Below are 499,695 nucleotides of genomic sequence, written 5' to 3' on the forward strand. Positions count from 1 at the left end.
TCACCCCGTCGCGGGGATTTGAACCGCCGACCTTCTGATCGGCAAGTCCTAGGCTCTGTGGTTTAACCCACAGCGCCACCCGCATCCCCTGGCAATAGGGTTAGGGTCCACGAATTGCTTGTGTCCTGGGTTTAAGGTCCACCTGTGTCATGGGCTTTATTGTGCGTCTTTGGATAAATGTCTCCCTGCCTGTGGAATTCATCCGGGATGCCCACCAACTTGGATGGATGGACTTGATATGTATACAGAGTGTAGCTGTCAATGGGTTCTTGTTTCCATGGTCGTGCTTTCCCTCTGCTCTTGGAGGCATCCTGCCTCTCTATGCCAACTGCTGCTAATAGCGGGCAGGGAGAAGGCTGCTTGTGGGCTTTCCGTGGGCATCTGTTTGGGCATGGCAAGGAAAGGATGCTGAACTCGATGGGGCTTTGGTCTGATCCAGGGAGACTCTTGCATTCCTGCCTCTCTTTCGCTCGCCAACCTACTTTCCTCCCTCACAAGGATGATTGTGAAGGCAAAGAGTGTAATTGCGTGCACTTTTCAAACAGAGTTTGTGTATGTATATACAGTGGTACCTCGGTTAAGAACTTAATTCGTTCCGGCGGTCCGTTCTTAACCTGAAACTGTTCTTAACCTGAAGACCACTTTAGCTAATGGGGCCTCCTGCTGCTGCTGCGCCGTCGGAGCACGATTTCTGTTCTCATCCTGAAGCAAACTTCTTAACCCGAGGTACTATTTCTGGGTTAGCAGAGTCTGTAACCTGAAGCGTATGTAACCTGAATTGTATGTAACCCGAGGTACCACTGTACCAGAGGTACCTCAGTTTTCGAACATAATCTGTTCCGGAAGTCAGTTCGAGTTCTGAAACATTTGAAAACTGAAAACTCATTAGCCGACAGCTAGGCCTCAGGATCTTACACTCAGCAGAAGCCTCATGGCATGTTGTGACTTCCGAGGCGTGTTCGAAAACCGAAGCATTCACTTCCAGGTTTACAGCGTATGAAAACCGAAATGTTTGTCAACGGAGATGTTCGAAAACCGAGGTACCACTGTAGTTTCCATTCTAGTAATGCCGATTTGTTTTTGGAATGATTGTTTTTTTCTATGTACCTAAACATTTTGCAAACATAGTACTTTGTGTGTGTGTGTGTGTGTGAGTAGAATAGCAATATTTTCCAAAATGTTACGTTTGTTCAAAAGTGATCTCCCTTGGCAGCGCCTGGCGTGGTGTTATAAAAAGCTCGAACGGAACCACACAAGCGCAGGCCTCTTTGCCTGTGATGTGGTGTGTCGTTCCTTCTCTTCAAAATTACAGCCTGCGATAGCTAATTACAAGCTTAAAGCAGAGCTGGAGTTAAACTGATTGCTGCTTTGAGATTTTGCGCTGCTCATTTCCCAGACTACACCCTGCTAAGAAAGGCAGAGAGAGGCATCGGTTTGCTGGCATGCAACCACCTATGCTGAACTCCGGGTGGTTTCATCCTGTTCCCTATGGCTGACCACCATCATGGGCTAATTTGGGGGCGGGAATCCCAAGAACCTCTGCCTGACTGGGCCGTTTAACTTAAAAACCTTTCCTGTTCTCCATCCATGTGCATATGCATTCCTGAAACCAAACTTTGTTTGTACAACCCCATGTCACCCCCTGCCCCCCCCCAGTGTTGTCTCTCCCCCCCCCCCCCCCGGGCAAGGGCCTGTCTTCTTCATTTGCTCTTATTGCTCTGTAAAGCACTTCTGTGCTGTTGTTGTTTTCAATTATATGGAGCCGTCATTGTGCAAATTGGTGTGTGGGCGGGGAGAGTCTGCTTATTACAAAATGACTTATTTGGAAAGCATGAAAATCCTATCAATGAACCCTCCCTTTTCGGAGGCGGCAGCTTCCATCGTTGGCAGCTCACACATCTGTATCAAAACCCAGGTACCAGCAGAAGGAAAAGGCCTGGCTGACTCAAGTAAGCAAGCCAAGCTCTGCACTCCAAGGAAAGGCATGAGCTTGGTGCTTCTTGAAAGTTTTGCATGTTGTGTTGCTATGATTTTAAGTAAGGGCAATTTGGAGGGACCAGGTGAGGGTGAGAAAGTGGGGGCAGGGAAGACCTAAACAGTTGCCTACCCTACTATGTTTTTAGGGACGCAGGTGGCGCTGTGGGTTAAACCACAGAGCCTAGGACTTGTCGATCAGAAGGTCGGCGGTTCGAATCCCCATGACGGGGTGAGCTCCCGTTGCTCAGTCCCTGCTCCTGCCAACCTAGCAGTTCGAAAGCATGAAGTGCAAGTAAATACATAGGTACCGCTCCGGCGGGAAGGTAAACAGCGTTTCCGTGCGCTGCTCTGGTTCGCCAGAAGCGGCTTAGTCATGCTGGCCACGTGACCCAGAAGCTGTACGCCGGCTCCCTTGGCCAATAAAGCAAGATGAGCGCCGCAACCCCAGAGTCGGCCACGACTAAACCTAATGGTCAGGGGTCCCTTTACCTTTACTATGTTATCATTATTATTTATTTACATTTATATACCACCTTTGTCTTCCAAGGGTCTCAAGATGGTGTATATGGTTTTCCTCCTCCTCACAACAACCCTGTGAGGTAGCTTAGGCCAGTGAGATCCTATGGAATGAAAGAGACTCTTCTGAAGCTGCTTGAGGCAGCAAAACTTCTTCTGTCCCTGGAAATATATATCTACTCCCTTCACTTCACGGAGGAGACTTGAGCAGGTTAAGACTTCTCAAATACATGCATGCATAAACCATCCATCACTGGGAAGTGTGTGGTTTGTTTGCTGACTGTGCTCTGACCTTTTAATGCTGCTCAGCCTCATTTGGGGACTTGCACAAACCAGCAGGTCGCCTCTCTGAGGCCTGGATTGAAATCTGTAACTTTATTATTGAACTTTAAAGCAACGGCCTTAAAGTGCAGTTTGGTCTAGAGTTGGCAAGAGATGCAACCTGCGTCTCATGCAGATTGTGCTAGAGCTGGATCTTAAATCATCCTGGGGACGGAGACTTCTGTTGCAACATAGCAACTGGCTTACTTCAGCTGCTCACCAACCTTCTTATGATTCCATTGCTTTGGAATCTTGCCCCAGTGTCTCCCTTGGTTTAAGAGTTCAAAGTGTTGGTCTTTGATACATAAATATATTCAGTCATCTGGGGCTGGGCTTGCACATTGGAGAGAACATGTCCCTCCATTTTGACAGCCGGGATCAGGAGGTCAGATTGGCTTTGGAACTCAAATTTGCCTCCTTGATTTGAGGAGGACAAGGAAGATTTGCCCTTCCGAACCTACTGCAAAAACTACGCAATTAAGGGGTTGTTGTTTGGATTTGATATCCCACTTTATCACTACCCAAAGGAGTCTCAAAGTGGCTAACATTCTCCTTTCCCTTCCTCCCCCCACAACAAACACTCTGTGAGGTGAGTGGGGCTGAGAGACTTCAGAGAAGTATAACTAGCCCAAGGTCACCCAGCAGCTGCATGTGGAGGAGCGGGGAAGTGAACCCGGTTCACCAGATTACGAGTCCACCGCTCTTAACCACTACACCACACTGGCTCTCTTAACACTACACCACACTGTTGTTGTTATTGTTGAGGGTGAGGTGGCAAAAGAGAGCAAGATTTGTCACTGTTTTGTCCCATCTTATCTCTTAAGAGTTAAGCTTTTGTCCTCTGCGATTTGTGACCCACCAAGCCGGAGATTGTGAACCTCAAGTTGGTGGGCTGAATGTGCCCCACAGTTCCTTTTATCAGGTCACTCTCTGACTGACCCTGTTCCACACCACCTTAAAGTGCTTTCTGACTGGCTGGCATGTGTACTTCTAACTCTGATAATGTCTCTTGCTTGCCAGCATACATAAGGGGCACCAGAGGGTGGCAGGTGGGGGGCCTTAAAGGCAGAGGTGGTTTTACGGTAGCACGATTGGTGTGGTTGCACTGGTGGTTGCAGAGGGCATCAAAACGGTGCTGTAGAACGGAGTGCAAGAGGCAGGGGCAATCAGAATTTTAGCATCAATCAATCTTTATTGTGAGTGTCTGGAGGTGGTTGGAGGATGGATGGCGGCTAACAGATTGAGGTTGAATCCTGACAAGACAGAAGCACTGTTCTTGGGGGACAGGAGGCGGCAGGTGCGGAGGCCTCCCTGGTCCTGAATGGGGTGACTGTGCCCTGTTTGGGAAGCCAAATTTGGGTTTTTTGGGGGGGTATCTACCATGGCCCCCCTCCACGATCTACCAGTGGATCGCAGTCTACCTGTTGGACATCCCTACTGTACTGTACTGTTTCAATGTTTCTTTGATCGTCCTTGACTCTTCCTGCCATGCTTGCCATCCTCTCCAGCCACACCAGTGTGGCATTGCCACACCCTTTGAGAACCACTGTCTCAGGTAGATATCTTTGCCATCATCTGCTACTTGAGGTCCTTTGAATGGGAAATGCCAGGGATTGAACATTGGGCCTTTCTGCACAAAAACTGGTTTGATGGACTATGCCGAAATGACAAAATTGACCGGAAAGGATCAAGAATCAGGAAGACCAAAACTTTAATAAGGAATGGGGAGGATTTATCATTTATCTTGGAGACCACTGTAAACAGTTAAAAACGTCAGCAGGACTGCAAATAACATTTGTAATGAATCAAGAACTATGGATACAATGGAGTTATAAAAATTTGGATTATTAAACAAAGGATGCAGTAGAAAACAGAACCCACGGAGTGGGAGTGAGGAAGTCCATAGATTTGTGGGAATCTTATACTTTTGGATGAGTTGTGGTATGACTGTAAATTTAAATATTTAAAACCAAATTTAAAAATTATGGAGGGGGGGGGGGAGAGAGAAAGAAAATTTTCTCTGATTTGGACCTCTGACTTGCACCTGTATTAATCAGGTAATTTAAAGTTGGCTGCTTGAGAGTGTTTTCCTTTGGGCCACTAAGCTGCTTGTTTTTGTTTCCAATGTTGTAGTGATAGTGAGTTTAGAATGTATTTCTCTTGCTGTAATTTGATTTCTTGGCTTTTGGGGGGTATTTTTATTTGACTGCTCCATTTGTGTCCGAGCTCTCAAAACATGCATGCATTTTAAGTAGTAATAAGTGTCTTTGTAAAGTTGGGATGATGTTTTTTGTCTGCCTGGGACTGCAAAATTGCAGCGGGGGCTGAAGGCAGCTTCACGGGTCGCTAGTTATGTGGATACCTGCAGCCTGACTTCTTGAAGGTCATTCGCTTCTCGGTAGTGAAAAGCAACCATGCGGAGGGTTTGCTGCTGCTTTCAGGGATCGATGCTGCTTTAGGACGAACATCACCTGCTCCACTTCCCATCTGCTCTACCTGTATAAATAGGTATTGCAAAAACACTAAATTTCTAGAGCCCTGTTCCTTGCAAGTAATTATATTCTGTAAAACAGATGTGCTCTGGAACTTCGGGCTATTTAATGAAGTAGAGCATACAACACGATCTGGAGGTTCTGCATATGTATTTTTCTCTCTCTCCGGTCACTGAGTGATATTTGCTAAGTTAGTCTCTAGCCTTTGTTTGCTGGTTGTTCGAAAGCACGTCAAAGTGCAAGTAGATAAATAGGTACCACTCTGGCGTGAAGGTAAACGGCGTTTCCGTGTGCTGCTCTGGTTCGCCAGAAGTGGCTTAGTCATGCTGGCCACATCACCCAGAAGCTGTCTGCAGACAAACACCGGCTCCCTCGGCCAATAAAATGAGATGAGTGCCACAACCCCAGAGTCGGTCACGACTGGACCTAATGGTCAGGGATCCCTTTACCTTTACCTTTACCTCCCCTGTTTTTGCATGTCACCCATGCAGAGCTGGGTCTTCCGTACAGTACTGCCAATGGGCACACACACACACACAGAGGCAGCTGTGCAATTGAGCTTAGCTCCGATTCAGAAGTGGCACCATTGCCCACCTTCTGCTAAAATGGCAGTCCGGGGCAAGGTGGGGAGCAGCAGTCTAGCAAGGTCAGGTCGCTGAGGTGCTCTTTTGAACCCCTGGAGTCTGCCCGATTTCTTGCTCCACACCTGTGTCCGTGTACAAGTTTCTGCCACACCTCTGTCCGTGAAATCTTTAGACAGCATCTTCCTTGGAACCTGTGGGTTTTGAAATCACTGCCTTTCCCACTCAGTAGAAAGTCAGTATACTGAGGCTGACAGAAGGACCATTATGCGCAGAAGTTGTTTCCAGTAAGTCAAGCTTTCCAAGATGAATGGGGGAGCAGAACTTGTGGAAACTGCAGTTGTCAGACCTTTAGGAGTAGCCAAGTTGGAACAGAAGTTGGCTGCCTTGTCCAGGACACCTTTCAATCCTATATGTGTAGGTTCCATGAAGAAAATGCGGAATGGTATATACAGTGTTTCAGCTCTCCTTCTGCCCTGTTCTCCCCACCTCCCAAAAAGTAGAAGAAAGTTTTGCCTCTTAATTTCCTTTTTATACCTATTTTCCAGAACTGGGCTGAATCTTCAGCTTTTTGAACTGAAATCTCTCTACTGGGAGGATAATGTAGTTGGAGGTATGGTATATTAGAAGTCAGCCCTTTATTGTTTCAGAGGGGGTGGGATGAGGAGTAATCCCTAGTTCTGTGCCTCCCCTTCCTCCTCACCGTGGAGCTCTCGTCCTTTTTCAAATGCTCTATATGTGTCTATTTGATCACTTCGATCTGTGGAACTTTCACTTTCACAACTGTCACATGATGTTCATTCCACATCCTGTGAGAAGCCCGTCCTTTAGTGTGGCAGCATCTGTGCTGTGGAACTCCCTGCCTATTGATATTAGGCTGTATTGTTTTGGATTCCTCCATAACATTTCCCCCCCCTTTTGTCAAGGCCACTCCAGTATTATAATTTAGTTTTATTTTGTTTTAGGTGTGTGTGTGTGTGTGTGTGTGTGTGTGTGTGTGTATCTGAAGAAGTGTGCATGCACACGAAAGCTCATACCAAGAACTAACTTAGTTGGTCTTTAAGGTGCTACTGGAAGGAATTTTTTTGTTTTGACTCTGGCAGACCAACACGGCTAGCTACCTATCTGTAACTATATATATATAGAGAGAGAGAGAGAGAGAAAGAGATGGGTGTGTGTGTGTCTGTGTGTAGAGCAATGTGGATTTTAGATGAGCTTTTCTCCAATTGTCATGTTTGTGCAACACTTGGAGAAATTTCGTTCTCCGAGTAGTTTCTGAGTTCTCTCATTAAATAAAAGAGAGGAATATAATCTGGGTGCAGCTCATTATTTTGGGAGTAAATGTGGCCAGCTAATCTTCCTTATGGAAAAACGAATGGAGCTTGTTCCAGATCCAAGTTCAACAGCCAATCACATGCACTGTGAAACCTGACTGTGTTACACTGACCAGGTACTGTATCAACGATTTAGAAAGGTTATTGTACAAAGACACTTTATTGCCCGTGTTCCACATTTTGTCTTAAGCCACTGAATACCCACAGCATGAGAAAAATCCCAAACTCTGTGTTGCAGCAATGCCTTCATTGGGGCGACTGAAATGCAGAAAACAGTGTGCAAGAGTCCCAGATTAGATGGCAAATATAGTGGGGAGTGTGGGGAGAACGGAGTGGGGGGGGGACTGGGTGATGTTGAAGCTTTCATTTGGGAAACCACCCAGGTTAAAACAAGGTGCCTAAAGGCTCTGCTTGCTGCAACTCCCTCTTAATAATAATACTTAACAAAATATACTGAACCACTGTGTTTTTCATTTTATTCACATCGCCTTCTCAGCAAGCAAACCTGGAACAGCTGTTTATTCAGATATGCGAGGTGACTAAGGGAATTATGTCATTCTGATATTAAGGCCTTCCTGTTTCCTATTTTGTTTTCAGTTATTGCCTGAACTTCATGTTTCCTACCCCAAGTCCCCTCGTCGGGCAGTGGCTTCCTGTTTTCTCACCCAAACACTAGGATTCTGTCTACCACTGGGGGGGGGGGGAGTTCCCCTCCCTTAAATCCTTGTCTCTTAAGCACCTTTCTGAGTAACTTGCCACACAGGTTTCCGCTCTGGCCAGGGGACAAATAAAGGAACACTGGCAATTTCCACTGCCATTTCCATTTTTTTGTCAGAATTCTCTGCCCACTCTCCTTGCAAGGTGTTCTGATCTTTAGGTCTAAGTTCTTCCGAGTCAGATTAAGTCGTTGAGATGATTTTTAACAGGAGTAAAAAAAAATTAAAAAATAAAATTGTCCCGACAGCAAGACAAGCCGAAGCAGACATTTTTGCTTTCACTCCTGTAAAAGATTCAGGGAGGCAGCCGTGTTGGTCTGACACAGTCAAAATAAAATAAAAAATTGTCCAGCAGCACCTTATAGACCAACTAAGTTTGTTCTGTTATAGTCATACCTCGGGTTACAGATAGGTAGCCGTGTTGGTCTGCCATAGTCAAAACAAAAAAAATCCTCCCAGTAGCACCTTAAAGACCAACTAAGTTAGTTCTTGGTATGAGCTTTCGTGTGCATGCACACTTCTTCAGATACACTGAAACAGAAGTTACCAGACCCTTATATACCAGACCCTTCTCACTATATATAAGGGTCTGGTAACTTCTGTTTCAGTGTATCTGAAGAAGTGTGCATGCACACGAAAGCTCATACCAAGAACTAACTTAGTTGGTCTTTAAGGTGCTACTGGAAGGAATTTTTTTTGTTTAGTCATACCTCGGGTTACAGATGCTTCAGGTTGCGTTTTTTCAGGTTACGGATGCACCAAAACCTGGAAATACCGGAATGGGTTATGGCAGTCGCGCATGCGCAGAAGTGCTAAATCGCACTTTGCGCATGCGCAGAATCACAAACAAATCGTGCTGTGGGTTGCGAACGTGCCTCCGGCATGGATCACGTTTACAACCCAAGTGTCCACTGTACAGTGGTACCTCGGGTTAATAACTTAATTCGTTCTGGAGGGAGGTCTGTTCTTAACCTGAAACTGTTCTCAACCTGAAGCACCACTTTAGGTAATGGGGCCTCCTGCTGCTGCCGCTCCGCCACTGAATGATTTATGTTCTCATCCTGAAGCAAAGTTCTTAACCCGAGGTACTGTTTCTGGGTGTGCAGAGTCTGTAACCTGAAGCGTATGTAACCTGAAGCATATGTAACCCAAGGTACCACTGTATAAGCTTTCAGGTGCATGAAAATACACTACTTCAGATACACTGAAACAGAAGCCAGCAGACCCTTACATATAGTTTAAAGTCGTTAACAGTGTCAACAGGTTTACCATACCCATTGAACCGATCACCCATCTCCTACCACCTTTCTGAAAAATATCCCACCCCACCCTCCCACTATATATAAGGGTCTGGTGACTTCTGCTTCAGTGTATCTGAAGAAGTGTGCATGCACACGAAAGCTCATACCCAGAACAAACTTAGTTGGTCTATAAGGTGCTCCTGGACAATTTATTATTATTATTATTATTATTATTATTATTATTATTATTATTATTATTATTATTATTATTTACCCCCTGACTGCATCAGACCAACACGGCTGCCTACCTGAATCTTGAACAGGAGCGAAAGCAAAAACTTCGGCTTGTCTTGCTCTCTAGCCGTAGCAAAGTTGCACATGCCTTAACGGGCTGGGATTTATTTCTTTTTGGTCATCTGTTGTATTGTAAGAAGCCCTTAAGCATATGCCGCAGAGTGCTAAGCAGGCAGAAATGTCATTGATGGGTGGGGTGACCTTTCCGTGACCAAAATTCATTTGGGGAGGAAAAATAGAAACGTGCTGTTGCGTTTTAAGTCGAATTTGACATTTTCCTCCGTGCCTCTCACAGATTCTTATGCCAAGTAAGGTTGACACTTAAGGGCAAGACATCTGCATCACAGAAGCAGAAATGCGCCTTTGCAGGGTGTTTTGGGAACAGCTGATATTGCCATGTGATGCTTCTGTCTCTGCAGCTTTTGAGAGGGGATCCTCATTGTCCTTCCATCAGTGGAATGTTACTTGCATTCAGGGCTGGATATACTTGGGGCCACTAAAATAAAAATATATAAGAAAAAATTATGTGCTAAGGAAATGGGAAAATGCCCTTATGGTGTATAATGCATTCTGGTTACAGTATACAGTATTTTAAAAAATATTAAGCTGTCTACTAAATGGTAACTGAAGGATCAAGGAGCTGGTATGAGGAGAGATTATAGCCTTTTCTTAATAACTCCCCCAAATTTCTCCTATGTAATACATAAAATAGGGGGGGGCATTTGGTAAATGTTTCTGTAACAATGAGGATGCAAAACTTATCTGTTCTTTTCTTTTTCTTCCAAATTGCATTTTAAAAAAGAAAGCTGTTTTTAAGGAACAAAGAAACTTTGCTTTTTTAAAATGCAGTTTGTAAGGCAAACTGATACTGTTCAAAACAAAAAAAATTCCTTCCAGTAGCACCTTAAAGACCAACTAAGTTAGTTCTTGGTATGAGCTTTCGTATGCATGCACACTTCTTCAGATACACATGTGCATGCACATGAAAGCTCATACCAAGAACTAACTTAGTTGGTCTTTAAGGTGCTACTGGAAGGAATTTTTTTTGTTTTGACTATGGCAGACCAACACGGCTACCTATCTGTAACTGATACTGTTCAGGTTTTGTAGTACCTCCTACCTCTTATATATTCCACCTGTCATTATTTATCGGTTGCCGTTAGGAGCAGATGAAATCTAAATCATTGGTAAGCATAATTCAGAAGTATTCTTTCTTGTTGTGAGTACGGTATGTTTGGAAGAGTTCTGGGTATGGAGGAACAGACACTCCTCGCCATATGAGAAGACGTGACCAAACTGTGACATGTTCCCAGTCTTCCGAAACCGTCTTATTCTTACAGTTCTCTGCCTTTATTCTGCACTTGGCTAGGACATCCCTTTGAACAGAGAACTTATAAAGCAAAAGATACATGGCTGCCCTATGTGTAGACTCCCGTCACTGGGCCATGTGAGGGACAGGGTGCTGAACACATCCCATGGGATGGCTGAATTCTTCATGGCACACAGGTTGGCAGTCAGTGATTTAAAAGACCACTTAATAAGTTTTTCCCTCCCTCTTGAAAACTCGGTGATCTTCCGGCAGTGGCCAGAGTTGCTCTGGGGCCTTTGAAAGCAGTTTAGTTTTATCAAAACGACACTCCGGCAACTCCTAAATCTCTCTAATCCCATGGGGCAGAGGGAAGGAAATATTCTCACCGTTTTGTTAAAGTTCTCCAAATTTAAAAATAGCATTCCTAATTTCCTGCTCTGCTGAGCAGCACCTTGCCTTCAAATCAAATTATGTACATCCTCCTCTAGGCCAGCCCTTTGGGGCACAGCTCCTGTGCGCCGGGACTAGGTTTTTCCTCGAAACAGCTGTTGGGAGCACGCCAAAAGTGGGCCAGAGCAAGAAGCAGATGGTATTCTTCTGCCACAATTTAAGAGAGGGGAGTTTTTTTTGGGGGGGGTGTTTTGTTTTTTGCACTATAAGCGTAAACATCATAGGTTCACACAAACATACACAGACACATGCACAGATTTATTCCAAACAATACTTGAGGCCTCCTAGGCGTTACATGACCTCTTTCATGCAGGAAGAGCAAGGTTATGACTCTAGGTGAGAGTTAGCCATGTGGATGGGGTTGGACTACAACTCCCATCAGCTCTACACAGTGTGGCCAATGGCCAGGGATGATGGGAGTTGGAGTCCAACAATACAGTCATACCTCATGTTACGTTCGCTTCATGATACGTTTTTTAAGGTTGCGTCCTGCGACGACACGGAAGTACCGGAAAGGGTTACTTCCGGGGTTCGCTGCTCGCACATGCGCAGAAGTGGCGGATCGCAACCCCGCGCGAGCGCAGCTGCGGGTTGCGTTCTATTCATGTTGCGAACGGGCCTGAGGAACGGATCCAGTTTACAACCAGAGGTACCACTGTATGTGGGGCCCACCACATTGGCTGCCCCTGCTCTAGATAGCTGTGAGCCCTACTTTACAGTGGGCAGCCCTCTGCTTGAAAGGCAGCCTGGGCCAAATCTGGTCTAGAGATAGAGAATCACAAGGAGAAACCATTGTTTTCTCAAAATTTATCTTCTGTACCATGAAAATAAATAAAAAACATTATTAAAAATTATAAAAGGGCTAGAAAAACCAGCAACAAATCACAAGGAGACAGAGAAGGGGCCTTAGAGCTACCCATATAGCCTGGATAGCTCTGTTGGTTAGAGCGTGGAGCAGATAACACCATGGTTGCAGGATCTATCCCCTTATGGGGCAGCTGCATATTCCAGCATTGCAGGGGCCTGGACTAGATGATCCTCAGGGTCCCTTCCAACTCGATGATTCTGTGGGTGGAAGGGCACACAGATCACCTGGTTCCAGTCTTCCCCCGCTATTGTGAGATGTGTGCTATTTCTATTCAAAGTACCGTATTTTTTGCTCTATAAGATGCACTTTTCCCCTCCTAAAAAGTAAGGGGAAATGTGTGTGCATCTTATGGAGCGAATGCAAGTTGAGCAGCTATCCCAGAAGCCAGAACAGCAAGAGGATTTGCTGCATCTCTCTTGCTGTTCTGGCTTCTGGGATTCAGATTCCCCCCCCCCCCTTGTTTTCCTCCTCCAAAAACTAGGTGCGTTTTATGGTCTGGTGCGTCTTATAGAGCGAAAAATACGGTCATTCTGACTGCAGAGTCATAGAATTGTAGAGTTGGAATGTACCCAAAGGCCATCTAGTCCAACCCTTGCATTGCAGGAATCTCAGCTAAAGCATCCATGACAAATGGCCGTCCAGCCTCTGCTTAAAAGCCTCCAAGGAAAGAGAGTCCAGCTTTGCAGCTTTCCATATAAATTAGTCCGTGTGGATGCTAATGTCATGCAAATCTGCATCCTCTTTAGTCTTCGTCTGGTGGTTCCTCTGTTTTGACAGTGCGTATAAGTGGCAGATGGGTTTCAGGGTTTGCCTCGATTTGAGGGGGGCCTTTGGTAGAGTGCCCTCTCCTGAGCCCTTGCAGGCTTACTCTGTGCTGGTGCCAGCAAACACCAGTAACTGCAGCATTGATGCTGGCCAGGACTGCCATTTAAATTCCCCACGGCAATTCCCCCGACACAGCATCACTCCAGGGCACTTTGGGCAATTAAAATAGCGGCTCACACTTTGTGATGACTAAGACTCCATCTTCCCATCCTCTAGGGAAGGGGGCATATAGATACAGAGGACATCTCTGACCAGGAGGGAGATTTCCCCTCTCCTTTACAGTGGTACCTCGGGTTAAGTACTTAATTCGTTCCGGAGGTCCGTTCTTAACCTGAAACTGTTCTTAACCTGAAGCACCACTTTAGCCAATGGGGCCTCCCGCTGCTGCTGCACCGCTAGAGCACGATTTCTGTTCTCATCCTAAAGCAAACTTCTTAACCCGAGATACTATTTCTGGGTTAGCAGAAGTGTATGTAACCCGAGGTACCACTGTATTTGCAAAACACCACATACATAAGGTATGTGGGACCCCTGACCATTAGGTCCAGTCATGGCCGACTCTGGGGTTGGGGCGCTCATCTCGCTTTATTGGCCGAGGGAGCTGGCGTACAGCTTCCAGGTCATGTGGCCAGCATGACTAAGCCGCTTCTGGCGAACCAGAGCAGTGCACCGAAATGCCATTTACCTTCCCGTCGGAGCGGTACCTATTTATCTACTTGCACTTTGACGTGCTTTAGAACTGCTAGGTTGGCAGGAGCAGGGACCGAGCAACGGGAGCTCACCCTGTCAAGGGGATTCGAACCGCCGACCTTCTGATCGGCAAGCCCTAGGTTCTGTGGTTTAACCCACAGCACCACCCACGTCCCTTACCACATACATAGATGACACCATATTGTTTGCATCTGTCTGTCTCAGGAGAAAATGGAAGTGTGTGTTATAGCGCCTGCTGCAGCTGCAGAAACTGATACAAGAGAGACATGTTTTGTTGCAGCTGGGGCAGATAAAGGCGTCTGGTTGTGCTGTTGCAGATGCATCATGGCGTTTCTTCTCTCTGTTCTCCTCCCCGCTGTCATTCCTCTTCTGTTCACTCATGTGGATGCACAACCTGACTGTCTGTTTCCAGGCGCTCTGGTCATCTGCAAGGGATTCCCACACTGCAGGGTTGGTGTTGCCAGCCTTCATGTCCTGTTTGCAGACATCTCTGTAATGCAGATTTGGTCTACCAGTGGGCCTATTGCCTGAAGCCTGTTCCCCACAGAGCACATCTCCCCGATAGATTTGTGTTGCACTGACAAGAGATTCTAAATCAGGCTTCCTCATAAACTCGGCTCTCCAGATGTTTTGAGACTACAATTCCCATCATCCCTGACCACTGGTCCTGCTAGCTACGGATCATGGGAGTTGTAGGCCAAAAAACATCTGGAGGGCCGAGGTTGAGGAAGCCTGTTATAAATGGAGCACAATCAGGACACTGTTGAATTTTGCACAGCTGTGGCTATCAAAGTGTTTTGTTTTTATTGTTCCAATGCACATGTGAAACCACAGCTGCCCGTTTTGTAGTTTAAATATTGGGGTAAATGCTGGCTTGGACGTTATCCCTGGGAACCTTCAGAGACTACTTTGTTATTCTCTATGATGAGCTCACAAGAGGATTTCATTCTTTGGAGGTGACATTCTCAGCAAATAAGAAAAGATTTTAAGTCTTTGGAGGAAGATAGCTTTGTTAGGATTTGCAGCCAGGCTATGAAACACTTTTTTTTGTTGTTGGACCAAACTACAAATGACCTGACCTCATTTCCTTCCTACATACATTCTAAGTACAAAATGCATCTTGGGACTTTTGTTTTTCTGCCAAAATGGCCATATAACTCTCTCTGTGTTACCGCCAACAGAGGGATGCAATCGGATACCATCGGTAGGATGTGAAAAACTTCGCTTTGTTAAATCCAATATTCTGTCCATTTTATCTCTACTGGGCAGCTGTACATCGTCTCAAAAGATGGACAGGAATTCTATTTGCCATCAAAGACTTTGTCCCCTCCCGTTTGTGAATTTCCTGTATGTATTCTATATCTCCTGTGGAATTCAGCAGAGAGAAAAGCCACATTCTCCAAACATTTCGATAAGTGCCACCACTTCTCTTGCGATTCCTTGGAGGACTGGAAATGGGAGGCATGGCTTAGAAAGCCCCACTTAATAATAGAATTCATTAGCAGTGATTTGCCATGGCTTGAACATAAATTGTAGCAAGGACTTTTTCCATTGTTTGGGAGAAGAAGCTCAAGTGGTGGCTCAGATAATGATCACTTTTGACCTGCCAGGGCTGTGCTTAATTTAAGGGGGGGGGGAGAGAATCTGCCCCCAAACAACTCATGTTCTGCCTTGAGGAAGGATGTGACCTCTTTAAATGAAGCAGATGCCCATGGTCTGTCTTTTGTTCTTAATTTGTTCTACATTTACTAGTCATGGAAAGGGAAAAGAAGCTAAGCAGGTCTCTCTGTTTAACTAACTCCACAAATCTTATTCCGGGGGTGCCCTTGCACCCTAAAGGATGCCATGTGACCTCTTTTTCCAGGACATGTCCTCTTGTCCTCTTTCCCCCCATGGGTATATAAAATGAGAGTTAAAAGTAGAAGTCTGCAAATGTGTCCTCTTTTTTGCTCTTCAAAATATGGCAACCCCACCAATGCACTCAGGGGTGCCCCCCCTGCTGAAATTATCCCTGGAAGATGTATTCTATTGTAGTAAACAGAATAGATTCTCTCTCTCTCTCTCTCTCTCTCTCTCTCTCTCTCTCTCTCTCTGTGTGTGTGTGTGTGTGTGTCTGTAAGGTGCTCACAACAGTTTGTCCGACTTGCAAAGACGCCAACAGCCTCCCAAATCCTGGCAACATCTGTCTTATTCTATACTCCTCTGGGTTCTGAGATATCACCCAGGGCAATACCCATGTACTTTGAAGTAGACATTTACAGCCAAAAGGACCACCAATTTAAAAAAAATCATTATTTTAATGGAAATTGAAATGTCGATGCTACAAGCCACATTTAGGATTGCCCTGCCGTTGTGTTTGTGTTTTAGAATCGCAGAACAGGGAAATACAAAAGATTTGGTCCCCCAATCTGGCCTTGCTTTGGCTCTGTGAATCTTAGCGGAAGAACAGAGGATAAATGCTGAAATCCTGTAAAACTTGTAAGCAGGGTTGTGCTTTAGTTTTAGTAATTAGTAGTTTTAGGGACGCGGGTGGCGCTGTGGGTAAAACCTCAGCGCCTAGGACTTGCCGATCGCATGGTTCGAATCCCCACAGCGGGATGCACTCCCGGCGTTCGGTCCCAGCACCTGCCAACCTAGCAGTTCGAAAGCACCCCCGGGTGCAAGTAGATAAATAGGGACCGCTTACCAGCGGGAAGGTAAACAGCGTTCCGTGTGCTGTGCTGGCTCGCCAGATGCAGCTTGTCACACTGGCCACGTGACCCGGAAGTGTCTGCGGACAGCGCTGGCTCCCGGCCTATAGAGTGAGATGAGCGCACAACCCTAGAGTCTGTCAAGACTGGCCCGTACGGGCAGGGGTACCTTTACCTTTAACACATTGAAAGACTAGATTCTGCCCCCACCTCATGATCCCAGCAGGCTTGGATCTCAAAGTTAACATTTAGAGAATGTTTACCATTCAGATCTTCTTGGCTGGTTTGAAATAATGCTCTTCTCATCCATCTGCCTGCTCTCTGCTTTGCTGTGCCTGTACTCCTCCATTACTTAATAAAGCACATTTCAAACCGAAGGGCCTTTATATTATTATAATTATTTTTCCTAACTTGATTGCCACATCCAACCCACCTCCCCCAGGGTGTTGGTGAGGGGTGTTTGGGAGTGGTCCTGTGGAAGCGACCGCTTGTGTGGGTAGTTTGGAACATCTGGAAGGAATATCTGCACATATCCAGACGCTTACAGCCTGTGCTTTGAGAAGCTGGCTAATTTTAAACACATACGATACTGTATCGGCGTTTGTGTGTTACTCCAGCCCTTCCTCTCATCTTGAAAGAGCGCAGCTGCCTTGTGGGCATTTGCCAAAGGGTAGCATGACGTTAGATAGTTGGAGAGAGGGGGGTCTCTCTGTAATAGGATTTATCCTCTCTTGGCGGCTTTGGGTGGTAATGATATGTGTGAACACAACAAGCTTCTTAAGGAAACAAAGTCAAGAAGGGAACGTTTCTCTCCTCTTGGGAACAGACTAATGAGGGACGCTGATTTGTAGGTCTTTGATTAGGCTTAGTGAACCAACACTTTTCCAGTCAAAAGGCAATAATAAGAAAGAAGAAGGAGCTGTATAAGGGATAGCCTGGCCACTGTGACCCATCCATTGGTAATCTCTAGATAGGATTACTGTAATGTGCTCTGTATGGGGTTTCCTTTGAGGTTGGTGGCAAGATTGCTCTCTGGAGTGTCCTATCTCACAAACCTATTCCACTGCTCCTAAAGGGGTGGTTTGGCTACCCAAAACCTATCAACCTGCAGTTAGCAGCAACCAAGGGGAGAGCCTTCTCCGTGGTGGTCCCTCTTACTATAAAATTGCCTCTTCTCAAAACTCCAGCAAGCACCAACACTGATTTTTTTTAAATAACAACAACAACACATACTTGTGTATTCAGGCTCTTTCGGGTGCTTAACATCGGGATTTAACTACTGGTGCATCTTGCATTATCAGTTATTGTAATTTTAATGTTCTATTGTTTATTTCATCGTTTTAATCTATACACTGCTTTGAAATGGGTTATAATAGGTGCTATAGGAGTAATTTCATGAAAAAACACCACCATGGAATTAATTGAATAACCACTGAAAAGTGTCTTGGACTGGAAGCAATTTGCTTTCTACTTCACATGCTTAGTGTTGACTAGCGCATTGGAGGGATGGATGCAAGCTAATTTCAGGACTGGAATGCAGATAGGATTCTAGCCTGTGGAGAATTCTGAGATATCTTATCCAACCTTAATTACCACGGCAATCTCTAACTATAAATAATACTATCGAGAAAGGAGTTCCTCTAGAGAGGAGCTACATACAGCAGCTCACTACATGAACTACATGGAAATTTCTACCATGTTGTTGCAACTCCATATATGTTCACAATGACATGAAATCCCATGTGCTGGATAAGTCACTGTCTGTGAACGACTTGGTTGTCTGCTTGGGTCTCTTTCCTCTCATAAGGTAAAAGTAAAGGACCCCTGGATAGTTAAGTCCAGTCAAAGGCAACTGTGGGGTTGCAGCGCTCCTCTCACTTTCAGGCCGAGGGAGCCGTGATGGAAACCAGAGCGCATGGAAATGCCGTTTACCTCCGCGCTGCTGTGATACCTATTTATCTACTTGCACTGGTGTGCTTTCAAACTGCTAGGTTGGCAGGAGCTGAACTCACCCTGTCGAGAGGATTCCAACTGCCGACCTTCTGATTGGCAAGCTCAAGAGGCTCAGTGGTTTAGCCCACAGCGCCACCCGTGTCCCTTTCCTCTCATAAAGGAGCATTCAAACATCTGATTTCTCAACTTTCAATTTGGTTTCATCTATTATTCTTAGGATTTTGCCACCTCGCTTAATTTATTGCTTACATTCTGGATTTCCTTCCCAAGGGAAGCTCAAACTGGCACGCAGAAACAGCTCAATTAATGCAGACTGTGAGAATAAACAATGTTAAATTAAACAAATTAAAGCCACATTCAGGTCAAGTAGTATTTTAAAAATCCCTTTGAAAGCCATAAGAATTAGTTCAATGAGAAGGATTCTCCTATTCACCTTGATGACCCTTCCCCATGCTCCAGTGAGGAGTTCCACCAAAGTTTCATCCAAAGTGCATACAAGGGCACAGACATTTAGAGCAAATGGTTGCAGTGGTGACCTATGTTGTGAGGTGGAACCGCTGTCTCCTCGCCATTACCCTGCCACCCCATCCAGGTCAGCTGCAGCGACATCAACGGCAGGAGGTGTCAGGGATGGACTGGACAAAGAAGAGTGGCTGGAGGCACTAGCCAGGGAAGCCCCCAGGGGAAAGCACAGAGGAGGAAGGCTCAGAGCCAGGGGATTGGTGGTGGGACACTGAGAAGAGGTCAGAGGGAGAAGATTGGGAGGAGGTGCCAAAGGGTGAAGAGGCAACAGGGTTTAGTGAGCAGGAGGAACCTGTGACAGGGAGCAGTTCAGACTCTGAGGCTGAAGCAGAAGCAGAGGAGGGGCGGTGATCAAGAGGCTGCTGAAGAATTTGGGGGCTCTCCCTGTTTTGTTCTCCTCCACCCTGGTTTCCAAGAATGCAAGGATAATGAGGGCAGAACCAGAAGTGCACAGATGCAGTTTGAGACTGCTTGGGAAACATCCGGAAAAGGGTGGAATCTTCAGTCCTAGCAACTGCTCCATAGAGGCAAGATCTACTGGGAAGGGCTGCTGAGTTGTATGCTGTTTGCTTGAACAAAGAGCTAACTTCACTGACGACAGAGCCCTGTGTCTTTCACGCTGACCTGCGTCTGACTCCAGGCCTGATGGTATATTCCAGATGTTGTTGGGTTCCAGCTCCCATCATGCTCAGCCAACATGGCCAGTGGAGAGGGATGATGGGAGTTGTAGTCCAACAACATGTGGAGAGCATGACATTGGCTACGCCTCTTCTGGAGCTGAGATGTTGCCCTCGCTGCTCCCAAATTTCTGACTGATAAATGCCCTACGGCTGCTTGGGAAGGCCAGGTTTTAAAATGCATAACAGGAAGAAATTGGGTACACATGAAAAACTGCCTCATCTAGGCAGTCTCTCTCCTGGAAAAGAAGAAGGGGGGAAGAAAACATGGCTGCTTTTGTGAAGCATTTTGGCCCGCTTCAGTTTCAAACAATTTTTCATGGGTAAATATTTAACAGATAAAATTTATAAACCCAGAAAGGCTTGGGGGGGGGGGGAGGAACATATGGAAGTGGTTCTTTATGCTGATGTAAAAAAAATAAAGAAAAAGAGAGGGAAAATAAAAAAGGCACTTCAGAATTAAGAAGATGATCCCAAAAGACTTTACGGCATTTTCAAAGGAGAGAGGGAGAAAATTTTGCACAGAAAGCAAGGGGAAATGGATTTTTGAGTAACAATAGGGGCGTAAACCAAAATGAAAATTGAGGCTAAATGTCGCCCTTCTCCTCTCCCCCTCCCCATCTCTCTGCTAGTTGCATTTCCCCCAGACCCAGGCACTCGGCAATATTTTTATCCTTCCCTCCTGACACTTTTCAAAGCCTCGTTTGCGCCCTAATTTCTTTGTGAGGTCTGAAGAAGTTGAATTAATTTTTAATGTTAAATGCACAGATTTTTTTTTTCTGGGGGTGGGGTGCAGGGAAGAGATGGAATTGTAAATGTATGAGTAGAATTTTGTGACTTGTTGGGGCGGGGAATGAGACTCCTGGCAGAGAAGCAACTCCAAAAGACTCTGTGACATTAAGAATTTCCTTCCAGAATTTTAAAGAGTCCGGAGGGATGGTAAATGCAGAGATAATCGGGGAGCTCTTGATTTTTGATTAACTCTGGTGCTAAACCGTTTATAATAAAAGACCATTCCAAAGTATCTTTTTTAAAAATTCGCCTTCTCCCTCCCCCTCCCCCCCAAAAAACTGTGGCAAGAGCCTACTTAATATAATACATGAAACTGAAGGCTGTTTCCTTATCAAAGCTTTGCAGCCGACTGTGCATTATCAAAGGGCTGCTTCCAGGGCTTAATTTGAACCGGGGCTTACCAGACTCCTGTTTTTGAAATTACCTGGAACATGAGAGAAGCAACAATAAAGAAAATCCTGCCTCTGAGCATGGGCGGAGTGCTTTCCTCCTGCCGGGGACGATTGCTTCTTCCAGGTCATTTAATACCTGAGTTCTTGGTACTACTGTGTGAAATACGTGCATTAATAATGATAATAATAATACTGTCCATACTGTGTTGACTGCAAAGTCTGCATGTATAAATCATGGTTCTCCCCTCCTTCCAGCTACATATGATTTGGAAGGGGTTGGAAAATTTAGAAATGTGTGATTTGGGAGAAAACATGTGCAAAAAAAATTGTAAGTACACATTGAAATATGGTTTTTGGTGTGGATTTTTTTTAAAAAAAGCGCAGATCCAGTTCCCACACCTAGTACAGTGGTACCTCTGGTTATGTACTTAATTCGTTCTGGAGGTCCGTTCTTAACCTGAAACTGTTCTTAACCTGAGGTACCACTTTAGCTAATGGGGCCTCCTGCTGCTGCTGCGCAATTTCTGTTCTCATCCTGAAGCAAAGTTCTTAACCCGAGGTACTATTTCTGGGTTAGCGGAGTCTGTAACCTGAAGCGTCTGTAACCCGAGGTACCACTGTATAGGGTGGCATTCAACAGAGTTGGCCTGCCTGCATAACAGACTTTGGTTTGCATAAGAGATGTTTACCTTTCCCCTCTTCTCTTCCGCAGCTCTCTGTGTACCCCTAATATGCGGGTGGTGCTGTGGTCTAAACCGCTGAACCTTTTGGGCTCACCAATCGGAAGGTTGGCGGTTCGAATCCCCACGATAGAGTAAGCTCCCATTGCTTTGTCCCAGATCCTGCCAACCTAGCAATTTGAAAGCACACTAGGGCAAGTAGATAAATAGGTACCGCTGCGGCGGTAAGGTAAACAGTGTTTCCATGCACTCTGTTTCCATTATGGTGTTCCGTTGCGCCAGAAGCTTTTTAGTCATTCTGGCCACTTTATCCGGGAAGCTGTCCATGGACAAACGCCGGCTCCCTCGGCCTGCAAGCGAGATGAGCGCTGCACCCCATGGTTTTCTTTGACTGGACTTAACCGTCCAGGGGTCCTTTACCTTTTACCTATTATAGAAAGTAAGGGAACCTTCTGGAACAGACTGGGTGTTTCTGTGGGGTTGCAGAGGAGGAAAGGAAGGAGAGGTCCTCTCATGTCTGCCGGGACAACATTGTAAGCTGTCCGTATTTGTGCTGTGTTTTTCTTGTTTCGTATTAGGATTTCTAATTATGCATCTGCTGAATATAGGCCTTGGGCTGCATGTACGTAATTAAAACCGCATGTTGTTTATAATGTAACACCAAATCCAAGAATAAGAGGCAAGATGAAAACCGAAGATTTAAAGCTGATTCCTACCTCTGCACGCATGAGCATGAACTTTGTTGTTGTTGTTTAGTCGTTTAGTTGTGTCCGACTCTTCGTGACCCCATGGACCAGAGCACGCCAGGCACTCCTGTCTTCCACTGCCTCCCGCAGTTTGGTCAGACTCATGCTGGTAGCTTCGAGAACACTGTCCAACCATCTCGTCCTCTGTCATCCCCTTCTCCTTGTGCCCTCCATCTTTCCCAACATCAGGGTCTTTTCCAGGGAGTCTTCTCTTCTCATGAGGTGGCCAAAGTATTGGAGCCTCAGCTTCAGGATCTGTCCTTCCAGTGAGCACTCAGGGCTAATTTCCTTCAGAATGGAAAGGTTTGATCTTCTTGCAGTCCATGGGACTCTCAAGAGTCTCCTTCAGTACCATAATTCAAAAGCATCAATTCTTTGGCGATCAGCCTTCTTTATGGTCCATCTCTCATACAGAATTCCTTCACTGGTTTCGCCCAAATCTTATTTGTTGAGGGCAAGAAATGGCTTTTGCCCTGCTTATGAACTTCCTAGAAGCATCTGGCTTGCAACTCTTGGGAACAGGATACTGGACTAAATGGATCTGTGATCATCTGCTAAGCTTTTTCTATGTCGGCTCTAAAAATATTGATTTGGAGAGTAACATTTAAGGCTTGACATCATTCACTAAGGTCTTTTGGCCTGTTACATTCTCATAAACCTGGAGAGGGGGTGGTAAACTATTTTAAAAAAATGACTGGGTTTCAAAGCACACTTGGAACTTATAAATATGGCGAGCACCTCTTTCCAAGGTAGGAAAATGATAAACGCAGTATATGGTCTGTTTGGCTTCACTGTATGCCTTCCTGAACTAGAAAATAGTAGCTGTGCCCCTTCTAAGGGTTCAAAATTGTGTTGGTGTTTGAGTGTGCATTGTGTACTTTAGGTTAATGTCACACAGACCAGAGCTCTGCTCAGGTGTTTAGGCCTGAACAAGAAATGCAAACGCTATTGCAGATACTAATATTGCATAACCTGAAGCGACTGGATGCACAAAAACAGACTCCTTTTGGAAATAAAACATTGTCAAAGCTCATCAGTTTAATTAAAGCTTCACTTCCAGAACTTTCTTCAAAACAGAACAAAAAACAGCAAATGGTATATCCAAAATATCCATAAGATCATGTGCAATTCCAGCACAGGCTCAGCTTCTTATAAAATATGAAATATTCCAAACAGATCTCAAATCTGAGCTGTGTCTCTCCTTACAGTCTCCATTTTGCCTGGAGCTATATTCACTCACTAGAGAGGGTCATTTACACATCCTTACTTCCACAGACCCCAAGAACAAAGACTCAGCTACCACCCTTCCAAGATTATGAATTTGCAATTGTGAACTAAGGTTAAACACTCAAGTTCTAGCTAGCAGAGAACAACAGTTAACTATCAACCCATCAATGAGTTCAGAGACCACTTAGTATACTTAAGTGGAATTTCCCCACATTAAAACCTTCAGTAATACACATTTAGGCATTCCCCATTTCAGTGTCAATTAAATAATTATACTTGACAAGCCCTTTTGCACCATCCCTGCTTGCTCCACTCCATGCCTCCCTTTCTGAGTGGGAAGATCTGAAGGGTGGATGCATTTGGCTGAATGTGCTTGGAAGATTCACCGTCAGGAACTCTGGTCATGCATGGACCATGGAGAGACTTCTAAGCTCACTTGGCTGAACATATAGAGAAGTATCTCTTCTTTTCAGACCTACCTGCTCAATGCAGGACGTGTGGGGCTGGGGCATTGTGCATGGCCCCACAACCCCTACATGCATTGACATTCCTTGTTCAAGGCAGTAACACCTCAACAGGGCTACAGAAAATGCAGAGACTTCGGCCATTGATAAGAGAGCCGGTGTGGTGCAGTGGTTAGAGTGCTGCGCTTGGACCCGGGAGACCAGGGTTCAAATTCCCACTCAAACAGGAAGCTCACTGGGTGATCTTGGGGCAGTCACCGTCTCTCAGCCTAACCTACCTCACAGAGTTGTTGTGTGGATAAAAATGGGCAAGACAAAGAAGTATGTGTGCCACCTTGGAGGAAGGATGGGTTATTAATCTGATAAATAAATAAAATGAACTGTATTTAGAGTGAAAGCCTTGATGTATTTGCTCAGAGGTAAGATCAACTGATTTCAATGTGGCTTACTCCCATGTCAGTGTACGTAGGTTTGCAACCTTAGTTGATTATTCGTCCCCTGATTAAATTACAGTGGTACCTCGGGTTACAGACGCTTCAGGTTACAGACTCCGCTAACCCAGAATTAGTACCTCAGGTTAAGAACTTTGCTTCAGGATGAGAACAGAAATCGCACGGGGCAGCAGGAGGCCCCATTAGCTAAAGTGGTGCTTCAGGTTAAGAACAGTTTCAGGTTAAGAACGGACCTCCAGAACGAATTAAGTTCTTAACCTGAGGCACCACTGTACATTTGAAGAGATTTACTTTTCACCCGCATCTCAGTATGGATTCATTTTTGAGATTTTGGAGAGAAAAGCTTAATAAATATGGACACAATCTACTGTTGAAAGGAAAGGCAATCTTTTTTTATTTCAAGTATTCAACAAAAATGTGCCCTGCTAACCCTCTGCCCTAACCTATTAAAGTTCCCCTTCATTGATTGATCAACTAAAGCTTCCTTTGGTTTTAATCTACTCATTTAAATAGATCAGCGCAAGCCTATTTAAGTGCCTCTTTGTGAAAGCCGCTTGAGGAATTCTTGCTACACACAGAAATGGGTGGAAAGGTTTTCAGGAGGATAAGTGAATTTGCATTCCACCCAACAAAGCTCACACCCTAAGTTCATTAAAGGTGACACATGGATTTGAAAAGCAGGAGAGTAAACAGCTCTGAAATCCGGGTGTGAAGGCAGTAATAGCCTCACCCCTTCGCTCCTGGAATGGGAAGCCTACTCTTTGTAGGTTCCTGAAGGTTAGCCTTTAAGAGAAACCACACAGCCTGACAACATCAAATCAGAGCCATTTGGGACATGTGCCTTACACATTGCTAGGAAAAGCTCGTGTGCAAATGAGCAGACATTATGGAGGAGCCATTGCTTACCCTCAACAAATAAGATTTGGGTGAAACCAGTGAAGGAATTCTGTATGGCTAAGTGAGAGCTGGACCATAAAGAAGGCTGATCGCCAAATAATTGATGCTTTTGAATTATGGTACTGAAGGAGACTCTTGAGAGTCCCATGGACTGCAAGAAGACCAAACCTCTCCATTCTTAAGGAAATCAGCCCTGAGTGCTCCCTGGAAGGACAGATCCTGAAGCTAAGGCTCCAATACTTTGGCCACCTCATGAGAAGAGAAGACTCCCTGGAAAAGACCCTGATGCTGGGAAAGATGGGGGGCACAAGGAGAAGGGGACGACAGAGGATGAGATGGTTGGACAGTGTTCTCGAAGCTACCAGCATGAGTTTGACCAAGCTGCGGGAGGCAGTGGAAGACAGGAGTGCCTGGCGTGCTCTGGTCCTGGGGGTCACGAAGAGTCATAGAATCATAGAGTTGGAAGAGACCACAAGGGCCATCGAGTCCAACCCCCTGCCAAGCAGGAAACACCATCAGAGCACTCCTGACACATGGTTGTCAAGCCTCTGCTTAAAGACCTCCAAAGAAGGAGACTCCACCACATTCCTTGGCAGCAAATTCCACTGTCAAACAGCTCTTACTGTCAGGAAGTTCTTCCTAATGTTTAGGTGGAATCTTCTTTCTTGTAGTTTGGATCCATTGCTCCGTGTCTGCTTCTCTGGAGCAGCAGAAAACAACCTTTTTAGTCATGACTAAATGACTAAACAACAACTATGCCGCACACACAACTGCTTGCTTGTCCAAACTCTGTGGGCAGTTCATCAAACCAATTCAGGTTCAGTTGTACCTCGGGTTACATACGCTTCAGGTTACAGACTCCGCTAACCCAGAAATAGTACCTCGAGTTAAGAACTTTGCTTCAGGATGAGAACAGAAATCGTGCTCTGGCGGTGCAGCGGCAGCAGGAGGCCCCATTAGCTAAAGCGGTGCTTCGGGTTAAGAACAGTTTCAGGTTAAGAATGGACCTCCGGAATGAATTAAGTACTTAACCTGAGGTACCACTGTATTTGCAAAGTTAAGAAAATGGTTTGGAGCCACAGAATTCTTTCAGGATGAAGACATATGCAGCAATTTAAAGTGTGATGGAAGTGGTGTCATGTGCTGCCTTGAAAGCAACACATGAATGCGTGTTCAGATGTCTTCCCTTAGTAATAATAACAATAATAATTTATTATTTGTACCCCGCCCATCTGGCTGGGTTTCCCCAGCCACTCTGGGCGGCTTCCAACAGAAGTGAAAAATACACTAAAATGTCACATATTAAAAACTTCCCTGAACAGGGCTGCCTTCAGATGTCTTCTGAATGTCAGGTAGTTGTCCATCGCCTTGACATCCGGTGGGAGGGCATTCCACAGGGCGGGCGCCACCACCGAGAAGGCCCTCTGCCTGGTTCCCTGCAACTTGGCCTCTCGCAGGGAGGGAACCGCCAGAAGGCCCTCGGAGCTGAATCTCAGTGTCCGGGCAGAACGATGGGGGAGGAGACGCTCCTTCAGATATACTGGACCGAGGCCATTTAGGGCTTTAAAGGTCAGCACCAACACTTTGAATTGTGCTTGGAAACGTACTGGGAGCCAATGTAGGTCTTTCAAGACCGGTGTTATATGGTCTCGGCGGCCGCTCCCAGTCACCAGTCTAGCTGCCGCATTCTGGATTAGTTGTAGTTTCCGGGTCACCTTCAAAGGTAGCCCCACGTAGAGCGCATTGCAGTAGTCCAAGCGGGAGATAACCAGAGCATGTACCACTCTGGCAAGACAGTCCGCAGGCAGATAGGGTCTCAGCCTACGTACCAGATGGAGCTGGTAAACAGCTGCCCTGGATACAGATTTGACCTGTGCCTCCATGGACAGCTGTGAGTCCAAAATGACTCCCAGGCTGCGCACCTGGTCCTTCAGGGGCACAGTTACCCCATTCAGGACCAGGGAATCCTCCACACCTGCCCGCCTCCTGTCCCCCAAAAACAGTACTTCTGTCTTGTCAGGATTCAACCTCAATCTGTTAGCCGCCATCCATCCTCCAACCGCTTCCAGACACTCACACAGGACCTTTACCGCCTTCACTGGTTCTGATTTAAAAGAGAGGTAGAGCTGGGTATCATCTGCATACTGATGAACACCCAGCCCAAACCTCCTGATGATCCCTCCCAGCGGCTGCATGTAGATGTTGAAAAGCATGGGGGAGAGGACAGAACCCTGAGGCACCCCACAAGTGAGCGGCCAGGGGTCTGAACACTCATCCCCCACCACCACTTTCTGAACACGGCCCAGGAGGAAGGAGCGGAACCACTGTATGACAGTGCCCCCCGCTCCCAGCCCCTCAAGACGGTCCTTAGCACCTAAAACCTTGCATCTGCCACAGAAGCTTTTCATTCTCCATGAGCTTTTGGTTAGAGGCAGGATCTGTGAACGTAGGCACATAGGGAAGCGGCTTTGCACAGAGTTCAGACCATTGCGGCATCTAATTTAGTGTTCTGAATTTAGTGTCCTCTCTCACATTTCAGACCGGAAGCATTCCCAGCCCCACATGGGGGTCCTGCAAATTGAACCTGGGATCTTCTGCATGCAAAGCAGACGATCTACCACTGAGCTACAGCTGTTTCCCTATTTATTTTGTGCTTTCCCATCTAAAAGAACGGGGCAGCTTTTGCTTCTGTGTGCATTAGACATGCTGTAGTCTTCAGCCTTTCCAGACCCACGATTCAACTTCAACCCAGACATGTGTATGGGGATTCATTTCTCTTTTCTTTTATAGGAACGCAGGTGGCGCTGTGGGTTAAACCACATAGCCTAGGACTTGCCGATCAGAAGGTTGGCGGTTCGAATCCCCGCGACGGGGTGAGCTCCCATTGCTTGGTCCCTGCTCCTGCCAACCTAGCAGTTTGAAAGCACGTCAAAGTGCAAGTAGATAAATAGGTACCGCTCCGGCGGGAAGGTAAACGGCGTTTCCGTGCGGTGCTCTGGTTCTCCAGAAGCAGCTTATTCATGCTGGCCACATGACCCAGAAGCTGTACGCTGGCTCCCTCGGCAAATAAAGCGAGATGAGCGTCGCAACCCCAGAGTCGGTCATGACTGGACCTAATTGTCAGGGGCCCCTTTACCTTTACCTTAGAGCTGCTGTTGGTCTTTACCCAAGACCAGGCTAGTAGTGCTCCAACCATGCACTGATGGGAGTTGTAGCCGAAAACATGGAAGGTACCAGGTTGCCAAAGGCTGCTATATGCTATGAATGCAGCACTGTTTGCTATGTTCAGTGGACCACAGTATTAGGCCGAAATGAATGTGCATAATGATGAATATTTTTTATTAACTTGTGCTGACATGGGCGCGCGCGGGGGGTGGGGGAACGCACTGGAAATTGTCAATAAAGATAATATCTTTAAGTCCAACCATTCCTCTGAAAGTCTTGTTTGGCATTGATGCTGATGAACCCTTACAGCCGATCGCTAGAAAACTGTTTCCAGCCTTGTGATGATCGGATCAAATTGAGGGCAATTACATTAATAGATTTTGGAAGTATTTATGTTGGAAGTCCATCTCGTTGCAGCTGGTAATAATTTTTACTAGTCTTTTGTCTTCCCACAGTTCAAGAGAGCTGTTGATTGAGTTCAGCGTCTGGGGTGCCAGGCTCTGTGCAGCTAGTTCCGCACATTCGGAGATCAAATACCACCCCCCTCAGGCCCACATGGCAAATCTTGAGGTGATTTGTGAGAGAGCACCTTATGATACAGCATGACACTTCAAAATCCATGGTAATGGTTCTAGTCAGCATTAGGGCTGGGCGATATCTGGTTTTCATCATTGTGATATATCACCAGCTAAACATCATGGTATACCGAAATAATAATAATAATAATAATAATAATAATAATAATAATAATAATAATAATTTATTATTATTTATACTCTGCCCATCTGGCTGGGCTTCCCCAGCCACTCTGGGCGGCTTCCCCAAAAAATATTAAAATACTGTAATACATCAAACATTAAAAGCTTCCCTAAGTTTGAAATAAGGATGGAACTATGTAGAAGCATTGTCTGTCTTCATGGTTTTTCCTGCATTGTGATTTTTGCCGGTCCTGCTCTTGTGATTTGCCGCTGAGCCGGCAGGGTTAACAGGGGTTGCAGGAATCGAGAGGAGGGTTGGCTTCACGGTTTCCCCCACATTGTGATTTTTGCATACATCATGATTTGCAATAAAGGTAAAGGACCCCTGGACAGTTAAGTCCAGCCAAAGGCGACTATGGGGTTGTGGTGCCCATGTTGCTTTCAGGCCGAGGGAGCTGGTGTTTGTCTGCAGACAGCTTTTCTGGGTCATGTGGCCAGCATGACTAAACCGCTTCTGGTGCAATTGGACACCGTGACAGAAACCAGAGTGCACGGAAACGCTGTTTACGTCCCCCCCGCAGCTGTACCTATTTCTCTACTTGCACTGGCGTTCTTTCGAACTGCTAGGTTGGCAGGAGCTGGGACAGAACAATGGGAGCTCACCCTGTTGTGCAGATTCGAACTGCCGACCTTCTGATCAGCAAGCCCAAGAGGCTAAGGTTTAGACCACAGCACCACCCACACCCCTGATTTGCAATATATTGTCCGGGTCTCAGCTACATTAGTCAAAAAACAACACTTTGAATGCATTATAAACATGGAACACCAGATGATGTTCCAGAGCAAAAAATGAAATAAAAATCTGTGCTATTTTTACATAGTTTTTTTCCTTTTGTTTTGACGATTTAATTTCTGACTTCTTTATAGTGGGGTTTTTTCCTGTGTGTAGATCCCCCCCCCAAGTAAAAAAAAGAAAAGAAATGAAACCAATATCACGATATGGACTTGAAATTGGTTTTGGACGATCTGTCAATATACCGTCCAGTCCTACTGAGCTCAGCCCTACTGAGACCAATGACCTGACTCTGCAAAAGGTAGCATCCAGTCTTCCTAGGAAAGTGTCATTGAACTGTTGCCAACGCGTCTTGCTTGCTTGGACTGAGGTTTAGGTGTGTATATTAAAGGTAAAAGGACCCCTGACCATTAGGTCCAGTTGTGACCGACTCTGGGGTTGCGGCGCTCATCTCGCTTTATTGGCTGAGGGAGCCGGCGTACAGCTTCCGGATCATGTGATCAGCATGACTAAGCCGCTTCTGGCGAACCAGAGCAGCGCACGGAAACACTGTTTACCTTCCCGCCAGAGTGGTACCTATTTATCTACTTGCACTTTGATGTGCTTTCGAACTGCTAGGTTGGCAGGAGCAGGGACCGAGCAACGGGAGCTCACCCCGTCGCGGGGATTCGAACCACCGACCTTTTGATTGGCAAGTCCTAGGCTCTGTGGTTTAACCCACAGCGCCACCCGCGTCCCTATCTGGAATATTAGCCAGCTTTAAAGAAGTAAGAGTCACGTCTGTTACCCAACTGATGCCAGCCCCCTGCAGCCATGCCCACCACCTGTGTGAGGCCCCAGAAGATCTCATGTGAAGGAGTGCAGTCCTCAGACTGAAATCTCTCCCCCCCACACCCATAGAGGGGAAATTGCAAGGGAGTACAGATCTGGTGCTTTTTTCAGAGCGGGAACAATGACCTCATCTCCCAGAGCCTAGTGTACTGGCAAGTGAATGAGACGATGAAGAGGCTTTAAACTTTCACTATTGTTGTGACAGAGGAGCATAGAGGCGAGAATGAGAAAAAATAATAAGGCAAAGCCTGCATACTTTGCTTTCTGTTCTTGGACCGGGGTTCCTATAAATAGTAACACTTATCCTTTGCAAGGTGGTTTGCACTTCTAATTAAAAGCTAAAGGCTTCATTTCAGCTGGCTGAAGATCTTTTGTTCAAACTCAGTGTGTTTTACAGACAGAAGCTATGTTGTTAGGAGTAAACAGCCGCGAGTTCAATGGAGCTTATGCCCAGGAAACTATGCTAAGGATTGCAGTCATGCTGATCCTAAAGGACTGGGTATTATGCTAGGCACTGCTGTTTTCCAGAGTATTTGTGTGTATAAGAGAGAGAGAGAATGGATGTATTATTTGACTCTCGTTGGGAGAGTGACACTGGGAGCTATGAGAACAAACTTCTTCACTTCAAAATCTACTACACCTCTTCTAGGGTTCTTAGATTGATTTTGTGTGTGTGTGTGTGTTTTGGAAGTAGTACAGTGGAACCTCTGTTGTCAAACGTATTCCATTCCGGAAGACCATTCAACTTCCAAAACGTTGGACAACTGAGGCGCAATTGCCGGTCGGCAAAATCAATTGAAAAAATGGAGAAATGTGCCTCAGAAGCTGTTCGAAAATGGAAGCATTCACTTCCGGGTTGCCGGTGTTATAAACTGAAACGTTTGAATTCCAAAGTTTTCAACAACTGAGGTTCCACTGTATAAAAAAGAAATAACCCCCTTGCAATTTCATAGGATCATAGAATTGTCGGAAGGGACCCCAAGAGTATCCGTTTATAATCAGTATCCTAGATATGAATAGGAAGGAAAGTCGGTTTTGGAAAAGCAAGTAACAGTGGTGGTGATTGAGGCATGCAATTACCTGATGTGGAATTCCAGTTTATTGCATTTATAGATACTTTATGTATAAAAAATGATAATAAAATGTAATGAATACTTTGTTGGCATACCTCTGTCTTGGGAGACAATGGAGGAGTGTGCCTTTTGGGAGCGAAGTTGAACCTTTGGAAGGTTGCAGCGCCTGCAGCTGTAGGGACTGATACAGGAAAGACATGCTTTGTTGGGGCAGATGAAGGCATCTGGTTGTGCCGCTGCAGATGCTCCCCAGTGGTCATTTTTCTTCTGATCTCTGCTATGGATGCACAACCTGACTGTCTTCAGGCATTTTGGATGTCTGCAAGGACTGGGTTGATGTTGATGTAATTTATAATAAGCTAGATTTAATTGAGAGGGGCGCGGCGGTTCAAATCCCCGGGACGGGGTGAGCTCCCGTCTTTCGGTCCCTGCTCCTGCCAACCTAGCAGTTCGAAAGCACCTCAAAGTGCAAGTAGATAAATAGGTACCGCTCCGGCGGGAAGGTAAACGGCGTCTCCGTGCGCTGCTGTGGTTCACCAGAAGTGGCTTAGTCATGTACACCAGCTCCCTTGGGAAACACCCCAAAGCCTTAAAATTGCCAGCATGGTCAATTGCCCCAGCATTGCCACAAAATACAGTGCAAACAAAATTAAAACAAAACAATGTCGCCGTTCAATTTCCGCATCCTGATTTAAAACCAGTGTATTCTATGCCTCCACAGGTGTTTTCTTGATTCCCTCACTGAAAAGTGTCCATGATCCTATGTAAAGTTCTCTATTCAGATTTTTGTCATACGTAAAATTCAGACTGGAAAAAATCACCAGAAACTTAAGCCCTCGATGTATGTTTTGAAATTAAAATTCATGAGCCCTTGGAATAAATCCATAAGGGTTGGGGTTTTTTGTTTGTTTGTTTCCTAAGCAACTTTATTATTGTGAACTTTTCCCACAGGAAGGGCTTGGGAAAAGAATTGAGCACATTTGCAGATGTGCCAGAACTTTTTTGATCCCTAATATTTCCAGATTCTTCATTTTTAAGTTCTAAGAGTGGTCACATGCAAATGTTATTCTTCCTTTGACGAAATTAGCAAATCTGGGATGATGGAGCAAATGCAAATATTGTATTGTGATTACAAAGAGGCCTTCACAAAGAGGTCTTCAGCTGTTCAGAGTTCTGAAGAACCACATCTACATCTAACCATAGGTGGGACATCTGATTTGGCTTGGGAACAGGTATGCACGAGGTCACGAGCCTTAACCTTTTACTTTCTACTGTGGTCCCAATCTAGTGAATGCCTGGGGGTGACATGTGCCTGGGGGAGCTGCCATCTCGGTGGGTGATTTCCCCCGATGTAAATAGCATGGAAGACTGACTCCACATTGGGACTGCAGCAGAGGGCAAAAAAAATCAAATCCTCTTCACTTCCCATGGCAGGGTCCCTGTCCAGATTAGCTGTCCCTGCACCACCAACTGATTTTAAGAAGCCTTTTCATGTAATGTCTATATTTCGTGAATGGTGTCTCACCTGGTTTGGTCTTCTAGAAGCTCTAGCATTAGCTAAACCACAGCCTGCTCTTTTGAGGAAGGTGAACAACACATTAAAAAACAATGTCAAAATGGGCTGAGCTTTGGATGTGTCGAATACACAATCTGTCAAAAATAGTATCTGAAGAATGTATGCAAATAAATCAGATCTTGAAGAGTCAGCAATGGGCATTGTAATTACTTTCGTTTTCTTTTTTTTAAAAAAAAAATCTCTTTCTATAAGGCAGGAAATTGGTACTGAGGATTCTTTCGATACTCCACTGGGAGGGACGTAAAAGGAAGGAAGAGCTCAATTTGTTAGAGAGAATGAAACAAAACTTTGCGTGTAATCAGGATATCCCAAAATGCTCTGGGACTGGTTTAATAAAGTAATCTTGAGAAATATTAGCGTTGCATTGTTCTTCTTCATGTATGCCCGCCTTTTAGATGTTATTCTTCTCCTTTCAGCGCTAGACTTGGTGCCAATTCAAAGACCCCTCTGTATCTCTGTTTGCAAGGTCAAAGGTAGCTTTCTTGAAACTGTTAGGGCACTTTCCTCATTCAGGATAATATGAGGATAATATGAAGTGAAAAGAAAGACAGAAAATGTAGATTTGCAGGGAAATTGTATATTTTACTTAATTTTTTCCCAAAATTATTCAAAGAAAGAGAAAACAATAACGAGTTGTATTCAAAGTCTCGATAGTGCAAAGACTTTCACTTTCTCAGTCGACTGTTCCCTTCCTGTACCCCCCCTTGCACACCCCAAATCTACTACAGTGGAACCTCGGGGTAAGAACTTAATTCGTTCTAGAGGTCTGTTCTTAACCTGAAACTGTTCTTAACCTGAGGTACCACTTTAGCTAATGGGGCCTCCTGCTGCCGCTGCGATGCTGCCACATGATTTCTGTTCTCATCCTGAAGCAAAGTTCTTAACCTGAGATACTATTTCTGGGTTAGTGGAGTCTGTAACCTCAAGCGTCTGTAGCCCAAGGTACCACTGGGGCTTCCACCAAACCTCTGGAGCAGATTGGGGCAAGGGCTCATGGGAAGAGCATAGAGAATGGAAGTTCTGTTGTGCTATCAGGACATTTTTGATGCATACAACTGAATGCGGGCTGATGGGTTGGAATTCTCCCTACCAATTGGCTGCAAGAGCTGTGACTTTGATGTATGAAATAATAATAATGATAATAATAATAATAATAATAATAATAATAATAATAATAATAATAATAAATTTATTTATACCCCGCCCATCTGGCTAGGTTTCCCCAGCCACTCTGGGCGGCTTCCAACAGAACACTAAAATACAATAGCCTATTAAACATTAAAAGCTTCCCTAAACAGGGCTGCCTTCAGATGTCTTCTAGAAGTCTGGTAGTTGTTTTTCTCTTTGACATCTGGTGGGAGGGCGTTCCACAGGACGGGTGCCACTACCGAGAAGGCCCTCTGCCTGGTTCCCTGTAACTTGGCCTCTTGCATCGAGGGAACCACCAGAAGGCCCTCGGAGCTGGACCTCAGTGTCTGGGCAGAACGATGGGGGTGGAGATGCTCCTTCAGGCATACTGGACTGAGGCCGTTCAATATGTGAAACCAACCTTCAGTTGGTTCTGCTGCTTAGGTGGTTTAGGGATTGTGTGTGTGTGTGTAGCATTCCAACTGCTCAGAAGTCACCAAAACAGCAGTTGTAGGGATCAGCTGAATTTGGACAAGTGTGGAAAGCAGGGAAGAGCACCAGCAGTGCTAGCCTGAGACATTTTGCCGTAGATGATAAGATATTCTCCTCCACCCCTAATTCCGCATGCTCCATTGCATCTGAGGGGGGAAAGGCTAACTTGGGAGATACAGAACAGGTGACATTGACAGCTGTCTTCCCACACCTTGCTGCTGTTCCCCATCACACATCACCTGATTCTTGCCTCGCTCCGTCTCCAGGACTGACCCTAAGCTAAGCACAGTTGCAAGAGCAGTCAGTTTGGAGGGTAAGTTTGTGAATGTTGTGTGTGTGGGAGAGATTGGAGGGCAGCGAATTATACATGAACCAGAGGCACAACTGGAGAATGGACAAAGTAGCTATGACAAAGAAAAATGTGCCTACAATTTATATTTGTTTCACAGGATAATGTTGTTGGCATCTGTCTGTCTCGAGAGACGATGGAAGGGTGTGCCTTTGGGGGTGAAGTCAAAACATTGGAATTACAGCGCCTGCTGTGGCTGTAGAAACAGATACAGAAGAGAGATGTTTTGTTGCAGCTGGGGCAGATGAGGGCGCCTGGTTTTGCTGTTACAGATACACCATGGCATTTATTCTCTCTGCGCTCCTCCCAGCGGTCATTCCTCCTCTGGTCACTGCTGTGGATACATGACCTGACTGACTGTCTCCAGGCACAAATGTCCACCCATGGATTCCTTAAAGGCGGATTCCACCAGTAATTCCAGGGGTGATAGCAAAGAAGACGAACCTGTGGCTGCGTTCGTTGCAACCCAGAGCAAATTTGGAGGGTCATACTTTGGCAGAATGTGTAGGTTAAATAGACATGTTATGATTAGCAAGATTAAGAAGGCCTGCATTCGTATGCACATTCGGTTTGTGTCTCATTGTTCATTGTGTTCCATGTCATGGCCATGCTAGAGCGTGTCAGAATCTTGGAAACTGGTTTTGACGTAAACGGGCAGATACTAGATTCAGACACATACACATAATCTCCAAGTGTGCAGGAAGACATTCGCATTTATAAACATTTCCTTGTATTCCTGCTCGTGTTCCTCTTCTGTACTCTTTCCAGAACATGACTGGTAACCCAAGAGTGTATTAAAAAAACACACAAATGAATAGAAAAACAGATTATAGAATTAACGAGAAAAGAGAATAACGTTAAGGAAAGCTTTCTCATTAATGAGCATTGCAGACAGCTCTCAAATCCTTTATTTGAGAGTGAGAATTATGGTTTTAACTGTGTTGTTTCCCCCTTTCTAGGTCAAGCAGGTGTTGATGAATGCGGAGGAGCAATTATGGTCTCTGCTGGTGGAGCAGCGAGTGCCTCAGCGATTTCTGTGCGGACAGCTGTGGAAAGAGCCAAACCTCTGCTTCCTTCCTCTTCTCGCTGAATTCTCCAGAGCCATTGTGTTCATTCTTTTTAATTAAAAAGCCTGCTCTGTTATCTTTGGCTAAACCGGCAGAAAAAAAGAGAACTTTTTCATTCCTATTATTTTACTTTCGGCTCCTTCCCTTACTTTCGGTTTCCCTCAGTATGGCGGCTGATGAAGCGCAGAGCTACCTTGATCCCGAAAGGTGCGTTGATCAAATCTTGACCACCCAATCCAGGAACAAGTTCATCACATAATGGGACCCTGCCGTGGCCACAATGCCCATCACTCCAGAGAACGCCGTGCTGTTTCTTCCCATCCTTTACCGGTGGCTCCAAAACCATCTGAAGGAGGATGTGGAGGAGCCAGAACACAGACTTTGCCACTCTGCCATTAAGAAGCTGAGGGAATACATTCAGCTCAACTTCCCAATAGAGGAGGCCAAACTGCAACATGGTACTTGTTTTGTGGATATGGAGATCTGCACACTATACCTGACGAAGGATCCAGGAAAGACAGAGGCGCTCGGCCTAAGTTTTGGGAACATCCCTGCTCTGGGGGACTATGGTGAAAAGAGGAGAGTGGGGAGGAAGAGGAAGGGGCATAAGGGTCCTGTGCTGGACGTCGGAAGCATCTGGGTCACTGACTTAAAGAAAAACAGCCCTGCGGGGAAATGTGGAAAGGTTCGCTTGCGAGATGAGATCCTTTCGCTGAATGGACAATTGATGGTCGGAGTCGATATCAGCGGTGCAAGGTAGGAGGTTTAAATAAACTTGGTTGGCATGCAAAATCATTGTGTTTAAACCTAGGTAAAGGTAAAGGGACAGGGACGCGGATGGCGCTGTGGGTAAAAGCCTCAGCGCCTAGGACTTGCCGATCGAAAGGTCGGCGGTTCAAATCCCCGCAGCGGGGTGCGCTCCCGTTGCTCGGTCCCAGCGCCTGCCAACCTAGCAGTTCGAAAGCACCCCCACGTGCAAGTAGATAAATAGGGACCGCTTACCAGCGGGAAGGTAAACGGCGTTCCGTGTGCTGCGCTGGCTCGCCAGATGCAGCTTTGTCACGCTGGCCACGTGACCTGGAAGTGTCTCCGGACAGTGCTGGCCCCCAGCCTCTTAAGTGAGATGGGCGCACAACCCCAGAGTCTGTCAAGACTGGCCGTATGGGCAGGGGTACCTTTACCTTTACCTTAAAGGTAAAGGGACCCCTGACCATTAGGTCCAGTCGTGGCCGACTCTTGGGTTGCGACGCTCATCTGGCTTTACTGGCCGGCGTTTTCCACAGACAGCTTCCGGGTCACGTGGCCAGCATGACTAAGCCGCTTCTGGCGAACCAGAGCAACACACGGAAACGCCGTTTACCTTCCCGCCGGAGTGGTACCTATTTATCTACTTGCGCTTTGACGTGCTTTCGAACTACTAGGTTGGCCGGAGCAGGGATCGAGCAATGGGAGCTCACCCCATCATGGGGATTTGAACCGCCGACCTTCTGATCGGCGAGTCCTAGGCTCTGTGGTTTAACCCACAGTGCCACCCACATCCCTTTTCTCTACCTAGGTAGCGATCTTAAATGAGCCATTTTCCATCCATGAATTATCCCAGCGGTTCTCAACCTATGGGTCCCCAGATGTTGTTGGACTACAACTCCCATCATCCCTGAGCTCTGGCCTTGCTAGCTAGGGGTGATGGGAGTTGTAGTTCAACAACATCTGGGGACCCACAGGTTGAGGAAGGCTGCACTATCCCATGCTGATAGAGTAGTGCATCTGGTATGTTTTGATCAACAAGGCAGAAACCGCAAATGTTCCACTGCCATCACCAGGGATCCAAAATGTGGGTTTCGTTAGCGTAAACGGGGATACAGCTGGAAGTGCTTCCAAAGCCTGCTTACAGATGTCTTGAGGAAAGAGAAAGAAGGATTTATCACTGCCGCCACTCACTCCACTGGCTTGTAGTATTCACTGTTTTGGAGCTAGATGAACAATCAGTGCAGGCGTTGGGTGGGGAAAACGTCCGGTGCAGTTTTGTGTGCTAATACTCCTTCAGGTCTCCGGTAGGAGTTGGGCATGTGGCAAGGACAGAGTACTGAATCCTATTGGCTTTCCACAGATTGCTGTGCTGTCTTAGTGTTGAGCCCAGTAAGGACTGGGCAGGAATAGGAAACATTTTATGCTTGCAAAGAGTCGAGGATGTGCTCAGAAAACTATCGAGGTCCCCAAAGCAGCCGAGATGGTTTGTGGCCCTTTCAGGGATGTTCCCCCAGTGGCTCTAGCATCTTGGGGGTGGGGCTGAATTAGGGAACATGCCTTGCCCCATTGCACTGGACCTGCATGCAATGGCCGGTGGGAAATCTTGAGGCTGCCCACAAATGCCACCGAATAATGCAAATATAGGAATGAATGCTGCAGAGGGTCTGGAGGAGTTGCGGGGAAAACCTGATTGAAAGAGGAATCAGATCTGAAAAGAAAAGAAAAGAGCAGCCTGTGCGTGTCAAAGTATTTTAGGAGTAAAGTCTTTTTTTTCTTTCTGTTAAAGAGCTTTGCATTCTCCTTATTTGATCTGACACTTCCCTCTGGGCTTAGAGCACTGACATGTGCTACTTGGACTTAATTTCATCTTCCTTCTTAACAGGTGTGGGTTGCAAGGGAATGTCACATCCAGTGCCCTGCTGCTCTTCAATGCCCTTTACCTTTAAAATAAAATAAAATAAAATAAAATAAAATATAAAATAAAATAGTGCCCTCCTTTAAAGACAAGCTTCTGTGAGAACACAGCCCATTAAGTTCTGTACTCCATAGAAATAGACATACGCTGCTTAGATTTTTCTATAGGAGGTTGCTGTCCTAACATATGTGGTGACTCAGTAATTTCTCTACCTTCTTTGCTCGTATGGCACAACCTTTGCGTAAGATCCTCTGAGGCACCTGTGTTAAATCAATAAATATGTATACATGTATACAGGCACCTCCCCACTTAACTCGGGGGTTACATTCCCAGGTACTGTGCATATACGTGAAATTGCATATACTGTCATACCTTGGGTTACAGCCGCTTCAGGTTGTGTTTTTTTGGGTTACTGACCACCGAAACCCGGAAGTACCGGAACGGGTTACTTCCGGGTTTTGGTGGAAGCGCTGAATTGGGCTTTGCGCATGCGCAGAAGCACCAAATCACAACCTGCGCATGTGCAGATGCGCCGCTGTGGGCTGTGAATGTGCATCCCGCACCGATCACGTTCACAACCTGAGCATCCACTGTAGTTGGGAACGCCACCTCAAAAGCCATTAAACGTCCTCCTTTCTCAACTCCCAACTCTCAACAAGCTTCAAAGGATTATGGGATTGCAGCTGCAAAGGCCCCTGGGATTGCTAGCTGCTTTCCTGCTCTTTTCTCACTATTTTTTGGCAGATTCCCCACTCATTGTGGGCCCTTTTTGCATCATTTTGCAGTTTAATTATTATATACCGTATTTTTCCATCTATAAGACTCCCTCATGTGTAAGACTCAGATTTAAGAAAATGGGAGGAGATGTATCTGTGTATAGGACGCCCCCTAATTTTTGACATTTTAAAGGGAAAAAACCCTAGTCTTGGAAGAATACGGTAATGATTTTCTGGTGCTACACGTCTATGTGACTGCGTGCAAGTTGAATGCTCGTTAAGTGGGGAAGCGCCTTCATCGTCTACACTGACTGGCAGCAAATCTCCTGGCCACAGGCTGATGTCCTGGGATTGTGTAAACTGATCTACAGTGTAAACATGGGGGGAGGAAGGTTGTATACAGTGGTACCTCTGGTTACGTACTTAATTCGTTCCAGAGGTCCTTTCTTAACCTGAAACTGTTCTTAACCTGAAGCACCACTTTAGCTAATAGGGCCTCCCGCTGCTGCCCTGCCGCCGGAGCACAATTTCTGTTCTCATCCTGAAGCAAAGTTCTTAACCCGAGGTACTATTTCTGGGTTAGCAGAGTCTGTAACCTGAAGCGTATGTAACCTGAAGTGTATGTAACCCGAGGTACCACTGTACTTCCAATATGTTTGTGCAGGTTCCTCCCCTACCCCAGTACATAGGAAACTGCCTTACAGCAGGCCAGGCTATTTCTCCAGTATTGCACACTCTTACTGGCAGCGTTCAAAATTCTCATTGTTCTAGGTGCGTTTTGCGACAGGGAACTTCATTAGCGTGAGCGGTTTCTGAGCTCTGGGCGCAGTACTGCACCTAAGATTTCAGCTTAAAACTACAGAGTGGAAGGAAAGGAGGGTCTTTTTCTGCCTCCCCACTTCCAGTCACTCTCTGAAGACTGGAGAAGAGACCCCCTTGACAATATTAGGGGTGGGGGGTGGGACAGGGAAGTATGACTTTGTTTTTTGAAGTCTTCAGATGAGGACCAGACCATGAGAAAAATGAACGTAAGATTTTAGCTGCAGTTCATTCATTTTCAGCTTTGTGTTCTTGCTATAAAAGAGAGTGCCCAGACACTCAGTTGTGACGACCATAGCCTAGGCCCATAATGCTCCTAGCTTTCATATCTCAGTTTCTAACGCTGGCAGCTGTTTTCCATAGTCCCAGGGAGAGGGATTTCTCATCAACTGCTCCCTGATCCTTTTAACTGGAGATAGCAAGGATTGAACTCAAGACCTTACATCTGCAAAGGATGTGCTGTCCTAGTGAGTTGTGTCTCCTCCTCTTCTCATTTTAAAATAACCCCCTGCACCCACAACACAATAGACCATTTACGCCGGTGGTTCTCAAACTTTCCCCCCTCTGGGCCACACTTTGAAAATAAAAATTTGCTTGCACCGCACCATTTTTTTTATTCATAAGAAATACATTGGGAAACAAAAAACAACTCCCAGCAGTGTTTGATTTATAGCACAAAACACAAGAACTTTATAATATGCTCACGGGACACCCAGAAAGTATAAAGCAATGCGTAGGAACATGAATCATTCCCAAAACACAATTATAAACGAGTCTTCTCCAGCGCTTTGTCTGAATGGCGATTCTGGATCACAAACAGGATTGACCTTGATGCACTTGTCGTTATGAAAAGATACCTATCCACCTTCGGCAAATAAAAACAAATTATTTTGATACCATACTACACTGAAATGTTCAAATGTTTCTTTGAATGTCCTTGAATCTTCTTGCTACTCCAGTGTGGCATGATGATAATAATAATAATAATAATAATAATAATAATAATAATAATAATAATAATAATAATAATAATTATTATTATTATTATTATTATTATTATTATTATTTATACCCTGCCCATCTGGCTGAGTTTCCCCAGCCACTCTGGGCAGCTTCCAATCAAGTGTTAAAAATAATGCAGCATTAAATATTAAAACCTTCCCTAAACAGGGCTGCCTTCAGATGTCTTTTAAAGAGAAGATAGCTGCTTATTTCCTTCACATCTGAAGGGAGGGTGTTCCACAGGGGGGGCGCCACTACCGAGAAGGCCCTCTGCCTGGTTCCCTGTAACCTTACTTCTCGCAATGAGGGAACCGCCAGAAGGCCCTCGGCGTTGGACCTCAGTGTTCGGGCTGAACGATGGGGGTGGAGACGCTCCTTCAGGTATACTGGACTGAGGCTGTTTAGGGCTTTAAAGGTCAGTACCAACACTTTGAATTGTGCTCGGAAACGTACTGGGAGCCAATGCAGATCTCTCAGGACCGGTGTTATATGGTCCCGGCAGCCACTCCTAGTCCCCAGTCTAGCTACCGCATTCTGGATTAATTGCAGTTTCTGGATGAACCACTGTTTTACGCACATGCATAACTTCAGACAAGAGGCCACACCGTTGTACTTTCTTCAGATGATTAAAAAAACCTGGAATGAGGATGCCGTGATGCTCAATACTGGAGACAAGCAGCAGTAGCTGGCCAGGGCATCGCGCCCATACCTTGATTGTTAGAGGCATTTGACTTAGACACTTGCAAAAACAATGCAGGATTCTTCTGATATTCTTAATTCAACAGAGAATTTATGATTAGCCATGGAATTTCAGTACACAAGCCAAAGAGGTAGACTAAAGCAAATAAATAAACCTGTCATATACTCCGTGCGCCATAATTCTTTATGAAATATTTGCACCAAAAGCACACACGGAAAAGGCAGGATTTATACATTTCGCTTTGCCAGGATTTCTAACTGAGCGCCCTTGTTTTCTTCTTTCAAAAACAGGAAAAGCAGCTAATTCCATTTCTAAGGCTTATTCCAAGAAATGTCATGTGTTGGATGTGTGGCACATTTTTTGCTGGGAGACCAGGATTCCTTTTGAAGCTTTCTGAGTGGCGAAGAATTAAAACTAGGGTCCCCAGTGAATGGAATGTCTGAAATACTCTGCAAATAGAAGTGTGCAATGGAAAAGGGAAAGGATCTACCCCAAAGTCACACTGTTGCTGTCCCTGCCCCATAGCCAGTATAGCCCCATAGTTTCTCCTTGTTAACTGGAAATGTCAACATGGGTTCAGTAAGCTATTCCCCACTACACACCAGTTTGAAGCTCATAGATAGTATAGGGTCAGTGTCATTCAAGGATGCAACGGAAAATGTAGGGTAGACTGAGTGCTTTTCAAACTCAACAGCCCCCTGCAATGCAGGAATCTCAACTAATAAAAGAGTTTCCACCATGAGAAGGTAAGTCATGGCAATGACAGTGTTAAGTTGTGGGCGAACATATCAGACGACACAGCGATTCTTCAAACAGCTCTTGTTTATTCACAGGCCAGAACAGAACTGAACTGAAGGGTTCAGCCAGCCTGCTTATATAGAGCTCCACTGCAATGCTACAGTAGCAACTTTCTGTAACTAGCCAATCACTGAACGTCACTTTCAATCCCCTATTTGCATATGTGGACCTGAGTGAAAACTATCTACAGTATCCCCCTGCTGGCCCAGGGTGAGAACTTCAGATTGCTTGTTACTGTCAATCCAGCCCCACTCCTCTGCAATGTGCAATCACTGGGAAACATTAGGCGTTTTGTAGGGTGGAGCATCAGTTTGCAATGAAGCAGAGAAATAGGTTGGTGGCTACACAAACATTACCAAATGTTCGCACACTTTGCAAATAATGCTTCCTTGCACCCTAACTGAGAATTTTAGGTCCACTCACTTCCAAATGCAAATCTTTCCACGTACTTGGGAAACCCCTCTTCATTTAACTTCTTAGTTTTCCAGATGCTAGGGAGTTACAGGAAGATAACTAGCATGCCTTATTTAAATGCATTGAACTGGCTCGACAAATTTGAGACTTGCAATGTGGTGATTGAAGCCGTATGTGGTGAATACTCCTAAGCATTGCCAGCTGGGTAACATAGGAAACTGCCTTATACTGAGTTGGACTGTTGGTCCATCTAGGACAGTGTTGCGTACACTGACTTGCAGCAACTGTTGATGCTAAATTTATATTAAGTGAATAGCAGAAAGCATGGTAGGGACGCGGGTGGCGCTGTGGGTTAAACCACAGTTCCTAGGGCTTGCTGATCAGAAGGTCAGTGGTTCGAATCCCCATGACGGGGTGAGCGCCCGTTGCTCGGTCCCTGCTCCTGCCAACCTAGCAGTTCGAAAGCACGTCAAAGTGCAAGTAGATAAATAGGTACTGCTCTGGCGGGAAGGTAAATGGTGTTTCCGTGCGCTGCTCTGGTTCGCCAGAAGTGGCTTAGTCATGCTGGCCACATGACCCGGAAGCTGTACACTGGCTCCCTCGGCCAATAAAGCGAGATGAGCGCCGCAACCCTAGTGTCGTCTGCGACTGGACCTAATGGTCAGGGGACCCTTTACCCTTTTAGAAAGCATGGTTCCAGGGAATGTTTACTATTATGGCAGCAAATGCATTTGATGGTTGAATTACGCATAAAAAGGGCTAGATGTGCTCTTTCTAATATTGTGCCTCCAGGAAGAATCTTCAAAAGCTGATTTCTGCGTCCTACGCTAGAGCTTCACTCATAACTTAAAACGTGAATATCAAGCCTGAATTTATATATCATCTGAAGAGAAACCAGGGTATCTGATCAGAGCTTCTGATGTGTGGTGTGGGGAGCAGATCTTGGATTTTTGCATGCAGATTTCAGGATGAATGAACTGTCGTATTCCCCTACACACATAGGCACACACACTTCATCTCAGCAGTATTTGCGGCAGTCTGATTTTAATACGCTGGCAGTCTCTGTGACCATATCTCCCTCTAGTGGCGTCCCTTAAAGATTCATTGTGCAGATTCTATGGCTAAAATGGCATAAGGCACAGACTTCAACGCTGCAATTTGATCTGGTCTGGTGGCTTCATATTTTGTCTGCAGGAAAATGAGATAGGGTTGGGTATCCATTGCTGCAGATGCGCTGGGAATATGGCAAATGATGTTTTATGGTCAGTCCCTTTTTTGCCATCTTTTTTGCTTGAAATGTTTGCTTAATAGGGAGAAGTTGCAAGACTTTGACATTTTGTCATTGTTTGGGTACAGACAACAGTTTGAGGTACTGTAGTTCTGGAGCTAGGAGCTAGGGTGTTCACGTTAAGAATGAAGTCCAATGAGGAGGCAGGAACAATGATAATTTTATATCTCCAGGGCTGCATATACACTAGACCTATAAAGCACAACAACACCCCCCCAACAAAATATGGAAGCTGTAGTTTACCCCTACAGTTCCCAGCTCCTTAGCAAACTACAGTTCACATAATTCTTTGGGTGGGGGAGTCGTGCATTAAATGTTCTTTAAAGGTCTGGTGCGTAACTCAGCCTAGAAATGGTTTTATTATTCTTATACAGTGGTACCTTGGGTTAAGAACTTAATTCATTCTGGAGGTCCGTTCTTAACCTGAAACTGTTCTTAACCTGAAGCAACACTTTAGCTAATGGGGCCTCCTCCTGCTGCTGCTGCACCGCCACCGTGCAATTTCTGTTCTCATCCTGAAGCAAAGTTCTTAACCCGAAGTAATATTTCTGGGTTAGCGAAGTCTGTAACCTGAAGTGTCTGTAACCTGAAGTGTCTGTAACCCTGAGGTACCACTGTAATTTGCTTTTAGGAATAATAGTTGTTTTTAGAATTTGCATTATTATTGCTTTCTGTATTTTGTCTCATTTTTATGTTCATGCACACCACTTTGCTTCATAGCCTGAAGCAATCAATGCACAAACTTGGAAAATTAATAATAAAGGAACACACAAAGAGGCAGGTCAGAACTGAAGAGAAACCAAAGGATACAGGGACACATGGCAGAACTTAGGAAGGCCTTATTATTGGCCAAATGAGTCTTAAAAGGAACAGGAAGCCACTGTCTAGTCCTTCCTGTCCAGGAGGTCCTAATAGTCACCTTGGATGGGCAGAGACAGTCCAAGACTGGAGTGGTCATGCAACATGCAGTTCACAAATCGAATGTCTCCCAACTTGAGACTTGGTAGCTCCTGACATGATTTTGCCACCATGATCTGAAACACTGTGCGCACTTTGATGCCCTTGTGGGCAGTAGCGGTGTTGTGGGGCTGCGCTCTTCACCTGATAATCCGCATGGCTGAGTTGCTGCTGCATCCTGGAACAGATGGGGAGAAGCAAGAAGTAAATACAGTTGTACCTTGGAAGTTGAACGCCTTGTGAGTCGAACGTTTTGGCTCCCGAATGCCGCAAACCCGGAAGTGAACATTCTTTGGAACCCAAATGTCTGACGCGGCTTACGCGGCTTCCGATTGGCTGCAGGAGCTTCCTGCAGCCAATCAGAAGCCGTGCCTTGGTTTCCGAACGTTTTGGAAGCCGAGCAGACTTCCAGAACAGGTTCCGTTCGCCTTCTGAGGTACGACTGTACACCCTTAGGCATGCCAGCTACAAATGCATTTCCTTTCCCTTTAGCTGAGGGGGACTGTTCCATGCACACATTCTCCTGCACTGAAATGAGTTTGGATGAGATTGTGGGTGGGTGTACTTGTTGTTTTTTTGCACCCCTGGGAAATGGGTCTGAGAAGGATTACTCCAGACTAAGTTTACAACAGCATTTCTGGGTGGTGTGAATGACAGGCTGTGTACATGTGACTTTTCGTGTATGCACAACATTACCCCTAATGAAGAGCCATCCTTTAGTTTCTTGCTTGATTTGTTTCCCCTCAAACCAGCTTCCATCTGATTCGAAAAGGTTAGCCACAGTCACTTCACTGTTAAGCTGAGGTGTGTCCATTTGAGACAGTTTCTTGCACATGTGCAGATGACCGCTTCACGGATAGGAGTTTGGGCATGGTCGCAGGGATGGAGAAACCAAGTGGACAAATGGACATTGGGTGAAGACTTTCTTGTGCTCTTTCTGGCGTGTACCTCAACATTCAACTGCACGGCAGGGGTAAATGGCCGTGTGTTTTAAGCCGCTAATGTGTACATAACTGCAGAACTGCTGCATTTATGGTTGTGCTGCCCAAGTATTTCTGGTGGAGGGCCAAAAGTTTATGATATGTTAAATACATGGAAGCATTCCAGCTTTTGTTCTTACTTTTAAAAAAGCAGCCTGGGGGGCAGGAGGATAGCAGAATTGAGTCTGTTATATGAGAGGAGGGGTAGGGTGGTGATTTGTGGTTCGAGTTGAAATCTTCCCCTGAGAGTTGCTATTTCCCCAGGAGAGAAGTTGTCACTGATGCCAATTGAGGTTTGAGAGGTGAAAGGTTCCAATCCTGACTAGGCTTTCTTGCCACTGCATTGTAAGGTTCTTCTGTACTTTAAAAGTACAGAAATTCAACATAGCACTGTGACAGTCAGTCCATCAGTGCAAGTACAGTGGTACCTCAGTTTTTGAACATCTCCGTTGACAAACATTTTGGTTTTTGAATGCCGTAAACCTGGAAGTAAATGCTTCGGTTTTCGAACACGCCTCAGAAGTCAAACATGCCACGCGGCTTCTGCCGAGTGCAAGATCCTGAGGCCTAGCGTTCGGCTGTTGAGTTTTCGGTTTTCAAACGTTTCAGAACCCAAATGGTCTTCCGGAAGGGATTACGTTTGAAAACTGAGGTACCACTGTATTTCAGCCAGATAAATCAATCTCTCCTCCTGCTATACACTGTTCTTTGGGTTATCCTCAGAGCTGATTTCAGGGGGTACATGGGGGAACCATTTTGTGCTAACAGAAGTCTTGGTGTGGTCTTCCACTAGTTGAACCCCACACTTTGTATTTAACTCATTTACTAGTTTTTCCCAGATTCCCACCCAGCTTGGTTCATATTCTTTTTAATGTTTTAGTTCAGGTGTGCACATTTGAATAAAGAAGTGAACAGAGGCAAGAGAGGGTGGGGCAGATGCCCTATCAACAAGGAACAAATTTGCACCCTGAGCCTTATTTGCCATTGCCCTGGTCCAACAGGAAGAAATGTGCATGTGAACAGTGTGTGTGTATTTCCCCAGGCAGAGAGCCCCAGTCCAGGAACTACACCAGCCATCAATTGCACAGTCCATCTGTTTGGAAGTGTGATGGAATCCAGCCCTTTGATCCTCTGTCCAACTTCCAGAATAGATGGCTGGTGGTGCTTTTGAGATAACCTGCTTTGGGCTCTGGACAGGCCCTGGCTCCAGAACTGGGACTTCCAGCTTTTGGGGACGATGACACGATCCCTTTGCACACGTCTCCTCTTGCTCAAGTGGAGTGTTGAGTGTTAAGGAAATAAGCATGAGGTATCGGAAAGCAGGAAGCTCTGAATCATAAATTCTTCAGTCAGATAGAACTGGCTAATGCAGTTACAGGTCCGTGGAATTCAATCACTCGCTACTTATGCTGTGGAGAAAGAGACAATAAAACTGATTTATATTGATGCCAAAGCACGCAGGTATTTAGAGGGCGAGATCTTCAGAATCAACGAGGGTTTTTCCTAATGCAAAATGCAGCCTGTGTGTTAAATAAAGATGTCTAGAAAACTGGATCCTGCTGCTGTTTTAAACTGGCATCGTTCTCTGCACAATGCCTAAGAGGCATGGCTGTGGGCAGCTCAGACATTTGTAGTGAGTGGTGCCGCAAAAAAGAAACTGCTAGCACATTTGCTAAGCAGGGTCCGGTATGGTTTCAAATTGGATGGGGGACAGTGCATTGAGATTCCTGCATTTCAGGGGGTTGGACTAGATGACCCTCTGACCCCTTCCAATTCCGGGATTCTATTATTCATGTCCCATTCTCCCCTGGTGTGGATAGCCACTCACAAAGCAGACCAGGACAATGATGGTTGAGAATTGGAAGGGATACTGAGGGTCACCTAGTTCATCTCCTACAATGCAGGAATCTCAACCAAAGCATCCATGACAGATGGCCATCCATCTGGGAGTTCATCCAAGGGAGTTCACAACCTCCTGAAGCAGTCCGTTCCACTGTTGAACAGCTCTTACTTTCAAACAGTTCTTTCTGATGTTTAGTTGGAATCACCCTCCTTGTAACTTGAATCCATCAGTTCAGGCCCTAGCCACCACCAGGCAAAAACAAGCTTGCTCCATCTTTCCTGTGACAGCCCTTTAGATATTTCAGGATAGCTATATTATTTCTTCTCAGTCTCCTCTTATCAAGGCTAAACATACCAGCTCCTTCAAACATTCCTCATTAGGCTTGGTTTCCAGGCCCTTGATCATTTTGTTCTGTTCCAGCTTGCCAACAGCCCAGAACTGGACACAGTATTCCAGAGAGTCTGTGGCCCTCTGGACTCCAAACCGCATCATCCCCAGCCACTATGGCCAAGGGTTAAGAATGATGGGAATTGTAGTCCTGCAACATCCTGAAGAACATGGGTTTCTCCATCCCTGTCTTGGGAGGCCCAGTCTAGCTTGCTTAACTGACAGCATTCAGGGCACCTTGCTCTGTTGACCCAAGCCTGACTGGCTAGTTGATAACTCAGGACTTCGATGGCGCACCATGCAAGGTGCTTCATTTAATGAAGAAAACTGTATACAAACTCTTGGTGAACTTTTGACCTCTTTGCCCTTTTTGTGCAGTAGATCCTTATACAGTGGTACCTCGGGTTAAGTACTTGATTCATTCCAGAGGTCCGTACTTAACCTGAAACTGTTCTTAACCTGAAGCACCACTTTAGCTAATGGGGCCTCCTGCTGCTGCCGCGCCGCCGGAGCACAATTTCTGTTCTCATCCTGAAGCAAAGTTCTTAACCTGAAGCACTATTTCTGGGTTAGCAGAGTCTGTAACCTGAAGCGTATGTAAACTGAAGCGTATGTAACCCGAGGTACCACTGTACTGCATTATAAGGGTTTTCAAAGCTCCCATCACTTTCGAAAGCAGTTTGCCATGTGGAATTATGATCAGCAGAGGCTGCTATTCAAGAAACTCAAATCCAAAGCAGCCTCGGATGTGTAGAACCAGCTGTGTGGGTTTTTTTGCATTCTGGCTCCCTATAGCAAATTAAATTTCATTTTTAAAAGCCTACCATATTTAGTGGCTCTAGATAGGAGAGACATATAAATAAAAGTAGGTTTGCAAATTATCTACTCACTGGAGTAGCTGGGAATGTATTTTTCCACAGCGCTAAGAAGTTCCCCTTTGGCCCTGATCTGTGTCTCATTTTATGCTTCTTGCGCATACATTGTGAAATGAACCCCCTTGCACATTTGTTGCTCCAGCCAATGTACATATCACATTTGGCTTCAAGATACTGTACTTTATGTCTGCTGTCATTTCAGGCTTCAAAGCCAAGTGATGCTGGAGCCGCCAGTTTTCTGTTTTGAAAGAGAAGCTTCCAAACAAAAGATGCTCACGATATTTATAAAACTTCTGCCTACGCCGGTTTATTCTGCAGAGCCCAAGTGGCTGAGAAGCCCAGAGCTTAAACTCTCTGCCGCACTTTCTTCTCATGAAAAAATAAGCACGGCGACAAAGGAAAATGTATTAGCGAGGATGAAATGTTATCCTATTTGGTTATATTTTTATATTTTGTTTAAGCATCTATTCTGGAGTGTCGTTCTGCGCAAGTTTCAAAGAGGCCCTTTTCTAAAGCTGTGGAACTAAGAATGAAAAAGGGTCTGGACAGCAAGATAAACAAACACAATGAGAAGGCTTTGGGCTGGAATATGTGCAACAGCAGCACCACGTGAAAACTTTTATGGGTGAATTGGCTCAGTTGTAACCCAACACAGAGAACTTCTCATCAACATTCGGGGGTCCCCTGGCCACCTCAAATATTTTATTGGGGGGAGGTCAAAGGGACCTCGGCCCCTAGGAGTTGACTCCTATGTATGAATAAGTCCACAGTGCTTCCTGTCATGTGGAGAAGGTATTTGGCCATTTCACCTGCAGCAAAAATCAGAAAAGCAATGACTGGTGAGCTCTATCATCTGGTAGTGCCTAACACACTGAGTCCATGAAAATAAACCCCAACTGTGTATCTTTTTGATTACTTTAGCAGAATTACGTGAGTCTGGCCTACAGCCTTGGACCCAAGAACCTAGTTTTGTGTCACTGCCTGTGAAAAAGCGAAAGGGCAGGTTCCCGTTGAAGACGGCAGTGAAGTTGGAAAGGGTGAAGAAAGGTCTTCGGGGGGTGGGGGTGGGAGTTAATGGAGACGCCATCTGTGCTCGCAACATTAAATTCGACGTCTGAAAGAATGCCCAGACTCCTGACTGGAGAAAGCGATCAAGGGAAAATCCAGGAAGAAAATCCTCATCTATGATTTAAGCCTGGATTCTTGAAACATTAATAAGTGGCAGGCTTATGGCACGTTTTGGACATGTGCTTGCTGGTGCATGAAAATGCAGTGGAAATTGCCTGGATGAGATAGAAAAGCAATCGGCTTCGTATAGCTCTGTGTCTAAAAAAAGGTAAAAGTTAAAGGACCGCTGGATGGTTAAGTCCAGTCAAAGGCGACTATGGGGTTGTGGCGCTCATCTCGCTTTCAGGCTGAGGGAGCCGGCGTTTGTCCATAGACAGCTTTCTGGGTCATGTGGCCAGCAGGACTAAACCACTTCTGGTGCAACGGGACACCGTGATGGAAAACAGAGCGCATGGAAACACCGCTTACCTTCCCACCACAGCAGTACCTATTTATCTCCTTGCACTGGCATGCTTTCAAACTGCTAGGTTGGCAGGAGCTGGGACCAAGTAATGGGAGCTCACCCCGTCATGGGGATTCGAACCACCGAACTTCTGATCAAGGCCAAGAGGCTCAGTGGTTTTGACCATGGCACCACCTGCACCCGTACATCTATAGCTATATGAAGTAGGTTGCTTTTCTATCCCATCTGTACTCTCAACATTGACATTGCTGCAGCTCACCTGGGTAGGTCACCTAGGGTGGGCCAAGGTCGCAGCAAGGTTGGTGGAACTAATTTGGTTCTCTTGCCAGTGTGACTGCTGCACAGCTCTGATTCTGCACCTGCCCTGCCCTGCCCTGCCCAATCCAAGTGGCTGTAGCGATGTTGATGTTGGGGAGGACGTACTCTCTCTCACTACACCAGCCACTACTGATCTGTAGGGCACACCTATGTTTATAGGGAGGGTATCCCTGCAGGGACACGGGTGGTGCTGTGGGTTAAACCACAGAGCCTAGGACTTGCCGATCAGAAGGTTGGCGGTTCGAATCCCCGCAGTGGGGTTAGCTCCCATTGCTCGGTCCCAGCTCCTGCCAACCTAGCAGTTTGAAAGCACGTCAAAGTGCAAGTAGATAAATAGGTACCGCTCCGGCGGGAAGGTAAACAGCGTTTCCGTGCGCTGCTCTGGTTCGCCAGAAGCGGCTTAGTCATGCTGGCCACAAGACCCAGAAGCTGTACGCCGGCTCCCTCGGCCAGTAAAGTGAGATGAGCAGCGCAACCCCAGAGTCGGCCACGACTGAACCTAATGGTCAGGGGTCCCTTTACCTTTACCTATCCCTGCAGCAACCCTGATGTGACTTACCTGTGACTAGTGATGGGGAAATTTCCCTCTGCTTGAATTCAGAAATTAGTGGCTTTATATTCAAACATGAAGGAGACCTATTTGCGGCTGCTGGTGCACGTTCAGTAACTAAGAAGCTGGAGACATCAAGGTACTGTCATCAGAACGACACAGAAATGCTAGACGTTTTCTGCCATGTACGCGGCACTTTGCATTTGTAATGTAAGCAAAACATTTTCTCACATGTCTTTTTACCACCAATGACCAGAAGCCTACTTGGGATACCATTAGGGAAAGTAAGCTCATGTGCTTGCCAGATTTGCTCAAATCAAAGCAAATTTTAGTGTTTTGAAATCTAAGGCAGAGAGTAGTATGTTTGTGTGCTCTGAGGAGGTTCATAAATTGCTGCTTTTATTTTTGTGAAGAGAAAGGAAACACAACCTTTTGATAACACTGTCCCCTCTGGTTATACGTGCTTCTTGTGTTACTCTGAACATTAAACAGAACCAGAGTTAAAAATAGTTTTTGTGCTGAAATCTCTCAGGATTATACATGTCCTTAGGTTATTTTCTGTAACGATAACCTTTGTACCAGACAAGGGAAGAAAACATTCAACGTTCCGCCTTTGGCCGAACAGAACAGTTGCACAAATAATATCGGGGACAAATTGAGCGTTGAAGAAACACTTTCTTCACTTTGGAAGCAAATGAGTATTTTATGTAGCACGAAAGAAGAAGAAAGCAGGAGCTGCTTATTTTGAGGTAATGTTTATTGGGGTTGTGTGTGTAAACCTGTTTGGCTGAGTAATGGTTGGTGTCCATTCTGTATGGCTTGGATTCCATCCCATATGGTGTCCGTTCCACTTTATACAACATGGGAGACAGAACCATAGAATTGTGGAGTTGGAAGGGACCCCGAGGGCCATCTAGTCCAACCCCCTGAAATGCAGGAAGCATGGCCAGCATGACCAATGGTTAGGGGTGATGGCGGAGATGTAGCCCAACATTATCTGGAGATCAACAGTTTCTCCATCCCTGGGCTAAAGGTTCCCTAATGCGTGTGCACATCTTCTGCATTCAAAATGTGTCTTTCATGGTCGGACACTAACAAATGCTCCGCAGGCATATACATGCTGATACATTGTGTGGGAATCAGCCCTCAATATTAACACAGGGAAATTACGTATAAACAGAAGTCTGGGTTTTACTGAGTTGTTTTCAAGTGATGCAAACATCTGTGCAGATAAACTTCAGATGTGGCCATTTAATGACTCCTGTTTACCGCCTCTGAATGAAAATGTCATGAGAATTCCATTACTGATCATGACAAAGATCCAAGTAGACTGGCGGTTTTTTTCTCCTATGGTCAGCGAGAGGCCCCTGGAATCTCATCAGGAGACATTGAATAGCCATCCCCTGTTGCTTGTCTCTAACACCTGGTATTCAGAGAGGCACTGTCCCCGTTTGCTAGTAAACTAATATTTCCTCCACAAATCTGCCCTTTAAAAAAAAGTCATTTAAATAGCGGCCATCGCCACTTCTAAGGGTAATGAATCCCGTTAGATAATAAATAAGGACTTTCTTTTTCTGTACATCTGCACTGACTATAAATAAGTTTAATTGGGTGACCCTGAAGTCTTCTCTTAGAATGCTCAGTGCCCTGCCCAAAGCAGGCCTGTACCATATATGTTCATCCATGTTATTTATAATACGTGGCCATTTTATTTTTATTTAATGGGTTTATAACCCACTTATAAAAGGACCTTTGGGAGTCATCCAGCCCAGTGCGCTGCTCAAGGCTGGATCTACATTGCAGGGTGCAGCTATATCATCATCCCTGACAAATGGTTGTCCAGACTCTACTTAAATATCTCCAGCAAAGGAGAGTCCACTGTCTCCTGAGGCAGGATGTACCACTGTCAGAAAACTCTTGACATTAGGAGCTTTTGCTGAAATCTGTTTCCCAGTAGTCTTTGCCTATTGTCTCTATTCCCGCCCTCTGGGCCAACAGAGAGCAAGTTTGGCCCATCTTCTGCATGGGGGCCTTTCAGATATTTGAAGACGGCTATCATGCTCTAAAAAGTAGAGACATCACCTTGCCAACAAAGTAAAAGCTATGGTTTTCCCAGTAGTGATGTATGGAAGTGAGAGCTGGATCATCAAGAAGGCTGATCGCCGAAGAATTGATGCTTTTGAATCATGGTGCTGGAGGAGACTCTTGAGAGTCCCATGGACTGCAAGAAGATCAAACCTATCCATTCTGAAGGAAATCAGCCCTGAGTGCTCACTGGAAGGACAGATCGTGAAGCTGAGGCTCCAATACTTTGACCACCTCATGAGAAGAGAAGACTCCCTGGAAAAGACCTTGATGTTGGGAAAGATGGAGGGCACCAGGAGAAGGGGACGACAAGGATGAGATGGTTGGTCAGTGTTCTCGAAGCTACCAGCATGAGTTTGACCTGCAGGAGGCAGTGGAAGACAGAAATGCCTGGCGTGCTCTGGTCTATGGGGTCACGAAGAGTCGGACACAACTAAACGACTAAACAACAACAACAACATCATGCCTCACCTTAATTTTCTTTTCCTAGGCTAAACAGGTCCTCACAGGACTTAGGCCACTTCCTCGCCTTGCATTTAAAGCTCTTTTAAACCACTTCAACATTCCTGGAGAATCCTGGGAACTGTAGTTTGTGAAGGGTGTTGAGAGTTGTTAGGAAACCACTATTCCCTTCTCAGAACTACAGAATGGGAACCATGGAAATAGACCAGCTGAGTACATGAACTTTATTCCCAACACATTTCAAATATAACTTCTCCTCAAGGTATACAAACTTTGTAAATAAGCATGTTGGAAATCAAGTCAACTTGGGTCTTCTTGGACACTTGTAACATTTGTCTGTTCCCTCTTTTTCTGTGCTGAGCAATGTGCTCGTTCGTGTCTGTTTCCTGGGTACCATTCAAAACTCTGCTTGATTCTTCCGGCAATATTTTTTCACAGTAGATGTCTGAACTGTCTGAGTTTATGATACTTGACAGACGCAGCAGATTAGCATAGCCAGGAGTGGGAAGGCGGAATGTTTTTCTGAAGCTGCAAGAAAAGTTTTTTACTAGAGTGACCTTTCGTGCTCTAACATCTCTTTCTTCCCCATCCTGCTACAACCCATTTTGTTCAGTGTAAAAACAACCACACACACACTCCTTCCAATTGGTCCCTCCCTGATCCATCCTCCTCTTCTTCAGCTCCTGTAGCATCACTGCCAGAAGCACAGGTGGGCAAGTTCAAAGGAACAGCACAAAACAATCCACGCAGATGCCAGCAGGATGGAGGTTTTATCAAGAGTGTTACCATACAATCTTATCATATGTTTTCTCAGAAGCCTCACCAAATTCAGTGACACTTATTCCCAATTACCCCCTAGGATTGCAAGTCCTGTGTGCTGCACCTGAACAATCCCAAGCTGTAAAACTGATGGGGTTCTTTCTTTATTTAGATGGTTTAAATACCACCCTTCCCACAGGCCACAGGGGGTGGTTTAGAAATAAAAACATGTAAATAAGAATACGTAAAATCCATTAAGAGATACAGTCCGTTGTAAACTCACAACAATAGATAATTGAATGACAATTACAGTAGCAGCAGCTGGGTCTCTCCTCCTCCAAATGCCCTCTGAAAAGGATGCATCTTAGCCAACCATCTGGAGCTACAGAGATGAGGCCAGGCGGACCTCAGCAGGGAGAGATTTCCACATGCAAGGAGCCACCACTGAAAAAGCCCTTTCCCAAGCCTGCACATCATGTACCTCAGCCTGCTTAGGACCACTGCAGATAAAAACCCCAAATCTAAAGCCCAACTTCCTAAATCAAATAGGCGCAAAGTAGATTTAAACCTACTTTATGCAGAGTCTGATGGTTAGCTCAGCATGTCTCTGAATACCAGTTACCAGGGGTCACAGGTGAGTCGGGTGCTGTCACGCTTTTGGGCTTCCCATAGGCATCTTTTTGGCCACTGTGAAAGCAGGATGATGGGCTAGATTTGCCATTGTTCTGATCCACCTAAAAGGCTCTCCTTATGTCCTTATGCTAGTCAGTGTAAAATCCAGGTTTCACAAACTTGGGTTGGGGCTTCATCTGTTTTTGGACTACAATTCCTATCATCCCTGACTACTGATCCTGCTAGCTGGGCGTGATGGGAGTTGTAGTCCAACAGCAGCTGGAGACTGAAATTTGGGAAACCCTGCTGGTAGATAATACTGATTTAGATGGATTCATAGTATAGGATATCTGCATGAATTCCGGTATTATAACTACAGCAGCTGCTAATCTCTCTGTGTGATTTCAGGCAGGGGTCTTTTCTTTGAGATTGCTTTTAAGGCGAGATCCCTCTGATTGAACCAGGACCTGTAGTTGCAAGATGGAGCTGTAGTTCCTTCCCATCGGAGCACGTGGGTCACATACTCTTGTGTAGTGAGGTCCAGATAAACGGAAGTGTTACTGTGTGTCTGTTTCTCTTCAGCCTTTTATTGGCATTAGATCTTTCAAAGAATGCACACACAACAATGCATTATTTATGTTGCACTGTGGGAATGTTTTGTACATCACGCCCCCCTCCTCCTTCCCCTCCACGACACATTCCAGTTCTGAAGCTTATTTATATTTTCCTTGAATTAACGTTTTCTGTTTCGTATGGCTATCGAGGGACTGCTCTAAATGGGAAATAAAATGCGGTGCTCTGTCAGGCCTGATGCAAGCGAGCAGGTTTCTTGTGCTCCATTTCCATGTTTAAATAATGATGGGCTGAGAGCATACCATATCTCCATGTGTCAAGAGAGTTGCGTGATCAGCTGGAGAGCCGATATGAATCCCCTCCCATTAATTCTCCTTAAAATTGTTCGCTACTAATCTGGATATCGAAAATTTGAAATTTAACACCAATCTTTTCAATCCCATGATATTTGAAGTCTGTGTTGGTTATCACATAGTAATTAATTAGTTATATTTGGCAGTATTTAATAGCTGACACACAATACAATTTGGTATCTGATAGCTAGCAAGCTATGATATTTTTTAGTAATTTTTAACTATCGCTGGAATTCTTGAAGCATCTGATAATTGACAGCTTCTTCCAGGGGTATCCAATATGGTGGCCTCTAGATGTTGTTGGAGTACAATTCCCATCATCCATGACCATTACCCATGTTGGTTGGGGTTCATGGGAGTTGTATTCCAACATCATCTAGAAGGCACTACGTTGACACCTCTTGGCTTAGGCTTCCCCAACCTGTTGCCTTCCAAATGTTTTGAACCAGAACTCTAATAATCTCTAACCTTTGGCCATGCTGCTTGGGAGTTATAGGAGTTGTAGTGCAAGACACGTGGTGCACACCAGTCTGGGGGAGGCTGCTATTGCATGCGCACACCAGAATGATAAAAGAGACTGTTGGTAAGGTTAAAGCCGTCAAATTTGAAATCAGGAGTTTCAAATTTGAAATCCCGTCAAATTTCAAAATATTTTGTTTTGGTCCAAGTTATCTCAGTAATCAAAACCATGTGGAAACCCATGCAGTGGAGAGTGGTTATGGAAAATGGGCTTCATGTGCTAGGATAAACATTGCAAAATGTTGCCGTGAATGGGTCTCTAGTTTATCTTGTGTGGCAGGAAATAGAAAAGTGTGGCCTTAACATATTTGGAACAAGGTGACCCAACTGTCTCAAGAATGGCTCTGACCTGTGGTTTGTGGTAGTCAATATGTAGTCAACCTGTGGATTGTGCTTGTGCGGCGTGAAAGTTCTAGGTCACTCATGACATCCAGACAGTGACATTCAGCATCTAATGCTCATATCATATTGGTGCAAAATTCAAATATTGGCCAGTTTTGCTATATAGTTGCACACACAGTTGAGTGATCCCATCGGGCAGGCAGAGGGCCTTCTCGGTAGTGGCGCCTGCCCTGTGGAATGCCCTCCCACATCTGTCAAAGAAAGAAACAACTATCTGACTTTTAGAAGATATCTGAAGGCAGCCCTCTTTAGGGAAATTTTTAATGTCTGATGTTTTATTGTGTTTTTAATATCCTGTTGGAAGCCACCCAGAGGAGGCCTGGCCAGATGAGTGGGGTATAAGTTAATAATAATAATAATAATAATAATAATAATAATAGGATTCATAAACACAGAGTGGATGGAGGGACCAGCAACCCTGATTATATTGAGGGGGGGCCCATCGGCTAGTTTTTTTGTGCAGCGATAGATGGCATTACCATATTTATGTGAAGCCCAAGTGTGCCATCACTGTAGTTGCTTGAAGCTGGCAGCCAGAGAGTTGATGGTCTTTATTACGGACACAGGCTTCCCACCCATGGCTGCAAACAAGGGTTTGGAGGTGGGTGGGACTGGAATCTCTGGCATTTGAAGAATGAATGGGGAAGCTGGGATCACCCTGGACTTGTGCATACATGCTCATTAGTCTCTAATGGTTTTCCAAACGCTGCGTCGCACCTTTATTATCTCCTCTAGCTGCGCTGATTGAATAGATAGGGTTACCTGTTTTCTCACTATATGTGGCAGTTGCTGTTGTGCACTCTGTAAAGGAGCATATCTACCAAAATATGTCTGTTTGGCTGCTGGAGCACCAGCTGTTCTGCTCAGATACAAACTCAGTCGACCTGGCTACCGTACACTGAGTTTTGAATGAGGGACCGTGGTTAATGGTAGATTGGCACAACGCTGAGCATTTGTGGTATTTAACTGTAAAAGCAAGCAGCGTGCATGACAAGCGGTAGGGAGAAGTTTGATTTGAAGGAGGATTCTCTAGCTGCCTCAGGGCTCCCTGGGAAACTTCTTTCTGAGGCCACTTCAAACAAAAACATCTTGGAGGTCCCGCACCACAGAGAGGTTAGGCTGGCCTCAACTAGAGCCAGGGCTTTTTCGGCTGTGGCTCCAATCTGGTGGAACGCTCTGTCACAAGAGACTAGGGCCCTGCGTGACTTGACATCTTTCTGCAGGACCTGCAAGACAGAGCTGTTCCACCAGGCCTTTGGCCAGGGCACAGCCTGACTCCCTCCTTTGGCAATCTTCACAGAACTCTAGCCCAATGGTTGCCATCAATTTGATTTGAAGTAATTTTATAATGAAATGATTTTAGAATGTTCGGCTGGGGAGGGCGGGATATAAATAAAATTTATTATTATTATTATTTACTCATTTCCACACTATGAAGAGCTGCTGTTTCGCTTCATGTTGTAAAATAAGTGCCTTTGCTTTTATTGGAAGGTTGTTGGATGGCTTGTCTTCCCAGATTTAGCAGACGGGCAGTCAAGTTGTGTATCCATAGCTGTGGCCAGAAGAAAAATGGCCACCGGGAGGAGCACAGAGAGAAGATACACTGCAGCAGCACAACCAGATGCCTTCATCTGCCCCAGCTGCAACAAAACATGTCTCTCCTGTATCAGTCTCTGGAGCCACAGCAGTCGCTGCAACCTTCCAACAGTTTGATTTCACCCCCAAATGCACACTCTTCCATTGTCTCCTGGGACAGATGGATGCTGGCACTTGACATAATGGCAGGAAAACTCTTTCTCTGTGAAGGGGTTTTAAGTTTCATGTACAATAGCATGGAACATAGGCTGATATACTTGGGGAAACCATCAGTTCACTGACAGAATCATCCTATTGTGCATAATAGGATGATAACAGTGAAAGCTTTCATAACAGTGAGAGCTGGATCATAAAGAAGACCGATTGTCAAAGAATTGATGCTTTTGAATTATGGTGCTGGAGGAGACTCTTGAGAGTCTCATGGACTGCAAGAAGATCAAACCTATCCATTCTGAAGGAAATCAGCCCTGAGTGCTCACTGGAAGGATAGATCCTGAAGCTGAGGCTCCAATACTTTGGCCACCTCATGAGAAGACTCCCTGGAAAAGTCCCTGCTGCTGGGAAAGATGGAGGGCACAAGGAGAAGGGGACGACAGATGGTTGGATAGTGTTCTCAAAGCTACCAGCATGAGTCTGACCAAACTGCGGGAGGCAGTGGAAGACAGAAGTGCCTGGCGTGCTCTGGTCCATGGGGTCACGAAGAGTCGGACATGACTAAACGGCTAAACAACAACAACAACATTGTTCATAATTTTAAGGCGGACTTGAGTTGGTGGCTGGGAGCGAGACATCAACAAGGGAGTAGAATAGCTACCATCACGTCAAGCCAAGCAGGGCTGAACAGGAATGTGGCTGGGGAAGGAAATGGGGTTCTTCCTTTGTCAGGGATGTTGTGAACCCCTCTCTTGAATTTCCAGGTAACTTAAAAAATGAGCCATGCCAGATATTTGAGGGAGGCTTGCCAACTAGCAAAGGGTGGGGAGGGAGGGCTAATGCTTGCATTCTTTGTTTAATAATGGAATTGGTATTAATAAATTTATATCCCACCCTTTGCCAAAAGGACAGAGCATGCTTTACACCATAAACCACGGCAAGAACCTTAAGACACAGAAAAATTATTGGCAGATTGGGGCAATGTGACTTTAACAAAACAGCATGTCAGGAACACCTGTGATAAGAATTGCCGGGGGTGTGTGTGTGTGTGTGTGTGTGTGCTTGAATGACCACAAGAGGTCAGAAACATGACTTTGTGTCTCAGTACTCAACAGCCACCCACCTGCGGAATTCATGTTCACCTAGAGAAAACGTGAGAGCTTTAATGCAGAAATTCTTTACAGTTGCTGGTGGTTTTAGACAAGCGTTCTTTGGCTGCAGTCCTCAAACCACTTCCTTTGGGGGTCATCCTCCTGTGAAAGCCAGTGGGGCTACTTTTGAGCAAATGGTGTGATGGTTTGCAGCCTTCGTTTGCTCTTCATGCAAGAGTGGGGAAACCCTTCCCCCCCCGTCCGAGTTTATCCATCGCAAACTTTTGATGTTCAGGTTGTTTTGCCCCCAGTGACCAGATGGCTGTCCCTCAAAAAAATGCGGGAGAATTTCCCTCTCCCTGTTTGATAGCACCACCACCAACTGCCCTTTTTTTGGGGGGGGGGCAACTTAGTGTTCCCATTAATTCAAGACAGGAAGCCCTCCGGAGAAGTGATATAAACAGCTTAGCTGCCTGGGTCATGCTTCCTAATCGCTTTGCAGCTGGACGCTTGAACGTGTGGGGAAAAGGGGCTGCGCTTCTCCCCGGGGAAGGACCTCACTGATTGAAGTTAGCCTGAACGGAGGGGGAGGAACCCTGTGCGAAAGAAGGTGGAAAGGAAATGCTTGAGCTGTACAGTCAGATCAGACTCTCTGAGCCAGCGGGGTTGAGGGAGGGACGTATTTTACTACAATTGAATTCCAGGGTCTCTCTCAACCCGTTTCCTGACTTCTCGCCCCGTAGGTTAATTCCAAGACTCTCCATGGCAGGGGGAAGGGAGCAGAGAGTTGATCATGCCTGAAATAAACCGGTTAGTGGCAGGGTAAGATTGGATTTTGTTTTTATTTTCGCAGCGGAGAAGATCTGTGGGCTTCGCTGTGCAGCTGAAACCCCTTCTCTCTTTCTGTTTCGCTTTGGATGCTGTCATCCCCGTTCGTCCCACCAACTAGCAACCTGAGAAAATAATGTTAGATCCACCTGCCTGGCTAACCTGAAGGCTCTCATTGTTTGGCTGCCCCTTGTGTTTCTGTGGGTTTTGAGTTTTGGCGGGGTTTTCTGTGCATATTTTTGGGGGAGGTCCGATTTGGGCAGCTTTGACAGCTGAGCACATTGCAACTGACAGAGCAGAATCAGGAATGCACGGAAGACTATTCATGCTCCCATAGCCAGAGGCAGCGAAGAGGAGGCCAGTAAGCTCTCCCAGCCTTCTGGAAACTCATGTAACGGAACTGCTCCAGAAGGGTTTGCTGCTGCTTTCTGTTTTTTTAGGGTAAACAAGCCCTGTCTTTTTTTTGGAGGGGGAGTGCTTCTTGGGCAGAGGCGGACACAGCAGTAGCAGCCGCAGCAGCAGCTGGATCGCCCTCTCTCCTCGGGTGTTCAAGTGGCCTCTCGTCTTGGGTGCCAGCAAGCGATTAAACTAATTAACAGACTCATGGGATTGCTAAACCACCCGCTCGTGGATTAACCCAGAGAGAGAGACGCCAGCTGCTCCCTACAGGAATTCCAGGGAAGACGAGGCTATCACAGAAGAGGAGGAGGAGGAAAACCCATGAAGGGGATTTAGAAGGAAAAGAGGTATGTGTAGCATACCGTAAGAATTGCAAATAAACAGGCGCATGTTTGGGTCCGCTCCAGGAAAGGGCTTGGTTGGATGTATCCAGAGGCTGAAAAGTTATGTAGCAAAAAAGCCAGTTCAAACGCCAGCTGTGCTTTCCTCTGTTTTCTTTTTAAAGGTGCTGATGAAACATAATTTTTGCTTTATGGCTTGAAGTATATCTTGTGAAAGCTCCCATTTGCAGCTGGTTATTTTTAAATCGGGCTCTTCAGAAGGTTGCTCGGGTTAACTTTCCTCGCCACATAATGCCGCAGGTATACTTACCTGCTGCTGATGCTGCTTATGCTTTGCGGTTTATCCTCCTGTTGCGACTTCTGTTTGCAATCAGAATTAATCTGTTTTGATTAAATCTGGGAGGTATATTAGAACTCCGACTGCATTCAGCAGCGGCAAGGTGAAAAGTCAGCAGAGACAGTGCAACAAGCCGATAACAGCCCCGGCTTAACAGCGTATGGGTGGGGGAGAGCGTGGGGAGGAAACCCAGCTAATCTAGGACTAACACCAATTTATCGGTGCTTTGATTTCCAGTGTGGTTTTGCTTTTGGAGCTTTCAGCTACAGTGCAAAACTGGACGGGGTTCTGGGCAAAACATTGTTTACGATTTCGCCTGAGATTAGGTTCTGGCCCGAGGCAAACAGGGTTCTGTCCAAAACCACTAAGCACTTCATCGGGAGGAAAATGTTTCAGAATCGAAATCAGCAAAATGTTAAGGCATCTAGTCCCAAAATAATTCTTTATAGCAAGAAGAAATAGGAAAGTTTTTTTTAATATAGGAAAAGGATACTTTGTGCTGAATTGTAAGCAGATTGCTATAATCAAATGTGTATTGCAAGTTGCACTCTGTGTGTGAGATGTCATATGTACACAAACACACACACACAATAGATGGGGTAAAAGTTCTTGTAGGGAGGTCTTTTTTAACCAGACTTTTGATTTGTGTGGAGTTTGCAGGTTATACATTTTAAGGGATCACCTTCTATTTACAGATAATAGGTGCAGTTAAAATAAACTTTTTTTTAATGCACATGCAAAATATCTGCTTAGTACTGCATTTTGGCAGGGTCTCAGGACTGTAAGAGGGGGCGGGTGGGCGGGAAAGATTGCAAATGATACTAATAACTAAAATATGGCTTTGAAATAAAAGGCAGCTGGGACTGTTAAATATTAGATTGCTCAACCGCGTCTTTCCCATGGCAGCAGCTTTTGGCAAATGACTTTCCACACTTAGAGCCTTTATTTTTGGAATGGTCTTGGCAAAGGCAAATGCCCAAATTATATCGGTGTGCGTGCCGTTCTTGTGAATGAATGAATAAGTAAACACATTGCAAGAAGACCAATTAGCATCTATCTCTGTTGTGCACCGGTCAATAGTATCTCATCAAATATGTATTAATAAAGGATTCCCTTTTTGAAAGGACAGTAAAAGACAGAGAATGATGGCCTTAGACCTAGTCGGTGGTATTATTCTACTCTCTCTGTTGGCACTTTCTATCCAACCCCCTGCCCCGTTCCTCTTTATCTCTCAAGTCCACACCCTTGTTGCACATGGCAGAACTCCATCTTTGACTCCCTGCTCAGGAAAGAGCAGGTCTGCATGTCTTTTTGGGTCTTTAGGGTCTCCTCACAAAATTCACATGAATACATAAAGTGCCTTAAAGATAAAAGGACCCCTGACCATTAAGTCCAGTTGTGCCCGACTCTGGGGTTGCGGCGCTCATCTCACTTTATTAGCTGAGGGAGCCGGCGTGCAGCTTCCGGGTCATGTGGCCAGCATGACTAAGCCGCTTCTGACGAACCAGAGCAGCGCACAGAAACGCCGTTTACCTTCCCGCTGGAGTGGTACCTATTTATCTACTTGCACTTTGACATGCTTTTGAACTGCTAGGTTGGCAGGAGCAGGGACCGAGCAACGGGAGCTCACCCCATCATGGGGATTCGAACCGCCGACCTTCTGATCGGTAAGCCCTAGGCTCTGTAGTTTAACCCACAGCGCCACCCGCCTTACGCAGTGTTAAATAACTTCCCCATTTATTCCCAGTAATATTTTATTGTTGATTTCCCACCTTCCTTCCACCATGGAAGCCAAGGTAGCAGACATTGGGTTCCCCAGGTGATTTCGCCCTGATTTCCTGCTTGGCTTCGGCCGGGTGGCTTGAATTCCATTCCTTTAGCAGCTCTTCATGGTGTGGCCAGCAGAGGTCTACCTGGGACGGCAGGGACTGAGCCTGGGACCTTGTGCATGAGAAACATGTGCTCTGCCACTGAGCTAGGCCCCTTCTTGTGTGCTTAATTAATGCCATCCATGTGTGGGGTTGCTGACCCCATATTCATCAGCATTCAGTTGCATTTGTAACATGTCTTCTCGGTTGAACATGATGTGGGGCAGGAATGGGGAACCCACCAGATGTTCTTAGGGCTGTGACTCCCATCAGCCTGGGATGATGCTGAAGTCCAGCAACATATGGAGAGTCACGAATTCCTCACCCACAATGTAGGGAATTGTAGAAGTGTTCTTAGCCTATTGTCAAAGAGCAAGTTGGCAATAAATCACACCATTCAAAGTTGGCGTTAACTCTTGATTAGCAAAAACAAGCAATAAATCTCAACATCATAGCTTGAAATAAGACTTAGTTGTGTGTCCCCCTCTCTCTCTCTGTGTTTTTCTTAAAGTGCTGATGTCTAGTATATTGAGCAGGTGCTGTGAGCCAGGGAATAATTTTCAGTAATCCTGTTTCTGCCATGGGCTCCCTGTATGGCTTTAATTGTGGTTTCAATTAGTTTTGAAATGCTCCATTATGCCCAGCAAGACAAACTGTGTTAAAATGCCACTGTGCTTTCCCACAGATTGGCTGTGTGCTTGCCATCTTATTTTGCAGGTTCGAAATATAAATTCGCCAAGTTTTTTGCACCTTGTGAATGTGCATAGCAAAAACTCCAAGATAAATTTTAACGTTTCTTGGTCTGGTCTGATTTCCAGGACTGGTTCACATGCAGCAGAGAGGGCCTCTTGCTCTTGGGGGTGGGGCAAATCTCAGCAGTGGAGAATCTTCTTTGCGTGAAGAAGGTTGCAGGTTCAATCGCTGGCATTTCTAGGTAGGGCTGGATGAGACCCCTGCCTGATACTCTGAAGAGCCACTGTCAGTCAGTTTAGAGACAATTCTGTGCTAGAAGGACTTGGCGTAAGGCATCTTCCTATGCTTCTATGCCAGCACTGAACACTGCTTTCCCCACTGAGCTATAGCCTTACCCATTCATCAATGTACACCAGTTCGTTTCATTGGTTACACAACGCTTAGATTACAGGCAGCTGACTTCAAGGGTTGTTTTACAAGTTCTCGGAATGGTGTGTTTGATCTGTGATATCTCACTCTCACATGCAGGCATTGTGATAGATCAGTATACAGTGGTACCTCGGGTTAAGTACTTAATTTGTTCCGGAGGTGTGTTCTTAACCTGAAACTGTTCTTAACCTGAAGCACCACTTTAGCTAATGGGGCCTCCTGCTGCCACCGCGCTGCTGGAGCCCGATTTCTGTTCTTATCTTGAAGCAAAGTTCTTAACCTGAAGCACTATTTCTGGGTTAGTTGAGTGTGTAACCTGAAGCGTATGTAACCTGAAGCGTATGTAACCTGAAGCGTATGTAACCTGAAGCGTATGTAACCCGAGGTACCACTGTATTGCGATGGTTAGCTGGTGCGATGGTTATCATGAAACTGAAAACCAGATATCACAATCCCCTACTGTTCGCCTCTACATAGTTCCATCCTTATTTTACACATCACAATATATTGGTATACCACAATGTTTAGCTGATGACATATTGCAATTTTGGAAACCAGATACCACCCAGCCCTAGTTGCAGGTCCTATTCCAGTCTGGCAGAAGCACTCAAGGAGGGTGCAAAGCAGAGTTGGTGACAGGTGTGGACTGGGAGGGTATGTGGCCTGGGGAGAGTCTCAAACCCAGACAGAGTGGCCTAGAGGGCCATAATTGAGCACACTAAGATTCTCCATTCCTGGCCTAAAGGACTTGGATGTCCTAGTATCCTTTGCTGGGAGAGACAACTTCTTAAGACAACCAGGCAGAGGGCCTTCTCGGTAGTGGCACCCGCCCTGTGGAATGCTCTCCTATCAAGGAGATGAGTAACTACATAACCTTGAGAAGACATCTGAAGGCAGACCTGTACAGGGAAGTTTTTTAAGGTTTAATGTTTTATTATGTTTTTATATACTGTATGTATGTTGGAAGCTGCACAGAGTGGCTGGGGCAACCCAGCCAGATGGGCAGGGTTGGGATACATAATAATAATAATAATAATAATAATAATAATAATAATAATAATAATATCTGGAAATATTAGGTGGGGAAGAAAAAAGTTCCCCATCCCCAAAATAGGCAGTACTGAGCTGGATAGACCAATAATTTGACTTGGTCTAAGGCCGCTTCCCATGTACCCATGACTCAGGCTTGCAGATAGCCACTCACCTATGGCAAGTAGTGACTTTTAAAGACAAGGTTGAATGGGAAGCGTTTGTAGATTGAAAGTTCTGCTTCTTTTCCTTCTGACCATTGATGTGCCCCAAAATCAGCTCAATGGACCCCAAGTAGCACAAATTAATGCAACAGAGATCTGATGACAAGAGCTGTTGGTTTTCTGCACCTTTTAACTCCCGTCTCGCAGTGACAAACCGAAGAACGCAATGCAGGCAGTGAACCCCGCCTTGCACGTCTCTTGGTGGCAAATTGAGTTAAATTGGCTGGTCCGGGCACATTGTTGCTCTCCTTCCTCCCTTGGAGCTGTGTTGAGCTTGGCAGTAAGTGGAGTGGAAGTTAAGCACTAATCATCCATCTTTAACGATGGGCAATTTGTGCTAGATGAAATTTGTGCTTTGCTTAGGCCTCTGTCTGGCTGATAAGGGAGGGGAGCAAATTAAAGACCCTCTATCACCCAGTGCCAGGGTGACAGTTATTGCGCAGAAATGTGGAAGGAGTGCTGCCTTCTCAGTATATGAATGAAACTGAGAATCTCGGGAATTACTGTCTGGCCAACTCCCAATGAGTTGCTTTTCTTACGCATGCCATGGATCCGGCAGGAGAAAGCCGCACACTCTCCCAAGATCCTTCTGTGCTCTTTTAGACATTCTTCTGTGCTCTTTTAGTACAAATATTTATTTAGAAAGTTACAACTTCCTGGTTTCAGTGCCATCGGCCAGTGACCCTGAGATAAGTGTGATTAAGTGAGCTGAAACAGTTTTCGCCATTGGTTCAGAGGTGGGCTAAATTCCTTTGGAATCTTGCCCTTTAAACTGCGGCATCGTTAGAGCTGCTTCAGAGTTCCTCCTGATACGGTCACCAGGAACCAAACATCTCAGAAATGATACCGTGGAAAAGGACACTCAAATTGATAAAAGTCAAATTGATTGTCAGAGCAGAGGGTCGGAGCCCTTTCCATATCAGGAAAGGGATTTTTAGATTATAAAAAAGATGTCTGGATAAATAAGACAGCAAGAGTCATTCACTGCTGAGTTGATATATCAAGGCTACACAAAAGGAAGTTTGGAGTTCCTAATATTATTTGGTATTATTATATACAGGTGAAACTCGGAAAATTAGAATATCGTGGAAAAGTTCATTTATTTCAGTAATTCAACTTAAAAGGTGAAACTGATATATGAGATAGACTCATGACATGCAAAGCAAGATATGTCAAGCCTTTATTTGTTATAATTGTGATGATCATGGCGTACAGCTGATGAAAACCCCGAATTAACAATCTCAGAAAATTAGAATATTAAATGAAATCAGCAAAACAAGGATTGCAAATAGAGCAATATTGGACCTCTGAGAAGTCGAAGCATGCATATGCACTCAATACTTGGTTTGGGCCCCTTTTGCGTCAATTACTGCCTCAGTGCGGCGTGGCATGGATGCTATCAGTCTGTGGCACTGCTGAGGTGTTATGGAAGACCAGGATGCTTCAATAGCAGCCTTCAGCTCTTCTGCATTCCTCGGTCTCATGTCTCTCATCTTTCTCTTGGCAATGCGCTATAGATTCTCTATGGGGTTCAGGTCAGGCGGGTTTGCTGGCCAATCAAGCACAGTAATCCCATGGGCATTGAACCAGGTCTTGGTACTTTTGGCAGTGTGGGCAGGTGCCAAAGTCCTGCTGGAAAATGAAGTCAGCATCCCCATAAAGCTTGTCTGCGGAAGGAAGCATGTAGTGCTCCAAAATCTCTTGCGTTGACCCTGGACTTAATGAAGCACAGTGGACCAACACCAGCTGATGACATGGCTCCCCAAATCAACACAGACTGTGGAAACTTCACACTGGACTTCAAGCATCTGGCATTGTGTGCCTCCCCATCCTTCCTCCAGACTCCTTGGTTTCCAAATGAGATGCAAAATATGCTCTCATCAGAAAAGAGATTTGGGGAGCCATGTCATCAGCTGGTGTTGGTCCACTGTGCCAGAGTGGTGCATGATGTAGTTATCTCCCGCTTGGATTACTGCAATGTGCTCTACGTGGGGCTACCTTTGAAGGTGACCCAGAAACTGCAATGAATCCAGAATGCGGCAGCTAGAATGGGGACTGGGAGTGGCCACCAGGACCATATAACACCGGTCCTGAGAGATCTGCATTGGCTCCCAGTATGTTTCCAGGCACAATTCAAAGTGTTGGTGCTGACCTTTAAAGCCCTAAATGGCCTCGGTCCAGTATACCTGAAGGAGCGTCTCCACCTCCATCGTTCAGCCTGGACACTGAGATCCAGCGCCGAGGGCCTTCTGGCGGTTCCCTCATTGCGAGAAGTGAGGTTACAGGGAACCAGACAGAGGGCCTTCCTGGTAGTGGCATCCGCGCTGTGGAACGCCCTCCCATCAGATGTCAAGGAAATAAGCAGCTATCCTATTTTTAAAAGACATCTGAAGGCAGCCCTGTTTAAAGTTTTTAATATTTAATGCTGTATTGTTTTTTACACTCGATTGGGAGCTGCCCAGAGTGGCTGGGCAAATAATAATAATAATAATAATAATAATAATAATAATAATAATAATAATTTGTAGGAAGTAAATAAGTCCTGTTTGTGTGGGTCTGTAGTAAGTACTCGCAGCCGCATATGAAGATCCTGCTTTTTCAATTGGATGTATTTTGGCTGGGAAACATTCCTGAGCTAACTCCCAGTGGTCTGAAGCCAGCAACTTCAAAGTGCCTTGGAAAATGTCCTATGAAAATCAGTAAAAGGAAAAGGGAGTGGGGGGAATTTGTTAAAGGTAATAAAAAGACCGCCCTGCCTCTTTTTCTAAACTCAATTTCCTACAAATAAGATAGAGAAGCCCCCAGGAGCACCTTAAAACCCAGCCGATTCAATCCTTCAGAATGGTTAGTTATTCCAAAAAGCTGTTGGGGTAGGAAGCTGTGAAACTCTTTACCCTGCTCTGAAGTCAGAAGTGGGGGGCAGCCAATGTGTTATCTGAAGCTATTCTCGGTGGGGTGACTTCAAAAGAAGCCCCCATATGCAATCTTACTGGGTGTTGCGGTTGTTTTCCAGAAGCAGCTGTTAGATGCTCCAAATGTTGCTTCACAGCTGCAAATTCAATTTTCTCTAGTAAGATCATGCAAGCTTTAAAGAAGTCCAGCTGCTTTTAAAGGACAGCTATGGACTGCAGTTGAGTAAGATCTGGGCAAGGAGAAATTCAGTGGCAATTTTACACTGCCTCCTTCCAGAATAGATACAGCAGATCACTAGATTCCAGCACTTAAGACTTCTGCAGACACCCCGTTTGTTGAGCATCTATCCTGATTCACTTGCCCCAAAACCAGACTATATCCAGTCTTTATTTTGCGTTTATTCTGAAATGTTTGTGGGGAGGTTAAACAACAATGAGCAGTTGCCCTGATTTGCTTGCTTATCCATCTTCTTATTTTACCCCAAACTTTCCAACGCATTTCCCTGTCACTTTCCTAACTGCAAAAAGTCAGTTTATTAATGGATTGTTGCAATGGAACAGCAGAGCACTTTAATTGCAATTAGGTATGCCCTGGCTCCCTCCTTGAGGCGGAGGATTATGTGACCAGGTGTATAATCCCCTTGCCTTTGCTTTTGGAAAAGTAGACATCAAAGGAGCTGGTTTCTGGCTCAGGCTTCTTCATCACCTGCTCGCTTTCTGTATGTGCAGAGTTTTTTCTTTTTCTTTTTTGCCATCCCAGCATGCAGTTCTATCTTTCCCCATGCAGGGCAATCTACAACAATTTTATAACGTGCCGTGTGCTTTTTTGCTTATTGAAAAATGATAAACATTTATAGCAAGAAGTGGTGGCTATGTGTACGCCATATGTCTAAAGTCCCTCTACCCAAGAATTCTGGGAAGTGCAGTTTACCCCTCACATTAAAAATTGGGAGCAGCAGGGGGCATCAACAGGCTCCTAAAAGGGTGTAATTTATTTAGAAGGGCAAGTAATTAGGCAGCATATAAATGCTTTAAATAAAATATATACATAAAATAAAGGGGGTGTTGTGGTGCTCATGTTACGGAAACAGGAGTAGGCAGTACTGAGTTGGGTGAGATGATCTACCTACCCAGGTTCCAGCTGAATATGTGTGCGTTATGATGGTTTCATTATGCTACCTTCAACACCCGTAGAGAACTCTATAGTCTGTCTTGAGCCTTAAGGTAAAGGTAAAGGGACCCCTGATCATTAGGTCCAGTCATGGCCGACTCTGGGGTTGCGGCGCTCATCTCGCTTTATTGGCCAAGGGAGCCGGCGTACAGCTTCCGGGTCATGTGGCCAGCATGACTAAGCCGCTTCTGGTGAACCAGAGCAGTGCACGGAAACACCGTTTACCTTCCCGCCGGAGCGGTACCTATTTATCTACTTGCACTTTGACATGCTTTCGAACTGCTAGGTTGGCAGGAGCAGGGACCGAGCAACGGGAGCTCACCCCATCGCAGGAATTCAAACCACCGACCTTCTGATTGGCAAGTCCTAGGCTCTGTGGTTTAACCCACAGCGCCATATTTTAAAGCTTGAGAGAGACCATAGTTTGTACGTGCATCAAAAGAGGTACGAGAGAGTCACTGTTGCTCCTGATTTAGACCCTCGTTTCTTTGATGTCCCATTTTTGCTGTCGGTTAAAGAGGTTTGGCAATGGTTATATTTTTTTGGAAGAGTCTTGAATTTGCGCCATCATGCAACGAGGATGCTTCTCTTGTGCCTGTGCCGCCGTAACAACTGTCATCTGTCTCCAGCCTAAGTGGCTGTGATAAATGGCTGCTACAGTCACAATATTTGTGAATGGGTGATGGCTGCATTCAGGAATCGCACAAAGAGAAGACTTTTTGTTTTGCTACAGGGAGCGTCTGCCAAATTCCTCGTTTTCAGAGAGATCGACATCTGATGTGCAGAGACTCGGTATTATGTTTGGCTGGAGGAGGTTTTACAGCTCTGTAATGAGATACCGATGTATATAAGAGTAACAGATCTCTGAGAGCAGAAGTGTGCAGCCAAGTCACGTTCTATGGAGATTTTTGTGCAGCGAATAAGTAGAAGCTCAGGGAGCCAAGAGAGTAAGGGGCAAGATTCAGCAGGCAGGAGGAAGAAATGGGGCCTTTTGTGTGGATGCGCATAGTTTTGATCTGTTGCATGTCTATGGGTGCATGTGCTCACACAATCGTATGACAAGATTTCCAGGCAAAAAGTTCCATGGGGATTTGCCAGCAGACCCTGGCCCGATTTACGCATTTATTTTCCTTCAATGCAAGCAGTCCCAAGCAGTGACTGGGCACATACAGGGATACAGTGGTACCTTGGTTCTCAAACGGCTTAGTTGTCGAACAACTTGGCTCCGAACGCCGCAAACCCAGATGTAAGTGTTTCAGTTTGTGAACATTCGACGCGGCTTCCACTTGAGTGCAGGAAGCCTTGGTTTTCGAACGTCGAACAGACTCCCAGAACGGATTAAGTTCGAGAACCAAGGTACCACTGTATAGAGTTAACTAAGTGAAAGATTTATGCAACTGTGCAATTGCAGGAACTGTACAGGGCAGGGGTGCAAAACCTCTCACCCATGGGCCACATTGGACCCAGCACAAACCACACCCACCTGCCCCATGTGTGACATCATTTGTGACAACAGGCAAGGGACAGGTAGAGATATGGTTGTCTTTGCAAGCTCTGCACGAGTGCTTTCAAATCTTGATCTTCACCTGACACTGTTGTGATGTTGAGTGATTGGCATCCGGATACTTCCGCACAGCTGTCAAACCTGAACTGCAGGGGGCGAGGGAAATAAGAATCTGACCCTCTGTCGAGATCAGGCTCCCTACCCCGATGCAGATACCTAATCACAGGAATTTTCTCATGTGGTGGGGGGTGGGATTGGTAAAATACAAATAGGAGAATGGACGTCTGAAACGATCAGTTTTTTCATCACATGAGGTAAAGGACCCCTGGGTGGTTAAGTCCATTCAAAGGCAACTATGGGGTGTGGCGCTCATCTCGCTTTCAGGCCGAGGGAGCCAGCGTTTGTCCACAGACAGCTTTTTGGGTCATGTGGCCAGCAGAACTAAACAGCTTTTGGCGCAACAGAACACTGTGATGGAAACCAGAGCGCATGGAAATGCTGTTTACCTTCCTACCACAGCAGTACCTATTTATCTATTTGCACTGGTGTGCTTTCGAACTGCTAGGTTGGCAGGAGCTAGGACAGAGCAACAGGAGCTCACAGTGTCACAGGGATTTGAACTGCCGACCTTCTGATCAGCAAGCCCAAGAGGCTCAGTGGTTTAGACCGAAGCGCCACCTGTGTTCCCTCAGATGAAAGAGATAGGGATACCCAGAGTGGCATGTGTCCCATGTCAGTTTGCCACAGAAATATGAAAACTTGGTTGCGGGGAGTTTGACTAGATGACCTGTTGGGTCCCTTCTAATTCTACGATTCTGTGATTCTAATTGGACTTTAACATAGAGATGTTATTTCAAATTTCTAACTGTTACGACTTTGGGAAGGAGCTACAAAGCTTGTGGGCAATGTCAGGTGCAACCTCAGACCCAAGAGGGACTGAGCAAGGTGTTGTCACCAGGCAGTGGAGTTTAACCACTCTACATATTTATTACAGGTTCTTTCTCTTGCCTCTCGTTTCTTCCCAGTGCACATTTCCCTCTTTCTATTCAATTAAAAAATATATGCATGTTTCAGAAACTTGAGTCTTGGAAGCAACTGATGATTAGCCCAAGTAATCCAATGGGCGTATATTTACAAATCTGCTCCCCACCTTAGTGTAGAATTTAATTTAATATTTATTTTTGTGCAAAACTGGGAGATAAATAGGTAGATCAAACCACAGTTGGTTGGTTTTCAGGGTAGTTTGAGCAAAAGAGAGGTCTCGGCCCCAGGGAGACTTACAATCTGAACTTTGATAGTAAGGGAGGAAATATTGGTTAATGTCTGAAGTCTCTAAAATAGCTGTATGTGTGAAACATTGTGATGTCAGGTTCTGTTTTCTAAAGCCCATTGACATGCAGAATATGCTTAGTTTATCCCAACTGAATGCATTAACCATAGTACTGCAATATTCATAAGTATACGCTTTCCTGCGGAAAATTGGAGGGAGGCAGTTTTTCCTCATTTAACAGAGCCTGCAACATAGTGGCTTCATTAAAAGGCTTGCTGCTGTGTTAACACTTGCATTGCTGGTCTGCATGAGAAAGGTAAATGGATTACTGAACAAAGTTTCTCCCCCTCCCCAATGATGTCATCTAAACTTTGCTTGCAGACCTGCTTCTTCTGCTTCCTTGTGGCTTATTTCTCCTTAATAACCTGCCCAAATTCAAACTCGCTCCTGTCATAGCCCCACACTGGCAAATCTAGATGACTTTTCAGTGCAATTATGATGCAGTGCATCGCAGGGCTTGGGCTCTTAACCCCTTGCCCTGTTTTCATTGGAACTTGGGGAACAACACACAAAAGCTGGACAGTTTTAATCCTGAAACATCAATAGTCCTGTGTTTGGGACCTTTCATGCTGTCAGGAGACCCTCAAGACAGGCTGGGTTGTGAGTATCCCATTGGATGTCAAAGAGTTAAACAACTACATTATACAATTTTTCATAGACATCTGAAGGCTGCCCTGTTTTGGGAAGCTTTTAATGGTTTTTGTTGTTACTGTTTTCCCTGTATTTTTGTTGGAAGCTGCCCAGAGTGGCTGGGGCAACCTAGTCAGATGGGTGAGGTACAAAAACCAAATAATTATTATATTATGCTTTTGTTTCCTCAGATGCACGATTCACAAATTCAGTCTGCTGTAATCAAGCATAGGAAAGCAGGGAGGACACGTACAGTGGTACCTCGGGTTACATATGCTTCAGGTTACATACGCTTCAGGTTACAGACTCTGCTAGCCCAGAAATAGTGCTTCGGGTTAAGAACTTTGCTTCAGGATGAGAACAGAAATCGTGCTCTGGCAGCACAGCGGCCGCGGGAAGCCCCATTAGCCAAAGTGGTGCTTCAGGTTAAGAACAGTTTCAGGTTAAGAATGGACCTCTGGAACGAATTAAGTACTTAACCCGAGGTACCACTGTACATGCACGAGACCTTTAACTAATTAAACAATCTTTGGCCTTTTAAACTGCGACTTAACCTGGTGCAGCAATAAACCCGCTAGCACATTTGCAAAACTAAGCAGGGTCCGGTATGGATTCAAATTCTTTCGGGGGCTGTGTGTTGAGATTCCTGCATTGCAGGAGATTGGACTAGGTGACCCTTGGGATCCATTCAGATCTACAGTCCTATGGTTCTGTCTGGGGAGGGGGAGATAGTGTTTGATTGGTTATCCTGTTACGCATTTTTGTGCTATTATATTGAAAACCACCCTTTGATCTTTGGATGAAAAGCGGTATAGAAATTTGATAAACAACTATGGTAATCATAATTGCAGAGATTAGAAATGTAGTGGTAGTGAGGCTTTCTGGCTACGGTGCTGTGAATAAGGAAATTGGTGTCCCTGGCAATGTGGTGCCCGTCATATTTGCCGTCATAATCAAGTGCCAAACGTTCTTCTATTGGAGTGTCATCCAAATTGGCAGTCTGGTGGCAGAAGTTGCCGCAGGGTGTCAGCCGCAAATAACACAATAGCATTAAACCTCACTATCAGCTGCTCAGGTGTGACAGCTGCTTTTTCGGCGCGGCATAGTCTGGGATTTGGCCAAAGCAAGTGCTTGCCATGTTGAATGAGTACCCTGCGATGCTCTAGAAATCTGTAATGAGAGTATCAACATTCTGCCACAGTTTATGAAAATGTATATGCGAATCAATGGTTCTGAATCATTCCCCAGCATGCTGGAGGGAACATTTTTTTTTAATCCCCTCCTTTTTTTAATTGGTTGAGATGAAAGGCTGTGCTAATTGATGTTGCTATATTGAGGCTGCAATAATGGACTTGTGTAATGCTGCAATCTTTTTTACTTCGCGTTAGATATGAGAGAGCTTTTTAAAAACATCGTTCTCCCAACACCCATCTTGAGATAGAAGCTCCCTTGAAGATGGCAAAGCTGGAATCTGACCAGTGTCAGATCCCTAACGTTGCCCATTTCGGTTGTGGAATACAATTCACCTGGCTGTGAAAATTTCAGCTATATACTTACAGAATTTACCCTTTAAACATTGTCAAATTAAGGATGGGCAAACCTGTCAATGTTGGTTGCTCTCAGGTTCTCATTTTTCCAGCCGTGAGTGCAGTCTGTCCCATTTCCAACCTTAAGTTTCATTTTTTTTATTAAAAAAGAGCATAAAAACAAAATATTGCGTGAATGTTGATGTGCATTTTGCATAATTAACACATTTCTGAACGCTTCTTTTGCCCAAGAGCAATAGGCCCACTTTACAGAGTGTTTCAGAAGAGTGCAGTCTTTAGCAGGAAGGAAGTGTGCTTGTTATGATTGCCACCTCCCCATCTGTTAGCCCAGGCACCCCCAATCTTTGGCCCTCCAGATGTTTTGGACTACAATTCCCATCATCCCTGACCACTGGTCCTGTTAGCTAGGGGTCATGGGAGTTGTAGGCCAGAACACCTGGAGGGCCGCAGGTTAAGGATGCCTGTGTTAGCCTGTTGCAGCAAAAGCAACTAAAGAGTCTTATGGCACTTAAAAGACTAACAGATTTATTCTGGCTTTTATAGACTGGAGTCCACTTCATCAAATGTATGGAGTCTTTAGAGGCAAGTTAGTAGCTAGAAAATTGCCAGGCAAGAGAACTCTGAGGTATTAAACTGCCGGTTGCGGATAACGCTGAGAGGTTCACGTACAAATGGGAATCTGTGGGAAAATTCAGACTGGCCACAACCATTGGCTCAGTGAAATATATTCTCTTGTTTTTTGTGCCCAAACAGAGCTGGGTCTGCCAGGCGTAGATCTAATTAGTGCCAGTTGGGTTGTGGGAATTCCTGGTGGGTGAGGCTATGAATTAGGTTCTCATTGCCCTTTATTCCCTGAATGCTGGGCTCCGTCGGTTTGGTGGTCATCCCAAAACAATTGCTCACTGTTTCCTCCAAAACAAGCCACAAAGTTCACCATAGGAATCTTGGCACGATGCAGATGAGCTTAATTCTTTTCGTAGGTGGGGCGAAAATTTCATTCTAGTCGAAAGTCAATGATGGGTCTTGTTGTGAGCCACCCGAGAAAGTAGCAATGAGTGTGGAATTCGCAATTGCTAGGTAGGAACACTTGCCTTTGCTTTTAGCCTTAGGAGAGCTCCTGCGCTTCTCAATTTCATGCTGCTGCGATGTATTTGCATCTGATGCGCGCACACTCGCTTTCCATTACAAAAAGGGGCGCATGCTTAATTAGCGCTCTCTGAATGTGTAAATACACCTTGGCCTCCGAATCCTGGAAATGCTGTAAGCAACAGACTGAAAATTTTTAAATGGTTATCTCTGAACAGAGGATGTTAAAAGAAGAAGAAGAAGGAAATACTTCAAAGACACTTCCTAAGTCTGTAAAAGCTGCAATTTCACAAGTAAACATTTGCCTTGAGGTTTGGGGAGCTTGATAGGCAGCTTCATAATAGTGGATATCAGGCTGAAGCCTGATTTGAATGGAACAGTTTGTGGAGTATAGTATTGGCAGGCAGGTGAGAGGGTTCATCAAGAGGTTCAACTCTGTCTCCTAGGGCTTGACTTGGGATAAAGGTATTTTTCTTAATGACACTAAATGTGTTCAATAGCTTACCAGTACAGTGGTACCTCGGGTTAAGTACCGTATTTTTCGCTCCATAGGGCGCACCGGACCATAGGGTGCACCTAGTTTTTAGGGGGGGAAATAAAGGGAAAAAAATTATCCCCCCCCAAGCACCAAAGAGCAAAGAAGCCAAGACAGATCCATCCCGCTGGCTGTCTTGGCTTCCTCTTTAGCCACGCACAACCTCTCCAGCCGGGAGAGGCTGCGCACAGCTTTGGCAGAAGCCAAGACAGCAAACGGGATGGATCCTGCTCGCTGTCTTGGCTTCGTTTTTAGCCACGGGGCTGGGGCGGGGGAAGCCCAAGCTTCCCCCGACCCCAGCCCCCAGAACGGGTCCGGGAGCGGTGACAAGGTTGCGCGCAACCTCGCCTTCGCTTCCAGAGCTTGCTGTTATCCGCTCCCCAGGCTTCGGGCTGCAGGCTGCTATCCGCAAGCCTTCGGAGCCCGGCGGGAACTCCCGCCGGGCTCTGAAGGCTTGTGGATAGCTTCCTGAAACCTGGAGAGTGAGAGGGGTCGGTGCGCACCAACCCCTCTTGCTCTCCAGGCATCAGCAAAAGCCTGCATTCGCTCCATAGGATGCACACACATTTCCCCTTCATTTTTGGAGGGGAAAAAGTGCATCCTATAGAGCGAAAAATACGGTATTTAATTTGTTCCAGAGGTCCGTTCTTAACCTGAAACTGTTCTTAACCTGAGGTACCACTTTAGCTAATGGGGCCTCCCGCTGCTGCTGCGCCGCCGTCGTGCAATTTCTGTTCTCATCCTGAAGCAAAGTTCTTAACCCGAGGTACTATTTCTGAGTTAGCGGAGTCTGTAATCTGAAGCATATGTAACCTGAAGCATATGTAACCTGAGGTACCACTGTACCAGGATGTTTTAAACTGCTATAAGCATTGTTAGCCACTTTGACCATTAAAAAGAAAAGTGGAAAAGTGGAATAAAAATACCTGGAACTATTTGAAATGCATCGGAGACATGCTTTCTTTTGAGCCCCATCTTCCTTGTTTTTCTTTTTTTTTTTTAAATAATTTTTATTAAGGTTTTCCAAATTAAAACAAATAAAATCCAATTCATAAACTTTTTCCAATATCCAGGACTTCCCCTCCCCACCCCCTCTTGTGTTCCAAATCTTCCAAAAAAGCAATAATATTCAACAAATTCTTATTCCCAAAATACACTCAACATCAATAACTCAATTTATCCAAATTTCCATCCCCTAAGGTCGACCTATTCCCTTCCACGAGTTCCCCCCTTTCAAATATAGTACAGATGAAAATAGAATAAAAACAAACAATAATTTTACAACCTTTGGATTCCAAATTTCCCTCCCCTCTTTCCCTGTTGCGTTCCTCCTATCCCTCCACTTCTAATGTCTTCCTGATGAACCCACATTTCACTAAACCCACATCCCTCTGGTTCTTTACCGGTCTTTTTTTTTTTTAAATTACAGATGTCCAATCATAGAAGGAGTCTATCAAAGGGGGCCCATTTATTCTATCCAGATTTTTATATCCAGGAGTATAAACTCCAATTTTATATCCATAAGCTTATTTGAAACAATTTATCTCCAATTTATTTATAACAAATGTAACCGGCAAAGTCCTCATAACAAAGTCTCAATTTCATTCTTCCGTTTTGACAGCTCTTTGACAGCTGTCAAAACCTCCGTTATTCTTCTCCAGGCATTTTCACGAATCGCTCCAGGGATTCCGGGGGGGTTGCTTTTTAATACGAATTCCACTTTTCTCCTCCAGCTCAATCTTATAAATTTCCCTCGCGAAGTTGCTAGTTCGGCAAGATAAGGTTCCTCTCGATCTTAGTTATCCAGTCCTTTGTTTTGGCTCTTCTACAATTTGGGGGGGGGCTGACTTCCTTTTTTCCACCTCCCCCGTTCGCTCCAAATTCTAAAAATTTATCCCTCTTTTTAGTCCATATTCCAATTACTCACGGGTTCTTCTTTTGGGTCCAAATTTTCAATAGAAGAAGTCAGCGCTCTCCGCCGGATGGCATGCGGCTGCGCTCGGCAGGGATAGCAGAGGACTCAAAGCACCACGCTCCTCCCCGGCACCCGATCCGTAGCCTTTAAAAAGGCTCCTTCACGAATCGAGAGGGCGCTGACGGTGCCAGCCGAGTCTCCATGTCCACGGCCTCCGTGGCCGTGGTTTTTAAGGGTCCCCGCATCGCCGGTGCGGTAGGACCCAGCCCCTGCCGAGCAGGCTCCCTCCGGAGCTCGGAGGGAGCCCGCCATTCGGCGATGGCGCCGACCCGGAAGCGCCGACCCATCTTCCTTGTTTTTCAAATGGAAACGATCTTGCTTTCATATTGCAAAGCCTAGGGTGACAATCACCCATGGAAGACGTGCTATTAGGTCAAGGCTGTGTCATTGCCAGAGCTTTGCAGTCAAGTGTATTTATAACTGGGCTTTCGTTCACATCTTGCTTTGGCAATTGTAGACAAGGCTGACTTAAAGGTAGCGCCAGCACACTTTGGGGCAGATGAGAAACAGATTGCTTGTGTGGGGGAGAGAAAAAATAATGATCTCTGGTCTGATTGCTGTAGGAATGCTTTTAATACTTGGCCGGGAAATAATAATAATCCCTCTTAACAGGTATGTTAAATACATAGGACACAATCCGGCCAAAATTGAATGCAAAAACTTAAGAACTGTCTTGCTAGATCAGACAGGGCTCATCAAACCCAGCACGCTATTCCTCAGGGCAGCCAACTTTCCAATGCTGACACGCAGCCACTGAGGAAAGTAGCTTTCCTTCGTCGTCTTATCCTCAGCAATGGTATTCTGAGGTAAACTACTTCTGGCCAGGGAGGTTCCACTTTACCTATCATGGCTGATAGCCATCAAGGACTCAGTCCTCAATTTACACACTTACCTTTGAGAAAGGACCCTTGAACATGCTGGTTTCCAGAGAGGAGCTTCCACCCTCTTTACTCCTCCCAGAGCTTTTCAGGTCAGAGCAGGTCTGCAACCGAGCCACCGTCTGGCTTAGAGTGCTGTCCAAACCGGGAGTCATGATTAAGGTCTTTCTTCTTTCTCACACCCTATAACCGTCATACAAACTTGGGTACCGATTGTGGCTACTGGACCATTCTTGGACTAGAGTAACCTACCATCAAGTGTTCATGCTCTGGTGACCTCCCATCTGGACTACTGCAATGTGCTCTACGTGGGGTTGCCCTTGAAGGCAGTCCAGAAGCTGCAGCCAGTGAAAAATGCAGCTGGTAAGTGGGGCAGCCTGATGAGACCATGTGTCGCCGGCCCTGAAAGCATTGCACTGGGTGCCAATGACCTATTGGGTGGATTGACCTCATCTTGCTTTATAGGCCGAGGGAGCCAGCGTACAGCTTTCGGGGCATGTGGCCAGCATGACTAAGCCGCTTCTGGTGAACCAGAGCAGCACACGGAAACTCCGTTTACCTTCCTGCCGGAGTGGTACCTATTTATCTACTTGCACTTTTTGACATGCTTTCGAACTGCTAGGTTGGCAGGAGCAGGGACCGAACAACGGGAGCTCACCCCGTTGCAAGGATTCGAACTGCGACCTCCTGAACGGCAAGCCCTATGCTCTGTGGTTTAGACCACAGTGCCACCCGTGTGCTAGTACTAGTAAATAAATGGTCCTAAATGGCTTGGGACTAGAGTACCTGAAAGAGCATCTTCCTCAGCAGGTGATGCTTCTGGAGGCTGCCCAGATGGAGTTGACAGGGCCTTTTCAGTGGCAGATGTGGTGAGGTTTGCCTGCCTGTCTCCCTCATTATTGACTTTTAGGAGAAATTTAAAAGCTTTCCTGTTTCCCTACTGGGTTTTTTTTTGCAGCTGGTGCCTCTGGTCCTCAATTCTCTCTTGCCCATGGAGGAACACAAAGAACTAGCTTTGTAGGACACCATGGAAGAAAGACCAGCCCTCTGCCAAATGTCACCTTTCTGGTGTTTTGCGCTGGCAGACTTACCTTTCCTGCACCGCAAAGTGATCAAGCCTCTCTCCTCCTCCTTTGTACTATCAAGAATATTTCCAGCTGCATATTCTTCAGCTTAGTCCAGGGCACGTCTCCAAGCACTGGCAAGAGAGCACTTACAGACCATCTGCTTTCCATTTTGGAGACTTCAAAAGGAGAAGGAGCCAGAGAAGAGGCTCTGTCTATAAAACCGTGAAAGGGAACGAAGGAGGACGAGCAGACCTTTAAAGCACCAAAACAGGTTGCCCCAAGAAGCTTGTCTGTCTGTGTGGCCACCAAAGGTTTTGTGTCTGTCCCCATTAGGCTTATCCATCAAGAACCTACGCTACAGGATAAAACTGTGAAAGATGTCAAGAGCCACCGTGGAGGAGCGACTGGAGTGTCAGACTAGAACCTAGGAGACTAGGGTTCACATCCTCACTTAGACATAAAGCTCATTGGGTGACCTTGGACCAGTCGCCATCTCTTGGCCTAAGATACCTTGTGGAGTTTTTGTGAGAGTAAAACGAGGAAAGGCGAAAACCATGCATGTCCCATCTTGCTCCTTAGAGGGAAGGTGAGGCATAAATGCAATAAAGTTGTATCTCGGAAGTCAAACGGAATCAGTTCCAGAAGTCCATTTGACTTCCAAAACTTTTGGAAACCAAGGCATGGCTTCTGATTGGCTGCAGGAAGCTCCTGCAGCCAATCGGAAGCTGTCGCAAGGCGTTTGGGACCCAAGGTACGATGGTAGTAAGTTAAGTAAATAAAGCGCTTAGGTATTTGGAATAGATTGCATACCCTCCAACATTTCTCTGATGAAAATAGGGATGTTCTATTCAATAGTAGTTGTAGTCATAATAATAATAATAATAATAATAATAATTTTATTATTTAAACACTGCCCATCTGACTGTGTTGCTCCAGCCACTCTGGGTGGCTTCCAACATACAGTGGTACCTCAGGTTAAGAACTTAATTTGTTCTGGAGGTCCGTTCTTAACCTGAAACCTGAGGTACCACTTTAGCTAATGGGGCCTCCCGCTGCTGCCACACCGCCAGAGCACGATTTCTGTTCTCAACCTGAAGCAAAGTTCTTAACCTGAGGTACTATTTCTGGGTTAGCGGAGTCTAACCTGAAGCTTCTGTAACCTGAAGCATCTGTAACCTGAGGTACCACTGTATATAAAAACATAATAAAACATTAAACATTTTTTAAAAAACAACCCTTCCTCATACAGGGCTGCCTTCAGATGACTCAGGAAATCGGATAACTCCATTCCCTCCAACAGTTCACTGATGAAAATAGGGACATCCTAAGGAAAAGCAGGACATTATGGGATGCAATCAGAAACTGGGATGGTTTCTGTAAATCCAGGGCTGTCCCTGGAAAATGGAGGGTCTGAGACTGTATCCCCCCGCTGCCAGCTACAGTGCTGAGCCAATGGTCTGTTTCACAGCTTCCAGTGTTCCAGTGGAGATCCTATGCACTGCTGTACATTCTGCAAGGTTCTGCTTCCTGTTCCAAGACTGATTTGTCAATGTCCCTTCTTGGCTGGCTTCATATCCTCCTCTTGGCAAGATTTCCCCCTGAAGGTCCCAGATGAAAAGTTTTAATGCAAAGTGTCATTTAGGCAAGGCCCGTGAAAGAGAATTGATAGCGAGTTTTGGATTAAGAAGCAGAAAATTTTTATCTCAGTTTTTCTATGCAAGTTCAAGCAATTTTGCTTGGGTTTTTACTTTCCAGTTTCCGCTGTTTGAAAGAGTGTCTCTCTGCGCACGTCCCCCCCCCCCCCGCCGTCTCGCTTCTTAAGATTTCCAAGGAGGATTGCCGCTTATTAGGTTAGGAGGTAAATTCCCCTGACCTACTTTCCTTGGTCTTTAAAATAATAATAAAATCCCCAACTAAAAAAAAAAGATAATTTAATCCCTAAGTCAAAAGCTAGTTTGCCAACATGTTGAAAGGAAAAAGTGACAGTCAACAACTAGGCATTGTTGTCTTCTGAAATCTGTCACTAGTCAGATTTCCTTGATTGCTTCTTTGTGGAGAAAAGGGTGGGATGCTGTTTGTGCATGAAAATTAAACTGCAAACAACCTTTCAGTTAGAAGTCACATCCCTGCTTTGCCACTCCTTCACTTTGAGGTAAATAATGGTTCTTTCTCTTTGACTGTCAATGGCCATACAAATTTTCACCCATTCCATTTATCTTGCAGCTATGGGCCTCTCCAATAATTTTTCCAGGGTTCGGTGAGTGAGAAATAAAACATGAAAAGGTTGTAGCAGGGTAGTTTCTCACCAAAGAAATGAGAAGAATAGGACAGTGGTACCTCGGGTTACATACGCTTCAGGTTACATACACTTCAGGTTACAGACTCCGCTGACCCAGAAATAGTGCTTCAGGTTAAGAACTTTGCTTCAGGATGAGAACAGAAATCGTGCTCTGGTGGCACGGCGGCAGCAGGAGGCCCTATTAGCTAAAGTGGTGCTTCAGATTAAGAACAGTTTCAGGTTAAGTACGGACCTCCGGAACGAATTAAATACTTAACCTGAGGTACCACTGTACCTGTACATTTTGCCTCATATCTCAGGTTCTACACATGCTTAAAACTTAGTGCTTTTAAAAATGAAAACTAGGAATCAGAGGTTTATAATTCATCTTTGCTTAAACGTAAAGGTACCCCTAACAATTAGGTCCAGTCGCGGACGACTCGGGTTGTGGCGCTCATCTCGCTTTATTGGCATGTGGCCATGTGGCCAGCATGACTAAGCCCCTTCTGGTGAACCAGAGCAGCGCACAGAAACGCCGTTTACCTTCCCGCCAGAGTGGTACCTATTTATCTACTTGCACTTTGACGCGCTTTCAAACTGCTAGGTTGGCAGGAGCAGGGACCGAGCAACGGGAGCTCACCCCATCATGGGGATTCGAACCGCCGACCTTCTGATCGGCAAGTCCTAGGCTCTGTGGTTTAACCCACAGCGCCACCCGCGTCCGTTGTCATTAAGCAGTATATAAATCCACAAATAATAACAATGAAGTTACAACTGAAGCCCTGAGCCGCTGGCATGGGTGGTAGTGCAGTGATGGGGCAGCACTCAAGAGTGTGTCCTTCTCCTCAGTCTGTTTGCTTCCCCTTCACACTTTCCTCGCCTGAGGGGACAGATAGCTCAGTTGGTTAGAACTTGGTGCTGATAACACCAAGGTCGCAGGTTTGATTCCCATATGAGACAGCTGCATTACAGTGGATTGGATCATATGATCTTTGGTGTCCTTCCGGCTCTGCAGTTCTATGATTCTTCACACGAGAAGGGACCTAAAAGGCTTCCGTGTTAACCTGAGAACTTAAATACGTGGCACGGCTCCAGCAAAATGATTTCTGTTTCAGAGCTCGCTGTGCTACCATCTTATCTAACGCCATTCCCTCTCTCAGAAACACCTCTCTTCCTGTTGACGTTTCCTACCCCAAACATCCATTCCAATATGCGTTCTGTGCGGATTGAAGGTCTGTGTGCTCCATTGGCTGGCTCTAATAAAGTGTGGCTGCTTTGCTAAGTCTGTCAAAGTTGCTGTAGTAAAGTGAGGTTGCTTTAGCTGGGCTGGAGATAATACTGCTAGTGGTGTCACAACAATTCAATTGCAGACATAAGGTTTTGATTCTGAGGACATAATGCTGGTTGGGATGAGGAGTGTAGCTCAGTGTTAGAGCTTCAGTGTTACTGAACTAAATGAACCAATGGTCAAAGCCACTATAAGGGACCTTCTTATGTTCCTATCCTTTTCCATAATACGTCCCAATGCACGGATAGGCAGTAGATGTGCACTTGGAGCAGCGTCTCTGCCTCAGCCAGCCTCATGTGTGGATGCAGAGACAGATCATCCAGGAGTCACATTGTTGTCACCCGTCTGCCTCAGAAGATAACGAAGTAATGAGCTTTCGGGGTGAAGTCATACCGTTGGAAGGTTACAGCGCCTGCTGTGGCTGCAGAGACTGATACAGGAGAGACATGTTGTGTTGAAGCTGGGGCAGATGAAGGCATCTGGTTGTGCTGCTGCAGATTCACCAAGGCGTTTCTTCTCTGTGCCCTCTTCCCAGTGGTCATTCCTCCTCTGGTCACTGCTGCGGATACATTACTTGACTGCCTGTCTCCTGTCTCTAGGCACTGTGGGTCGTCTGCAAGGGATTCTCATGTGGGAGGGTTGTTGTTGACAGATTTCATGTCCTGTTTGCAGAGTTGGTTTGCCAATGGGCCTGGTGCCTCCATTCCGTTGACATGACTGAGACAGGAGTGCGGACATGCTGGGGCTGTTGGCTTGGGAGAGCACATCTTTGTTTGAACATCTGTCCTGCCATTTGATACCCAAAATCCTCCTGACGCGGTGCATGTGGAAGGTATTGAGATGTCACCCCTGGTGGTTGTAAGCTGCCCATGACTCACTACCATAAAGCAGCGTGCTTAAAACGTACACCTGGTAGACCTTCAACTTGGCATTGAATGTTAAATCGAGATGTGGAAAATATGGAGACAATGAGGAGAGGCAGGACTGAGATTTGGAGATATGCTTCAAGGTCCAGACTATGGGAAGTCCTGAAAAATTAATAATTATGATTTGGTCTTTTTATTTTAGTTTTTTATTTTAATTGGATTATGATTTGATATGTTAATTGGATTTTTTATTGGAAAATTAATAAAAATGATTTAACAAAAAAAAAGAACGTTATCTATTGGTGGTATCAGTCACCCTCGTGTGTGAATACAGACAGATCATACAGTTGTCACATATGCACATGGAAATTGGTTGGTTAGTTTGCAAATAATGTCATTGAATTCGGTGAATGGTGTTATCTCCATCTAAGATTTTACTGAGAGCATACCCATTGAAACTAATGAGTTTAATTTTAGTAGGTTCAGTCCCTGACATCTGCTGATAGGCATGGGAGACACCGCTGTCTTGAGACAATGGAGAACCTATGGACCTTGCCCTACCGTCCTACTAAGATTAGACCCATTAGTTTCAGTGGGTGTTCTCTGCCATTCAGTGTTGATAATACTCAGCTAGATGGATAAATGGTCTGACTCAGTACAATGCCACTTCCTATGTTCCTGTGTAGTGAAGAGTGGTGTGCACTCCCCTCCTGATTACCCGAGAAGGAAATTCCAAAGTGGCCCTCGGCGGCCAATGGGGAGATTGCATTCTGAGGAATCAGGATAGGGAAACAACATGGGTGGTGTTCAGCTGAGGTTAATGAACATGACCAAGTGAGGCCCATTAATTTGAGTGGGTCTGCTCTGAGTAAAGCGGAAGGCCACCCTATGGATCTGGGAAAGTTGCCTTTACTGATTCATTCATTTGGCTGATACTTGTTTCTGCTTGCATGAACCTTAGAAATCCTTTTAAGGCTTGGAGCCAGGTTGCCTGAAGGTGTTCCACTAAGGCCTACCACCAAGATCATTTCCATAGGCCCTTCTCTAAGTTCCCCAACAAAATGTGATGATGCAGGTGGCTACTATGGAGAAGAGGGCATGGCCACACTCCTGAGTGGCTCACCAAGCACCTCCAGCATAGCTCAGGCAATAGAGCACAAGACTCTTAATCTCAGGTTTATAGGTTCAAGCCCCACATTGGGCAAAAGATTCTTAGATGACAATAATAATAATAATAATAATAATAATAATAATAATAATAATAATAATAATAATATATTTATACCCCACCCATCTGGCTGGGTTTTCCCAGCCACTCTGGGCAGCTTCCAACAGAATATGAAAATACAATAACCTATTAAACATTAAAAGCTTCCCTAAAGAGGGCTGCCTTCAGATGTCTTCTAAAAGTCTGGTAGTTGTTTTTCTCTTCGACATCTGGTGGGAGGGTGTTCCACAGGGCAGGCGCCACTACTGAGAAGGCCCTCTGCCTGGTTCCCTGTAACTTGGCTTCTCGCAGGGAGGGAACCGCCAGAAGGCCCTCCTTCAGGTATACTGGACCGAGGACGTTTAGGGCTTTAAAGGTCAGCACCAACACTTTTAATTGTGCTCAGAAACGTACTAATGGTTATTTCTAACTCTACAATTCTATGATTCTAAAATTGTGGCCCTTTTGTGCCAGATGAAGATTCCCCCCCCCTTTCATTATTGCTTTTTAAAAGTTCTGCAGCCTAGTTTTGTTCTCCGTTGCTAGTTTTGTTCTGATCCTGTCATATCTGTGTAGGATCTCATAGCTGTGTTATATTTTATTTCCTTTCTTCTTCTTTTTTACACCCCACAGATTTGCCTTCTATCAGTGAACTACCCAGAGAACTTTTTTTATGTTAATTGCTGGCACAGAAGTAAATAAACAATACATTGCTTGTAGCGTAGGTTCAGTTTTAATTAGAAGGCTATGCATGCAGACATACAAACAAACCTTCTCTCATCGTCCAGCAAATGTTTGTCAAAAGCAAGTTGATTGATGTGTTCTCAGCACTTGCAAAGACAGCCTGGCTTAATTACTTGTCGGTCCTGGAGTACTAGAGTTCCTACCCAGGGTTATTTTAATATTCCCTTCGCTTGCTCAGAGTGGAATGAAGCTTGACCCCTTTTATATTTTATTTTAATGGAGGAAATCCTCAGAGGTGGTTGCCCACCCTATGAGAAATCTCGGCCAACAATTTTAGAATTGCTAGGCACAGATGGGATGGGCAGCTTTTTCTGAGTTTTTGGTTGTTCCTCTTTCAGGAAATACAGGTAATTAACAGCCAGCAGCTTTGATTCTTCGTGGCTGGCAGAAGAAACAAGCCAGTATCCTCCCAATAAATTAGAGCTTTCAGGAGCGAGTAATGTGACTTTCCCTGCACCACAAGTTAGAGCCTGTTTGCTGAATTAAGGCACCTTGCAGGGTGGTTTCTCATTGTTGGGAGGGATTGTATTACTTTGGTAACATGACTCACACGCACGTTGTACCACTTGGTGGATTAAATGTTTGCAGATTCCCAGCACAAAGAAATACTAAAATCTAAACGTACTCAGATGAGGGATATTCTTCCAGTCAACCTTCTGGATATCTACCAGTTAATTCAGGCTTGTTAAAAATCACTTAGAACACAGGAAGATGATGTATACTGTTGTAAACAAAAATTTGCCCTTTTCCCTTATGGGGTATCCAAGAGCCCATATAGAGTCCTTACATAGGTTCCCTATTGGTAGGAGAAAATAACAGAGGCCAACCAGAGAATATTGAGAAGCAAAGCAGCTAGTAAGCTTGATCCTTATTGATCTGTTGCAACAGGGTGCTCCCCTCACCTGCAGGAGAGAGGAGGAACCCAGAAAAATGGTGTGCAAGGCCTTATAAAGACTTTTGAAATTGCCACCCTGTAGATCAAGACCACCCCCAGAAACATCATACATACATCACAGAAGGGGTGTAACCTAAGACCACCACTCAGATACATCATACCCACATCACAGAAAAGGCGGTCTAAAACAGAATTTTGAATGTTGTTTTTCTCCTTTAGTTGTTCATCTCCTGTCTGGCAGATTACTTGATTGGATTGCCTGGGGAGCTTGGCCAGTCTTTTGTAATGATAAATATTTAGTTCCTGGGCCAGGTCACAGGCTCACAACCTATTCATATCTTAAATGTGCCCTTAAGACAGGATTTGTGAGGAAAGAGACAATGGGGAGGTTTTCCCACTTTGACCTTGCAGAGAAAACATTTGCTCAGTTTAGGAGTCAAAATGGTTCCAGGTCGGTCTTCCTGTGCTGATCTATGCTACACTTGGTTGGTACACTTACGAACATTACCATATATCTAAGACCATAAAATTCCTATCACAATACTGAGTCAGACCATTGGTCCATTTAGCTCAGTATTGTCCACACTGGCTGGCAGCAGCTCTCCAGGTTTCAGACCTTCTCAGCCCTTACCTGGGGATGTTGGAGATTGAATTGGGACTTCCTGAATGCATGTGCTCTGTCACTGAGCCACAACCTTTCCGCTACTGCTGCTATAGGCATGGAGCCTTGACTTTAAATTTAACTCCTCTTTCTACTTCACTTCCTATTGTCAAGTCTTGTCAATTCTCCCGTTGCAGCACTGCAGAATGTTGAACTTGGCAAAAACTTTGGTCACCTCTCGCCTTGATTCCTGCAACCTTAGTCACCCTGATCTTCCATTGTTGCACCCTTTTTCTTCCCAGAACTAGGCTGTCCTAAATCATTCATTGCTCTTGCCATTCTGATCATGGAATAACCCTCCTTACATACCTGCCTTTACTTCTAGTTTGTTCCCAGGTGGAGCAGACGGTGGTGATGTTATTTCTTACCTGCTCTTCAGCAGGAAGTTTCAAAACACAATCCAATTAAAATGAACAACACTGACTTCACCCATAACCCCCCAAAACAAGTATTTCATACAACACATTACAGGGAGGGCACCACAATCAGTTCTTCCATTTCCTAAAGCCAGGAGCAAGAGGTGTGTCTTCAGTAGCTGAAAGGACCTGTCCCAGATGCACCTCTCTGGGGAGGAAACGCCACATTCCTTGGGCCATCACTGAGAAGACTCTGTCTCAAGCCACCGCCCCCCGAATCTCTGAGAGGGGTGGAACTGTACTCCATTGATCTTAATTCCCAAGCCGTTCTATAGAAAGGGAAACTCCATTTCAGATATTTGGGGTCCAGTTATTTGTGCTCAACAATGACTTGGCTGCTGCAGTCTGCATCTGTTAAAGCTTCTAAGCCAGCGGTTCTCAACCTGTGGGTCCCCAGATGTTGTTGGACTACAACTCCCATCATCCCTGAGCTCTGGCCTTGCTAGCTAGGGGTGATGGGAGTTGTAGTTCAACAACATCTGGGGACCCACAGGTTGAGAAAGGCTGTTCTAAGCAGTTTTCAAGGAAAGTCCCAGGTAGAGCACATTGCAGCAGTCTAGAGGTTACCAGAGCATGAGTACAATGGCTAAGTCATCTCCATAGCTGTCAACATTTCCCTTTTTTTAAAGAGAAATTCCCTTATTCTGAATAGGAAAAAGTTGACAGCTATGGTTATCTCTGTCCCAATAAGGCTGCAGTTTGTAAACCAGACTAAGCTGGAAATAGACCTACCTGAGCTAGTGGCAATGTTGGCTGCAGGTATAACCCAAAGCTATGCAACTGTTCCTTCCAGGGGACTGCAACCCGGTCCAGAGCAGGGTGCCTCCCCACCTTTCAGATCTGAGAATGTGAAATGCTTAACACCTCTGCTTTGTCTGGATTGCATTTCAATATGTTGGCCCACATCCACTCTGTCGCTCTAGGCACGGATCTAGCACCTCAACCATTTCTCATTCACATGGTTCAGAGAGAGGAAGCTGGGTGCCACACACATGCTGGTGGCATCTCATTCCAGATCTCCTGATGACATCTTCCAACAGCTTGTTAAATAGCTTGGCAGACAAGATGGGTAAACGGCGCAGGGTAATTTGTAGGACCATAAGAAGCTACCTTATACTGTGTCAAATCATTGGTGTATCTAGCTCAGCCTGGTCTACACTGCCTGGCAATGCCTCTCGAGGGTTGACTCAGTTTCCCTCTGGGACCTCCCTGGAGATGCCAGGGCTCGAACGTAGGACGTTTTGCATGCAAAGCATCACAGAGCCACATCTTTTTTAGCTGCTCATTGCTGTTCGTGTGACATGACCCCGATGGTCACATCCAAACCATATATATAAAGAATGTTCCAAACACATGATTCCCCAAGAATCCTAAGAACTCTAGTTTGTTAAGGGTAATGGGACTTGTAGCTCTGTTGATAAACCACAGGGATTCTTCAGTGGAAGCTGTGTTCTTTAAATGTATGGTGTGGATGCGACAATTGTAATGTTGTTGGTTGTTGTTATTGATTATGCCTCCCTATACCCATAGGTCTCAGGGAGGTTCAAAGTTACAATATTTGAAGTAGAAAATACATAATGAAAACAATCAAACCACAAAGCACATAATAAAAAACACAATAACAATAATTGAAACAATTAGCAATCCTAATGTATGCACACTAATAAACAATACAGTTCCCAACAAAAGCCCCTAAACTATACTCCGCCAACAAATACAAAAATACAAATTAACATTTAGCATTTGACAACAATTTAAAACAAAAAAATCCTCCAAATAAAACACCACCCACCCAAGTTTATTTATTTTTTTTAATAATATTTTGTATTGCTTTTTTCCAAGGTCAGATACATCGTCAATGGTCCAACAAAAGCGGTTTTACAAAAAAAGAAAAAAGGAAAAATTATTAGACAAGAAAGAAATCATACTTTACAAACAATTTTTCATAATCCACTGGACTTCCCCACATCCTCCATCCCCTGCATCTTTTTCAATAAAGAAAGTTAACAGCAAATTAATACCTTGTTTCCTGTGTTTTTATACTTTCATCAATTGTATTTTGGATTTAGGGTAAATATTATTGGTTCACATTTCCAACAGTCCTAAGGATAGAAACCTTACCCTAGACTTTAGTCATTTCACAATCATAACTTAAATTCCAACAAAATCAAAGTTTGGCATCTGAAGCTTGTTATCTAAAGACTTAACAAATTCTCAACATTCATATAACTTATAATGTCTTTGTAAATAGTCCTTAAATTTTTTCCAGTCCTCTTCCACTGCCTCTTCTCCCAGGTCTCGGATTCTGCCAGTCATTTCGGCCAGTTCCATATGGTCCATCAGTTGCGTATGCCACTCTTCCAGCGTGGGTAGCTCCTGTGCCTTCCAATATTTAGCTAAAAGAATTCTTGCTGCTGTAGTTGCATATAAAAAGAAAGTTCTATCCTTCTTTGTCACTCCCTGGCCCACAATGCCCAGGAGGAAGGCCTCTGGTTTCTTGTGAAAGGTATACTTAAATACCTTTTTCAACTCATTATAAACCATTTCCCAGAATGCCTTCACCAAGTTTAAACCCTATTGAAACAACAATGGATTGAATGTTTCTGTCTTGGATTAGGAGTGTGCAGATGACTTCGTTTTCTGTGTCTTTCGTCCAGTTTTCGGCTTGTCCCGTGCTTTCGAGGTATGGGTCTCGGCAGTTTTGCCCTTGCCCCACAGCTTTCCCCCCAAAAACCCACTCTTTAGTGATAAACCAGAGCAATCGTCCTTCTGGAGAAAACTCCTTGATGTTTGCTCTGATTCAACGGTAAAGATTGGGTTTCCTCAGGGGAAGGGCAGCAGGACAAGGGCAAGTCTGGATGACAACCTAAGGCAGCTTCCTGTGCAGGATAGTTCCACAAACCTGTTTTTTTTTTCCAGGAGGGTTGTGGGAATTAAGTAATAAATGTTTGCACACCATCAAGTGTTCAGTGTACCCAGCTGATTGCACAAACATTGCTAATGGACTTGCCCACCCTTTTACCCCGAGGGGAGAGTTATTAACCTTAAAAGGAAAGAAGTTCAGAAAAGCAGGATAAGAATGCATCTGCTTTAATGAAATACTATTGTCTGACTGGTTTCCTAGGCAAACTTAAGTGGCCAAGAGAGAGTATTTGTGGTTGCTTTGAAAGTTGTAATGTGAATACCTAGCTATTACAACTCGCATTTCGCTAAGCTCTTTGAGACTGCCTGCAGGCAGGCAGGCTGGCAGGCTAACCTTAGCTTCCTTTTTAACTATGTGAAGCATCCCATTCATGAGAATTAGAAAGCCAATTAGTACGGATCTGAGAAAGCATCGTTCTTCCTGTTTCATTAAGATGGAGAGAAGATAAATGGGTTTTGGCAAAGGGCCTGTGGGGGCATTTCACACATTGCACAGCAACAAGTCCTAGTTTGGCTCTGAACGCACTTGCTGGATTAGGGGAGCTGACAGAGCATGTGCTCTGCATGTAGAAGGCCCCAGGTTGGATATGCAGAAGCATCCTTCACTTTAAAAGGGACCTTGGGGAAGACCTCTCTCTGCCTGAGACCTTGAAGGCCAGCTTCAATCTGAGTAGCACAGTTCACCTCGGAATGCCGTCAAGAATGCGAGAGCACAGCAGCCGTTTTGGGCACTGCGATCTCGTGTGATTTCACCCTGAAAAAGGGCTTTTTGGGTGGGGCACGATCTCAATCAAGTCACGTGATTCGTGCAGGAGTGCGGCCCTGGAAGACGGCACTCCCGTTTTTCACCTCAACGTGTTGGAGGAAGGTCGGAGGTTCGAATCCCCGCGACGAAGTGAGCTCCCGTTGCTCTGTCCTAGCTTCTGCCAACCTAGCAGTTCGAAAGCACACCAGTGCAAATAGATAAATAGGTACTGCTGTGGCGGAAAGGTAAACGGCATTTCCGTGCACTCTGGTTTCCGTCACAGTGTCCCGTTGCGCCAGAAGCGGTTTAGTCATGCTGGCCGCATGACCCGGAAAGCTGTCTGTGGACAAACGCTGGCTCCCTCGGCCTGAAAGCGAGAGGAGTGCCACAACCCCATAGTAGCCTTTGACTGGACTTAACCATCCAGGAGTCCTTTACCTTTTAAAAAATGTGCTTATGCATGGGAATTGCCAAATACCAATCACGTTCTCATTTACAATTGTAGATTTACGTGTTTCAAATATTGGATACAATGTAGGGATCAAAATGTCACAGTGTGGAGTGCACCTGTTTCTGCCCTTTCCTAGGATACTCCATTCCATTCCCGCCACCCGCACAACAGTCAGCATTCTGTGGCCATTGAGCATGCCCAGGCAACTTGAATTCTTACCTTTTGGTACAATGGCTTTAAAAAAGGACTATTTCTTATTGAGACTTACATTCAATCAATATTATATTGTATATAATCCTGCCATTAGAACATTTTAAAAATTTAAATTCAGTTAAGTGTAGATTCACTGAAATAAGTAAACATAGTTAGGTCAGGCCTATTAATTCCAATAGGACTATGCTGGGTAAAACTTAATTGGAAAAATTGTATGCTGCCTTTTTTTTATTTCAGAAGAAGCATTTAAGGTGCCTTACAGCATGGTTTCACAGAATCCTACTAGTAAACAATCAGTCAATGGAGAATCAATTAAAATATATTAGCGATATTATATTATTATCATGTAGAGCTGCAACGATGATTTATCTGTTACCGCAATGCATAGTGCAGTTCTATGCACATTGCTCAACAGCAAGCTCCATTGCGTTAATTGGGACTTACTCCTGGGTAAGTGGGTACAGGATTGCAGCCTAAAAGACTTTTGATCAATTAAAAAAAGTGCCCCTGATGAAACTGGCACCCAATGTTTTTATGTTAATTATTTTTAGCATCGGGCGACCTCATTATTTCGGTGTGCTAGTATTTATGTGAGCAGGAGTACAAAAAGATCTCTGTATCCATTTACTTTCTCGTTCGATCCCAGATATGCCAACCATTGCTAATTGTTAAAACCCCTCAAGGAGAGATCTTTATAAGAGCTCTGTTCAGCGCAGCTCAGTATGGCTGAAATAATTAAATTTCTCCTTAATTTAAAAAAAAATATTCAGTGTCCATCTCCTTGTGTTGATCTCACAAATAGGCGTCTGAACTTTTTTTTTTTTACTGAGTAACATGAAAGGCATGCGATCTCTAATAACTCTCTAGGTGTCCTGGCTTATGCTAAAAGGGTCTCCTGCCGTTGCAGCGTATGTAAAGTTGACAGGCGCTGTTCTTCCCCCCCTGTCCAATTAAGGCAGCTAATTAAATCTTTGGGTTTTATTTATTTATTTGTTTGTTTGTTTCTAGGCTGTGTTCCTTCATGACTGAAGTTTGGCTGGCTGGCTAGCTTTGGTTTCTCCCATACTGCTTCCCAAAACCTTGTAGTAAACTTGGCATTAAATCCCCTGTCTTTTCAGGAGATTCAACTATTGTGCTGGCCTTCCCCCCCCCCTGCTGATACAGCTTTATTTAAATTCCACGTGCATTGGAATGAGTCTCCCCTTCACCCCCATATTGAATTGCTACACATTGCGTTTCTTGCTCTGGAGATTTCTTTGCATCCTTCATTAAAAATAAAATAAAAAAACCACTTCTTCATTGATGGTTCTTAAAGTCAGAGCCCAGTTACACTCCTGGTCAGTGCCAGCTGACAAGCTACAGTTTAGGACCCTAATCTCTTGGCCCTCCCCCCAAAAAAAATTTAAAGGGAAAAAACAAGTGTATATACATTTCCAAAATATAAGATAAAAAAACAAATAAAATAAAAGCTACATACAGCAACAGTGTTTGGTGTTGTGTAGGTTCCTATGATGTAAGTAATGGGCCCTGTCTGCTAGCCTGCTCCCTAAAATATCTGGTTTGCTCATTTCCATATCAATTACTTTGATAAATGACGTATTTTGTTCTGTGCAAATGGCTTTGGATACCTGTTGTAAATAAATAATATTTATTTATATCCCGCCCTTCCCGGTTCAGGAAACCGGGCTCAGGGCGGCTAACAACGAGTTTAAAAAACTTAATTGACACTACAAAAAACAGCATAAAATACAGTATAAAGCGTATATAACAATAAAATCAAGAATCAAAAATCAATTTAGGGGGAAAATCCATCCAATAAACATTAGATGATCACCGGGGCTAGCTGGCTAAATTAGTTCTATTTGGGCCAGCGAGGAGACCAGGGGAGAATCAGCTGTGGGATCCCAGAGCGGGCAATCTTCACAAAAAGGGGAGGGGAAGGAAGGAAGGGGAACAAATCAGGCCAGGTTCAAATTGAAAGCCAGGCGGAATAGTTCTGTCTTACAGGCCCTGCAGAAGGAAGTTAAATCCTGCAGGGCCCTGGTCTCATGGGACAGAGCATTCCACCAGGTCGGAGCCATCACCGAGAAGGTCCTGGTGGAGGTGGCCTAATGACACCATAGAATCAGTAAAAGAGCCTCTACCTTGCACTCAGAAAGACCCAAGTTCATTCTCTGACCATCTCCAAGGAGTGCAGGGAGAGCCCTTTACAAGAAATCCTGGAGAGCTGCTGCCAGTCAGTGTAGACGGCATTAGGCCAGATGGACCAGGACCCTCACTCCATAAGCCACCTTCCTGCGTTCCTAATACAGTACGTGGGGTTTGTAAAACATAACATTTCAGGGCTCTGCCCTCTGCACAAGATGTCCTGACTCAACCCATTGCCCAGCCAACGCAGGAGAGCCCTGGTGTGACACTACTGCACTTTTCATGCTAGAATTCAGCTCCAAATCGCGCTTGTTTCAGCAGTTCCTTGTTGTTTGGCAAGGAGGCCTATTTTGTTCCCGAGGTCACTACCAGTTCAGCAGGCTCACATGCTGTTTGGGGCGGACGGAAATCACACGCAGCTCATTGTTAGAGAAGGTTGTGGGAAATGAAGCTAAACAAGAAAACAAGGGCCCCGTGCAGCTGTCAAAACCGGCCGATATTTGAGACCTATAGCAGGCTGAGAAATCTGTAGGTAAAGGAAGGAGAACAAGTCTATAGGTAAAACTCACAGAACCACTAAAGTGCTATATATAATGAACATCAGTTCATTATTTATTGCAAAGAATTTAGCTGCTTTTTCTGCAGATTAGAAAATGAAGATTGCTTGGGTGTCGTCAGATATTTAGGCCAGGCATGGCAACTTGGGGCCAGATCTGGCCCCAAGAGCAATTCTATCTGGCTCCTAGGGCCTTACCCAATTTTAACCAAGGTGTAGTAGTTGCTCATGGAACGTGGGTGGCGCTATGGGTTAAACCACAGAGCCTAGGGCTTGCCGATCAGAAGGTTGGCGTTTCGAATCCCCACAATGGGGTGAGCTCCTGTTGCTCAGTCCCTGCTCCTGCCAACCTAGCAGTTCGAAAGCACATCAAAGTGCAAGTAGATAAATAGGTACTGCTCTGGTGGGAAGGTTTCCGTGTGCTGCTCTGGTTCGCTGGCCACATGACCCGGAAGCTGTATGCCGGCTCCCTCGGCCAATAAAGTGAGAGGAGCGCCGCAACCCCAGAGTCAGCCACGACTGGACCTAATGGTCAGGGGTCCCTTTACCTTTACTAGTAGTTGCTCACAGTTTTCACTCGCAAGTTTAAATGAAAGTTTTCAGGTTGTTAGAGACCATCAGCGCTTGAATGCTACAGTCTTTGGCTCACAGAGCCTAGATCAGAGGTAGTCAAGGTGGTGCCCCACAACCGTTGTTAGACTGCAGCTTCTATCTTCCCTGGCCATTGGCATTGCTGGCTGGGGCTGGTGGGAGTTGGAGTCCAACAACACCTGGAAGTGCAGTGCATTCACTACCCCTGTGCTGAATGATATATACTCAGAAAGAACCTGACCATCCTTGGAGATGCATTTCTGATCCCTCCTGGAGGACAGTGAGCTCCTTGCCCCAAACCTCTGGGCTCTTGGTCCTTCTGATCTAGTTCATCAACCAGCCTGCATTTTGCAGGGATGTCTGATTTTAGCTCACTGAGTTAAAAGCCACATTTACTGTCTTTATGTTTTGATTATTTTGATTATTTATTTTGTGCTCTGATTATTTTTTATTATGTGTTTTGTGCTTTTTTATACTGTAACTTTGTGTTGTGAACCACCCTGAGACCTATGGGTATAGGGCGGTATACAATGTTTATTATTATTATTTTATTTTAGGGACATATTCGTGAAAGTAGTCTATTGATTTGCACACTGAGTAATTGATTTAGTCAATTCTTTGCCACAAGTTTGGGTAGATTTTACAGGTGGGGTGGGGGAAGGATTAGGTAGATCTCTGTAGAATAAGTCTAGTTGCAATTGCTGTAATTCCGTAGGTCTCACATTAGAGGCAAATTCAGCCTCCATATTCAGGGACAGTTTAGAGCTGAACTAGTCGGTGCTGCAACAAAATGTTGCATCGTGGAGTGTTCCTTGTTCGGAGTCCCAGTCACTCTATTTCATTCCCCTCTCCTCTGCTTTTCCATTTGCCCTGCTCCAACAATCAGTTTTCATCTTGTGGCCACTGAGCATGCTTAGCCCCACCTGAGCTGCTCCCACAAATATTTTTTCTGTACTTCTGCAAACAGGGGGATTCTCCTAAGGCTACTTTGTGCATGGCTTGTGCCGTTTTGCAAAATAAGCAATGGCAGCCCCAAACAGAACATCAGAAAGAGAGGGAATGAGGCCAGTGCGGGGGACAAAGAGTGAGGTGGAGCATCTTTTCTGCCCGACTTTGTAACTTGGTCACAGAAACCAGATAAACCTTTGGTCTGGTGTAAGTCCAGCAAAGACTTCTCTAGGCAAGATGTGTCCTTTTTGACCTGATTGTGGTATCTTGTTTACAGACAGAACTATCTTGTTTACAGACAGAACTAGCCCGCAGTCAGGAAAGATGTTTCCCCTTACGTCAAGGCAAGGCAGATCCTAGAAAACATGGATATATTGGGAAAGAACCCATGGGGAACAGGAAAAGCGGGGTCACATGCGAGTTAAGCACAAAAATATGAGAAGCTCGTGCAGCTAGTGACTGGCCAAGGAGATCAGCCAAATTCTGTGACTTTGTGAACCTACTTGCTGTTGTTTAGTCGTTTAGTTGTGTCCGACTCTTCGTGACCCCATGGACCAGAGAACGCCAGGCACTTCTGTCTTCCACTGCCTCCCTCAGTTTGGTCAAACTCATGCTGGTAGCTTCGAGACCACTGTCCAACCATCTCGTCCTCTGTCGTCCCCTTCTCCTTGAGCCCTCCATCTTTCCCAACATCAGGGTCTTTTCCAGGGAGTCTTCTCTTCTCATGAGGTGGTCAAAGTATTGGAGCCTCAGCTTCACGATCTGTCCTTCCAGTGAGCACTCAGGGCTGATTTCCTTCAGAATGGATAGTGTGAACCTATAGCTCATATTAAATTTAAATAATGATAAGAACTGGTAATAAACTGTCAATAAATCACTTCACCCCAAAAAATTCTGTCTTCTTTCTCAAGAAGAAATTTGTCAACTTGGCCATAGTTGTAAAATCCGACATTTTGTCCATCTCTTCTTTAATTTTGGGTGCTATTTGTATACAGTGGTACCTTGGTTCTTGAATGGCTTAGTTGTCAAACAAATCGGCTCCCAAACACCGCAAACCCAGAAGCAAGTGTTCTGGTTTGCAAACATTTTTTGGAAGCTGAACATCTGACGTGGCTGCCACTTGAGTGCAGGAAGCTCCTGCAGCCAATCAGAAGCCGCGCTTTGGTTTTCGAATGATTTTGAGCGTTGAACAGACTCCCAGAATGGACTAAGATCAAGGTACCACTGTATACAGTTATGCCTGCACAAAGCGTATATGAAACAAGTTCTTTATTTTCTGGCCTGGCTGATTTGCTGCATCTCATAAAAAGAATACAGTGGTACCTTGGGTTAAGTACTTAATTTGTTCCGGTGGTCCGTTCTTAACCTGAAATTGTTCTTAACCTGAAGCACCACTTTAGCTAATGGGGCCTCCTGCTGCCGCCGCGCCGCCAGAGCACGATTTCTGTTCTCATTCTGAAGCAAAATTCTTAACCCGAGGTACTATTTCTGGGTTAGCGGAGTCTGTAACCTGAAGTGTATGTAACCTGAAGCATATGTAACCCGAGGTACCACTGTACTGTGTGAAATGGGGCTTTATAACTAAAATATTTGCCACTTGATTCTGGATTACTGTTTGAAGAAGCAGAAGCCACACAAACAAGTCTAACCTGCATTTCATCTTTGAAATAAAATACAAAAAAATTACACCACCAAGTATTTTCTAATTCATAACAGAGTTCAAGGCTGATGTGGAAACAAAACATGAATAAGGATGAAGGCATTTGATTTGCTTCTGTGTGGTTGTGTGTGCTGATCGCTGCGGACAGATGTGTTCAGCTAGCTATTCATTCACGGGAGTTGCTATCTGTGCAACTTTCCTTACCGGAACAAGTCAACCCTCTTGGTTTTCAGAAGGTTCATGTGAGTGAATGGCAGATGCAAACAAGGCAGAAGCTTCACTAATTTGATTAGAAGGTTTGCAAGGATAGCATGAAAAATATTTCCTGTTTACATACAATCATGCAAGTTGATGCAGGTGGAGGTTTTCAGCTGCAAAAATATTCGCTTAATCAAGAGCCTTCTAGCGAGTGATGAATGTAGATTTAATGTTTTACTGGCATCGGCTCAGTGCTTTCCCAGTGCTCAGTATCTGTCTGGAAATTTTTGCTGCTGCTTTTGAGTCATACTACGTTGTGAAAAAGAGATAAAAGCTGCTCCTCTTCAGCTGGTTGACTGACTTCTAACTTACCACGTAGCCAGTGGCAGCTGATTTGAAAATCACAGCTGGAAGATCTAGTAGTAACTTGATGTTATTTCCCTTGGGAAACTTGAAAAAGACCGTTGAGATCAAGGGGTCAATCCCAGCACATTCCTAGTCCCAGGATTAACTTGAACGTTGTCCCCACTCAAAGTGTCGGTGCCAAAGTTGTAGGGAGCTGAGTAACTCTTTCCTACTAAACTATCGTAGCCAATTTTCATGCCAGGAATGGATGGAACCAAGTGCAGATGCCCCATGTGGTAAACCATTGAGCTGCAGGTGGCATCTTATCAGGGAAGTACCTTCAGGTCTTGGACTGATCCAGGCTGGGCTGTTGATCCTTCTGGATATGAAGAAGTATCAGGGACTTCCTGCTCCAGCCAAGCCTTGCTCAAGTAACACCATCTTCCTGAGATTTGCTGTGTTTCTATCAGTGCTTGGAATGAACTACATCAGTTTAACCAAGTCTGCTGAATGAGTTGACACATCTCTGAGCTACACGTGAAAGCATTTCCCCTAATTGCTGGGGACACTGAATGTGAATTGAGTTCATTTTGGGATAGATTTTTCTAGTTCATATTCAAGTTCGTTCTGTTAGATGTGTTTCTTGCTTTTTAGACTCTTTGGGCCTTTGGGCTTTAAGATAATGATTATCTGGAGAAATTGATTCTATCTATATGTTGATGTGTTCTTAGTTTTCTTAAGTATTTTTTATACTTCAGCACAGCAGCTTGTAACATTCTGAATGCTGGAAAAAAAATGGCCAGGGATCGTTGGGATGAATTTGGATTGAACTGTGAACTGAAGGTTCACCAAACTAGTTCATTGTGTTAAGGAATGGATGTGAACTGGTATTAGTTACTTTTTGGACCTGTCAAGCTTGAACTAGTTCCTTTTCAAAATGAACTTTCCATGTTTTCCTTCTCTAACTTTAGTTATTGTTTGCTGCTGACATCTTGCTTGCACGTCACTCGTTCTAACACAGAAGTGCAAGCTTCTGATCTCTGCTTGGAGCTGTGTTGAAGGAGCAGAGGGAGAGTGTCTAAGCCCTAAACACATTGAGGTTCATTCTCATCATGCTTAACCTAGGAGAGCATGCGGTATGGGGAAACGCCTTTTGCAGCAGCTGTGACATGAAACACTGTAGAAGGAATAGCTTTTGATGCTCAAAGAGGGGCAAAGGAAGAGAGGACATAGATTTTTTTTTTACAGAGCTTAAAAGGAGGCTGCAGGTATTAGGACATTAAGGTAAAGGTAAAGGGACCCCTGATCATTAGGTCCAGTCATGGCCGACTCTGGGGTTGCAACGCTCCTCTCGCTTTATTGGCCAAGGGAGCCGGCATACAGCTTCTGGGTCATGTGGCCAGGATGACTAAGCCGCTTCTGGCGAACCAGAGCAGTGCATGGAAACGTCGTTTACCTTCCCGCCAGAACGGTACCTATTTATCTACTTGCACTTTGATGTGCTTTTGAACTGCTAGGTTGGCAGGAGCAGGGACCGAGCAACAGGAGCTCACCCCATTGCGGGGATTAGAACCGCCGACCTTCTGATCGGCAAGTCCTAGGCACTGTGGTTTAACCCACAGCGCTACCCACGTCCCTTAGGACATTACTGTATTGTAAATTCTAGTTCTTTTAAGCCTTGTCACTGAGGAGGTAAACTTTTGTCTGGCCTGTACCGTTGTGGACTGCAGGTGAAGTTAGCATGATTAAATACTCTTTCATATTTTTTAAAAAGTAAAAACTACCTGCACATAGAAAACCAGCATATCATGGAGGACACTAGGCTAGAACTCTTCTGTCTGACATTTTGATTACAATACAGAGTCCACTTTCCTGCAACTAAGCCCAGCTGAACAAACTGGGACTTAATTTTCCGTATATGTGCACAGAACTGAACTGCTAGCTTCCTATGTGAAGGGCCATTTTGCTTTGGTATGTGACATCCCACCAGCAAATCTGAAGCGGGGGGAGTGACATCAACTAATGTCTACATCTGGTGGTCTACAGGTGTTTGTTTTATCTCCCTTTCCCAATACTTCTCGACAGCGTTTGCATTTCCCTCCCTTTATTTGACATCTGCTGCGCTCGTGCCAAAAAATAGTTGGAAACAAATGCTTCATCTTGCAGCCCAGCCAAAGCAATAGATAACTCTCCTACGAGCGCCATTTAGCTGGAAGCAGCATTCTTAAATGAGAAATGCTCGGCGTGGATTGGGCGGGGCAAGCTGGTGCCAAAGGAGGTGGAGGAGGAGGCGAGGGTGGAGGACGAAGAGGCGAAATCAGATGTGGGGCACACTTGGAGCATGGAGCATCAACAGGAAGTCTGGGGCAGGACCCCGGCGTGTTTCACATTCTTCCTCGCAGCAAGTAAACTTGTAAAATGGCAGGTGGAATAATGAGGATAAATGAAGACGGGCTCTTTCCTCTCTAACGCAGCTGGATTTCAGGCCGTGCTGGTTGACAGAGCAGGATTTTCCAGCAGGTAAGGAGAAGTCAGGATATGCAAACCTTGCTGAGTTTCAGATTTGTTGCAACTTGTAAATAGTTCCTGTAAACTTCCCGGGCTAGGAGAATCTCCCTGTTTCTTTCCCTTTGCCTGCTAGCTTCATTTACCAAAAGTTTGGCATTCTATTCTATGCATTAAGAAGATATTGATTCCTCTGTTAGCAAAGTCTGCAACATGGTTGACTTGTTACCCACTAAACTTTGTGTGTGTGTGTGTGTGTGTGTGTGTGTGAGAGAGAGAGAGAGAGAGAGAGAGAGAGAGAGAGAGTTGCTTCTTCTGTTCTTATCCTTTATTCATATTTGAAAATACAATTTTTCGTCTCTTCATTTCTCATCATTGCATTTTTCTGGGTGGCTACAGCTGAAATCTGGAAACGTAGTTACGCAACTACAATATGTAACAGCATTAATCTGTCTTTTAAATGCGGTGGACAAACTGGCAACCATCCAGTGCTTTAAGCATCAGCCCAGCACAGGGATAGTTGGTTGTTGTTTTTTTTATACTGGAAATCAGTTGATTTCACTGACTATGACAAGAACTTACTGTTCAGTGTTGAAGCAGTGGAACTTGGAAGTAATGAAATAACTATCTTAAGGGAAGTATTCTGCAATTGAACAAAGCTGCACTTAATGTCCAGCAGTATCCTTGGTTGTGAAAATAAGGTCTGGGAGTGAATTGTTTGGTTCCTAACTGGTGTTCGCGATTGCATATATCTCTGTTTGCTAAAACAGTGTTGGACTATAACTCCCATCATCCCTGACCACTGAGTACGTTGCTTAGCTCCACAACATCTGGGCATGCAGCGTTGAAAAGTACCATGTTGTGCTTCTGAACAACAGTGTATTCCTCTATCACTGCAACTGAAGTAGAATAAGTTTACTAAACTTAGTCACTTCCATGCAAAGCTGCACTTAGAATAAATATCTTGCAGAACTGTACATCCTTTTTTTTTAAAAGTCTTAATAATTAGGCATCGTAGTCCAGACATAATAAATCTACTGGCATATGTGGCAGACTGAGAATGCAACCCCAGGTCTACTAAGCTGTAGAGCAAACTGTGGTGCAGTCCAGAAGAGGTGGACAACGACTGCAGGCTTGTTTCTGTACCTTTCCTCTTACCCTTGGCATATAACCTAAAAATATCCACAATTTCATAGGCTCCTGAGCTTCCTCCCTTTTTTGCACAGATAATACAGTCTTAGATGCATTGGCAATAGTCTCCAGGAAATAAATAAGATTCTCTTTTTGAAGGCTGCAGTATTAGGTCCACGTGTTAGGGTGCAAGTCCCACTGAGGTCGATGGGGTTTAGTTGTCAGTAAACCAGGCTGTGTATCTCTTCTTCAGACATAATGAACGAGGCTGACCTCAAAGCAATGCAAGCCCTGCCAAGGAACAGAGCAATTTTGGGAAGAGAAAAAAATATATACAGCAAACAGCTGTTCTTGCCTTTGTCTGGTTGACTTGTTAAACTTACCGCAGCGAAGTCCCAGGAACTCCTGGGTTTTAGCAACTTTTTACATACTTTCGAAGGTGGAGCAGTTTTTAAAGCAGGAAGGGAGTTCAATTTTGAGCTTTAAAACCCAAAACTTAACCTCCAACATCCTCAGATGCATGGGCTGCTCTTCAGATCCTATTGGGATTCCCAGTCTTGCCAGGATCTTATCAGGATTCCTGATTACAGGGAGGGTTTCCTAATACATTCAACCAAACATGCTTAAAGAACTTTTCAGACCTATTCAGTAATCACAGGAAGATCTGAAAAGCAGGGGTGCAGGGGGGGTCGGCTGCACCGGGCGCAACATCTGGGGGTTTGGGTTAGGGGGCACAAATCCACGGGTTAGGGGGTGCAAATTACTTGCCTTGCTCCGGGTGCTGACAACCCACGCTACGCCACTGCTTATGTTTTGTGTTAACCATGGTTAGCTTTAGTGCATGTGCAATGCTAAACTATGGATAAGGCAAATGTGGGAAGGGTGTGAGAGCAGGACCAAGCTTGTGTTCCCAAGGTTGGCTACAAATTTTGCAAACTGTGGTTCGAGGGAGCCAGCAAGATATCTGCACTGGGTGACTGAGTTTTGGCTTTGATCTGGCCTAGGACTGTGGGTGGTTTTGGGCTTCCTTAAGCTATATGTGGGAGTAGGGTTTTCATTGCAGAACAGCGTCTCTGTCAATTACTTCTGATCACATTGGCATCCTTTGAATATTCGGTGTTGTCGAATGCTTGAAAGGGCTGGTTAAAGGTTTGGTTATATGGTGGAGTATAGGTCTGTGGGTTATGGAACTGGCAGAAATGACTGGCAGAATCCAAGACCAGGGAGAAGAGTCGGTAGAAGAAGATTGGAAGAAATTTAAAGACTATTTACAGAAACACTGTAAAATTAAGGAATGTTAGAAGGATGCCGGAATGACGTTATGTGGTTTTAGCAGTAATGTTACAAAGGGATATGTAAAAATGGATTGTTAACAGGTGAGAATGTAAAGCTACAATATATTAAGATGAATTATTAAGATAAAAGCAAAAATGGAAAGGATTTGCTGAAATAACCAATTGAACTAGAATACAAAAAAGGGAGGTGTGAGGAGGTCAGGGAAACAAGTAAATGAAAGACAAGATATGGAAAGATTGATTTGTTTTTAACTGCTTTTATTTTTCTGTATTTTGTTTTCTTTTTTCTTTTTTCCTTTTTTTTCTTTTTTCCTTTTTTTCTTTTTTCTTTTTTTTCTTTTTGTAACTTTTCTGAAACTTCAATAAATATTATTTAAAAATATACATATAAGAATGGGAGAATTTGTATGGAGAGTATCATCTAGTATGTTTCCTGTCCAGCTTCTGTGTCACTAGTGCTTTCCTTTTATCCCTAGACTCTGTTAGGATGTCTTTCAAGGTCTCTTCTCTGAATAATTGTCTTCCAACAAAAGGCACAGTAGCTAGGTTTATATTTAACTGGGAACCCACCTCCCAATGTCTTAACCACAAGGTGTGGCATGCCACCATCTGGGCAGACATTGTGCACCCCCAAAATTCTGCGGAATCTAGGGTAGCACCTGCCACAAATGCAGAAGCCCTGGAAATCTTTTTAAAGGTCTGTCTGCTTCTAGGATGATCGCCCTGTGGGTTGTTAAACGTGCCATCAGTCCAGATTATGGAAGCACACTGCCCTTAAGCAAATGGCAATAGCCTCATGTGGTCTTCTTAATGCATAATCGATAACGCCTGTCAGCTGGGTCTTTAAATTAAGAATCTGCTTTTTGAAACCAATAAGGACAGTGGTTTATCCAGGGGAGGGAATTTTAAGGATGCCATGGATTCTGTGTCCGGGGAATAGTATTTATCTCACGGTATAGGACATTTTATAAAAAGGAAGTGGGTACCAGCATCTTCAGCAAGGTGGAATGGGCACCCCTTCCCTTCTCATCATACGATTCAAATGACCATCAAATGCCACTGTGATCCAGAGCCCCACAGAGCTTTTATGTAATCAAGCCATCCCATTCATTTATGTGTGTGGGAGCATAGCCACATACAGAACAGGACTACATGAATGGCTCTGCTGCCTCCATTGCAATGAATGGGACCAATCCTGGCTGGTGAAGGATGTGTCTGTGTTTAGCCTTGTAAGAAATCAGTGCCTGTATAAAGAGGCCACAGTCTTTAGCATACCTTTGAACCACATGTTCTAAATATTCAATAGGCAACACCTTGTCTGGTGCCATGGGTCTGAATCCTTAATCTCTGGGGAATCAGGCTCTGGCTCCCTGTTGTTTGAGGCATCCTAGCTGGGAATGGCATTTGCTTTGGTGCAGAATCTATTGTGGCACCGTACATCTCTAGATAACTTCCTGGGTTTATTTTTGAATTACCGTATTTTTTGCTCTATAGGACTCACTTTTTCCCTCCTAAAAAGTAAGGGGAAATGTGTGTGCGTCTTATGGAGAGAATGCAGGCTGCGCAGCTATTCCAGAAGCCAGAACAGCAAGAGGGATCACTGCTTTCACTGCGCAGCGATCCCTCTTGCTGTTCTGGCTTCTGAGATTCAGAATTTTTTTTGTTTTGTTTTCCTCCTCCCAAAACTAGGTGCGTCTTGTAGTCTGGTGCGTCTTATAGAGCGAAAAATACGGTACATTTCTTAGTTGCTAGTCCTCTGGGCGTGGGAAACATTTGGCCCTCCAGATGTTGCTGAACTTCAGCCAGCATGTCCAGTGGTTATGGATGATGGGAGTTGTAGATCAGCAACATTCAGACCAAAGGTTCCTCCCATCTGCTTAGGACACAAGAAAAATACAAAGGCATGAAGGGCTACGGTAATGTCAAATAATATGCGTAAGGACTGTCAGAACACAGACTAAAATAGTAATCAGTAATTACCTTTTAAAAATCTTTAAAGATGTTAGGAGGTCCAGGTGAGCCGAAACATCTTTGGCCGGTACCAAAGATGCCACTGTGGGTACCAGGTAGGCTCTGAAGAGGGAGAGTGTTCAGGGGCATCTTGTGTTAGGAAGGGCTGCTTGGCCTTCTGCCGCTGCTGCTGCCACTACTACCTACCTGCTTCTCCTGCTGCCACCTGCTCTGCTGCTTCTTTGAGACCTGCCACATCTGTCACTGACAGAGAAGTGGCAGTGCCGTGGGCACCAGTTTTGGGAAGATTGCACTGATTTGAGGTCAGTTCTCACCCAAAAGGGACACGATCTTGCTCAAAATCAGTGCCACTGCTGGTAGCACTTCTCTGCCAATGGTGGAGGCAGGTGGGGCATCTGTGGGCATGCTACCTAGGGGGTTTCTGCCACCTGAAGCAGCAGTCTCCCCCGCTTAATGGCTGGGCCGGCTCTGGGAGCGTTCCACAGCTTGGGGTGGGGGGACACCACTGAAAAGGCTCCCTCTCCATCTGCCACTCCCCATACTTTGGATGGAGAGGAAACTTGTGGAAGGGCCTCCTTTTGTTTATCCTGGGACATGGGTAGGCACATATGGGAAGAGGCATCCCTTTAGGTACTGTGGTCCCAAGCCATGTAGGGCTTTATAGGTCAACAGCAGCATTTTGACCTCAATGTTCTCTTTGTTCTGAGCAATTAATTGAAATGGCTTGGAGATCTCTTTGCTCCCTTTCCAGATCCATCTATTATCTCACCTGTTTAATGTGCCTGTCCTGTTTTCCCTGTTTGGCCCTGTGCCCTATTGGCTTGATTACCTGGATCTGACCTGTTTCCTGGGCTTTAATTCCTATCCTCCATTGCTGACTAGGCTCTGTAGAGCAATACCTGATATTGCAAGGACTGGTCCTCTGTACGCCAACTCTTTTCTCACTTGAGTCCAATCTGCACATGTGCTTTAGCAACAAAACAGAAATGTGGGAGAGGGTCTCTGAGAATGGAAGGAGCATGCATTTATATACTGATGAGAGACTACTGTTGTTTCAACAGAAGCCGTTTGCGCCTTGTGGGGCTCAGACTTGCTGAACAAACAGATTCTAAGATCTGATTCAGATGGTTGGCCATCTGGAATAGTGCATATACAATGGGGTGCATGCATGTTGTTACTGCACATGTGATATGATATCTGGTTTGGGTCCATGCTCATACCAGTGTACTTATGCTCTGCCAAGTTCCCATGATTCTTCTGTTTTTGAGGCCGAAGAATCATAGGAACTGTATGAACACACATGCCGAAATACACACATGTGGTCCAACGCACATGATTCAGTGCAGTAAAGAGCAAATATTATATTCAGATGCCCATCTATGAGAGCCTAGTTGGCAGAGAAATATGAACTTTGAAAGATGCTTCCAATGTAATTGATTATATGAAATGGAAAAACTCACAGAGGAGACTCTCTTTCTCATGGTTCTTGCTACTTTCTTGTGTCAAATCAAACACATGTGGCTATTTTCATCAGGAAGATGTTGAAAAGTGTGCATTGCCACATTAGTGACTTGTGAAATCCCAGTCTTTTACTGCTGGTTATGAATAGCTAGGCTTTGTGGGAAGCCAAAATTAATCCTCAGCTATACTGGGTTATTTGTCATATCACTGTTCTGGCTTGTATGGTGATACAGGCATTTCCTCTTTCTTTTTCTAACCAAAGAATATATTGACTTGAGGATCCTAATTTTTTGTATTGGAGAGTGCTGGGTAGGTAGAACTCAAAGCATTTGTGAATGTCCACTTTTTTATTTTTCAAAATGGCTCGCTGCTGTTGTATCCCCTACCCTTATCTTCCTGCTGCTGTTTCCGTACCACCGCCCTTCTGTTTAGGGGTTTTCTCTCCAGCCAGTTGGGAATCACATGATGAATGTGATGGCATCACTGAGGGCCAACAAAACCTACTCTGGGCAATAGAAAAAGGTGACTACAGTGGTAACTCGGGTTAAGTACTTAATTTGTTCCAGAGGTCCGTTCTTAACCTGAAACTGTTCTTAACCTTTAGCTAATGGGGCCTCCCGCTGCTGCTGCTGCGCCATGGGAGCACAATTTCTGTTCTCACCCTGAAGCAAAGTTCTTAACCCGAGGTACTATTTCTGGGTTAGCGGAGTTTGTAACCTGAAGCGTATGTATCCTGAAGCATATGTAACCCGAGGTACCACTGTATTTACTGAGGCTGATGAAGGTTTTCATGAAAATCTCTTTCCGTCCTTCCAATCTTAGCCCTTTCCTTTACCAAACGTCTCCTTGCAGCGAAAGAAATTAAAAACAGCAACAGACATAACCACAAAATGCACTTCAGTATGCTTTAGTGCTCTCAAATCAATTCTAATGCACTTCAAACCCGAAATCACGAAATAAGGTAATTTTTACTGGTGTGCCGTGGCACAGAATAAAAGCTGCGTAGGGAAGACATTTCTTGCCTTGCTTAGATTTTATAATTTTTATTTTTCCTCTTTGCTTACCTCGCACCTTTAAGATCTCATTTGCACATGATGAAAGACCTATACGCAGATTCCTATTTCCGTGTAGGAATTTGCCAAAACCTCTCATCTTAAAGGAAGCATGCATCCTTGGGGATTAGCACACTATTTGCTTTGGCATGTTCTTCTCTGCAGCTCCCAGACACTCCTGCCTGAATAATTCAGCCCCTTTCCCCATCTTACCTGTGAGTCAGATCACTCCCCTGCTGTCTTGTGCCTGGGATTTGGTTGTACAGCCCTTAAGCGAGAACTGTATAATTCAAACAGACAAAAAGTGCTGTGGTTTATGAGTGGCGTGAGCTATCATGGCAAGAGCTTACTTCATGAGATCTGAATCTGATGAAACAGGCTGAGGCCAATGTTGATCTCAAATGGCACAAAGCCCCATGAGGCCTTACTTCAAAATCACATAGGATCACTTTATGCTGATGACTGGTAGGTTCAAAATATCCTTCGTTTGCTCATGCTCTTGAGGTACGGTGGTTAGAAATTCCTGCCTCATCTCCTTTAAATGCTCTATAATAATCTTCCATATGCTTTGGAAAGTTGTTTGTCTGTTTGCTATGCATTTTGATACCTTTTAACCACAACCATGACACACTCTCCCAACATTTCTCTGATGAAAACAGGGAAGTTCTGATGGTTCCCGAGATCAAGGAGCAGGTTTTCATCTGTGTTTGGAGACAATGTGACTCCATTTTGAATCAAGATGGCTTTCAAAACTGCATTGATTTAAACCTAATTTTGCCTGCTCATTCTTGAGATAAAGGAGCAGGTCTTTGTCTATGTTTGGATACAATCAGATTTCATTTTGGATCAAGTCAGTGGGCTGAACCTTTCAAAACAGCACTAATTTTCACAACTAATTTCAAAACTGCTCTGGTTATTTTGTTTCTTAGAGTGCCCTAGCAGTGCCATGTAGGCGGCTATTAATTGTTATTATTATTTTAGGTTATTACCTGCCTTTCACCTTACCCTCAGGTCCTGGGGCAGATTACAACAAATTTTAACACATCATTAAAAACAGTTTAAAATAAATTACTACCACGAGAGTATGGTCTGTCCTAAAAATATGCACCTCACTTGTCAAAGGCCGGGGTTAAGAGGTGCACCTTCAGCAGCTGATGGAAACTGTAAAATGAAGGTGCCTGACGCATCTCTTTGTGGAAGGAGTTCCACAGCTTAGGGACCGCCAGAGAGAATGTCCTCTCCTAGGCTGCTGCCACCCTGAGGTTCTGAGGGTGGTGGAACTACCAAGATGGCCCCATCTGCTGATCTTAACACCTGAGAGGGTCTGTAGGGAAGAAAGAAGTCTTTCAGATATTTGAGGCCTAAGTTCTTTAGGGCAGGGGGTTTCCAAACTGTGGTCTGCAATCACAATTCCACTCCTGTATACCAAGCCAAGAATGGGGAGCCTGTGAAATTCCAGAAGTTATCAGACCACGCTTCCCATCTTCCCTGACAATTGGCCATGCTGGCTGGGAATGATAGGAAATGGAGTCCAGCAACATCTGAAAAGCCACAGTTTTCTCATCACTGCCCTAAACTTTCTTCATTTCAGCACTATAATTTAGGGTGGGAAAGGAGTCGTTTTTGTTGAACAATTAGCCATCAGAAATTCTTGTTGATCTACTGCAAAGCACACCCAGATTTGCCTTCTAACATTCCCTGAGCAAGAAGGATCAGAACTGAAGAAGGCAGGTATTCAGATCTGATATTTTTGGTGGATGTTTGGGCGGCGGCGGGGGGGGGGGAGAACCTGCTGGATCTGACCAGGAAACCCACCTAGTTTTGTATTCTGCTTCCATCATGGATCAAGGAATTCAAGAATTCTGTAAACAGAACATGGAGGAGAAATTGAATACAAAAATATGTATATCAGGAGAGATAGATCTTCACGAGGACTTTAAAAAAATGTGGAGAACTGAATTTAACATTGGAAAAAATAAAAACTGTGAGAAGCAAAATTGACAGATTCTCCCATTGTTCCTTGCAGGCCCATCTTGGCCTCGAACACATCATCTTTGGTGTAGCAGTCGCGTGATAAGAAGTCTCTTCAGATGAGGCAGGAGTTGCAAGTGATGTAAAGGACTTTGAGGCTACCTCATCCCTGCCACTTTAAAAATGCAAGCTAGTTTTAATTTTTAACAATGCACAAGGGCCCTTCTCTGCTGCTGTTGCCGAGACCTCGATTGTGCTGGTGTCAAGGCCTTGCAGGCTGGACTGGAGCTGTGTGTCAGCGTGTTTTGTCAAGATTATAGATGTCATAACCCAGGGCTTTTAAACTTAAGAACTCTGACTAATGGGTGACCGCTATCTGACCACTTTAGGTAGCTGATGAAACACACAGGCAGATGAAGCCCATGTTTTAGAAAAGACAGCAGTCCGAAGCAGCCGCTGCTGCCTGGGAATGTGGGCTGTGGTTACTAGGACAAACATTTGTTTTGAAGAGATGTGACAATCAAAGCCCAGCTCACAAAAAAATAAAAATAAAATATTGCCCGTGTATTTCACTGCGCCTGTATATTTAATCCCTTGGATGTGCTTACTGGCAATGTGGTCTTCTGAGCAGAACTGTCATTGTCACTTAGGACAACGTAACCATATTGGATCTGTTGCGGTGCATCTGTTCAGTGAGCCAATAAAATAAGGTAAGTCATGGGTGGCCAGCCTATGGACAGGGTCCCACAAAAGTCTGTGACGCACCTTGCTGGGGACAAGCAGGTTTATGCCTTGGATGAGGGGTCTGCACTGTTAGAATTCCTGCTCCATGATTGCAGTCATGGGATTGTTGTCTTTCACATGACGGTGTAGGCTTTGACTCCACAAAGTGGGAAGTGATAGAGACAGGATGTTTGTGTTACTGTGTGCTGTGAAGTGGGACTATTGTCCTTTGTTCATTCTCTTTGCTGTCTGATGCTAGAGAGAGAGAAGCCATGTTACAGTGCTCTCTGTGTGTTTATATGTAAATAAAGTAGATTGGTTGGACAGTGTTCTCGAAGCCAAAAACATGAGTCTGACCAAACTGTGGGAGGCAGTGGAAGACAGGAGTGCCTGGCGTGCTCTGGTCCATGGGGTCACGAAGAGTCGGACACGACTAAACGACTAAACAACAACAACAAAAGTAGATTAGCCAAAATGCTGAGTTGCTGAGGGCTGTTACGCAAACTGCGAACACTCTGCGGATCCCTAAGTGCGCCAATATCTGTTGGCATCGGTCGCTGTGATGTTCGGGCAGAAGAAAGCTTTTGAAGCTCCCGAACGATCGACCAGGAGGGAGGGAACATGCCAGTTTGTCCTTCCCACCCGTGGCTGCTTCCTGGCTAGAGGTAAACCCCACAAAGGTGTTTAAGGCACCATAGATATATTATGCTACACACCTGAGTGGTACTAAATGCCACGCTTGCTGGGAAGGTTTGCTACTGGTGTGGCTAGGTGTTAAATGAAAGTATAGTGGTACCTTGGTTTTTTAACATAATCCATTCTGGAAGACCGTTTGAGCTCTGAAACATTTGAAAACCGAGGCGGAAATGGCGGCCTGCAAATTTAACTGAGAAAATTGAGAAAAATAACATATACATTCAGCGGAAGCCGTTCGACTTCTGAGCCACATTAAAAAACGGAAGCATGTACTTCCGGGTTTACGGCGTTTGAGTTCCGAAACATTCGTCAATGGACACGTTCGAAAACCAAGGTACCACTGTAGCATAGAAAGGCCCCAATGGTCTACTGTAACTTAGGCATGCATACCCTCCAGCACATTGAGGTGTTAACATACTGGATTACTCTGTTTGGAGCTTTGTTCCAGCCCATATCAAGGCATGGCTGACTCGGCAAGTGAGAAATGAAGGTAGTTCATTCACTGGCTTTTGTCTTCTTCTGTGAAGCTTCGTTGATGCCAGCATGTTATTAAAGTAGCCAACAACTGACTCATTCTCAATTCATATGAATGCAACAGCTTTGGGAGTTTAAAAAGAAAAAATCCAACAGCTTCCAACCCACAGAAACATTGTTTACAAAACTAGTGAAGAGGAAATGGAAGAAAACCCAGGCTTGAATTGCTCTGTGGGACTAGTGATGGGATAAGGAGCCTGATCAAATCCAAACATAAATTAAAGGGACAGAAAGTGTTTCAGTGGCTTGTTTGATGTTGCCATAGTGGAAATAAGATGATGGTTTGTTCTTAAGAGCAAATGCCCATTCCATAAAAGCCGCTCTCACTTTGGTCTGGCAGACTTAATTAAGAAAACCCTCGATTGATTAGGGCCATGATAGCCAAAGCCCAGGGTATGTAAATATTTGCACAAGGAGAAATTGCCATAGAAATCAGAAAATCATGGCGGCAATGAAACACAATCCACTTAATGTTTGGTGGAACCATTAGCATTCTTCCACTGTTGCAAAATGAGTAGATTTGCACATATAATAAGGTAGAAGAATAAAAATTTTGGGAGGAAAGTATACTTCACCGACAGAAGACATTGTTATTAGGAGCACCTGTAAATCTTTCCTAATATTTGTAGGTGCAAAATATATATATAGAGAGAGAAAAAAAATAATTCCCTAGATGCCAGAATCCTGGTTTGGGGCAATCACTCTTTGGTGAGAGAAGCCCAGCAGAGATTTAAAATCACAAAATATGCAGTAAAATAAAGGGTGGAAATACAGGCTCTTACACACTTCCAAAATATGCCTCCCCCCAAAGTGAGTTCCAAAATCACCCCTTAAAAAGTTTCCCTCTTCGCCAAGCATAGGAAAAGGACCACACTTTTGGTAAGTTAAAAAGTGATTTACTTACAAACTCTCGAAAGGTCAGATTCATGTGCTTTAGAAAGTTGCACAGGTAGTAAAATGTAGCTTAGTCACAAAGTGGTGACAGTTCTTAAATTATTGGTATAGGAACTCAAGAATGGCTTGTGAGAGCCATGTGGCTGGAAGGAGCAGCTCAGAGCACACACACACCAAAGCTCACATATAAACTAGAAAAGAATAAAGTCTAGATTACCTAGTTTATCCCAAGGTGAGGAGAACTGGACATAGCTAAGCCTGGCAGGACAGCTTACTCTATGGTATTAACCCCTGCATGCATAATCTAAACTTCAGCATGTTGCTTATATGAGGCTAGTTAGCCTGCAATATCCTTGATTTTTCAAACTGCTGATTACCCACTTCTTTGCAGTATGGTGTTGCTGCAAAACCTTATAGCTGTGTATTATCATAGAGTTTCTAGTTGCCTCTATAAAGTTTATGATGTTATCAAGACCTTCCCCTATTGTCTGTCTCCAGCATCCAGTGATATCTTCCTTTTGGACATGGGATTCAATTTAGTTTTTGTAGCTACAAACCACTGATACACTATGAAGCTGTCCTCCCCAAGGTTGTAGCAAGGCTACCTTCTTCGTCTGTTACATGTGAACTGGATTATTATCCTTGAATTGGGACTTCCAGGACTATCCTACAAGGGCAGCGAGTGGCAGCAGCATGCTTTGAGCTGATTGCATGGTTATGATCTTGGGAGTGATTTGCGAGACACCCAGCTTTCCTTAACAAAGGCTGATTAGGGTTTCTGTTTTGGAAGCGCAACATTAACGTCCTCCTTTGTAGATGTTGGAAGGCACCTAGCCTGCATGGCTAAGCAGGAGCAGTGTTTCTCTCCTGCTCCGTACTATGACTCATTCATTAAAAGTAATTATTGCAGAGGCTAAAGTATTAGCCGCTGATTTGTCTTTTGGAGCGTGCCTGTATTATCTGTGGAAACAGGTGTTGCCTGCTTTGCCGAGTCCTTGCAAACCCTACGAAACAGAAATTGACAGATTGAATTAATTGCCGAAATGTCGTTATAAGTAAACATCCTTCGGCTCCAATTTGGAAATCCAAAAGGGGTTCCAGCGAAGCAGGCATGTTGATTTACAGCCAGCGACAAGCATCAATTAGCACTCAGCCTGTGTGGCAGAAACGAGATAGCGTGATGCTTAACAGACGGATGCTCCTCTGTTTGTTGGTTGTTTTCCCTTCCATTGCTTTTGTCCTTTGGCAACAGTTAGAAGCAATAAGAAGGGCACCTTCTCTATGTCTCCTTTGCACCCCAGTGCAAATTTAAACCTGTGCAAACAATTGCAGTGGTGGTGTGGTGTGGGTAGTAGCTATTTTTAGTTATTGGTCCAGCATTTCTCAGTCTACAGCATTTTTTATCTTGGGGCCTTTTCAGGGCAGAATTAGATGTTTGGGGATTTATGCAGACTGCTGCCAACTGTGTTGTAGCCAGGATGATCAAAGCACACACTCCAGCTTGCCCACTTAACAATGACCTCAGTGCTTGAGGTAACCTCACAACCTGTGGCGGGCATTTTTTTAGTCATCCTGTGGTAACCTTGACTGCTGCTTGCAAGTTCTGCGGCCGCCGACCAACCGGCACTGCAATCCACGTTTGCTGTATGTCACTGAAAACCCTGGTTGCCAAAAGGGGTTGTGGGACTGGGTCCTGGGCAGGTACATAAAAGGCTTGAGGCACAGACCCAGATTTTGCATTTGATTTGCATATCTGAACACATGCATATCTGATGCAAATTAAGGTCAACTTTCAGAGAAGAAAGCAAAGCAAAATAAAATTTATGGCTCGTGCTATGGGGGTACTAAGAGGATTTAGTGGAGCTGGTACATTAACTTTTCTTCTGGTCAAATTAAGTTGGTGGGTGCTTTGGCTCTGTGGGGTCATGGCAAGATTTTTTTTTAATCCAATACATTTGTGTGTTTCTGGTCAAATTAAGGTGGAGGTCAGTTTGGGTCTTGCATGTACTGTATTTTTTGCTCCATAAGACGCACCTAGTTTTTAGAGGAGGAAAGGGGGAAAGCCCCGTTTTGGGGGGAATCAGCTCACAGTTGTGCAGCTTCTTTTGCAAAGGGGAAAAGCCCCGGTTTTTTGAGGATCAGCTCAAAGTTGTTGAGCTTACTTTGCAAAGGGGAAAAATCCTGTTTTTATGGGGTTCAACTCACAGTTCTGCAGCTTCTTTTGGAAAGGAAAGGGAGCTGTTTCTGTGGTTTCCAGACAGATAATCTAATCAGCCGTCACATGTCCCTGGGGAAACAAACAGCCTCTGCCTGCAAAACATTCAACCATGAAGGCCTGGGCAAGGGGGCGGCGCCGGAAAGGGAGCCAGCGATCAACCACACATTCGCTCCATAAGACGCACAGACATTTCCCCTTACTTTTTAGGAGGAAAAAGGTGCATCTTATGGAGTGACAAATACGGCACTTCACTTTGCCCAGCTGCCCTGTAAGCAAAGTCTTTTTTAATAGTGTTAAATACGTCTGTAGAAGGGGCAGGAGATCTAGGGATCAGGGCTTCTACTTTCCCCAGAACAGCAATGCACCTGATCCTAGAAGCAGCTTGACTCATCACCTGAAAACATAAGGAGATAAGAACATTAGAAGAGCCTTGCTGGATCAACCCAGAGGCCTATCTAGTATAGCATCTTGTTCTCACAGTGGTCAATCAGATGTCCATGGCAAGCCCACAAACAGGGCCTGAACACAACAGCCCTCTCTCCTTCTGTGGTCTCCAGAAACTGGCATACCGCATCCGAGAGTGGCTACTAGCCAAAATGCCTCTAGAGTTTTAAGCTTGGAGGAGTCGCTTGCGAAATATCGGGTTGTGTGTTCATTGCGGTCAATATAACATGATGGAACAAGCCTGTATCTTTTGTCCTCCACTACTCTTCTCTAAATGCGAAAAGAAATTGGATGTTGAGAGTAAAAACATGGTGGGTAATGGGAACTTACTTCACAGCCACAGGCAAGTTCCAGAGGAGCAGCTGTTTTAGCCTATTGTGGCAAGAACAACAAGGAGTTCTGTGACACCTTTGAGGCTTAACAGTTTTATTGTAGCCTAAGCTTTCACGGATTAGAACCCACTTCCTTGTGTACCTGATGAAATGTACTCTGACTATTTAATGAAAGCTCATGGCGCAATACGGTTGCTAGTCTTGGAGGTGCCATGAAACCCTTTAAGCTGTTGCAGATTTCAGGGATGTGGCGTAACCTCTTTGCCGTGAGAAATCGGAGGAAACAATGGGAAGGAGAAATGTTAGCAGATTTGTCACCCGCAAAATACCTTTTGGAGACAGACATGAGTTTCTTCTTCTCTCACCCAGCTGCCAGGAAAGATACTGTCCATGCTTGCTGTAGTTATGTTCTGCCACATAACACCAAACCCCAGCCTTGCAGAACACCGTGCTGTTCTCCTGTGTCCCTATGGCTGCATACTCTCTAACAAGGATGGGGAACCTGGGACTACAGTTCCCATCATCTCTGATCATGGGCTGTGCTGGCTGGAGCTGATGGGAGCTGTAGCCCAGAAATAACTAAAGAGCCAACGTTTCTCATTCCATGTTCTGTACCAATGCTGTGAGGCTATGCAAAGTAATCCCCTTAAGGTGGTTCTTTTTAAAAAGTGAAAGGGTGTATGGCTTTGGCATGCCTACTTTGTACACAGCTCCATTCAGCTGGTTCACAGTTACAGTTATTTGGTGGTGTACGATAAACCAATTCAGGGCCTGCCCAATTCATTTTGCTGCCTGAGGCAGAGGTCATCCCCTCTCATTCATGTCCTGAAGCTAACCGAACTGGCAGTTGACTCCTATTTCTACCCAGTCCTTCATTTAAGGACTGGGGGCTAGTTTAGAGGGGGGGGCACAGAACAGGTCACGTCACTCACATGGTTCTATCTTCCAGCATTTTGTAGCCACTTTAGGCAGCCGCCTCACTCTGCCTAATGCTCGGGCCAGCCCTGCATCCTGAAAGGCATGCACAAATGTGATCGAAACAGGGCAAGAGAGAGAGAAGAGAAATACTGTATGCTCCTGTGCCTTCTCTAAATTGCAGACTGGATGAGATCCTCAATTGAAAGCACTGTGGAAGAAGGCACACATCTTCCCCCCTCCTTTTCTTTTATAAGCGAGTTGGGGGTCACTTAGACGGGGGAGAGGGCAAGGGAATAAAGGGGTTGATCATCCTTGCCCAAAGTGCCACTTCCCTGATCTTTCTGACAGCTGCACAGGGCGGCTAATTATTACATTTTAATTAGTCTCCCAGGCCCCATCTAGTTGGCCCCTTACTACAGCTAACTTTCAGCAGCTTTTACAATTTCTCTCTCTGAGAAGATGTAGAGACATGGGAATTGGAATTACCTGAGGGGCTAGGATTCTTCAATTCTCAGTGAAGTCTCAGAACTGCCTTTTCCATAGCTTGATGCGGGTGGGGGCGTTTCAAATCAAAAACTGATTTGGGGTTTGCAGAATAGATCAGTGTCTGCTGTGGAGATGCGGTTGTTTTAATTGAAGGGGTGTGGAGTGCAGTTTACAGGTTTGTGATACCTTTTTCTAGTTTCCAGCCTTATGGCAACTGAAAGAGGAGGCAAGAATTTATTATATTAAATGACTAATTAAACCACTTAGCTGCCTGACAACTAAAATTACTATTTGAAGCCACCCTGAAAGCCTTCAATTAAATGAGTACAGCTGAGAGATATGCGACAGTGGCAGTCTGGACTGTGCAGTGATTTTTTTAAGGGAACAGGGAGGGTTGGCTGAGTCGAACTGATTGATGTTCGCGTTGTGGCACAATGCCCCCAAACGGGAGCTTAATATAACTTTTTTGCCTTCTGAATATGTCCCAGTTTGTCTGATGAGATCTTCCTTTCAGGGCTTGATCTTCAGAGGCCTTATGTTAACTGTAGTGCCATGGGTGGGAGACAGATGTCCTCATTAATAAACCAAACTGTGCGCTACCATCACAATGGACGCCTTAGCTAAGAGTTGAGTTGAAGATGCCAAGGAGTGTGACTGATCAAGGAGACGAGGATCTTCCTTACGAAGGCTGACTCTCTCTGCTGAAAAGTAACTCCTTGATAGGGTGATTTTATGGAGGGGAGTCCTCTGTTTGAAGGAGTCCTTTGAATGACTCTCTGTTCTGAATGCAGGTTAAAGTTACAGAATCATAAGCAGGGAGAGGTGAGTTATATTGTATTTCTATTTAAATTATAGCAATCATTTGTTAGTTTCTACGTATGCATATAAATTTTACGCACATCTGTTCCCTCTTTTGATGATGCAAGAGGAATTTATCAGCATTCTGTCTACTTTATGCTGATTTGGGGAGTTCCCAAAATGTTTTATTTCTTTACTTCTGCAAACTGGGGGATTCCGCTGAGCCTGTTGATTCCTCCATCTTGTGCACAGGCAGTGCCGTTCTGGCTGCATAACCAACAACATTCATAGCAGGAGCATCATTAATAAAGGGAATGGTACAAATAGTCTGATGTACCATAACAGAAACCTCCCTTTCTGATTGCGCATGTCAGTGCGTTTATTTCAATCCTCCATAGCCTATAAAATTACACTAAGGCAGAGGTGCCATCTTCTTAAGAGGATTGAGGGGGCCTGTGTTGATGCTGTATGATGTCATACGATGCCCTGACATCACGCACATGATGCCATACAACACTCTGAAATTGCACAACGCTGCAAGGAGCCGGGGTGGAGCCGAATGCCCCCTGAATATTGAGGGGACTCAGCTGCCTGATGTCCTAAGGGATCCAGGGGTGGAATGGAGGAGAGGCAGTAATAGCCTTGCGTTGTACTGTACAATAATTGCTTTGCGAAGCACATTCTAGTCCAATGTGTCACTGAAGTTTTGATGGGACCTGGTGCATGGGATTGAAACGCAAGCCCTATGACACAAGCGGTGTGAAGGGACACCGGAGAATTAATTACATGCCTGTCATTTTATTTTTACAGTTCTTTGGGGCAAAATTACTTGGGTCTGCCATTATGTCCCTCCCTCCACCCTTTGCAAAACACCCACAGAGGGGAAGGAAGGGTGTCATCGAACACCCAGTAATTTTTTTCCTGTTTGACCACCCTACTTTCGACGAAAGTGCATGTAGATTGTATCAGCCAAGGGATGGTGTCGGATGTATATAAGGACAGCTTCCAAGGGGGTGGGCAGTGCTGTTTTTGGAACTGAGCTCAGGGCCTGCTCTCCCTCCCTGCAGGGATACTTCAGTAAATGCAGAGTTTGAATATCATGTTTGATCTGTGTTTCCAGTCAGCGCCATACATGGCTGTCAAATACTCCATGCTATTCCGAGCCAGTTGCTTCATGTTGCACCATGAATTAGATGGCTTGCATAGCTCTCCTAGGATACCACAATACAGAAGCGCTCTGGGTAGCAGAGCCTCAAATATGGTCATGTTGCCTCCCTAAAGCCCAGCCAGAGGGTGCTGGATGTGAACTCTGCATTTGCTGCATCTGATGTGGTTTGGAGCTGTGCGTGGGTGGAGGGAGCAGAAGAAGCAGCAGAATACCACTCAGGCCGATTATCCTGCCTCACCTGAAATATGACAGAGCTAATGTGCTTACTAATAGTGGGATGAAGGATGAGCTCAGAGTATGACTCTCCTTGCAGTCACAGGGCACCATCTGAATGCTTTGTTCAAGCTCAAGGGCCATTACTGATGATGTCATGATGAGGGTGTGATCTGGGCTGTCCACAGCCCCCTTAAGGGAGAGGTAGGTGAAAGGTAGACCGGTTGAACTCTGGGTGATCACAGTAGATCACTGAGGTCCCAGTTGTTTGACAAGACCAATGAGTCTCCCCAGCAAATTAAAATGAAGAAAGATGGGGGCGGGGAGAACAGAAACCAGAAATGGATTTGTGTGTGAAAAGACTAGCAGACACAAGAGCATTAGGGCAAGCAGGGGAACTGTCCCTCCAACCTATAGTCAACACACACACACACACACACACACACACACACACACACACGAGAGTATCTTTGTGCTTACTTTCATCCAGTCCAGGGCTTCTCATGGCCTGTCTTAGGGCTGGGGTGAAAGATATAAATCCATCTATATGGTGTGATGCTACATAGACAAGTTTAGTCCCAGAGTAGTTCCAAATTAGAGGTCAAGGGAGTAGGATGGATTCATCTCTGCCTCTTACCCTCCCTCCTCTCCTGCTTCAGCTGTTTCCCCTGCTTCCGGACTTCTCTCTGCCACAGACTCTCCCAGCTCACTAAGTCTTGTTACCTCTTCAGCTTCCAACAATTCCTTTCCCCAGTCTTCTCCCTCAATGCCCTCTTTGTTGTCCCACCACCAATCCCTGGGCACTGAGCCTTCTTCCCCTGGGGGGTCCCCAGCAGGTTCCTCTACAGCCAACCCGTCCATGACATTGAGCATGCTAAGCCCTCATTGGTTGGTTTGGGGTTTCCCCTCTCTCTTTGGGTTGGTGCTGAAGGCTACATGTGCCCAATCCCATCGCAGCTACATTCAGAGAACCACCTGAGTACTGTTGAAATACTGTACTAATGAGACCAACTGCAGAAATGTGAGAGAATCTGTGGTATAATGATTTAGCATAGTGACTCAGAAGTACTAAGAACTGGTTAGTTAAGTGGAATCAGTTACCAGCTTCTTAATGTCAAGGATTTTAATTGAATCCACCCATCGCCAACTGAAGTGAATATTCCAGTTCTACAGCAGTGATTGCAGTTTCTGTTTTCAATATCTCAGCTCAACTGAAATCTGGTTAGCAATAATATTTCATTTCTTCCCCACCCCCAAAAACAAAAACAAAAAAAAGCCCGCCTTGAAATATGAAAGCAGCACTGAAAAATAAATAGCTTTCCATGAGAGCCTGGGGCTTCCAAGTTAATAATGAGAGGAACATATACAGAGTGAACCGCGTAGCAAATTCCCGTATAACCCCAACTGAAATCCTTATGGTATTTGGATTTTAAACACTGAAAAATAAAACACAAAACCCTCTGAATACTCTGAGGCCAGATTCATTGAAAGCTTGGCTGGTTTCAAGCGCTTTACAAGCTGCCAAAAGTGGGGTTTGGGGTCCTGTTTGGCTTCCTGGCTGCCAGAACGGAACAGAGACTTGATTGAATCCAGCCGCTGTTTGCATGACGCTGCAGCATCCAGTCTCAGCTGTGCTGAGAGTTGGGTGCGTGGAACTCCGTCTCTTGCCCCGACCAGGCGGGAAACGTCAATGGGATGCGAAGGGGCACCTGAAAGCAGTGTGGAGAAGCATCCTTCTCCTGGAGGATAATAGCCACAATGGGTTCCCACCTGCGCTGCTGCAGGCTGGATGTCTCAGAATGCAGGTTGCTGGGGATTTCAGGTGAGCAGAGTGCTGTTGCTCTCAGGGTGGGTGCACAAGACTGCGTCTTTTCTGCAGTGGCTCCCTGCTTGTGGAATGCTCTCCCCAGGGAGACACGCCTGGCACCTTCATTGCATATCTTTTGCTGCCAGGCAAAATCATTCCTCTTCTCCCAGGCTTTTGGCTAATTAAACAATCTATGGTCTATTTAACTGTATTTTTTTTTGGGGGGGGAGCATTGTTTTTGCTTGTAGCTTTCATTTTTATATTCTAAACTGCCCTGTGATCCTCAGGTGCAGTTAGATAGATATAGATAGATAGATGATGATGATAGATAGATAGATAGATAGATAGATAGATAGATGATAGATAGATAGATAGATGATAGATAGATAGATGATAGATAGATTTGTAAGAAATTAGATAGATTGATTTGTAAGAAAAACAAACAAATGTCCTTTTAGTGGAGGAGCCATAGTTCTGGGCTGGCATGCCTGCTTTGGATTTATAAACTTACAAGTTTCAATTGCTTGAGTGGGAACAATCAATCCCTCTTCCCAGGGAACTCTGGGAACTGAAGTTCTGTCAGCAGAATAGGAGGTCTTCTAACAACTTTCAGCACTACATTTCCCAGGATTCTTTGGGTGAGGTCGTAACTATTTAAAGTGGTATGGTACTGCTTTAAACAGATAGTGCAGATGGGGCCTGTTACACAGCTTTGCATATTCCTATTGCTTTAGCACTGCAACTAGCAGGGGTGGGAAACTATGGATTCTCCATATCGTTGAACTACAACTCCTATCAGCCTTGACCATGCTTGCTGAGGCTGATGGTGTAGAGTTGTAGTTCCCCATGCCTGGTGTTTAGGCTCTTCACAAGGGCCATACCACCCATTCTCTTTCAACACCTTGGCTTCCTCCTGCCTGTTAAGATCTGCTGGGATTTTCTTTGCCTGAAGTGATACAGCTTCGGTCCTACTTAATGCTGTTCAGGGGTTCTCATTTGTTCCGTGGTGTCAACATGTTTAAATCTTTCATAGAAATTGATTGCATGCAGGAGCACGTCTCTGATGTTATTCACAGAACTCTTAAAACCTGGATTACCATGGGCTGAGCAAATGGAATGTGAAGACTGGGGAGTCTACAGGTAGCCAGAGAATTCAACATTTTACACAAGCCTCAAGGTTCTCTGAGCAGATAAGCACCATTATAGGAACCTACTTCCCCAATTAGGCAAATAAGTCTTAGAAATTATATTTAGATTTTGCACAACACTTTCCCTAAGAGCTCAAAGTGCTTCACAAACATTAGCTTTGCAAACCTTATAACAACCCTGTAAAATAGGCCTGTATTATTATTATCTCGTTTTATTGACAAAGCAGCTGAGGCGATAAGACAGAAAAGCATTATGATAAACCAATTGGCACCTGGGCATCTAATGACTGGAGGTGAGATTTAATATACGAGCTTCATTGTGCTGTCTTCAAAAAGCGCTGCAGTGTTAGTTTTCCAAGGCTTGCTGTAAGCCTAACTCCCAGCACCCTTAGTTTGAGCCCAATGATTTTTGTCTTTCCATCAGATTTACATTCCATGACCATAGAGCATCTCACCCAATGCCATAGAACAGGCATAGGCAAACTCTGGATGTTTGGGACTACAATTCCCATCCTCCTTGACCACTTGGTCCTGTTAGCTAGGGATGATGGGAATTGTAGTCTCAAACATCTGGAGGGCCGGAGTTTGCCTATGCCTGCCATAGAACATTACAGTACGTATGTTAGTAGCTGTTTTCCAATATTGTGTAAATGCATTTTTAGCTGAAGATGTGGAAAAGGTTAGTTGGTCCTTAAGCAGTAAATTATTATGGTCATCTATAAACAGATTTAATAAAGCAGGCCTTGGGTCAGGTTGTATCATCTTGTCTTGTAATAGAAGAGACTTCTTCAAAGACCATTTCCCAAAATAATTGCACAGGCTTGCATTCTCACCACATAAGGAAATATGAACCTCTGTTGACATTCCCTCCAACATAAAGGACTTGGATGAGCGCTTAACACACAGCATTTTGCAACGGGGTGTTTTTAATGCGTGCATCTCCTTCATTTCTTGCAGCTACCTTGCTGACCAGTGCTGGAATGGCGGCTTCATCTACCTGATCATGTTGCGTCGCATCAAGCGCAAGGCCCCTCTTCCTCCATCAAACGGCAACAACAGCAACAGCAGCAGCAACGAACCCAAAGCCCGGCCTACCTCGGAGCCCAGCGGGAAGACAGCCCAAAATGGCAAAAGGACTAGAAAGTTTGGTGTCATCACCAGAACTCCTCCTGGGGGCAAGGAAAGCAAAGGCAACAAAAGCGCCAAAGGCGGCTCCAGGACTGAGCAGGGAAACGGACATTGCACCCTTATGGAAATGGATGGGTTGCACCCCGAGGCATCCAGCACAGAAAGCAAACTGGAGGAGCGACTTCAAAAAGCTGACTCGCCGTTTCCAGCAGGGCAATACCGCTCCCGCCTTTCAGACGGAGGGATTCTAGACCTAACCTCAAGTGAACTGTCGCTGCAGGTAAAGAATTTTTTAGTTCCCCATTTTTCTTGCTGCTGGTGTCACCTTAATTGAAAACAAACCAACCAGAAGCATAGGTGGTTCAATAACAAAGCAGTTTCCATTGGATTTATGGTTCAGGTAGATTGTCTACAGAGCACAAAGCTTACGTTGTGACCTTCTTTCCTTCTGTCTCTATTATTATTATTATTATTATTATTATTATTATTATTATTAATTATATGTGTATACCACCATATACCTGTAGATCTCAGGGCGCTTCACAGCATGAAATTACAGTACAGCCGTACCTTGGTTCTTGAACAGAATCCGTTCCGGAAGTCCATTTGACTTTCAAAAACCAAGGGGCGGCTTCCAGTTGGCTGCAGGAGCTTCCTGCACTCAATCGGAAGCCATGTCAGACATTCGGCTTCCAAGAAAAGTTCACAAACCGGAACACTTACTTCTGGGTTGGCAACATTAGGGAGCCAAAATGTTCGAGTCACAAGGCGTTCGAGAACCAAGGTATGACTGTATAAAGAAAACACAACATACATAATAAAAATAAGAACAATAACAAACCAATAAATCCCCCTCCCACAACATATTTAAAAGGGCATCCAAAGGCTTAGTTAAAGAGGAAAGCCTTTTCCTGTCACCTAAAATATGTATACTCAGGACGCGGGTGGTGCTGTGGGTAAGACCTCAGTGCCTAGGACTTGCTGATTGTAAGGTCGGCGGTTCAAATCCCTGCGGCAGGGTGAGCTCCCGTCGTTCGGTCCCAGCTCCTGCCCACCTATCAGTTTGAAAGCACATCAAAGTGCTAGTAGATAAATAGGTACCACTTTATAGCGGGAAGGTAAACGGCGTTTCCATGTGCGGCACTGGTGCTGGCTCGCCAGTTGCAGCTTCATCACGCTGGCCATGTGACCCGGAAGTGTCTTCGGATGGCGCCGGCTCCCGGCCTCTTGAGCAAGATGAGTGCACAACCCTAGAGTCGGTCACGACTGGCCCGTACGGGCAGGGATACCTTTACCTTTACCTTTAAAATATGTATAATGAAGGCAACAGCATTCCACAAGCAGGGAGCCACTGCAGAAAATGCCCGTACTTGTGTGGCCATCCTCTGGACTTTTCATGGACTTTTCACCCTCAGAGGGTCCAGGTAGTTTCATATGGAGAGAGGCGGTCCTTGAGGTATTGCGGTCCTGAGCCATAACTAGACATTAACTTCAGAAGGTGGGCAACCCGAGGCCAAGTGTGGCCCCTGGCTGAAATTTATGCAGCCCTTTGCAAAGGAATCAGTATCCCAGCAACAACAACAACCCCATATGAAGGCATGTGAAAGCAGCGATGGGGAACTTCAAGCCTAGAGGCCATATGCAGTCGTCTGTGCCTCTCTTTTTTGGTCCTTGGGACCCTGCCCAGCCCACACCCCTTTCCCACAGGTCAGGGGGTCAGCATAGGCTTCAGTCCCCTATACCTCTACATTGTAGAGATCAGAAATACTGATGTAGTTGCTCCACATTCCCTCAATTAGAGCTATCTGGACCTGCCCGGCTTTTTATTGGAGTTCTGACTTCAAACTGTTTCCCCCATTATTTCGTTCCCTCAATGAAAGCAAGCGGAGTTTATTTGTTTTCCATGCATAACAGGAGAGGGGGAACCTGCTGGGGACATGAAGCCTGGCGAGTCTCGATGATTAAAGGGCTGCAGAATGCAGAGGCACGAAATAGGCCTTGCAGATGATGAGCTGAAAAACTCGTGTTATTGCTGCCTGCGAACAGAAATGAGCTCCAGGGAACTATCTATATCAGCAGCCTAGCTGCTGACATAATTTCCTTGGCAAAGTCTTTAAACATTCTATCAAGCCATCGCAAGCACCTGAACTAATGCAATCACCCTTTGTTTTTAAGAGTCATTTGGAAACACCACCAGCTGGATTGAGCTTTCTTTTTTTAAAAAAAAATAATCCCACCCCCCTGGGTTCATACAACATCTTAGTCCTGAAACTGCAATGCGCTCTATGTGGGGCTACCTTTGAAAGTGACCCGGAAACTACAACTAATCCAGAATGCGGCAGCTAGACTGGTGACTGGGAGTGGCTGCCGAGACCACATAACACCGGTCTTAAAAGACCTACACAGGCTCCCAGTATGTTTCTGAGCACAATTCAAAGTGTTGGTGCTGACCTTTAAAGCCCTAAACGGCCTTGGTCTGGTATATCTGAAGGAGTGTCTCCACCCCCATCATTCAGCCTGGACACTGAGGTCCAGCACCGAGAGCCTTCTGGCGGTTCCCTCACTGCGAGAAGCCAAGTTACAGGGAACCAGGCAGAGGGCCTTCTCGGTAGTGGCGCCCTCCCTGTGGAACGCCCTCCCACCAGATATCAAAGAGAACAATAACTACCAGATTTTTAGAAGACCTCTGAAGGCAGCCCTGTTTAGGGAAGCTTTTAATGTTTGATGTATTACAGTATTTTAATATTTTTTTGGAAGCTGCCCAGAGTGGCTGGGGAAGCCCAGCTGGATGGTCAGGGTATAAATAATAAATTATTATTAGTATTATTCTCAATGTTAAATCCTAAGCCCTGGATTCTGTGAGATAAACACACCTGAATATTGACATCAAGGATGTGGGTGACCAGCGGACAACAACTCCCACCACCCCAGATCATGCCATGTGGGCTCATTTGAGTTGGAATCCAACAATGTCTGTAGGGCGTCCCCATCTCTGATCTTTAGAGTACCATTTGTATCCTCCAGGTTGCGCAGGGAGTTTTCCCTTCCTTTTTTTAACCCTCTCTTTGGCCCTGGGAGATACCGTGATTGGCCCAAGGTTACCAGGAGGACTTTGTGGGAATCGAACTCAGCTCTCTGAAGTCCCGGGCTGAATCTTGGCTCAGCACTTGGTTCAACACATTGGCTCCATAATTTATTTATTTTATGGTACTTTAACTACCTTCCTACCCCACCTTGAATTTTTTTCTTGGCTCTGTGGTGTGAGAGGAAATATGAACTGCCATTGACCCCCACCTGCAAAAGACAACTTCACTGCCTATTTCTTGAATGCTTGATTAGAGTGTGGTGCTGATAATGCAATGGATGTAGGTTCGATCCCCGTATGGGACACCTGCATATTCCTCAGAGTCCCTTACAATTCCACAATTCTATGATTCTATGAAGTGGGATCTTAAAATGTGAGGCAGCCTTCCCTAATGAAGTCACCTTCCACTTGCTTGAAAGAACCAAGCTGCTCACATGATGTCTGCAAGGATAGAAGAGTACGAAAACACCCAATCTGTGCCACTTGCTTCTGAGTGTACTTGAATAATAATAATAATAAATTTTATTTATATCCCGCCCTCCCCAGCCGAAGCCGGGCTCAGGGCGGCTAACAACACTAAAACAGTGCAACATTATAAAAATTAATTAAAATCAAAATTGATGGCAACCATAAACTAAAGTTTTGTAAAGATAGGAGCGAGTCAAAGAGTGAGGCTGCACCCTGACCAAAGGCCTGGTGGAACAGCTCTGTCTTGCAGGCCCTGCGGAAAGATGACAAGTCCTGCAGGGCCCTTGTCTCTTGTGACAGAGCATTCCACCAGGTTGGAGCCGCAGCCGAAAAAGCTCTGGCTCTAGTTGAGGCCAGCCTAACCTCTCTGTGGCCTGGGACCTTCAAGATGTTTTTATTTGAAGACCGTAAGTTCCTTTGTGGGGCACACCAGGAGAGGCGGTCCCGTAGGTACAAGGGTCCTAGGCCGTATAGGGCTTTGAAGGTTAAAACCAGTACCTTAAACCTGATCCTGTACTCCAGCGGGAGCCAGTGCAGCTGGTATAGCACCGGATGAATGTGATCTCACAGCGAAGACCCTGTAAGGAGTCTCGCTGTGGCATTCTGCACCCGTTGGAGTTTCTGGGTCATTCTCAAGGGCAGCCCCATGTAGAGCGAGTTACAATAATCCAGGCTGGAGGTGACCGTCGCATGGATCACAGTGGCTAGGTCAGGGCGAGAGAGGTAAGGAGCCAACTGCTTAGCTTGGCGGAGATGAAAAAAATCCGCCTTTGTTATAGCTGCAATCTGCACCTCCATGGAGAGGGAGGTATCGAAGATTACACCCAAACTCTTAACGGACAGTGCTGGCACTAATTGCACCCCAGCAAGAGATGGGAGTTGCCCCCTCAATCCCATATCGTCCCGTCCCAGCCAGAGGACCTCTGTCTTCGAAGGATTTAACTTCAACCGGCTCCCACTTAACCATCCAGCCACAGCTTCCAAGCATCTGATCAGTGTGTCTGGGGCCCGAGTCAGGATGGCCATCCATCAACAGATAGAGTTGGGTGTCATCAGCATACTGATGGCAGCCCAGCCCAAAACTCAGGACAAGCTGGGCGAGGGGGCGCATAAAGATGTTGAAAAGCATCAGGGAGAGTATCGCACCCTGAGGCACTCCACACACCAAGGAGTGGCGGGATGACAATTCCCCCCCCCAAGTGCCACCCTCTGTCCCCAACCAGAGAGAAATGAGCGCAGCCATTGAAGGACTGGGCCCTGGATCCCCATGTCGGCAAGGCGGTGGTCCAGGAGTTCGTGATCGACCATGTTGAAGGCTGCTGACAGGACTAGAAGAATCAGCAGCCCCGACCCGCCTCGATCCAGCTGCCTGCGGAGATCATCTGTTAGGGCGACCAGAGCCGTCTCGGTCCCATGACCAGTGCAGAAGCCGGACTGGAATGGATCCAGAGCCGATATTCACTATATTCACACCTTACTTTTATAGGTTGTGCACTTCAATTGTCTTAAGTACGCACCTAAGAATGTATTGTGTGAATTGGCCATTACTCTTTGTTGGTGGGGGATTGCCCAGAGATTTGACAGTGGAGACTTTGCCAGTTGTTCTAGTGTGATGTAGTGGTTAAGAGCGGTAGACTCATAATCTGATAAACTGGGTTCGCTTCCCTGCTCCTCCATATGCAGCTGCTGGGTGACCTTGGGCCAGTCACACTTCTTTGAAGTCTCTCAGCTCCACTCACCTCATCAAATTCAAACTCTCCTCCTCCTCCTCCTCCTCCTTCTAGTGGTCTCTTATGCCATTATACTCGCTTGTAGTAATTTTAACAATAAGGTATTATGATCAAAGCCTCCTTCTGTTGTTTAGTACTCAGGGTTCAATCCACAAAAATGTGTTGAAATAGTACACCGTTGCATCAAGGAATTCATTTTAACACCAGTTTTAGAAAAATATAGGGAATCAATAAAAGGGAAGAAAGAGAAATGGAAGCTTTGCCGGGTTTGTGTGTTCTTTAATAGCCTATTTTCTTTCCCCAAGGATTCAAAACTGTCATATTTTGGCTGTGATGGATTAATTTTCTTATTCCTAAATGCTGGAATGACTGACTGACAGTTTGATCCTGGACGTCTTAGAAACCCATTTAAAGGCTGAATTCACACATGAACACAGTTCACCAGATAATTGCAGATGCACCCGATTAACCTGAAGATTTGAAACGGCGCAATTATTTATCACCTAATCCACTTTCACAGATCATTGCCTCTTTATCGTGTGAGGAAATTGCCCGCCATGGGGAACCAACTGGGAGACTACAGCCTTATTAGGTGTTTGTATTTTTGGTGCCCCCGATGAACTGTGAAGATATTTCACACCCACGTTTCCCAGCTTAGTTCTGAAATCAAGCCTAGAGGAAACTATGGACATTGTGTTAAGCAGAGTTGCTTCTATGATAAATAGAAATATCCTGCTCTTGATCTGCAGAGCAGCTCACATATGGCTCCCAGATGGCTTCCCATTCAGGTTGCTTAAAAGGCCAGGCCTCCTTAGCTTCAGTAGTACAATGGCACCATGTGCCTGCAGGCCATCCTCTGTTACATATATGCAAGGAGGAGAACAGCTCTTTCCTGTGCACCTGGTAGGGAAGGCCTAACCAACATGAAAGGGATGGCCCATAGCTCAGTGGCGATGCTTTCCACGCCATGTTGTTTAGTCGTTTAGTCATGTCTGACTCTTCGTGACCCCATGGACCAGAGCATGCCAGGCACTTCTGTCTTCCACTGCCTCCCGCAGTTTGGTCAGACTCATGTTTGCAGCTTTGAGAACACTGTCCAACCATCTCGTCCTCTGTCGTCCTCTTCTCCTTGTGCCCTCAATCTTTCCCAACACCAGGGTCTTTTCCAGGGAGTCTTCTCTTCTCATGTATTGGAGCCTCAGCGTCAGGATCTGTCCTTTCAGTGAGCACTCAGGGCTGATTTCCTTAAGAATGGATAGGTTTGATCTTCTTGCAGTCCATGGGACTCTCAAGAGTCTCCTCCAGCACCATAATTCAAAAGCATCAATTCTTTGGCGATCAGCCTTCTTGATGGTCCAGCTCTCACTTCCATACATCACTACTGGGAAAACCATGGCTTTAACTATACGGACCTTTGTTGGCAAGGTGATGTCTCTGCTTTTTAAGATGCTGTCTAGGTTTGTCATTGCTCTTCTCCCAAGAAGCAGGCGTCTTTTTATTTCGTGGCTGCTGTCACTATCTGCAGTGATCATGGAGCCCAAGAAAGTAAAATCTCTCACTGCCTCCATTTCTTCCCCTTCTATTTGCCAGGAGGTGATGGGCTCCAGGTCCAATCTTCAGTAGTTCCAGTTGAAGCAGGTGTGGAGACCTTGTGGGCCTTCAGGAGGTACTGAAGTCCAACCTCCACTTTCCGCTGAACAGCTGGTGGGGATCGGAGGCCGAAACACCTGGAAAGCCACAGGCTTCCCATCCCTGAGTTGAAATATCTCAGACAGTGGATGCTGGGAAGCAGCCCTACCTGAGACTGTGGAGAGCTGCTGTCCATCAGAGTAGACTGGACGTAGATGGACCAGTGGTCTGATACTTGGTAAAACAGCTCCATAAAGTAAAAGTAAAGGAACCCATGACTATTAGGTCCAGTAGTGGACGACTCTGGGGTTGCGGCGCTCATCTAGCTTTATTGGCCGAGGGAGCCAGCGTACAGCTTCTGGGTCATGTGGCCAGCATGACTAAGCCGCTTCTGGCAAACCAGAGCAGCTCATGGAAATGGTGTATACCTTCCCGCAGGAGCGGTACCTATTTATCTACTTGCACTTTGACGTGTTTTCAAACTGCTAGGTTGGCAGGAGCAGGGACCGAGCAACGGGAGCTCACCCTGTAGCGGGGATTCGAACCGCCGACCTTCTGATCTGCAAGTCCTAGGCTCTGTGGTTTAACCCACAGCGCCAGTCCATACAAAACAGTCTCTTTGCGCAGGGATTCCAGAGGGGGCACAATTTTTCTGCCTTCAGTTTCTATTTTCTTGTGTACTATTAAAAACATCAGCAGCAACTCCAAAACAGGAGCATAATTATTTTACTTTAGGTGGGAAAATACCTAAGGCTAGTTTGTGGTTGAAAATGTGCAGCTCCTACTAAAGGAATATATATTAATGTAAAAATAATCAATAAACGCAAGCCTTTAAGAATGTATACCATAATGCTCAGTGATCCCAGCTTTCTCAGACCTTCCTCTGCATTTATTTGCTTCTTTTATTAAAAAAAAAAGAAAATCAATTCCTGTTATATTCTATGGTAACAGCTTGCTTCATAATAATCACATTTACTATTTTTTTAAAGCACTTTCAGGTAAAAATGAAGACAGGCCAGGCCTGGAGGCTTAAAGTCTAATAACAGTTGTTCACTTTAAAGATTATATATATATATATTTTAAAAATGCTGTAGTTGTCTGGCTTTCTTGTTTCTGGGCTGCAGGGAATTATAGAGCGCCCATATTCAGCAAGGGCAGGTCCAAGAAATTTTGCTGCCTGAGGTGAAAAACAAGATGGCCGTCTCCCCTGCTGCAAGTTCAAGAGTCAGCTGCACAGGCAACTACAGTTTGCCTCTGAACCTGGTGATAGGGCAGCATCTACCACTATACCTGAGGGCAGCAGGCTAACTGAGCACACAGGACAGGCTGCATGTTATAATACAGCTCTGTCCTCCACCATCTTGCCACAGCTTCCTGTCCCCCATCCTCTGCCACCTTGGGCAACCTCCCCACTCTGGCTAAAGATAGTTCTGGTCCTACATTCAGATTATTGCATCTCATCATAATAAGCAGAGAAAAGAGTCATTCCTCTGCATGCAGCCTGCTCAGCTCTTCCCTTTGACCAGGCAAGCACACAAGCCAGGAGTCTCTCTAAGCTGGGAAACAATGGTTAGCAGCTTCTGAAGAAGACCCGTTATTAAGCCAACTGTAAACCATAGCTTCATAACCTGCCTTGATTAGAAGGCGATAACCATAGTTTTATCATTTTGGATAAGAAAAATGATCCTGTGAGTTGGCAGTTGTGGTCCAGCACAGCCCAGCTGCTCTGGGCAGTCATACAGCCCCTCGTGACCATTGGAGAGCCAGCGTGGTATAGTGGTTAAGAGCGGTGGACTCGTAATCTGGTGAACCAGGTTCACTTCCCCGCTCCTCCACATGCAGCTGCTGGGTCACCTTGGGCTGGTCACACTTCTCTGAAGTCTCTCAGCCTCACTGTTTGTTGTTGGGGAGGAAGGGAAAGGAGAATGTTAGTCGCTTTGAGACTCCTTCGGGTAGTGATAAAGCAGGATATCAAATTCAAACTCTTCTTCTTCTTCACCTTCCTCTGACGGCCACATGGGACCCTGGGAAGCCTGCCCATTTGAACTGAGCAATCACAGGCAGGCTAGGGTGTGTGGCTAGGCTGGTAGACCTGGGCTGGCTAGTCTTCATTCAGGTCTGGCAGCTACCCAGAGAGCCAGTTTGGTGTAGTGGTTAAGAGCGGTAGTCTCGTAGTCTGGGGAACCAGGTTCGATTCCCCGCTCCTCCACATGCAGCTGCTGGGTGACCTTGGGCCAGTCACACTTCTTTGAAGTCTCTCAGCCCCACTCACCTCACAGAGTGTTTGGTGTGGGGCAGGAAGGGAAAAGGAGAATGTTAGCCGCTTTGAGACTCCTTAAAGGGAGTGAAAGGCGGGATATCAAATCCAAACTCTTCTTCTTCTACCCATAAACGGGGGTCCTGGCTTGGCTGAGCAGCCAAGTTGTAGCTGGATTTCCTGCCCCTTGAATGTATGATGGCAGGAGCAAAGCACTCACATGCGGGAGCACAGGATTTGTTCATGTCTTGTCTTACTGAGATCTCCTGAATGTGGCCGTTATTGAAACCTGTTGATTTCGCCCTTCCTCCTCTGCAGTGTATAGTACAGTTTTCATGATGTTGTGATGCTGAGCGCTAACTCACTTTCACCAGAAAGCCCCAATTCAATTATTCATCCATTTAAATTATGAACCCACTTTGTAAGTCAAGGCATTTTCAAAGTAGCTTACAAAATAATAAGGTAACAAAAGAAAGATGCTGCTGAAAACAAAACAATATGTAGGTGAAAGAGCAAATAAAATTTGGAGACTGACATTGTTTTTGACAATGTTTTCTTCAAATTTAAGATAACTGTGCATGTTGTGTGTGTGTGTGTGTGTGTGTGTGTACGAATGCAGTTTTCAAGCCCAAAGGTATTGAATTTCTGATAACAGAATGTTTTTCACACAGGCTGTGTTTTTACTCAGGAGAACAAATAACGTTCCTTTTTGTTTTATTAATGATGGAATTTGGTGCTTATGAAATCAAGGGGTTTAATGGCACTGCCTTGAGCCAAGAGCGATTCAAGCTTTCCTGCTTAGTCCTGGCCAGACATAACCTCTTAGCAGCTGTATCAGAGGCACTTGCAATTCAATCTGTAGATGGGTTCCAAAGATAGATGTATATTTCTGACGGTCAATGCAGTTTCCTGACGTAGGCAGATAACTCCTGGGAGCAGCATGAAATTAACAAATGTTATTCTCACTCGGGGTCTGTTATATAACACAGATAACCCATTTTCACACATAATGAGACAGAAAATGAAATTCTTGCCACTTTGAACACAGTTTAATTGTTTTTGTGGAGATTTACGTTTCTTTTAAATGCAAATTTTAGCTAGATCCCTTTATGATATCCAAGAAGAAGTCCTGTTCAGGGAAAAGAAAGTCACATGTAAGAAGAAGTATATACCACAGGGCATGATCTACCTAAAGTTAAGCATTTTAGGGCAACCAGTGGGCACCTGCAACTGCAGTAGTTTGGGAAGAGAGTCTTTCCCAAGCTGATGTCCTGTAGATATTTTTAACTTTGGCCATAACAGCTGGGGCTGATGGGTGTTGTAGATCAATACAACTGGAAGGTACCACTTTGTGGAAGTACCAAGCGACAAGAAGGAAGGTGACCACATCTGGGGAGACCAAAGGAGCCATTGCTGATGAAGGGAGAAACAAAAATGAAAGGGATTCCAAGGGTTTGTGGGAAACAGGAACACTTGCATCTATCAATCTACTATCTGTCTGTCTACTTCTCTTTATCTATTATCTGCTATCGATCATGATTTTTTGCTCAAGGCTCAGAATGTTGCTTGCAGTTCTACTTGACCCACTGCAACTATTAAATGTAAGGTGTGTGTTTAACTTGCCCCAAGGTAACGGTGGCCAATGGTGTTTTGTGTTGGCTCTGCCACACACTACTGCTGAATTACCTTGGTACGGTATTGCCTCTAGTTTCCTGAGCCAACTAGCAGACAGCAGCATCATGCTGGAGAGGAGACCGACAGCCTGGGAGGCCTTTAGGTTTGCCATAACATAGCCTGGGTCTCCTCTCATGGCTCAATGCAAGACTGTTGCAGACTCCCATTGCCTGTGCCACTTGTAGCGCCATTGCCAAGGTTTAGCCACACTCATAAATGAAGGTGTGTGGTTCTGTTGCTTAAATCACCAAAAAAGATTTGCTCTGGATACACCTTTCTTCAGGGGAAGTGCCCTGCATTGGTTTGGCTTGTGTGATTGTGTGATGGATCTTTCTCTGCTTGAGGTGCTGGAGAGATGCTGCCAGTGTATTAAGAAAGGAAGAAATAGATCTGCATTGGATTTAATTGAATAGGTTATATACCTTGCTTAAGGGTTGTATTTGGTGTACATCCTGGACTTGATTCGTATGTTAGGAAGTAACCAGTAAAGAAATTTGTTACATACATTACCATTCAGCCTGTTGCACTCTACATGTTGTAACTATTGCATCTGTGTAACAAGGTACGTACAGCGGTACCTCGGGTTACATACGCTTCAGGTTACATACACTTCAGGTTACATATACTTCAGGTTACAGACTCCACTAACCCAGAAATATTACCTCGGGTTAAGAACTTTGCTTCAGGATGGGAACAGAAATCGTGCTGCAGCAGGAGGCCCCATTAGCTAAAGTGGTGCTTCAGGTTAAGAATAGTTTCAAGTTAAGAACGGACCTCCGGAACGAATGAAGTACTTAACCCGAGGTACTACTGTATTGTATTTGTTTTGCCAGTCAGAGCAGACAATATTAAGCAAATAGTCTGATCTGATACAAAGCACTCTGTTGTGTCCTTATAAGCGGTGATTCTGTCATTTGTGTTTGATATAACAAAGCGCATGTATATGAAGTGGGGGTGGGATTGAATAAATGAGTACAGAATGGTAAAATACTGCAGTGCAGTAAGCGCCTGAGTTTCAGTGTATCATGGGAATCCCTTTCTTAAAAAGAAAGAAAGAAAGAACCTTATAGCACTAGAGTAACATCTTCTTCTGCAAACTGTTATGTTCAATTATGGCAAATGCTCCTCTCTTTCACTTAAAACGATGCCTGTCTTAAGTGCTTGGAGCCTACTGTCCTGTCTGCTGAGTGCTGCTGACAAGGAAGACGTGCCAAAAGACAACCATCTCACTCTTACCACAAGCTCTTCACCTTTTGCAGCAAAGTCTCTGCCAAGTACGGGGGCGGGGGGGGGAGTCACCCTTGTAACCCCCAGATGTCAGCTCGCATCTGAAAATCGAGCTGGATTTTCTACTCAACAGCCTCCCGGTACACCTTGCCTCCAGATAAATTGCCATCACCGTTTCTCTACTTTTGTGCAGGGCAAGAGCAAAGAAATATTTGATACCTGGAATCGAAGTGTGCTTGTTTTGTCCTAGTAGATATCAGGCCGGTTAGCCTGAGATCTTGGTGTACAGGAGCCTAAAGGGGCAGGAAAAGTCAGGACATAAACATAGGTACCCAGATATGCTCAAAGTAGTTCATGGTATCGCCTCTTAAGTGAGCAATTAGGAGTAATATTGCCTGCATACTAAGCAATCTTAAAATCATAGATTCATAGAATTGTAGCATTGGAAGGAGTCGTCCCGAGGGTCATCTAATCAAACCCTCTGCAATGCAGGAATCTCAGCTAAAGCCTCTATGACAGATACCCCCCCCCCAAAAAAAACCTCTGCTTAAAACCCCCCAGGGAAGGAGAGTCCACAACCTCCTGAGGGAGTCTGTTCCACTGTCCAACAACTCTTACTGTCAGAAAGTTCTTTCTGATATTTAGTCTGAATCTACTCCCTTGTAATTTGAATCCATACCACTGTTGAACAACTCTTACCAAAAGAAAGTTCTTCCAGAAGTCTTGAGACATACTCCCCATCCCAAGTTGAAAATTCAGCGAGGGAGCTGTAATATCCCTTGATGAGTTGGTAGGCCCCACCTGCTAATATTTTATAAATTGCCTTTTTTTCTTTTTTTTGCTCTTTTGGGGCCCTTATTACCATTTTTAAAGTCACTTCTGGGTTCAGCATGGATGCACATTGATTAGGCACACGTAAATTGGGAGTTGCCTGTACAGTGGTACCTTGGTTTACAAACATAATCCGTTCCAGAGGTCTGGTTGTAAACCAAAACAGGTTGTAACCCAAAGCGCGCTTTCGCCAATGGGGCCTCCCAAAATAATCCCAAAAAAGGGACATGCACTTCCGGGTTTGATGTGGTTGTAATCCAGAACAGTTGTAATCCAAAGTGGTTGCAAACCAAGGTACCACTGTACTTATTTCAGTTAATACAAAATACTTACAGCTGAATATTAACTTGAATATATGCGCTTCCATGATGATTACTGCAAAATGGGACATCACATGGTTGCATTTTGATATTTAGGAGATGGGCATGTGCAAAAACTGAGTGCAAAAACTGCCAAAACAATATGCTTTAACTATGACCTGTAATATCTCAAGCACCCAGGTTTCCTTTGCTGGCAAAGGAGAAGCAAAAGGCCTCTTGCCTTTCCCTTTCCAACAAAACAAAAGCCCAGTTTGCACACGCTGATCTGGTCTGCTAGATCTCTCAGCCAGAGTGAGAAATTTTAAGATGCAGCTGGAAAGTGTCTTCTCCTAAATAAAAATGCAAGAACTCTCTGAAAATTCCTCTCCCAGCGAGAAGGTTGCCGGATATGGAAGATGACCATGATGAAGGGAACAGATGGGCTGGGAATCCAGATCACCGGAGGCCGAGGATCGAAACGTTCTCCTCACGCCATCATTATCGCACGGGTGGAAGAAGGAGGCTCTGCTCACAGGTACAATTTGTTCTGTTGTCACATCATGCACATCTGACCATCCCATCGTTTGGGTGTAACACAAAGGTTTAAATAAATGAAAACAGTGGGTAGCTGCCAAATTAGTTTTATCATTATTATTATTATTCCCCACTTTCCAGCAAGGATTAGCCCCTCAAAGCAACTTAAAATTCAAATCCGAAACAAACGAGAAAAAGTAAAATAATAAATTGATGCTGTTGCAAGAGTTGTTTCCCCACACAGCCACTCCCACCAAATCTCACCACTAAAAACGTTTCTCAAGCCTTCCTCATACTGAAGGCAACTTCTAGAGGCCCCACTAGAGCCCATCTAGGACACGCATCTAGCTCCCTGCTTTGTCTAGATTCTTTCAAGTCTCATATCAGGGTTTTTAGTTTCTACAGCAGAAGCTGCAACCAACCAAAAATCTTGATATGAAGCTTGATAGAATAAGTCCCTGTAAGATTGTGCTTTACCCCTGAAGCAACAACCCCAAATAGATTAATCCCTTTGCCATCACCCTTTTGAGGACATCCTTCTGCCCGTGGTGTGCCTGATGTTAGTAAATAAATTGCCTGGAGCACCCTTGAGTTTCTTGCTGTTCCAGTTCTACCACCAGGAGAACCAGAGATCTCAGAGACTGAAGCAATTTGAACAAGGCTTATTGGGAAATCTGGAAGCCACCAGGATAGTAAGATACGTGCAACTCACATGTGTTTCAAAAATCTGCGGTAGGTTCCTGAACCTGGAATGTAAACAGCCATATAATTAGATCCCGTCGTCCTTTATGGGATGGCATTTCTTATGCAGGTGGAAGAAAAGGATCCTTGGAGGTTTTTTGGCCTAGCATAAAATGTAGATGTACACCTCATTTTCATGAAGAGTACCTTCATTCACCATCCCTAACCATAGATCATGCTGTCTGGGACAGATGGGAGTTGGAGTCCAACCCCATTTGGACAGCCACTGGTTCCCCATTCCTGCTTTAGGTTGTTCTTTGTTTCTGAGCTTTTGTCTGGCAACCTTACTGTTGTAGCATGTTATAGGATTCCTTTGCCACAGTGAGAAAGTAGGTCAGGTACACTACACATAAGACTTGGCAGGGTCCATCTCTTGAAAAAGAGGCTAGCAGAAGTCTGCCAGTGTTCCTGCCTGTTCCTACCTGGGGAGATGGATTTGGTGCTGGGCAGTTGTACTACAGGAAAGGAAGCATGCCGAGCTAACTACTCCACAGCAAGTGAGCGAGTTAACTGCTCCACAGAAAATTTAATATTAAAGCTGACCTACTTACCAGTGATATCGTTAGTGTCTATAAAGTGCTCCGAGACGCTCCAGAGAAGGTGTTAAGTAAATGTGGAGTGACTTGAATATTCATTATTAACAAAATGCAGGCGGTGCCTCCTATATTTGACTTGAAACTTCCCCACTGAAAGTAGGAGGATGGGGAAAAGGAAGCGCCAACATTTATTCTTGCTTTCTTTGACTGGGCAAGGGGTGTGTGTGGCAACCCATTTTTTTTAATTAAAACAAAACAAAACACTTTTGCCCAAATGACGTGGTACCTCCTGTTGTTCCTTGAGCAGTAGCATCAGAATATAATGTTCGCCTACAGAATAATAACTTTCTTGACGCTTCAGAACCTAGAAACATTCCCCATGAAACTGAAAAGTCTTTGTTGTCCTTTTCCTCTTTCCTTAGAGATGGTAGACTGAAAGTTGGCGATGAACTGCTCATGATCAATGGCCACTCTTTGGTTGGCCTCTCCCATCAAGATGCTGTCGCTCTTCTTCGGTCGGCCGAAGGCCTTGTGTACCTGGTAGTTGCAAGCAGGGTAGGTAATAGTCCATTAAATGGATTCAGCATGTTTAGGTGTACACAGAAGATCTACTCCTGCAGTACGTGACTGTAGCCACTAGCTTAGATGGCTTTTGAAAAACGGGTGGGGAAATTCAGGATTGACAAAAGAAGGTACATCTTTACCCAGTGAATCAATACTGTAACCTGGGGAATTTGCCATTGCAACAATGAACAATAGCAATTAGCTTAGTTTGTTTTATTAAATTAATGGAGAAGAGGTTCCACAATGGCTATTGGTTGAGCTATATGGGGGTGTTATACATGTTTGAAGTGGCATTGGAACACATTTACTGCTTCCTGAGACATTTGTTTTGGAGGCAGAGAATATTTGTTCAAACCATTGTCACCCCATGTTATTTGACGGCATGAAACGTTGGAATGGTGAAAATGCAAAATATGCATCTAATTGTTTCCATCAGTACATAGAACAATAGGGGAAAACAAATGAATTCATTTTGACCTATTAAAAGCCCAGTTTCTCATGTCTTCAGTTGTTCATTGAATAGCATCATATACTCATTCACCATCAATTTTATTCCTGGTATATTCCTTTAATATACATATTGTGTCATTAAATCCCACCTTCTCACACTTACCTCATTGCCAATCTATATTGCTCAAAAGTGTTGTCAGTATAACTATTTCTAATAGCTCCCAAATCTTTCTATTTGTGTTTCTATTACTTAGCCAGAAAAAATATTTGCCAAATTTTGGAAATCACATGCCATTTAACAAAGTTTAATAGGGATTGCTTATTAACCCAGTGACCACCTTCCAACGCTTAACTCTTCTCTCATGCTTCCACTACATGCTAGAGTACGTATGAGAAACCTCGAGTGCGGCCCTTGAGACCTCTCTGTCTGGCCTTCTCTATCCAACTTTTCCCAGGCCACCCTCCTTGCCCAGATCACACATTCCTTGGCTGGAATGTGACCATGAATTACAACATTGCTTCTTGCAGCCCATCTCCAAAATTTAAAACCCTGTACCATGAGCAAAAGACACACCCAAGTCCACTGACAAGACTCAAGAGTCGTTAGCTTACGATGACTTCTGCAACGTTTCAGCTGGAGTTATTTAGCATCGGCCAGTTTGGCAGCAGCTTCGCAGTGTATCCCTCACCTTGTCAGTAGAACCATTCAGAATGTGGGTTGATGTGTTTGCATTTGAGATGGGCTGCGTTTCAAGAGCTGGGTTTTGGCCCACACCTTCCCAAAGTCCTTTCTCCAGTCACGCCACACCAGAATCTCTACAACTGACATGAATTCTCCTAGGAGAAAACCCTGCCAGAATCTGCTTCAGGTGAACTGCAGGTTGTGCTGTGTTCATTTTCAGGAGAGATGTGAAGGGCTGCTTCAGGTATGCACACACTTCACTTGACTAGTCAACTTTGATGCAACTGAATGGGACTTGGCTGAAAAGCAAGCCTTGCGATGGAGGGAAAGTTCTTTCTGTGGCAGCTTCCTCTGACCTGCTTGCTGTCCTCCATATGTTTTGGAATACAGCTGCTTTCGTTGGCCATGCTGCCTAGAGCTGATAGGAATTGGTCCAAAACATCTAGAAAGCCCCAGGTTGCGGAAGGCTGGTCTATCGTGTTGGATAGTAATGGCTGCTTCACGCATGTGACTTGCCATTTGATGCTGCCATCATCAGCTTATGAACATGTTACTGCGAATTATTCCAGTGAACACATTATGACCTCGTCTCTCCCCCCCCCCTTTTCTTAAAGCAACATGCAAAATGGAACAAAAGAAATGTATACCACAGGCACGTCACATTGATTTCAGCTCTTTTCAAAATTATGGTCTGTTTCCAACCAAGAAATCCAACGTGATTCAGCTCCTTGGTTCACTAGGGCCACATCTGCACCATATGCATTTAATGCTGTATCATACCGCTTTAAGCAGTCATGGCTTCCCCCAAAGAATCATGGGAACTGTAGTTTGCTAAAGGTGTGAGAGTAGTTATCCCTCTCACATAGCTACAATTCTCAGAGTGGAGTAGTACTCTAATCATCCATGGTTTGAGGATAATGGATGAAGCCCACAGTCCTCAGCATGATTTCCTGAGAGTATGCACAACTGAAAGCAGGGAATTCTATAAGCCTACAGTAAGACAAGACAAGAAAGGCTATGAGGGTCATAGAACTGTAGAGCTGGAAGGGACCCTGAGGATCATCTAGTCCAACCCCCTACAATGCAGGAATATGCACCTGTCCCATACGAGGATGGAATCTACATCCTTGGTGTTATCAGTGCCATGCTCTAACCAACTTTAGCAAAAGCAGGACTTGCCAATCAGAAGGTAGGCGGTTCGAATCGCTGTGACGGGGTGATCTCCCGTTGCTCGGTCCCTGCTCCTGCCAACCTAGCAGTTCGAAAGCATGAAGTGCAAGTAGATAAATAGGTACCACTCCAGCGGGAAGGTAAACGGCTTTTCCATGCGCTGCTCTGGTTCGCCAGAAGCGGCTTAGTCATGCTGGCCACATGACCCGGAAGCTGTACGCCGGCTCCCTCGGCCAGCAAAGCGAGATGAGCGCCGCAACCCCAGAGTTGTCCGTGACTGGACCTAACGGTCAGGGTTCCCCTTTACCTTTTTATACAAACTAAGTTTTAAAATTTATGTATTTCATACATTTATATCCTGCTTAATACCAAAAGAGCTTCAAAGTGCTTTACACACACACACACACACACACACACACACACACACACACACACACACACCATTAAAGAAACAGGAAACCAGGGAGGTAATAGAACCATTGGATGACAAATGTTAAAACAAAAACAAAAACGGAGGTGAACATTTTTGAAGGGTGTTGTGCTCATGGCTATGTTCCTGCATTCATTGCTTGTGTGGATTGTATGATTAGATCACTTCTGGGAGTCTCAAGACAGTTGTCTTCACCAGTGTATACCATCGCAATCTCCCTTTACACTGACCCACAATATATCATGCAATACTAATACATCACTAACTTTGCAGGGTTGTTGTATTAAGCTTGTATGTGCAAGGATGTAATGCCAAGTGTTCTTCTTCCTCTCCTCCTCCTCCTCACAGGAAGGGGCGGAAGAGGATTTTCTCAGTTACCCATCTACAAGTTTGCCAGACTTAATCAGCACTTGCTCTGCTCAAGATGCGGCTCCCTGGACTGACAATAAAGAGAATGAAGAGCCGGAGGAGGAGGAGGAGGAGGACAAAGGAAAGACTCTGGTGCCAGAAGTCCTGGAACCCGTAAGTGTGGCTTTAGATATGCTGCTTTGAACATCGCTTGGTTAGCAAATTGACTGCCACCTTCAGGAACTATGGCTGCCGCTTTGGAAATGTGTCATGATGCAATAACTTCCCAGTAAGTTAGTCTTATCATCATAACATCAAGATATCAAACCAGGACTGACATAATAGAATCATAGAGTCATAAGGGAACTAATAATAATAATAATAATAATAATAATAATAATAATAATAATAATAAATTATTTATACCCCACCCTCCCCAGCCATAGCTGGGTTCAGAGCGGCTAACACCAGGGACACGGGTGGCGCTGTAGGTTAAACCACAGAGCCTAGGACTTGCCAATCAGAAGGTCGGCGGTTCGAATCCCCGCAATGGGGTGAGCTCCCATTGCTCGGTCCCTGCTCCTGCCAACCTAGCAGTTTGAAAACATGTCAAAGTGCAAGTAGATAAATAGGTACCGCTCCGGCGGGAAGGTAAACAGCGTTTCCATGCTCTGGTTCGTCAGAAGCGGCTTAGTCATGCTGGTCACATGTATGCTGTACGCCAGCTCCCTCGGCCAATAAAGCGAGATGAGCGCCGCAACCCGAGTCGGCCACGACTGGACCTAATGGTCCGGGGTCCCTTTACCTTTACCTTGAACACCAGTAAAATTACAATAGAAACGTAATTGGGGGGGGGGCAATTTAAAATACAGGTTAAAATGCAATTTAAAAAGCAGCTTCATTTTAAATGTAGCCCATAAATCAACACTGTAAGGGGAGGGAAGACATAAGGGTCAGAATGAGTCCAAACCAAAGGCCAGGTGGAACAGCTCTGTCTTGCAACCCCTACGAAAAGATGTCAAGTCCTGCAGGGCCCTAGTCTCTTGTGACAGAGCGTTCCACCAAGTCGGGGCCAGTACTGAAAAGGCCCTGGCCCTAGTTGAGACTTGGTGGTCAATTCCAACCCCTGGCTCTGAAGCTTCAATTCAGCAGCCTAATTAAGGGTTCTCTCTCTCTCTCTCTCTCTCTCTCTCTCTCTCTCTCTCTCTCTCTGTGTGTGTGTGTGTGTGTGTCCCCTTTTTGTTGTTGCTGTTATTGACCAACTGAGAGTCATAAAGCTTTGTCAACCTACTTCAAATCACCCAGTCACTTCCTAGTAGACCCTGATTTATGTGCTACCCATCCTGCCCTATAGACTCCTCACAAACATTAGTCTATTGAGTTGTGCAGACAGCAGGTGTGTACGAACTGTTGGTACTTTGCAGGGGGGATTCAAATACATACCAGAACTTTGGTTTTGCCCAGTGGATTAAAGTGTTCTCATGCCCTATGTGTAAAAAATATATATATCAATGTTTTAAGAATGTATTTTTGCAGTTTGGAGAATGACAGGGAAATGCACTGAAAAGTATGGGATGAACAAATGATTAGCGGGAACATGTATAAACACCCTGCAAGCAAATTGCGATAAATGTGGGATGAATGCTCATTCTCATATAACCTCCCTGCAAACCAGTCAGAACAAATGCTCAATAAAGACCAGACATAATCTAACCACCATGCAAGCTTTGTGTGAGCATATCATGATGAATGTTCCAGTGCCATCTATCCTACACACCCCCATTTTATTGCTGAGGCAACCCAGTTGGATGGTTGGGGTATAAGTAATACATTATTGTTATTATTATTACTGGGGCATACATGCTTTTGCACCCAGCCTCTCCTCCTGGATCTGCTCCTACTTCATACTTTCTCTTCTTGAGTCGAAGCAGCTGTCTTCTTGGTTTGTGGGCTTTGCCACACTGTTGCTTTCTGTTAATTAATGAGACTTAGGGATGCGGGTGGTGCTGTGGGTTAAACTACAGAACCTAGGACTTGCTGATCAGAAGGTCGGCGGTTCAAATCCCCACAACAGGGTGAGCTCCCTTTGCTCGGTCCTTGCTCCTGCCAACATAGCAGTTCGAAAGCATGTCAAAATGCAAGTAGATAAATAGGTACCGCTCCGGCGGGAAGGTAAACGGCGTTTCCGTGCGCTGCTCTGGTTCGCCAGAAGCGGCTTAGTCATGCTGGCCACATGACCTGGAAGCTGTACGCCGGCTCCCTCAGACAGTAAAGCGAAATGAGCGCCGCAACCCCAGAGTCGGTCACAACTGGGCCTAATGGTCAGGGGTCCCTTTACCTTTACCTTTAGGGATAGATCCAGATATCAGGCTAAAAAATTTTCTAAGCACAAAGTGTATAGCATAACTGTATAAACAATATGGGTGTATTTTAAAAAAAATAAATGCAAAAAAGTTATTCCCACTTGATACTAACCATATGGATTACCCAGTACTGTGGCTTGAACTCAGTAAAAGTAATGTCTAATGGGAAAACCAACAAGCCCCCTTTTCGTTCATTGCAGTGTTGAGGGCTGCAAAAGGTACAAGAAGTCTGTTTCCTGCAGGTGCTGAAATAGCCAATATATGTGTGTAATCTAACACCCCTTTAAAATAATAACCATCTGTTTTTAGGGAGGGAATTTGGTTTCTGGAAGTTTTACAGTGTTGCAAAATCTTTGGCTCTCTTTTGCTTTACATTGTACAAAAAAAAAATCTGTTTAAGTTAAACACACACACAAAAACCTGAATGAACTCTTTATTTGCTCATTTGTGATAACGCTGATTCATTGCATTTCCCCCCAAAAATGCCTATCCTGTTGGCTATTCAGTAAAACCACTCTCTAGTGGAAAGTAGGACTCCCACACCCTGCCTAAAAGGGTGTCTTGTACAGTTTTGGAAACTCTTCTGCAGTTGAGAGCAGCAGCCATTGTGGAAGCTGCTGAAGAAGTGTGTGTGAGAGAGAAAGAGCAGAATTCTTTGCAAGGATTAATGTTCTGGCCTTTGATAAGTTCAGTTACAAATAAGCAACGACCCCAATCCAGCTGAGGGCTGTATGCCATGGTGGCTGATGCCCATTGGATCATCATCATCATCATCATCATCATAATACAGTGGTACCTTGGGTTACATAAGCTTCAGGTTACATACGCTTCAGGTTACAGACTCCACTAACCCAGAAATAGTTAAGAACTTTGCTTCAGGATGAGAACAGAAATCGTGCTCCGACAGCAGCGGGACAGCACCCATTAGCTAAAGTGGTGCTTCAGGTTAAGAACAGTTTCAGGTTAAGAACGGACCTCTAGAACGAATTAAGTACTTAACCCGAGGTACCACTGTAATAATAATAATAATAATAGCCAGCTAGTTTGAAGCACCGTCCACACATAGTCTTCTTCTTTGGTGATCACTTGTAGCCGAGTAAGATTGTCTTCCAAAACAGGGTTTTAGCAGTGAGTCCGTAAGTGACTGTGGAGGCCAATTCTGGATCCACACGTCCTTCCACAGTGGGGACATAGGTTTCCGGGCGGGAGTTGATCATGGTGAGGGTTTGCCAAGCGTGCCTTCTTCTTAGCACGTTTCTCCCTTTCGTCCTGAGTTCGAGTGTCTTCAAAGCCCATGTCACCTTAGGCAAAGGCTGTTCTCCATTTGGAGCGCTCGCAAGCCAGTGTTTCCCAGTTGTCGGTGTTTATACTACATTTTTTTAGATTTGCTTTGAGAGAGTCTTTGAACCTCTTTTGTTGACCACCAGCATTACGCTTTCCATTTTTAAGTTCGGAATAGAGTAGCTGCTTTGGAAGACAATAATCAGGCATCCATACAACATGACCAGTCCAACGAAGTTGTTGTTGAAGAATCATTGCTTCAACACTGGTGATCTTTGCATCTTCTAGTACACTGGCATTAGTTCACCTGCTTAGTAAGTCAGAATATGCACAAGCATCATGCATGAACAGATGGACCTTTTCTTACTTCATTGGTCCTCCCCAGACACAAGTGGCAGAACAAGTGGGAATTCAACTCTTAACCACAGCTTGCTATTATGTGTGAGCCCAGCACAACTATGGTTAATGGCTTCTAAACAAGCCTGGGTATGAAACTATGGTTAAAAGTTGCCTTAATATCCTGACTCATTTGGAAGCAATTGGACAAACTTCAAAAGCCCTTCACGGCATCTCTCTTGGAACATCCCCTTCCAGGCAGAAAACTGGTCTTGGCTTCTGCATTGCCAGATGACTTTATACATCCGTTGTGAAAAGAGAAACTAGAGCACTCCTTACAACGTAATAGTATGTTATTTCCTAGGACACGCTGTTTATTTTAAAAGTGCCTTCAATAGCTATGTGCCATACACAATTATTTAAAGGAAGAAGCAGCCACGGGCCTGCCTTGAAAGCTTACAATTAAATAAATGATACAACATGAGAAAAAGGAAAAGGAAAGGTCCAAGGTAGGCCCCCTTCTTTGGGCTAATTTTATAAGTAGATCACGCTTAATTAAGTGAACGCTTATAAGGATGAAACAATGACACCTATAAATTCAGCTGATGTGGAGAGAATAATTGGGTGCACTCTTCCCACCTTGGATCAAATCTATGCTTCCAGGTGCCATAAGAAAGCTGCAGAGATAGCGCAGGATAGTACGCACCCCGGAAATGATCTCTTTCAGCTTCTGCCTTCTGGAAGAAGGCACTGGGTTATAAAGACTAGGACTAGCCGCCAGTTTCTATCCAAATTCGATTTTGGTTTTACACGCAGCGTAAGGAGTCTCTATGGGTGTATATTGTATTTAAAAATGGAGTATCAGAGTTTTTAGGGGGCTAACCAGGTTGGGATACTGGGATAGCAGGCTTGTTGGTTTTTGAATGTCTTAAGTAGATTTTTCGATTTCATTGTTCTGTATGGGACAATGACAATAAAGATTATCGTATCGTAGTCCTTTCTACAAAGCTAAAATCTTGCTGATGGCAGAGAATGCAAGAAGGGGAAGGAGGAACTCCAGCCCTCCCCAATTCAAAAAAAAATTGGACTGGTGGTGTTCACACATGTGCAATTCAATAGCGGCTGGTCCATTAGGTGTCTGGCGAAATGCTCCACCAACTTCCGTCTGCTTTCAGTCATTCCCCACCTGCCTGCCTTCTTGCTTGCAACTGGTCTAAGGAGCAAGACTGCCTCTTCCTTAATCTCAGCATTGCCCTTGTAGAACTAAGAAGGGGGAGGTTGAGGGTAAAAACCCAAAGTAGTTGAGTCCAACTGTCCTTGCCCCTAGCTCCACCTCCTTCGTCTTGGGGTTGCCCTTGTAGAACTCAGCAGGGATGAGGATCGGGACAAAACTAGACTTAGTTGGCTCCAAGTGCCATTGGTTCTGGCTCTGCCTACTGGGCAACCTGCCTTCTGCCTCGCCAATCCCAATGGGCACTAGACAGCTCTGACAAGTCTCCTGTCATAACAAGGAAACTAGCCCTGTGAAGGTTGCCCTGGAACTTCTCTTTTTTAATATGATTTTTATTAATTTTCCAATAAAAACAAATTTATAACATCATTAAACATCAAAAACTCATCACACATCTTTTTTTCTTTTAGACTTCCATCAACATGTCTGATAATTTTCCGTAATTATCACAAATCTTCACCTTTCTTAATTTATATTGCACTATATATATATCTTATCTTACCATGTTGTTTAAACAGTATTTCTACCAAACCTTCTTACAGAGCTTCTTGAAAACTTACAAACTGCCCTGGAACTTCTCAATTAGCCATGGAAGGAGGTAGCATGAAACGACACACATCTTCACATTGGATGTGCAGACTTCCTTCATGAGCACTGAGTTTTAGAGGAAGACTCTGGGCATGGCCACAACATACATTGGAGGGCATCTAAAGGATATTTTGTAGGGACGTGGGGGGCACTGTGGGTTAAACCACAGAGCGTAGGACTTGCCAATCAGAAGGTCGGCGGTTCGAATCCCCACGACGGGGTGAGCTCCCGTTGCTCGGTCCCTGCTCCTGCCAACCTAGCAGTCCAAAAGCACATCAAAGTGCAAGTAGATAAATAGTTACCGCTCCGGCGGGAAGGTAAACGGCGTTTCTGTGCACTGCTCCGGTTCGCCAGAAGCAGCTTAGTCATGCTGGCCACGTGACCTGGAAGCTGTACTCCGGCTCCCTCGGCCTATAAAGCGAGATGAGCGCCGCAACCCCAGAGTCGGCCACGACTGGACCAGTCAGGGGTCCCTTTACCTTTTAAAGGATATTTTAAGCATTTGACTTTTCTGACAGGTCTACAATTCCCAGTACTACGGTTCCCAGAGTTTGGGGGAATGTGCTTTAAATGTGCATTGGATGGTCTTTAAATGCATGGTGTGGATCTTTCCCCTGTTTGATCCAATGATTTTAAGCCAAGTTGTAGTCGGTTTCAACTCCAGGAAGGTTTACAGAGCAGCAAATTTGCTCTGGAGGCAGACAGAAGTTTAACAGAGATATCATTACTCTACCAGCTTATTTAACTGTTTTGCCTGTTGTAGCAACAAAGTTTCATAGCTGCAGTTTAAAAAGGAAAGTGCTTCTTTATTACAAATGCAAAAGGTACAGCTTGGTACAGCGTTGAAACCTACGCAAAAATAATCCAAACCAATAAAACCTGGGCTGGAAAGATGAAGGATGGGAACACATTAAAAGTTTTTATTGCAGGACTGAGACAGCCGAAATGATCTATAACGTTCTCATATTTGTCTTAAGTTGTCTCTTCCCCTTTAGCCTTGGCTAGTGAGTTTAATGACAATAAATAACCATGATGATTCATGTGAATGTGATATTTGTGTGTTTTTAAAACTGAAGTTCTAAAGTGCTACAGATAGGTTAAGGAAGGAAGGATGTTAAAATGACATTTTCTGCTGAGATTTGTGTACAGTTTCACTGCCATACTGGACCTTTTCCTGCGTTGTTAAGCTTTTAAAATTCCTAACCCTTTCGCTCTTTAAGTAGATGTTCCTGCCTAGGGGACAGCTGAAATGGAGTGCTAATGTCCTGGCCCAGACCTTGTCCTGGGCCATGTGATATATAAAAACATGTACATATGGAACAACTCTTCTGATACGTTTCGTATCTTGACATTTTAAAGATTACATGCCTTGGGTTTTATCCATTTGTAAGCCATCTTGCGGATCTGTTTTGATGGGAGGGTAAGGTATAAATTAAATTAGCAGATAAAGAAATTTCTCCCAGACCTTGACCTGGTTTGTTCACCACACTAAGCCAAACCATAATAATAAAATAATAATAATTTGTTATTTATACCCCGCCCATCTGGCTGGGTCCCCCCAGCCACTCTGGGCGGCTTCCAACAAAACACTAAAATACAATAATCTATTAAACATTAAAAGCTTCCCTAAACTGGGCTGCCTTTAGATGTCTTCTAAAAGTTTGGTAGTTATTTTTCTCTTTGACATCTGGTAGGAGGGCGTTCCACAGGGCGGGTGCCACTACCAAGAAGGCCCTTTGCCTGGTTCCCTGTAACTTGGCTTCTTGCAGCGAGGGAGCCGCCAGAAGGCCCTCGGTGCGCTGGACCTCAGTGTCCTGGCAGAACGATGGAGGTGGAGACGCTCCTTCAGGTATACAGGACCGAGGCCGTTTAGGGCTTTAAAGGTCAGCACCAACACTTTGAATTGTGCTCGGAAACGTACTGGGAGACAGTGTAGATCTTTCAAAACCAGTGTTATATGGTTTCGGCAGCCGCTCCCAGTCACCAGTCTAGCTGCCACATTCTGGATTAATTGTAGTTTCCGGGTCACCTTCAAAGGTAGCCCCACATAGAGCGCACTGCAGTAGTCCAAGCAAGAGATAACCAGAGCATGCACCACTCTGGCGAGACAGTCCACGGTCTCAGCCTGCGTACCAGATGGAGCTGATAAACAGCTGCCCTGGACACCGAATTGACCTGCACCTCCATGGACAGCTGTGAGTCCAGAATGACTCCCAGGCAGCGCACCTGGTTCTTCAGGGGCACAGTTACCCCATTCAGGACCAGGAAGTCTTCCACACCCACCCGCCTCCTGTCCCCCAGAAACAGTACTTCTGTCTTGTCAGGATTCAACCTCAATCTGTTAGCCGCCATCCATCCTCCAACCATAGGTTAGCATGAGTGAACAGTCTCCCAGAATGGAGATGGTAGTTACTTTCTTCCTCCTCTGGTTTTTCTGTGCTACTACAGGTTCAGCCAAACTGCCTAATTATGCAAACTGAGCCAAATGTTTCATGCTAGGATGTCTACACCCACGATGTTAGAAGTTCCTTTGCATCTGTTCTTGTAGTCTTGAAAAGCTTGTTTTCCTATATAAATTTATGGAGCGAATGCTCCTCGCCTGTCAGTGTTTTGAATGTTGCACATGGAGTTCACGTGGGTCTGCTGAGATGGAATGCCCCTGCTTTTAGTAACAGAAACTAGATATCCTTGGTTAAAGTTTAAAAGTCATTTCTTGTGTGAGGAGTGGTCCATAAACCGCTTACGTTTTTTGGTTGGGGTGGAGAACTCAGACTATTTCCATCCTGTGTCGGTTTTTGCATGTGTTCATTTACAAGCCAAGCTGGGATAGCTCAGTTTACAAGCCAAGCTGGGATAGAGCATGAGACTCTTCATCTCAGGGCTGTGGGTTTGAGCCCCATGTTGGGCCGAAAATTATTGCATTTCAGGTGGTTGGACTAGATGACCCTTGTGGTCCCTTCCCAACTCTACGATTCTAAGTCTTTGCTATTCTACTGAGTTTTATGAAAAGCTTCATGATTTTTGTTGTTGTCATAAACACATATTTAAATACTACTTTCTCACAAAAGACACATTTCCAAAATGTGTTCTCTCTCCACCAAGTACACTGTCTCTTGAGAAATGCATGAAAACATTGGGAAGAGCATGAAATCCAATGGGTAGCGGCTTCCTGATCTGCACATTAGTCTGGGAGTCGAGGATTAGCATAGTTTGCACCAAGATTTGCAAAGAATGAGCTCCTCAGACACCCCTAGATTTTAGCAAAATCGCACCATGGAAATAGGCGAAATACCATATTGGCTTGAATATAAGATGCACCCACAAATAAGCCCCAGCTTTAAAATTCAAGGCTTATTTGTGGGTGCGGCCTGCCTCCTGGCTCTACCGCCCTGAACAGGGGGTAGCTGGCGCTTGGTGCCCTGCTCCCCAAGTCAGCGCCAGCGCTTGGTTCCGAGCACACTGCATACCCGCCTCCCAAGCCAGCGCCCAATAAGTCTTATTGAGCTTGCTCAATAAGTCTTTCACATCAGCTGAAACAGGAACCCCCTTTATACTCGTCTCATTGGCCAGCCTGCATGGATGGAGCCAGTATATGGCTTGAGGGTACTTCACTGAGAACAGAGGTGGGCAATAGCTGGTCTGTAGGCCAGTCTTGGCCCACCAATGGGGTCTAATTTGACTCGCAAGACCATATTCCGCAAACCACACTCACCCAGCCATCAGCTGACATCACTCATGATGGGCAGGAGGATGGAGTAAAATCCTGTATTGGCTGTGTGGAGCAGGGTACAGATGAGTTCAGCAGGATTCAACCCCCAATCATCAGCTGATGAGCGGGGGTTAAATCCTGCTCAGTTAGGCAGGATTCCAGGGTCTGCATGGCAGTGGCGTAGCGTGGGGGGTGCAGGGGGGGCCGGCCGCACCGGGCGCAACACCTGGGGGTTAGGGTTAGGGGGCGCAAATCCACGGGTTAGGGGGTGCAAATTACTTGCCTTGCCCCGGGTGCTGACAACCCACGCTACGCCACTGCTGCATGGACACCATTTCAACAGGGGAGTCCAATGCAAAGCCCTTTCCTGATTCTGGCAGGAGTTTGCAGCAGCATTCCTGCGGAAACAATGACCGGCCCTTCCAGGCACACCTGTCAAAGCCGACCTATGAGGCTGATCCTGATAAGGATCTGGCCCATGGAGCAGAAGGAAGTTTCCCTACTTGCAGCTTAGAAGTGGTGAGTTGCTGCTCTCAAAGGCTCACCACACAGGGAAGCTGCATGCAGACCCAACATCCTGGCAAATTTGGACATTTGGGTCAAGATTTGGGTACGGGTGTCCCATGTTTCATCTAGGCATTGGTAGGCATGCATGTGCGGCAGCATGCACCTACCCAGAGAGGCATATTTCCCTAAATATGCTGACTTCAAGTGTTCCGTTCCTTCTTTTTTAGGCCACATGGATATACCAATCAATTTTCGTGGAAATACCTGATCTTGGAAACAAGATATTAAAACAAAATGAACACTAATGTTACTCTGCAATCTAGTTGTTGTTAATAGAATAACATTTCACTTGATGTGTGGTTCTATCGCATCTGCACTTTGCTTTCCTGCAAAAACACTGCAGCTGACTGCAATTTGAACCCTACTGGGCTCTGTTAAAAATGTATTTTAAACATGCTGTGCTTCAAAAAGCATCATCTACATAATTTGAAAATGGGCCTTTAGATCAAATACTTTGGAAAGTAATGTGCTACATTGCAGATTTTTCCTCTGAGCGCATCATGGCGCGAACAGTGCAAAAGGCAGGCAGAAAAATATCTTGGGAGTGCTTCTTTCATATTTTTTTGTTGTCTTTGATGGCATGAAAGGGATGTCCTCCGTACTAAAGCTATATGTGGTTAGTTTACATAGGACTATTTCCTCTGGCATTGTTCTTCTTTCTTGGCTGTATAAATAAAAATCCTTTAAAAAAATTTAATAAGTTGTACTGTCACATATGCTGGAGTCCTGTCTGGGCAAGAATGAAGCTGAGAGCTACACATTGATGCCTTGGCATGGATTAAACAGAGAGCTGCAAGTGGGGATTGCGGCATCTAAAGCAGGGGTGGGGAAAACCTTTGGCCTGGAGGTTCAAATGTAGAAAGGGATGCAAATAGTATTACTTTTCATTTGGGGATTTGAGGATTTCCCCTTCCAGGCCCTTGGGAGGGAAAGGGAAAGGAGAGACTGCAACAGAGGAAGGTTCTAGCTAGTTTCTTGAAGGTGCTTGAATAGACGTCACCATTTCAGGTCAAAGTTAAGAATGTTCATGCATTCCTAGATGAGACTGGAACTTGCAAAGTTGTTTGTGTGTGTGTGTGTGTGTGTGCGCGCGCGCGCGTGTGTGTGTTGGTGTTATTTGCTTCCAACCTTTGTGTGATCATGCCATCAGAATTACTGTCGTGTGTAAGGAAGGGCTCAGCCACACTCCCTCTTGCATTGCACTGTCCAGGCACAGCTCTGTGATTTAATGCTCTGTGTCGGAGTGGTTTTTATGTTTTTGCTTGTTGTTCTGGTGCTTTCCCCTGGGAAAACCTGCATTTTACTGCTGAATTGGAGCAGATATCCATGGAAACGTCGGTTTCCATGTGCTCCAATTCAGCTGTAAAAAGATAAAGGTAAAGGACCCCTGACAATTAAGTCCAGTTGCACACAACTCTGGGGTTGCAGCGCTCATCTTGCTTTACAGGCCGAGGGAGCCAGCGTTTGTCCACAGACAGTTTTTCCGGGTCACGTGGCCAGCATGACTAAGCCACTTCTGGTGCAATGGAACACCGAAACCAGAGCAGTGCATGGAAACGTCGTTTACCTTCCTGCCAGAGCGGTACCTATTTTATCTACTTGCACTTTTTGGCATGCTTTCGAAGTGCTAGGTTGACAGGAGCAGGGACCGAGCAACGGGAGCTCACCCTGTCGTGGGGATTCAAACTGCCGACCTTCTGATTGGCAAGCCAAGAGACTCAGTGGTTTAGACCACAGCGCCACCCGCGTCCCAAAAAGGTAAAGGACCCCTGATGGTTAAGTCCAGTCGCAGATGACTCTGGGGTTGCGGTGCTTGTCTCGCTTTACAGGCCAAGGGAGCCGACATTTGTCTGCAGACAGTTTTTCCCAGTTTTTATGCAGGTTTTCCCAGGGAAAGCACTGGGACCAAAAATAAAAATCCTCAGACATGGAGCTTTAAAGCCCAAACCTGTGCCTGGAAACATGGCACAGAAGGAAGTCTGAATGACCCCTAAGTGTTGCACACATGTCTTTTGGGAACCCTCATATGTGAACGTGCCATATTAAAATTTAATTCAATAACGTTCAAGGACATTGCCTGGTTTATCTCTGGGGAAAGATTCCCCTCCTCTTTAGGTAGGAGGTGTGTTTAAAGGGAAAAGTGGGTGGCAGGTTCACGCACCAAGGTACCCAACAGAGATGTGTGTTAACACAAGAGCCTTAAAATAAAAAATCGGTGGTAGACTTGCATGGCAGAGATTGGGGGAAATGACGAAAGGGATGATACTGTAAGATGCCTGTATGTTTGTTTTTGCATCTCTACCTGAGGACAAATGATAAACATGGCATCCCCTGTTTAGAAAGGAAAGTGATGGGAACCTTTTGTTTGCAAGTCTGTCAGAAGAAAAGATCAGGAAGCAAGATTAATGTTCAATCGCTGGAACTGCCCTTGTGGTTTTCTGAATAGGGGGAAATGCAAAGTAAACAAATCCGAACTTTAAAAGATTCTTGCTAAGAACTGTTCAGAGGCCACTTAGAAGCCTGTATTTCCTGAGACCTCCTACATGCAAACAAAGAGTTGGTGACCCATGGAACAATGAGCTTTGAGATATGCTTTTCTGCCTAGTGGCACAACTGGGTGAATGGTGGCGGTGATACAAATAAGCTGGCTCCACCTTTGGGATTGTTACTGGAAATACTGTGAAGGAAGGAGGAAAAGAAGCAGGCAAACAGATCAGCTGTCTTAGATTTGCAATAACATTGATTCAGCCTCCAGAATCCTATTTCTTTAGAAAAGACTACCTCCTTATGGAAGATTAAAACCTCATCAAAATGAAAACTGTTGATGCACTTTCTTAAAAGGGAATCCACAGCGTAAAGAGGCAGCGTAAAGAGGCAATGTAAAGGCAGTTCGCCTAAAGCGTGACCCCGAAATTTCGGATGCCCCCCAATCTGATGCCAAAGCTTAGTGCTAGTTTTGTGCCGTGAAGCCTGCGTTTCATGCCCCCACCCCAAACTGAGGAATTTACACAGCAAATCGGGGTCACAAGTTAATGCCAAAAAATCCAATTTTGTCTGATGGTCTCCAAAGAGGCACCAAAGTTTTGTGCCACAAAACCCACATTTTGTGCACACACACCGCCCCCCCCCCCGCAAAGTAAGTCACTGGCACTCAAACTGGGGACCAACCTTGTCTGATTGACCGCAAACTGGTGCCAAAGTTCTGGTTTGGTGCCATTTTGTCCCGCAAACTCTGCTTTCTGTTCTGCCCCCCAGAATTAGTAATCGACACTCAAACCGGGGGGCATAGTCACACATTACTGGATCTTTTAAAGGCCTCACTCTTTTACCCTGCTGAGATCATTTTGCTTACAGCAGGGCTTCCCTTGATAGGGCAGCCACTTCGCCTGACAAGAAAAGAGGACAAGATTTGCATAAAAATTCCGTATTCAAATTTCTATGTATAGATGCAAATTTAGAAACCATTGCTATAATTTAAATAGATGTATAGTATGTCTCACAATAATGGGGAAGACAAGACTAGGTGACCTGTGTGCTTTCTCAGTTGGCTCTCTGGGTGCTAACTTTTGAGAAGCAAATTCAGCAGCCCTCTCTCTTTTCTTATGGATCCTTATGTTTAAATCTGACTTAAACAGGACATCCCTGTTTAAACAGAGCAGGGTTAGGGAACTTGTGGCCCTCCAGACTCCCACCGTCCCCAGTCAGCATGGTCAGAGATCAGCAATGATGGGAGTTGTAGTCCAACAACACCTGGAGAACCACATGTTCCCCATCCCTGAAATAAAGGATGCTTTAAAGTAGAGGGCTGTCTTCCGACAGTCCTTCAAATGGTGGACCTTGTAGACCAAGAACAAACATTGGTCATGGCTCACGGTTTGGATGGCGTGCTAAGCCAAACCATGGCTTTGCTAACAGAAGTACAGCAACTGATAGTGTTACATGTGCGCAAGAACAGTCTGCAGCCAGATATTGAAGAGAACGGTCAGTAGTGGTGCAAAATGGTCCTTTCAGATAGTTTGTCCACAGTTACTGAACTTTTCTTTCAGGAACCCCCGATTGGGGTTTCCTTGGCAGCTTGAATTTTTCTGGAATGCAGTTTGGGAAACACTGTTTTCAATTAGCAATATGAATTCAGAGCGGAATAAGCGGCACTTCCTGGAAAGCAAGGGAACCCAGAATGGCATGGTTACTGTTTTGGCAGAGGGGCAGTCTGTAAAAAGATTACATTCATGTGTGGCTGGGAGAATAAGACAAGAGTTGCGTTTTCATTGAACTGTGGCACCACAGATCCTTTCTGTAGCCAAGGATTACAAACTGGGGCCCACGAGAAATTTGTACAAGCTTAATGGGTAGAGTTTCTGTTTATTTTCCAAGCAGGAAGAAATCTGGGTCTTTCAGAAAGTAGAAAAGCTTCAGTGTGTACAATAAACTTCATGCCCCTGATCCTTTTTTCACAACCACATAGTGTTTTATCACAGGTATATTACCTTACTTTTGTGCCTAATAATAATTCATTTTATGGAGATCTGGAACAAAGCAAATAATCCAGCACGCCAATTAGAACATTGTAAAATACCTGTATGAGATGCTTTGTGTGTCTTTTGTAGAAGACGAAGAGGAAAAAGTAGTCATGCATTGGAACTGGTCCATTATGTCAAATGAGGCACTGCTTCGTCAACTTTTGCCTTCAGACGTTCCTCAAATTCCTGACTTCTTACTGACCTCCAATCCAGTGGGTGGCACTGCCTCTGATTCCTCCTCCTTAATCTCAGGGCCGTCCTTCATCCTCAACAAGGAGGAAGATGGCGAACAAAACTAGAATTATTTATAACTCTACCTGCTCTTTATTCTGGCTCCACCTACTGGTGGTCTCCCAATCTTCTGCCCTATGTGTCTCAATGAGCGAAGTGAGTCAGGAGCTATCATCATATTTCTTCAGGCGGTTGATGAAGACCTGGCTTTTTTAAAAGGGCCATTGGACTGAATGATCCTTTTGTTGTCGAGAGTTTCTGACTAGTGCTTTGGAATTTGTGAGTTTTGTTTTGCTTCTTACATGCATGTTCTGATTGGGTTTAATTTGGGGGGTGGCTATTGTTGTTTATTCTGTGATGATCTGATTGGTTAAGCCAGTTTGAGTTCCATTGGGAAATTAAGTGGGCCTAGAATGCTTTAAAATAAATAAAAATCATACTTCAGAACGTAATTCAGAGTATTTAGTATCTACTGGACTAAGTTCAATGTGCTGGTTTTGGTGCATAAAGCCTTATGCAGTTGGGGGACAGGATACCTGACAGATTATATAACCCCTTATGTACCCAAACCGTCACTTTCCTTCCTCTTCCAACCAACCTTTTATAGAGAGATGTTTCCTAGATTGGATCTATACTGCAATTGTTTTTAGATGTTTTATCACTTGTGGGTTTCCCACCCTGGACTCCTTTGGGAGGACGTGTGGGATACAAATTTAATAACTAAAATAGATAACTGTGCACCCTGCTTTATTCCACTGACACCCATGGGCATGACATAGAGCTTGTAGGCGGGGGCACTTGAAATTCTGCACACATGTTGAGATGGGGGCCATTTATGACCCTCATTTATTTACTTTAAAAAAATCAATATTTTAAATTAACACTAAAATATTTATATATAGCAAAAGAAATGTGTAGCACTAAAACACCACAGAGTTATAATAGTAATTTACTGTGGTGCTAAGACACTATGCTACAATAGTGCTGAGGTGTGTTTAAAAAAACAACACATTTTTGTTCACTGCCATTTTACCAACAGGATTAACAGCAGTGACGGAAGAAGAATTTGTTTTTTAATCTTTCTTTCAAAAAAATATATAATCAGAAAAAGTATTTTAGTGACAATTAAAAGATTAAAATGTTATAATATTATACTGAAGGCGTCCTGAGCTGTGATAGGCCCTTTGAATTTTTTTGGAAGAGAAATGCTAAAGGCATCTGCATTTGTGGAGATTGCACTGCTATTATTTTCTTTTGGAAAACGTTGAGTTTTTGTCATCTGAGAAGAGATGGAACGGCACCCAGAAAATTCAACTGGACGATGATTGGACGATGGTAGCATGTGGATGCTCTGTAAACAATGAATGAATGAAGCATGGCAATTCCATGTCTCTAGTGGGAGCCTTGCAGCTCTCTGCTGAAAGTGATCAGCCAGTAGGAGGCAGCCCATTTTGCAATCCAGACTACTGTTCCTCTCCAGAGGCAGATGACTGGAACCAGCTACATCTGCAATGCTGAAGTAGAGGACAAACATGGAGCTGCTAGGTGTTTTCCCCCCAATGACTGAGTTCATGGCCACCTCCAGAGCCCACACAAGGGTGATGCTGCTGTTTGTTTGTGTCTTCCACCAGTGTTGATTGGTTATTTGCCATGAGTTGGGGTGTGTTATGTGTGGTATGATTCTGTTGTTGTTGGCTGGCAGATATATTGTATGAGGTGGTAGATGGTTGTAGTGGTTGTGTGCTTTTATGTTGGTTGGGAGTTTGTATTGTGCTGCCTAGTGATTTTCTCTTATCTTAGCTACAGAGGGTTCTTGCAGATATGGATCCAGTGGTACCTTGGTTCTTGAACATAATCCGTTCCGGAAGTCCGTTCGGCTTCCGAAATGTTTGAAAACCAAGGCGCGGGTTCCGATTGGTGCAGGCACCCTGGAAGCAATAGGCAACAACCACATCTGATGTTCGGGTTCCGAAAAACATTCAAAAACCAGAACACTTACTTCTGGGTTTTTGGCATTCAGGTTCTGATTTGTTCGTCAACTAAGCTGTTTGAGAACCAGGGTTCCACTGTGTTGCGTATTTATGTATTTGTAATTTTCTTAATAATTTGAAACTGTGCTTATAGTGTATTTACACATTTTGATCACCCCCCCTTTTTTTGTGTGCCCTGAAAGTGTATCAGCAGCTCACACGGAAGGAAGAGATTTCAACCAGGAAAATAGTGCAGGAAATGGTTAAACAACCTCTTCTCCAGTGACATTGCCCCTTGTCAGTTTGCTCCCTTCCCACCACAGTGGTTAAACCTAGGAAGACACCTTTGGTCCATCAAACTCAATACTGTCTATAGTGACTGACAACAGCTCTCCAGGGCTCTACCTGGGGATGCCAGAGATTGAAAATGGGACTGACCTGCATACAAAGCAGATGTCCTGCCACTAAGCCATGGCCCTTCAAGGTGTTTCTTAAAAAACCCATCACCAGAACCTCCTAACATGCAATTTAGCCTGTATCCAGGGCCAGATTTAATTTTGATGAGGCCCTACGCTACTGAAGGTAATGGGGCCCTTTATATGTCCAGCTGTCCTTCGTCAACAACAAATTGTCACTGTATTTTTGTATTGACTATATGCTATATGGTAATACCATATGGTATATGGACCTAATAGGTATCTAAAGCCATTTGCGCATGTTGCCATGCAACCAGTCCATGCAGAATGTAGGCACCCTATATATAGAAAGGAGCAGGCTATTTTAGGGAGCAGGCTAGCAGACGGGGCCCATTACTTACATCACAGGAGCCTACACAACACAAAACACTGTTGCTGCATGTAGGTTTTGTTTTTGTTTTTATCTTATTTTGGAAATGTACGCCCAGTTTTTTTTCTTTAATTTTTTTTGGGTGGCCCCAAGAGAGTTGGGCCCTAAGCTATAGCTTGTTTAGCTTATACATAAATCCAGCACTGCCTGTATCTGAGGCTTTTGTGGTTCCGCTGTATCATTTTGTAGATCCCCATGCCATAATAATCTAAACAGAAGTATTCCCTTCTTGTAAGGACCTTCCCACCAACTGAGATCAAATTAGAATCAAACTGGAAATGTTTAACTGAAGGATAGCATAAAGATCTAACTTAATTACAAAAAAACAAAAACAAGAAACAATGTAGGAAACAGCAGATACATTGCAATTTGTGGAGCATAGTGTTCATAGTTTATTCCTGCCACAGGCCCATAACATGATCGTGTGACATCATCACAATTCAATTTTCACAGTGTAGGAAGATCACTTATGCCGCCCTTAATGTAGTACAAAGTAATTAATCCATTTCCCACGCAGGAGGAATGAATATATGAAGCCATCATCAGGCAGAATTTCCTTTGGCTGCTCTGGGAGTTGAGCAGCACCCCTAGACAGTTACTGCTTTCTAACAGTTACAGAGGAGCGAGAGCACATTTTAAGAAGGAAATGGATAAACTGGAATGGGTCCAGAGGAAGGCAGCAAAGGGACGAAGTGCCTATAGCACACAGCAGGAGTGGGGAATCTTTGGCTTTCCAGGTGTTGTTGAACTACAATTTCCAGGGGTAATGACAGCGGTAGTTCAGCAACATCTGGAGAACCAAAGGTTCTCCACCGTGGGTAAATAGCTCTCTTTAAGGTATAGCAGTTATCCTGCCTGTAGAAAGGAACCTGTGAATGGGCCAAAGATGTAAGGCTTATCGGGGCATCGCCACATAGGGTCTAAAACAGGGGTGTCCAATTTATAAGAGACTGTGATCTACTCCCACTATAATAAACTGGCAGTGAACTACCCATTGGATTGACCAGAATTGTTGAGCTTTTTATGGGGAGGGTGAGTCGAAGTTGTTCAGCTTTTCTTGGGGGGAGAGACCAGAGTTGCTGATCAGGTTGGACAGGCCGGGTCTAAAACATGAGTTGAGGCTGTGGATGAGGATTAAGTGCACTGCTGGTTTTGTTTACTCTTTCACACACATTATTACAATACACAGAGACCAGGCTACAGCTTCACATACCAATAATTTCAATCGTTGCTTCATACCTCACCTTGACTCGAAGTACAACTGAAGTACAGAGATTATGTTACTCCTCATTCTGATGAAGCTCGCAGTGTCTATAATTTGGGAAGGAACACGGCTGTTTCCGTCACCTTGCAGTGGGTTCCTGCATTCTAAACTGCAGAAGCCCCTTGCCAGGACAAAAACAAGTGGATGGTTAGAAGCCTCTGTATACTTTTGTCACAGCAATAGATTCGACTTTGCCTTTTTTTTTTTTTTTAGCTTCAGTAGGATAATGGCTAACCCGACTGTGGAAATGATGACCTGTCCCAAGAACTTAACTGGATTCTTCTTCCTTTTGTTTTCAGGAGCCAGATCTGACAGATCCAGATAACCCTACAGATCCTACTGGTGCAGAGGGATCCAAAGAAAACTGTCAGAGTCCAACTCTGGGAAGTGGGATATTGAAGTACAGGAGCAGATCCCAAGGTACAGTTGATGTCATTTGAGTGGGTGAATAAAAGATTTTAGAGTATGTAGTTAAGAAAGGCTCTCATAGAATCAGAGAGCTGAAAGGGACCCAATGGATCATTTGGCCAAGTCCCTGCAATGCAGGAATATGCACCCATACAGGGTTCAAACCGGTGACCTTGGCGTTATCAGCACCACGCTCTAACCAACTGAGCTAACCCATAAGGCAATGCTCTGGCCCCGTCCACCAACTATAATTTCCATTGGGGGAGGGAGCATGGCTCAGGGACAGAGCACATGTGTTGCATGCGGAATGTCCCAGGTTCAGTCCTCATCACCTTCAGATAAAAGAATAACCTGGTAATAAATAGGTGATGAGCAAAAACTCTGCCTAAGACCCTGGAGAGATACTGCTGACTTTAAGAATAAACTGCTTTTGCCAAACTGAAACTCATAATGTGAGATTAGTCCTAAATCTTAGAAGCTGTATACACAGCATACTTTGTTATTTGATACTAATTTTGACTGCAACCCCTTAAACCCTTAAAGTGTTCAGACTCTGCTCTGAAAGTGTTTTGAGAATGGTGGTTTGCATCTCTGACTACTGGGATAAATTATTGCTATCCACTTGGATGTGTGTGTCTCTATAAATATCTAGAGATGAAGATAAAATTTATCATCATTTGTTTATATGACTTAGGAAATTTACCCATCAATCACTTCCGAATGTGCATGCAAAATGTTAAAAGCAGTGTACCTGATCCCATCACAACTGACAGATGTTAAAAGATGCTTTGAAATGTGTGTAATAATCGGCATCTCTGGGTTTTCCCTCAGGGGCGGCAACGCGTTTAGAATCCGTAGGCGAAGATGACGAGTTGACAGTGGAAAATGGAGATGTGAATTATGAAATAGCCATGAAATATTCCCGGGGAGGGAGAAAACATTCTCTCCCACAGCATTTGGACACAGGAACCAGACAGGTGAGGTTTGCACAGTTTACTGTCTTTAAATGACCAAGGAATCCCCCTGTTAGTCCCAATTTTAGCATGGTTCATTGTTGCGGGTTAAAGAAAAAATGTCCTAAACACAGGGACACCTGTCTGTCTTCAGGTATGCATCCAGGTGAGGTGAGAAGGGGGAGAGTATTGGAGACATGCATTGGGTTGATACCTTCCTGCAAGGGCTCTCAGGTACTTCACCTCATCAGAAAAAGATTTCCGAAGACGCTCACAAATTTTAAATCATTGAATTCAAAGTAAAGACTAGACATAGAATTGCCAAATGTTTGGGATGTGGAACAGCAAACACTAAAAGAAAGAAAGGAAGGAAGGAAGGAAGGAAGGAAGGAAGGAAGGAAGGAAGGAAGGAAGGAAGGAAGGAAGGAAGAAAGAAAGAAAGAAAGAAAGAAAGAAAGAAAGAAAGAAAGAAAGAAAGAAAGAAAGAAAGAAAGAAAGAAAGAAAGAAAGAAAGAAAGAAAGAAAGCCTCTTTGGGGAACAACAAATGCGACGCAACAGTTTTGGCTTATTTCTAAATATTGTGGTTGTTTCATTTATCCAGGAATACCATATTGTTAAGAAATCTACTCGCTCTTTAAGTGCTGCGCAGGTTGAATACCCGTGGCGACTCACCCAGCCATCTATTATTTCCAACATTGTGCTGATGAAGGGGCAAGGCAAGGTAAGATTATTTGCAAATGGGAACGTCTCTAGTGTCTGTCAAACTTAGGCGTACTAATAGAATTCCAAGTTACAGTTTATAGGTTACAAATTATATTCCCATCTTAACTCTAATTTACCTTTACATATGCCCTTAAATGTAGTTTCTGGGAATACCAGTTGCGCCAATTCGAAAATGCTGGTGCTATTTTAAAGGCAAGTGCCTTTAATGGTGCCGCCACAAACTCATGGATTGCACTGGAATGATTTACGCCCACATATTGGTACTAATAGCCAGCACATTTAAACTGCTTGGACTTAAACATAGTTTCTGACAATTGAGTTGGTATTTTGTTGCTCCAGGTTTGTTTGGGTTGTTGTTTATTCATTGTTTGTTGTATGTGCTCCGTATTATATGCACCTTGAAAATATCAGTAAAAATGCTTTCCTTTTTTAAAAAAAAGTGGTAAATCTCACATCTCCTATTTTACACCATTCCAATTTTCATACTGGGTGCTCAACCTAGCTGATAATCTCGTTTCCGCTTATTCTTGTAAGGTTAAAATGAATTAACATTTCAGTTTTCCACTCCTCTCCTCCTCACCCTCTTCCTCCCCATACTCTGCAGGGTCTTGGATTCAGCATTGTGGGAGGGCAGGATTCTGCCCGGGGACGCATGGGCATCTTTGTGAAGACCATTTTCCCAAATGGGGCTGCAGCTGCTGACGGCCGACTGAAAGAAGGTATTTGCAGCGCAAGAGAAGAGATTTCTGCCGGTTCAGCTTATGAAGCCATACACTGCAGGCAGAGGCAATAGCTAGCTGCTCCGGCAACCTGGAGCGGCGCGCATGCTGTCAACCCAGGGTTGGGGCCATGATGGTGAGCGTCCCAGGGGGTGAGATGCCCGTGGTGGCAGTGGAAGCCACTCATGGCAGGCTGCTTCCCGGGGGGCGGGGAGGAGCTGCTTCGCTTTGTCAGCAGCCTTCCTCCCTTCCCTCTTCCTTTTGACAGTTCAGGGGAGGCTCCCCCCCCAGGAAGCAGCCCAGGAGCGGGGGGCAAAGGCACACCACCTGCCCATGACTCCCAAGCCTCCCCCAAGCTGTCAAAATGAAAGGGGAAGGGTGGAAGGCCGCTGGCTTCGGGGTAGGCTTGGGAGTCCCAGGTGGACGGCGCACTGAATGGCAACCTCCTCAGTGATGGATTCCTGAGGCTTCCTGCATTGCAGAGGGTTGTCTAGATGACTCTAGGAAACCCTTCCAACTCTATGACAAGAAACCAGAAACACACCAGGGAGCCTGCTCATATTTCTCAGGATAAGCACTTTGACTTCTGTCTGCATATTAACGCCTGTTTTGCCTTTCCAGGAGATGAACTCCTTGAAGTTAATGGAGAGTCCTTGCAAGGACTGACTCACCAGGAAGCCATTCAAACATTTAAGGTAACATAACTTCAGGCGGGACCTTCCAGCAGTAGCAGATGATGTGCTGGAGCGAAAACATGGGTTCTCCCCAAAATTGGCTGCCCTTTACGTGTCTGGATCTTGGTTTCATCACATGGTGGCTTCATTTAGATGAGCAAGGAGCCGTGTTTCTCCTGAGCCCCCGGGAAAACAGGATCCTGGACTAGATCGGCCACTGACTTGATCCTGTAGGGATCTTAGATTCTCACATTATGTTTTTATGTTTCGCAGTGGCAACATTAACTTAGATGTCTGTCCTAGGCCTTGGTTTTTATCAGGGGATAATAATGTCACCTTAAGCTCCACGATGAAAGGAAAATGGGAAATAAATATATTTAGAATAATAAACATAATGGTAAACATAACAGACTGTACTGTTGCTTCTTTAGCAACTCAAGAAAGGCGTGGTGACCCTCACAGTACGAACCAGGCTTCGCAGCCCAAGCCTTACGCCATGTCCAACGCCTACATTATTGAGCCGTTCCAGCTCCCCAAGCTCTACTGCCAGTACAGGACCTCCTTTGCCTGGCTGCGAAGATGGAGATGTTTCCCCTGCAAATCGTAAGGGGCCTGGTCCCAAGGACAGGATCGTCATGGAAGTGACTCTCAATAAAGGTTTGAGGAAACTTTGGCTACTATTTACAAAGGGTTGTGGAAGATCACAGGAACCTTGTAGGCAATGGGGCTTTTTTGGAGGGTTGGGAACCCCAAAACGGTAATGTTACTGTGCCTACTTTAGAGTAGGCAGACTTAAAGTTTGAGCAATCTAGCTTGATTTTTTACTATAGCCTTGAGATCTACCAACCAGAGCCAGTGCCTCTGAGCACAGTCTCAGCTGGGATGTAAGAAAACAGCTGGTTCCTTTCTGACCTGTATTCGTCACAATTAGCGCAGTCTCCGTTCTGCTGCAGTTCAGATTCTAAACTGCTGTGGAAGTGTGGAGAACAGAAGTTAGGATTGGAAAAATGAGAAACAGAGAGAGGCCAAATTTAACAAATTCATCCATTGCAATCGTGTCATTGGCAGCAGGTTTTCTTTGGCAACAAATTTTCTTCTTCAATCACGTGCTTTTCTCTGTAAAGGGTAAAGCCTTGGATTAAGTGAAAATGGAGGCTCACATTTTGATGAATTGGGGCAGGGTTAACCCACCAGGAAACCACAGAAGACCAAATGCTCTTCTGTGTGAAGCATAGCTGTCGTTCCCCATTTTTTAAGGGAAGTTCCCTTATTCCGAATAGGATTCCTCGCAAGAAAAGGGAAAAGTTGACAGCTATGGTGTGAAGGAGTAAGGAGAGCAAGGGAGACAGAGGTGCAACCTCATTCAGCTGCATTGACCTTTACCATACCACATCAGTGGTGAAAGATTAATAACCTTCTGCGGGAGAAGCCAAGGGAGACAGGCAGAAATAGCATCATATACCTGCTGCTGTACCAGAAGCAGCAGCTCATTTGGGGAGTGGAGACGCAATGCTAACATCCCAGAAGCAGTGTTGCTGCCCCCTATTGGAAATTTGGGGCTGTGATGGCGCACCAGCAGAGCCAACGCAGTGCTTCTGCCGTTGCACCCGCAAACCTCTGACCTCGCTGTCCGTTTGCCCCTTCTCCTTCCCAGTTAGTGGCAGCGACCCCTGCTGCCAGAAAGCTAACATTGCAGCTGCCCCTCGCTGTGTGAGCTGTTGTAGCGGCTGAACTAATCCCACTCCTACCACAAGCTGACCTGTGTGAGGGAACTCAGCTGAAGGGCACAATACATGCTTGCTGCAGAGTTGACTCTTCACCCCCACGCTTAGAGGAAGTAAACACTATTCATGTGTGAAAGGTTCCCCCCTGTTATGTACTGAATTGAATAGGATCCAAAATGCAGCAGTCTGATTGGTCCTAGAACAATAGGATCCAGAATGCAGCAGTCTGATTGGTCCTAGAACAATAGGATCCAGAATGCAGCAGTCTGATTGGTCCACAGGAACCACCCAATCCAGCTCCAGGTGGAAGTGAATCCGCAACCTGATTGGCCTATAGGTGAATCCCGGAATTAGCCATTGTGTAAATAATGTATATAAAGCAGGCATTCTGGGGGAACTTCCATTCCTCCTCACCACTATGAGCTGAATAAACAGCATGAAATCCACTCTCAACTCCAAGTATATTTCATTCCCTTTATTTGTTTGTGTTTATTTTGTCTTGGTTTTGAGTTGCTAAAATCCTGGTTTTCACCCTTTTCCCCTTTTCTCTTGTCCTTCCTTTCCAAGGCCGCCTCCTCATGGGTCCCTTTGTGAGTTTCATTTTTTAAAGCGATCGTTCTTACAGAATGATAGCCTTTTATAAATGTAATGAGCTGCATTGGGAACTCCTCTTGAAAAACACAACAAGTACCAGTACAATAAACAAACAAACAAGCCATGTGAATGAAAACAGTTCAAATCTGGTTTAAATTTATAGTTCATGTAACCCCTAGTCAACTTTTGTCAAGAATTTTCACTGGAAGCAGCGACATTTTTGCATTGAGAGAGTACATTCAATTATTAAAAGCTTGGGAGTGAGGACTCTGCATGTTCACATTGGAAACTGACATGGAAAGACTTTGTAATGGGCTTTCTATTATTTAAATTTGCTCTTGGGCATAAGCGCAGATGGGGGGTGGGGGTGGGGGAGAAGAAATGAACATAAAGTCAAATGTTTAAATAGACCTCTGTGAAATTCTCTCATCCCCTACCAGCTTCCAGAAGGCCTATTCTGTGAGAAAATCTAGGATAATAGACTTTATTCAACTGGTAGGATTAGTAGGGTGCTTCCAAACTGTTGCTGCTTTCACGGGAAATTCAATCACATGCCAGCAAATTCAGGTTGCACCATTATAACTGATTGGGAAGTCTCACACAACCAACCTCCTTCCTTTAACAGACCAGACTATTTGCAATAAGAGCAGTGATGGGACAATCACTGAAAAACATCATCTCACTTACCTGCAAAAAAGTTGGTATATATGCTCATTAAATAGCTAACTTACCTATTCTCTCTTGCAAACAAATCTGAAAGCACCCAGGTTACCTGGAAGCACCCAGTGACCTGTTAGGACAAGGTTTTTGCACCCTCTGATCATATTTTTTTAAATTAACATATACACAGTCTTATAAGTAGCCTATAAAGAACAAAGCGTAATAATTGCCTGTGTCCATTGTGATTATTGCAATAAAGAGTGCAGTAATGGCAGTGTTCAATCTTTGCTCTTTGTTTCAGAACCAGGTGTTGGGCTGGGCATTGGTGTTTGCTGTCTCACGCTGGAGAACAGCCTTCCAGGAATTTATATCCACAGCCTGGCCCCAGGATCAGTGGCGAAGATGGATGGAAGGTTAAGGTTAGTCAACCACAAATATTGTTATGCTGATGTCAGTGTCCTGTCAATATGGGTGTGGTTGTTTTGGTTTTTCCAATGTACAGTGGTACCTCGGGTTACATACGCTTCAGGTTACATACGCTTCAGGTTACAGACTCTGCTAGCCCAGAAATAGTGCTTCAGGATAAGAACTTTGCTTCAGGATAAGAACAGAAAATGGGCTCCGGCAGCGTGGCAGCAGCGGGAGGCCCCATTAGCTAAAGTGTTGCTTCAAGTTAAGAACAGACCTCCAGAACGAATTAAGTACTTAACCTGAGGTACCACTGTAATGCCTATATATTTGGTTCGAAAAATTGGTTCCCAGTGATACCATTAGGAATACAAAGGCAGTTAGTGGCCTCCATGCACCTCACCTGGTCTAAGTGGTGGTATGGCACCCTGGGTTCTGATACAGAAGAAAGGTGGGATATAAACATAAGAAAGTAAAAAATTGCTACCAGACTTTATTTGGCGGTGGTGAGGAAGGCTTTCACCAGCCTGCCTGTTAAGGTTTAGAGACTGTTCTAAGCATGCACACCTGATGTTTCTCATGTTGGGAGCCATGGAATCTGCATTGCCTGTGGCTCCCAGTGGTCCTGGGCATATGGTGATTTCATACAGCTGTGATCTAATGGTAACTTCATACCGAGTCTTAATAGCCAGATAAGTTTGAGAAAACAAGAGAGAGGACAGGGCTTAGGGGAATCGCATTGTAGAAATCCTCGTTTTGAATTTTCTTTTTTTGAGCCCCAACTCATCCCCACATCTCTGCCATAAATGCATCAGCTGGCCAGCCAATCTTCCCCACCCATTTCCAATACAGTGGTACCTCGGGTTGCATACGCTTCAGGTTACAGATGCTTCAGGTTACAAACTCCGCTAACCCAGAAATAGTGCTTCAGGTTAAGAACCTTTCTTCAGGATAAGAACAGAAATTGGGCTCCGGTGGTGCGGCGGCAGCAGGAGGCCCCATTGGCTAAAGTGGTTCTTCAGGTTAAGAACAGTTTCAGGTTAAGAACGGACCTCTGGAACGAATTAAGTACTTAACCTGAGGTACAACTATATGGGAATAATCATATTGACTTGCCTTACAGGGCTGTTTTTGGGGTTATTGATAGAATTTGTTTTGCTTTTTTTTATTTTAGTTCCCCCGCACTCTTTTTTAAAAATTCCACTTTTCAGAGCCCAAACACACACACACACACACACACACACACACACACACGTAAAACTAAAACCACAGCAGAAAACACACCCTAGTCTGCCCCAGCAGTCCAGATAAAACAAATGAAAGAATTTTATAGGATATAAAAAGGAAAAGCAGCCATAATTTAAAATATAGCTCAACATCTTTAACTAAAAGCAGATTGAAGTGAAAAGATATTAAAGCCTGAGGCCAATTCTTTCCTTGAAGAATTGTCCAGTTCCATATGTGCCCACTTGACCACTTCAGTCTGTGGAACTGCCCCTTTTATATGTGGCACACAGTGTTCATTGCACACTTGAGAGAAGCCAATCTTTTAGTGTGACAGCATCCATTCACTGGAACTCCCTGCCTATTAATATTAGTCAGGCACCTTTCTTGTACTGCTTTCAGCATCTTTTTAAAACATCTTTCTGTTTAGGCAAGCCTGCTCAGATACATAATTTTATTGTGTTTGTTTGTTTTAAAACCGTCTGTTTTTTCTAATTTTATTCTATCCGGTGTTTTCAAGGTATACTTTCCTCACAGCTTTTAAAAAATGAACATGTCATACTATTTTATGTAAACTGCTTAGTTACACTTTTTGATTAAGTAAGTACATACACCTTGCTAAGTAAAAAGAAATAAAATAAAGACCCGAGGGAGTTCCATTGGTACAGGGATACCACTGAAAAGGCCTCGCCTCCTGTTTAATTGCCTCTGCTGAAAGGCCTACAGGCAGAACCTCTATGGCCAATCTTAAGGCCTAGACAGATTGATATGTGCTCAGCCAGTCACTGGATGTGAATCACCTTGAACTCCCAATAGCTTCTTCGGCAATCACTCATCGCCGAGTAAGATTGTCTTCCATAAACACGGTTTTAGCAGTGAGTCCATAAGTGACTGTGGAGGCCAATTCTGGATCTACACGTCCTTCCACAGTGGGGACATAGGTTTCCGGGTGGGAGTTGATCATGGTGTGGATCTGCCAAGCGTGCCTTCCTCTTAGCACGTTTCTCCCTTGCGTCTCCCTTGTACTGTTTTTAACACCTGATTGGGAGCCGCCCAGAGTGGCTGGGGAAACTCAGCCAGATGGGCGGGGTATAAATAATAAATTATTATTATTCAAAGCCCATGACACCTTTGGTAAAGCCTGTTCTCCAACTGGAGCGCTTGCAGGCCAGTGTTTCCCAGTTGTCAGTGTGTATACTACATTTTTTAAAAACCTATTTTGTTGACCATCAGTATTACGCTTTCCATTTTTAAGTTCGGAATAGTTGCTTTGGAAGACGATCATCAGGCATCCGCACAACATGACCAGTCCAACAAAGTTGATGTTGAAGAATTCTGCCTTGAGGAAAGCAGGGTAAAGATATTCAGAAATGAATGCGTGAGCAAACAAACAATGAGTACGATGCTACGAGGACCAGGCATCTGATTAAGGATAAAAGCAATTCCTGGACTCGGCAGTTGGTGTGTGTTTGCACCCTGCAAGCATGTCCATGCCTTATCTCATCGGCTGCATATGTTTGCTCCCTTAGCCGTGGAGATCAGATCCTGGAAGCAGATTCGGTCAGTTTGCGTCATGCGGCTCTGAGCGAAGCGTATGCCATTTTGAGTGAATGTGGCCCTGGCCCAGTTAGCCTTATCATTAGCCGCCATCCCAACCCAAAGGTAAGGAGACATGCAGTCTGGGCCATTACTGTCCCACACCTTTATTATCCTCAAATGTCTGAAATAGGTGCACATGTAGAAATACTTTATTGCAACAGGGCACCCATGCATCTTCATCGAAATGTATCATTAAGCTTAATTCCCAGCAGTTCCGGTTTAGAGGGGTTTTTGTGTGACCCCCCTGTAAAACCAATGGGAGTGTTGCTGCTACAAGTTTCCATCCAGTGGATTTGAACCTATCTCACAACCCCAAAATAGAAGTGCTAGTTACCACCTTTCTAGCCCTGCATATTTAAGAGAGCAGATTTGCTTACATTTCCTCTCCTTCCTACAAGGCTCTTCTCCATCCTGTATCCTATCTCTGTCCTATAAGATAGGGTGCAGGATGGAGAAGGGCCTTTTTGGTGTTGGCACTTAAGTTGTGGAAAGCAAAGGCGTGGCAGGCCTTAGACCGGCACAGCTATCAGAGGATTGCCTAGTGCGTTTTGACCAGTGATCCTCCTCAGGAGCAAAAGGTGTCCATATTTCCTACTCATATATCCTACTTCTCGGAGGAAGTTGTTTTAGTTGGTGTACCAGAAGAGGACAGGTTTGTCCTTCTCCCAAAAGCAATGCTGGGAGGGAGAAGGAGTTTCCACTGAATACAAACAGCTTTTCCTTCCTTGAGCAAGGTGCTCTCCCGCCTCCCAGCAGCTGATGGAAGCATGCTTTGTTCTTGTTTGTTCCTTTAAAGTTCTGCCATTACCCACTATCCACCTGGTGTCCTGTCCAGTGTCACACGTGGGGCGAGTGGGGCGAGTGGGCATGGCTCCCCAAAATGTCCTGGCTTGCCAAGTTTGGCCTATGAGCCAAAGGTTCCCCACCCCTGATATAGGAGAACATCCTTCCCCAGGAAATTCCACAAAGCCCACTTCTGTAGCTTGTAAGTAAAGTCCTTCATATTTCAGAGAGCGCCTTGTGTTTTGGAGTGGACATTTTCCCATTATTTTGCAATTGGCTCTTTACAGCTTTTTAAGTTTCACTTCTGTTGAACTTGTCTAGTTTTACATGAAAACGTTGTTTATTCTAATTTTTGCTTGTTGAAAGCATTTATACCCTGCTCTTTAAGCCCAAAAGGCTCTCAGTGCATATTAATGACGATGGTACATGCATATGCATATACAAAAGGCATCCTTCTTTAAATATCCATGTTTTTATAGCTAATCTACATTCCATCACACAGAATATTTTTGTTACCATATTACCTGGTATTTGGGGTTTTTATGTCCTTCCAAAACCATTACCACAAAATATATTTTTCTCCCTTTTTTCATTACTCCGAGTGAATGTGACATTAAAACCTCATTTAAACTGCTGAGTTTGCTTTGGGGTTAATTCTGTTCTTCTCTAGTCAACGAAGTTCTGATTTCTGACCCACCTACGTGCCTAATTTTAATTCTCGAAAGATGCATTTGATTTCCACTGGCATTACAAACCACAAAAGTTGATTATGCATTTCAATTCCTTTCCAACTCCCACATTTAAATCCAAACACTGTACAGTATATTGTTTATTGAGAGTAAAAGTATCTGAGGCTTGGGTGGGCAGTTAAAAAGCAAACCCACAGACCACCAATTTCATTTTGGCTTTAAAAAATAAGTATGGATTTTATTAATGTGTATCTCAGAGCATACAAAATAATCTACAGCCAGACGGATGTGGACATGGTCCTTGAAGAAGCACAGTGACACCTGCCTCCTTGACCCCTTGACCATATGGACTTATTAGAACAAGCCATAGGGAGTTGACTGGGTGGATCCAGGGAGAGAGTAATGCCTCACTGAAGAAGGGGGAGGTACCATCTGCCTTGAAGTAGGCAGTAGTGCAGCCCCTTCATAAGAAGACCACCCGAGAACCAGGAGTGTTAGATGACTTTGGCCCCAGTTGCAAATATCTCCTTTCTGGGCAAGGCTCTTGTTGCTGTCCAGCTTCTGGCATGGAGGAAGCTGATTATTTCCATCTATTGCAGTCTGGCTTCAGGCCTGGTTATGACACTGAAACTGCCTTGGCCGCTTTTGTTGGTGACATTTATCAACATGAGGGAGAGAAATGGGGAGGGAGGCTGCAATCTTGCCCATTCTCCTTGATTTCTCTATAGCTGTTGCTTCTGTGGACCATAGCATCCTTCTGGAGGTAGGGGTTAGAGGCGCTGTGCTTCCGTGGTTCTGCTTCAACCTCCAGGAATGTAGCTCAGGGTTCCATATTGTCCCCTTTGTTATTTATCATCCACACATCTGACTGGGTTGCCCCAACCACTCTGAGCAGTTTCCCACAGAATATAAAAACCACACATGATACACCAGCCATTAAAAACTTCCCAATACAGGGCTGCCTTCAGGTATCTATGGAAGGTCATAATTGGTTATCTCCTTGACATCTGGTGGGAGGGTGTTCCACAGGATGGGTGCCACTACCAAGAAGGCCCTCTGCCTGGTTCCCTGTAACCAGTTCTTACAATGAGAGAACCTCTGAGGAACCTTGGAGCTGGACCTCAGATCTGGGCTGAAAGATGGGGTCAGAGATGCTCCTTCAGATATATCAATATGCAGATGTCATCTAGCTCTCTGTGTGTGTGTTCCATCTGAATCAGGAGAGGCAGTTGAGGTGTTTAGACTATGTTTGGAGGTTGGGTTGGGTTGGATATGGGCCAGTAAACTGAAGCTGAATCCTGAAGAGATGTAAGTGTCCAAAATTCTCACATCTAGGAGTTGAGGAGGTAGCCTGCCCTGAATGTGGTTGCATTCCTCTGGAAGGAGCAGATTTGCAGTTTGGGAGTGCTCCTGGTTTCAGGTGGCCTCTGTGGCTAGGAGCATCTTTTCCCAGCTTTGACTGGTTTGCCAGTTGTGGTGCCTTTTGGACAAAGCAATTGTACTCCATACTCTGATAACTTCCTGATTGGATGATTGCAATCAGCTGTATGTGCCCTTGGAGATTACTTGGAGCCTTCAATTTCAACACAGCAGACAGATTATTGGCTGGGGTTGCATTTAGATATAAAAATATGTATAACAAATAACCAAAAACCAGAAACCTAGCAGTGAGCATCCTTTGCTGTATAAACTTTAGCGTACTTTTTTCAACTTCACGTTAGGTTTCCGAACAAGAAATGGATGAAGCCATTGCCCGCACCACTCAGAGAGAAAGCAAGGACGCTTCTTCCCCTCACACCACAGGTACAAGCTCATTTGCTTTTTACACTGCATCTTATCGGTCTGTTATTTACTCCAGAGGTCGCTAGCATTTTTGGACCTATGGGTGCACTTGGAATTTTGAGAGAGGGTCATGGGCACTGCCCTCCCTGGTTAGCTCTCTTCCCACTCAGCTCACCTTCCCCTCACACTTACAGGGGGAAAGTTGACATTCCCAGGGGCTCTGGGAAAAAGTAGATCAAGTAGGATTAAAACAGGCCCTCTTCCATTTCTGTGCTTTTACATGGGATGAAAAGCACCACAAGAGTGCTCTTTATCGAAGGCATAAATCCTCATTAATTTTTATATACAACAAAACCATAGACAAAAAAACGATTAGGCAAAGTAAGGAGAATTGTTGGTGTACCAGTTGTAGCTGGGCCATGCCAGAGACTTCTTTGGGTAGATCTACTCAGTTATTGCCACAACACAGTATCTCAAAAGACTGGCTGTTAGATTCTCGCCTCTTCCAAACATAGAATATGGTTTGTTAGATGTTACTTCTCAAGGAGTGGGGCTTCTTACTCTGGGGTCCTGAACAGTCACATGTTGTACATTGACCCCCAAGATATTGAAAACCTCGCCTTACTTCCCACCATGCACAGACTCCAGTTAGATTGATAATAATGGCTTATGTGCAAATAGTTTTCCAATCTGAAATCTTCACTGTCTAACCAAATTGTATTAGCAGGGAATCTGCCCAAAAGCCCATCGCCTAGTGTGAAGTCCAAACAGACAGAAGCCTCCTCGCCCTTGAGCTGGACAATGAAGCGTTTCTTGGAGCCAGGGAGCCGGGTAAAAGAATTAAAATTCAACAATATGATTTGTGTTTTGAGTGTGAACTTCAGTGGATCATTATATTGCTTGGGGAATGTTATGTATTTAGATGGCAGTTCTCACTCAGGGCCACCAGTATGTAAATGAAGGATTGAAAACTGTCGCTCCTGATTGGTTAGCTGGTTGTGAGTTGTTACTGTTTTGAGTTACTTAGTATTATATAAAGCAGCCAGCTAGGTTGCAGTCAGTCTGATTCCAGGAGCAGTTCTAACTGCTGAAATAAAGAGCTGTGAATCCAACAGAGCTGTGTCCTTTATTCATCTTTTCCACTATTCAACAGGGAAAATCCTGGAGCTTCCTCACACACATACCCACTTTTGTGAGCATCCTGGGGAAGTGGCTAAAAATGTAAAATGGTTAAAACATCTTCACCAACCTCCCACAATCCAAAAGCCCAGCCCCTCAAACATACGTTGACTGCCATCACATCATACATCAAAAGCCCATGTCTTCCCCCAAAGAATTCTGGGGATTGTAGTTTATTCCTCACAGAGCTACAGTTCCTTTCACCGTTGACAAACTATTGTTCCCAGGATCCTTTGGGGGAAGTCATGTGCTGCAGTTCTACCCTTGAAGCTGTTGTGGGAAGGGGAGCCAGCATAGAAGAGAGCAAAGATGTGTTTTTCCACCCTCATCTCACACCGGGTAACAGTGTGCCAGAGCACAGAAGGTTATAGCAAATGTAATTTGACAATGGAACAAGTTATTTATTAATATGAGAAGAAGCCTGTTGCATCACACCAAAGGCCAATACAGATCAGATTACTGGTGGCCAACCAGTTGCCCATGGGAAGCCTGTTTTAACCTTTAAAAGCCGGTCAAAAACTTTTATGTGCTGCCCAGCTAATGCAGGCAACAAAGAAAACACCTTTCCATAGCGGTTAGCTGGTTTTTTCTGACTTTTACATGTTTGTGGTTTTTATTGTCTATAGAGATTCTTGTTGTAAACTTTTTTTTTAATAATTTCAAATAAATAAATAAATGGCACTGCTCTAATTGACCATCCTGTGCCCCCCCCCCCCCGGGGCTTTATTTCAGCAGGGATCCATCAATTCTGAAACGGAGTTTTCCCAATACTTCTTACAAGACGGAGCAAGCCAGCTGTCACTTTCAGAGACTACCATAACTGGCTCTAGCGATGAAGAGCCGCTCCGACCAAAGAGTGGGAGCAGCTCCTTAGATGAATGTTTTCCTTCTCCTGGTATTCCAGGTAAGCCAGAGTGACAATGCATGGAACCTGAAAGATGCTTGATGGTTACTCCCTTTGCTACTGCCTTTTTTATGCATAGTCTTGAGTTTCTGGCTTGGAAGAGGATGAGGATTTCAGGCTGTATTCAAAGTAGAGCAAAGCAACATCTCACATCGGCATGAGGATTTCTGCTTGTGCAACAGGACTGCTCACCTTCTTGCCCCTGCAATCCCTAAATCTATTCCCCCAACCACCGGACGTCAGGCTTCAGTGAATCATCTCCCCCCCCCCCCCCCCGCGCCGCCCTGTGGCAGTAGATAAGCAGAACAAGGGAAAAGGAGTCTTCTTACCAGTTAGAAACTTTAATGACAGTGAGAGAACAAAGAATCCATCTCCTAGAATGGCGGTGCTCCCAATGAAGGATCTCATTACATCCCCATATCTATGTCATTCCTATGTCATGGAATCTGAGCTTGCCCCCTCTCTGCTTTGTGTGCTTTCTGTTCTGCCACTTTATGAGCTCTTCTGGACCTTCGGGAGAGCAGAGGAGTGCCTTCCAGAGACATTGAATCTGTTAACTAACTCTCTCACTGTGTTTCGTCTCCTAGCTGTTCCCCATCTAGTATTTCCCAGCTTCTGCCTTCTGCACTATGCCCCTCTGCAAACCGCTGTTCCAAATCTATACTGTCCTCCTGCTCCTGGGAAGATTCAGGATCAGGGGAGGGGAAGGCTGCCACCATTCCTCCTCAGTGCAGCCCTCCTCAGCACAGTCTCTGACATCGGAGCAGATTTGGGGAGCACATGGTGGGGGGGGGGGAGGGGGAAGTCTTGTTGCACTATCAAAAGTTATTGCACTGATGGGACTTTCTGGTTGGCTACCACCAATTTTCTGGCGGTTGTTTTTTTTAAGTCATTGAGTTGCAAAATCATAATCTCATGCATTCTTCCCTAGCTACCAAAGAATCAGGCATATGTGATTCACCGAGTAGTGGAAACAACTCACCTGGTCCCTTCAATAAGCAAAGGGAGAATACTACTCGGCACGTTAGCTTCAGCGATAGCCCCAAAGGTCCGCGTACCTCCTTCCAGAGGCAGCGGAGACTTGCTTTCTATGATGGTGACGCAAGCGACGAGGATGAGTTTTCCAAGCAAGATGGCGCTCGGCTACAAAGGGGACCGAGGCCCAAAGGCCAGAGGAAGGCAGAGGGCAACTGTGAGCTTGCCATTGCAACTTCTCCTGTCAAAGGTGGCTCAACAAACCCAGAGAGAGAACCAGGGACAAACTTGCACAACGATTCGGGTGTCGCTGGCTTTAGGGATTCGTCAGACAGCGCTGCCGAGCACGCAGCGGACTCTGCTTTCCTCCCGGTCAAATCATTTGATTACGCGAGCGTGCCCGATCTTCACCCAGGCCACCTGAGCTTGAAGGAGTTTCGGGAGGCGCAGCTAGAGTCCAAGAGATCCCCTAAGCTGGAGCACAAAGCCGTCACTCGAGTCAAAAGCCTGATGAGCATCGAATACCATGGCATCCCGCGGCAGAAGAACGAGGAGCACAGCGCTTTGAACAGAGCTAGCGGGAGGATGATTCCGCATCTCCGGAAGAGCGAAACACAGGAGAGTCCTCTTGGGCAGAGCCACCCTGAAGTGGTCACCTTAACTCGGAATGAAAATGAATCGTTTGGCCTTGACCTGGAAATCCATGCCATCCCCTTGCGTGTCGTGATAACAGGCTTGCGGCCAGGAGGAGCAGCTGAAAGGGTACTTGCTTTGAATTTTCCCTGCTCTTTGCATTTCCTGATAGGATATCAGTACTGAAGGAAGCTCAGAATATGCAAGGAAATTTAGGGTGCAGTTAAGTCTTATTGAGCATTGAACTCAGCAGGGCTTCCTTTTGAGTAAACATATATAGAGTGATGCTATTAAAGAGTTATATTCATGGGCAGCGTTAATTTTGTGAGTCTTCCAGTTTCCTCAACCCCTGCAAAAAGATGCTGTTATTAATGGGAGGTCTTGGCAGCACATACCTATCCTAGCTGCCTTCAGCTAAAGAGTCAATGGGGAAAATTCACTGTTCCGAATGGATCCATTTTTGTAATTGCAACAGTGATCATTGCTGCTCTGCCAGTTTTGCGGGATGAGTGATTGGAGCCGTATAGAGAGCAAGTCGTTTAGAAGCAGAAAATATTAAATTTTTAAAGGCCCATAGCTCCTTGAGAGGGAAGAACAACTGGACTGCCATTTAAGTTTAAAAAATTTAGCTCGTGATTATTTATTCATCTCTTTTACCTAGGCTTGTGGTTTTCAAATTATTATGAAGAGAGCCCCCTTTTGGAAGTTAGCAGTAACTAATCGAAACAAGAAACAGAGGCATCTCATGGCATAGGTGGCATTAGTAAAAATAAAAAGGCAGAATTGTGAATGATAAGTTTATCTATGCTATTAGCCATGCCAAACCTGCTCTGCTTTCCTTTGGACCACATTAGCAAGGCCTAGAGGGGGGTCTTGTCATCCGGGAAGCCCAGGACCTCCATAGGCTTCAGCACTGTGGAAAGTCACTTCAGTGCTGCTAACACCGTGGTTTGACTTCTCCCCTGGAGGCTCACACCATTGTCTTTCGAGACAGATGGATGCCAACATAGCCATGATAATTTGTAATATTCTGTGTTCAGAGCCAGCCTATCTTGAGTTCCAGATGGTGGGGTCAAGTAATAGGGATAGTGCCATTGTCTTCCTGCCTGATTATTCAGCTTCTCCAAGACATCTGGCTGGTGCCTGGCTGGTGGACACCACATGCCAGAATAGTTGAGTTCTGCAGTCTTGATCTGGCAAGGTAGTTATTGGCTGCATTCAGGTGTAACAATAAAGCAGGGGTAGACAACATAGTGCCCTCCAGAAGTTCTTGGGCTGCAAGTTCCATCATCTCTGACCATTGGCCATGCTGACAAGGTGATGGGAGTTGTAGTCTAACAACATAGAGAAGGCACCATTTTGGCTGCCCCTCTGCTAAACCATAATAATATATAGCTTTATTCTGCCCTCTGAATTGTTTCCTCTGATAGCACCCCTAACTGCAATTTTAACAGGCGTCTATGGGGAAGCTGGTTCCAGGAGATGAGATCCTTGCCATCAACGGAGTCCCGATCCATGGGTTCTCTTACGAGGAGGTCTGCCAATACGTACGAGGCCTCCCCACATCCATCACACTGGAAATCCAGAAAGCTGTTGCTGGTAAGAGGTTTGCTTCCCTTTTGGTACTGCAAGATTTAGCTGGGGTAGGTGATCAGTAAATCTGTGCAGTTATATGCTGTATATATATTATCTAGGTAAGGAACGAAAGAGGGTTTTAAAAAAGAAGAAGCATAAACCAAAGCATTCCTTTGCTGTTACACGGGGAGATACAGAGAAAACGCTTTGCTGTTTTTTCCTTACAGTCAAGCAAGAATCAATTTTATGAAATAAGCAACATGACGTTAGCAACTGCCCAATAATAATATTTTTTAAAGCAGATAATAGCTGGGGTGGAGCGGAAAGACCCAAGTTAGGGAGAGGACAGCTCCAACCCTTTCACTCTTATCACAGTGTCAATCTAGATTGGGGGCCCCACCACAGCTGCTATTTGCATTGAGAGGAAATCACTGGTGGGAACTTTCCTTTGGATGCAAATAGAAGCTGTTCTGGAGTGTGACTGTGACAGAGGCAAAGGGTTAAAAGCTTTCCCCATGCTGCAATCTCAAACAGAGGGTGGAGGACAGCTGTTATTTACTTAAATAAATTAAAAAATCATGCAATTGCTATTTGGAGGAACAATGTTATGTATGATTTGGCCCCCAAAAGCTTCCACACGTGCATGCCAACATAGAAAAATATCTTCAGTGGTACTCACTTGGGGGCAAAAATGAGCTCCACACCAGTTTCTCCAATGTGCAAGTTAAACCTTGTTGTCAATAAATTGCCTTACAGTGGGTCTCCCAGTCTACAAGTGTTAAACCTTCCACTATTTTACAGCAACAAAATTTACACTGAGGCTGCAATCCTGAGACTTACTTTCCTGAAAGTAAGGCCCACTGGACATAGTGGGACTTGCTTCTGAGTAAACTTGCACTTTGATTGCACCGTGAGAGTCAGATGATGCTCCCTGGAGTAATGAATATACGCTAAGAACATAAGAGCCCTGGAGCATCAGACCAAACAAAGATCTATCTAGTCCAGGAATCCTGTTTCCAGCAGTGGCTAATCAGAAGCCTCCAGGACGCCCACAGGGTTGGGGTAGGGGCATGAGGACAATAACTCCTTCCGCTATTGCTCCCCAGTGATTTGCCATTCAGAGACTGACCTTGTAGCATGTCCACAATAGCCATTTCATGAAATGAAACTATTTTCTTTATTTGTTTAAATCCATTCATTCGTTTGCTCGTGGGTTTGCATAACCCTAACCCTAACCCTAACCCTTTAACATCAGCATCCAGGGTGCTTTACAAGTAAACAGATGAAATGTGACAGGACAGAATAAAAATACAATCCAAAACCCAAGAACAGTGCTTTAAACCCACATGTTGTAGCCAACTCAGTTTTACACAGAGTAGACCCACTGAAATTAACAGATCTGAGTTAATCAGATACTTTACTTCAGTGGGACTGCCCTGGGTATGGTTAGCATTCAATAATTCAATACAAGCAATATATTTTTTTCTTTTTTAAAAAGAAAAAAGGCTGACAAATCTAAAGTTCTTTGTATGGCACCAGAAGGGTAATCTGTAATGCATTTTAGGCTTAGATGATCACAGTAGGTAACTTTTTAAAGATAATAATAAAAACAACATTCAGATAAAATTAATTTGCAACTAAAGACTATGATAAATCAGAATTGCCTCAAGGGATGTGTGAAAGAGCCATCACAAACTAGAAACCACACACAGAGTCTCCATAACAACATCATGTTTATCAGTGGCAAAATACATTCAGTGGTCAAATGTATTTGCACATTCAGCTACATGTGAAATAAATGAAGAGAGCTTTTATTTACAAATGTAAAACAAATGCACTTTTTTAAAAAAAAATAAATGCTGCACGGGCTGTTTAGGCAGCGCTTCAACTGAAGTGGAACACAAGCTAATTGCTGTTCATAGTGACCATAGGGAATCCCTCGATATTCAGCCCTGAAATCCTATGCGCAGTCCCATAAGATGTTGCACCTGGATCAGAGGCACTCCAGAGGTGCCTCTGAGTTCTAAGTTTCCTCACATCAGGCCAAGATTTCCAAACATTCCTTCCAAGATGGCAGCTGGGTTAGAGAGGAACAGATGCTGGCTCAATGTAACAAAAGCTTGCTGGCCTGCTTGACAAGGTCAAGCCTGCAATCCTACCCTTTGGAATATGAAAATACTATTCATAGCGCCGTTCAGACTTCGACAGGATGCATGGTTAAAACAGAGAGGGGTTTTGTTGTGCTGGAGGGTTGAACTGCAAGTGTTAAGAGACTTAAGGCAGAAAATAAAAATTGGGAAACAAAGAAATAGAATTAGTGCAAGAAAAGAGCCCAGACTATTAACTGGATGACCCCGTTCTGATCTTAACTTGGCTTTAAGCATCCTCCCCCTCAAATGGCCTGCCTTATAGGGATGTAGCCTATGGCGCTGTGGGTAAAACCTCAGTGCCTAGGACTTGCCGATCGTATGGTCGGCGGTTCGAATCCCCGCGGCGGGGTGAGCTCCCGTCTTTCGGTCCCAGCTCCTGCCCACCTAGCAGTTTGAAAGCACCCCTAAGTGCAAGTAGATAAATAGGTACCGCTTTATAGCAGGAAGGTAAACGGCGTTTCCGTGTGCTGCGCTGCTGCTGGCTCGCCAGAGCAGCTTCGTCACGCTGGCCATGTGACCCGGAAGTGTCTCCGGACAGCGCTGGCCCCCGGCCTCTTAAGTGAGATGGGCGCACAACCCTAGAGTCGGACACGACTGGCCCGTACGGGCAGGGATACCTTTACCTTTACCTATAGGGATGTTGTAAGGACTACTAAGAGATAGCAGATGTGTTGTGAAATATACTTTTAGCTCTTTATAACATATTATGTAAGTATTTACTTTTAGTTGGATTATATTACCACTATCTGGGAGCATGGTGAAAATTGGTTGAAAGATTCCTATCCATCACTGGACTTTGGCTAGATCTTTAAAAATAAAAACCAGACACTTGTGTACGGTTTGCAATATCGCCTACTTTAGAAGCTGAAATTGGTTCTTTGCTTCCTTCTTTATGCAGCTACGAACCGATGTGCAAATCTCCTTGTATCTTCGGAGGCAGACGAAGCCGTTCAGAGAAATCCAAGCAATATTCTTATGATCGAAGAAGAGAGGAGCTTTGCAAACCACCAAGAACCTTTGCACGGGGGCAACCCCAATTACGTGGCAGAAGGGACAGCATTGCCGTCTGATGCAAAGACCAATGCAACACCAGCAGATTCCTTCAAAAGCAGCTATGCTCAGGACAGCACTGTGGTACCATTGAGAGACATGGATGACTTCCTTGGCAAAACATCTTCCTCGGATGAAACAGATGCTAAGTGTTCATTCATCAGGGACAGGTGTGCCAGGGAAGATGCAGATGGGAGGGGAGAAGATTCCTGTTCTCATTCTGGAGCAGATATAATTAAGAATGACCTTCCATGTAGGACTCTGAATGATGCCACTAGCACGCAAGAAATCTTGGGGTTTTCCGTCTTGGATTCCATTAACACGAGCAAGATTTTCACTGTGAACCAAACCCGTTTGAGTAACTATTCCAGGAATTTCAGCAGTTTAAACAAAGACACCCTGGCTGGGATGGAGAGCAAAGTGAACACTGTCCCCAAATCTATGTATGCTACCGCCGAAGATTCCAGTTCAGACACAGAATCTGTAGCGGAGACTCCCAGAGCTTCCCCCTCGCAGCCTGCTTGTGACAATCCCTTGGAGACCCATAAGGCAGTTGAGTCAGACGAGGAGCGAGTTGAACTTTGCTGTCTGAGTAGTGAGCAGCAACAGTTTCCTCAGGAACAGCTGGTCCCACCTACCCCCAAAGTATTTCGTCATCCACCAGAATGCAGTCCTCCAAATGGTGTTTTACAGACTGAAATCAAGGCAGAAATTGGTTCGCTGGAAGAATCCAGTGGGACAGCCTTATTAGAAAAGCCACATTCTCCAAGGCACTCCGGTGCAGAACAGGTGGCTCCATCCACGGCCTTTCCTCCTTCTTCTCAGGTTTCTCCATTTGGGATTGAGAGGTTAGATCACAGCAGTGCAGTTTGCTCTTTCCACGACAATGGCCCCTTAAGGAGAGGAGAGAGAATAAGCATGGAAAGCAAAGAAAGGCTTGCGGGGGCATGTGAGGCTTCCAAACAAGATGCCCAAGACATGCACTTGCGCATGACGAAAACCATCAATGGCTGGGACTGCAATCTGCTTGACAAAGACCAACCCAATAAAAAGGAGCCATTGCATACAGAAGAGGATTTAGCAGCAGATGATGGCAGTCATATGGCTGGTTGCAATTCTGCCCCAACGAAGAAAGGAACCAGTGACTCGAGCCACTTGAACAAACCAGACAGCCCTCCTGTGAACTGTACATCACAGAGAACAGCCAACAGTCCCAAATCTCCCCTTTTGACAAAATCGAAAGATCTGAGTAAGGCCGCTGCTGCTCACGAATTGCCAGGAAAGAGTGAAAAGGCAAATGCCTCAAAATGTCAAAATGTCAAAATCCAAAGTTCTGGCCAGTGCAAAGTGAGCACAGTAGTCCCACATAGTCCCTCCTCTTCCAAAAAACTGCATCATGAAACTAGAGGGATTCCTCAGAAGAGCATAGCGGAAACTCTTTCAAATAACCAACGGAACAAGCCAGGGCCAAAGTTAAAGGGTCTTATCATTAAAAGCAAGTCCAAGACTCAGTCGGATGCCCCGAGTGCTGCACCTGCGAAAACCGGCAGCCCTGATCCGAAGAAAGCATCCCTTCCCTTCCAGTCGTCACCCAGGCTTCTGCCAAAGAAAGGCACATCGCTCCATAACTTGGCCACACATTTGGAACCACCCAGCAGGAGCCTTTCGATGGGCTCCAGGATTCTTCAACAGGATGAGGAAAATAAGCCATGTTCAGCCGTGCCTCCAGAATCGCCTCTACCTTTGTCAAACGGCGACAGGAGCAGCGTCAAAGCCAAGAAAGATAAACCCATTAGCAGTTTGGAACTTGTCGATTCTGGAACAGCAGAGAATCCTGCGGAGGAAAAAGATGCAGAGGTCACAGGTCAGGTGGTTATAGACAATGACACGAGAGGTACATTGGATGAACACCACACAAGAGAAAACTCTTCCCAAATAAATGCAGATTCTGAAATGACTGTCTTGAGTAACAGGACGGAAAACCATGGACTGTTGAATCGTGATGGGTGTGAAATCAAGCCATTGGGATTGGATAACCCTGAGCCTTTTAAGAAAGAGTCTTCAAGCCACCTTTGTTCCCCTACCCAGCAACCACAACCAGGCCAGGAAATTCAGCGGACTTTCATTGAGGTGAGGCTGTCTTCTAGCTCCTTCCCACCATCCTCAATGATTCGCGAGTTGCCTCTGGAGAAGGAGGAAGGACACACTAGGTTGGCCAGCAAACCAGAAAGCAATGTTCAGAACATTAGGCAGAGCACTGTTGAGGAAGAAAACATGCACAATGCACTGAAGCCTGTGACAAGGACCTACTCAGTGCCTACCCAGCTATCGAATCATTTGAGGGAGGACAGCCATGTTATGGATTCGCCGACACATTGTGTCCAGGATATCCTGAGCAACGTTTCGGGCGAAAAGTACCCCCATTCAGAGTTGGGCATGCTAAAAATTGTCCACCTCAGTCTGATGAATGGCACGAAAGATGGAGTAGAGACGCCTCACAGCGCCCCCAAATCAAACAGTCAAGAATTGCCTTCGACCAATAGCAGCAGCAGAATCGCGGACAAATTGAAAACCTGCAGGAGGAATTATTACTATTATGAGCTCAACTGGCCACACGATCCCGTTTCCTCTTTTTCCGTGAAACAGAGAATTAAATCGTTTGAGAACCTTGCCAATTTCGATAGGCCCCTGGTCAAAGCGATAGACATACACTCCACCTCGTTTGGCTCAAAGCTTCCTATTGGTAGAAGACTGTCAGGTGGTACGTCTGCAGTTTCGGCTAGCAACATCAATGACCCTGTCCAGGCGCTGAGACGTAGTTTGAGTTCCTATTGTGAAAGCGAAACCCCGGTCCCCGCGCAGATGACAAAATCATCAACCAGTGCGGCATTAATGCAACTGCCGCAGAATCCCTCTGAGAAGAGCAAAGATGATGCTCATCACTTAGAAAAGGGCGAAAGGTGCGGTGCTTTGGGAGGGCCAAATTGTTTGCCGCCATCTACCCCCACTGTCCGAAGAAGCAGAGCTTCAGGTGGGCACATCAGGCACGCCCCCTTGTCCCGCTCTAAGATCCGGGAACTGCGGGCTTTGAGCATGCCCGACCTTGACAAGCTGTGCAGCGAGGATTTCTCTGTGGAATCTGCACCTTCTCATTTCAAAACGGAACTGGAAGTTGCCCCTGCAGCGAGACCTCTTGGCCTTCCCATTGAAACCGGATCCAGTCTGAATGAATGCCCGGGGCTCTCCAGTCTTGTTTCAGCAAGCAGGCAGCATTCAAAGGAAAGCAGTCCCTGGAACAGCAGCTGCGGCACTCCTGGGTCAGCCTCTGATGACGAAGTGCTACAACACGATGCCGACCCGAACAAGACGCACTTGGGGAAGAGCTGGTCAATCAGGTTAGTGGCCTTGTTTCCATTGCACTGGTTTTATGTTGCGAGTGGGTCAGGTTCCAGAGCCTGAAAGCCACACAGTGAAGCATTCCCAGAAGTCACAAGATGTAGGGTGCTTCCAGATTTTTTGGGGGGGGGGTGAATTTGCAAACAGGTTAATGGACATTGGCAACAAGCTTATAGGATTTTTTCTGGAAAGGGTAAATCCAGATTAAAGGGGGGGGGGTGGACTGACATTTTGTGTGGATTGTACCCAAAAGTTGTATACATGGGGAACACTGATTCAGTAATAAACACCTATCTGGAAGCAACCCCATATTCTGGGCTACAGACTTTGCAGAAAAGCATAAAATGCTCATTCTGCGCCACAGAAAGCTGGATTCTGCAACAGCGAGCAACTTATGCACAGCAGAAAACTTTGCGTACTTCCTCTTGTTTTCCTAAATTTATTCTGAAACTATTTTGCATAATCTAGACTGGTTTTGCTAAGCACAGTGAAAGACTCCACATCAGTCCTACAAACCATATTCAGTTTCTTAAACTTCACAAGGCATTATCCACACATTTCCAAACATGTATTTGAAGCTGTAAGAATTAGAAACTTGGATACTTAAAAAAATAATAATGAATGCAGAGATTTGTAAGAAGCTGTCCTCGGCACCATATACCACATTCTGCTCCTTTTCAGCTCTCTTGCAGAATCACAGCGTATATCCTGCCCTGACTACATTCTGTTGCTCCTTGTTCTCCACTGCAGCCCCAGCGCTTCTTCTATTTCTCCCTCTCCCTTAGCTCACCATGTCTCCTTCACTGCCACAACTCCATCTTGAGGAATTGCTGTAGCACAGTGGCAGTGCGCACACTTTGCATGCGGCAAGACCTGGGTTTGATTCCCGGCACCTCCAAGCAGGACCGGGAAAAGATTCCTCTCCGAACCTCTGGACAGCTGCTGCCAGTTGGTGTAGAAAATACTTAGCTAAGAGGAACAATAGTCACAGTATTGATCCTCCGAAACAGATTTTGCAGGACAATGCAAATGTCTTAACTCCTGGCCGTTTCCTCCTTTGGGAATAGAAATTTCTCTTTCTGTTACACCATTACGCAGTCTCATCCAGAGCATCCCCCCCCTTTTTTTGCACTTGCATATTTTAGCTTGGATCAACTCTTGATCTCCACTCTGGATCAGCAGAAATTGCAGTCGGTTCTTTCTTCAGTGACGACAAAATGCGACCTTCCTTCTTTACTCCGAGAGGCCAAAGCACAAGCCGAGGTAAGCCTACACAAGATCAAAATGGCCAATATTTTTAACTTACTCGTGGAAAAACTTAGTATTGCTTTAAGGCAGACTGAGATCTTTCACATATATTTTTAAATATTGCATAGGAAGCAAAAGAGGTAATTTGTTGGTGTTTCAGCACCAGATAGATTCTGGAGGATTAAAAAATATTTAAAAAGGCTCCCAAGATCCCAGTAGCCAATTTGGAGCAACGTTTCCACAAGAGGGGCCCTGCTGCTATTGCACAGGTGATCAGTCAAGCTCCTTGTGGCTTGTCAATAACTCTGGGTTCATGGTCAGTTTTGCCTGCCTCCTGTCTCCAGCTGCTTTGTCACCCTGACCACCATATTCCTTATGCTAATATTAGGGAAATAGTGGGAATTTGATTCAATTTGCATTTAAAGAGAAACTTACCTAATTTGCACTTTCGAATGAACTGAAGTAGAGTCATCTTTCAAAAATTTGCTCCTCTCTGAATTTTGCAATGCAGTGGCAGTGCAAACTACAGCCAAGTAAGGGATACAAAAACACACATAGTAATGCAAGATGTGCATACGAATGCATGTAGTTGTGCAAATAACATGCCACATGTTATTCTCATGTATTTAACATGTTAAACATTCACATGTTATTCTTGTGAATTTCATACATTCTAATAGTTTTTGATTCTGAATTTTCAATCATTTAATAACAGCAACGAGGTACAAAAGGAAATGCAAACACCCTCTTCTTTTGCGTGCATCAATTTGGCCAAAGATCCACACTCACCCCTGAGCTTCAAAATGTTGCAGCATGACATGCTCCTGTTGAGGCGTTTCAATGACTCCTTTCCATTCCCCTCACACCCAGTTTTCATGCTTATATGCATAGCATCATAGAGGTGGAAGGCATCCTAAAGATAATCTAGTCCAACCTTCTGCAGTGCAGGAATATGCAGCTGTCCCTTATGGGGATTGAACCTGCAACCTTGGTGTTAGCAACACCATGATCTAACTAACAGCTATTTCTGTTTCATTACCCCTCCCCATTAAGTTGTGTGGTTTTTTTTGCTTGCCTCTCCCCTTAAGTTCCCCTCGCTTAGGATCCCCCCACCCAGTCCTTCAAACTTTGATGTTGCCCTGAGTGTGCTGATGCCTCCTTCTTATGCACTGGATGATAATCAGTTTTTTGCAACATTCATACGAGCCACGAAAGACTCAGATTGGAAGCTGAAGAACTGATATTTTCCTCACTCTTACCGACCATCTTGTACCATTAACGACTCTGCGACTAGCTCAGAATTTTGCCAATTTAATATGTCTGCTATAAATTCCTTGGGTTTATTGGAAGGGCATCTTCTTTCTTCCCACTCTTAACATTTGAAATATTTAACAATCCCATATTTAAAAGGGCTGCTCTAGAAATCTATATAGGGGATCCATCAGTGCTCTCATTATACACACTGCTACACTTGGGCAAAGCTTTGAATCCTCCAGTAGCTCTTCTTGGGCTGCAAGTTTTTGATCCTAAACCACCAAACATCTGGCTCACAAGGGCTTTTTTTTTTTTTAAAGAATTCTCCCAGAGAGCAGAATCTCAGCGTCTAGCTACATTTTACATAGGAGTGTATGTAATAGAGCCTTGTTGTGGGACTCCTAACATCAGAAGAACAGTTAGGGGATTTTGAGTGAAGAAACAGGGAGGTTGCAAGTGATGCGAATTTGGCTGAAAGCCAGTCCCTTGCTAACAGGGCTGGCTGAAGACATTTTAAGGCATCAAATGAGGCTACAACCACCACCATCACCACTGAAAGTTGAGCTGCATGCTACCCAAGGCCAGCCACGTTATTTTGGCATCTGAGAAAGAAAATCCCACAAGCACCTCTTCCTCTCCCTGGCAGTAAACATGCAATAATAAGTATAATACGTCTGGGTCCAATATGCAGAGTTAATAGTTAACATGGAGGTTTTCTTCAGGAGAAGTTACAACAGATGCTAGTTGTGGTCCCAGTCGCAGCTCCCCCCTCCCCCCGTAAGGTGTGTTAAAACAGAACCAAGCAGACAACCATCTGGGTTCAAAATGGCCACAGCTTTATTGATTACAGATGTAGGTGGAATTTTGGCTCAGGCATTGGGTGTATATCAGTTCCAGACTTCTGCTGGAGGGCTGAAACTTATTCAGGGTCGTACCAAGGATTATGGCCTCCCCAAGACCTTGATCTACTGAGGTGGCCATCCTAAGGTTGCTGCTGGAAGCTCTATGGCCCAACTGCCCTACGCTTGGCTTCTGGACAGAGACTTCCACCGAGACCCCTTTAATGGGGTACCCTGAGTCCGCCGCTGGTTCTGGACACGGTGATAATCGCTTCACCCAAAACATGAAGACTAGGGTTCTACCTAATGCTTTAACTGCCAAAGGTTGTGACAATTTGCTATAAGGAAAGGCAGAACCTCTAGACCGGCCAATGAAATTCCTTCCCAGCCGTTGACAACCATAGAAAGGTTGCGAAACGCAAGGGATCAAATCCTGGCTAAACAGAGAGAATGTAAGGAACAAGCAAAGTTAAAACACATTAGGATACATGACAGAGGTGACATGAGGAGACCCATGTGCAATGTTACGCAATGCCATGGGGAGCCAGGGGTTAGAGGAGCAAAACTGCCTCGGCCCCTAGGAGTTGGCGTACCTGATACATGATAAATGATTGACCTGGAATCTAATAGACGATAAGGAAGGGAGGGAGGGTTTGTTCTTCTGCCAACTGCACTGAATGGGTTTAGTACATCTGGATTTTACGAGAGCAGCCCAGGCCCAGTCAGCGAGCAAGGCACTGCCCGCCAGGTGGGGCCTCTGATTGGCCAGTTTAAATTATTTTTTGGCAGGCAGATTTGTCCCACTGACTGGCCAGCCCAGGGAAATCCCCAAACAGTCAGATGACCAGCCAGGCATATGTAATATTGCTGCCTGGGATGGTGGCTGAACATGAGGGGTCGCAGCTGCCGCCCACCCATGAAAGGGGTAAGCGGCCATTTTCTGATGGATCTCTCAGAGCTAACCAGGCTTCACCCCTTCATACCATTCTACAGGGATCATCTCCAAACTCTCACCCCCCAATGTCTTTTGTAAGGGAGTGTCTCCAAATTACTGCACTTGCTACAATAATAAATAACTAACGGGTTTGCCACCATTTCAAGTCACCCCAAATCACCTGTCTGAGGGTGGCCACCTCACTTACCCCACTTGGTAAGATATTAAGTTACCACATCAGGAAAATAACTGGACTACTAGCAATTTTCCAGGCCTGGTAATTTGCAGAGGTAGAATTTCACAAGACCTTTGCATAAAGCTACATAGAAGTCTGCTTGCTGGTGCCTTTAATACCTCAATAATGGTTGCGCAAACTCTGTTTTTTCAACTGAGTACACAAGCTTTGGAAAACAACCACAATTGTGGTCAGCCCAGCCCAGCCCCAACTTCTATCTGCCTCCAAGTGCGTATCCCTTGTGTAGGCTTCGGGCCCCTGATCTGGGCTGTAGGTCCAGGTAAGAGGAATCCTGGGAAAAGGAGACCTCCCAGAACTCCTTTCTTCTATTCCAGTACCTGGTTAGAGCTTGCTAGTCCCACGAGTTGAGCTGAGCCAGGTGGGTTTGGCGAGTTTTGCAGAAATACGAAGACTGGGTTTTGTTCCCAGCCAAAAGTAATCAAATGCACTTTTAAGTGTTTTCACATGGAATCTGTACAGAGATTATTTATTCATGCCGGTTTGTAAAATCCAAGAACTCAAATATTTATGAAACTGAAATGCTTCTTGGAACACGGTCTGTGTCTGCATACTTTCTCACATCTGCTCTTAAGTCCAAAGTGGCACAAAGGCTGGAAAACATTATGCAATCCGTAGCACTGGCGCTTAGTCTACAGTAGGATGATCGTCAACTTCTAAATTCATCTAAAGCTCTGTTGGCGCACTTAGGCAGATACCGTTTGCTGGGGGCCTCCTGTCCTGCCACGTCCTGTAAACTCAAAACTGGGACCTCTCTGGAATCAGTGATTGGCTCTGTGACGTTAACATATATGAGAGAGTGCTGGAGGGGAAATAGTTAAGTGGGTTGCAGAGACAGGACCCAGGGGGGTGGAGTCAGTGGGTCTATAAAACTAGTTCTGGGAGGAGTTTGTTGCGAGTTGTGGGTGGGTAGATGGTTGGATTTCGTAGGTTGGCTGGTTGGGAAAGGCAGTTGGTAATAGAGAGACAGTTAGGGCAGTGATTTCTTGAGTGTGGGGAGGTAGAAGAGATAGAGAGAGGAAAATAAGACTAAGAAAATAAAGAGCAACAACGTTTGGAATGCTGTAAAACTTTTGTTTGTGTCTGAAATAAAATACACTCCTCTTTATTAATTGAAAAGCTGACTTAGACTAAAGTGAATTTACCAGGGAGGACCTGGTTGGTGGCAGCGGATTAGTGGTGTATGGGTCAATAGTCCGTGAGATGACCGGGGGCTCCGTACGAATGCCACAGGCTCCATTCTTGCTGTACCAACAGGTTTAAGCCAGTCCCAGGAGGAAGTGCATAACTTTCCAGGCAAAGAGGTTGGAAATCTCTGAGCAGAATTTCCCTTGCCAGGAGGCCAGGTGGTCAGAAGGAAGCAGCCATCTCCTGCTTCCTCCTCCATGGCCAACCCTACCATTAGGCAGATTGCGATATCCGCCTTGGGCGGCAGATGCAAAGAGGAGACGGAACACCTCTCATCTTCTCATTCCCAGTCTCCTCGAGTGCTCGCGATGCTCTTTTCAGCTACCACTCAAAGGAGGTTTCCAAGGCTGGCACTTTTGTGGTCCTGTTTGGATTGTCACCAGTGAGGGATAAGTCCAGGAAATGGCTCTGTGGCCCGACGGTTCCTTGCTCCTGGGCTATGACAAAGCCACCATTGGATACAACCCAATAGCCGTGGAACAATTAAAACGAAACACAACTATGAAATTGCAATGGTTTTTTAAAGTTAAGGCAGCAAATAAAATTGGCAGTAGTAAAATATCTTCATAATATTAAGGCTGGAAGCTATTGGAAGGGCCCGTTGCACATTTTACTTTATTGTTAAAAGGTGGCTGGGCCATGGCATTAAATTCGGTTCTAGGGCTAACCCCTGAGAAGGCGTAGCTCAAACCGAATCCTGGTTTAGTTGACTTTTTGTGATTCCCTTGCAGCATAAATAAACTCAGAATGTCTTTCCCAGTCTTTCCAAAACTCCTTTAGTATTTTGAAATTATAGCTATTTTCAATTTTTTTTAAAAACCATTTACAGTCTAATTCAAAAAAGAAAAAACAATATCACCCAGGAAGAACTTCTATAAACATGGGTCTGTTCTCATCACGTTTGCGAATATTTCTCCCGAGTTTTTAACTTTAGGATGTTTTTCTTCTTTTGTCTTTTTTGTCAGAGCAAAGAAGATGTTCTCTTTGTAGTCTTGAATAAAGAGGAAGGGTCTGGCCTGGGATTTAGCGTTGCTGGAGGAGTAGACCTGGAACAGAAATCAATCATCGTAAGTGGTGACTGCATCTTTTCTCATAAGTGGGTTGCGAAGCCAGCTGGAAATCAGATCAAGTGCTCATTTATCAGCCATAAAGCCCTGTTGCGAACGGCTGCTTGCATCATTTCTGAGTACCATCTGCTAATGCGATCAGAGAGGGAAATGGGCCCGGGTGCCAAATAAACCCTGATGCACACAAGGTTGCCAAAGAGGAACACCAGGGGTAGCCTTAAACCACACATCTGGAGGATCAGGGCCCCTGGTATCGGCTCCCACTGATTTTTTTTTTATGATTCCAGCAGAATCATAAAATTGTAAGAGTTGGGGAAGGGACCCCAGGGGTCATCTAGTCCAACCCCCTGCAATTCAGGAACCTCAACACAGAATCATAGAGCTGGAAGGAACTAAGTGATTCCCTGTTTTGGGGCACACCAATGCACCATGAGAAAACGCCTTCTAGCGTGCCGCGAGAAATAAATCCATTAAATAGCCTCCGTGTTCCACAGCGATGGGTAGGATTATCTCTGTTATGGCTTGATTGTGATCTTCCCAGAGACATCTTGCCTGCCGCTGTTGGAGACACAATGCTAGACAAGATTTATTTTTAGTCAGATTCATCACCGCTGGCAATTTAAAAAAAAACATCATGTTTCAGAGGTGTCAGCATATACTTGTACAGTGGTACCTTGAGTTAAGAACTTAATTCGTTCTGGAGGTCTGTTCTTAACCTGAAACTGTTCCTAACCTGCAGCACCACTTTAGCTAATGGGGCCTCCTGCTGCCGCTGCGCCGCCACTGCATGATTTCTGTTCTCATCCTGAAGCAAAGTTCTTAACCTGAGGTACTATTTCTGGGTTAGTGGAGTCTGTAACCTGAAGCGTATCTAACCCGAGGTACCACTGTACTAGGAATTATATGCAGTAATCTGGACTGCCAGCCTTGGCTAAGTGAATTATTAGCTACATATTTAGCTATTAATTTGGGATATTTTAAACAGTGAGGACTGAGAATTAATTGTATATTTGTTTAGCAAGTTTGAGTTCAATGTAGGAGGTGAAAAAGAACATGCTAAGGTTGGCTTTTCTTACTAAAGAGTATTAGATTCAGTTTATTAAATTCACACGTGCTCCCAATAGCTCCAAAAGGCACCCCTGCTGAAGCCCTGTCCATATTTATTTGTGTTCAAGTCGTTCTATCAAATCAATCAGTTGCTGTGTTAAACAACTTACTGTTCTTTTACTTGGCTGACGACCTTCACCACAATGTTATCTTCTTGAAGGTCCACCGGGTTTTCTCGAAAGGGGTGGCATCCCAGGAAGGAATCATCTGCCGAGGGGACCACATTCTTTCCATCAACGGCATCTGTCTCGCGGGTTCTGTGCACGGGGATGTGCTCAATGCTCTTCACCAAGCCAGGCTCCACAAATACGCCGTTGTCGTCATCAAGAAGGAGAGAGGCGGAGAAAAGCCTTCTCCTGCTGGGTCTGAAACCTCAACGCCTGGCAGGAAATCCTTAGTAACTGCAACAGTGGGAAGAGCAACAGGTACACTGTTGGTTCAATGCAGGGTTGGCGCCAGCATGGTCAGCAAAGTGTCCATTGCAGGAGTCCAGTGATGAGAGTCACTTGGATCTTCTGTTTCTCTTTACCAATGCCAACTGCTGGCCTCTTCGCTTACCTCAGGCACAGGCAAACTTGGCCCTCCAGATGTTTTGAGACTACAATTCCCATCATCCCTGACCACTGGTCCGGTTAGCTAGGGATGATGGGAGTCGTAGTCCCAAAACATCTGGAGGGCCGAGTTTACCTATGCCTGGCTTACCTCTTAGGGATCATCCATACTTCCTTTTATAATAATAATTATAGGTAAAGGTAAAGGGACCCCTGACCATTAGGTCCAGTCGTGACCGACTCTGGGTTTGTGGCGCTTATCTCGCTTTATTGGCCGAGGGAGCCGGCGTACAGCTTCCGGGTCATGTGGCCAGCATGACTAAGCCGCTTCTGGCGAAACCAGAGCAGCACACGGAAACACTGTTTACCTTCCCTCCAGAGCTTGCACTTTGATGTGCTTTCGAACTGCTAGGTTGGCAGGAGCAGGGACCGAGCAACAGGAGCTCACCCCGTCGCGGGGATTTGAACCGCCGACCTTCTGATCAGCAAGTCCTAGGCTCTGTGGTTTAACCCACAGCGCCACCCGTGTCCCAATAATAATTATAATAATGTTATTATTTGTAACCTACCCATCTGACTGGGTCACCCCAACCACTCTGGGCAGCTTCTGGCATATACAAAAACATAAGGAAGCATTTTATTTTTTAGAAAAGCCTTCCCTATACAGGACTGCTCTCAGATGTCTTCTAAATGTTCTGTGGTTACTTATCTCCATGGCTTGGGGGGGGGGTCAGATAGCTCCATAGCACCCCACCATTTCTTTGATGAAAATAGGGACAACCTAAGGAAAAGCGGGACATTCTGGGATCAAATCAGAAACCAGGGTGACTTCTGTAAATCTGGGAGTGTCTCTGGAAAACGGGGAGACTTGGAGGGTCTGTCATTGGCTGTCTGCCTGACAAGCAAGCAGCTCATAGTAATAAAAACTACTCCAGGTTTTGGGGGGAGGAAGAGCCATGGTGGGCGATGAGGGGCGTCTACACAAGGGCCCTCCAAAACCTGGAGCCAGTTGCACAGTAGCTGGATGAATTCACCCCAAAGAAGAACCAATGGGTTTGGGGGTGGGCCCCCCTGGACCCCCACCATGCAACTTGGATTCTAACTGTCTGCATTTATGAACTTGGATGGAGCAAGTGAAAAACTTGAGTTTTAATTTGGACTCTTTGGAACCTGAACCGCATTTTAAGATGTTCTCACAGTCAGGTCGATAGGTGCTTAGGAGTTCCAGGCCTCGTCAAACCAACGTGGAGCTGAACTGGTCGGTTTCCACTTTGACCAACTGGAAATCAGATCAGGCCTCTCAGATGCCTGTTTGCAAATAATGTAGTGAAGAGACAAAAGTATTTGGATTTACACACATTCTTGCAATCCAAGATCAAACCATTCCAGCAAAATAGCTGGAGCTCCATGCCAATTGCCAGAAAGAATCCCAACGTTGCGTCCAGCAGTTTCGCAATTCCAAGGAATGGAAATAACACAGGGTATGAGAGACTGTGAATGATCTTTTATGCCTCCCAAGGGGCTGGGAAATAAGGAGACTTGCGCTGCTTTCTTAAAGACTACCTCATGCATTCCCTTTTGGCATGACCTCCCTGTCCTGGTGGCAACCCAAAACTTGGACATTACAACAAAGCAGAGTTAATGTTCTTTACATGTTTCCCTCCACCCCAAAGGTACAAATGGAGAGCTGGGTGAAGCCATTTGTGTCGAACTTCTGAAGACTTCTGCTGGCTTGGGATTCAGCCTGGATGGGGGGAAAGCTTCAATCTCAGGAGACAGACCTTTGCTCATCAAGAGGATTTTTAAAGGTACTTGGAAAACCGCTTTCCAATGTTTCTGTTTTCTCTTCTGTAGGCATAGTCTTGCCTCTCTTTTTAGAGGGGAGGAACAATACCTTCAGCAATCAGCTGCGTACGGTTGCTCTGAGGCTCCGCTTTTGTTTCCAAACAGACAGCTAAACTGACACGTGTGGCAATGCCATACAAACTTACTTGGGAGTAAATTCCACTAAAGTCAAATGTAGAGTAGGCATGCATATGATTTCTTCATCAATCAGATAATAATAATAATAATAATAATAATAATAATAATAATAATAATAATAATTTTATTTATACCCCGCTCTTCCTGGTTCAGAAAACTGGGCTCAGGGCGGCTAACAACAAATTAAAAACACTTAATTGTGATATAACAAAAAACAGCATAAAATACAGTATAAAAGCACAAATAACAATAAAATCAAAAATCAATTTAGGGGGAAATCCTTCCAATAAACATTAGATGATCACCAGGGTTAGCTGGCTAAATTAGTCCTATTTGGGCCAGTGAGAAGGCCAGGGGAGAATTAGCTGTGGGATCCCAGAGCGGGTAAAAGAGGAGGGGGAGGGAAGGTAGGGGAATAAAAGATCAGGCTAAATTCAGATTGAAAGCCAGGCGGAATAGCTCTGTCTTACAGGCCCTGTGGAAGGAGGTTAAATCCTGCATAGCCCTGGTCTCATGGGACAGAGCATTCCACCAGGTCGGAGCCATCACTGAGAAGGCCCTGGCCCTGGTGGAGGATAATCTGATTTCCTTAGGGCCCGGGACCTCTAAACTATGGTTATTCATGGACCTTAAGGTCCTCTGTGGGGCATACCAGGAGAGGTGGTCCCATAAATACGAGGGCCCTAAGCCACAAAACAGTGGAACAGACTCCCTTGGGATGTTGTGGACTCTCCTTCCTTGGAAGTTTTTGAGCAGAGTTTGGATGGCCACCTGTCATGGATGCTTTGGTTGAGATTCCTGCACTGCAGGAGGTTGGACTAGTTTGCCCTCAGTGTCCCTTCCAACTCTACAATCCTATAATTCTGTGAAATTAAATGATATAACATAATCCATGGAAATCAGCAGCTGAGTCAGAGAAAGGAGATGTAAACAAACGAGGTGTGGAATTACCTGTACTACCTGCAAAAAACAAACAGTGGGCAGTTGTACCCTCAACCAGTGCTTGGCAGCAATCCTCTCCACGCTAGTAAAAATATACCGTATTTTTCGCACCATAGGACGCACCGGACAATAGGATGCACCTTGTTTTACGAGGGGGGAGAACAAGAAAAAAAAAATCTCTCCCTCTCTGCCCAGCGCCCCTTCAGCGAAGCGGCAGGAGGCGCTGCACAGAGAGGCGGAGAATTTCCCCCCTTTAAAACAAGGTGCCGTTTTAGGTGCTTTCAGACGCCTTCAGGCAGCTACCTTGGAAGCCTGGAGAGCGAGAGGGGTCGGTGCGCACCGACCCCTCTCACTCTCCAGGCTTCAGGTTCCTTTCGACCTGCTCTTTGGGGCTGGTGGGGGGAAGCCCACCACCAGCCCCAATGAGCAGGTCGGGGAGCAGCGGAAAGGCGCGCAGCTATAGAGGCTCCTGCCATAGCCGCGCATCACCTCTCCAGCCAGCAGAGGGTCGTGGGGCTATGCTGTCTTCGCTCCATAGGACACACACACATTCCCCCTTCATTTTTGAAGGGGAAAAAGTGCGTCCTATGGTGCGAAAAATACGGTAAATGAAAGCAAAGCACCACCGTCTACTGCAGCCGCCAGTAAACTTGCCTTGGGGTGATAGACACCAGGGTGACATGGAGGCCAAGATAACTGGTCTCTTTAAGCCTGTTTCTGGAATTTCTTCCCTGGAGAAGTGGGTGATGGCTGGCAGGGAGGAGGAGTAAGGTGGGAGCAAGCCATTTCAGGTTTGACTCACCTTAAAGCAGAGCTGCACCAAACTCAAAGCAGGTTGATACATTCAAGCTGGAATAGGCTGGAATTTTTGATCCTCTTTTACTTTCAGCTACTCGCCACATCCTGGCTGGGCTTCTTTGCTGCCCTCGGGACATTTTTCATTCAACTTGAAAGTTGTCTCCCTTTTCCCTGCCTGGCCTTAGGCAAGTCTCTGTCTTTAAGACGCAGTTCCTGCTTTGGAAACTGGGGATAAAAGAGGCTAGCCTTGGACGTTTCCTGTGGATGTGGACTGCAGCACACTTTGCAACTTTAGAATAAGGTTACCAGATTTTTTTCATTGAATCTGGGGACACTTTTCAACTTCAATGGATTTTGTATGGGCTGTTGTTGTTGTTTTGTCGTTTAGTCGTGTCCGACTCTTCATGACCCCATGGACCAGAGCACACCAGGCACTCCTGTCTTCCACTGCCTCCCGCAGTTTGGTCAAACTCATGCTGGTAGCTTCGAGAACACTGTCCAACCATCTCGTCCTCTGTCGTCCCCTTCTCCTTGTGCCCCCATCTTTCCCAACATCAGGGTCTTTTCCAGGGAGTCTTCTCATGAGGTGACCAAAGTATTGGAGCCTCAGCTTCAGGATCTGTCCTTCCAGTGAGCACTCAGGGCTGATTTCCTTCAGAATGGAGAGGTTTGATCTTCTTGCAGTCCATGGGACTCTCAAGAGTTTCCTCCAGCACCATAATTCAAAAGCATCCATTCTTCAGCGATCTGCCTTCTTTATGGTCCAGCTCTCACTTCCATACTTCACTACTGGGAAAACCATAGCTTTAACTATACGGACCTTTGTTGGCAAGGTGATGTCTCTGCTTTTTAAGATGCTGTCTAGGTTTGTCATTGCTTTTCTCCCAAGAAGCAGGCACTGATTTGTAAATTCGGGGACTGTCCCTGGGAAACGGGGCGTCCTGAAGTCCAATATAGTCTCAGGAACCACACTGAACTTCTGCTATTGGGCAAATTGCAACGGAATTTTACTGCAGAGCTGAGTCTTGGAAATCAAAACTGAATTGTGTTTGAATGTGAGGTTCTTCTGCATTTCGGCTCTTTTGTCCTGACTTTCATTTTTTCCCCAACAGGTGGCGCTGCAGAACAAGCGGGAAAACTGGAAGCCGGCAATGAAATCCTGGCCATTGGTGGGAAATCCTTACTTGGACTCATGCATTACGATGCTTGGAACATCATTAAATCTGTGCCAGAGGGACCTGTCCAATTGCTTATCAGAAAGCATCAGCCTCCAGTATGATGGGCGTTGAAACTTGTTAACCTAAACTTACCTTTGTGGCACATCCTTCCAAGTTGTGTGCGATGGAACCATTACAAACGCATTGCAAGTGCTGAGCCTTGTTGATTCAGTGGCGTTGTTCTGTGTCAGACTGCTAAAATCAGCCAAGGAACATCAAGATACGTGAGCCAGGAACGTATCCCAGCGAATGCACCAGTGTTTTATAAATGGCATCATTTCCTCCACCACCACTAACCCCAGTATTATTATTATTGGCTGCATGGACTTCTGTTGATCTGAATCTCCTTTCTGTCTTCCTCAAGACCAGCTCCATCAGTCACCTGTTTGGAGCTGCACCGGAGCAAAGCTGTTGAAATCAGTCTTGGAATCTGTTTTCAACACAAGCTCTGATCTGCCTGGGATTACATGAAGCGAAAAAGACTGCCACGGAGCACGTGCAGAGTGCAGCTGCCGCATTGCCTGGACAACCCCCAACCAAGCTCACACATCTGGGTGGACTATGGGTGGAAGTCAGGTTGCTTGACTGCGAAACAAACCTATCATTTTATCAATCAATTACTGCACTTTGGATTCACTACATAGATGGTGCAATAAACGGTACTTTGCATAGGTTGCATGGGAAAGCTTGGCAGAGTACAATTTGCAATATGATTTGTATCTGGTTTCTTCTTGCTACGGTTAAAGGATTCAAATGTCCCCTTTGGGTCCACCCAACTATTACTTGGAAAAAATGGTCCTCAGTGCTCTAGGGAGAAAGCCTGTGGCTCTCTGAGGAAATACCAGGATACGGTCTCAAGGCACATGAAGCTACTGTCATGCTGCAGCTAAGCAGGTCTGGGGACTGCTTGGGTGCATGACCGTCTAGCAACAGCATCATCTTGGGTTCCATGTCCAAAGAAAGACATGGCATTTGTGTGTAAGGAAATAAGTGAAACACATAGTTTAGCTTCCAGATTCAGTTGCTGGCATTAGCCAGTTCCAAGGATTTTGGGTGCCACAGTCTCTGGACAACTGTGCCTGGGACCCTGGGGAGTTGCTGCCAGTCCGAGCAAGCAGTGCTGGGGCTATATGGACCAACAATCTGATTTTGGTATGAGGAAGTTCCATATGTTCATATGGGAGCCGCAAGCCATGAAGGCATCTCAAGCTTAAGTGACAATCTCTGCCTCACTTTCCTTGCTAAGCTGCTGGAGTTTCACTCAGTGCTCGATGAACAACACACAACACAACTTTTATAACTGGTAAACTATTTATTGGGAAAGCGTACAGTACTTTAGCAAGCTTGGGTAATGTTTTAAAAATGTCAAGATGGTGAATTGTGTGTCTGTCCTGGGTATTTTTACACTTAGCAAGCTAGGGGGTGGTATTCAACTAAGTTTTCCTCAAGAGTAGGCCCACTGAAATGACTGGGCTTAATTTAGCTATGTTTATGATAGTGGGTGTACTCTGACTAAAACTTAGTCAAATAGCACCCTAACAGATGAAACCTGCCCTGTTTTTTGTGGCAACAGGGGTTTTGTAGCTGTACCACGTTGTTTTGATTTCAGCTGACTTGTGGGTCAAGCATTTGTCTATTAAAAATGGGAGAATGTTTGAGACAATCTCCCTGTTCTTTTAAGTGGTGTTTCTTTGAGTGTTCCTCCTCAAAATGGCTTGAAGCAAGCGTATAATTTTTTTTTAAAAAAGATGCATTTATAGAGTTTTCAAAAACAACAACATAAAGACAAACAATGAAAAAAGCAAAGAACAACTGGGTTAAAACCAGAACTGCAAGTGTGGTGTGGTTTTTTTTTTCCACCATAGAGGTGAGAATTCTTGGTGGTTCTGAATACTTAAATGAATGCATTCAACTCTTAGGATTAAGCCGCTATAACTCAATTCACACTGGAGAAAGCCACAGAAAGCAATATGTCTAGGGAGAAAATGTTCTCCGGACAATTGGTGGTTTTCTAGAAGAACACACCATAAATTGTATTCTTTCAGTATTCAGAGTTTATGTTCCTAGTTTTCAAACCTATTGGCCTCTAATTAGATAGCTAGAAAGTAGATGGTCTGGTTTTCGGAAGAATTGGAACTCCCGCCATGGTAAATTTCCTCCTTATCAAGGATGGGAAAACTCAGCCCTGTATGTGGCCCTCACAGCCTCTCTCTATCTGGCCCTTGGGAATCTCCTCAGGCCACAACCCATCCCCAGCTACACTCCCCTACTGGCCCTGACTGGAATGTTTTTGCCTGGCTGGAATGAGTCCTTGAATGCTAATAACCTCTCATTTGCCTCTGCATTGCCCAGGACTTTGCATGTGGCCCCAGAAGGTGGCCCAGAAAGGAAAGCATCCTCCAGGCTAACAAAAACTGTTACTCATTCCATGTTCCATATAATCACATTTTTAAAAAATAAAGCAAAAAGAATTGCATTAACAAGTACTTTCTGGGGTGAAGTCACCAGAAGGATAGGCCCCCAGAGTTTGGATAATCAGAAGGAAACAAAAGACAAGAAAGCGTTTGCATTGCGGGTGTAAATTCATCTGTAAGTTCTGAGTGACCGTATTTTCTGCTGCTTCTGTTCTGAAGCATTGGTTTTAAGTGGTTTTCTATACACCTATAAGCACAATTGCTGCATTTGTTGAAACAGATACTGTGAAGGCACTTAAATCTTGTTTCCCCAGTCGAGCAAGTGAGATCCATATGTGGAGGCAGACTTCTACATATATAGGAAATGTGGCTGTATCTGTCACTACTTCACAGTGCTCACTGGGGTTCATTGAACTGGATATGGGCACCCTATTCATGTCCACCAGTTGTTGGGGTTTCTCTTCCACCACCCATGAATTTTTATGACAGATGTGTATTTTGAAATTCTCTTAAAAAAATAACACTCCTCAGAGCATCACATGCGCTGATGCTGAGTATTTAATCCATAGTCAAAGCACATGTCATTCTGACAGATAATTTTGATCAAACATGTGAGATTGAGATAGTCTTTAATGCATGGGTAGGCAAACTAAGGCATGGGGGCTGGATCCGGCCCAATCGCCTTCTAAGCCCGGCTCGCAGACAGTCTGGGAATCAGCGTGTTTTTGCATGAGTAGAATCTGTCCTTTTATTTAAAATGCATCCCTGGGTTATTTCTTTTTTTTTCCTTTTTGAAAATATAGTCTGGCCCCCCACAAGGTCTGAGAGACAGTGGACCGGCCCCCTGCTGAAAATGTTTGCTGACCCCTGCTTTAATGTATAGATAGCAGGTACGGTTGAAAAATACACAGGTGTCAACATAATTTCCTTGAGAAATTAGTTTGGGGAAGACTTTGCCCTGAAAGACGGCATATAAATAATACTGGAAATCAAATTTATTAAATAATAGTTTGCTCTTTAAGTTGCTGTGTTAGTGTCAGGGATTGCCTTAAATCGCTGTGTCAATGTCAGGGGATATAGAGTCAAAATTCCAGAAGGAGACAATGCTTCATTCTTTCTTTTAAAAATACAAACATCTTCAGTATTTGTGGTGGGAGAGAGAGTCTGTCTCAGGCCACTCCAGCCTTACTCTGTGTGGTTTTATTTTATGTATTTATCTGAATACATACGTTTGCCAGAATGGCATCAGGCAGGCGATGCATTCGAATCTTGCATGTTTTCTCTGTTACAACTCTTGAGGCGGAAAATAGACTTTGAGTAGAGCTTAATTTCATTCCCCTTGAAGCAAAATGAAACCAAGCCAGCCTCAGGGAGAGCTCTGTGCAAGTTGTAAATCTTACACACTGCTTAGTGAACATTGGTACCATCCCTATATGTATAGAAAGCGTAACAGGGATCTGGTCCCTTATTATGGTCTGGCGTACATATGTGATGACTTGCAAAGGGGCAGCAAGTTGCATTAGCAAGGATGTTCTAGAAATATTGCAGCTCTTCCCATTGCCTCTCTCCAGTCTCCCATGCCCTTCTATCATCTTCCTGTCGCTCCCAGGCCCCATTGAGTAACCTCAATCTCTTGACACCACCTCCTGCTCCAATCAGGTGCCTGTCTTCCATTTCCTTGACAATGTCTGCATGTGAAGCAGAGGAGATGCCAAAGAGATGGAACTTAGGAAAGCTGGCTGCAATATACAGATCTTTATACTACAGTGGTACCTCAGGTTACATACGCTTCAGGTTACAGACTCCGCTAACCCAGAAATATTACCTCAGGTTAAGAACTTTGCTTCAGGATGAGAACAGAAATCGTGCTACAGCGGCAGCAGGAGGCCCCATTAGCTAAAGTGGTGCTTCAGGTTAAGAACAGTTTCAGGTTAAGAACGGACCTCCGGAACGAGTTAAGTACTTAACCTGAGGTACCACTGTATTGATATATTCCAAACGGCTAAACCATTGCAGTGGGCTTCTTTTCAGAATTGTCACTTTCCCCCACCTCAGTCCTTAAGGTTTATTCAAACACCTCCTCCATAATCAATGTGCATTTAAATTAGGAAGGTGTTACATATGAGGTTTCACCAACAGGAATTTGATGTTCATCCAGAAATTGAGGCATAATATCTTGTAAGTTTGGAAATGTTTCTTTGGGAGTATGAGTGATTTCAAGAGTATTCTTCAGAAAATAGTCAAACTGTTTACATACCATCTTGCATTTCCTGTCTGTTATATAAAAGCCTACACTAAACAAGAGGATTACATAATAAAATGCTGAATGCGATTTAGAAGTTATGATTAATTAAATTTCTATGCTGATCCGTTTAACTTGTTCTAGATATAAATGACTTGTTACTGTTGAGCTTTTAACTCGATGTCATAATACTTTTTGATGGGTTGTAAAAATCTCTGGATGGTGTTTTTTTTTTTTTCCCCCAATCCAAGCAAGCTGAAATGAGTATTTCATTATTTCTCAGAAGCCGTGTGGGATACACATTCTTCATGTCACAGGAAACCTGCCTTCTGATGAACCAGTTTCTCAAGGAAAGAATTAATCAGATGCTACAAATCTTCTTCTTTTACACAGATAACAAAATTAATTTGTACAGTACATGAAAATAAAGGTGAAAGATGTAAGAAACCAAAATCACAGGCCTGGTCACACAAAGCAACAAATGAGATAGCAGACCTGTTTCTGGATTCTGCCACTTTAGACTGCAGCTGGGAAGGTCGTATGACTGATCGCTCTTCCGTACAAAAATATTCCCTGCAGATAGAAATGTAGATGTCAAGCAAGAAGTGTGCTAGCCTAGCCATCTCCCTGACATCTTATTTTTCTACGTACAGAGGTTTTTGAGGCATTTGGCAGTGTGATTCCCCACCCACCCACAATCTGAAATAGTCCCATCTAGACACAGGTTTATCACCTCATCTATTTTCTGGGGGGGAAGGAGACCACAATTTTTATCTACATTTGTGTGGGGTGTTTGTGTGTGTGTGTTTTTTAAGTGTAACACACGATTGTATGATATTGTATATTGGCACCATTATTTATATAAATATATCATTCATGTTACGAACATTTTTAAAATGCCTTGTTGTAATAAGAGAAGTGCAATAATAGGAAATAGAGTACATTTTCCAAAACTTGCTTTGCCCTCTTTATGTAAATCGGCATCTCAGCAAACCCTTCTCTTCCCCCTCACCCCATTTTTTTAGTGGTTTTTTTGAAAATAAACATGATGCTTACTATTTCTGTAGGTATTTGTTCTTTATACGTGATTTTAAACGTGCTGTAAGTTTGTAATGTGTTGTTTGCCTTATAGGCTGGAGAGATTGCGAGGTCACACCAAAGTACCTCACAGTAGTCTGTGTGCCCAATCTTATTCTGATAAGTGGCAAGGAAATTTATGGTCTGAATTATCCTGCAGACATATGCTCATTCATGTATCATTTCTACCACTTATGGCAGAGGATGTGCTCCTTTCGTGCTTTTACGTCAGCCATTCCCAGCCCTGTTCAGATATCTTCTGCTACAGGCCCCACCAACTCTAGTCAGCGTGCCCAGTGGTCAGGGATGATGGGAGTTGTAGCCCAAAACATCAGGAGAACCAGATTGAGAAATACTTCTTGGCATCGCCATATTTCCTTCACCAGCCAAGCCTGCAATCCAATTGTCTGAATTGCCTTTCGCACTAGGGACCAAACCATCTGGCCTTGGCTGGTGTGGGGACTTCTGGTGTAGGGCAGTGCTGAGTCCCCCCCCCCATGAGTCCACCACCATTAGGTCACTTTTGCCCCTTTCCCTTCCCTTGCCGTCTTCCTCTGAAGCCAAACTATGCAGGTACCAAAAGCGAGAGGGCAAGACAAGCAGAGGCACCTTCTCCTTGCTTACTGTCACTGTTTTCTCACTGAGGTTAGGTAAACAGACAATGAATACATCCATTCAGCAAAATAAACCATGGCTTAGTGTGACGTGCATGAACCGCTACAGGCCTTGGGCTTGCATACCCCCCAACTTAGCCCCCTACACAGCCAAGACACCGAGTTTGGAAGCTTCCACCTGTGGTTAACCACAATTCAGCAGTTTGTCTGAGCTCCAAACTAACTATGGTTAGGTTCAACCCATGTTTCGTGGGAGGGGCCGTTATTGGTTTGTTTTTGTCTTATCTTGTGTTGTGAAATAGAATGTTCACTCCCACGACTGTAAAGATGTTCCATGCAGTAACTGCATAAATTCCATTCATTTAGAATGTGAGCGCTGAAGGAGCAAAGGCTAGGTTCTCACTCTTAATGTCTTGCTGTTTTTCTTTCTGGTGGAGAATACGAAACACAGAATAATAATCCAGAACGATGAAAATACTCAAACACATAGAATGAGGAAATCTAGACCATTTAACACCCACCTAACCTACACATAATGGGAAATAGGAAAGATATTGGAGTAGTTATTACAATATGATGTTCATGCATTACTCCATTACTCCATCTGAACAACCTATATTAACATATTTATTCCCAGGGATTCTGGTAACCACAAAGGACTTGGGATAATGTGTATGCTCATAGCTTGGGCTCATTTCTACTCAAAGGGGGGTCTCTGTCTAAACTTACGAGCTTCAAAGATTTTGTACTATTTTTACAGGAAGAATGCAATCATCTGCAGATGGCTTGGAAGAGTACATCCAGCTGTGCAAATCTGGAGTGCAGATGTTGCTGTTTTTGATACCGTTCAAAGGCATATATATATTGGTGGAAGACGCTGCTCCTTATTGGAGTCTTAAATCCAGCTATGGGGGCAATTTTTGCTTCTATTCTTCCTAGTTGTGTGTGTCTCTCTCGTGCTCAGGACTGAGCTGAAACAAAATAGCCCGGTTGCTTAAGAAAAAGCCAAAATGACAATCACTACCTTTTTCCTTTTCCTTTTTTACAAATCTGTGTTCAAGTTCAGTGTTGTTTCTGAGCCTATGAGAAAGACACAGGTTTCCATGTGTGTTTTAAAAGTCACAGTGTGATTCCCACCCCACCCCACCCTCTCATCTCTTCTTGGAATCAGCTGAAAAGTCATTTGTGGTTGTGTTAATTTCAGTTTCATTTTCCATTTAAGGAAAGGAAGAAGAGGAAACCGTCAAGTTCTGTTCTTTTGACTCATTCTGTTCACAAGATGCCACATTCAGCCGCCTTTTACCCTGCCCCAGTCTAAAGGTTGAATGGTAAAAGTCTTCTTGGACTGTACCACTTCAGACCGGCAGTGGTACATGTATGAAAGCCCCTCCCAAGGGAAAACCCATCTCTACTCTAGAGTAGCCATATGTCCTACTTTAAAGAAGACACATCTCTACTTGATGCACTGTCAGAGCGCAGTCCTCTATTTGAAAGTGTTCTCCATTTGGACTTCTGTCCTGTCCAAGTCTGATATATATATATATATATATATATACATACACAGTGGTACCTCGGAATGCGAACGGGATCCATTCTGGAGCCCCATTCGCATCCTGAATAGAACGTAAGACGCGACGGCATGTCTGCGTCTGTATGGGTCGCATTTTGCTGCTTCCACGCATGCGCTTGACGTCATTTTGAGCGTCTACGCATGCGCGAGCGGTGAAACCCGGAAGTAACGCGCTCTGTTACTTCCGGTTTGCTGCGGAGCACAACCCAAAAGCACTCACCCTGAAGCACATTCAACCCGAGGTATGACTCTGTGTGTGTGTGTGTGTGTGTGTGTGTGTGTGTATCACAATATAGGGAGAATTGCATGTCAACTTGGAGAGGAAACTGGGCAAGCACACAGGATATCTGGTGTCAGAGACTGGACTGAACAGGAGGAATGGGAAACGAGCCCTCGCTCTGATCGGCTAATCTCAGAAGAGGAGGAGGAGTGGGAAGTTTCTCCCTCCTTGTCTCCAGCAGTTTCAGGAGGAAAGGGAGACAGGGATGACGTACAGCTGAATGAGGAATTGCCTAGTTACGTGATAGTGGAGGAGGAGGAGGGGGAAGTTAGAGAGCAGATAGCAGAGACCTTCCTGGACAATATGGGAGACCCTCCTGGCCCAAGGGCTTGCAGGTCCCTCCGCATTCAAGAGTAGAGGCTGTGACTCCTGTCGCTTCCTGTAAGTTTCCAGGATGTTGTGGGAGACGGAAGAGGAGGGACTCAGAGTAGCCAACATCCCTTATACGTGGAGACCTGGATCTTTTGTCTTGTAACCAGGTGACTGAATAAAAAGCCATAAAATATGAACTGTTTGTTCATCTTTACTCTGAGGCTACTGGGGGAGGAGGGGATATTCCACGCCTGACACCTAGTCACAGTTTTCCCCTTTACTGTTATTTAAATTACAATTCCCCCCCCCCCATAACTAGCATCTAAACAGATAAGTAGCACAGTTTTTATGCAAATCTGTGTCCTCTTTTGAGGAGCCTTTGTTTTCCTTTTTTTGCCATCCTGCTTACACAGAGGTAACACATATCAGAAGGAAAGTCAGCTAGAACCCATGTCTGATATTTAACTTTTTATATATGGAGGGCTTTGTTTGGGTTTTTCTTCCCTTAGGCACACACAACGTAGGAACTATAGCTAAAGCCATAGAAGACAGAATCAGGATTCAAGATGACCTTAACAGATTGGAGAACTGGGCCAAAAGTAAAAGAGAAAAGAAATAATAATTTCAATAGGGACAAATGCCAGGTTCTACATTTGGACAGGAAGAACGAACTGCACAAATATAAGATGGGGGACACCTGGCTTGCTGGTAATACTTGTGAAAAGGATCTTGTGGTCTTAATAGACCATAAGCTTAACATGAGAGAACAGTGTGATGCAGCAGCAAAAAAGGCTAATGCTATTCTAGGCTGCATCAACAGAAGTATAGTGTCCACATCAAGGATGCTATTCTTCTGCATAGGTTAGACAAAATCCTGGGGTATTGTGTCTGGCTCTGGGAGCCACAATTTAAGAAGGATATTGACAGGCTGGAACATGTGCAGATGATCAAGGATGTCCAAAAGGATCAAGGATCTGGAAACCAAGCCTTATGAGGAATAGTTGAAGGAGCTGGGTAGGTTTATCCTTGGAAGGAGGAGACTCAGAGAAGATATGATAGCCATCTTAAAATATCTCAAGGGCTGTCACATGGAAGAGGGAACAAGCATATTTTCTCCTGCTCTGGAGGGTAGGACTTGAACCAGTAGCTTCAAGTTACAAGAAGTGAAATTCTGTCTGACTAAACGTCAAGAAGAACTTTCTGACAGGAACAGCTGTTCGGCAGTGGAGCAGCCTCCCTCAGGAGGTAGTGAGTGGATACTCCTTCCTTGAGGTTGGTTGGTCATCTGTCCAGGGGTGAAGGAAGGGGATTGTGGTGGGTCGCCCCGGGTGTCACCACTGAGGGCGTGACAAAATGCCAGTCAGCAATCACCATGGGGCTTGCAGCGCGCACGAGCCACGTGTCTCTCCTGGGAGTGACGCGGTGGCTTGGGCGCCCGCAGGCTCGTGCGCACTGCCCCAAACGGTCTGCCTGCCACCTCCCCCCAGCTGTAGGGCAGCTGAGTGGGAGAAGGCAGGCAGACTCCTCAGAGGCCCCGCGGAGTGTCCTGTCTGGACTGGCCCCGCCCGACGGACGGCTGGCCCCACCCCTGGGCGCAGGGCACATGATCTTTGAGATCCCTTCCAACTACATGATCTTTGAGATCCCTTCCAACACTACAATTCTATGAGGCTATGATTGGTCCATCTCATTCAGTATTGTCTACACTGGCTGGCAGCAGATTTGCAGGGTTTGGGACAAGTCACATTCCCAGCCCTACTTGGAAGTGGTGTTAGGAATTGAACCCGGGGCCTTCTGTATGCCAAGCAGTGCTACAGACCTCCCCTTCTTTCCCCCCCCCCAAAAAAATATTGATTTTCCACAAAAATAACAGAACAAAAAACACAATAAAGAAAAACACATTACACTACAATAAACTAGACACAAAGAAAAATTATTTCTTCAAATACCTAATTCTCATTACATTGACTTCCTCAATTCCCCTCTAACCGAATTTCATTATATCACCTATACAAAGGTAAAAGGTAAAGGTACCCCTGCCCGTATGGGCCAGTCGTGTCCGACTCTAGGGTTGTGCGCCCATCTCACTTAAGAGTCCGGGGGCCAGCGCTGTCCGCAGACACTTCCGGGTCACATGGCCAGCGTGACGAAGCTGCTCTGGCGAGCCAACACCAGCGCAGCACATGGAAACGCCGTTTACCTTCCCGCTATAAAGCGGTACCTATTTATCTACTTGCACTTAAGGGTGCTTTCGAACTGCTAGGTGGGCAGGAGCTGGGACCGAGTGACGGGAGGTCACCCCATCGCGGGGATTCGAACCGCCGACCATGCGATCGGCAAGTCCTAGGCGCTGAGGTTTTACCCACAGCGCCACCCGCGTCCCCATCACCTATATAACATTCTCCAAATTCATATTTCTGATAATATTGGCTCCTTTCATTTGCTAACCTCTTCTCCTTTATTAATATTTTAATCCTTAATATTTACTATAACATATTCTTATTCTACCCGTAAGCCTATTTATTATTTCCAAGAATTTTCTATTTATCTTATATCACAATGTTTAGCTAAATATTCTTTAAATTTCTTCCAATCCTCTTGTATCTGCAGTGGCGTAGCATGGGTTATCAGCACCCGGGGCAAGGCAAGTAATTTTCGCCCCCTAACCCGTGGATTTGCGCCCCCTAACCCGTGGATTTCCCTAACCCCCAGATGTTGCGCCCGGTGTGGCCGGCCCCCCCTGCACCCCCCACGCTACGACACTGTGTATCTCCTCTTCTTTCTGGTTGCGGATTCTTCCAGTCAGGTCGGCCAGCTCCAAAAAATCCAACATCTACATACCTCCTTGTCTTGCGCCCCACCCTGTGTTTTCTCCTGCAGCCCATCCTTTCACACAGAGGCTCATTCTGTCATGTAGTTATCACCTGATGCTTGAAGTGGTACAATCCAGGAGCAGTTTAATCATGTGGTCTTACCATCTAGCCCAAGCAGTTATTTAGACGGAAGTTACACTGGTAATTTCCCAACCCTTTCCCGCAACAAACTTTCACCATCACAAATCCGATACAAGCTCAAACTGTCAGTTTTAATTTCTCTTCAGTGTATTCTGACTTCGGACACAATTACCCTTTTGCCGCGCCCTGCCTGCTACACATGTAAATCATTAAAGCCACTCCCCGTACAGAAAGAGGCAGACTTTACCGTGTGCGTTGCAAGACTCCAGTGTAGCAAAAACCACAACAGTCCCTCGTCAGTTCCTATTGGTTGCTTGGACTAACAGAAACCAGATAGGAGGAAGCAACCTGTGTTTTGGAACTGCCAGTCCTATTGGCTGCAAGGACCAGGAGAGCACCAACCAGGTTGAAGTATCACGCCGATTAACATATGGAGAACATCTGAAATGAGGCCAAGCTGGTACTAAACGGTACCTGTACCTGTTCTTGTATTTTTTTTAAATGATATTTATTAGAGTTTCAAAAAGAGTTACAAAGGTAAAAAAAAGAAATAAAAATAGAAAAAAGAAACAAAAGATACAAAATACAGAAAAAATAAAAACCATTAAAAATAAATCCATCTTTCCCTGTCTTGCCTTTCATTCACTTATTTCCTTGACCTCCTCACACCTCCCTGTTTTGTGTTCCAGTTCAATGGTTACTTCAGCAAATCCTTTCCCTCTTTGTTTTTATCTTAATATATTATAGCTTTAGATTTTCACCTGTTAACAATCCATTATTACATACTCCTTTTTAACATTGCTGCTAAAACCACTTAATTTCATTCCGTCATCATTTTAACATTCATTAATTTTGCAATGTTTCTGTAGGAATGTTTGTTCTTGTAAACATGAATCACATCAAGAACATGGTTTGCTAAAATCTATGTTAGGGTCAGTGGGATTCCTATCATCTTGTCCTCTCCAAAAAAAGTCTTTCTAAACGGAAACATTTTATAGAAAGGGTCCCAGGGCATAATCTGTAGTGGAAGAACATGAAACTGCATCTCCAACTTATATGTCTGGATCCTCTGAAGTTACACAAGGCTGGGGCTGCTTAGTGCCTAGATGGAGAACTTGCTGGATCCGCAAAGTAATGCCAGTTTGTGTTCTAATATGGATATAAATTCAACAATTGAGGAGTTAAAAATCTAGGCAAGATTGCCTAGATCTCAAGCATTTGGCCAGTTCTAACTGTGTTGCCACTGACTTGACAAAACGGGTTGGGGGTATGCAGGGCAGAGGCGCACGATATAAGCACAGCTGCATGTCTGTACACAATTTACTGGAAATGAACTCAACAGAACATGATAGGATCTGTTGTTTGCATCTGTCTGTCTTGAGAGACACTGGAGTGTGCTTCTAGGGGTGAAGTTAAACTGCTGCGTTAGCAGCACTCCTCAGGACACAAGCCTGGGCAGTGTATATGGAGGTCCTGTGCTGCCCAGATTACAAGACCCCCATCTCAGCCTCACTGATGTGGCCCAAAGGAAAGCAGAGCAAGATGTTTGGCACCAGCTTGGAGCAGGAGTTGCCGGAAGGAGGAGTTCAAGGTGCCATCCAACCGTCTTAGGGACTCCACTCGGGTTTTGTGTAGGGTTTCCTCCATCGTCTCTTCCCCTCCCTCAAGACAGCAGAGGTTAAGCACCAGAGTTTTCCTTCTTTTAGACAGGCCCCCTTTCTATTTTGTTATTTGTTATTTACTGTCTTATTTCCTCCCAAATATTCTATACAAAACACCCACCCACACAAACACAGAAAATAATAATAATGATGATGATGATAATGAAAATAAATATTTTCCCCCTTCTATCTTACAAAATCTTTTCTTCAATTTTGACTTCCTGTCAAGTCCCTTCGCATATGTTTTATCTTACAATTGAATGGACACAAAACGATACGCCCCCTTTCTAGGTTGACGAGCCCCATTTGCCCCTCACTTCCCTGTACAGCACATGCAGAAACCGCCTTCTAGATGGTTGGATCCACTAGTAGTCTTGTCCACTCAATCTCCTGGAGCCTGTCTTCACAAGCAGGTGAATTCCCTAAGTCACTGAGAGTTTGACACCCACCAGCTACCCTCACCTGGTTTAGCTGGCCAGTGGAAGCCGTTCCTGGGATGTGGCCGCTATTGCATGCTGACAGCTTCTAGGAGTCACAGCTGAGTGAGAGCTGTGTTCAGGGTGGGGACCAAAGGTGGACAAACTACCCAAGAAGGAGCACAATGTGTCCTTACACCCCCACTGTGGAATCTTTCTCTCTGTAAACATGCGTAGGATTCTTTAAAAGGTAAAGGACCCCTGGACGGTTAAGTCCAGTCAAAGGTGACTATGGGGTTGCGGTGCTCATCTCACTTTCAGGCCGAGGAAGCCGGTGTTTGTCCACAGACAGCTTTCAGGGTCATGTGGCCAGCATGACTAAACTGCTTCTGGGGCAAAGGAACACCGTGACGGAAGCCAGAGCGCACGGATATGGTGTTTACCTTCCCACCACAGCAGTACCTATATATCTACTTGCACTGGTGTGCTTTCGAACTGCTAGGTTGGCAGGAGCTGGGACAGAGCAAAGGGAACTCACTCTGTTGTGGGGATTCGAACCTCCGACCTTCTGATCAGCAAGCTCAAGAGGCTCAGTGGTTTAGACCACAGCGCCACCTACATCCCATGTATAGGATCCTACTGTAAGTCCTGTTTATTTCTGTGGGAGAACTTTAACCATCAGCAAACATGACTTAACTCTCCCCATCAAATGAATGGAGTTTCAAAAAAGTTCTCTGTGCTGCCTGGATCATCCTGATCATTCTGCCTTTGTGGGGAACCAGGGAATTCCCAGAGCTGTTTTCCCTTGAAAGGAGCAATGTGCCACTTCTCTGCCTGTAAGGGCTGGGCAAATTAAGTGCTTGAGCCTGAGCTGTTCCAGGCACAAGCTTGTTCATAAAGTCCAAAGGTTCCTAAAGCAGCCAGATATTTTTAGCTGGCGGGAAAATGGAGTCCTGCTTCCTGGTCAGGTGTTTGCTTCAGGGAGCTGCGCAGATTGAAAGTAAGTGCTGAGTGACTAACTGTTTTTCTCCAGCTTGACACGCAAGCCACTAGCCTGTTGAGAAGATGGAGGCTTGGATTTACATTGATAAACAGTAGGATGGCAAGAGGGGAAACAGTGGTCCAACTATGTACAGTTTGCTAGACTTAGGTGAAAAAATTCACAACCCTCATACAAAACAACCCTGTATAATATACACCCAGGAACTCCTGATTGCTCCCAATTGTATTCAGTCCCTGCTATAGGAACTTAAATGGCACTGAATTCAAGCTTTTCCCGAGGCTTAATGTGCTCTCCTGATCATTCCTTTACAGCCATGGCTTTACCTTTTCTGAATTTGATGCTATGTGACGTCAGGTGATGGACAGGTGTACAGCATCCCCTACTACTGGGGGAGGTGGGTGGATGGCGGGACTTGCAGCAGTGCCCCAGCCTGAGAAAGTGTGTGCGCATCTCCCAACATTGCTCTATAGCTCTGTCTGGTGGCAGCAGCGCTGCATGGAGGCAGCAGTTAGGGGGTGCAATACTTTCCTTGCCCTGGGCACTGGCAACCCATGATACGCCACTGCCCAAGAACCTAAGGAAGCAGTCTCTCAGATATTTGGGGACTGAGTCATTAAGGGCTTCAAACCCTAATGTGAGCACCTTGAATTGGGTCCCTTGGCTTATTATAGCAATAGGAGATATTTGCATTACCTGGAAAAGGGTGTGGTTTGCAGTAGGCAACCTTAACAACATCTACCCTCCTATTTTCACCCGCCTTGATAGACAAAATGGTCTCTGATAAACAACACGATTGCATCCGCCCCGAAGCACAGTGGAAAGGTCTTCAGCAGGGTGATGACAAACATGCAGGTGTGCCAAAGAAATGGGTGAAGCCGACTCAGGCACAACATTACAAGGAAACTGGTAATTCCAGACTACACTGCCTGCTGAATAGTCACTGCCGGGGTCAATGACCTTCTTCTTGAAGACTGAAGGAGGCATGAGTCACGCCTTAAGCTTTAAGGTTGCTGAGAGATCCAGGAATAAAACCCACAATGGATTGTGCGGCTTCCCCCACCTCTTTGCATTGCAACTAATTGTCAAAAAGGCAAGGAGGGTGATGGAATCGGGAATGAAATCTGAAAGCTTCTTTGCACATGCTCCAAGATTTTGTTTAGTATACTGTTTCTACGCTGCAGCCAGGAATCTCAGATAAGTTCCTGAAGCCAGTCAGCTTCAATGGAAAGCCAAGATTCTGGCCGAGTCAGAATTTGCCTCCGTCTCTACTAGTCCTAGTTACAAACATGGCATGCCAATCCAGTTGATTGATTGACATTATGGCCATATCATTCTGGATAGTACTTTATAGAAGGGGGCAGTGGTGCACTTGAGCCCAGACTTTAGGGTGGAGGTCCAGGGCCCCACTTGGCAGAAACCTTTCCCTCTCCTCAAGGCAACAGGGCTGCCTTGCTACATTTTGCTACTGGTGATTGGGAGCGGCCGCCGAGACCATATAACACCGGTCTTGAAAGACCTACATTGGCTCCCAGTACGTTTCTGAGCACAATTCAAAGTGTTGGTCTGACCTTTAAAGCCCTAAACGGCCTTGGTCCAGTATATCTGAAAGAGCGTCTTCCTCCCCCATTGTTCTGCCCGGACACTGAGGTCCAGCTCCGAGGGTCTTCTGGCGGTTCCCTCACTGCGAGAGGCCAAATTACAGGGAACCAGGCAGAGGGCCTTCTCGGTAGTGGCGCCCGCCCTGTGGAACGCCCTCCCATCAGATGTCAAAGCGATAAACATCTACCTGACATTCAGAAGACATCTGAAGGCAGCCCTGTTCAGGGAAGTTTTTAATATGTGACATTTTAGTGTATCTTTCATCCTTGTTGGAAGCCGCCCAGAGTGGCTGGGGAGACCCAGCCAGATGGGCGGGGTACAAATAATAAATATTATTATTATTATTATTATTATTATTATTATTATTATTATTATTATTATTATTTTGAAGGGAATACTCATAGCCATTTAAAGGGGCCTCCTATCCCAGAAAATGGGTGGCACTGTGGGTTAAACCACAGAGCCTAGGACTTGCCAATCAGAAGGTTGGCGGTTCAAATCCCCACAACGGGGTGAGCTTCCGTTGCTCAGTCCCTGCTTCTGCCCACCTAGCAGTTTGAAAGCATGTCAAAGTGCGAGTAGATAAATAGGTACCACTCCGGCGGGAAGGTAAGCGGCGTTTCCATGCGTTGCTCTGATTCGCCAGAAGTGGCTTAGTCATGCTGGCCACATAACCCGGAAGCTGTATGCCGGCTCCCTCGGCCAGTAAAGTGAGATGAGCGCCGCAACCCCAGAGTTGGTCACGACTGGGCCTAATGGTTAGGGGTCCCTTTACCTTTACCTACCCCAGAAAAACAATTTGTAGTAGGTGAATACACATTACTATCCAAAGAGGCCATCCCAAGTAAAACCAGTTAGTTCAAAGTCTAAAATTACCAATATGATGGTACTTACTTTGGTTTGTTTCTGGAACAAAGCATAGTAAAACTTCTAAACTTAATTCTCTCCTCTTAGGCAAAGATCATAAGACCTGGCTGGTAGTGAGATTCTGTGCCCAGATTTGTAGGCACAGATCATCCTCTAGTATAAAATTGCTTACTAGGGAAATGCTGAAGTTGCCCTTTGGGGCGCCTCAGGGTCAATTTTTTAATGGTAGCCCAAATCTCAGTTGTATGGGTGTATGTATATATTTCAATTTTAGCTCATGAGCTATTGCTGCAATCTGCTCCGATTGTATATTTTATCTCTATGAACGCTATTTTTCTTGCGTTGTGTTATGTGAGCTGGTCTTTGACTGTAATAAATAAATTATTATTATTATCATAGTAAAACTTGAATGCCTTGTTATCACCTCATTCACTTGCCAGAGCAAGGAGGATCTGGAAGATGGCGCTGTTGCTCCAGCTCTAAAAATAAAAAAGACCCAGAGCTGCAACTCCCTCCTCCCATTCCAGTCCGTTCTGCCCGAAATTGTGATGGAATATTGGCAATTTGCTTTTACCCTCCTTAAAATTATCTATCGGCTTGTCTACTTTACAGTGTTTTAAATGCATCTCCTGATATTTTTGTACTATTTTTAACTGGAGTTTTAAAGCTGTTACCGGTAATTATATTTTGTACACCACATTGGGACATATATGTGGGAGGGCAAATAATAATAACAACAACAGAGATGATAACAATATAGCTGTTACAGCTTTATTGTCAACTGCAAAAGAGACATAATGTATATGCATTAAAATTCCACAGAAATTATATTCCAAAGCATTAATTTATTTATTTTTACAAAAAAACAACAACAACAACACACATCAAGTTCATTAACTCAGCAAGACGTCAGCACAATTTTTTTGTAGAAATGAAAACAAGAAGCCTGAGGAGTCCATTGTGGAAGGCAACGGATGAAACTTGTTTGCAAAGAAGCGAGAAGCATGAACCAGGTTGTTTGCGAATACGACCCTTAAACACTTTGAACAAGCCATTTTGCTGTAAACAATCTTTCTGACATAAACACATATAGCTCGCAAATACGCCAGCATCGAAACATTATACGAAGGGGAGAGGGGTTCACCATTGCAAAAAACAACACACATTATAAATAAGGTCTTCTACCATATGTTTGAAATGACACTTCATACTTCCACAGTTATTTGTTTTCCTGAACACTTAACTCAGCCAGAATCTGGCAACATGTACTAGATGAAAGCAATCTTAGAAAAATCAAAATTTGTTGAAATGACACTTCACTCACAGAGAAAGATTTGGCAGCTTTTCATTGAGGTCAACTATTTTAGCTGTTTACACTTTTATGGAAGGCAGTCTGACGGGGGTGGGGGGGATCCTGGCTTTGAAATATAATGTCTTAATGAAATTATGGAAGAATGTGCACTTGTTTTGGCAGGAGGATGCTAGAAATGTATTGTATCTGAGCCATAGTTGTAATCTGCCTTTTAACCAGGGCTCAAGTGCATTTCGTTAACCTGCCAGGTGGAACGTGAAATAAAAAAGTTGGCGACTTAATCCTGAGGTATGTTTAATGTCAGATCTCCAGACTGGGAAATTGAAGATCTGCAGCACATTCAGGCTTAAAAACCTTTTGGGTTCATTTTCATGCTGGTAGCTAGGATTTTTTTCTGAACAAATCAAATTCTCCCACTGTAATGAATGGTAAAGTATGAAGGGAATCCCTGCTGGCATGCCTAATATTGCCTCCATCTCTAGATTGGGTTAAAGCTCTCTTTGCTAGCTCTCCCCCATTTGAAAAGCAGCTGTAACATTTCATCTTCCTGACACATTTTGAATAATATGGTTGGTTTTCTTAGCGTAAAAGAAAAAGTAGTCATATTTTCCCTCTGAAATGTAACTCTGCATTTGCTTCTTTCTTTCTACAGCTTCCTCCGTTTAAGCCTAACACTGTAAGGGAATTTGTCACATTTGTTATAAATGGGAAATTGTATTCTGTTAACTGCTAGCTAAAGTTGTACAACTCATCTTAAGAATACTGTAACTTCTGTTGAAAGGATGCTGTTTAACAGCCTCCTGGTGTGCTTTCAAACATTCACCTGAAACATTTGGTTCTAGCTGATAACCCAAAAGTAACCAATTATAGTCGCAACAAAAATAAGTAATCATACAATGTCCTACCTGTAGGACTAATATTGGTACATTGGCACTGCAGATCTACTCGATTTAGAGTTGCAAATAGATAGCATTGAAGTAATACATTTTTAAAAAATGAATATAATGCTGATTATAGAACAATACGTTTCTATGATTCTATGTAACAGCTTACATTCATTTCGCTGTAACAAACACACAAGCAAAATATTCCTTTCCCTAGTTTAGTTTAGGCTGGGATTCTAATTCCTAGGAAATGGGAATTGCAAAGAGCTGATAAACTGATTTGCACTGTCCAGAGTTTGGAGCGGAGCGGTGGTGGAATGTTGCCCGTTGGTATGCATGAAATCCCATAAATTTTCAATACAGTATAACAGCTGAGTGAATGAATTCGAGACCTATGGAAATCAGAACGTTGAACTCTGGGTTGGGGCACCCCTCCCAGATTCCTTCCTTTTCCAGTGCCCTTCACAGTTCAACATCTCCGGTAAACAGTAAATTCCAGTTCTCTCTTCTCCAGTTCCTTCCATTTGCAAGCAAACTTTCACAAATGTTTTCTGAAGAAATCATATCACAGGAGCCTTTTTTCTCCACAGGAAACGTTTCATCTCCTCTGTCTTACGGAAGTCTCTTTTCACGACTCCACACACGTAAAGGTCGGGTCTTCTGAAATTTTCTTTGATTTCTCTTTCTCCATTTCCTTTCCTTTCCCTCAAAGCGCTCTCACGTTTCGGGGCAGAAAAGCTTTGAAATCAGGTTGAGGATCTTCTGGCGGAGATTCCATTTGTCCCCCATCCTGCGTAGCTGCAAGGCACATTCCCGTACCGCCTCCGGGTCTGTAAAAAGTACAAGCACGTTGTTAGTCTTCGGTGCTAATCATTTACTCATTTAACAACAAAGGTCCATATAGTTAAAGCTATGGTTTTCCCTAGGGGACACAGGTGGCGCTGTGGGTTAAAGCCTCAGCGCCTAGGACTTGCTGATCGAAAGGTCGGCGGTTCGAATCCCTGCTGCGGGGTGCGCTCCCGCTGCTCGGTCCCAGCGCCTGCCAACCTAGCAGTTCGAAAGCACCTCCGGGTGCAAGTAGATAAATAGGGACCGCTTACCAGCGGGAAGGTAAACGGCGTTTCCGTGTGCGGCTCTGGCTCGCCAGAGCAGCGATGTCACGCTGGCCACGTGACCCAGAAGTGTCTCCGGACAGCGCTGGCCCCTGGCCTCTTAAGTGAGATGGGCGCACAACCCCAGAGTCTGTCAAGACTGGCCCGTACGGGCAGGGGTACCTTTACCTTTACCTTTTATGGTTTTCCCAGTAGTGATGTATGGAAGTGAGAGCTGGACCATAAAGAAGGCTGATCGCCGAAGAAGTGATGCTTTTGAATTATGGTGCTGGAGGAGACTCTTGAGAGTCCCGTGGACTGCAAGAAGATCAAACCTCTCCATTCTTAAGGAAATCAGCCCTGAGAGCTCACTGGAAGGACAGATCCTGAAGCTGAGACTCCAATACTTTGGCCACCTCATGAGAAGAGAAGACTCCCTGGAAAAGACCCTGATGCTGGGAAAGACTGAGGGCACAAGGAGAAGGGGACGACAGAGGACAAGATGATTGGACAGTGTTCTCAAAGCTACTAACATGAGTTTGACCAAGCTGTGGGAGGCAGTGGAAGACAGGAGTGCCTGGCGTGCTCTGGTCCATGGGGTCACGAAGAGTCGGACACGACTAAACGACCAAGCAACAACAACAACATCTAGAGCTCGACTGTAAGGAAACAACAACTTCAAAGCTGTTCATCGAAGTCTTCTAGCATTATAAGCCTGATGCCGTTTTAAATTATATGTCATAACCCATAAAACAAGAGATATTGACCCAAACCAGGGATGCCTCTGCAGTTTGTATACTCCTGAACATGCTGGGTTCCCCATTCACTCCAATGCAAGGTAATGGAAGGAGAACATTCAGTTGCTCCCATCAATGAAAGTAGCGGGAAAGACTTGTTTGTTTGGCCATGGTGTGCTTAAGAATGCAGAGTTGGTAAATAGGAGCGTCCTTCAGGCATTTCTGCAGTGCTGGCTACATAGAATTGCAAATCTGAATATCAAAAAGACAGCCCAGCCCCTTCCCCTATTTTTTAACAGAGCTCCCCCCCCCCCACTTTCTTAAACAACACAGTGGGATAGAAGTTGGAGGCAGGACAGAGCGTCACCCTTTGACTTCGTGGATATTCAAATTATTCAGGGAATCAGAGCACCTGTAAACATCAGAGCTATGGCAGTGCATCTACATTGTAAGCAAACGCTTCCTGTTTAAGCTCTGGCCTCTCCAGTTAAAAGGATTTCAGGTGACAGACCTATCTCTCCCTGAGATCCTTGACAGTAGATAGTGGATCAAATGGGCAAACCCCCAGCTATAGGGCAGATCCCTACGGTCATGCAAAGCTTCTGGTGGGATCAGCTTCCCTTTGCAGCCCTTCCCCAACTGCTTTCATAAGCTCTGACCATTGGCTGTGGATGCTGGGGCTGGTGGGAGTTGTAGTTCAAGGCGCTGGGAGGGCATCAGAAGGCTGCTTTGTGGTCGTGGAAGTGAATGGCAATGCCTGGACAGGCAGAGTCAAGGCAGTCCTTCAGGGGACTGTTGGATCTGGGCAAGTGATTGTTGCAAATACAAGCGGGAGGGGGAAGGGAGCCATGGACTTCTATCACTGACCTGCCTAAGGAATACTGACTGTTTTTGACATTTGTACCGGGCAACATTTTTGAATTATGGTGCTGGAGGAGACTCTTGAGAGTCCCATGGACTGCAAGAAGATCAGACCTATCCATTCTTAAGGAAATTAGCCCTGAGTGCACACTGGAAGGACAGATCCTGAAGCTGAGACTCCAATACTTTGGCCGCCTCATGAGAAGAGAAGACTCCCTGGAAAAGACCCTGATGTTGGGAAAGATGGAGGGCACAAGGAGAAGGGGACGACAGAGGACGAGATGGTTGGAGAGTGTTCTCAAAGCTACAAACATGAGTCTGACCAAACTGCGGGAGGCAGTGGAAGACATGAGTGCCTGGCGTGCTCTGGTCCATGGCGTCAGGAAGAGTCGGACCCGACTAAACGACTAAACAACAAAAACCGGACAACTTGACAACTGAAGCGTTGATTTTCATGGCAGGTCATGAACCATAAACACAAAGGGGGTCACGACCTGGACCTAAGTGGGGTTGCAGCTATGCCCTCAGGGCCATGGGAAATGGGAGAGATGGGAGAGAAGAGGTGCATTTAGGGTGGGTCTTTGAGTTGAGACCCAGGACTGAAAAGACCACTCCCCCAAAAGATTGTTCAGCGGGCACGCCCGGGCTCCGAAATCAAGGGTGGGTGGCGTCGGGTGGGGTGGACTACATGGGCTCGGGGGTCCCTTCGGACTCTGCGATCCACTACAGAGGCGCCTCCAGACCATCGATTGCCGCTCACCTCAAGAAGACGGCAAAACTGATCCGGTGCCTCGACGGGCTCCCGGCGGGAAGCCTGTGCCCGAGGCGGCGGCGCGCAGACGAGGCGCCGAGCCGTCGTCTGGGGCCCGTCCGGCGACCTACCTGGGGGCGCGGGGTTGCGCGGCGCGCCTTTGCGCGACGTTTTGCTCGGCATCATCTCCGGCGCAGCGAGATCCAGCGGGAGGCTTTTATTCGAGGGGCCTTCGGAGCAGCGCCGGGAGTCGACGGGGCGGACGATGCTCTCGGCTCGCTCTCTCCCGCGTTCTGCCAGCTTCTGGTCCCGGCGCGCCCAGGCAAAGAGAAGGTGCCGGGGGTTTCCCCGGTGACGTGATCGCGAAGCCCCGCCCCCTTTGACGAGGCTTTCCTCGGGGAGCCAATCAGAGGCCGGGATGCCCGGGCATGCGGGGGCAAGTTGGAGGAGGGGGAGGGGGCAGCGGAGGCGGGAGGGGGCTGGGCGTGTTGGAGCCCGTCTTGGGGACCAGAGGGGGCGGCACCACCGAAGGGCTGGCAGATCGGGGTGGGGTGATCGGGGCGGGCAGTCGGCGGCCAACGGAATTCCTCCTGCCGGCTGCAAAAAGCTGTTTTTTTTACTCGGGTGCGGAAGTGTAAATGTGCGGTTTATTTTAGAAATATAAACGAGGTCGGTTTCGTTTCATCACTAGGGAAAGGAAACTACACGCTTGCAATTATGAACGATGCTGCTCTCCCCATTTTCTCACGCATTTTTGCGCAAATGTTTAATTCTGATCATTTAGTGTTGACCACTTTTAAACACACACATTTTTCCCCCCCTTTATAGAAGGAACTCCGAATGGCTGAATCTGGGCATTCAGTAGGGAGTAGTCAGTCAGTTCTATTGCACGTAGCCAAAGGCTGCCGCAATGTACACAGAATCATTCAACAATTAAAAGAAAATATACTGGATTGATACAAAAAACTTAAAACATTTACGTAGGGAGTAACTCGCGCACACGGCTTGAGACAGCCTATCTCTGGTACTGGGGCGGATGTAATCGAAGCTTAAATTCCATTCCTTTCTCCTCCTTGATTATCGTGTCTGCAAATATTTGGCAAAAGGAAATCCGCTGCTCTTTTACTTTTCTTTTTGAGGGGTGTGTGGCAGTTTCCATGTGCTCCCTTATCTTTAAATCCACCATGTTCCCTACCATCTCTTCTGCTCTTCATGTGCATGTAGTGTTCAAAGACAACAGCCACGCCGAAAATAGAAGAGACCCATCTCAAGCAAACTGGTCTTCTTGCGAAGGGTCTGGTCTCATAGTTATGATGCAAGTGGTTAGAAAATCTTTAATAAAAATACATTTAAAAAGAAGAAGAAGAAGACGACTGCAGACAATCGCGCAGCAGCAAAATCTGGGTGAAAGGGCATGTTCGCGTGTTGTGGGAAGTGAATCCAGCCTCTTTGCTTTCTCTTACCCATCACCTAAGAGACTGGCCCTTTCTCACACTTTTGGAGCAGTGCTATGAACAGGCAAGCAGAGACTGCTGGATCAGGCCAGTAGCTCACCCAGTTTGTTCATCCTGTTCTCCTGGTGGCCAACCTGCTGCCTATGGGAAACCCTCAAGCATGGCTCAAGCTCAGTCACACTCTCCCCTCCTGTGGTTCCAGAAACTGGTATACAGTGGTACCTCTAGATGTGAATGGGATCCGTTCCAGAGCCCCGTTCGCATCCTGAAGCAAATGCAACCCATGTCTGCGCATGATGTCATTTTGAGCGTCTGTGCATATGCGAGCGGCGAAACCTGGAAGTAATGCATTCTGTTACTTCCGGGTCACCACGGAGCGCAACCCGAAAACGCTCAACCCGAAGCTACTTTAACCCGAGGTATGAATGTATACCTTGGTTTACGAACTTAATCTGTTCCGGAATTCCGTTCTTAAACCAAAGCGTTCTTAAACCAAGGCGTGCTTTCCCATAGCAGCGGGGGACTCAATTTACAAATGGAACACACTCAAGAGGAAGCGGAACATGTTCTTATTCCAAGGCAAAGCTCAGAAACCAAAACACCTACTCCATGGTTTGCAGTGCTCTTAATCCAAGTTGTTCATGAACTAAACTGTTCTTAGACCAAGGTACTACTGTATTACTGTCTCCAGCTGCAAAGGCAGAGATAGTCATGCCCTCTATGAATTTCTCTAATCTTTTAAAGCCATCTGAGTTGGGGACCATCACTGTCTTGTGGGAGAGTGTTCCATAAGTGGATAAGTACTTTCTTTTATCCGTCTTGACTCATCCAGCATTTAGCTTCATCAGATGCCCATGAGTTTTAGTGTTATGAGAGGGAGAAAAGCTTTTCTCTAGCCATTTTCTGCACTTTTCTTTTAAATATAGTTTTTATTGTATGGTTTCATTCTGTAAGCCACTTTGATTTTTTAAAAATGACACGGTAGTATATAAATGTGGTATATAGATAGATAGATAGAAATAAAATATTACCTTTAACAATACGTTCCACCAGTTTCCCCAAGACAGACTTTAATCTAACTAGCCTGTAATTTCCAGGATCCTTTTTAAAAATATGGTGTCACATGAGCTGCTTCCCAGTCCTCAGGTATGGAGACTGATCTGAGGGACAAGTTCTGTATTTTTAATAGCAGATCATCAGCTTCACAGTTGAGTTCTTTGAGAACCCAGGTGCCCTCCAGACGAGGTGTTTAGGCCTAGAACTTCATCTCTCATCACCACTAAGTCCCTCAGACTCTCTTCCTGTAAACGTTGCTGTGGGGTTTGCCCTATATTTTCTGTTGTGAAGTCAGAGGCCAATAATTCATTCAACTGCTCTGCAATCTCATTCTCCTCCTTTAGCACGCCTTTAACTCCCTAGGAGAGCCAGTGTAGTGTAGTGGTTAAGAGCGGTAGTCTCGTAATCTGGTGAACCGGGTTCGCTTCCCCGCTCCTCCACATGCAGCTGCTGGGTGACCTTGGGCCAGTCACACTTCTCTGAAGTCTCTCAGCCCCACTCACCTCACAGAGTGTTTGTTGTGGGGGAGGAAGGGAAAGGAGAATGTTAGCCGCTTTGAGACTCCTGAAGGGGAGTGAAAGGCGGGATATCAAATCCAAACTCTTCTTCTTCTTCTTCTTCTAGGCACCCAAAGTTCCAAATGTTGTTGTTGAAGAAGAAGAAGAGTTTGGATTTGATATCCCATTTTATCACTACCCTAAGGAGTCCAATGTTCCTAACCACTACACCATACTGGCTCTCCCACATGTTCTTAGCAATGTGCATAGTTCCTCACTCCATATATGAATATATAGTGATATGTATACGAATGCAGGTCTGTGTATATGTGCATCCTAACTGACTCCGCTCAAAGGTACATTTCAGATACAGAGATGGAGAAGGGAGGAGTTATATAGGTTCACCCGGGCTCAGCCAGGAACATGTAAAAACAATAAAAATTCTTTTCAACATATGTTGAATGCTATTTCTACACTATTTCTCAATTGTTTCTGCTAGAAACGCTTCTCTACAAGGGGGGGTGGGGTGCTTTTAAATGAACTGGGAAGCTCATTGCTAGAGAAACCAAAGAGTGAGACATATATGAAGGAAGACCAAAAAAAGAGAAAAGCTTCAAAATGAACTGGAAAGTCCCTTCTCCACTGCCTGGAGAAGGGACTTTCAGGGCCATTTTGAAGCTGCTATTTGACTCTTCTCTTGGGCTTGTGTGATGGTAAAGAAGCTGAACAGTGGCGTAGCGTGGGTTGTCAGCACCCAGGGCAAGGCAAGTAATTTGCGCCCCCTAACCTGTGGACTTGCGCCCCCAACCCATTGATTTGCGCCCCCTAACCCTAACCCCCAGATGTTGTGCCCGGTGTGGCCGGCCCCCCCCCGCACCCCCCACGCTACGCCACTGAAGCTGAATTAACTCTCTGCTTCTGTCTTCATTGCAGAAGATGTAGTGCGGGTTCCTGTGTCTGAGGAATCTGAGGAAGAGAGGCGAATAGTGATGACAAGAGCCATTCTAAACCTTATTTTTAATAAGCACAATTCAAAGTGTTGGTGCTGACCTTTAAAGCCCTAAATGGCCTCGGTCCAGTATACCTGAAGGAGCGTCTCCACCTCCATCGTTCAGCCCGGACACTGAGGTCCAACTCCAAGGGCCTTCTGGCGGTTCCCTCCTTGCGAGAAGCAAAGCTACAGGGAACCAGGCAGAGGGCCTTCTCGGTAGTGGCACCTGCCCTGTGGGACTCCCTCCCACCAGATGTCAAAGAGAAAAACAACTATCAGACTTTTAGAAGACGTCTGAAGGCAGCCTTGTTTAGGGAAGCTTTTAATGTTTAATAGGTTATTGTATTTTAATATTCTGTTGGAATAATTAATATTCTGTTGGAAACCCAGCCAGATGGGCGGGGTATAAATAAATTATTATTATTATTATTATTATTGACAAAATGAACACAAACAAATGACTGTCCTGATGGGATCCACCCATTAAAGAACTCAAATGTGATATTGCTGATTTGCTAGCAAAGATATGTAACTTGTTCCATACTGGAGGACCAATGCATTTCCAAGAGCCATCTGGCTGATCACTGTGAGAACTGGATGTTGGACCAGATGATTCAGCAGATTCTTCTTACGTTCTTATGACTGAAAAGTGGCCAGGGGAGCAACATTTTTAAAAACGAGGGTGTCAAGAAATTATGACCCAGTTAGCTTAACATATGTTCCAGGGAAGCTAGGGTAAAATACAGCTTTGTTAAATACAGTGGTACCTCTGGTTACATACGCTTCAGGTTACAGACTCTGCTAATCCAGAAATAGTGCTTCAGGTTAAGAACTTTGCTTCAGGATAAGAACAGAAATTGTGCTCCGGCGGCGTGGCAGCAGCGGGATGCCCCATTAGCTAAAGTGGTGCTTCAGGTTAAGAACAGTTTTAGGTTAAGTATGGACCTCCGGAACGAATTAAGTACTTAACCCGAGGTACCACTGTATAGATATGATTAAGTGGTCTGCCAAGACCTCAGCAATTTTCAGGTGGTCCCTGCGGAGCCACTGACTGCCTCCACTTTTGGCTTTAAAAAGAGATTCAGGCCATTCTAGATATGTTAAGGTTATCATTGGTTACTAGCAATGATGGCTATACTGTATTATACCTCCGCTATCAAATGCCTTGGTATGCCTCAGCATATCAGTTGGTGGGAATCACAAGCAGAGAGAGGGAGGTCCTGCTCAGGGGCTTCCCACAGATATCTGGTTGGCCACTGTGAGAACAGGATCCTGACCTAGACATTAGCCTAATCCAGCTGGGTTCTATTTAGGTTCCTATGTTCATTTCAGTGGTTCTAAAAGTGTATAAAGCCAGAGCAGCTGGAAGGCGGCAAAAGAGGGAGAGCCCCAGCTGCGTCCTGCCTTTATGGGACAGGCCACACATCCTGGACCAACCCGATTGGCTGGCCAAGGGCTGATGCAGCTGGGAATCTCCCAGTCACGCAGGGCTGGCCTCCCACCCCCTGCACACGTGGAAGGGTCGTGAAGCCCACAACCCCACCTCCTCCTTAAGGCAGAAGTGGCCTTCTCAAATACTATAATTTCCTGCGCATGAAAATCCACTGCTTCCTATCAAAGCTGTTGCCCTACATCCAGAATTTCCAGGACATATCTGGAATACTGCATGGCAACCATGCAGTATTGCATGTCGGCAGTGTTGTTTTGCCTGTTGTCTTTGTCCATGGACAGACCTAGAAAGCATCCTAAAAAGTAGAGACATCACTTTGCCAACAAAGGTCTGTATAATTAAAGCTATGGTTTTCCCAGTAGTGATGTATGGAAGTGAGAACAGGACCATAAAGAAGGCTGATCGCCGAAGAATGGATGCTTCTGAATTATAGTGCTGGAGGAGACTCTTGAGAGTCCCATCGACTGCAAGAAGATCAAACCTCTCCATTCTGAAGGAAATCAGCCCATAGTGTTTACTGGAAGGACAGATCCTGAAGCTGAGGCTCCAATACATGAGAAGAGAAGACTCCCTGGAAAAGACCCTGATGTTGGGAAAGATGGAGGGCACAAGGAGAAGGGGACAACAGAGGGCGAGATGGTTGGATAGTGTTCTCGAAGCTACCAGCATGAGTTTGACCAAACTGCGGGAGGCAGTGGAAGACAGGAGTGCCTGGCGTGCTCTGGTCCATGGGGTCATGAAGAGTCGGACACGATTAAACGACTAAACAACAACAGTGTTGTTTTGGGTGATTTCCCTTAAAAATATCTCAAAAACCTCCATTTTTCTTTGCAAACTTGCCAAAAAAAAGCTCAGCAACAGTTTGGTTTTTCACTGTTTGAAATATGAGCAACCCTACCATCACTGCCTGCTTTTTGATGAGCTGTGAAGTTAATGTAGCTCCTCAGGCTTTTCTGAAATACTGATTTTCTTGAGGATTTGGTCACTACCACTGCTTCCTCCCACTTCTATTTGTTTCCAAAAAAACTGAATAAGTACAAAGCTAAAAAGTAAGAGTAGAAAGGTTTTATCTCGTTATATAGTTAAGTAACAGAGCGTGGCAAGGTTGTCAAATATCTTAATCTGTCTCTTTATCTTAGAGGCTTGCGTCATAAGTACTGATTGTTTTGATTCAACACCTGAAGGCAATTAGGGAACAACGGCTGAGCAATCAAAGAGAGGGGGCGGGTCTTCCATCCACTTCTCTTCAGCATCCAATCAGAAGTTACTAGGAGAGGCATTCGTTTTTCTCCCAGGCTCTAAGGATATGTCTCACTGACATGTCAAGTCAGGAGCGATGTTGTTTTGCATGTTCAATAAACATTGAATATTCTTTTAAAATAACTTTAATGGCTTCTTCTCTTCTTCCTCCCCCTCTTTTTGCTATATTATTCTTGTCGATGGCTGCTCACCTGTTTGTGAGCTGGTCTTTATTTATCTATTTGTGTGGGAAAGCAGGCATGGTGCCAGTAAATAAATAGATAAATACTATGCTGAATTAATTGAAATTTCTGCAGAAATTGTGTAAAGGGAATAAGAATTACGCGGCAAGAAAAATCAAAACCCCTTGATCTGTATAAATGATGATAATTGCATAAGGGTTTTTAAAATTCCCAAATAATTTACTCAGCATTTTACATAATGGATGCTGTTTTTGCTACTCAAGAAACAGGTGTCCATGCAGAGTATAGAGGACACATCTGGCCACTAGAAATCCTGCTCACCTCCTCCTCTGGCTTCTATGATTTCACAAGGCATGTGCACTTTTAGACGTCATGCCCATAAGAGCTAGAAACTTAGGTTGTTTTAAAAGGAGGTGGTGGATTGCTGAAATCCTGAGACTCCATAGACACAGTTATCTAGTGAGAGCCAGTGTGGTGTAGTGGTTAAGAGCGGTAGTCTCGTAATCTGGAGAACCGGGTTCGAGTCTCCGCTCCTCCACATGCAGCTGCTGGGTGACCTTGGGCCAGTCACACTTCTGTGAAGTCTCTCAGCCCCACTCACCTCACAGAGTGCTTGTTGTGGGGGAGGAAGGGAAAGGAGATTGTTAGCCGCTTTGAGACTCCTTAAAGGGAGTGAAAGGCGGGATATCAAATCCAAACTCTTCTACTCTTCTCTTCTTATCTAGCAGTAGGTCTCATGAAGCCAGTGGCAAAGGCAAATTTAGGGGAGTACAACCAGTTTGGTCGCACCTGATGCCTAGCTTCTGGGACACCCTGATAGGCACAGCCACTATGAAGTCAAAAGGTGCAGGGCACCAGATTTTGATGTCGCACAGGGTGCCACTGAAATGTGAGACCTCTAGGAATGCCACTGACAGTGGGCCCTACTTTTGAGTAGACGTACATAGGCTTGAATACGTTAAACCTGCATCGTGTCACACATCCCATGCATTTCTTCTGCTCTCTCAAAATTGTGACATATGTAGAACACTCCCCATAGGCTGTCTTCCGAAGATGCTTACAAGTGTTTGTTTCCCTGACCCTCCCTCTCCCGCCCCCAACTTCACCCTGAAGCAGGGGCATAGCATGGAGGGGGCCTGCTGGGGAAATGACCCCTGGCACATTTTGCTGGGGGGGGCACTGCTCTTGCTGCCAGCCCTGCACTGCTTTGTGAGGCTGAGAGCTGATCTGAATGATTCACTGGGCAAATCGTAGAGATCAGATCCCAGCACTGCAAGTGGCTCCGGGCTGGCAGGGTGGTGTGAGAAGGATACGACAGCCATGTGCCAAGGCTGGGATCAAAGCCGTCTTTCCTATTGGGCTTACTGGCGCATTGCGCCAGGGCGCTGGCCTCTCAGGGGCGCCACAGCGAGTGGGGGAGCTATGCGGCTTTGCCGGCGGCCTCCCCTTTCTTTTCTTTTTTCCTTTCTTCTTAAATTTTTATCGATACAGCAAGAAAAAAGAAAAAAAACACAAATACCAAATTACACACAGGAATAACCATAGACACATAATTTTCTTAACAAACAATAAAACATATATTGGTCTTAACACTAAAGACCCAACCTCCCGTCTATTCCATATTTCGATTTCATATTACGTATTGCCAATATACAATTTTATTGTAATTAATCTTTTTCTTAATATATCTAATTTCTTATATCTACCTTGCAACTATTACTGAAGTTCCTCGAATGCCACAACAGAATTTAAACTACTATATTTATTTTTCAAATATTCTTTGAAAACCTCCCATTTTGAAACAAATTCCTGTTTTGATTTATTCTTTATTTTTTTCTGATAGACCGTCCAATTCAGCATATTCTGTCCGCTTTTGAATCCAATCTTGTACAGAGGGGATTTCATTACTCTTCCATTTTGCCGCAATCACAACTCTTGTTGCTGCCGTCGCATATAAAAAGATACCCTTCCTCTTTTGCGGAATATCCAAATCTGTTATTCCCAGGAGGTATGCCATTGGCCTGCATGCCCGCCAGCTGTGCCCCGTCAACCATAGGGCTGGTGGGCATGCAGCTTGCCCCCCAAGCCTCTGCAGGAGGACAGCAATCCCCACAGAGGCTTGGGAAAAGGTTGACAACTCTGGGAAAGGGGGGGCGCCTGAGGAATCTTTGCACCACGGCGCCGGATATGCTTAAGACGGCCCTGGCTGGGATCGAAGGGCGCATGGCTACTACGTCCTTCTAACGCTGCCCTGCCAGCCTTGCAAAGTGGCTCAGGGCTGGCAGTGTCGACAGCAGAGCCTGGACTGGCGCACCGGGCTCTGTTCACCCTCTGAACTTCACCCTCTGGCGCAAACCCTCACGCACACCGGGTACCAGCAAACCACTCTGTGCTGCAGCATACACCATTTCATATGGAGAGGGGAGGGTGGAGGGGCTGCCTTGATTCAGAGCTCCCCCCTCCCGCCCCCCATAACCAGCAGCGCTCAAGTCTGATAACAGACTTGGAATGAAATCATTTATATGCGCGGCTTTCCATTAGCAGCCAGCGAAACCTATTAGGCTGGCTCTGCTTATGTGCAGCAGGATAGCCATATAAGGGGGAGAAAAGGATAATCTTTTTGGCTCGATGCCAGGGGATTTCACATCTCCCACCCAGCCAATGCCTGGACAAAGGATGACGTCTGACCATTTTCAAGACTGTAAAATGCTATGCAAGCAATCATTGAGAAAGATCCCTGTAGATGATCGTAATAAAACTGTTCTGCTTGTAAAACGGTGCATGCATTCTTTCCCCTCCCAAGGCACAACCAAGAAAACTAGTTTATCTGGTTCAACTTTTTTCATCACACACACACACACACAGACACACACACCTCTGAAATTTGCAAGTCATATTGCGAACCAAAGCAAACCACAACCAGCAGAAAGTTTTCTTGGTTATTTGAGAAGTTGAACCTCTATTTCCCCCATCCCTTGAAGTGACCTTCCACGAATTCTGTTGCCACAAATGTCGATTTTGCCACACACTTTTTGCTTCTTGATGTCTGATCAGTCTCCTTCAGAGGGCTGGATCTGGGCCAGGGGAGGCCCAGCTGCTGACTTTGTACTCAAAGGAATCTGAGAGGCAGGGCAACAGAAAATCAGCTTGCCTCATTTTTAATGCATAATTTCCACATCCCAATACGGTACACAAACTGACACACAGCTGCCCTTTGAAATTTGCACTTCTCTGAATTTTGCAATGCAGTTCTTGAACAACAACAATGAAAGTGTACAAGAAAGTATATTTTTAGCAAACAAAGCATACAGAACCACTTTATAGCAAGGAAAACTGCTTGCAAAAATGTGTATATTCAAGAAAACTACAGGAAAAAACCAGATATATCAGGAGAAATGTAAACTACGATGCTGATAATTCTTCATGAGAACTTTAAAAAATGTGTAATCTGATCAGACATTTGGTGAACTGGTGTGAAGACTGGAAAAAGTGGGACAGAAATTGACAGATTTCTCTGTCCCTAGTCAATGGTACTCCTGACCTGCCCCAGCAGTGCATGACACAATAAACCAAGGATAATAATAATAATAATAATAATAATAATAATAATAATAATAATAATAATTTATTTGTATCCCGCCCTCCCTGGCAGAGGCCGGGCTCAGAGCAGCTAACATCATAAAAACAACACAATATGCATAAAATCAGACATCAATTAATTAAAATACATCTTAAAATTGATTCAGACAAGTTAAAATCTGGGCAGGTGACAATTAACAGGCTGGAATTGAGAGTGGTTAATACTTGCCAGGACCAACTGTTTCCACTGATCATACAAGGACCTGTGAGCGCATTGGGGGCCTCCTTCGGGCTTGTTTTATACAAAGGAAAGTACCGGTAAGTCAAACTGCATCCTGCCCAAAGGCCTGGCGGAACAGCTCCGTCTTGCAGACCCTGTGGAAAGATGTCAAGTCCCGCAGGGCCCTGGTCTCTTGTGGGAGAGCGTTCCACCAGGCTGGGGCCACGGCCAAAAAGGCCCTGGCTCTAGTAGAGGCTAGTCTAATTTCCCTGTGGCCCAGGATCTTCAAGATGTTGTTGTTAGCAGACTGTAAGGTCCTCTGTGGGGCATACTGGAAGAGGCGGTCCCATAGGTACAAGGGTCCTAAGCCGTATAGGGCTTTAAAGGTTAAAACCAGCGCCTTAAACCTGATTCTGTACTCCACCAGGAGCCAGTGCAGCTGGTATAGCACTGGGTGAATGTGCTCCTATGGCAAGGACCCTGTAAGGAGTTTCGCCACGGCATTCTGCACCCGCTGGAGTTTCTGGGTCAGTTTCAAGGGCAGCCCCACGCAGAGTGACCCAATATCACTTGGATTCAGCTCTCTTTGTCTTCCAGCAGGAATTCAGGAAACTGGGAGGCTGATAACAGTTTATGCATACATGCCCTCACACTGTTAACGAAAAATAAACCTGGTCTGTTCTTTAGGAAAACATTTGTGATTTGTCAAAAAGCATTCCTGCCGGAACATAATTGTGATTGTGGAAGGAGGGGGAAAAGAGTCAAAATCTTGTGCATATCTATTTAAAACGGGGCACTGTGGAAAGACTCTTTTGTCTCATTTTAAACAGCTGTCAAAAACAGCTATTTCTATTACTGCTCCAGCTTGTCCGTCTTTTGTTTGTGTGTTAATTCAACAATGTTTCCCTTAATTGCCGACACTTGGTGTTTTAATTACTTTCACAAAAATAACAATATTCCTGCTATTGCATAAATATGCACAGAGCCCTATTTATACATCGCAGTGCACACACATACTGTTATTGGTTCAGAGAGACTTGAAATAAGCAGAACTAAAAACAACCACTATCCAGCTATCTATGGATCTGTTGGACACAATTTTTGAACAAGGTGATTGTGTGCTGGTGACTCAGTTAGCAGCTTCTTCTGGGTGATTCATATCTGGATTTACCTAAGTCTACCTTCTGACCCCAGGGACACGGGTGGTGCTGTGGGTTAAACCACAGAGCCTAGGGCTTGCTGATCAGAAGGTCAGTGGTTCGAATTGGTTGCTTGGTCCCTGCTCCTGCCAACATAGCAGTTCGAAAGCATGTCAAGGTACAAGTAGATAAATAGGTACCACTCCGGTGGGAAGGTAAACGGCGTTTCCGTGCACTGCCCTGGTTCGCCAGAATGACCCGGAAGCTGTACGCCGGCTCCCTCGGCCAATAAAGCGAGATGAGCGCCACAACCCCAGAGTCGGTCACGACTGGACCTAATGGTCAGGGGTCCCTTTACCTTTACCTTACCTTCTGACCCAGTTTTGGAACTGAGGGTTTATCTGCACTTGCTCTTTCCAGGCGCAGTCCATGCTTTAAAGCTCAGTTTTCAAGTGCCCCCAACTTTATTATTATTTTGCTCTTGAGTTTTGCTCATGAAAACCCACTCTTTAAAATTCAATCGGAGCCAATGGCATTCTGCAGAAAACCCAAGCTGACATGTGCTCCAGGGCAAAACAAAACACACTAGGACATGGTGCGCACTTGTGTCCGGAAAGAGCCGGACAAAAGAAAAGTTTGGATCAGCCCTGAGACAGCCTTGGTTGCACTTGTGGGTAACCTACACCCAGTGGAAGTACATTCCCAAAATATAAGATAAAAAACAAATAAAATAAAACCTACATACAGCAACAGTGTTCTGTGTTGTGTTGACTCCTATTTGTTATGTGCAAATGGCTTTAGATACCTATTAGGTCCATAAATTACCATGTAGCATATATTCAACACAAAAAACAGTGACAATTTGTTGTTGACAAAGGACAGCTGGACATATAAAGGGCCCCATTACCTTCAGTAGCTTAGGGCCTCATCAAACCTAAATACAGCCCTGCCTACACCAGGAACTGCACAAAGGGAGTGCACTTTTCCTGGTTTTTTTTGACCACTCAACAACTTTTCAAATTGTTGATTATGATAGCCTTCTGGACTGCTGCTCTCAGTCCCAAGTGAGTAGGGTTGCCATACATCTTGGAAATCCCAGACATGTCCTGTTTTCGTCTGGATTTTTACCTCTTGAAATATGGTAACCCCACGACTGAGGGACACTGCCTTAAGATGGTGCAGTTTTTAAATTTTCAATAAATATATAAAATAAATAAATAGCAGGCATGGGGGAGGAGGCCAACCTGGGTTGGAACTACAGTAGGGATCAAAAGGTTAAATTTCCCCTACCCCACCAGACCAGGCTCCCAATCCAGATTACCTCCCTCCATCCCCCATGATGGCAATTTGGGAAAGAAAAATCTGGGACTCAAGAACTAAGAATATGATTAATGCAGCATATAGCTTGGCCCTCAGATCTGAAGAAGGAGAACGGAGTACAAGCATAATTCATTGACCTATTTCTGCCTAGGGTGCCATTCCCCAGCCTGGTAGGTTGGTGTGGCATTTGCCGTTCGTTTAGGAAATGTTTGAACAGGGGGGAGAGATAGGGTTAAAAATATAGACCAATAGGAAAGCTGGAGCCTACCTGTGTATAAAAGGGCTTAGCCTAAGGTTTGAGTTGTTGTTGGGAGCTGTTGGTGGGTAGTTGGTTGGTTTTAGTGGGTTGGCTGGTTGGGAAAGGCAGTTGGAGAAGCAGTTGGTAGGCAGTTGGTAATAGAGAGACAGGGCAGTGGGCTCTTGAGTGAGGGGAGGTAGAAGAGATAGAGAGAGGAAAGTAAGACTAAGAAAGTAAAGAGCCACAACGTTTGGAATGCCATAAAAGTTTGTTTGTGTCTGAAATATAATACAGTATTTTTCGCTCATAAGACGCACCAGACCAGAAGACACACCTAGTTTTTGGAGGAGGAAAACAAGAAAAAAAATATTATGAATCTCAGAAGCCAGAACAGCAAGAGGGATCGCTGCGCAGTGAAAGCAGCAAACCCTTTTGCTGTTCTGGCTTCTGTGATAGCTGCGCAGCCTACATTTGCTCCATAAGACGCACACACATTTCCCCTTACTTTTTAGGAGGGGAAAAGTGAGTCTTATAGAGCAAAAAATACGGTACACTCTTCTTTATTAACTGAGAACCTGACTGAGGCTGAAGTGATTTTACCGGGGAGGACCTGGTTGGTGGCAGCGGATTAGTGGTGTATGGGTCAATAGCCCATGAAATGACCGGGGGCTCCGTACGAAAGCCACAGTCTGCTAGATGTTTTGGACCACAACTATCAGCCGCTCTCCCCGACATCAGGAGTGCAGCGCCACACCAAGTTGTGGGAGTCTGATTTCGAAGTCTAGACATGGTGTGATGAGAGACTTGCCCAATGGAAGGAAGTCTGTTGTTGGGGGCAAACAGAGAAAATGACATGGAGAAACTGATGAACCAATGGCCCAAGGTGGAGTCAGGTGTGCAAAGCATCTCCACACAAAACAGGTTTACAGTCGCAAGCAGAAACAGAGAGCTCTCACAGGGGGTTGCCTCATGAGAGAAAAATGCAATAACATTTACACCTGCCTGTGTCGGGCAAAGGGAGAAAAGGGTTAATTCCCTCATCATGAGGTCACCGCCAGCTCCGTATCTTCAGCGGCAGGGAGGAAGGGAGTCAAGAAAACACAGAAACACAGAATGACTCATTCTAGTCTAAAAATAGACACTATGATGAGAGCAAAGGTGCTGAAATGTGAATAGCAGACAGCACATTTTGAATTAGTTTGCACTTTCTCAGCTTTGCCTCAAAGAAGGCTTCCTTTCTCTGGAGCTTAAAGCTGTTTTAAATAATAATAATAATAATAAAAATCAGGGTACAGTGGTACCTCAGATTAAAAACTTAATTAGTTCCGGAGGTCGGTTCTTAACCTGAAACTGTTCTTAACCTGAGGTACCACTTTAGCTAATGGGGCCTCCCGCTGCCACGGCGCAATTTCTGTTCTCATCCTGAAGCAAAGTTCTTAACCCGAGGTACTATTTCTGGGTTAGCAGAGTCTGTAACCTGAAGCGTCTTGTAATGGGTGTGAGGGGTTACTTGTGCGTAACCTTACTTCAGTTCAGTTATTTTGCTTGCCCCAACCATGCTTAGGGTCGGAGCTCGCCCTCTGTGACCTGTTAGTCACTTGCAGAATCCGAGAGTGGGCGTCTCTTGAACCTCTTCCAGCATAGAAGCTGTTTGACCCCGAGTCTCCTCCTATGTTCTCTGCGCGGAACGCGTCTGCGCAAGTAAGGGGAAGGCAGGGGCGTCCCAGCGCTCTCTCCACTAGTTTTGGTGGAAGGGTCTTGGAGCCCTGTCACCAACTCCTCCATCTCCCTCTCTGCTCTATGGGTGTTACGTTGAAATCCTTCCCCCCTGCTCATCCCCTCTCTGGCATCGCTGGGTAGCTCTGCCTCTGTTTCTTGCTCAGATGGCAGTTCCCTGACACGTCTGTAACCTGAAGCGTATGTAACCCGAGGTACCACTGTACATGGGAACTCAAGAAGCAGACCATATCAGTTCTTTGTCCTTCTAGCCCACTCTGGCTGGCAGCAGCTCTCTCGCCTCTCAGGCAGAGTTCTTTCCCATCCTCACCTGCTGCCTGATCGTTGGGAGATGCCAGGTCGTAAATTGGAACCTTCTACCTGCCAGGCATCTGCTCTATCGCTGAGCTATGGCACATGCCAGGCCACTTTTTTGGAAGGATCTGTCAATTTCATTTCTCTCAGTTTTGCAATCTTAAATTCATTTCTCCACATTTTGGAGCAATCTGCTTTAGTGATAATAATAATAAACAAATAAATCTCAAATTCTCCTAATAAAGACATTTTTTGTATGCAGTTTTGACTAACATATGTACAGATTTTTGCAAGTAATTTCCCCGATATAATGCATACGTGTGCAATTTTTGTTAGCATCTTCGTTTTAATGCAGTGTTTCCCTACGATTTGTGCCATTTAAAAATGCATCGGTCGGTTAGTACTAAAATTGCAAAATTCCATGAAGGGAACTTTTCTCAGCCTGAGGTCCACATTTCTTTCAGGGCAAAATTCTTGGCACCATATGCAACAGGTGGGTGGGGCCACAGATGTATGTCACAACATACCCTCCAAGTGTACCGATTTTCCAGGGACAGTCTCAGAAGTACAGAAGCCATCCTGGCTTCTGATGTGATCCTGGAATGTCCCTGTTTTCCCCACCGATGCTGTTACTGCTGAGTTCCGCAGGGAGGATGAGCCTGTATTTGTCCTGAGCGGTGGCTGTGAGGATGTATCCCATGACCTCTCCTGTCAGCATCGCCCTTGAGCCAGTGCCACCAATTGGACTCATACACTTCAGCCCCGACTGGGCTAGGTGAGCTGGGTAGCACTTCCAGAGACCACCTTCTGCACAGGAACAGGTCAAAGTGCTGTGGACTCACAGCTTAGAGTTGTGAGCACCGGATTCACTCCAACAAGAAGACAGTCGTCGCACAGCAGAGTATAGCAGAGTATAGCAGAGCATAAACAACTCGGAGAGCAGCTCTGTAGAATATCTTCTTTTATTCTATCTACAACTATAATACACAACTACGTACAGAGCTAAATGAGGTCTAAACGAAAATGCTGAAGTGCACTGAGTGTCTGCAGCTGCTCTTAGCAGCAACCTTATCTATAGACACGATCTCTCTCTAACACTCAGTCTCTCTCTCTCTCCCCGACACTTTGATGTGAGGCTGGAGCGGAATAAGTAGAGAGCAGAAACCGCCCCCTCCTCTCTGGAGAATCAGCAGAGAACATCAGCAGATTCTTGGATATGGGAGGGGTGAAATCTCCTGTATTTGTCCTGAGCAGTGGCTGTGAGGATGTATCCCGTGACCTCTTCATGGCCTGTCCATGTTAGGATATAGTTCCATTCCACCTTTAGAACAGACGTGTGGAGTTGTTGTATGTCACATGTCTGTTTACTTCCAGCACAGTCTGCTGGGAACTTCCATTGCATGTTGCTTTTGCTATGCTGCTGTTTGCTTGGACACGAAGGGAAGCAGACATGTTTTTCCTTTGTTCCTGATGCTGAATAAATGCCTGTAAATATGCTTACATATGCCTCTGCCCGCCCCTTCCATTGTGAAAAGTTAATCAGTCTGCTGATTAGAGCATGCTCGGCTTCTGAAGGCCTATGAGGCTCGAGTCACTGATTGATGCTGTTCCGAGAACCGGAGTTTGCCCGGCTGCCGGCCGGTGGCTGGAGCCAGCTGGGGGCCTGCCAAATGCCCCCGTCTCTCCGGACGCATCCCAACACTCCATAGCTGTTGCTGCCAGTCCCCTCCCTTGGACAGCTTGTAGTTATTGCCCCTTTCCAAAATTTATTTACAGTGGTACCTCGGGTTAAGTACTTAATTCGTTCCGGAGGTCCATACTTAACCTGAAACTGTTCTTAACCTGAAGCACCACTTAAGCTAATGGGGCCTCCCGCTGCTGCCGCACCACCGGAGCACGATTTCTGTTCTCATCCTGAAGCAAAGTTCTTAACCCGAGGCACTATTTCTGGGTTAGCGGAGTCTGTAACCTGAAGTGTCTGTAACCCGAGGTACCACTGTATTGGTGTGTGTTTCTCTTTGTGTAAATCGAATCGAATCGAATCGAATAGAATAGAATAGAATAGAATAGAATAGCGTGTGTGTTGTCCCATTGGTTTGGTGGCACTCACCCTTCTTCAGATACGAAATGTTCTGCAGGAGGAAAGACCAAAAATGAGAGTCAAGATGAGACATGGATAAGGGAGGAGTGGGAATACTTTGGAAAGTATCTAAAGAGGTACAACAGTCAAATAGACTTCTAAGTGGGGATGAACTTATGTGAAGTAGTAAACAACCACTAGCAATTTATGGAGAATGTAGTTGGGTTGGACAAAAGGATATGCGGCTTAACAAAGTTCAACTAGGATGTCAAGGAGGGATAGATGGGGAAGTCTTAAGATGTGATATGAGATGATTAGAAAAGGACTGTAAGATGTAAATAATAATTTTTGGAAAATGCATCAATTAAAAAAAATGGGGGTCAAAGAGGGACAGTTGGAGGGGAGTGAGAAATGTACCTATTTTTATCTGAGGATGTTGGAGAGTATGTTAGAAGAGTTTGGATTTGATATCCCGCCTTTCACTCCCCTTCAGGAGTCTCAAAGCAGCTAACATTCTCCTTTCCCTTCCTCCCCCACAACAAACACTCTGTGAGGTGAGTGGGGCTGAGAGACTTCAGAGAAGTGTGACTGGCCCAAGGTCACCCAGCAGCTGCATGTGGAGGAGCGGAGATGCGAACCCGGTTCCCCAGATTACGACACCACCACTCTTAACCACTACACCACACTGGCTCCCATATAAATGTTATAAATGTCACTCTAGTTTCTCCACACACAGAGACACACTCACACACCCCTCTTTGTCCACCAGCCAGGCAAAAAACCCAACACGACCAAAGTCCAAGGCGGAAGTGCTCCAGGAGGGTGCTAAACAGTGCTGTGCCTAGTAAGGGGGTGTGGCCTAAGGAGACTCCCGTGGGTCAGAGGGAATGACTTGAGGGCCTGAAGTTCCCCAGCCTTGCTCTAGTCTCTACTAAGGGGTGTACAGTATTTGATCAGCTACAGCCTCATATTTGCATCCCACAGCTAACTTTGCAATAATGGCTTGAAACACATTCCTTTATCAGCTCGGAACATGAACCCAGCTTTAAAAAATTTGCTAGGGAAATCGAGTTTCGGAAGCCATAAAGGAGGTGGCACCGCTTTGCTATGCATTGCCCATTGTTGAGCATGGAAATTATTTCCAGAAACAGAAAACAGCAACAACGATGAACTATCATGCACAGTATCACGAGGAGACATGTGGTCAAGGGATGGGATGCTGGTACCCACCACAAACAATAGGTGCATACACAATGTGTGGCCCCACCCCTTAACTTAAGCAGCATTAAGTTGTCGCTTTTTTCATGGACTGTACTAACAGGCTACAGGTGGGGAATCACATGTTTAGATGCTCACCCCTCTGCACCTAGAAATAAAGCGTGCCAGGGAGAGGATTTCAGCTTATCCTTCCTGATATGCTGTTTTTCTACAAGTGGGGAGTTTAATTTGTGGGAGAGCATTCTAAGATGTAGCCTCCCACCTGTAGATCGAAGTGGCCTGGCTCAGGGGGAAATGTGTTTTACTTCCTGATTTGAGTTCTAGCCTAGAATTCTGCTACTTCATTGTGGTATAAAAGAGGAAGTTTAGTGCATGGAAGAAGTGTGGAAAGAGACTGAACTGTTTTGTCAGGTGATGGCAAAAAGGCTTCAGGGCTCCGCCGCAAATGCATTTTTACTAACTGATGACTCATAGCCGAGTGCGAACTAACTCCACAGAAAGGCATTGTGAGAAGTTGTCCAGGATCAAACTTTTGTGTACATTTAAAGCACTATAACACCACTTTAAACAGCTATGGTTTCCCCCAAAGAATTCTGGGAAATGTAGTTTGTTAAGGGTGCTGAGAGTACTTAGGAGATTCTTATTCTCCTCATGGAGCTACAATTCCCATAGGAAGAAGGGTTGATTGTGAAACCACTCTGTAAAGTGTAGCTCTGTAAGTAGAATGGGGTCTCCTAGCAACACACAGCAGCCTTAGCAAACTACAGTTCCCAAGATTCTTTGAGGGAAGCCATGACTGTTTAAAGTGGCATGATGCTGTTTTAAATGTGAGGTACAGGTGTGGACATATGCACAGCACCAATTACACTGTTACCAACTATTAATAATAATATTAATATTCAGAATTCAAATTCAGTTATGTTATAAGCATGTATGCATACAAGCATAAAGTCTTAAAAGAGAACTCCAAAACGGTACCATTAATATTGAAAGATAAGCAAAAGAAGATATGAAAACTAACTCATTTAACAGCCACTGCCTAACTTTGTACAAACTTATTCCCACACTGGAGTCTCAGACCAGAGGTACGACTCATCTCTGTCAATGCTTTGAAGGAAAATGCAACAACCACAATTCAGTGCTTCTTATTGGGCTGACTTTACATCATGACAGGGGGAGGCATTCGTCCAGTCCACATGTCTACATTCACATTGCCAACACCCACACATTCAGAGGGATGTGAGAAAAGGAAAGCCCATGCTCAGAGAGCTGTGTTGTATGTATGTGGCCCCAGGCTAAGATCTGAAGGCACATGGAGGCACATCACTAATAAAGACAGACTGTCAGTGGCAGTGTGTCCTGTTTCACCACGTGAAAGGGGACACAGGAAGTGCCCCCTTTCCCTGCCACTGCTGCCACCACAGGCAACGCCCACTCTGCTGCCTCCACCACTGGTGGAGAAGCGGTGCTGGCCTTGGAGCAAATTTCAGGAAGGATCTCTCTGGAGGGGGTAGGACACACATGGGGTGCCGCCTCAGGGCCTTCTGCCACCTGAGGCGGTAGCCTCAACCTGCCCAATGGCTGGGCCGGCCCTGAAGCCCATCAAAGATAGGCTTCGATGGTAGTTACTCCCAGGGAAGTATGCAAAGAATTTGTAACCATTTACCTCAAAGGGCAAGTAGATAAATAGGTACCGCTCCGGCGGGAAGGTAAACGGCATTTCCATGCGCTGCTCTGGTTTGCCAGAAGCAGCTTGGTCATGCTGGCCACAAGACCCGGAAGTTGTATGCTGGCTCCCTCGGCCAATAAAGCGAGATGAGCACCGCAACCCCAGAGTCGGCCACGACTGGACCTAATGGTCCGGGGTTTCTTTTACCTCAGAGAAAACGCCATCACCTTAAACTAGCAGCATGACTCATCTCTCTTATTCCATCCCTTCCCCCCGATGAAAAAATTTGTCAACCACATCTGCAGATGTCCTTTTGAGGAACTGAAAAGGCTGAGCACTTCACCTATTATGATATCATGGAATGTAGCAGAGGAGGTGATCTCATAGATACATATATATTCAGGCTTTGAGCAGATTGCGGTTCAGTTCCCCCACCCTCTGGCATCTCACGGTGCTTTGTTTCCTCCAGTGAATGCTGATTTCACCCCTCCACTCCCCCCCTTTTTTTCCACAGGAGCAAATTAAGGTGTTTGTGTTGCATTGCTGGGTTCAGGAAAAGTTCCCAGGCATCTCCCACACCAGCAGGTTGCAAAAGCTCAGTTTTACACTAAGTTGCACCTGTGTCTTTCCATCCTTTAAGGATGTTGTTAACAGACATCTAGAGCTCGTAAAAAACACACGAGTATGCATGTTACATGAATGGAGATCATTTTCAATCCAACAGTATACTGCCCCAGTTAATACAAACAAGAAGTCTATTTGATACCAGTGCAAAACACCCATATGAACCTCCCCGTAAGTTGGGATCATATATTGAAGCCCTTCTCCAGCATGGCCCTACCATTAGGCAGAAAGTGGTGGCTATTACAGGCAGCTGACTTGGGGCAAGCGAATCAGGTGATGTTGGCAATGATGATGATTCTGCGAATGAAGGGGAGAGACGTGTGGGATTTTCTTTCTTGGGTACCTCAATAACTTGGATGGCCTTGGGCAAGAGCTGGGTGGGGTGGAGCTGATGTGTTAGCTTCCCAGCAGGTGAGGTCACTGTTGTTTATCACAGGAGGGAGGCTAGAGATGGGCGGGGAGGTCAGCAGGTTGCTAACACACCAGCAGAGCCAACTGAACATTCCCAATAATGCGTTTGCACTGTGCCAACCTTCTCACCACCAGGCAAGCTGCTTCTGGTAGTACAGGCCTTGAAATGGACATCATTTGCTGTGTTGGGCTGGCCTTGTTCTCTAATCCACCCCCCACCATCTAACACTCCTAGCCCAGTGTTATGATGGGAGGAGCAGACACACATCCAGGCAACCCCACCTTCTGCCAATTATTCTGTTCTCAGCCAGATTCTTCCAGCCAGATATGTATAACTGAGTATTATGGCCATCTCTTGCTGTTTGTACTCATAGCAGCTGGTACTGTGCCTTTGCAGATTTTGGTAGTTCAGTGAACACACATAGGTTTCAGACTTTCCACTCAATGTGCAGATCTCCAGAGGGTTCAATGTGTGGCGCTCCAGTAGAGAAGGTGATGTTGGGAGCAGCACACAGAGTTGTATTTCCCCACCGTGCATGGGGAAGCCTAATTGCCAACGAACACGGGACCTTTGGCCCTGAATTACAACTCCCATCAGCCCCAGCAAGCATGGCTGATGCCCAGGGATGTAATTCAGCAACATCTGGAATTACAAATTTCCAAAGGTTTCCCACACTGGCTGCAATGTGTGAAGATACTTGCAGATATAATAATGTTACGAAAGTCAGGTGCCTGTCAGGAGCTAAGCCTACACTCAAGTAGGATCCTGGCAGAGACATATGCCCAACTGGCATGTTCTCTTCCTCCTGGTCGATCTTTCGGGAGCTTCATAAGCTTTCTTCTGCCCGAACATCACAGCAACTGATGCCAACAGACACCAGCACACTTAGGGATCCATAGAGTCTCTGCAAGTTGCGTAACAGACCTCAGCAACTCAGCATTTTGGCTAATCTACTTTATTTACATATAAACACACACAGAGCACTGCAACATGGCTCCCTCTCTCTCTAGCATCAGAGAACAAAGAGAAAAAGAGAAAAAGAACAAAGGACAATAGTCCCACTTCACGGAACACAGTAACACAAACATCCTGTCTCCATCACTTCCCACTCTGTGGAGTCAAATCATATACCATCATGTGAAAGACAACAATCCCATGACTGCAATCATGGAGCAGGAATTCTAACAGTGCCCACCCCTCCATCTCTGCTGAGCGGTAGCAAGATTTCAGGGGGTTCCAGGCACTCAAGGTCTACATTCCTTTGGAGAATTGAGACATAGCAGAAACTCTCATAGCTTTAAGAAATAGGGTTTATTCACCTATTTACACCTTCAGTCTGCATGATGGAGTCCAGATCTCACAGCATGACATCTCTCCCAGCCTGCTTTCAGCCAGCCTGCTCAAAATGGAGCCCAGTCTTTCTTCTCCCCTCCTTCTCCTCAGTACACTTTGTTCTAAATCGGGGTGCCCAAACTTTTTCAAAGAGGGCCAGAAAACATGTGTGAGGGCCAACCAAACTTGTTGACCTTTTTTTTAGGATTGTAATTATTGAGCTTTTTTTAAGATTGAACTTTAGAGGGGGTTTTTTACCCCAACCAACCAGTAGACCAAATTAGGCCCCCCAAACTGACTTTGGGCATGCCTGTTCTAAATACTCTCTTTTCATATCACAAACGTACACCTCATTACCATGGCAACAGAGGCCCATAATTCCTCTCAGGTGGACTATCAACTATTTGGTTCTGTTAATGCCTCTCTCCCAGGCCCTGGCTTGGAAAAAAAAATCTTAGCCTGTAATTTTTCATTGACTTCCGATCTTCCCTTCAGTTCTCCAAATAATCGAATTTATTAATTTCTAGGGTTTGGTGGGGAGGGGGGTTTCCCCACCAAATCAATAGCAACAATAATCAGAAGTATGTGAAGAACTTTCCCCATCAAATGCTGTGAAAAGTGATGAAGTGAAGTCACCAAGGCATTGCTTCATTGGGCAAGCTGGTTATGTGCCAAGCAGGGAGAAGAAATCTTCCACAACTGCTGAAATGTAAAAACTGTGTGGATTCATAGTAAGAGAAGACAGGAAATGTGGGTGTGTTGAAACAGTCAGAGATTACTCAGCATTAAAGAAGTATTCAACAACAATGGTACAATCTTTAATTTTGTAAATAAACTTTGTTGGACTTTAACTTCCTGTACCTGACACAACAACATGCAAATGTGTGTTGCCCAGTATCCTTCCATTCCTTTGATGTTGCCCCTTCACTCATTAAGCAGGGTTAATTGTGACAGGCTTTTGCTATCAGTAAACAAGTCTTTGGTAGCTACTCTTATTTTCCTGCTCATCAGGGATCCTGAGATGGTTTTCTTGAAACGAAAAGTGTTATTTGGAGACAGGATGTTGTGGCAATCATACATGACCAACGTTCACCTCAGGATAAACTCTCATGGTGGGGACCTGGCTGTACCACTCTAGAGTGTTTGAGAACAGATTTTTATGTCCTTTAAATAGGTATTTTTAAAAATAAGCATATATTTTGCTTCCTTTCCTCTGTCTTCCCAGGCAGCATTTTGCTGCCGTGTTCTTAGAAAATATATTGTCCAGAATTGTCTGTCTTCCATGTAGACATGGGCCAATCTGCCCATTTTAGTTCCTCATCCCCCCCATTTTAAGTTCAGTTTTTCACATTTCCATATCAGTTGTGTGCATTTTTTTAAAGTCCTCATTAGAATTCATCACCATTTTAGTGTCAATTTCTCCCGATATATCATTATTCTTAATTATTAAATTTTTATACCATCCTTCATCTGAAGACCAGAGGGCAGTAAACACATTCTTATATACACATTTTCCTAAGATACACATTTTGCAAAAGCATTTCTCTGTAAAATAATATTTTTTTGCAGGTTATTTTCACCAATATGTGCATTTTTATGGGTGCTTTACCCAACTGTGTGCACTTTTGTGTACTTGACTTGACTGCAGAGCTCATTGCAAAATTCAGAGAAGTGTACATTTCAAAGGACAGCTCCATTTCCATTCTCGTATTGTTTCAGAAAGTGAAATAGATTCACCTTTAAATGCAAACTGAATCAGATTCCTCCCCAGTACCTATCTTCATGTTTGAAAGACAAAAGCCTTCTTTAGGCGTTCGGTGAATTTCAGAAGAGGGGGAGATGACTAACCTGAGTGCATTTATTATATGTGAAGAGAGCATCTGCGTACACACAATATATGCAGAGGAAACCCTTGCAAACAACCCTTTTGTCATTCTGGAAAGGTGAGCTATACAGAAGCACAGGTGACATGTCAGAAGTTTATAAAACTTTGCACTGCATGGAGAAAGTGGATAGAGATAAGTTTTTTCTCCTTTTCTCGTAACAGAAATCACAAACATCCAATGAGGCTGAATGTTGGAAGATTCAGGTCAGATAAAAGAATGTGTTAGAATTCCTGCTCCATGATTGCAGTCATGGGATTGTTGTCTATCATATGATGGTGTATGTTTTGACTCTACAGAGTGGGAAGTGACAGAGACAGGATGTTTGTGTTACTGTGTTCCGTGAAGTGGGACTATTGTCCTTTATTCCTTTTCTCTTTGCTGTCTGATGCTAGAGAGAGAGGGAGCCATGTTGCAGTGCTCCATGTGTGTTTATATGTAAATAAAGTAGATTAGCCAAAATGCTGAGTTGCTGAGGTCTGTCACGCAAGCTGCAAAGACTCTGCGGATCCCTGAGTGCGCCGATGTCTGTTGGCATCGGTCGCTGTGATGTTTGGGCTGAAGAAAGTTTTTGAAGCTCCTGAACGATTGACCAGGAGGGAGCAAACATGCTAGTTGGGCATGTGTCTCTGCCAGGGTCCTACTCGAGTGTAGGCTGAACGCCTGACAGAAAGTCCTTCATGCATTGCATAGTTAAACCATGGAACTCATTGCCACAGGAGGCAGTGATGGCTGCCAAATTAGATGGCTTTAAACAAGGATTCAACATGAAGGAAAAAGCTATCAATGACTTCTGGCCTGGATGGCTATGTTCTGCCTCCATCGTCAGAGGCAGTAAGCCTTCTGAACCAGAAGCTTTTTTATTGGGTACTGTTAAGTTGTGGGTGAACATATCAGACGACACAGCGATTGTTCAAACAGCTCTTGTTTATTCACAGGCCAGAACAGAACTGAACTGAAGGGTTCAGCCAGCCTGCTTATATAGAGCTCCAGTACAAAATAACTGTAACAATTTTCTAAAACTATCCAATCACTGAATGTCACTTTTGATTCCTTATTTGCATAACTACCTACAGTATCCCCCTGCTGGCCCAGGGTGAGAACTTCAGTACATAACAGGTACAGTGGGTAGAGAGATACCAAGACAAAATAAAATATTGTTCTTATATATTGTTCTTATCTTTGTTAGCCCAAAGATGGAAACAACAGGAGTTACCAACAAAAGAAGAGTGGCAGGTGAAGCTGATGGGTTTTGCAGAACTGGCGAAACAGACAGGAAGAATTCTGAACCCAGCGAGACCAAGCATTCCAAAAGGACTGGAACAAATTCACATTATATTTGAAAGATAACTGTAAGCAATTAACATCATTAGCGGGTTTATCTGAAGATCAGTAAGATGAAATTGCTCCCTATTCAGGTTGAGTAATATAACATTTTAGGTAATGATACAACAAGGATAGGAAATGAAGCGAAATGTAAAGATGTAAAGTTTAATTTTGAAAACCACCAGACGGGAGGGAGGGAGGTCGTTAGGCTCAGTTGAGCCAAAGAGATAAAATAAGAGGGTATGATGTTACGTAATGTGATTATATGTAAAACCAATAAAAATCATTTCTAAAACAGAGGGAGTAATACTTCTGAATAAGAGTTGCTGGAAGCCATGATGCGAGGAGTGCTGTTCTGCTAGGGTTAATCCAGCAGGACTCTGCTTATATGCTCATACAGTGGTACCTCGGGTTACATACGTTTCAGGGTACAGACGCTTCAGGTGACAGACTCCACTAACCCAGAAATAGTACCTTGGGTTAAGAACTTTGATTCAGGATGAGAACAGAAATCGTGCTCTGGCAGTGCGGCGGCAGCGGGAGGCCCCATTAGCTAAAGTGGTGCTTCAGGTTAAGAACAGTTTCAGGTTAAGAACAGACCTCCAGAACGAATTAAGTACGTAACCAGGGGTACCACTGTATTCCAAGGATCTTGGTCAGATATGTGCCTCTCCCAACATCACACAGAGACAGAAACATGCCTTCAGCCATTTCACGTCCAATCTGCATAGAGAAGTGAAGCTCTGGAATGAACTCAGCGTCACGTACCTATTTTTCTTTTCGTACCTTCCTTGTGATGCTGTTTAGATGCAAGATAACAAATTAGCTGTGAGACTTTGCTCCCTTCTCAGGGCTGAGGTTTCTACAAAACTTCCTCTAATTGGAATTGACTGAGTCTCCTAGCAGGTCACCTGCTAATCACTCATGACTTTCTTAAAACACAAAGAAAAAAGGAAGAGGTCAGTCACAACCAGTCTGATAGCCAATCTCTAACTAAGGGCCTTTCCAGCAGATCATATATTTTGGTTTCTAGAAGAAAATCAAAGTGTTACTCATTTGTTGCACAACATTCAACCATCTTTCCTCAAGGAAGTGACTCTAAGTCACCTAATGTCATTTGTGTACCACAAAGAAAGCATCATAAATTTGCAGTAATGGCTATGACCTTTGTTTCATTACTAGTGGCCAAGGTATAAGTTTTTGGTTTGTGAATAGGTTTAAATGAAAACAGTAACAAAGGGGAAATAGGAAGGTCCTTTGAAGGGAAAGGGCTGGAGGAGGGGGAAGGAATTATAAAGTGAGGCAAAAGGTTGTTGTCATAAAAGCAAAGTCGGAATTGAAATGAAGGGGAGAAGAGAGAAAAGCTGTAATAATAATAATAATAATAATAATAATAATAATAATAATAATAATAATTTGTACCCCACCCATCTGGCTGGGTCTCCCCAGCCACTCTGGGCAGCTTCCAACAAAGATTAAAAATACATTAAAATGTCATACATTAAAAACTTCCCTAAAGAGGGCTGCCTTCAGATGTCTTCTAGATGTCAGGTAGTTGTTTATCTCTTTGACATCTGGTGGGAGGGCGTTCCACAGGGTGGGTGCCACTACCGAGAAGGCCCTCTACCTGGTTCCCTGTAGCTTTGCTTCTTGCAGTGAGGGAACCACCAGAAGGCCCTCGGCGTTGGACCTCAGTGTCCAGGCAGAACGATGGGGGTGGAGATGCTCCTTCAGGTATACTGGGCCGAGGCTGTTTAGGGCTTTAAAGGACAGCACCAACACTTTGAATTGTGCTCGTTAACATACTGTGAGCCAATGTAGGTCTTTCAGGACCGGCGTTATATGGTCTCAGCGGCCGCTCCCAGTCACCAGTTTAGCTGCCGCATTCTGAAGGAAGAAGTATATATAGGAGGAAGAAGTGAAAAGATCAGAGAGGGGCAACAAAAGAATTCAGCCATTTGGTGGCTGGGTGGGGTAGAGAGACAAACGTGAAAGGGGAAGGGCAGAAGAAATTACCAGAGATGGATAAACGTACTTTGAGAGGCATGAGAGTGGGAAAGAGAAATTTAAAAGAATTATTTTTTTCTTCACACAGAGTCTCTGGATCAGCACATGCTGCCTAAAATGAGGAGGCTGAGTCTCAAAACCTCTTGAGCAAATGCCTGAATTTAGCTTGAAGAAAAGCTGATCCTAGCTACAGTACAAGGGAAATGCTGAACTAACAGGGAGGATAAGAGGAGATATGGTACAAAAAGTGAATAAGGAGTGGGAATACATCAACATTTATGTGGAAAAAGTAGAATTTCTGACAGATACTGAGTGAATCCAGGAAATGATTAGAGTGAAAGGAGAGTAAAGTTAATAAAAAAAGAAAGAGATTAAAGAAATAATGAAATGCGTTTAAGCTCGTTGGAAAAATAAAGTAGTGTAACAAGAACAGCTGGAAGTCAAGTCACTTGAATCATAGAATCATAGAATCATAGAATCATAGAATCATAGAGTTGGAAGAGACCACAAGGGCCATCGAGTCCAACCCCCTGCCAAGCAGGAAACACCATCAGAGCACTCCTGACATATGGTTGTCAAGCCTCTGCTTAAAGACCTGCAAAGAAGGAGACTCCACTTGGTGGGTGTCCATATGGGGTAGGTGTGTAGGTATGTTGATATGTATAGTATAGGTAGGTATTATATAGAGCAATGTAGGTATCTTTTATGTTATGAAAATTAGGTAGTGTGCTGTGTACATGTATTATGTAAATGTATATATATATGCGTTTTATATGTTAAATAAATAAATAAATAAATAAATAAAGGAAACGCTGTGGCAAAGAATTCTGAAATTTTGAAAAACGGATTGAGGTGTGCCCCTTCTCACTCCTGGCTATTTTTGCCTTTTTGAAGAAAACTCTGGCACTTGAGACAAAGGACGATGTGTCATTCTGGTCACCCAGCACCCAGCCAGCTGCATAGACTGGTAGGCTGAAGGTGTCCCCAAGGGAAAGGTTCAAGCTCCATGACAGCAAAAGGAGCAATTCTCCCTTACAGAGATTGCACAAGGACATTCTGCAAACAGAAGGAAGCATTTCAGGGGTTTGCCCTCAGAAGCTAGCTGGTAGCTCAGTGGAAAAGAGCCCTCTAATGGGAAGTAACATGATATAGGTTTGAGTCATGTTGAAATGAACCCTGTAAGGCAATGTGTTCAGCTGGGGCTTCTCCAAACAACAGATTCTAAAGGGGGAAAGTTGAAGGAGGGAGAAGTTCTAAAACCCAAATCTCGCACTAGGATGGGTGGATCTGGAAGTTTCAGTTTTTGCCAGTTTCTCATTTTTCAAGTCTTATGTTCAGTTCTCAACATTTCCACATCAGTTTGCTTTTTTTTTAAAAAAATGTCCTCATAAAAACCTATCAGCGTGTAAGTGTGAATTGCTTCCAATATACACATTGCCTAACATACCTGTCAGGGAACTGCCATCGGAACGAGAGGAGGAGGCGAGGCTCCACGACGATGCTGGAGAGGGGCCAAGTAGGGAGAGAGGCAGGTCTCCTGTTGGGGAAGAAAATCAGCGCAACACCAGGGATGGAGGGGGGCCAATGGGGAAGCAGAGAGCAGGCTCAGAGACTCTTCACTGGACACCAGCGGGGAGAGCACAGGTCCTCCGCTACCCACGCCCTCCCTGCGCAGAAGACGTCAAACAACTTTTATGTTGGAAAAGGTTGAAGAAACGCCCACTGTCGGATTCTGCCAGCGACTGAACAGCCACGAAGTGAGGGGCTGTCCAGCCAGGAAAGGTTTAACCAGGCCACCTAGCCAGGAGTGGCGGTAACTTATGCACGAGCAACCCCATATAACCATTACAATACCCATTTTCGCAAATCTATTTCCCCCGATACAATGCATTTTTGAATGCTGTTTTCAGTGATGTTGTGCATTTTCATGCACACTGCTCTGCAAAATTCAGAGGATTTCGAAGGATGGTTCATGTGTTGTTTAGAAATTTGCAAATTAGGTCATTTCTCCTTTAGGCACAAGCAGAGTTGAACTCCACCCCACATCCCTTGTGTTTAGGGATTCGTAAATAACGTGGTCATATAACTCACCTGGCCCATGTTGGAGATTGCGCTGGAATGTCATATCCTGCACCTGTTTGTTTTGCTCTCCTAGGCTGCCACCGTCTCTGATGCTACTCAAGAATGAGTCATGAATGTTTGGCCAGCAATAGTAAGAGGTGGAGTTGAGTGCCCAGTGTTTATTTACAAGGTGGCTGTGCGATGAAAAGCTTACCTGCATTTGAGAGGTCAACAGCCTGCTTTTCTGCAACAAGCGTCCTTGCTGAGGCTGAGAGATGGACTCTAGCTCAGAGGTAGAGCAACTGCAGTTCAACCCCTGACATCTGCAGGTAGCTCTGGGAATATCTCTGGTCTGAAACCCTGGAGAGCCAGCGCCAGGCTGAATACATAATACTATTCTAGGGTTGTGGGGGGTGTCAGTCTGGATAGGTGTGGACCCCTTCCAGGCCTGTGATTCTGCCTCCAGTGAGGTTCAAAATCTAGTAGAAGCAGCTGTTGAACCATCCAGATCAGTTTCGGATTCCCCATACTCTTTTTTGTTTGTTTAATTTAATAATAATAATAATAATAATAATAATAATAATAATAATAATAATTTATTTATTTATACCCCGCCCATCTGGCTGGGCCTCCCCAGCCACTCTGGGCGGCTTCCATAAAAACCAAAAATACAGTAAAATCACACGTTAAAAACTTCCCTGAACAGGGCTGCCTTAAGATGTCTTCTGAATGTCAGGTAGTTGTTTATTGCTTTGACATCTGCTGGAAGGGCGTTCCACAGGGTGGGCGCCACTACCGAGAAGGCCCTCTGCCTGGTTCCCTGTAGCTTTAATTTTGTTATTATTAAAGATTTTCTTGATTTACAGAAGTATGTGTAATGTCTCTCGTATTTTTTCCATGTAACATTTTTACAAATCAGTTTCATTTGTTGAATGGGATGCAGGTGGCACGGTGCGTTAAACCACAGAGCCTAGGGCTTGCCGATCAGAAGGTCAGCAGTTCGAATCCCCATGACGGGGTGAGCTCCTGTTGCTCGGTCCCTGCTCCTGCCAACCTAGCAGTTTGAAAGCACGTCAAAGTGCAAGTAGATAAATAGGTATTGCTCCGGGGGGAAGGCAAATGGCGTTTCCGTGCGCTGCTCTGGTTTGCCAGAAGCGACTTAGTCATGCTGGCCACATGACCCAATAAAGCGAGATGAGCGCTGCAACCCCAGAGTCGGTCACGACTGGACCTAATGGTCAGGGGTCCCTTTACCTTTACCTTTCATTTGTTGAGACATTAGGAAGAAAAGGGGTGGAGGGGGGAGATGGGTGGGGGTGGGGTTGGGTGGCGATGTTTCTATTTTGCTTAATGTATGTAGGGTTTGGTGTCAGCTTTGTTTGTGCAGGTTCTCTGCTGTTCACTTGTCTTCCTTTGGTGGTGAGATAGGTTGGGGTTGGCCTAGGGTGTGGTTGTTTGTTTGTGATTGGCTGTGGTGATCTTTGTTTTCATGTGTGAGTGGGGTGGGTGGGTGTTTTGGGTCAGGTTAGCCATATTGATTTGTATGCTGTGGAATCCCCATACTCTGAACGTCTGAAAAGGAGAGCTACATCAATTGCATAGGGAATCTCTTTGGAGCAAGCCAGTATATAAAACTAGGGTTTAAAGTTAGCTTCTTTGAAAGCTGTTAGCCGTAGTTCCCCAGCTCAGATGTAATAGTTAATGATAATGTTCCTGGTTTGTTTGCCGGCTTGTGCAATGGGAAGAGGAACATGCTGGGATGTGAGGCTGTTTATTTCTAGAAAACAGCTACCTTTTCCCATTCTAGTTGTTACCATATTTCAACCAGTGCTATTCTTCTAGAAAAAGAGGTGCCGGAATTCACCATGAACACCTCCCTTGTTTTCTTATAATGGCAATGGTGCCAGAACTGAGTTCATAGCTGACAATTTACAGATTTGAAAATAAGGGGCCAGCAGCCTCGAAAATAAGGGATCAGCAGCCAAAATAAGGGATTGGGGCTTAGTTTATACAGAAATCCAGCACTCGTGGAGCCATGCTGCTTTGGCTGCGACTTTGTTTTGCAGGGGGTTGGACTAGATGATCCTAAGGGTCTACAACTCCGACCAAAGAGGAGTGGCAGACAAAACTGATGACTGAAGTCAAGATGGCAAAGCTTACAGGCAGAATTAGAAACCAAGAAGAGGACCTCTTTAATAAAGAATGGGGGAAGTTTATAATTTATTTGAAAAGCTATTGTAAATAGTTACATACATTGGTAAGATTGACAGAAAACTTGTAGTAAAAATTTGAACTATGGATGGACAAAGGATTTATAAAAATAGAGTTATGAAAGGGATGCAGAGGGGGAAATCACTACATTAAGATGCTGCACTGGTTGGAGGGGATGCTAAGCAGCACGTCAGGGCTGCCATCATCCTGGCGCGAGGAGTTCCATCGGCCCTTCCCCGCCTGAGAGAGAGGGAGGGAGGGAGAGAGACTCTCGCCCATGCCACCTGCGAGCCTGGCATGAGGTGGTTGCGGCGCTGCGGCGGCCGCTGAAGTGCTGCCCTTCTGTGGCCCTTCCCATCCCCTCCTCTTCCTCCTCCCTCAGGCTGCCTCCTCAGCCACAGCCACCGCTGCCACCTCCGGCTTCCCCTGGCAGCACGGCAGAAGTCTCGCAAGAAGTCTCGCAAGTCCCGCCCACCACCACCCGTCTCCTCACGACGCGCCCCTGAGGGGAAAAAGGGAGAGACAGAGACACAGCAGTTCGTGTGCGCTCTCGCTCGAGGCAGATGACCCGGAACCACTGCTTCCCTCCCGATCCGGGCGAGCATGAAACCCGGGAAATTTAAGGGACATAATCAGTAAGGGACAGCAGCAGGACACAGCGCTGGGATAAGGGAGTTTCCTGCCAAATAAGGGACAGTTGACAGCTATGACTGAGTTCTGGTGAATTCCGGCTGAAAAAAAGCACCTTGATTTCAATCTGCTTTTACAATCTCAGGTGAAATAGGATGTGAATGTTAAATATATAGACATGTAGTGCTTTCAGATTGCCTTCCAAACAAATGGGCATGAAATAGGCATTTCTCATTCAATTCATAGCACTGACTTCGCCGGTGATTGACCGACTCATTCTTCAACAACATGTCCTTATAAAACCACGAGCCCTTAGTGACCGCCATGCAGGAACTTGGTGGTAAATAGTAACCCACTATTGACTTGTGGTTGCTGTTTATCAGGCCGGCTCAAATTACATTTGGAGAAAGAGGGCTGGCATTCTTTGTGTGAGTGTGTCACCTTGTGAATGCTAACAACATTCCTCTGATTTCCAGACGTTATTTTTGAACATGGAGCTTCCCTTCTCTAGTGTCATTGAGAGCAAGCGAGAACTATTTCAACTGCCAAGGGAAGCCATGTAGTCCTTATAGGGCTGTACCATGCAGAACACGAGAGTAGAGGCATTGCCTGGCATACCCTCCTGTATTCCTCAGGTGAAAATAGGGACATTTCTCATTCACTCCCCTAAATTATGTAGCCAAGATAGCCACCAACTGTAAAGGAAGCGAATTTATTTGACCCTATCTACATCAAGCTACATTCTATCTTTATCACCAAATTCCGAATATAATTGCACATTGAATTAATTAACATTATTTTTTAATATATTAGTGGCCATGTGATGATTTTAGCCTATAAATTTTATTGTTTAATGTCTTAACCTGTATATTAAGGTACTTTTATAGCTCTGTTTAGAGTAGGTAATGTTTTGATAATATAAGTGTTTTATTTTTTTTTATTAATCCAGCATATTTTCTTTTAATTGTTGAATGATTCTGTGTACATTGCGGCAGCCTTTGGCTACGTGCAATAAAACTGACTGACTGACTGACTGACTGACACTCACTGACCCTCCTCGACCCCCCCATTTTTGCCATGCAGAGCATTTCCTGTCAGACGAAGGTTGAGTGCCGCCATATCAATGGGTCATAGCACACACGCCTTCCACCATCCTGAGAAAATTCCTTAATCCCCTTTATTTTATTACTCTTTGGTAGATTTGCAAAAAGAAAAACACACACCAATAAATAAATTTTAGAAAGGGGCAAGATTAGATGTGGATGGACAAAGCATTTTTCATCAAGACTCCTTGCACTCCACTCAACTCCTCCTTTCTTTCTGCCCAGGGTGGCTTCAAATATCACCCCACCTGAATTGCCTCCACAGCCAATCTCCTCCTCCTCCACCACCACCTCCCTTGTCAACTCTTCAAGCCAAAAAAACATGCTTTGATACCACCCCCCATAGACCATTGCCTTCAGCAGAAAATTGGCTTCCTCTCCTCCATATCCCTTGTGCTTCATGGCTTATTTCCCAAATAAATACTGCACTACAGATACGTTGTATGCAAAAATGTGTACATTAGGATAACTTTGTGCTAAAACACACACACACACACAGACACACACACACTATACAGGGCCAAATTAAGATTTTTTAGAGGCCATAAGCACTTAAAAGATTTTGGTGCCACTATATATATCTAATTCAAAATATACACAACAATAAATCCTATATGATTAGTCTCTATTATTACTATTTTATTATTATTATTATTATTATTATTATTATTATTAGTAGTAGTAGTAGTAGTAGTATAAATATATGGTATATTTTGCAATGGAAAATTTCTGTGGTGTTCCCCTTCCCTTGATGTCCTAAATGCATGCTTATTTTGCTTAATGGCTAATCCAGCCCTGCAGATATATCTATCATCTATCTATTCATCTATCCATCTATCCATCTATCCATCTATCATCTATCTATCTATCTATCTATCTATCTATCTATCTATCATCTATCTATCATCTATCTATCTCAAATGCTTTTTTCTGGGGGCACGCGGGGGTACGCATTCCCCTAAACATTTTGTGAATGTAATGGGAGAAGAAACTAAAAATTTTAATGTTTCTAGTGTCTTCTCTAGCACGGTGAATCATCAGTTCTGTTGCTACCCCTGATGGCAGCCTCGTTTCCTGTCGCGGTGTTTCCTGAGTCTCAGACAGAAGAGAGCATTTAATGTGTGAAGTAGGAGTTGGAATCTAGCACGGTGATTGGTCAGTTTTGTTGTATTTACAGTATTTAATCCCCCATGCTTTGAACTATAAAATGGTGGTTTTCTTGAGTCAAAATGAGAGTACCCCTAAGGGAAAAAAAGCACTGTATATATCTCTGTGTGTGGAAATGTTGTGAACTGAACTCAAGATTGGAAAAATGGGGGGATGAGAGAAAGCAGATTTGACATATTTGCCTATCCCAGTGGGCTAGTTGCCACGAGGCCCCTTCCTCACACGTGAGCAACACTTCTGAACAAGGCTTATAAACCCCAGCTTTCTGTCTTCCACAGCTGCTAAACAGTCCATCATGTGCCAAGTTAGCCTGAGGGAAAGGTTTCTCACTGTACGTTCTGGGGTGTGTTACATGAACAAGGAAATTTTGACCAGGTAGCACTTTCAGATGAGTAATCCCACTTGCTTTGCATAGCTGAGGTACCGCAGATCATGCATCCTGATGAATGTTCAAACAGGCATCAAGTTAACTTCCGTCCAGTAGTAGTTTCACCCATAGAGCCTTTCAACGAGTAGGTGGAGTTGGAGCCATTGACAGGGAGAGCCAACTAAGTTTTGTTTAATTATTATTATTATTATTATTATTATTATTATTATTATTATTATTATTATTTATTTGTACCCTGCCACTCTGGGCAGCTTCCAACAAAGATTAAAAATACATCAAATACATCAAAATGTCACACATTAAAAACTTCCTGAACAGGACTGCCTTCAGATGTCTTCTAAATGTCAGGTAGTTGTTTATCTCTTTGACATCTGATGGGAGGGCATTCCACAGGGTGGGCGCCACTACCGAGAAGGCCCTCTACCTGGTTCCCTGTAGCTTTGCCTCTCGCAGCAAGGGAACTGCCAGAAGGCCCTCGGAGCTGGACCTCAGTGTCCGGGCAGAACGATGGGGGTGGAGACGCTCCTTCAGGTATACTGGGCCAAGGCCATTTAGGGCTTTAAAGGTTAGCACCAACACTTTATCCCCATTCTCCTCCCTGGTGGGTTCGACAAGGCACAAACACCGAGATTCACCTCCCCGTACTCTTTGTAAATAAAGAGGCAGGCAGGAACGGGCTGCCTGAGGGCAGCAGACTGAGGTTGATTGGGCAGTGCAGCCCATTCCTTTTCACCACCTGAGGTGAATTGGGAATTGTTGCCACCCGGCCCACCACAGTGCCTCATCATCGCCATGCCCTGGTCCTTGCCAAACTCAGCAGGAGCCGCGGGCATTGATCAGAGTGTTGCTAACTGGCTTCTTCCCAGGGGAGAGCTGAGTGCCAACTGGTATACAGGAATGCTCCGACTCGTGCCGAATTGGCAGGAGCCGGGAAGCTCCTCAAAGTGTTGCCACTCTCTCTGCTTTTCTGCCTGCGGATGGGGAAGGTGAGTGGCAATGCCGCGTGCTGGAGTGCCTCCGTCTAGGCAGCAGAAGTGGAGGATGGGTGGGGCGCCGTCTCTTGCAATTCTGCCGCCTGAGGCAGGTGCTTCACCCCACGTCATAGGTGGGCCGGCTCAGGGACAGTGCCCCATTGACGTTAATGGACTAGACTCCACTAGTTGCACCTTGAATCTCAACAACTGGTGATGCCAGCACGAACTGGAGGGAGGGCAATTTTGTTGCTGGAGACCCCCTCCCGTTGCGCTTCTGCTCCATAGGCCACGGGCAGTAATACTGTATTTTTCGCTCTATAGGACACACTTTTCCCCCTCCTAAATTTAAAGGGGAATGTGTGTGCATCCTATGGAGCGAATGCAGGCTCCTTGGCTTCAGCGATAGCAACGTGAAGCCTCCGAAGTGCAGAGGGAACTTGCGCAGCGCTGTGAAGGCTTCGGGGATAGCCGCCTGAAGCCTCCGGCAAGACTCTCCTGGCTTCAGCAGAGAGGGAGAGCTGCGGAGCGAAGCGGGAGGAGAAATGGAAAGGGCTCCGTTTTTCCTGCCGCTTCGCTGAAGGGGTGCTGAACAGAGAGGGGGAGAATTTTTTTTCTTGTTCTCCCCTCTAAAACAAGGTGGTACTATGATCGGGTGTGTCCTATAGAGCAAAAAATACGGTACTTCTGAATACCAATTGCTGGAAACCACAGGAGGGGAGAGTGCTTTTGTACTCCATGTTTCCCACAGGAATCTGGCTGGCCACCATAAGAACAGGATACTGATCTAGACGGGCCATTGGCCTGATCCAGCGGGCCCTTCTTATGCAAAGAATGTTGCCTGCCTGATCAGTCATTTGGGGAGGAGGGGTAGCAGGGGAAGGGATGCAGTACTTAACTATAAATGCTGTCATAAATTCCTGTCCCTTCCCACACAATTCCCTTGTAATTTTCTTACGACAAATATTTGGTACTCCTCCTTGGAAACCAAATTGTCCCCAGGGTCAGGCCTTCCAACTCCCTATTTTGCATCCTTCACACACCATCAAGCCATTTCTGCCAACATGTGAAAGTCCAACGTAGTAGATTTACAATCTGATCCTATATATTTATACAATACAGTCATACCTTGGAAGTTGAATGGAACATTTGGAAACCAAGGCGCAGCTTCGGATTGGCTGCAGGAAGCTCCTGAAGCCAATCAGAAGCTATGGAAGCCACGTCTATGGTTCGGGTTCCAAAGAACGTTCGGAAACTGGAACACTCACTTCCAGGTTTGTGGCATTTGGGATCCAAGGTTTGACTGTACAGTGGTACCTCAGGTTAAGTACTTAATTCGTTCCAGAGGTCTGTTCTTAACCTGAAACTGTTCTTAACCTGAAGCACCACTTTAGCTAATGGGGCCTCCTGCTGCTGCCGTGCCTGAAGCACTATTTCTGGGTTAGCGGAGTGTGTAAACTGAAGTGTATGTAACCTGAAGCGTATGTAACCCGAGGTACCACTGTACACACACACACACACACACACACACACACACACACACACACACACACGATATATCCTATATATTTATAGGATCAGATCTTTTTTTATGTAACCGGCGGATGGAAAATAAAAAATTCTGTTCTTTGCTTTTTCCTTTTTCCTTTCTCCTTTTCTCCTTTTCTCCTTCCCCCACCTTTTTTCCCTTTTCTTTTGCATTTTATTGTCTCTCTCTTCTTTATTTTCTTCTCTTTTTTCTTTGGCATCTTCTACTTGGGGTCTTTAGTAAGCAGGTCCAAGGATTGTTTACTCATGGGGGTGGTAGGTGGCTGGTGAAGGACTCTGGGTGGGAGGCAGGGAAATGTTGATCTCCCAAGGTGAGAGGCTACAAAGGGAACAGAAGGATCCCAGGTGAGAGCTAGGAGGAGGTGAGAGGCTACTTAACTACCTTCTGTGAGTGGTCAGGGTTAAGAACTACCTTCAAGAGAGGACTCCACATTCTACTTATTTTATTTGTCTTTTTTGTAGCTGGTTTTTTTATTTACATTGATTTTCTATATCTTATTGTATTATGAACAACTTTTATAAAAACCACACTCACACACACACACACACACACACACACACACACACACTACTGGAACAGGCCAAAGACTCATTTATTCCAGCATCACATTCCTACAGTTGCCATATGGGATTTCTGTAAGCAGGACCTGAGTGCTACAGCACTTTTCCCCACTAGTGATTCCCAAGAAGTGGTATTCCATGAACAGTGGAGGTAGAACATAGCCACTGTGACTAGTAGTTAAAGGTAAAGGGTAAAGGGACCCCTGACCATTAGGTCCAGTCGTGGCCGACTCTGGGGTTGTGGCACTCATCTCGCTTTATTAGCCTAGGGAGCCGGCGTACAGCTTCCGGGTCATATGGCCAGCATGACTAAGCCGCTTCTGGCGAACCAGAGCAGCGCATGGAAACACTGTTTACCTTCCCGCTGGAGCGGTACCTATTTATCTACTTGCACTTTGACGTGCTTTCGAACTGCTAGGTTGGCAGGAGCTGGGACCGAGCAACGGGAGCTCCCCCCATCACAGGGATTCGAACCGCCGGCCTTCTGATCGGCAAGTCCTAGGCTCTGTGGTTTAACCCACAGCGCCACCCGAGTTATTGAGAGCCTTATTCTCTGCAAATTGGAAGGTCCATTGCATTCAGCACTCTGTATCTTGGAGTGGCTTGGCAGATGCCTCTGGGATGTGAACAGGTGTATTGTGGACTCCCATGACCTTGGAGTCCTGTGGACCTCCAGATGTTGTCGAGCTCCCATCAGCCCCAGCCAGTATGGTCAATGGAAATCGTTGTCCATTGTACAAAGTTGTAGCAACATCTGGAGGACTGCAGGTTTCCTGTCCCTGACCTAACACATGCTGGTTATGCTGCGAATCAAGGAAGCAGCATTGTCTCCGTCAGATCCTGACACTGCAAGGCCCTGGGGGAGCTGCAATGCCACAAGGATGTTCAACCTCTTCATGAGATGGGCCAGTGAGCTTTCTGCTAACAGGTGTTGAGCACAGCTGGTCCATTCTCCAGCCGAGACAAAACAATGCTGGCTGTTGGGGTGAACCTTGGGGCAGCTATGCTTGGCACTTGAAATTGCTTCAGGGTGTGGAGGAAACCCGATCCACAGAGCCTGCTGCCCACTGACACATGTGGAACATGCCGGTTTATATGTCACCGAAGCTGCTCACACTCCAGTCTTATGATCCTGGGCTATGGAATAATTTTTTCTTTGGGGAAAAAAGTGTGGTGTGTGGAGAGGGGCAAGAGAAGTATGCCGTTTGGCATCTTGAGTGTGAGCGTGATGGCAGAGATTAGAGACAAATATCTCTGTGAACTGTGCCCCTCGGATTCCAAAGACCGTAAGAAAGGATGCCAACCGTAACCTTATATCCTGCATGCCGGGGAGATTCGGAAAAGTGTGGCGATGATGGACATTAACTGGGCATCATTCCGGCTTCTGCAACATCTGCCTTCTCTTCTGCTGGAATCTGGGGCTTGATGATGGGTCAAGTAGCAGCGGCTGCAGTGGGGGCTTCAAGGTCATCAGCAGCGCCAACAAAGGGGGCGTGAACAAGGAGGCTGTTTGTTATTGTAAATCCCCACCACCACCTGCCAGCTCGTGCCTCTTGGGGAGATGCATGGAATTAAACCTCTGACTTCCTTAGCAAAACAAGTGTAAGATGTCAGAAGGGTCCCTGATATGGAACTAGAAATATTTCCTCTTAGCTGGTGATTTCCAAGCTGGGTGCTCCAGAACCCAGGGTTGCGGGTGGGTCAAAGACCATTTAATATTTCTGCAAAGGAAAATAGTAGAACTAGCTGAAAGGCAGCACACAGAGATCTGCAATGCCTCTATTAGAATATCATGATGGGACCCTGAACTTCTGAAATCTCTATCCAGCATGCAAGGAAGCTGCCTTATATCAGGCCAGAGTATTTGTCCACCTAACCCAGTATTGTTGAATGGTAGTGGCTTCCAAGTGACTCCTAGCTGCTACCTGGCTGTTAGGGACTGGCTGGATGATGAGGAAGGATGGGAGGCAACCAGGTGGTGAGCCCCCTAAGGGAGCCTCAGAAGAGGAAGGTTCAGAGCAGTGGAAGTGGGACACTGAGTTCAGGTCAGAAGATGAAGAGAGGGAGGAGTGGTGGGCCTCTGAAGAAACAACAGGCATGTGTGAGAAGGGAGAGCCAAAGGCAGAAAGCAGTTCTGACTCAGCACATGAAGCTCACCAAGAGCTTGCCTGTCCTACTGCGTTAGGCTCCCTTCCCCACTTATCTCCAAGGTCACACAAAAATAATTGTGCAAGTGGCAGAACAATGAGCAAGGGCTCCTTCCCGCCATAGCTTATGCCTACATGGGCAAGCTCTGAAGGAGGAAGGTACTGAGGGGGAAGGGGGAACTGGTCTTGCCAAGAGGCTTTTTTGTGTCTACAGTTTTCTTGAACAACAAAAAATATTGAACTTCCTGACCTGTGCCCATGTCAGCCCTGACACCAACTGTGGCGTTTGCCCTCCTAGGTGTGTGACATCATACTGGGTTCATAAGGAAAGGGTTAACTAATTCTAAAGTGACTAACCAATAGGAACCCAAGGGGAGGAGTTAGAGTTGTTAAGAAGTCAGTCTGGAGTTAGAGAAGAGAGAGGGAGGATAAGTCTATTGGTTGGGCTAGTCTGATGTGGGAGAGTGAGAGAATCTGTTAAGAGGAGTCAGTCAAACAGTGGATATAATCAGTCAGAATATTATCTGAGAAACCATAACCTTGTTAACGCTTATGAAATAAACTTTTTTTTTTGGTTCAGTTTTAACAACTGTCTGGACTCAGTGTTTTACCTGAGAGTAAGGGGTTGGTGGCAGCGGGGAAGCGAGCACAGTGGTGGCCCAGGGATCAATAGACCGTCAAACGTCCAGGGACCCTGTGTTATCGCCACACCGACGCTTTAAAAAAACCCACACAACTCCACCATTTTACCCTCACAGGACTAGTGTTGATAGCTTCCTTGTTCCTCCACTTGAGAGAATGGAGACCCTGGGAGATAAGGGATGTTGCTTCTTGAGTAAAGGGTGAGATTAAATGCTGTTTACTAGGTGGGAGCAATAGGTGGTTAGGGGCGCAGCCTAGTTATGCCTCAGAGTATTCTGGTGCAACTAGCAAAAGCTCTCTAGCCAACAGAAGATCTATCTATCTTAGACCTCACCAGAGTCCTTCCCCTGAAACTAATATGCAAATTATATTAATTATATTGCATGCAACTGAGAACTGCCCTTAATGCCTGCAAATGATTTTTTGATAATTATTGTTGATGTATCCTGAACCTCACCACCGAATAACTTGCCCAGCCTTGATTGGCACAAGAAGACAATCTACAAATGTTGGACAACAGTGACCCTTAGTGGCAATATTAAGTTTAACAAAGCTGTAATATTTTAAGCTATGAACATGTCACAGTCAAAACCTAAGGGTTCTTTTGCATTCCATTTGCCTCTGACCAGGGCGTGATTTTGAGTGGACAAATTGCTGGAAGGGACAGGGTTAAGCAGCACCCTCTTTTCATCACACTTTGAATGACAGCCTCCAAGTATTTGCATGCAGTTTAATGTAATGAGTAATTTGGCTCTTAGGCATGATGACAAATGCTGACTTGTTGCTTGAGACAGCAACCTCATGTTGAGTTCACCCTTCTGATCCTGTAATGAACATACATGATGTGTTGTCATCCTTTGTGCCTGTGGCAGCTGGTAAGGGTATGGGGGGTACATGTAATATGACAATGTCATCACACATATTTCAATAATGTCACATTATAGGGAGAGGGGAGTGTCTCAATGTATGTATTAGGTTGCTTGTGTGTCCTATCCCAAACCATGTCTCATCAGACAAAGGATGTCCCACAAATCAGGAGCAGAAAGCACGTATCCTACAGGTGGTTAAATATTGGATTTGTGCTGGCACTTTCAAGCTAAATCTGTGCAGGTCTGAAGCAAATGCATACAGAGAAAACGTCTGTTCACATATGTGCCTCTTCTTTCTTTAAGAACAGTATGTTTTCACTAGGTCAAAGAGGATACCAATGGTCTAGACAGAACAATCTTCAAAGAATCTACTTTTGAGTGTATTTAAGAATGAAAGAAGAACCCTGAAGGTGCATCTTGTTTTCCCCGGGAGCCAATGAGATGCTTATAGGAAGCTCAGAATGAAGGCATGAGTAAAATACAGTGGTACCTCAGGTTAAGAACTTAATTCATTCCAGAGGTCCGTACTTAACCTGAAACTGTTCTTACCCTGAAGCACCACTTTAGCTCATGGGGCCTCCTGCTGCTGCCCCGCCACCAGAGCCCGATTTCTGCTCTCATCCTGAAGCAAAGTTCTTAACCTGAAGCACTATTTCTGGGTTAGCGGAGTCTGTAACCTGAAGAGTATGTAACCTGAAGTGTATGTAACCCGAGGTACCACTGTTGTCTTATCCCATGGTTGCTCCTCAGCATCGCCAGCATTTGTGATTCCTTGGCAAAGTCCTTTTCCTGGTATCATCTCCATGACATCATCCTCTGGAGAAACTTCCAAAGAAAGTGGATGATAGTCATGGCCTAGTTGACTGCAGTAAAGGCTCCCCCTCCCCAACATGGCTCCTTTTGAGCTTGCTGTTTGCCAAATCTTCTGCAGTTTGGGCACCATCGCCAAAAAGGCCTTCTCCTTAGTATCCACCCAACTCACTTCTTTGGTCAAGGGAACCTAGAAAAGGGCTTCCAATGAAGACCTCAAGGTCTGGGCATGGATATACATGAGGAGGTGATCTTCCAGATAACCTGGCCCCAAACAATTTAGGGCTTTAAAGGTTAATACAAGCACTTTTAATTGGCCCCCAGAAATGGACCGGAAGCCCATGCAGATGGTGAAGCCCTGAACCAGGTGGAGTTTCAGTTCTGTTTTCAAAGGTGATCCCATGTATAATGCATTGGAGACATCCCATTGGGAGGCTACCGGAACACAGGCACCTGTCACAAGGTCATTAATGATCCGATAGGGTCACACACAGCATTAACATGGGTTGATAAATAAATGAATGAATGACTAAACGAAAGACTAAATAGTTAATATATCAGCAGGCACTCCATGTGCCTCCAAGAAGTCTAGGTGCTTTCAGTGACAGTGCTGTACTTAAGAGCTTGGGACCAGGTTACACTTTCACAAGTGTCAAATAATAATAATAATAATAATAATAATAATAATAATAATAATAATAATACTCTACCTATCTGGATGGGTTTCCCCAGCCACTCTGGGCGGCTCCCAACAGAATATTAAAAACACGATAAAACATCAAACTTTAAAAACTTCCCTAAATAGGGCTGCCTTCAGATGTCTGTTCTGCGTTTGTAAGGAGCCAGTATTTTAGTGTGGCAGACATGGTACTTGGGAACTCCCTGCCTATTGACACTAGGCAGGAGGGGCCCTCACTATGTTGTTTCAGTCACCTGCTGAAAACCTTAAAAAAAAAATCAATGAAGCCAGCCCAGAAATATATTGACTAGATTCATTTTACTTTCCCCCCCACTGATTTTACTTGTGTTTTAATGTATATTTAATGTCCATTTGTCTTTTTCTTAAAAACAAATCTGAGCTGCATTTTACTTAATTTTTTATTGTGTACAGCAGATTTTAGACTAGGCAGCTTGTCATTCTTTTTAAACAAACAAACAAAGACGAGCACCCACTAATTATGAATATTGTTATGAGTTTGTGGGTGCTAGACATTTCTAAATTCCTAGACTCAGTAAGTGTTAGAATTTAATCAAGCCTCCAGAACCCCTGGATCCAGCAAGGGTAAAGAAAATAAGCCAGGCCAACTTCTTCATGAGGTAATCGCCTGGGAGATGAGCCATTAAGAAAAGAAAGGGAAGGTAATGAGCCATTAAGGAAGCTAAGGAGAGAGGGCTCAGTACTGGACTGCAAATGAGTGGGGGCCCTCCTCCAGCTCTGAGGAAGGGCCCCACTCATTTTGTCATGGACAAAAGCCAGAGTTTAGAGTTGGAAAATGTGTGTAATGTGAGTTAGAAGATGATTTCAAAAGCTGTGGGCTGGAAAAGGCAGGGGGGAAAGGCATGGCTGATTTCTGCTCAAATCCAAGGCTGTGGGGTATGAGGCAAACAAGACCAACCTGGGGTGTTAATGCTTTGAAGCGCTCCATCATAGGCTGAGGTTGTAAGGTAAAGGTAAAGGGACCCCTGACCATTAGGTCCAGTCGTGACCGACTCTGGGGTTGCGGCGCTCATCTCGCTTTATTGGCCAAGGGAGCCGGCATACAGCTTCCGGGTCATGTGGCCAGCATGACTAAGCCGCTTCTGGTGAACCAGAGCAGTGCACGGAAACACTGTTTACCTTCCCGCCGGAGCGGTACCTATTTATCTACTTGCACTTTGACGTGCTTTCGAACTGCTAGGTTGGCAGGAGCAGGGACCGAGCAACGGGAGCTCACCCCGTCGCGGGGATTCGAACTGCCGACCTTCTGATCTGCAAGTCCTAGGCTCTGTGGTTTAACCCACAGGTGTAAATAAACTATATATCATAAAGACACCACAGTCTCCGCTGTGCCTTATTTCCAAAAGGAAAGATGGACTTTGGGTAAAGACCTGGAATCTCACACTGGTTGGAGACTGGGGTGGCATGCAACTCCGGCCGTTTCAGCTCCTATTCTGGTTTTTATAAGAATTGTCTAGATTATTTGTAGTACAGTAGTACCTTGGTTTAAGAACAACTTAGCTTATGAACAACTTGGATTAAGAACACTGCAAACCTGGAAGTAGGTGTTTTGGTTTGTGAACTTTGCCTTGGAAGCAGAACATGTTCTGCTTCCTGTTGAGTGTGTTCCATTTGTAAATTGAGTCTGCTATGGGAAAGCATGCCTTGGTTTAAGAATGCTTTGGTTTAAGAACAGACTTCCAGAACGGATTAAGTTCATAAACCAAGCTACCACTGCAAAGGAATCCTTGCTATTGAATCTGTTTGTAGTACTTAGCAGATAACTGAAGGGTTAACAGGGGGAGGGAGAGAGAATGTGCCTTCTGCTGATTTTTTTTGGCAATCCCCTAATGTCCCTTGCTGTTCCTTAATTAGATTAGTTCAATTAAAAGAACAAGATCCTTTCCTGTTTACCTTTGCCTAAGAAATCCCCAGCTTTGGCTTGTGTCACTGATTCCTTCTGAGAGAACAGAAGGGTTCAGCTACTCAGCAGGGGCAAGCCAGCAACTATTATTGGCGTCCAAAGGAGATTAAAATCAGACAAAAGGATGGCTCCAAACAAGCACCTACTACTGACCGATTTATTATTAGAAAGGAACTTTAAACAGTTGAAAGTTCTTATATACATTGGAAGGGAATGTGTGAGTAGGAGAGAACAGAGCATGGGATGCACGATGGAGATGGCTTATTAAACTAGTCAGAGTTTGCTTTCAATCAGAAGCTCTGGTTTGAGTAGAATGCTGAGCCACAATCCTTTAAAAATGAAAACTAAATTTGGCAGAATCCTCTTCATGGTTGTGTGGGAGGAAGACTGGGAGCTTGTTGAAGCTTGTTCACATATCACTAGACTGCTAATTCTGTTGCTGTTTAAGTGTTAAATAGCATTTATTGACAAGTTTTCTACTTTTTATTGCAACTGTTGTATTCTATATTTTATAGCTTCAGTTATATGAATAATTGTTGCCTTAATTCTAACTACAGTGGTACCTCGGGTTAAGTACTTAATTCATTCCGGAGGTCCGTTCTTAACCTGAAACTGTTCTTAACCTGAAGCACCACTTTAGCTAATGGGGTCTCCTGCTGCTGCTGCGCCACCGGAGCACAATTTTTGTCCTCATCCTGAAGCAAAGTTCTTAACCTGAAGCACTATTTCTGGGTTAGCGGAGTCTGTAACCTGAAGCGTATGTAACCTGAAGCGTATGTAACCCGAGGTACCACTGTATTGGCTTCTCTGAGTACCTTCATAAGGAGGAAGACAGTGGTCTGAAGTTTTAGAAACCATGGTTTACTGTTACATGTGAACTAGGGGAATGTAAGGCTACTTTATAGGTTCTTCCTATGAGCCAAGGGGTTGCATTTTTAATACCACCCTTCCTCCAAGGAACTCTGGTTTTGTACACATGCTTCCTCCTAATTTATCCACACGACAACCCACAGTTAAGGCTGTGTGGAAGGGTGTGTGTCCCCAAGTCATGCAGTGAGCATCATGGTTAAATGGGGATTTGAAACCAGCCTTTCCACTAGCCTTGCCACTCTGAAGTTAAATACAGTGGTACCTCGGGTTACATATGCTTAAGGTTACATACGCTTCAGGTTACAGCCTCCGCTAACCCAGAAATAGTGCTTCAGGATGAGAACAGAAATCGTGCTTTGGCAGCACAGCAGCAGCAGGAGGCCCCATTAGCTAAAGTGGTGCTTCAGGTTAAGAACAGTTTCAGGTTAAGTACAGACCTCCAGAATGAACTAAGTACTTAACCCGAGATACCACTGTATATGATATTTCCCAGGTTTTGCTCCAACCATTATGCGACAGAGGAGGCTCCTATGAAATGAATCAGGGATGGAGAACCCATAGTTCTCCAGATGTTTGTAGGACTATGACTTCCAGCAGCCTTGGCCAATAGGGATGATAGGAGGTCCAACAACATCTGGAAGTCTGCAGGTTCCCCATCCCCGAAATAAATTAAATCAGGTAGACCGGGGGAGATGATTCCTGGTGCAGCTGTGCTTGAAAATACTGTACTCGTCCACCCTCTCTCAAAATTAAATATATGATATTACAGAGAGAACCAAAAGATGGTGCTGTTTGAATACTGGAATACTCCTAATGCTTCTCTGTCCAGCAGTGATCACTACTGAAATACTGAAGAACACTGAATATTGAAATTAGAAATATAATAAATCAAATCAAATCAGGCATTATGTGCATGTGTATTTTAATAAACTGAACAGAGTGGAAGTAAATGAGTCATGGGGCTGCGGAGAACTAAACAGGGCTTAGATTAATTTTTGTTTCCTATTTTGTTAATATTGTTGGGGGGGGCAAAGGTGTTGAGTGTTGCTGCTTTGTTAACAGTGTTTTATAGGCTGTGATTGTTCCGCTGATGATTTGTTAATTGTTCTGTATGATTTATGCTGTACTTGAGATGTTATTATTATTTATTGTTTGTAAGCTGCTTTGGGATTCCTTTGAATTAAAAGAGGTGTGGAAATATAATAAATGAAATCAAATTATTGACTTAATGCCCAGTGAATGAAAGTGTCAGATATTTCTATTTCTGGGAAACGAACAGTGTGATCTTATGCATGTTTAGCTAGAAATACGACCCACCATGCTCAATAAAACTTGCTCCTGCATATGTCGAATCTTCCTTCCTGAAGTGTCTTGCCGAACTGCGCTCTTTCTGCTGCCTGATGTCCTTGTTTCCTCTGAGTTGTTCCAGCTCCTTATCTCTCGTCCTTCAGATTGCATGCTTGTTGAACTTTGGGTCAGTTTATTCAGGTTTAATGACTCTCCACTGCATGTTTCCATTCCCAACAGCAGGGAGCATTCAATATACTCCATCCTAACGGGGTTGATTTTGGGTCAGTTGCCGGATTGCCAAAGGAATGATTAAGCTGTTTGCAGCAAGTTATTGTTTCTTCTTCTTCTTTTTACGCAGGATTCTGTCCCGTTTCCCTTCCTTACTAAGTAGCAACAGCTGCCAACCAACTGAGAGCTGGGGGCAGCATAACCCTGTGTTTTGAACTCAGGTAATCTTTTTGTGCAAAATCCAGTTACTCTTGTGTTTTATAAAAAGGAAAGCTGGAAAGCAAAATTCAGCAGCAGTAGCATTTTAACGTGAAGTGTTTTGAACTGCACAACCCACACCGATATGCAAAGACTCCAATTGGCTAAGCTCAGCCACAGCATGCCATTTTTCATGCTGCTAGGCCACCACACGAGGAGGGAGCCAGAACTTGCTTTCTCTGCAGTCACCCGCCACCCCCACCAGGGCAGATGAGTGGTGGCAGGGCAATGGCAGTGAGGTTACTTGGAGTATCAAATCCAATGTGATTTTAAAATTATTATTCTGGAAAAATCGCCTTACTTTGCAAGAGGAAATGGCGATCTTTTGCTTGATGGTGCTTGTGCGGTGTTGGGATGGAGGATATCGGAATGTGTCTGGCTCCTTTCCTTGGGAGCCGGCCAGTCCTACTGACTAAACTGCCCCAAAGTCCTGTCTGTCCATTCTGGAAACAAGGTCCCATTGTGAAAATAATTTTTTTGCAAAAAATCACAATGAGAGATTGAATTCCAGTGCTCAAGCCAACGCCGTTTTTAAGCAAACCGCAGAGGGCCATGAATGGAAAGAACAGCGAGATGGAGTTCCACAGTGCCAGAGGGCGACAGGCCTTCTGATGTCTGTCTGTCTGTCTGTCTGTCTGTCTGTCTGCATTATAGTGCTGGTGCCATTCACATGCTTCTTATTTGAATGCTGGTTCCTGTAAACGTCAGGTGAGTGCAGCTAAGCATGCACACACCTGATACCTACTGAAGTTCTCAACCTACAACATCTGTTCTTCTTCTCTGCTTGCTTGGTCAGCAGCCACTCTGTGCAAGGCCAACATTTGACGCCCTTCCGCTCAGCCGTCACAGCGCCAGCTTAAGCCAGGGTTCAGGAAGAGGTGCGAGGTTCTGGCTGTTAGAATTCCTGCTCCATATTTGCAGCCATGGGATTGTTGTCTATCACATGATGGTGTATGTTTTCATTCCACAGAGTAGGAAGTGGCGGAGACGGGATGTTTGTGTTACCATGTTCTGTGAAGTGGGACTATTGTCCTTTGCCTGGGGGGAGAGAGGGAGCCATATTGCAGTGTGTGCAGTTGTGTGTGTTTATATGTAAATAAAGTAGATTAGCCAAAATGCTGAGTTGCTAAGGTCTGTCATGCAAGATGCGCAAACTCTACGGATCCCTAAGTGTGTCTGTTGGCATCAGTTGCTGTAATGTTCGGGCTGAAGAAAGCTTTTAAGCTCTCAAACAATCAACCAGGAGGGAGGGAACATGCCAGTTGGGCATGTGTCTCTGCCAGGGTCCTACTCAAGTGTAGGACGAGCTCCTGACACTGGCAGGGTCCTCCCCCCTCTTTCCCAAAGCCCAGTACGTGCTTGTCTGGCTTTGGGAAGGAGGTAGGAGGACACGATGACCCTGTCAGAGCCTTCGCGACTCCTTCCTGGGCAACTGCTTCCCAGGCTTTGAGAAGGCACCCTCTTGGCTGCATGCCCCATGCAGCTGCACCACTCTCACTGCCCTCTATCTGCCCCTGTTCCCAGTGACAGTGTGTATGGCACTGCAGGAGAAAGCAACTAGGTGAGACAGACAGACAGGAAGTCCAGGCCACCAACAAGCATATGCTGCCAACTTAGTCTCAACCCTTATAGGTCCTAAAACCTCACTGAATGAACGAAATGAAGAAAATTCTAAGATATACTTTTGTTAAAAAACCCGAGGCTTTTTTGTTGGGATTGGTAGGAAGGGAGATAAAAAAGAAAGATCACAAGCTGTTCCAGTACGCAACAACGGCAGCAAGAGTCTTATTAGCTCAAAATTGGAAATCAGAGGGTCTACCGACAATCGAGGAATGGAGAGCAAAACTATTAGAATATGTGGAGATGGATAAAATGACAGGGAAAATCAGATATCTAAAAGATCAGAGGTTCATTAAGGACTGGGAAAGTTTTACGAACTATCTGGAAAATTTAAGTGATGGACAGATAACATTAGTGGGTCTCAAAGGAGCTCTGTAAAAAGTAAAGGGTATTGTCTAAAGAGAAATGGAAGAATTAGAACGATTAATGGCATAACAAATTAAGAAATGCGAAACTTTAAAAAAGATTAGTACGGATGATTTGTGGAACGGTTGAAGGAAGTCATACTTAAAAATCTGTGAAAATGAGAATTGAACTTTTATACTTTGTTTTTGTATTTTGTATTATGCAAATTAATAAAAATTATGCATGAAAAAAAACACCTCACTGAATGAACTTAATAACAACACAGCTATATTTGGAGGGCTTGCAGCCTATCTGAGGCACCCCTGTTGGGCTCTGGAGCCCTGTTATGTCACCCCTTGCCTGCAGAGCTGGCAGCCTCTTGCCCGTTTTTGAACCCCCACCCTTGTGGAGTGCTCCCTCAGCCTCCTCTCCTCTCCGCTTTCCTTGGGAGTCTTCTGGGCAGCTATTGCTGCTCTTCCTGATCACTGAGCTGCCCCCCTGCACCCCAAAGAGAGGTGCCTCCTCACACTTCCCCACAGGGGCCTGGGACTTGTCTGTCTGTTCCCAACAGCAAGGGGCTGGCTGGCGGACTGGCTGGCTGGACTCCCTCGCCCGCTTGCTTCCTTACTCCAAAATCACCTCAGCTCCTGCTAAGCAGCATCCCGTGGCCAGCCCCAAAGGCACATTTGCCTGTAATAATATAATAATTTATTATTTATACCCCGCCCATCTGGCTGGGTTTCCTCAGCCACTCTGGGCGGCTTCCAACAGAATATTAAAATACAATAGTCTATTAAACATTAAAAAACTTCCCTAAACAGGGCTGCCTTTGGATGTCTTCTAAAAGTCTGGTAGTTGTTCTCTTGGACATCTGGTGGGAGGGCGTTCCACAGGGCGGGTGCCACTCCTGAGAAGGCCCTCTACCTGGTTCCATGTAGCTTGGCTTCTCGCAGTGAGGGAACCGCCAGAAGGCCCTCAGCACTGGACCCAGTGGCATAGCGTGGGGGTGCAGGGGGGCCGGCCGCACCGGGCGCAACATCTGGGGGGGCATGCGCTCGCACTCGCAGCTCTCTGCCCCCTGCTAAAATCCACGGGTTAGGGGGCGCAAATTACTTGCCTTGCCCGGGTGCTGACAACCCACGCTATGCCACTGACTGGACCTCAGTGTCTGGGCAGAACGATGGGGATGGAGACGCTCCTTCAGGTATACTGTAGAGCTTATAGCCAGGGCTGCTGCAACAAAAAGTTGTGCAAGCCTTTGGGAGGCAGAGATGTGAGAGAACATTGGGGGGGAGGAAAGAGAGTTAGAGGCCAGTGTTGCCCGTGGCACCCCTGACCATCATTCAAAGCACCCCAGGGTGCCATGGAAACCACTGAGATATGGTATGATGGCCGAGCAATCGGCAATGTTATTTTTGTTGGTGTGTGGTGGTTTTGAGCTTATTATTTTAATTGTACATTGCACTTACTTTGATTGTGAGGGTTTTGCAGTTCATTTGGGTACCATTTGGTAAAGGGTGGGCCATAAATGACCATTGTCATCATTGCTGTTGGGGCACCATACTCTCCAACATTTATCCGTTGAGAATAGGGACGTCCCATTCCATAATGATCATTTTTAACAATTTATACCCCACACATCTTACTGGGTGGCTTCAGCCACTCTGGGCAGCTTCCAGTACATATATATTTCGCTCTATAAGACTCACCAGACCATAAGACGCACCTAGTTTTTGGAGGAGGAAAACAAGAAAAAAAATATTCTGAATCCCAGAAGCCAGAACAGCAAGAGGGATCTGGCTTCTGGGATAGCCTCGTGCTGTCCTGGCTTCTGGGATACCCTGTCTAAAAGGGTAGAAGCAGTGAGCAAGGTCCCAGCTAAAGAAAAATGGCAGAATATGTGCAGCTTGCAGACTTAACATATAGAATAAGAGAACAAGAAGAACATACATTTGGAGAAGATTGGAAAACGTTTATTGACTATTTGGGGGGAAATTGTGTACACTTGAAAACATTGGCAGCATTAAGATAAATTCAGCAGTGTAAATAAGTTTTGATGGATGCAGTAATGGAATACTGAATGGTTTAGTTTTTTGTAAATTATGCAGGGATTTATGATATGCAAAATGAGTATTTTAAACTGTAAAGCAGAAAATTTAATAAAAAATATATACAAAAAAGAAGCAGCAGCCTACTGTTTATTTGTGCCCACAACTGGATTGCTTAAGTGTGTGTGTGTGTGTGTGTGTGTGTGAGAGAGAGAGAGAGAGAGAGAGAGAGAGAGAGAGAGAGAGAGAGAGAGAGAGAGAGTGCTGCGGTTTATACTTTTGTTTAGAATTACCTTACCAGAAAAACCACTGATGCACATTGTCAACACAATGCTGTTGAAACCAGGGCAAAAGAGAATGGCATGTTTCTCATAAAGGCCACTGGATTCTGTAATCATTTCATTACATAATTAGAGGGGGGAATCAATGTTCTTGGATCAAGTTCAGATGCCTAGTGACCTGCAGCCAAAAATGGGTTTATTTTAATGTACAACATTCTTGTGTGCAATTTTGCCTAATCTACACATTGCTGCAAACGATTTCTTCTGATATAATGAATTTTGGTACATTGTTTCAACTTTAAAATACATTTATTTTCCTGCAAACTACCCTCTAATTTAAACCTGTGTGTGCATTTGGGTTGTGCATCACAACATATGAAGAAGTGTGCATTTCAAAGGGCAGTTTTGCTTCACACATTTTAGTGACGGAGGAACTCAGGCCTGTGGATCTATTTGGGCTCAGCACAGGCCCTAGTTTGGCCCATGAGGCTGTTCCCCACAAGCCATGCTGACCTGCCACATACCTGACTGTGACCTTAACATATGAGAGTGCTGGAGGTGAAATAGTTAAACAGGTTACCCAATCAGAACCCAGGGGGTGGAGTCAGAGGGACTATAAAACCAGCTCTGGGAGGGGCTAAGGGAGAAGTTTGTTGGGAGTTGGGTGGTTGGTTGGAGTGGGAGTGAATTGGGATAGAGTCTGTGGGTAGGTTGAGTTAGTGTAGCGAAATAAGCTGAATCAGGAACAGTTAGGGGCTAGGAAGACAAGTAAATATCTGAGAGGTGGTTTAGTGAGTGAGAGCAGGTAGTGGAAGGTATAGGTCTGTATAGGTACCCCATGATTGTAATTGACCAATACCGTTTATGAAACCACACACTTGTTAAACTGCAATAAATAAACAGAAGTTTATGTTCCAATTTAACCCTGACTGGACTCAGTATTGTACCAGGTAGGGCCTGGGTGGTGGTAGCGAGAAATAAAGTGGTGGCACAGGGATCAATAGATGGTGAAACGTCCGGGGACCCTGCGTGATTGCCACACTGACATCCTAGGGGTAGGTACAAACACTGTCTCCCTGCCAGCATCAGTAGATTAGGATCAGTTAGCTAGGATGGGCTTGCAGCAGAGTAGCATAACACACCTTCCCCTAGGCCGACCTTCTGCAACCTGGTGCACATGTTTGTACTGCAACTCCCATCAGCCCCAGCAAAAACACCTGAAGGGCACCAGGCTAGGAAAAGCTGCTCTCTGTGTAAATAAACAGAAGCCTGCTGGTTCTAGAAGTGAACTTTTCTTCTGGGAGATCACATATTTTATCCTGTTGTTTAGACCAAAGATACTCCATACGTTGCGTTGAAACATCTAGGAGAGGAATTCAAGTTACATGCAGAATATGAGATGAAGTCTGGTAAATTTCAAAGGCGCATGAAGTTATTAGAGAATATATTCGGAATACTTTAGAATTGCAGCCAGAAGGGGGTGGAGTATGTGTTGGATGTTTTACTTTTTACATTTGTTGCGTTGAGATCTGTGGTTTGAGATTTGGTCGGTTGGTCAGGGATGCTGATGACACTCCATTGTGTCTCTCATTTTCCCACAACCCCCTGAAGAGCGCTAGGTGGAGGCCAGTGAAATGAGGTTTGATCCAGACATATTGATGAGGTGTGGAGTGATAATTCGTAATTTAGAAACAGTCCCTCGTTGGGGACCATGAGCCAACCCCTTTCTTAAAAGTTAGTAATTTATGGACCTACCCCAAGGTCCATGGGAATTCTGGAGCAGAGGGAGCCTTGAGGCTGCTGCTCCAAGCCTGTTGATTTACCCATCTGTCTATTGACTCTGCAGATTATTGCTGTGAGTTTGGGGGCAAGTTAGGGTGCATGATGCCTGGCCCCTTTTAATTCCTGGATCCAACAAGGTTAAAATCTAATGGAGGATCCCATTGCTGAATTAGCCAGACAAGGTCCATAAGGTATCTGAAGAAGTGTGCATGCACACGAAAGCTCATACCAAGAACAAACTTAGTTGGTCTCTAAGGTGCTACTAGACAATTTTTTATTTTCTTATATATATTTCTACTGCTTCAGACCAACATGGCTACCTACCTGAATCAAGGTCCATAAAGGTAAAGGTAAAGGGACCCCTGACCAGTCGCAGATGACTCTGGGGTTGCGGCGCTCATCTCGCTTTATAGGCCGAGGGAGCCGGTGTTTGTCTGCAGACAGCTCCCAGGTCATGTGGCCCGCATGACTAAGCCGCTTCTGGCGAACCAGAGCAGTGCACAGAAATATCGTTTACCTTCCCACCAGAGCGGTACCTATTTATCTACTTGCACTTTGACGTGCTTTTGAACTGCTAGGTTGGCAGGAGCAGGGACCAAGCAACAGGAGCTCACCCCTTCACGGGGATTCGAACCGCTGACCTTCTGATTGGCAAGCCCTAGGCTCTGTGGTTTAACCCACAACGCCACCCGTGTCGCCAGGCAAGGTCCATAATGGCTGCTAGATATGGATTGTTAGGATAGCTTTCTGCCAAAGAACAAATTGGTGGGGCCCCTCCCTCACCTGGCCAGATTGTCTGTGAGAGACAGCTGAACTAGAAGCAGGAAGCAGGCAGAAGCCAGAGAGTGAGAACCATACTTGATTTCTGCTTGAATCCAAGGACGCAGCTGCAGCAAGACCTTCTGAGGTGTTAATGCTGTCTATTGTCATTTTGTGTTCTTGCACTCAAAAGAGTGTCTGTGTGTGTGAGAGAGAGAGAGACAGAGAGAGATCCGGATACAGTGGTACCTCAGGTTACATACGCTTCAGGTTACATATGCTTCAGGTTACACAGTCCGCTAACCTAGAAATAGTGCTTCAGGTTAAGAACTTTGCTTCAGGATGAGAACAGAAATCGTGCTCCGGCAGCGTGGCGGCAGCAGGAGGCCCCATTAGCTAAAGTGGTGCTTCAGGTTAAGAACAGTTTCAGGTTAACTAAATAACACACAACACTGATTGACTTCCCTTCATCTAGGTTTCAGAATATATTATATGATTTTTTTATCTGCAGTTTCTTTTCCTCAAATAACTCTTTACATCACAAGTGTTACGTCACACCTACTGTGATTTTTAGATTTTTTACCTCTGTTTCCATGTATGTCATAAATTTATTCCATTCTTTATTAAACTTTATGTCTTTTTGATTTCTTATTTTCTGTGTTGTCAGGACTGCCTCCAGGTCCCAGCTCACAGAGGACCAACGCCCAGTTGATTTAATGTACAAAAGTCTTTATTGAAGCTTAGTTTCCATTTCAAACCCCAGAGCGTGCAATCCTACGTCTTGACTTCAGACCGGCGAAGTCCCCTCTGACTCACTACCCTTCCGCACCAGTTTAAGATCCTAGCCCGGCTCCACCTCCTGCGCTGTTCCTTTCTTCGCTGGGTCCTTCTGCCCCCTGGGGTTTCCTCCTTCCTGGACTCTTCTGACGCTGACCCTCCTGAGTCTTGCCCTTCCTTCCGGCGGGCTTTAGGACCTGGCTCCTCATCCGGGCTACCTGCTGTGCCGCTCGCCTGTACATTTGAACTTGGTGCGCGCGCCCAGACGGTAACCTTCCTCCTGACCGTTCCCCCGCTCTCCGATGTGGGCGTGGTCAACCCTGACTCATCTCCTCTCGCTGGTGGCGAGAACACTGTTCCCGATTCCTGGGACTCCTCCCCCCTACTGTGCTCTGGTGGGGAAGCTGGTCCTGATTTCCAGCTGCTGCTCAATGAGTCCCCGCTGGCCCCTTGTTTCTGGGGCTTCCCCTTTGGCACCCCCCTCGCCCTGGCCACGGGCGCTCCCTTCTGCGAGTCTTCCGATTCGCTGGTGAGACTCAAGGAATCTCTCTGACCACTGTCACTGCCTACTCCCCCCTCGGATTCCTCCTCCTCGCTCTCCATTTGCTCCCCCTCCTGTGTCTCTGCTCCTGAACCCCTGACATGTGTCATTTTTGCCAGTTCTAAATAATCAAATAGTTTGAATTGCCACTCGTTTATAGTTGGGATTTTTGATGTCTTCCAATTCTGCGCTATTAGAGTTCTGGCAGCCACTGTCGCGTACTGAAAGAGTGTTTGATCTTCCTTTTTGATTTCCTCTCCAATTATCCCCAGCAAAAAGGCTTCGGGTTTTTTTTTATAAAGGTATATTTGAGAATTTTTTTTTGTTCATTGTAAATAGATTCCCAGAATTTTTTGATAGGCTCACACAACCACCACATATGATAGAAATCGCCCTCCTTTGTTGGTGTTAATTTGTTGGTGTCTTATGTTAAGAGTTGTTTTTTCTTTTGTTTTCTTTATTATTATTTCTCTTTTTTATGTATCCCTTTTTTGTGTGTATGTGTTATGTATGTTTTCTTCGTTTGTTTTAATGTTTGATGTAGCAAAATGAATTAAAATCAATTTTTTTAAAAAGGAACAGTTTCAGGTTAAGTACGGACCTCCGGAACGAATTAAGTACTTAACCCGAGGTACCACTATAGTAGCATTTGCTCCAAATGTCTCTGTCTGTTAGGGATCTTTCCTGTTCCAGTCAATCAATGAGCAGGGAGTAGATGCATCTTCTCTGCAGTGTACACATGCTCAATAAGGCATATGTGGTTCTCATCCTCCCAAAGTTAGGCTTCTTCTTGATCTGACAAGGCCATGTTTTGTGGGGCCAAGATTGTTTGGTCTGAACTGGACCACAGAGCAGAAGATTCAGCAGTGTGTTTCAGGGTGCAGAGGAGGTTGGGGCGAGTCTCAAATCTCCCCCACCCCTATTTTTATCTGAAATGCTGGAGGGCATATGCACTGTTTGAACGAAGCATTTGGTTTCAGTTTGGAAAGTTTTAGGGATCTCTCCCTCAGCATGTGGTTACCGTTTAAATTTTATCGGTGTTAAATGTTTGCATTGAACCCCATCAAAATGCTGCCGCGACTTTATACACTTTGCATAACCTGAACCTAAGGCAATTTAAAAACATTTTTAAAGTATTTGGTACGGAGCTGGACAGCACTGAATAAAATTATTGTATTCTTTTTTGTATTGTATTCTCTTCTTTTTTGAATAAGCAAGAACCCAACCAGAGAAGACTGCAGATTATCAAGCTTTTAAAAACCTTAGCATTCCTAACTTCTCAAAAGCATGTTTTCCTCCCCTTTCAGCTGCTTCAGTAAAACCAAGTTGTTTAGGAAATTTGGCATATACTTCATGCATAATAGGGAATGGTTTGTATGCATAGAATGCTGTTGTTTGCCTGACAACTTAGTTGAACAACAGAAAAACGCTGAGCAAGCGAGACGAGACTTTTCTGTTTGGACCAGCTGTATTTTGAAAGCCAAAGTGCGAGCTTTCGAGTTAACACAGAATGAGCGTTGAAGCAAATGTGCTCCGCAAAGTTATCCTCTGCGATGCTTTATATTGAATGGTACCCAGATATTCTATGGATCAGAGGTTCTTAATGTGTGCCACCTGAACTTCTTGCAGGAAGCATTCTGTTGTAGCCAAGAGGATAAGGTTGTGGGACATGGGGTGCCCACAACTATTTTTCCTGTTTTGTAAATCAGGTTGGTGATCCCTGCTTTGAATATTTGCCCAATATTCAACCATATTTTTGTGTGTCTTTGTTTCTTCATGGTACAGTGGTATCTCGTGTTAAGAATTTAATTCATTCTGGAGGTCCGTTCTTAACCTGAAACAGTTCTTAACCTGATGTACCGCTTTAGCTAATGGGGCCCCATGCTGCCACCGCACGATTTTTGTTCTCATCCTGAAGCAAAGTTCTTAACCCGAGGTACTATTTCTGGGAGTCTGTAACCTGAAGCGTCTGTAATCCGAGGTACCACTGTATTTACAAATTGCTCCAGAGGAACTCGAAGTGATGTGCATCTACAGATTTGACACCTGCAGTTGCCATTTAATTGCATTTGTTTTCAGTATTGGATTAAAGAGAAGATTTGAGAGCAGACAAGCAATCAAATCTCCTGTTTGACTGCAGATTCCAACCCCTTCACTCTCTCCACTACTGCCGCCTTACCACCACAGCTAGACGAAAGGCCACAGCTGAGGAGGAGGGCATACATGTTGAATGCAGAAAACCCCCAGATTCAATCCCTGGCAACTCTAGCTAAAAGGATCAGGTAGCAAGAGATGGAGGTACTGGAAAGTTGTTGCCAGCCAGAGTTGACAATACTGGGGGAATTTTGATTTCTGTTTTGACTACAATCCCAATGTTCAAACCAAGATCAAACTGTGGTTGGTTTGCTATGGAAATGATTTATAGCCTACCCTTCATTGATACTGATACTGGGGTTGAGTACAAAACAAAATGAATTCTGGAACAAGCAAACCTATAAAACAAACGTTAAATTCACCAATCCTCAAACAGAGGCAGTTAACAATAGCGGAGAGAGAAAAAATAGTCACTCACTGTGGTTTGAAGTACACAGTTTGAAGTACAAACCACAGTCTCCTGGTTTGGATGTAACAGGAAACTGTGGTTAAGTATTATATTAGGGTGTGTGAGAAAAGAGAGGAGGGAACATACAGGCACAATTCTCCTTCCTGGTCTAATGAACTGGACTTAAGTGTGCTTCAGAATTCCATGGTCAATCTAAGATGCATGGCAATCTGCATTTTTAAACTTTGGATCTCCTTTTTGAATCAGAGGCATGAGGGTTGGCGAATAAGTGGAATTTGTGTTGTGTTCTGCCCTTCATGTAGGAACTCACTAGGAGCTGAGTTAGCGGTAGAACAAACTTTATTACCGATGAGGCCTGTGAGCTTGTGTGGCATAAGAACAACTTCTCCAGCCAAGCCACACATCTCCAGGAACCAGCCTCCTGGGTCGTAGTGGTTTCTCTTTAAGGGGTCACATGCCAAATATTTGGTTGATAATGTATATATTACAGAGTTAAGCCTGAAATTAATTGGGAGAGTACATATTCTCAAGGAATTGCTTGAAGAAATTGCTTGAAGAAATTCAAACGTTTATTGTCCAAATTCATCCTTACTCCCATGCCTGACATTCTTGATTATGAACCCTGTTCAGTGTGGGAAACAACAATGCTCCAATCCTATGTAACCAAACTACAGCAGGAAATAGCATTTTATGCACCAATCCCTTCTCTAACTGGGATTACATGTGACCCTGGGTGCAGAATTGGGCCTTTTGTGAATCCAACCTGTGCAATTATTTCTCAAAATCATTGTCAGTAAGGCCTCCACAACTGCGCCGTGAGAACAAAACCAACGACTCTCTGAAGTTTGATAGAAAACCTAAGGCATGTGGAAAGAGAATGGAATATGCATCTTTCCATTTCCTGCCTTCTCTTTCTGATTTCTGGCCACCTCTTTGCTTGAAGTTATTATGTGTTTAGACACAATCCTCTTGCTGTCATCTATCAAATTTTCTTGTCTCTCTCCCCCCCCCCTTTCGCTCTGAACTTTGTTCTGTTAATAATAAAGCAGGACGTGCAGTTTTCTGAAAGGGCGGGTGGGTAGGGGGAAGACTCAGACGAAGAAGGAATTCAAGGTCAAATGAGAAATGTGTCCCTTTTCTCACCCTTTTTCAAAATGGATCCCAAGATGTTTGGGTGGGTGGGGAGAGGATTCTGGTATTCATCAAGCATAGAAAACTTGGATCACGAGACAAAGATGGGAAGAGATTTCTGTACCAGGGAAACTTGCGGCGCTGTGCAGAACACTTCTGTTGTCGTTTGTTTGTTGTGTTATTAGAGAAAGAGGGAGAGATCAAGTGGCGTTGAGGGAACCTGAATTCACTGGTGGGGAACATAATTTGCACGCACAGTATTGCTGGCAGTCAGAGCAGATACTACTGGGCTGGAATGAACACAGGCTTCCCTCAATCCATATGTTGAGATTGAGAACACTGGGTTATAGGAAGCTGCTTTCTCCTTGGTCAGACCCTTTGGTCCATCTAGGTCAGTACTGGCCACACTGACTGGCAGCCGGTCTCCAGGGTTTTAGGCAGGGATCTCTCACAGCCCTATCTGGAGATGCCTGGGACCTTGTACATGCAAAACACTGAGCTATTACCCTTCTCTATGAGTTGCTGGCAAAGAGGACCTTGTTTCAGATTAGAGCTGAGCAGAAGTGGCCTTGCCAGATTGCCCACGCTATTTGTGGGTGGTAAAATGAGAGGGTTATTTGCCCAATATTCCGAGGGGAAGGAGACAAAACTCTCCAATAGTTGTTTTTTCCGCTCAGGAACTTCTCCTCTGAAGAAGCGTGCATGCACACGAAAGCTCATACCAAGAACTAACTTAGTTGGTCTTTAAGGTGCTACTGGAAGGAATTTTTTTTTGTTCTGAGAAACATTGGCTCACTTAATTTTGAGTGAAACTGTACCTGAAAGACCACCTGCCTTGTAGAATAGCTCTGTAGGGGAAATTCAACCCACAGTGCAGCATCCTACAGAATATCAAAGGGCAGTGATCAGAAAGCGGGATTTTCTACCATTGCCCTGTGCTGTGGAATGCCCTTCCCTTTGAGATGTATGAAAAAGAAGTACCATCCATCCATTGCCTCAGACATGAGCCCCCAGTCTCTGGTGTTCAGTATCCTTCTTTCTTTGAATTTGTTGTTGCTGTTGTTATGAAGAAAAAGTAATAATCATAAATAAATAAGAATAAAAATGTGCACCCCACCACCAAGACCATTGTAACTATCCAACCTCCCAAAATTTCAACACCTCTTGCGATGCTTTGACAAATGATTTGACAAGTAGGGCTGCCATATTTCAAAAAGTGAAAATTCGGACAGAAAAGTTGAGCTTTGTTGTTGTCATTTTTCAGCTTTTTTCTTTTTGCATTTTTTAATGAAATCCGCCAAAATCTTCACATGTGGAATATGGGAGCTTGCCTACAGCGTGGTTTGATGCCAGTGGAGAATAAGATCAATTTCTTTCCCCCTCTCTTGTGCATTTTTAGGAGTCCTTCTCCTCCTGATTTTGCTTACCATTTCATTTTGGGATGCCCTTTTATAGAAGCACCACCATAGAAGAGGAAATGAATGCTAGGGATCTCTGCTTGCAGGGGACTCTGGTCTACAAATATCCTGCTTTTTCCTAAAGAGTTCATTCCAGCAGGATTTCCCATGTAAATTACTTGAAGGGCCCTAGGTAGCGTAATGGGTCAATTCACTGGCCTTTCCTCTCTGGATATTTATGATTGATTAAGTTCAGGTCACAGGTGAAGCAAATATGGTGGTCTCCTTTTAACCCCTCATGAGCACAACACCCGATCGCTGCCTGAATGAACTAGAGAAATATGCCACTTCGATTTGGAGATGTTTTAAACTAGAATGTCAGAACTCTGGATAAAGGGGACCCCAGAACAGTTCAATTTGCTGGTTTTTTTAAAAGGTGTAATTAGTTTTAAAATTTAAAATATTTATATTCTACTTTGCTACGCCTTAGAGCAGTGTTTCCCAACCAGCTGTTTTTTGGATTACGATTCCCATCATCCCCAGCTAGCAAGACCAGCGGTTAGGGACAATGGGAATCGTAGTCCAAAAACAAGGCTGGGAAACACTGCCTTAGACTATACCTTTAAGGCCGGCTCTACCATTAGGCAAGTGCAGAGCCTAGGACTTGCTGATCAGAAGGTCGGTGGTTCGAATCCCTGCGACGGGGTGAGCTCCCGTTGCTCAGTCCCTGCTCCTGCCAACCTAGCAGTTCAAAAGCACACCAGCACAAGTAGATAAATAGGTACAGCTGTGGTGGAAAGGTAAACGGTGTTTCTGTGCGCTCTAGTTTTCAAATATGCCATCCCCTAAATCTGCTTAAGACCACATGGGTGGCACTGTGGTCTAAACCACAGAGCCTTAGGGCTTGCCAATCAGAAAGTCGGCGGTTTGAATCCCTGCGACGGGGTGAGCTCCCGTTGCTCGGTCCCTGTTCCTGCCAACCTAGCAGTTCAAAAGCACGTCAAAGTGCAAGTAGATAAATAGGTACCTCTCCAGCGGGAAGGTAAACGGCATTTCCATATGCTGCTCTGGTTCGTCAGAAGCGGCTTAGTCATGCTGGCCACATGACCCGGAAGCTGTACTCCGGCTCCCTCGGCCAATAAAGCGAGATGAGCGCCGCAACCCCAGAGTCGGCCACGACTGGACCTAATGGTCAGGGGTCCCTTTACCTTTACCTTTACTATTAGGCAGAGTGAAGTGACCATCTCAGGGGTCAGGTGCTGAGAGAAGCATCGGCTGTTCCTCCTGAGCCGTCCAGCTCTTCCCCTCTACTGAAAACAGGGATGGGTAATTCTATCCATTCAGATAGTTTCTGAAATGGATTCTATCCATCCATTTCTCTCCCTTACATGTTTTTCCAATATTCAGTTCTCCACATTTCCAAATCAGTTCATTTTTTAAAAATAGGAAGCCATCATGAAAATGCAGCAACATTTAAGTGCAAATTTTGCGGGTTCAGGTCCTGGCAGCTCGCGGCAGGTCTGGGAATGCCACCCAGTCAGTGTGGACAATACTCAGTGAGATGGAGCAATGCTTTGGCTCAGTATAAGGCAGCTTCCTATGTTTGGAGGAGTTTGGATTTGATATCCTACTTTATCACTACCCTAAGGTGTCTCAAAGTGGCTAACAATCTCCTTTCCCTTCCTCCCCCACAACAAACACTCTGTGAGGTGAGTGAGGCTTGGAGACTTCAGAGAAGTGTGACTGGCCCAAGGTCACCCAGCAGCTGCATGTGGAGGAGCAGGGAAGCGAACCCGGTTCACCAGATTACGAGTCTACCACTCTTAACCACTACACCACACTGGCTTTCTATGTTCCTCATGGTGTGAGACTTGAATCCCTGAAGTTAGTGCTACAAGTTCTAGCGTTATGGGAGAGGGAGAAAATGTTGCTTTCTCCATTTTGCAAACCATGCTGAATTTTACAGGCCACTGTCCTATCCCATGTCTTTCCTTAACCATATTTTTTAGTAATGGAAAAGAAGGACCCTAGATGTATTTCCATCCATGAGCTGGGCACATATCCATTGTGATTTCTGTAATTGACAGAACCCCTTATTGACTACTAAGAAGGCAATGGGATGTGACAGAGGCTCATGTGCCTGCTCTGTTAACATATAAAATGGACGATTGTTGTTTAGTTGTTTAGTTGTGTCCAACTCTTCGTGACCCCATGGACCAGAGCACGCCAGGCACGCCTGTCTTCCACTGCCTCCTGCAGCTTGGTCAAACTCATGCTGGTAGCTTCGAGAACACTGTCCAACCATCTCGTCCTCTGTCGTCCCCTTCTCCTTGTGCCCTCCATCTTTCCCAACATCAGGGTCTTTTCCAGGGAGTCTTCTCTTCTCATTAGGTGGCCAAAGTCTTGGAGCCTCAGCTTCAGGATCTGTCCTTCCAGTGAGCACTCAGGGCTGATTTCCTTCAGAATGGATAGGTTTGATCTTTTTGCAGTCCATGGGACTCTCAGGAGTCTCCTCCAGCACCATAATTCAAAAGCATCAATTCTTCAATTCTCCCTTAACCATATTTTTTAGTAATTGAAAAGAAGGACCGTAGATGTATTTCCGTCCATGTAATTGTGATTTCTGCAATTGATAGAATCCCTAACTGACTACTGAGAAGGCAATGGGATGTGACAGAGGCCATGTTTGCCGCTCATGTGCCTGCTCTGTTAATATATAAAATGGACGCTGGGGAGGCTAATTTTAATATCAGGAAGAGCATGTGGGGGACAGGAGCTAGACCCTCCCCTTTCTCCTCTTAACACTTTCCCCACCAAGTCAGGCTGGAAGAAAAATACATTGACCAACCAACCACAGAGCGGCAGGCAGGGGGGAGTTTTCAGGCGGTGCTAACCCATTCATCCCTTTGGGTGTTAAAATTAGACCTCCCCATCCCTTGATTTAAATATGAATGGAGCACATAGGTAGACAGAGAAAACAGGGCCCGTAACATAGCTGTCAACTTACAGATTTGAAAATAAGGGACCAGCAGCCTCGAAAATAAGGGATCAGCAGCCAAAATAAGGGATTTTAGTCAAGCAGCAGCCAAACAAAGCCTCAAGCGGTGGTTCCCATAGCGCAGCAACCCGGCAAAGCAGATGCAGCAAGGAAAAACACCGTCACCTCTCCGCTGGGAAGCGCTGAGCAAAGGCAAATCCCCAGGCAATGCAGCCGATTTGATCGGCACAAGGCATGCAAGCTCTACCCCACAGTCATTCTTAGACTCCTCACTGGGTGAGCAACGCAGCCAAGCAACTCAGTTGGAGCCTCCCTCCTCCCTGGCCAGCAGGGAGGGAGGAGAGGAGCTGCTTCCTTTGAAACCCAGGAAATTTAAGGGACATCATCAATAAGGGACATGGTGCTGGGATAAGGGACTGTCCCGCGAAATAAGGGACACTTGACAGCTATGGCCTGTAGTCCTCATATCTGCTTTAAGCTCTAAGGTTATTCAGATTTTGCTGGTTTTCAGAAGAAAAAAGTGCCTCCATGTGAATGTTGCTTGGCTGTGAGCCTGTTTGTGGTCTCTCCTCTCCCAAAATATTTGCATGCAGACCTCCATACATGTGAACTGGCCCACTGTCTCTTGCCTATCATCACTGCTTTTGCTGTGTACAACTAAGGAAAAAAACCTGAGCTTATATGCAGTCAGGGAAAAGCTGTTCAGTCATTGCTTCCAAGGTTTTCACTGATCAGTGATCCTCTTTAGCGGTTAAGTACAAACCTGGTCGGCCGCAGTCATTCTTGCTGCCGGGATCAGGAGACAAGCTGTTCATCACTTCAACAGATGTTTCTGCTTTCAGAGGACTGTGGGAACCTCTCTGAATGTTTTCCCCACATCCTCTTATAGGATAAAAGCCAATATAGATGAGGTCCAAAAACAAAAAAACAAAAAAAGCTTGACCGCAACAGTATGTTATTATTGGAAAGTCGGAATGCTGGATGCCCTCAGATCCTTTTCATACAAAAAGCTGAAGCTCCAGGTTCCAGTTTTGACTTTTTAACAGGTAGGAGATTATGGGGTGATTTACATCCATTCATTTACCCGTGGCTGTTAAATAAAATGGTTCTATTTATTTATTTGTGGGTTTTTTTTTGGAATTGCTCCCCATGGAAACATCTCAAGGTGATTAACAGTAAAACGACAACAGCAATGAAAACAATTTCAAATCCTATACAGATACAAAAGTCTCCACTGGAAGGTCTTTGAAAGGCACCAGAACTGGAACAGGGATAGTGCCTTTCTGATATAGAAGAGAAGGGTTTTTTCAAAAGGTGTGTCCCTCCATGGTAATGGCCTGATTTCTTCATCATATGGAATGGATCTGCTGATAAGAGTTCAGGGACTGGTTGGGATATAAAGTATGAGACACTCTGTTATGTTACAAAATAAAGAAAGAGGAATTCTCCAAGCATTGTGTAGCTGGGACTTGTACACCCCAAACCAACAGGGTTCACTTTGAATTAAAGAAGGGGAGAAAATCACTCATTTAAAGTTGACCTTAACCAATTCGCACTTTCCTAAACAATACATGAACCAAAACACAGCCATCCTTTGAAATCTGCACTTCTCTGAATTTTGCGATGCAATTTTCCAGCCAATTAAGGAGCACATAAAAATTCATATTAGTGAAATGAGCATATATAAATGCTTTGTATTAGAGGAAATTGCTTGCAAAAATGTGTAATCAGGAAAAATATGAATTACCCTCCTCCTCTTCCATCTTCCCCTTCTCATAAATTTTATTTATGAACTATAAAGTGAACATGCAGAGAAGAAACAGCCAAAATCCACAAACCCCCAAACCCCAAGCCTTAGGACAAAGCTTACATATAACTATGCAAATGTAAGTGTTATTAAGACCTTAGTAACAAGCAAACATAAGAATACTGTATATATATATGCACGCCCCACCAACAAACTAATATCAGAATCCAAACTTAAGAAAGTCTGCAGTGGAATATTTCCAAAACATTTCCAAAACATAATTTGAATATAGTGGACTCCATTTTTTTCTTTCAATACTCAGTAAAAGAGCTCCGGTTTATTATGAATTCATATTGCTGTCATCTTGTTCCTTTAAATCCAACAGGTTTGGCCATCTAGGGAAATTCCCATATTCTCTGACTGATCGTAAGGAGATGGGGTTATTGACAACCTTCATTTTTCTGCTTATATGATCCTAGGGGCAGCTATTGTATCCGAAGCCAATTTTGGCATGTTTCTGCTTAAATAGGCCAGCCATGTAATCCAACAAGAAAAACATGGGCTGCGGCTAAATATAATACCCTAGAATCCTCTCTATTTGTCTCTTTTGTTCTGCCTCCACTGCCAGAGTCATTATGCTTTCAAATACCAGTTGCAGGAAACCGCAGGAGGGGAGAGGACTGTTGCGGTCGTATCCTGCCTGCTTGCAGGCATCCAATCAGCCACTGTGAGAACAGCATGCTAGACTAGATGGGCCATTGGCCTGATCCACCAACCTCTTCTTGTGTTGTTCTTGCATTATTTGTTTCTCCCTTATGTTTTGCTTCTTTGCATTCCTACCCCCCCCCCACACACTTCCATGTCCTGGCATTTCCAGCATGATGTTGTTGTTTAGTTGTTTAGTCGTGCCCGAGTCTTCGTGACCCCATGGACCAGAGCACGCCAGGCACTCCTGTCTTCCACTGCCTCCCGCAGTTTGGTCAAACTCATGCTGGTAGCTTCGAGAACAGTGTCCAGCCATCTCGTCCTCTGTCGTCCCCTTCTCCTTGTGCCCTCCATCTTTCCCAACATCAGGGTCTTTTCCAGGGAGTCTTCTCTTCTCATGAGGTGGCCAAAGTATTGGAGCCTCAGCTTCAGGATCTGTCCTTCCAGTGAGCACTCAGGGCTGATTTCCTTCAGAATGGATAGGTTTGATCCAGCACCATAATTCAAAAGCATCAGTTCTTTGGCGTTTAGCCTTCTTTATGGTCCAGCTCTTCCTTCCATACATCACTACTGGGAGTTACGCAATTTTTGTTTATTTTATTCATCACCACTGGAATCAGTATCATCTACTCAGTGAGTTGTAATTTACGATGCAGCAGCTGTGAATGTCAAACGTGTACATTGACTTTCTCCATAATATATGTACCACTGACAATATATTATTAGTGACACGAGTGACACTGTGGTCTAAACCACCGAGCCTCTTGGGCTTGTTGATCAGAAGGTTAGCGGTTTGAATCCCCGCGACAGAGTGAGCTCCCGTTGCTCTGCCCCAGCTTCTGCCAACCTAGCAGTTCGAAAGCACACCAGCGGGAAGGTAAATGGCATTTCCGTGCACTCTGGTTTCTGTCATGGTGTCCCGTTGCACCAGAAGTGGCTTAGTCACATGACCCAGAAAGCTGTCTGTGGACAAACGCCGGCTCCCTTGGCCTGAAAGTGAGATGAGCACCACAACCCCATAGTTGCCTTTGACTGGACGTAACCATCCAGGGGTCCTTTACCTTTACCACTGGCAATCAAGAATGGATTGGGACCTTGCCTCTGTGCATGAGTACAGAGTGGGGAAAGCTCATTCTAAATCATGCACTTTATATCATAGTTGTACAGTAGCATCTGACTAAAGTAAATCCTAAACACAAGTGTGAATCATCCCTTACGCTTGATTTTGGTTCATATGTGGCTACTATCAGTCCTGTTTTGGTTCTTGTGCTTTTAGTTTTTGTTTTTTAAAAAAACCATTATAAGGGTTGACTAAAAGGTGAAAATTGTCTTGTTGTTGTTGTTTAGTCGTTTAGTCGTGTCCAACTCTTCGTGACCCCATGGACCAGAGAACGCCAGGCACTTCTGTCTTCCACTGCCTCCCGCAGTTTGGTCAAACTCATGCTGGTAGCTTCGAGAACACTGTCCAACCATCTCGTCCTCTGTCGTCCCCTTCTCCTTGTGCCCTCCATCTTTCCCAACATCAGGGTCTTAGAATTGTCTTAAATAAATACAATAGAATTGTCTTAAATAAACATGAGGGTCTTAGAAAATTGTCTTAGAATTGTCTTAAATAAATACAGAAGCTCTGAATAAATACAGAAGCTATGTTTTCTGGCCTTCAAGTTACTTTTGTTTTAATTTCCTCGAAGGAAACAGTTTTCCTGCACAAAAAAGTGGTTCCTCATTTTTACTCAAGACAAAAATCATGGAATGTTCGAGTCCTGCTGAAATGTTGGCCTCTGTTTCTTTAAAATCCAACTTTTAAAGATGAGATTCTCCAGGAGGCTGTCAAGGTAGCTCAGCAAATATACACAGGCTTGCGGAAAGATTGACAGAGCATGTGCTTTTGCACACAGAAGGTCTCGAGCAAAATCCCCAGCATTTCCAGGTTGGGAAAGACTCTTGTTTGAAACCCTGGATGGAGTTCCACTATCAGTAAATGCAGACAGCACTGAACTAGACAGACCAATGGTCTAAGTTGATATAAGCCAGCTTTCCCACATGCGAAGGCGGCCATTTTAGAAATCTTGCCAGCAATGCCTATAAAACGAGACGCGAGGAGAAGAAGCTGCGATATCTATTTGACACTATTTCTGGACGCTCTCTCCCTTTCAAAAGCTCAAAATAGTCCAGCTGCCTTGGTTTTGGCTAGTTTATTTCAGGGGGTGTTATGAGAATAAAGGAGGAAACCAGACACTCTGGGCCAGAAGTGGGAGCTACCAGTTTATCTTCTAGTTAGGCTTCATGACTCGGCTTGCCTAGGACAGCATGAGCTCATAAGCATTGCTTGTTTATCGCCAGTGGTGGGGTGGAAGTGACTAATTCTCACCTGTTATTTCATTCCAGGAATAGCTTTGTGTCGCTTGCAGTTTAGTCAGCCGCAACAGAACGAAGCAGGCTCAAATACTGTACACTGAGGGCGTGTTTTCAGACTTCCGCTATTTTCAGATGGGATTCAATCACATACCAGCAAATTCATTCATTTCATTTCATTTAAGGTATTTATATACCTAATTTCTGGCAGGACTCATAAAGCTGTTTCAGGTTGTGCAGATAGGGTCCTCCCTTAAAGAGGGCACGTATTGTCATGAGACCTGGACAACCGACACCCTGTGTTGTGGGTGGGTACATCTGGTAAGCCACAACACCCAGTTGGTAGGTCCCTCGAAGCTGGGTACAATCTGGCCAATGGGACGCAGTCCAAATGGTTCAAGGGACCTATTTATGCCCATGCACGTGATCTAGAGCTTCCTCTTTCAGTGCGTGCATTCAGAACACCCGCCCACCTCTCCCTACTTTTAGGGATGTGCGCTTGACCTTGCTATGCCGTCGTGTGTCATCTGTTATTGGGACAGGGGCATGGCAGGAATTTTCCCCACTTGGCTGATTGGCTGTGGCCATGTGGGTTTCGCCTGCTGCATAGCAAATCGACACAACTTGTAAGGTTGTGGATAGGCTCTGGCTCAGGTGATAGGGATGGGAGAACGCTCTCACCATCCCTATGTGAAGGGTATTCCATTAAAGGAATCCAGGTACTTGATGGTTTGGTCAACCCCTGAGAGGGGGTTGTGCCCGTGCCTGAGTCCAGGGGGACATTTGGGTGGCAGAGATAGCCCATTCCCAGCTTCCCACTTATCTAGGTGTTCACCCTTGGCTGACCTATGCTGGAATCCTGAGTCAGTGCTACCTGCGTGGCAGGGAGCTAGTCAAACCAGAGCCTATGCAACCACTCACTTTCTGTAATCTATAAAGTTGTGGCCTAAATTCTGCCAAAAACCAAACCAAAAATTTGAGTCAAGTGTGAATTTTATTTAGTGGGGGGGAGGTTTCTGGGTCTGAACATGCAATTAAAGCGGGTTAAGCACTCTTGTACAACCAACCCACTTCCCTGCACATTGCATGCCTAAAGAGCGGAGCGTTTTTACAGAACAAAACAGACCATATTTTTTTTTCAGAATATAGTCCGGCCCACCACATGGTCTGAGGGACGGTGGACTGGCCCACGGCTGAAAAAACTTGCTGACCCCTGCTCCATACAGTAGTACAATTATGGTGGAGGCATGGGGCTGAGTCAATATGACAGGGAAGAGGCTGGCGATGAGTATTTTAGGGTGTGCTGCCATCTAGCGGATTTTGCTAATTCTGGTGAAAAGGACAAACAATAAATTTTGCTTGGGCTTGACTTTCTAAGGGTGGAAATAGGAAAATGGTGTGTGTGTGTGTGTGTGTGTAACAAATGCCAAAATCTGCAATCCATTTCTGCCAATCAAACCATGCATAATAGGTTCTCAGTTTACCTCATTCAAAGCACTTTGCCATCTCGTGCCTCATGCATAGTGACAACATGCATGTGGAATCATAGAACCATAGACGCCTGCTCCCCTGTCTTCACCAGGAAGGCTCACCTCACACAGGATTCTGCATGTGCCTTTGTTCATGTGCCTTGTGGAGCTCTTTTTTTAAAAGCTGAGACCTCACCAACATGCAAACCCAAAACACATTTGTACCCCAACCTGTAAGACCTCAACATCCTTCAATTTCTATACCGTGTAATGTATATTTTTTGTTTGTTTGTTTGGTTGGTTGGTTGGTTGGTTAGTTGGTTGGTAAGGAGCTTGAGGTGGAATACATGCTTTCCCTCCCTCTCCATTTTACCTTCACAACAACCCTGTGAAGTAGGTTAGGCTGAGAGTGAGTGACAGGCCCAAGGACACCCAATGAGCTCCGGGGCTGATAGGGATTTGAACCCTAGTCCAATGCTCTTAACAACTTTGCCACACTAGCTTCCACATTTCCCTCATATATTCATTGTTTCAACCTCCTCTTATTCCCCCACCCCACATCCTTGTTCTCCTTGCCTCTCTTTTTCCTCTCTTGCCAGGAGACAATGAGGATAGGATGGTGAACCCTTGCTCTGTGTGGAAAGCAACCAGTAAAGTTTTCTCCAAAGGTGTAGAACCTTCTCCAGGCTTTGGGTTGGCCTTTCCAATTCAGGCTGGTCAATGGGTCCTTCGAGAGAGTGTTAGATATATAAAGGGTTTCCTCTTCAGGCTGGGTTCTTGCCAGGGCAACAGCTAGCTCTAGTTTGCATCTTGGCTTGCATTGACTCATGGCTTTGTTCCTTGGCTCTAGTTCCTGGCTTGACCCATTGCTTGCCCATTGTTGATATAACGGCACAACTCCTGGCTCCTGGTTTTCTGCTCCTGGCTTTGCTCTGACACGTTTTCCCTCAGGCCACATCCACACCATACACTGAAAACGCATTTAAAGAGAGCCAGGGTGGTGTAGTAGATATTGTGTCGGACTAGGACCACGCAGACCAGGGTTCAAATCCCCACTCAGCCATGAATTTCACCAGGTGACCTTGGGGCAGACCCTGCCTCACAGTCTAACATTCTTCACAGAGTTGCTGTAAGGATTGCATGTATAATATCGTGTGAGCACAGGTTCATCTTCTTACTAATCTGAAATAACTGCAAACAGACTTAAATCAAACGTCTCACTCTCCCCACAACCTTCATTAGCTGGGAGCTGTTTTCTCTTCAGGAGAGACCTCATTGTGACCTCCTTTGTGCTCTGTGGCTTCCAGAGAAAGCCTCAAAGACCATCTCCCCAAGATGGCGATTTGCAACTGAATAACCTTTCTCTTGGGAGAAAAGCGATGACAAATCTAGACAGCATCTTAAAAAGCAGAGACATCACCTTGCCAGCAAAGGTCCGTATACCGTAGTTAAAGCCATGGTTTTCCCAGCAGTGATGTATGGAAGTGAGAGCTGGAGCATAAAGAAGGCTGATCGCCAAAGAATTGATGCTTTTGAATTATGGTGCTGGAGGAGACTCTTGAGAGTCCCATGGACTGCAAGAAGATCAAACCTCTCCATTCTGAAGGAAATCAGCCCTGAGTGCTCACTGGAAGGACAGATCCTGAAGCCGAGGCTCCAATACTTTGGCCACCTCATGAGAAGAGAAGACTCCCTGGAAAAGACCCTGATGTTGGGAAAGATGGAGGGCACAAGGAGAAGGGGATGACAAGGATGAGATGGTTGGACAGTGTTCTCGAAGCTACCAGCCTGAGTTTGTCCAAACTGTGGGAGGCAGTGGAAGACAGGAGTGCCTGGCTTGCTCTGGTCCATGGGGTCACGAAGAGTAGGACACGAATAAATGACTAAACAACAACAACAAACCTCTCTCACATGATCTGAAGTTAAACACCACACAAGAGGGCAGAGAACATCAACAGTTAACTCCCATCAGTCCAAGGCCAGTCATCAGGGTGGATGGGAGCTGTAGGCTATATTCACACCATACATTTAAAGCACTATCATGGCTTCCTCCAAAGAATTATGGCAGCTGTAGTTTGCTAAGGGTGCTGAGAATGATGAGGCGACCCCTATTCCACTCCCAGAGCTACAATTTCCAGCATGATTTAACAGTCAATTCCTCTTCATAGAGAATTGAAATTCTGTAGCTCCCAGAATTCTTTGGGACAAGCCATGTCTGTTTAAAGTGACATTATAGTGGCACAGATGTGACCATAGCTGAACAACATAGAATAATAGAATTGTAGAGGGTAATCTGGTCATTTAGTCCATCCCACTGCAATGCAAGGGCTCAGGTATACAGAGGCAAATAAAACGTTTTAAGTGTGCTTTAAGTGCAATATACAATGTGACACTAGATGGCGATGGTGAACCTTATGGAAAATTCAATGTATTTTTTTTAAAAAAAGCATTTCCAGAACTTTTAAAAATATGTGTGTAGATTCCACCCAGGAACATTTTGCCCTGGGTGGGATTCAAACCCACAACCCTGAGATTAGGAGCCTCAGGCTGTACCAACTGAGCTATCCATTTAGAGGGCCACAAGCTTTGTGTCCCTACACTATGAGAGGGAATACTTTTAGCCAGTGCTTTTTTTTCTTGAGGGACACAGGGGTACGCATACCCCGAAACATTTTGTGAATCTTTGTACTTTTGTCCATTTACTGTATTTCTTTTTCCCAATTTGAACTATAAAATGGTGATTTCCTTGAGTCAAAATGAGAGTACCCCTAAACATTTATTATTATTTTTAGGAAAAAAGGACTGCTTTTAGCCTTCTTTTCCCCCCACTGAGTTGCTATCCTCAGTGATAATAATGCTCTAGCATTGTATAAACAGCTTCCCTCCAAAGGACCAAGTCTGAAGAGGCCTTATAAACTACACATAGCTGACCCAAAATATTTCCTGTCAAAATTAAATGAGAGAAAGAACAGTGCAGTCACATGAGTGCTGGAATGATCCTGGAAACAGACAGTTTAAAAAGGCTGATCATTTATCATACCAAGACCCTTCCACTCTCCAAAGGCCCATATAACTCTGCTTTAATATGATATCTGTTGAAATACGGCCCTGTCGCTTCATTCTAAGGTTTTGATTTGCTCCCCTGGGCACAGAGAGGGCTCATATTTTCTATAAGCATAAACGAAATTGATTAAGTCATGCTTTGACATGGAAATAATTGAACCACGTGCTGCAGCAGAGCGTTTTCTGGCAATAAAAAAAATTAGATCTGATGTGTAGTGTAGCATGATACAATGGTATCAAGTCTCCATAATGGGCAAGGGAGAGGTTTTTCTAAAAGCATAGACAGCTGCACTTGTCAGGGACTTTGGGGCTTGAATGGGAATCTCATACATAGGGCTGGGACGTAACTTAGTCAGCTGTTGTGGACTGTGTGCAAACAGCTGGGTCAAGGCAAAATGAAAATGGCCCTGCTTTTGGAGCTTTTTCCAAGGGACATGCAGAGAGTCATGAAAACATCCAGTTGTACAGTGGTACCTCAGGTTACATACGCTTCAGGTTACATACGCTTCAGGTTACAGACTCCACTAACCCAGAAATAGTGCTTCAGGTTAAGAATGTTGCTTCAGGATGAGAACAGAAATTGTGCTCTGGCGGCGCGGCGGCAGTGGGAGGTTCCATTAGCTAAAGTGGTGCTTCAGGTTAAGAACAGTTTCAGGTTAAGAACAGACCTCCGGAACAAATTAAGTACTTAAACCGAGGTACCACTGTACTTCTGTGTTTGCTATGGCAAGATGTTTCCCCTAAAACAGGGCATTGTGTGAAATGAGGTCAGTTTTGCTGATGACCTTTTTCAGTAGCGTATGTGTATCTCCATTTCTCCACCACCATCTTTACAAACCTTGCCTCTGCCCAGTATACCTGAAGGAGCGTCTCCACCCCCATCGTTCAAGCCGGACACTGAGGTCCAGCTCTGAGGGCCTTCTGTTACAGGGAACCAGGCAGAGGAGCTTCTTGGTAGTGGCACCCGCCCTGTGGAATGCCCTCCCATCAGATGTCAAAGAAATAAACAACTACCTGACATTTAGAAGACGTCTGAAGGCAGCCCTGTTTAGGGAAGTTTTTAATGACTAATAATAATAATATAATTTATTATTTATACCCCGCCCATCTGGCTGGGTTTCCCCAGCAACTCTGGGCGGCTTCCAACAAAACACTAAAATACAATAACCTATTAAACATTAAAAACTTCTCTAAACAGGGCTGCCTTCAGATGTCTTCTAAAAGTCTGGTAGTTGTTGTTCTCTTTGACATCTGGTGGGAGGGCGTTCCACAGGGCAGGTGCCACTACCAAGAAGGCCCTCTGCCTGGTTCCCTGTAACTTGGCTTCTCGCAGCGAGGGAACTGCCACAAGGCCCTCGGTGCTGGACCTCATTAAGACTGATGTTTTAATGCATTTTTAACCTTATGTTGGAAGCTGCCCAGAGTGGCTGGGGAAACCCAGCCAGATGGGCAGGGTAGAAATAATAATAATAATAATAATAATAATAATAATAATAATAATAATAATAATGGCAGCTTTAAGATAAATTCAACAGTGCAAATAAATTTTGATGGATGCAATAATGGAATATTGATTGGCATCACCACTTAGTGGTTTTATGTGCAATATATAAATTTTGTTAAATAAATAAATAATAGATATTGTTTAAGTGCTCATACCTCTTAACACATCCCAATTTGGTGAACAGTTTGTGAAGAAGCAGCACAAATGGATGATTCTGTGATCCGTTTTCTACACGAACCACCAAATGCAGGTCAGGGGAAGCAATTGAACCGATCTTTGCAGAGGAAGCTGTCAGTTAAGCTTAGCATGTTTGAGCTGTTAAACTTCAAAACCTTTGAAGCGATCGTTAGCTCCCTAAACAGGGAAGGTTGCCTTTGAACTGAAACAATGTGCATAATGCCTGCTTTTGTCTCGAAAAGGGACTTGGCTTCAAGTCAACTCGAACGCTTCTGGTGGGTCCAATGGAAACTGTGCTGCATAATGACTGCGAATGAAGTATAATACTCTGTGTAGATTAAATGTCTTATTATTGTGGTAACACAATAGGCACAAATCCAGTCAAAGTTGAGCACTTTTAAATGTGATTGATTTCAACAGAAAAGTTAAGATCTGATTGGCTACGTGACAACTCATTTGTTACTAGTTTTGAGGGTGGCACGGGGGGGGGGCGGCGCGGCACGTGAAGGAAGACCTTAGTCCACATCCAGTGTGCTCCCACTGCGAAGGTTTGTTCTAAAAAGTATAAGTATGCAGTGAGCATTTTAGCTCCTCTGAGAAAGCACCTTCCAGAAAACGTAGAAATATTTGTGGACAAATATTGGAACAGCGCTTTGCGCAACAGTGCATAACATTTGGAGCTGATCTGACCTTTGCAACAAACAAAAATTGTTTATTTTACATTGTATATGGATTCTCATGCTACTAAACCAGAAGACCCATAAACAGCTCTTTTTTTTGACCACTTAGGTTTCTCCCATCCAAATTGCTGTGCAAGCAACTGTAGAGGGTGAAAAAGCCTCCCATGCCTTATAAGGAGGGTTAACACTTTTATATAACCATAGCATGACTATGTGAGCATTTTGCCACCTAACTTTTTAAAAAAAATAGTAACAGGAAATGTGACCAACTGACATAAATGCGTTTCATAAAAGTAGAGTTATGCAACATTGCAGAGCCTTCAGGTCATCCGAAACACGTTATCTTTCCACACATCTAGAAGTACCTCATTGGTTTTCAGACAACCTGTCAAGCAAAGAGTAACAAAAGTGTAAATTCACTCTGGTCAAATTCCAAGTGGGAGTTTTGCCAGTGGTTTGCTCAACAGGAGTAAAGAAGGGGGGATAAATTTGATTTAGTTCACAATAAAAGGTGAACTTCTCTAATTCACTCCTTACGAAACAAAATCAAAGCAAACCATAGATCTCTTTCGAAATTCGCAATCCATGAATTTTTCTCCAGCTAAGTAATATATACAAATGTACATATATGTGTGTAAAATGTGCACAATAATGGATGTGCTGGTGAAAGTGATGTGTAAAACTGCCATATATCAGGCACAATTGCATTGAAAACTTGTGTATATTAGGCAAGAATTTTAAAAATGTACACTTTAGGAGGAATTCACGCTAAATTTTTGATGGACTTCCCTATCTTGCCAGCTACTCATCTTATTGAAACTATTCACACAAGAACTGTACATGCCCTATAAAGTGAAGGAAGATGCAAATAGAATGTGTGGGATTATAGTAATCCTGTCAGAAAGAGATACTGTTGTAATTTCACCTTTTCACTTCACACCAAGCCTGAATTCCCTTGATGGTCAAAAATGTTTTATTCTTTAGCATTCTTTTCTACTTAGATCTCACTGTTATTGAGCAAAAGCTCAAAGCAGGTTGTTGTTGTTTAGTCGTTTAGTCGTGCCCGACTCTTCGTGACCCCATGGACCAGAGCATGCCAGGCACTCCTGTCTTCCACTGCCTCCCACAGTTGGGTCAAACTCATGTTTGTAGCTTCGAGAACACCATCCAACCATCTTGTCCTCGTCGTCCCCTTCTCCTTGTGCCCTCCATCCTTCCCAGCATCAGGGTCTTTTCCGGGGAGTCTTCTCTTCTCATGAGGTGGCCAAAGTATTGGAGTCTCAGCTTCAGGATCTGTCCTTCCAGTGAGCACTCAGGGCTGATTTCCTTCAGAATGGAGAGGTTTGATCTTCTTGCAGTCCATGGGACTCTCAAGAGTCTCCTCCAGCACCAGAATTCAAAAGCATCAATTCTTCGGCGATCAGCCTTCTTTATGGCCCAGCTCTCACTTCCATACAGCTCTCACTTCCTACTGGGAAACAAAGCAGGTTATGCTTACTTAAAAACTTCCATAAACCAACAATAAAATATCCAATAAACAATCTATAAAATGCAATGTTAAAAGTAGGTTAAAAGTAGGATAAAATGCAATGTTAAAAGTAGGTTAAAAGTAAAACGCCAGCACCAAGAACAACAATTTGCCTCAAGAAGAAGCAAAACATATTTTAGAAAAAAAAGTCCCCCACCAAATCCATCCATCTTAGAGCTGTTCAGGTAAGGCACAGCCTTCAGGGAATGTGTGTTGCTAGGAGTGTGAGTGTCATATAATTCAGTGCTCATCTAAGCAGGGCCAGCCCACCCATGAAGCAAGGTGAAGTGACTGCTTCAGGCGGCAGGATCCACAGGAGCAGCAGATCTGCCTGTTTTGCCAATATGGCATACAGTGGCACCTTGGTCCTCAAACTTAATCTGTTCCAAAACCAAAGCGTTCCAAAACCAAGATGCGCTTTCCCATAGAAAGTAATGCAAAATGGATTGATCTGTTCCAGACTTTTAAAAACAACTCCTAAAACAGCAATTTAACATGAATTTTCCTATCTAACAAGACCATTGATCCATAAAAAGAAAGCAGTAATCAATGTACTGTACTATAAAATAAATAAGACATTATTTGTAGTCACAAAAACAAATTAACCGAAAAAGCCTCAAAAACAAAAACGCAAAATAAATAGCAAAAACAAAAGCTTCAAATACAGTGATACCCTGGTTCTCAAACTTAATCCATTCCGAAATGCTTGAAAACCAAGGTGTGGCTTTTGATTGGTGCAGGCATATTGGACGTTCGGCTTCCGAAAAACATTCGCAAACCGGAGCACTTACTTCTGGGTTTTCAAACGTTTGGGAACCAAGGCATTTGAGTACGAAGGCATTTGAGAACCAGGGTACCACTGTAATTCCATTGATTAAGGTGGAAATAATAATAATAATAATAATAATAATAATAATAATAATAATAATAATAATAATAAAAAACATAAACAACAAATATGCTATAGGGTGATTTACGGACCTAATAGGTATCTAAAGCCATTTGCACATAACAAATAGGAGCCTACACAACACAAAACACTGTTGCTGTGTGTAGGTTTTATTTTATTTGTTTTTTATCTTATATTTTGGAAAGGTACATCCAGGTTTGTTTTTTCTTTAATTTTTTTGGGAGCCCCCAAGAGAGCGGGGCCCTAAGCTATAGCTTGTTTAGCTTATACGTAAATCTGGCACTGGTTGCGGCGCTCATCTCGCTTTCAGGCCAAGGGAGCCGGCGTTTGTTCACAGACAGCTTTCCGGGTCATGTGGCCAGCATGACTAAACCACTTCTGGCACACCAGGACACTGTGACAAAGCCAGAGCGCACGGAAACACCATTTACCTTCCCACCACAGCAGTACCTATTTATCTACTTGCACTGCCGTGCTTTTGAACTGCTAGGTTGGCAGGAGCTGGGACAGAGCAATGGGAATTCAATCCATCACGGGGATTTGAACCGCCAATCTTCCGATCAGCTCGCCCAAGAGGCTCAGTGGTTTAGACCACAGCATCACCTGCTTCCTTCCTCTGCCCTTCATTGCTTAGGCGTGCCACAAAAGTCAACTGTGCCTCTGTAGTAAGAAGGGAACTGAAGCCAGGAGCTGCAAATCAGCTTAATTGGTTTCCCTTTTTTATTTAGAAGACAACAGCTGTTTGTTACTATAGAAATATCCATCACTGAGTGAACTCAGAAGTAGAGGAAATAAAAAAGTTATGTACAATTGGTTCTTGGAGGAGAACCCCCTCCATCATATATTTATCAGACAAATATTTTAGATCTCTGATCCTGGAGTCTATCCCAAGATTCAGTCACTCAGTGGCTCAGCCACAAAGCTCCATGGGTGGCTTTGTGCAACTCACTGTCATCGCAGTCTGACCTACCTCATTGCATTGACATGCACACCCCATTAACAGACAAGCGGGATAAAACGATCACACATTAATTTCAGAAAGCCAATTTACTAATATCATGGACTGGCTGGATGCCAGGAGGAGTGGGAGGCACCAGCTGGAGAACCTACAAAGGAACCCCCAGAAGAAGAAGGCTCAGAGCCAGGGGAGGACAACAATGAGTGGGAGGAGGAGGCATTGGAAGCTGAAGAGATAGCAGGGTTTTGTGAGCAGGAAGAGTATGTGGCAGAGAGCAGTCCAGAATCAAAGGCAGACGCAGAAGGGGGTAAAGAGGCAGAGTGGAAGCAGGCTGCTGAAGAAACCAGGAAATCTCGCCCTCCTGCTACACCCTCTTCATTTCTCTGTGTGTTCTGGAAGCCCAACACCTACATACACACAGCCCAAGCTTGCACCCCAGCGAGGTCACTTTGGTGCTACTAACACAGCCGAAACAATACAGGAAGTAGAAGTTATGAATTACCGGTCTCTGCAGCCACAGCAGGTGCTGTGATTCTCCAGAGTTTTGACTTTGCTCCTGGAGGTGCACTCCATTGTCTCTCGAGACAGATGGATGCCAACAAATCATTATACCACGCTGGTTCAATGAGTTGGTGTGATGAGTCACGCAACAGGTAAACAGGAGCTGAGTACCTTGGGGATGATGATGAGTGCCAGACCTCTGAGACCACTGAGGTAGACGAGAACATAGGGCCCCCACAGAGGGTCTACGTGCAAATATCTCTGCAGCTGTTTCTTGTGCCTCCCATCAGCCTGTCTGCAAGCCATTGTGTGGGTTTACTTGGGCCTTTCCTTATGGAAATGGACGATTTGTCAAGCACAACGTTCCCTTTGTATGGTCTTTGCGGTGTGTGTTCAGAAACCTGTTTGCTCCCATGGCAATCGGCCACTTTTGATGTCATCCGTCCAGAAACATGGTTTGTCAGATTATAAATAGCTTCTGCCCTGACAATGAATGTTTTCCAGGAAAACACTTGGAAACGTTGCTTTGAAATGGGAGTGAGCAAGTCAAGGCAGTTGAGGCCAACTGCACAGTTGTGCCAAGACATGCACCATTAGGTTTTATTTGAGGGTTTCCTCTGTTGTTTGGTAAAAATGAAGCCCAATAGTAACTTCTTCAGGGTTTCTAATTGCACATGAAAAGCAGAGGTGTACGCAGTGTGTGTGCATGTAGGAAGTCTGGCGAACTTGCTGCTGTGGACTCCTTTGAGAGGAAGGGAAGGAGCTAAATTTAATAATAAATAAATAAACGGGTATGCGTAGGGTGGGCATGAGGTCTGCTTCTGCTATGCTCCCAGTTTGCTTTACTACATGCCACAGTGTGGTGTGGTGGTTAGAGTGTTGGACTAGGACCTGGGAGACCAGGGTTCAAATCCTCCTTTAGTCATGAAGCCTACGGATTGACCTTGGACCATTCGGCATCTTCTCAGTTTAACTTAGCTCACAGTATTGTTGTTAAGATTAAGCAGAGAGCGAGAGAAGTGTGTTATGCCAGTTTCAGCTCCTTTGATTAAAGATGGGACATAAATGTAATTTTATATATACTGTATGTGTATATATATATATATATATATATATATATATATATATATATATTATTCAGCACATTTTTTCATCGCTTGATACGATGTCTTAAAGTGACTTTGAGACAAAATCTATTTAAATGTCAAATTAAAAAAATGTACAGAAACAAACACAACCAACCCAATAAATAATTCCACAGGCTTAATCAATTTTTATTTTATTGTTTCATTATGCTGTGGCTTAAACAGGGATGTTTTCGCTCTCTGGAATCAATTCCATTGGCTTTCCATATTTGTTGATTGTTTCTGTGATACTTTACTTTCCAGTTTTCTCCCTTGGAACCGTTGCTTTGCTTTTGCGGTTGTTTCATTTGCTGTTACACTGATTCTTGTTTTCTTGGGACTCTGATATTGTTTTGTTTTGCACGTCGCCCAGAAACCTTTTGTTACTGGATGAATGATAAATGGGAAGTATGGAATGAAGTTCTAGACAGTGGTGGTGATAGTGACATTTCAAGAACATTGTAAAGAAAGGACACGTCTATCAGGGCAAATGGTGAAATAAACCCTGCTTGTTCTGAGTAACAAATACCAAGAAGAAATAAGAGAGGGGTGACGAACGCCTTTATGTCTTGCTCATGAGATTACAGTAGCGCTAAACACAAATATCAAATGTATCCATTTTTAAGGAAATCAGCCCTGAATGCTCACTGGAAGGACAGATCATGAAGCTGAGGCTCCAATACTTTGGCCACCTCATGAGAAGAGAAGACTCCCTGGAAAAGACCCTGATGCTGGGAAAGATGGAGGGCACAAGGAGAAGGGGATGACAGAGGACGAGATGGTGGGACAGTGTTCTCAAAGCTACCAGCATGAGTTTGACCAAACTGTGGGAGGCAGTGGAAGACAGGAGTGCCTGGCATGCTCTGGTCCATGGGGTCATGAAGAGTCGGACATGACTAAACGACTAAACAACAACAAACTCAAATAAGTGTCCCTGCTGGTGCCATGGGTCAGTGCATCTGGCTGTAAACCAGAAGGTTGGTGGTTCAAACCCACCTGCATGCTGTGGGCAGGAGGTTGAAATAGATGGTCCCTTCCAGATCTACAACTCTATGATTCTGTTCTCAGCTGTGAAATCAATGGGAGAATCAATGACTGCACCAAGCCCAATGATTTGAGGATTTCCCTTTGTTCTTAGATCTTCATTCATTGACTTGAATTAAGTGATTTATGCTTTTTTTTGGTTTACAAGCATAATTTTTTGGGGGTGGGGGTGGAGAGAACAGCTCAAGGTTTTGCGTGGCACCACTGCGGAAGGAACAGTGTTTGGCAACCCCAACGAGGCTGGTGGTTAATACTTGCCAGATTTCTTAATAGTACAAAATAGCTATTCAATAGGTATCCAACAGCCTCAGATGCACTCTTCCCAGAAATGTGTGAATGCTCAAGTCCAAGTTGTGTGAGCCTGGGAAAACAGGGAGGGAAAGGTTACGTTTGGGATTAGAATGCCCCCCAGGCTTTTGTGGCCGTTGCCATTTAAGATGCAAAGAGGAGAGAAGACTGGTGAAAGGGACAAACTGCCTTGCCAGCTTGTTCTGCTTAGTTTGTCTTGGCGGTGATCCTGTAGATTCTGCTGGCAGAAATGCAACAGCTGAAGCTTAGCTGTACAGTACTTCCCTGCCAGGGACGGTGGCACCTGCTGAATGCCTCTTGTACACCTGACAAAGATGCCCTGCCAGAGTGACAGGCAACCCAAAGGGACTGAGGAGTGATGACTTGCTGCTTGCTCCTGTAGCAGCGCCCAGAGAGCCAGCAAAAAAAACATGAGTCTTGCAGCAACTTAAAAAGACTAACAAATTGATTGTGGCCCAAGCTTTTGTGGACCTCAGTCCACGACAGCCTGCACCGTAATAAGCTTGTTAGTCCTCGGGGTGTCACAAAAGTATTTATTGGCTTTGTAGCTTACTTAAGCTGTGTAATGCATTCGCAAGTAGGGCCAGGGACGCGGGGGAGGAAAGATGAAGTGGTTTCCTGTAAAATCACAAGGCAGTGCTGATGTAGGACAGCCACAGGCATTATTGAATCGGTAAAAGGGAGGGATTTTTTTCCCAGTTTTTTGTTTTGTTTTTAAGAAGCTTTTAGAAGAGTAGGACTTCGGTATGCATGTATAATGGGCAAATGAGCAGTGTTGAAATTATTATTATTATTTATTCAAATCAAATCATTGCAGGTAACGGCCAGCATTAAGAAAACCAGATTGGAAGCATACGGAACACATTATTCAAATGTGTATAATAGGGTAAAAGAGAAAGAGAGACAATAGGAGAGTGCAATAAAGCTATTTATTCAATTTATATCCCAACCTTCCTCCTGCAGGAGCCCAGGGCATCAAAGTAGCATGTTGTACAAAGAGATATAAGGATAAACTATAGCCGCTATATTCACTGAGGTGGAGCACACCATTGTGCAAATTGACACAGAAATCCCATTTTGTTTGGGGTGGTTAATTTCTAAGTGTGCACAGGATCGAATCTCTAGATGTTTGTGTCCATGAAGTTAGTTACGTGAGAGCCAGTTGTGCTTATTTATTGCTGAATAATTGGCACTCTGTGTATGTTCAGCAGCTTTCCTACCCTACTCCGTTGAGACTGTTTTCGCAAATGGTTTTTGCACCATTAATGCAGGGCACGAGCCAGACAAAATTAAGGACTTTTATGCCCCATTGATTTAAATAAGAAAAGCCCCTTTAAAGAATTTAACTCTGGATAGATTCTGCTTGTGTTGTGTTGCGTGCTCTCCTTCCCCCAAGGAACAGGGAGGTCAAGGTGACCTCCACACCACTCCACTATCCTTTTCCTTTGGAAGAGAGAGCATCTTGGTGCTTTTGAAAAGATCTGTTTAATTACAAATGTCCGGGTTAAGAAGGCTGTGCAAGGGCAAAAGGGGCAGCACGTGGGCAGGCAGCACAAATTCCAAAGCAGCTTTCACACTCGTTGCCTCTCTGCACTGCTGCCAAATGAAACTGGGTTCAGTTCTCTTTTCCCATCCTGCAGGATTAGCTATGTATGGAACAAGCGCTTTCAGTAGGTCGGGCATTCAGTCTCGTCATTACTATACAATTTGATACATTCTGGTGCTGGAGGAGACTCTTTGAGAGTCCCATGGACTGCGAGAAGATCAAACCTATCCATTCTGAAGGAAATCAGCCCTGAGTGCTCACTGGAAGGACAGATCCTGAAGCTGAGACTCCTATACTTTGGCCACCTCATGAGAAGGGAAGACTCCCTGGAAAAGACCCTGATGTTGGGGAAGATTGAGGACCCAAGGAGAAGGGGGCGACAGAGGACGAGATGGTTGGATCTTGTTCTCAAAGCTACCAGTGTGAGTTTGACCCAACTGCGGGAGGCAGTGGAAGACAGGAGTGCCTGGCGTGCTCTAGTCCATGCGATCACAAAGAGTTGGACATGACTAAACAACTAAACAACAACAACAACAGGGCAATGCCCTGGGCTAAGCTTGGCTGGTGACGCTAAACAAAAGAAAAAAGAAAGACCTTGTATTGAGATAATCTGCCTTCTGATTCTGCCAAAGTTCTGGGAATACTGAAAAGAGTATCGCAAGTCTGGTGTGCTTTCAATGCAGGTTTGAAGTTTTAATGATGTACAGGCTTTTGGACAAAACTGTTCTTTATACACATTGCATGGTTGGTAAAATCAAGCCAGGGAGGGTTGGTTCGGTTAGCAGAGCAAGGGATTACAGGGGCAGAGTCATTTCTCTCTGAAAGGGGCTGGTGAACTAGCCAGAGGTTGAGGCTCAAGGGATCTTTGTGGCCAGGAGTGCTTTCAACCAGCTCCGGCTGCTATGACCATTCCTGGACTGGGAGAGCCTAATGACAGTGGTCCATGCATTGGCAACCCCAAGACCCGATTGCTGGAACACACTTTATGTTGGGCTTCCCTCACATCTGGTCCAGAAGCTGCTGCAATTACTCACAGGAGTGCATTACTAGCAACATGCTACTTTGCTGCTGGGAGAGCTGTTCTGCTTTCCGATTTGCTATTGAGTCAGGATCAAAGTTTTTGTCCTAATTCACAAAGAACGTGGGCCAAAGTAACATAAGGACCATTCAGTCCCTTGTGTTCTACCTTGATCCCTGAGATCCTTTGATGGGGCACTTCTGGTGACAACCCACATCCATTGAGGTTCAGTTGGCCTTTACTATGGGCTAATTCTTGAGTGTGGCAGCTCCTGACATGTGGAACTCCCTGCCAGTAGAGATTTGGCAGTAACTCAACCATCCCGGCCCTCTTTTGTTGTCTTTCGGAAATCGCACTGTTTGGACCAGCCTTCACAATATGTCCCCCACCCCCTTTAAACCAACCAATATGTACTGATGTTTTACTGGCGTTTTAAATTGTGCTTTATAGATATTTATAGACTGGTTTTATTGTATTTTATGTGTTGCAAGCCACCCTGCTATATAGTATTTTACAAAAGAGCAGATAATACATTTTAAAATAAATAAGAAAAAAAGAAAGAAAGAAAGATAGAGGGGGTAAAAATGGATTTTCAAAGATGTGGTTCATTGTCTAATCTAGAAAATCATCTCTCCCATCTCTGAATGTTTCCTGACTTAAGTTCAATAAACTCTGAAGTCTTCGGTGCTTCTTGGAACAGAACATGTTTAATCTTTTTTTTAAAAAAATAATAATAATAAAGTTGGTCTCACTCAGTTTCCAAGGCCCCCAATCATCATCCAAACCACTATTCTTAAGTGTTCTTAACCTCAGTAATTCACTGCAGAGAACCCAGGCCAGTAACCAAGTAAAAGTATGAAAAAGAAGAGACTGGTTTGCTCCTGTTTGTTTTGACAGACTGCAGTCCTACAGGCACGCTTCAGAAGGATTAAGCTCACAGTGAGCAGGGCTGCAGATAAAAAGACCAACATCAGAACAGCACTAGCTCAATATATTTTGGTCCCTCGGTCAAAAAATCAGAATGACAGTCTTTCCACACCAGCTAGCACAGAGCTGAATAAATCCACCTGGAGGTTCTCCTGCACAAGGCCTTATTGGAAGGGAGGAAAGGTGGGGGGGGGGGACATTACTGAGCCTTTTGCAATTAAAATTAATCATAATGAAAGGGGAGAACATCCCAGTGGATTCTGCTCCATGGAGTAGATTGTCCTCCTTGCACTCTGCCACACTTAAAGGCGGGCAGAATCTGATGCCAAAGGTAGCTGCTGCCCTCCATCTTTTTTCTGATTTTTTGACTGTTATCTTTTCTTTTTTAAAGAGATGAGTTTCTTCCTTTCAAGGCTATAGTGTTTAATTGCTTTGTCAGATCAATTTGCCAAAGCAACTTTTCCTCAACTGTATACAGGCAACTCCCTATGTACACATGTTCAAAGCATGCACACACACAAGCATCACCCCAAACCCGCATGTGGCACACAAAGGGGCAAAAACGACCCTTGAAAAGTGCAAAAACGGCATGAAAACAGCTCCTAGCAATCCCCCGGGCCTTTGCAAGTGCAATCCCAGGAGCCCTTGCACCTATGGAGAGCTGGAGCTTGAGCAAGGAAGTTTGGAAGGAGCAATTGTGCTGTCTGCCATCCTTTTCAATGGTGTTCCCAATATATGCGGTTTCACTTCTCGCGATGCCTCAGAACGTAACCCCCGCGTTAACGCGGAGCTGCCTGTGTTCATTTGTGTTCCTCTCTACGACTGTACTGGCCCTCTGCTTTTTCAATGAACAACGACTCCCAGGAGAGCAGGAGGGAAACACCCTAAATGACCACATTCCTTATGGGTTGATCACAAAGACGATGTTGCACAGAGGGGAAGGAAGGTCTGGCAAGGGATGGATTATGTGGGATATTTGATGTTTTAGGTTAGGGTCTAAGCCAGGGGTCAGCAAACTTTTTCAGCAGGGGGCTGGTCCACTGTCCCTCAGACCTTGTGGGAGGCTGGACTATACAGTATTTTGGGGGGAGAAATGAACGAATTCCTATGCCCCACAAATAACCCAGAGATGCATTTTAAATAAAAGGGCACATTCTACTCATATAAAAACATGCTGATTCCCGGACCGTCCACGGGCCAGATTTAGAAGGTGATTGAGCCGGATCCGGCCCCTGGGCCTTAGTTTGCCAACCATGGTCTAAGCACTGTAGGTGCAGTTGGTGGAGGGAGGGGGAAAGCCCAGGTATTCGTTTCTGGGTTGCGCTTGGAAAGTGTGCACAGAGGAATAAGAGGTTTATACAGCCCCAGGGACTGTTTATCTTCCTTCTCCCACGCTTAGAAGGATGACCTGAGCCTCATCAAAGAGGTCAAGAGTGATGAAGCACGAACAGCTCTGATCCTTTCAGGGTGACTGATAGGCAGCAGGACACTTTGAAGGCTCTCACGTTCTTCAGCTCAGAACTTCTTGTAATGAAACAGGATTCCTATGTAAATAAAACAGTCTTATCTAGTGCCATACAGTTCACTCTATCTGCAGTTGTTTTGCACTGGGTAAGAACTGGGTCCTCCAAACCACCATCCACCATAGATACTCATGGGGGGGAAATGCTTTGTCTTCTAGATTGCTTTTGTACAGAAATCCTCCTTGACATTTTCTCCTTAGTCAGCAGCTTTCCCCTTTTTTCAAAGGGGCATTTTTAATCAACCGATCTTCGTTTTTGGTGGTAATCCAAGATGCGAGCTGCAATTATGTGTGAAATGGGGAGAGTTGTCTCTCATGCCTTTCCTTTCAGTAGCGGAGACTCTCCTTAGAGGCAGGGTGGTATTAAGAACGCTGTTCTTTACTATACAAAGGCAGTTCAGAATTAAAGCCCTTTCAGGAGAGTATCTGTGCTTCCGAATTAAAAAAGGGGGAATGGAAGAACACACCAGGTACTCCCCATTCAAGGGCAGTCGTAACATGAGGCAGAGAGTGGTAGCTGACTCAGACACAGGTAATTTGGGCACCGTTTAAGGGCAGAACGTATTTAATCTGAACCTCTTTAGGAACACAGATAGCACTGAAAGGCGATATATAAATATCAAGCAACAAAGCCAGTGTTAATACTTTTACCACCTAGCCCAGAAAGTAGTGTTTTGTTTTGTGGTATGTTTATTTTTTTGCAACAGCAGCCTTGCAACTTTATGTGTATAGGAAGACATTCTAAGTCTGTCCTTTCCCCTTGAGGAGAAAACACCAAAAATGGAGGGGGGGGGTCATTTTTTGGCCTGAAAGCTGCCTGATCTTTTAAAAAGTATATTAAAAAAATGAGCAGAGTTCTAATGCTACCCAGCAACATTTAGCACCTTGACAGCAGACTGAGCAAACAAACAGCTCACTCCTGCCCCCTCCAGGAAAGCAGCCTACTTGAAGTTGGACATGCCTGATCTACAATACTATTTTATTTATTTTATAGTACAGTACATTGATTGTTGCTTTCATTTTGTGGATCAGTGGTCTTGCTAGATAGTAAAATTCATGTTCAACTGCTGTTTTAGGGGCTGTTTTTAAAAGCCTGGAACAGATTAATCCATTTTGCATGGCTTTCTATGGGAAAGAGCGCCTTGGTTTTGGAACGCTTTGGTTTTGGAACGGGCTTCCGGAACGGATTAAGTTTGAGAACCAAGGTATCACTGTACCAAGAGTGCAGGTTCGATCCCCATATGGGGCAGCTGCATATTCCCGCATTGCAGGGGGTTGGACTAGATGATCCTCAGGGTCCCTTCCAACTCTATAATTCTATGGGTCTATGATTTTGTCTGGCAAGTTGAAATGTGTGTGCAAATAGAACGTTTGTCATAGTGCAATGCAGAATTCCAGCCACTAGGACACATCCTGCACTTTCCTTCATATATGAATGTCACAGGAACAAATGAGTTGCCTTGATGCATCTATTTCAGCATTTTGTTCCCAGCAGCAGCCCAGCAGCTTCCTCAGAAGCAAGGACGGTCATCCCTGACTATTTGTTCTGGCACTTATAAGTACAGAGTCTTTGAACACGGATATTCTGTTCAGTTACTGCAGCTAGAAGTCATAGACAAGTGGGTCTTGCAACAAAAGGTTGCAGTATGAAGTGCTCCTGTTCAGGGTGCCAGCCAGCTGGCTGGGATCCTCAATCCCATTATCCTATCCACCACCTCTGGTTTTCCATTTCCTCTCCCTCCCTCCCTCTTAACAGTTAGCATTCCATATCCACTGAGTAGCTCATTACGCTGTTTGGGAAATACCCCTTCTCCACCCCCAAACATATATATTTTTAGTACTTCTGTAAATTGTGGAGTTTCCCTGAATCTGCCACTACCTCCCTTTTGTGAATGAGTGATGCTGTTTTGGCAGTGTAACGATCCACACTCAGAGAATGAACGTTTGCCACGCTTATCATACAGGATGAGTTTCGGGCCAGTCATACGTCTTAGTAACGTGGACGATTCATTTGTGCACGTAAGCAAAGTTGATTGCGAAAGCCATTTGGCGTATTAAAATTAACACAAAGAACAGCCTGCACCGCCAAGTTAAAATAAATAAATGTTTCTGCATACAGAATAGTTTACAATTGTGGCGTGCGGCACAACACACACAAACACACCCATTACGAAGGAAAACACACAAGCCGGCCGAAGTGTGTTCAATTTCTGTTTAAACAATTCCGGGGAGAATTGCTGACATGCCCTGCTGAATTCTTTGGCTCATATCTAAAAATGCTCCCAGATTTCTTTTTCAGCTTTCCCCCATTCTATTTCTGCTTGGTTGTTCAAGTCAAAGTTAAGGCTGCCTTAGTTCAGTGGAGAGCATCCTCGCAGCAGAAAACACTCTGAATTTACTTAAGGAAAACTTGTGCCAGATTATTTCTGCCTGGGGCAACATAACTTCTAATATTTCCTTGACTGCATCGTGGTTCTTTTTAGGATGTAGCCCCTGTTCTCTTAATGGATTTGGCTGTTCGTTCATTACAAAGGAGATAAAACAAGATCAGAGCCACATCTTTTCTGCGTTAGCTAGTAATATGATTACCAATGGAAAAAAAGGGGGGGGGAATCCACTGCATTGTATCAAATCATGAAACTTGCTTGGGGTTGTTGCTGAAGAAAGGTTTATGATTAAGGCAAAAATATTGCAACTCTGAGGATTACTTCTGGAGCCAAGGTGACTCCCTGAGTGTTTAATTAAACAGAGTATTTGCAGACATTAGGACCTTTGTTAATTAAACAAAAGCAAACAGAATGGCTGGCTGAGAAATCCCACTGTATTATTACGATAATGATTATTGATATTATTGTTGCTTTCAGGTTAGCGCTGAATTATTCTTCTGTCAGAAAGAGTTCCATGTAGTTAAGAAACCTGCACACTTTTTCTCTAATCAGCAAATATTCAAGTCATAAAATATAACACCCTTATCGGCTGCAGAAATTAATACAAGATTTTAAAAATGAAAAGCAACCAAAATTCACAAGTCCTTCCATTCCTGCTTACCAGGGCTGTTTTATTCATTTATGCATTTAAACCCCAGTTTTCCTTTGAGTAGCTCAATGCAATGTGTCATGCCTCCTCAATCTATGCTCACAACAATCCTGCGAGGTCTAGCACTGTAGGAGATGTTAGTACAGGTTAGGTCAAACAGCCTAGGAAGTTTGGAAGTTCGTCTCTCTCCCCGTGCAAACCCTTTCACAAGCAAGTTTTTCATCCAAACACAACACCAACAGGCCTACTGGCCCCACACCCTAGACATGCAGTGTTTGTGTGAAAGAGGGCCTATATATGTACACGGATGTATATATATATATATATGTCGGGGCCTGGCTGAGCGGGGCTGGATACCGATGAATGGGCACCGGGAGAAGTGCGGTTGGAGACTGTCTTGGAAAAAAGGATCAGTGAACTGGAAGAACCTGTAACAGCTGGTAGACAAGAATCAGAGGCAGAGGCTGCAGGATTGGAGAGTGCAGCAGAACAGGTGCAGGAGGAGACAGAGATAGGTCAGGCTGGTGTAGAGTCCAGGGCTTCTACACCTCGTCCTCCTGCCCCCACCTTCCCTGCTCTATGGACTCCCAGGACCAGGCTAGGACTGAAGAGAGGGGAGCAGGTGGTTACATGCAGGCATAGTCTTCGCTTGCTTGCATGCAGTTCAGGTGGGGGAGATACATAAGCAGAGGTGGAGGGGTTTGTGTCTCTCTGTTTCAGCCACTTCCTCATTGGGTGCACACCTAGGAGTACCTGAGAGATGTAGGACTCATGGGCATGCATTTTCCTAACTTGTAAATGTACCTCTGACAATAAAAGAGTTCATTCTTCACTCTGGACATTCCTTGCCTGACAGCACTATGACAACACAGGGCTTCTACATTTGGGTGGAAACCTTGACAAATCAGGGTTCCTGTTTGCGTGGAAGAGTTCTGTGCACATACATCTGTATAGAACCCCCCTTTATACAAACACAAAAGTGTGCCCAATCAGTGTGTTTGCATTGTAGGATATGGATAGTAAAGGTAAAGGAACCCCTGACTGTTAAGTCAAGTCGCAAACAACTCTGGGGTTGCGGCATTCATCTCGCTTTACTGGCCGAGGGAGCCGGCGTTTGTCCGCAGACAGCTTCCAGGTCATGTGGCCAACATGACTAAGCCGCTTCTGGCGAAACAGAGCAGCACACAGAAACGCTGTTTACCTTCCCACTGGAGTGGTACCTATTTATCTACTTGCACTTTGATGTGCTTTCGAACTGCTAGGTTGGCAGGAGCTGGGACCAAGCAACAGGAGCTCACCCTGTCGCAGGGATTCAAACCGCCAACCTTCTGATCGGCAAGCCCTAGGCTCAGTGGTTTAGACCACAGCACCACCCGCGTCCCAGGGTATGGATAGTAGGCATGATCATATCCACCAAGCACGGTCGAAGAGGTTGCCAGGCAGCACTGCTGTTTTTAATTTCTTTAAGCTTTGCCTTGAATGTCCTGGCAGAAAGGCGGTATATAAATGCTGTTAACAGATAGATAAATAGAACATGTTTTAAATATAGGATGTTTATACACTCTGAAATATCACTCCTGGCTTGAGACACCCTTCCTGAGAAATTGTGCTGGGGGTATACGGCAGAGAAGCAAGAGACTCCTAGGCTCAACATCCTGCTTTAATTCCCTTTGTTAAAAGGTGTTTGGAGATAAAAGTCTGCCTGGGAGCAACATCTTCTGACCTAGAAGCTCTGCCCCTTAACCCCAAATGCAGCAGGGTTGCCTGTGGTCACCCAGTCACGAGGGAACACTGTGCAAACTCCCCCTCTCACACAATGGCAGACTCTTCAAAAAGGGCAGCAATAGTACTAGCAGAATCGCCACACCAGCAACACACTGCTCAGGCTGAAGACCACAGATGCTTAAGGACAGGGTTTCTACAGGGCAGGGATGGAGAAACTGTGGCCCTCCAGATGTTGGTGGACTCCCTCCCATCAGCTTCAGCCACCACGGCCAGTGGACAGGGATGATGGGAGTTACAGACTGACAACATCTGGAAAACCACAGGTCTCCCATCCCTGTTGTATTGGAATTGATCCTTGAGGACCAGCTGGTCAGATGTTCAGGCAAGCTTGTGCCATACATAGTCCAGGGGTGGGTAGAAAGCAGATCTCTGGCTGATTTGCAGTAGATTGACAAGGATTTTGTCTCCCAGTTGTTTACTAATACCCCTTACAATTCAGGCTGCTGAGTTTAAGAAAGCACAGGGAGAAAACCAGGAGTGGATTTTTGTGTGAGAAGACGGTGGACTCAGTTCTGCTATGGAAAACTCAGTTCTACCTCCTTTAGGAGCTTCTAAGTGTAAAATAAATAAATCAGACAGCATGGGCGTAGCCAAGGAGGGGTGGGGTGGGGAGCTGCCCTCCCCCAGATGAAGTGAAACAATAGAAAGACTTAACTAACTGACCAATCACGTCAGTTCTTCCCCACCCAACAAAAGCTCTGCCCCCCACCCTAAGAAATATCCTAGTGATGCCCATGTCAGGCAGTCCACTTGAAGCATGATGGGAGAGGTAAAGAGGCCAGTGTTCAACACAGAGGTTGTACATATCCATAAAATAAGGAATGAAGGTGGAACATAGCAGAAAATCCATACCAACTCTTGTTTCTAAGTGTACCTAATGCAGCTGCTGCCATTAGGTTTTTTTTTAATATACAGTGGTACCTCGGGTTACAGACGCTTCAGGTTACAGACTCCGCTAACCCAGAAATAGTACCTCAGGTTAAGAACTTTGCTTCAGGATGAGAACAGAAATCATGCAGTGGCAGCGGGAGGCCCCATTAGCTAAAGTGGTACCTCAGATTAAGAACAGTTTCAGGTTAAGAACAGACCTCCAGAACGAAGTAAGTTCTTAACCAGAGGTACCACTGTACATTGCAGAGGAGAAAAAGAATAAAACCTAGTAGGTATAAACAGGCAAAACTACTTTATATTGAGGCAAAACCATTGATCCACCTTGCCCAGTACAACAAACTCTGTCTGGCAGCAGCTGCCCAAATCCTTAGGCAGAAACTTTTCCCTAATCCGCCCCTACTGTTTGACTTTTTTCTTTTGCAGTGGAAATGCCAAGGTTCTTACTAGGGACCTTTTGGATGAAAAGCACATGCTCTATTTCTGAGCTAGTCTTTATTTAATGATCAAATGAGAATTCCAAACATTCATTTTTTCACTATATACTTTGTAGCTGCTAAGGTGTTATGATGTCTAACTCAGTTCTGATGAGAACTGCTGGGATATTCTGGTTCTCCAGTGCCTCTTCTGTGAAAAAAGACATAAGCAATTACATTTGTTCGCAGAGATCTATGCTCTCTAGTACCGGGCAGAAAACGGAAAGAAAAGGTTGACTCTGGACTCCATCATAAAAACTACCAGCATTAGTTCTTGGAATGGCTGGCTCTGTTAAATATCTTTCCCTGTATAAGCAGGACTGCAAAATCAGTGATCAGAGAAACAGATTAAGAGAAAGGTGTTTTTTTTTAAAAAAAAAAAAATTGGAATCCTCGGAGATGAAAAACAACATGAAAGAAGAGATATTTCTAGCTCCCAACTTCATGGGGATTAAGATCCTTGCAGGGAAATAGGATGGGAGACTCGAATGCAACAACTGATTTCATGAACCAGACAGATATTGAATCCTTGTCTGGCAGTGCCCCCCAGAGCAGGGCTTTTGGGCAGAAGTCCAGAGTCCCAAATGGAGCAGAGCTGGCTCAACATCCTTGAAGTAAGTGAAATAAAACACACTACTCTCTCAAGATGTGAGTTCCCTGTACAGACCATTAAGTCTAGAGCCTAAACTTGCTTTTACAAGTTTGTGGGTGCTAGACACCCTAGATTTCTGGGTCTAGATGGAGTCAGAATTTAATTAAGACTAGGTCTGGGTCCCAGGCTTATGTGCATTAAGCTAGACCCTTTGTATTAGGCTGTGTGCTGGACAATGCTAATCCCCTGGAATCAACACATTGAAAGGCTAACTTCCAATGAGGTGATTACCTGGGATAATGAGCCATAACTCAGTGAGAGTTGGCAAACAGGCAGAGCCCCTTTCACTTCACAGATAAAGTCAGATTTAGAAGAGTTTGCAGCAGGAGTGATGTAATGTAGAAGTAAAGCAGCAGGCTGGAGAGAGAGACAAGGACAATGTTGATGTCTGCTTGGATCCTAGGCTGCACCTATGGGAGAAGCCAGACGCTCTTGGAGTGCAATGTTGGGAACGTCTCCATCATAGGCTCAGGTTGTATAATATATGTGTAAATAAGCCATATATCCTAAAGACACCACAGTTCCCACTGTGCCTCATTTCCAAAAGGAAACACGGACCTTTTCCAAAAGGAAAAGCGTACCTGGAACCTCACACTGTGAGGTGGGGTGTAACATTATTTAACTGCACAACCAACCGGGTCTTTTGCACCTCTCCATCTGCTCACACAGCCTCTTCCTTTTGCAATTGCTAACTCGCGCAAGTTAGCTACACAACTTCTGTATCTTCTGTTCACCCCCACTCCCAATCCTCCTAACCCCTGGATGGTTCTTTCCACTTGCCCATCTGCAACCTCTGGCTCCCCCCCCCCCACCTTCCTCCATTCAAAGCCTCCTGGCCATTTCTGACTCTATAGCTCCTGATCTAGCCTGAGTCCCCCAACCCCACCCACCTTTCCAAAATGCTTGGCTTAATCTTCTGGCTGCCTTGGAACATGCTCCTCCTGTTATAGCTGGCTCTCTCTTCTATCCACCTCCAGGTTCTTTGAGTCCTCCTGCCTGGCCTTCTTTGGAAAACCCCTCCCGCTCCTTCCTGGGAAGATGGTTATGTCAGACTATCCCTGACCAGCAGGTTGGGTAGTAGCTGTAAAAAAACACACACACACAAAAACCCTGTCCCACATCCTGCCATAGCTGGATACTCCTCCTCCCTTTGCGCACATGCTCTCCCTACATCTCCCCCCCCCCAAAAAAAAAACCTCTTGGCTAGACAGAAACCAAGCTTTGTCCCAGAACTTCTGCTCCTCTGCTGTACCTCTGACTATCCTTCCTTTTCATCCTTAATCTTCGAGGAGCCTGGCTCCTTGTCTCCGCCATCCTCCCCGCGAGAGAAGCTGCTTCTCCCTTGCTGCTGCCCCAGAGCCAACTTCCCCCGATCCCTGCGCAACAGCGGGCCACCCCTCCAGATCTCCATCCCTCTTATCTCCTGGAGAACTGTGTGTGTGTAGAGGGGGACCTCGTAACACCGGAATCCTCCCTCTCGCGTCGCTTTGGGAAGGAAACCCCCCAGCCCCCGTCCGACAGGCAGCCTCTCCCTGCACCAGCTGGCGACCCCTTTCTCTGTCCTCTCCGCTCTCCTGCCCCAGCTTCGGGGGGAAAGCCAATCTCCCCCAACACTTCCTGGGGTCGCCACCCTCGGCGACATCTGGCTCCGTCTCTCCCCCTCCCCCCTCTCCGCTTCATCGGCGGGCAAAGCAACCCAAGATCGCCTCTGGTCGCCCTCTCCCCCCACCCCTCTTTTCTCTCCTCCGCGCCTAGCCAAGCGCCGTCCATTGCATGTCTCTTCCCTCCTCCCGCTGGTCACGCCGCCGGCCCCAGTGACTCGCTCCCGCCGCAGGGGGCACCGCTCGCCTCCGCCTCCCTCCCTCCCTCCTCTCTCTCTCTCTCCGCGCGCCCTCGAGCGCGCCACGCAGCCGGAGAGGTCGGGCGCTGCGCAGGGGAGCCGCGAGGCCGCCCGATGGTGCTGCGGGGCGGCGGCGGAGGTGCCCGGCGCCTTCTGCTGCTGGCGCTGTGGCCGCCGCCGACGTCGCCCAGCGTGCTGCGCCTCTGGCTGCTGCTGCTGCTGGGGCTGCTGCTGCTGGCGGCGCTCGGGCATGCGTGGACCTACCGCGAGGAGCCCGAGGAGAGCGACAGGTGGGTGGGGCGGCGGCTTGGAGGGCCAGGGCGGCGGGGCCGGGTGTGAGGGAAGGGCCTGTTCCGCGTCCCCTCAGCTTGCCTCCTTTCCCGCGCCCCGGCTCCGCGACGGCCGCAGCTGCCCCCGGAGGAGACGTGAAGGGAATTGGACTTTGGACGTCTCTCAGGCGACGGTTTAAGCACGGTCTCTCTCTCTCTCTCCTCGCAGGGAGGTCTGTTCCGAGACCAAAGTGGCCACCACCAAGTACCCGTGCCTCAAGCCCAGCGGGGAGCTCGCCACCTGCTTCAGGTCAGTCCGCGCCGCCGGTCGCCCGAGCGCCTCTTTCAGCCGCCGCGAGGGCGGAGCGAGCGGGGCTGCGCGCGCGTTTGCGCGGGGGTTCCTGAGGCGCTGAGGAGAAAAACGGAGTGGGGGTTCGAGGGCAGAGGCTAGTTGAAGACCTTCCCCCCCAAATATCCCCACACACACATATATCTCACACAGGCACCATACTTCTCTTTCTTAAAAAAAAATTATTATTAAAATAATTCAGCATTAATACACACATATACAAACATATATTTCATACAGTCCTTAAAAATGTTCATACATACCCCCACACAACCCCACAGATACTTCCTTGTCCCATCACCATCCAGCCTACCTTTGTGTTAGACTTCCAATCTACTCGGTTGCAACATCTTTCCACTTCTATTACTTTCTTTCACACACCTTTAACCCAATTTTCTGCTTCTTTTTCTATTACACATTGTTATCCATCTTATTTAGTGTTTCAGTATTTAAAACGGAACTTGTTTATTCTAATAGGAGTTCTGATTTTTCAGGCACCATACTTCTCATTCGTGTGTGTGTGTGTAATATTATCTATATAATATATCTATCTATTAGGGTTGCCATGTTTCAAAAAGTAAAAAGCAGGACGCCGCCGGTTTTTAAGGAAACCACCGAAATTATTGAGCTTTTTTGAGGAAACCCTCCAAAGTTATTGAGGTGGGGTTTTTTTACACAAATGCCAAAGACTTTTTCGACTGACTCGCCTAAAATCCAGGACAAAGCGCCATCTTTCAGAAATCCCCACCCCATGTCAATTCTACCTTTGAAATCCCAGGAATGTCCGGACGTACAGCAGCCATAATATAGATATAAAGGGAATTCCCGGACATATCCAGAATTTCTCCATTGGAAATAGAGTCCGGGGAAAACGTCTGCAAATTGGTAAAAATGTCCAGGGAAACCCGAGCATATGGCAACCCATGTTGGAAGTGTTGGTTTTGGGGGGCAAATTTCCTTAAAAATAGCTCAGAAATTTTAAATTTGCCCCCCCCCCAAGAAAAGCTCAGCAACTTTGCCAAAGAAAAAGCTCAATTTATGTGTCCGGGTTTTCACATTTTGAAATATGGCAACCCTAATCTATCTATCACACAGGAACCATGCTTCTCCCACAACGTGTCTGAGCCCCAGAGGCTTGGGACTATCCCTTGTTTTATTTATATCTTCATTAAAAAGCATTTATTTTTACTGTTTTATTTGTAGACCACTTAATCACAGGTGTCTCTGTGTGTGATGTGCAAGGAAATCAATAGTACAATGAGGTTAAAGGTTAAACTACACAACCAGAATTCACTTAAAATGCCTGCTGAGGTCGGGCATGAAATTAATATATTTCTGCTGAAATCAATATATTAATATGATCGCTTTGTATTAACAAAAGAAGGGAAGTGTCAAGGGGTATGCAAGGATAACACTAAAAATAAATAAAACAGTGATATTAGAACAGAGAAGAATGGGGGGTCAGAAATAGCAGCGTTTGATATTCTGGGTTAGGGAAAGCCTGGGCAAAAAGACAGATCTTCACAGGATGCCTTGTGAACAGAGGCACCTGGGAGACCATGGTGTTTAAAAGCACACCCCTGAGCATGTGCAGAGTGTCATTTTCCTTCCTACGACACTGCCCAGAGAAAGGGAAAGGTGTGTGTGTGTGTGCGCACGCACACACACAAAAAGAGCAAGAGAGAACATGCAGGTGAACAGGTAGCAACAGGAAGAAGTAGCAGGAGCAGAGTTTGATGGGCCTCAAGGGTTGACAGGAGGCTCTTCTGGGCTGTGGGCCTTGGCAGATGCCTAGGGTGCCAAATCGTGGTCTGGTACCCTGGGCTGAGACCCCCCCTCCCATTTGCCAGGTGTCTATCACCTGACACCATAAGGACATCATGTGGTTGACAGGTGCATTGTTCTGCTGGCTTGTCAAAGTGGGGCCACAGGGTATGTGTGCGTGTTTAGGAATCTGTCTTGCCAGGTGGATCCAGTTCCCTACCCCTGAGCTGCCAGCAAGTTCTGTTTCCTCAGCTATTGACGCTTCTGTACATCTCCCTTGCTTGTGGGTTGGTGGCTCTTTCTCTCTCTATGTGAGATAGCATCTCAGGGCAGGGCTCTCTTTGCACCCCGAGACTTCCAGTTGTTCAGCTGTATTATAAAATGTGAAGGGAGCCTTTGCAATTCCATAGGGGGGGCACTTGGAAGAGTTGAGTGTCAAGAAAGAAACCTTGATTGCCCCTGGATCCCTGGCATTTGTCTGGTGCGTGTTTACATACACAAGTTTCCACACTTTAAGCCAGTGTTTACTGCTTCAAATCTGGAGTATATCCCAGAACAACTCTGCTTAGAAATTAATAATTGGACCTAGTATAAGCTCAGTGACAAACCATATACCAGGCAATTTTATATAAGGGGGTTGTTATTTATGGCTTAAATTCCTGCATACGTTTACTGTGATGCTGCAATGGTGCCTTTTTTGATTCTGCAAGTGCAGGCATACAATGCTAACAAGCCTGTTTGCAATACTTTAAATGGTGCTTGTGTGCATAGGCATGAAGGCCGGTCTTCAGTGGTGTGCTGTGAGCATCTGACCACATGTATTTGAGCATGCAACCATAGACAACAATTTACAATGCCCTCACATGCATAGGGGAAAAATTTCTGTAAAGATGAGCAGGGAGACTGCTCTCCTCTTCCCCTGGTTTTCAAACCACATTGTTTATTATTTCTGGTTACAACAGAAGCACAAAAAACCCGGGTGCTACAGAGTAACACATTCAGTAAATAATTAAATAGGTTTGTGAAGTAAGCATGCATACATCCCCTTTCTAAGATTAAATAAGGAGGGTGGTTGTTTGTCCTGTTTTGATAATGCTGATATAAAGAATCAAAGCATGTTGCTGTACACACACTTCTTCTTTTTTTACCCTTTATCCTTAAATATAAGCAAGATTAGGTTTTTGGAGTTTGTTGAATCTTGCTAGCTGCCCTATTGAAGTTTCTGCGCTCTGGTACTGAAATGGTGTTCTTGCAGAAGAAAATGCCTCTGGGATTTCACCCTGAGTGTTTACACAACCCCAGTGCCATTGCTGATACAGGAACCCTTTGGTATCTCTAAGAAATAGTGATGGCTTGTACTGCGGACCTAAACAAACTTATTTGGAAGGAAGGTTGCACTCCTAATATTATTCACCAGGATGCAAGCCCCATTGAAATCACTGTGATTTATTTCTGTCTAGACATGATTAGGATCTGGCTGCAAGTCTCGCTGATTTCCATGAACTTATTTCTCTGAAAGCTCTTCACACATTTTAAAATTTTTTAGTGCGCACCTAAAATGTAAACTCTGAATGCAATAATGATGTGTTTGCAAATGCGTATAATACACGTAACTAAGGAATCAAGATTTTCTGCAGCTCTCAGCAAATTTTGGTTTACCCTGCTAAGTGTGCAAGATAGATGTAGATGTGCTGAGGACCACAGTTTTAGAGTATGTTCATCATTAAAGGTTAGTGCTGGTTTATTGCTCTGATGACCTGCCGTGGTTTGACACTGAAAAACCAGCTGTAGTAGTTTACGGTTTTCCCCCCTGGGATAGAAAGGAATTACTTCTTCCTTCCTGGGCAGAAATGGGTTGGTAGAATAGCCTTTTCAAATACTCTGTCACTACTCAGTTGGTGCAAGGAGATATGGGCTAAGCATTACTTTCTTTCTCAGCCTTTGGGGCAAAACACAGAGAAACCTCTACACTGTCTACAGCAATGCCTAGGCAAATGTTACAGAAGCGAAGCAGTTACAATACTGAATATAATTTGGGAGTGCATTATAATCACTGTGTGGAAAAACTGAATGTGCCCTGAGCGATTGCAACGATCTTGCCTTTTAGTATTGGAGAAATATATATCATATATGGTGCAGTACTTTATGGCGCTTAGTGAATATAATAATATATAATAATAATTTATTATTTATACCCTGCCCATCTGGCTGGGCCTCCCCAGCCACTCTGGGCGGCTTCCATAAAAACCAAAAATACAGTAAAATCACACGTTAAAAACTTCCCTGAACAGGGCTGCCTTAAGATGTCTTCTGAATGTCAGGTAGTTGTTTATCGCTTTGACATCTGCTGGAAGGGCGTTCCACAGGGTGGGCGCCACTACCGAGAAGGCCCTCTGCCTGGTTCCCTGTAGCTTTGCTTCTCGCAATGAGGGAACCGTCAGAAGGCCCTCGGCGCTGGACCTCAGCGTCCGGGCAGAATGATGGGGGTGGAATATGGATGTAAAATTCTGTAACTCACCTGCCACCTGCACTTGTTTGGCTGATGCATGTGGCCCTCCCTGACTCAGAAACTAGAGGCATCATGACCATACTGGTTTGTAGAGAACTGTGCAGTTCTGAAGTTCAACATGCAAGAAGATTTAATGAACTGTGTGACAATGTATGCATAGTTTATAAGCGACTTCTCTGGTTGGGCCGCCTTGCTTTCTTGTGGGAAAGGCTACTTCAATTTATTTGGCAGGGGTGCTGTTAGATTTCCAGTGCCTTGGAACATTGACACATTTTAATAATTTTAGTAACACATTTTAATAATAAAAAGCAAAAGCGTTAAGGAGTGAAAACACATAGCAACGCAGGCTAATGATTTATCCACAAGTCCAATCATTACAGGGTTGTGGAGCCTGTGGACCCTCCAGATGTTGCTGAACTACAAAATCCATAATTGTGTATCATTGACGCTGTTGGTTGAGGAAGATGGGAGTTGTAGTCCAGCAGGGCCAGGGACTGGCTGGACACTGAGGAGTGGTGGCTGGATACTGATGAGTGGGCACTGGGAGAAGGTGGGTTGGAGACCCACTTGGAAGAAGGGGTCAATGAACTGGGGGAACCTATAACAGCCAGGAGACGAGAGTCAGAGGCAAGAGAAGCTGCAGGATTGGAGGGTGAAGAACAGGTGCAGGAGGTGAGAGAGAGAGGTCAGGTTGGTGGAGACTCAAGGGCTTGCACACCTCCTCCTCCTGCCCCCACCTCTCCTGCTCCGCTGTCTCCCTGGTCCAAAAGAGGGCTGAAGTAGAGAAGCAGAAGGCTATATTCAGGTGTAGTCTTCACCTGCTTATGTGCAGCTCAGGTGTGGGAGATCCCTAAGCCAAGGTCAAGGGTGGGGCCTTTCTGTTGTGGCAACTGCCTCATTAGGTGCCCACCTAGGAGTATCTGAGAGATGATGAACTGATGCACATACCTTTTCCTAACTTGTAAGTGTATTTTTGACAATAAAGAGTCAGTTCCTCCCTCTGGATATCCCTTGCCTGACAGCGCTGTGATAAGCAACATTTGGAGAGCCACAGGTTAGCTACCTCTGCCTTTATGACATGCCTTATGGCAGTGAGGAGCCCACTCCGTGTTTTAGTACTTTTGCATCTGTGCAGCACAATCCTATGTGTGTTTACTTGGAAGAAACTTCCACTGACAAAATGATACATGGTAAAATACGGATGACAAATTTCACTTAACATGAAACTTTATTTTGCAATGAAATTGGGAAAAAGATCCACGGAAAGAAAAAGCTCTGCATAACCAAGAAGGGCCACTAATTAAGAGAAGAATGGAAAAGGAAAACCACTTCTTTATTATATAATGGGTGGGCTTTGGGGATCAGGTAAAACAAGTTAATAAAATGTTCACTAAGTGTTGAGAGAGTTTAGATGTATTTGTTATGCAGTTGAATCATTGTCAGAAAGTGTATATACCTGAATCTGTATTTGATTGGGATGTGGTCAGAAGCTTAAAGGACTTCCACATAGGAGATAAACAGAAACCATGATCCTGTAGCATCTTCTTAAAAAATTGTAATTCTTTGTTTGCTGCACTGACTGAGTGTGAAACTTTTGTCACTTTTGTGCTGTGATGGTGATGGTGCTTTGCCAACAGTGCAGTGCCATGTGTGTCTGGTAGAGTCTCTTATTCTGAGATGACCCTAGAAGGATTGTGAGAAATGTCCTGATTGTGGCTCGTGTTATGTGGCTGTCAAAAGTGGTGTTCTCTTGGTGCTAAAGCTCGAGGATAATGTGTTTCTTTGAGACGCAGCGTGTGCCTGAAGAGCAGCTGATTGCATTATACATGTAAACATTTGCTGCAGGCCATCTGAGAAGACGTATGACTGGTTTAATGGTTGCATGCTGTTTATAAAAATTGTTAACTAAATCCAGGCAGACAGCAGTGATTAACATTGGAAAGGGTCTGTCATTTTCCCAAGCTAAGTCCTTTGGCCTCTGTTGATGTTCAGTGTTTAGAGAAAGCTGGATCTGTGTGGCAAAATGAAATTACAGCTCCATATGTTCTTCTGCTGTAGGGTTAGTTATGTGGGGGGAAATTGCTTTAGTTTATATTTTAATGTGAACCTATCCAATTTGCACTTGCTGAAAAAATATGTGAACCAAAACACAGCTATCTTTCAAAACAAGCACCTCTCTGAATTTTGCATTGCAGTTCTCCAGCCAGATAGTATCTACATAAATGCATGTATTAGGGAGAAATGCACATTAAAAAGCAATATATTCGGGGATATTCCTTGCAAAAATGTGCATACTAAAGACTTATTTTTAAAAACCCACAAACTGATGTAAAAATGATATGCAGAGCGGAATTAAATTTCTGTTTAAATTTCTACCCTACCCTTCATCCCAAAGGAGCCCAGAGCAGCAAACATCAAAATGTTAAAACAATACAATTACAAATAAAATAAAAGTGTATTTAAAAACATCTACAAACATGTAAAAACTCTTTAAAAACAATCACATACCCTCATACCTAATTTCAAGGTTGCAAACAGCAGTGTTTTTCAGCCATCAGATACCTGAGTAAGCAGGAAACTTCCCCCCTCCCAATTGCTCCTTATGCTCAACAACGAGGGGGACAGACACAGCTGACACACAAGGGATGGAGCCACCACAGAGAAGGCGCCGTCATGGGTCAATGCCAACTGAGCAGCAGTGACAGGTAGCACCACCAACATGACATATCCTGCTGATCATATGGCCTGAAATGATTGATACTGGGTGAATTGTTCCAGTTACTTGGTCCCAAGGTGAGCAGGTCTTTTTATGCAAGTACCATCACCTGTAATTGGGCTTGGTAGTTCACTGGCAGCCAATGCAGAGTTTTCAGGGCATATTGTCTCATCAGGCTGCCCCCTATTTAACTTTTTTTTTGTGTGCCCTTTATTAGTAAAATTATCTCAAAATGGCTTACATAAAGCACCACCACGGTTAATTAGCAAAAGCCAGCTATCAAAATAAAACGGATAATAAATCTCACTCAGAATCATTAACACCCAGTGGCAAAATTTTGTCAATGCCATCATTAGGCTCAGAGTGGTTTGCAGAAGTTTATCTAAGCACTAATAGTTCTTGTTCTTTGCAGGATAAATGAGGTCAGTGAAAATGGCATTGGAGAAACATTTTTAAAAACAACAACAACAGATTTAACTGGGATGGGTAATTGTGTCTCTTGTGTTCTGCCCAGAAGGCAAGAAGATCTTTACTCCTAGGCTCTGGGAGTGCATCACAAACTGTCATTGGCAACCATTTTTGTAAAATTCAGTTGCAATTCCCGTCCAATGTGATGCACAAAGTATTAAGGCTTTTATGTGCTATGGTGCTTTTGATTAAAAAATGTCCTTCTGACACATTCTGCCCTTTTTATTGCTTCCTATTTATTGCTGTGGGGTTAGTGATGAGTTGTTCCTTAATTTAATTAGTCGGCTTCAGTACCTCAGGGGTATGTGTGTTAATGATGGTTTTCCTGCCGTTATTTTTCCCTAGAACATGGAAGTAAAGAAAAGAGCAATTCATGATATAAAAGGGACAGAAACTGCAAGGAGGAAACCACTAAAAAACATTGCAGGGGACCTTTATTGAATAAGACTTATAAGGATTCTTGACCCTAGAGAAGGGCATTCCTGGGAAATAGAACATATAGCAAGCGTTATGTGTCAAACCACCATTTTAGTTTCCCTTATGTCTGATTGTGGAAAAGCAATGCCTTGATAGTGCTAAAGGCCCTAGTGTACAAGTAGCCAATGTTTTCCTGGGAAGCATCCTAGCAGTGTAAGGACAGATCTTTTCTTCATTGGTACTGCATTATATATAGCACTTGCCAAATTTTAGCAACTGCTTGCAGAATAATGAACATCTTATTTTGATTTATTTTCTCTAGATTTGGAAAAGCTCGTGTTAATGAGGGAAGCGGGAAAGGTTTTTTTTGTAACAAGTTTTGCAAAGGATGACCGGAATGACAATGAACTAGATTTTCAAGTGCTAAAGATTAATGCAAAGGGTCAGGTGATGAAGACCTGCTTTCCTAAATAAAGACCAAGCAAGATATCTTATTACTAACCTCCTCTGCGTAACCTGATCCACTTTCCCCGAAGATAAAGCTTTTAATGCATGAGAGGTACTTTGAATCATAGTGATCGCTCCAGTGGGATTAGCTCTGAGTCAACTGCACAAAAACATATTTAAAAGTCTCTCTCACATTATTTATATACTATGTGTGAATTCATGTTATTAATGTGGGGGAGAAATCAACGAAGGAAGTATTACATTTGGGCTATAGACTGATTTAAGACCGTTCTGTGAAAACGCACAAGTGCTAGTGCAAAGAGCCTCAACACTAGTACACAACAGTGCTACTTATTATTGTTGGCATCCGTCTGTCTCAAGAGACAATGGAGTGTGCCTTCGGGGGTGAAGTCAGACCACTGGAGAATCACAGCGCCTGCTGTGGCTGTAGAGACTGGTAACTTGCAACTGCTACCTCCCACATTGCTTTGGCCAGAAGACCTTCATCTGTCTGTCTGTCTGTCTGTCTATCTATCTATCTATCTATCTATCTATCTATCTATCTATCTATCATCTATCTATCTATCTATCTATCTATCTATCTATCATCTATCTATCTATCATCTATCTATCTATCTATCATCTCTCTCTCTATCTCTATCTCTCTATCTATCTATGGCATTTCAAATTGGTTGTTCACCTTTCCACAAATCCTTATGACACCCATACTTTTTATAGCTGTGGAAGAAACCCATGAATGAGGTACGAATAGGCTTACATTGCTGACAAACTGGATAGTAAACTGTTCATGATGATACTCACTAAAGCGCAACTTAGAAACCATTTTGATCCTGCATGCCTGTGTTTGAGCTACCTACATTTCGCTGGGGCTAAGTCATTCTGTTGGCTCTAGTGGTTTGTGGATAGCAGCCAAAAATCACCATGTGCAAGGAAATTTCAGAGTGATTACATCTGAAAGTATTGCTCTGTATTGTCTCATTTTAGCTTATTGTACAATATGACATGGGGCCTTTCCACATCATCACAATCCCTATCCGTAGAGGTGGGTGGCATTCTACCTACCTCACAGGGACCCTGTGAAATAATTCATTTCTGTCAATGCTTTACAGATAAAGAGCCAAGGACGGTTCAGTGTATCTCTTCCAAGGCCATGAAGCAAAATCCTTGGCTTGTGTTGTGATCTGAATTTGAGTCAAGCCAACATGTGCTATGGTAGTTTTCGAAGGTTTTTTATTATTATTAAAATAACTGTCAAAATTAGTGGTTGACTCTTTGCACATTTGTGAGTAAATGGTGAAGTCTAACTCCCTGCATGTTTTCTGAGAGCTTGAAGTAAGTTGAATTCACATTCTGGTTTGGTTTAGTTTGCATTTTGTTATTGAAAGGCTGCCTTTTATTTTCACAAGAGTACCTAAGAACATCTGTTAAATTATAGTTAAGCTTTTTGGCAGTACCTTTTTATGGAATACATATCTACCTCGTGCTACGTATTTAAGCGGTCTACTTGTTCTTAAGTAAATAAAGTAGCGTGTAAACAACAAGTCTTTTAGCTACATGCATGCAAGATGAGCTTTTGCTACGGGTATCTGCGTAAGACATATATCTTTACTGCTGTGGCTACTGCTACTTTTGACATTTTAGTCTGTCCTCTGTATTGCGTGTAGGGAATGTAATATTACAGTTTCATGGTAACATTAAGCATTTCATAGCTGAAGTTCTCGAAAGAGCGCCTCCAGAATAATAATTTGGTAGGTTGCTACCAAATTAGTAAAAACGTGTCTTTACTGTTCCTTGATTCCCCTCGCTAATTGTAAAGGATTCTTACCATGTTTACAATGAATGGTGCAGATGGGCTCCTACTTTAACTCCTCTCCCTGCAGGAGCAACAAACCATGATTCCCATGATTAGTGTTACTGCTGAACTGAGGATTGTGCTTTATTTCTCTCCATACAAACCGTGACATGAAGCCAAAGTTTGTTCTTGGCATCCCAAATATCTTCTGTGTCAGCAGTAACAAATCATGAACCCCAGTTTGGACATAAAGCTAAATCAGGGATTGTGGTTTGTGTTGCTCGTGGTGTGGGAGGAATGAGTTGCCAGTTTCTGGGGCCATCTCATAGCCTCCCCCGAGAACTTTGATGAGCAGGACAGTGGGAGGAAGAGGCCGTGTGCACTAGAGCTCTCCTGCTCAAGCTTCTGACTTGCAGCCAGGCCCTTCCGCTGAGGCTCTCCCTTTGGACTTTTCGTAGCCCCCTTGCCTTCATTGGCTCAGGGTGAGGAGGTATGGCCACCCAATGCCAGTGTGCTGGTCCCATGGGTGACCCGAGAGGCGAGGTCCAAGTCCGGTCTGTGGTCAAAGGTGCAACGTGGAGGCAGTCCATAGTAGCTGAAGCTGGGTGCAGGGCAGGGAGTCGGGTGAAGTCAGGAACAGGCTTGCAAGCAGGGAGCCAGGGCGGGTCAGGAGCTCAGGCAGGGAAGCAGGACAGGGTTCAGGCAGGAACTAGCAACCAACAATGTTGCTCCCACAACTTGGGACTGGGACTGGCCGGCTTTTATCTGACCCGAGGCATAGGGCAGCCCCGATCCCCTGGTGACTCGCCTCTCCTGGCCTGGAGGCGAGCACTCCTTTTGCGGGAACTTAGTTCCCTTCTCCTCTCTGCCCTGAGCCTCTGCAGCTCAGGAGAGGCTGGAAGGTTACCGGACCCAGAGGCAACCTCAGCTTCCTCTGACGGGGCTGAGAGTGGAGCACCTGCAGGCAATGGGTCCTCCATCACCTCAGGAGCCAGAGCAGACTCAGCTGATGTTTGCACCTGAGGATCCTGCACAGGTGAGGACCCTTCAGGCTCATGCCCCAGCCCCGGCTCAGCTGGTTCTGGAGGTGGGGAATCCTGTGTAGGATGGGATCCCTCAGGTTCAGCATCCGAGTCCGAATCCCAGGCCATCACAGCCAGGGAGGCCACTTCTCTGCCAGATGGAGGGGCAGGGGAGCTCCACAGCATGGACTGAGCTGTCAAGGGTGGAGGAAAGCCAAGGTTGCCTTTCTGAGGTGCACATCAAGAGGCGGCAGCAGGCCAGGCCAGGAATTTTCAGCAAGACAGGTATATATGCAAGTAGCTGAACTGTCCCTACCTCTCTTTAAAAACATGGTGGGTAGGTGGAGCCAATTGCTGGAAAAAACTTCATGCTCTTGTGCAGTCTCTGCTCCTGGTCACAGAATCCTCAACCCTGACCTTGTTTCTGAGCTGCGGTTAGGAAACCTTGAAACGCCTCTCTTGAGTAGGTTTGTTCCTTGCTGCATCTGTGGTGTCTAAGGCTGTCTGGATTAATTCCTGCTCTGGTCTTGTTGCTGAGTTTGCAGCTTTTGTTTGTTGGCTTCTTTATGCATGAGAAAGTGCATGTCTCCTTCATGGGTAGGAACAGGACAGCCTAATTCAAGACGTTCATATTAAAGTGCAAAGCCCTAAATGACTTGGACCTCAATATCTGAAAGACCACCTCCTTCTCTACAGACCCTCTCGGGTTTTAAGATAAGCAGAGGGGGGTCCTCTTGGTACTTCCACCTCTCTCAGCAATTTTGGGGGGATTGGAGAGGGAATTCTCTTCGGCAGCCCTTAAGTTGTGGAATTCCCTCCCCCACAGAGTTGCGTCTGGCATTTTCATTATGCGGTTTTCGTCATATGCTGAAGACATACCTCTTTCACACCTGATATACATATATACATACCACACACACACACACACACACACACACACACACACATATGCATAAATGATTTGAAATTGTTAATATTGGTGTGCCTGGTTTTTTAAATCATTGGGACCTTATGGTGAAGGATGGGAATTAAATTGAAATCATCCTAATCTCCATATTCATAGTAAACCATAAATTTTGGTTTACTGCTGGGGTCATTGAACTTTTTGAGTCCGTGGGCACATTTGCAAACCAACGAAACCTTCCTGGGCACCCCCCACCCCACAACCAAGTAGAGACCGCAACTTATTCTTTTGGCTACAATTCATCAGACACGAGAAGGGGAAGGGTCACATGTAAATCCACAGGTGTCATGTTGCCAATCCCTGGTTTACCATGTGAATGTTGCCTTTGAGTGGTTGGTAAGTAAACAAACAACAATTCAATTCCCCCTGATGAATAGCACTTCAAGTGACCAATTCATAGTATCCCATAGCAAGATCAACCCTGGTATATCTACCGATGAGTTCTGGCCTAGCAAAATATGGCAGTGTATCCCCCAGTTGTATCACAGATGAAAACCAGGGATACAGTTGTAAAAATTTATATTTTTTCCTAATATATTTGTAATGCAGAGAACAAGCAACGCTGACCTTTAAATCAGCAGAGGTCTGGCTATATTGCAAAGAGTAAATGAATACAGCAGATTTTGCTGTGGAGTTCAGAGACCTGAGACTCCTAGAAATAAGAAGCTGGACTGAGGCTACGGTTATTAAAGGAAGATGTTCATTTCAGGGTATTTTCCTTCTTCTCAGTTGCAGACATGCTGGCGTTTCCCCTTCCAGAATTGTCTCTAAATCCTGTGGTGGACCAATCTAGGCTTAGGTTGGAGGATACTGGAATTCTGGTCTGCATCAAGGAATGAACCTGACATACAAATTACAAGCATCTACAAGAATGTGTAACAGTGCTGGGCAGAAACCTTATGGTAGCAATCCCCGGGGGCAGCAGTTCTTTGTATGAGCTGCTGGGTGTGATATGGCAGGCTGCTCTGTATTTATTAAGACATGTATCTATTGCAATCTACATTAGTCCCAAGGTGATAAACACATTTTTAAAAGCAACACCAACAATAAAAGTGCATTACATGAAGCTCATGTACTGTACATATGCATTTGCAGTTGAAACAAGATGAAATCCCTCCCCCCACCGCCATCAGATATTTATAATGCAGTCCTAAGCATGTACAGGGACGCGGGGAATGCTGTGGGTTAAACCACAGAGCCTAGGACTTGCTGATCAGAAGGTCAGCGGTTCGAATCCCCGCGACGGGGTGAGCTCCCGGTCCCTGCTCCTGTGAACCCAGCAGTTCGAAAGCACGTCAAAGTGCAAGTAGATAAATAGGTACCGCTCCAGCGGGAAGGTAAATGGCGTTTCCGTGCGCTGCTCTGGTTCGCCAGAAGCGGCTTAGTCATGACCTGGAAGCTGTATGCTGGCTCCCTCGGCCAATAAAGAGTCGGTCACGACTGGACCTAATGGTCAGGGGTCCCTTTACCTTTACCTTTAAGCATGTACATTCAGAAGTTATTCCATGAAATTCAGTGAGGTTTACTGTCAGGTAAGTGGTTATAGGATTGTAGCCTAGATCATTAGAGTCAAGGGAAGAAGTGACAGCTCTAACAAATCTTGCCAAACAAAAACAAGTAATAAATGAACAATTTTTCAAAATCATTCGCAAAACTTCACCAAGCTTAACCACAATGAATTAATTTTGCCAAAATTAATAGTGGGGACAGGTTAAATGTATGATATGAGGGGTAGAGAAGGCATTCTCTATCAAATGCTAAACTCTCTGAAAAAAGTTCTGAGTCATCCTTTCTGAATCCAGGGTCTTGCAGTTTGTAAGAAGAAGACTCGGTTAAAACTTAATCAGGCAGGACATTTTGTTCAAACAAGCTTTCCTAAATACAGAAGCTGGATACTGTTGGAGACTTATTTTATCTCTACAGTTTTGTATTACAAAGTTTTGATTTGTTCTTAAACTTGTTTGTTGCAAATGCACGCAGGGTCCTCTTTATTTAGCCTTTGGCTGATAATTCCCGGCTCCTTTTTACGCAAGTGTTTCCTTCCTGTGGTAATGATAAGATGTGGGATATATTGCTTTGACTTCTTGTGACCTGCTTATTTGTTCCCATTGCGGCTGGGGGTGGGGTGGAGAGACATGTGAGACAGACAGCCCCCATTTTATCATAAAGCAGCTCATTTGCATTTCCATGAGAAGGCCATTCCTTCTGTAAATATGGGACTTGGAGGCAGACGCAATTCCTACCTGCATTTTAATGCCATATTGTATATGAGCAGAGTTGCCTTGCTCAGCGATAGCCTGAGACATTTGGGCACTTGAAGCAAAATGCCTTGTTACCACCCCTATAATGGGGTAGGCAAATGTGGGAAAGTTTGGGGAGACAGGAGAGGATATATTGTTTATTGATATCCTTCCTAACTTGTGCTAGCAAGTTCTATAACTTAGCAGAGTTTTAACATTCCCCTTTAAATGCACAGCAGGTAGCTGGTTGCAAGCTTGATTAAGCTTCTCAATACAGATTCCTGGTAAGATCCCTTTATTTCCCTCTTAAAACAATAAACATGCCACAATCTTATTTAAGATATATAAAAGTAGTTTACTCACATTATCAGTTCACAGTTGGATCCCTGAAGGCAGACTTAGTTACAGATATATATACATGTGAGTCTATCCTATATGGAGATAATCCCCTTGTCCTCTGTTAGCTGATCATCTCTAGCTAAAAAAGCTGCTGGTTCATCAAAGAGAGGAAGTCAAAAAGAGATAGATGGCTGCATGCCTTGTGCTTTTGTTACCTGCACAGGTAAGGTCACACCCACCACTAGTCACATGCAAGAGGAAGTATGTGCCAGCACAGGAGGAAACAGGAAGTTTTCAACTGGCTGGCCCAAACATCCCCTTGCATGTCCACTCTAGGAAAACAAGGAATGTTGTACTTGACTTCTACTTATGTATCACATCCCACAGCAAATTCCGTAAGGAGGCCTTTTCAGAGTCTTCTCCATTGGGACGGTAGGCAGGGTGAGATGCTTTCTGCATCCCCCCTCCCACCTGGTAGTGGGGCTTTGCCACACTGCTGGGAGGGGTGGAGAGATGACCTCCTCCCCTCTCGCTGACTTGGCATTCTGCAGAGGTTTGTTGCTGTTCCCTTTCTGCCCTTAGAGACTACGGAGACCCGTGACAAAGCTGGATAGTGGAACGGGTGTGTAGCCCTTTGCGGGGGTGCCACTTGAGGCAGGTGCCTCCTCCTGCCTCATGGGTGAGCCGGCACTTAATACTGATTTAAGAATAAAGGAGGCAAACAAACAGAGCCTGGCTTTTCACGTAGTTATGTCGTGCATGCTGTTTCTCAGTGTTCAGAATAAAATATTGCACTATGCTGGCAGCAGTATGATGTAGAGATGGCTAATGATGGATGCGTTGCTTCATTGAAAAACATTTATTAATACTCAATATTAATTTTGTTTTAAATAGGAAAGTATTTTCCAGCCAGACCCTGTGGTTATATGCTGACATATGATATAGTAATAACAGGCAAAACTTTTGTAGTAATACATTTTGGCAAATGATGTGAAAATAAAAGATCCCTTTTTGTTTTCCAAAGGCAACAGCAAAAGCAAGACATGATACAATCTTGTTGTGGGTCCAAGTGCAACAGCAAGGTTCCTTCAGCTAGTTCTACTGCGGTTCTTTAACAGCAGCAGTGTGTTTCTAGTTAAAGCAGATGATATAGCTGTGCTTAGCTCTTTCTGATCTGATGGTTGAGATTCTTCATTTGTTAAGATATGAATTTCAGTACATAACTCCTTTTCCCTCCCTTACTAATTCGCTCAACAACAAGGAATGCTGTGGCATCATTTATCAAAAGTTGGGAGACCTAACTTCCAGTGGCAGTGACTGAACCTTTATTTGCATTGGAAAGTCTACTTAAGTATAAAAGCATACTCCAAAATGATCCGGAATCCCTTTGATTCCATAAATCTCCGGGGGCGTTCCATCCTAAAGGGGGAGACTGGTGCTGCTAGACCAAACTTCACCAGATAATGGCCTGATCATGACATCAGGGCTAATTCGCACCCCATCTTAATATCCAGACCAGCCTCCTCACACCAAATCAAGGGCCCTAGATGGAAGTACAGTAGTACCTTGGTTTAAGAACAGCTTAGTTTATGAACAACTTGGATTAAGAACGCTGCAAACCCGGAAGTAGGTGTTTTGGTTTCTTAACGTTGCCTTGGAATAAGAACATGTTCTACTTCCTGTTGAGCGTGTTCCATTTGTCAATTGAGTCCCCTGCTGCTATGGGAAAGCACGCCTTGGTTTAAGAACACTTTGGTTTAAGAACGGAATTCCGGAACGGATTAAGTTCATAAACCAAGGTACCACTGTAATATAAAGGAAGAGTTGAGCTTTTTGTTAGGAGGTATGGAATAATTAAGAGCTAGAGTTGAGAGTTGGCATAATTTAGTAACCAAGAATGTGAATTGGGATTACCCTGGTTTCAATCTCAGCCCTTGTCTGCAGTCATGACCTACTTGATAGTAATACTTACATGATGTGGTTGTATGATTACTTAGAAACCTTATGTGAAGCACTTGGCATAAGTTTCTACAGTTTCAGAATAATTGGAAGCAACAGTATTGCCTAATACTGGTTTTCTTCTACGGTATTTTATCTGGTGAAAAGAAATTGATTTTTAAAAAGTTTTCCATTGGTTCAGTGATATGGGAAAAGACTCCCTCCGCCATCTTGAAAGTAAATGGGTAGGCTTCTGTTGTGTGTATCTGTGCATAGCACACTAATGGCAGAAAGAAATTGCTTCCACTTGCTTTCCAGAACAGAGCTATGTTAAGTACAGTATATGTATACATCTGTTGAATGCAGTTTCTTACAAACTCCAGTACTTTATGCGGAAAGACTCTTGTGTTTCATTCCTTTCCCAGCCTGTGACCTTTTCCATACAAGGCCTCTGCCCTGCCACTGAAATCCACAATATCTGCAGCATCTTTGAAAACAGGATTTAATATTTGTTCATATACAGGAAATTGCCTGAGTCCTTATCTTAATTATTAAAACATTTGCCGGTAGGGGGATACAGTATTTCAGACCTTTGATTCCAAATATGTAAAGGAAACATTCAGCCCGATAACATCAAGGTAAGACCGTTTATTCAGCAGAAATACACTTGTGCTTTTGTCAGGCGCTAATTGGGGTGCTAACTGAAAAGTACAGTTGTGTAAAGTCTCCTGTAAAAAAAGGAAAAGGAAAAAAAAACCCTTCCGTGGAATGCAGTTGCTCACAAAGTCCAATATACTGAAAGACTGCTGTGCTATGCATTTGAAAAGGATGAAAGTCACTGCAAGGGAGCTGGAACTGGGCTGCTGAACCACAAAGGGCAACATTCTTGCTGCCGTTCGTCCTCAGAAGTTTCTACACCGTTGCAAATTGCCAGAACACCCCTAAAGGATATGCTGAACTGCTCCCCCAGTTTATTTTGTTCTGTGAGCTATACAGATGTAACTCTTAAGTGGGGAACCTACGGCCTAGATGCCAGATTTTTTAAAAAACCTCATTCTGGAAATGAAGGCAGAAAGAAAGCCTACTTTCTTATATGAAAATGTATATTTCCCCTTATCCGTTAATTAATATTTATAAGCCACCTTTCATCAATACGGGGAACGCAGGTGGCGCTGTGGATTAAACCACAGAGCCTAGGACTTGCCGATCAGAAGGTCAGTGGTTCGAATCCCTGCAACGGGGTGAGCTTCCATTGTTCGGTCCCTGCTCCTGCCAACCTAGCAGTTCGAAAGCACGTCATAGTGCATGTAGATAAATAGGTACCGCTTGGGCGGGAAGGTAAACAGTGTTTCCGTGCGCTGCTCTTGTTCACCAGAAGCGGCTTAATCATGCTGACCACATGACCCGGAAGCTGTACGCCGGCCCCCACGGCCAATAAAGCGAGATGAGCGCCGCAATCCCAGAGTCAGCCATGACTGGACCTAATGGTCAGAGGTCCCTTTACATTTACCTTCATCAATACAGATATCATAGCAGAAAATGGAACGCAAAATAAAAACAAGCCAATCAAATAATAATGCAAGTAACACATCTCCTAGTCAGCTTTGCAATTCATTTGCAGGATAACAGAATAAAGCGAGGACTGAATTAGGTCACGATAGAAACATGGTGCAGCTGCTTGTGAAAAAAGGAGCACTCATATTAAAATATCTTTTTTTTTAAAAAAAAAAACCCTTTGGAGTAACTTTAAACGGAAAATAAATTATTTATAAATTATTTATTTACATTTCGCCTAAAAGTCTCCCAGGGAAGAGATTCCACAGCACTTCTGGGCAGCATTTCAATGGCCAACCATTCTGACTGTTTGACGATCAGGAAACATATACTATCTAAATCTGCTTTCCTGGTACTTGAACCTGTCATGTCTTGTCCTTCTCCCAGTGACTATAGTAAACAGCAGTCCCTGACCTGTGGTTCTTTCCCAGATCATTTATAATTTAAGAAACTGGTACAGTTGGGGTGTGTTTGTGTGTGATGTGGTGGTGGGGGGGAAAGAGGCTTAACCCCCCCCAAAATTGATGTATTGTGTACACTATTCTGTATGACAGATGGGTTACCCTGTTGAATTCCAACTGCTGAGCTTGCAAATAAATTGGCAAAATTATATCTGTTGTTCATTGCCAGTAACATCCATTGTGCATGTGATACCGTAGAAGCACATATAGTATCATCTTCAATGTACAAAGTTCACAGACCTGATATATTTTAAAGGTCACTGGCATGCAAAGATAGAATCATTAGTTTATAGGCCACTAAGACACTATCTTGGCAGAAGTAAAGTCAGAAATATTGCAGCTCTTTATTATTCTAAAACACAAGAACATCATCTCTTTCTTGATTTCATAGAACATTCTTAAAAAAAACAACCCAGCAACACCACCCAGCAAAGTTTCATTAAAACATAACCCAACATTTTTGTACTTTGCACTAATCACATAAATGTCTTGGTTACAACAAATGATTCTAGAACAGCAGATACCTTCGTATCAGTTTTGCATCAAAATCATCATCATCATTTATTACTTATATTCTGCCCATCTGACTGAGTTGCTCCAGCCACTCTTGGTGGCTTCCATCATGATAAAAACACAGCAAAGCATCAAACATTAAAAACTTCCCTAAACAGAGTTGCCTTCAGATGTCTTCTAAAAGTCAGATAGTTGTTTATTTCTTTGACACCTGATGGAAGGGTGTTCCACAGTGTGGGCACCACTACTGAGAAGGCCCTCTGCCTGGTTCCCTGTAACTCCACTTCTTGCAGTGAGGGAATCACCAGAAGGCCTTCAGAGGTGGACCTCAGTGTCTGGGTTGGACAGTGGGAGTGGAGATGCTACTTCAGGTATACAGGGATGGGGTCATTTAGGGCTTTAAATGTTAGCATCAACACTTTGAATTGTGCTTGGAAACTACTATTATCTCCCTTTGGCTTCTTTTTTGGTGATGGGTGCTCTCTGTCTCTCCCACCACCCTCTTTTTGGCAATGTATAAGCGGCTACCATACTGCACATATAAAGCACAAACTCTGTTTTGTTTTATGTCTCAGTGATATAGAACATGTGCAGACCTTGGAATCCAGAAGAAGGTTTGATTTACAAACACGAGAAATGCAAATACCATTGTTGGTAGCATGCAGAAACCCTCCAATTACAGCACAGTGGTACCTCGGGTTACATACGCTTCAGGTTACAGACTCTGCTAGCCCAGAAATATTACCTCAGGTTAAGAACTTTGTTTCAGGATGAGAACAGAAATCATGCAGTGGCAGCACGGCAGCTGCAGGAGGCCTAGCTTCAGGTTAAGAACAGTTTCAGGTTAAGAACGGACCTCCAGAACGAATTAAGTACTTAACCCGAGGTACCACTGTATGTTTTTCTGTGCTCCTTGTGGTGACATCTTTTCTTTCACAGCAACCTTCCGTGCACATCAAAACAAGAGTAAGAAGGAACCCAAGGGAGCAAATACAACTGCACAGAATTAGATTTTTTTTGTTTCAATTAGGGATGAAGAGTTGAGCCAAAGGCTTCGCAGAACAGGTATTTTCTGAAAGGAGAGGAGTGAGGTGTGGCACCTTGGACTAGATGACTCTCAGGGGTCCCAACTCTATGATTCTATGATTCTTTGATTGTATGAACTGGTGTTCTAGGAGGAATTCCAGATACAGCAAGTGAAATGGAGATGGATGCCTGATCCACTCCAAGGATTTCCTATGGTAGTGCAACAACAGCTGTTCTTTATAACGCAGCCTAGCCTTTGTAGGTAATATACATTCAGGGAACTAGGAGAAAAACCTGGCACGGGATAATTTAGGGTGGAGGTAAAACAAAACTTTTTAACTTTGCTGGTCATGAAGTCATACCCCCTTCATTTTTGGCTCAGCTTGCAGTGAGGTGAGGAATGAACTTTGTTCGTTGTACCACTCCAAATCCCCCCTTTACCTTCAACGAAAACACTTAAAGAATAAATAAATAAATGAGCACTTGTATTATATATGATATATTCTAGTATAAAAACACTTTGTTGTTGTTGTTTAGTCACTTAGTGGTGTCCGACTCTTCGTGACCCCATGGACCAGAGCACGCAAGGCACCTCTGTCTTCCACTGCCTCCCACAGTTTAGTCAAACTCATGCTGGTAGCTTTGAGAACATTATCCAACCATCTCGTCCTCTGTCGTCCCCTTCTCCTTGTGCCCTCCATCTTTCCCAACATCAGGGTCTTTTCCAGGGAGTCTTCTCTTCTCATGAGGTGGCCAAAGTATTGGAGACTCAGCTTCAGGATCTGTCCTTCCAGTGAGCACTCAGGGCTGATTTCCTTAAGAATGGATAGGTTTGATCTTCTTGCAGTCCATGGGACTCTCAAGAGTCTCCTCCAGCACCATAATTCAAAAGGGGAAAACCATAGCTTTAACTATACGGACTATTACTGGGAAAACCATAGCTTTATCTATACGGACCTTTGTTGGCAAGGTGATGTCTCTGCTTTTTAAGATGCTGTCTAGGTTTGTCATTGCTCTTCTCCCAAGAAGCAGGCGTCTTTTTATTTCGTGGCTGCTGTCACCATTTGCAGTGATCATGGAGCTCAAGAAAGTAAAATCTCTCACTGCCTCCATTTCTTCCCCTTCTATTTGCCAGGAGGTGATGAAAACACTACTCAGGTGTATTTTGTTCTTTCCAGCACTGTGTTCTGCAGGACAGTGTTGGGAGACAAGAAGAAGTACTCTGACTGCCTAGCCAGTGTGGGGAAGCTTGTCTTTCTTGCAGTGTTAAGGCGGATAAGCATTCTCACATTGCCTAGGCAACCAGGTAACTTCCCACTCTTCCAGTATAGTATGCCTTCCTGCTGGACAGCAAAGTGCAGGAAAGAACAAAATTGCTATGTGATCATCATGGTTGTGAACAGCCCCCAAATAATTTAAATTCTTGAAGCAAACTCTTGATTTTTCATCCTAGATACCACTCAAACTCTCCCTTGAATTTTCTGCTGGAAGAGAAATTCAACTCAGTCCTACGGAAGATACAAAAACCTATACTTGACCTCTCAAGGAGGGGGGAGATTTACAAATCACAGTGTAGATTTGGAGTTCTCTTGCAATACAGCATGCATGCATGCCTTTTCCATCCCACTGAAATAATTTTCAAAACAGAGCCTTGTGGCTCCACTAATATCTCGGTGGAATGTTAATGGCTTTAAGATTCCATTAAAGACCCTGTAATTTCCACCATTTAGGCCAGTCATTAAGCAGATTACACCACAATTCCCTAGCAAGAAAATAAAGGTTGCTTTCCGTAGCTTGAGAAGAGAAGAGATGGCAGTATTGTTTCCTACACGGTGATTTGACGAAGCATTTAATTTAGAGATTATTGCCCTTGATGGAGAATGCATTAAAACAACTTACTGTAAATCAAACAGCAAATTGCTGAGGAATAAGTAGTTGCCTACTTGTAACACGACTTAAAAACTGTGCAGATTTACTGAGCGGAGAAAGCAATCTGTTATCCATCAGTACCGCTGCCTGAGGAGGCCTCTTATTTAGAAACAACATGCAGGGAGTGAATATTGCAGAGCAGCCTTCTCCATTGTGCTGGCTGATGGGAAATGCAGTCCAAAGCTTCTGGAGAACACTGGTTTGGGGAAGGTCTCTGTAGAGTTTAGCCTGAGATTATGTGCCTCTTCGGTTGAGGGCAAATTGTGATAGGATGTCAGAGAAGCAGTGAGAGATGCAAGACAGAAATTCTGGAGAAGTGAATAAACAGATGACACGCAGAACCCACACAAGGGAACCGAATCACTCCCTGCTGAAGGTATAGACTGAGAGAAAGAGCCACTGAGCAACGAGTGCCTTTGCCACAGTTGCAGCAATGTTAACACCAGCAACAAAGAAGAAACCTACACTGGGTCAGAGCAAAAGAGCCGGAGTTCAGCAGCCAGGAGTTTGGTAGGCCTTGGCTGTCACCTTTCCCCCTTTCTTGTGAGGAATCCTATTCAGAATAAGGGAATTTCCCTTTAAAAAAGGAAAACGTTGACAGCTATGTTTCTAGGCACAATGGATACTCTCCATGTTGGCTCCATGTTGGAGGGAGATTTAGGCAGTGGCCTAACTCTCCCCCCACATCAATTAGATCAAGACAGAGAGGATTTGATGTGGAGCCATAATCCAGTGGAACACCACATGTTTGGATTGTGCTATAAGTCCCCAAACAAACACTTGAAAAACAGCATCGATATCAATGTCTTGACTGATATAGAGATCCCAAAGATATGAAGCATGCCCAAACCCAGCAACGCTGTGGTTTGGCAGCTCTTTCCTATTCCCTTGATTGAGTAAAGCTGCACCAGAACGCAGAAGGATTTGAGTTTTAGTGAAGAGTTATCACTGTTTGCTTTGGAGAAGGTATTAATTTGCTTAGGGATGTGGGAAAAGCTTTCGCTTTTTTCCACCCCTTTCTACCTTCCCATATGTTTGCATAACATGTTTGGGACACTTATCTGCAAAGGTGGGTGTGCGGGTTTTGCAATGCGGATTCAAATCCACATGCATAGTATTACTACCTGCGGTTGTGAAGGTCCTAGGGTGGGTTACAGCAATGTGAAAATACAGTACTAAGATCAGTTAAAACAATTTGACAGGATAGCAAGATGGGGCTAAAAAACTGAAGATGAAAGCTGATAAGGCATAGGTGCTATGGGTGGGCAGTTCCTGTGTCCAGAAACTAGGTGGACGATCTGTTTTGGGAAGGGTTGCACCTGAAGGAACAGGTTTGTAGTCTGGGAATACTGGATTCTTCCCTGTCGATGGCGTCTCAAGTGGCTTCTGCGACTGCCCAGCTTAGGCTGGTTCACCAACTAAGTCTGCTCCTAAACTCAGGTAGCCTAGTCTCAGTTGTTTTTGATCTGGTGACATCCTGACTGGACTACTATAATGCATTCTACATGAAGCTACCCTTGTAGATGGCCGGGAGTCTGCAGCTAATGTCAAATGTGGCTGCTGAGTTGTGGCAGCCTGATCATGTGTCACTGGTACTGAAAGCACTGTGTTAGCTGTCAGCGAGCCTCCAAGCCCATTCAGTGTGTTAATGTTCACATACAAAGCCCCAAATGGCTTAAGACCCAAGAATCTTAATGACTTACTCTCCCAGTGTCAACCACCTCAGGCCAAACTATCAGCAGGGAAGACCCTGATGGTGGTGGTGCTGCTTCATCTGGCTACTGCCCCGTTGGCATTGACCTGTGTCAGGGCCTTCTATGTGGTGGCTCCCCATTTATGGAATGCTCCCTTGTTTCCTTCATTATTAACTTTAGAAACATTCTTGTTTATCCAGGCATTTGGGGGCACAAACATACTGTTGCTGGCAACATTGAAATTATTAGCTGTGATGGTATGTGAAGTTTTTAGATGTTTCAAATAGATTTTAAATATTCTTAAATATGTTGTTTTTTATCTGTATTGCCTGAATGTTTTTGTTGTTTGCTGCCCAGGTCTACTTTGGGAGGAAGGGTTTGATAGAAATTTACTACCACTACCGCTACTACTACTATCTAATAATAACACAAACATTCAGATCCTTCTCTGTTGTTTTCATTGGGGTCTCATGAATCATCTGAAAGTGCATTTTGGATCACTAGGTGGTCCAACCACTAAATCCACTGGTTAAAGATAAATGCCAAAGGACACTCATTTCTTTCATGTTTGTTCAAAGCAGTCACATTTTGGAAAGGTATAATGTGCTCTCCATCAAATGTATACTGAACAAGTTGCCCTAAACAGGTGTCTGAAGAGAAAATTAAAGATTCTCCCCTCCATCCCAGAACAAAAGCCCCAAATTCATTTTGACTTCAGTGGAGCCAGACTGAATGCCTTAGTCCTTGGACCAATTCCCGTTCTCCATCCTCTCAATATGTCTGACTGTAGCGCAAACAGATGTTTGTTGCGTGTGGTAATTCTGTGCATGTCTATTTTGTTTCTCAACCAACTGGAAAATACAGTATAATTTTAGTTAGATGTATAAACATGATTGTTTTGGTGTATAATATTTCCTGACCTCCATCGGTCACTTATCTTCCCTCAGAGAAAGCATGCGTTTGCTTTCTGCCCTGATGATATGAATTTGGCAACGTGAGAGATATGGTGAAGAAATCTAATATAAACATGAAAGCTGACACGATAATGAATATTGGCTCTTTCGAATGCTGTGTTGTTGGATGAGGTTTTGATGTTGTCCTTAATGGTTTTAATGAAGAAGGAAGCTAGGATTGTTGTTTACATGTCATACTTAAATAGTTCTGAGCTTAAGCTGACATCCAGAATCCACCACCTCATTTAGTTACTTCCTATCCTGCCTTTTTTCCCAAGGAGCTCAAGGTAAAGTACATGGCTCTGCCCCCTCCTCATTTCATTCCCACAACAACCCTGTGAGGCAGAGAGGCAGTGACTTGCTCAAGGTCACCTGGTCATGGCCAAGTGGCCATGTGAGGATTCATATTCTGGTCTCCCAGGCCTTAGTCCAGTGCTCTAACCACTACACCACACACTAGCTCTGTTACACCACACTGGAGGCAGCAAATAGATTGGGGTATTTTGCTGAAAAGTGTTTGTGTGCATGGAAATCCTACATCATTTTGGGAATCTGTTTATGGCAATTCTCTCTTCTTGTTTTCAACAGTTTATCAGATCCCCCCCCCCCTTTAAAAGTACATCACAAACAGTAAACTTGCCAGTAGAGTTTTCTCTCTCTCCAGGTTTTCCAACACCTATCTCTGTAATTTAGGCTAAAAATTCCTTAAGTAAATAAGAGCTCCATTGTTCTTCCACCCAAATCAACATTTTAAAAAGAAATAAAAATGGGTGAAAGCCTCTGTTCTCACGTCCATTAACAGAGGGGTCGCCAATGGGCCGGGACTGCCTTGAATATGATTATTTGGAGGCCTGCTGACCACGGCTGCTTGGGCTTTCTCTAGACTTCATTTGAGTTCACATTCAAAGTTTTAGCTAAGGCCAAACAGTGAAATATCACCAAGTCTGAGAGCCTTTAGGGGAGGTAGAATATGTTCCCTGTGCTGCAGACTTCCAGCTAGTTGGAATGGACAACTTCATAGAATCAAAAAATTGTGGAGCTGGAAGGGAGCACGAGGGTCATCGAGCCCAACCCCTGCAAAGCAGGAATCTTTGCAACCTCTTTGAGCAGCCTCAGATATGAAGTAAACTGGAAAGTGAGCAGCATGGCGTCCTGCATAAACCTAAGTTACCTGTTGTTACCCTCTGGGACCTCCTTGCAAGAATGAGTGAAATGATTGTCATGTCCAACAGTTGAGTCACCTAACCATCATAACTTAAAGTATTGAAGGTTGTAGAAAAATATAGAGTGCAATTTTTCCTATCAATCTCTAGGTGGAGATGGTTGATCAGTGTCATAACCATAGCACCAGCGCATGGCAAGCTTAAGACTTGCTCTTCAAGACTGGGTACTAACCAACCATTTAGGAATGACTGTCTTAGTGTAATGGCTTCTGTTAATGGCTAAGCCAGAAGCAGACACACCCCTTGACTGCAGTGCCATTTTCACAGGTTACAAAAGATTCCCATTAATGACTGGATGTACTGCTTGGACAGATCTATAGTTCTTTCAGGGTGGAAAGGGAGGATGGCTGTGATCAGAGGCAAAGCATTTTCCCTTCTTTTAGGCAGAGGAGGTGGAGTCACAAGAAAAGAAGTGCCTGAATTATCTGGGTAGTGGACAGCCATGCAGGCAACAGTGTTAATGGCTCTAATACAGTAGCTCCACTCTTTTCTCTATCCTCACATGTGTTCAGGCAAGGTTCTGTCCTCAACCTGTCCACTCTGAGCGAGGGTAGTACATTGCCCTTGCTCTCATTTGGCTTCATTTGCTCTCCTCACAACTTGATCCCTAACTGCTTGTGGCTATTACATTTTGAGGAAGAAGCCCAGTAGGAAAAACAATGGTATTGAAAAGAATCTGCTGGAATGGATGTTTACACTGAGCAAACATGCATAAAAAGGTAAGCTTTGAAGGGACTTTTGAGAATATTTTGGGATCCCCAAAAACTACTTTTCACCCAAGAATATTTGGCAGTGTCTTAGCTTCTCTCGCTTGCAATGGAGACATCCCACTACTTGCATGCACACATAATTTCTTCTGAGCGGATCACTTAAAGAGTTACCAAACATTGTTTGTTTGTACTGATTCTCTGTTGTACTAAATCACTGAGCTACTACTTCCTCATGTAGGAAAGAAAAATAGCTGTTGTGATTTTGGAGTGTACTTTTCATATCCACAGAGACGCAAAGTAGATTTTTGAAATGTTTTCTTACATTGCAAACCCGTCCAAACCATTTCCGCAGTGGGAATATGTAAATGGTACATTGCTGTAAAATTTCCAGAAAGAAAAAAAAATAACTGTGGTTGAACCGAAGTGGGTGGGAGTGAGGGAATAAGTTTATTGTACTGTAGACTTCTACCTAGTTGGAAGGGACAAGCATTGGGGAAAAGGTGTCTTGCCTTTGCCATTTGGCTTCTGTTGCACAAGAAAACAACACTAAGAAATCATCTGTAAAGACTAGTTGCAGCTCAGACTATTCAAAAATCTCTGTTTTCCACTGTGGGACACCTCCTCCTTGTTACTCTTGCTGCAGATATTGAAAGGAGGTGTCAGGTGAGTCCAGGAGTAGAAGAAACAAGAGAGAAAAGGATGGCAGATTCCATACCAAAAGATGCAAGTTGGATCCTTTCCAGCTTAAGAGACTGCTCAAAGTCATTGCCATGTAGAACATGTTAAAGTAACCCATTCTGGATGCAACTAAGGCATGCGTTATCATGGCCAACTATGCCTTTTTGAGGAATGCACATAGCTGACACATCAGCCGAAACAGGGCAAAAGCAGCTGTGGACATCCAGATGCAAAGCTAGGTTCAGGAGTATTCAGAAGCAACAAACCTGATTTTTTTATCAAGGATATGACTATGCTAGGCCAAACCAGTTGCAGTACTGTTTCTGGATCAGACTGCCCCCCCTTTTTTAACCATCTCAGTGTTGTCTGGATTGAGCTTCACTTTATTAGTGCTCATCAAATCCCTTGTAACCTCCAAGCATTGATTGAGAACATCAACGGTTTTCCTGGAATCAGATGGAAAGGACAAAGCGATGAGTCACCCACATTCTAGACACTTTATAGACCCTTAGAAGCACGTACGGAATGAACCGAGTGATCCGCAGTGTGAATACCCTTGTGTTTTTCAAGGTTCAGCATGAGGAAATCCAGTATCAAAAAGAATTTAATTAAAATAAACACCTGAAGGGCCCAGTGCAGTCTCTGAGTCTTGTCTTAATGAACTTGGATGAAGTTGCACAAAATAGAATAACAAGGCTGAAAATAGCTATATAATTTTAATATTCCGCCCTCTTCCCCGCTAGTTTACATAAGAAGCTGGCTGACTGCTGGGGTCATGCAAAGCATATGTTATCAGAGGTTCACTGAGGGTGGGAAACATGGCAAGGGTCATATTTGAACCCCAGCCCAATGCCCTTAAAATGGACTGTTATTTGAAAACTGCCAATTGTGGTTCGAGGACCCGACCCCCGCAATGTGGAATGAATACACAAGGACATGTGATATAAGATTAATGGGCAAGAAAAGACCACAACTTTATTGATTACAGCAGTGAAAAGGTATTGGCTTAGGCATTGGATCTCTAAAACAAGGAGGGTTTATTCACCAGTAGGTGGAGCCTGTTGATCCGACGGGACGACAGAGAGTGAGGCCAAGGAGGGGCTGGCGCTGCAGCATCTAGGCTGCTGTAAACGCCCCCTCAGAGGCACCTGGTCGGGTGCCTGCCGATGGGCGTAGGCGCCAGCCAGGTGAGTGGGGGAGGCAGGGGGCTAACGCCCCCTGCTAGGGGCGGAGCTCGGGCTCCTGCCCACAACCACTCCCCTCTCTTCCAGGGAGGAGAGTCTACAGAATTGATAGGAAGATTTGAGAGACATCTAACTTATTCTTCAGGCTGAAGGCTTGAGATTTATACACAGACATATGCATGCTTATACAACAAAAAAGGACTACCATTATCTCCTAACCTATCAAATAAAATCTGGCAAATCACTAAGGCCGATGGTAAGTTGACACTTATCTCAATATCATATAGGAGAAGAGAGATCAAGGTCATCAAATCCAAATGTTTGCTTCAAGGCTTCCCCGCTTTACCAGGGTTTACAGTTGTAAATGGGATGATAGCACTATTAGTTTCTGTGGTGTGTGCACATTAATTTATTCTGTAACACTGTGAAATCTGGTAAGTCATGTGCTGCAAGTTTTCGTTGCAATGCAAATTCTGAAAAAGCTGTGAACAGAGACAATACAGTGGTACCTCAGGTTACAGACGCTTCAGGTTACAGGCGCTTCAGGTTACAGACTCCGCTAACTCAGAAATAGTGTTTCAGGTTAATAACTTTGCTTCAGGATGAGAACAGAAATTGCGCCGCAGCAGCAGCAGGAGGCCCTATTAGCTAAAGTGGTACCTCAGGTTAAGAACAGTTTCAGGTTAAGAACGGGCCTCCGGAACGAATTAAGTTCTTAACCCGAGGTACCACTGTAGTGAGCTTAATGTACACAGCAAGGCAAAAAAATTAAAATGTCCTTCATATCAATTTTGGCTCTATGTCTCTAGCACTACATAAATTCTAAACACAGAGAGCAGCAAGATAGTTTGCAATACAGACTGTATACAGAGTGTTTATAAATTATCCTAAAGTTCTGCATGCCAGGAAACCAACCAGACAACACTCTTTTGACGAATCATTTGCTTATTAATGATAAAGACAGTGCTAGATCAACTGGTGAGGCTGATGACCACCTTGTTTGTTATAGAAACTGTACATTTATACTTACTGCCTCTGCAATAGCCACCATAACAGAGAGAGGAAGAATGTGTATCTGAAAGCGTGCTAAGCACATGCCAGGGAGCAGCGATTACCATTAAGGATGTTGGACTTGTATTTACTATACGTTTTCAGACATATGCTTCCTCTCCACATGTTAATGATGTATGATGTGGAGACAAGCAGTGGGCAAATGGGGAATTGTTTTCCCCTAATTATGAATTGCACCACAAGGGTGAAGAGTTAGTAGAATGGCCATTTTTTTTCCCTTTTTTGGGGGGCGGGGGCGGGGAAGGCCAAATAGGTAATTGCTGACAGAATAGATGTGGAAACCTTGCCTTTGTGTGAGTGTGAGGGGTGATTTATTTATTTATTTAATGCTTTCATACCCTATATTTCTCTCCAATCAAGATCTGTTGAGGGGGCAGCACAATGAGGAGGATAGAGATGTATGGATGAAGTGATATAGACAAAGTGATATATAAAAGTTGACTGCTGGAATTTAATCTTTCAAGACTGCTTTATTTTGTTGTTGTTACTGAGACACAGATCTCTTAAGAGGGAGCAGTCTTGTCCAAATCTATCAACACAAGCAACGACTTTAGAGTTATTTTAGCATTTTTTAAAAAAAATCATGTAGTAAATCATAGCTAAGGTCTTTGAACTATTTTTACTTTTGGACAGATTGTGAGTAAAGAAAAGGGGGGAAAACAACAACCCAACATTCTGGCTTTGCAGAATGTCTTGAGCTCTGTAGTTGCATACTCAGCAATTCTGCTCTGTTTATAAATAATGTCATAAAGACCTGAGCACTTATGAAGTGGCGGACATATCCAGAAGACTCATATGACTTATCTTAATAATTTCAAAAGACGCTTCGTAACAGCAGTTTCGTATTTTCAATCAGGGCATACTTTAAATGTTGGGACTGGAGTAGGGTATGTTGATAGGGTTTTTCTTCATCAGTTTCTTTTTGAGCCAAACTGCATTTTGTGCAGGAAAAGCACAATCAGAATCCTTCCTTTTTCTTTTTCTTTTTACCAGCTGCAGAGGGCAGCCAGTTTCTTTAGACTGTTTAACCATTCCCCAGTGCCGTATTCTTGATCAAAATGATCCCTGAAACTATAGCATACCCCAACTGAGAAGATACAGATACCTGTATAATCAGATTTCCCATGTAATGTGCTGAAAGCTGCTGTATTTATCAGTCAGTTGCTTGGGAAAGGAAGAAAATATATATTATATACAGGCATTGTCAGGCATTTTGGGCCAGGTAGGTAAGTGAAAACAGATGTGGATTCATCGTAGATTCTAGCAGGTGCACCTGGGCCCTCACATGAGACCCTAGAAGATCCTGTTGACAACCCAAAATTCTCTACTTCTTCAGATTACTGCTTTCTTCCTCTTCAGGTTACTGCTGGTTTTTTTAAAAAAAAAATAGCCAACAATATGAGCCAAAGAAAGGACAATTATGTAAGATATTGGCATTACGAGAGGTGTTCAGCATTAATGGTATGTAACAAAATACAACAAAGGCTCTAACTAAGTGTCTGTAGCCACAAAGATTCAAAACATAATGCTCTTAGCAAAGAAAAAGAGTCCTTGCGTCTATAGTCGACTGTGCATGTCAATGTACAGCTCAAAACATCTGTGACAAATGCACTGTTTTAATCAGTGCTGGCTCTGGAAAGCACAGATTCTCAGTCACCAATGTACTGATCCAATCTACTGTGGGTTCTTGAAGATGTATAATCTCAGGCTGATTCCATCGGGAGGCTGGTCCAACAGCATATTATGGTTCATCTTTTTTCATGGAATGTATTATCTCTGGTGGTCATCAGTAAAACGATTTAGTCATGTCATCAGCGCTCAGTTTACTGAGGTTTCTTCCTGCTAACCACTGGGAGTTAGCGGTTTACTTTCTTTGGCTCTTCTTGAGCCAAAGAGTGACTGAACTATTAAGTGGTACTTTCCCTCATTGAATTAACCTTTATACCTCCGGTTAATTCATCCTTTCAGAGGACGCACATTTAGTAAATCCAGACTTCTCCATCTGGATAGGCAGCTGCAGTCCATACCTAGCCCACCAAGTCTTTCTGCCCTACAAAAACCCTCCCAGCATCGCCTCGAATCTCCACTTGGCAGCAGGCTGGGGGGACCTGGAAACACAATCCCATTGTTAACCATTATTTGTATTCCAGGACTTTATCAGACTTAGTTTGCAACTGTCTGCACACTTATTCAGAAGCAAGTCCCACTGAATTCAGAGAGACTTTCTTCAAAGTAGTCTTACATTGGATCAGGCTGCTGTTGAAATAGTGGAATTAATGTTCAGTGTTTAACCACTGCTTGGAAAACCAGGTACAGTGTTTTCCTCCCCAGTCTAACTTCTGCGCTAGATGCTATCTTGTTATTCAAACTCACAGATAGCAGCGTACGCAAGAAAAGGCAAGTTGCAAAGGGGAGGGGGGGAATAGAATAGCATGCATTGCACAATAATGTTCCTACTTTTGTTTTTTCTTGGTCACTGGTTATGAAATCCTTCACATTTGCATCTGCAAAAATATTTCAGTTACAGCTGCCAGCTGCGTATTTCAGGTAATAGATATGTTTGCAAGTCAGTTGTGAGGCAATCTCACACAGCCCAAATGGAACAGCTGAAGCGCATTGAAGTCAACAGGACAATTCATAAATTTGCATAGGTTCACCTTCAGGATGGAAGATCTGTCAGATTTAGGATATTTGTCAGACGTGTATTATGTCTCCGAATAATAATAGTTGCTCAGGCTGGATAGAGGCTATCCTCTCTGATGACTCATTGACTTCTCAAGCATGGTATTTTGGATATCTGTCTTTCAATGTAAACAGAACCATTCAGCCTGCCTTACTCTCATGAAGATTCGGGATGAATGCCTGAATGTCCTGTTGATGTTCCCAGATCTAAGCTCCAGAACAGTGGTTCTCAAACCTTTTTCTCCATGGACCACTTGAGAATTGCTGAGGGTCTTGGTACATTGCAGGGTTTTGGACTAGATGACCCTCAAGCTGCCTTCAATCGCTGCAGGTCTATGACTCTATTTTTTTTTAGCATGATGATCTGAAGGGGGCTTATAAGCACATTTGCCTGGATGTGTTAATAATAATTTTCTTTATACCCCGCCCTTCCCGGTTCAAAAACCAGGCTCAGGGCGGCTAACAACAAATTTAAAACACTTAATTATAAAAGCAGCATAAAATCCAAAATCAAAACATGAATAACAATAAAATTCAAAGTTCAGAAATCAATTTGGGGGAAATCCATCTAATAAGCATTAGATAGTCAACCAGGGCTAGCTGGCTGAATTGGTCCTACTTGGGCCAGCGAGGAGGCCAGGGTAGAATTAGCTGTAGGGTCTCAGAGCAGGTGATCTTCATAAAAGGAGAGGGGGAGGGAAGGGAAGGGAAATAAAAGATCAGGCTGAATTCAGATTAAAGGCCAGGCGGAATAGCTCTGTCTTACAGGGCCGACGGAAGGAGGTTAAATCCTGAAGGACCCATGTCTCATGGGACAGAGCATTCCACCAGGTCAGAGCCATCACTGAGAAGGCCCTGGCCCTGGTGGAGGATAGTCTGACTTCCTTAGGGCCCGGGACCTCTAAAGTATGGTTATTTATGGGCCTTAAGGTCCTCTGCGGGGCATACCAGGAGAGGCGGTCCCATAGATACAAGCCTCCTGGTGATTAGAAACCCTTGAGTTCCTAATTTGTGAGGAAGTCTGTAAGTGCTGCTGGCAAAAGCCCCCTTCAGTCCTTCATGTAAAACATGCAAAGTCTGATAGTGGAGGGTGCATGCCCAATGAGAGTTGACAGAATCACAATGTCACAGATTTGTAGAGTTGGAAAGGACCACAAGGGTCATCGAGTCCAACCCCCTCCAATGCAGGAATCCTTCACACAACGTGGGGCTTGAAGCAACAACCTTGAGATTGAGTCTCACGCTGCCAACGTGTCCACCAGCCCACAAGTTTCCAGACTGAACGCCTGAAGAAGATTCATCATAGGCACCTCTGTACAAATCATTCACGTGCGTATTGTTACATTCCCCATTTGTGTCTCACAACAAGGTTTGTCATGTTTATTGAAACCATGTGAGGGTATCCAATGATTCGCTTTTTTGTCTGCTTTCTAAACAGGAAGTAGATGCCCATACAGTTCACAAAGAGGCACCAGGGGGATATTTATTTTGGTAACAATTTTAACAACAAACAATCCTGGCGTAGATTTTTATGTGTGATATCTATTCCTTTCTTCTCTTCACTTCAGTTGTTCTTCCAAGGTGGATTCAGATCACTGATGGTGTCCCAACAGCTGCTTAAAGCTGTAATAGCTAGCTCCTAATTATGGGGTTATGCAGTTGTCTATAGCTCCAAATCCATCTGTTCCACCCCTCTGTATTGGCTGTGAAATCAGAGCAGGGGCAAGACTGGGCTTAACCATGTGATCCGAGGTGACATGTCTCTGCCTCCGCTTATGGCTACAGAAACCATGCAGCAAGCTTTTAAGGCACTACGACGAGCCCCTTCCTTGTGTTAATAATGGCTAGTTAAACTGAAGTTGTTGTTGTTGTTTAGTCGTTTAGTTGTGTCCGACTCTTCGTGACCCCATGGACCAGAACACGCCAGGCACTTCTGTCCTCCACTGCCTCCCGCAGTTTGGTCAAACTCATGCTGGTAGCTTTGAGAACATTGTCCAACCATCTCGTCCTCTGTCGTCCCCTTCTCCTTGTGCCCGCAATCTTTCCCAACATCAGGGTCTTTTCCAGGGAGTCTTCTCTTCTCATGAGGTGGCCAGAGTATTGGAGCCTCAGCTTCACAATCTGTCCTTCCAGTGTGCACTGAGGGCTGATTTCCTTAAGAATGGATAGGTTTGATCTTCTTGCAGTCCATGGGACTCTCCAGAGTCTCCTCCAGCACCATACTTCAAAAGCATCAATTCTTCGGCGATCAGCCTTCTTTATGGTCCAGCTCTCTGAACTGAAGTAGCCATTTCATATATGGCACTTGTTTGCCTTCATTGCATTATAAGCTGATCAGGCTTGACTCATCTTACATTTTGTGCAGTGTCTGGGTTTTTGGGTGATTTACAATTTATAATACTGCTAGTCATTAATAATAATAATGTGAACATGAATTGCACTCCAGCATATTTAATTGCTTTTGCAGGAGGAGTGATGCCTTAAGAAGAGATGTTTCACTGAAATATTGCACTTTTATCTCTCCTATCTCACATGTGTCTAAAACTGAACATTCCATGCCAATACATCCCTCCTTTTTCGTTACTTTTAAAAGGAATTTCCAGTGCTTTCACAGTTTGAAAGCATACATGCATATCTTTAAAATTTTTTTCCATATATCAGCATCCCTCATATTCTTAATGAGACAATGATCTTTTTAATTTATGCGTGCTTTTTGGGCACGTTAGAACTGTACTTTCCCATAGAAGCAGCCCACAATTATAGCCTTGGCTCTTCCTTTCTAACTTTTTTAAAGATTGAAACCTTGTCTTATCTGAGAACTCGTACCCCAGGGACTGGGATAAAATAAATATCAGCAAGGATTTGGCAGGAGGTAGCTCACAAGAGGGGATTCTCTAGTGCATTCCTCTGGCTGCCCTCAGCAAGGAATACATATATATCCTTTAACACAGAAGCTCTGTGGAGGTAAATTAATTAAAGCTATTGGGGCCAAATCCCCCATTGCCTTCTATAATCAAGAGGTCAATTTGCTCCGTATTATGGCTGAATAAGCAAGAATTATACATACCTTTTGGAGTTGTTCGTGACTGCTTGAAGATAACACGCCTGCTTCAATTGTTTGTTTCATGCTTAGCCTGTGCTTTCTCCAAAAAGTTCAGAGCAGCTTACACATAGTTCCAAGCAGCTAGTGGATAGCTCAAGTCTGTCAAACTCATTCTCAGGTTTGAGCCCCATGTCGGGCAAAAGATTCCTGCGTTGGACTAGATGACCCTCATGGTCCCTTCCAACTCTTCGGTTCTATGAGCATAATGCCTGTTGCAGCTTCAGCAGCAGGACCCCATCATGTGCCTTTTAACAACTCCCTGCATTTCAAGGAATGCAGTGCTTTCGCAATCCCCAAGTTACCTGTCCAGAAAATGTGCAGCTAATTTACAAAATACAGTGGTATCTCAGGTTACAGACGCTTCAGGTTACAGACACTTCAGGTTACAAACTCCGCTAACCCAGAAACAGTGCCTCGGGTTAAAAACTTTGCTTCAGGATGAGAACAGAAATCGTGCTCCGGCGGTGCAGCAGGAGGCCCCATTAGCTAAAGTGGTACCTCAGGTTAAGAACAGTTTCAGGTTAAGAACAGACCTCCAGAACGAATTAAGTTCTTAACCCGAGGTACCACTGTAAGTGTTTATTTGCATTTTTTCCCAAGGAGCTCATGGCTACCCCCATTTTATCCCCACAGATAAACCCAGGTCTCCCTACTCCAGGGAGCCCCATTGCCGAAGCCTCCCTTATGTGGGTCGCATGGTGGCCATTGTGAAGTGGCTGAAGTTTCTTGCTGAAATCTCGCGACATCTAGCTAGAGGTGGCCACTGCCACCACCACCACTGCCTCCGCCAGCTCCCCGCCTCTTGGGTTTCTGCCGCCCAAGTCAACATTCCCCAGTCCACCCAATGGGCGTGCTGACCCTGCTTCATACACATAAAACACATTACTTCCTCCAAAGAATCCTTGGAGCCAGAGTTTGCTAAGCGTGCTGAGAATTGTAGGTGTGCTTATGGGAGGGTAAATCGCAGCTCCCAGAAATCCTTTGCACAGAGACATGTGGTGTAAACATGTGATTTTCAAAGCGGGTTGTGTACGCAGCCAGTCTCAGCCCAGGATGCTAATCAGAAATACTAATACATTGTAAATAGCTTTGTAAGTTTTATTTTCTTCTGTGGCTGGGCCCTAAAACCAAAGAAACTGAAATTTAAGAGAGGGACCCCTTTGTGCTTGTAAGTGCACAATATTTGAAGCTGAATCAATAGATACATCTGGTTTTTATCTCTCTCAGAAAAATGTGAACAGAATTGAGTAATCTTGGAATATCTTGCTGCTTAATGGAAAATTAAATCTCCTTTTTTCTTTCCTCACAAGTCCAAATAAATAGAATAAACAACGGCCTGAGTAAATCCAGACTATTTTGCTTTATTCAAAATACGACAGGAGACAAAAACTGTGGGTGAGGGTTCAGAAGGCCAAATCCCCCATTGCATTTGATGATTGGTTGTTAATTTGCTACACTCTTAAATTATTTGTGTAAAGGGGTGTCCAGTCCATCCCAAAATTTGGAGTGTTACAAGTCAAACCCTCCTTTTCCGCAATATAGTTTTTTGCCATTAGGTAGTTTACCCCTTTTGAACAATTGAAGGAATTACAAATTTGTGAGGGGGTTCCTGTTTTTAATACATGAACTGTTACTAAATCCCTCTTTTGGCTTGATTCAGAGTCAAAGTTATTGATGGGAACTTCATTGGAATACCCGTTAAATGAAGAGCAATGGAATGGACTAAGAAGCAAATCACTTTATAATGGTACCTCGGGTTAAGAACTTATTTCGTTCTGGAGGTATGTTCTTAACTTGAAACTGTTCTTAACCTGAGGTACCACTTTAGCTAATGGGGCCTCCTGCTGCTGCGCTGCCACAACGCGATTTCTGTTCTCATCCTGAAGAAAAGTTCTTAACCCGAGGTACAATTTCTGGGTTAGCAGAGTCTGTCACCTGAAACATCTGTAACCAGAAGTACCACTGTATCAGTGGTATCAGCTCAAACTTAGGAAAGTTTGTTCATGGCTGCTACCTTCTTCCATGGCAGGTTTTTGTTTTTTTAATCAGCCACACACTTGTGGAGTATGTGCCTTGTTGGCATCTATAAACACATGTAGTGGGATTGTCCCAAAGTTGGGGATTTGATGACTAAAGTGTTTACTGAAATCTATTTAATAACTAAGCATACTATATTCCCTCTTCTCCTTAGTTAGCACTTTAACATTTATAAATGGAAGCTGAAAGCAAGAGTTGCAAAATAAAGAACGTATTTCACATCTCTTAACAGCAGCCAAGTCTTCAATTGCCAAATTTTGGGAAATGTTTAACTTGAATGATTTAGATTACTGGTACTCTGAATGTCTGGCAAATTCCTCTTCGCTAAAATAGTTCACACAAATCTAAGGTATCTATGGGGCCATATGCAGTATGGTATGACTTTATCTCATACACAAATGTGGGTGCAGACAGACATTCAATTCCAATATTATATGCCAATGTTTGTATTTTATGAGGCTTTCCTAATATGTTATTTACTTTTCAACTCTTAATAGATTAACAGACACATTGGAGGTGGCATGTTTTCTTTTTCTTTTTCATGCTTACTTTATAAGTCTCTGATAAACATATTCTGTAATGGGTGTATTATTATTGCTGAGCAGTACTGCACCATTTCCCCATTCTAGCTGTGACCCATTTCTAATTTAGCTTGTTTTCTGTATTATTACTTTTTCTTTCTATATTTCTATATAAATATAACCAAGAATTTAATGGAATGTTTAAATAAGTAAACATCATAGTTTTGTGTGCAAACATAATAGTTTCATGCATATAAACTTCTACACTTTACATCTAAAGTGGGGTGATGGGTAGAATATTATTTAGATTATCCATAATATAGAAATGTCAGTGTGGGAAAAACTATGGGGGATAACTATGAACTTCTCTGCCTGCTACCTTATTAAGGAAAATTTACAAAAGATGATGTACCGGTGGTACTTGACACCCAGCAAACTGGCGAAAATGTACAGAAAGGGGTCAAATCTATGCTGGAAGTGCCACATGGTAGAGGGAACCCAGATCCATATGTGGTGGCTGTGTAAATATGGTAGAGAATTCTGGGAGACGATTCATACAGAATTTAAAAAAAGATCCTTAAGATCACATTTCCCAAAAGATCTGAGGCATTTCTGTTAGGGATAACAAGTGATGATATCCCAAAAAAGGCACTCAATCTCTTTTTATATGCGACCGCCACAGCTGGAGTGGTGTATGTGAAAAAATGGGGGGGAAAGAGATACCCATGAAATTAATTTTGGCAGAATAAATTCATAGATTAGACAATAGTAACAATGACCGTGAAACTAAGAAATGAGGATGAGTCACGAGTAAGAGGTGAGTGGAAGTGTTTTGAAGAGCATCTCAGAGGATGTAATAGTCAGTTTAACCTACAAGTAGGAATGAACATATGAGCAGCAGCTAGCATTAAATAAAGGAAGATTTGAGATGAAAATGGGTGGAGTAATAGAATATGCAGCTGACAAAAGACTACCTAGAATGCCATGGAGAGATGGACTGGGAAGTCCAAGGAGAAGAGATAATGATGAATATTGTATGGTGTGTGTGTGTATGTATGTGTGTGTGTGTGTGTGTGTGTGTGTGTGTGTGTATATATATATATATATATTTGTGTGTGTGTGTGTGTTGTAAAAGTGCATAAAGAAACAAACAAACAAACAAACCAAACATTATCTAATCTAGATTGTCCAGATTGTGTTTAGACAGGACTGAAACTCTCTTGTGTGGTAGTTGAGGGGCAGCAGAAGGTTACATATGTGAGCAATTAGTCCTTTCCTATTCTTCAGATATTGTGTGCAAAAGATGAATTTGCTCATCATGTTTGAAGGGATATGTTTATGTTCCCAGTATGGGTGCAGCTCAAGTACCTCTTCACAGATGAGCTGTGCAAAAGAGTTTTCCCTTTCCAGAAACTATTGAAAGGGGTTAAGTAGTACATAGTTCCTATAGTTTTAATCATTACATAGCAAGTGCAAGTGAGGAAAAACTTCATATGCTGAAAATCCCTCCCTTCTGTACAACTATTAAAGATACAAAAACACTTTATCTTCATCGTCATCATATTGGAGTACCTTGAAGACTAAGCTAGGTTTTACCTAGGGCAGACTCGTTGAGATTAATGGCTAACTCAGGGCCATTAATTTCAGTGGGTCTACTCTGCGTAAACATTAGTTGAAGACAACCCTAGCATACTGTACTTATTATGACATAAGCTTTCATGGAACTGAGTCAATGAAAGCATATGACAACAGCTAATTTGCTAGTCTTTAAGTGATACAAGATTTTGTTCTTTTTTTTTGCTAGCCCAGCTAGTCCTGGAAGTTATTAACAGTACGGAAACCCTGTTATCCTAAGTATAAAAGAAGGAAGAGGCATTTTTTACCTAGTGCATTTTCTCCATCATCTTTGTGCATCACATCAGAAGCCATCTGGAATGATCATGCTTCATTTTACAGCACTGCATAATGTAAAGAATTCTGCAAGAATTCTTCATGATTTGACTATTGCACTTGTGTGCGGAGCTAGTAGCCTCAAAAAGCAAAAGCAAAAAAGAGACTGTGTGTGTGTGTGTGTGAAATTGGAGATTGTCTTCCAAGGAACCCATGAATGAACCCCTCTCCAAGGCAAAATAGTTGTGTTCTCCCTACCTTTGGTTATCCCCTTGCCCCTGATAAATGTCCTAAATTTCCACACCTTTGCATTTGAAAGGTAGTGTCTGTTTTGCACTTCACTCATGTTTTAAACTCATTTGTTCATTGTGAGGTTGTGCTCTCAAGCAAATTTAAAATCCAGATGGCCCGTGCATTCTTTGGAATGTTATTATGTTCATGCTATTAACATAGTCTGCTCTCATCTTCTTTGTTCTTGTAACAGATCTCCTGGGTTGCCAACTGGCAGCATGGACACGAAGCAAAAATCTCTCTACCACCACAACCAAATGATTTAGGCTAGAAATGCTAGTGAAATGTCCAGAAAACAAATCCACAAATAAAAGGCTAATATTTTAATGGTTCCATTGAGTTTCCTAGTTTTGAAATTATGTGTGAAGCTAAAGAGCTGAAAAGTGTCATAATAGTGGCTGAAAAGAAAGATTATTCTCTAACTTTCCCTACCTTTTGTAAGCAGGTTTCTGTATTGGTTCAAGCTTACATAACTTGGCTTATTACGCTGAGACATGCGCATGTTGAGATATACACATGTCTTCAGAAGAGGTGTGAGGATGGGGCAAATAGGAGGCAAGGGTTGGTATGGTATATCTTGGCTTGAAAAGCCAAGATAAACCTTTAATAATAAAAAATACATACATTAAAAGACTTGGGTGGACAAAACATTTTAGCCTGGCATAGAAAGGATTGCAGTGTGGGTGGCAAATGATCTTCTGTAGGGAAGGCTTTCCAAAGTTGGGGTACCTCTTCTGAGACGTACTGTTAGATACTGTAGCTCTGACAATGGTATCTGAAGAGCCTCAGCAGAATATCTTAATGTATGGATATGTTACAGTGTGGTGCTGATTCTACAGAATTATGCTTTGAGCGAAAACAAGTATTTCTGGAAGTATCAAACAGGAAAAATATTGCTCTTTGGACCCTCTGAGGCAAACACATCTAAAATAAAACAACTTAGGAGATAAGTACAGTATATGACTCCCCTAGATGTGTTGAGATCAGGTAAATCTAGAGTAACAAGTCATTTCATGACAAGTCATCCCATCGGAGTTCAAAATGCAAAACCTAACATATTATGAGGTGTGTGTGTGTGTGTGTGTGTGTGTGCAGTTGCAATACCTCATATGCCCATAACTAATGCATGGATTAAAATAAGCCATAAATAAGTGCTTTAATATGATACAGATGTAAGGCTTGCTCTAGTTCCATGGGTCTGTCGAAGAAAAAACACAATGTGTAGGGTGGAGTTTTATCATTATGTGCCTTTTCCTTTTAAATTAAGTTTCAATATTTCAAACGTTTTTAAAGGTTGCAACCCTATGTGCACTTTCCTGGTATTAAATCCCATTAAATGCAATGAAACTTACTTCTAGGTAATTGGTTGGTTCAAGTATGGTTAAAATAAAGGTTAATTGTTATTAGAAAAAAGATATGGAAATAATTTTGGTGGATTTTTATTTGACTCGACTGCCACACCCTGTCTCCCAGACAGAGCCTTTTGCTTTTAAGAACTCTGCTGCAAAGTATGTAAACCTTCCTATAAGGAGTAAAAAGGTAAAGGGACCCTTGACCATTAGGTCCACTCGTGACCGACTCTGGGGTTGCGGCGCTCATCTCGCTTTATTGGCCGAGGGAGCCAGCATACAGCTTCCAGGTCATGTGGCCAGCATGACTAAGCCGCTTCTGGCAAACCAGAGCAGTGCACAGAAACGCCGTTTACCTTCCCGCCGGAAGCACTTTGATGTGCTTTTGAACTGCTAGGTTGGCAGGAGCAGGGACCAAGCAACAGGAGCTCACCCCATCGCGGGGATTTGAACCGCTGACCTAATCAGCAAGTCCTAGGCTCTGTAGTTTAACCCACAGTACCACCCACGTTCCTATCCTATAAGGAGTAGGCAAGAGCTTTTGCTGGATGGACTTTATGATGCAGCAGCAACTGGGGTCAAGGCAGGCAAGAAATCCAGTATCTAAAATCCAACTTATTTGCAGAAGCAATCTCTGAAGAGGTGGCGGACTCTCTTGCTTAGGCCTGACGAAGGCACAGATTTGTGCTTAACTTGAATGAGTTTCACCAGGGCTTCAGTTCTGAGCCTACTTTGAATGCTCAAGAGTAGGAAGTATGAAATAATAATGGAGTGTGCTGTGTTGTCCTTCATCTAGGAGGCTTGAGTTTGAACACCATGGGATAGGTGACTTGACAAAAGGTTCAAGGTTATCACATTCTCAGTGTTGCAAAAGAAAGTTGGGTAATAAATCCAGTAGAGGTGATCTATGCTGGTCCTAAATGTGGATAGAGAATGTTTCTGCTGCTGGTATATCCATGCAGCCCTGACCCTACTGCTGCCCTGCCCAAGTTGTCCATGTAAGCAAGAATAAGGCCATTGTCAGAAGGACAGATGCATGTTTCTGTTCCACTGCATGTCCCAGTTATGCAACCTTGTGCACTTTTTTGAGCATGAGTAGCCCTCCAGCCTCCTCATAATACAATAGAGAACAAAAAGAAGAAGACTAGAATAGCTATGTTAAGTAAGTACATAAACAGTACCGTGGAGGTTAAATCACCTGCGTTTTATGACGAGGGGGAAAGTTTTGTTGAGTGAATGCAGGGACTGGAAGAGTTTATGATGTAATCGTAATATTTATAATGAGAAAAGCTTTTGATAGTCACTTAATGTAAAAATACAATAGTTCCACACCCTAACAATAGCATTTGCATGATTAAATCAAATCTCCTTTAAATTAAAAAAAATCAATTGCCAAATGGAAAGCAGATGACCGGTTTTTTAATAGGTAATGTATGAAAGTCACGCACATCATTGTGGGAGGGGATTTTAAAACAATGTGCATGATTAAACATCACTTTCAAAGTGTGTATTGAAAAATGTCAAAATTAAGATGGACTTTAAACATCATTTAGTTATGCTTATGTAAGTAGCATGCAAGAGGATCATTACAAATTGTTTAATTATGTGTCTGCTGGAAAAGGTTTGTTTTTACTGATTTCTTGGGTTTAATTATTCTATTTTGTATTTTTGATTTTGTAAGCTGCCATAATAATGATAATGATAATAATTTGTAACTCAACAGTTAATGACTTATTTTTCAACAAGCTTTAGTGTTGGGTGCTTTTAGATCTGTCATCTCACGCACTGCATTTTCGTGTAGAGTTCTTTAAGTATACATATAAAGATATAAAGTGTGAATGCAGGAAATGTGCTTGCTTGTTAGGGAGCTCTGATTGGCGGCAGTTCCCATTGAGCATATGATGGGTGGAAAACTTAGGGTAATGTCTGCAATGTCTCCCTACTAATCTGAATTGTGGGAGAAGCTTCACTTGATCAGTTTTAAGTGCACATCTCCACAAACATCCTTCCATTCCTCCTGAAAGATCGCAGTAGTGCATTCAAGCTGCAGATGGAGCAAAACTTCATTGGTCCATATTTTCAAGCAAGCTGATTTAATTTGCACCTCTCAAACTAATTGGAATATTGTTATCCTTTGGTTTTTGCAATACCATTTTTGTATCAAAAATTGTATCAAAACTTATAAAGCAACATATTTTAGGATAAAATAGGTTTAGAAATGTGTGTGTTGCAATAAATTGTGTATTCATATACCTTATTTTGTGATAAACTATGTGCTGTGATAAAAACTTTTGTATCTTAGTATGAGAGGAAGGGTGGGATATAAATTCAGTCAATCAATAATACAGATTAAGGCAGAAACAGGAAAGAATACTTAAGAGAGAATAGACATGCACTGGAAATGGACCGATCTGTCCATCCCTAAAGTGGGGTTCCCAGGTGTCTCCCTTCCAGGCATGGACAGGCGGTTGACCTGCTTAACTTGAGCATTGAAGGGGCATAGTGCTCTTTCAAACAATTCAATCGATAGCTCAGTATTTCTAAAGCTCCATGACAGAACTTATGATTTGCTTGCAGAGAATCCCAGGCTTGACTCTTGATGCCTTCAGCTTAACCATGGAAAGCCATTGCTGGTCAGTATAGATAATACAAAGCAGTGATGGGACAAGTTTGCCTAACCAGACAAAGGCATCTTGATCTAAGGCAAATCTAAATCTAAGGCAAAACCCTGCTCTCAGAAGGCACACCATTAGAATAGCAGACGTAAGGAAAGAAAATGAAAGTTCACATCCCAGTGTCTTCCCTGCCAGACCCTTTGTACTATTACCTAACATTTCCTGCCCTGAGAGCAGCTGACAGCGATGCTTTCCCTAATAACAAAGGGATCTGAGAGTTAAGCAAGTGCAGTCAACCAAAAGGTTGCTATAGCTCTGGGTTGTAATAACTCCTTATTTGCTTAAAAAGGTAAAGGTAAAGGACCCATGACAGTTAAGTCCAGTTGCGAACGACTCTGAGGTTGAGGCGCTCATCCCGCTTTACTGACTGAGGGAGCTTACGTTTGTCTGCAGACAGTTTTTTCAGGTCATATGGCCAGCATGACTAAGCCGCTTCTGGTGAAACCAGAGCAGCACACGGAAACGCCATTTACCTTCCTGCCGGAGTGGTACCTATTTATCTACTTGCACTTGACATGCTTTCGAACTGCTAGGTTGGCAGGAGCAGGGACCGAGCAACGGGAGCTCACCCCGTATGGGAATTTGAACTGCTGACCTTCTGATCGGCAAGCCCTAGGCTCTCTGGTTTAGACCACAGCGCCACCCTCCCATATTCCCTTACATTTACTTAATTGTCAAGTTCCTGGAAGATCCAGTGTGTTCCCCAATTCCTATAGATGCCTAGTACATATGGACCCAGTGAAAACCAGCACGAATATTAATAATAATAGTAAATTTAATTATTTATACCCTGCCCACTCTGAGTAGCTTCCAGCAAAATATAACATAATAAGACATCAAACATTTTAAACTTCCCTAAACAGGGCTGCCTTCAGATGTCTTCTAAATGTTGTGCAGTTCTTTATCTCCTTGACATCTGATGGGAGGGTGTTCCACAAGGAGGGCGCCACTGCTGAGAAAGCCCTCTGCCTGGTTCCCTGTAACTTTACTTCTCGCAGTGAGGGTACCACCAGAAGGCCCTCAGAGGTAGACCTCAGTAGCCAGGCTGAACAGTGGGGGGTGGAGAAGCTCCTTTGGGTATACAGGGTCAAGGCCATTTAGGGCTTTAAAGGTCAGCACCAACATTCTGAATTGTGCTCAGAAATGTACTGGGTCCTGGCCACCACTCCCAGTCTAGAATGATAGCTAGCTGCTAAATAATATAGCTTCGGCCATTCCTTTGAATGAGGGAGAACAAGGGTTGAAGGTCTAGCAACAGCAGAATGGAGAAATGAACATATAAGTGGGCTCAGGCGCAACAGAAAAACTGGCCACTAAACCATGGAAGCAATACCGAACTCCAGGCAGTTGAAGGAAGATTTATTTCATTCTGGTGCATTTCAGAGCAATCCTTCCACAAGGGCACACTTTGAACAGTGATTCTTATTAAGTGTATAAGCCACTTTAGCTCCAGGAGTTACCATAGTGGTTTAAGCACTTGATGATAATTGCTCTTCAAAATGTGCCCCAGAGAAAATATTGTTCTGAAGCGTGTTGGGCCTGAAATAAAACTTTCCTTCGGACGTAACAGGCCAGACAGATCTTGAGACAATTATCCAGGAAAATCTTGGCAGGATAAATACATTTTATTTGTATTGGAGGTGGGCATGCATCGCTGGGCACTTTGTGCAGCCCGTGTTCTTCTCTTAGAAGCCTAGGTCTCATGTTTCGATTTATTTTTAGGAGGGAAAGGTGATGTGGAGGCCATTTTCATGCAGCTGTTTTTTCTGTATGAAGACGACATGATCACTGTATATCACAATCACATCTGAAACTGAGGCTTAAGCAGAAGGAAGGTCTTACTTTGTGGTAGAGCACATGGTTTGCATGTAAAAGTCCCAGGTTCAATCCTGAATCTCTCCAGGGAGGGCTGGGAGCAACCCCCTATCTGAAACCGAGTCAGATGGACCCTATGATCTTCGTTGTTTTTTAATTGTTTTTAATTAAGTTTTTTTGGGGGGGTATAAAAGTACATGCACCATCTCTATTTCCCATGATCTTCGTTGACATGGCAGCTTCTGTGTTGAGGAAGGGCTGTAGCTCAATCGTTAGAGCATCTGTGTTGCGTTCAGAAGGTATCGGCTACAATCCTTAGGGTGGGACCTTAGGGTGAAGGTTGGGTCACAAAGAAATAAAATCTCTGGCACCTCCAGGCAGAGCTGCAAAGGTCTTGTGTCTTAAACCTGGAGAGCCACTGTAACTCAGTGTAGCCAATGCTGTGCTAGATTAATGGATCTGTTTCCCAGGTAGCGGCAGAATTTCCAAAAAATAAGAAATCAGAGTCACCTGAACAGTGGCTCAGATTCATTGTGTGCTGATTACCATGATTTCTAGGGACAGAAGTGTGTGGACACCTCTGCATATTCACTTGCGTGTGTTTTACATCAATTCTAGCTGGGACTGGAGAAATCTTGAAATTAAAAGATTTCCTAAATGCAGTTCAGTATCATTCCAAACCACAGATGAGCCTGTTTCTACCCACAGACAACCAAATGGATGTGGGTCTTAACGGTTCTAGATGAAAAGTAACTGAAGTGGCTTCAAAGGGGAAAATTTGACAAATAGTTTCTTGGAAACCATAGCAAGAGAGGTTTATTATTGCCCTCATGTTCTGTGGGCTTGGCTAGAACTTCCCGGCAGTTGGTGGACTAGCAGATATGAATTTGATCTGATCCAGCATTGTGCTCTTAATCCATGCAACCAGTGTAACTTGTAAACTGAGTCACGGCAGAAAACATTATCTTTGCTATCAACTTGTTATCTAATTGGATAGAAGGGTAATTGAATGATATCACCGGCTGATTTTAAAAAATGAGGGGGCTCGAATGTCCTTTCTGGATGCATACAAGCATAAGAGTTGTGTTGGGGAAACACGCTGTTGAGAAGTTTGGACCTTCCTCCATTTTTTGTTTTAAAAAAATGTTCACTTGGTTTTCCTCACCTGACCTTTGGGAAAATTACATTTTGCAAACATAAGCAGTTACTAAAATAAAAGAACCACACTTTTTTAAGGTAGTTAAGTTTCCTTGCTGGGTTTCACAATTGTCCTCAATACTTTCTGACAGTTCTCTGTGCATATGAACAATATTACAACCTAATACTAGTACATATTGCAATAAATATTTTCTGTTTGGATGCTTTGGTGCTCCATTAGTAGTTGGACTCAAGGCCTATTTATTCCAGTGAAAGCCTTTCTATTTCTCTCCAGACTGCCTTGACTTTTTAATTCTTTTCGCACACACAGACACAATGGGAGAAGGAGGCAGCCTGAAAATTCATTTGGTTAAGGTACAGGCACTTGCCAATCTTCTTGAGATCCCTGGTTAATTACCTCCTTCCTGAAACCTAGTCTTTTGCAGCAGAAGCGATGCAATTCATTCTTTATTATTTTTTCAGCCATTGACCTGCAGTGTGTCGTGGTTTTTATTATGTGGGCACTTGAACTCTAGAGGCAGCATTAAAACCCTTTTTATTATACAGCGCATCTCTAATCCCCAAAGCAGAGATTCCGGCATCTTCCAGGTCTGAATTTTTGACCTGAAGTTTTATTTTATTGTAGAGGATAGGGATTTCCCTATATAGATATAAAAATGATGGTTACCTCTTCCATTTCATATCCAGCTTAAGTGTATGTTATTCACTTGGAAGTGTGTTAATTTTTTAGCGCCTGTGTTATTTTTTCCCTTTAATTTCCCCATTTTCTCTCAAGCCCACCCACCAGCCTATCCCTCTGTTTCTTACATTTCCGCAATTCTTTTTTGCTTCTTGAACTCTGTATTTCCTCTACTATTCCTTCTCTTTGTGCCTTTTACTCTGTTGCTCATTAACTTTGGATTTCATTAGAGCTTGGTAATCATTGGACTGGTTCTCTTCCTTTATTTAAAAAATAGTTCATTGGAAGACTCATTTATTTCAGCCAGCCTCCCTGACCGAGTTTTTGATTTTGGGTTTCTTCTCCAGTTTTTTTCTTCTTCTCTGCATTCTGTTTCTATAATTTACTTTCAACTGTGAAGCTAAGATGGCAGGGATTGCATTCTTAAATACTTTGTACAGTGGTGCTGGTTACTGTTGCTCATGATAATGACAACAGCAGGTTGCTGGTGTGTTTTGATCTTGTCTTACTTGTATCTAACCTGGCTTGCAAATTACCATCTCCTTTCTTTGGGAAGTGGACCTGTCACCTGCAAGGGAGCGCTCTGAATGTTCAGTTTCTGAAACATTGGCCTGCTCTCTGTTGTTCTTGGGAGGCAGAAGATGCTCTAATTTTTGACACTGAATGCAGTAGTGCTGTAGGGAAATCTGAGTTTTGAGCTATGTTCTTCAAAATGTTTTCTCTGGCATTGCTTCCAGAGCCTGATGACCACTTCTGTTAAGAAAAAGCTGGCTCAGGAGAGGGCATTTTGGAACAGAGAAGCAGCAGGAGAAGGCGGTACATAACCTCCATATCACCTTTTTTTCTGCTGCAGATCCTCACACAGCTGCTTTCTCCTTCATGTGGTTCCATACACATGTTGGCATGGGGAAACATAAGTCCTGAACCCTGCAAATGGGTGGTGGTGGCAGCTTAGAAGAACAGCTTCAGCAGAAAAGTGGTCTTCTCCTGGTACTGCCAGGAGCCAGAGTCAGGAGTAGATCAGCAACAAAGAACACTGGTGTCAGTGAAATTAACTCTTTATTCAGACAAACCAAAACAGTGCAAGCCTAGTGATCACAGTGTCTTACCCCATTGAGGCAGTTGCAAGGACTGAAGGCTCCTCCCCCTGGTTCTCTCCCCAGCAGCCTGAGGCTCCATTGTCTTGTTTCTCCTTGCTCCACACTCTTCATTTCTCTGCATGTTCTGGGAGACCAGGCAGGAGGGGAGCTGGTCGCAGCAGCAGGAGGAGACCCCTTGACTTATTCAGCAGCTTGCCTCATCTCTGCCTCTTGCCCCATCCTCTCCAACCTACACTTCTGCCTCTGGTTCTGGATTGCTCTCTGCCCCGGCCTTTTCCTCCTCACTCAACCCTGTTACCTCTTCAGCTTCCAAACCTCAAACTCCCAGTCTCCCTCTTCTTCCCTCTGACCACTCATGGTTGTCCCACCACCAATCCCCTGCTTCTAAGCCTTCTAACCTTGGGGGATCTTCAGCTGGTGCCTCCCAAACACCTCTGCATCCAGCCAGTCCATGACACCTACCTGGAATGCATCCCTCAATTGTGATGTTGCATTTTGCCTGCATGGAGGTCTGTGTAGAAATCTCTGACTTTTGCATGGTTGGAATGTGGCTTACTACATACCTGAAGGGGTGTCTCCATTCCCATCGTTCAGTCCGAACACTGAGGTCCAGCACCGAGGGCCTTCTGGCGGTTCCCTCGCTGCGAGAAGTGAGGTTATAGGGAACCAGGCAGAGGGCCATCTCAGTAGTGGCACCCACCTTATGGAACACCCTCCCACCAAATGTCAAGGAAATAAACAACTATCTGACTTTTAGAAGACATCTGAAGGCAGCCCTGTTTTTAATGTTTGGTGTTTTTAATATTCTGTTGGGAGCCACCCAGAGTGGCTGGGGAATCCCAGACAGATGGGTGGGGTATAAATAAATTGTTGTTGTTGTTGTTACTGTGTGAAGGTAAGAGTGACATCTGTTGCTCCATCCACTTTTGCCTCTGGCCCTGACCATGTGGCTCCCAGAAGGTTGTTCTTGAGACATAGTGGTCTTGCTGAAAAATGTTTTCTCCTCTCCCTGCTTTATAGGTTAAAACCAGCACCCTGAACAGGTCTCGGAAATATATAGGCAGCCTGTACAATGTGGTGATATTGGAGTATTGTACTTGAGTATTTTATGCTGTTTTAGAAACCAGAGGTCATTCTGGCAATCCTGGGCAGGCTGCTAAAACAGGGTGGATTATCGACCACTCAACAGAGCCTCCCCATGTGGCCCTCAGCACGGTTTGGTTCAAGCCACGCCCACCTGCCCATTACTTGATGTCATGTGACATAAGGTGTGAGACTAGTAAATCCAGAGGGCCAAATTGAAAAGGAACACTCTGATTATCACTTTCCAACCGCTGGAAGGATACTGTACTTTTTGAATCTGGCACTTTTTTCCTGTCCCCATGTAGTAGAAGGAAAAGGTGCTAAATTCAACAGGCACTACTTCTGGAAAGGAAGGATCAGGAGAGTGCTCTTAGAGTGCGCTTCTAATTCTTCCTTTGCAGCTGCAGTCACGGCTTGAATTCAAGCCATGGCTGCAGAGGAAAAATCTTCCTTTGCAGCCAGTAGACCACAACACATGGTTGGTATTTTGCGTATGGGCTGGGTTGGGGACGAGGGTTCGACAGCCTCTTAAAAATAATTTAGAGAATTAGACTCCCATGTAGTTAAATAATTCCCCATACCCACATTATGGCTTTGCATCTGAAGTGTTATACAAAATTGTCCACAAACTAGGAAAACCACAAATGTCTACTTGGGTAGTCTTTAGGACAGCATATCATTCAGGAGACTAGCAAAATATATATACACACAATATTAACTGTGGTCTTCTCCCAACCATTGTATGCTTTTGTTTTCATTCCATTGTGTTTTATAGAACTGAGCACATTAACTAAGATAGATTTAATTACGTGTGAAAAAAACCCCAAACCCGCGTGATTGGTTGTATCTAATCTTTTGTTTTCTTTTATGGAAAAAAAAATTCCAACTGTCTGGTACTGTGCAGTCTGTGCTCAGTCTAAAATGGAACAAGATGGTTCGTATGTTTTGCCATTTGCGCTAAAAATGAAAGCATGTTGGCCTGGAAATTGTTCATGCTCATGTGATGGGCGTTTTCTGTCACCCCTTCCCTCCACAGCCTAACGTGTCTGTCTGAAAATTTACTCCTGCAGAATGGGTAACCCAGATTGTCCTTGTTTGAATGAACTGAACAGCAACCTTGGATCCAAGCTGTTATTTTTTTTAAGGAATCATGGAAGTGTAGAGTTGGAAGGGACCATGAGGGTCATCTAGTCCAACCCCAGGAATCTTGCCCAATGCAATGCAGGAATCTTGCCCAACGTGACACTCAAACCCATGACCCTGAGGCTAAGAGTCTCATGCTCCCACCTATTTTATTAATGGACATCTCCTTGATATCTTTGCTGCTGACAACAGCAACAAAAAAATCTGCTAGCTTTCTATAAAACTTGGAAAAGTCATTGTTTGCATCAACATTTCCCCTGCTTTTAGTTTTATTGTTCGGTTCGAACAGTTTGCATTACGATTAAGAGAAGATGAAGAAGAAATGGAAAATCATGATGAAAGTCCAACCCACATTTAATTTCTTCCTTCCTCCCAGCCTTTTACATACAGAAACAGCTTACAAGATATTCTCATATAATATTGTAATTCACCCTAAGACCTTAGGATGAAGGGCAAGCGATAAAACAAAAATAATATCTTCAGTATCAATTTTCTTTTTAAAAGGGGGCAGGGCAGAAGAAAAGAATGAAGAGAAGACAAAAAATCTGGTAAAAAAAGTGAGTTGAAAGTAGTTTTGCAGAATATTTAAGGAATTTTTCCATTTCTTGTCCCTTTGACATGTCACATTTTTAAAAGTAGCATCTTTCTCAATGTGATTTACACATTGATACATGTACATTTTTAGAGGCATCCTTGATTAGTTCGATCTTTGCAAATTCTGAGGCAGCCTGATCTGCACCTCCTTAAGTGCAGGTCAAAACTTGAATTTTCCGCAGACATTTCGTGCTTCCTGAATATTTCAGTACAGTCTGTTGCTCCCAATAATAATAATAATATAATAATAATCAGAATACATTTAAAATGCACTTTTCAATAGAGAATTCCTTCAGAAACAAGCACCTCAGTATAAATATAAATACACCCTCCCCTGTGGATTATTATTATTATCATTTTCAAAGCAAATCTCAAAGGTGGAAATGGAACAGGATGAATTTATGAGTGAGTATATGTGAAAGTGAGAGGGACCAGAAACAAACTGGTCAACCCATTCATAGTTTAGTGTTTAGATATTTGGAAAGCATTTCTAAGTCACTTGGGGAGGATGTCACAGCCCACAAGGGGGAAAGATATCCTGAGACGGCCTGTGGTTGAGGGATGGAGTTGGTACATTCGTGTGGCCTCCATAGCTGTGTTCCTTTGGCTGCAATGCTAACTCCTCTTACGTGATAGTAAGCTCTGTTGAATTCCCTGGGACTTGGATTCTGAGTGGACATGGTTAGGATTCAGCTTTTAAGCTCACTTCAGACTCAGACACAAACTTCCTCCCCAATCAGTACTATAAAGCAGTGGCAAGAAGAAAAGGTGGGGAAAGTCCATGAGTATGAAGGGCGGGAAAATCACTCATTTTCAATGACTTGATATTCAAATTCATGCAAAATGCAAAGCTGCCCCTGGGTTGTAAATTTGGGCTCCTTTGTATTCTCTCTTGCATTTTACTGCTCTGAAGAGAACAAGATATTAAAAGAAGCACGAGGTGTGTTTTTTATTGAGCGGAACCTCAGTTTGGAACACACCTCAGTGGCAATTTGAAGGGAGTTCTTGGCTCTTGTTTATAGTGGCAAAGGGAATAATAGGCACTTCTCAAAGTGCAATTAAAGTCCACTTAGAGGGCTTAATTTGAGCTTGGAGACTTACAACGTTAATTCCAGTGCTTGGAATTATGAAGGATTTCACTGTAAAAGATTAAATAAACCCCTTTTCATTGTGACAGTTTGCTTCCCAGGAAGACATGTGGTCATTAATTAGTCTTTTACAAACCTAATTAGATTTTGTTGTTGTTACAGTTGTTGTTGTTTTATTTAATGCTTTTAATTATTGTTGCACTTGTTTTTGAGGTCCTGGGACTTCGTATCTGTTTTCAGATCCCAGAGTAAGCGTGTCCCTTAGCAGCACCTTGCTTAAGAGCTTCTAAAGTGCTGGCCAGGTTCTTAGGCATCACACACTTTGCAGTCCTACTATATTTCTCGTTCCACTTCGCATTCTCTCCCTTCCTTCAAAAGAAGAATTAAAGCCATGTGAGAATTCAAAGTCCTGCTGCAATAAGACCTCTTCAAAGTTTTAAAGAAGAAAAACTGACACAAAAGCAAACCTTTATTGCTGATCCGCTATCTGGGAGATAAAACATAACAAGTATGTCCAGCAGAGCATAAAATCTAAACAGATGATGTAGAGTTTGTGGAGAATCCAATGGTGGGGTGGGTGCATTGGTTAGGAAAGCCTAGAGCAAAACTTTTTGAGATGATGCTGATTCTCATAATCCAAGTAACGTCTCTGTAAAACATTTATGGATGATGCTGTATTTTTTTAAATACAGCGTCAGTCACAAAAGATATTTGCAACCACCCCATCCTTGATTTTTATCTTGTTATTCAGTAGGATCAAACATTGTCATGAATTTAGCATTTCATATAATACTGAAAAATGGCAAACTTGAACCTTGCCTGCCCAAAAAGTGAACCTGCATGATGCATGTGTTTGCAGAGATAACTTTTTTTTTAAGTGCACCCATCAAACATCATTGGATATGTCTTAAAAAATGTAATGTGAATATGAAAGTGTCCCCAAAGGAGGGTTTGTCGATCTGTCCACCTATATGAAGCAAATCTGAGGTGGTACAGCAGATTAGATGTTTAAGAAATTAGCAGGCACTCACATGTATATTATTGTACTCATGGCCTTTTCTGTTGTAGCACCCATTTAATGGAATGTCCCAGAGGTTCCACTCGCCTCTATTTTGATTACCTTTTAGAGGAAAAAGAAAGCATTTCTGCAAGCTGATGCGTAATGCAAGCTACCTGCAAGTTTGCTGACTGTTGCAGCTGACTGTTTTGTTAATGCCTATTATTTTGATCTTTTTTTCCCCCAATTCTGAAATGTTTAGAATCCAAACTTCGTGTGCTTTTGAAGGGTTGCTTGCAGTAGAAAGTGTACTCCTTTTGGAGGGGGAGACACAGAAACCTGAGAGCATGGGCACTCACAGAGAAATCAGGACTATTTTGATCCCCCTTGATTGGTTTGCTCTCCTGGACAAAACTACAAGCCATAAACCTTGATTACAGCCCATGCCTAGTATGAAGAGATCTAAACCCATTTGCCCAGGTTCAGATGTCATTCTACACCATGCTATAGCTTAGTTCAGTGTAGTGTAGCAGCAGAATGAAGGGAAGAACCGAACCCTGTCTCAATTTCCTCTGCCCAAGCCTGGCTAAGCCATGGCTATGAATATAAACCGCAGGGACTCAGACCAATTGTGGCTCCCTATGTCATGTGCATAGCTTAAGTAAAAGACCTGTTGCCTATTATGGGGACCATTGAATGTATGTGGTAGACAGCCTTGTATCTAGTATTTCAGTAACAAGTGAAGCAGCCCATAAAACTGGCCCGTAAGAGCTTAACATTTATCTGTTCAGTGACACTATGCTATACATTATCTCTGTAAAAGTTTTGCATGTTATTCTGTTGCGTGGTGTTGGGAATGACTTTTGCAAATACTTATCTGACCACAAAAAATGTGTGATTGGGCCAGCATATGGTACATATCACAAACGAGTAAAGAATGTTTACTGCTTTACTTGAAGGCAATTTGTTATAGGATGTCATAACAGTCTTTTCTAGCATACATTAGATTACAGCAATAGTCCGATTTTCTAAAAGTTGGGGGGGGTGAAGCACGCAAGGAATTGTAGCATGTGAACTCTCAAGAAAGCACCTCTTCAAGTAGAGTATGGGGTTGTTGTTTTTTTAAAAAAGTATTGATATATTGATGTAAATTTAGAGTATGTTTGCTGGAACTCAGAGCACTATATGTAGTAAGAATGTATGTTGTTCGACACGGTACATACTGGATAGGCTTCCAAAATCCCACATTTACTCATACAGTGGTGCCTCGCAAGACGAAAATAATTCGTTCCGCGAGTCTCTTCATCTAGCGGTTTTTTTGTCTTGCGAAGCACAGCCATTAGCGGCTTAGCGGCTATTAGCGGCTTAGTGGCTTAGAAAAAGGGGGGGAAAGGGAAAAAACTCGCAAGAACTCGCAAGACGTTTTCGTCTTGTGAAGCAAGCCCATAGGGAAATTCGTCTTGCAAAGCACCTCAAAAATGGAAAACTCTTTCGTCTAGCGAGTTTTTCGTCTTGCGAGGCATTCGTCTTGCGGGGCACCACTGTACATTGTAGCATATCTGGGTCTTGATGACCTTGTGTGTGTGTGTTTGCTTGGGATTTGATAACTCTGTGAACTATTAAGCACCTAGCAGGCCACAACATTTATTTGTAAAACTGACAAGTAAAATTGAAGGGCACACTTTTTCTTACCTTTTCCTAAAGTTATTAAGTGGTACATTATATTACTTTCATTATCTCCAGAAAGACACAAATATTGATTATCTGATGGTATGCATTTTAAGTTAGAAGAGATTTATTGATTGATTGATTGATTGATTATGCAGAAAGGGATCAGTCAACTTATTAAAAATTAAGGGCAGTTCAAGTTATATATTGTTTTCCTCTTCTACTTTCGACCTCAGTATCGAGAAGCAAAAGAAAAATCTGGTTCAGCATTTGGGATACAGGGAAATCTGGGAAGTTCTGTTTGCATGTCTTAATTGTTTAAAGATGTTTGAAATGCTCTTCTGAAAAATTAGAGCATATTTCAAACATGGACTTCCCCAGTGGAAAACCATTTTGTGAGTTGATTAACAATATTGGATAAACTAATGTATACTGTGTCATCTGTTTTACACCCACTTTTATTTGTTATTCTACTAAGCTTGGCTTCACTTAAAAAAAAAGTCAGTCCAAGATCTATACCAAGATCTATATCAATAGATTACACATTTCAGGAAAAACAAATAAATCTGTCATTTTATGGTGCAATTTTCTCCTTATCTTCCAGTATTTATTCTTGAATTAAGTTTTATTTTGCTCTGAACAAGTAAAAGTCAAACTAAGGGCAGACAGAAATTGCAAGGAAAATAGTTTTTTAATTCATAGTTCAGAATAGTTTTTATTATGTTTGTAAGCGTTGTTCAGGGAGAGCTTTCTGACAGTAAGAGCTGCTTGACAGTGGAATGGACTTCCCTTCCTTGGAAGTTTTTAAGCAGAGGTTTTAATCAGAGGGCTGATTTAGCAGGGTTTTCCTTATGTTCCTAAGTATATATAGCTATCAGGAATTTGTTGTTGTTGTTTAGTCGTTTAGTCGTGTCCGACTCTTCGTGACCCCTTGGACCAGAGCACACCAGGCTCTGTCTTCCACTGCCTCCCGCAATTTGGTCAAACTCATGCTGGTAGCTTCGAGAACACTGTCCAACCATCTCATCCTCTGTCGTCCCCTTCTCCTCGTGCCCTCCATCTTTCCCAACATCAGGGTCTTTTCCAGGGAGTCTTCTCTTCTCATGAGGTGGCCAAAGTATTGGAGCCCCAGCTTCAGGGTCTGTCCTTCCAGTGAGCACTCAGGGCTGGTTTCCTTCAGAATGGATAGGTTTGTTCTTCTTGCAGTCCATGGGACTCTCAAGAGTCTCCTCCAGCACCATAATTCAAAATGAGGGAGAACTCTGGAGCTGGGGAGAATCTGATACCAGAGGAAGAAACCCATTGCCTTCCACGGCAAGCCTGAATAACAGGACTTGGCACCTGTCATAAGCAAGCAAATTCCCCGCTTTATAAATGGCCAGACCTGACATGCAGTATTGGAAAGGCAAGGGTGCCACCAGGCAATAAGAAACCGCTCTTTGCATTCATATGCTGAAGTGTGTTCTGAAGAACTGCATTCCTGAAGCTCCTCACAAAGTCTGTAGGATTGCACCCAGGAGACCTTAGGCAATAGGATACTGGCACAGAGGATTAAAAGCTGGTAGGGGGAGGAGGTACAAAGCAACTCTTCAAAATTAGGATCGGCTTTCATTTCTTTTAAACTTCTTCCCCCCCATAACTTTTGTGGCTCTACCGCATGTGGTCTCTACCACACTGAGGATGAAGAATATATCTCTACAGTATAAACCTCCTGCAGTGATTACCCTAGCTTCAGCCCTTGCTTTATTGGCCAAGGTGACAGCTGTCAAAATACCAGCTGGCAAACTACTGAACAGAGAGATTCCAGAAGTCTATATGGAATCTGACTGTGCAAGGGAAATAATGGAAAAAGGGGGGGGGGACCCTTGCCTACATAATGATCCCAACTTGCTGCTTATATGAGTCAAGGCTTTGTCCCTTTTATGTTCCACTCACTGCATTTCCAGGACAGTTTGCAAAATACAGTGGTACCTCTGGTTACATATGCTTCAGGTTACAGACTCCGCTAACCCAGAAATATTATCTCAGGTTAAGAACTTTGCTTCAGGGTGAGAACAGAAATCGTGCGGCAGCAGCGCAACAGCAGCGGGAGGCCCCATTAGCTAAAGTGGTACTTCAGGTTAAGAACAGTTTCAGGTTAAGAACGGACGTCCGGAACAAATTAAGTACATAACCAGAGGCACCACTGTAAACACAAAATTCCATGTCCAAGTGATCCAAATTTTGCTCCGAAAAAGCTGCGCCATGCAACTCGTATAAAATGTGCTGATCAAACAGCTTCACATATCTTCTCTAACTTTGTTTAATTTAATCTGCAGCTTTTTTTCTGTAATATATAGTACAATCCTGTATGTGTTGACTATAAATAAGCCCCGATGAACTTAATAGGTTCAGGTAAAGTGTGGGAATCCCAGCAATCTTATGCTGACTTCTATAGTTGTGGACAGGTAGCAAGCAGCCAGGAGAAACAGTGAAGCCCAAAATTTTTAGCAAGCATTGCCAGCTTTCCTTCATATTTAAAGGCTAGAATACGCACTTTGAAAACACAAAAGCCCAGGTTGTTTAAAGAATACAAAACAGTACCAATGAGTTTATGCAGAATGGAAAGATATAGCCTGTTGGCCAAATGAGAGTGAATATAATGTTCATGGCTAGAGTGCTAGGCTTGGAAATGGCAAACCCATATTGAAATCCCCACTCAACTATGAATGAAGCTCACAGTCTGGATTTGGAGGAAATCAGTATCAGTCAGCCTCACTTACCATACTTGTTGGGAGGCTAAAGCACTAGTCTACATTCCTTGGTGGGTGGAACATGAGACTCTTAATTTCAGACAGTCATTTACCCTCGCTAGATTTAACGTGCTGCCATCTGCCTTATTGCAGGGCAGATTCGAGGGTAAACCATATGCGGAACAAGTCTGCCCCTGCGGCTTGATGGAGGTAGAAACTGTCTCTCATGCCTTGTTACATTGCCATTTCTACAGGGACATACGCTCAGTATTTATTACCCATGCTGTGCAAAAATCTCCAAATGAATCTGAACTTCAATGTCTAAAATCCCCGGTAGAGAACAAGGATCCTGAGATCACGTTAAGGGTAGCCAAATTCTGTCTGATTGCCATGAAACTTAGGGAACAAGCTGTGCTATCATAATGATTAAGGCCTTAAAAGGGAACAAGCTGTGCTATCATAATGATTAAGGCCTTAAATGATAATTTTAGGTCATACGTTAGGGACTAAGTTTTAATTTATATATTTGCTAACTGTTGCTATATCTGTATTGTCCCTGTTATACCTAATTGCAAATTCAAATGTATCCCTATCGTGTTTTATGACTTCCTTGATATTGTATGTGGGCTGGAACTGGTCTGTGAAATAATAATAATAATAATAATAATAATAATAATAATAATAATAATAATAATTCTTAATTTCAGGGTCATGGGTTTAAGCCCCATGGTCCCTTCCAATTCCTATGACTCTATTATGGCAGTTTCCAAAAAGATCCCTTCATTGAAATAAGCACCATTAATATTAGTATCCCCTTCATGGATCACTGCCTTGCCATGGCGAAGGGGCTTGAATAACTCAGAGAAGCTATGAACTATGCCGAGCAGGGCACCCAAGATGAACAAGTCATAATGGAGAGTTTTGACCAAACGTGATCCACCTGGAGGAGGAACCGGCAAGCCACTCCAGTATCCCTGCCAAGAAAACTCCATGGACAAAGACAATAGGCATATAAAAGTTATGACACTGGAAGATGAGCCCCTCAGGTCGGAAGGCATCCAACATGCTACTGGGGAAGAGCGGAGGACAAGTACAAGTAGATCCAGAGCTGATGGAGCAGCTGGGCCAAAGCCGAAAGGATGCTCAGCTGCGGATATGCCTGGAAGCGAAAGGAAAGTCCAATGCTGTAAAGATAAATATTGCATAGGAACCTGGAATGTAAGAACCATGAACCTGGGTAAGTTGGATGTGGTCAAAAATGAGATGGCAAGAATAAATATTGACATCCTAGGCATCAGTGAACTAAAATGGATGGGAATGGGCGAATTCAGTTCGGATGACCATCATATCTACTACTGTGGGCAAGAAACCCGTAAAAGAAATGGAGTGGCCCTCATAGTCAACAAAAGAGTGGCAAAAGCTGTACTGGTTTGCAATCCCAAAAATGATAGAATGATCTCGATATGAATCCAAGGCAGCCCTTTTAACATCACAGTAATCCAAGTTTATGCACCAACTACTGGTGCTGAAGAAACTGAAATCGACAAATTCTATGAAGACTTACAAGACCTTATAGAAGTGACACCAAAGAAGGATGTTCTTCTCATTATAGGGGATTGGAATGCTAAAGTAGGGAATCAAGAGATAAAAGGAACAACTGGCAAGTTTGGCCTTGGAGATCAAAACGAAGCAGGGCAAAGGCTAATAGAGTTCTGTCAAGAGAACAAGCTGATCATCACAAACACGCTTTTCCAACAACACAAGAGACGACTCTACACGTGGACATCACCAGATGGGCAGCATCGTAATCAGATTGATTATATTCTCTGCAGCTAAAGATGGAGAAGCTCTATACAGTCAGCAAAAACAAGACCTGGAGCTGACTGTGGCTCAGATCATCAGCTTCTTATAGCAAAATTCCAGCTTAAACTGAAGAAAGTAGGAAAAACCACTGGGCCAGTAAGATACAATCTGAATCAAATCCCTTATGAATACACAGTGGAAGTGAGGAACAGGTTTAAGGATTTAGACTTGCTGGACAGAGTGCCTGAAGAACTATGGGTGGAGGCTCGCAACATTATACAAGAGGCAGCAACAAAAACCATCCCAATGAAAAGGAAATGCAAGAAAGCAAAGTGGCTGTCCAACGAGGCCTTACAAATAGCAGGGGAGAGAAGGCAAGCAAAATGCGAGGGAGATAGTGAAAGATACAGGAAATTGAATGCAGATTTCCAAAAAATAGCAAGGAAAACAACAGAATGGGAAGAATCAGAGATCTGTTCAAGAAAATTGGAGATATGAAAGGAACATTTCGTACAAAGATTACCATAATAAAGGACAAAAGTGGTAAGGACCTAACAGAAGCAGAAGACATCAAGAAGAGGTGGCAAGAATACACAGAGGAATTATACCAGAAAGATATGGATGGCTCGTACACCCCAGGCAGTGTGGTTGCTGACCTTGAGCCAGACATCCTGGAGAGTGAAGTCAAATGGGCCTTAGAAAGCACTGCAAATAACAAGGCCAGTGGAAGTGATGATATTCCAGCTGAACTATTTAAAATTTTAAAAGATGATGCTGTTAAGGTGCTACACTCAATATGCCAGCAAATTTGGAAAACTCAGCAGTGGCCAGAGGATCAGAGAAGATCAGTCTACATCCCAATCCCAAAGAAGGGCAGTGCCAAAGAATGCTCCAACTACCGCACAATTGCACTCATTTCACACGCTAGCAAGGTTATGCTTAAAATTCTACAAGGCAGGCTTAAGCAGTATGTGGACCAAGAACTCCCAGAAGTGCAAGCTGGATTTCGAAGGGGCAGAGGAACCAGAGACCAAATTGCAAACATGCACTGCATTATGGAGAAAGCTGGAGAGTTCCAGAAAGACATCTACATCTGCTTCATTGACTATGCAAAAGCCTTTGACTGTGTTGACCACAGCAAACTATGGCAAGTTCTTAAAGAAATGGGAGTGCCTGATCACCTCATCTGTCTCCTGAGAAATCTCTATGTGGGACAAGAAGCTACAGTTAGAACTGGATATGGAACAACTGATTGGTTCAAAATTGGGAAAGGAGTACGGCAAGGCTGCATATTGTCTCCCTGCTTATTTAACTTATATGCAGAATTCATCATGCGAAAGGCTGGGCTGGATGAATCCCAAGCCAGAATTAAGATTGCCGGAAGAAATATCAACAACCTCAGATATGCAGATGACACAACCTTGATGGCAGAAAGTGAGGAATTAAAGAACCTTTTAATGAGGGTGAAAGAGGAGAGCGCAAAATATGGTCTGAAGCTCAACATCAAAAAAACGAAGATCATGGCCACTGGGCCCATCACCTCCTGGCAAATAGAAGGAAAAGAAATGGAGGCAGTGAGAGATTTTACTTTCTTGGGCTCCATGATCACTGCAGATGGTGACAGCAGTCACAAAATTAAAAGACACCTGCTCCTTGGGAGAAAGGCAAGGGCAAACCTAGACAGCGTCTTAAAAAGCAGAGACATCACCTTGCCAACAAAGGTCCGTATAGTTAAAGCCATGGTTTTCCCAGTAGTGATGTATGGAAGTGAGAGCTTGACCATCAAGAAGGCTGATCGCCAAAGAATTGATGCTTTTGAATTATGGTGCTGGAAGAGACTCTTGAAAGTCCCATGGACTGCAAGAAGATCAAATGTATCCATTCTTAAGGAAATCAGCCCTGAGTGCTCACTGGAAGAACAGATCCTGAGGCTCCAATACTTTGGCCACCTCATGAGAAGAGAAGACTCCCTGAAAAAGACCCTGATGTTGGGAAAGATGGAGGGCACAAGGAGAAGGGGACGACAGAGGACGAGATGGATGGACAGTGTTCTCGAAGCTACAAACATGAGTTTGACCAAACTGCGGGAGGCAGTGGAAGACAGGGGTGCCTGGCGTGCTCTGGTCCATGGGGTCACGAAGAGTCGGACACGACTAAACGACTAAACAACAACAACAATATTAGTATCTTTAGGCTTATCCAAAGACCAAAGTACAAAACTATAAAATTCTCCTCAAAATTTGACAATCTTTCTGCACTGTGCAGATGTTTGCGCCTTCAAAGCATAAGGGAAAGATAAGCTACATTCACTAAAATTCCCACTTACACACAACTGTTAAAGGACCTTGATCACTAGGCCACCGTCCAATTCTTAATTTTCCTTGAGCGAGTGAATGACAACAAGGTCGCACTGCAGGGGAGCCGTCCTGCTGCAGCTGATAGATTCTTGGACTTGGATACTGAAGCCCACTGGGTGCCCTTGGGCTAGTCTCATGCTTCTCCTTAACCTCCTTTAACAAATGTGTCAGAACGAATCTGTCAGCAATCCTTCATTCCTTTTATGATCAAGAACAATACAGAAGCAATGCTTAACCATGGTAAGTTTTTAACCCTGATTAGTATCTCAAATGGGACGCTGGTGGTGCTGTGGGTTAAACCACAGAGCCTAGGACTTGCCTATCAGAAGGTTGGGGGTTCGAATCTCCACGACTGGGTGAGCTCCTGTTGCTCAGTCCCTGCTCCTGCCAACGTAGCAGTTCAAAAGCACGTCAAAGTGCAAGTAGATAAATAGGTACTGCTTCGGCGGGAAGGTAAACGGCGTTTCCATGCATTGCTCTGGTTCTCCAGAAGCGGCTTAGTCATGCTGGCCACATGACCCGGAAACTGTACGCCGGCTCCCTCGGCCAATAAAGCGAGATGAGCGCCGTAACCCCAGAGTCGGTCACGACTGGACCTAATGGTCAGGGGTCCCTTTACCTTTACCTAGTATCTCAAATATACATTGGTGTACTTTAGGGATGGAGAATCTGTGGCCCTCCAAATATTGTTGGGTTCCAGCTTCCATCAGCCCCAGTTAGCATGGCCCAAGGCCAGAGATGATGAAAGATGGAAGTCCAATGCATTTGGAGAGCTATAAGTTCCCCATCCCTGGTTCAGTTTGTCAAGCTTAAACCCTGCTTCTTGTAAACGAAGAAACCTGTGAAACGTACCTGCAGCTGCAGAAGCAGGGTAATTACCTTATCTGTGGCTTGCTGGTTATAGGTGTATAGTTAATTCACGATGCGGTCTGCACACCCACTTTCAAGCATGGCTCCATGTTCTTGGTTTTGGTTGACACTTTACCTTGCTTAGATTTTCAGACATAAAGCTGAAAGCAGGTTCAGTGCTAGGCCTGCATTGGGCAGGAAGTCAATTACAGTGGTACCTCGGGTTAAGTACTTAATTCATTCTGGAGGTCCGTTCTTAACCTGAAACTGTTCTTAACCTGAAGCACCACTTTAGCTAATGGGGCCTCCTGCTGCCGCTGCACCACCGCTGCACAATTTCTGTTCTCATCCTGAAGCAAAGTTATTAACCTGAGATAATATTTCTGGGTTAGCGGAGTCCGTAACCTGAAGCGTATGTAACCCGAGGTACCACTGTATCCATTTTCCTAGTAAGAGACAATGTGGCAAATGCAATACCATGTGGCAGAGGCTCTAGATATCAATAGTATGTGGAGTTTGGGTGCGTGCTTTCTGAAGCCAGGTCATGCAGTAAGCTGTAGAAGCATTTTCCTCGCTGTCACTGTATGAAAGCCCCCCCCCCCCCAGGGCACTCCCTCCTTCAGTCCCCATTTGGTACATTTCTGAATCTTTGACCTTTTCAGTTTTGGGATTCAGCAGTTGGGAAGGGCTGGGTGCACTTTAAATGCATGTGCCTTATGCCTTGTGTGTATGTGTATGGGCTTTCTAAGCAATAACTCGTATTAATAAATGCCTCTTAACATAACAGGGTTTTATATGCACTGCATTCGGAAATGCAGCTTGCGTAAGAACTTGGCAAGAAACTAGGAGCTTTCCCCATGTCCGAACCCTGCCATCCCACATTTTGTCAAAGCCCTCATAAAATCTCCTCCGTTTCTGGTTTCGATTTACCAAAAATAGGCTTTTGTTCTCTAGCTTGGCTCTAAAGGATAAAAGCTGTCAGACAATGGCAACAATTTGAAACTTACTGGGCCCTTTCAATTGGCTTATACCTGTCATTAACTTGGAGGGACTCCTCAAATTTATGTGCACCTCTGCTTAGATCACCCAAGCTTGCCTATTTTCCTGGGCATTGTTACCTTACTTTAAATCATCTTATTCTTCTCTGAAGATGCCAAATGCTTTTATTTCCTTCCTCTACTTGTGAGCTTCACTGTTGCTTTGAAGCAATATGGTTCCCCTGATCAGTCACTAGGGCTTACCTAGCAGATGAGTGATGAAGTTTGTATTGGCCTCTTGTTCTGACCTCTTGCAGCAGGAGGAAGAACTCCAGGGGCCTGAAGCTGGCCTTCTCATGCTGTACTAAGAAACCCAAGGGTCTGGAAAGCATTCAGATGTTCAGCAGCCATTATGCCTCACTTATCGGGGTTGTGCACTCAGATCAAAAACAAACACCTTTGCAAACCACATTTCTCATCTTCTGGCATTTGATTGCCGCATCTGGAAAACATGATTCTGAAAACATAGGTTCTGAAACTGTATCATGGTTAAGAGAAAGAGCTATGAGTTGGGGTGCCCCTGGTTCAAACCTCACCTGATCCTTGAACTTGTGGGGTGGTCTTAGGCAAGCGGCTCTTTGACAGCCTCGTTCCTCCTCATCTTATATGCTGACAATATTAATAATGGTCTAACTTACAGGGTAGGGACGTGGGTGGCGCTGTGGGTTAAACCACAGAGCCTAGGACTTGCCAATCAGAAGGTCAGCGGTTCGAATCCCGGTGACGGGGTGAGCCCCTGTTGCTCGGTCCCTGCTCCTGCCAACCTAGCAGTTTGAAAGCATGTCAAAGTGCAAGTAGATAAATAGGAACTGCTCCGGCGGGAAGGTAAACAGTGTTTCCGTGCGCTGCTCTGGTTCACCAGAAGCAGCTTAGTCATGCTGGCCATATGACCTGGAAGCTGTATTATCAACAATTTGCATTAGCCACCCTTCATGTATTAAATAGATGCAGGTGGCACTGTGGTCTAAGCTAATTGGAAGGTTGGCGGTTCGAATCCCCACAATGGAGTGAGCTCCGGTTGCTCTGTCCCAGGTCCTGCCAACCTAGCAGTTCGAAAGCACGCCAGTGCAAATAGATAAATAGGTACTGCTGTGGCAGGAAGGTAAATGGTGTTTCCATGCGCTCTGGTTTCTGTCACGGTGTTCTGTTGTGCCAGTAGCAGTTTAGTCATGCTGGCCACATGACCTGGAAAGCTGTCCGTGGACAAACACCAGCTCCCTTGGCCTGAAAGCGAGATGAGCGCTGCAACCCCATAGTCGCCTTTGACTGGACTTAACTGTCCGGGGTATTTTACCTTTATCAAATAGCATGTTTGAAATCACCTTATCATGTTTAATTACTATGATTGATTGATTGAAAAGCTGTCATGGTTTCTTATAATTCTTATGTCTCCTGGGCTCTCCTGCCCTATCCATGTGAAGGTGAATGGAATCATAGGATGTTCCTATCAGCAGTTGCAGTTTTATATGCAACCTTGTTAAGGTTCCATCCATTGCAGATGAGATTAACATACCCTGGCTCCTCCCTAAATGGTGAGGTCTCTAGAGGGCCACCACAGTGGTCTTGTTGTTCATTCTTTCCCCCTCTCCCATGTCACAATAGATATTATAGGACGTTTCTTTTATCAACCAAGCATTTTCTGAGGCAAACAAACCAATTCCGAAAAAGCCACAAGAAGCGTACGTGCCAAATACTATGTTAATGTTGAGACTGGTAACCACAATAAAGTTTGGGGAGATTTTGAGTTATGACAACCGAAACTTGGCCACGTCACAACCAGACGAAGGCAGTGAAATTAACACCATACACAATAATGAAAGAATGTCAGATGTGCACAAAAGGGTCTTGAGTTGCGGTAGCTGTGGGAGCTCTTACTTTGAGTAAGTATGTTTTCTTTTCTTAAATTTGGAACTCTGTGCCTGGGTGCAGTGTATAAGGCACTCGGTTCCCTTTCTCTTCCCCCTTGCCTGATTTGCATTTCTGAAAAAGCCTCCCCACTTCTGCATCGGTGGGTGGAATTATGACACCATAAATTCTAACAGATTTGATTTGTTGTATAAGCTTTTTTCTTCTTTTTCAGGAGTGTCCTAAACATACGCCACAAATGCATTTATTAGTCTTTAAGGTGCCTCAAGACTCTGTCTCTCTCTTTCTGTGTTTTATAACAGACTAACAACAACTCTGTCGTCTTTCCATCCTTCTGGTTCAGTACTTGCACTACAATAATACATAGTTTTTCTGGTGTGTGTGTTTTTTGTGGGGAGCTACCCCCGGTGCAATTTCTCAAGGTCAGCTGCATGCATGGTATTCTCAAATGAAGCCAATTAGGAAAATGTCCTTTATATTGTTCTGGGTTCCCCACTTCCCTAAGCTATGTGATATTTTAGAGCCTTTTTTTTTTTTTTAACATTTCCCCTGGAAGAGAGAGTGCTAACACTTGTGGGTTTTTTTTTTTTTTTTACCCTTGCAGGCATATTGAACATAACTGAAGGCAATCCGCATGCATACTCCAACCAGGCCGCAGATTAATTAACCCTAATGTGTCATGTTCCTTACATTACAGAGGATCAGGACAGGCCCAAAATATTTTGCTACCTGAGGCAAATGACAATATCGCACACCTTTCCACATACAGGAGCTGCCTAGCGTAACAGTTGACTTTTACTGTACTAATTGTTTCTAAATATACATCTATACATATAGATGCATCTATACATATATGCAGAGTATATGCACATTTTATGCAAACCTGTATCTTATTTCTTCCTCTTTTTTGCTAATGTATAAGTAACCCAGTACATAGCTAGTACCACAGATTAGATCCCTAGAGTTATGTCGTCTGCACTCCATGGTTACTTTACAAGACCCCATGCAACCGCCTTACGGACTCGGGTCCAGATTTGTGTAGGCATTCTTCCTTAGCCTTTTCCTCTCCCAAAGATGTCCCACAAGGCAGCGGGTACAGATTTTTCCTCAGGGTTTATTCCCGAAGCCTTTCTCATGAATGAGTATAGCCTCAAAACAGCAGAGATTGGGATAACTGCTTTCTTTTCTCCTAGATGGGGTACCTTCCCAGGTTCTCCTTTTCTCCTAGATGGGCTACCTTCTCCCTCTGCTTCTCATTTCCCTCTACAGCATGTGCAGAAACTGCCTTCTTAACCATTGGACCCATTGCTTATTACTTAGCATTATTTGTTGAATTTGTATACCGTACTTCATCTGAAAATCACAAGGCAGTTCACAACATACACACACACGAGCCTCCCAAACTCTGCACTGTTCACACGAAATCTGCTCCACCCTCTGAAAACAGGCAGAAGGTGACTTAGGGACAGGAACTTTTCATCTGTACATCCTCTGTCTGTGGAATCCCCTCCTAAGGAAGGACTCTTAGATAAAATAAAATAATTTTCTTTTGATGGCAGCAAAATCATTTTTATTTGCTTTTTGCATGGAACGTAAGTTGTCTTGATTATGGTTTTATCTGTCCTAATAAATTTAATTCTGCTGTTTATCTTTTATATACTTAAAGAGTTGTCTTGTGTTGTGTTGTGTTATGGTATGGTAAGTTGCCCTGAGCAAATTTGCAGAAGGGCAGGATTTTTTTAAAAAATCACAAAGTAAACAAATGTTCAGGGAAATCCTTTCTTTTGGGCTGCAGAATCATTATCATCTCATCAAAAGAATCTGCATTATGAATGGCACATAGATGTCAGAAGGAGGGGGACTTGAATCACTGGGCCTTGTTTCCTGATATTCTTCATAAAGAGGCTTTGGGGAAAATTCAGAATTCCCTTCCTCTGTAAATGAGATTAGCAGCTGCTGCAGGTTTTGACACCTTCACACTATGGGCACTGCTGCATTTGACAGGCGGTGTGTATTTTAGGAAACCAAATGCTTATATTCCAGGTGGTAAAATGTCCCCAGTAGTCTCTTTCCCATGGAAGATTTATATGTCTTCTGTTACTATTTTTGACCATGGATGTTATGCTTTTCAGAGCTCATGTGAAAATGATTGGCTGGCCAATGTTTATTTCCTAGTCCCTTAGCTAACATATAACTTCTGTTTTAATAGTTGTTGTCTAATCGCCAGGTACACGTTGCAGAGAGTATATCTAAGAATACTTAGAAAGGGGGAGAATGATGTCCACGCTAGCTGAATTTTCAGAGCAGTTTAGGTCCATTGTGCTTTTCCTCTGAGGTCCTTAATGAACCGTTTTCCTATTTTTGGCGCTTAAGAGGGACGGAATGCACCATTTCAGCCAAATCCCACTGTTATTATTTGTCCAATACAGCAATGGTTACATTCACAAGTTCACTTGATATGATTTAATTACTTCTGGGAACACTTTAACCACTCTTTGGCTGATACAGTAATTTTTAAAAAGCATTAGACATAAGAGATCACTTGCATACTTTCTTCACATTCCCAACTCCCACAAGCAGCAAGAAATTCCAGTGGCAGTGGTTACCAAGGTTTGGTTTTCTCTGAAAGGAGAAATTGCTGGGTACGTATGGTGTTTTGTAATATTTTGGGTATAGTTACAGATATACTAAATGAGAATAAATGGAGACAGGCAGCAGAACTTTTGCAAGGAGCAAATCTGCTGCTCCACATCACATAGCCAGAGAAACATCCCTGTGCTCCTAAAATGCTTCCAACTTCCAGGAACAGCTCTGAGCTCTGAGCTCTGTTTTTGCTGCTCATTTCTGTTCCCAAAAACATTTTTATTGTTCTCACACAAGCAAACAGAGCTTTTCTGCTCCCTTCAGCTGTGTGTGTGTAGGGAAAGGATGAGTCATCTTGCGCAAAACCAATAAACAGTCTTGTCGCACCTTAAAGACTAACCAATTTATTATGACTTCACTTTTATGGACTACGGTCTACTTCATCAGGTACATGCATAGATGGGTTCATCCCACGTAGAGACAACTGATGAGAAAGGACTCTGCTCCTCAGATATTCTGCCCATTCAACGAGGCTCCCCTTGCTGGAGGCTGTACTTTTAGGGAGGGGACCATATATAGCCCAGTGGTGTAGAACACATACATTGCTCGAAGATTGTCCCTGGCACAGCTCCTCTTAAAAGCATTAGGCAAGAGGTGATGTGGAAGACCTGTGCCATAGACCCTTGAGAGGTGCTTCTGATCAGGGCAGACAGAGATGAACAGCCTAAAAAATTCCTTCCAGTAGCACTTTAGAGACCAAGTTTGTTATTTGTATGAGCTTTCGTGTGCATGCACACTTCTTCAGATACCTGTAACTAAGGCAGCTTTGCAAGGGTTGTGGTGTGAGCATGCAAAATATCAAGTTTCCCTTGAGCAAACACATCAGATGCATTCCTTAATCACAATCAGGTCAGGGAGCCATCATGGGTAGAAGTAAAAAAATAAATAAAGGCAATTAGTCTGTGCTGGCCTGTAGATAAAAGGAAAGGTAAAGGAGAAGCAGGGCTATGAAGAGTTTCTTGAAGGGTAAGAGCAAGAGGTTTATGCTTTTTATCTTGCTGACTCTGCTGAGACCCAGCCCTCAGTCTGGAGCCTGCTAATCAGTTCCCAGCAACCAGCTTTTTTGCTAAGCAATCTGACTTGGCACAGACTGTAAGTCTCTGAAAGCAAGGCGGGTTTAGGAGGCCATGAGATTGTGCAGTTCTTCTGGGCAGTCCAGCTTGCTGAAGTCGATGAGGCTCCACCGTTGCCCATAAAACGTTGGGATGACAATCATATGTTTGCAACACGCATTAAAAGTAGACGGTGTCAGCCGCATTGTTTACCTGTGATACTTTGGATAAAAAACAAGAAGCCTCCTCCACACTGTGTCAGCGGCTGTAGAGAACGGTAATAAGTCTTGACCTAAGGGGAATAATTGCTGGCAAACTATCTTCAAAGTCAGTGCATAATCCCCTCCAAGGGGGAAGCCTGCTTTTGTGAGAAATTCCCAGCAGACCGCTGGCAGAGCTGAACAGACACATCCTAAACACACACACACACGAGTGATGATGTTCTTTGAAGCTTGAGTGAGCTTTCATTCATTCAGGCACAACATGAAACACTGGAGGAAGCAAAGGTTGTTGGCGATGGGTGGCGGTGGAGCAGCTTAGCCAAGGTGCAAACTGAACCACTGTGTGATTACTCGTCAATCATTTTTACCTGCATGCACTCCAGTGCAGGTAATAAAATATATGCTTTCCTGCTTTACTATAAAACCAAAAACGAAAGCACAAAAGGAGCTGGCTTCAGGCCCCAGTTGCCTAATGCCTTTTTTATGGTGCACAGCCATTTTCTTTTGGGAAGGCGTCCAAAGAAATAGATTGCTCTGTGAAGTAACAGGTAACTTAGCTGGGCAATTTTCATTAGCACTTTTGAGCAAATGCATTGAACCTGGGTATATTACAGCCATCTTATATTCCCAGTGTCACACATTTTGTTTTCTTCTTTGTCCATGATGCATCTAGCTGATGGGGAACTATGCAGCTGCAAAATAGAAGCGAAAAGGGGATACACAAAATTTGCACGTTCTAATTTTCCACATAAGTGGAAATTTAGAAATAATAACAATAAGTGAAATAGAAATGCGATACATTTCCCCATAATATGGAAGACTATATCTTCCCCTTCTCTTGCTTCTTACCATGGAGACAACCTGTCACCTCCAGTGACAGCAATTGAAACATCTGTTTTTTAAGGCTATAAGAAATGTGGCTGTTTTCCTTTAATTTTGGTGAAGCCTGATCAACTGTTTTACTTCAGGCTTCCTCAACCTCGGCCCTTCAGATGTTTTGAGACTACACTTCCCATCATCCCTGACCACTGGTCCTGCTAGCTAGTGATCATGGGAGTTGTAGGCCAAAAACATCTGGAGGGCCAAGATTGAGGAAGTCTGTTTTACTTCATTTTGTTTTTCTTTCATCAAATACTCTAAACCATGAAATAATATTGGGATTCTTGGGGCATTTGCTGCCATACTTATTGCTGCCACTGATGTCTAAATGGAAATGGGGATGGGGCTCAGAAAGTGTGCTGAAAGAGTACATGCCAATCACTTGCGTGCAAACCTTTTGCTTCCAATCATCTGTTATGGTACATGGCAGTCCTTGTGCCACCATATGTAGCTGTTGGGTTGTGGAGCTTGCTGCAGGTGACTTATGCAGCCACCTGCAGCAAAATTTCAAGAATACATGTAAGATGTTGTTCATTGGAGCTTTGGTTTCACTTCAACATCTATAGCTGAATATTTTTAAATACTATTCCATTTACATCCTCTTTACTATCAAGGTCGTGTTTCCTGCCATAAGCTCAAGTTGCTAATTGTTCCTATCCAGGGCAGCGATTTCACAGGTGGCTTAAGTAGAGAAGTTTCTTTGCTGTATATTTTACCATAGCCTAACCTGAATCTGCTTTACTTTCTTTTTCCTTCCTCTCTCTCTCTCACTCTTTCACAGCTAAATATGCTTAGGTCTTTTGCTACGAAGTGGTTCATTTATCATTAAATCTATTAATCAACAACAACGTTGTCTTTAACCAGATGAAGCAGAGCAAGATAAAAATGATGCAGGAAGTTACATATTTTGACATTTCTCAGATTTCTTGAAAAGCACATTGGATACCGTTCGAGGCCCAGGACTTTGGGAATAGTGCCTGTTAGCACTAACTGCCCTTTTGAGAAATGGCTCATTTGAAACCATTGTCCAAACAGCCCTCGGGAAAGCCATTGTCGTGGACTGGAAAGAATGCACAGTTCGTATGTGATTAATTGCAAGAAAAGAAGCGGCGAGATTGCAATGAGATCTGAATTGCCAAAGTTGGTTTGCGGTAACAGGAAATTGTGAACCATATATATTCAGGTCACCCCTTTCATTGCAACTAACAATTCTAGTTATGACAGGTATAGTAATATTTCTGTTGCTGGGCTGCATTGGGTCATGAATCTGATATGTTAATGTAGCAGTAGCTCATTTACAAAAATGCCATAGGCTTGCTGGCATGCAGCTTATGTTTTATTACACTCAGGGGCAGGGTTGACAGGGGTTAGTATCTATATACCAGTATGTACTGGAGTTGTCCTGTGCTTATGCTTACATAGCCAAACTTACACCACTTGTACACTAAGGGGCCTGGGACACGGGTGGCGCTGTGGGTTAAACCACAGAGCCTAGGACTTGCCGATCAGAAGGTCGGTGGTTCGAATCCCTGCGACAGGGTGAGCTCTGTCCCTGGTCCTGCCAACCTAGCAGTTCAAAAGCATGTCAAAGTGCAAGTAGATAAATAGGTACCGCTCTGGCGGGAAGGTAAACGACGTTTCCGTGCACTGCTCTGGTTCGCCAGAAGCGGCTTAGTCATGCTGGCCACATGACCTAGAAGCTGTATGCCAGCTCCCTCGGCCAATAAAGCGAGATGAGTGCCGCAACCCCAGAGTCGGCCATGACTGGACCTAATGGTCAAGGGTCCCTTTACCTTTACACTAAGGGGCAAGTAGCAGCATATTGAGTATAACCCTGGCAAGGCTGGCCCAATACAGTTTGGCACCTGAAGTGAACCACAAAATGGCGTCCCCCCACTCCCTGCCAGGGAATATGGGGTGAGTGAACATCAGGAACAAACGGGAAAATAAAGATCTACCTTGGGATTTGTTGCCCCTTTGGATACAGCCACCCAAGGCAGTCACCTTCCATGCTCCTTGCCTTATGGGTGGGCCGGCCCTGAGCCCTGGGGTACACACATGTACAAATAACTGTACGGGGGGAAACACCTAAGGGGATAGGGGCTTTTTCAGGGCTGTAATCTCGCATGGGGCCCCCATGCGGGTCACGTGACTCTTGTGGGAGTGCGGACCCGGATCACGGCATCCTGGTTTTGGTCTGTGTCTCATTGGAGGGTATGGTTAAGCTCTTCCCTCAGTGGGAAGTGGGAACAAAAAGGACCAGAGTTTGTCTCCAGGAGCCTCTTGGGTTTCCATGGGCCAGGTAGGCCATAGTTGGTCTAACAGTGTCACGTGAACCAGGCCTGTTCAGTGTAGTAACAAGCGCTTTCTTTTCGCTGCCTTGGAGAAATGTCTGCATTTGCTTCATATTTTTAAGTAATAAGTGAAGCAATCTGGGAACCGAGATTCTTATTATTTTTGAAGTGTGAGAGACAAACATTTATTAAAGTAAATACTGCTTACTAAAAGCTGCTTTCTAAACAAAGTAGACACGACTCTTTTCTTCTTTTGCTATAACTACGTACCAAAGCTTTTCTAAAAATCTGGCATTTATTATGGAATGCCAACTCTTTATTCAGGTAATTCCACTGAAAACAATACTTTCCTATGAGAAATGCATTTGGAGCAGTGTTTTTTTTTCCTTTTAATAACCGTTTCATGATGACTGAGACATCCGTCTATCCTTGAACATCTGCCTTGGAAGAAGACTTATTTATTTAATTATTTTAAAAAACCTGTTATTATTTGGCAGGGTGGATGTGGGTTAGTAAACCATTCCACAAAGCAGAAACTTTGCATTAGGAATTCTTCAAATGTGGTAAAGATAAATATCTTCAAATGTGGTAAAGAGAGATATTCCACATTGTTTTTGCAAGTCAATGCTTTGAGCTCTTTTAAAATGCCTTTTAATGATTCACAGTATTTAATGTGTGCATGGGTTTATAGTTAGTGTAAATAAATTTTGCAAATGCATGAAACAACACCATAAAATATGTGTTATAAATGAAAGGCAGGGTCCTTTTTATTTACTATGCTCTTTGTCAAAGAAAAGCACTCAGTAGAAACAAACAACAATCGTCATGTAAAAGATTATTTACAATGTCTGTTTTATAATTGTGGTATTTGCAGACTGCAATTCTTATATGAATACTGCCACTGTACAGATTGTTAAGAACGAGAAAGTTCAGATTTCCACGCAAACACACTAATTCAGCAGTTTCTTGCATTTATGGAAACACATATGCATGGATCAGGAGTTTTCTTCAATGACTTTGGTGGAGGAGATTCTTAATAATAATAATAATAATAATAATAATAATAATAATAATAATAATTTGTACCCTACCCATCTGGCTGGGCTTCCCCAGCCACTCTGGGCAGCTTCCAACAAAGATTAAAAATACATTAAAATGTCACCTATTAAAAACTTCTCTGAACAGGGCTGCCTTCAGATGTCTTCTAAATGTCAGGTAGTTGTTTATCTCTTTGACATCTGATGAGAGGACGTTCCACAGGGCTGGTGCCACTACCAAGAAGGCCCTCTGCCTGGTTCCCTGTAGCTTAGCTTCTTGTAGTGAGAGAACCGCCAGAAGGCCCTCAGCGCTGGATCTCAGTGTCCGGGCAGAACGATGGGGGTGGAGACGCTCCTTCAGATATACTGGGCCAAAGCCATTTAGGGCTTTAAAGGTCAACACCAACACTTGGAATTGTGAATACAGTATACCACTTTGCATTTATGGAGCTATCCTACCCAAGGGAAACGCTTGTCAGTAGGAAAGGTCTGTTACTGGCGCATACAGGCATGATTTGTGGCCATTGAGAAAAATGGAAGATGTACCGTTTACTGAATGGGATCTCTAGATGAAGTATTAAATGGTTTGCCTGCATCCTGTAGTCCTTAGGGGAATAGTTGTGCTAACAATGTCAGATAAGCATTAACACATGTGTAGGTAAGTTTATATATGATGAATTAAGTCTATCTGCTCTCAAGGACTGGTGATTAACCTGAATGGACCTTCGTGAAATTAGAATGGACACATTACAAAAGCATGCATTGCGAAATGAAAAATCAACAAACAGTATTTCTATTGGCTATGCTGATTTCTTGCCTACTTCTTGGAAGGAAGCATAAAAATGTTTTCCTAGGGGGTGTAAAAGGTCACGGTTTCCTCCAGAAAAAAATCTGAATGCATTCATTTGGAGAATATTCCACTGGGTAATTATTTTTAATAGAGATAGAGAGGAATGTAGTAGGGCTTTAAGGTTTAGATTAATGCTCTTTGGGAATTTGGGGGAAAAACCTCTCCTTTTGTTTCTTGATTGGCTTGCCGTAAAACAAGGCTCATCAATTCAATGAGCACGTGCAAGTTAAATTATATTAAATGATTCCAGAGGTCAAGAACGCAGTTCAGAAAAAGTTCTGGTCTGGTCATCATTTATTTTAATAGAACTTGTGTAGAATTCTGGTATATGCTAAACTGTAGCTGTATGTTGAAGAAGCATGTCACATGAATATAGAAACTGCCTTAGATTGAGTTAGACCATTGGTCCGATATTCTGTACCAGTCTTCCCCAACTTAGTGCCCTCCAGATTTTTTTGTAATGCAGCTTACATCCGCCTTGGATGGTGTGGCCACATGCTCTGACTGGCCCCAGTTTTCCGAGGCCTCAGGCAAAGGACTCCCCAAATTCTGTTACGTCTTCTACTTTTTTTTTAAGCAAGACATACCAGGAATTAACCTTGAATTAGCCTTCTGCATGCAAACCAATATTACCGTATTTTTCGCTCTATAAGACGCACCAGACCATAAGGCACACCTAGTTTTTGGAGGAGGAAAACAAGAAAAAAAAACATTCTGAATCCCAGAAGCCAGAACAGCGAGAAGGATCGTTGTTCTGGCTTCTGGGATAGCTGAGCAGCCTCTTAAGGGCAGCAGGATGAAGGCTCCCCGTGCCCTGAAGAGGCTTTGCGCAGCAAAGCCAGAAGTTAGAACAGCAAGAGGGAGCGCTCGCAGCGACCCCTCTCGCTGTTCTGGCTTCTGGGATAGCTGCGCAGCCTGCATTCACTCCATAAGATGCACACACATTTCCCCTTACTTTTAAGGAGGGAAAAAGTGCGTCCTATAGAGCGAAAAATACGGTACATTCAGCAGAGAGAGGATTTACACGTGCATCTTTCAACTGCAGAATAGAATTGCCAGTTTCCTTTAAGAGCTCAGCAGAGACTCAGCAATTGTAGCTCAGCAGAATGGTTTAGCAATCACTCCCTTTTCACATGGCACTCTGGGAATTGTGGGAAACCACTGGGACCCATGCTTTCTAGTCCCAGAACAAACAGAAGTGCGGACAAACCCTCTGTTGCTCTTCCCCTTGCAGTCTATGGGCCTGATCTTACTCTTTGCTGAGCTGCTGTGTGTGAAAAGCATTCACACATTTCCAGTTTGGCCTTTACATTATTTGTCATTGCTGATAGGTTGTTGTTGTTGTGAAGAGGAGATATCTGGCAGCAAACTTCATTAATCAGCATTTCAGAGGAATGCAGGGGAGGAATATACTTATTCGCAGTTCACTTTCTCTTGTCCTTGCTGATACGAGGTCTTTACACATTCTGGTATGAAAACACAACTCCTGCTTTATCATTGCCTGAAGACACGATGCAGCTGTGCTCCTGCCACGCAAGCAACTCAAACATTTCCTATGCTGCCTGCTGTTGCAGATGAAAGGGTCATGGGTGCTCGGGATGTTACCCTCTAACCTTCGTGACAGCAGGTATCAAAACTAACGTGAAAGCAAAGGAAAGTGTGGCAAAGCCATCACGCCACCCCCACAAGACAGAAGGCATCGCTAAGGTGCAGGACTGGGATGAAATCAACCGCATGGCAGGGGAGGTGAGAGGAAGGAAGGCACCAGATAGCGCAGAAGGGAATGGACACTGGTCTCAAGATACTTTGGAAGAGTGGCCGGCCTAGATCAGAGTTTCCCAAACTTGGGTCTCCAGCTGTTTTTGAACTGCAACTCCCATCATCCCTAGCTAGCAGGACCAGTGGTAAAGGAATGATGGGAATTGTAGTCCAAAACCAGCTGGAGACCCAAGTTTGGGAAGCCCTGATCTAGATGAAGGCAACAGAAGGGTGCATGCATACAGGAACCTGTTAAAGGCAGAAACTAGATATGAAGCCTCAGTCCAAACAAATATGGGCTCGTGGGAAGCTGGTGGGAAGGCACTGCTCCCATAAAGCAGCCATGTATCCTACTTTATAGATGGCATTCCAAGTTTGGTTTAAAGAAGAGATGGCTGGCCTGGTGCCCTCCATATGTTGGTGGGGTCTGCAGCACCAATCATTCCCAACCTTCAACCATGCCGGCTCGGCTGATGGGAGTTGGAGTCCAACAGCATCTGAAGAACCGCAGGTTGGACTTAAAAATAAAGAAGCGTAAGAATGGGACTCTGAGAACTTTCTCTGATCCCTATAGGGAAAATGTTTAATATCCATTATATTGTATGTATACAATACAGCTAAACTAGGTGAAGGAAATTAAGCAGCCGGAGGAGATAAATAGTATGTAATAATTATATGAGTAAAGATAAACTGGAATGAATCCAATAACTAGGAAGCAAATTTGGGTGGAAGCAGGACTATGTGGTGGAGGAAATTATTGTCCTGGAGGAAGTGAGGGATATGGAGGGTAGCGCTGTTACTGATCTTCTGTAAGCTTTTCATGGGCTTCACTGAGCTCAGAGGCAAAAGAACAGGTATATAGAGGATGAGGTCATTTTTAAGGTATCCTGGTCCCATACTGAAGAGGTCTTGGTGTACTAACACCAGCACATTGAATGTATCCTTGTAGCTAACTGGCCACCAGTGCGAGTTTTTAAGCAGTGCCATAATATTGTTACAAAAGCCTGGCACCTGCCCCCTCACTCTGCCAAGCAGTGGCCAGAGCGCATGGGGTCACAGGCACACGTACAGGGTCTGTGTCTCTTCGGAGAGCAGAAGACACAGCGCAGGCTGTAGTGCTTTAAGAAACAGGGCTTATTCGCCTATTTACACCTTCTGCCTGCATGGAGGGGGTCCAGATCTTACAGCATGGTGCAGGCAGTCCTTCCTTCATGCTCACCAAAGTGGATCTGTCATTTTCTTCTTCCCAGAAGCCCCTTGCCCTCCCCCAGAGCAGTTATCCTGGCAACCTTCCAAATCTCCAGTCTCTGGTCACACCTGGGACAAGGAGTTCTTGACGACCCTCATTGGCTGTCTGCCATAACGCTAACAGCTCTGGTCTTCCCTCAGCCAGCCAGCCATAACCCTTGTGGCTTATATTCTCCCTTCATATCACAAAGGACCCCAGATCCTAGCATTTATTAATTTCTAGGGTTTAGGGGGATTCCCACTATTCAAGCAGTCAAGCCACTGCCTTTTGCACCAGCTGTAGCTTCTGGGTCAGCCTCAAGAGAAGCCCCACACAGAGAGCACTGCAAAAATCCAGTCTGAAGGGCACCAGATTGTGGCCAGGCTATCACAACCCAGGAAGGGCCATAGCTGCCTTGCCAACCAAAGCTGGAAAAAGGCACCATGAGGCCCCGTTCAATTAGAAACTTCTTCCCAACATCCATCTTAATTGTTCTTCATTTCCTTCCTCCTTATTGAATACCTCCTGTAAGCTCCTGAGTGCATTTGGCATCTGATTTGCCTCCCAGGGGTCTGAGATCTCTCGGTGGTTAGCGTTATCCAACACAATCGGTTCATTTTTTTTATTTTAAAGGAGGATGGCTCTTTTCTTTCATTTACAATGTTTCTACTGCCAAGAGAGAATTCTTTATTTAGAACAGATGAGGCTAGTCCAGTGGTTGATAGCACCTCACATCATTCAGATGGGATATTTTCAGCGTTAATCCACAGGAAATGACAAAAGAATTCACAATAGCCCTTTGTGCCAGACAGGGTAAGACATTTCTTACGATTTTATTGTTTTGTGTGGGGGGGTTTTTGTATCCATTGATGTGGTTGGCTTTGGCATTTGGATTTTCACACAAAATTTGCAACGGCCATTTGATTTATATGTCACTTTCAAGGCTCCTCTAGACCAAGGGCTAAGCTAGATGCAATAAATCCTCCCTTTGGGAATCACTGATGTATGGGGATCAAGAGTAATGTTGTGTGGGTATTACTATTTACAGTATTATAAACTGATGTAAGTAAGTAAACTGAAATAAGAGAAACATCCAATGGGGTTTTTGCATGCCCAGTCACAGTGCCCTCACCCCCGGGATCTTTAAGGGAAGAAGAACTGGACACCACAACAATTTTGGGAGTCAAATGGCCACAACGTTATTAATTTCAGATATAGGAAGCCTTGGCATAGGCATTGGGTGTAAAAAAAAGGTAAAGGACTGCTGGACAGTTAAGTCCAGTCAAAGGCGACCATGGGGTTGTGGCGCTCATCTTGCTTTCAGACTGAGGGAGCCAGCGCTTGTCCACAGACAGCTTTCCGCGTCATGTGGCTAGCATGACTAAACCGCTTCTGGTGCAATGGAACACCGTGATGGAAGCCAGAGAGCACAGAAACACTTTACCTTCCCGTCGCAGCGGTGCCTATTTATCTACTTGTACTTGAGTGCTTTCAGACTGCTAGGTTGGCAGGAGCTGGGACAGAGCAACTGGAGCTCACCCCGTTGTGGGGATTCGAACTGCCAACCTTCTGATCGGCAAGCCCAAGAGGCTCAGTGGTTCAGACCATAGTACCACCTGCATCCCCCAATGGGTGTATACCCCTCTCAGCGCCCTATTGGCCACTGTATATGGGTGGGGAGCGGACGTGAGTGAAGACTGCTGCACTCAGGCCCGCTCTCGAAGTCCCTCCTCCCGGGCTGCAAGCCAGAATTTCAAATGGGTGTGACAGGAATCCAAATGCTCTGTGGCAGCCGGGGAGCAAGCAAACTGCTGCAAACAAGATGGCATTGCTCTGATGCGTGGTGGAGTTGCCACAACAGGCTACAACCGCCGCCACCACCACCCCAGACTGTATAAGTGGCCTTTATGACATTATTGGACAAATATAGCTTAAGCACATTGCCCATTAAAGGTGCTATAGATCTGATTAATAAAAATAGATTTTTATGTAGTCTAATGCCCAGACATCTGCCTTTTATTATGACTTCTGTCTCTCTGTGGCCGCGAAGCTGTGGTGGAAAGATGTAAGTAACAACTCCCTAAAAATAGTGAAAAGCTAATTTGGAACTTGAACCGATTCCAGACTTTCTCAATTTATCCCTAATGATCTTAAGTCCAGATAGGGAGATAGCCTTATGGTCTTCCTTTGCTCTTAGCTTCACACACCATTATTTCCATTTACAAAAAAACAAAAAACTATTCTTGTAGGCTTCATTATTAGCTTTGGCTTTCATTCCATATTAAAAATAACAAAAACACTCAGGTCATTGTCCAGCCATTCTCATTTCTGCAGCAGGATGCACCTAAGTGTCTGGTTTAAATTTTTGCCCCTTTCCCTACCTCCTAAGGACACGGGTGGCACTGTGGGTTAAACCACAGAGACTAGGACTTGCCGATTAGAAGGTTGGCGGTTCGAATCCCTGGGCCGGGGTGAGCTCCTGTTGCTCAGTGCCTGCTCCTGCCAACGTAGCAGTTCGAAAGCACCCTTAAGTGCAAGTAGATAAATAGGTACCGCTTTATAACAGGAAGGTAAACGGCATTTCCGTGCACTGCTCTGGTTTGCCAGAAGCGGCTTAGTCATGCTGGCGACATGACCCGGAAGCTGTACGCCGGCTCCCTCGGCCAATAAAGCAAGATGAGCGCCACAACCCCAGAGTCGGGCACGACTGGACCTAATGGTCAGGGGGTCCCTTTACCTCCTAGTTCAGGGGAAGGGAGTGGAGCGCTCTCTCTTTCATTACCATCCTATGCCACGCCCTGGAACCTATAGTTGGGGTATCCATTGTAATGTCTTCCAAAGTTGTTAGACTACAGCTCCCATCATCCCTGGCCACCAGCTTGCTGGGCTGGTGGAACTTGGAGCTCAGCAACATCTGGTTCCCCTTCCCTACTTGAGATAGAAGCCCAAGTGCTTCCTTACCCTGCCATAAAAAACCTGATCGCATGGTCCCCCTGTTCCTGAATACATGGGGATACGCAAACTTTAAGGTTCCACCACCACATGAAAATGTTCTGCACATCCAAAACTGATCTTTCTGAACTTTCGCCATTCGCATGCTAGCTTTCTAGAGTCAGGGGATTGTCGGGGTGGTGGAAAACTCAATATGTGATTTCCCCCCCTTTGCAGCTCAAGAGTGGTGCAAGCTTAGGCGGTAAAACATTTCGCTCCTCTTCAACAAGAAAACACTTTGTAGCCGTGATTGTTCAATCGCTTTTCATCTTTTAGCAAACACGTAGATTCAGAAAAATAAAATTTCCCATTTGTTTTTGTTATTCATTCTAACTAAAATGGAGAGGGGTTAAAATGGAAATGCATCTTATTTCTTACGGGGATCAAAGTAAATTCATGGAGAACAAACGACTTCTTTCCCCTCCCTTGCCTAGCCCTAACCACTTTAGCTTCCTGCAGACTTCTTTATTAGTTTCTGTGAGTAGTCTGTTTCCTATGATGACTGAAGGCAGGGCATCAAACTAGGCTTGGTATCTAGGGTTCTTCACAGAGTCTTTTATTACAGATGAGGGACAAAATACATTCCAGGATGCTGTCACTATTTTGCGAGGCGGCGGGGATTTGAGCACATATTGGAAAATTAAGTTTGCGCAATTGAAGTGGATTAAAGCAATCTGTCTCCCTAGCATAACAATCCACTTTTTTATTTTTTAAAAAATGGATATTTGTGGTTAGGAAAGCAACTGGGAAAAGCACTGAAATGTGTGGGATGAATGAATGATTTAATGGGAAGACGTACAAACACCCTGCAAGCAAATCTTGAGTAAATTCAGAATGAAAACTCATTTGTTGTATAACTGCACTGCGGACAGATCAGAAAGAATGTTCAGTGTGTTTCTTTAACAACAACAACAACAACAACAACAACAATAATAATACTATTGATTGTTGCAATTATAACAAGACACGTATCTCAAATATAAAACCACACACAAAAAACCATAAAACAATATTCTGAGACTATATGAGTTGGAAAAAAATTGCTCAATAAAGGCTTAGTATACTTTAAGGTCCACATAAACTTTGTGTTTGCAAATAAGGATGGACGCTCCATAAAATAGCTGATCTGGAGGAGTGCCAGTATTCACAGACCATTCTAGATAATACTTGCCTTTGAAACTATGCCTCATCTCTGGCAAGCTAAACCTTCTATAATTTGCAGGACTACATTCCCAACAGGTGGTGCACAAATGTACAGGAAAACAGCAGATTATTTCTAACAAATTATATACGTACAATCCAGTGTCCTCCCCCAGGATTTTCATAAACATATGAAAACACCAGCCATTTGTTTCTTTATTTCATCTCCTTATTACTAAATGAGTGAAAGCTAAAAGTATCTCTGTGTTACCGTCTTTTGCTTAACCTGAAATTACAGGAAATGGCACCATGACTGAACTTAGAGGCGGCTGAGTCCACCAGACCAACTTTTCATTCCTTAGTCATTTCATTCATTATATGGTATACATTATATGGCTTTCTATACCTATATCTCGTTATTTCTAACCCGAGAAAGAGCCACACTTGCCCAATGAACATCAACTAGAATTAACGGACACCTAGAGGGACGCGGGTGGCGCTGTGGGTAAAACCTCAGTGCCTAGCTAGAACTTGCCGATCGTATGGTCGGCGGTTCGAATCCCCGCGGTGGGGTGAGCTCCCGTTGCTCGGTCCCTGTTCCTGCCCACCTAGCAGTTCGAAAGCACCCCTAAGTGCAAGTAGATAAATAGGTACCGCTTTATAGCGGGACGGTAAACGGCGTTTCCATGTGCTGCGCTGGTGCTGGCTCGCCAGAGCAGCTTCGTCACGCTGGCCACGTGACCCGGAAGTGTCTCCAGACAGCGCTGGCCCCCGGCCTCTTAAGTGAGATGGGTGCACAACCCTAGAGTCGGACACGACTTGCCCGTACGGGCAGAGGTACCTTTACCTTTACCTAGAGTTATTCATCTTCCCAGGAACTCATCTTCTTCACAATCCAGCTGTGCTGATGACACAAGCTATTCATTTTTGCCCTGCCTTGCCTTAGCTTAGTAAGTGAGTTGGGGCCTGGAATTCTGGAGGAAGTGCACCTAAATGATCTAAAGATACTAGAATCTTTAGTTACAATCTGTTAGACCATCTGTGTTTTTAGGGGGAGGTTATTTCTTGGTTGTTTTTAATTGCTTTGGGTCACTCAGTGAGAAAAGTGACTAACAATTATAAATAATAGTAGAAGCCAAAGAAAAAAATAAATGCCACCTTGAAACTAGAAAATGTGCTGTGCAAAGGCGATTCCAACTACCTGTCGGGTGTTGGGTTTTGTTATAAATGTTTCCCCCGTCCCCAATCAAGGCTTCTTTGTTTAGTTTCACATTGTTTGATGCAGTTATGCTTCTTGTTTGCATTCCCCCGTGATTTTTCTTGGCAAAGGAGGGGAGGTCCCCAATTTGTTCCATAATTGCTCTCCACCATGGCTGTTCCTATGTGGTAGGAAAAGCAGGGAGGGCTTTTATTACTTCATGTTGCTTTTTAAAGCAGCATTTCGAGCTTTTGAGTAACTGAACATGAACTCCCTTCTTTTGGCAAGCGAGCTTATGGAGGGCATTACAAAAATCATTGGCTTGAATTGCATGTTTTTCTCTGTACGTTGGTGTGACTTAGACCCTTTCAATCCATCCATCCATCCACCTCTGTATTACTGGACTCTATTGCTGGATTTATTACTGGATTCTTTTTGCTGGACTCTAAAATTTGGGTTGAGCCAGATCTATTGGATGCTAGGAACCAGTTCCTTGCTTTCTATGCCTCTAGAATAATGATCAAAAGAAGGAACGTCAGATGCTTGGAGCCAGCCAACAGGAATCTCTGATCAGAACTTGGAGGTTGGTAACTCTTGGGAAGCCAAAACACACCATTTATCTAATTCCTGCAGCATACTTCATTTCCTCAATCTGAGCAGCTTGTCTCAGAATGCAGCAACTCAGGACCACTTCTCTATCTCCCCTTGCATCTGCCCCTACTTGCATCTGCTCCTGGTATGCCCCATGGAGGACCTTAATAAGGTCTACAAATAACAACACTTTGGAGGTCCCGAGCCTCAAGGAGGTTAGATTGGTTTCAACTAGGGCTAGGGCCTTTTCAGCACTAGCCCCAATGTGGTGGAACGTTCTGTCACAAGAGACTAGGGCCCTGCGGGACTTGGCATCTTTCTGCAGGGCCTGCAAGACATAGTTTTTCCACCTGGCCTTTGGTTTGGACTCTCTGACCCTTATGTTTCCCTCCCCTTATGGTCTTGATTTATCAGCTACCGGTACTTTAAAATGAGGCTGCATTTTAAATTGCATTTTAACCTGTATCTTAAATTGGTCCGCCCCTTCTTTTCCTCCCCCCCTTTCCCCCCTATTCTGTTTTTTAGTGTGATTTTATTGGTATTAGCCGCCCAGAGCCCAGCTCTGGCTGGGGAGGGTGAGGTAAAAATAAACATCATTATTATTATTATTATTATTATTATTATTATTATTATTATTATTATTATTTGCTTCCTGTACCTCACTTGGCCCTCTTACCTAATGCATCTGAGAAGCATAGCTATGGCACATGAAGAAGAGAAGAGAAGAGTTTGGATTTGATATCCCACCTTTCACTCCCTTTAAGGAGTCTCAAATCGGCTAACAATCTCCTTTCCCTTCCTCCCCCACAACAAACACTCTGTGAGGTGAGTGGGGCTGAGAGACTTCAAAGAAGTGTGACTGGCCCAAGGTCACCCAGCAGCTGCATGTGGAGGAGTGGAGACGCGAACCCGGTTCCCCAGATTACGAGACTACCGCTCTTTAACCACTACACCACACTGGCTCTCCATGTACACCACACATGCTGTTCTTGAAGGAGGCCCCAGGTCCAATTACTAACATTTCCAGGTAAGAGAGTTTGGGAAAGGCCCCATCCTAAACCCTTGAAGATCTGCTACCAGTTAGAGTAGGCAGCCCTGGGCTAGATAGATGATCCGACTCAGTAAGAACAAGGGTGAGGATGTGGACAGGCTGCATGGACGACTGAAAGCAGCCACCAGCCACCTTGATCCTTGCCCATCCTGCTTCATAAAAGCGAGCCAGGCAGGGCTGGGCAATGGGCTTTACAGGGTGGTGAATGCTTAGTCCGTTGAAGCCTGTCTTCGCATGCAGCGGAAGTCCCTAACTCACTGAGAGCTTGGAACCCATCAGCTACCCTCACTTGGTTTAGCTGGACGCGGGTGGCGCTTTGGGTTAAACCACAGAGCCTAGGACTTGCCGATCAGAAGGTTGGCGGTTCGAATCCCCGCAGTGGGGTGATCTCCTGTTGCTCGGTCCCTGCTCCTGCCAACCTAGCAGTTTGAAAGCACGTCAAAGTGCAAGTATATAAATAGGTACCGCTCCGGCGGGAAGGTAAACAGCGTTTCTGTGCGCTGCTCAGGTTTGCCAGAAGAGGCTTAGTCATGCTGGCCACATGACCCGGAACTGTACGGCAGCTTCCTCGGCCAATAAAGCGAGAGGAGCACCGCAACCCCAGAGTCGGTCATGACTGGACCTAACGGTCAGGCGTCCCTTTACCTTTACCAAAGCCATTCCCAGGCTGTGGCCACTTGCAATGCTGGACTACATCTCCCATCATCCCCAACCATTTGCCATACTGGCTGGGATTGATGGGACCTGAAGTCCAGCAAGTTCCGGAAGGCTACAGCTTCCCTTCCACTCTTCACACCAGTGCAGCTAATAGAGTAAGCATGACGCAGAGGTGATTCTACATTAGGTAGGGTTTTGTGTGAGCGCTTTAAGAAAATGCCTGAATACCCAGAGTATCTCTATAAACACTGGGGAATGTAGCAGTGCAAATGGTCCAACGCTCCTTGTCAGCACTCTTAATTACTGTGCTCGGAGTTAAAATAAATTAGTTTACATGGAGTTACAAGTTTGTGTGGCTGCCATCATTATGACTTTCCGATAAGCGTTTTGGCCCCTTTTCTCAAATCCGTAATGCCAGTGATTTGAGGTTCCGTTTATTCAGTGTTTATTCAGAAGGAGACGTCCTGAGGGCTAACAGCTTAATCAGTGGCTTGTGGGGATAAAAATTAAGATGAAGTGGGGGGGGGGGAACCTTGGGGCTTTTGTGGTTTTTGGCAGCAAACTGTAAACATTTCTTCATGGACAAGAGCTGAGTATGAAATTTTACTGCGCAGTTTTAATGAGGGAGATCTCAACCATTTTACTGCCCTTTTCCGTAGCTGTCTGAATGCAATGACAAAGACCTGTTTGTAAATCTATGCCACTGGACATTTTTTTTTTTTTTGTAGGCAGGGTTGTAAAAAGTGTTTTCAGCTGTTTTGTTTATTGGATCTTGTCTTTTGGTTAAAAAACAAAACAAATGTTTCTTTGCTGTGCAGAATTTCAGTATGTAACTCGGTGTGAAATGACAAGAGACCAGTGGAGGTCTGCATTGCTAAAATCCTTGCACTGACTTGAAGATGATGCTTACGATTAATACCTGGTAACCGCAAAATGTTCTTTTTGGCTGCTAGCATGTGCCATGCTCATATCAAATTCTGTGCTGACCAGCATAGGGTGATAGAACGTCCCCCATTCTGAAATATTGTATAGCAAGTTTTTTAGAGAATGGTTAGATTGACAGTAGTCAAGGGGGGGGGGGGAGTGGAGGTGGTGGAGATGGGAAACCCCAGCTAAGGGATTGTTTAAATGTCAATTTGCCATTAGTCAAAAACCTCTGCTGGCTTTCTGAAATGTTGCCTCTGCAGAGGTTTCAGTATTGAAATGGCTAATCTCATGCCTTTTGGTTCATGCCTTGGTATGATTCTGGCCTTTGCTGTGGTGCTCATTTTATGTTGGTTTGGGGTCGTATTTGTACTTTTAATACTATTATTGTATGTATGCACGCTTTTTAGAATTTGGCAATCACATTTCACTTTGCTTGTTAATCTGGTTTTCAACTAATTTTAGCTGTTTTGTATTTTATGGTGCTGTAAATAGCTTTGATGCTTTTTCCCCCCAAACAAATACAACAAATACATTCTTTATTATTTCTTGTTTATTATGTATAACCCTTTCTGGAATATGGTTAACTTTGTTACGTAGGCTACTACAAGGTATTGTTTTTATGTTTGCTTTATTGTATCTTTTTTGTAGTTCTATCGTGCACTATTTTTTGTTGTTGTTGTTGAATTAATATGCTGTTTATAGCTTTGGGGGCCTATGAGCCCAAAAGTGGTAAATAAATAAACAGCGGCAATAATCCTGTTCGCTAAGCAATTTACCACAGCCTCTAGTCGTAAGGAATACTAGGGGTCTTGGCAGTGGTGTTTATGTAACGAAACATGCAGGTAACTTAAATGTTCCGAAAACGGCATGCAATTTCCAAACAGAGGTGGTGTATCAAAATATAAAAGCTCCGATATAATATATATATATATATATATATATATATATATATATATATATATATATATATATATATATATACCTCCCTCATAGTTAGCTGCAATATACACACAGCTAAAATCAGCCATTTTCTGGGAAATTTAACTTGAGGTATGCGGTGTTTGCTGAGCGCAATGAGTGATCTGTAAGATTTGTAAAGGCTTTGAGTGTGATCAAATAATGAAAATATACACACTGTATTATTCTATCAAGGAGGTGATATTTGGCTAGCATACTGAGAAACAACACCGCCACCTTCAATTGCTAGTTTTGTAAACATGGCCACCTGGGAGTATGTATAATCCCATACTGGGGGGTTCCCTGCCTGGGGCTTTTTGTAAAGTTCATTAGCACTAATTAGATTCCTGAGAAATTTAACTTTTATTGTTTATTAGTTTCTAGCCCTTATAGGTATAAAGGAGATTTAATGGGTGAAGGTGGTAAAAATACAGCAAAAGGGGGGGGGAGGGGAATCAAGTGGAAAAAAAGAAAGAAACCATATTAATTATGCGCACAATCCAGCACTTCCTTGCTGAAACTGAAATGTGTCTTAAAATGTGTTTAAATTTCACTGGCTCAGATTTATACAGCCATACATACCAAGTCTTTTCGAGGGCTTTATCACGTTCAACTTCTGTATTTGGAGGTTAAAACCAAGAATAATTTAGAATCTGTTCAAAATGCAATCCAGCAAATTGTGTCAGTTTTTGTACAACATGCAGACCAATTGTGGTACATCCTGGCATATTATCATTTACAGATGCAACAACCCATGGGCTTTGTAGCCTTAAAACTGTTCACACACTTTGCTGCTCTTGCTCATAGATATTTTGCCATAGTAAATTGCATTTGTTAGCACAGAGTTTCGTGAGACTATGAGATACAGTTGGCATGAAAAGGTTAGAATTTCCCTAGGGTTTAGCTGGGAGCGAAGAATATACAGGGAATGAATATTCCCTACATTTTATTTTAATTGAAGAATTATCTTCATGTACTTTTTCATGGTGCAAAATTTCACTTGCATGCCCTATTAAAATGCCTTTTACTCAGTGGGTTGATCTTAACTAAAAAACAGTGTTTAATTTTATACAACATTGCCCATTACTAGCAGTCCTTCTTCATTTGCCTCTTGCTGCTTAAGCAGTTGACTACACAATCCATACTTTAAGGATTTCAAACAATGACTTCCCTGTTAGGCTGCACGTTTCTGCTTTGCTCTTCATTATTATCCACCCTCCTGGTATAATGGAAATTGTTCAAGCATAATCAAAGACTGATTTTGTTCAGAATATTGTTGTCTGCATTTGGCATAAAATGCATTTGACTGATAACCTGGTTTCATTGTTTACCCACATTGGGATGGTTTCCATCATTAATGTTACTGCCACAGTTCCTTTAGTATGTTGAACAATTAAAACAGTCCCTTCTTGGCTAAAGTTTAATTATTACATTCTATACATAGGTAGGCAATTCAGAAGAGATCTGCAGTAACCAAAAAAACAAAGCACCATTCTAAATATTGATGGTCTTGGCCAGAATAGACAGTTTGGTTGCCATAACTTACACACATGGTAAGCTATTCATGTAAACAAAATTCTCCCGTTAGACGATACCTTGCAGTTCCTTGCCTTGTTACGCAAGAAAGTTTGGCACATTTCAGATGTCATTATTTAGCGAATTTAAACTTGTATAACATATGGATGGAAAACATGCAATAGGACCCAGGCTATTTTAATGTGGAAAGCATGCAGACATTGATTTCATGGATGAGGCTTTCACAAATAAATTGCATAGAGCTACACCGTAAAACAGGATTGCCTGGAGCAACCTTTCCCAACCTGTCCAAACATTTTGGACTACAGCCCAGATATTTCAGACTGCAGCTCCCACCACCTTTGGCCATTGGCCATGCTAGCTGGCTAGTTGTAGTTCAGTACTGTATATCTAGAGGAAGCAGTGCCCTTCTGGCTTGGTCCTATTTGTGGGTCATTGGAAAAGGAGTTTTGAACTAAAAATTTGCAGGGTCCCAGTATCTGCACCTGAATCCGTGAACATAAGCTGATAACTTCGGTGCAGGTGCGAGAGTGGTAGGAAGCAGAGCAGAGCGCCTGTTAGCCTTCTTGCTAGAATGTGCATTTGTTCGGTCCCTGCTCCTGCCAACCTAGCAGTTCGAAAGCACATCAAAGTGCAAGTAGATAAATAGGTACCGCTCTGGTGGGAAGGTAAACTGTGTTTCCATGCGCTGCTCTGGTTTGCCAGAAGTGGCTTAGTCATGCTGGCCACATGACCCGGAAGCTGTACGCTGGCTCCCTCGGCCAGTAAAGCGAGATGAGCGCCGCAACCCCAGAGTCGGTCACGACTGGACCTAATGGTCAGGGGTCGCTTTACCTTTACCTTTAATTAATGCCTCTTGCTTGCCTGAATAGAGAATGGAGGCATGTGTGTGCATGGAAACTTCTGAATTTTGCACAGTAGAAATATAGCATACTGTGCACCCACCTTTTTGCTCCTGGACATACCCATGTCGCACGTGGACTACATCTCCCATCATCCCCGACCATTTGCCAATACTGGCTGGGATTAATGGGAGCTGGAATCCAGCAGTCTCTGGAGGGCTGCAGCTTCCCTTCTGCTCTTCACACCAGTATCTGCACAGTGCAGCTAATGTAGTAAGCGTGGCCCAGAGGAATTTCTACATTAGGTAGGGTTTTGTGTCAGTGCTTTAAGAAAATGCCCGTTTACCCAGGTTATCACTAGACACTGGGATTCCTGTTGATGAAGCCTTACACTTCCAAGAGACAGAACTGGGCTTTTGCTCCTTTGCAAGTAAAGGATTGCAAGCAATTAGTGCCTGTGGAAAAAAATAAGATGCCAAATAAAGAGCTTTTTACTCCTCAAGGCTTTTGTGGGTAATTGGTAGCTGCTGTATTGATCTGTTTTCTGGTTTACTTACGTTTATATTTTAGACTGCTTCACGCTGGTACAGCTACCTAATGGTTTAATTGTGTTATTATTATGTCATGATGCTTTTTTATTGTTGTCTGCCGCTGTGAGTATTTTAATAGAAATGTGGCTTATAAATATTTTAAACAGATAAGTGAATGCCTGCCTTATTTATGGTTAAGCAAGCAATTCCAAGGCACCCCCTCTTCCTTCTTATCATTCTTCATCTTTAAAACAGACTGGACAGCCCTTCGAGGACTTGGTCAAACATATGCTTATCTTCTGACAGCCCTTCAAATAGAAGGCGGGTACATGGCCACTCTACCAAGAGCTCAGAAAGAGAAAGAGTCAGGCTTCAACTGGCTTAACTGGTCATTAATTCTCTAGAGAGAGTCCAGGCAAGCTCAATTTTGCAAGGAGAATTGTCACGAAAAATGTAGTTCCCAGGATTCTTGGGTCAGGGGAGCCCTGACCATTAAACTGATACAAAACCACATTTGTAGTTTAGATGTGAGCAGAGAGAAGAATTCAAATGGGTAAACAAAAATACAGCAGGTATCAGTTAGACCATTCCTTTGCTGAAGCTTAAAAATAAAACCAGCCGTCAGAAATTACTTAATAATATGTAGGCAGTGGGAACCCTTAAAAAAACCATTGAACATATGGATCAATCCACTCAAAGCCAAATAATGAACAATACACCATTGAATGAATAATATCCCACTGTCTTACAAGAAAGGGCAATCTGACTTACATAAAGCTTCCTTTAAAGGAGACCATATGCCCAAATATAATGAAAAAGGGTTCAGCCCCATAAACTTGATCTCCTTCAGAATCTCATAAAATGCATTCCGAGAGGTTGGAAGTCTGTTATGCTATCTTGATTCTTTACCCCAGTGACCTCTGGAATAGCAACAGTAAGTATATCTATGTCACAGATCATCCGACCACTCTTCCAAGTACAGTGGTACCTTGGGTTAAGAACTTAATTCGTTCTGGAGGTCCTTTCTTAAGCTGAAACTGTTCTTAACCTAAGGTAGCTTTAGCTAATAGGGCCTCTCACTGCTGCCACATGATTTCTGTTCTTATCCTGAAGCAAAGTTCTTAACCCGAGGTACTATTTCTGGGTTAGTGGAGTCTGTAACCTGAAGCATCTGTAACCTGAAGCGTCTGTAACCCGACGTACCACTGTAGTATGTATGTGCCCCTCATTGTTGTTGTTGTTGTTGTTTGCTTCATATTCTTGTTCTTGGTTCATTTTGGGGTGGGTGGGGGTGGGGTGGAAGGTTGAAGGCCACTCCAATTTTTTACCCAGCTTCATCCAGCCTGGTATCTTTATTTATCCCATCCCCATCCTCTGTGAAGCTCCTTTTTATTTAGACAGCTTAGGCTGAAGCCAGATTAGACATGACACTAAACACACCTTTCCATCTAATATGTAGGTACTTCCTTTTGCTTTTTGTTTTAAAATGCAAACTGCATCAGCCATGGCTGATAATTACCGTATTTTTCGCTCTATAGGACGCACTTTTCCCCCTCCAAAAATGAAGGGGAAATGTGTGTGCGTCCTATAGAGCGAATACAGGCTTTCGCTGAAGCCTGGAGGGCGAGAGGGTTCGGTGTGCACCGACCCCTCTCGCTTTCCAGGCTTCAGGCAGCTATCCACAAGCCTTCTGAGCACGGCGGGAGTTCCCCTCCCCCCTTTATTAATTCCCCCTTTTATTTCCCCCCCCTAAAAACTAGGTGCGCCCTATGGTCCGGTGCGCCCTATGGAGCGAAAAATACAGTAATGGCAATTGGAGAGGAATTTTAACCCCTCCTTTCGCTTCCGTGCTGCAGGTCTGAGGAGGATCCTTCGTTTGAACCTAGTATTTTCATAATGAGAGGTGTCCTTCCCCTAAAAGCAAATGCCAATGACAGAAGGGATTGCATATTTGGGAGGGGGAATCCCCCAAACATTCCAGTGAGACCTGGGAATGGTCAGTGGCTGCAGAATGCTGTGGGATCTGTATGTGGAAAATTAGGAGGGATGAGGAAATGGAATGAAAGATTCTGGACTGGAACCCAGAACAGGAACATTCCAATTGCAGGTCTTACTTGTTCCAGATATTTCCAATTTAGATTTCTGAAATTTAGCTTTGAGAGATTCTTGTCAGAAATGTTGTGGCTGCATTGTAAGGCAGTAAGTACAGTGGTACCTCAGGTTAAGAACTTAATTCATTCTGGAGGTCCGCTCTTAACCTGAAACTGTTCTTAACCTGAGGTACCACTTTAGCTAATGGGGCCTCCTGCTGCCACCGCGCCACTGCTGCACGATTTCTGTTCTCATCCTGAAGCAAAGTTCTTAACCCGAGGTACTATTTCTGGGTTAGCAGAGTCTGTAACCTGAAGTGTCTGTAACCTGAGGCATCTGTAACCTGAAGTACTACTGTATCAACTTGACTAAATCCAGTATTTTTACCCCTCACCTTCAAATCCCCACATCCAACTTTTCCAATACTTAGGAAAAAAGTAATGGTTAGGAATATATATATATATTCAGATTTGTTGTGGGAAAACGGTGCATAAGCAAATAGGGCACAGAAAGATTTGATTGAAATACATATAGGCACATGCATGAGCACACATGCAAACATATTGGATGATATTCAAGTAAATAATTGTGCCAGCACAGTAATTTCTGCCCATGGAACTGGTTGGTCCTCCCCTTCTGCCCCCCCCCCCATGTGTGTGACCTGCATGGTTCTTAAACCTGCTCTACCGGGGCGGGGGGGGGGGGGAGAATCCTGAACAAATTTAGAGGGCACACGGGTGGATGAGAGGGGGAGAAAGTTCTATTGCACAATGAGAAATCCTATGTTGAATATAACCCATTTGTTGCAGCTCAACAAATAGCCCAGGAAGGAACAACCAAGTTAGCTATGCAAGACACTACAGGAAAAGTAAAAAGTAAAAAAAAAAAAGAGAGATACAGAGAGCCTGAGGGAAGAGGGAAATCGGGAAATCTAATCTGAGGGGTCTTTTCTGGCCTCAAATATGGCAGTGACCCAGGATGTTGTTTCTCACAAATCCCCAAGTCAACACTCATTGTGTTGACTCTTCCTCTTCCTCGCTTTGTAAGTAGAATGCAATAGTGCAGCTTTGCAACCAAGATTTCAGTATAGATAAGGTGGATCTGTACATTTGGGAGGTGGGGTGCGGGAATAGTGTGATACAGCACTTTAGGAATTGTGTTCCTTCAGAATGCATATTTTATTGCCATTTTACAGTAGGCTTACTGAGGCTTTGAAGCGGTTTCGTTGAGGCCTCTTGGTAGCCCATTACCAAGATTATACTTCAAACTCCCTCCTTGCAATTTGAAATATCTTTCAACCCACTGAATTAGGCTTCATTTGAGTCTCTTAAAATTGCAGGAACATTCCTTTTCAATTTAAATCTCATCTGTTTGAATGTTCAGGAACATTGTGCACTGGCTATAATATCTAAAAAATCTCAAGCACTTCATATAGTTATTTTCTTGGACAAATTGTCTGGTTGTTTTAATTCTGACATTGTCAAACCCTTCAAAAATGCCTTGTCCAGCCAAACCAAAACACGCATCCCTCCCAAAGGCAGGGAGTCGAAATCCTTCCACACTCGTGACTGAGAATCACTAATTTTAGTGCCGGCTGAAGTTCAAGATATCTTTCACATCCCTGCAAGCGCATAAGCCCTGGTCCAAATCCTGTCACTGTGATTTGTGTTTAGAAGAATCTGCAAGCCGAAAATTAATCGTCCTTTAAAACATGCGTGATTTTGTTAAGTCGTGCAGCCAACAGAGAAGCTGTGGCTTGGTCTGGGATTGTGTGTGGCTAGAGAAACCACACACAAGAGCCCCATTGAAGCAGCTCATGAGCTTTCCAGAAGGAAGAGTGGATTAGAAGTTTTAGGGGTTTTTTTTTTAAAGGGCCTCTTAAACCTCCCCATGTTAAGAGCTAATTTTCTTGCAATCTGGCTTCATGGCAGAATACAGTGGTACCTTGGTCCTCAAACTTAATCCGTTCCAGAAGTCCGTTCCAAAACCAAAGCATTCCAAAACCAAGGCACACTTTCCCATAGAAAGTAATGCAAAATGGATTAATCTGTTCCAGACTTTTAAAAACAACCCCTAAAACAGTAATTTAACATGAATTTTACTATCTAACGAGACCATTGATCCATAAAATGGAAGCAATAAACAATGTACTGCAGTCACACAGTCAGTCAATCAGTAGCTGAACTGGGTTCCACACAGTCACAAAAACAAAAAAGCCACAAACAGGCAAAATAAATAGCAAAAACAGACAGCACAACACTCAAAACGGAAGCGTGGCACTCAAAACGGAAGCATAACACTCAAAACGGAACACATTCGGCTTCCGGAAAAAGTTCTCAAACCAGAAGACTTACTTCTGGGTTTGCAGTGTTTGGGTTCCAAGTTGTTTGAGTACCAGGGTGTTTGAGAACCAAAGTACCACTGTACATGTTTTGCATGCGGAATGCCATCAGTTCAATCCTAGCTCAATCAGTGAAAAAGATCAGATAGCAGATTATGAGGATACTAAAGACCCACTTTCAGTCAGTGTGACAGTGCTGCACTAGATGAACTGATGGCCTGACTCAGAAATGTTTGAAATCAGTTAATATGCACCATGTTCATGTTAGCAGCTTGAGCAAACAATTAGTAATATATTCATGTTTGAGGCTAATAGTAGAAATGTGTGGTGGTCTTAACTTGAACAACTGTGTTACTTGCTGGGAATGGAATAAACTCTTTGCATATGCTCAGAAGCACTTTTTTCTGATTACTGTCTTTGAGAGCATGTGACTGGTTTGAGCCTTATAGGGCCCTGACACGCCAGTGAATTCTTAGCTGATGCAGTTACATAAACAGCTAGCTTTCTGGAACAGTTTGAGCAGGATACCAAAAATACAGCAGGTGTTGAAATTTCAGTTTTGGCAAATGGCAAACCTGGCGTAAGATTCTCTCAATGGTTTTGTGGCCACTCATATGTAAATACCTTTCGGTCTTAGCTGTTTGGCTCTAGCCATTCAGGAACTATTATGCCTATTTAATTTCCTTTTAAAAGAGTCTCTGGTTGTGAAATAAAGCTTAACAAAAATGCCCCAGTGTAATCTTTCCTTGACCGCCCCAAAGCCAGAGGAGGAAATTATAGGAATCTAACACATACTTGATATATTACACAATGGCCTGTTGTTTCCAAGTGGTTGTCTTGTTATATTTTTAGGAGGACTGACTCAGGATTTCTGAGTATTTGGAATTGGCTGAATCATCTCTGCCAGAAGATAGGCACCAAGTGCTTTTATAGTACATTAGTTTGACTCCTGAGCCTTGCAATGACATTAGCATTTCTTTTGAGACGCAGTGTGTGGAGAATGAGATTGCACATTTTAGCCACTAAAATAAGACACAGTGAAGTTCTTGTCTAGCGCAGTGTGACCCCTACACAGCCTAAAAAGCTCTTTCTTGAACGGGACATCGTTCTGCTCTGTGACTGTATGATTGCAAGCTACACATTTAAGTTGTTTCGAAAGAGGCTCAGTAGCCTTTTGTCATATCACCCTATGAGTCCACTGGCTGGCTATACCTTTCCAAGGTTTCTGGAAGTGATGAGTCTCCCAGCTTGATTCCTGGAACCTTTATAGCGAGAGATGCCAATAGTACAGCAAATCTTGGGATTTATTTTATTTGAATGGGTTCCCCCTCCCTTGTCCTGGAGCCACAGGGTCAGTTAACAACAGACTGGATACTCTTGATGATGGTGGTGGTGATCGCATATCCCAAAAAAACCCACACCCTGTTAGCATTTAAGAAGAGTTTGGATTTGATATCCCGCTTTATCACTACCCTAAGGAGTCTCAAAGCGGCTAACATTCTCCTTTCACTTCCTCCCCCACAACAAACACTCTGTGAGGTGAGTGAGGCTGAGAGACTTCAGAGAAGTGTGACTGGCCCAAGGTCATCCAGCAGCTGCATGTGGAGGAGCGGGGAAGCGAACCCAGTTCACCAGATTCACCAGATTACAAGTCCACCACTCTTAACCACTACACCACACTGGCCTTAATTATTATTCTGATTACAGTGGTACCTCAGGTTACATACACTTCAGGTTACAGATTCCATTAACCCAGAAATAGTGCTTCAGGTTAAGAACTTTGCTTCAGGATGAGAACAGAAATCGTGCTCCGGAAGCGCAGCAGGAGCAGGAGGCCCCATTAGCTAAAGTGGTGCTTCAGGTTAAGAACAGTTTCAGGTTAAGTACGGACCTCCGGAACAAATTAAGTACTTAACCCGAGGTACCATTGTATTGCATTGCAGGGGGTTGGACCCTTCCAACTCTACAATTCTATGTACCGTGTTTTTCCATCAATAAGATGCCCCTATGTATAAGACGCCCCCTATTTGGGGGGACTCAGATTTAAGGAAATGGGGGAAGATCCCCCCCCCCAATTTTTGACATTTTTTTCGGGGGGGGGGGACCTAGTCTTATACACGGAAAAATCTCCACCAGTCAACTACAGTCTACAGTCAGATTCACCCACACTGCTGGAAACATAAACATATGGAGGCGACCACACACAACAAGCCAGTTTGTGCTCAGGTAGCAATAGGCACAGAATGGCTTTGTTTTGAGATGAGTCAGGGCACAGTTGCAGCGTCCCTCACAGAGTTCTTTCTAGCAAGTTTACAGGGAAGCTCTCTGAGCTTCAACTCCTGTCATGATTTTTTTGATCTGACTGGACTCTAAACATCCCACAGTAGCCGCCTCGTGATAAGGCAGCATGCATACAAAACACTTGTTACAATGAAGTGGCAAAGGTGGTTCAGTACATAGGCTTTCAACTTGCATGTACAGTGGACGCTCGAGTAGCGGACGTGTGGGATGCACGTTCACAACTCGCAGCGCCGCATCTGCGCACACGGGGGTTGTGATTCGGCGCTTCTGCACATGTGCGGCCGCCGAAACCCAGAAGTAACCCATTCCGGTACTTCTGGGTTTTGGCGCATCCGTAACCTGAAAAAAACACAACCTGAAGCGGCTGTAACCTGAGGTATGACTGTACAGTGGTACCTCGGGTTAAGTACTTAATTCATTCCGGAGGTCTGTACTTAACCTGAAACTGTTCTTAACCTGAAGACCACTTTAGCTAATGGGGCCTCCTGCTGCTGCCGCGCCGCCAGAGCACGATTTCTGCTCTTATCCTGAAGCAAAGTTCTTAACCTGAAGCACTATTTCTGGGTTAGCGGAGTCTGTAACCTGAAGCGTATGTAACCTGAGGTACAGGATTCAAAAGCTCAGTACAGACAGCTTTTTATACCAGTGGAGGGAGTTACTAGTCATTCCCTCTCTTGTCTCTATGGGTCTTGAACACCTTGCATGTATTCCATTGATCCTTGTGCCAGAAAACGTCTGGTGGATCGGGCCCTGTGTTAATTGTCAGAAAGGCTGCAGTTTGTATTTTCTACCTAAGGCACCCAAGTATCTCAGGCATGTGTTGGAACTTCCATCGCATTGTCAAAAGAGTTTGCTTTTTAATTCAGATATACTTTTCTTTTTTTAAGATAACCATTAATATGTTTTCTTCTTTAGCATCTTTCCAGCATGTGTAGCAGGATCCCTAGCAACAAACAACCTCTGGTTGAACACATCTAAATGTAACCTTGGCTCAATCACTACAGTGTAGTAACACTCCATAATTCTCCATTAATATTATCTTCCTAAAATATCATTTTTAAGATGTTATCAGTATTGGGAGCTGTTCATAGTGGGGGGGGGAATACGTTCATAATGACTTTTCTATCTGCAGCATATGTTGTTATCATCCCCATGAGTAATAAACATTTGCTTGGCTGGAGAAGAAACGTTTGCTCACTCAAAACACTCTTGCTTGTTCTTCCCCCCTTCCTTTCTCCCTTCTCCTCTCAACCAGCTTATTAAACCACATGCAGAATTGTTCAGTTCTGAACAATTTCAGAATTGTTCAGCTTTAATAATGCCCTTCCTTAAAACAATGGAACAGGCATATAAAGGGAGAGCAGCATCTGGATCTCTCCACTTATATATTAGTAGCCACACATGAAATGTTTTCTTTACTTCCTTTATGGAGCTCTTAAATAGTTCACATTAAAAAGTCAGTCCAAATTACTCCTGTTGATGTTAGCAAATGTTTCTGGTTTCTTTGCTTTCTTTTTTTTAAAAAAAGAAAACTATTCTAACCCAGACCTCATTGGTTTGGTATGTTCTAGTTAGGTTTTCAAAATCATGTAGTCTCATAGCTTGTTTCTCCACATTGGACTGCACCAGAACATCAGTAGAGATCATGACATCGCAACCCCTGCTGCGCTCCAGACTCTGCATGTCCCGGACCCAGGGTAGCAGTACTACTACTACTACTACTACTACTACTACTAATAATAATAATAATTTATTTCTAACCCCGCCCATCTGGCGGGGTTTCCCTAGCCACTCTGGGTGGCTTCCAACAAAAGATTTAAAATACCGTATTTTTGCTCTATAAGACTCAGTAACGGGAAATGTGTGTGCGTCTTATGGTCTGGTGCGTAACGGGAAATGTGTGTGTCTTATGGAGCGAATGCAGGCTGCGCAGCTATCCCAGAAGCCAGAACAGCGAGAGGGATTGCTGCTTTCACTGCACAGCGATCCCTCTTGCTGTTCTGGCTTCTGAGATTCAGAATATCTTTTTTCTTGTTTTCCTCCAAAAACTAGGTGCGTCTTGTGGTCTGGTGCGTCTTATAGAGCGAAAAATACGGTACATTAAAACATCAGTCATTAAAAACATCCCTAGACAGGGCTGCCTTCAGATGTCTTCTAAATGTCATATAGTTGTTTATTTCCTTGACATCTGATGGGAGGGCGTTCCACAGGGCGGGCACCACTACCAAGAAGGTCCTCTGCCTGGTTCCCTGTAACTTTGCTTCTTGCAGTGATAGAACTGCCAGAAGGCCCTCAGTGCTGGACCTCAGTGTCCGGGTTGAACAATGGGGGTGGAGACACTCCTTCAGGCATACTGGGCCGAGGCAGAATCTAGCAACAATAGATGGCAGAATCCTAGTCATTATATTAGCGCAGACATAAATTCTATTGTAATCATTTCAGAGGAAATGGGTGTGAGTAGCAACAAATAACACAGAGACCTCAGTCTGCAAGTCTTGTTTGGAGGATTTGGAGTTGGGAGGTGTCTTCCGGCTCACCTGGTCCAACATCCTGCTTGATGCTGGAAATACATAGCTAGAGCATCATCAGTGGAAAGCTGCCCAGCTTGAAGACCTCCAGGGACACGGAGACCACCTCACCCTCAAGGTCATTGCTGTCCGTAAGGTTCAACTGAAGTCTGCAGTCCTGCAAGTTATGCCCATCTGATCCTGCACTCTGAGATAAGAGGGATCCTCTTCTGTCTTCTATGAGACTTTTGAAGGAGCACAGGGATCTGAACCTTGAAACTCAAAGAGGAGGAGGAGGAGGCGTTTGGATATGATATCCCACTTTATCACTACCCGAAGGAGTCTCAAAGCAGCTAGCATTCTCCTTTCCTTTCCCTTCCTCCCCCACAAAAAACACTCTGTGAGGTGAGTGGGGCTGAGAGACTTCAGAGAAGTGTGACTGGCCCAAGGTCACCCAGCAGCTGCATGTGGAGGAGTGTAGAGACGTGAACCTGGTTCACCAGATTACGAGTCTACCACTCTTAACCACTACACCAGACTGGCGGGTATTGCAGGAAAACCAGCCACACTATCAAGGAAATATCAATTGGGAAAGTGATAGCTTCCAGGTAAGGCTTGCTTACTGACCCAAACAACAAGGGAGGCTCTGCTGCTGCTGCTTTTCAGAAAGCCCTGCCCTAAATTTAGCATAATCTGAAGGTGACAGCAGTGCTGCTTTCTTGTCCTCCCTGCCACCAGCTTACTAACTGACAGTGGCGTAGTGTGGGGGGTGCAGGGGGGCCGGCCGCACCGGGTGCAACATCTGGGGGTTAGGGTTAGGGGGTGCAAATCCACGGGTTAGGGGGCGCAAATTACTTGCCTTGCCCCGGGTGCTGACAACCCATGCTACGCCACTGCTGATAGTCATTCCTATGTGAAACTATACACGGACATCATTAAATGAAAACAAACAGATGTGCTTTAATTATTTTGGCATGGTGGTGATGTGGCATAGTCAGTATCCAGAGAACTTTTAAGTGATCTGCATTCCCGGTAGGACTTTGATTTACTTTTTAGTACGGCTGTCTCCTGCAGCACGTAGCAAGCAGCTTTTAAAACTCAGAGCCATTTCACACAAGCATTTGCTCTACAGTATCGCAATGAGCTGTTGTTCCAAGAAATAAAAAGCCAAACTGCAGTCATGTTAATTGTCTGAGTACAGACACTTAGCATACAAGCCACACACAAGATAGAAGTATCCGTGTGGTCTGGTGAGCCCCCAAGATACAAAAAATAGAGAGAGAAAGCACTACGTGGGTGAGGGGAACCTCCTGAAGTATCCCAATGAGGAGAGAATGTGCTCACGTGGCGTGGAATGCTGGCTTTGACTGCTGGAAGACAGAAAACTTGGGGAGAAAGAGAAATGGAATACCTAAAAAGGCATGGTTGAATACCTGAAAACACGGAACAGGAGCACTCCCTACTGCAAAGTTTTGTTGCAAGTTCCGCTTCTAACTCCTCCTGGAGATTGTGCAAAAAGCCTTCAGTTCCACTTAAAGGAGGTCTCTAGAAAGTGACCTGTGTAATTGGCATATATTAGCCTTTGCCCTCCAGACATCATAGACTTGTAGAATTTTAGAGTTGGAAGGAACCCTGAGGGTCATCTAGTCCAACCTCCTGCAATGGAGGAACCTCCACTAAAGCATTTTTGACTACAACTCCCATCAGGAAAAAAAAGGTAAAGGTAAAGGGCGGTCAAGTCCAGTCAAAGGCGACCATGGGGTGCAGTGCTCAACTCACTTTTAGGCTGAGGGAGCCAGCATTTGTCCACAGACAGCTTTCCAGTTCATGTGGCCGGCATGACTAAACCGCTTCTGGTGCAACAGAACACCGTGACGGAAACCAGAGCTCACGGAAACGCCGTTTACCTTCCGCCACAGTGGTACCTATTTATCTACTTGCACTGGTGTGCTTTCGAACTGCTAGGTTGGCTGGGGCTGGAACAGAGCAACGGGAGCTCACCCCGTCACAGGGATTCAAACCACCGAACTTCTGATTGGCAAGCCCAAGAGGCTCAGTGGTTCAGACCACAGCCATTGTGGAACCTAAGGCGAAATAGTGTGGTTCCCATGAGATCACTCGTCTAGGAACTGAGCAAAGCCACCAGACTTCCTTAGCTTCAGCAAGTTGGTGGCCTCATGTGCCTTCAGACTGACATGCTTTACAGGGTTATTGTAAGGGTTACCAAGGGAATGTAAATGAGAGGCATGTTAAAAACACTATACAGTGGTACCTCAGGTTACATACACTTCAGGTTACATATGCTTCAGGTTACAGACTCCGCTAACCCAGAAATAGTGCTTCAGGTTAAGAACTTTGCTTCAGGATAAGAACAGAAATTGTGCTCTGGCAGCACAGCAGCAGCAGCAGCAGGCCCCATTAGCTAAAGTGGTGCTTCAGGTTAAGAACAGTTTCAGGTTAAGAACGGACCGCCGGAATGAATTAAGTACTTAACCCGAGGTACCACTGTACAACACTATTCCCCGTTCCTTTTTCTTGTTTCTTACATTTTGCAGGGTGCGTGTGTGTGGCATAAGTGAACAAGAACAAAACAAGCGCATTTCTAGAAACAATCTGAATAATTAAAACAATTTTTGAAAAGCGATGCATTTTTTGGTCTGTCCTTTTTTGATACTATACTCTGAATACATTGTCACAACTAGCATGTCTAAAGTTTAGTTGTCAGATCTGTCTTAATAACGTCTCCCTCCAGTGATGTTAATGTTCAAAAGTCTATAATAAATCTGACATCTGTCACTGAAGGAGACATTAAGCAAAGTATGACCCCCCTTCTTTTTTTTACATTTTTCAGTCTGTGGTCTGAAGCGTAACCTCAGCAGACTGTAAGTAAGCAAACAGTGTCCATGGGAGTCTGTTGGCCTGTCTCGAGAGAGAGAAGGTAGATTCTAAATGGCATCTTGCGGTTTAAAAAGAGCATCGTGTTGCAGGGAAATGCCAAGATCCTTCATTCATAACCACGCTAGATCAGGGTCATTTGAACGTTTGTTTCAGATAAGCATGGATCTTGGTTACACCATTGCCACCTGGAGTTGAAGCAGTTGCAAAAGAGAATTCCCTGAAATTCTTGCAAAGAAAAATTAGAACCCAGAGATGCTTGCACATGCAGAAAAATAATAATAATATCGCATTTGTTTTTGATTTGCTTTGTACCTATTTCATGTATTCCATCAAAGTTTTGCTTTTATTGTGGAATGTCACATTTTCCAAGCACTCAAAAGCACAGTATTTTGTGAAAGTTTTCAGTACCTACTATCTTGGACAGCTTTAAAGGAGGAATAGGCAGGATCATGGAGGGTGTGGGGCTTTCAATGGCTGCTAGTCACAGAGGCTGTGTTCTACCTCCACTTATCAGAGGTAGTACACCTCTGAAAATCAGCTGCTGTTGTGCACAGGTCCCGCTTCTGGGTTTCCCATAAGTAAAGGTAAAGGTACCCCAGCCCGTACAGGCCAGTCGTGTCCGACTCTAGGGTTGCGTGCTCATCTCGCTCTAGAGGCCGTGAGCCGGTGCTGTCCGAAGACACTTCCGGGTCACGTGGCCAGCGCGACGAAGCTGCAGCTGGCAAGCCAGCGCAGCACACGGAACGCCGTTTACCTTCCCGCTATAAAGCGGTCCCTTTTTATCTAATTGCACTTTGACGTGTTTTCGAACTGCTAGGTGGGCAGGAGCTGGGACCGAACGACGGGAGCTCACCCCGTCGTGGGGATTCAAACCGCCCACCATACGATCGGCAAGTCCTAGGCACTGAGGTTTTACCCACAGCGCCACCCGCGTCCTTCCCATAAGTATCTGATTGCAATATTAAGTCGTTGGCAACCCAAATTTTAGCAGCATTTGTCAAGGCTCAGATGATTTTAGACTAGTGGCATCAAATGCTGTACATGCTATTCAAAAAATCTCTTAGGGATCTGCATGGAGTATACACAAAGCCCTCCCTGCTTTGGGTGCACGATTGTTCCTGCATGTTACTGGCAAACTTGCAGTTGATTCAGCCTGTAAAATGCTGCTAAAAGGCTTCAACCTCTAAGCCTAAATATATGTAGCTGAAATGATAACATACTATTATCCTTTTGATCTCTTCCTTCATTTCCCCTGACTCTGTTGTCTCCCAATGGGGCAGGGACCTTTCCTTGCTGTCCTTGTTCATGGGTGATGCTATATTTCGATATTGCAAACACTAAATAATTTCCCAATAATTTATATCATGCTGTTTGACTTTGTTAAAAAGTTTAGAATCTATTTGGGATACTGCCAGGCTTCAACTCTGCCTGGTACATTTATACATTCCTCAGGCTCACTCTTCTGTGTGCCTGTGTACAATAGGTGTTCATGTGTGTCTGCATGTTGTGTGATTGGATTTTTATTAGCGTTTGAAAGGCAGTTTATTAGCTGTTCCTTGTGCAGCATGTTTGTGATCTTGCTGATGAAAGATTCTGCATTAAACTGGAGTGGAGTAGATTTAATAAATCTAAAAACCCACCAGCGACTTGTTGCTGTTTAACTCAGTTGACCTAGCAACAGAGCCGCAGTCAACTAACGAGCTCCAAATTCCTCCTTTGGCACTTTGTTCATTAGTGGAGTGGAATTATGGCTTTCTATCTAGCATGCATTTTTTCTGTGAAATTGGAGTCGCAAATGAAGAGTCATGGAAGTTTAAGAATTCCATGAGAGTCTGGACAGATGTGCAGAAATTAGTACTGGATTTTGGCTCACCTTTGTTTAGACAAATAGCTGACAATGTGCCATCAGCCAGGCAGTCAATTTACGAGCTTGGAAAGAAAACTGGCATGGAGACTAATTGAGAATTGGATGGTGGTAGAAAGAACATTTGCATTGTCCCCCCTGCATTGTGAACCTCCAAGTATTTCGGTTTCAGCTCTGGCTATATAACAGAAGACCACTGTGGGGAATGATAGTGGAAATGTAACACACTGGGTTCTTTCTAATGCTGTCCTTCCATCCATGGAAGGTTTTTTCATCCATCAGAGGCTTTTGCGAATGGAAGGAGGACAGAAGAGGTTTTCAGAAATTCCCCCTTTCTCCTGCAGTCTCTGTTGCTGTCCTGGCACACGCTTCAACCTTCTGGAGTAAATTTCGGGGATGCAGTGGAAATCGGTGAAAAAGCAAAAGTCACCTACCTCTTCCTTTCATTCAAGGAAGCCTCTACTGGATCAAAGTGCCTTCCATGAATGGACGAACACCTGGATGCAGCCCGTTGACTATAGATTGACAGCAGACATTAATTTCAGAACTTTGATACATATCTCCCAAGAAACAGCCAGTAAAAAATGGCTCAGCATTCAATTAAAGGTAAAGGTAAAGGGACCCCTGACCATTAGGTCCAGTCGTGACCGACTCTGGGGTTGCGGCGCTCATCTCGCTTTATTGGCCGAGGGAGCCGGCGTTTGTCCGCAGACAGCTTCCGGGTCATGTGGCCAGCATAACTAAGCCGCTTCTGGCGAACCAGAGCAGCACACGGAAATGCCGTTTACCTTCCCACTGGAGTGGTACCTATTTATCTACTTGCACTTTGTGCTTTCGAACTGCTAGGTTGGCAGGAGCTGGGACCGAACAATGGGAGCTCACCCCGTCGCAGGGATTCGAACTGCCGACCTTCTGATCGGCAAGTCCTAGGCTCTGTGGTTTAACCCACAGCGCCACCTGCGTCCCTCAGCATTCAATTAGGCCATACCAAATAGCAGCAATGTTTTTTTAAAAAATAAGTGTATGAATTATTGCTGAACTCCCACCAGCTACTGGTTACTTGACATGCTTGCAAACACAGATGGTCGCGATTTGTTCATACAGGATTTTGGCAAGGAGGCAAATGTCTCAGTGGGATTTTTGTGCGTGGAGTTCAGATAAATAAGCATTTTGGTGACCTGCAGTTCACTGAATAATTATGAGATTATTCTGAATTCAATGTGCTGTACCTAAAATTATACAAGATCAAAAGTATTACATCCAGATCTCAAAATCCATATGACCAAATAGATTTATACTGCTTGTCAGTTATAGATATATGCTTTTTAAGGTACCCAAGGGGTGGACCCATAAATGACTGAATAAGAAGCAGAGTTAAACATAATTTGGGGGGCAAAAGTTATGCTTTCAAGAGTGGCCTAAAATTCCCGTCTTTGCATTTTTGTGCTATTCACAGCCTCATCTGCTTCTCCTTAAAGTTCTTTTTTGTTCCTTGATCCACCCAATCAGGGTTCACATTGAAAATGTGATGGTGTCATAATGCCTTTGGTCAAACAGATTTGTGCTATCGACACCCAACCCCCCAAAAAAACACTGAAAAAGGAATACTAGCTATATTTGCAAATGGCTTCTCTCCACTTCCAATATTTTGACTTAAGAAGAGTGTTTTGGATGCAATCTGGTATCCAAACAAAATGGCCAAGGCATGTTTTCACTTGTTGGCTCACAGCCCAGTGGCCACTAGGGACTGTTCTGGACTTCCTTACAAGTGTACCCGTGCAATATATGTGTTTCCACACGTGCACCTATCACTTTCACATTTTACATTTCCGGGGTGCTTATTTAAAATAATGTTACACATCACCCGCAATCTCTGCTGAGCAGTGACAAGATTCCAGGGGGTTCTAGGCATTCACCCAAGGTTTGTGTTTCCATTGGAAATTAGGCATAGCAGAGACTGCAGTGTCTTTAAGAGATATGGTTTAATTTACACATATATACACCTGAATCCACTACGGAGAGAGTTCAGAGTACTTACATCTCAAGAGGGTCCTTTGCTTCCCTCTTAGGAGCAGTAGACTTGGGTTTACAAGTGGAGGGAACAGCCATGCTGCCTGTGTCTCTGTGCTATGGCTTCTTCCAGTGCTTTTTTCTGAGGTTACTGAAGAGTACACAGTACAGGCACCTTTTCCTTTCAAATGTTCAAAGTATGGCACTTACCGTAACAACTTCATTGTGAGTGCCAGCACTCCCCCCCCCTAAAAACAAAACAAAACAAAGCACCCCACTGGCTTCTTCTGAACAGGATGGCCACCTCTCCAATTCTTCTTTCTTCTTGCCAGAACCATTTACAGAAAAACAGCAACTTACAGCATCACAACCTCTTGTTTCCCAAGCCTATTGCAAAGCAACCAGCTTTTTCCTTTTATCAGGCCCCACTGCCTCACCATTATCAAACAAAGCGGGTCATTATCAGTCTCTTGTGTCTTCAATGACCCACCCCATAAGTGAGCCATCACCAAGATGGTCTCATGAGGAAGCCAGCTGGTGTGATTTCCAGCCCCTGCTAAACTCATGAATTTGTGGTTTTGCTCAAATTTTAACCTTTTACTGAATCTACAGGTTTAGGGCCTTGCCTGCCCCCCCCCCCAATTTATAACATCATTTTAGGAATACACCTAAAAACTGTAGCTTTATGAGGAGGTTTTGAGGGACTTAAAACACACAGTTGCTCAGAGCCACAAAACAGGCATTGTGTTTGATGTGTTGTCAGATCAATGACAGCCTGTTTGCTAACCGTTATGAAAATATAGTTGTGTAATTTGCTCAGAAAATGCCTGTCAGCCTTGTTCTTCTTGCCTGACAATAGGTTTTGTCAGGAAAATAACTCTGCTAATCATCCACTTCAGTGTCAACGATTTTGATAAATTGCTTCTGGGAAACATAACTGGCATGCAGAGTGCCATGGGTCACTTCAGGCCTTGCATTTTAAAATTTCACATATGTCAGATTAATTTCAAGGCAGCCACACTGTTTTCTGTGTACTGGAAACATTACCTATCCAAGCTTCTTACACATTCAAGGCACGTTGTAGTGCCTGCTGCGTTTAGAAATGGCAAGAAAGTCCTCAAAGGTTTAAAATATGGGCACTTGGAAGGAACAGAAAGCCAATATTACTTCACTAGCTCTTTGGTTTTGCACTCTCTCATCCCTGGAGGTTTCTTTTCCATGGTGTAAATCGTGTCTGTGGTGTAGCTAAGGTAAAAGTAAAGGACCCCTGGATGGTTAAGTCCATCCAGTCAAAGGTGACTATGGACTTGCAGCGCTCTTCTTGCTTTGAGGCTGAGGGAATCAGCTTTTGTCCACAGACAGCTTTCCAGGTCATGTGGCTAGCATGACTAAACCGCTTGTGGCGCAATGGAACACCGTGATGGAAACCAGAGCACACTGAAATGCCGTTGACTTTCCCAACTGGCACTAGCGTGCTTTCAAACTGCTAGGTTAGCAGGAGCTGGGTCAGAGCAACAGGAGCTCACCCCGTCATGGGGATTCAAACTGCTGACCTTCTGATCGGCAAGCTCAAGACGCTCAGTGGTTTAGACCACAGTGCCACCCGCAGCTAAACTCAGTTTTGTCTGCTGGGGCTCCACATACTCTGCTGAGACATCACACTGGCCAAAACATGGTGAACTACCAACTGACTTCCACAAGCCCCAAACAACATCCTGGGAGATATATATATATTTCTGATTGTCTGAACATTTCTGATGCTCACATATAGCAGTAGCCTAGTTTATCTTGGATCGTGGATGACTTGTGAGATACTAATCTAATGAAAAATGTCTCAGAGATATCCTGCTGCATGTTACTGTAGGCGGGATGGAGGAAGCAAACAGTCTTCTTGGTGCACCCTTGAAAGGTCTTCCTTTGTTTTTCTTAAAGATAAAACTTCACAGCAGCATTTTACAAGAAGGTTTAATGAAGACCAGTGTTTGCAAAACAAGGCAAAACTTCCTCCAATACCCCACAGCACCAGACATCCTAAATTCATTAAGAAGAATTTGTGCTCAGCTTAATCTTTGAAACCGTGTAGGCCAGAGTTTTGCTTTTTACATAGTTTTGATAGTCTGTTGCTAATTTGAAAGGGTCAGTTCTCACAGCCAAGGCTTGTAGCCCTTTGGACACTTTGCAGGTTCACCCGCGTCACTGACTTTTAGAGGAAGCCTGAAACTCTGAATTGTTGGTTTACGATGTTAGTGGGAAATTGCCTTAAAGCCTCATGTGCTATTTATCTTGGCTTCGGCTTGCTGTTAATGTGGAAGAGACAGCAGGGCATTCTGGGAAAGCAAAAGCATCTTTATGGAAGGTACTGTACCTGTAAGGCTCATCATTCAAACCAAGCAAAAAAAAAAAGTGTGTGTGTGTGTGTGTGTGTGTCCTTCTGGAATGGATGGCATTTATGGGAAGTTAATCTGCTAATATTCCTTTTGCTAATCAACCCAAAATGGTTATATGAACACACCCTTAATGCTCAGTAGGGAAACTTACATTTCTAAAAAGCCATGATGCTATGTATGAGGAACCCAAGTCATCTACTCAGACTTCGAATAGAAGCTGATGGGGCAATTCAGGCTGGAGTTGCAGAACCTCTGAGTTAACTCCAAATGGACAACTTGCTTCAACCAAGCTGAAATCAGGTCTTTTCATCTTCATTTGAGAGCTTAAAGGGCCAGTCTTGAAGCTCTATTTCCTCTCATTTCGCTCTTTCCTGGCTCATTGCCTGGACCAGTCATCCAGCAATGGGGAGCATGGGGTCTCCAGATGAAGAAGCAGTTGCCTCTTTAGGTGCTTGGTGGTTGCCTCTGGGGATTCCTGTGCAGGGCTGGATATATATTAAAAATATTAAAAAATTGTCCAGTAGCACCTTAGAGACCAACTAATTTTGTTCTTGGTATAAGCTTTTGTGTGCATGTACCTGAAGAAGTGTGCATGCACACGAAAGCTTATACCTAGGAAGGGGCCCCAGAAGTGACTTTAAATCCACCCATTGCTAATATCACAGAAAGGAAGGTCATGTCTTGCAAAGACCTGGTTTTTGCTGACCAATGTTGAGAGATCTATATCCTTTCGAATATCTACATTTCTTGTGAAGGCTTTACAAATTCGTGTAACAAAACTTGACAGGAAATGATTTGTCCACTAGGGGTTGGGGAGTAGAAATGTTAACCATTATTGGTAGCAGTATTCCTGTTGTTATTATTATTTTATGTGTCCAATGGCTGCTTGCTAAATAAACCACAATAAGTCAAACTGACTGACTGACTGACTTTAGTCTGTGTTGCTTTTAAAAAATTGGGTCTAGTAGACCAAATTTCAGTCGCACGACTCAGATTGATTACTTTTTTGTTCTGTATATTTCAACAATCCCAAAGTCAGTAGCACAGATGCTGTAAAAGTGTGATGATCTATCATGGAACAGCTCCACTGAAGAAGATAGGAGCGGTTACCAAGACCTTGTTGCTGGTTCTGAAGGGGTCCCCATAGCAGTTCCAGCTTCAGGGCCCCCAAAATGTACATCCACCACTGTCTAGGTCAGAGTCAAAGCTGCTACTCAGGTTGGGAGTCATGCGCCCTGCTAGATCAGACCAATGGTTCTTCAAGCCCAGCATTGAGGGTGGCCGGCCAGGCCCTCTGGGAAGTCCACAAGCAGGACATAAAGGCAATAGCCATCTCATAATAATCCTCCTCAGCCATGGAGTATTTGGGTGTTTATTGAGAGGCCTATCTGTCTTAGGTCTGTCTTCTATGAATTTTTCTAATCCCGTTTTAATTTTTTTATAAGCTAGTGGCCATCACATCACGTAGCAAAAAAATCCCATAAATTAGCTATGTTGTAGTCTGAAGAATGATTCTCTTTTAGCTTGTCCTGAATTGTCTGCCAATACGTTTTGCTAGATGGCTCCAAGTTCTCGTATTATGAGTTTGGGGCGCGGGGGAACACTCTATCCACTTTCTCAACACCATGCATAGTTTTATAGCTCTCTGTCTTAAGACTTGCGGTTTAAGGGGCAGAAGGTAAACTCGCAGTCCTTAGTTTGACATCTGATTTCTCTAACCACATCTGCAAGATGTTCTGGAAACCACACTTTGAAAGGGGGGGAAAGCTAGGTCATTTGCTTAAAGTGTAATTTAAGAAGAAGCTGGACTGAAAAGGTTACTTTTGGTTTACATATACAAGATGAAGGTTTCCACTGCGTTTAGAGTCTCCTCTTGCATAGGAAAGCAAGATTTATACCCACTAAGGCATCCATTAAAGGGCCACCATGAGAGAACTGCTAGTGAGCTATGAAATATCAAACATTAACAGTGAAATACTATGCATGTTCACACAAAAGTGGTCTTGATAGGGCTTAATCCAAAGTAGGTGTGGCTAGCATTGCATCCTAAGGTTTACCAATTTATCTGGGATTATGCTCCATTGAACTCAATGGGCCTTACTTCTGAGCAGACCTGCATAGGATTGTTCTGCCTATTATTTAAAGCTCCTGTAAACTCAAGTAACCACCCACAGAGAAAGCTCTAACTTTGCCGCCTTCAAATCTCTGTGCTTCACACAGTCCCATTTTCAATTATGTTTTTTCCTTTGATTGATTTGTACATCCTATTATTTTTCCCTCATTCTCATAAATGAACACACACACACACACACACACACACACACACACACACAAACATATATTTTAAAAAATCATAAGCATCTGTTGGGATCGTCAGTTCTGCCCCCATTTGTTGCTCATGGAGCCAAAATGTCAACAATTGCAAATATGTGGGAGGTATCAGCAGACTTGGGGCAACTTCAGATTTTTCAGAAATACAAAATAACAAACAAACACAAAACTGGGTAGGGGTTGGCCACAGAAACACCCTAATGAGAAGTGAGTGTGTTCCATGCCCATGGAATACTGACTAACTGTCAAGAGGTGAGAAACAGAAAACTGGGAGGGAGGGGAAATAGGAGTCAACAGAAAAGGAAGAGGGACACAGAGAGATGTGGGTATAAAAACAGGTAGACAGAACCATCTCATTGTACGGATTGGTCATTTCATCGTTCATGCCATGATGTTTCTTTTAAAATTTCCTCAAGAGCTAGAAGTGAGAGCTTCCCATGGAAATCAATGGGGAAATTCAAGATTTTAATACTGCTGGGATTAGGCACCAGGGTGTCTGCTTCCCACCCCCCACCCCCCCAAAAAAACAGCCATTAGAGGACTGGACACGCTCATTGGCCACAGAACGATGAGTATCTGTTGGAAATGGAATGGGGAACTGGCTGGCTAATCATGTGCCCTACCGCTGACCTTTAGCCCTTCCCCTACGAAAGCAGCATAGGATAATTCTGAATCTTGCTCATACCTAAAGGAACCTCTTTCCAGATAAGCAGGACCACATGTTATGCTACCCCTCTGTGGACTGAAATATGTTATTAATGTCAACTCTTGTTTTCTGCTCTCTTTAAATCATGAACGTCGTTACGACATTAACTTTTGCAAGTCTCAGTTGCTGAACTTTTGTTTTCCCACCAGTCTGCTTTCAGACACCCTTTATCAAGTCAGGCGTTCCTGTGGAGCACAGGTTTAGGTTTGTTTCTAAAGATGCATGTACACAAGGCTGGCTTCAGCAGCCATCATGCTTTGGCAAATACCATGGCCTTAGGACTCACAACTGACAGCTGCCTTGGGCTCCCTATTCATTTCTGACATGCCACACCAAGCAATGTTGGGCCGTAGGGTGTACCTCTGGAGGCCGCCATTTTCGTTTTCCACTTCCACAAAGGAGTGAACAAGCTGGGGCATTGTGGGAAATTAAAATAGTGGCAGAACCCAGCCATCTAGTACTGCTGCTGCCCACTGCATGGTAAACCTGCCAGGACCCATTGACAGGCAAGAGGGTTTCATGAACAGAGGACACCTGGTCCACGGCCCCCTCATACCTGGAGCCAGCACTGACTGTACAAATAGTAGCTGGAGAAGGATCTTAATTGCAAAAAGTTTTTTGCAATCCGTCTGTCTCAAGAGACAATGGAGTGTGCCTCTGGGGGTGAAGTCCAGCTGCCACATTACCAGCAGCAAAGTGACCTCCCCAGCATGAACAGTGAGCAGGCTGGTCTATAATTTCTCCCTATGGCACATTGTTGTTGATGATGTTGTTGTTTCCCCCTATGGCACACTGATGTTGTTGTTGATGATGATGATGATGATTTGAAAGGGGGTGCCCCCTCCCTTCCAGGGAGCATTCATTTGCATTCATCTAGTACAGTCTATTTTATGGCTTCAGAATTCTACCATCTCATTTTCCCACTTTACTGTGGTAGTTTCAGACCTGCATTTGCATTCATGTCTCCCATTTGTATTTTGTTCTGAGGGTTATGCTTTTTTTGTTGGGGGGGTGAATTAACAGGATTTGTCCCTGGAATAGACCCTGATGTTGGGAAAGATTGAGGGCACAAGGAGAAGGGGATGACAGAGGACGAGATGCTTGGACAGTGTTCTCGAAGCTACTAACATGAGTCTGGCCAAACTGCGGGAGGCAGTGGAAGACAGGAGTGCCTGGCGTGCTCTGGTCCATGGGGTCACGAAGAGTCGGACACGACTAAACGACTAAACAACAACAACAAATATATGATTTAATCATCCAAACCCCTAAACAGTTTACATAATATTGTTGTAAGCTGCCTCAGGCCTTGAAGCAGAGGAATGGGAATAAATGTTTTAATGCAATGCAGTACTGTACTATACAGTACAAGACAACACAACACAAAACACAACATTACAATAATGAAGTAGCTTTAGCTGAAGCTGTTCCTTCATTACTGGACTTTCTGAAAATAATACAGGTAATGTCATAAGCTATGCCTACTTGCTTGGGGGAAAGGCCATTGAATTCAGTACAATTTATGTTCAAATAAACATGGGTAGGACTGGGATCTTAATTTACTAATTCCATCTAATAGATAGTTTGTCTGTTTTTGTCTTTTTAGGAAAAAGTGCTGTAAGGGTTATAAGTTTGTTCTTGGACAATGCATTCCTGAAGGTACGTTCTTAAATTATTATTACTTTCCAGCACTTATCACTACAGTGTTTCTGTCTTCCTGTACTATAATAAATATGGGCTCAAATATTTGTTTCTCTACATGCTTACCTGGGAGTAAGTCTCACCGAACTCAGTGCGACTACCAAGTATACATACATTGGGTTGGGTGGTTAGTGAGTATAGACCAGGGATAACCAATGAGGTGTCCTCCAGGCTTAGATGGGACTACAGCTCCCATCATCCCTCACCACTGACCATGTTGACTGGGGCTGATGGGAGCTGGTGTTCACCAAATCCAAAGGCAACCTCATTGAGCATCTTCGGCTGGTAGGCTGCAGTTGCCTTGATGGCAAGCGAGTTAAGAGCATATTCTGTTTGCCGATCTAGCTCAGTACTGTATACAAGGAGAGTTTGGATTTGATTTCCTGCTTTATCACTACCCGAAGGAGAATTTTGAGGGCAGATTTGCCTTTTTCCTTGCTGTACCCGCAGCAGTTGCCAGGCTGCCCCTTAGCTCAGTGGTTGAGCATCTGCCTGGCCCAGGTTCAGTCCCCATCATCTCCAGGTAGGACTGGAAGAGATCTTAATCTGAAAACACAGAGGGCCACTGCCTCTCCTTGAGAGCCAGTGTGGTGTAGTGGTTAAGAGCGATAGACTCGTAATCTGGGGAACCGGGTTCACGTCTCCGCTCCTCCACTTGCAGCTGCTGGGTGACCTTGGGCCAGTCACACTTCTTTGAAGTCTCTCAGCCCCACTCACCTCACAGAGTGTTTGTTGTGGGGGAGGAAGGGAAAGGAGAATGTTAGCCGCTTTGAGACTCCTTCGGGTAGTGATAAAGCGGGATATCAAATCCAAACTCCTCCTCCTCCTCCTCCTCCTCCTCTTCTTCTTCTTCCATTGTTCAGTACCTTGCAGCTGCACTGCCTTGACAAAAAAGAACTTGGCTTTTTAAAACACCCTCCCTGTTTTCTATTATTTATTGTATTATTACCCTGCCCATCCTCTCCAAGGATCTCACCTCCCTGTTTTATTCTCATAACATCCCTTGGAGGCTAATTAGTGATTGACCCAAGATGGCTAAGCATGGATTTGTATCTGGGTTTTAACCTAATATTTTTGTGCATCACAACAATTGGCTCTAGCAGACATAATGTGCCACCCAAATGCCGTCTTCTCTGGCTCTGCGCTTCACTTCTCCCCTGGGCCCACCCCTTGGAGTATGTCAATCAAGTATGTGGGTTTAAAAGGAACGAGAGTGTTAATTTTGCACCACCTTTTAAAATACTGCATAGATGAGCTCAGCTGGCGGTTTATCATTTATTAAAGTTTTACACTTACTGTGTGTTATTTGGAACAGTAGTGTTTTATGGGCTGTGTGCTCTCTGCTTTGGCAATCAAGGGCTGATCTTGTACCATTATGAACATTAGGCTGCCAAGACAGATGCACATGCTCAACTCAACGCACTCTTTTGCCTCTTGCAGTCAACAAAAGGGATTCACCTTGGCTTTATCAGGTTGATTTATTATTGGCAGATGTGCTGCTTTAGCAGCTCAGAGTCCCGGAAATCTTGGCAGCCAGGCACCGAGCTGATAATGCACTGGGGCAAAACCAAACTATGAATAAAAATCTTAGCAGGTGAGCAAACTCGACCTATCTTGGCTCAATGCTGAGAAAACACTTGGAATCGTTTGTTCTGCAAAATCGAGCTCCAAATGGGATAGGACCGTTCTGACAACTGAGATGCCATTTTGAGTCCATCGTGGCTGCACATTGTGTCCAGCTTCAATTCATGGTGCTGGTGTTAACCTTTAGAAACCTTAAAAGCTTGGGACCTGTGTATCTCAATGACCACCTTCTTCTGCATGTGCCTCCTTGCATACTCTGATTGTCTCCAAACTCCTCCTTAGGATCCTGTAACACCACAAGGCACACTTAGACACTGTCCAGGGACAGGGTCTTTTCTACAGTGGCACCTGCTACATGTAACGCTTTAGCAAACATACAGCATCAGGCCCCATCACTGTACTGCTTTTGACGGCTAGTGGAGACATGGCTGTTCATTGCTTAAAGGGGCCTTAGGCTTAATATTTCCTTTTGTTCTAACATTCTGAAGTTTTAATTCTGATAGCTGTTTTGCCATTGTTACTGTGGCCTTGGGTTTTATGCTAATATTTTGATTTGCGATGTAAACTGTGAATTGTCTTGAGTTTCTTCTGAAAAATAGGTGGGATAGAAGTTGTTGTTCTCATTTAGCAATGAGAAGCCTGAGCTGCGATGGAGCTCCGTTGCATCATGCACAGTCAGCACAGTTGCAGTAAGCTTGGCACTGTAAGCCTCGAAGCCGATTCTGGATGCGTGAAGCAAAATAAACATTTGGTCCTGTAGTTCACAGAGTGATGGTTTACATGTTCTCTCCCTCTTAAATGGAGATTAGTTCCATGCGAGAGAGAAATGTCACACTTGAAATGCCGGTCATGGGTGGATGCAGCTGCCAGTGCCTGCAAGCTGGTATATTACTTTTCCAGTCTAGCCCAATGAAAGGAGGATGCAAAGACCCTCTTCCCTTGGAGAAACACCCCCATTGGCTGAATACGTATAGTGGAGGCCATAGAAAGCAGCACAGCAACACCATATCTCCTCCTAGCTGCCCTGTAGTATCACACAAACCATAGCATGATTGTGCCCTATGATTCCTTGTCACCACTAGCAACAGCCAGGGAACTGGAGGTGAGGCAGGGAAACTTGCAGAACATTAAGCATCTTCAGGCAGTCTTCCTGAATGGGGCAAGTGGGAATGCATCCCACCTGGCTACCCCCTCACTGGTATCTGCACCACCCACAACACCTCCCCTATATCAGTTCCACCCATGACCTTCATGTGGGTCTGAAAAGGGAATTTCCATGGCCTCGGAATCCTGTCCTCAGTCAGGAACCCTGCATGGTAAAGGGGTGGCCCATCAAGTCCAGCATCCTGTTCGCACAGCGGCCAACCGAAAGCAGGACCTGAATGCAACAGCACTCTGCTCATCTGTGACTGCCTCTGACAGTGGAACCCTGCAGAGCCACTGCCTCCTTAAATCTACTCTCAAAACCCCAAAGAGCTGTTGCCAGTCAATGTAGAAAATATTGAGCCAGATGGACCATTAGTTTGGCAGGCTATAAAGCACCTTCCTATGTGCCAACAGTGTGTCTCCCCTCTTTCAGCTGATCCTACCTATCTCCAGTTGCATCTTTGTTGTTGTTTAGTTGTGTCCGACTCTTCGTGACCCCATGGAAGACAAGCACTCCTGTCTTCCACTGCCTCCCGCAGTTTGGTTAAACTCATGTTGGTATCTTTGAGAACACTGTCCAACCATCTTGTCCGCTGTTGTCCCCTTCTCCTTGTGCCCTCCATCTTTCCCAACATCAGGCTCTTTTCCAGGGAGTCTTCTCTTCTCATGAGGTGGCCAAAGTATTGGAGCCTCAGCTTCAGGATCTGTCCTTCCCTTGAGCTCTCAGGGCTGATTTCCTTCAGAATGGATACGTTTGATCTTCTTGCAGTCCATGGGACTCTCAAGAGTCTCCTCTAGCACCATAATTCAAAAGCATCAATTCTTCGGCGATCAGCCTTCTTTATGGTCCAGCTCTCACTTCCATAAATCACTACTGGGGAAACCATAGCTTTAACTATACGGACCTTTGTCGGCAAGGTGATGTCTCTGCTTTTTAAGATGCTGTCTAAGTTTGTCATTGCTTTTCTCCCAAGAAGCAGACGTCTTTTAATTTCGTGGCTGCTGTCACCATCTGCAGTGATCATGGAGCCCAAGAAAGTAAAATCTCTCACTTTCTCCATTTCTTCCCCTTCTATTTGCCAGGAGGTGATTGTCCTTGTATCCTGTAAACCACTAAGTTTGGTTCTGGAAATAGCATTGTGGAGGTGTACAGTGCATTCACTAAACTGTGTGCAGCTTCTCCATAGCCCAACAGTTACAACCATCTACGGTTCTTAGCTTAGTATATTTCTTTTAACCAACTTCTATTCGCAGAGAATTTTCTCGAGAGTTCCCCCCCCAAATATATATATATATATCCTGAAGGTGATGGAAGAAAAATAACAACATTGTGTAATTACATTTATCTTATTTTTCTTCCAGAGGTATCTGTTTCTTTGCCTGTTCTTTTGTCACACATTTGTAATTTGTAATTACATTTATCTTATTTTTCTTCCAGAGGTATCTGTTTCTTTGCCTGTTCTTTTGTCACACATAGCAATCCAGTGTAAATAAAAATTTGAGGTCTACGTTTTCTCGATTAGTAACAGGAATATAACTACATTGGTAACTGAAGGACAAACACTAATTTCCCAAATTACTTTTGCAGTGTTGTACAGCTGCTAATAACAAGCACATTTCTCTCTCGTTAGATTATGACGTCTGCGCAGAAGCTCCTTGTGAACAACAGTGCACAGACAACTTTGGACGAGTCTTATGCACATGCTACCCTGGTTATCGGTATGACCGCGAAAGGCACAAGAACAGAGAGAAACCCTATTGCTTAGGTGGGTGGAAAAGATTGCACCTGAAATTAATTCAAGGTTACTTGCCATAAATTCAAAGATATGGATTTGTATGCGCTTCCAAAATTTGGTTAATTCAGATTATTATTATTATTTGATACATTTTTCATTACCGTTTCTGATACATTTCAAAATGTAAACAAAAATAATGTGAAAAGAAAAGAATCTCTGGAATAATAAAAAGTAACAATTTTGAAAAAACAAAAACAACTACCAGAAAACGTTCCTTAACTGACTTCCCATCCTCTCCTTCCATGGTTCCTTTTATCTCTTCTTTTCCTCACGTTTTCTTGGTCCATGATGTCTATCGCAACTCCTTATATAAACTCTAGTTATTTCTTACACTACTGAGAATCTTACCGTCCTGCTAAGTTGATTGTCTGCTTATCATACTTTTTCATATATTCAATAAAGAATATCCTTTCCTCCTATATCTTTTATCATTTTTATTCCTTATTCTAGTGGTCATTCCTTCTATACCATTCTTCTTTTATTGATACCTTTCCATTTTTGCGCTAATAACACACATGCAGCAGTTGTCGCATATAGGAACAAAATTCTCTATTTTTTGGGTAACTTCTATTGTTATTAACCCCACAAAAATCTTCTGGATTTTTAGAAAAGGATTTTTACAACATTTTTAAAAGTTCGTTATAGATCATTTCCCAATAGTTTTTAATTATGCTTGCATGACCACCACATGTGATGAAAAGTTCCCGCTGCTACCTTGCATTTTCAACAATTGCCCTTTGTTGATTTTGGCATTTTTTTCTAGTCTATTTTAACCCTAGATCCCAATAACTCCTTTTCAAACTGCAAATTTTGTTCCGCTATTCCATATTTTTTTAACTAACTTAAATGTTGCATTCAAGTGATGGTAAAGATCTGTCACTTATCTTTTATCTCTCTATACTCTTTCAATTTATATTCCTCCCCAGTGACAGTTAGCAAATCTCTATATGTACTCCAATTTTTCTGTATATTATTATTTTTTCCTTGCAAGGGCTTCTGTTGGTGACAGCCACATTGGTGTTTTCCTTTCTAATAAGTTTTTGTATTTTCCCCATACCCTATACAGGTTTTTCCTAATTAAGTAGTTTGAGAAACTCTCATATATCTTGGCCTTCCCATACCACAGGAACGCATGCCACCAAATTTTAGGTCATGCCCTTCCAAGTCCAAAAGGTACCTGTTCTTTAGTAAAATCTATTCTTTCAACCAACATAAACATGATGCGTCAAAATATGATTGTATGTCAGGCAGGGCAAAACCACCTCTCTCTTTAGTGTCAATCATGATTTTATGTTTTATCCTGGGTTTTCTCCCCTGCTAAATAAAATTAGATAGATCTTTTTGCCATTCTTTAAAATTTCAGATGTCATTAACTATAGATACAGTCTGATGCTACAGGAATAGCATCTTTGGGAGTATATTCATTTTTATGACCGAAATTTTACCCAGCAATGACAATTGCATTCTACTCCAAATTTGCAGATCTTTTTGGATTTCTTTCCAAACCTTTACGTAGTTAATTCAGATTAATTCAGATGCTGCCTTCACCAACATGGCCAACGATAAGGAATGATGAAAGTTCAGAGTCCAGCATTGATCTGGAGGACCATATGTTCTCCATCCCTGATCTAGAGGGCCACAGGTTCTTGTCTAACCTGGCTGTCACTATCTCTCTGCAACTTAGAGGTATTTCCCATCACCTGCTGTCTGAACCTTTGAACTGCAGATGATGGGGGTTGAGAGTCTGGAATCTGTTGCATGCAACACATAGTTCCACTGAGCAGTAGTCCCTCACTAATCGAGTGCAATTAATGCAACAGTTTTAGGAAACCTTTATTTCTTATTTCCCTCCCTTTTTTTTAACCCACTGCGGCATCCATCCCCTTTCAGATATCGATGAGTGTGCCACAAGCAGCGAGCCTCTCTGCCCCCACATCTGTGTCAATACCCTTGGCAGCTATCGGTGTGAATGTAATGAGGGGTACATACGTGAAGATGATGGGAAAACATGCACCAAAGGAGAGAAAGGTATTACATTGCTGTTTCTTAAATTATTTTGGTCCAAAGGGATCCACTGTGCACCGATAAAATCAGTGAAAAGCTCCAAGTCTAAAGACCTTTGCTCAGAAGGAGGTGCTATTAAAATTGCATATTTTTGCCTCCAGATCAGTTGATTCAGAGCTCTTGCCATTATGTTCTGAGCTGGTTGTTCCAGCTCAGACCACATGCCTCTCAGCCATTCCTGGTGAAGCTGAGTTCCCAGAATATATTGCTCTTCTGCATATGAAGCTGAAGTCATAGATAAGCTGAACTATTCTGCCTTGTGAAGTCAACTGAAGCTATCTATGCCCCTGGTGTGTCAGCTGTCATGACTGAAAATGTGGTCCTTTCTTGGCTGACTTCAGTTTCCCTTCCCCAGTAAGAAAACGAGACTAGCTAATCCTTGTTCTTGTCCAGCAAGTCATAAAAAAGCAGAGAATCAGTTCCTTACAGACATTTTGAGGGTAGAGGATTCCCATAACGTTTGAATGTCTAAGATCCCAAAAGTACTCTTCTTGAGCCTCCTTTTTTTAATCCAGCATTGCAAAACCGAGTAGCCAGGTGACAGAGTTTCTGCGCCTTTAATAGCTATGCAGAAGAAATATTTTAAGCAGGTATAATTCCAGTCCACCATACATGATAACAGGATTTTCTCCCTCTGACTCTTAAGTCTACTGTTTGAAACAATCTGCTTAGGAATGCCATCTTGTGGCAGATAGAAGTTCGTGCGCCATTGCCAGCCTACAAAAAAACCATTTGCATTGCAATAACCTTTCCAAAATAGCTGGCTTAAATTGCAGTGGAATTTAGGTCTTCAAGGCAGATCGTCTGATAAATCCTTTCTTACAATGTTAATAATATACTGATTTCTTTTAATTAAAAAACAACAACACAACACCAGTATCTCACCCAATCTCCAAAGATAACACACAGGATGGAGAAAATGAATTAGTGTGTGTTTATTTTACAGCGCCAGAGGGATGAAAGCTGTCTGCTGCCCTTAGCCGTCTGTGAATTTGAGCTGCAGGTTTGAATATGGGGAGGGGCACCAAAGAAATGGACCATCTTTGTGACATGAAGATGCTATTGCGTATTGTAGAGAGGGCACGGCATAGCCACATAATCAAATGAAAACCAATGGCAGATAATACAAGACAGATGATAACATAAGCCTTGTGGTGTGGGGGGAATGCATGCAGGCACTCAACATGGAAATAATAATAATAATAATAATAATAATAATAATAATAATAATAATAATAATAATTTATTTATTTGTACCCCGCCCATCTGGCTGGGCTTCCCCAGCCACTCTGGGCGGCTTCCAACAAAGATTAAAAATACATTAAAATGTCACCCATTAAAAACTTCCTTGAACAGGGCTGCCTTCAGATGTCTTCTAAATGTCAGGTAGTTGTTTATCTCTTTGACATCAGATGGGAGGGTGTTCCACAGGGTGGGCGCCACTACCGAGAAGGCCCTCTGCCTGGTTCCCTGTAGCTTTGCTTCTTGCAGTGAGGGAACCACCATAAGGCCCTCGGCGCTGGACCTCAGTGTCCAGGCAGAATGATGCGACGGGGGTGGAGACGCTCCTTCAGGTATACTGGGCCGAGGCCGTTTAGGGCTTTAAAGGTCAGCACCAACACTTTGAATTGTGCTCGGAAACGTACAGGAAACAATGGGTAGAATTCAACATTGTGCTCTTTGCATTGTTTCATCTGCTGAAGTGTTTCCATTTGCCAGTTGAATAGTTCTCCCCACTCCCACTCCCCCACCCCCACGTGCTGTTTTGGGGGTTCTCCTGACCCCTCAGTGGCCCATTGTGGGGGTATGGGAAGCCCATGGGAGCACAAAATCATCACTGTGCAAATGGATGTCCTTGAGCAGGGGTTCTGCTGATAGGGCTGGCTAGGTGAATCCCACCTGAGAACTTCAAGTAAATGTACTGCCCCATCAAACAGTACAGTGGTACTTCAGGTTACATACGCTTCAGGTTACAGACTCCGCTAATCCAGAAGTAATGCTTCAGGTTAAGAACTTTGCTTCAGGATGAGAACAGAAATCGTGCTCCAGTGGCGCAGCGGGAGGCCCCATTAGCTAAAGTGGTGCTTCAGGTCAAGAATGGACCTCTGGAACGAATTATGTACTTAACCCGAGGTACCACTGTATTATCTTAGGAACTGCTGCTGCTGGGCTCGTTTTCTTATTGTCTAACTTCAGACAAGAAAGGACCACGTTTTCAGTAATGATAGCACACACACAAAGCGCTTAGGTAGCTTCAGCTGACTTCACAAAGGAAGAATAGTTCAGCTTATCTGTGACATCAGCTTCATACGCGGAAGAGAAATGCATTCTGGGAGTCCGGTTTCACTGTCACTGAGGTGGCAAATAATTCAGAAGCCTCTCAGCCCTTCACACTTCTTCTGTAGAGTTTGGTACAGAACTTTGAGAGCCTCGGCTTTCATTTTTATTAAAACAGAGTTTCCAGTACTCAACACTATGGAAGAAAGCATAGGAGCATTGACTTATTTCAGCCCCTCTCTGTCTGGAAAAACAATTCAACTTTTGGGGGAGCAGAGTTTGCATTTGCATTACATCTGTTGTATGCTGAAGTTCAGGCCTTGTGCAGGAGATGGAAGAGCTTAGCAGGTGTGAAAAAGATGTGGTTTGGGGCCCTCATTAGTTCCTGCCCATCTTTCCTACATGGCTGGGGGAGGGGGGTCAGGCTCCACTTCTCCTGTGACTGTGTGACCCTTACTGGGTTCAGTGGTTTCACAGAACCATTGAATTTCCAGTTGAAGGGTCATCTAGTCCAACTCCTTGCAATTCAGGAATCCTTCCCACAGCCTCTGAGTACAAGAAGCGAATATTCATTGGACCATGTTCTTGCTGGCTACAGTGCCCTACTTGCTAAGAGCAGGAAATAAGCCTCTCCCTCAAGCTTTTATAGGGGTCAGGAAATGCCACTTGATTTGCTCTGGTGTTGCTGCAAGTAGTCTCCCTTGGCAGATGAAGTGCCTCTCCCTTACTCTTAATGATAATAATAATAATAATAATAATAATAATAATAATAATAATAATAATAATAATAATTTATTATTTGTACCCCGCCCATCTGGCTGGGTTTCCCCAGCCACTCTGGGCGGCTTCCATAGAAACCAAAAATACACTAAAATATCACAGATTAAAAACTTCCCTGAACAGGGCTGCCTTAAGATGTCTTCTGAATGTCAGGTAGTTATTTATCGCTTTGACATCTGATGGGAGGGCATTCCACAGGACAGGCGCCACTACTGAGAAGGCCCTCTGTCTGGTACCCTGTAGCTTTGCTTCTCGCAATGAGGGAACCGCCAGAAGGCCCTCGGCGCTGGACCTCAGCATCCGGGCAGAACGATGGGGGTGGAGACGCTCCTTCAGGTATACTGGGCCGAGGCCGTTTAGGGCTTTAAAGGCCGTTTAGGGCTTTGAATTGTGCTCGGAAACGTACTGGGAGCCAATGTAGGTCTTTCAAGACCAGTGTTATGTGGTCTCGGCGGCCGCCCCCAGTCACCACTCTAGCTGCCGCATTCTGGATTAGTTGTAGTTTCCGAGTCACCTTCAAAGGTAGCCCCACGTAGAGCGCATTGCATTAGTCCAAGCGGGAGATAACCAGAGCATGCACCACTCTGGCGAGACAGTCCGCAGGCAGATAGGGTCTCAGCCTGCGTACCAGGTGGAGTTGGTAGACAGCTGCCCTGGATACAGAATTGACCTGTGCCTCCATGGACAGCTGTGAGTCCAAAATGACTCCCAGGCTGCGCATCTGGTCCTTCAGGGGCACAGTTACCCCATTCAGGACCAGGGAGTCCTCCACACTTAACTCCTTTGCCAAAGAGATGTGTTGTGGAAGATAAACTGGTCCCTGTACCTGCAACCCGCCAGGTCTCCCATTGCAAGCTTTAGCCTTTGCTGCCGGGAACCAGGTGAAAACAGCCCTAAACATTTTGCTACTGGCCAGGAAGCTACAACTGCTTTATGGCCTCTGCCCTCCTTTATCTGATTCTCACCTTTTTGCAGACCACATCCTTGGGTTATGACCTCAGCTGCTGCCAGTGTAAGTTGTGGGGCTTAACTGATGCCTTTGTACGGTTCTGGTGAATGTCACAGGCTGCCGTGCCCTAAATTTCCAGCAGCTCCTGCGTGTTATTACTTCTTCTGCGCAAGCAGCACAGGGGGATGCAAGTTAGTTCTGGGCCTCAGACCCTGGCAAGGGATTTCAATGTAGCCTCTATAAACAACACACAGTGGGTGTGGAACTAGCAGCCTCATAGAATCAGGTGGGTGTGGGGAGGAGAACTTGTAGATCATCCCTGTTGAATGCAGGACCTGCATAGAATCATAGAGTTGGAAGGGACCCTGCGGATCATGTAGTCCAACCCTCTGCAATGCAGGAATATGCAGCAGCCCCATACGGGGATCAAACCTGCAACCTTGGTGTTATCATCACCATGCTCTAACCAGCTGAGCTATCCAGGCTGAGCCGTTCAGGATGCAAATATATAGCATCCCGGAAGTTCGACTTCCAAAACGTTCAGAAGCCAAAGCGCGGCTTCCAATTGGCTGCAGGAAACTCCTGCAGCCAATCAGAAGCCCGCTTAGACATTCAGCTTCCAAAAGAATGTTCAAAAACCGGAACACTCACTTCCAGGTTTCGATCGTTCGGGAGCCAAGGTGTCTGAGATCCAAGGTACGACTGTACCTCTAACAAATTTACCTCTAGCCTCAACCTGTTTGTTGCCGATAATTGTGTGTCGAGACCCCGAAACCAACCCCTCGTTGATGACACAAGGAGACAGATATTAGGTTAATGTTATTGGGCAAATTTAGGCCACAACTTTATTGATTACAGAATATAAGCGGTATTGGCTAAGGCATTGGAATTGACCCGACTATATCTGACTCCTGCCCGTCACGCAGGGAGTCCGCCCACCCTTGCCTCAATTTACTTCTAGCCTCAACCTGATTGGTGCCGATAATAAGAATTAATAAGTACATTCAGTGCTTTTCTGTGGGTACTCATGGGTACTCAGCACCAGCACCATTTTTTCCAGAAGAAAAGCACTGAGTATATTGTGCCTTTCCTAAAGATTTAAAGCTCTGTAAAGAGCGTCTTATTCTGATACTTCTTGCATTCTCTTGTTATTCTCTGCATTTCAGTGGCTCCAGCAATGAACCAGTAGATATTTCAGAGTTACTTTTTATTGTGATTGTGGCTCTGACCCTTTCTGCCATGAAGTGTTCCATTGCGCAGCAAACATAATCAGTGGTGATAAAGGCCGGCTTTGTGCAAATTGCAAGCAAAAGGTCTCGCTGCATGAGATATTGGCACAATTTACAGCATACAAAAATTGGCCCTTGAAGGGGGATTATAAATCACTGTGGGTCCTGTACAGTAAAGACTCAGATAAAAGTAGAGAGGTAAACACTCTCCCCCCCCGCCCCAGATATAAAAAGAGTTTTACAAAAGGGCATTAAGACCTGCTAACTGGAAACAGCTGCTGCTAAGACTGTTTGCAGCGAGCTTAGGCTGGATCTGTGCAGCCTTTCATGGTGATTCACAACTGGGAAAGGTTGTTAATACCAAGGGCACCTCTTCCTCTCACGGAATGGCCAGGAAGGAAAACTTCAAAGGCTCATCACCCCAGCACAGCTTTCTTTGGCATTTCTCTCCCCTGCTTTGTTTTCTTCCCTCTTGGGGGGAAAATGCATTGGAATATTTGCTCTTTCTCCCTCTCTCTCTTTTCCCCTTTTTGCAGGGTTTTCTGAGAAGGCTGATAACGTGGTGAAACCAGGGGCCTGCTGTGCCTCTTGCAAGGAGTTCTATCAAATCAAGCAGACAGTGTTGCAACTGAAACAAAAGGTACAAGAGTCAGTGGCCGAGGCGTGGGGTGTCATCACTGAGGGGCGGTGACAAAATGACAAAAATATGACTTTGTAAATTTTTTATATAAAAAAAATGGGCTCACAAAACTTTTTAGTTTTTTTTAGTTTAGTCAACAAACGTAACGAAACGCAGCTGGCACTGGGGGCCACACCATGGGGGCTGGCACTTACCACAGCGTGCCTGAGCCACGCGTCTCTCCTGGGAGTGACTTGGTGGCTTGGGTGCCTGCAGGCTCCACACTGCCTAAAACAGCAGCGTGGGACTTGCGTCTGCCCTCCGCTTCTCCCTCAGCTGCCGTACAGCTGAGGGGGAGGCGGCGGATAGGATCCATACAGCGCGCCCAGCCCCCATGGCCGGCTCACCCCGCCCCTGGCTGCAGGACCAGGCACCCTAGCGACAAGCTACGCCGCTGACATGAGTTGAGAAGAAAGACATAATGGGCTTGGCCAGAATGAAGTTTCTAAATAAGATATTTCATAGGTTTGCTGCAAAACAATAAACCCAGATATAGAAATTCAGCAAGTGAATTTGTCTTCTAGGGAAACGGTGCAATCTTGTTCCTTGGAGGCTTAAAAAAACACAGTCACTTGGGGATGTTTTCATAAAAGATAGTTCAGAAGAATAATCTTAATTTAGAGCAATGAGTGGCCAGTTTTACAAGTGTCGGTTTAATCACATTTTGTATTTACCATATTTTGGGGGTACATTAATAGAATCCCACATAATGAAGTTGAACTGTAAATATTTTTCACACACTATTTTCTGATACAGGAGAGGTTAAATCCTCAAAGGAAAGAGCATGGATGCTATGTTTTCTATATGACAATCAGTTCTAGATTATTTTATGGGCAATTATTCATTTCAAAGCTATATAATGTGACAGATTGCCGGGGGGCGGTATCTATTTTTCTCCCAACGCATGGTAATTATCGTTTTTTAAAAATAACATTAAAATCTGAGACACATGTGAAACTGAGACACATGTGAAAACTTGAGTTTTGTGAAGGTTGTCATGTGTGTTTTGCATGGGATTGTTTGGGAAAATATATTAGGTGTGGTGGATCTTGCTATTCAGCTAGAGGACAGAAGAGAAAGAGTCCTTTTCCAGGGTTTTGTTATTTTGTTTTAATATAAGACTACGAAGCCAGTTTTATTCTGTAAAACCTTCAAAAGAAGAATCCGCAAGGGAACCGTATTGTGTTTTATCTCATGCAAGAGAAACTCACCCTGGCCAATATCATCAGGAATCTGATAGCATGATGTGAGGCTAAGCTTGAAGTGTGAATCTTCCAACTCTAGACTTGGAATCTTGGAGGGTGGGGCAAAAGGCAGCTGAAATTTGGAGTGATTTCAAGCGGGGTGGGATTCCTAATATGTTTTGGGGGCTTTTCGGGTGGCAGTAGATGTTCTGGGGTGTTCTAGGTGTTCCAGAAGCCACCATTTCCCTACCCCCAAGAAGATGCACCAGAATGACACTACAGTGCTGGGTTTAGAGCAGTATGGGGAGATAAGAAAGAGCTTGCAGTGAATGGTGTGTGCAAATGGGGCTGCAAAATAATAGTGAAGTATTGGAGCTCAGCTGCTGCCTGATGGACATGACAGTTCTGGAGTTCTCAGAAGCTTACTGTATATGTATGCATTTATTTGCTAAATTTATATCCCACCTTTCCTCCCAAAGGAGCCCAGAATAGCTCCTTTTTAGCAGTTCGTTGGATAGAATATCAGCAGTGGTAAGCAAATTTCCCTGGAACACAGCTTGCTTATAATCACCGATCTCTCCCTTCAGTGTGGAGTGCTTGGTCCTGTTCTCAGCTCACATTATATCAGAAGAAATTCCGAAACACCTGGAGAATAGCCACTGTGAAGCAAGCCCTAAATCAGGCATAGGCAAACTCGGCCCTCCAGATGTTCTGGGACTACAACTTCCATCATCCCTAGCTAACAGGACCAGTGGTCAGGGATGATGGGAATTGTAGTCCCAAAACATCTGGAGGGCCGAGTTTGCCTATTCTTGCCCTAAATGGTGCCCCAGGATTCTCTGCAGCACTCAGGGATTCTGTGCAGATATAATGGAAATAATTCCTCAGAGATACATTTAAAAACAAAACAAAAACCCTTCTTCCCCATCATCCCCCTAGACAGAGTTGCAAAACTAGTCGGAGAGAGGGAGAGCCCTTTGCCAAAAGAAATAAATAGCAGGCAATCCAGGCATGCAAGCATTCCCATGTGTGGAATAGCTCTCATTGCACATGTTGCTTGTGCAGATACATGTAAGTATGCATTTAATTAGAAATAAGTGTTAGCCTGGACCCAGGCGATCCATCGCCAAGCCAACTGAGCAATGGTTTCCGCACAGAACTTCTTCAAAAGTACATGTAATGCAGGCCATGGTGGGGGTTAGATCTCATTTCCGTGACTATTGTCCCTTTTGAAAATATTGTAGGGAGGTATTCTGTTTCCTTGTGAAGAAAGATTCATGCATGAAGAGAGACTTGGGAGTGAGATCATTTTCAAGAGCGATTCCAAGCCTGAATCAAGAAAGTGGAATGGAATAGAAATTAGATCAGTGCATGCTCGTGTCTGGCTAAGATAATAATATTCATCATCAAAGCACAGGGCAGATGCTTCTGACCCTGATATAGTGAAAAGAGAGTAGACAGGAGTGGCTGGTTTAGCATACATTGCATGAGCTTCAGGGCCATGTTGAATTTGCAGGTTGGCATCTGTTGCCCCTACATGTCCTTTGTGAAAGTGCCTGTCTTATCTGTTCGAGATAAATAAACGAATTGGCAACAAAACTAAAATTGCATATATGTACACTCAGCAAGGGAAGAAAATGTTCTCATCCTGTAAGTATTCTGAGCCCTTGGAAGAGAAAACACCATAGCTCAGTGCTTTGAATGCGGAAGATTCCAGGTTCAGTCTCTGGCACCTCTGTTTGGTCTAATCCAAAAGACTGTTCATTATTCCCATCGTCCTTGATCATTGGCCACAGGGGCTGCATTGGCTGAGGATAATGGTAAACGGACCCCTGACCATTAGGTCCAATCGTGACCAACTCTGGGGTTGCGGTGCTCATCTCACTTTATTGGCCAAGGGAGCCGGCGTGCAGCTTCCGGGTCATGTGGCCAGCATGACTAAGCCACTTCTGGCGAACCAGAGCAGTGCACGGAAATGCCATTTACCTTCCCGCCAGAGCAGTACCTATTTATCTACTTGCACTTTGACGTGCTTTCGAACTGCTAGGTTGGCAGGAGCAGGGACCAAGCAAAGGGAGCTCACCTCGTCGTAGGGATTCGAACCACCAACCTTCTGATTGGCAAGTCCTAGGCCCTTGAGGGTAATGGAGGCTGGAATAAAAAGGATTCTGGGTGGCTGCAGGTTTCAGGCCCCTGGTTTAAGCAATCTGCTGTAACAAGGTTGAATAAGAGCTCTGCTGAAGACTTTGGGGATGGGGGGCTACAAGTCAGAGCAGACAGTAATTACTACTAAAACTACTACTATTCAGCCAAAATTTGAATCCAGGAATAAGTCTAGAATCCTTCCCTGTGAAAAACTAAGGGGTGAATTTTCACTTTAGTTTTTATGCTTGCCTATGTTTAATCAAAATACATTATCTCTTTATCCATAGTGCTCAAATGTAGGATAACATACGACTCTTTAAGAACTCTGAAGCAGCAGCCAGAGATTTAATTTTTAAAAAATAAACTTACATGTACTGTACACACACCATACACCATTAATATTTGGTGAGAAGGGTATGTGTGTGTGTATATATATATATATATATATATATATTGTGTTGCAACGTATGTACCCAGGTACAAAAGGTAAAGCTATTAATTCCAGACTATTGTCTAAACAAAATAAAAAAAATTCCTTCCAGTAACACCTTAGAGATCAACTAAGTTGGCTATTGGTATGAGCTTTCGTGTGCATGCACACTTTTTCAGATACACGCATGAAGTATTTGTTTCTACTATGGCAGACCAACACGGCTACCTACCTGTAACTAGACTATTGTCTACTTCTTCATGTTGGGTATTTTTTGCTTCCTTGAAGCTGCCCGTTCACAATAACTCTGAGAGGTAGATAAGGTGGTGGAGAGAGAATAGGGAACAGCGCAAATCAAGCCCCTGATCCGCCATGTCCAGAACTCTGCTGGGCTCCACTGACCTCTGCCATAAATCTACTTACAAGTAGGTGGCCGTGTTGGTCTGCCATAGTCAAAACAAAACAAAATAAATAAAATAATTAAAAAAAATCCTTCCAGTAGCACCTTAGAGACCAACTAAGTTAGTTATTGGTATGAGCTTTCATGTGCATGCACACTTCTTCAGATACACATGCCATGAAGGAAGCTCAACCACCAACAGAGAAGCTCTGTCAGAGAGAAGTGCCCCAGCACACCTTCCCAAGTGGCAGGAAGGAGCTGGCACCAGTATCTGCCCACAGAAAGTTCTTAAGAAGAATGGTTTGGAGCAGAGAGGCTCCTGTGCTACCATGCTGCTATCACATGATGCCAGTAGACCTGATCTGGGCCTCTTTTCTGTTCCATCCTAGGAACTGGCTCAGAAAAGGGGCATTTTTCCTGACCCAACCTTCCTCTACGACAGATGCAAGTTCCAAGTCTGTAGATGCAGCGCCAGCTACGCCACTACATCCAACCCCTGGCGGCCAGGGGTTAGGATTGTGCCTTGAGTTACCCATCAAATAGCAGTGAGCTTCCCAGTCGAAGTGTAGCACCATGGCTCTTTCAGAGGATAGACTGATGGAATTAGTAGCTGGGTCATGAACTGCGGGTTTCATTTTGTGCTGCCTTCCAAGTCATACGCAACAAAAACTCAACTAGGTGTCACTGAATATGCTGCGTAGCTAATGGTTTATGGTGCTTTCTTTCTTGCAGGTTGCTTTGTTGCCAAATAATGCTGCTGACCTTAGCAAACCAATCACAGGAGAAAAAGTACTTGCATCCAATACATTAATACCAGGTCCTCCTGGACAGCCAGGTGATCAGGGTCCTCCAGGTAAAGCAATAAAGTAGTTAAACTAATTTTTATGTTTATCATACAAGGAGCTTAGAGTAAGAACAACCATGTATCAACACACACACACACACACACACACACACACACACACACACACACATATATGGTAAATACGTATACACACATATACAACCACACACAGTGTTAGAGCCTCAAAGCATGCCTTGTTCCATCTGGTTTATCCCATCCCAGGAGCTGTCCAAGGTGCTGCAAGCTTGATTCTTCCACACCTCCTCTCCTAACTGAAAATATCCGATTTCCAAGCCATATATTTGTTTAGTGATTAGTGAATCTCTGGACTGGGAATTGAGAGGTTTCTCAACTTTCCTTGCCAAGCTCAACCTGTCAGAACTCACTCTTTGTGCTCTTTATATGCAGGAGACATAGAGAGCTACAGTATTTATTCCATTTATTGAATTTCTATCCCACCTTCCTTGCAAGCTGGGAATCAAGGCAGCTTGCGACATTTTAAAAACATCATTGTGAAATACAAAGTAATAAAAACACATTCAGAACCAGCATTGAAGTAATGCTGTGCAATAAAGCGCAATATCATTAGAGTCAGCGTGGTAGAGTGGTTAGAGTGCCGGACTGGGACCTGGGACCTTGGGCCAGTCACTCTCTCCCAGTCTAGCCTACCTCACAGGCTTGTTGTGGGGATTAAAAGAAGGAGCAGAGAGAAACATATAAGCCTCCTGGAGCTCCTTGGAGAAAATGCAATCAATCAATCAATCAGTAACATGGTTGTTTTGTTTTGTTTATGTCATTGCATCATAATCTTTGAGCTGAATTGATCTTATTTTGGCCAAGATACAAGGCAGATGGTGCAAACCTCTGGGCTCCTGGTTAGTCTCCCAACAATTGAGATATAAGCTAAAGCAAGGGTGCTGCTTCTCCCCATTGAGAAGTGAGAGCCAGTGTGGTGTAGTGGTTAAGAGCAGTAGATTCGTAATCTGGGGAACCGGGTTCGCGTCTCCGCTCCTCCACATGCAGCTGCTGGGTGACCTTGGGCCAGTCACACTTCTCTGAAGTCTCTCAGCCCCGCTCACCTCACAGAGTGTTTGTTGTGGGGCAGGAAGGCAAAGGAGAATGTTAGCTGCTTTGAGACTCCTTCGGATAGTGATAAAGTGGGATGTCAAATCCAAACTCTTCTTCTTCTTCTTCCCATTGTCTTAGGTCAGCCCCCATTCACCAGCCACATATATGAACCCACTGACAGCCTTAACCATCTCACTTTTATTGCAGGTGCCACAGGTCCGCAAGGGAGCCCTGGATTTCCTGGATCTCCTGGCCCTCCGGGTCTGCCCGGCCCTAGAGGAGCAATGGGGCCTATGGGACCCTCTCCAGACCTGTCCCATATTAAACAGGGCAGAAGGGGCCCCGTGGTCAGTATTGCACCTCCGTTCCATAAATGCACACAGCGAATTGGTTGTGTTATTGCATGTTCATAAGGACTGTGGTTTTGTTTTTCAGGGTCCTCCGGGAGCACCAGGAAGAGATGGAGCAAAGGTGAGCAAGCAATTCTTTCCCCTCTAGCATGTGTCTTATGAAATGTTGCTCCCAGTTCCCAACTAATTGGAAGGCAGCAGTAAAGCTGGCCTATCCCAAGAAACAACAAGCAGAGCCCCCTTGTGGCTGAGTAGTGTGAGAGTGCCTTGCAAGGGAGCTTCTGTATGAATTGGGCATACAACATGGACTGCCTGCTAATATAGATTGTTTTCCTGTTGTTCCTTCCTAACCAGTTTGATAGTCATGTACAGGCTGAATCTCCACCTGATACCCCTGATATCTCCCAAGCTCAGGACAGCTGCAGACCCAAATCCTGATACAGTAATGGAGCCACAAATCCATCCTATTGAGCATTGCAGTTTATCTTTTATCACAAATTAGTGCCATATCTCCTTAGATATGTCTTGAAATTGAAGGTTCCATGCTATCATGATATTGTCCATCTGCTATATTAATTGGAAACATTTTTAGCCTACGTCTAGGGTGTAAATGAATCTACTGTTCCGTTTACTTTATAGTAAATTTGATTGGAACTATTCCCAATACAGATGGATTTGGCTTTTGGGGAGAAGTTGTTTCAGAGTTTTTCCCTGCTCTGGAATAATCATCAAAGCTTGGTTCAATTTGCTGATTTGAATACTTACAACAGATTAAAAAATTGTGATTGGAAATATGATACTTAACTTGTATGTAACAAATGGTAAATGAAATCAAGGCTTCACACTTAGTAGTGTGAGAGCCCTGCTGAACTCAGTCAGAAATACACCTAGTGAAAGTCCCATTGAACTCAGTAGGATGTTCAAACGCTTAACCTTTGCTTCAGGTGTAACTTTTCAGATCACTTAATGTGTGGTTTGAACGATTATTTAGACATTTGTTTATTGAATTTGTTTTCTGGCCTTCAACTCAAAGGTTTCCAGGTTGTTAGATAGCAATACAGTATATTAAAAATATACAAATCCATAGTAGAGGTGGTTGGGGGGGAAACCAATTTAAAATAAGTATCATAAATGAAATATCAAAGTATGAAAGAAACTACATTACAATCAGGGACGTGGGTGGCGCTGTGGGTTAAACCACAGAGCCTAGGACTTGCCGATCAGAAGGTCAGCGGTTCAAATCCCCACGATGGGGTGAGCTCCCATTGCTCGGTCCCTGCTCCTCCCAACCTAGCAGTTTGAAAGCATGTCAAAGAGCAAGTAGATAAATAGGTACCGCTTTGGTGGGAAGGTAAACGGCGTTTCCATGTGCTGCTCTGGTTCGCCAGAAGCGGCTTAGTCATGCTGGCTACATGACCCAGAAGCTGTACGCCGGCTCCCTCGGCCAATAAAGCGAGATGAGCGCCGCAACCCCAGAGTCGGCCACGAATGGACCTAATGGTCAGGGGTCCCTTTACCTTTACATTACAATCAAGCAGCAACCCACTTCTCAACCAGTTTCATATGCTTGAGAAAACAAATGCATCTTGATTGACACCTAAATCAATCTGTTGTAATGCTACCATCCTTTATGAGACCAGCTTTTGAGTAGACGTGCACAGGATAACACAATAAGTGATTTTGCATGGTGAAAGTGAGATGAGGTCTCTACAGAGTCGAAGGGACATTTTGATGCAGGTTGCTTTCGAAGGATGGAGTAGGTCTCCAAGTTATGGTTCCATTTTAATCAATGAAAATGATGTTTGTTACAGGGTGACAGAGGGGCACCAGGAGAAAAAGGAGCACCGGTAAGTATCCTATCCAATTGCAATGCAATGTTATTTATTTATCCAATTCCAAATGTTTATTTACATACTACCGGTTGGACTAAACGACCCTCTAACTCTACAATTCTATGCTACAACATAAAGAGGGGGTATCCAACTAAACAGTTGCACTAGCATAAACCCGTTGAGCTACACAACATAACTTCCCCTCCACCTCCTCGCTCTGTGTTGCCCCCATGTGCTTCTAAATCTGTTGCAGGATTGCTCCCAACCCCCCTTCCCCCAGATCAAATTTAGGAGGTGCACGGGGAGAGAAAAGGCAAAGTTCCATTGCACAGCCCAAAGTGCTTGTGCTAGCATAACTGTTTAGCTGGATACCACCCATAACAGCATGAAATGAAGGGCTGCTTCATATATTTCTTTTTCCTATAACACTGTTAAATATACTAATATTAACAGCTACGGTGACCAAGATCTGCACCTCATGATTGCCCCATCCAGACAAATGCACTGGGCATGGGAATGCTGAAAAACTGACCCCTGCCTTCCAGGGCTTCTGATAATTGTATGGGTGGAATAGTCTCTCCCATACCTGTATCCCTTTGTCCCTCCAACTGCAATCAGTTAGAACAGTCTTCATTTATGCTTTGGAACTGCTCTGAAGCACACATGGGGCTCCAGACTGAAGACATTGTTTAATGGTTAGCAGTATGAAGGTGTGAGCATCTCTCTGTTTTTCAGTCCCAATAAGTGCCTTCTGTGCTCTTCCCTTTAAACAATTGTTGACGTTTCTTTTAATGAAATAAGTGGTGAAGACATGAATGTCTCGTATCAGACACTCTCAGTTCCTATATAAAGCCAACTCTGTGCCCACAATAGTGAGGGTAACAGATTCTTACACACTGAAGCATTTCTCATTTTGCATTCGGAAAAGATTCAAGTACAGATTGTTTTTCCAGACTTCAATTTTCATTGGTTTCCTTGCCTCTGTTTTGATAATCTATCCAAAACTGGTGCTGTGATGTACTGTAAGTCATTAGGAACCCGAGGGACTAGTAACTTAATTGTAACACCTGTAATATTTCCAGGGGCCACCAGGTTCTTTTGACTTCCTGTTGCTAATGATGGCCGACATCAGAAATGACATCGCTGAGCTGCAAGAGCGGGTGTTTGGCCACAGGACTCATTCATCAACTGAAGAGTTTCCATTACCTCAGGAATTTACAAACTATCAGGACATAGTGGATCTGGGATCCGGAGAAGATTACAAACAAAGGACTGCATCAAAAGATTCCCGAACATACGGAGAAGGCAATCATTAAAACGAGCTTGTGACCTGGAAAGAGTAAAACTTTGCAGGGCAGTGGTCCACAAGTCATTTAAGCCAGCGTACTTGCACATATTCCAGTTTAGCCCCATGGAAATGGGCCCATGTACACGATTCACTGAAGTTACCATCTTCCCTTACTTTAGCACTGCAGGCAGGACCAAATTAAGAGCCAGCTAGGTGATCAGCACTCAGTGAGAATTATCCATTCTTGGAATGTGCAGGTGGAGAGCTGCATATGAAAAACCAAGACCTGATTGTAGGTAGAAGACGTATGTGTTAGAAAGGAACAATCCTTTCTACACGTTTCCTTGACATGCTGTCTTTGGTCAGCATGGAGTTGTATGTTTCTAAGATAAGGAGCGTTCAAATGTTTGAACTTCTGGTTGCTGCCTGAAGTGCTACAGCTGAGCAGTTTATGATGGCTATATATTACCTTCCATATCAGAAGAAGCGTGCTTCAGAATAACTAATGTTGCAGAACACAAGTGGAACAGCGCCATAACATTCATGCCCGGCTTGTGGGCATCCCAGACGCATCTGGTCAGCCACTATTTGGAATGGAATGCTGTCCTAAATAGACCTTTGCTCTGATCCAGCTGCTCTCTTAGCTTGTTAACAACAGTTGCATCCCATGAGTCTGTTTATAGTGTAACTCAACTCTCGAGAGCAAGGGGCATCAGGAATTTGGCTGTCACCCAGGATTCCCATATCATACTCTGCTCACATCTAGAGGAAGGATTGTGCAAATATAGCTATGAACATCCACCTGCACTGCCTTCCTCCTGTTCCTTTTTTCTTTTAGCAGGCTGAACAGGATACTGGTTGACCATGATTATATGCATATATCTTCAAGTTTTCTACATCTCAGAACACATTTCATTCTCCTTTGTCTTCCAGTAGGGGAGCAGCTGCTGTATCTGTGACTTTAAAGTGTAGACAGTTTTAAAGGAGCTCAGTTGAAGGAGCAAGTTGGATGTACTCCACCTGTTGAGACACTCCCAAATAATTATGCCGTGCTGCTGGCCTCCATTTCCTTGCCACCCAACTCCCTGATGCTGCATAAGAATGCTGGTGGGAGTTGAAGGTGAGGACATGTACAACGTGGAGTTGTAAATAATTGTTTGCCTTCTCACCTTCACCATGGCACTCCCTTCCTCTCGTTGCACCAAGGATACAGTGTGTGCAAGGCAAGGAATGGGACTTTCTGCATTCACGCAATGGCCTAACATTAGCATAAAGGAGGAAATTTGACATCTGCAATGAGTGCTCAAAAGTAGGCAAGGGTCTTCAAGTGCACCAGGTAATTTTCTACAGCCGAGTGACCTGTAAGCTACCTTGGGTACTAATTCTGTGGCTTAAATGATTTGTGGACTGCACTGTTAAAAAGAGTTGTACAATATTTTAAAAATGCACTGATAATGTATAAAGTTTTATATGTTTTATTGTCCAAAGTTTCTCAGTTCCCTTTTTTACAGAGACGTTTACTGGTAGTAACACAATCCAGCTGTATTATTTGTTAGCCCAAGAACTAGCCCCAAACTGTCTAAACGTGGACTCGATAATAGATTCTGCTTGGGAGCAAAAATAAAAAAATTAAAATCCTAACACATTGGTAATTCCAAGTGCAGTGGCATAATTTGCAGTCAGAGGTAGCTACAAATGCGTGACGTTTCCTTTTTCTTAGCAAAACAGTGAAATTTGGGAAAGTGGCCAAGTGTCAATGTTATTAGCCAGTTCATAAATTGTACTTTCCAGCCACAAGGCAATGACCTTGAATGATCCCCATTTTAGGTGCAATATAAAATTGCCTGTAATCAGACTTCTAATACATGTATCTTTGTTAAAATACAAACAGTCATGTAGTCAGTTCTTGTTCCATATTCCCCTGGCTGCAACTTATACACAATGCCAATTTAGTGCTGATGGGGGATGAGATATGGCTGGTCCATGTTCGAAAAAGAATATACTGAATATATCCCCTACTTAAATCTAAGTCCTGATTTGAGAGCTGCAATGCTCAAGGGCTTTCACATCACTAGTGGTACTTCAGAAAATCTCATGAATCTAGTTCAGTTCACTTGATGGCTTTTTTTCTTAAAAGCATGTGCAATGGGCCAATTGGATTGGCTCCTTGGGTTTTTAGTAAGGGTGGTGGAGAATTAAGGCATGAAAGCAGAACAGCAAGAAGAGGCAGTGTGGGCATGATCCAGCAGACCTTAAGTCCCATTGCTTTCAGTGGGAGTGAGCCAAGTACAGGCTTTGACTGACTCACGCCCACTCTTATTTTACGAAAAGAAAAGTATAATCAAACCATTCACAACGCTTAGTGTAATGAGAATATTCTGTGTTGTCAAAAAATGGTTTAGTTTTGCTTTTTGCTTTTTAAAGGCTTAAAGTGTCTACAGGAAAAAAATACCAGTTCCCTAGAACATGTTTTTAAATGGCCACAATTCCAAAGATTCTATGTATTGCTGATTAAGCATCATTATTAAAAGTAGGTCCATTGAGTTCAGTAGAAAGGCGGCTTGATCCTGTGCATGTTTACATAGCAGCAAGAGCTACTGAGTTCAAGGGGACTTGCTCTTAGCTAAAAGTGCATAGGATTTGCACATATGCCAGCTTAGACCCTTGGTGTGTATGCTTCTGCAATAGTTAGCAGTAACCAAAAATTAGCTGAGATGCAGGCATTGAAAAGTTTTTGCTAAAGATTTCCCAACTGGCATGAACAAATACGCAGAAGAAAGGAAGAAATAATATTCTATAACCTTTGAGTAATCCCTTGAGAGCTCAACGCAATCCCTGTCCGAGACTGTCTGTAACTGTGCAGACAGTTCACCAGGAATTTCCCCCATGCATGCCTCACAGTAATGAGTGGATCTGGGGCAAACTCATTCTCAGTAGATTTGTGGCCAATCTCTCTTTGAGATCATATTTCACAGTAAACGGGCGGAAGCAACTGGAGGTTAACAACGTGACCCATAATTTTATTACTTTCCTCCCTTTTTCTGTAATAATAAAAGACACAGAGCTTTGTCCCTTTGTACACATTTAGAAAGCTATGCAACACACAATTATTTATGATGATTATATGAAGTACAAGAGAGTATAAAAAGTGACTGTGATTATGCAATGTATTTGCAATTAAAGAAGGATATTTTTTCTTATTTCGGTATTGACTCCCTTGTATCTTTTCCAACTTCTTTTTGAAATGGTGTCTATGAAGAGAGGCCAGCAGAGACAAACACTGCACATTGCTGGAGGGCAGTGAGTGTGACAGGCTGATATATATAAGCTATTTTTCTCAAGCAGGTGCTACAGCTTTTACTGGCTGACTATACAAAGTGGAGAGGGGGGATATCCTTCAACTGTGTGAACGAAATCCTCAGGCCATAATTATGTTAGGTGTAGTTTGGCTGTAAAGCAAATACAAAAGTATGTCATTTTTGTGGTTGTGGCCAGTGACAAACCACAGTTGATGGGCACCTCATACCATCTCTCCCCAAGTCGGTGCCCTTCTAGACCACAGCACCCAGCATCCCTCATGCTGGAATCCAACAACATCTGGAGAACATCTGCTTAGGAAAGGCTGCTTCAGAAAGCCAGCACCCAGGCTCCTTCGATCAAGGTGGGGCTCTATAGTTTAAGGTTGCCAGACGTCCCCTGTTCCCGGGGACAGTCCCCAGATTTGCAAATCTGTCCCTGGACAAATTCCGTCCCTGGAATGTTCCCAGATTTGCAAATCTGTCCCTGGGAAACATGGCAGCAGCAGCCTCAGCAGCCCAGAGCCAGCCTGGTAGCGCAGTTGGCTCTGGCTGGCTTCAGGAGCTGCTCACTGCTTGCTGCTGTGGTGCAGGAAAAATGGCAGGCGCCACGGCAGCCAGAGCCAACTGCACTACCAGACTGGCCCCTCCTGGGCAATGGCCACCCATCCGTGACTCCCGAGCCTCCCCTGATCTATCAAAACAAAGGGGGAAGGAGATTGGGGAAGGCTTGGGAGTCATGGGCAGGCAGCGGGCTGTTGCCCAGTTTTTTTAAAAAAACTGCACATTTATGTTTCACAGGGTGCAAAAGAAGGGCTTTGCACCTTTATACAATATGCATGTGTGCTTGGGCCCAGGGGCTTTTGCCTCACCATCCCCACTACTGACACCCTGTTGCTTCTCAGCTTATAATAATAATAATAATAATAAGGTGTCCCCAGATTCATTGAAAAAATCTGGTAACCATACTATAGATGAAATGCCAGGTTTACAAAGCGAGGGGCGGTCTTGGTTCTTGGAGATAACCGGTTGGTTCTGTGGGGAAATGCAAAGTTCACACCAGTGCCCCACAGCAAACTGGGTGGACCGGTCCGCAAGTTTCAGGCTCCATCAGGGGAGAATACAATGTGTTACGGCTTGCAGAGCTCACGGAGGTGCACCTCCATCAAAAGTCCCTGGAGAAACAGAGACTCTCTCTCCACTTGCGCCTGTCTTCCATAATGCTGAATGATGCATTAGCTCTATAATAGCAATCTCAACGGCTTGCACCTATCTGCACTCAATTGCATGATCATTCACCAGTTTGGCTTGGGATGAGTAGGACTGGGCTCAGGGTGGGTTGATCTAAACCAAAGATGAAAATTTGCAAGGGGAGGAGCATTAGTTTGAATGAGTGGGGGGAGGGGGCCCTCCAGCCTAATTAGTCCAGGCACAGCTCCCAGTTTGACCAATGAGGCTGTTCCCTTCCGTGCTCCACACCAGATGTTTGTGTGCATTTATTTATTATTACATTTATATCCCATTTTATCCTCACGCTCACAATGACCCTGAGAGGCAGTGACTGGCCCGAGGTCACCCTATGAGCGTCATGGCTGAGCGGGGATTTGAAGCATGGTATCCCAGATCCTAGGCCAACACTTAAACCACTACATTCCATGGGCACTTATACATGTAGGGCAGAAGCAGACATGGCCACATAAACCCCCCCCCCCATTGTTCTGCCCGGACACTGAGATCCAGCGCCGAGGGCCTTCTGGCAGTTCCCTCATTGTGAGAAGTGAGGTTACAGGGAACCAGGCAGAGGGCCTTCTCGGTAGTTGCGCCTGCCCTGTGGAATGCCCTCCCATCAGATGTCAAGGAAATAAGCAGCTATCTTATTTTTAAAAGACATCTGAAGGCAGCCCTGTTTAGGAAAGTTTTTAATATTTAATGCTGTATTGTTTTTAACACTCGCTTGGGAGCCGCCCAGAGTGGCTGGGGAAACTCAGCCAGATGGGCAGGGTATAAATAAATTATTATTATTATTATTATTATTATTATTATTATTATTATTATTAGCTTAAAAGTGAACTCCCAATTATTATTTTGCAAGTGGGGCAAAAGTTAACCCTACTGGCATCAACTGCACATGGGAGTTCCCCAATGGCAAGACCTAAGTGAAGCCAAAGCGAGGGGGGGTGCTCCATTTTGAAACCAAACTGATTTTCCTCTCTGGAAGAAAGTTCTGCTTCAGGAGCAAGCCAGTTGACTCCGGGAACTCTCCTTCAAAAGAGCTTGCTCTCTCTGTGTGTGTAGCTTAAAATGGAGCTCCCCCCCCCCCCCGCCATCGAGGGAACCTAATGTAATGCGTTTAGCAGTTGGCCAGAGTGACCTCCTCACATTAGAAGTGCTACATTAAAGGATAGTAGTCTTAGAGGAAAAGTGATCTTTGTATATGTCAAATCTGATTCTTACCATATTTAATTCTTCCAGAAAGAAAAGCAGGATAAAGAATATTTTAAAGCAAATCAATCCAATATGGAGCATTTCTCTCCTCTTCCCCCTCTCCACTTCTGGGAACCACAGCTATAAGGAAAGATTTATGGGAGAGCAACAATGTTAACAATGGGAAGTGGGTCTGTAAGCCTAGAGGAAAAAATAAGGACAGGCATGTTGCAATTATGTAATACAATGGTACCTCGGTTTTCGAACGTCTCCGTTGACAAACGTTTTGGTTTTCGAATGCCATAAACTCAGAAGAAGAGGAGGAGGAGGAGGAGGAGTTTGGATTTGATATCCTGCTTTATCACTACCCTAAGGAGTCTCAAAGCGGCCAACAATCTCCTTTCCCTTCCTCCCCCACAACAAACACTCTGTGAGGTGAGTGGGGCTGAGAGACGTCAGAGAAGTGTGACTGGCCCAAGGTCACCCAGCAGCTGCATGTGGAGAAGCGGAGACATGAACTCAGTTCACCAGATTACAAGTCTACCACTCTTAACCACTACACCACACTGGCTTCCATTTTCAAATACGCCTCAGAAGTCGAACGGCTTCTGCTGAGTGTATATGCTATTTTTCTCAATTTTCTCTATGAAATTTGCAGGCCACCCTCTGCGCCTCGGTTTTCAAACGTTTTGGAACTTGAACAGTCTTCCGAAATGGATTAAGTTCAAAAACCGAGCTACCACTGTATTTGAAAGGATGCCATAAGAGGGACAGGAAGTGTTCACTTTGGCCATAAAGGTTAGGACATAGATAGTGGTAACATCACAAGGATTTCTGCTTGCACAAAAGTAACTTTCCTCCCCACTCATGTGCCCCATGACATCCCCAAATCTGCTTCAGAGATTTGGGGATCCTTTACAATGGCTTAAGCAGAGGCTTTGAGGAAGGAGAGGGGGAAATGTTCCATTACACATGCAGAAATCCTTGGGCCAGTGAAGCAAGTCACTTGGTGCTACTTTGAAATACAACCCAGAGCTGAACATGAGGACTAGGAGAATTCCTTCCGTTGACAAGTCACAGGCATGGAGATGGAAGGAGACTATGCCTTTACTTAAACAAAGCTAGGTAAAGGAAACTAATCAAATAGGACCTGGCCTATAACGGGGCAGGCATGTTACAAGTTTTAAGCTGAACTGTAAAGAAAAGCACTGCCCCAGAAAGTCATGGGATTCCTTTCAAGAAAAGCATAGGACATGCTTCTGACCCAGAAAGCTGAATGTGCCATAAATTAAAAGCCTTCCTATAACCACTGCTGCTTATATAGTCCCATAAAGCAAAAGGTGTATACTAGTGGCCTGCCATTGGACAGCTATCGGAATGTATTTAGCTTAGCAGCTCCACAGGCACGATTTACCTTAAAGTAGATTCAGCCTCTCTGGGGGGCACAATGTCCCCATACCTGGACCATTATCTGGCTATCTTGTATCATGGACTGTAGGTTCTCTTGGATGACTTCCAACAGCATGGTTCTAATGAAGACATTATTTAAAAAAAACAATGTCTAATGGAGACCAGGAGAGTTCCCAGTGAGGAAGATGGACCACATGACTCCTTAAACATTTTGGTTAGTGATATCCAAAGAGAAGCAGCCAGTGCTTAGAAATGTTGTGACTGCAGGACTGAGAATGTTTGACTTGTCCCTGTGCCCACCACCCAGGCACAGTTTTTGTCCTCCTTCAGTAATTGCTTTTGATAAGAAGAGTCTATTGGCGTAGCTGGTTTCTGTCCACCAGCTCTATACGTTGAGAGCCTTTTGTTCTGAGTGGACCATTCTGCTACTAGACCTGTTCCATCAAATCCAATGACTCCTCATTTTGGAAAGCCCAGAGCGTGAGCATTGCGAACAACAATCCCAGGAGACGCAGTATTTCACTTTAGTGCATGGTGGTCGGCGAAATAGAGGGTTGCATTGCTCATTGTGGTAAGTCAAAGGCCTGTAGAGCAGATGTTCTGGGATACTCCGAGAATTCCTTTTGTTGTTGTGAGTTGTATATCTGGTTAACTGGACCTGCCTCTTGTCATTCTCCCCCACAACTGAAAATAACAATGTTTTTACTTAGTAACAATACACAGGACTGAGCCAATTTCTTTTTGTTTTGTGAACCTTGAAGGGGAAATGAGTTTGTCCTGTTCAGAGAGACATTTAGTAGCAATATTCTGGACAACATAGTCAAACTACAGTGGTACCTCGGGTAACGCTTCAGGTTACATACGCTTCAGGTTACAGACTCCGCTAACCCATAAATAGTACCTGGGGTTAAGATCTTTGCTTTAGGATGAGAACAGAAACCGTGCTCCGGCAGCGCGGCGGCAGCGGGAGGCCCCATTAGCTAAAGTGGTGCTTCAGGTTAAGAACACTTTCAGGTTAAGAACGGACCTCCGGAACGAATTAAGTTCTTAACCCGAGGTACCACTGTATTAGTAAGTTGGTTATAACGTTCCACCAAGTGGTGCAGGGAATATTTACTACTTTCTTGCTTCCTCAAGGGTTTGTTTGTTTGTATCAAATATAATTGTTTCACCAAGAGGTTCCATCCTTACCATGATGAGGGGCAATTTGGCAAATGGTCATGTGCTGTCACCTTACATTGCCCTCTGATGAAAACAGGTTCCACCTTTTCCCAAGCACTGAAACTGTCATGTGTCGCATGACACGACCCATATGCGTTCCAAGTTGTGATGGAGAGAAGCATGTGTTGGTGATTTGCCTTTTGAAAGCAGTGCTGATGTTGCACACAGCGAATTAGATCTAGGTTATTTAAAAAGCAAACAACAGATGGAAAGCATTTCACAAAGAAAATGGCTTCTTCTCCTTTGCTTTCCAAGCCATGTGAAAACTCTTTGCAGATTTCTGCCGCAACTGATTAGCTTTTAGACTGTCAGAGACTTTTTTGTCCCAAGGTTACTGCCAAATATTTGGCTCCAAAAAATCCTGGAGGCATCCTTTAGTTCAGCTCTTGCCTTTCGCTCCAGACCTCCACTACCTGACGCCCTCCAAAGGTTTCACTCATTCATAAGGTTTCTTGCCTACCCTTCACAGTCCCATCCCAGGACAGGTTACAACCATATAGTAGAAAATGATAAAAACAGATAAAACCAGTGGAATTCTAAAATGAGTAAAACCATTCCAAGTGCAACAGAGCAGTATAGAGTTGATAAAAGAGATGGGTCATTGGAAACTGCTTTATTCCTAGTCAGACCATTGGGTCCATCCAGTTCAGCACTGTCTAAAATGACTAACAGTGGATCTCCTGGGTTTCCAATTCCCCCATCACTACCTGGAGATGCTGGGGACTGAACCCAGGACCTTCTGAAGGCAAGGCGTTGCTCTGCAACAAAATCATTCCCCAGTGTCAGGCTTCAGGGACCCAGCTCCCTCCCCCCCCCTCTTGGCAGTAGATACGCAGAACAAAGAGAAAGGAGTCTCTTACCAGTTAGAGATTTTAATGATCACAGTGAGAGAACAAGTAATCCATTCCTCGGAATGAAGGGGCTCTCAATTAAGGGTTCCACCCACTTCCTCCCTAGTCCCTCCTCGTCACTTCCGCATCTTGCAACCTGATCTCTCAACCGCTATGCTTTCTGTGCTGCCACCTTATCTGCTCTCCTTGACCTTGGGCTGAGCAGGTGGATGCTTTCCAGCAACATTGAGTCTCTCCCAGTTCTTCTTCTCCTAGCTGTTCACCACCCAGTTCTTCCCAACTTCTGTCTATGTCCCTCTGCAAACCGCTGTTCCAAATCTATACTGTCCCACTGCTTCTGGGAAGATCCAGGATCCTGATCAGGGAGAGGGGAGGGGAAGGGGAAGGGGAAGGGGGAGGGGAAGGCTCCCACCCTTCCTCCTCAATGTCGCCCTTCTCCGCACGGAACCTGAAACCCATGCTGTTACTTATAAAAAAGTTATGTCCATGACACTGGGAAGTCCCTCAGGGGTATTGACAGAAATATGTAAGAAACATCTCACAACAAAAGGAAATCTTCAGGCATGTAACGTCCACAAAAATGTTTGTTCACAAGGAACCCCACCTCCCACCCCATCCCAGTTAGGATGCCAAGACATAGGAGGACTAACAAGCAAGCAATTTTCAGTGGTGGAGAGGAAGAGCAGGTCCAGCGTCTGGTCACTGATGCCACTCCTGGAAGGAAGACTCCAGATTCTTAAAATCCAGATTAAAAAAGAAAAAGCAGCCAAAGATGCCTGGAATGCATTTGTATATCAGAACCAGATAAACAGCAAGAAAGATGGACGAGCTGAGCTACCTAAGCCTTTTTCACACATATACTGATACCCTGACTTCTCAACAGTAAAACTTATACCATCCCATCACACACGTACACCCAATATTAAGAGATTATTTGCAATTAAATTTATTTCCAGCAAATTACGGCACTGAATGTATAACGCATTATCGACTTCAGCCTTTGCTCAGCCTTTGGCGCACAAAGCAAACAGCTTGACTGATGCACTGTGTTTGGGCACCATCCAGCCATTGTTAAGTCCCATTGATTGCCTTGGATGAATTAATGGGGTTTTAAAAGTGCTTAAAGTTGGCTAGATTGGTATCCTATATTTGAATCATTAGACTTTATAGATAGTGCATTAGTTAACTATGTCATCTGATTGTTAATTTGGACTGGATTTCCAGACTTTTGCTGGGGTTCAGAGGGTTGTAGCATTTTAAGAAAACCAAATCATTGCAGTAATTTTGAAATATAGCATCAGGGGAAGGAACATACACGAAGCATAGGCTATGAGTACTGGATCAGAACTTTGAATCATGGTATCATAGAATCATAGAATTGTAGTGTTAGATTGAACCTCAAGACTCATCTTGTCCAACCTTCTCTGATGCAGGAATCTCAACTAAAACCTTCTTGACATACGGCTATCCAACCTCTGCTAAAAAAAACCTATGCACCAACTTCTGAAGGAGTTGTTCCACTGTTGAACAGCTCACACTGTCATAAAGTTCTTCCTGATGTTTAGTCAGAATCTCCTTTCTTGTAACTTGAATCTGTTGGTCCTGGTCCTACACTCCGGAGCAAGAAAAAACAAGCTTGCCCCATCTTCTATGTGACAGCCCTTTAGATATTTGAAGATGGCTATCATATCTCCTCTCAGTCTCCTCTTCCCCAGGCTAAATGTACCCAACTCCCTCAAACCAGGTCAGGTTCTCATAAGTTTTAAAGAACAGCGAATACCAAGGGAAAATAGGGGAGGGGGAGACACTCCCATTGTTCCTGAAAACATTATATACATACAGTTACTCAGCTACTCCAAGAGACTGGTCTTCATACTAGGGCACCAATGCACCAGTTCTCCATAGCTCCTTCTTCTAATCCGCTCACAAGGCTTAGGGGAGCCCTATGGTTTGACAAAGTCCCTAAGACCCCCATAAGGACTAAGTGTGCTTGGTGGCTACAGAACACTGACTGACAGGGCTGGGGACAATAACTGGGTGAGAGGACAAATGGGGCAGAATATTCTGGAGGACACTGAACAACAGCACTCAACACTGCAACATATTGTTGCTTTATTACATATCGTAGAATCAAAGAATTGTAGAGTTGGAAGGGACCTCAAGGATCATCTAGTCCAACCCCCGGCAATGCAGGAATCTTTTTGCCCAACGTGGGGCTCAAACACACAGCCCTGATATCTGTAATTGTAAGCTGCCTCAAACATTTTCCATGAAAAAGGCAGACTAGAAATATTACAAATAAATGTTTTGGGCAGTGCTCCAGAAAGTTTTGCTCAGAGTAGACCTCCTGAAATTAATGGACCTAACTTTATCCTATTCATTAACTTGGTAAACTCATGGCAAAATTATTTGCACCTGTGGCTCTCCAATGATGAACTCAAGAGTTGATTGCAAGAGAAAATTCCCCCTTGAAAAGTCCTGTGGTCAGCCAACATTGACACCTCCACGTGTCACAGAAAACCTTCAAAAAGAATCTCAGGAGTGCCACGGTTACGTCACACACAGCAGTCCTTAACAGCGGGTGAAGGTGGAAACACTGCATTACTGATTCTAACCCGAATCACATGGCACATTTGTCGGCAATGGAATGTGACCCTGGGAAAGAATGCGAAGCAGGCATGGAAAGACCTGTGAGAAAATAGGTGAGTAATATCTAAGATGATCCGTTGCTCTCCTGCTGCTGGCCAATATATATCAAAAGGAAAAGAAACAGCCTTCTAGAGGATATGAAAAAGTCTGGCGTTTCCCATCCATTAGTTTGCAAGTAAAACGACCTTGGGGAGCACGTAGGTAGAAGCCCAGATAGCATAAGAGCTGATCAAAATGTGGAGGAAATTAAAGACATGTGTAGCAAATGAAGTGCGAGGCTTATCTACAAGGAAATGCAATATCTATCTGAAGCGTGGAGAACCTTTGACCCTCCAGATGTTGCTGAATGACAGCTCCCACCATCCCTACCCAGGGGCAATGCTTGCTGGGGCTGATGGGATTTGAAGTTCAGCAACATCTGGAGGGTCAAAAGCTCCCCACACCCACCTTAGACTTTAACATGGCATAAGGGATGTTACCAAAAGCAACTGAAACCTCATGTATGAAAATGCCCCAAACCAGTAGTATTTCGTAGCCAAATTCTGCCAGGAAGCACTGTGCCAAAACAGCGGCTCAGAATACTACTACTACTAAATAATAATAATAATAATAATAATAATAATAATAATAATAATAATAATGGCGGCCACACTCCCTAAGGCACTGGTCTTCAACTAGTAAGGCAGAACACATAACTAGGTCATGACCCCATCTAAGGTGGGATACAATAGCAGCACTAGAAATACATGATTAAAACAGGTTTACTCACATGAAAAGACTTGCCAGGATTCAACAGTTACAGTGATGAAAATCAGACAGGCAAGAATCCTTAAAAGTCACAGAAGTCCATTTTCCAGCTCATAGTGGTATACACTCCCTTGAGGAGAACTCACTGACAACCTATACCATTGTAGGAAAGAAAAAGAGCATGTACAGTGACAGAAAGAAGAAGATTAACTTTTCTATTGTTCCCCCTCCTGCCACAAAAGTTTACAGGATGTGACGTCATACATCCCTCTGCTTGTGAATCTCTAGCAATCATGCATTTGTGATTTTGGCTGCAGATTATTCCACACTGGGAGCACAGACATTTTCTGCGCCAAGGTGTCTCTCCCCACAAGAAAAATACCATGGTTATATACTGTACAGCAAGCCAGGCATTTGCAACCTAAGCCGTTTTGCATGTTTGTCCCTGTCAGCCACATGAGCAAAATAATGCCCTAGGTGTGGGCAGCATTCCTGGCATCAAAGCCACCTGAACAGGCCCCACCAGCGATCACCACAATATCCTTCTATTCTCCTAATGCAGCAAGTTTATCCTTATTCCAATTTAACCTTTCAGGAAAAGAGGTTAATGAGTTGGGATTCCAAATTGGCCATCCTGATTCCATGCCAGACCCATTTGCTCAGAAGGCAGCCTAGATAATCTGTTTATTAGGAGCGGAGAAAAATCCCCTTTGTGGCCATTTTTTATTTAATGACTCACCTCCCCATAAATGGCTGCTCTCCCCTTTATACCCATTTTGTTCCCACGGGGGCCTTCATTGTCAGAGATATCAATGAAGTGTCTGCTGACCACACACTTGTATCCAAATATTTGCGCTATTCAGAAGTGAATTGCTCATTCAACTAAATGCTCAATTATGCTAGGGTTCTTTTAATTAGAGGGAATACTTGGGCCAGGTAGCCTGCATGGGACGAGGAACAAATTTCTCAGCATATGGAACGCATGCACAGCAATAGGGTACTCCAATCGCTCTATACATGGAGTAGCCTTTAAAGATAGTTCAGAGGCTGCAATTGGTGCAGAATGCAGTGGCCAGAATGCTGAACGCTCTTTGAGATTATGAGCAGAGTACGGAATTGCTATATCAACTGTGCTGGTTCCCTGATTGCTTCTGGGCCTGACAGAAAGTGCTAGTATTAACCCTGAAGCCATGCTGGCAGATGCAGCCCCAAACATCTGTAGGGGACCAGGTGGGCAAAGGTTTTTTAATGGCTTGGCTGGCTGGCAGCCTGAAAAGACTGTCTTCACTCATACAAACTTGCCTGAGCCTTATGATTGTCCCCTAATTCTCCCCTGGTCTCCTCGCTGGTCCAAATAAGACTAATTTTCTCCCTAAATTGATTTTTGAATTCTGAATTTATTGTTATTCACATTTTATACTGTATTTTATGCTTTTTGTTGTTGCATCAATTGTTTTAAATTTGTTGTTAGCCGCCCTGAACCGGGAAGGGCGGGGTATAAATAAAAATGTATTATTATTATTATTATTATTACTCTTGAGTTGAACTATTGTTTAGGGATTTTGTTGTTGGGGGTGTTGTTGTCATTGATATAATATTTTTGTATCTATATTTTTTAGATCTTTTAGATTTATGTGAGAAATTGAGTTTGGTTGTGTACTTTTATTCATTCATGGCTACTTTTGTTATGTTTGCAATTATGTTAATAATTTCATGTTGTACGCTGCCTTGAGCATGGTTTTAAGTATGGAAAGGTGGCATACAAAATGCTGGTGCTGATTGTCTTTGGAGGATCACCATTAAACATAGTTGGATAAGCATTAGGAGGACAACGGGTGTGACTTCCTATTGTATAGTAGGCTATATTTCGTCCATGCAAAAACCAGACATTTATATATGCATACGTGCAGTGGTACCTTGGTTCTCAAACTTAATCCGTTCTGGAAGTCTGTTCCAAAACCAAAGTGTTCCAAAACCAAGGCACACTTTCCCATAGAAAGTAATGCAAAATGGATTAATCCATTCCAGACTTTTAAAAACCCCATAAGCAGCAATTTAACATTAATTTTACTATCTAACAAGACCATTGATCCATAAAATGAAAGCAATAATCAATGTACTGCACTATAAAATACTGTAAATATGACAGTATTGTAGATGATAAAAATTAAAATTATTATTATTTTTCTTCCCTGCACTGATGATAGTCATTGTTTGGACAGGGGGCTTTTATCCGTTTCTGCAGTCACACAATCAATCAATCAGTAGCTGAACTGGGTTCCACACAGTCACAAAAACAAGTTAACCGAAAAAGCCATAAAAACGCAAAATGAATAGCAAAAACAAAAGCGCCAAACTTAGTCCGTTCTGGAAGTCCACTTGACTTCCGAAATGTTCGAAAACCAAGGCGCAGCTTCTGATTGGTGCAGGCGCCCTGGAAACGATAGCCGACAACCGCATCGGATATTTGGCTTCCAGAAATTGTTCAGAAACCAGAACACTTACTTCCGAGTTTTCGGCATTTGAGAACCAAGGCGTTTGAGTACCAAGGTACCACTGTATATATCTACCCAGGCAAATAAGATGGCATTGTCACGCGTCAAGGACACATTCCATCCAGACAAAAATACTCAAAATGGTGTGGATCAGGGCAGGTGTGGGACATGGCTTGGGGAGGAGAGATGGGAAAGTCTTTTGGGCCACATAGAGAGGCCTAGTCACAGCACCCAAGGCCTTCCGAGGACACACAACTGTTTCACACTGAAGTTTTCTGACAGACAATTATTCCCAACAATGTTCTGTGTGCACGAGGTGAGAGCCCATGCTCTAGCACAACGCCTTGCTGTACATGCATAAATGTTTAGGAATCTGTGTTTGCGTGTTCAGATGAAATGTGTAATGTGTAGCCACAGCAAACACAATTGCCCTCTTTATTGTTTTTTGTGGGATTTTTAATCAGGAAAAAAGAAAAGGAAAACACCACAGTGCACTTGGCTCCCCTCTGGGGTGACCTCTGGAGGTGTGGAGGGGAAAACGTCCCTGTGAATCTTTTCTCCACACTGTAACTTCAGCGTAGCTGCAAGCTGTTGCTTCATCTTGGTTTCATTTGTATCTTTCACTGCATTGAATTGCTCACAGACTAGGCATTTAGTCAGAAATCTTGCTACAGCTAGTTTTTCTTCAGGACCATCAAACCTGCAGCTAGAAAAAGCGTAGGGGGTGGAGGAAGGAAAGGAGCAACACTTGTTCCATTTTGCACTTAGCCAGTTCAAAGCTACAAACATGAGTTTGACCAAACTGCGGGAGGCAGTGGAAGACAGGAGTGCCTGGCGTGCTCTGGTCCAGGGGGTCACGAAGAGTCGGACACGACTAAACGACTAAACAACAACAAAGTTCGGCCATCAGAAGTGGGGCCAGTAAGGGCCTGATACTTTGGGTGGGATTATATATTGACTGCTTTACTTCTGGTTTGAATATTGCAGGTTTGCTTGTTTCGTTTACTTGTTACACCATGTTGTTGTTTTTCAGTGAAAAGAATATAAAATCTTAGAGAAAAGCAAGACAAATTTGGATAAGCTTCACTGCTGGAGTAAATATTAGCCACAGGAGGAGGCATCTGGGCCATGGGGCCATGGGGGGGGGGGGAGCAAAAGTCTAGCATGTATTTACTCATCACTTGCTTAATCTAACATGCGGTTTCTATCACATAGCCAGCCCCAGACATCCCATTCCATAATGATAATTTTACTGTTTATACCCCACACATCTTACTGGGTTCCCCCAGCCACTCTGGGTGGCTTCCAACATACAGTCGTACCTTGGTACTTGAACTTAATTTGTTCTGGGAGTTCGTTTGACTCCCGAAACACTCAGAAACCAAGGCATGGCTTCTGGTGACAGATTAAGCCAATCTGGGCAGTTCTGTCCTAGGTGAATATGGGCATATTTTTGAGCAAATCCTTCTCCCAAAATGCTTTTCAGTGTTTAAAATAGCATGGTTGGAAATGTCCCAAACATGGAACTGGCAGAAATGACCGGCAGAAATGACCGGCAAAATCCGAGACCAGGGAGAAGAGTCGGTGGAGGAAGACTGGAAGAAATTTAAAGACTATTTACAGAAACATTGTAAAATTAATGAATGTTAGAAGGATGTTGGAATGAAGTTATGTGGTTTTAGCAGAAATGTTATAAAGGTTTAGGAAAAAACAGACTGTTAATTGGTGAAAGGAGGGAAAGTAAAGTTACATTATATTAAGATAAATTACAGGACAAAAATTGGAAAAGATGGAAAGGATTTGCTGAAATGTTAACCGAACTAGAATACAAAAAAGGTAGTTGTGAGGAGGTCCATGAAACAAGTAAATGAAAGATAAGTTATGGGGGGGGGAGGAAATGTCCCAAATTAAGTTCACCTGGAACTTTATTCCTATGTAAAGCGGAGGTTTTAGGTCTCTTTCCCCCAAAATTTCTTGGTTAGCTTCTTTTCTTGTCCACAAGATGGCATCAGCAAGTTGCAAATTCTTTCCTTTCCGAGGGAATGCATAACCACAAATGGTCACATTAATGGCATTTAGAACATGTCCGGACTCCGTAACAGTGCACTTTTTGCTGCTTGTACAGTAGGAAGCGGATTGCCAAGCATTATCCTTAACCCAGACTCAGATAAGGGAAAGAAGCAGCTCAGGGTTTTATTCCCTTCCTCAGGAACTTCATTTGCGCTTGCAGGTGAAGAGCTTTGCTCACTCCGAGTCTTACCTCCATTCCTCCTCCCATCACCACCACTGCTGGCCTGTACATGGTCACAGTTCCTCTCTTTGCATAGTCTCCATTCTTCTGCTTCCAGGAAAGTGAGCTTTAACTGCAAGTATAACCACCACCCCATTGCCTTGCACTTATATCGTACATTTGACAAGTCCAGGGCACTTCATGGAAACAATCTCAGAAATCCAATGCAATAGGCCACTATTACTATGCCATGTTGTATGAGCAGTGGCCAGGGCCAGATTTAGGTTTGACAAGGCCCTAAGCTACTGAAGGTAATGGGGCCCTTTATATGTCCAGCTGTCCTTTGTCAACAACATTGTCACTATTTTTTTGTGCTGAATATATGCTATATGGTAATTTACGGACCTAATAGGTATCTAAAGCCATATGCACATAAAAAAATCTGTATTTTATCAAAGTAATTTATATAGAAATGAGAAAACCAGTGATATTTTAGGGAGCAGGCTAACAGGTGGGGCCCATTACTTACATCATAGAAGCCTACACAACATAAAACACTGTTGCTGTATGTAGGCTTTATTTTATTTTGTTTGGTTTTTATCTTATATATTGGAAATGTACGGTACATCCAGGTGTTTTTTTCCATTAATTTTTTTGGGGGCCCCAAGAGAGTGGGGCCCTAAGCTATAGCTTGTTTGGCTTATACAGTGGTACCTCAGGTTACATACGCTTCAGGTTACAGACTCCGCTAACCCAGAAATAGTGCCTCGGGTTAAGAACTTTGCTTCAGGTTGAGAACAGAAATCATGGTCCGGCGGTGCAGCAGCAGCAGGAGGCCCCATTAGCTAAAGTGGTGCTTCAGGTTAAGAACAGTTTCAGGTTAAGTACAGACCTCCGGAACGCATTAAGTACTTAACCAGAGGTACCACTGTATGTAAATCCGGCACTGACAGTGGCTAAGGCTTAGAGAATGGCATTTGACTAAAGACTGCCAAGGGAACTCATGGCTGCTGTAAGATGGAAGCTGCAACTGCGAACTCATGCTCTTCTGAGCATGCTAAACCAGCTTTCCCTTTCTGCTTTGATGCAGGCCAAGAAGCTGTAATGCACAACAGGATAGGGCCCATTCTCTGGCTGAGCTCCAGATGCGACAATAGGTCAAGGGTCACCAATGTGGTACCTGTGGACACCAGTGCCCTCCCCACTACTTCCTATGACACCTGGGAAAGTCAGGTAGGCCAATATTATTGCAGGTGACAGGTTGAGGCTGAGAGATGGTTGCTAGATGAGGGCTACATGGCGAGGTCATGGCAGAGGTCATTCTTCTGCTGGTGGTTTTGGTTGTGCTTGTTTCTGCTGGATGTATTTGTTGTTTTTATGGCTGGCTTTTATTAATGTTTTGTGGAAGTAGTATGCTTTATTTGTAAGCCATCTTGTTTTGACTCGTAAAGGCAGCCCAGAAGCATTTCAAATAAATAAAATAAAAACACGAGTTGCATTTTTCTTTTTAAAAGATACATAATCTCCTTTTCCATAGGGCCTTTTCCATCCAATCCATTTAGAGCCACCAGGCAAAGAAAAGCTCGGGTCTAGAAATCATCAGACTTTTTCCAAAGAGTGCTGATTGGATTATGAAGATGTGGGAAACTGCTAAGCTCGTAAAGCTAATAAATCTTGTTAGAATTTGTGATGGTTAGCAATGAAAATATGGTTTTTAGTCTAACTGTGAAAAGAAAAGACATTCAGTTCTGCGATGCATTTTATAGAACGGTGCTCATTCAGGTTCAGAAGCCTCTTTTGATAACAGTGGAACTTCAGCACTTTGACTTTTTATTTTCTTTGTGTGGCATTATATTAAAAACAAGACATCAATCTGTATCTTTTCCATTATGTTTTCCTTATTTGTAAAGAATACAACTAAAGCAGTTATATTTGAAGAGACATCAGAATAGCACTGAATCAAAAATATCCTACACCACAGTGTTTTTCTGCTTTCAGGCACCATTGTCCATTGCTTTGAATGCCTTTTGTGGAGAATCTACACTTCCGACATGGGTTGCCATTACGTCTGGATTTTCCCTGACATTTCAGCAATTTCTGCCCAGGCGCTGTTTACGAGAGCCGAATCCCGGCTATGTCTGGGGAATTCCAGACATATGGTAGCCCTACTTTACCCCCTGCATACTTGATTTTTCCAAAAACCTAAATAGCTGGTGGCGTGGGGAGAGAGAACAAGCCAGATCAGTCCTCTACCACCCGCCATGCTGCCTATTTGCAATGAGAGGGAATTTCCCTTCAGTGCCCATGGAAGTTTTCTTCCCTATAGAAGTAGCCAGCTCAGGTGGTCCCAGTTCAGATCTGTACTGGGTGTGGGGGTTTTTTTGGGGGGGTGCTCCTTCTCCCTTTCCCATGGTCCCAGTTTAGTTCTCTGTATTCACACCATTTTATTTTATTTTAAAATCACATGCACAAAGGATAAAGTAGGACTGCCATATTTCAAGAAGCAAAAATCTGGACACAAAAGTTCTGTTGCTGAAAACCTGGACATTTTGCTGATTTTTAAATTCCCCCCCCCCCCGATGCTAATTTCACTGTTTGAATCCTGGACGTGTCTGGGAAATTCCGGACATACGGCCACGCTAGAGAAAGGCAGGAATAGGCCCACATCTTGTTTGGTCCTGAGCTAAAGCAAGTCTCTCTCTCTCTCTCTCTCTCTCTCTCTCTCTCTCTCTCTCTCTCTCTCTCTCTCTCTCTCAACTTTCCTGCAAGGTGAGGGAAAAAATGCTGAACTACCTCGCAGAGGTGTCGTAAGGATTTTGATCATTCAGAAAGCACTACATGAATGCTAAATATATTACAGTATTTCGGCACTTGGTGAGCCTTTTCTCCTGGTGTATGTCCCAGCACTGGAAGCACCTCACCAGTATTTCCACAGATTATATGCTGCGACAGCATTTATAATTTATTATTATCACCTAGTATTCTGCGTGTTACAAGGGACGCGAGTGGCACTGTGGTTAAAACCTCAGCGCCTAGGGCTTGCTGATCGCATGGTCGGCGGTTCAAATCCCTGCGGCGGGGTGAGCTGCCGTCTTTCGGTCCCAGCTCCTGCCTACCTAGCAGTTCGAAAGCACCCCTAAGTGCAAGTAGATAAATAGGTACCGCTTTATAGCAGGAAGGTAAACGGCATTTCCGTGCGCTGCGCTGGTGCCGGTTCGCCAGAGCAGCTTCGTCACGCTGGCCACGTGACCCAGAAGTGTCTCCGAACAGCGCTGGCCCCCAGCCTCTTAAGTGAGATGGGCGCACAACCCTAGAGTCAGACACGACTGGCCCGTACAGGCAGAGGTACCTTTACCTTATTCTGTGTGTTTGCGTAAAGCTGCTGTTCTATGCACGTCTACCTAGAAGAAAGTCCTGTCTGACCTCAGTCGGGTTTACTTCTCGGATAGGAATGGGGCTACGTGTTACTCATTTTTGATTAAATAATCTGGGAATTATTTCACTGTTGGTTCTGAGGGAAGTCACCGCATATTTCTATTTGTCTCAGGCCACCTCAGGTTAACAGGGAGTTGCAAATGATAAGGCCAGGGGAAGACAAAAGGAAGGTCTGTTGCACTCATCATCAAGGAGCGCAGGCCTTGTTGATTTAATTGCAACCCTATTTAAGCTTTGTTTCTTAAGACCAGCTATTTGCTTTGCAGAGCCTCAGGTGCTATGCTGCTGTCCATTCTGGGGTAGAAGAAACCTCACAGTAACTCAGTGGATGCAGTTAATAGTCAACAGACTACGTAGGCCAGCCTTTGAAAGCTTTTAATATTCTCTGAAGTGCTGCTTGTATCCAATTATAACTCACTACTTGCCATCTTAATAATTTAAATCTGTCCACTCATTTGGGCAGGCGAGAGGCTTTTTTTTAATTTTTAAAAAAATGCAGTAATCAAACCATGAAGGCTGCTTTTTTTGTTTTGTTTTTTTTGCTTTTGCTTTTGACAGCGTCAAATTAAAACTTAAATGGGCGATCTTGAATGAGTTACTGTGCGAGAATAAAGGCATTAATGAGGTAATTTCATTATGGAGGCTCATCCAAGCCTATGTGAAAACAAGGGGGAGTTAAATGGACAGGAAAGCTGCGGAGGAAATTAGGGTTCCTTCCACACTAATTAATGTTTAAAGGCATTTAGTACAGTCACCAAATTAACTGCTCCAAAGAACTCTCATTGGGGGGAAAAATACATTGTTGCCCTTCCCCTGTAATTAGAAGACAGTACAAGGAGAACACTTAATGAGGATAAAGCCGGCCTTTAACTTAGTAGTCCCGGCCACTGAAAACAGGCTTTTATGGAGGCCTAGGTTTAAGGAAGCACTGAGCGTACAATATAGGATTGTTTAGGCCCTTCTGCTCTGTGAGCTGTAAACAGGTAGCCCCTGAATGAGGGACTATGAGACTTCTGGGAGGCCTGTCTTCCCATCAAAATAGTCCTAAATTCCCCCAAAAGGGAAGAAAGAAGGGTGAATAGGCCCCGGTCTCTTAGAGCACTGAATGGCCAATGCTGTCTTAAGCGATTACATGATGCTATGCCACCCCCTCTCATTGAGTTATCTTTACACTGCTTTTGTCTCCTCTAATTGAAGCTGATGAGGTGCTAATTGGTTGCTTTAAAAAAAAAAAAAGGAAGGCGAAGGAGGAGAAGAAGGAGTGGGGGATTTTTAATTTTTTATTAAAGTGCTACTTAAGCATTGGCAAACAGAGCGAGACAGCGTGAGTGGAGTTAATGAGGGTTTAACCGAAAGAGGGGAGGAAATCTAAAAAGGACAGAAATCTTTTTGAGGGACTAAGCAAAGCAAGGAGGATGTGTGTTTGTGTGTGTATGTTTATTTATTTGTGTGAGGAAAGAAAGGCGACCGGGGTTGTTTGAAGGGGAAGATGTTTTCACGACATCGCTTTTGGGGCAACTGGATTTGGTAAGGGATCCGGCCCAACCAGTTTTGATTTAAGGGCAACAGGGCAAAGACAAGCAACAGCCTCAAAACCCTGTATGAAACTTGCCGGATTTGATTATTTGCTGTATGTTGTTGTTCCATGAAGGAGCACGTCAGGCATGGCACTTGAGGCAACTTCAGACAAGAGCCGCAGGGCAGGGTAAAGGGCTTTATCCAGTAGAGACACTTTGAACACAAATCACAAAGGCCTTGTTTGCTCTCCTCGAAAGCCTTAAGAAGGAGATTTACCTGAAATAGCAACAATGTTGCTTCTGTGCTTCTGCCTTCACTTTGCTCTCGCTTTCTTTCTGCAGACATAAGGGCTAGAAGCTTATTTTTCAGTTTTGAGCCTGCGATTTCCCACAGTTCTGAGAGAAGCATCGCAGAAGTTGCATAGGAAGAAGGACGAGGGGGGGCTAAATGGCTTTGAACCTTTATTTGGTACATTTCTCTGATGAAAATAGGGACTTCCTATTCCATTTTTATTTTATTTTATTTTACTTTTACTCCACCCATCTGACTGGGTTTGCCCAGCCATTCTGGGCAGCTTCCAACATGTATAAAAACATAATAAAACATTAAACTTTTTTTTTTTAAAAAAAACTTCCTTATACAGGGCTGCTTTCAAATGCCTTCAGAAGGTTGTAGAGTTACCGGTACTTATCTCCTTGGCTCAGGGGTCACGTAACTCCATACCCTCCAACATTTCTCCGATGAAAATAGGGACGTTCTAAAGAAAAGTGGGACGTTTCAGGATCATCTGAGAAACCAGGACTGTAAATCTGGGACTGTCCGTAGAAAATAGGGACACTTAGAGGGTCTGGTACATAGCTTCCCTTTTTTTAAGGGAAATTCCCTTATTCTGAATAGGATTCCTCACAAGAAAAGGGAAAAAAGTTGACAGGTCTGGTCTGGTACTGTGGATCATTTGCTTATGATTTAAATATTCTTTGGTAGGCATATTGCTGGAAAAGTGGTATATACATTTTGTAAAGTAAATAAATAATAAAAATGTGTGTTCAGCTCCTTCTTGCCCTGACTGGGCAAGTGGCTGAGGGTGTCAGCATGGCGAGGGCAGGGCTAGACTAATACATGACCCCCCTCCATGTGTTATTCTGGCGTGTGGGGTCTGTAAGTCTTAACCCCCATAAGGCAGCTTTGTGACATGTTAGCAACCTCTCAAATTCCCTGGCTGAGGCAAAGATCTGTTGATGGCGAAAGGCTTGCTCTGAAGTATGAGCCAGCACATTTTCCTGAAGTTCTGCAAGACTTAAAAAAAAAAATGGGATGGTTTGTTTGTTTTAACAGCTTGCGCTAATTAACTGCAGTGCAAAACTGTTTTTGTAGCAGCCTTAAATTAAGGAGCAAATATAAGAATTTCCCTTGATAAAAAAATATATATTTTGTCACACGTTTGGGTTAAGTACCGATGTATGCAGCTGTTTCTTTTTGTGCTGGCCTTTCAACAGCCAAAGTTGAGCAAGAGTAACAGATCATTTGAATTCTTGGGTTTTATAACTTGCATTTTATTGAGGATTTCATCTGAATGTTGCCAAATGCCCACAAGCCCTTGAGGTGAGGTGGGCTAAGAATACATCTAGACACGTCTCTTCAGAAGTAAGTCTCACTTGAGGCGTTTTATTCTAAGGGAAGTAAATGAATAAATAATAGACTTGTAGAATTATAGAGTTGGAAGGGACCCAGAGGGTCATCTAGTCCAACCCTCCGCAACACAGGAATTTTTTGCCCAACCTGGGGCTCGAACCCATTACTGTGAGATTAAGATCTCATGCTCTACCAACTGAGCTAATGTCCAAAGCCATAATAACCAGAAACATAGTAATCAGTGCATTAGGTCCTGGCCACTTTAGAAAAATAACTTTTACCTATATCAATCTCTACCACTGTAAACAAAGCGAGATTGATTTGACTTTTGCTTAGCAGAAATACCCATTTAAAGACTGCTTTCTTATATGTCAGAGGCTTGGCAGAGGAATGCATGTTGGCAAACAGCCAGAGTCTGGCTAAATGTTTATTGTGTAACTTGTAACCCTCCTCTATTCATAGTCTAAAACTGAAAGCTAGTTGTCTCCAGATTCCTTTGAATTTCATGTTTTTGCTTTTCCTTTCTTATTGTCATGAAAATTGAGGATATCCTCCTAACAGCAGTCGGGAAGAATGGGGTGGGGGGTGGGCAGGCATGACAGAAACTTCCTAATGAACAAATTGCAATTAACTGATGTAAATAGGGGTTAATCTGATGCAGTAACTACAAAAGCAAATGGAGGCAGCAACAGGCTTGAAGTCGCCAAACAGCCCTCACACAAACCACCAATGAAAGGAAAAAGGAATTCCTTGGGAGGGTGGCTGGTTGTGAAAAGCAGGAATGGGCTACTCTAGGGCAAGGTAGGGGACCTCCTTTCAGCCCAAGTGCCACTTTCCCTTCTGGGCCATGTTTCAAGGACCATATGCAAGAAGCAAAAAGGGATAGCACAGTAAATGTGAACATTACTTTTGTTCCGTAGATTAGTTTCATCACACTCACACTTCCCTCTCTTTCCCCCATCAAGGCAGCAAGAAGCATTATCAAAGTTCAATAACACATACCAGCCATGCAAAAACACTTGAAGGGGATGTAAAGCAAGTTGGGCCTGGGGAGGATGACCTCAGGCCAGAGAGGTCCAGGAAAGACACATTTTAACCCCAACCCTACAGCCTGAGGTTCCACTTCCCTGCCTTAGGAGGATGGAAATACATTAAAAATAATATCTAAATACTCAAAGCAGCATTAAAAACCACGTGAAGCAGTGCTGACTGACCTGAACTGGCTGCTGGTATATTTCTGAGCTCAGTTCAAGGAATTATTGTCAGTATATAAAGCTCTAAAATGCCTAGGAACAAAATGTCTGAAGGACCATCATGCTCCTCAAACACTGAAATGATCTGGAAAAGTCCTTCTGACTATCCCAGTGTTATCTCATATTTATCCAGTTTCTTCATGAACTAAGACTTCCACTCTTTTGGAACACTATTCCTATTACAGTGAGATGGACACCTACAATTTTTAAAATTTCATTGCCTGCTAAGAACATGTTTGTTTTGCAAAGCATCCTCAGAGAAATTATCATGATTCAATGTTGGTCATTCGTCCATGGGGTCATGAAGAGTCGGACACGACTAAGTGACTAAATAACAACAGCAATGTTTTGATGGCTTTCTTGTACATCATTGTGATATTTCCTGTGATTTGGCAAGTTAGAAACATTCCCATCAAGTTAAACAAATAAACCAAGTAATAATTTACATAGCAGTAAAGTCAGTCTTGATTGTGTAGATCGTGGAGTTATGATTTGTTTTTTATTTAACAATTCATCTGCATATACAGTAGAAGGATGTGGTACAGTAGACTGCAACACTTCGGTGTTCTGGTGGAAAATGTCATTTTAAAATGTCCCCCCACTTTAGAAATTAGATAAATAAGTAAATGAAATGAAATAAAGTATTATTGGTTATAGTTATAATGTTGACCACTGACCTGATTATGTGTTTTGGTTAGATTGAGAAGCTGCTTCAGGACTTTCAGGCGCCTATTTTTGACCTATTGTGAAAGATCACCACTCAAAGATCATGCCAATTCACAAAGCGAGCAGAATAACTGTGGTATCAGTACAAGGTTTGCTGCTCTCTGGAATGCTTCTTGTTCTCCAAGACAGGGAATACAACACCTAACCAAAATCAGAGGAAGTTATCATCTGAATGTGACTATTGCATTTAAAAAGTTCACGTGTTTTCATCTTTCAAATACAGTATTGGAAGGGTGGTGAGAGAAGGAGAGGAAAACATGGCGGGTCACTTGGGTTATTTCTCAAGGATGCATTCTGAAAGCCAAAGTTCAAAGCCCAGGGTGCTTCTACGGTTTTGCACGGTTCACTTCCAGGTCACTTGCTTCATAAGATTCTAAACCCTCCAGCCACCAGTGGTCAAAGGGACTGCAAGATGTCCAAGCTGGCTTGGCTCAAATCCTGCTTGAAATAATCATCAACAAAGTCAGTTGTTCATTTTGACCCAGAGGTAGTGGGTCACCCAATCAATATTAGAATTGATTTAAAAGGGTGAGTGACAAGGAGAAAGTCATTCCTGAAACCAGCGCAACAGGTTTACTGCTCTCTTTAAAAAAATAATAAAAATGTAATGTTTAATAATATGTACTCTAAAGTGAACGATCTCTCTCTTTTAAAACAAGTTAAGATATGTTTTGGAACAGATTGGATCACAATCTAAGCATTCACAGAAAATCAAAGTTTCTTTGTTCTTAATAAAAAGCTACAGGTATTGTTACAAAGTTGATAATATAGAAATGGAGTAAGTTTTGGGCATTCCCCATTGAAATGACTCGAATTTGCACAAAAGCTCCCATTCATTTTGGTGGCACTTGTGCAGATTGTTCCCAATCATTTCTATTGTGGGTTTTCTTGGTTATTTTATTTGCTGTTCCAACAGCAAAGCCAGACTGGCAGCAGTCCAGATAGTTCAGTGCAACTAATAAAGAGCAATAAGCAGTGGACCTCCTGAGTGGGAATGTGGTTGCCATCCATCTTGAAAGATGCCTCCAGAAAGCTCAGGGGTGATCGGAGAGACATTGCCTGTGCTGTTGTGTGCAGGTCTTTGTTATTCAATCATGCGATTTTTAGTGGCATGGTCTTTAACCTACGTCCAGCTAAATAATCTTTTTTTAAAAAAAATGTTCTTGGAGATGTATTTTTCAGAATCCAATTAGGTTCAAAAGGATTTTTTAACATATAACATCTGTCTCCTTGACCATCTGAGTGAGTTGCTCTGACTGTAACTCTCTAATTCCCATCTCCTTTCCCTGCCAACAACCCTCACTTGTTTTATTAAGGAGTGACAGTTTGTGCTACATTTTAGGCCACCAGGTGGGGTAATCTGATCAGGAACCAGGAAGGAAAACATACGTCAGATGGAATTACATGCAGTGTAAATGTTTCTGTGCCGAAGCATTCTGATATTTTTCCTACCGTTGACTTTCCTTGTCACCTTTCCGAGTAGGAGGGATGCTGCCTGAAGGCACCCTGAGAACAACAGATGGCCTAGCAGCCTTGGGATTTGCATGGATGGTTCATCCTTCCTCCCACTCCAAGACTCCTGGCCTTTTTCCTGGCTCCAGGTAACATCCCACCTTCTCTGAGTCTCTATCCTCAGCCTTCCTCTGCATTCCATCCTGGCTCAGGGCCAACTAGATTTGGCATTAATTGCAGCAGATGCAATTGATGTGTATGTTTTTCATTGCATAAACAGCAGCTGCGCAGGGAAGCCTGGAGAGCCTCTGCTCAGGGCAGGGAGGGAGAGTTTAACTCCTTATTTCCCTGACATGGTCCTGGCAAGAAATACCCCTCTGAAGCTGCTATTTGCGTTTCAAAGGACGTCTCCACTGGTACCCATGGGAGCTTATCTTGAAATGCAAATGCAAGCTTAAGGGTGGTGTTTTTTATTTATGTAAGCGATGGGGAATTATTATTATTATTATTGTTATGTACTGAAGTTCTCACCCTGAGCCAGCAGGGGGATACTGTAGATAGTTATGCAAATGAAGGATCGAAAAGTGACGTTCAGTGATTGGATAGTTTGTATGCAAATGAAGGATCAAAAAATGACGTTCAGTGATTGGATAGTTTTAGAAAATGGCAACAGTTACATTGTTCTGGAGCTCTATATAAGCAGGCTGACTGAGCTCCTCAGTTAGTTCTGTTCCAGCTTACAATAAAGAGCTGCTTTGGAAGAATCGCTGTGTTGTCTGATATGTTCGCCCACAACTTAACAATTATTATTATTATTATTATTATTATTATTATTATTATTATTATTATACCGTGGCAGAAACCACAGTGCACGGAAACACTGTTAACCTTCCTGCCGCAGTGGTACCTATTTATCTACTTACACTGGTGTGCTTTTGAACTGCTAGGTTGGCAGGAGTTGGAACAGAGCAACGGGAGCTCACTCCGTTGTGGGAATTCGAACCACCGACCTTTTGATCGACAAGCCCAAGAGGCTCAGTGGTTTAGACCACAGTGGTTTAGACCTTACAAATCACACCAATTCCTGGGCATTATCCTGAGCACAAGCAAAATGTCCCTGCTGCAGTCTTCCTGAACTATCCTATTGCCTGCTAGTTATTGATTGTTGGTTGGCAGACATCCATCTGTTTCTAGCCTCGGTTTATCTGGCCTGATCTTATCTATGAGCAGGTTTTGTGTGTACCAAACGCAGTGCTTTTTTCTTTTTTAAAAAAAGTTTAGGGGTACTCTCATTTTTACTCAAGAAAATCACCATTTTATAGTTCAAATCAGGAATAATAATAATAATAATAATAATAATAATAATAATAATAATAATTTCTTATGGTTTCCCCAGCCACTCTGGGCGGCTTCCAACAGAACACTAAAATACAATAACTTATTAAACATTAAAAGCTTCCCTAAACAGGGCTGCCTTCAGATGTCTTCAAGAAGTTCGGTAGTTATTTTTCTCTTTGACATCTGGTGGGAGGGCGTTCCACAGTGTGGGTGCCACAACCGAGAAGGCCCTCTGCCAGGTTCCCTGTAACTAAATACAGTAAATGGACAAAAGTACAAAGATTCACAAAATGTTTAGGAGTATATGTACCCCCTGCGTCCTCCCAGAAAAAAAGCACTGACCACACTGATCCAACCTGATTCTTAGCCCCCAGACACTAGCAGAGAAGACTTCAACCTTTTTACCCACTGGTGCAGGTGCCTCTGGGTCTAAGACTGGAAGACCATGAGGCTTTGCCCGTGCTACTGTGGAATTAACTCTCCTGCCCATGTTAGAATAACTGGCTCTACAAATACGGCAACCATAAACTATAGTGCAGTCCTGTGCTTGTCAGCTCACACTGAAGCAAGTCCTATTGAGTTCAATGGACTTGCAGATGTGTGTATAGGATTGCAACCTAATTTGGTTTAAATTGGCAAATATTAGGGGGTGGGGAAGAGCATGTAATCATTTTCCTGTTTTGCTAGGTGAGTGTCATTTTGATATTATGCTTTTGAAAACTCCCCCCCCCTTTGAAAACACATGTAAAAAACATTGTTTGCAACCAATCAGAGAAGATAAATTATGAGGTATGAAAGCCGCCTTTAAGCCTAATCATCTATGTTCTCCAATACTATTGTTCTGTTACTGTTGCATTTCAATTTGCAGTTCTGAGATAACATAATCTGATCACCAAATAGCTAAACTACAGGACCAATTGCTTATTAACCAAACAAAAAGGTCGGACGATTACTGACGGAAACCAAGTGCACCTTTTTATTGTTCTTATTAGAGTCTAAGTGGAGACAATAAACAGAGCGAGACACAATTGCAGATTATAAGGGAGTTAAAACTGTTTGTTCAGCAGGAGCTGTGCTGAGACACACAGTGGATTGGCAGTTGCACAATACTTTTGTCTAGCAACTGCTTGTTTTTGCCTGTGCTGCTGGTTCGGCAGCTGCCAGATGAAAATGTAGAGGACAGGTATGTATTTGTACTTGGGAGAAAAATATCCCCATGAAGGAAGGATGTATAGCTCAAAATGAGGGAGAGGGAAGTTGGTTACTATCAATGAATACATTTTCTGTACACTTTTCACAGGTTTTATTTGTTTGTTTTTGCGTCACATTTTGGTAGCATCCTTTTCCTTTGTGGATGCTCTTTAAATCACACCTTGTGAGATTTTGACTTGGTCAGCTTTATCCTCAGGACCATTTTAGCCACGGCTTTGAATTCAGGAAAGTTTTCACCAACTTCCTTGACAATATACAAGCCACAGGGTCTGCCTTTCTCCGAATGTAATGTACATGTTAGGTTGTTCACAAGGACGGGAGACTGGGGATATGTGACAATGTGATGAAATCACCAGTGAATTATGTTGGCATGCAATATAGTCCAATTAAATGAAATTAATTCGCTTAAGAGTCAGTGTTCTCTCTTTAAGTGCTGGGTAACATAATTAAATTATACTTAGATGAGCAACACTGCCTGTCTTTCCCTTCACTGCAATTCAGTTATACATTCTCTGATATGTTAGCACTCTAATGTACTCGTTTTGCATTTACAATCATGACGTGTCTTGTGGGCTGCTGATCTGTGATTCTACCTTCAGGGCTGTATCCAGCACTGCTGCTTCACTGGAACAAGGACTTTTGTGTGTGCAACAGAATTTTCTCCTCCAACCCCTTGAAGTGAATTTTTGAGGGTGTGCAGGGAGAAGCCTCATTTTGCCAATGGAACCTCAATGGTGCAGCATTGGATATAAACCTCTAGTGTTTACGAAGCTGTTTTCAGATGCTGTGTGTAGCTGTATGAATCTGTTACTAGTATAATGCAGTGGTTTCCAATTAGCTAAGTACCGTGGACTGCCTGTTTTTCAAAATCCAAGCCATGGACCCCCTACTTTTGAAAATATTGATATACAGGCAGCGAGCATTTTGTGTGGGGGTTCTGTACCTGGCCCCCGGACACACCAGCAGAGGGTGCATAAGCACATCCTGTTATGCCCCCATTCTGCTCTGCCCCTATTCCACCCCATTCCATCCTATTCTGGGTCTAAAAGGACCCACGTGCCGGTGGTTGCGTGTCGATTGGACACATACAAAATGGTATCGCCTGTACCTATGGCGGTTATTGTTACATGAATAGTGCCACAGACCCCCTAGGTGGGTTATGCAGGCCCCTGGGGGTCCACAGACAACCTATTGGGAACCACTGGTATAATGTATTCGTGTTTTTTTTCAATGGTTTGGAGACCTCTGGATAAAAAACTAACAAGTGTACAGTGGTACCTCAGGTTACAGACGCTTCAGGTTACAGACACTTCAGGTTACAGACTCCGCTAACCCAGAAATAGTACCTTGGGTTAAGAACTTTGCTTCAGGATGAAAATCGTGCATTGTCGGTGCAGCGGCAGGCCCTATGAGCTAAAGTGGTACCTCAGGTTAAGAACAGTTTCAGGTTAAGAATGGACCTCCAGAAATTAAGTTCTTAACCCAAGGTACCACTGTAATGAATAAATAATAGTAAATAACTCTGCCCCAGGCAGAAACCTATCTAGCCACTTTGATGTCTTATTTTGCCTCACCACAACACTCTCATGAGGTGAGTTTTTAATGTTCCCATTTTCCACGGGTAATTGAAGCTGAGAGAAAGTAATTTGCCCAAGAATGCTCACCAGGTTTTGAATCCAGGTGAGTTGTTATGCTTCTTTACCTTTTCCATAGTTGATCAAAGGAACCCTGCACAATGTGCTGAAAAGGGAACCCTTTCTTGGCAATGTGATCCAGGATATACTCAGAGCATAAGGTTGAGGAACAGATACAAAGGGGAGCCAGGCCAGGGAGCAGTGGTGGGTCCTGCTAAGAGTACAGAAGCCTAGGAGAATTTCCAAAAGATGCTGAGTGCAGGTGCTGGGTTGCATAATATTAGTGTTAAGTTGTGGGTGAACATATCAGATGACACAGCGATTCTTCAAACAACTCTTGTTTATTCACAGGCCAGAACAGAACTGAACTGAAGGGTTCAGCCAGCCTGCTTATATAGAGCTCCACTAGAACGCAACAGTAACCATTTTCTGTATCTATCCAATCACTGAACATCACTTTCAATCCCTTATTTGCATATGTGGACCTGAACTATCTACAGTATCCCCCTGCTGGCCCAGGGTGAGAATTTCAGTACATAACACCCCTCCCCATCGAGATAAGGCGTTAGTTACAATCGTAATGGTTTCCTTATATACAGCACTATACGTAATGGTTTAATTAGGCACAAAAGCATATCGGTTACATTTCACCTACTTCCATTAGACTGACAGTATTACATGTCCAACAACATAGTTCTTTAAATAAGCTGGGCGCTTGGTAAACTCTGCCAGACCGCCGGGGAGCGGTACCCAGGTCTGGGGGGAGCGCCCGATTCTTGCTGAGGCTGTGGCGCGACCCTAAGTGGCGTTGAAACCAAGTCCCCTGGATCCGCTGCTGTGGGTGGAACATCCGCAAGTGGAGTTGGTGGAATGTCAGGCACGGCAGTGATCTGAGTCTGTGGGAAGTCCGGCAGACCCTCTGAAGTGGCTTTGTTCAGCTCCGCTCAGAGGGTGGCTGCATCTGGCTGTGCTCTATTGTCCATCCATCCCATCCTCGTCGCCAGAGTTAAGTTGTGGGTGAACATATCAGATGACACAGCAATTCTTCAAACGGCTCTTGTTTATTCACAGACCAGAACAGAACTGAACTGAACTGAAGGGTTCAGCCAGCCTGCTTATATAGAGCTCCGCTAGAACGCAACAGTAACCATTTTCTGTAACTATCCAATCACTGAACGTCACTTTCGATCCCTTATTTGCATATGTGGACCTGAACTATCTACAGTATCCCCCTGCTGGCCCAGAGTAAGAACTTCAGTACATAACAATTAGCATATGCTAACTTACATCTCTATATGTATCATTTAAACAGAAATACATCTACAATTCTATGATCTAACCATAGTGGAGAAGACGATTGCCTGATGATCTGTGGGAGAGAGTCTGCTGTCTGAGAGCTAAATGTTGATGGCTGATTTCAAGACTCCTGCTCTCCCTTCTTATGTTTCTTTAAACCAGGTATGGACAGGACAGCTCTTCAAATAGAGGTAGCCTTCCAGTGGAGGACTGTTCTCTGACAGAATGTTGTCCTCTGTAAAGTAGGACACAGGGCCTCAATAGGTCATTGTGTGCTGAATTGGGGTAAACTTGGCTACATAGCATTTTCAGGGTGTGTTCAGCTGTGGCAACTTCCACGGTCCTCATCCATGTAAACTGCCTGTGTCCTCCCTACACAGGTATTTCCAGACAAGCGGTCAGTAGGAGGCAAGTAACTCAGGACGAAGAACCTGTTTGTTGTACTGCTGGGACCAGCCACATTGAAATAAACAGTATACAGTGGTACCTTGGTTTACAACCATAATCCGTTCCGGAGGTCCGGTTGTAAACCAAAACAGGTTGTAACCCAAGGCGTGCTTTCGCCAATGTGGCCTCCAAAAAAAGGGGGTTATGATCCAAAAAAAGGGACACAGGCTTCCAGGTTTGACGTGGTTGTAATCCAAAACAGTTGTAATCCAAAACGGTTGCAAACCAAGGTACCACTGTATCCAGATTTATTTATTATTTTAAGTCCAACACTGTCCAAATCTCAAATGTTGAGATTTTTCTTTCCTGGATACTTCTTCTTTAATAACCTTAAAATATTGGTGTATTCAAAAACAGTCACATCAAAATATGAATGCATCCTGCAGCATTAGTGTCAAAATAATATTACAGTATGCAGAATGTATTAACTTGCCAAATTCAACATGTTTGCACCTCTTTTTCCTCCCTTAAGAACAAGTCAGCTTTCTAACAATATCAGTATCTGCAAATGTGGGGGTAGACCCTTTAAATTAGAAAAATATGAATTTTTCTTCTTCTTCCTTTGGTCAGTTATTAAAATTAGGAACATTTGGTCTGGAAAAATTCTCTCTCACATACACATACAATCATCCAATTGTTTCAGTTCCAATTTAGTTATGTTTTTAAATGCTTTGCAGTCATTCTCTTTACACCTCTGTGAGGCAGGTCAGTTTTACAGATGAAGCTGAAAGTCTATTTGCCCAGAGCCATCTGTGATAAAGCGAAGATGTTAGGTCCAAGGGCCAGTTTACACAATTAGGATCATACGGTAAAGCTTTTTCTGAACTATATATACCACACAGGTTTGCAGGTAGCATGTGCTCTGTGTGTTTGTGGACACTGTTATATGGTCCATTATGGCAGGGCAGGGAAACACCTCCCTGGGCAAAAAAAAATAAAAAAATAAAAATGGCCCTTGCTCCTGGCATGCTAGTTTTGTATGTACAGGGTCAGGAAAAGGTTTCATGCACATGTGTATTTGGGGGAATTAAAATATGCAGACTAATGTAATACAGCACAGGAAAAGCTGTACCCCATGATCCTTTTGATTAGACTGGTTTGAAAGCCAACAGTGGCACCCATCACACCATAGGTTTAAAACACCATTATGCCATTTCTTTGGGCTTCCCCTAAAGACTCCTGCCAGTAGTGATGTATGGAAGTGAGAGCTGGATCATAAAGAAGGCTGATCGCCGAAGAATTGATGCTTTTGAATTATGATGCCAGAGGAGACTCTTGAGAGTCCCATGGACTGCAAGAAGATCGAACCTATCCATCCTGAAGGAAATCAGCCCTGAGTGCTCACTGGAAGGACAGATCCTGAAGCTGAGGCTCCAATACTTTGGCCACCTCATGAAAAGAGAAGACTCCCTGGAAAAGACCCTGATACTGGGAAAGATGGCGGGCACAAGGAGAAGGGGACGACAGAAGACGAGATGGTTGGACAGTGTTCTTGAAGCTACCAACATGAGTTGGACCAAACTGCGGGAAGCAGTGGAAGTGCCAGGAGTGCCTGGCATGCTCTGGTCCATGGTGTCACGAAGAGTCGGACACGACTAAACAACAACAACAAAGACTCCCAGGAGATGTGCTTTGCTAGGAGTGCAGAGAATTGCCCAGAGACTGCTATTTCCCTCTCAAGAGCTACAATTCCCATAGTTTCCTAGAAAGAGGGCTTGTTCTTTAACCCACTCTGGGAATTGTAGCTCTATGATAGTAATAGGGGTCTCCTAACAAGTCTCAGCACCCTTAACAGAGTGGCGGGGAAACCCAGCCAGATGGGCAGGGTATTATTATCATCATCATCACCACCACCATCATCAAATTACAGCTCTCATAATTCTTTAGGGGAAGCCATGACTGTTTAAAGTGGCATCATAGTCTTTAAATGTGTGGTGTGGGTGGGCTCTAGTTCCAAAACCAGTTGCTTGAGAACAACCTTGGCCAATAGGCCTATCCTTAGGAGACACAAGATATAACACTACAGGTTAAGGGGTTGGGAAACAGTTACGCAGGTAATTCCCGCTCACATACTGAGACTGTCACAAAATCTGTGGATGACGAATGAAGCGACTTGAGTTAAAAAATAAAAGCTTTTGCCCGGCGTCACTTGTTTCAGCCTCCCTTGACCTAGCTCAGCAGATCTCTCCCCTTGGACTTCTGTCACCAATGTTTCTCTTTGGCAACCAGCTTTGTAATCTTTTGTTTTCCATTATCAAATCGTTAAATGGTCATGTAATTGTTATTTCCATTTCCATGCCTCGAACATGTTTTGGAGGCAGTCACCATTCCCAGTTCATTAACTGACTGACCTCGGCATTAACACCCCCCTCCGCTGAGGTTGCCTTGGAAACAAAGCTTCCTGTGCGTAATCCAAGATTATCTAGCTCTTTATCCTACATGTGACCCTTAATTACTTGCTAAATTAGAATGGTTTTCTAAAAATCACAAGAGGAGGTTAATATGTTCTTCCAGAGCTGGTCAAGCTAAGATGACACTAAATTCACAGGGAATTCAAAATACATGATCCCTGAAGGCGTCTCTTTCAGAATGAAGATGAACTTTCCCAATGAGAGGCCGTCCACCGCAAGACTGCGTCTGTCACTCACTTTCCTTGTTCAGCTTCTCCAACCCACACTTAATCTGCCCTGAACAAATTAACTAAGTAAATATCGGGTAAATTAATTATGGCACTGGATTCATTGTCCGTTTGTTTTCTGCAATTAACGCTGTGATCTAAATCAAGATATCTGCTCTTGTGTGCTGAAGAGAACACACCAAGTCTCCATCATACCACCAAAGATGAAGATCTGTAAATTAAGGTGGCAGTGGTGGGGAATGTATTTTTGAAAACTGGGATGCAAAATGCATAATTTTATTGTGGGAGTTATTTTTTTTTGTAAATAATTTTTTATTTGATTTTCATAAATATAAACATACAACAAAAACCAATTCAGAATCCAAATATCGAGATTACTCTGAATCTCCTACTTTCCCCCATCCCTTTCACGGGTCCTGTTGATAATATTTTCAACTGCACATCAATACTTCTCCAATTTTTGTCTTTCTAAATTATCCATACATTCCATTCCATTACAAGTGTGGTTAAAGCCTGCCAATGTTTTAACCTGCTTACGATGATCTTGTATATAAATTATAAACTTTCCCCATTCTTTTTTAAAGTTCTTTTCCTCTTGATTTCTGAGCTTCCCAGTTAATTTTGCCATTTCGGCATAGTCCATCAACTTGGTTTGCCATTCTTCTCTGGTCAGGGTTGTCTCTTCCTTCCATCTCAGGGCTAGTAGTGTCCGTGTGGCTGTTGTCACGTACATGAATAATCTTTTCTGGTCCTTTGGAATCCCGGTACCTATTTTATTGTGGGAGTTATGTTATGGGGATTGGGGAAGAGGAAGTTGGAAGGAATCTCCAGAGCAAACAGGTTGCCTTTGAACACAGCTCAGTGAATGGTCAGTATTACTTCCTTGAGGGATGGGAGGATGTTGTCAAAGTAGGGACATGTGTGTGGCCGCCTCCCTTTTCTCTCTTTCCCCCTCATTGCTGCCACCATGGTGTCTGCAAAGAAGCTCATGATGAAGGGTGGCAAAAAAAAAAGCAGGTTCTGATGTTCACCCTAGAGACTGTACACATCCAGTAGAAGATGGCATCATGGATGCTGCCAGCTTTGAGCAGTTCCTGTAGGGGCGGATCAAATTGAATGGAAAAGCTGGGAACCTTGGTGGGGTGTGTGGTGACCATCGAGAGAAGCAAAATCAAAATCACGGTCACCTCAGAGGTCCCTTTTTCCAAGAGGTACCTGAAGTACCTCACCAAGAAATACCTGAAGAAGAACTTGCACGACTGGCTCCGCATGGTCGCCAACAGCAAGGAGAGCTACGAGTTGCGATATTTCCAGATCAACCAGGATGAAGAGGAGGATGAGGAGGAAGATTAAATGCAAAGGAATCAGGCAATATTTTGTACGTTCACTTTTCCTTGAATAAAATGCGGTGAAAATTGTTATAACAAACAAACAAACAAGAAGTATTACTTGTCCAGTGTGTGACACATCTCACAGATTCATAAGAGTCAAAATGGCTAAATAGTCATCACTTGGGAGGAATGCTGTACTTTCACCTGCATTGCAGGTCACACACTGAGCAGGGTGGAACTAGATCAGCCTTTGTCAACCTGATTCCTTCCAGATGTTTTGGCCTATAACTCTCATCAGCCCCAACTAGCACAAGCTAGTGAAGGCTGAACAAGATGACCTCCATTTTCCTTCCAGTTCTGTGATTCCAACCATGTTGATAATATATGCTTCAAGCAGCCTTGAAGCCAACCACCTATGCTGAGGAAGCAGCCCCTTTGGGTGAATATGTCAGATGCTTTTGTACAGTAGAAGGCACTTCATCTTTATTGTACTGCAATTAAATAACTCACCTGGAGAGGTGGGCTGTTGTAGATACATGTTTGAGCAAACAATACCTTCATAGTTGTCTTCAAAATCCCCTAAAAAAACAGTCGTAGAATTGAAAGAGGTGGGAAACTTGTTAAAAGCCATTTAAGCAAATTCTACTTAACTGAGGAGGCATACAGACCCAGGTATAAAAGCAAGTTTCAAAAAGTAAAAAACAATTTATATTAATCAGAAACATAGCATTACCAGCCACTTAGCAGACTTTGCCTAGTGCCTGAAGGGTGACAAAGCTGGCATCAGGCAAATTCCACCATCAGGGTAAAATCACAGAAAGCGCCCTCTCTAGTAGCCATTTCAAAATTTCTTCTTCTTCTTCTTCAACTTCTTCTGCAAATGTTTTGTATTATGAACCAGCAGAAATCACACCAACTTCAGGAGAAATGTGACTTGGACCATTTTATTTCTATCCCGTTTGGTTAAATGTTATTTTTGGAAATATATCAGGGGCTCTCCATTCAAAAGTAAGCAGCCTAATCCTACAATTAAATGTTAAGAGTTAAGGATCGCCAGCTTTGAATGTGGAAAGCTAATTTGCCTTGGAATTTCAAAGAGCCTACTAGTGATCTAACAACAGCAGTGAAAATATTTCTGGCCACAAGGTCTTAAAAGTGAAGCGGCCAACCACCCTTTTAATGAGCAGAGGCTCCATGAATAAATCCTGCACAAGGTGCAAAAAAGATGTGCTAAGGCAGGGATGGAGAACCTCTGGCCCTCCAGATGTTCTTGGAAGAAGAAGAAGAAGAAGAGTTTGGATTTGATATCCCGCCTTTCACTCCCTTTAAGGAGTCTCAAAGCGGCTAACAATCTCCTTTCCCTTCCTCCCCCACAACAAACACTCTGTGAGGTGAGTGGGGCTGAGAGACTTCACAGAAGTGTGACTAGCCCAAGGTCACCCAGCAGCTGCATGTGGAGGAGCGGAGACGCGAACCCGGTTCCCCAGATTAGAGACTACCGCTCTTAACCACTACACCACACTGGCCATGCTGGCTGGGGCTGATGGAGTCCCAACAACCTCGGTGCCACAGGTTCCGCAACCTTGACCTAGAGTTTCTAGGAGTTTCTGAATGACTCCCATTCCTTTAGGCAGTGCAGAAATGGGACAGTTCCTAGCCAGATCTTCCCCTGCGCCACTAGTGATGGCAAAGGGTACTTCTTCCCCCATCCCTGAAACATGAGAGCTTCACCTACTGAAATTCCTTCTTCAAGGGAATTATTCACCCATTTTAAAATCAGCCCCACATTTACAAGCCCACAGTTCCCTTCCAGTGCCAGCTACTTTCTCTTTAATGTTTGCTCTGACACTGGGCCATGGCTGGCTTGCCTTTGTTGCTTTCCATCACTCTTTATCCTTGTACCTTCAAGGGGTTTCTCTCTCTCTCTCTCTCTCTCTCTCTCTCTGTGTGTGTGTGTGTGTGTGTGTGTGTGTCTAGGTTGCCTTCCAGCCTTAATTTGATTAGTCAGCTGCAGAATTAGAAACAAGGTAAATTTTTCTTTCTTTCTTTCTTTCTTTCTTTCTTTCTTTCTTTCTTTCTTTCTTTCTTTCTTTCTTGTCTTAGGGTTGCCATATGTCCTCTTTTTCCAGGACACATGCTCTTTTTCAGGGGTAAAATCTGAGACAAATTGCATTTATTTGCTTTGAATGGCCATCATAGCGTCCTCTTTTTTTGCTCTTCAAAATATGGCAGCCCTATTTTTATGTAGGTTTCTTGTGCTGGCCAAAGTATTTGCATAGGTATCCTTCGCTCTGGAAACGTAATATATTGCTACACGCCACCCAACCTCCAAGTGTTGCAAGACGCCAGGGATTTCATCACTCGGGGTTCAGTTTCTTTGGGATTGAGTTCACGCGCTAGTGGTTTACCTCTCTTTGGACAGACCATGAACTGTAACCAAGACTTCCCCTAAAGCTAAACCATAAACCCCAGCTGTGATGACACACCTAAGCCCAACAATTAGTTCAAAACAGCAGCAAAGTAACTGGAAGAGGAGCAAATCTCGTCTTAGCTCTTTTTTTATCTTGTAAACTGAGCGGCAAATTGGGTATATTTTCCCCTGGCAGAAAGGAGATGTTTTTGAAATACCAGTATTTTCTAGTTTACATTTTATTTTAATATTGTGTTTTACTTTTGTTTCGTAATTCATCCATAGAGCATATGCTGAAAGGCAGATACCAGGCCAAATTCAATGTATTACTATTAGTATATTAAGCCCTCAACAGCTTGGGACCAATTTACCTACAGGATCGTCTTACTCTAAATGTGCCCACTCAACTGCTTCCATCAGCAGAATTGGCCCTGCTACAGGTGCCACATAATACCCATTCCAAATCTGCAAAAATTTGATCACTTAGTGTGTCATTGTGGCAAAACCTGCACTTTGGAACTCCTTGCCTATTGAGACCAAGTAGGTGCCGTCCCTGTACTCTTTTCGGTACCTGCTAAAAAGCATTCTTGTTTAGGCGAGTTTACCCAGTTGCTTAGAAAGCTGAGGTAATTTTAATCTGTTTTAGTATTTTAACTAGTGTCAGTGTTTTAAGGCATGGTTGTGATTTTTTCTTGATTTATCTTTTTGTAAAGCGTTTTGAGGTTTTCTATATTCAAGCGGTATATAAATTTTAAGAAATAAGTGACATAAGTATAAATGTAGTTACAGATCCACACACACACACACAAATAACACTGAACTATACAGACCATTGATCTGATCCCGCAGGGCTTTTCTTGTATATAGACACATAGACCTGAGACAACATTTACCGGTATTTATTATTTTTGTCTCCTGCCTTCTTCAGGAAACTCAAGGTCCCTCTAATAATATTTTCACAACAAATCTGTGGGGTAGGCTGGGCTGAGGAATAGGCAACTGAACTGTTGGACTATATGGAACTGGCGGAAATGACTGGCAGAATCCGAGACCAGGGAGAAGAGTTGGTGGAAGAAGATTGGAAGAAATTTAAAGACTATTTGCAGAAATATTGTAAAATTAATGAATGTTAAAATGATGTTGGATTGAAACGAAAAGGCTTTAGCAACAAGGTTAAAAAGAGTATGAAAAATGAATTGATAATCAGATGAAAATACGAAGCTATAATATGTTAAGATATAGAATTAAGATAAAAACAAAGAGGGAAAGGATTTGCTGAATCAACCATGTGAACTGGAATACAAAAATGGGAGGTGTGAGGAGGTCAGGAAACAAGTAAACAAAATATAAGACATGAAAAGATTGATTTTTTTTAATTGTTTCTTTTTTATTTTTCATGTATTTTGTATTTTTTCTTTGTATTTTTGTTCCTTTGTTTTGTTACCCTTATTTTTCTTTCTTTACTCTGTAACTTTGTTTTGTCTGTAAAACTTAATAAATATCGAAATAAAAAAAAATGAACTGTTATTACCCAGTGAGCTTCATGTAGCCTGACAATAGATAATATCAGCTCTTAACATGCAAGGTAATGACAGCACAGAAAACATATTCCATGACAACAATGTTTGGAGGAAAAAACACACCCAAATAAAGTCCTACAAATATTAATGGAAATCACGCAATATATCTTTCAACTAGATTATTGCTTGTCTGAGAAACATGGTGGTTCAAAGATATCTTGCATTGTGTGTCATGTTCAATTGAAGGATCACAATCTATCTGCTTGGCTCTCTCTGGACCTCAATATGCCCAGAGGCTACTAATGAATTTCCCCTGGGAATAGTATCAAAAGCGTTTGGTGTGTAATAAACACAGCATCACAGCAGGAGGCTGTCATCCCTCCCACGCACCACCCACATGTCAGATTGCATTTTGGGATCTTCCCTTTTGTTGTCTGACAGAAGGCAGCCCTTGATTAAAACCTACTTGATCAGGATTAAAACAATTTCTGAAAGAAAGTCTGGGATTTATTTTCCAGAATTGGAGCCAGCAGCCACAGAGATGACCTTCAGGTTCAGAACAGGAAGGTTTTTATTTCTGTGAAAATGTCCCATTTTTCAAGAAATCTTAATTCTATAACAGATTGTGGGAGGGCAGAGAACGAGAACATTGTGGTGGACAATAGCACAATAGACAATGTCCGATGATGAGCTTAATGCTGCAATCCTATACCCACATAACTGGATATTATTATTATTAATAGTAGTAGTAGTAGTAGTAGTAATAATAATAATAATAATAATAATAATAATAATAATAATAATAATAAATACCCCACGTTTTATCCTGATAGGGCTCCAGGCAGCTTACTACTAAGTAGACAGGTATAGGGTTGCCCTGTTAGATACTTTTCTCTCCTTGCCCTTATACCTGGGTGAATTTAGATTTCATGTTGCTGATAACCCTTTCAACCAATGTTTCTTCAAACATTTCCTAAAATGATATCGCTCATTTTCTGAGTGCTGATCCTTGTGTAGCCAAAATGGCAAGATTCATGCACAAGAGGGAGGTATTTCCAGGCTTGGGGAAACTCCCAAGGTTTGCAGAAGTATAAAAAAGATATTGAGATGAAAACCTCCTGAAAAGGAGTGGTGGGTTGGGATCGGCTGGAACTCTGACCAGGAATGCTGCACTCCATGCTGCAACATTTTGCTGCAGATTACACTCGTTATTCCTAATGCGGAGGGAAACGATCAATCCTTTGGTGTTGAAACCTTCTTTCTTTCTTTCTTTCTTTCTTTCTTTCTTTCTTTCTTTCTTTCTTTCTTTCTTTCTTTCTTTCTTTCTTTCTTTCTTTCTTTCTTTCTTTCTTTCTCTCTCTCTCTCTCTCTCTCTCTCTCTCTCTCTCTTTCTTTCTTTCTTTCTTTCTTTCTTTCTTTCTTTCTTTCTTTCTTTCTTTCTTTCTTTCTTTCTTTCTTTCTTTCTTTCTTTCTTTCTTTCTTTTGCAAAGGTGAGCCATAGCAGGACGAGACATGGAATTGGGTGGCTGAATTCCTGAGATAGTTCAAAGAATTGACTTCACAGGTAGGGAAAACATTCCACCCGAGAGTGAGTGCAGCAGAGCTCAGTACTGTGTTATCAGATGCCAGGGTGGTTCTCCAAATCTGGAACTTTTTAGAGGCCTTGGCGAGAATATTATTATTATTAATAAGATAACTTTCCTTCGGGTCGGGGGGGGGAAGCAAAATATTAACCAGATAGATTTTGCAGACAATCGATGTGTCATTTTACAATCAATTTATACGCGCTTCACTATGAACTCCTCACGTCATTAATTCGGATAGCAAAACGCTATGTTGCTTGCGTTAACTGCTCACCCCTTAATTTCTTTTTATTTAGGATCGATTCTAAGGCATCATGAAAAAGTGGA

The 499,695-nt window shown here is 44.2% G+C and overlaps 3 protein-coding genes, 2 long non-coding RNA genes and 1 pseudogene across 11 annotated transcripts; 3 read left to right on the forward strand and 3 right to left on the reverse strand.

Moving 5' to 3' along the window:
- The first annotated feature begins 1,932 nt into the window (after positions 1-1,932).
- Positions 1,933-204,232, forward strand: PDZD2 (PDZ domain containing 2). 4 transcript variants are annotated; one of them, XM_081929521.1, is made up of 25 exons: positions 1,933-1,949; positions 36,192-37,055; positions 125,382-125,832; positions 139,145-139,287; positions 140,986-141,118; positions 144,208-144,381; positions 163,413-163,533; positions 164,353-164,498; positions 165,077-165,196; positions 165,803-165,917; positions 166,539-166,612; positions 167,023-167,248; positions 169,871-169,988; positions 172,731-172,863; positions 175,994-176,075; positions 176,782-176,885; positions 177,966-178,137; positions 179,069-179,874; positions 181,200-181,344; positions 184,369-187,915; positions 189,062-189,179; positions 194,598-194,699; positions 195,967-196,231; positions 198,031-198,165; positions 201,193-204,232. In XM_081929521.1, exons 2-25 carry the CDS (start codon positions 36,580-36,582, stop codon positions 201,357-201,359), a joined length of 8,073 nt encoding a protein of 2,690 aa, XP_081785647.1. In that variant the 5' UTR covers positions 1,933-1,949; positions 36,192-36,579; the 3' UTR covers positions 201,360-204,232. The 4 variants fall into 4 exon arrangements, with proteins under 4 accessions (XP_081785647.1, XP_081785648.1, XP_081785650.1 ...); XM_081929522.1 differs by having other exon boundaries at positions 177,969-178,137; XM_081929524.1 differs by lacking the exons at positions 1,933-1,949; positions 36,192-37,055 and adding an exon at positions 61,918-62,318.
- Positions 204,233-204,507: 275 nt separating this feature from the next.
- On the reverse strand, positions 204,508-207,013 carry LOC309380272. The gene is made up of 2 exons (XR_014172792.1): positions 205,692-207,013; positions 204,508-205,465 (listed from the first exon to the last, which is right to left on the reverse strand). It is a non-coding gene; the product is annotated as an uncharacterized lncRNA (long non-coding RNA).
- Positions 207,014-220,630: 13,617 nt separating this feature from the next.
- PMAIP1 (phorbol-12-myristate-13-acetate-induced protein 1) lies at positions 220,631-254,490 on the reverse strand. 2 transcript variants are annotated; one of them, XM_081930086.1, is made up of 2 exons: positions 254,002-254,490; positions 220,631-221,332 (listed from the first exon to the last, which is right to left on the reverse strand). In XM_081930086.1, the coding sequence occupies exons 1-2, from the start codon at positions 254,189-254,191 to the stop codon at positions 221,220-221,222; spliced, it is 303 nt and encodes a 100-aa protein (XP_081786212.1). In that variant the 5' UTR covers positions 254,192-254,490; the 3' UTR covers positions 220,631-221,219. The 2 variants fall into 2 exon arrangements, with proteins under 2 accessions (XP_081786212.1, XP_081786213.1); XM_081930087.1 differs by lacking the exon at positions 254,002-254,490 and adding an exon at positions 224,074-224,320.
- A 65,915-nt stretch (positions 254,491-320,405) lies between these two features.
- CCBE1 (collagen and calcium binding EGF domains 1) lies at positions 320,406-459,820 on the forward strand (the record flags this gene model as incomplete). Of its 2 annotated transcripts, XM_081929906.1 has the most annotated exons (11): positions 320,406-320,581; positions 320,790-320,870; positions 434,481-434,533; positions 438,937-439,071; positions 440,992-441,129; positions 446,937-447,040; positions 451,971-452,091; positions 453,358-453,497; positions 453,586-453,621; positions 455,312-455,347; positions 456,415-459,820. In XM_081929906.1, 11 exons carry the CDS (start codon positions 320,406-320,408, stop codon positions 456,646-456,648), a joined length of 1,254 nt encoding a protein of 417 aa, XP_081786032.1. In that variant the 3' UTR covers positions 456,649-459,820. The 2 variants fall into 2 exon arrangements, with proteins under 2 accessions (XP_081786032.1, XP_081786033.1); XM_081929907.1 differs by lacking the exons at positions 320,406-320,581; positions 320,790-320,870 and adding an exon at positions 387,000-387,073.
- On the reverse strand, positions 449,173-470,579 carry LOC309380247. Its single transcript, XR_014172766.1, has 2 exons — positions 469,241-470,579; positions 449,173-449,592 (listed from the first exon to the last, which is right to left on the reverse strand). It is a non-coding gene; the product is annotated as an uncharacterized lncRNA (long non-coding RNA).
- A 22,897-nt stretch (positions 470,580-493,476) lies between these two features.
- On the forward strand, positions 493,477-493,957 carry LOC309380384 (large ribosomal subunit protein eL22 pseudogene; annotated as a pseudogene). Its single transcript has one exon. The product of its transcript is annotated as a large ribosomal subunit protein eL22 pseudogene (transcript).
- The last annotated feature ends 5,738 nt before the right edge of the window (positions 493,958-499,695 follow it).

Source organism: Podarcis melisellensis (assembly GCF_964234715.1).
Source record: "Podarcis melisellensis genome assembly, chromosome: 11".
In the NCBI taxonomy this organism is placed as follows: Eukaryota; Metazoa; Chordata; class Lepidosauria; order Squamata; family Lacertidae; genus Podarcis; species Podarcis melisellensis.

Coding starts and splice junctions, on each gene's coding strand:
- PMAIP1 (XM_081930086.1), bottom strand. CDS start 254,191: ATGCAGGTAAGCTTTTCATCGCACAGCCACCTTGTAAATAAACACTGG. Junction 221,333..254,001: donor CAATCTCCAACATGGGCCAG/GTGAGTTATATG, acceptor TACTTTTTACAG/ACCCGGAGGCGGTACGGGAA.
- PDZD2 (XM_081929521.1), top strand. CDS start 36,580: ATGCCCATCACTCCAGAGAACGCCGTGCTGTTTCTTCCCATCCTTTAC. Junction 144,382..163,412: donor TGCCAGAAGTCCTGGAACCC/GTAAGTGTGGCT, acceptor TTTTGTTTTCAG/GAGCCAGATCTGACAGATCC. Junction 172,864..175,993: donor GCCGCCATCCCAACCCAAAG/GTAAGGAGACAT, acceptor ACTTCACGTTAG/GTTTCCGAACAAGAAATGGA.